The sequence below is a fragment of the Peromyscus eremicus genome, chromosome 19, assembly GCF_949786415.1.
Source record: "Peromyscus eremicus chromosome 19, PerEre_H2_v1, whole genome shotgun sequence".
NCBI classification, from domain to species: domain Eukaryota; kingdom Metazoa; phylum Chordata; class Mammalia; order Rodentia; family Cricetidae; genus Peromyscus; species Peromyscus eremicus.
Genome location: NC_081435.1, coordinates 31525163 through 32088142, shown reverse-complemented (window position 1 = coordinate 32088142; position 562980 = coordinate 31525163). Strand labels below are relative to the sequence as shown.

Sequence of the window (562980 nt, the reverse complement as noted above, 5' to 3'; positions counted from 1 at the left end):
GAAACTTGCCATCCTCCAGCCACTTCCCTAGTCTTTCTCTTAGATAAACATGAACTGTGTCCTTCCCAGGTATTTTAAAACTCGGAGGCGCCTTTATCTTACGTGATCGTTTTGCCTTGTGCATCTAAAAGGGAAACCGTGCTTAAAGCCTTTGGAGGAGTTTGCAGCCAAACTGGGGTGCACGGGAAAGTGGGGGAGTGGCAGGGGGCGCTTGCTTCTCTGCTGTTTTTTGTTTCTGCATCTTTATGTTGCTCGCTTCTTATGAAATACCTTTTTGGACAGGAATTGGACGCTACAAATAAACATTTGATGTGAAGTTTGGCACAGCTTGCCCATGGGAACTAAAAGCAACCAGGGAGAAAGTAAAAAGTTAAGGAATTTATTATGGTAGAGGTTTTATTTTTAAAGCAAAATGCAGGCTCCTGTCAATAATATTATTTTGTGTAGCCTCTATTAGTTAACAAAACTCTTGATTATCAAGGAATTGGACATGCACTACAAATTGACTTAGCCTATATTAATATCATCAATACCTCCCTAATCTCCCAAGACATAATGAGTTCTATTTTATCATTCAAGAAACGAATAAAACAAGAAAGTAGACTGAGACAAGATCAAAATCCCCGGTAACCTCTCTGGTTGACAGACATGGAGTGCTGTAGAATCAGACAGCCTTCAACCAAAAGCCCAAACTGCCATCTCTGGGGTGTTTGCTAAGTCACATAAGGGTCCCAAGCTTCCGTTTTTCAATGTCAGTAAAAACATCTATATCAGGGAGCATTGAACGAGATGCATAATAGTAAAGTTAACATGGAGAGCACAGAGAACACACTCAAACCAGCAACTCTTAAAAAGCTACCATTTCAGGTCTAGGGAAGCTGCTCAGTGCTTAACAGCACTTGTTTCTCTTGCAGAGGACCCAGCTTTAATTCCCAGCACCTACATGGTGGTTCACAACCTTCTGTTACTACAGTCTCTGGGGCCCTGATGCCCTCTTCTGACTTCAGTGGAAGCATGCACGTGAATACAGATAAATACATGCAGGGGGAAAAAAAACACATAAGATTAAAATTTAAAAATCTAATGAAAAAGTTAAAAGATTGCCATTTCCATAAACAAGCCACCAGGCTGTACCCCACCCTCCTGAGACCTGCTCTGTAAGCCATCCTTCTGCAGCTTCAGTCACTTTTGCTTAAAACAAAGCTGCAATTCAGCCAAGTGCACGTGCTCCTTATAAGCTTGGCATGCAAGAGGTTTTATTTTTAAAAGTTATAGTGCTCATGACACATGAGTTATTAAATGAAAATGTTAATACAAGGCACAGGATACCTTCATATGAGTTATTGGTCAGGGAGGCCCTAGAGGTCTCCAGAACAATACAGGTTATTGCCATGGCCATACCATAAATACTTGGTTAGAGTCGATCACTGAAGACATAGAGAATTCAATCTCAAACTGACAGGTGAGTGTTTCCTCCCTGTTGGCTAGCCTTTATCATGCTGGCAAGTGCTATTCAGGTTGCTGGGGGGGAGGGGGGCAGACACCAATTGTCTTACCCAGCACAGGACTCTGCATACTATAATATGGAATGTCCCACCCTGCAATAGTGGTACAAGTGTTATAGGGTAATGACTTCCTAGTTGGATTTGAGGTCTGCTCCACAGAAGGGAATGCCAAGTCTGGTACTGTAGTCCTTGTCGAAAGTCCATGGAGTGGGAAGTCATAAGCCCTAGGTTAGAACTTGCTATTGTTATTTTGCTCTGTAGTCATGTTGTGAAATTGCTTCCAAATATTAATGTTTATTCAAATAGACTTGGACTTCTCTCAGTCTTGGTCAGAGAAGCTGCTGCTGCAGCTTCCTCCTCCTCCTCCTCCTCCTCCTCCTCCTCCTCCTCCTCCTCCTCCTCTTCTTCTTCTTCTTCTTCTTCTTCTTCTTCTTCTTCTTCTTTTGCAGAGAATAGCAGTCAGTGTAGACATGCATAATTATCCAAGGTTCTGAGATCAGGAGACTGGAAGCCCTAAGGGAACATCTCTGTATTATCCCCCACTCACTGCCGAGACTCAGGGATCATCACAGCAGAGAAAGTGCAAAGAATGTAAGAGCCGGAGGACAGGAAGGAGAGCTGTGAAGTGCTTTCTTCTGTGCGTGACGTGGTTTGGACTCATGAACTCATAGTGACTGTGGTTCCCTGCACAAGGCCTGCACAGTACCAAGCCAGCCACCATACCAGCATTAGGAAGGTAGATGATCTCTGGAACACACCTCACACTGAGGATGTAGAGAGTTGTGGGAAGAAGGAGAATCATTCTTTCTGAGAATATGAATGGTGAGGTTCCCGTGTTCTGGCAGATGGCCCTGCACCCTTAAACATATGAGCAGCACTGACCAGACTTAGTTGGCTATCAGTTTGGAAAGGGGTGTGTGGGGGAAGCGATACAATCATATTTCATTGCATACATGCATGGAAGTTTCAAAAGTAACAATTTAAGTTATGGCTGTTTCCTGTCTATCAAGAACAGAACTGTTTCAACAAGATAATTGCACTTTATTCTCTTTTTTATTTAGTTGTTCATATTATCCACTGTTCCTACTTCTGGCCTGTTTGCCTGCTGCACACATCTCTGTGAGGAAAGGGCTGCCGGCCATAGCCTAGCTCTTTGGCCAGCTAGGCTAAATGCATATGTCAATCTCTGGAGCCCCCCAGTGGAGAGGAGAACGAAGTAGCCACAGAGGCAGTGAGGCACAGAGGTTCAAAGGAAATCATGGTTTACACCTCAAGTTTTATTGCCATGGACCTCAAACACGTACCTCTTGTCTTGAAACAGCCTGATGCCACTGCAGTTAAAATAAAACGGCATTCTTTTCCTGTCTTAGTTACTGTTCTATCGCTGTGAAGAGACGCCGTGACCAAGGCAGCTCTTATAAAAGAAAGTGTATCATTGGAGACTTGCTTACAGTTTCAGGTTAGTCCATTATGATCATGGTAGGGAGCATGGTGGGTGGCACACACGACAGGCATGGTGCTGAAGAAGTAGCTGAGAGCTGCGTCTCGATCTGCAGGCAGAGAGAGAGAGAGAAAGAGAGAGAGAGAGAGAGAGAGAGAGAGAGAGTCACTGGACTGGGCGTGGGCTTTTGAAACCTCCAAGCCCACATCTTCTAATCTTTCCCAAACGGGTTACCAACTGGGGGTGAAACATGTGGATATGTGAGTTTCTGGGGGCTAATCTCATTTGAACCACCACGTTACACTAGCTAGTAGTGATGTCATAAGCTGCATGTGCCGGCTACTCTGTTCAGCTAATACATCTGGAGTCACGGGTTCTGTACAGCCAAATTGCCTATCTGCAGGCTGTCCTGAGTCTTGTCTCTCCTACAGGACTTTGGCTAGTTCTTTATAGACATGCTTCTGGGTTTCTTTTCACTCAGCTGTCACATCAGCTTCTCAGCTCACACTTATTCTGACCAGAGATGCCATCCTTCAATCCCTTCTTTACAATTCTATCTTGGTCCCGCCTCCATGCTCCACCATAGTCCGGGATCTCTCCTGCCATGACTTACCAGGACTGCTGCTGTAACGATTTTGCTTCATGACTACTTTGTTTCATTTCCCTGATTGAATTTAATGTGGTGAGGACAAGAACGACCTTTGCCTTGCCTATTCCTGTGTGCGCAGCATTGAATCTGGCAGTTGGCCCACAGGAGGCGTTCTGTAAAATACATGTTTGTCCTGAAAGGAAAGACTATGGAGCCATACTGTGCCTCACAGCAGTAACCACACGAAGGAAGCATCCCTTTGTAGGACAATGCACGAAGGAAGCAAAGACTAAGAAGCATTGCCACTTACCCTGAGAGCTTTGTAGTTTAGGTAGAAGTAGCCTCCAAGCCTGGAGAGTGGAGACATAAGGGTGTATGTAATATTTGGGAAAAATAATAAAAGGTTTAGTATTTTGGAGTAACAGTGTAGTATGCGAAAAGGATGAGAGGAGCACCTTCAGGAAAGAAAGATGGTGTGAAAAACACTGAATTTTTAAACAAGGTATCGCTGGGAAGCCTCTAGATGTGTTAGCGGAAAAACAAACCCACCTGCAATTCAGTTTCAGTAAAGCCTCTCTCTCCTCTCTGTATAACACAAAGCTTTGGTTTTTTTCTTGTTTTGATATGCAAATTATACCCAGTTGTTTAGAGGGTGTGCTCTCATAACAACATTCCAGTTCTCCACGGCTATAATCAGGTTTTAGCACAGCCTTGTAGTTACTAAGTTCTCCGATATTCGTGGAACGCAACTCTGTGTTTGAGTTTCCCAGGGTTTGTTCGCTCCCATGGTCCAGCCACCTTGAGATACAGCCAGTGGTGGCCTCCCGTACCTATTTTTTTTTCAGGTGTTGCCCTGGAAGAGATTCTCCCATTTGTTTTCCAATGTCATTGACTGACTGAACTTTACAGTTTTCAAGTACCTTTTATGACTTCTATAACGCCTTCATTATCTGTTTAAGTACCCACGAGGCTATATTGATCATTTGTGCAGAGTTAGGAGGCCTCCTTTGCCAGGAGCTGTAGCTAGGAAGACAGACAAACCAACTTTCGCTCTTCAGGACATGCTCTGCTGAGCCCACAACACAGAGCAGGCTGTGACTGCTGCTCACCCTGGGAGTCAGCCACAACTTCACTGAGTAAGACTGAGGGAAACATGCTTAGGAAAAAAAGAGGGCATTTTATTCTGGTGCTTTAAATAAAAGGAAAACATAGTACCGAAATACTCCCTGACATCTGCCTGAAAAAGAGTAAAGGGAAGGGAAGTTAGTATAAATTAATGAAGGTCTGTGGATCATTTGTTACAGATGTATAAATGTAGTATTGAAAAGCTGCATATGGAGCGCAAATATTTAGACCAGGGATTCTCAACCTTCCTACTGCTGTGTGTGATCCTTTAATACAATTCTTCATGTTATGGTGACCCCCCCAGCCAGAAAATTATTCTCATTGCTACTTTTTAACTGTAATGTTGCTACTGTTATGAATTGTAATGTAAATATCTGATATGCCGGATGGTCTTAGGCAACCCCTGTGAAAGGGTCGTTGGACCCTAAGGGGTTGTAACCCACAGATTGAGAACCTCTGATTTAGACTCTGAGGGCTTTAGCTTCCTGAACTGAATGATATACATACGATGGAAGCAGCTTAACTGGGCAGTATCAAGATGATTAAGTAAGACAGCATAAGAAATCATTTAAAGACATGCTTTGTGCTATGCAGGCACCCAGGAAGTGTACTATCTATCATACAGCAAATGCCTCTTTTTGTCTGACCAGTGTGGAAGAGAATTCACCTCACTGCACCCTCAGCTGCAAGGTCTGCTTTGAAAGGTCCTTGCCAGGAGCCAGATAGACCACATTGAACGATACAGAATCTTGTTCTAAGAAACGAACTTGTCAGCTACTGAAAAACAGTTGTGATGCAGGGTGACCAGGCCTTCCTAGAATTTGTGGTGCTCTGTGAGTACATAACTGAAGTATCCAGTGTAGTCTGGGGATGTCAGCAAGGTTGTCACAAACTAGCCATGTGTGGTCCTAAAAGTAAGTACTAGCTAGTTGTCCAGAGGAAATAAAGAACAAGGGGTCCAGCCAGAGGGAACAATGTGAACACAACCCTAGGCTGGAGCAGACCTGTGCGTTCAGAGACTGCTGATGACAGAAGAATGAACCTCAAATGTGAGGGAGCAATGTAACGTGCACCTGAGGCCTGTGAACCTCATGCTGGTACCCATGCTGGTATCAACTGCTCTCGTAATAGAAAATGGGGGAAAAATGGCTTAGGGAAGCTTCCCCAACTCTGAGGTCTGGTTTTCGGCAAAGCCAGTGACATTCACATTATACTGCAGGCTTCTTTTCTACATAGCACACGTGTACACATGTGTGGTATAGTTTTCATCCTACAAATACCCTATAATAACAAAAAATACAGACTTGAATATAAGATTGTTGTGATGTATTTCAAAGGTAGGAGATTGAAATCATTAGCTCTCTTCTCTTGGAGACACTAACTTGTACTTACTTTCAGGTCCACATTGGATGCCGTTCTCCTGTGACACATTCTTAGTCACCTCTAGACTAGTCATTGATGTGTCCATCAAATGCCTTCCCAATAGCACACAACAACTTAGTTTCTGGGTGTTTTTTGTTGTTGTTGTTGTTTTGGTTTTTTATGTTTGTTTGTTTGTCATGGGACACTTTGAGATAAAGTTTCATGGAACCAGGCAAGCCTTGAATTCATGAGTTCCTACCCTTAATATCTTCAATGATGGAGAATGACCCAGAAGTATAAGATTAAATAAATCCTTTCCTCCCCAAACTTGCTTTTGGCCATGGAATTTATCACAGAAGCAGAGATCAAAGTAGGAGAATGTATTAGTGTGTAGTTTGTGTGTTTAGGTTAAATATTAGGTTACATTGGGTTAATGTATATGTTTTCCCCCTCTGGAAACTCATTTCTGTATTAATGAAATTCTAAGGCTATTTCTCCCCTAACAATAATTTTCACTTTCTAGACAAAAATCATTTCTTAGTCTGTCCTACCCAAAGTTATAATTAGAGAAATTTTTACCTAGAGTTGTTGTGAGGTTTTCGATCTTCAAAGGTTTATAAATTTAAGAGTTTATAGACAGGAAAATAGAATAATTCAGAGTACCAGGCAAGCCAGAAAATTGTGAAATATCTTAGTGCCAATGAATTAAGAGTATCCATCCAAGGAAACAGTGTTGTGGTCCTTAGAGAACTAGGTTTGATTTTTTTTAAACTAAATTTGTTTTTAAAAGTGTGTGTGTGTGAGTGTGTGTGTGAGTGTGTGTATGTGTACATGTTTGTGTGCATGTGTGTGAGTGTGTGTATGTGTGTGTACGTGTGTGTGTGCATGTGTGTGTACGTGTGTGTGCATGTGTGTGTGAGTGTGTGTATGTGTGTGCATGTGTGTGTACGTGTGTGTGTGTACGTGTGTGTGTGTGTGTGTGTGTGTGTGTGCACATGGACACACATGGAAGTGAGAGCAGAGCTTTGTGGGGTTAGATGTCTCCCCTCCTTGCCAGGCTTTGGAACAAGCTGAACTGTCTCACCAGCCCCGAAAGCATCCCTGTCATCTACCAGTTCATACATCCATGAGCGTGGAGGTAACTCACGTTTTAACAAGCCACAATACTGAGTTGAAGAAGACTGGAGGAAAGAGTTTGGGTTTTTTTTGTATCCCAAAGTAGGCCCCATCTTCTGAAGACTAGGTCTAGTCCTGAGGCATTAGCTCTCAACTAAAACTAGTTCTGCCAGTCCTGTTGCTGTGTTGCGTGTTTGTGAAACCACTTCAGACGTATTTCATCTTTATTTTAGGGTGGCAAGTGCTCTTCACGGTATGCCTTTTATAGAGAATGGCCGAGGATACAGTAGTGGCTATAATGGCTGAGGGACAGTAGTGGAGATGGAGCATTTTGCAAAGAGCGTCATTGAAGAACCTTAATAGAGTAGTACCTGGAAACTGAATTACTAAAGCAATTTCCATGTATTTGTCATACTTCAAAAGGTATCTTTTCAAGAAAGGGTCTTACACTGTTCAGATCATCATGACACAAGTTTCTCAATGACCATGTCAAGAAAACTTCAAGAGGGAGGCACTGCCCTTTGAGTTCCCGACAGTCTATACGACTCAGCGAAAGTTCTCTGTACCCATGGTTGTGTGTGTCTCCTCCCAATGGGTAACAAACTCTGATGAGGAAGGTTACATTAATAGAGTGCAGGAACAAATAGAGATTCAAGTTAATAATAATAATAATAATAATAATAATAATAATAATAATATCTCTTTAGTGTTTCTGTGTGCCAAGCTCTGCACACTTATTTAATGCAGCCAGCCCAATACTTGGCCAATACTGAGGGCTTAAAGAAAAAAATAGGAATATTTTTTAATGATTTATTTATTGTGTATACAGTGTTCTTTCTACCTGCATGTATGCCTGCACTGCAGGCCAGAAAATGGCACCAGAACAACATAAATGGTTGTGAGGTACCATGTAGGTGCAGGAATTGAACTCAGGACCTCTGGAAGAGCAGCCAATGCTTTTAACCCCTGAGCCATCTCTCCAGCCCCAAAGGCAGGAATCTTACCCAGGGATGTTCTTCATCAGGGGCCCAGCTTTTTGCCATGACAACATACACCCTTCTGTATCCTGTTCATAGAACTGTAATTAGAATGAAGCACCCCACCTGTCACCTGAAATACATCCCAGAGCTTTCTCTGCATTTGGAGATGTCATTGTGTACTGACCTATGATTTGACCTTTCATTTGAAAAGGAGAATGAAAATGTTGAATGAACATAAATGAGTTTCTTTCTATGGGCCTTCCAGTGCTGCCAGTCTACAAAGATGAAAGATGTCATGTGACCTGTGGTTAGAATGACCAACCATCTCAGTTCGCCCAAGTTTAACATATTGAAGGAGGATGCAGGTTATGGACCTGAGTTACAAAAGAAGATAGAAAGCTAATTGTTGTCATCCATTTGAAGTATCTCAGCTAGTGAGTGCTCACTCTTTAAAAGACTTCTGAAGCACATCATCTGAACTCTGACAGGTGTCCATCATCATCTGTGCCTTAGGAATAACGACATGGAGATTCAGAAGATACATAATTTCTAAATTCAAGTTATCACTTAAGTCTAAATAGGGATCGGAACTTTGGTAACTCAACCTGCCTGTTCCCCATTCCCCATGTGATTGGTGACTTCTCCGGTTCAAACCAGCTGAAATTTACAGTTTATCTGAATATGAATGGATGCTGCACTGGTCCTAAAGATCCAAAGAACAACACAGATGTCAGACAAGATCATCTTATCAACATACAAGCACTAAAGTAAGGGAGGTAATTTACTGTAGCATTATTTCAGCTTTCAGAGTAAGGGAAAATTTGTTTTCAGTTGTTGGAGTAAATAAACATGAATTTAATTTTTTCACATTATTTATTTATTTATTTATTTATTTATTTATTTATTTATTTATTTATTTATTTATTTATTTATTATGTATGCTCCCTGGAGCCCAAACGGTAGAATGGAGAGCTTACTCCATGCCACAAGCTGTCCTCTGACCACACACACACACACACACACACACACACACACACACACACGTGCAAAACTTGAAATACTGTCAGAGATTAAAGATACCTGATTCCTGTTTCACCCTGTCTTGTGTGCTGGTCACATTCGATACTTCCTTTATCTGTGGCATAAAGGGAGCTTTGTAACTGTGTCTTGCCAGAGGAGATTTGAGGACAAAAGATGCACTGTGCTCCAGTGAAATTCCTTAGTTAATTGCAATACTCATGTAAACATGATAATAAGCATTATTATTGGGGGTTTATGACAGATACATTCATTTATACCAATTAGTTTCAATTTAGCCACAGACACCATTTCCTTCTTAAAGCCTGTAACTATCTAGTAAGTGTACCCCTCCAAATTATTGGTGGTATCCAAACACAACTTCACTGCCTGTACCGTATATTAACTTAATAACATGGCACAAAAGCTTTGTGTTATAAATAGCTCCCTTTCATTCCGAAGGAATGAAGAGCAAAGCCATCGTGTTTTCTGGAGTGAACACAGGGCTGCCAATGTTCAGTAATTTCTTTGCCTTTGCCTGGCTCCCCCAACACTACCTAATTGTGTGCCCTCAGACTTCTCTATAAAAGATTTGCCAACAACTGAAGAATGATATTTTCCTGTCGTTATGGAAAATAATGGACCTTTTACAACCTGAAAATTTAATAATTACTAGTTGTAGTTTTCTTTGAAAAGTTACTGCTATAATCCAAGGCAGAAGTCTTTCTTAAATGTTGGTTTAAAATTTACTAAAATAGTATGTTATTATAAGAAAGTGTCTTAATGATTGTGTCACTGACATCGAATATACATGTAAGAAACTGAAACTGTAAATATAAATATTTGTATTCTATGATTTGGTTTTGGTTTTGAAACTCTTTCCTCCCATAATACATGATATATTTTCTAACTTTTGCCACAAAGTTTCAACAAACTTTTTACTTGCCACTTTTAAAATTATGAAAGTTAAACAACAAATATTGACCTCACTTAAATACATGTACATAATTTGCAAGGACTATGTTAGCAATATGTGTGTAGTAATCAATACTGTTTTCTGAGATTGGTATAGTTATTTTAAAAAAAAACAGATTATAACCATTATGAAAATTCATTGAAATTATAGTAAACTCCACCCTCTCTCAGTTATAATATCTATCCTATTCTTCAGGTACATCTGTCTTTTTATAAACCACACTCATTTCTCTTGACGTGGTGAACTTGCTTCTTCATGGTCAAATAACTATTAATGAGTCTAGCCTAGTTCTTATTAGAATCATCTGGATCCGACCACATACCAACAGCTAGTCATTGGTTTAGCTTTCTGGAAATAAAACTGTCTCCACAGGGACAAACTGGGGCAGCATGTCTGTGTTCTGAAAGTTGTAATCATCTCTCCTATCATGAAGTTTAACTTCTCCTGAAAATGCCATGTGACTTATTAGAGTGACTTGAATTCACTTGCTTCTTGAATTTAAACCTTTACCGTATAAATGTAAGATTATTTTATAGTCATATATTTTATATTAATACAATATGTTTTATATGAATATAACTAAATATATGAAATAATGTCAATGTGTGACAAATAAAATTTATACATAGGATAATAAGATATATGTGCAGTTTTATTCAAGAATCACATGTTAATACATTATTAAGCATCCTAGTGGTTCTCAAATCATGGCCTTTACATTATCCTGGACAGACTATACTACCAACTGGTTAAAAAAAAAAAACCGATTCCAGGGACAAAATAATTAGAGGGTATGCCATAGCCTTACAATGAATCCTTATGCAGTTTTACTTCACATAAATTTTAACTTTATTTTAATAGTTAGAACTCATCCAACAGTTAAGGTTTTAAGTAGAATAACAATCTGTATATAGGTGAGAGGGTCACTGTGGATTGAGGAGTTGTAAGGGCTTCCTTGGTGGCTCATCTGTTTTGTCCTTGCTTGTCAAGGTAACTTCTGTCTCTGCTTACTGCTAAGCACAGCCCCTGAGGCTGAATAATTGATGGACTCTCCCTAATTCTAAAAGCTGGGGATTCAAAAATCAAAGCACTAGTAAGTATCCTGGGGCCCACCCCCTCTCTCTGTTTTCAGGATGTTTATGGAAGGCTGTGTTCTGTCACAACAGAAGAGCAGACAAATGAAACACAAATCTGCCACCTAATTTATAAGGGCTTTATCCATCTGACCTAAACATCTGCTATGGTCTTCATTTTCCAAGATAGTTGCCACTAGGGACTATATTTCCAATACGTGTACTTTGAAGGGGATAACACCCCTGAGACACCACAGGTGGGGAGTCCTGGATGACTCAGCACCCTGGTGGATCCAGGAGCCCAGAGTCACTGATTCAACAGTTGGAGCCTTTTACAATTGGCTATTCCCAGTAGTTCAATCTAGTGGTGGGATCAGTTCTGGTTTGTTTACTGGCTCCTTCAGGTATACATAAGTGTCAGCACACACTAAGTGCCCAGAAACTATTGGGTGACTAAAAGAATACAAGTTTCTAATAATCAAGCCCCAATTGTATTGTCTTTCTAACTGTGATCTTTGAGCTTCCATTCACTTCTTTGTCTGCTGTGGGATGTCTTTCTGGACGCTGTGAATATGTGCTGCTCTGATTGGTTGATAAATAAACCTGCTTTGGCCTATGGCAAGGCAGCTTAGAGGCAGGTGGGAAATCCAAGGAGGGAGAGAAGGAAAGAGAAAGGTGGAGTCTGGAGAGATACTCGCCTGCTTCCCGAGGAGCAACATGCTTGCTAGCAGACCAGTAAAGTCACAGAACACATGGCAATATATAGATAAATAGAAATGGGTTAATTTAAGATATAAGAGCTAGCTAGCAAGAGGCCTTCTATAGGCCATACAGTTGATAATATGAAGCCCCTGAATGATTATTTTGTAAGTGGCTGAAAGACCGCACCTGGAACTGGAGTAACGTGGGACCATGGGGCTGGGCGGGACCAGAGAAACTTGTCACTACATTTGTCAGCTGGCTTCTCGTCTTGTTTTGCTTTGTATTCACAGTCTGTTGGCTTTCTGATTGTACGCATCCCCCACACCCCTTGTGTTCCCTCTTTGTGAATGTGTTATGGTACCATAGAGCCCTGGCGTTCGGTGTACTGGACACTGCATATTGGGCTGTTTTCAGACTTTAGCATGTGGAAACTAGGACTTTTAGTGTTGGAGTTGGTTTTTAGTGAAACAATGTTATGGGTTGTTTGTTGTATAGCTCTTTTGCATGTGTCCCCCAAAATGTATGTGTGAAAAGATTCCCAGAGCTACTTTATTGAGCAGTGAGGTCCCACCCCCATGAGTTAATGCCACTACAGCAAGGGCTTCCCTCAAGGGCTCTCTCACTCTCTAGTCCTCATGCATCCCACTATGTGAGGATGTAGTAAGGAAAGCCTTGCCAGCTGCTAGAGCATTGATCTTGAACTCCATAACCTTCAGAGCTTGGAGGAAACAACATTTTGTTTCATATTATCCTTCTAGGGTTTCCACAGCAGCTATAAAAACTAGACTGAGACACTTTATGGACACATTTCCTTGAGTCCAATGAAAGGAGGAAGTAGTATTATCTCTTAAATCAACTATTCTATAAAAAGGACTATATGAGAAAATCAGCACTGCTTCCAGCCACCAGGATGCTAATACTTGAACACAGTTTTGATGGATCACCACACATAGATTCTGACCATTGTCTTTCTGCTAGGTAGATCATACTGAGCCTATTTTGAGGGGATGTCTGGCCTGAGAACTCCATATTTTGACAGAGAGAAATTATTTCAGCTAGAGAAATTAATTCCCATTGGCACCACTTTAGGTAGGAGGCACAGCTAAGAGTTATTTCCAAGGACAAGCATTTCCTGAAATCAGACTGTATGGAGAGACAATTATTTCATCTGGTTCAGGCTTGCCTTGTCTGCCTCACCTCATAAAAGACCATCACCATTTAATGCACATGAAATTGCCCACATGTTATCTTCCCACATCAGCTGTCTCAGTGGTCAGACGTGAAAATTAGTTTAGCAAAATATGGCAAGGCCTATAGTGTGCATTGAAACAATATAAGTGGTGTGTCAAATCCAGTGTTCATGGAAAGTCATTTAGATAATGAGACCAACTAAGACAGAGACACATCGACCTGATTGTCATTTATCTTTCTAACGTACAATAAATAAATGTGATGCTTTATAGTATGGGGAACCAGTGGCTTTATTAAGAGGACTCCAGTGTAGTTCCCAAGCTTCCTACGGCACCCAAACTTGGGAAGCAATCTTAACACATGACCCTCAAACTACAAATAAAATTACATGAGATATATTGGAAAATGTCAACTGGAAACTACAGAAAAGAACATGTCTGAATTAGACGAGAAGAAAGAATATCTGGCCTAAGACTTGTATCACTTGCCGTACGTCTCCATATGCATTTGATTCGATCCAAACAACAGTCTTGCAAATGAGGCAGGGCAGATGGAAGAACACCCTGTGGTCAGAGAGTCCACGGAGGCCTCAACATAGTAAGTCTACTGCCATTGTCTTTGCTGTCCCACCACAACCACACGGTCAGACCTTGTTGCTGAAGACACCACACACTTCAGCTGCAGAACACAGAAAAGTCAGTCTAACACTGACGGGGAAGCCTGAGCCCCTACTGGCTAGCTTTTACAGGGCTGGACCCAGCTGCTCAGGCTGCACTGAAATTTACAGTTAATTACCCATTTCCTCTGGGAGTGACATTGTCCACCTGTGCAGGTGAATTCCATTTTGACTCTTTCAAGGTATATTATGAAATAAGCTTCCTAACTAGTAGTTTCTTCAGAGTGAAGAATGAATCTGAACCAAATTAGGGCTGTTTTTCTGCACCAGCTTTTTAGCCTGATGCCTGCCCCCCAAAAGCAGACCATGAAAGCTAACTGTCAGGCAGCCCATTTGGAAGTTCATCCATGGAAGAGGAATAGAGGACAAGGAGAGTAAGAAATCTGAACCAGAAAGAAGGGAAAATCAAGGGAAAGTGGAGGGCTATGGGGCTGGCTCAGCAGCTAAGAGCACTTGTTGGTCCTTCAGAGGTGGACTTAGTTGCCAGGACCCACACAGAGTCTCATAATCATTGGTAACTCAAGTCCCAGAGGATCCCATGCCCTCCTTTGATCTCTGAGGGCACCAAGTACATATATGGACAACACATACTTGCAGGCAAAACATTCATGCACATTCAATAAAGTAAATTTGTTTTTAAAAAGAAGAAAGTGGAGTACGGGGCTGGTCATTTCTGTGGCTAGCTGACCATGTGCTGATCAAACAGAATCCTGGCTACTGTCCTGTAGCCAAGCTTCTGCAAAGGACTGAGCATAAAGCTGCAGCTTTCAGAATTTTCTTGAAGCACCAAACACCTTAGGTATCTCTTCCAGACCCCAGTTCCCACCAGGGAGTTCCCTCCATCTTAGGAATAGTCTGGGGGTTCATACAGCTCCAAGAAAGCAGGTGGGATGGGAGCCAAGATGCTCAGAGGTTGACTACAGAAGAGGGATGACTGCTTCTGAGCAGCATTGACTGTGGTGAGGGGAGCCTTAGGGGTCACTTTACACATTCTTACCATGTCAAGGTATCAGTGTGCTCTGTTGTTGGGACAACCTAGGGTCTTTGCCACGGTCAGCACCGTCCCTGGAGTCTGAATGACAGCGTTGTACTCTTGGCCACCCATGTGGCACTAGCAGGCACAGGAACTTCAAGCCCTCCTTTAGAGTCACATGGAGGCACAGCTGTCGGGCTGCTATGTGATGGTCTATGATGCTGGTAGCCCAAGAGGAATGGTTCCTTTTATTATTTGTTATGGAATGAACACATATATCCTAGCCCCAAATCCAGAGGGTGAAACCAAATCCTGACCCCCAAGTCAGATGGCATGGAGAGGAAATTTGGTCCTGTGATGGGATTTGTGTTCTTACAAAAAAAAAGGGAATGAATTAGTCTTCTTTCTCTGCTCTCATTGGCCTACTGTGGGAAGTTACCAATGAAAGCCAACTGTCTGCACCTCTAAGACCATCTTTTTTTTTTTTTTTTTTTTGGTTTTTTTTTTTTTTTTTTTGGTTTTTCAAGACAGGGTTTCTCTGTGTAGCTTTGCGCCTCTCCTGGAACTCACTTGGTAGCCCAGGCTGGCCTCGAACTCACAGAGATCCGCCTGGCTCTGCCTCCCGAGTGCTGTCTAAGACCATCTTCCCATGCATTTGCCTACCATGACTTCCTGGCCTCAGACTCGTGTCCTCCAGAACCATGAGTATCCACTTTTATAAGCCATCAAGTCTGAGGTGCTTTCTGTTGGGGCCATGGGAGAGGAACAGCAATCCATTTTGGAACTCATGGAAAGCGGCCATTCAGTTAGCGTAATCACAGTGGGTGAGTGAGCCTTGGAGAGGCAGAGCCCCAAGGACTGCATGTCCTGAGGACTTCGTGCTGTCACTGAGCATAGCTCTTCTTATTGCCCTCTCCGTCACCACGTCCCTCATAAATCTATGAGTTATATGAAAACTCTAAGGGGGGTTCCAGCCCCTCAGTGGGTGGGCAGTGTCACTGGTACTTACAATAATAGTAATTGGCTTTTTCCAAGCATGGCTGCTGGAGCAGATTGATGAATGAACCACACTCTTACAAAGAATTTAGAGATGTAGATTGTTAGTAAAGTTAGGTTAAGATGTTTTTGTTAATGGCTTGGATGTAGAAAATTTGGGGGAACAATTTAAAGTTTAGAAAGGTCCACTTTTAATAGTTGAGCAAGGGACTCGTTGAGGTCAAGGAACAAGAACAAAGGCAGCCCAGTTATGACTAACTGCTGTGCTTTTCTTCCTAAAGATGGGTTGGTGACCAACGGTGATGATTTCTTTCTTGGACCCATTTTATTTTTGCCCTCAGCCTTTTCGTATAATTTAATAAGAAATTGGTGATAAGTGAGCATTTATTCTGAGGACTTAAAGTAGAAATCACTGATTTTTTTATAAATAAAAGTTTAGATTTGTGATTCTTTTAATATTTTTTGTAATATTACCTTTAGAGATAAATAATAAAGTGACAATCAATCCTTTCTTTGTAACCACAAACAGCCACCTGCCAGTACAAAAGGAACTGGCTGAAATATACTTGGCTCGCTTGCTTAAAACTTCATTAATCAATTATAAAAGAATCATTGCTTTGGAGTAAAGATGTTATGGTGGGAAATTTAATACAAAGAAAAATGTTTAACTACTTTAGGGTTCTAAGAAAAACAACATGTAATTTGTGATCATAATGTGGTTTTTCCTGTGTAAACATTTTAATTTGGTTTTTGGAAAATATGTCACTTGTGGTTGTGAGGTAATCTTTTCTTGCATAGAAATTTTTGCCTTAGAAGTTATAAAATGGATAAGAGAAAAAAATAAGAGATATAGAAGGAAAACATCAGGAAAAATGTAGAAAGGAAACATCAGACGAGATCGGGAGCGTTCAGGGTGGTATGGCCGTATCAGCCGGGCAGTGGTGGTGCACACCTTTAATCCCAGCACTTGGGAGGCAGAGGTAGGTGGATCTCTGTGAGTTCGAGGCCAGCCTGGGCTACAGAGTGAGTTCCAAGAAAGGCGCAAAGCTACACTTAGAAACCCTGTCTCGAAAAAAAAAAACAAAAAACAAAAAACAAAAAAACAAAAAAACAAAAAAAAAAAAAGGAAACATCAGGGAAGATGTAGAAGGGAAACAACAATATAGAAGAACAGAACAGGAAAAGAACAGAGTAGGAGCAAACAGATAAAAACTTAAAGGAAGAATTAAGCTTTGCTCCTCAGAAAACGTTCTCATGTGTGCCTGTGTGTCTGTCCAGTAGTTCGCCAACTCTATGCCTCCTCTTCAGTACCTGACCTGCTGAGGGCTGGTACTTCAGCAACTTTGTTACAGCAGATTAAGCCAAAGCATTAGCTAGCACAGTAACTACAAGAGGAGGCAAACCTTGACCCAGCACTGTTGAGGAATGTTATTTTAATTATGTAAAGATGTGTTGCATTTGTTTATGCTGCAGAATATCACTTTAACTGTGTAAAAGTTGAAAATTTTTTTATGCTGCGTTTGTTTAATGATGTAAAGATATGTTGCATTTGTTTCAGCTTGTCTGCCTAAGGCACCTGATTGGTCAAATAAAGAGCTGAATGACCAATAGCTAGGCAGAAAAAAGATAGGTGGGGCTGGCAGGCAGAGAGAATAAATAGGAGGAGAAATCTAAGCTCAAGAGAGAAGAAAGAAGGAGAAGAGAACATGGGAGAAAGAGAGGGACAGGCCTGGGGCAAGAAGCCAGGCAGTTAGCACACAGACAGATGTGAGAAGCAGTGAAAGTAAGACCTACAGAAAAAGGAAGGAAGGTTAAAAGCCCTGGGGCAAAATGTAGATAAAGAGAAACAGGTTAATTTAAGTTAAAAGAGCCAGCCAGAAATGAGCCTAAGCTAAGCAGAGCAGTCAAAACTGGTAATACATCTCCTTGTAATTATTTGGGACCTAGCTGGTGGCTGAAAAGAAAAATCCTGGTACATAGTGCCTCAGTTTATAAAACGAGTAGCTGATATGGAATTAATTCCCACTCAGTTACCACAGCAAAATAATGACTACAAAAAGCAACTGACAGATGATCTTTGCATCATCCTCTGCATTCATAACCATGTAAGTTTGCATTCTTCATGTGTCAAAGATAAAAATGTGAGCCTATGAGTATGAATCTCCAGAGATAACTCAGAATCTAGAATTTTTTTTTCTCCCTTGAAGCTTTTTGCACCTAAAGATGTAATAAGATATCATGGAAAGAGTGGATTTCATCCTTGGTTTGCTGCTTTCAGTGGGTGGCAGGGTCAGCAAGACACGTTACCATTCTGACAACATGTGCTTCTACATCTGGACCAACATCTTTGTCATGGGCTTTATGGTGTAGTGTCCCCAACTAGTATATGTACCACTCTTGTAACTTATTCATGAAAAGGTTTCAGGCATATCCAGGCATACATTTCTAAACTTGAGATGCATTTCTGTGATATCTGGAACTCTCAGTTTGATTCCTAGTAACAGAAAAGGTTTATTCCCATTCCTACCCTTGATACTCAGGGCAAAGGAGTCATGTCTGCATTGACCCAAACACCACAATGTGTTGTCTCTGGCTGCCAGATATCTTCTCTAATGATCCTCTGCTGACACATTGAGAGGAAACAATTATAAGAACATTCCAGAATGTCCCAGGACAAAGAATAGCTTGTGTCATGTTGGCACGGGGGTGCTGCTGCAGCAGGCTGGGAGTGGCCAAGTAGACCTGCAGCAGTAGCCAGCTACAAAATGCCCAACCTCTCAGTGGAAACAAACAAGGGAACATCTAGAGGAGCTTGTGTTCCATTTGTCCATGATGTCCATGCCATGGTACTCCAAATAGGGATAATAGAGATGAAGAACAGGGCATCTGCATGGGAGTCCTGAGAGGTACAGTCACAAATGTGTCACTATGCATGGGGCCTACCCATCCCTTTGCAGTAGACAGTGACCTCCCCACCAACCCCCAGTATTAACCAGCCCTATTTCTGGGCTTCTCTGAGTGATCATGTAAGTTCTGCAAGTAACAATGGCATTGCTCCCTGAAAGCAATTAATATACAAAGCCTCATAAAATTAAAAAATTTACCCTCATTATCTCAACATTTGTCAACAAAGCCTAGTGGGCTATTGCAATCTTTTCATATAACCACTTGTTACAAATATTTCAATGGTAAAAGTTCCGTTTTAACATTGTTGCCACACACTCAGGTGAAAAGGAAATGTCTACCCTGATTTGAAACTCTCCTTCAGTCACAAAAATCTCAGCCAACAATTGTGTGACTTTCTACATGGCCAGGTGTCAAGGACAGGATGAATAGATGCTAAGCAAAAACTGTGCCAGTGGCCTTACGGACGAGCTGAGCTGCTGAACATTTAAAGAACGTCACTGCAGAACCAGAACAGAAGGAGTTTTGAGCAGCTTTCCTAGGTCAAGCAATTTCCATGAAAATCCACCAAGGGACATAAAAGCAGCAGAGTGTTATGCATGAACACTAGACCCCCTTTATTGAAGTGAAAGGGTTCATTCATGAGGTGCCTTCTTTAAGAGAGGCAATAAAGCCATTTTCAAACCAATTGAAATGCACATCTCTGGATCTAGTCCTTGGCACTGGGCTCAGGAAGGGACTATATGGTGTTTTCAGCTCGTAACCACTATGTCTGATGCATCTGGCTGGAAAGTGGCTGTGACTAGAGTCAGAACCTCATGCAGCTTCAGATAACACCTCCCAACTGCATAACTGTTTTAAAGGAAAATGAAGAAAAAATTATGCTCAAGATTTTCCCAAATGCACCAAACAGTGATAGAAAATGGATTGTGTCAAACAAGGTAAAAATGTTTTATGGCTTATGGAAGGACTAGAGCAGTGTGAACTCATAACAGAAAAAGAAATTGGGGCTAGAGCAGTAGCTCAGCAGTTAAGAGCACTGGAAGCTCTTACAGAGGACCTGGTTCAGTGCTAAGTGTTGACACTAAGTATTTACTCACAACCACCTTTAACTCCATTTCCAGGAGATCTGAAGCCCTCTTCTGGCCTCTACAGGCACTATATGAATGTAGTGCAAATACAAATAAACAGATATGTGCACATACAAAGAATGAAGAATAACTTTAAGTAAGAAAGAAATTATTTCAATATATAAAAATCAAGGTGATGCCTCTAAGAACCTGTTGTTAATGAGGCAGATGACTCTGGAGAGAATATTTTAAAAGTTGTCCATGAAATACTCTTCAACATGCACAGTAATTTAGATTTTTTACATATGAGAGAAAACATTGATAATTTCTCTTTCTGATTTTGGTTCAGTCCACTTAATATAATGCTCTCCAGTTCCATCCGCTTTCCTGCAAATGTCAAGATTTCATTTTTCCTTGTAACTGAGTTCACTCATCTGTTGGTGGATATCTAGGCTGGTTCTACTGCTTAGCTATTGTGAGTAGTGTGTCAGTAAACATGGCAGCTATCTTTTCATGTGTTGAGTTAGATTGCTTTGAGTATGTATCCAGGAATGGTACAGCTAGGTCAGATGGTACTTCTGGCTTTGTTTTGTTTTCTTTGTTTGTTTGTTGTAGGAACCTGCATACTTATTTCTATAATGGCTTCATCAGTTGACATTCTTACCAGCTATGAGAGAAGAAGAAGAAGAAGAGGAAGGAAGAGAAGAAGGAGGAGGAGGAGGAAGAGGAGGAGGAAGAGAAGGAGGAGGAGAGGAGGAGGAGGAGGAGGAGAGGAGAGGGGAGGGGAGGGGGAGGAGGAGGAGAAAAAAAGAATAGAAAGAAGAAGAGGAAGAAGAAGAAAAAGGAAATTCAAGGGAAGTGTGGGAAGAAAGGGTAATGGAACATATGTGACTTGAAAGCACAAGGGAAGGGGAGCATCGAGAGGAGTTAGGGGAGACAGGGAGAGCAGTATGGGGGTGTATGAACATAAACAAAATATAGGTGAGAAAATGTCATAATGGAATTAATTTCTTCATTGAAAAACTTAATTTTAAAAATCTTTTAAAAGATGCTATCCAGCATTATGCCTCCTTATCCCTGAAAAATCTACTCCCTGGTCTCTCAATCTGATGGTTCTTCTCAACTACAAAGAAAGTAAAATGCAACAAGCAATACCTTTTAATTAAAACTCTCTACTTCCCATTCTCTTTATGTCTTAGTTTATCTGTATGTCCAATAATAGGAGGAGGTGGGGACACTTTCTTACAGGGTGTTGTGGGAGCCCATTTTCAGGTTCCTAGTGGCTTTGCCCAGCTGGTCTGTATAGAGAGGATGATTGGACCACGGGCCTGAGTGCAGGTGTCTGAGATGGTCTGCACTTGGCTTTGCTGGGGGGGGGGGAGGTCTTTTGCTCCACCCCTTGGTGTTTTTATGAATACCCTAGGGCAGAGACAATTAAGGGCCAGTTGGAATGGGTTCCAGGCCCTCTTGAGGCTATCTTGTATTTTCTATCTGTTTATCTCCACACTCTAAATCCTTCTATCTAATATTTCCTGCTGCTCTCACTCAAGAAAATTCTGGGGAACTCTGGAGTTAGTGGGAAGCCACCCTACAGGGTAGGTGATAGGCTCCTTGGAGAAAATGCATAAGAATATTCTATCAGTGACATCTTTTGCCAAGTATAGCTTATTAGTTGCTGTCCTCCCAGGCCAGTTCAGGGACAGAACACTCCATCAGCATTTGCCCTTGTGTGTACCTGTGTGGTGCTGGCACATACTTCTTATTCAAAATATTAAGAGTAACACTTCTTATTTTAAAAAAAAAAAACATTCCACCAGCTTTTGCTCTTGAATGCATTTGGTGCTGGCTTGTAAACTTCTTATACAAAATAATAAGGAAGTGGGAAGGTTTAAGAATTGAGTAAATGGGCTTTCTATCAATATAATGCCTTCAAAAGGCCTGGTCCCCCAAATTCTTTACATGAATACATGAAAAAATACAACTGCCTTTTTAGCTTAACATTTTTCTCCTTTTTCATTTGTGATGGGAGAAAGTTTACAGGGACAACATATTGCATTAACTTTCCCCCCCTGGTGTAAATGTGTTTGTTTTCCTACATATGGTTCTTGAGGTAGGAACAAGTTTGAGATCCTGGGAAAGAAGTTTGTAAGTGCTCAGTGATGTCCTAAGAGTTCACTTAGCAGGGTCCTTCTGGGTGTCTGTAAAGTAGATAATGACAATGGAGCATTAAAATCATGGACAATGACTTGTAAAACAGAGACCCTGGTGGTACTGAAAAGGTCATATGTTTAATAAGACATGTGATTCTGTGCATTTCACCTCTAAAATGCATGTAGAACTCACCCATCCCTAACTCTGCTCTCTCCATTTTCTCTTACATAACCTGTCAACCCATTATCACCTCACATGAACCATGACTGTTCCCTAGCTGGCCTCTTTCTTTTACAGTCTAAATGTTTGTGTTCTCCCCCAATTCATGTTGCAACTTAATCTGATTATAGTTGTGGTGAGAGGGAGTTCTGAGAGAGCGGATTATCCCATGCAGGCCCTGCTCCCATCAGTAGGAGGGAAATTTAGACCCCCCCCCCTTTTTTTACACTCCATACTTACCTCCATGTGAGCTACTGTGGAAGAAGCAGTGTTCAAGGCACCACATAGAAAGAAAAGATCCCCCTGCCCTCTACTTACCAGACTTGGTCTTAGACATCCAACCCACAGATTTTGTGATAAATGATTATCTATGATTTATCAATTCCCAAGTCTAAAGCATTTTGTTACAGCATCAGGAAATGACTAAGACATTCTCTTTATGCCTTCAATATATTTCCCACATAACAACCAGTTAGTAAAAGTATAATAATACCAAATAACTCTTCTGCTGTTTAGAGTCTTTTGGTGATTGCCTATTTTGCTTGGAAAGGATCCTAAACTCACTGCAGTGGTTTATGTGGTTTGATGTGGTCTGGCTCACTAAGATTGTCCCCTAACTGCTGTCCTTAATGCACTTGTAGCCTCCCTGGTCTTCTTGCTGGTCCTTGACTCTTTCCAAATCTTTCTCTAGTCATTGCTTTTACATAAGACATCCCCTACCTAGAATTTCCTCCCTTGGATACTCACAGATACAATGGCCTTTCTCTCCCCCGCCCCCAGCTTTCAACTTCCCCAATAACAAGGAACTTCCACAGCCATCTCCATCTGTAAATGGTCCCCATTCACTATAAAATAGCTCTATTTCCATCATAACTCAAAATTTTAACTCATTCCAACTGGAAATTACATTCCTAATACTTCTAAAGAAAGATAATTTCTCAAGAGCTGGCAAGGTCAAGATAGATCTAAATCTCTGTCAGCTCTGAAATTCATGTATGTTTCAGTGGAACAGCACTGGCTGTATGTGGACAGATTTATTTCAGTGAAGATGGAATCTCACAGCTCAGAGCCTAACATTATCCCATAATTATTTAAAACACAATCAAATATCAGATATTCATAGTATTTGAGAAGCATATACTTTCTTATAAGCATATCTTTTTCTTCCTCAGAAAGCATTCCTAGTGACTTGCCAAACCACAAGTCAATAGAATGCCCCGTCCCTAGTGAAATAAAGCAATCTCTCTAGTTGATTTCCTTTGTTCTGGTCTACAAAGATACGCAGAGAAAAGATGGGTGTGACAATAATGCATTTGGCTGGAAATAAGAAGTGAATTCTGGGAAAGCAATCTAATTGCCTGGTTGGAAGCTATCCCAGATTTGCGAAGCTTATTCTTTAAAATGAAGGACCATGTTCTAAGAAATTGAAAGGCTGCCTGTAAGCCGAGTCGATTTCCCCTCCCATCTCAAGAATGACAGGCTCTGTTATACAGGAGATAAATCACCCCCGTCTTGTAAGTTCTCAGTGCAGAACCACAGCAGACAAGACCTGTTAACAATGGACAGACGGATCCACTCACTCACTGCACACGGACTGTCTTCATGTGCTCTATCCTCTGCTCTTAGCACTAGTCAGTCCTGTGTTGCTAAGTACTGGATGCTTCTTGTATCTTTTCTTTTTTCCCAGAAGCCCTATTTCTCCCACTTAATAGATGATGAAACTAAGCCTTGAGAAGGGGTTGGTTTGACCAAAGTAACACAGTTGATAGGAACTGAAGCTGAGACTCGGTCCTAAGTATGGTGCACCTTTAGAACCCCAACCAGAAGGGTTCCCATTCCATTCACTGACTCTGAGGAACACTATCGCGTAATGCCACAGTCTCACAGTTGAGACAAACATTCTCTTCAGACCGAAAAAAGAAACCCTACACTAGTCTTACTTAACCTTATTTTTATTATAGTGTTGCTTACTACAAGTATAAACATAAATTTAGGTATGTTTTTATTTTTACAACCCGTGTGAAACTATAAAACCAAAATATGTTTGTAAATTAAACAAAGAAAACCGACAAAATTCAAATGACCACAATTTAGCGGAGGAAAGGGGTTTCATTTTACAGAAATTAAACCGTCACTCACGGCAGAGATATGATGGTGATTCCCATTGCAGCTGGCTTTTGTACTGTGGGCCATGATAACTTTATCTACCAGGAGTCTTCTATTGAAAACAGCAAGGTCTTGTGCGTGAGCATGCATTTGGCCTCCATACAGCTGGGCCATGGCTTCCCTTGAGCCTGTGACAATTTAAAAAGCGCCACCATGTGCCAGTGTGAGGGAAAAAAACGACTTGAGCTCATGCACTGAATCTAGAAAAGGATGAGACAACTTAAATGATTTAGAAAACTTCCAGAAAAAGAAAATGCTCCATGCGCACTCTAAGGGTCTGTAGAAACGGGCTTGAGTGACGGACACCATCTAGGACTGATCTATGTGAGTTCAAATGATAATGCACCAATTTAGTAACAATGTACACTGGGAATCAATTTAATTCTCTGTTTCTGCACCTGTAAAGTGTAAATTAAAAGAATTCCTGGAGTTATAAAGATTAATTCAATCTGTATAACGACTCAGCCCAGGAGGTAAAGAATAAGACAAACATTTCATAGATGTTTTCTGCTTTTGTTCGTGTTAGTGTTTTAACTGTTCGTGGTACCAAGAGGAAAGCTGGCCTGCAATTATCATCCTTGAAGAGATGTTTTGGATCTTTATCTATAAAGGAATCCTTTAATCTAAATGCATGTCATAATACTGCCCCCCCTTCAGAATGATTGGGGACTAAAGTGGTTCAGAATTTAGATGCATATTTGCATACACATGAGATGCATTGGGGAAGAGAATCAAGTACAAGTGAAATTCACTTACGTTTAAACCCATAACCTTATAGTGGTTTTGTGCCTTTTTTTAATTAAGAAATTTTTTATTTGTTTTACATACCAATCACAGATCCCCCTCTTCCCTACTCCTGCCCCTCCAGCCTTCCTCCCCCAACCCATCCCCCCATTCCCTCCTACAAGTTAAGGCCTCCCATGGGGAGTCAGCAGTGGTTTCTTTAAAAAAATTATCTTATAGAGAATTAGCTTTCAGCCTGGCATTTTTCAAGCAGAATTTGCTCTGTGGTTTCTTCCTGCTTCCCTCCACCTTGGGCCCCCTCTCACCCCAATAGCTTCCCTTCCATTTTCACAAGCAGAGACTGATGAGCCAGCCAGTTAAGGAGAAGAAATCACCACTGAGGTAAGCAATTGACCGGTGGCTAGGATTTAACATGGTAGCAGGTAGACTGACTAGGAGACAAGAATGTTGCCACAATCCCATACCTTAGACCCCGCAGCAGGGATGGCTGTTTTCCCCATGCTTCAAAAGAAGGATTCCGTCTCCACCAACAAAGTCTACAACAACTTTACTTTCCTGCTTTCATTTTTTAATCTAAAGATCATTAAGTGCAATAAAGGACACAGGTGGGAAATCAAGGCAGAGAGAGTATTTAGGGTGTTTTAAAGAGTGGTTAGTGACTTTAAAGAAAACACACAAAGGACAGAAGTAAAGATACAGAGATTTCCTATCGAAGTTAGAGAAGTATATGGTGGTCTTGTGTTCCCCAAAATATTGTGTATCCTAATAAATTTATCTGGGTCAGAGAACAGAAAAGCCACTAGAGACTTAGGCTAGAAAATGGTGGCACTCACGCCTTTAATCCTAACATTCCAGAGGCAGAAATCCATCTGGGATCTCTGTGAGTTCAAGGCCACATTGGAAACAGCCAAGCATGGTGACACACGCCTTTAATCCCAGAAAGCAGCCTGTAATCCTAGGGAGTGGTGGTAGAAAGCAGAAAGGTATATAAGGCATGAGGACCAGAAACTTTCGAAGCATTTGGCTGGTTAAGCTTTCAGGCTTCTAGCAGCACAGTGCAGCTGAGAGCTATTCACATATGAGGACACAGAAGCTTCCAGTCTGAGGAAACAAGACCAGCTGAGAAGTTGGCCAGGTGAGGTTAGCTGTGGCTTGCTCTAGCTCTCTGACCTTCCAATATTTCACCCCAATAACTGGCCCCGGGTTTGATTTTATTAATAAGACTCTCTAAGATTCATGCTACAGAAGTATAGGAAATACACATAATAATACCACTCTGTACTGGCTAGTTTTATGCCAGTTTAACACAAGCTAGAGTCATCAGAGGAGGGAATCTCGATTAAGAAATGCCTCCATAAGATCAGAATGTAGGCAAGCCTGTCAGGCATTTTCTTAATTAGTGATTGATGGGCCCAGCCCATTGTGAGTGGTACCTTCCCTGGGCTGATGGTCCTAGATTCTATAAGAAAGCAGAATGAGCAAGCCATGTTGAGCAAGCCAGTAAGCAGCACTCCTCCATAGCTTCTGCATTAGCTCCTGCCTCCAGGATCCTGCCCTGTTTGAGTTCCTGTCCTGACTTCCTTCGATGATGAACATTGATATAGAAGTGTAAGCCAAATAAACCCTTTCCTTTCCCGGTTACTTTGGTCGTGGTGTTTCATCACAGCAATAGAAACCCTAAATAAGACACACTGTAAGGGATGTATTAGCTACTTTTCTGTTGCTGTGATAAAACACCATGACCAAAGGCAATTTAAAGGAGAAAGGGTTTATTTGGGCTTGCTGTTCCAGAAAAATAAGAATCCATCAGGGAGGGGAGGAGACATGTCAGCAGGAACAAGAAGCTGAAAGCTCACATCTACAAACTCAAGCAGGACACATAGAGAGTGAAAGGGAGGTGGAGTGAGGCTATAAACACTGGAGGCCCATCCCCAGTGACTCCTAAACCTCTTCAAAAAGCATCACCAACTGGAGACTAACAGGTTTTCTGTATCATGTTAATAGGTTTCTCCTCCAATGCTGTAAGCCAGATCAAGCCAAATTGAAAAAGTAAAAGAACGAGTTTATTTAACAAAGCAACTCCCAGGTGAGTTCTTCAGCCCCAGAGATCGAGGGAGAAGTCGAGGGAGGAGAAATCATGCGCCCGAACTGAAGCAGGGAGCTTATATAGCCTGTAGGTGAGGGGTGATGATGTGTCAGCCACAACTGGGTTTGTGCCCAAGTATGGTCAAAAGCTGAGCACTTTAGGTGGGGACTTAGGCTACTGGCAACTTCAGGGGAGGAGCTGCTACAGCCACCAAGAATGCAGAACTGGATTGTTGGGAGCCTTTTCTTTGTTGGAGACTCTCTGAGTGGGCGGAATTTGGGGAGAGAGAAATGGGGCTTTCTGAATCAAGCAGGAGTGAGCTGAAGGTTCCAGCCAAGCACTGACCACGGTTTAAAATGTCTGAGCCTATGGAGGACATTCTTATTCAAACCACAAGGGACTTTCTTGATAATTTCTCCAGTTACTCATGCATTTTATGTTTCTTTTTTTTTTCTTTTTTTCAGAGCTACTAAGATAGCACCCGTAAAAGCAGTAACATGGGAGAGAGGGCTCAGCGATTAAAGTGTGCTTGCAGATCTTCCAGAGGACCCGGGTTGATTCCCACCACTCAGTTTAGGCAGCTCACAATCACCTGTAACTCCAGTTCTAAGGGACCCCACAACTTCTTCCGGCTTTCCTGGGCACCCACACATGTCATGTTCACACACACACACACACACACACACACACACACACACACACATAAATAAAAATTAATCTTTTTTAAAAGCAGTACGAATAGCTTTTTATATTGATCTCTTACTCAGAAGCACTTTACTAGGGACTTTCCTCTAGATTTTCTTCTTTGATTTTTTTTTCCACAACAATTCTGTAAGGGCATTCTGTTATTACGTCTACTTTACAAATAGAAAAAGATGATACAGAAAGATTGGGTCAATTCTCTAGCACTCCAGAGCTGCGAACTAACCGGCAGTTTAGCTAAAAGAACACCTCATATACATCTCCACGTTACCATCGTCCTGGCGAAGGTAGCATAGGATTTAAATCTGTACTGCTTCTAAGGGATTACTTGAATCTGAACAAAGCCTTTTGCCTCCTTAATTTTCAACTTCTGGGGCTGAGCGGCGACACTTGTACTCCTTCCCACGAGGGGGCAGTGTACACCAGAGTTTGCTTCTGAAAGCCCGGTTTGCCTTCTGTGTCTGCAGCCAGCCTGACATCTTACGGCTGTTCAGGTCTTCACCTTCATTTGAATAATCGTTCTATTTTGAGTTTTTCATTTAAAAACGTTTAGAACTACCCAGGTGTTCAGGACAGTATTCTCCAACTAGCAGTGTGGTGCTGTAGACAAAAGGCCGAATCATGGTGTGGTCCTGCATTAGAGATTGACTGACCTTTGGAAATCCCTCAGCGCACTGAGCCAGATTCATTTATATGATGAGATGATGAGGTTGGATGAGTTTTAAGGATCACCACAATGCTCACATTCTACAGCATCTCCCGTAGAAAGCGGCATGCGTCTTCACTCTGCACAAAAGCCTGTAAGAAATGTCAGCTCTATGGCTGTTCATAGATCAGATTATGCATATCTATTAAAACGAATGTGGTCTAGGGCTGAACACACGGATCTTGAAATTAGATGGCTTTGGTTTTTCAGTCAGGTTATTTGAACTTTCAGAGACTCAATTCCAAAAGCCACAGAACCGCTATGGAAGTGTTACAAGGGAGATACAGGGTCGGGGTCGGGAGCATGGGTTCTCAGAGTGGGTGTGGAGAGCTTAAGCATTGGGGAAGCAGACTGGATACATTGACCTAGCAAAAATTGGCAGGAGGGAAGCATTAACTTAGGTGGTGAATGTAAGCCATTTCGTACAACAGAGAACACAGATGATAAACTATAATTTAGGTGCTACACTCTACCTATCAGCGAGGCCCTTCTAGGTGGAGTGACGCAGTCATTAACTCCACCTGAGATATTCCTAAACCCACCTGAGGTGTTTGTAAGTGGTTAACCGGAGTGACAACTGTTCCTGTCTCCAGAACTGCTTCGATTTTTTTTTTTTTTTTAACATACCAGAACTACAGTTCCCCAACCCCAACCCCTACCCCCAACCCCCACTAAGAGGAGGGAGCATGGAGTGAGATCCTACAGGAAACATTTTGGTTATTTCTGTGTTCTCACAAGCTGGGCAGGATAGCTGGCTCCAGAAGCGCCTCGCACCCACACAGAGCTGTATGCTCCGAAGAGGGCAAGTGTCTGCACCAAGGACGTGAGTGCAAAACAAACCCCTCAGCATAAATCCGTTAGATCACATCCGTTTCCCAAGCCCACACAGGCTTGGAAAAGAAAGTGGGACGTTAGGTGTGAAAAAGAAAAAGCAGTGTCAGGAGAGACGTGTTTGGACGGCTGTTTCACACTCTCTGCAATCAAAAAGACAGAGCGGGCCGGGCCTCATGTCTAAATATCAAAGCGCACCACAGGCACCATGCCGTCTGCGTGCCTGTACTTACGCCTGGTTTTGCTGTTTTCCGTCTGTTTTGAGTTGGGACCTGCACAGAGGACTGCGGTGGTGTTCTGTTTGTAAAGTCATTTGCTCTGCTAGATAGGATACAGCCTTGGGTAGGAATTCAGCTTTTCTCAGGTTTTCCAATTTTTGCTTCTTAAAGATAACTCATGTGGATCATCACTGTTTGTTACAACCACCATCTTCAAAAATACCTGTCAATTAATTCCACAGCCTTGTTAAGAGCTAATTATGCTCATTAGGGAAAATGGAGCACAAACACACATAAACTAAAAAAAAATAACATCAAATTCTTGACTATCATTAAGATTATAGCATGTATGTTTTTATGAAATGGACAGTTTTAATGGGTGATACATATGTGTGTGTGTTTATATATGTTTTACTGTTTACTTACACTTATTTATTCCACGTATGTTTCTGTGACAATGTAAGATTTTCATCATTAAATTTTATTAATTATTATGAATCCATATTTTAGACATATACACCGAGAAGAGAATAACCAAAGAGAGGTGTAAGTCATGACCATTCAGTTGATTCCCCTTGGTTTTCTTTTCTCTATAAAAATGATGACAAATTGGTGTCCATCAATTTTATCAGCTCTATATGGTCTTATTACACATTTGTGCACTGAAGTATTTTTAGTACTATTTCACAGTTATTTAATTTTATATGAATAATATCATTTGACAGTTTTCTATAACTTCCTTTTGTCCATCACACTGATTCTTTGTCATGATGATGCCTGCAGCTTTGGTTATGTTCATTGCTGTATAGCATTCCTTTTCAGAAACATGTCCAACTGTCAGGTGCTGGGCATGCTTCTAACAGGTCTGAGTGTTTGCAAAAAGCTCTCTGTTACCAGAAGGGGAATGGGAAGGTAGGGTGGCATGAATATCCTCTAATTATATGTTGTCAAGGAGTTGTGTTAACTGCTACCCATAATCATTTAAATATCCTACTTCTTCACCACACCCACCACAACCACAAATGTTTTCATCTATCATCTAAGACTGAAATGGTCTTGCCGTGTGATTTTAGTGACCACTTTCACAATTGCTAGTGACAGAAACATCACATTTGTGGTTTATTTGAACTTTTATTTACCAATGCTTTATTCATTTCAAATTGATTGTTACCATGTAAGCATGTACAAAGACATGCCAGTGTATGAGATGCACATGTGTGACATACATGCTGATCTTTTGTTATTAAAATCCTTCGATCTCTGATATATATTGGATATCTTATATATTTTTGACAGACAGCTTTTTCAGGTTAGTGTAGTTACATTTTTAGCCTTTTGTATTTACATTTTTTTGTTGTTGTCATTAGTTGTTTTTAGTTGTTGTCATTAGTAAACACTGCAGTTACTTGTGTATTTTTTTTTTTTTTACCTTTTGATGTCATGCTCTTTATATTCAAATCTTTATTGCACCAAGAACTGAAATTTGCCCTCCCTCTGTAGATGGCTCTAGTTATCATCGCCCACAGCTTACCCAGCTCCAGGTACAGGCCCTGTCCCCTGTGACCTGTGGTGCCTTCTGTGAATGAACTCAAGATTTTGATTCTGTTCAGAGCTGCAGCTAAGCTTCCTATTTCCTTCGGCTGTTCAGGTTATTTAGATCTGCTTGTACCTTAATTTCTATAGCTTTTAATGAAATCTGATCATTGCTGATAAGAGTCTCCATACTTGGTTTTCTTTAAAAATTCCAGATTTATAACTAAACCTTCGAATTATACATACATACATTTTAAGACTGGAGTTTTCAAATTAAATAAAAACCACTTTTGTATTTAGGGTACAATTAAATTTGTGAATTCACTTTCGGAGAATTATGTTTACTTATTAAGTTCCCAATTTCTGTAATTTGTTTAAAACTTATTAAGACAGTTAACTGTAGCAGGAATCTTAGAAGGTCTTATTAATAAAATCAAACCTGAGGTCAGGTATTGGGGTGAATGCTGGAAGATCAGAGAAGTAGAACAAGCCACAGCTACCTCACCTCACCAGTTCCTCAGCTAATCCTGTTTCTTCAGACTGGAAGCCTCTGAGTCCTCATCCAGAATGAATCTCAGCTGAACTGCTGCTCAAAAGCCTGAAAGCTTAACCAGCCAAATGCTTCTAGTTCCTGGTCTTCATGCCTTATATACCTTTCTGCTGTCTGCCATCACTCCCTGGGATTAAAGGCTCACTTCTTGGGATTAAACGCGTGTGTCACCATGCCTGGCTGTTTCCAATGTGGTCTTGAACTCAGAGATCCAGAGGGATTTCTGCCTCTGGAATGCTAGGATTAAAGGCGTGTGCTACCACTGTCTAACCTCTATGTTTAATATTGTGGCTGTTCTGTCTCTGACCCCAGATAAGTTTATTAGTGTGCACAATATTTCAGGGAACACAATACCACCACAGTTAACTGTTTAATAAGATTCATAGTTTTCCTTAGGAATATATGTCTAGAAAATATGTGTTTTGTGAAATATATTTTCATTCTTTTTTAACACAAATTATTGTGCATGAATGGGGCTGAGTATGCTATTTCCATTTATGCAGAGAGCTCACTCTTGCTACTCTCCTCCAATAACCTTTCCAATGTCTCAAAAATCACTATTCCACTTTCAGGCCATTGTTTCAGTTCCTAAGTATGAGAGGAAAATATGCAGTTTTTGTTGTTCTGAATCTGGCTTATTTCATCTAATATGCCCTCCGGTTCCACCCATTTGGCTGCAAATGAGGAAACTTCATTCTCACGGCTGATAACTCTCCACCGTGCACATGTGCCCCACTCTCCTCAGCTGTCTGTCACCTGTTGATATTAAATTCATTTACCAATAACAATAGGTTTTGTATGTCCTTTAGTTCCTAAGCATAGCCTTGCTGGGTATAGTATTTCTAGTTGCCATTTTTCTTGTGAACTTGAAATGCATGATCCAGCTGCTTCTTGGTCTGTAAGGTTTGTTGTGGGATATTTGTACACTGTGTGAAGATATATTGCTGTGGTTGGTTTAATAAAGAGCTGAATAGCCAATAGCTGTATCAGGAGGTACAGGCGGGAATTCCAGGCAGAGAGAAAAAGTAGGAGGAGATAATTGAGGTACACAGAAGATGCCAGGATAAATGGAGAGGAAACAAGAGGTATAAGATGAAAGAGAGGTAATGCCACATGATAGAATGTAGATTAATATAAATGAGTTAATTTAAGTTATAAGAGCTAGTGGGACAAGCCTAAGCTATAGACCAGGCTTTCATAATTAATAAGCAGTCTCAATGTCATTATTTGGGAGCCGATTGACAGGATAGAAAAAAGACTCACTACAAATATTTCTGCTGACAAATCTGCTGTTCATCTAATGGAGATATACTTCAATGTGACTTGACACTGTTCTCTTGTAGATTTTAGAGTTGTTTTCCATTTTAAAAAGGTTTAGTATAATATACCACTATGAATGTCTTTTTTTGGTAATGTCTATGGGATCCTGTGATATCTACATCTTTCCTAAGATTAGGACGTTTTCTACTCTTATTTCATTGGCTGGATTTTCTATGTCATTTATTTTTTTGTTATCCACTTGCATTGATATTTGGACATTTAATAGTATCCTGATGGTCTTGAATGCTCTCTTCTTTCCATTTTATTCTTTTTACTTTCTGGTTGTTTTGTTTTTGTCTGACTTTAAAAGGCCTGTCTTCTGGCTGAAATATTCTTTCTTCTAATTGATCTATTTGATTGTGGAGGCTGTAATCTGTAATTTTACTGACTTATGGAGCTCCACCTTTCCAAGAATTTTGGTTGGTTGGTTTTCAATTTTTCTAGCTCTTTGCTGAATTTCTTATTCATATCCTGTATTGGCTTTATAACTGCATTAAACTCTTTGTGCTATGTTGGATCTTACTGAGACAGTCTCACTGTGTATCCCAGGTTGGCTCCAAACTTGCAACTTTCTGCCTCTGCCTTTCAGTTGATGAGAATACAAAATGCGGGTACCACCACCCAGTTTGTAGTCATACATTTACATTCATCATTAGGCATTTCATCTAATTAGTTTCTTGATATCTGTTTCTGGAGAGTTATGCTCTTTTGTAGGTCACCTATCATCTTGTCTTTTTTTGTTGTTTTTTTAATTCTTATTCTCCTGTGTTGAAGTTTGGGCATTTGGTGGATCAGATATTCTAGTCATGTTGACAGAGTGGTCTTCTTAGTAAATGGCTTTATTCTGAAGATATGTATTGGGGTGTCTATTGCTCTGCAATGTTGGCTTTTATTCCCTCTGGGCATAATGTGATTTCCCTATAGCTCTTTGGCCATGGTTATGATCTTAAGACAGAGCACATATCTGGGTAACTTTGGAGAGACTCAGTGTTTCTTTGGGCCTTGTTAGAGAGTAGACACTAGATGTTTTGGAAGGTGACAAGCACATGAGTAGGGAGACAGAATGAACTGCTCAGATGGGATGGAAACAGGAACCCTGGTCTTCCTTTCTGTGGTAGTAAATACCCAGAAGCAGGAGTTCCAACCCACTCCTAAAGAAGTCGCTCTTTGCCATGCACAAAGGTGGGATACACAGTGAGACTGTCTCAGTAAGATCCAACATAGCATAAAGAGTTTAATGCAGTTATAAAGCCAATACAGGATATGAATAAGAAATTCAGCAAAAAGCTAGATTAAAGGTGGCGCACGCCTTTAATCACAGCACTCAGGAGGCAGAGGCAGGCGGATCTCTGTGAGTTTGAGGCCAGCCTGGTCTCCAAAGCGAGTTCCAGGAAAGGCACAAAGCTACTCAGAGAAACCCTGTCTTGAAAAACAAAACAAAACAAAAAAAAAAAAAAAAAAAAAAAAAAAAAAAAAGAAGTCGCTCTTGGCTCTCTCTACTGTGGGAACCTGAGGGCAAGATGATGACTGTAGCTAGAGACCCTCACCATGCCTTTGACTATCACATATTCTCAGAGTGGGTTGAAGCCATAGTGTTGTTCAAGGCTTTGTTGTGATGCCCTTTGGGTAAGACAGCAGGCAGAGCTGTGCCTTTCTCTTTGCCATATTAGTAACAGCTCTCTATGAATGTTGCAAGATGGACAGGGGAGCACAAGAAACTGATGATGGTGTCTGCCTTCAGTCCGGCATTGTTGCTGGTCCACTCATGGGTGGTGATGCATTTAGTCTCAGGGAACAAGTGTTCTGATTTTCTTGTGCTTCAAAGTCTTACTCGTATTGTTATCTGTGTAGCAACACCTGTTCTCTGTGGTGCAAGTGTTCTACAAACTGAAACGTTCCACCCTGGAGGAAGATTTTCTAAGACTCGGGGAGTAAATGACTCACATCTCAGGAAGTTCCTGAAACTTATAAGATTCACAAGCCTTTTCCCCAAGACTGTATAGGCAGTGAGAACTTTTGCAGAGAGGAGACTCTAGTGCAGTGGTTCTCAATCTGTGGATCATGACCCCTTTGGTAAACCTCTAGCTACAAAAGCATTTACATTACGATTCATAACAATAGCAAAATGACAGTTATAAAGTAGCAATGAAAATAATTTTCTGGTTGAGGGTCACCACAACATGAAGGACCATATTAAAAGGTCACAGCATTAGGAAGGTTGAGAACCACTGCTCTAATGAATTGTGCTGCTTACCCATGATGGGTCAGCTTTTCAGTGATAATGGTGCCTTTGTGTCATCTATGCAGCTGTAGGTGACCTCTCACCCATACGCCTGCACACAACCCAAATAAATTCCTCATTGGTTCACCAAGGTGGACTTTGGTGGAATTTCTTCTTTCAGCTGTCATCAGTGCCCTATGAGGGTAAGAATACATTTGCTCAGATTTCCTCAGGAAATTTGCAAAACAGCATGGCAGCCTGCAGCCTTAGGTTACAGTTGTTCAAATGGGCCATTTTGTTTGAAAGGCATCTACACCATAAATCGGTACAGTGGAATTTCCATGGGACTGCTGAGATGAGAACATGCATGGGTTTCTGAACTATAGAAAAGCCCAAATTCAGAGAGTAGCCAAGTTCTGAAGACAGTTTCTCATTACAGTTAGCTGTTAGCTGGGAGACAGATTCTTTTCCAAAGCAAGGTGATGTCACACTAATTATCTAAGAACCTGTCAACCTCTGAAGATTGGGGTTTCCTTCTAGGAGTTGGGATTGCCCGAAACTGTACATATACAGTTTTCTAGGACTCTCTCACTTTTATGCTGTAAAGCAGTGGTTCTCAACCTTCCTGATGCTGTCACCATTTAAAACACTTCCTCACGTTGTGGTGACCCCCAACCATAAAATTATTGTGTTGCTACTTCATAATTGTTACTTTGTCACTGTTATGAAAAGTAATACAAATATCTGATATTTGGGATAGCTGATATGCAACTCCCAAAGGGTCTCAACCCACAGATTGAGAACCACTGCTGTAGAGGATAGCTCTCCCCACCAACTGTGAGGTCAAATGGCAGATTCCATGGTATTCTGTATCTCTTTCTATACTGCTCTCCTGGCTCTCCAAATCTTACAAGATTCCAGTCACTCTCCCATTGATTTCCAGCATCCTCCCATTCAGCAGTTTTTGATCCTCTCCTGTTACTTTCAGTTCTTTCTCTTCTGATCATCTTCTACAGATGGCTAAGTGTGCAAAATTAGACCCTAGAAGATATCCAAAAGTTTCAATATTGTACCTTGTACTGGCTGGTGCCCCCAAGCTCATAAGTCCTGGGCACAGAATGTCAAGACTACTTCTAGGTTCTATCATTATGTGATTAAAATTACATTTGCTACTCTAGATGAATAGAAAAACTACTTTTAAAATCTATTTACTTTATAGTGTGTAACATTGCAGAGTACTCTTATTAACAAAACATGGTTATGTTCTATCTTTGGTTTTCATGTCTCACATGTAAGAGTTTGTTTCTTTCCAGGAACAATAAGAAATATGAAAGTGGATTTATAGGATATTCTTAAGCAGGGTAACAAAATTTCCTTGCTATTTCTTCTATGCTGATTGCTTTATTATGAATGAATATTGAGACAAATTTTATTTAATGATTGATTTTGCACAAATTAGTAAGAAAATTATTTTTCACATTTTAATCATAATTTTATGAAATATTTTGATTATTTTTATAATATTATGCAATTAACATATTTTAAACAAAACTCATAAGTGACCACATTAAAACTATAATTTCATTTATTGCTGTATTTAGCATGTTACTTTATCCTTGGGCTGTTTACATGTCTATTCATAAGTTCAGCTAGTTGTGAATCTTTTCATATTCTCACTGTCCTCATCTCAAGGTCATTTATCACATTCTCTGAGCATCTTACACTTGTTACTCCATTGTCTCCTGGTATCACTCACTGATGTTGTAGCCTGATAATTATTTAATTTCTCTTCTCTATACTACCTTCATCTGCTTGCTCAAAATCAACATATTTGCTGCCACTGCTTCTTTAAAATGAATAACTATGGCAAAAATAGATATTGTTCAAAAGCACAGAAAAAATATACTTGCTAAAACCATCCATTTTTGATATTAAAAACTCCTTAATAAAAACACCTGTAACAGAACTTTCTCATTCTCATCATTTAAGAACATTAAAAATGTAGAAAATCTATAGACAGCATCACAGTTGATGCTGAAAATATTAATTTGGTCTCATAAGATAAGGAACAAGAAAGAATGATTGATCTTACAATGTCTATTTAACATTGCTCCAGATGTCCTGGGTACCCAGGGAAAAGTAAGACTAGAAAGACAGAAATAAACTAATTCTACTGCAGTTGACATGATCATGTATGTAAGAACTTCTAAAACATCTACTGAAAAGGGCACTAGAGTAAATAAGCCAGCTCAAAAAGTTGCAGACTATAAATCAATTTACAAAAGCATTATGATACAATATATGAATATTGCAAATAATGAATATAATTGAAATGATTAAATTACAATATCAAATAAAATATATTAAGTCTATCCAAAGAAGCACAAAAGTTGTACACTGGTCACTACAAAACACTGATATTAAAGAGCTCAATAAATACAAAATATTCTATGTTTATAGATCAAAAACAATATTATTAAGATGCTGATCCTGCCAAAATTGATCTAGAAATTCAATGAAACCCATAATAAAATCTCAGCTGCCCCTTTAAAATAGAAATTGACAAATTAGCTCTAAAATTCAAATGGTGATTGAAGGAATTCAGAGTAGCTGAAACAATCCTGAAAAAGAAAAGTGAGCTTACCCTTTCCATTTTCACAACCTGCTGCATAGCTACACCAGCAAAGGCTGCATGTCCTGGATTAGTAGAGATATAGGGGAACAAAATTGATCTGAGAACTCAGAAATAATCTCTTACATTTATAGTAAATTAATCTTTTCAGCAAGAGTGCCAAGACAGTTCAGTGGAGAAAAAAATATTTTTTAGTGGTTCTGGGACAACTGGGTAGACACATGCAGAACTGAAATATGACTACTACAGGGCATGACATACAAACATTAACATTAATGAGTTCACAGGAATAAATATTAACAGTTAGAGTAGAAAAGTCTCTAAAGAAAGTAGCAGATGAAGAGAGACCCACAGCCAAATATTAGGTAGAGCTTAGGAAACCCCATGGAAGAAGGAAAGGAAGGATTGTAGGAGCTGGATGATTCTAGGACACCACAAAACACAGCCCACAGAATCAGTCCATAGAGGCTCACAGAGACTGAAGTGACAATCAGGGAGCCTATATGGGTCTGAGGTAGGTCCTCTGCATATATGTTATGTTTGTGTACCTTGATGTTCTTGCAGGACTCCTAATAGTGGGAGTGGGGGTTGTCTCTGACTCTTTTTCCTGCTCTTGGGACCCTTTTCCTCCTACTGGGTTGCCTTGTCCAGCCTTGATGTGAGGATTTGTGCCTAGTCTTATTGTAATTTGTTATGCTTTGTTTGGTGGATATCCCTGGGAGGCCTGCTTTTTTCTGAAAGGAAACAGAGGAGGAGTAGGATATAAAGGAGAGGGAGGTGTGGAAGAGGGACTGTGAGGAATGGAGGGAGGGGAAACTGCAGTTGGGATACAATACATAAGAGAAGAATAAATTTGTAAGAGGAGAGAAAGAAAACAGAAAAGCCTTCAGAACATTTAATTGGACAGTGGTTTCCTGACTAAAACACTTTCAATTATCCACCATAGAGGGATGATTGCTCTGGAAAGTGAAGTGTATCTCAATAAAACAGTTATATGAGTCTGGGTGATGCCATTTTTTTCTCAGATGTGTAGCCTGTCCAATCAGTTGCTGTTTCAGCTGAAAGTTAATTGAATTAGAAGGTTTTGAAATTGTTTTGAAAGAAAGTCTGAGGCTATATCGCAAATAAAAGATTGAATCAGACAAGGATGGGATCCTTACATAGTATAGTACCTTAGGTTATATTTTAAATTAGGTTGAAAGGGACAAAAACACTGAAATTCATGTAAGACTGGAGACCCATTAACAACTGTAAGATGTGCTTGTAGTTTAGGGACAGTGGTAGATGTCCTGCTTCTCTCTTGCTTCCTCAGGGATGTAGTCATGTCTGCTTTTCATGTAAGTGCCAGGCAACTGAACTCAGTCTCTTGGGTGGCACAGGCCATCTCCCTAAACACCCCTTCCCCTCAGGCATGCATATTATAGACCATGGCTGGTAGTGTTGGTTTTGGTTTACACTGTACTGAGTACCATTAGGAAGAAAGTGTGCCCTTCCTGAGTTCCCCAGGGATATTAGCATTTTTTTCTGAACCAGTCAGGTGGAACTGCCTGGTCTTCCATGAAATCAAATTGGGACTGCTGATTAGTCCCAGCTAAGCAGTGCAGTGACAGGTCACAACAAGGTCACATGTCGACGGGTGGACTGAAGGACAGGTAAGGTTCCCAAGAAAGACCAAACATGTGACTTATCAGTAGACAAAGAAGAAGGAAGGTGAGCAGGCCTAGGTAACCACTGTTGCTAAAGGACTGTTGGCTTCTACCATCACTGTGTTATCCCAGGAGTCCTTCTGAGCTGGGCAGGAATACTAGGGATTCTTTTTAGCACATGAAGATCCCTTGTAAGAAATTTTCTTGCAAGCTAACCAGAGTTTTCTGGAGCCATACTTGTGGGTTTACAGAACCATGTTGGGTACACTCTCTCGAGCAGTCATCCACTTGCTGTCACCTACTTTACACACGGAGTGCAGGAAACACTTGCTACCCTTCCACCCACCTCTGCTTTCTTGTCTCCTTCCCTTTTCCCTGAGACCAGGGCTGGAATTTATTAATTCTAGCTCTCATCAATCTCTGTAAGGAGCTTGCTGCCTCTCCCTGTCTAGAAACCCAGACAAGGTCGGGCCCTAGACTCTCCACAGGCCTATGACAGCATCTACTACTTCCTGTTGACATTTTCTTTTTTTCCCATTAGTCAGTCACCAGGTTTCCTCTTCAAATGGATTATAACTTGGTTTTTTATTGTATCTGCAGGTTCCCTCACAATCTGTGTTACACAGTAGGCCTTCAGATACTCAGCAAGTCTGTACTAAGTAAATAAGACTTGGTTTGCATTGTATCTACAGGGTCTCTCACAATCTACACAGTAGGCCTTCAGATACTCAGCAAGTGTATACTGAATAAATAAGACTTTTAAAAGATAATATGATGGCTCAAGAAAAAAATATATGATAAAATCTAGGAACAAAAATATAAAAGAGTCAGAAAATAACTGTAGTGATCAAAGAGACTCATGGATAGGGCCTTTGAGAGGACCTGTGGATCAGTGAATCAAGTACTGGATAAAGGAGAAAGAAAGAACAACTAGGTGTCAGTGTTTTTAAGCTATAGAAAGAGAGAGAAATCTCAATGGTTTAACAGCAAAGTGGGTTATTCATTTAGAATTTGTCAGGTGGAAAGCTATCACCAGAAGCTATTACAGTTTCTCAGTAAAAGGCTCAATTATCTTGTAAATAATGACGCTCTTTGTTTGAATAGCATTTTCACATTTGAAAAACTCTGAGTGTACAACCTAATTCTGCCATTCAGCAGAACTATACTGAGGTCTTACAAAAGACAGCTAGTATGTGGAGTTAAACCGGGTCCTAACCTTCATGGTACTTATAGTCCAGTGATAAGGAAAGAGGCAAAGGGTTTTATGGTGCATCTTCAAAAATCACTGAGAAGGATATTCACTTATGGTGTGGTTGTCCAAAGGTGATGACAAACTCTCCTGTGAGGAGAGAAGAGGAGGAGTTTCAAAGTGAGGTGTGTCTTATGATGTCAATGGAGCTTGGTAAGTTGACAAAAAACAAAACAAAAAATGACAATCTAGATGGAGGAGTGCATCTGTAAAGACATGACATGCTGAGAAGGTTTCTGTGAACCAGAGGAAGATGATTGTAGATAAATTGTTTGGCACTCCTCTAGTCTAACAGCAGAGTCTGTATCTCCTCCCCTTGGATCTAAGAGTCCCGCGATCAACAAGAGGCAGCAAAGTAATGCTGTACAGTAGGATGTAGAGTAGGTCAGATGAATGGTGCAAATTTATCCCTTTTCTTCTGGAATGTCAGAGCTGAAGTCCCTAGCCACTCTGGAAGCCCCTTTACTCTGAGAGTCCCACTCTGAGGAAAGCAGTGGTAGATGTTCGTTTGCCATCCCAGCTCAGCTTCCATTGTCAGTCTTGTAAGAGAGCCATCTTGGGCATTTGGCCTCATTAAACTTTCAGATGTCTACAGTCTGGCTCTACTGACATCTCCCTGTAACCCCTGGAGACCCAACTAAGACATGCCTGAATGAACCCTTCTGAGTTTAGAGCCACCATTAAATCTTGAACAAAATTTAAATGGTTGTTTTGACGTATTAAATTTTGGAACCTGAAGTAGGAAAGAAGTTCCTATGACTAATAAAATATGTCTTGTTTTAGACTCTAGCACTATTTTCCTCTTATGTTGACGATTAAAGCATGCTTATCTATATGTGGACCTTATTTTTGAGTTCAGATAGGGCTGGCTGCACACATCCTCGGGCTCCTGGATGTGCCTGCTTAGCTACCCTGTTCCTTCAGATTGGTAAAAGCTGAGCATATGACTCACAGCAGACTAGTGGATGAAGCAACTCCCTGGGGTGGGTATTAGGAAGCGTGAAATACAGATAGGTGCTAGGTGAGACTAAAACAGCTAAGGGAAGATCTGTGATTGAATAAGAATAGCACAATCAATAGTAAAGTCACTTCTCCAGGGTCTAGCTAGCTGAGTCTGGCTGTTCCTCCCCTCCATGCACCCTCACCAACTTCATTGGCTCAATGAGGCCAAATGCCCAAGATGGTTCCCTTGCAAAAATCACAATAGTAGCTGCCAATAGGAGCTGACCTGGGATCTCAGCTGAATGTTCACCAGTAGTTTCCTCAGCGTGAGAATAGTCTAGGTTTCACAAAAGTGCTCTAGCCAAGTCCGGATCCCTCTGCCTGCACCACTACCAACCTCTAGACTTCTGCTAGGACCCATCCTGCCTGCTTCAACCTAGGAGTCCCTCCCATGCCACTTCCAACCTCTCCACCCAGCTAGATACTGCACCCAAACATGTAACTATAGCCAATTAATATTTTATAAAGAAAATAAACCAACTTCATCAATTGTGCTGGGAAAACTGGATGTCTGAATGTAAAAGAATGAAATTAGACTCATATCTATCACCCTGCACAAAAGCTAAATCTAAATGGATCAAAGACTTAAATGTTAAACCTGAAACACTGAGACCTCTAGAAGAAAATGAAAGTGGGGTCTTACATGACATAGGTGTGGGAAAGGACTGCCTGAATAGGACTCCATTTGCCCAAGAATTTCGTCCAAAAATTGACAAGTGAGACCTCATAGAACTAAAAACCTCTAAACAGCTAAAGAAATAATAAAAATTGACTTGTTCAAAAAAATGGGTTTGGGATCTGAACAGCAAATTCCCAAAAGAAGAAATAAATATGGTTAAGAAATATCAGAAAAAGTTTGTTGTCACTAGAAGTTAGGAAATTGCAAATCAAAACAACTTTGAGATTTTGTCTTAGCCCGTTAAAATAATAAAGATCAGTAAAACAACTGACAACAAATATCGGAGGGAATACAGAGAAAAGAAAACCCTCATTCGCTATTGATGGGATTGCAACCTCTTGCACCTACTCTGGAAATCAGTGTGGAGTACCGTCCAAAAGCTAAAAACAAGTCTGCCATACGGCCAGCTATACCTCTCTTGGCGTCTGGCCAGTATGGTGGTTTCCTAAGCCACTAACTGTTCCTACTTGAGTAAGTTGGTTTGACAGGTGCTTCCGTTACTTGAATCTGAAAGAAACCTGGCTACTCCAGCTAGGTAAAGTCAGCCATGATGGCCTCCTATCCAGGTCTGGTAATTTGGTACTTTGCAAGTGACTGAGAATCAGATACTGCTTTTCATTAGGAGCTGGATGATAAGATGTACACATCAACAAGACAACCCTGCAGCAAGGAGAAGATGACTGATTTTGGTGGCAGATATGGAACAGAGTCTGACAAGAAATATGAAACCTCAGTCTGATAAGGAAATCCTGAAGTCTCCCTTGATGTGGCTGAAGTAAGAGAGAGGGAATTTGAGAGACACGTAATATATGAATGAACGGAATTGAGACAAGTTGAATATTGGGATAAAGAGACAAGCAAGGATGTCCAAATGTTGGGCGTATGTATTACTGAATTGTGTAGTATTAAAGAAAGAATATCAGTTCTGCTTTATATCTGAGGACACTGAGATTCAGAGAAGCTAAATGACTGGCCCATGTCTATAAACCCAGCAGGAGCTGAGCTAGCATGGTTTCCAGGCTCCTAGTCTTGTGCTTTTCTCCTACACTGTGCACCATGTACAGGATGCTGTGCATATCATGCTCCCAGGAAATCAGCAGATCAGGTGGCCTGAGAAGAGAGACACCGTTACTGATTTAGCTATAGTCTGTTGTCAGGTATGTTGCTGTGGAACAAAACCTCTGCAGCTGGGCACTTGCATTCCTTGCTGGATTTATTTGGTTTGTGAACAGGGCAACCTACTCAGGGTCCAGCTGTTCTGCAGTGCATCTTCAGAAGCTTGCCACCGACACGGAAGCCTGATGGGGAGGAAATCTACTTCCCTAGAGGGACTGTTGATTCGTACTGAAGAACAGAGGAGTGCAGCTTTTCAATCCATCCTTCATGGCTTGGGGGTTTTCCCACAGTGGAAGGGAGAGATGCAGGAGGAGAGGCCCCTCGAGGAAGGCAGGAAAAGCTCGTTTGAAGGCAGGCCAGGCTTTGAACCTAGAGAAGGGAAGCACAGGGAAGCAACAGGAAGCCGAGGTACTGATGCCCTTCTGTCTCTTGTTCAGTTTGAATGTCTTAGTCTATCTCGTTCTTCACAACTTTTAGAACACATTACCATATCTTGAGTACATTGAAGAAGTGTGTAGGGCCCTGGTCTCCTCCCATATTGAGTAAAGCCGTTGCCTGCTTGCTGACCTTGACCAGATGTCCTCCCTATTCTAATTCCCTGCCGGTATCCACCCTCCTGAATGCTTTAGGGAAGTTCCTTGTTTGTGTATCCTGCATATTGGGCGTTAACAGCTTAGATGCAAGAATGTAGAACATTCAGTAGCAAACTTCTGCCCTCCGGGGATCCACCATTGTGCTGTAAGCCTGTATTTAAGGTTTCCTCCCTCTTTCAATAAACGGCATTTGGCATTTGGCATTCAGCTGAGGCAAATGACCCGCTGTCTCTTGTCCCTTATTTTTTAATCCACAGCCCCTCGCTCGGACATGGTGAACGGGTGACAGTAACGCGGGCGTTACCGTTACAGAAGTGCGCGTTTTTTCTAACGACTTACATTGTGAGGACTTTTAACATCTTCAAGCTGCAGTCCCTTCATCTGTGAAATGAGGCCAGTAAAACTTTCCATCATAGGGCTGCTGAGCTTCAAATGAGATAGTGGCATGAATATTCTTGCCCCGGTGGCAGGTGGAATACACATGCTTGACCCTCAGTGACAACAAAACCTCCTATCCACCTCAATATGCTTTGAACCTAAACCACGATTGGAAATGGGAAACCTGCCAAAATTATCTATCAGTGTGTGTTCAGTAAATGTTACATAAGCAGGCCTGCCAGCAGGAGAAGAAAAAGTGAGGCCCTGAGGAGTTGAGTGGTTTGTGACAGATTGTCCCCCAGGGGTACAGATGAAGTAGACGTACAAGGTTCCCAACGAGAGTAGCAGCCTCTCATCTCCTTTGATCAGTTACTGTTTGTCAGATGAGAAAGGTGACACCTGGGCTTGGCTTTCTAAGAAAGAAGCATGAACAAGGGTGAAGAGAGAGACCCTGCATGTGGCTTGAAGACATTACCCCTATAAGACAGTGCCTGTGGGCACTCTTAAATCTGGGATGTGGTGAGTCTCTGCTCAGCTTGCTCTTCTGTTTAGTACCTGTGTGACTCCATGAGCATTGCTTCAAACTTCCAGGTCTGCTTCTTCAACCGTAAAACCAAATGTATTATCCGCTAGTATACAGTTAAGTGTGCATTATAAAGCACCCATTCAGTCCAATTGCTTAGGAAATACCCAGTTAACCTGGGTGTTTGCATTGGTGGTGATTTGCTCTAAAGCAAACTGTAGGTAAACTTTTCTACCAAGGAACCAGACCACACATGAATTTCTCAACCAGCACGAGGGAGGGTACTGCCATAGACCATTTGAAATGAGGAATAGTTTGACAAGTCTGGAAATTAATGCAGCTCTCCCGAATGGGAAGGTAAGTGCGGGTCTGCAGATCGCAGTCTTGCAGCACCACCTTGTTACTGTGTCCATCACGAACCAGAGCTCAGGCTTAACACAAGAGTCAGAAATAAAGCAACAGATGGCCGACTTGAAGATGAGCTACACCTCAGAAGTCTCTGGTGTAGATTTACTTAGGAAACCAATCCACAGCCAGCAAGCAAACACACATTCTCATGCTGGAAGCAGTAGCATACTGATTTGATTTGTCTGGAATGTCTTGGGCTGAGAAGCAGACACTGCAGGTAAGGGGGAGGGCGCCGATTGGAGGTCCAACATCTAATGGCCCACTTGTTATTTAAATAAGATATGTGTTGCATCTTATTCTCAAATTGCCTGTACATATGTGTTGAATGTAGAGGCTGAAGGTTGGTGCCAGGAATCATCCTCCATTTTCTTCTATCTTATCCTTGAGGCAAGGTTTTTCAATCAAACACAGAGCTCATTGATATGGCCAGTCTCATTATCCAGCTTGCTCTATGGAGCCTCTGTCTGGACATGCTGGAGGGATTCCACACCTGCCTGGTTCTGCAGAATCTGAGCTCATCATCAGATCTACATAGCAAGATTTTTAACCACAGAGAAATCTCTACAGCCCAAATCCTCAATCAGTTAATAATAAAAATCCTATCCCTTCTTCAGTGTCCTGACAAAGATAGCCCTTCATCATAGCTCATCATACTCTGCATGATAAGAATTATTTCTGTGTGACTTGACTCAACATATAGATTTTGATAATAAATCAAGCTATTGTCAATACTTCCAAAAGAGAAATTCAGAATACCATCCCTCATATATAGAGCACATCAAATAAGCATTCAACAACCACCTTGTGCATACCAGAAACGGATCAGTGCAATACTCACCTGGGGTAAGAAGAAAGAAACTGAGTTGATTGCTTAAGACATGCCAGGGGTAGTGATTGGGATGGCAGTGGCTCCCATTAGCTAATATGTTTGAATACTTGATATCCAGTTGTTGGAATTGTCTGTGAAAGAATAGGAGGTATGGCCTTTTGGAGGAGGTGTGTTGTTGAGGGCAGGGTTTGGGATTTCAAAGGACTCCTACCATTTTGAGTTCACTCACTGTGCTTCATATGTGTGGATAAGAACATGAGCTCTAGGCTGCTTCTCCAGTGTCACACCTGCTTGTGTCCGTGCTCCTCATCATGATGGTGAAGGATTTCTATACGTCTGTAACTATAATGCTGTGGGATGGTCTGTATGTCAAATGTGCTGCTGATTGGTCAATAAATAAAACACTGATTGGCCATTGGCTAGGCAGGAAGTATAGGCGGGACAAGGAGGAGAATAAAGCTGGGAAGTGGAAGGCTGAGTCAGAGACACTGCCAGCTGCCACGATGACAAACAGCATGTGAAGATGCCAGTAAGCCACGAGCCACATGGCAAGGTATAGATTTATAGAAATGGATTAATTTAAGCTGTAAGAACAGTTAGCAAGAAGCCTGCCATGGCCATACAGTTTGTAACCAATATAAGTCTCTGTGTTTACTTGGTTGGGTCTGAGCGTCTGTGGGACTGGCAGGTGAGAGAGATTTGTCCTGACTGTGGGCCAGGCAAGAAAACTCTAACTACACTATAAGCCTCAAATAAAACCTTCCTTCTACAAAAAACAAGTCATTTAGGTAGCTGGTGCCTCAATTATTCACTTGCAAAGAGACATCAATAGTAATGTGTCTCACCTGTTGTAAGGATTAAAGGAGATTAATTTGCGAAGTGTTTCAACTGGCATTGTTGTTGAATATGTGCTCGGTAACTCTCGGACCACTTTATAAAGTTACCTTCTCAGACACAGAATTCGAGTGTCAGTGTACCTGTTGACAGTATTGTTTTCTGCTTCTCTGCCAGAAATATCCAGTGAGGAGATATGAGTTGTGGAGACATTTTATCTTTAAGGCGAGGAGGAGAGGAAAAGCTGCCGACAGGGTACACTCTCCCTGGAATAAAACTCCACTTGTTCATGCAGCAATGTATCTCTACTGCTGGTCCTCAGAATACTTAATACTTATCATCTGGGGTATAAGATGGCTTGGTGGCTAAAGATGCTTCCTGCCAAGCCCAATGACCTGAGTTCAATTCCCAGAACCAATACATTGGGGTGGATGAGAGGAACTACTCCCCTAAGTTGTCCTCTGACCTCCACAAGTGCATGCATGTGAAAACACACACACACACACACACACACACACACACACACACACACACACACACTACATAAATAAATAAACGTAATGTTTTATTTATAAATTTAACATCTGCTCTACTAGGACAAAATACAACATTTACTTCAAAGGAAATAAGAGATCATTAATTCTGAACCAAATATGGGTGACCATGGCCTGAGAACACAGAGTAATGGTGTTCTGAGCAACATGAGCCAATGTAAACAGGATTATATGAATTTTAAAGTTACAGAACAAACCATTTCCCAGATGTATTGCTGCGAACATCCAGTAAGTGGGTTGTAGCAAAGCAGAGAAAACTCTGTTGTAGCTCTTCCATGTTATCTGATGACCTTCTTAGCTTGGGGCTGATGGAAGTTGGTAGTCTGTGAAGTTTATACATTTCAAAAGTTGCATTTGATCATTAAAAAGACGTTACATCAGACACAGAGGTGGAAGACAAATAGCTACTAAGGAGACCAAAGATGGTTCAAACTAATTTTGACCCTGGACCTGTAACATTCTCCAAAGTCACAAACTTCCTACTGATTCTCTGCCTTGTGGGCTCTTAAACATAGGTGTGGCTTGTTATCTGGGAGCTGCAGTTCCAGCATCCCACACAAGATCCAATGTCACATTCTGTCCTCCTGACTCCTTGGGCTCCTCTGGGCTGTAACAATGTCCTCTCAGAGTGTGTCTACCTGCCACAGTCTCAAGAGTTTTAAGGAACAATGCTTGGGCCTTTTGTACAATATCCCTCTTACTAAGACATGTGTGAGCTCTTATGAATGGTTAGTCTGGATATTGCAATCTGTGAGGAAAGACACAGGTGAGGTGCCATACTCATCACTGCACTTGGAGGATACTGCTTACCTCTTTGTGTGCTGACTGGAAACCCAGCCGAACTGGTGTTTGTCAGGTCTCTAGATGGTAATGTTATTAACTCCTCCTGGGCTGCAGTGTTTGGAAGGGAATCACTAGATGGGAATAACAACAGTACTTGTGAATGTGGATTTCTTATATGCCAAAAGCTTTCATCCTCTTTTCATCCAGATCATCTTTCATTGAAGTATTTTCTCTTGTTGCTTCTTAACTAGCATCCCATTGTACCACCACTAATGTCATGAGGGTGGTGGCCACCTACCCTGCAGCCCACTGACTGTGCAGTACCCAAGATCTCCTTAATAGTCCCTAAAAGGTCTCTGGCAAAAGGCCATCCATCCATCGGGCAATGATTTTTCCATGATGCTTCGTGTTTTCCTGCCTCTTTCTGTCTTTTGGTAGCTCCTTGATGGCTTTGACGATCAGGGCAGAGCAGAGCGCCCTTCTAGGGCTGTCTGTTATGAACAGTCAGTTTCACTGTCATCCTCAGACCTTTCCAAGGTCTAGTTGCCTTGGCAATGTCATCGATAACGTTTTAGGAGATAGACCAGGGAACCAATTTTTGGGGCCCAGGTGGATGTGGTGCTTGCCTTGCCTCTGGTGTACCTCCAGTACACAATCTCGATCTTGTTTTCATCAGACTTGGGTGGCATGGTAGAGGTGGCTGGTGTCAGGTGAACCTGGGTTCTGGACAACCAAAGAAAGTTGCACCATAACTTCTTCCAGCCCAAAGCCGTTAGCCATCTTATGTATTAATTCACTTAACCCTCACAGCAGCCATGCAGCAAAGCTATCCTCATCACCAGCTAGTGACCACAAAGGGTTTGGTCTCTAATGCCACTTTTTCTTACTGCATACCTGCCTCAGTCCTAAGGTTCTGACTTCTCTCTACTGATCTGTAAAGTCGGCTGCTAATATCTTCTAACTGATGAGTTAGAGTCTCGCAAGTTCTCAGAGGTTGACATTGGTGTTACTGGGTTCCTGTGCGAGCGTCCAATCACTGGTGCTTCTGATGAGGTCACTCTCAGAGTGACCGTTGCTTCTTTTACCTTCCAGGATCATGGGCAGAGTTCAGAATTCAGCACAGCCCCGTCCCCATCCAGGTGACGCTCAAAGACCTGTGCTTCTCAGACACAGAGACTGTCTTCTTTGTTGTCTGTTGCCTTTCTTATATTTGTGTTGTTTTGCTGTGAGGAAACTCTCAAAGGTATACTCTAAAAAAAAAAAAAAAAAAAGACTAGCTGCCTTTTTCTTAAGAATGCTTTCTCTTGTTTAGTTCTGAAATCCCTTGAGAAAAAAAAAGAGAGAGAGAGGGTTTTCTGCATTGAAAGGGTCACAGGGACCACTCCTTAGAGACCAATCTCCGTGTGCTATGAATGACACTCTGATGACCCATGCGCTCAGTATGTCTCCCGTCTGGTTGTGTGGGAATTGAGAATCCACAGCAGCGGAGGGCACGGCACTTGCTCACTGAGGAACAATGGCTGAGCTTGTCCCGGTTATCTGTGACAGCACATAATTCAGAACATACAGATGAAAACATGCCCTGTGTGTTTTTCTTATAATGTAAGAATTGGTGGTGGCAGTTCCCCCACACACACTGAATAAGGGAAAGCAGCATGGGCCTTTCTTTTAGTGACTAGATTTCTATTCTCAGTGCAGCCACTGGCTCACTTGGTGACTTAGCAAAGTCACCTCTGGTCCTGCTCCTGTCAGGTATGATGCACATCCTTTCTGGGGTGGGGGGGGCACTGTAAAGGAAACCCCATTTCTCAGGCATCATGGTTCTGAGTATAGGTCACACAGAGACACAAAACTCAATCACTGCTATATGTCACACTTCCTGCCATAGCACAGAGAAAGGGACAATAGGAATCATGCCAGTGGAGATGATAAGATGCCTTGTATGTGGTGTGAAAGGGGTGGGCTTACCCACGAACTGTGGCTTCTCAATATTTAATTCATTTATTGCTAGAATCAACCTTGCAGATTGGTGGTCCCGAATTATTACACTGGAGTAAGATTTAGCATCTCTTTCCCAGAAAACTAATAACATCCATAAACAGCAAGGCTCCCTGTGTGCTATGGGTTGTCAAGGAAAGGCCATGGAGCATGCTTAGACCTGATGGGAAGTCAGAGCTTCCCAGCCAAAACTGTCCTTAATTGCTAAAGCTACAAAAGTGGATGGGGCGGGGTGCTCCAGTTTCTAGGGAAATGAATGCTTAATGATAAGCAAAGCACTTGAAAGAGTGCTTCAGATGTAATAAACACTATGCTGAAGCAAGGCTCACTTCTATTTCAGATATCCATTGAAGCCACATGAAATGGGTTATGTGTGTTTTGTTTTCCCCAGGGGCTTCCTTCACTTCCAAATGCTGCAATTACTACTGGAACAGAGTGGAGGATGACTTAGATCCCTTCTGCTGCTTATTCCGTGGTCTCAGATGTGGTCAGGGCAAAAATTTAGTGTGTGGGTACACGGATGCAGGCTGATGCTCTGGGATAGCAGTTATGCTGTACACAGAGCTTCCTGCCTGACAATAGCCATGTTTCCCATGGTGCGTTAAGGATTGCTGCAGAAGCCGTCTGATCTCTGAAGTGTTCCCGGACCTAGCAAGTGACACTCTGCCTTTGCCGACCCTGTGAGAAGGATGCCCCTGAAGTGAAGGGCACAGCAATAAGAGTGAGTCTAAGTTCAGTCCCTAGCCTTGCTGCTTCCTAACATTGAGTCTGACACATGGCTGCTGCTCTCTGACATTCTGCTGGACAAAAGACCAACCGGAATGGACAGTATGTAGGTTGTGATCAAGCATAATTTACACAGACTAGCACAGAGATTTTTGGATTTTGTTTGCTTTGGTGAAGAAGTATGAGACACGAGGAGATAATTTGAATTGCTTATGAAGCAAAATGGACATTTTAAGAGACTAGGCAATGGAAAAAGAAAAAAAAGAAAGACCAGCCAAAGGGCAGCCAAGAAGAGAAAATGTTGAGAGGTCCAGATGTTTCCTGGTAGCCTTTCTTTAAATCTTTCTGTATGAACAGGTGAAGAGTTCACATCTATTCTTTATAAAGCCTTCACCAAGCAGCTCTGTAATTGCTGATACTTTGGGAAGTGTGTGTGTGTGTGTGTGTGTGTGTGTGTGTGTGTGTGTGTGTGTGTGTGTGTGAAAGAGAGAGAGAGAGAGAGAGAGAGAGAGAGAGAAAGAGAGAGAGAGAGAGAGAAATTACAGGACCGGGCTCCCAACAGGAAATCTGTTCCCCATGTGTATAACACATTCAAAATCCCTGGGACAAAGCAGACATTCAGGGCATTCCATAAATGTCTGCTACTTGGAAGAACCAAGAACTCATCATTGATCCCGGGTCTTTCATGTTTCCACATAAATTTGAAGATTATTTTTTCAATTTCTGTGAAGAAGTGCACTGCAATTTTGATGAGGTTGCATTGAATCTGTACATTGCCTTTGGGAAGATGGCCATTTTCACAATATTAATCCTGCCAATCTGTGAGCATGGGGGGGGGGGTCTTTCAATCTTCTAGTTATTTCTTCAGTTTCTTTCCTCAGTGTCTTAACATTTTCTTTTCTTTTTCTTTTGTTTTGATTAATAATTCACTTATGTTCTTTTTTATTTATTTTATTAAATTTTCTATTCATTTTACATACCAACCACCGATACCCCCTCCCTCCTCCTGCCCCTGAGGGATTCTATGAGCAAGGGACATTGAGATCATGATGGGAAAATGTACAGAGACGGCCAGCCAAACTAGTGGAAATGCATGAACTGTGGACCAATAGCTGAGAAGCCCCCATGGTACTAGACTAGGCCCTCTGGATAAGTGAGACAGTTGTTTAGCTTGGACTGTTTTGGGGGGGCCCAGGCAGTGGGATCAGGATCCATCCCTGGTGCACAAGCCAGCTTTTTGGAGCCCAGTTGCATATGGTGGGACACCTTGCACAGCCTTGGTGCAGGGAGGAGGGACTTGGACCTGCCTCAACTGGATGTACCAGGCTTTGCTGACTCCCCTTGGGAAACCTTAACAATTTTATTATACAAATATTTCACTTCCTTGGTTAGATGTACCTCAAGATTATTTGAGACTATTGTGAATGGGATTGGTTTCCTGATTTCTTTCTCTATATGTTTGTCATTAACAGGGCTTGGCATGGGGGACTATGCTCCTAGTAGATATCACAGGATAGCGAATAGAAAAGCCGAGTGCCAGGATCAGGTAACCTCTTTTAGAGCTGTCAGTGAGGTCCCCAGAGTCCCTCCAAACATTAGAGCTGTTACTGTTGCTCTTGGTTACCCTCCAGAACTTGACAGTTTGGCTCTGCTGCTGACGACACCACATACTTGAGTCATAGAACATGGAGAGATCTAGCTGGTGCTGACCCAGAAGCTTCATCCTTCTGAGTAGTGTTCACAGTGCTGGAAGGTGCTGTGAGCAGTACCAGGGGAAGAAGGAACCTCAGCTGAGGAATTCCTCCATCAGATTGGCCTGTAGACATGTCTGTGGCATGTTTTCTTGCTTGCTAATTAATGTAGGAGGGCCTAGCACACTGTCACTAGGTAGGTAGACTTGGGCTGTATTGGAGAAGTAGCTGAACATGGGCCTAGAAGTAAGCCAGTAGGTAGTGTTTCTCCGTGGTTTCTGCTTCAAGTTTCTGCCTTGGCTTCCCTTAATGATGGGCCATAACCTGTAAGCCAGCTCAAACCTTTCCTCTCCCAAGTTGTTTTTGGCCAGTGTTTTAATCACAATAACAAAAAAGAAACTAGAAGAGCACCTATGTCAGTTATTACAGCCAGAATCCTATCCATGAAACACAAAATCTATATAACCCAGATCTTCTATCTGTGCCTCTCTTCCCCAAGTTCATCTGCCAATCCAGGCTGGCCTCTGTCCTATTCTGTTTTGTCCTGTTCTGGTGAAGAAGAGCTACTCACATCATGGCAGCCAGAAGGCAGAGAGTAAAAGAGTGCCTGGGCTCTAACCAACTCCCCCTTTATTTCTTCCAGGTCCCTAGCCTAAGGGATAGTGCCATCCACATTTTCTCCTAATTTCTGAAAACATCTTCAGAGATGGACTCAGAAGTATGCTTTACTAATTTCCCAAGCTCTTCTCAGGCAATGGCTCTGATCCTCCCTAGCTACACATTACCCTGAGATTGTCTTCATACTCTGCACATTTCCTGGATGTTTGGGTTTTGTTTCTATTACCACCTGCATGCAATAGAGTGAAACTGTGAACAGGGAGTCTCAAGATGACAAATCCCTGGACTGGGCCATGCGCATGTCTGATTTTGTCCCAGAGCAGAATTCTAAAACTACTCAGGAGTACACTGTGATAGTCTACGCTGTTTTTAAAAAAACAAAAACAAAGTGTTAGCGGTGACCCACTAATGGACTACAAACCACAGACTCAAACAATTTCTGGAAGACATTAAGCATTCACACAATAGAGGTTACAGCTTGCAAGAACACTTATCCCCTACTAATTCTAGGAAGAGAAGCCCTTCGTGAGTGAAAAGAAGTGTGGCTAATGGATGACAGAGCTTGGGGACAGCAGGTGTCACATCTCGCGAGCATAGAGAGAACTTTCAGAGGAACACCTAGGTATGTTGGGAAAGTGACTTGGACACACATTGTGGAGTTCCAGAAATAATGACTGGGCTCTCTTTCTAATTTCCACACTGGTAACAGCTGACTCCAGCACAAATGACTCAAATGCACAGACTTTTGGTGCGTTTTACAAAGGCTAATTCCTCTCATATCCATTACTAGGGCCAGGATTAGGACAGAAAGCTAAAATCCCATCACTTTTGTTCTAAACAATAAAAAAAAACTAACCAAAGCTATTCTTTGCTAACATTTTTTTTGTTGGTTTTAGGTTTGTTTTATGGTGCGTGTGTGTGTGTGTGTGTGTGTGTGTGTGTGTGTGTGTGTGTATGCAGAAGCTATATGAAGACTGCTCACACTTCTCCTTAGGACAGGGTCTCTCCTTGAACGTGGAGATAACTGTTCTGTCTAGACTGGCCAGCAAGCCTCAGCAGTCTCTCTTTCTCTGCTCCCCAAGCACTTGGATTACAAACAGGAAAGTGGCCGTGTCCAGATTTTTACATGAATGCCTCTCTCCAGACTGATTTTTTTTTTCTTGAAACACTTTTACTGTGGAAACCAAACTGGCTGCCAACTCATGATCCACTTCCTTAGCCTCCTGGGTGCTATATACCATCACAGGTGTGCCCTTGTCCACCGTGGATAGGGTATTAGTTACTTTTTTTTTGTTGTGACAAAATACCACGGCCAAAAGCAACTCATGAAAGAAGTTTATGTTGCCTTATGGTTTCAAAAGGAGAGTCCATAATGGTGGGGAGGGCACAGCGGCCGACAACTAGGTCTAAAAGCTGGAAGATCTCATCTCCACCCATATGCAGGGAGCAGAGACAGCAAACTGGAAATGGGTGGATCCATAAACTCCCAAAGCCATCCCCCAGTGATGTAGTTCCTCTAGCAAGGCTGAACATCCTGAAGGTTCCATAACCTGCCCAAAGAGCACCACCAACCAAGTGACAAAGTTTTAAAATACCCCAACCTATGATTCTGTCAAATCACCACAGATGGGAACTCTGATTATGCTTGTTGCTTAGCCTGTGGTGGACTAGTACCTCCTGTTCCCTCAGCCTCTTGGACTCAAGAGGGCCCCAGCCAGATGTCTTTGTCAATCTAACCTCCATATATCTCTACATAAGCTCCCAGAATGTGTCTATATCTACCTGTGAGCAAGGTCTTGATTCACAGAGACCAGGACACAACCCTTGTTCCCATCCCTTGGTAACATTGGGGTCTTTTCACTCGGTGTACTCCTGTAAATACATTACTAATATTTATTTGTCCCAATTAAAAAAATAAAAACCACTTTTGAAGAATTAGGACTCTTAGGGGTGGTAAAAGGGGTCTAGGGAGGGTGGTCATGGGGTGTGATTTGAGTATGAATAAGATAAAAGTACATTATAGAAATGTGTGAAATGTAATTATAAGACCTTCAGGGATGGACTCAGAAGTATGCTTTACTAATTTTTCAAGCTCTTTTCAGGCAGTGGCTCTGATCCTACCTAGCTACATATTACCCTGAGATTGTATGTACATATGTACATACATACAAAACTAATTATGCCCTCACAAGAAAAAGGAGAAAATAATACCACATTAATTATTCATTTTGTTTGTAGGATTCATTCTGCTTTGAGAAATATTTAAATATTAAAGAATACACCTTAAAATGGAAGTAGTATGTTAATTAGCATCTATTACATAGGTGCCAGGGAGCACAGCTCTTTATGGAGTAATCCTATACAGTATAAGGCAAGTTGATTATGGATGCGTTAACTGAAAATAGCCATTTGAACCATATAAAATTGTACTTTTGCAAATTAAAAATGATTAAACAGTAACAACTTCATAAGGTCCCACCTCATATGAGTACACTTGACCTCTGTGTTCTAAGCATAGTTTACTTTTGATGATGACAAAAGGAGAGATAAACAACCACCAGTATTAATTAGACAGTTACGGATCAACACTGGCATCCCTGCACTGATCTTGGCTTACTCTCCTGATAATTTCTTCGTGAAGGAAAACTAAAGCTACTGCTGTGGTATGTCAAGTGTGTTGCTGATTGGTCAATAAATAAATCACTGATTGACTAGTGGCCAGGCAGGAAGTATAGGCGGGACAAGGAGGAGAATAAAGCTGGGAAGTAGAAGGCTGAGTCAGAGAGACACTGCCAGCCGCCACGATGACAAACAGCATGTGAAGACTCCAGTAAGTCACGAGCCATGTGGCAAGGTATAGATTTATAGAAATGGATTAATTTAAGCTGTAAGAACAGTTAGCAAGAAGCCTGCCACGGCCATACAGTTTGTAACCAATATAAGTCTCTGTGTTTACTTGGTCGGGTCTGAGCAGCTGTGGGACTGGCAGGTGAGAGAGATTTGTCCTGACTGTGGGCCAGGCAGGAAAACTCTAGCTACAAGCTACCACCATGTCTACTTTCAAAGCAAGAAGGAAGAAAAGGGGGAGAGAAGAGTCACAATAATTTGGAGGGCAGAATTCTCCATCAGATTTTGACTTTCATCTCACTACCCAGAAATACAGCTTCATCCTCCATGACTAACCCTGGATGCCAGAGAAACTGGGAAACTATGTCACTTTTCTGCCACACATGGATGAGGTTTGAAATGTGGGGCTGGAGAGGTGACTCAGGAGGGAAAGTGCTGGTAACATAAGCATGAAGACTTGAGTTCAGGTCTCCAGCTCTCACTTGAAAGCTGGGAGCAGTGGCATGCATCTATAGCCCCAGTCAACGGACTCAGAGACAGGAGACTCCCTAGGGCTCTTTGTCTCACCAGCCTAGCTGAATAAATGAAACTCAGGTGCAGCGAGAGCTCCTGTCTCACAAATGTGGTGGAGAGTGATCCAGGAAGACATTCAAATTGGCCTCTGCCCTCCACATGTGTATACACGGACATGCATGCATAACTGCATGAACGTGTACACAGACCATAGCCACAGACATGCACACACATATGCAAAATTTAAAAAGAAGTTCCAAATGAAAATTCTATTAGGTAAGTTTGACTATTGTTATAAATATTACTTGTATGATTTCTAATTTCTGGATGAGGGAAGGTGCTGTGGGATGGTCTGTATGTCAAGTGTGTTGCTGATTGGTCAGTAAATAAATCACTGATTGGCCATTGGCTAGGCAGGAAGTATAGGCGGGACAAGGAGAAGAATTCTGGGAAGTGGAAGGCTGAGGGAGAGACACTGCCAGCCGCCACCATGACAAGCCGCATGTGAAGATTCCGGTAAGCCACAAGCCATGTGGCAAGGTATAGATTTATAGAAATGGATTAATTTAAGATATAAGAACAGTTAGCAAGAAGCCTGCCACGGCCATACAGTTTGTAAGCAATATAAGTCTCTGTGTTTATTTGGTTGGGTCTGAGTGGCTGTGGGACTGGCGGGTGTCAGAGATTTGTCCTGACTGTGGGCCAGGCAGAAAAACTCTAGCTACAAATGGCGTCCAACGTGGTGGCAAGAGTTTCCACCTAAAAACTGAGGAAAAAGATTCTAAAATGGAGCTAAAAACAGCTTCCTAATTGTCTCTCTCAAATGAGCGGCAGCTGCCGGTTTGAGCTACTATGGCGGGTTCCTGGCGTGCATGCTCGACCTGCAGTATGGCGGGAATGAGGCCTCTGCAAGTGGCACATTAAGCTGTGTGGTGGATTTAGCCTTTGCTAGTACAAAAAAAAAAAAAAAAGGTTTCTGGGCTACACGCTGCTTTGATAGAAGCATAGACCCACTATTTCTGAGAGTTGATGGCTCCCAGAGCTGGCGGAAAACTTACTACCGCCATGTTGGGAAGCTGAAGTGGGCGGAGCCAACAGCCACAGCACCAGCGCCGTTTCAGGCTTAGAAGGCTGCAGTTTAAAGCAATAGGCTCAAGCTAATATAAAAAAATAAGCCACGTAAAGATGGCTACCACACAGAGAATCTGGATTATGTTCTCTTTGATATTCATAACTGAAGAAAAATATTTGATTACAAAAGCTGTTGAGTTATGCCAAAATGTATATTTTAAAGGTACCTTGACTTCAAAATTTAGATGTAAACATATGTTGCTTTGGAAAGGAGGCTCTGCTTTTATTTCCACAGAAAGCCAGAGGCTATGGATTTGTTCCAGATTAAGATACATCAGGTTTGACCAGCCAAGGCCACCTGAAAGGTCTCTGATGACACCATGGCCCAGATGATCCAACATCCAGAACCGTTTCAAGGCAACTGGCTCAGACGATACACCCTCATGGACTACTCCATAATCCTAAAATACTCTTTGTGTCCTCGTAAGATACAGCGCCCCCCTCCAGCAGGAAGTAGTAAGAGAAACTATGCCCAAATTCCCAAATATACCAAGCTGACTTTGGAGATATGTAAAGGTTAAAACCTTCCTTTTTAAGAAAAGAAAAGGGGAAGTGCTGTGGGATGGTCTGTATGTCAAGTGTGTTGCTGATTGGTCAATAAATAAATCACTGATTGGCCATTGGCTAGGCAGGAAGTATAGGCGGGACAAGGAGGAGAATAAAGCTGGGAAGTGGAAGGCTGAGTCAGAGACACTGCCAGCTGCCATGATGACAAACAGCATGTGAAGATGCCGGTAAGCCACGAGCCACGTGGCAAGGTATAGATTTATAGAAATGGATTAATTTAAGCTGTAAGAACAGTTAGCAAGAAGCCTGCCACGGCCATACAGTTTGTAACCAATATAAGTCTCTGTGTTTACTTGGTTGGGTCTGAGCGTCTGTGGGACTGGCAGGTGAGAGAGATTTGTCCTGACTGTGGGCCAGGCAGAAAAACTCTAGCTACAGGAAGGGAGGCCTGAGCATATGTTATTTGTCTGCTGTTCACTCACACACAGTCAGGGTGGGCTGGCATGGAACCAGGTGGGTGCTGCCTCTTGAGGCTGAGCTGTTAATGTCTGTGGTGCATTAGATCATTCCACCCACGATTACTATTCAGGCAAGTTTTTAAAATGATAAAACTCTAATGTGAGTTGATTCTTTAGTCATTTCCATCTTAATGGCACATTGTGAAGAAAGTGAATGAGCCTGAAAAACCCTGAAATTTGTCAGAGGCTATTGAAAGAAGTGGATATTAAGAGAAACCAACTCATAATTATATTTTCAGAGAGGGAAGATGAGAGGTTAGGAAGAAGAAAAAAGAAAATAGAAGGAGAATGGAAAAGGGAGAATGTGAGGCTGACAGTTGGAAGGACACTTTCTAACTGAGCAGAGCCAATTCTTCTCCAGAATAACTCCAGGTTTCTATTACAAAGAAAAGCAGGGCCAGCAGCATTCTTCTGCTGAATTCAGGCTCTTGTTTAGTACAGGAATTGGCACCACTAGGCAACAGCTAAATGATGAGGGTCATATCACTGTAGATGTAAGTTTTTTTGGTCCTGCCTGGCCCTGCGGTCCCACAGCCACTTATAAAATAATCATTTAGAGGCTTAATATTAGTTGCCAATTATATGGCCTATTGGCTCAGGCTTCTTGTTAGCTCTTATAATTTAATTCAACCCATAACTATTAATCTATGTATCACCATGTGTTCCATAGCTTTATCTGCGTCTTATTACATGTTGCTCCTTGGACGGTGGTTTGGCATCTCTCCTTATTTTCCTTTTATTATCTCTCTTGTATTTTCCCACCTAGCTTCATCCTGCCCTGCCATAGGCCAATATAGCTTTATTTATTAACTAATGGGAGTAACATATATTCACAGCATACAGATATCTGATAGCATTTCCCCTTTGATATCTAATCAAAAGGAAGGTTTTAACTTTAACATAGTAAAATTACATATAATAGAATAGTTATCAAGCATGAATTATAGTTATAATATCTAGTCTATTTGTATTTGGCAAATTTAAAGAAAGCATTCTATCATCTATCCTATATTTGTGAGTCTAAAGTTTTATATTTAATTTATCTTTTATCATAATCAATGAAAATTATAATTATCTAGTCTTTAACTCTATCAAAAAACCTCAGAGAGATAATACTATCTAAGTAAACAGGAAGTGCATTGGAAGCAACTTTCAAAATTCTAGAAATTATAGAGACATCTGGGTGCCTGGACAGTCATCCTAAGTTTCTCAGCACCATTGGAGCATCTATTTTGAGCCTGCAGATCTATAGTCTCTGGCAGATATTTTGTGAATCAGGAAATTTGAAGGTTTGTTTCACCTATTGGCAAAGTTCATCATTCACTTTCCTCTGTGTCCTGTATAATGCCTGGCCGTGACTTCTGTGAAGAAGGAACCTGAAGAGGACCATCTTGCCCTGTTTGGGCAAAGTTTAGTGGTCATTTTCCTATGGGTTCTGTATGTCCAGTTTATATAACATATTGTCAAGTGATCCAGGCCAGAGCAGTTTCTTGCCCAAATGGCCAGTTTTGTCAAAAAGAAGATAAACTCCATATGGAGTGTCTTTGATGCCCATATTCTTCTTTTAAGTAAATCGATATTGCCAGGAGCAGACATGTCTCATTGTCCAGAAAAGTCTAAGTTTTTAAAATATTTTAAAATGTCATATTTTTTAAATCTTTGAAGCATTTGAAGATTACCTACCTAAAGTTTGATTATCATAGATGACTAATAATTAATCTGTATTTTTCAATTACACATTATTATTTCAAATGAGTTGCATAAATGTAATACCCCAAACAGAAGTAGAAATATATACAGTATAAAAAAATCAATTTTAAATTTGCATCAATAAAGCAAAATCTGTAGCAATGTAAAACATTTTAAACAAGTTGTTGCTCTTTAAAAGTAGATTCAATAATCTACCTTTTCATCCTATCATATCTATAATATTCTCTTTTCTTCTTGTGTTATAATAAACTTCCTTTAAGTAAAAATAAACATTTATAAGCAACATTTTGGGAATTTTGTGTGTAGTTTCTCATATTACTTCCTACTGATTGGGGACAATCTTATGGTGACCCTGAGAAAATTAAGAATTATAGTTAGCCAGGCGGTGGTGGCGCACGCCTTTAATCCCAGCACTCGGGAGGCAGAGCCAGGTGGAACTCTGTGAGTTCAAGGCCAGCCTGGACTACCAAGTGAGTCCCAGGAAAGGCGCAAAGCTACACAGAGAAACCCTGTCTCGAAAAACCAAAAAAAAAAAAAAAAAAAAAAAAGAATTATAGTTAAATCTTGGCTGTAGCAGTCTGTAAGGCTATATCAACCTTTCAGGGGGTCTTGAAGGATCAAACCCTATTAGCCTGGAAGCAATTTGTAGGTTCTCATCTTCTGTGGAAACAAAAGCAAAACCTCTTTTCCAAAGCAATGTATCCTTAGACACAAATTTTGAAGTCAAGTTACCTTTAAAATATACGTATTGGTTTAACTCATCAACCTTTACAACCAAATGTCTCTCTCTAGCTAAAAATCCCAAAGACAATGTAATCCAGACTCTCTGTGTAATTTTTATTTTTACATGGCTTAATTTTTATATTATTTTTATTATCTCCTTAAAGTTTTTTATATAACTACATATATTCCTTTTCCTCTCTCTCCCAAGCCTATGTACATTTTTACATACATTGTAAACTGTTTATAATTTTATTTCATCTGAATCTGTCTTATTGTGAACCTATAATCCTTCTCTGATCAGGAGAGATTTTAAACTGTTAAGCTATGTAGCTAGGACCAATGTGGCAGCCTTGACTGCTGATTCCACCCATCTCAGCTTCCTAACATGGTGGAGGAAGGCCTACCACCAAGTCCAGGAAGCAGTGGGTCTATGCCTCCAACAAACAGCATGTAGCCCAGAAACGTTTTTTTTGTTGTTTTTTGGCCTATATTAGCAAAAGCTAAACATCACACAGTGTGCTGTATAGCTTGGAGACACCTATGTGTACCTCAGCAGGAATCCACCATGCTGCTTAGCTCATGGCAGCTGGCAGCCAGCTCCATCTTGCAGGCAGCTTTGGGAGACAAGTCTCTGCACTGTTTCTGGCATGAAACTGTAAGACAAAGAAGTCCAGTCCATTTTTGTGCATTCAGAATTTTTAAGCTTTCTTAAGTCTATATGGATCGATGCCCCATGTTGGGCGCTAAATATAGCTGTAAGTTTCTCTGGTCCCACCCGGCCCCATGGACCCACAACTGCTTATAAAATAATCATTCAGAGGCTCAATATTAATTGCAAATTATATAGCCTATTGGCTCAGGCTTCTTGCTAGCTAGCTCTTACAACTTATCTCAACCCATAACTATTAATCTATGCATCACCACATGTTCCATGGCTTTACCTGCATCCTATTACATGTTGCTCCTTGGACAGCAGTTTGCTGTCTCTCCTTACTTTCCTTTCTCCTTTTACTATCTCTCTTGGATTTTCTTGCCTGGCTCCATGCTGCCCTGCCGTAGGCCAATGCAGCATTATTTATTATGCAACGGGAATAACACATATTCACAGCATACAGAAAGACATCCCACAGCACATCACCTTCATGTTGAGACATAGGCACAGCCATGACTATAAAAGTACTGGGAGCAGTACTCACTGTGACCATGAGGATCATTCTCTTAGGCATTCTTTCAGCATCCACACATTATCTGAAAGATGGAAGACAGTGAATGGTCAAAAGATACAGCAGGGCTGTCTCAGCCCTGTCACTGTGACCTAAGGGAGATAACCTGGTCTAGGCTCTAACTTCTTCCTCTACAAAATAATGCAATTAGAATAGATGATGCTGAAGATGATTCATTTTCTCATACTTGATGTCAGTTGGGGTTGGGTGTTTCCAGGCAACAGAAACCAATAGAAACCTCAAGGAACAGAGGAGAAAGTGGAAGAAAAGGCAGGCTTTTTAAAGGTCAAAATTGGTAAATGCCCTGGGAACCTGGAAGCTGTAACCATATCCTTAGTATTCAGCAGGATAGCTTGCAAGATTTGGGCTATTGAATAGATAATAAACATCAGGTTAGCCTAGGATAAGACTTCCAAACTGCCCTCCTCCATAGTGTATGATTACAGTGGAGTCATTCTCTGAAATAAAACTGTCAAGTAACCAATAAAAACGAAAGGAGCAGGTCGAGAGTAGGTAAAAGCAGTAGACAATTGTCTGCCTGGTCTGACTGTGGCTTGAGCTGGCTGGTCGTATTTGAATTAATAAAAACAAAAACTTTCCATTTGTTAAGGCCTTGTGTGTCAAAAATCATGTAGAATGAACTAAGCTCATTTTCTGTTCAGCTTTGCCATTTACTACTATTTGCACTTTTCAGAGGTGCAAAGGCACAATGTCGTTAATGTGAAGATTTCTGTGAAGAAGCATAGAGGACATTAGGAAGCATTGATTGACAATGCTTAAACATTTCACCTCATCCCATGCTCTCCATCCTATCCCTTGACCTTTAACTGTTCAAATGCTTTTCTTTGGTGCTGTACAATTAGAAAGGTGGATAAGATTTTCTGAGAAAATTGATAACATTATTTCCTTAAAGGAATGCGGCTACCGACACCAACTCATTTCTGGCTTCTTTGTTTCTGAGCTGTTTTGAAAGCAAGTCCGTTTGCACAGCAATGGCACTGATCCAGTTCTCACACCATGTAATTCAATAAAGGGGACAGTCAGAACAGCTCTCTGAGGAAGGGGATAACCAGAAATTTGATGATTTTAGTCCTGTAATAAAGATCTATTAGCACTGAAATCTAGTCAATTGACATTCAAATGCAATAAGTTAGCACAGCATTTTAATAATCCCCACAAAGTCCTCAGGTGCTTTGTCCACGAGGATAATTAACATCCTTCACATCTGTGCACTTGGCAATGTGCTTGCAAGGCCTCCTGATTTGAATTTGGGAAAACACATTTCCATGTGTTCTTTGCCAACACAGAGCTATAAAACACAGCAGTAGGATTCCAAGCCTTAAGCTAATCTTAGCATCAGTTTGCATGGATCCTCCCAGTCCCTATATAGATTATAACGTAATGTTCTGTGTTATTTTCGTGTGTTTCAAGAAATAAATCATTGTTTGCTCCCAAGAATCTCATGTCTCCAACACTTTCCACTCTCCTGTACAATATTGAAGAAACGTAACTGAATGCCATCATTGACATGGCCTCAAACTCAATGACACACACCTAGTCTTGGTCTTTGCTCAAACTTTCCCCATTTTTTGACAAAGATATTTTCTCTTTTTCCTAAAGGGCATATTAAAACACAGACCTGAGCCTCAGCTAGAGAAATGCTGATTCAGTAGGTCCAGGGTGGGGCATTTTTTAATAAACTGCAACATGAGCCTAAGGCTGACAGTTTCAGGCCATCGGCTGGGTATTCCTCCTGCATACTTCACAGTGCAGTTGAAGGGTTTTTGTGGAAGCCAACCTCGGTGTGGTGGTTTGAATAAGAATGGTCCATATAGGCCCATGAATTTGGATGTTCAGTCATCAGGGAGTGGCACTATTTGAGAAGGATTAAGGGGTGTGGCTTTGCTGGAGGAGATGTGTCACTAAAAGTGGGCTTGTAGTTCTCAAAAGTCCATGCTAGGCCCATGTTGCTTTCTATGCCTGTGGACCAAGATTTAGCTTTCAGCTACTGTTCTACCATCATCAGTGCTGCCCTGATCTCACCGTCCCCCCACCGTGATGATAATGGACCAACCCTTTGAAACTACAAGCAAGTTCACAATTAAATTCTTTCTGTTATAAGAATTGCCTTGAGGGGATGGAGAGATGGCTCAGATGGCTGCTCTTACAAAGGTCCTGAGTTCAGTTTCCAGAAACCACATGGTGGCTCACAACCATTTGTAATAATAAGATCTGATGCCCTCTTCTGGTGGGTAGGCATACACGCAAGCAGAATTCTGTATATGCAATAAATAAATAAATAAATAAATAAATAAATAAATAAATAAATCTTTTTAAAAAATTGCCTTGGTCATTGAGTTTCTTCACAACAATAGAATAGTAGCTAAGATACCTGGCTGTGTTTTTTTAAGTTGAGGATTTTTTAAATATAAAATGTAACCTTCTAATGTGTAAATACATGCAAATGGCAGCATATCACTTCCTGTGCTATCATAATTTAAAATGAGTTCCAGAGCATAATACATGGAAACTGTAGAAAGGAAAGACACAGAATAACAGAAATAGTTACAGAAAGCCACTCTAAAGAAGGTGTGATATGGAGCATCCACTCTGAAGGTTGCATGGGGACAGGTAATGAAGCCTACCCCCTACCCAAGTTTAGGAATCTAATCTGAAGTCTCTACTGAAATCCTACAAACCAAAAGGGGATAGGAAATCAACCCAGTGCTCAGATCAGAGCAGCCCTGAAAGAGGGGTAAAAGAGTTCCTCACATTTCCCTAAGACATCACAACTCCAGGTTAGTTCTTATGTGGGTATGGGGTCAAATTCACACAGCCTGTATCACACAAAATACCTCAAAAGTCAAGGATGAGGTTACAAGTCCTTACTGTTCCCAATAGTCTGCATAGAAGCCACAGCAGAAGAAAGAATGTCACTTCTCTCTGAAAGTATGGAATCCAAACTAAGCCCTCACCAAACTCTTACAGATGTATTTGCAAGGAACATGAACTTGTAGTCAGGCAATATAAGCATGAGGAAGTAAGGCATCAAGAGAAAGAACAAGATGAAACAGCCAGCACCAAAATAATATTTAGAAAGCTGTTTTATTTGGAATTATCACTCAGGCAAACTACAAATATAATTTCTTTTAAATGTTTAAAGGCAAAGTAGGTGATATGGCTTCCTATTTCCCAAGTTCCTGCATGTAATAATTACTCAAACAGAGTTAATTGACTGAATGAAGAAAACTCAGATAACTGCTCCATCAAAAATGGTTGTCAAAATGAAGAGGTTAGGGAAAGTTCCAGAAGTGGGATTTAAATTATACTCTCCTAGAAATAATCTATTTGAATCAAGACTCCTGGAAGTTCCTATGCTAGTGACCCTATATTCTTTTTTCTGAGCCGTATAGAGCATGGCTTCTTCCTAAACAGTTATCCTCTCTCACAACTGTTTGAGGAAAGTCCTGACTGATCTTCTTAGCTCCTGGCAAGCATCCCTGAATCCCCAGGATTTCTCATAGAAGAGCAAGAATGAATGGCTACTCAGTTATACAAGAAATCCTAAACTTCACAGTTGCTAAAAAAGAATGCATGTTTCCTGGAATTGAATTTAAAAATAAATTAGAATTTTTAAACTTATGATCTATAAGTAGGCAAAGTAGCTATTACTTTTTTATTTATTTTGTGTGTGGGTGGCAATTATGGTAACCTAAATAATTTGCATATCTCAGAGGAAAAGGAGATACAGAAATTTCACTACATTCTCAAAGAAACTTGGAGCCACAATCTCAAAATGACTATTAGAAGGCTTGTTTCTGATCCCCCAACTTTTACAAAAGAAAATGGCAAAACTGGAAACCAGAGAGATAAAATGATTTGCTTAACAGCACTGCCCATATTCAGAATGCTGTCAATGGCCCAGGAGGAATGTGTACCCACTCCAAACTCTGCCTTCAGTTAAGGTGGCCAAAGTAGATTATGAATACTACCTCATGCGTGCGTACGTGTGTGTGTGTGTGTGTGTGTGTGTGTGTGTGTGTGTGTGTGTATTTGTGCTTTGTGCATGGAGTGCAGGTCTGTTGTGGTCAGAGGACAATCCTGAATGTCAGTTCTTGCCTTTCACCTTGTCTTGAGGCAGGGTCTCTTGTCTAGTGCTGCATGCCTTGTCCCTATCTCCTGGCAGCAGCCCACAAGGATTTATAGATGCCTGCTCTGTTGTGTCCAAAGTGATAGGGATTCAAACTAAGGTCATCAGCCTTGACCAGCAAGCATTGAGCTGTTGCCACAGCCCCTGCTGTGATATCTTAAGAGATGAGACTATCTCTGAAGTTTCCTAAACATCCTCAGTGAGTGTAATCTTGAATCCCATTATACTTAGAACACTGAGCAGGTACCCAAATCCATAATCCTGACAAGACCTCAAGCCTTCATTCCCATAACCAACATACATTGGATCATGATTTGCACAGAAAAATCATTATAAGAGCCTGGCTTTGAGAATTTTTTCAGCACAACTCAGAAAATTATAAAATATACATTAAAGCTGTTGTGTATATAGTTTGTCTTTTCCAAAGAGGTATAATTTGTTGGCAAGCAGGAAGGACAAGCAATATTTAGCTGTAACACAAATCTTAAAAGGTCTTATTAATAAAAAACCCAGAGCCAGATATTGGGGTGAAAGTTGAAAGATCAGAGGAATAGAACAAAGCCAGCCATATGTTCTTACCGCTGGGAAATCCTCAGCCCAAGAGAGCTACTTCCTGTATACTCATGCTTTATATACCTTTCTGTGCCCTGCCATTTTACTTCCTCTCTCTGCCCAGCTACATCACTTCCTCTTTCCACCCAGCTCTATCACTTCTTGTCTGTCTGTACAGACCTCCAGACCTCTATGGTTAACTAGTGCTGGGATCAAAGGCGTGTGCCAACATACCTGGCTTTATTCCCAGTGTGGCCTTGAACTCACAGAGATCCAGATGTATCTCTGCCTCCTGAATGCTAGGATTAAAGGCATGTGTTACCACTGCCTGACCTCTATGTTTAATATAGTGGCTGCCTTTGTCCTCTGATTCCCAGGCAAGCTTTATTTGTTAGAGCACAAATAAAACATCACCACAGTAACAAAAGGAGTTTCCCATAGGGTAACTTGCAAGGGTGGTTTGGCAGGAAGATCCTAGCTGGGTCTGCTTCCTGCTGACAATGGGGCCTGAAATGGAATGACTTTGAAAGCACGGCGGCGTGGATGGTTTCATGTCAGTAGCAACTTCAGACAAGGTTTGTGTTTCATGAATTATCTGATGAGAAATTGCTTCACCAATAGTGTTCATACTCCATAAAAAAAAAAAAATGTGTGCTTCACACATCATTTGCCTGTTGACCACTTAGAATTGCAATTAGAGAAATTAAATAACATGAGTAACAAAGACTGAACGACTGAAGAAACTAACCCACTACTGTGCACCACACCTAAGACCATTGAGTTAGAGTAATCTTTATATCCAATTGCTACCATTTGTGCGATACTGGCTCACTAGGCATCCCTTTCTGATCTGGAAGAGGAAATGTTTAATGGATCATTGTTGTTACAAACTTAATATTTACAGGTGATCGATTGTATTTTTAAATAAATACCAAACAAGCGCGTTGTCATGTGACTCGTAATAGGCACTGGGCTTTGAATGAAGAAATGAATGAAGTTGTTTTGGCAGGTGGCAGGTGCTGAAGAACACTCGCTGAGTCTGAATTTGATTGCAGCCCAAATGTTCTCTTTCCTCCTCGCCTTCTCTTTGCTCTCTAATCGTCCCTCAAAAGAACCGACGACAAAAGAGACCTCTGAAGACTGGAGGGCAGCCCTTTTCTTAGCCTGCTTCAGATGGTGAGAAAAGTTTTGACAAAATAAAAGAGCACATCTGCTGGAAACAGAGAAGCGGGGGAAACATCTCCCTAGTGACTGCAAATTCAGAGTGAATGATGCTGGCAGATTTCCATCCTACCCACCAGCACACCGCTCCCACTTCCCTACGCGTTCTCTGGTGAGCTACGGACAGAGGGTTCTTTCAAACCGTGGCTTACCACAGAACTTCTATTTACGGGGCCTGACAGAAAGAGAGACTTAAATGGTACCTTGACCATTTGCAGGCTTCCTCAGTGGCTCTGTAAACCTGGACGATTGCACTAATATCCACGTGCCTCATTCATCTTTAAATGGAGAATAAAAATAGCACCTGCCTTATGGCATCATTGTGATTGAATATGTTTCCACTTGGAATGGGCTCGGAAAAGTGCACGGAACAGAATGAGCTGATAGTACTAGCAGCAGTGAATAGCAGCTCCCACTAATTTTCATTCTACTCAAGACAAAGGCTCTTTCAACAGCGATCGGGGATCGATAGGATCCACATAGGCTTGCTACGTAAAGAATGAGTGGACTTTGGAGTTACTGATTTATTGAATTAATTTCGGGAAAGTAGATTCTGTATTTGAGATTTAGTCCGGGCTAAGTCACCACTTCCTTTCCTCAGAGGACTCCTGTGAGGGCTGAGGAAGAGTGGCTGATGGGTGCTCTTGAAACTGTGAAGGGCTGGGCAGGAGTAATGACAGTCTTTCAAATAACTGGCCTTCTTCCAAATAGCCCCACCTTCTCTAGCAGAGATGCTATGCCAGGCATTCTGAAGACAATCATCTCCAGTGTCCCTTGGAACACTGTGATTCAGAGAGGGATTCATTCATCTATGGGTCCCCGGAGTATCTTTGTCCATGTGGATCAACACACTATTAACCTGGCTTAGAAATACAGTACCATTTCTTCAAGGGTCAATGTGCCCGATCTTGAATCATAGCTTCTTGGACACACAAATATAATAAAGTTTCTTTAGCCAAGAAGTGTCTTCTTTTTTTTTTTTTTTTGGTTTTTCGAGACAGGGTTCCTCTGTGTAGCTTTGCACCTTTCCTGGAACTCACTTGGTAGCCCAGGCTGGCCTCGAACTCACAGAGATCCACCTGGCTCTGCCTCCCGAGTGCTGGGATTAAAGGCGTGCGCCACCACCGCCCGGCAAGAAGTGTCTTCTTAACTCTCCTAGCTTAACAATAACTGGTTAACTCAGTTCTAGTTCTGTTCAAAGCCTACCATGATACCTCTTACCTGCTCTTTTGAACCCCTTCATCTCAAAAATGGAGAAACTGAGGCAAATGGCCTAGAATGAAGACTTTAGTATATCTCACCTTGCTTGCTTTTGCAATGAGCTGGCTGCACACAGGTTCTCCCAGTCAAGATCGAGTTAATTCTTTTCCTCCCTCTGAAGTTACCTGTCACCTCCCAGCTTCAGAAGAATATGGTATACAGAGACTGCAAAGTGCCACAAGCCTCTCGGAAAAGAATGGGGTCATTATTTTATGTGGGGCTCATTTCCTTCTGTGTTTTCTAACAGCATTCTTTTTTAATATGGCTCACTAATAATAGAAACGGTACTAGAGACATAGCAAATAGGATTCCCTTGCTCAGCATCAGGAATGACCCTACAGCCTCTTGGGTCTTTTCCTTTGCTGTCTTCAGCTACATCCTTTTCTCTGGCTTATTGTCACATTGGAAAATTGCTACCCGTTCAGTGTTTGTGAGGTTGCCTGTGCAGGGTCCCATGACAGGGGCTAGGGGAGGGTAGACATATTCTGGCCATTGAAGGGAAACACTGCAGATTTCCCAGTAAAGGTAAAAATTGGGCCCTATTCAACCCTCCTTAAGAGCCTCAGAGGCCATTAGCATATCAGAGAACCAGTAGGAAGCAGCATTTTACTCCTTCGATTTTAATACTTAATGTTTTAACTGTTTATTTGCTGGACACCTTTTACATTTAGATATCCCAGTTAAAGCCATTTCTGTTTTAAGGGAAATTCCAATGGAAGGAGCTACCGCTACTCCCTGCTTTCTATGATCCCACGGATGGTGCTTAGCGCTTGGCTAGCTAGTTCTTTCAATCTTCATAAATACTGGAGTGATAAACATTGTAATTTTCATTTTACAGATATAAGAATGGAGGCCCAGAGAAGTCAAATCCCTATCCAGCTTGGAACTGGAACAGATTGACCCACCTCTGTGCCCTGCATTCTTGACCAGGGCAGCTACTCACTGGACCTCTCACTGAGGAATATTCAGCAAAAGGGTGAAACAGAATGACAATGAAAGCAAAACCCCTCTCTTCTGCAGGCACACTGTGTGAGCAACTTGCCCATCACATCCTTGGCTTGTTTATTCTGATGTTCAGTTTTCATAATGGAATGAACACCTACTACAGTGAAACTTTATTAACCCAGTATTATTCACTGGAAACCCAGACTATATTAGTGAAATGCAGTCTAAATATGAGACCAATAAAAACAATGTCTCAAGCTTGTCTGCCCCTTCCAGCTCCTGGATGCTCACGACCCATATATGCTACTTTCCTACATCTTTAGAGAATGCAGAGTATAACAAGTATTACTCAAAGCAGCCTCATTCTGAGTCACTACTTTCGAAGTTGAAAACAAGCATTTTGTAGGCAGGTGAAAGGAAATTCAAGGTGACTCATCCACATTGCAGTATGCACCTTGAGCAAGTCACTAAGCTTCTCTGAATTTCAGTTCCCTTATCTATAAAATGGACATAATGATAGCCTTTAGGAATCATTTTAGGGATCCCTAAGTAATGGAAAGACATTCTAGAATTCTTAGTATTAAACTTGCAGAATAGACATTTGATAAATTGTAACTCTTGCTGCTCACCTGGTACCATATTTTATACTTCAGCACCAAACACTGAACCTCGAGTGTTCTTACTCCTCTCCCATATTTAATATAACTGCACATCCATAATAATGTTAATTATAAGAGGAAAGTCATTAGGTCTTCTTTTAGAATTAAAACAATTGGTAAAATGTTAAGCATTTGCTAAGACATATACCTGAACTAAATATATGATTTTAGGAGCCAAATTAGATTTCAAAATATAAGGTATTATGTATAATCACCATACCACTGACATTTCCTAAGACCCCATTCTATAGGCAACTTTTTACTACGAGTCACAAATATAGTAATCCCATAGTAAATTTACCAATTAGTCATTGTTTTCACTTGAGGTAATACTGAAGCTCAGAAAGATTACAATAACTGGTCTAAGTTTGATTAGCACATAAAGAGGAAAACCAAACCTGTTATTTGTGAAAACGTCTATGCTACTAGTTGCCCCATATGGATCTTGTCATCTTTGGTGGAGGGTTACCTCCTCATTACTTATTATAAGGGGAGGCAGCCTTGTACACTAAGCTAAGGAGGAAGAGAGTTATGTTTTCCTCCTTATGTTGCTAATTGGAGTAAGTTGTATGGCAGATAAAAAGGGAAGAAGACTCTAGGCTGGTTTCATCTTTTATAATATTTAGGGCATAGAGCAGGATGTTTTGATACATTTGTAGTAACTGAAATGGTTCCAGCAATCAAGCAAGTTTACAGCCATTATTGCTCACGGTTACCTTCTTGTGTCTTTGTGGGGAGAATGCCTTAGCACAAAAATCTGGCTACAGAATGGCATTATCTACAACAGCCCTCTTGTTGGAGACTAACTCTCTAGACACATCCTAGGGATCTGCATGCAGCTTTATATTCTTTGAACCTCTACCATTCTCTCCTCATTCCAACTATCATTTTAATCTGTTTTTGCTTATCTAACGATTTTTACACAGTGAGAGCATGTATTACTTTTTATCATGCATTCTGTTTAGTCGTACCCTCTACTCTCTCTTGTCTTCCTCCTCTTCCTCTCAACTCTTGCTTTTCATAAAAATCCCTACCCCACATTCATATCTTTTTGTTTGGTGGCCCATTGAGTTTAACCAGGAGGTCTATCTGTGTGTCCAGGGGTTTGGAACTATCAACTGAAGACATTCTCCCCAAGAATCCATCTATAAATGATAGTTAAGCTGGGAGACATAATACCTTATAAGTCCCTTCTCAATCTCTGATTTACTGTTGGCAGGCCCTGCCTTTTGCAGGCCCAGTGAAGGCAGCCACATCTACCATAAAATCAGAATTATAATGACTGTATTTTGCCCTGAAGATAGTATTTCTCAATTCTCCTTCCAATGTTCTGGTTCTTACATTCTTTCTATCCCCTTTCACAATGTTCTATGACCCTTAGAGGGCGCGGTATAAATGTCTTATTTAAGGCCGAGTCCCCATCCATTACTTTTTCTTAGTACCTTGGACAGCCACATATTTGTACCTTTGCAAAGAGCCTTCTCTGAGGCTGAAAGAAGCATTTGTCTATAGATATGAGCATAGATATTTTGAAGACAGTTTGATAATACAACAGTTTAGCTAAACAATAATAGTCGATTCCCTCCTAGGGCCTTTGACCTACCTAGACATTTACCAGGTTTACAGTACTGGCATGGATTCCCTTCTATGAAACAGGACTCAAATCAAGTAAGTGTTTGTTTACTTCCATAACAGTGTGCCACTATTACACAGGTGGGCACATCTTACCTGGGAAGTTTTTCTTATGGTTTGTAGGGTTAACCACTGGGTAAGACCCTTAATGCTGTTTTTCCCAAGCTGTGCACCTTCCATCACTATGAAGACTAGGCAGCCGTGATGAAATTTCCAGTTCAGGTCTAGCTGAATTTCTTACCTTGCTGAGATGTGTGGCATCTCTATCAATAGGGTTTTGTCATCTGGTTCTGATGAGCAACCAAGAAGAATGACATGATCCTGCATTGTTTGTGGGACCTCTGAGGCCTCCCTGATCAAGAACTCCTATGGAATTAACCTACTCTTGGCACTGAGATCTTTGTTTAGTAACTCACAGATGTGAGCAAATTATCTAGCCATATGCAACATTTCACCCAAACTTTGTTATTAATTATATTTTTTAATTGGTTTACAACACAGGAGGTTTGCTTGTGGGCTTTTTTTCAAATATATCCTTGATTTTGATCAATCTTCCTCTGTGTCCCCTCATCTCTTCCACCCACTCATCTGTCCCTCCCCCCAGTTTAAATATTCTGCACCAAATATTCTTCTCTAATTTTATTCCTTCTTGTGTCATGAGCATGGCATCTTCCAAGTTCATCTGTGTTCAGCAAATGATGGAACTTGCTACTTCCCTCATTTCTGTAACAAAATACATTATAAATACAACTTGAAGAAGAGTTTGTGTTAGCTTATGGTTTGATGATATAATCCATTTTGGTGAGGAGGATATAACAACAGAAATATGAAGCAGCTGGCCATGTTGCATCTGCACCCAGGCAGCAGAAAGAGAGATGAATGCTGCTGCTCAGCTCACGTTGCTCTTTATATTCAGTCTGGTACTCCATGGAATGGGCCCGCCCACATTGGTGGTGGACCTTTCTACCTCAGCTAACCCAATCTTGAAATTTCTTCACAGACACACACATAGACTTTCTGTGATTCTGGGTCCTGCCAAGTTGACAATCAATATTAATCATCACAAGGGTTAAACTCCACTAGATTCTATCCCCATCACTTCTTTATCTTTTGGTTTGGGTTATTATTTTGCCATTAATATTGGTGTGCATCTTCAAGAATTATGTTATAAAATGCTTGGATTACTGGAATGATTAGTATTTTAGATGTTATTATCATCATCAGTATTGTTTGTTATTATAATTACGATACAGTTATGCAAATAAAACCACTGAATTATACATGTCCTTACTCCCTCTTCTATATGGCTATTTCATAAGAAAAAAGAAAAATGACAATCATTAAGATTAAGCAAATAACATTGTTTAGGTAGTTTTAAATTGTCTGAAGTACATCTTATTATTCCTCCTTTTTAGTGGCTAATCCTTCTTGGCTGAAGCTCTTTCATATTCATGCTTAGATGCTCTCAGACTAAATTTGTTTCCACTGTGCATAGAATGAAATGACATGTGAAAATTCTCTCGTCTCTATTTTTCCTTATTAGTTATATAATGTGACCTTTTGAAAGAGTGAAGGCCTAGTTTTCTTTTAATACTTTCTTTTGTACATCTCAAAATTAAACAAACAGGATGAGAATTTGTGCTCCAACTACAAAAGCTTTAATGGCTCAGGATATGGAAGAAATATTGGGAATGCATCATTGGGTCCTCAGCTGATTTGAAGTTTCCCAAGGAAAAGCTGGTACTGTCCCTCCTCTATCTAGAGGCTGGTACAGTTTCCCACGTTTAAAGGAGGCTTGACATTGGGCTGAGCTTGGGGAATCCTGCTGAAGAAAGGGAGGAAGGATTGTATGAGCCAGGGGGGGTCAAGGACATCACAAGGGAACCCACAGAAACAACTAACCTGGGCTCAAAGGAACTCACAGAGTCTGCATGGACAACCAGGGAGCCTGCATGGGACGGACCTAGGCCCTCTGTACATGTGTGACGGTTATATAGCTTGGTCTACTTGTGGAACTCCCAGCAGTGAGAGCAGAGGCTGTCCCTTTGGCTGGCTTTTGGCACCCTATTCCTCATACTGGGTCACCTTCCCAGCCATAAGACATGGAGAGGTGCTTAGTCTTACTGCAACTTGATGTGCCATCTTTTGTTGATATCCATGGGAGGCCATCCCCCTTCTAAATATAAACAGATGAGGAGTGGATTGTGGGGGGAGGGTTAGAGGAGGTTGGAGAAAGGAGTAGGAGGAGAGGAGGGAGGGGAAACCATGGTCGACAAGTAAAATAAATGAATGAATTTAATTACTTTTAAAACAAGGAGGCTTGAAAATGTATAAATAGGAGCTGAAGAGATGGCTCATGGGTTAAGAGCACTGACTGCTCTTCTAAAAGAATGGGGTTTGATTCCCAGCACCCACACCCACATAGCAGCTAAAAGTCATCCATAATGCCAGTCTCAGAGGCTCCAACATCCTGCTCTGGCCTTCTAGGGTACTGAACACAGACGGTGCACAGTCATACATGTAGGCAAAAGATCCATATAGGTAAAATAAAAATAAATACATCTCAAAAATTTTAATAAAAGAAACATTTATAAATATAGTGGGTTTTTTTTTTCACTGAAGAATAGAATGAATAAAAGAATTTTATCACAATACCTGCTAATGAGGTAATGAGGTCTTGATGTGTGGTTAGGCAGAACTAAAAAATATTCTATGCTCATTAGTTTCTGGACATATTAGGTGTAAAATGGTTTCTAATTGTTACTGTTAGACACACACACACACACACACACACACACACACACACACACACACACACACATAGTTTGAGTCCCTAATCACATACCAGGCAGCATATTACTAGTGTTTGGCATTATTTCATTTAGTTTTCTCCCTAGATCTGCAAGTTTATCATTATTTTACCCACTGTGCAATGAGAAAGCCAGGGCTTAAAGAAGAGAGGGGAGGGGTCTGTGTGTACAGAGCTGGCAGGTGTTAGAACTGGTGCTCTCCTTGACATGGTTTTCAGGAACACCACGGTCCTTCTGCTGGATCTACTCCACATGAGAACTACACCCAAGATAGAAACATCTGTAGGAATGCAGAGAAGCTAAAAATATCCAGCCATTTCTGCAACTTGATCCGCCTGAAGGCTGGCTTCAGGAGTCTCAACTCAGTGAATGCCAAAAGACATCATTAAAACTCCATCAGTTTCTTGGAACAATTGTACAGCCATAGTTGTTTGTTGGACATGATTGTTGGACAGATCTGAATGGAAAGGCGTTTAATTGATAAACTTAGGCTAACTTATTGGCGATCAAGGAAAGAAAATGTTCCCTGGTGGACTGAAGATGTGTGTGATGCACATAGATCTAATTCTTGTACCCTTCCCTCTGTCTTACTCTCTGGGGTCAAATATCATGTTTGCACAGCTACACCAAGAAACTCAGGGGAGGCTTTGCCCCGGAGGAGAGGGAATAGGGGGTGGGCTGGGGGGAAGGGGAGAGGGGTGGGAGGGGGGAGAACAAGGGAATCCGTGGCTGATATGTAGAACCGAATTGTATTGTAAAATAAAAATAAAAAATAAATAAAAAATAGAAATGAAATCATTCAGTATTTGTAAGAAATTAAAATTTTTAAGACTCAAAAAAAAAAAAAAAAAAGAAAGAAACTGAACTGGAGGGAATGGTCCATGAATATGCTGTGTGTGTGGCCCATGGTGACGTCTTCACTCTAATTTGCAACTTTGGAACTTATGACCACTCTTTTTTTCTGCTGTGTTTCCTTTGCTTAACAATAATTAAGCTTGCTGCTCTCAAGATGCATGGCTCCTACTGCCCTGAGGGAAGGAGGCTCTCTGTGTGTGAACACTCAACAACTGACAAGAAAAGCCGTTGGATTATTATCCATCCCCAGGATACCTGACTGCCTCAGACCTGTCTGCTCTCTCCACAGCTTCCCATCAAGGAGCCTGTCACTGCCCAGAGCACAGAGACAATAATTCTGGCCTCCTTAAGAAGGCGACTGAGCAGTGAATAAGACTTTCTTTCTAAGCTGTGTCACCAGACAGTGACGGCACACACACAGACCAGCACAATAAAGTGTCGCACACTGTTTAGTCTGCGCCTAGCAGAATTTGACCTGTGGAGAGAATCACAAAATTAACTCATTTTATCTGTGCTGTGATAATCTCCATTTTATATCTGGGGAAATGAAGCAGAGAAGTTAGTCCCTTGCCCATAACCACATACTAAGACTTCATGCCTTGGCTATTTTTCTGCCCATCAACAGTCTGAGCTATAGGGCAGGTACACAAAGAAACACACACTAGACCATCTTTGACAGCAGATAATCTGAACTTTAAAGTAGATAAATACCAAAGAAAGCAAATCTAGGAGGGTGGTTTTGAATCACACCTTCAAGTACCTACTCATTAGCAAAGATTTATCGATGTCTCTATGGCGTTGCAGAACATTATTCCCTGCCCCTGGAAAAAAATTATATGCCATGAAAATTATCTAGTGGTCACATTTAAAACCTGAGATTGAATAGGCTTAATTGATTTTAGTACCATTTTGACATGTATTCAATATGAAAAAATATTGACATATTTTACAATCCTTATATTAAGCTTTCAAAATCCAATGTGTATTTAACAGTGCATTTCAATATTGACTTGTTCCATTTCAGGTGATCAATAAACACACATGGGTGACGGAGCCAGTTAGATAGCACAGCTCTGGGCTGTATTTCAGGAGTTAAAACAAATGGTGGTTTCAATTTATCAGGACTAGCAAGGGCAGAAGAGCACAGAACAAATAAAACTTGCAGAAATGTGTCAAACACAATGATAGAGAAGCACACCGGCTACGTTAAGATGACACAAGACAGGCCCATAATCCAGCCTGTCACGGGGAGAGTAGGGAAAGTTTCTACAGGCATATCTGAACTGATTCCTGAATGATGAGTAGGAGTTGATCCTGTACAACAGGGGGGTTGTTCCAAGAAGAGGGCCTTGTTGCCCCAGATGCCTGAGAGGTCATGGTCTGCAAAGTATGGGTGAAACACTGAGGGGGAAACTGTGAAATAATGAGAATGAGTGTGACTTGGCATCAAAGCTCTGTCACTATGTACTTTAGTGTCCTCATCCATAAAAAGGAAATAGTAGCACCCCTGCACACGCTCCCTTATGGATGGCTTGAGCTAATGCTCTCAATGCTTCCAGACTGTAATGGGTGGGTAAGAAAAACAATGAAGAAGAAAAAACTTCCTACGAGATTTCAAAGGTAACCAGAGGTAGATGATGAGATGCCTTGTGTTTCATACTGAAATGCTGACACTTTTACCCCTAAATCAATTATTTAAACAGGGAAGGAATACTTTTGGTTGACTTAATGAGCAAAGAAATATCACCTTCCTGACAGCATTCTAAGTACAGGGATGTAATGTCGATCAAGAGAGAGACAGTTCCTCCTTCAAGAACTTGGGTTCCAGAGGAAAGGTGTGGTCTAACCTAAACATCCAAGTCAAGAAATATGATAACTGTATTTTAGCCTAGCAGCTTGCATGGAAACTGTGTGGAAGCAAGGCTTCATCTATTAGATTTCAATTAATTGAGTAGCTTGAGTTAAAAGCTCAAATTTGGTCATGTGGTGGTGGTGCAAGCCTTTAGTCCCAGCCCTCGGGAGGCAGAGGCAGACAGATCTCTGAGTTCAAGGCCAGCCTGGCCTACTATAAAGTGAGTTCCAGGACAGCCAGGGTTATGCAGAGAAACCCTGCTTCAAAAGCAAAACAAAAGCTCGAATTTACCTCAGAAGTCTTCCTTTTTGTTTGGGATCTACAATGATTTAGGAAGACCAAGGTTAGGTGCTGGCGATTGTGATAAAGCAATTATGGTGACAACCCATGTGGAGAGCTTTTTGGTCCCTTAAATAGTACTTAATAAGTTTCTGAATCTATAATTCTGACAAACTCAGTGTGGGATCTGATTCTACCATATAATTCCAACAGCGATAAATAGTATTTGTTGCTGTCAGTTTTGTCTATTTTTGCTGACCCATTTACTGCGAGATTTTTAAACACAAATTTTCAAAATCAAAAAATGAGAATGATGCTATACCAAACAGTCATAATTTTTCTTGCTTTTGTTATATTACAAGCCTGTAGAATTGTGTCTGTCATTTGTTCCTGACCATCAGACCAGAGTCCACCTTTGGACAGATCCAGAAACTCTGGAAATACATTTGAATTGTTCTGCTTTCAGTCCTAATCAGCCTCAGTCTAGAGCACTGGTTCTCAACCTTTCTAATGCTGTGACCCTCTAATACAGTTCCTCACGTTGTAGTGATTCCCAACCATAAAGTTATTTGGTTGCTACTTCATAACCATAGTTTGTAGCTGTTATTAATAATATAAATATCTGACATACAGGATATCTGATATGTGACCTCCAGTGGGGTCAAGACCTGCAGGTTGAGAACCATTGGTCTAGAGTGACATGGATGGATACCCATTCCCTCAGGTTGTCCACCCACCCCCTCAGGTTATCCACCCATCCCCTCAGGTTGTTCACTACAAATCTCTAGCCAGTCTTATTCACAGCACCCCTCAGTTTCAGAAATTAGTGGAATCATGTCTCTGAAGTTATGAAAAGGAGTGAGATACTGTTATCTACCAATTTAAAATAGACCAAGGTATCATTTGTGTATGACCTGATAGGAGAACATTTGTTAGCATGCATGGCCTTGAAGTCTAGATATGTGTTGAATTATTTCCCCTAGCAAATGTATCCACTGAGATCCAAGTCCTCCTTTCTTCGGGGTATTCCCCATGTTACTGTCTCAGCTTCAGTTCAATTGCTGTGAAAATACACTGACTAAAGCATCTTATGAAGAAAGGGTCTATTTTAGGTCACAGTTCCAAGCTATGAGCCATTAGAGCAGGATATTCACAGGGGCAGGAGCTTGAGGGAGCTGGTGATATCACATCCATAATCAGGAGCAGAAGACAGTGAATCTATGCACAGTTCTAGATGTCCTACCTAGGACATGGTGTCACTAAGAGTGGTGGTTCCTCTCACCTCAATTAACATAATCAAGATAGTAGTACCTGCCTGCCCTAAGACATGCTCATAGGCCAATCTAATTTAGAAAATCTCTCACTGAGATTCCTTTCTCAGGTAATTCTGGATTGTGTCAAGACAGCAAATAAAACTAACCCCTGGGGGTGTAAATAAAGAAGATGAAAATACACTGGAGCAAGTGGCTCCAGTGTCCTTATTTGTTGTAGAATATTATTTTAAGTTGTGTTACTTTTCTTTGTTGCATTTGTTTAACTCTGTGATGTTGTGTCACTGTGCCTGTCTAAAACACCTGACTGGTCTGATAAAGAACTGAATGGCCAATAGCAAGGCAGGAGAGAGAGATAGGCGGAGCTGGTAGGCAGAGAGAATATAGAGAAGGAGAAATCTGGGTGGAAAGAGAAGTAGCCAGAGAAGAAGGAGGACACCAGGGGCCAACCACCCAACTACACAGCAAGACATAGAGTTAGAGTAAGGTTTACAGAAGTAAGAGAATGGGAAAAGCCCAGAGGCAAAAGGTAGATGGGCTAATGTAAGTTAAGAAAAGCTGGCAGGCAACAAACCAAGCTAGTGCTGAGGAGTCATAAGTAAAAAATGCTTCCATGTATTTATTGGGGAGCTGGTGGTGGGCCCCCCTAAAGAGCGAAAAATACAACAACACTTATTAAAAGGAGAAATTTGGACACAAAACAAGCATGTATAGAGAAAGATGGTGTCAAAAGACACAAGAAGATAGTCATCAATAAGGGTCTAGAACACTTCCTTTCCTTGCTGCCTTTAAACAGTGTGGGCATCTATGTTCCAGACTTCTAATCTCCAGGAATGTGAGACAGGAGTTTTTGTTGATTGATGCCACTCAGTTGTGGTGCTTTGTTATGGAAGCTATAACAACAACAACAAAAACAAAAATACGACAAGCTCTGTGATCCTGACTTTTGAAACTCTGTATATAATCCAATCAAAAAATGGTGCAAGATATTGATGTATAGATGTTGACTACAAAGATTAAACAACAGAGAGAGCTTAGAGAGCTCTCTAAAAACCAGAGAGTGTATGAATTACTTACCTGTTGCTGTTAGAAAATGCCATAAGCACACAACTTACAGAAGAAAGAGTTTATTTTAGCTTATGGTTGTGGAGTGTTGGGTCCCAGCTGGCTGGAGAAGATGGCAGCAGGCACACAGAACTGAGAGCTCACGTCTTGAACCACAAGGGCAAAGCAGAGAAAGGGAAATGGAGACAGGGAAACAGTCAGTTCTCAAATCCTGTCTCAAGCTTTATACTTCCTCCAACAAAGCTACACCCGTTAAACCTCCTCCAAACAGCACCATCAGCTGGGAAACAACAGCCCCATGAACTGGGGACCAGGTATTCAAATACCCAGAGACAGAGCATATGCGTGACACCTTCATTTAAATCACTACAGAGACCAATCATTTTTAATACTAATAACGTGGGATTAAGAAGAAAATAAATTAATGTGAAATGGAAATGCAAATCCATCAGTGTCCTTATCTTTCAAAGTCATGCCTCAGTAGATAAATCTCTAAAGTTAATACTATGAAGAAAAATTGAGATGGCTATGGCTAATCATTTTGAGAATAATTGGGGACAATTGTGAATGTTTACTGTCCTGGTTGTTCAAATTATTCTGAATGTGTTTGTCAGTACAGGAAGATGCAACACAAAAATAGTGCTGTAAGTGTTGGAAAACTGGCCTGATATAGGACAAAATAGTTGTCCCCAAACAGTAAGTATCCAAATAAACAAATGTGCAGAAACCAATACTTCTCATGTTAAATGTAAATGAAAAAGCATAACTTTAAGAGTTCCATTAAAATTTTAGGAATAATAAAAATACATGAGACAACTTTTACAATTGTAAGTCATATAAAGACCATAAAGATATAAAGAAGGAATATGCATAATAATATGACATAGAAGGCAAATACTGTAACTAATGTTAGTCTTTCTAAAGAAATGAATATGTTAAATGAGGTTGGAATCAAAAGTAGATCTTAATATATGAAAAACACAAGATATAAAAATAAAGCAGAATTTTAAAAGATATGAGTAAATTCATAATAAGTAGGGGGAACAAAACAAAATGGAATATCTAAACCCAAACACACAAACATTACCCTAAACATTAATAGATGACTATTTAATTGAAAGCAGAACTTAACAAAAGAAAAAAAAAACCCATCTATACGATATGACAACAGCCACAGTAAAGATTCAGATTGTTTGAAGTTTGCATTAAAAGGAGCCAAATATTCTAAAATTACACCAGAAATACACGAGTTTAGGATCCAGGTCTTGATAGAAGGGAAAAAAAAGATTGATAGTGGCCATTGAAAAGGTCAGCCTGTCAAGAAGACATAGCCATCGTGGAAACATGGGGCAACTGATGGAATTAAAAACAGAGTAAGGAATGACTGAAAGATTCAAAGGAAGGAATTATTATTACCCTGGAGTTGCAATCTTAGACAACAAACTGGGCCGAAAAATCAGTAAAGGCCAAAACCATGTGAATAACCTTTTCAAGTATACCAGGCTAATTTCATACAGAACTCCACCCCACAACTGCAGCGTGCAATGATTTCACAAGTGCATTCACCAGCACAGGCCACATTCTGGACAGAAAACTAACATTTTAATAAATATTAAAAGATTGTCATCAAAAAGAGAAGGCTGTCTGACCACAGTGAACATAACATTATAAACAATTAAGTTCTAAGGAAATTCCAAGGAAAGAATATAAGTGAATGATTGGCCAAACCTTAAAACATGGCATTTGACCACACTGACACAGATGAAAACAATCCAGATACTAGGAAAATTAAATTTGTTATCAAATACACTCCTACCAAGTGAATTCTAGTAACTAATGGTTTTACTAGACAATTTTAGGAAATATTTAAAGATACAGAACAATGATTACATAAAATGCTTCAGAGAATAACTATTTACAATTCACTCTGTGAGGCCAGAGAATGCTTTATAAAGAGCACTAGGCTGGCACATATATAGGTGCACGTAGTGCATAAATAAGTATTTCCAAAAGAACACAAAGACATGGAGAATCAAAGGCAAGGAATTCCCAAGAGTGAAAACAAAAACGTTTCATAAACTGCTTCAGCCAAGAAGTATATTAAGTGATAATACACTGTACCTACTAAGATTTCTCTCAGATATGTAGTGTTGGTTTAATATTCTAAAATCATTTTATGAAATTTGTTATCATGTGTCATATCAGTACTAGAATAAAAGAGGAAATTAGTTTTTTCATAAAAGTAAAAACAAATTATGAGACTGGATATCTGCCCATAATAAAATTCTAGGCAAACTAAGAATGTAGGAAACTTACTCACTTTTATAAAGGGAATTTATGAAAAATCAATAGCTAACTTTATCTTCTAATATTAGACAATCTCTCTAAAATGGAAAAAAATGGAAAGATATTGTGATAAGAGAAGAAAAAGAGAGGTGTAAAAATTGGACAATAATACCAGAAGTTAGTATTATCTGTAAGTTAGAAATGATAGCTTATATATTTTATGTCCTAAAGAACATAAAATCAGCCAGAATAAATACGCAAATTCAGCAAGTTGTGAGGCACAAGCCTGATATACCCAAACCACCTGTATGTTTATAAAGTAGCAGAAAAACATTAAGTTAAATTTTAGAAGCAATCCCATTTATATTGAATTAAAACATTTAGGAATAAATTGAAAAAATAACATGGAACACCTCTGCATTATACAGCACAGATGACTTCTAAAGCCAGACATGGAGGTTCTGCCTATAACATTACTCCAGAGAAGCCATGGCAGGAAAATTGTGAGTTCTATACCAGCCTGAACTACAAAGTCTTAACAATAACAACACAAAAGGATTCAGAGGTCATTAAAATATCTATAATCTGTAAAAAAATATACACATTATTAAAATGTTCATTTTAGCCAAACAGATTTGTAGATAAATATAATCCTATTCATAATGACGTAACAAGTATTTTTGAAAACATTTATGTAGAAATGCAAAGATCCTGCATAGCCAAGCTGACCTTGCAAAAGAAAGATAACACACCAGCAGTCTTTCTTACACACATGTACAGTAACCAAGGTAACATAGGAGATAGACAGACCCAGAAACAGATCTCCATGGATTCTACTGAGAGTTTTAAAGAAACAAGTGGAAAAAGAATACACATGGCAATAAATCAAGTGGGAATAACTGAATAGCCTATGAAAATAAAATGGTCCCAGCTGGATCAGGAACAAAGTGGGAGAACAAGGAAAGAGGTACCATGATAAATGAAGACCCCATGGGAATAGGAAGAAGCAGAGTGCTAGAGAGGTCCCCAGAAATCCACAAAGATACCTCTACAATAGACTACTGGCAATGGTCGAGAGAAAGCCCGAGCTGACCTACTCTGGTGATTAGATGGCTGAATACCCTAATTGTCATGGTAGACCCTCATCCAGTGACTGATGGAAGCAGATGCAGAGATCCATGGCCGGGTCCCAGGTGGAGCCCCAGGAGTCCAATCAGTGAGAGAGAGGAGGGATTATATGAGCAAGAGATATTGAGATCATGAATGGAAAAAACACAGGGACAACTACCCAAACTAGCAGAAACACATGAACTGTGAAGCAATAGCTGAGGCGCCCCCATGGAACTGGACCGGGCCCTCTGGATAAGTGAGACAGTTGATTAGCTTGAACTGTTTAGGAGGCCCCCAGGCAGTAGGATCGGGACCTGTCCTTAGTGCATAAGCTGGCTTTTTTGGAACCTAGGGCCTATGCTGAGACACTTTGCTCAGCCTTAGTGCCGGGAGGACGGGACTGGACCTGCCTCAACTGAATCTACCAGGCTGGGCTGAATCCCCAGGGGAAATCTTGCCTTGGATGAGGTGGGATTGGGGGTTGGTTTGGGGGGAAGACTGGGAGGTGGGAGGAGGGAGGACAGGGGAATCCATGGCTGATATGTAAAATTAAATTATAAAATAAAAATATTTTTTAAAAAAAGAAAAGAAAACGAGGCTTAACTTTTGCATAAACTACCAAAACCTTTCCAGTAGAACATAAAAGTGTGTCTTCTACCAGTTGTGTTAGTCCTTGATGTTGTAACAGTACTCTGTCATCTGCCAAGTTACACTTGGGAGACATGCAGTCAAACAAAAATCACAAAATCCACGTTTGAAGGAAATTTACAGTTTTATGCTGGTCTGTATTCATGGCTGTCTATGGCCACATACAGCTCATAGGCTATAGACTGGACTAAGATAAAGACAGTAAGATACATTCTAGTAAAGTCAGTCCATGAGTTCAACATGAAAAATGTTTATTTGTCAAAAAGCACCCATTGGAAAATGAATAGAAAATCCACACACTTATAGGAGAAAATATTGTCAAAACATAATGAGTGAAAAACTAGCACCTAGGCTCAATGAATAACCCCCCCCCATGCAAAATTGATTAAAGGATCTGAATAAACTCATCACAAAAGAAGACATATTCATGGCTAATAGGCATAAGGGAAAGTGTTCAACGTTATTAGTCACGAGTGAAATGAGTATTACAGCAACATGAAATGACTGTGTGCCCTCCAGAATGGCTAAAATTAAGATGCCTGACTTGAAATGTTAATGCAGCTGTGGAGCAACTGACCTGTCATATACTGTTGGCAATAATGTAAATGGGAGTACTATTTTGGAATTGTTCATGCTACTGCTTAAAACCAAACACATACCACCAAATAAGAAAAATAGATGATCACAAAAGACTTGTAGTAGAAGCCTGAGTCATTTTGTACTTGTAATAGCTCAGACTGGAAGAGCTGTGGAGTCAATCAACAATAAAATAAACCTACTTTGGTATACTCCCACAACCAAATACTAGCTAGCAAGTAAAAGAAATAATAGATAGGCAGATGACAGTAGATAGATAGATAGATAGATAGATAGATAGATAGATAGATAGATAGATGATAGATAGATGATAGATAGATAGATAGATAGATAGATAGATAGATAGATAGATAGATAGATAGACAGATAGACAGATTAAATGAAAAGCTATTTCACCAAACAGACACAGTATACCAAAAAAATGAAGTTTACATAAAGAAGCCCATATGATATGGTTGGATTATGTGAATTCTTGATCAGAATTAAAATGATAAACTACTTCAACATTAAAAACCTTGGTCTGAAGGATGGCAAATTTTAGAAGGTAAACTTAAAATGCTACAAATTAGTAAGATACAACCCCATATACATTTATAAACAAAGTAGAGAAAGATAACAAGTTGCCTCTAATATTGGGATGTGGATATGACTACTGACTGTGAAGGGCCTGAAGAAATATTCTGAAGGCAGTGTTCCATGTCTTTAAAGGAGTTTAACAGGACAAGATATATGATATATCCCAGGCTAGCATGGGACTTACTATGTATCCTACGGACTTGAATTCCTAATGTTTATGCTTTTACATCTTAAATGCTGGGATTACAGGCATGTGCCACCATGCCCAGCTCATCAAACTTTATGGACACATAATGTTTGGCATGTAGACATTATTATATGCAAAGTTCATATAAAAACTGTAAACAAATATTTAAGCATAGTGAACGGTACTTATGAGGTGGCTAGGAAGAAGTGTTCTAGTGTTTGCAGTTTATTTTAAAGTGTGTCAAAAGAGAAATGATTTGATGAGTGCATTAAAGGATGTATCTCAAGGGATATGTTAATAAATATAGCAAAATTCTAATGGTGGGTGAAGTGGTTAATTTCATGTGTTAATATGACTGTGCTAATGGACACTAGACAACAAGTAAAATGTGATTTCTGGGTATACCTCTGTTTCCAAGTAAAATGAATGCAGTCTGCCCCTGGTTCAACTTACATCTTTCTGACAATATGATGGTACGAAATGATAAAAATTTGGTAGAAACTCTATTTTGAATTTTAGTCTTTTCTTGAGCTAGCAATATATGGTATGGGACTCTTGGCCAATGCTGGGGGTCATCAGAGAAGCACAGCTTCCAGTTGGCCCAGCAATTATGAGGGTCAAGAATTGATATCTATGATGGACCATGCTGCTGGATTCTGGCTGTGCTGCCAAGTAGTAGGTTATGTGTGTTCAAACATTCCATGTTACCATGGAGTTTTCAAGATGGGACCCCATTGTGGATGAGGATCAGTTTTGCCTTCAAGTTGTTAGAGTGAGAAAGAAGATTGTCTTCACTATTTGGGTGGGAATCGTGCCGATGGCTTGTCCGTTGCTGTAACATCCATGTTCTTATCACTGTGATTAGTGCCCTGATTCAGATTTGAACTGAAATCACAGCCTTGATTTCCTGGTCTTCTACTTCCAGATAGAAGAATATGGTTCTTCTTAACTTCCACAATTGTCTGAAGCAATTCCTCACAGCAAATCTCAGATCTGCATGCATGTTCTACTGAGTGTGTTTCTTTGGAAGCTGAGTGTCCTGGCTCATTTCCTGTCAACTTGACCCAAGCTAGAGTCATTTTGGAAGAAAGAGCCTCAATTGAGAAAATGCCTCCATAAGAAGATTGGCTTGTAGGCAAGTGTGCAGTGCATTTTCTTAATTAGTGATTGAAGAGGAAGGTCCTGACCTGCTGTGGGTGATGCAACTCCTGGGAAGGTGGTCCTGGATGCTTTGAGAGAGCAGGCAGAACAAGTTATGAAGAGAAAGCCAGAAAGCTGTACTCTTCATGACTTCTGCATTGCTCCAGCCTCCAGGTTCCTGCCCTACTTGAGTTCCTGCCTTATTTCCTTCAGTGATGGGCTTTAACTGAAAGCATACGATAAAATAAATGCTTTCTTCTTCAAGCTGCTTTGGTCATGGTGTTTTATCAAAGCAATAGAAACTCTAAGACATTGAGTAACTCAGGATGCTGACAGTGAAAATCTTTCATCCTTACTCTATTTGAAAATTGTATACTGTGAAACAAAGCTTGCAATTTTCACCAGTGGGTTTCATACATTGCCAGTACTACCTGTTCCTGTTTCTGATAGGCTACATGACCTTGAGTCATTCTTCATCTGAGCCCCTAGCTGCATAATATACAATTCATGAATTGTGACACAGCTGAGCAAGGAGTGGGACACCCAAGGATCTGCAGGAAGCACACAATGTATCTGTTTCATTCCTTCAAGCTATTCAGTAAATTTTAACATAAATTAGAAAATCAGAGGTTGTGATAGTAATTAACATAGCACCTTTAGATTTCTTCACCTCCTTTGTTTGCTCTCCTTCCTATGAAAAACAACAACATATACTCTACATTGCAGGTTCTTTATGGGAACTACGTGTAGCTTTTTAAAAAACCCTGTGAAAAGAGCTGCAATCAGAATTATATAAATTCACATAAACAAGGATGGTAGAAACCAAGAGCCCTTAACTCCATATTGGAGACAGTGATGCATATGTAGTGTACACACTAGAAAAATCTGTCCTATGCCTTGCTTCTTTCAGAGGAGAAGAATCCAAATCCCTAGCATAGGATTATGCAAATCGTACCCATCAGAAAATAGTGTTCAACTCAAACCTTCTTCGCTTTTGATAGCCAGTGTCCTGCTGTGTGTGAAGGAGTTAAAAAAGGAGTGCTGTTTCTCTCCTTGCTCTTTCAGAGGGAAGAACCATCACTCTGATGAACAGTAATCTCTACCAACCCTTAGTTCCAGAGCCAGGCTGTTTACTCTCTGTAGCCACAGACAGCTCTGATAAGGACCAATGCCATCCATGCACCAGAAGACATTGAAACTCACAGGATGGCAGAAGGCACCATTTGCATCAAAAACAGCACACAGCCCATTAAGTACATCCATTATTCAAGAGTCATACCCAGTGAGACTTTTTCTTATAAAAGATCTTTTGGGAGATGTGCTTACTTCCAAACTGCTGATCAATTCTTCATACTTTACATAGAGTATAGCAACAATACGTCAATGCCTCTATTTGTCCACAGGTAGAAAATTCCAAAGCTGTCTGAGGTTTTAAGTCTCATTCAAGAGAAGTCAGGCTGACTAAAGAAAAACATCATGTTCCTGTATAAAAGCTAAACAAATCTGTTTGCTAAACAATGTCCTTAAAGTGTTGACTGTATTAACTTTACAGGTGCTTATTTGAACATCCATCTACTTCAGTTCTATCTTAGCTTTCGAAAAGGTTTATTACTCTTAAACCAAATACTAGACTAAATTATAAGAGTAGCATTTTCCCATCACTGCTGTTTTAAAGGCTGCAAAAGACAATTATGCATACTGCATTCAGAAAAAAAGTCATTGTTGCATCTAGAAGTAGGGGCCAGCCTAAATGACCAAATGTGCTCTCTGAATAAAAGCTGAATGATGGCTGGATTCCTTGAGTCATGGCCGTGTGGAGCCAGAGAATCTGAGATGATGATTCGGTGAGATTACTCACACAAGTAAATGCTTTTGCAAAATACTCTTTCAAAATATATTGATTGGCTTTATAATAAGAAACTTCACTGGAATTTTGGTCTTAATCATTTAGTTTACTAACTTTTCCCATCCATTTAGATGTTCAATTTGCAAATGATTACCAAATGTTCAGTGTGCTTAAGTATTTGTATCAAGAAAGGAGGGGCTGGAGAGAGGAATCAGTGGTTAAGTGTTGTGGAATAATTTTAACTATATGAAGATGTGTTACATTTGTTTATGCTGCATTTGTTTAATGCTATAAAGATGTGTTACATTTGTTTATGTTGTGGAATATTACTTCAACTATGTAAAGATGTGTTACATTTGTTTATGCTGCGTTTGTTTAATGATGTAAAGATGTGTTACATTTGTTTATTTTGTGTTTGTTTAGCAATGTAAAGATGTGTTGCTTTGCCTGCCTAAAGCACCTGATTGCTCTAATAACAAGCTGAATGGCCACTAGTTAGGCACTACAGGGACAGGCAGGGCTGGCAGGAACAGAGAATAAGTAGGAGGAGGAATCTAGGCTTGAGAGAAGAGAGAAGGGACAAGAGAACAAGGGAGAAAGAGAGGGAGACACCCAGGGCCTGACAGACACACAGGAAGCAGTGAAAGTAGGACATACAGATGAAGAGAAACAGGTTAAATTAGGTTATAAGAGATAGTGGCTTAGAAGTTATAAGGCCGAGCACTCATAATTGATAATAAATCTCTGTGTCTTGGTTTGGGAGCTGACTGGTGTGGTCCAAGAAAGCCTGCTACAGTTAAGAGCATATACAGCAATTCCAGAGGACCCAAGTTTGATTCACAGTGACCACATCAGGAGTCCCCCACAACCTCCTGCAACTCCAGCTCCAGGGGCATCCAACTCTTTCGGTTTCTGCAGGCCCTTGCACTCACACATACATACCTACACACACACACACACACACACACACACACACACACACACACACACTATGAGCTCACACCTAATTTAAAACAATAAAAACAATCTAAAAATGAAAATAAATGAGGATTTAAAGAGACATCACTCCTACCTATAAGAAGTTTTATTCTTGAGAGATGCCACATCACTAACTATATTATAAAGTTTATAAATTACATATGATACTTTATAATTTTCTAAGTGTTATTAGGAAGCTAAAGAAGGAATTATTAGACCCATGCCTAGACCTAGGACTATGACTTCCCCCAAGCTCCATAGCTGGTTAGAAGCTAAAACAAGAAGTAGAACCCAGACCTTTCTTTGCCCATACAGGCCTTTTCCTATGAGAGCACACAGCCTATATTTAGTAATTACATCTTGCTTAGTTAACTTGAAATATCCACTCCATGCTTTAAAAAGAACCCAAATCACTTTTGCTTCAAGAGAAAAGAGCTGACTTTCCTAATTGCTAACTTAACCAAGTACCAGCGTGTGGATGCCTTGTGCATAGATCACTACCAATTAAAGTTTGTAGAAGCAGCTGATACAGCCAATTTCACAGGAAGAAATGTGAAATAGTTGCAGCTACACTCATCTCTGTGCCTGGTGAACTATCCTGTTTGTCTTGAAGGACAAGGCCCATGGGGCATGTCACACAGTAAATCTCAGACATGTTTTCAGTCTCATTGCTGCTCTTAGGACGTCTCTGGATGAATGCTCTCTTGATCTAGCCTCTAGGACAGAAACGGAAAACGCTAAGCCCTACAGTCCAGATGAAACCCATATCTGTTCATAGTTTTACTATCCATTCTTTTACAAATTGCCTGGAGCTATTCTCATGCAACAAACAATGGGTGTTTGAGCAGTGGAGGTGAGAAAAATGGGCCCACAATGCCTGAAATTATTACTGTATGATTTATTGCAATGAAAGTTGATCAACCTTGTTGTAGAAACAGGAAGTTTCCTCATGCTTTTTTCCTGCAAAATGGATATAAAATATTGGACAATTTGTGGAAAGAAATTTGACCATCTGAATTTTAAAGTGTAAGAAAATAGAAGCAAAAGACACCTCTATTTTCAATATAGTGATGTCATTCATACAATATGGCCATAGCTGTCCAGTGATGGGTTGATACAATTACTATTGCTGCGCTCTCACTATATATTGGGCATATTACTAAATAAATACAAGTATGTGGTAGTTAGAATGAGATTGGCTCCCATAGGTTCACATCTTTGAATACTTGGTCTCCAGTTAGTGGAACTGTTTGGGAAGGACTTGGAGGTCTGTGTGATCAGACTTCATTATGTGGGTGTGGAGGATCTGAACTCAGACCCTCATGTTTATGTGGCAGGCACTTTACCCACTGAGCCATATGTCTGTAACCTAGTGTTGTGGGGTAGAGATAGACAGATTTCTGGAGCTCTTTGGCCAGTCAGTGTAGCCAATCAGATTCACTAAGAGGCCCTGTTTCAAAAAATAAGATATAGGGACTGGAGAGATTGCTCAGTGGTTAAGAGCATTCATTGACTGTGCTTCCAGAGGACCCCAGTTTGATTCCCAGCACCCCATGGCAGCTGACAATGGTATGTATACTAGTTAGGGTTACCATTTAGCTTACAACAAGTTGACATTCAGTACAGTTCCAGAGAATCAGATGCCCTCTATCTACTGGTCTTCAAGGGCATCGGGCATAAATGTGGTACACAGACATGCATGCAAGCAAAACAACTGTACATTTAAAATAGAAATAATTTTTAATTTTTTAAAGAGTTAACAAGTAGAGTGATTGGGGAAGATACCCAATATTGACACCTGGCCTCTACACATGCACACTCTCTCTCTTATTCTCTTACTTGGCCTCTACTCTCCCTCCACCTCTCCCTCTTCCCCTCTCCCCCCCCCTCTCTCTCTCTCTCTAACACACACACACACACACACACACACACACACACACACACACACGACAGGGTCTGTCATTTTCTTCAGGGTTGTTCTTAGAAAGTGGCACAATTTAATTCTTCTTATAGTCTCTAAGCACACTGAGCTTAGGAAAATGAAGAGATGATAGCTAAGGATTTGGCAATCATCCTTAGCTTGTCATGGACTTTTTTTAGAACAAACCTTAAAGAGTTAAATTATTGCTTCTGAGTGATTTACTGTGAAAAGTTATCTGTTAAAGGCTGATCATTCCCAGAATGAAAAAAAAAAAAAAAAAAAAGCATTTCCCAATATATCCAACAACAAGACCTTAGTTTTGCCTTACAAATGTTGGTCTTTCACTTTATGAGGTCGTTTCTAAGAAGCTATTCTGAAATGAGATGAGTTTCATGCACACGGGTCTTTGCACTGTGATTTGTAAAAAGCTAGCATTGCACATAGCTCAATGTTAAGTATCCAATGTTAGAGAGTTGGTTAAATAAATAGTGTTTGTATAATAAGTCATTATGCAGACATCAAAATTATGTTTCTAGACCTTCCCATCTAAAGTTATGCTTACATAGTAAAAAATGTTCATGCTGTACTTGAATTCATTTTGTTGTTATTACAACTTTTAATGTTTTCATTTTTATATTTGTTTTGCATGGAATTGTGTTACATCGGGACATTTTCAGAGAATTTTATGTCATACACTAAGTGTTTTAGGTTCATTGTAAGTTCATAAGCAACTGTAAGAATAGAGTTGCTGTAGTTATTTACCATTTACCTAGTCCTGCCCAGCACCACTCTGTACAGCTACAATATACTGTCAGGAGGAAATGACATTAATGGAATCAATCCACTAACCCTACTCAACACACTCATTTAATGTGTGTGTGGCTTTGTCGTTAATTTTTCCATAGACACATTCATGTCTTTTAACCTCCACCACAGTCAAGAGGTAGACCAATTCCATCATGAGATCCTCTTGCCTTCTGTTTTAGGCAGTAGCACCTCCCTGGCAGTGTCATGACCACCAGTGATGTGTTCTCCATTGCCACAGGTTCCTGTATGCTTTATGAATGTGTACAATATGTAAGGTAGTTTGAACTTTTTAACTCAGCATACTTAAGTATTGAGGCTCATCTTAGCAGCCCCATGTTTCCATTCAGCTGCTGATGGGTGTCTGTATTCACTTGACCTTTCTATTGTTGAAATGCATTGGGTGTTTACAGCTCCCAAACACCCAAGCTGCAATCAACATCCAGACCAAGGTTCTCACATAAATATAAATTTTTATCTATCAAAGATAAATGCCCAAGAGAGAATTTCTGATGGTTAATATTGATGGTCGGCTTGACAGGACATATTATAGAAGCATTTAGGAAGCAAGTGTTTGGGCACACCTGTGAAGATCACATAGGTCAGGTTAGCCTCTGGGAAGGCCTGGGAGGGACTGCATAGATAAGTTAATTGAGGTGAGAAGAACTCTGCTAACTGTAGGCAACAGCACCTCTGAGCTTAGGTCCTTGAACTCATAAACAGGAGAAAGTGAGCTGAGTACTTGCATTCATCACTCTGTTTCCTGACTGTGACCAGTATTTGGCCAAGTGCCTCAAGTTCCTGCCACCATGATTTCCCCACCATGATGGACTGCACTCTCACACCGTGAGTCCCAATGAGCACTTCCTTCCTTAAGTTGCTTTCATTTGGTATTTTGTCCCAGAAACTTGTAAAGTGAATAGTGACTCGAGTGATTATAATCCGAAGAGGAGGGGAAGAAATGTTAGGATTGTAATAAAACTATGCAAAAATATATGGCAAAGCAAATGAATTAAGACATTAACAGTGGTTACAATTCATTGGTACAATTAGGATTAATCTTAAAAATCTTTTAATATTTTCTCTAATTTCCAAAATTTCTCTTAAAAATCTACACAATAAGCAAGCAACAAATGCTAGTAAGAAAGGAAAGAAATGTTTGGGTACTCAGTCACTAGTGTTTACTAATGAGCTTTAGGAATTTTGATCTTTAATTTTGAAGAAAAACATATTCAATTACCACCTTTTACTCTAAACTAGAAAAGTAAAGTTTATTTGTTTTGAAAAGTAAAATCATCTTTGTATAAATTAGGTATTAAGCCCCATTATTCTGTCGATCATACCTGTTTCCAGTTCTTTTCAGAATCTGATACTTCAAAAAAAGGCATATTTATTTCCCTTTGGATCTTGAAGATAGCTTTCTGTTGGTACAATATCTATTACACATTTTCTGTCCCGGTAGAGATCCCATGGTGCCCATTATTCTTCTCCCAGCGTCTTCACATCAGGCCAGAAGTAAGCTGCAGCTCGCTGTAAGGTAATTTACTGTTGTTTGGTCTAGCCTTCTGCCCTTAACATTGATTAACACTTTTGGATCTTTCCAAAAGCTACTCTGGCAGATCATATTTTAGTATGGTGACAGCCAGTGTCTAACGGAGTTCAAGAAACTAAAGAACAAATTATCAGCCCCTAACATCCATATGGGCTTTTCCTGTGACATTTCCACTTCTCAGTTACTTTTTGTTATTGGTTTACCACATAAACAAGTCAGCCTGCTGTTTTATTAATTTTTTTTTTAAATTTTAGACCCAATTTCCAAGCCATCTATTGGCAAATAACAATTTCATAGTTGCCTTAAAACAAAATTACATATAATTTTAATGTTTTTGTTGTATGTTTCTGTAGTTGAGTATTTAATACACATTAATATTCTCTCTTGTCTGTCTCTGTTTTTCTCTCACACTCTGTGTGTGTGTGTGTGTGTGTGTGTTATGTGAGTGTGAGCATGTAAGGGTTATAGCAAATGTGTGGAGGTCAGAGGTCAAAAAACAACTTTGTGAAGTTGGCTCTCTCCTGCCCCCTTCATGTCGGATCTGGGGACTGAACTCCGGTTGTCGGGCTCATACAGCAAACATTCACCCACTGAACCATGTCTCTGCCACTCAACAGTGGCATTTTATTACCAGAGATGTCGAATCTGGAAACCTATCTTTACTGACCCTTCAACAGTACAGCCTTTCTTAGCTTTCAATTTTACAAGTAGCCAGAATGAGTTCAAGATCGCCTAAGAAAATCAGAGTGAAGAAAAATGGTGAATTTTGATTTTTATAATTATGAAGTTGGCCTCATGAGAATTCAGTCTTTGAAGGAATTTACTAATGACATTGCTTCGTTAATCTTCCTCCAGGTCTCTAAGCCTACTTTTGCTTTGTTGAATGAAGGTGAGGGAGGCATTGCAGGGCCCAGGAGAGCTAAGTGGCTTTGGCTGGAACATTTGGACAATCTACGATTGTGAAACTACAGGTCTGCACCCCACACCCATGTTGAGAAACCTCCCTCGAGGGTGGATGAGAAAATATTGAGTCCCATATCAACAAGACCTGCTTGGAAGGCACAACTCAGCACAGCCACTGTCTTCACTTTCATCCTGGAATGTAGCCCTGGGCACAGAGGTCATTGTCGTTATTAAGCTTTCACTGAGCCCAGAGTGTTGTAGAGCAGGGAAAGCGAAGGAAGGCTTAGCTCTGTTCTCCAGCCCCTCAGTCCACCCAATCCAAACTTTCCCACGGTGGGTAGTGTTTCCCTCACCACCTGCAGGGTTCAATACAGGGGCCAAGAGGTAAGAGTTTGACATCACCGAGGCATGAATTATCTCTTCCCTGAGGCTTTTACTAGAGAACATTTATAGTAAGGAAAGAAACTTAAAAGCATGTGTGGGAAGCATTTAGTTGGCACAGGCTAATCAAGCTAATGAATGACCTCGTATTCCAGAAGTCTCAATTTCTGAAGAAAGCCCTGACTGATGCAGTGTGAAAATGCTAGCAGCAGCCAGACAATGGTTGGTCCCCGCTAATCAGTTATGTTATTCCTCCTTCATTTTAGCAAGCTTTCATTGAGCACCCCAAAGCATGTGTCATACGTGAGTCAGACTCCCTGGCTGAAATGATGAGCAAACATGGAGTCGGAAGACAGGGCTGTCTTTCTTTCTTTCTCTTTTCTTGATCCTGGTTTATTGTTTCCTTCCTGATTCCAGATTAGATATTCATCTGAAAGTGAACTCTTTCCTTTTTTTAGACCCATATTTGGTTTTTAGCCTACACTAAACCTTCAGATAAAACACATGAGCCAGTCCTAAGTCACTCCACACATCACATTTAAGCAGTGATTAATTCCACAGCAGTCAGGAGCCTCCTTTAGAACTTATGAAGGAGGAAGGTAGTCATGGGGATCTTAAAAACTGATATTTTTCCATCAATAATAATAAAGGAGACAAAGGCTGGTGCTGTGGCAGCTGCCTTGTGAGCAATAGGGCTGGGAAAGGAGTAAGTGTTAAGGATGGGACCATGGAAATAGTGGGCAAATCTCATTCTATTGATATATCAAGAACTGTGTCTCAAACCATTTCTGAGGGAGAATTAGTCTTGGCCTGTTTACTAAATTCTGTGAGCTGATAATTCTTGTTTAGTTTTTTTTCTTCCTCTTTTTCCCCCAAATAAAAGCTTCCACAACTTAAGCAAAAGAAAAAAATTGAATAATTTACTTAAGAGAAAAGAGGCCATATTGCAAGTACTATAGCAGAGATATGAGCTTTGGGGATGGGGAGTTATTTCTGCCTGAGGTTTTGGGGGAGAAGACAGGGTAACACTAGGATTTTATGGACCTGCTACCCCTGAATAATTCAAACTTTAAAACGATCTCAGATAAAAAGAGACTAGGATTTAGTGTAAGGGTGATACATAGAAACCTGTCCATCCCACTGCTTGCTATGTGTATTGTTGCTTTTATTGTATTTATAGCTATGACGGTTACAAAGGACAAACAAGATCTCCACACAAGTGCTTCCCCAGCCAAAGCCCATTTTCTTTTTTTTTTTAAAATGCAAATACAGGTTATTTTAATATGAAACATCACTTTCTTTTATACAGATGTCTACATTTTAACAGACTTTTAAAAAGTGAGGAACAAAAATGCTATGTTCACACAAAAATGTTTGTGCTCAGTTTGTAAAATACAAGAACTTTGGAGACAACGGAGCCCAGATTTTTCTGGCCAACAGGGTGAAGCTGAAGAACCCAAATCCCTCCCCCTCTAGGTGACATTGCTCATTTACAAGCCTCTGTGAGCAAAGGCCTCCTGGTCCCAACTCCTCCACACTGGGCAAACTGTCAAGAGATTTCTGTCAGCAGGGGATGTTTCCACGTAAGGCAAGGTCAGTGTAGAATGACAGTTACAGTAGTAAACTAAGCCACTACCTTCCTTTGGGGCGATGGGATGAAGAAGGCTATATGTCAAGAGAGTCAGCACAACTAGTTTTTTCAAAGTTCAGTTTTTTTTTAACCTAAAAATAAAAGAAGTTTGCTTCACCGTTTTTGTTTATAGTTCTGTGCTGTACACATGCCCACCTGTCTAAGAAAAGCTGTTTTGGCCATGTTACAGTGCAAGTAAGTCATTGTGTGACCACAAGTCCAGCCGTGGCGGGTCTTGTTTACAGCTTCTTGAACACAAAACGTGGAAAGAAAATGGGAGCTGATCCATTCCTTCCTAAGGCTCAAATGAAGACTAATAAATTTGAACTCTGCCTTCATCTCCTTCAAAATGAGATGCACCTTTTTTTTTAACAAAGCCCATTTTCATGTCCCCAAATATCATTCACTGGGCTCAGGAGACAAATGGGGCTAATGATATGGTCATAGCTTCAGGGCGGCACATAACTGAGCCTGCTCAATAAAAGCTGCCTGTCCTAGGCTATTTGTAGAGTGGATGGAGAAAGGCATGATGTTTCCTCTGGACTTGTTTGGTGAGGTTGTCACCTTCCTAACACAAGGGTCACATCTACCTGGAAAGAACAGAGAGGGAGGAAGATGAGAGATAGAAAGAGGCAGGAGATGGGTGGCCTCTTGGGAAGCCTTCAATCCAGCTGTCCCTAACTGAACCTAGATTTGGGGTAATATGAACAGTTTGCAATACAAACAGGCCTTAGAGTCTTGATTAAGTTAATATCATTTGATGCATGGTTATGTGTTAAATGCCCCCTATCTTTATACTACATAAGCCTGCCTTCAGGTTGCTTATTAATTTGGCAGATAATTCCTAAAATCGTGAGCAAAGTAGAGAATGTGGTGGTGGCTGTCTCAGAGAAGAGAGACATCAGTGTGGACCTGAGGTGAATCTTGAGCTGGGATATGAATTTATATATAACCCATACTTCATCCTTTTCATGAAATATGTCAACAGGGCATATTGAGAACTTTTGCTCACTGACACATATCTGCTCAAATAAACCAGTGCTCCAATCTCCAGTGACTCATTTCACAGAAAAAACAATTTCCTTCCCCATTATAAATGGAAGGAATAAATGAGGACCAGAAAAATGAGAATGAAAAAGAACATTTTAAGAATATATTAAGATGCATGGTAGTAGACATGGATGGTGGGCAGTTGTAGTATGCATGGCTGGGGTCAGTGGTGGTAGGTATAGCTGGGGGGTGGGCAGTGGTGGTAGGCGTATCTGGGGACAGTGGTAATAGGCGTGGCTGGGGGACAGTGGTAGTAGGCATGGCTGGGGGGCAGTGGTAATATGCATAGCTTGGGGTTGGTGGTGGTAGGCATTGCTGGGGGGCAGTGTTGGTATGAATAGCTGGAGGTTAGTGGTAATAGACATGACTGGGGGCAGTGGAGGGAGGCATACATATGGTGATGGCGGAAGCAATGATGGTGGGTGGAAGGAGACGTGCTGGTGGTCATAGTAACAGGAACAGTGGTGACATAATGTGCTTTTGGCAGTGCTAAAGTGTTAACAGTGATGACTCTTATAGATCATTTACTTCTCACTGTGCAGTGGGTTTCTGAGTGGCAGAAAAGCTATTTTCTTACTTGCTTGTAGTAGAATATTATTTCAAGGTGTGTTACTTTTGTTTAGATTGCATTTGTTTAACTCTGTGAAGCTGTGTTGCTGTGCCTGTCTAAAACACCTGATGGTCTAATAAAAAGCTGAACAGCCAATAGCAAGGCAGGAGAAAGGATAAGTGGGGCTGGCAGGCAGAGAGTATAAATAGAAGGAGAACTCTAGGAAGAGAAAATTGAAAAGGAGGAGTTAGAAAAGGAGGAGGATGTCAGGGACCAGCCACCCAGCTACACAGCAAGCCATGGAGTAAGAGTACAATTACAGAAGTAAGAGAATGGGAAAAGCCCAGAGGCAAAAGGTAGAAGGGATAAGTTAAGTTAAGAAAAGCTGGCTAGAAACTAAGCCAACCTAACTCCAGGCATTGATAAGTAATAATAAGCTTCCACATGTGATTTATTTGGGGGCTGGGTGGCAGCCCCCGACCCCCAAAAAAGAAAAAACCAACCAACAACATAGACTCCTCATAACAACCCTAGGAAGTGGCCACAGTCACTGTCTTTATTCTCTATGTTAGAGCCACAACAGAGATATGGGATGTTAGGGTTAAGATCACAAGGTCCTGATTTAAAACCAGCCTGCCTAATATTAGAACTGGTGTATTTAATCACTATAATAGTCTGCCTCTATTACCATTTCCACAGCTAATCTCTGGTGCATATGTAGATATCTACAAAATGCATAAGATGTCTTGCACCTCAACCAAAATTCACCTGCTGTGGCTTCTAACCACTGCATCTGAGGCAATTCTGAAACAGTTTGCAGACCCTGGCCCTTGATGGATGGCCCTATGACTGAGGGTGTGCTAGTGAAAAAGGAACATGCTGGGGTTTTTAGAGAACAGATTTGATTTGTCAACCCTAATTCCTTCAACTTAACTGATATATTGAACACTTCATGAGAACTACCATGCTACAGTTTGTGTATAGACACCAGAGAAATGGATTTTCTTTTAAAAAAAAATGCTTTCTGGGATGAAGTCTGTGTGTTATACTTGGTAAATACACACTAAACTGGAAAATGGTATTTTGAAAACATCATTTATGCAAGGATGTTTATAATTGGATTGTATCTGTTGAACATTACTTTAGACCTTCTGCTGATTTAGTTTTTTTCCCAATTTATCAGGAATCCTTAGGTTATGAGTCTAGTTCCAGAATGTGACAGAATCAGACAGTTCATTACATGAATTTGTAATTACAGATGTGTCCTAGTGGCTTCTCTGTCAAAATCTGTTTAAATACTAAATATAGGTGATGGCACTTGATTCTGATACTGTTTCACTGTGCAGTCTATCTAGACTGGTGGCGGGTGCATTTACCAAAAGCTCTTCCACCTGCTGCATCTTTATACCCACTCCTCAAGATGGGAAAAACTTACTCAGTGACAAACTATATCTAAGACATAGTTTCAGTATTATACTGGGACATTTCCAGAGACCCAGTGAAAGGCAGAGGCAGAAAAATACATGGTTCTTTGTGAAGCATCTTGCCTCACTGAGCCTCAATTTCCACTTCTATAGAAAGGGAAAAATTACAGCCCACATCCCACTAGATACTCTGAAGAGTGAATAAAATAGTACCTGGCATACACACTATAGTGCTTTGTTGATACATCATCATCCTTACTCTGCGACATGGTGAATGTAAACTGTTCAGGTCATGGCTTCCAAGCTACTGCCTGAGTTCCTGCTGAGACACCTGAAGGCCAGTGCCAGAAGATGGTTCCATCACTGTGGCTAGCCACAAAATCTTGGGAGGGTAGAGAAGAGAGAGGTGCTGGAGGAATGAAATCCCCAGTTACAGGGTGGGGGATGCTGACATTTGAGTGAGCAGTGATCAGGTCGGGACATGGGTAAACAACTACCAAGAAAATTAATCTCCTATTCCACAAGGTGTGAACTATGTGTCCTTGTCAGTGTTTCCTGGGGTGTCTCCCAGAGGCATCATACATACTTTTTAAGAAAGTAAACCAAATACAAATTGTTGTGGATAAAGAGTCCATTTTGGTACATTGCTTAGCAAACAAATACTCAGCCAGTCTCTTTAACCTTTTAAAAATTGTTGCTAATGGAATGGAACAAAGGGACCAGGGACATGGCTCAGCCTATAAAGCTGAGCGTGACATGTATGCATGAGGCCCTGAGTCTAGATGCTCAGCACCTATGTAAAAGCCAGGAGTAACTGTAACTCCATTGTTTGGGGAGTAGAGAAAGTGGCTCTGTAGAGCTTGCTAGCTAACAAGTCTAGTTGAATAGATGAGCTCTGGGGTCGGTGAGAGACCCTGTCTCAAAGAATGAGGTGAAGAATGATACAGGAAATCATCTGTGCCAATCTCGGCTTTGACCCCACACCTGCACCCAAATACACATATATACATGCATATATAAACACACATGCACACACACACATTAAATGGAACAGAAGAGAAAAAAAGTATTAAGTATCTTAGGAAATTGCTAAGGACTCAGTTACGTCACTCTAAAGTTGATACGTTGAAATTCTAAGACTGAGGTTAGTACGGGTAAATATGAGTCCTTTGGAGAGAAATAGCTAAGTCATGAGTGCAGGGATGGACTCTGAGCCCTCAGGAAAAGAGACAAGGGAGAGCTAACCTTCCACTCTCAGCCTTTCATCAAATAGGAACACAGAAGACAGGCCTCACCACAAACTGGCTCTGCTGGCATTTTGATCTTGAACTCTGGCTTCTACCACTGTCAGAGAATAAATGACTGTTTTTCAGCTACCCTGTCTATAGTGTTTTGTTATGGCAGTCAGCTAAGACACGGGGCTGTGTGTGATGACCCACATCAGGGACATTCCCTAGATGGTATACAGAGAGGCTGGAATACTAAGTTGGTGCTAAGAATAAGTGCAGCAGACACCAGCCTGGACCTGAATGATGATATCTGAAATTCAGTCCAGTTGAGTGAGAACCATCCAGGATGGCTGCAAAGATCCAGGATTTGGATGAAATTCTCCATTTCCTTCTGATATATGGCCAGGAATGAGAGTCATAACCATGTAACAAAGAAAGGGAGAGAAGAGGTGGTGTCCTAGTTAGCTTTAGCTGTCACTTTGACACAGCCTAGGGTCACCTAAGAAGGGAGTTTTTCAATAAAGAGATGTCAAAGATTAGATTGACTTGTAGCCATGTCTGTGTGGCATTGTCTTGTTTATTAATCTGAGTAGGAGGGCTCAACCCACGGTGGGCAGCGCCATTCCCTGGGCATGTGATCCTAGACTCTAAACGAAATCTAGCTGTTCTGGTTTGGTTTTCTATTAAAGCATCTTGGAGGCGGAAACTGCACATTTGGCTTCCAGATTACAGTATATCACCTCGCCAAAAGAAGTCAAAACAAAAGCAGGAACCAAAGCAAAGACCAAAAAGGAATGAGAAATGATGCTTACTGGCTTGCTCCCCCTGGCTTGCTCAGCTACCTTTGTATATAGCCCAGGCCCATGCACCTAAGGATGGCACTCTCCACAGTGGACTGGTCCCTCCTACAGCAATTAGCAATCATGACAGTGCCCCACAGGCATGCTATGCTCATAGGTCAATTTGATGGAGACAATTCTTAAATTATGGTTTCCTCTTCCCAAGTGTGTCTATGCCTGTGTCGGGTTGGCAAAATCTAGCCAGCACACTAAGTGTGAACCAGTGAGTGAGGCAGCGAGCACCGTTCCTCCATGGACTGTGTGTGAACTCAGGCCCTGACTTCCTTCAGTGGTCGACTATGATCTGGAAGTGTAAGCCTAACAGACCTTTTGATCCCCTCAATTGCTTTTAATCAGAGTTCTTCATCATAACAACAGAAAGAGAACTAGAAGAGATGGATATGGACAGTTTTGTATTCTGTGTTACAAACACATTTATACTCCTCCACAATGTAGGAAAGAATCTGCATGGGCATGGTACTAATAGCTTATTATGTATACATTGTTAATAATTTATTTTAATGGAGCCCCACTCTTCCCCTGTCTAGAAGCCACTGAGGGGAACATAGTTGATACCAGCACACACTAAGTACACTGAGTATTCTAAGAAGTGCCCGAGACTAGACATCCAGAGAATGCAGGAGATGATAACAAGAATAGCACAGATCTCACAAGTCTGAGAAATGTGGCCGACAATCCAGAGACCTACAACTTGTTAATGTGTTAATAATAAGTAATAGTTGAATGGTCAACCCCAAATGGGACATCCATAGTACCCGCACCTCAAGACACCAGGGAACATCACGGAAGAGGGGACAGGAGAAGAACGATGTGAAATGCTGTCCTCTGAACATGACATGGACGTTGGACTCACTGTGGCATGGTTACATGCACAAAACCTATCCAAGATGAAGCCAATAAAACCAGTCAACATTTGAGGAGGCCACTCTATTTGGACTTGGTGACAAAAGATAACTAAAGGCAAGGCATGGAACAGTGAGGGGGCTGTGTTGGATAAGAGCTTCCTAGCAAAGGAGAAAAGGGTAGTTGGGTTACGCTAAGTGTGACCAAAGTACATTGTGTACAAGTGTGAAATGGACAAAGAACAAACTTTAATATATTAAAGAAAAAGTGGAGGATGTGCTGAGCACACAAACAAGGGCAAGACTAAGGTCTGGAATGATCTTCTGTCTGTGTTTTCACTTCCCCACTTCCAACCCCTATAAAGCCCACAGGCTGCAAATTATATGTAAGTCAGTTTTAAAAAATATTTTAGTCTACTGCCTTCTTAGGTCACCAGCTCTCACAGTGCAACTTAAAGACACAGTTTCTGTTCCTGCCCTTTGACCTCTTTGGGGACAGACATCATGAGCTCTAGAGTTCCAGTTACAAAAAGTGGTCTGGCATTGTAGTGAAGCCAGCACAGATCTTATGACCTGCCAACACTGAGTCTTAGTCCATCTACCTGCCTGCTCTGAAAAAATAATGTCTTCACCTTGTCGAAACAGCAACGCTAACATTTCTTGGGATCTGTCACCTTCTAAGCCCCAGGTATCCATTTTGTATTGTATTGTATTATTTGATGCTCATAACACTAGTTCTATTTTTAAAGGCAGGAAAATTAAGGGAAGATAGAAAAGGAGTGAGAGAGAGAGAGAAAGTTTATTCTGTATCCTACAGAGAATCCTCCAGTTGCTCACGACAGTGTTTAGAGCACAGGCTTGGTAGATCCAGCTGTAGCTGTGGGAGAGCTAACTGTGGTGACCTGCGCTGAGCACAGTCCTGGGAGCACAGTCCTTGGAGCACAGTCCTTGGAGCACAGTACTTAGTCACAAAATTGTAGTAGCCACAATTCACTGCTGGGATAGTATCCATTGTCTTCACAATTTTTCTTTGGGATGAACCTGGGATAAGAGTCAGGATTCTGTGACAGACCTCTAGGGGCTAGTCATGTGGGTCTCCATCAAGATAAGGCTTTTAGCAAACTTATCCCCAAGTGCTGGCTTCACTACAATGCCAGACCACTTTTTGTAACTGGAACTCTAGAGCTCATGATGTCTGTCCCCAACAAGGTCAAATAGCAGGAACAGGAACTGTGTCTTTAAGTTGCACTGTGAGAGCTGGTGACCTAAGAGGCAGTAGACTAAAATATTTTTTAAAACTGACTTACATCTAATTTGCAGCCTGTGGGCTTTATAGGGGTTGGAAGTGGGGAAGTAAAAACACTAACTCCTTCAAAGAAAACAGAGTAGTCAATTAAGCCTCCTACTTTTGAAATGAGAATGCTCTGGTTCAAATATCTATACATTCCCAGTTGGGTGATCTGGTCAGATCTCTTAACCCCTCTATGCCTCACAGCATAGGCTAAATAAGAATGTCTTCTCTGATAGTGGTTATAGGAACTAAACCAAATAGGTTCCTGACTTGAAGTATTGAGTATATGGTAGACATTATTAACATAATTTACCATCTTTGAGGAAGTCTTTGGCCTCTTGCATGGCCCTGTTACACTGATGATAAAATTTAGGCCTACAGCCATCGAGGTTTGCTTTGATGTCTGCTCAAGATCAGCAGGGGGTCTGACAAGCACTTGACACATCTCCTGTTCTGCAGCATGATCTTCTGCCCATAGGCAAAGAGCATCCACAGAAGGCCGGAACAGGTGCTCCGTTACCCTGCCGAGACAGCTGGTTATGCCTGGAAGGTCCAATTAGGGCCTGTTGCTCCTACAGCACACTTAGTCTCACTGTTCAGCTAGGATTGAGCCAGAGCATCCTCATATTTTGAGTACTGGGCAGTCTTCATAGTGTGTGATGGTCTCCTCTATGCGGGAACTTCTCAGTCAACAGGGATATGGTCCAGAGAATGTGAAATCGTAGCAGTCCATCAGTCCAACAGGCCAACTGAGAGCTCACACCCTGCAGAACACGGAGGTCTCTGCTCTTGTCATCTAGGGTGCTAGGCTTTTCTGTCTTGAATGTTTATAGCTTGAAACATAAGACTGGTTATTAATAATTTATTAATAAAACCCTCCATTTGTTGGGAATTTACCGTGTGCCAGGCAGCATGCTGTCATGTATATACATTGCTATTTCATTTCATCATCATTCAGTGGGTAAGTACTCTTATTATCTGCAGCCGAGAGACCAACAAACTGGAAGTCGAGGGCTAAATAATTGATACTCCGTCCAGCAGCAAAAATTCGGCAGAGGCAAGAATTGAATCTGGGCTGCTGGACTTCGGAGTGCTGAAACATTACTCATAACCGTCTCCAATTTCTTTTCAAATACTTAATGGTGGAAGGGTGTGTTATTCTCAAGTGTCTTCCCAACCCGAGACCAGTATTTCCCCAGTGCTACAACACTGCTGTGTTTACTGTGAAAGCCAATGAATTGACAGAAGCCATGCAAACAAATTTGCTTTCAGACAAACCTTGCCCAAATACATCATCAGTTCCTTCAGGAAAGGGCTCCGTGAAACTGTAATATCTACAACAACAGGGACAGCTGAGCAATTACCTGGAAAACGCAATGGATGCTGGTGGCTGTGGGAATCATTTAAGCCAATCAACCCTTTCCTCCCAATGGCAGGGCTCTATGAGGCGCTCTCTTTTGTTGTCTTTCTTGTTTTGTTTCCCGTTGGCAGAGCTTTCCAAGTAATTGTTCCATCTGTCCACTTCAGTTTGCCTGAGTGGTTGCAGCCAGAGGACATTTAGAAGTCAAACATCTGACACGCAGAGAAAACAAATGCGTGGGAGGCAGCAGGGAAAAGAAATTGTATCCATTCTACCTTCTGTAGCTGGGCCAGAGGGCTGGGAGTTAATGACAGGCACCAGTTGTCCCAGGGAGGAAGGGACAATTTGGGAACAGGAATGGGGTAGAAGACTGGGCTGACTTCTTTGTTGGAAGTTCAGAGTTGACTGTCAAGAATCACCTGTGCTCGACAATGGAATTAAGTACTGAGATAATCACCAAATCAGAGATGATAAATACGGAAGCAGGAAGTGAGCAATGAATGGAAGCCTGGGATGACTTTATGCAACATACTTTGCTCCCCTCTTGGTTAGACACTTCATGTAGATTTTGACACCCCCCCCCCAATATCTCTGTTTAATTGTCAAGGATACTGAAGACCAGAGATGTCAAGTTACTGGCTCAGGACCACACAGCTAATAAATAGCAGAGCCATATCTTAATCTAAATTCCTTGCTTTTAGACACTGTTTCAGACTGCTCTAAACCAAGGGTGCTGACCAAGAGGGAAGCAGGGTTGTGGAGAGGAAAAAGATAAACCTAAATTTTAAAAAAACATACTTACTATTTACTTCATTCCATGATTTGTATGCATTAACAATTAAGATGATTAAAGGTCAAACTAGATCAGAACTTCAATTTATAAAATCACAGAGGGGCAAAGGAAATCTCATAAAGCCATGGAGTTATACAGTAGGTTAGTGGGGGTTGAAAACAAGCCTCTTAGCTCAATTAAAGCCTGTGCTGTGGAGAACTGATGGCCTGAGATAGGATGGAACTGTGTCATCCAGGCTGAACATAAACTTGTATGCTTTTTGAACCTCTCATCTCAGCCGCCACAGAGCTGGGGATGCAGGTATGTGTTGCCACTGTTCATGATACTTCTAGATGGAGCAAATTTTTTCAAGGCCTTAACATTGTGTTCCACAGAACTTAATGCTTCTAAAGATGTCTAGTAACAAAGACAAGTTCATAAAACTACTATATCAAATAAGATTAAACAGATCTAAGACTTCTTAAACACATTTTTAAAAATCTAAGTCTCCTCTTAGCACCTATCCATTCTGCAAACACCCATTGTGAATACTCTAGAGAGGAATGTGAACAGAATACTACCTGCCCCTTTCAGCGTGGAACAACGTTCAGTGGATGTGTCTACTGTAGTTGATGCCTTTACTCTGTGTCTTCTGTGATATGTGGGATGGGGGCTCTCTTCAAACATCAGCACTCACATGTCATGTTGGGTGACCTTCGAAATGCATAAATGGTGAGGTCTACCCTCATCTCTTGCTGCTTCATCAGGACCACACTGAGAACTTCCCTGAGATGCTCTATGTGAACTGCTCATTCTTAGGTACAGCAAATCACACAGGGAGTGCTCTATCAAAAATGTTAATATAAAATAAGGGATTCATTGATGAACCCATTTGTTTTTTATATTTTTTAGACAGGGTCTCACTCTATAGCCTAGGCTGACCTCAACCTTTCTAAGAAAGCTATGTTAGCATCTATGATAGCAACCCTCCTGTACTGACCTCTGAACAGTCCTCATGGCATATTATAGACAACAACCCCTACCATATCCAGTCCAAATTCTGGACAAGGTTTAAAATGTTGATGACATTGCTTTTATTCATGGCTTCATGCCTGTTAGGCAAGCTCTACCACAGAGCTATATCCCATGTCTGGTCAATCATCTATTTTACTGAAGGGCTCATGAAGAGCAAAAGTCCATACAGAGAATGAAACAAAAATTTGGTTAAATCTGAAGGAAGAGATTTGGTCTGTGTTCTGGGACTGGGCAGTAGGTGCTTTCTGATGCAAAATATAGACCACACAACTACTCTGACTGATGATATAGTGGGGATAAGAATAAGTCTTAAAAAAGACCACAGGGAATCCAATAAATTTTAAATAGATATGTATGGAAAACCCAAAGTTAGACAGCCATGGTGGATTACAAGCCATGAAATTCATTTTACTGTTAAAAATACCTTTTCTTTATAGTTTCCTACCTTAAAAGGATACAATCATATTTAAGTATTTAAAAATCTTGGACTGGAGTCAAGGTCTGGCCTGAGCCACAAAGAAAGAAAAGGCACTGGCTCCAGTTTCCCCTGCATCCTGGCATGGAACTACTTGCATCTATCTGGACAGGATATAATAGATGTCAGCCCAGGTCCAAAATAGTGATTGGGAGGGTTCAGTTCCTTCACATTTATCCATTTGTACACTACACATGTTTATCTGTTTGATTGACAGCTTGCTCCAAGTTAGGCACTCTTTCATGTTGCTTACTCACAGGAAAAGAATGTAGTCATTGCTCAAAAACACAACTCCAATGCATTGGATGGATGTCACTCCAAGTCAAACATCTTATTAAACAACAAAGGTTTTACACAAAAACCTTGTATAGGGAAAGGGCTACAAGTAGGGAGGGTGATATTATGCAATGCTTTTTTCATAACTGATGTACCCTAAAACACAGCATACACAAAACACCTCCTAACCTGCCCCCTCCTGTCTCAATAAATGGGAAGTCCATTTTTCTAATGACCTAGGCAAAAACATGTTGGCCATCACCCTTTGATGTCACCTTTCTTGTACCCTAGTTTCTGACTCTGCTAATTGTATCTCTTGAGTAGACTTCTTATTGCTGTGACAATACTTGGCAAAAACAAGTTAAGGAAGGAAGGGTTCTGTTTAGCTCACACTTTAAGAGGACAGTCCATCATGATGGGGAAGTAATCATGGCAAGAGCTTGAGATAGCTTGTTGCACTGAATTACCATCACAAGCAGAGAGATGAATGTTGGTGGTCAGCTGGCTTTCTTGCTTTCATTCAGTCCAGAACTTCAGCCTGTGGCATGCTGCTGCTTTCAGCTGTGGGTTTTCTCACCTGAACTAACATAATCTCCCCACAGATATTCCCAAAGATTTGTCTCCTAGGTCATTCTAGATCCTGTTGTATTGACAGTCAATATTGACCATGACAATTCTATCTCTTTCAACTTGATACCCAAACATCACTTTTACACCAAAACCTTCTACCCCTTGTCCACGTAGGTGAATGGCCCTCTTGTAATGGAAAACTTATTCAGTCTAACTTCAGCTGGAGATGTAGTCTGACTCCCTCGGATCACAGGTGCACTGACCTCGTGTGCATCCAGTCCCCTGTTTAAAGCCAGAAACCCCTTTCTTTGCCATATTAGTTTAGACTCTCCTTTCAAATGAACTTGGCTTTTCATAAGTTAGAGCCTTTATGGGCAGAGTTTTGCCCTCAGGATGCCTTCCCTATTGACCCAGAGAACAGCAAAATGTTTCTCTTCCATGGTGCCAATCTCTTTAACATTTGCAGCTGACTTCTCAGTGTCTTCCTTGTCTGCACCTTTAAATTGCCTCCTTTCTTCCCCGACCAGCATGCTCTTCATGTCGTTTTGCTTCCCTTGATCTCCCTGGGTGTGGACCTGGATAAAATCAGTGAACAGTAACCATGACAGCAGTCTAAATGCTATCCTGTCTGGAGATGACTTCTGCCTAACAAATTAGTCCATAATTTTTGGCCTCAGCCTCACTCAGATTCATAGGAACACTGGCAGTATGTCTCCAAACTATTACCAAGACACCACAGAAACGTCTTCTAGCCAGTTTTTCCTTTGTGACCTCATGATCTGGGCTACATCTCTCCATTTCCCTTGGCATTCTGATTTTTAAAGTGCCCACTGGAATAGACCATTAGGATCTGTTTACAGAATTCCAGGGCTTTTCTAGCCCAAGGCTCCAATGTCTTCCTCATTCCTCCTACAAACCAGTTACAAAATCCTAAGAGTCATACAGTCAGATTTAGCGCAGCAACAGCCCCACTCCTGGTACCAATTTTCCATATTGTTTCTCTAACTGGGTTCCCCTTCTGATTTATGTTTATGTTTATGCAGTGGTTGCAGCAGCCATTTTACATACCAGCACTGTATCAGGGTACCTTTCCCCTGTGGCCTTACCAGTATTTGGTGTCATTTGTTTTCTTAATGATAGCCATTCTACCTGGTTGCTTTTCTACAAATTTTCTTTCTTTAATATTCCCCCAAAAGACATTTTATTATCATTTAGGGGACAAAGTAAAAGTCCTTACAATGTCCTAAGCATTTAGATCCAGTATGAGCTGCTCGGTCCATAGTCCATCTGTCTTCCACGGCTACTGCACCCCTCTTGGCCATCACTCAGCAGCCACCACAGCCTTCTTGCTGCTTCTAGGACACAAGCACGTGCCTGCTTGAATGACTGCATGCTCGGCACCCTGCTGTACCACAGTTACTTCTCCTATCTGGATCACTCATTTCCTTCAGGTCTCTCATCTATGGCCATTCCACCCTGAATGTGTCCGATCTTGTCTTTTAGGTCTTTATTCAAATACCTCCTTTCGCTCTTTCCCCCTTGAATCTAGCTTCTCCTTTCCTCACAGAATGTGGAGCTATATAACCACTGACACGTTTATTTATTTCATTACCTCCGTCCCTCCTACCCCTTACAGTGAAGGCTTCATGAGAAGAGCAGCCTTGTATCTTACTTTCCTGTGACCTCACCCCCATCAATCTTTGCTGAATAATGTATTAGATGAATACACGATGTGAGAGGACACAACTCCACACCAGGCCGGCAGCTAAGAGAAAGAACACATCTACAATGACAATCAGCCCCTTTCATCCCTCTGGCCACAATAATCTGCCTTTCCTTCTACTTGCTATTCCCACATTTCTTGGACAGAGCCAGAGGAGTCAGAAGGTGGCTTAGGCCCTGTACCCTTTTTCTTGGCACCCCCTTTCCTGTTCCATCTGAATCTGTATCAGCAGGGTTCGTTCCACAGATGAGCCAGATATTTCTTATCTTTTGAGAGCTCCCCCATACCTGGTTTTTCCAGAAGATGCTCTTTTTAGCCCCTAAGACTCTAGCCAGAGAAGAGGTTTTCTGCTATGTGAGAACTGTGATCTAAGAGATACATGAGAGGGCAGAACTCCAAGCCATCAAGAAAATGAGCCACGGCCTTTCCCTGCACACTGTCCCTGTCTACTGCCGCCACCTTTTGTACTTGGCATGTGTCTTAGTTACTTTTCTGTGGCTATAATAAAATAACCTGACAAAATCAACTTAAGGGAGAGATGGTTTATTTTGCCTCACAGTTCTAGGGTACAGGGGATGTGGCAGGGAAGTCACAGCCAAAAGAACTTGAGGCAACTGGTCCCATTGCATCCACAATCAGGAATAGTAATGGATGCTTGTGCTCAGTCGCTTGCTTTCTTCTTTTTAAACAGGCCAGGATGCTAGCCTAGGGAATGGTGTCATCCACAGTGAGTAGGTCTTCCCACATCAATTAGCTTAATCAAGATAATCTCCTACAGGCTTGCCCAAAGGCCTGTCTCCCAGCGTTCTTAGATCTCATTAAGTTGGCAACTAAGATTAATCAAACTCTACATGTCTGTAGTGTTTAGGGGGGAAAAAAGTCTACATTTACTAATTCACTATTAATAAACAATTCATTTAAAGATTTCTTAGATTCCCTGTAATCAGTATAAGTCCTTTCCTGCATAGAGGCCTCATAGGAACTCCACAAGGCTGTTTGCAAAAGAGGTGCCCGCTAGAGATATGAGAACCGCAGGGGCCTTGATTCAAGAATGAATGACCTTTGTTCTGATTCCAGCTTTGCCACATTCACTCTCTGACCTTGGTGAGCCTCTCAGAACCTCCTGTGCTTTCTTTCTGTTTAAATCTGAGCTCTGGGGCTGTTGAGAGCACTGTATTACTTGTGGTTATCTGGAGACTTATTCCTTAACAGAGAGATAAAAGCACACGTCTTAGGGGATTGGCAGTTTTGTTCATTTCTCTGTGTGTGACCCTGCTCTTTTTTCCCTACTGTGGCTACACACGCCAAGGGGGACCAGTATCTTTTCTTTACAAGGAACCAGTGTGGACTCCACCTACCACTCTTCCTTTTGCTTGGGATCCTGCAATACACATGGAATGACCATTTCTTACAGGACCTCCTATGCTTGCGAACTGGGGCATGACTTTCTGCTTCTGCTTTCTGTCAGACACTGTTTTAGCATCTAAATTTGGAGCTTCTAATTGTATGTCCTTCATGTCCACAGCAAGGAAAGGATGTTGAGGATGGGAGTGAAGGACAGGAATGGCCGACAAGGCTGTGCCTGCTTAGCTGGCTGGATTCCCTTCCCTTCTCTGTGGCATGCTTTTATTCCCCTATTTGCAAATATGCTTGGTCTTTCCCATCTTGCCAACTTTTTGATCATTTTCTTCTTTCAGCAAGAAAAAAAAAAAAAAACAAGAAACATCTCCCCAAACTTCATTTTCCATATAGCTTAATTAAATTGATGGCAGCTGTCACAAAATAAAATAAAGGCCCCAGAAATAAGAAGGCTGCAAATCCCAGGATTAGAGCACCCCCGAAGTTATAAAAATTCTTCAAGGCATTTATTTGCAAATTGGACTCCATTTGCATATTTCACAAGCATAATACAAATGTATTATTTATCAGTTGGTCTAACCATGTCTGTAAAAAAGAATGATGGCGAATTCTACCTTCATATCAGATCCTCACTGTAAATCTATCCCTTTCACTTGCAGGAAAATGGACCTTTTCTACCCTGCTCTTCTTGACCTATTCAAGATACTCTAGTATCCATGCTCAGTCACGTTTCTTGGGTCTATGTCATTGAAAATAAAGGCCTCAAATATGCAAAGCCATAAAATAAAATGTCAATTCTAATGTCAAAGTGGCCTGATCCTACTGGCCAGATCTCATCTGTCCACTTCGGTGACACTAACCAGAAGATACTCTTGCCTTTAGGCAGAAGTGTGACCTCACCCTCAGATAGCCACTGTTGTCAATGACTCAGGCTTTCAGAGCTGCATGCCAGGATGACTTGTCTGGCCTTTATGTACAAGCATGAGAAGAAATCCGATTTGAATTGTACTTGGTTCTGTGGTTGATATATTTCTTTCAGAATTTACCCCAATATCTGCCTCCGAGTTTGTTTTTATTAATAAGACCTTTTAAGATTCGTGTTACGTGGTTCCTGTCGGTTTGGGACTCCATGGGCTAGAGAATACCACACCTCCAGATCCTAAACATTTCATCATCAATAATTAGCATCACATAACTATTCAGGCCACTGTTGATTTCTGTCACTTGTGTTTTATGACTCACCATCCATTTAAAACCCACAATTCATTAAGTATGGCAGCTATTTAAAAAAAAAAATACAACTGCCCTCTTCAGTAAAATGTAATAAGACAGAAGATGCTTAAAATGGAGGCATATTTGCTACAGCCTCTATTCAGAATTCTTTGTATCAGGCTTCTTTTGTATCCTTCAGGATGTTAGAGGACACTTGTGTCCTTGGAGAGCCACATGGTGTCTTCTATATTATAGGGAGTGTGATAAAGAGTTGGCCTGTATCCTGGCTCCCTTCTGCTTTCTTCTTAAATGAAGTACCTAAGCATTGCTTTTTGTCCTATGGGGAGGTCTTCCATCATGGGAGTAAAGATCTATTCCTATTCCTTTTATAACTCAAATAGTCCCTTACTGGTCCAATAGGCTCAATGGGGGTATTATGTTCTAAAGGTGAAAGGATACATAAAACACAGGTCTTGTCCTCAAAGAATTCAGAATCTACAAATAAGGGTGTAAATATGTTATAAGGTCGTGCTGTTTGCCTGTGATTCTGACCTTATGGCTAAAGGTTGGAAATTATGAGCCAAAGGAGCTTTTAATACAATTTGTTTCCTAAGAAAAGGACTGTTTTTGCTGTGTGAGAATTAAAATTGATTAAATTACAGAGAAAGCATTTTATTTCTCCATTTGTATACAGGGACTTTGATTTAGCTGTGCCTAACTAAACAGTGTCTTTAAGCAGTGTTTTTCTTGAGATTTGTGTGTATCTGCTCTGAGTAACAAAAGACAGGCAGTTGTTGTTTTGGTTCAGTGACTTAAAGACATCAGAGCCATGATCTCAGTGTTTTTTTTTTTTTCCCCCTCTATGGACTGCCAGAAGTCTGCAGTAGCTCCTATCATTACATCCTGTTTCTGGAATGAGAACAGGAGCAATGGTACAGTAGAATCTGTACTGCGAGAACAAAAATGTTTGCAGCTGCTCCTAGCAGGGGTAGGTTGATGCACAGACCCACATGGGCAAGGGAGTCTGAGATTACAAGGCTCTTTTATTTAAGTAGAGGGTCTGTGTGAGGGTCAGTGCAACTGGTAGTTAGTCCTGAACAAAAGGAGAAATCACTTAGTAAGACACAAAGGAAAGTACAGATTCTGTGGAGATAACCAGGTGTGCCTGGCATCATTTTACTCTTTGTACAAAGTAAAGAGAATTGCAGAGCAGAAAGAGAATTATCAACCATCGAGGTTGCTGGGTATGTTTCTAGCACTGGATTTTGATATAGAAACAACAGTATTATAAACTAAACCCTAATGAATGGTTTTGATAGTGCTTGTGATTCCAAAGTCATTACTGTGAGTGATTAGTCTCAGAACTGCTGTTAGAAGATGCAACATGGTAGTGATTCGTGGCTTAGAACAATTGCTTTTACTGGCTAATACTGCATTAAGCTGAAAGCCTGGTCTGTGAAATGGGACAAAGCACACATTTGGGAAGCAAGTTACAGAGATGATGGAATGTTTCAGAGGACACCAGACATCTCAGTTACTTTTCTGTTTCTGTGATAAATGCCATGACCAAAAGTAACTCAAGGAAGAGCGTTTGTTTTGGCTCACAATTTCAGAATAGGAGTCCATGATGATGTGAGAAAAGGCACAGTAACAAACAGCAAGCATGAACTCAGGAAGCTGAGGGCTCAACCATATCTTCAATCACAAGCACAAAGCAGAGAGAGCTAATTAGGAATGACACAAGTATTTTACCTCTCAGAGCCCACCTCCCATTGTGGACTTCCTCCAACAAGGCCACACCTCCAAACCTCCCCAAAGAATGCCATCAACTAAGGCCCTCCTGTTCTCATACATGAGTGTATAGGAGGCATTCTTATTCAAACTTTCTCACCAGGGAAAGCAGGAACATTTTAAGATTTAGAGCTTTTATTGGATGGAAGTAAAAGCAGGAAAATTATTGTGGAAAACATCTGGTAAACACACAAAGGATATGGAAAATAGGAGGATCCCAGCATATTTTTTTTAACCACACAGTTGATAGTGGACAAGATATTTCCAAGAGTTGAAAAACGGAGTACAAAGAGCAGATAAATGCCATCCAGAGTTTTCAACTCAATCCAGGATTATTGAGGAAGAGAGCCTATGACTTATGGGAGTGCTAAACAATGTTAGTTTAGTTTATTATGCTTCTGCTTCTCGTCAAGGTCAGATGTGGGGACTGAATTTATTCCACTTCCTGAATCAAATGAAGATGGAGATAAGATGCATGAAGCAAAGGCTTTCAAGATACCGGACATCAGACAGTGAAGAAGAGTGATGTCTATAAATAGTGTCCTAGTTAGGATTTCTGTTACTGTGAAAAGACACCATGACCACAGCAACTCTTATAAAGGAAAATATTTAATTGAGGTTGGCTTACAGTTCAGAGGTTTGGTTTGTTGTCATCATTGAAGGAAGCATGGTAGCATACAGGCAGACATGATGCTGGAGAAGGAGCTGAGAGTTATATATCTGGATTGGTAGGCAGAAGGAAGAGAGAGTGACACTGGGCCTGGCTTGAGCATCTGAGACCTCAAATCATATCCCTAGTGACACACTTCCTCCAAAGCCACATCTATTCAAACAAAGCCACACCTCCTAATAGTGACACTCCCTATGGGCCCTTGGGGACCATTTTCACTCCAACCACCACAGATGGGGAAAGAGGGTGTTGGTTTCATAAGTACCCAGCTCACAACAAAGGGCCAAAAGAGAGGGGGTTAATTTAAATCCCAAGAGATTCCCCTACTGGAGGAGATGAGGCTGGGGGTGATAGCACCTTCTCTGAGAGACCTAGTCAGTTGGTTTGAAGAACATGGCACTGGAAAGAAGAGACTCTCACATGGTGCTTTGACATGCAGAGGATTCCTATCATCGATTCCATAGGATACTGATTGTCTTAGAGATAAGATAAAACTACAGAATCTACACAGAGACTGAATGACCAGCATTTGCTCCAAGCCAGGAACAGTACATGCTCTCATCCACCGAATTTGAAACATTCTGACTACTTAGAGTACTGAGTAAAGTACTTCAAAGTCCAAGTCTTTAGGTATGAGAACCATTCTGTCTGGACTGAATAGAGCACTGGTTTCACTGAATAAATTTTAATAGGAAGACATGAAGAGATCACACTGTTTCCAAGGACCCTACCAAAAAAGGAAAACTAGAAAATATTTCCAAGACAGCAAAGTGTAAGGAAGTCAGAGTGGATCCACAGTGCCTGCCAGCTCTTAAAATGTACTCATGATTGAAAAGGGGAGAATTTAAACTATAAAGGGAAGAAAATGTAATTGTTTAAAGCTGACCTAAAAGCTAATGACCAAAGTCATTATAGTAGTCACCAACATTGTGCTGCATAGGCCCAGAAAATAAGTAGAAATTTAAAACAAATTAAAATTTTTTTAAATTTAGCTCAACTGTAGAGATAAAAAACACAAATGCTGAAATGAAAAAAAATACACAGAATATGAGTAGTGGAGCATTAGACACTGTTGAAAAAGAAAAATCAACTTAAAGACAGTAATATAGGGTGTCCAAAATAATGGGTAACAGAAACTAAAACTGAAAGGTGGAGCAGAGCATTGCTAAACCTTTGCAGAACTAACTTGAAGGAATAGAGACAGAAAAATACTGAAAAATTCTTGGTGAATTTTTTCCAAATTTGGTGGAAAATTGAGCCAACAGTTCATGCTAATACACATCATAGCCATCACAAAACCAGGACTAAAGAGAAAAGCTAAATTTAAAGATGTCCAGAATCAAAAAGATGCATGCATACAGAACACATGCAAAGGTGACAGCAGATTTATTGTCAAAAGTAATAGGCTAATAGAAATACCGTCCCATGTCAGTGCAAGATTTCACACCCAGTGAGTCATGTAAAGGCTGAAATAATGCATAGCACAAAGACATGCATTTTAAGAATAGTAAAGGAACTTCTTAAAAAGAAAGAAAATGATAGCAGACAGAAAAAATGTGTTTATGGTAAGAAACTTAGGGCATCAATGATGGTGACAATATGAGCAGATATAAAATCCTCATTGGTATTATTCAAATCTCCTTAAAACATTATTGACTATTCACACAAAACAGTATCAGTGTATATAGAAGAAGCATGTGACATGTGTGCAAACCTTATTACAAGCTGACAGACAAAAATGGAATCCTACTATTATGACCTTTTGGTAACATACATGAAGAAGCGTAGGATCACAAGAGGCAGATTGTAATACATTAAATACACGTTCTACAAACCCCACAGCGGCCATCAAAACAACAGAGCTGAGAATAATAACTCAGTGCTCAGAAAGGAAGGTGAAATAAAGACACAAAACATGTTCAGTGTCGAAGAAGGCACTAATAGATTGGAGGAACAAAAATAAATGTGACAAATACAAAAATTACAGATTTAAACCTAACCACATCAGAAAACTCAGTAACTGTGAATAGCATATACACTGCACTTCAGACAGAGATTTGTAGATTTGATATTCTTTAAAAATCCAACTATATGACTCCCACAAGAAACATACATTAAATGTAAATATATGATTAGGACGAAAGTTCAAAGATGTAAAAGTGTGTGGCAGACTAATGCTAACTAAAAGATGCCTAGTAATGATGAGGCAACCAATTCACTAAGAGGAAATGACAATCCCAAATGCTACTATGTAGTAGCCATAGAACTTGAAAAATAGAAAGAAAAAAAAAACTAGCCGAAATAAATGAAAGAGGAATAGGCAAGCTCACAGTCACATTCAGAGACGTCAACACTCCTCTCAGTAATTGATAGAACAGAAAACTAATAGGAATACAGAATGCTAAAGCAACACAGGCCACTTGCCCTAACTGATATTTATAAAACATGTAACAATAAAAGAGTATGTTCTTTTAAAGTGCACCTGGAACACTTAACAAGATAGGCCATATTTTGGACCAGAAGATAACTCTCAATAAAATTGAAAACATTTAAATCAAGCCAAGGATCTGGAGCTACAGCTCCGTGATAGAATACTTACTTAGCCTTGGATTCCATGCCAAGCTCTGAAAAAATCCAAATAAAGCATTTTCACTGACAATAATGAAACTAAATTAGAAATCAATATGAATGCTATCTCTGGGAAATCTCCCAAAGATTTCAAAACTAAATAATGCATCAGCCAATAGGCCAATAGCAGATGAAAAAAGTTAAAGGGACAATTAAAAATTAATTTGAATTAATTAAAATGAAAATTCAATATATCAGAATTTTCAATATACTACTAAAATAGTACATAACAAATTCTTATAACATTGATTTAGACCGTTTTCCACTACTATAGCCACCTGAGGAATGTATAAAAACAACCCACTTAGCTCACAGTTTTGAAGGCTCCCATTTTAAACTGCATGGTACCAGCTCTCGGGAGACCCCTGCACTATTGTTACATAATGGAAGGTGATGTTGTGGTGGCAACACAGGTGAATTGAAGAGGTCACACAGTGAGACAAGTGATCAGGGATGTGATGGCTATGCTCCAGTTCAATGATCCCTTTGAAGGAAGCTAACTGGGATTCCAAAAGAGCTACTCTCTGCATTCCAAGGACAGTGAACCAATTATTATCTTGCATTAGGCCCCCCTTTAAAGATCTTGCCATCTCACATTGCTACACTGGTCAACAGAACTCTAAAGCATGAAGCCTTGGATGATGAACAGTATCCAAACCATGGCAAATGCCTATGTTAGGAAAGCTGTGACTAAGTCATGACTTCAACGTCCACCTGTAGAAAGCAGACACATTTAGTCTTGCTCCTCTGGAAAAGAGAACACAGTACCACTATCAGAGTTATGCATACAGCTCTACAGTTCCTTTCAGTATAAAAAGCATAAGAAAACATTATGAATAGCAACATATCAATAAATGCAGCAACTTAGAAGAAATGTTTTTAAAGTTGCTTGAAATTATTCAAATTCTTAAAACCACTCAAGAAAAAAGTAGATAACCCAATTAACACAATGCCCAGTAAAGAAACTGTATATGTAATTTTAAAAACCACACAAAGGATTATACCTAGTGAAGTCCTGAGTGATGAATGTGTATTGTTGACCTGAACATGGCCATGTCAAGGACCAATGTGTCAGCCCCCACAAGAGTGTTAAAGTCTTCCCCAGGTGGGGCTCAGAGGGCTGGCAAAGTCTTTCTTGGGTCTGAGTGAGAATGTTAACAATGTGAACAGGCAGTTTCTTCACAGATTTTTACCACCTCAAGACTGCTACCCCACAGCGCCTGCTTCTACATAGATTAGCTAAACCTGCCTCCCTGCTCAGCTGTGTACAATAAACATGCAGAACTTCTGCAGTACAGCAGCTGCTCCATCCGAGACCTCAGCCCCGCTTTCCTGTTTCTCTGTGAGTTTGTCCTTTCTTTATCTCCTTGGCACAGGATACAGTCATTGCTAACTGATCCTCTCAGGTTAGTACTTCTTGATATCTATTTCTTTCATGAGTACGGTGGCAGTTTGAATAGTGCCACCATCCATGGGCCCAGAGGGAGTGGCAGTAGTAGGAGGTATGACCTTGTTGGAGGAAGTGTGTCACTGGGGATGGGCTTTATGGTTTCAGATCCTCAAGCCAGGCCCAGTGTCTCTCTCTTCCTGCTGATCTGTATATAGAACTCTCAGCTACCTCTCCAACACTATGTCTGCCTATGTGTGGCCATGCTCCATACCTTGACAATAGTGGACTACACTTCTGAACTGTAAGCCAGACCCAACTAAATGTTTTCCTTTATTAAAGTTGCTGTGGTCATGGTGTTTCTTCATGGCAATAAAACCCTAACTAAGACAAGTATAAATGCAGAAATTTCACCCAAAGCCTTAGCAAATACAACCTAATAATGTGTCAAAAGAATAATATGCTATAATGAAGAATGAATTTTTAACATATAGAAATAAATGTAGCCAGGTGGTGGTGGCACATGCCTTTAATCCCAGCACTTGGGAGGCAGAGGCAGGCAGATCTCTATGAGTTCAAGGCCAGCCTGGGCTACAGATTGAGTTCCAGGAAAGGCACCAAAGCTACACAAAGAAACCCTGTCTGGAAAAAAAAGAAAAAGAAAACAAAAAGAAAGAAAAAAATGTAATTACTGTATAAAGTTAAATATTTACATAATCTAGCAAGCATTTTTAGTTCTAAAAACTTTAAAGTACCCATATACACTATACAATCTCAAAAATCAAAAATTAAGAAAGGAGAGAGAACAGACTAGGAAGGAAATAGAACATCTTTAATCTGATGAATGGATAAATGCATCAATGGAAAATCAACAATTAATATCATACTTAATGGTAAAGAGCTCAATGGTTTCTACCCGCAATCCTTAGAAAACAACCCTCTGTGAAAAACTACAAAACACAACGTATTAGGACCTTCCCAGCTCCGGGGTGGATATGAAGCATTCTGGCCACTAGGGAGGCACATGCCTTTAATCCCAGACTCTAGAGGCTGAAACAGGAAGAATGTGTAGTTTGAGGCCAGCCTGGGCTACAGAGATCTTGTCTCAAAAACAAAGCAAACCAAAGAACAACAGAAAGCCCCTGGACATCCATCCCTCTAGAAAGGACAAGGAGAAGCAGGCTTGTGGTAGCACATCTATGTGCTTAACATTGCTTTCTGTGTGGCCTGGCCATTCCACTGTTGGGAGTTGTGACACAATTAAGGATCCCACAAATTAGCATTTTTATTTATAATGGCAAAACTTGAATGCATGTGAACAGATGAGCAAACTATGGTATAGCCATGTAATGAAATGCTCCCATTAATCCGAAGAAATACACTATTGGCACATGAAAAAACTTCTACTAGTCTAGAAAGCAAAGCTGATAGAGTAAAGACCACAATACTGTATTCATAGAACATGAGGAAAATGCATATGTATATGTGGAACACTAAGCATGTGAGCTGTGCCCAGGACTGGTGACAAGGAGAAGAATGGGCAGGGCAGGGCCAGAAGAGACTGCAAAGGGCATGGGAGTCATCTGGAGCTCAGGTTGATCTTTATGTTGATTGGAGTGACCATTTAAGGAGACAGTCTACACATCTCAAAATTTATCAAACTAAACTCTCTAGATGTCTCCAATTTATTTTATATGAACTATGCCTTCAAAGAGTTTAAAAAGAGAAATTGTGAAGTCCCGCATCAGCCGTTTATTAAATTCTTTCTCTAAGTATTAGGAAATGATTGCAAGGACAACTATTATATCATGGAAAAGATGAACAAAACATCACGTTTTGAGTGTGTGAGTGTGTGGGTGTGAGAGTATATGTGAGTGTGCCAGAGTGTGTGTGTGGTATACGTACTACCTGTTAGTGTGGATGTATCCTTGTGTGTGTGCACTCACACATGTAGAGACCAGAGATCAACACTGGATATTTTCTTCAATTAGCCCCTACCTGCTATTTGAGACAGATTTTCTGAACCTACAGCCCATCAACTCAGCTAGGATGGTTGGCCAATGAGCTTCAGGGACCTGTGTGTTTCTGCTCCTCTTCACATTGGCATAGCTGAGATTATAGGAATGTGGCCACCATACCCACCTTCACATTGGCATCTTCAGGATTACAGTAATGTGGCCACCATACCCACCTTTTTATGTGGGTTCTTGGGTTTCAAAATCTGCATGGTAGACACTTTACCAACTGAGTCATCTCCCTAGCCTTTAGGTTCCTTATTAATCACACTATACAAAAAAGCATGTTGGGATGTTTTAAACAAAATACACAACTGCTTTCTCATTTTCTCAGCATCTAATACATACCATCCTCATATCCATCTATTAGAGAATGCTAGGCACCTCTGCTTCCCTTAATTTGTGAATGAGTGAGGCTTCCAGTAAGATGCATTACACCATTTTAATTTCTTTACAAATACAAATGCAGACTTCCTTTTTTCAATCAAATAAATACTTAGGATATCAGATGAAGACAGTAATAAGAAGGGAGACACTTGACCAGCTCAAGATTTCTTCGGCTTCTCCCAGTCCCTGCATGTCACATCACCATGGTTCCCTAATTGATTCTACCTTCTTAATAGTCAGTGGAAGGCAGCTGCTTCCTTCCACTTCCTTTCCCTTTCTTCTACCAGATGGACGGTGGTGATGGCCAGTGTAGCCAATTAACAATTTGTTTGATTGCCAGTGGAATCTTCCAGTAAATTAGACCCAAGAATCAATCTGAAGGTGATTTCTAGGTCACCTTTCTAAGTGGCAGATTCAATTCTACACAAAGAAAAGTTTGATTTCAGACCAAGGCGCTTCACCTTTAAGTTTGCCCCTGCTCTTTATGGGCTCCCTGGCAAGTGTGATGCAGAAACAGCCTGTCTTCTCTAAGCACAGGGGCAGTTGCTAAATATACAGTTTTGAGGTAGAAAATTCAATGTAAAACCCCATCTTTTACAATGTCTGATGTTCCTGTAGGTATAGCCATCTCAGAAGCTCCAGCATCACCTAGAGATGCTGTATCCTATGTAGAAAGTTGGGACTGGTAAAAGTTGAGCAAGATACACAGTCACACAGAGTATCTAGGGTATCATGGCATTGTCATAACAACACACTCACAGGACTGCCCCAAGGCAGACTCTCTTAATAGAGTTGAATATGCCTCAAAAGCCTATAACATTGCATTTCAAAGCTAGTCAGTCTTGACCCTCTTCCTACCTCACTCTTTTCTCTCCCCTGCCTCTCTGCAGAGTGAAACATTGCTAGCACAGGCCCATGAAAGGAATTTTTACTCTGGCATTCCAGTCAACAAGGAGTTTTTCTGGCCGCATGTCCCATCCTATGTTCATTGTATTCACAAAGTCGAGTTGGCCTGAAAGAGGCAGCAAAAAGACCAGACGCTGTGAAGTCCTATGCAGGACATTAGAGCCCTGGTTTGGCTCCAACGCTGCCACTAACTAAGGCTGTGGCTATGCTCTGCCCCATCCACTAGGCTTCAGTGTCCTCTACTCCAAAGTGAAGTGACTTGTAGTGGGTAGCCATTTCAGCTTTGATCTGGAAGTTCCAACCCCCATTGAGGCTTCAGTAACTGTCACGCCTACAAGGCGGGGCCAAGAGAGGACCCTAAAGACCCGAGATCCAGATGTGCTGGCTCTCTTGGTTCCTGGACCCTGGACGCTGGAGGTAGACCAAGCAGAGTTCTCCAGAGAACACCACTGGACTGTGCCACACCTTTCCCAGACCTGTAACCTATCCCTTCACTTGTAAGTTACCCCGCAAAATAAACCTTCCTTTTAACTACGTGGAGTGGCCTTAATAATTTCACCAATAGTGACTGGACCAAATGCATGCCAAGAGCTGACCAGATTCAGAAGCCAGCCATTACGAAATCCTAGAAATAAAGGTGGGTGTCATCACTGAGCTGACCTTCCTGGCCATGTGGTGAGACTTGGATCTGGTTTGAACCAAAGCGGAGGGAAAAGGAATGAGCATCTTCCAGGATGTCTAGCCACTAAATCATCGCCAGGCCTTGTGGTAGAAAATGTCACTCATTGACACCGTTGCCATAGCAACTGGAGTATCATTTGGCACTGGGGTTGGAGGAAGCTGTCAGGGGCTGTAATTTAAGAAAAAGTTTTTTTTCTTTCTCACTGTGTTGTCTTAATTCTCTCAGACAGCTACATTAACAGCCTAATACATCATCCACAAAGAACATACACTAAATATAGATAGCTGTCTCACCAGACCCTCACCCAGGTAGCATGATCACAAAAAGATAAGCTCTGATAGTTCTGCTTCGGGAGTAACGTTTCTATGCTATCCACTCTTTCCTGATTGGGCCTGATTTCTGATCTATAAAACAGTATGGCGGAGGGAGATATGATGTCAAGTATCTTTCAGCATAAATACTCACTCTAGCTAGAGATTTCCAAACTGACTGCTCAAAACCCATATCCAGCCCATGGATGTGCTGCACTTGCCCTGTGCTGTGAGAGCCATGTTACATGAGTGTTCTAAGTAAAACTTCGGAGTTATGAGCTAGACAGCTCAGTCAGTAACGTGCTTGCTGCACAAGCATCAGGAACTAAGTTGTACCCTAGAAATCATGTAAAAAAGGTAGGTGTGGTTGTGCACACTGAGCAGAAGTATCCTCCGGACTCACTGGCTGGCCAGTCTAACCTACTTGGTAAGTTCTCAGCCAGTGAGAGATTCCGCCCCAAAACACAAGATGGGTAGTTTTCCTGAGGAACAACACCTGAGGCTGACCTATCATTTACACACACACACACACACACACACACACACACACACACACACACACACTTGAAGTTACTGGAATATCTGGATTATTCACAATATAAAACAGATTTCTGGCTTCCGATCAAAATAAGCCAATCTACAAGGACTGAGCTGAAATCCTCTATGGCAACCCTCAGCTGGTACTGAGTACCTGTTTTCTCTGGAAACAGAGTGAATCTTTCAGCTCCCACTGTGCCCAGTACTCCTGAGCTCAGGTCAAAGTCAACTCATTTTATATCTAATTCCTGAACAGCATTTCTAAAACCCATCCTAACACATCTCTGCATTTATGCTTCCATTTTTGATCCTTTAATTTAAAAAAAAATAAAGATTTACTGATTTTTTATTTTATGGTTTTTTGCCTCCATCTCTCTGTACAACATGTGTACAGTGCCCACAGAGGCCAGAAGAGGGCATTAGATTCCCTGGAACTGGAGTTAAGTAAAGGTTATGAGCCACTGTGTGGGTGCTGGGAACTAACTCCAGGTCCTCACCAAGAGCATCAAGTGCACTTAACCTCTGCACCATCTCTCCAGACCCTGCTGTTACCATATCTAGGTTGAAGAGGGCATGGCATAAGCTTTCCCTGTATCACTGCCCTCAGCTATCAATGACTTGATGTGGAAACAGCAACTAAGTCCTCTCACAGCCTGCTCTGGACAAGGAAACTGAGATGCCTTGGCTGACACTCACGGTAATTGATGCTGATAGTCCTCACGCTCCCATGCATCCTAGCTAAACCAAACATAAACACCAGACTCTGTTACTAGTGGGTTACTCATAGCTTCATAATTACTCCCTTCGATTTGGTTTTTCCACACATAAAATAAGTTGAGTTCACACCAAGATGTGGTTCCTTCTTCACAGGTCTGCATGGGGACAGAAGTGCTTTGTGGCTGTGCACAGCATGTTGCCTTCTAAGGCGCTAGACATTTTCCCACAGGTGTTCTTATTCCTTACGACAGAACATTTGAAATCTCTGCTCCTAATGTGAGGGATTGAGTTGCTGCCTGTGCTAATCATGTTCAATATCCACAACTCAGAAATATGGCTACTATTATGGTCGTCACCTCAAAGATGAGGAAGCAATGCCTCATGTTTAGGAATTTGTCTTGAGTCAGAATTGAGCTGCCAACCATCTGATTGCAAAGGATCCACTCTTAATGATGGCCCTACAATATTCCCCTCAAATACTCAACGGCAGTGAGAAACATCTCTGGAGGGCAAGCCTGTGCCCTTAGAGAGCTGAGGGAACAAAGCTTTCTATTTAGAAACCCAATACACATCTGGTGCTCACAAGACAACTTTTTAATTGGCTGCTTTTCTAGGGGGCTATTTTGTATTTTGTTTTGTTTGTGTTTTTGTTTGTGTTTTGACAGCTCATGGATCCTTCTCCTCCATTGAACTGAATCACTCTTAAATTTGTATATTCACCCACACTTTGACTTCTCCCAAATTTCCAGACATAGTGTAATTGAAGGAAATATTCATGATGCTGAAAAGGAACCTAGTACCACTACTCTCCAGAATGTGTGTGTGTGTGTGTGTGTGTGTGTGTGTGTGTGTGTGTGTATAGGCACACATGCATATACATGAGGTGTGTGCACGTGTATACCTGGAAGCCAAAAGACAACCCCAGGTTCTTCTTTCCCAAACTCCATTCACCTGGTTCCTTGAGACGGGGACTCTCACTAGCCTGTCACTCATCAAGTAGGCTAGCCTGGCTGGCCAGCAAGCCCCAGGGATCCTCCTGTCTCCACTTCCCAGCCCTACATTACGAGAGTGCACACCACTCTTAGCTTTCTCACGCGGCTTCTGGGGATCGAACTCACTTCTCATATTTGCATTGCAACTGCTTTACAAACGGAGCCACCTCTCCAGCAGTTTTCTGAAGAAGACTCCTTGACCGGAATTTGCTCATTAGTAAGCATATTAGAACATGCATGACTACATATCTTAGCGCTAGACAAGAATATCTGGAGAAGCCAAGAATCATGAGAAGCCACAAAATTTAGCCCTACCAAATGTCCAATTGGACTTTGAAACAGAAATCTGTGTGCAAAAAAAAATCTTGTATCAACTGTTATCCACATCTACAACTGCTGCATTTCTTTTTGCTCTTTCCCTACTCACTGGTATGACTTTGGGAATGGTCACGAGGCATGTGTGTGTGTGTGTGTGTGAGAGAGAGAGAGAGAGAGAAAGAGAGAGAGAGAGAGAGAGAGAGAGAGAGAGAGAGAGAGAGAGAGAGAGATGTCTGAACCTACTGGACACTCAGTCATGCAAGCTGTGTAATCCATTTGGAGAACAGAAAATGCCACCCTTCTTCTCCCCTCACCCTCTAGAGAGCTGTGGCTTTTGCTTCTCCCACCAGCAACCGAAGAAAGACAATAGAAAGCCGAAGTGCTCTCACGAAAAGGGTCAGTCTCACAGGTGCAGAGGCGCAGCAACTCTAGGATGCTGCTAGGGCCTGAGAAGGTGTGGACCTCAATATCACTCCGGTTCAGACCAGCCCTGACATGGTAAGAGGTATGAGACAGGACAGTGCATCAGGGCAGGATGTGGCAAGAGACTAACCATTCTCCCAGGACACATTCCCACTAGGTTTCTCCCCTGAAGATGATACCTGGTACGCATGCCTCCTCTTGGAAATGCGTGGGTTACACTGCACATTTCTGCTCTTCCTGACCTGTAAGAACAAGACATTGTCCTATGCTACCATGTCTCTCTGTGTCGCTTTCAGGAATTGAGGCACTCACCCAGATGCTCCATGGTGCTTCAGCCAAGGGAAAGGCACCATTGAGATAGGAACTACAGAAGGTAGGAGAGGCTCCCCAGGCCCTTGGCAACCCTTTTGGGGGAGGGAGCATGCCGCTTTCAGGTTTAAAAACGTTTGGTTTTTGTTTTTCCATTGTGAGTCCTTACCCATTCCAGAAGAGCCTTCTGAGATGGGGTGAATTAATCACTGCTTTCTGCTCTGTTTTCAGGGGAAATTTACTCTGATCTCACCAATGAAGCAGCCCTAGAATGAACAAAGATAGTTGAGCTGACAGGGCTTGTTTCAGGATAGTCCCTCAGCTCTGGAGAATTCAGAGTCCATGAACTGCATGCTATCTCTTCCTCCCAGTGCACAGCAGAGGATCACTGGCTACCCAGGAAGCACCAGAGAGGGAATAGGAGGGTGGAGAATCTAAGTCCAGTCACTAGACTCATTGGATCAAGAAGTCGGCATATAACAGCTTTTCTGACTTTTATGAAGTTTTCTCATTTTAGGGTGCTGCACCTACGTTTATGCATTCTTTTTTCCCACTCCTAGAAAATGTGTTTTTAAGTCTCTTCATTTTCTCACCTTATAAGTTCGGGGTCTGACTCTGTTACTCTCCCCAAGGATGTCTACATCCTAAAACACCTGAGTGACAGGCAATTGGGAGGGACTGGAATTACATCTGGGAGTTTTAAATCCAAGTTTACCTTCTTTGGCCAGATGGGGTAAGGTTGCCTCTATAAGACTACACTGCCTTGATGGCAGATGTGGATTCCAGATGCGGCATAACACTGGTTTAACTTGCTTAAATGAATGAAGAATGAACCATTGACAGGGCTGAACTTCATAATGAACCTGATAGGCATGAATGCATGTGAGCTTTGGGTCACTCTGCAGAATTTTAAATCTGACTAAAAAATAATTTGAGTAAAAACTAATCTGGATGACTTGAAGGAGGTAATTTATTCATGGTTTTGCTGCAACTTATTTTTTTATTCGTTATGCTAATGTGTAGTTGAAAACCAAATGATCTATTGTTGAAGAGCAGGAGAACTGCAGACTGAAACATATTGATAAATAAATTTTTATGAATTACAATTTTCGATTGCTTTTTCTTTTTCTGAGATGTGTCTTCAGTAGGAGGTTTGCAAAAAAACTTCCTAAGGTTCACGAGAAGACAAAGCAAGCATTGTAATAATGTGTCTTATGCCCGTATAATATAAACTATTTTATACCATATGCTAATTACATAAAATAATAGTTATGGATCCCCTGTGATATACTAGATGGTAGTTTTTTTTAATTTTGTAATTTTATTTATGTACAGAAAACTTAGCAGCATACATTTAACCCAGTTTATTGGCGAGTTCTTTGGCCTTTGCCTTTTCCAGCTTGGCAATGAGAACCACAGATTTAGGACCCAGGTCATTGACATCATCTGTTGTAATTGGTCCTAATAGCTTCCACCAGCTTAGCCAGACCACCCCTGTCTTCCGAGTTAACCTGTGTGAAGTCAACAGTGGTGCATGTCTTCTTGTGGACCAGCTGCCTCAGCCTGGCCTTCCCCTTTGATGATGCAGTAGAGGACCCTGTGGTACAGAGCAGGCAGGAAGTCCACCAGCTCAGTGGGGTCTACATCATGGGCTGTCACCACCAGTTGAGCTTTGTTTACTCCACCAAGGTGGTGACGGTATGGACCCTGCTCAAAGGACAGGTGGTCTCTAAGTGGGAATGTCCCTATTACCAACACCCTTATTTTCATCAAGGGCCAGCAGCCTTTGCTTTTTCTCTGGCTTTGACTCTGGCCTGTAGCTATGGGCAAGCTTAAGCATCTGAGTAGCTGTTTGCTGGTCTGGGGCCTGGATAAACTGGTGATCCTTTGCTGCTACAGCCTGATGGAGTGGGGCCATTTGACGAAGCACGTGAGATCTCTTGGAGCTGGATGTCCTACCCAACGCCAAAGTTCTTAGGCCTTTTCTCAGAGGATTCACCATTTTTTTTTGGCCTCTTGTTTCTTCATGAGAGTTGGGGCAGGGGCCACCTTCTTCCCCGTGGCCTTCTTTCCTTTGGTCATCTTGCTCAACTGGAAGAGAGAGCAATGGTAGATACTTAAAAAAAGTAGAAGGAAAAAAATATGATATAGGCCCTACATGTGAGTCTTAAGAAAAATGAAACTCAAGATAATCAGTTATTTTAAACCTTGGGCATGACTCCAAATTGCTGTCATTCTTAAGCAACAGAGATGAGAGATGGCTTGACCCCCAAGTATTGGGGGTTAAAAGACTGAGGAAGCCGGGCGTTGGTGGCGCACGCCTTTAATCCCAGCACTCAGGTGGCAGAGGCAGGTGGATCTCTGTGAGTTTGAGGCCAGCCTGGACTACAGAGTGAGTTCCAGGAAAGGCACAAAGCTACACAGAGAAACCCTGTCTCGAAAAACCAAAAAAAAAAAAAAAAAAAAAAAAAGACTGAGGGACACAGGTGCTGATGAACTCACCTAGACAATTCTGAAGAACTGACCTTTGAGGACCAGGGTGGGATGACTTATTCTAGACTATCTGTTGTTCTCAGACTCTAGACTGCAATTCTATCATTGGCTTTTCCCAGTGTCTAACACTCTGAATAACCAGCTATGTCTCTTTTTAATGGAGGATTTACCACACAGCAACCATCATACTAAATGCTTACAATATAATAATAATAATAATACTCTATAAGCATCATTTGTAAAGTATTATTAAAAATATCCTTGTGGTTAAGCTTTGACTCTAATTTAATCCTCACCAAAACTTTGAGAAGTAGATGTTTCTGTTTGTACCTTTCCTATAAGGATACAGAATTTAGTTAAACAGACAAAAATATTAACTAATTTACTAACGGTTCCCCAGCAAACTGCTGAGCTAAGACTCAAATCCCATCTTAAGGACTCCAAAGCTCCCTCTCTTTAACCAGTCTACACTGGAGTCCTTTGGAGTGAGGTCCATGAATCTACTTCACTCATGTCTTTAGATGAGTGACCATGGAGGAACACTGCTTACTGGCTTGCTCCTCATAGCTTGCTTATCACGCATGCTTTCTTATATACTTCTAGGATCACCTGCCCAGGGGTGGCACCACCACAGTTCTTAATCACTAATTAAGAAAATGCTTCCATCAGCTTGCCTACAGGCAAGTCTTACAGAAGCATTGTTTGCATTAAAATTTCATCTTCCTAGATATGTCTAGGTTTGTGTCTAGTTGGCAAAAAATAGCCAGGACATGTGGCCTGTTGTCAACTTGACACATACACCACTACAAACAACTTTTCCATATTTGTCCCCCAAATGTAATATTAATATTAATATCACAATTGAAAACATTCCAATTTTTAAAAAATTATTTTATTGAAAATATTTTTCATACTATATATTTTATATATTTTGGTCATGATTTCCCCTCTCCCAACTTCTCCCAGATCCTCCCCATACAACTCCATACCCTCTTTCTCTTTAGAAAACAAACAGGCAAACAAAAAAGCAAGCAAATAAAAAAATAGCAAAAACAAAGAACAAGAAACATACAGAAACACACAGAGAAACAAATCCAAAAATCCGTAAACAAAATCAGAAACCATGATACATGAGCAAAAAACCACTAAGACAAAAAAAATTCCTAAACAAAGCAATATGAAACAAAAATACCATTGAGTTCATCTCCTATTGGCTGTCTACTGCTTGGCATGGGGTCTACCCTTAAGTATGGTTAATATATCCAGTGAGACATTCCAACTTTTAAAAGTCTCACAGTCTTTAAAAATTCAAACATTTAAAAGTCCAAAGTCTCTTTAAAATATTCAAAATCTGTCTAAAATCCAATGTCTTTAAAAGTTTAAAGTCTCTACTTTGGGGTCCTGTAAAATCAAAAATACTTTACTTTCTTCAAAAGGGAAAACTGGGTAGTTGTATATCCTAATAAACTTTGCCTGAAGATCAGAGAATAGAACAAGCCACTAGATTAAACATAGATGCCAGGCAGTGGTGGCACGCACCTTTAATTCTAGCACTCGGGAGGCAGAGATCTGGATCTCTGTGAGTTCAAAGTCACCCTGGACTACATGAGATTGACTCAGTCTAGGAGAGAAACAGAGCCAGGCAGTGGTGGCACACACCTTTAATCCCAATACTTGGGAGTCACATGTCTTTAATCCCAACACCAGGAATGTTGAGACAGGAAATTATATGGGATTGCAGAGAAAGGTATATAAGGCATGAGGAGAGAGGCAGTAAAGCCTTTTCAGCTGAGGAAGGTCATTCGGCTAGAGGCCTATCTGCTGAGGCTCTTTCAGGCCGAGGAGTTGGTGAGGTAAGAGGTGGTGGCTGTTGCTTGCTCTGCTTCTCTGATCTTCAGGCAAAGTTTATTAGGGTACACAGTATATCGCTACAGGTAATAGTCACAATCATGTCAAACCAAACTTCACCAGGGTAAAATGTTCAGTGCTCACTGTCTGGGACCCACTCATGATCCCCTGAGCTCCAAAAGCCTTGTAGTTCCATTTTTGCCTGCTTTGCCATTGAAAGGACACACAGTTTATCTCCTAAGCTTGGGATGATTCTGCTCCACAGCTGGTACTATCCTTGGTGACCATCCATAGTACTGGCATCTCCAAAATCCTGGGGTCTACACTGTCACTGGGCTACACCTTCACCAATAGCCTCTCCTGAACTCTCCTCAGGGACTGACCCTACCACATGGTGCCAAGCCTCAACTTTTTGTTATGGCTACTTCAATACTGGGGCTTCTACTGCAACGGAGGTTGCACCTTCACTAATGACCTTTCCTGGCCTTTCACAGTGCCAAAATCCAGCTACAATCCCTGATCCCTTCGTGCCTTCAAAACCAGACCACTCAGGAGAATCTTACACATCACCAAGTTTGGCCACCAGCATGAGGTACAACTTTAGCCCTCTCTAGACCACAGCTTCTGTGTGTTGATCCCAATGACTTACTTCCTAGATTTGCCTCTGATTGTGGTCTCTTCTTAACTCCAGCTAATTCTTCAGCCCTCGCTTAACAGAACCACGAAGTCTTAACACAAAATATCTGATGGACCCGAGAGTCTTTAAAGGACTCTCAAACTTCCCTCTGAAATGTCAAAAGCTAGGCCTCCATTATCTGCATTTTTCTCAACACTCTTATCTTCCAAGCTCCCACGCAACAGCCTGCTGAGATCTGAATACTCAATGGCTTTTCTATGCCAAAGTTCAAATGCTACCGTAATCCTCCCAAAATGACAGGGTCAGGTCTGTCACAGCAATACCCCATGACCCAGTACCAATTTGTCTTAGATTTATGTTGTTGTGATAAAACACCATGACCAAAAGCACACTTCTGTAGCTCATGGGGACCACAGCAAGTGCACATTCTGTGATGTGCACTGTGGAAAAATCTAGTGATACTTTCCATTGCCTGATGTTAGAATGCTAAGTGTGACTCATCCAGTTTTGTTTGAGGAAGACAAACACTCAGTTTTTCGAGGCCTCTATGATCCTTGAAGTTGATATGCCTAGCATGCACATTTCATGTGGCGTATGATTTAATTCCATAAAGTTTTACAATATCATTGTTAGGATTAATTTGCAGACTGCATACCTGGCCTGCTCTGGACATCAAACAATGTCTTAAAATTCAATATCTGGTTCTTTGTATAGGAAAACTCAGACACATTAGGTAGAGTTCATGGATCTCCCTCCTCCAGCTACAATATGCAATTGATTTCCTTTTGTTCGTTCATTGTTCTTCCGTGACTGTCCACACAGGCCATTTCATCTCATTCATGGGCAATCATTGTGTTTATTCTGTTTCGCTAAATGGGAATAACTTTTTTCCTTTCTCTTCCTCTGAAAAGATCTCTCATGTGGAAGGAAGGATGAGGTGTTTTATTGATTCAGATTTCTAATGAGAGGGGGAAATATACATCAGTTTGGCTGTTGATGTGAGCAGCATCCCACCCACCTTAATGTAAAAGCTGACAGCTGCAAGGGAGAAGGGTCTTCTGCTGATAACGTGAGCAGGAATGTCTTCACTCTGTGCTGCCGTTTGTGACTCCAGGACAGTAGAAACACATTTCATCTCTCAGTGATTGCATCTCCTTTTGCCTGACTCCAGAAAAGAAAATACTGATTGGGATGTTTCTGCGCGTATGAACACTTGAGGCCTCACCCCACTTGCACAAAAGGAAGTCAGTGATTGACAATAACCTTTCCAGATGTTTAGCAGCATCAGTGTCTCGGGATAATTGTAGCTTCACCCCGCACATCCAAGCCTGAAAGATGTAAAATGGAGCCTTTCTTTCCTCTGCTTCCTTCTGTTGGTCTCGGGGTGAAATGGAGGCTCTGATAGGACCTCCCATCTCAGAAAGAAGAAATCTTGTCCTTTGGATGGAAGATTTCACAATCAACTCTTCCAAGGGCTTAGTAATCAGGTTAGTATGAAGTCAGACTATCCTAGCTTTGAATTTGGTTCACTATCCAAGTAGCAACTTTTTGACAGGACCCCAGCTGATCTTTAAACCTGGTGGTGTATACAGATCACCTGGGAAGGCCATCAAATGCATATTCCTAGGTCTTAACACTAAAGATTCTGATCCGTGAAGTCTGGAATCAGGCCAATGAATTTGTGTATTCCATAGCCCTCCCAAGTAGTTCTAACATAGGTTGATCCAAGAGACCACACTGAGAAATTCTCTTCCTTCCTTCCTAACATCAGAGAGCAAAGCAACTGTAAGATCTGAATGTATTTTGAGCACTTTCAAAGGAAACCAGAATGCCAAAAATTAGAGGTCACTGTGCGGCCTAGTTCTCTGCCCCAGGTGCTGACAGGAGTGAAAAACTCCCTCCTGTGTGTCAAAGCAAAGCCTGGGGTTTTCTCCCAGCACCCAGGAGTCTACAAAGGGACTTCCTATGTGATTTTGCTTTGTTGGGGCTTCACTCAGCTGGAAGCAAAATTGGTCTGATTACGAACAACTTGCCATGAGATGAAAGCCCTTTTCTTAGCTGTGAGGGGGGATGTCATGATGTGAGAGGGCTCACAGCAGGTGCCTGGTGAGAAGTGGACTCTGTAAAGGAAGGGAGCAGGGTTTTTTGTGCCGCACTGAGCCCATGCATTATGTTCACTTATAAAAATTACATTAGTTAATTACATTTCTGCAAGCAAAAAAGAAAGAAAGACAGGTGGATAAAAGAAAGGGAGAGAGAAGGAAGGAGGGAGGGAGAGAGGGAAGGAAGGAGAGAGGAAAGGGAAGAGAAGGGAAGGGAGGGAAGGGGAGGAAAAGGGGAAAGAAAAGGCTCTGTTGTTCTTTTCACCCCTTCCCCACAATGCTAACTAGGTGGAACATATTAATTGTAATTCCAGTATAATTCTGGAAGACCTGGTGTATGGTAGGCACAGAGAAAGAAAATGAAACCATCATCATACACAAAACCCTACTGGCCCTCACTCCTGTAAGCAGTTTGCACTCTCTTGGGGATACCATAAGTTATGTTCAATTATGATCTAAATGAACGTGAAATATGCTGGGGAAAAAAAAACCCAGTGAGTTGTCTAACACTTTATAGCTGGGTGAGAGAGTAGGGGAAACTCCCCAGAACAGCCAGCACATAATCTGCTTCCTAAAAGAGAACAAGAATTAGCCAGGGCTTTTAGGTACATGCTTTAGCCGCATCTTTGAACTAATGACTGCCTTCCTAGACTCTCTGCAGAGGATGGGAAAGATCTCTTGAGATAGTACCAGAGTAAAATTAATGAAAATTCTATTCATAGGGTATATTCTGCAAAGACTATTTTAATATACTATTTCAGTCCATCTTTGTGCCCCCATTTCTGAGTGGGGATAATTGAGGCTCATAGTTTACCTGCTTACCCCAGCCCTATACTCAACTGACATCAGAACTGATAGAGCATTCCTGAAGAGGATCCTGGCACCAAACAGCAACAGTGTGGATGCTTATTGAATAAGTAGAGTTGTTCCCGTCTGTCTATGGCTTCACTTTCCATGGTTTCGGTTATCTATGGTCAACCATGGTCCAAAAATATTAAACAGAAAATTGCCAGAAGTAGTCGATAGATTTTCATTTGCACGCTCATCTAAATAGAAAGATGAAATCTCATGCTATCCCACCTAGAAATTGTTCAGCATATCCATACTGTGTACGGGGGGGGGGGGGTCATTTCAGTCACCAGGTCCTCTGTGGTGGTATCTCGGTGTTTCTGTTCAGGTATCCCTTACATTATTTGGTAATGGCTCCAAAGCACCAGTGTGGAAAGCAAGAGGGCATCAAGGCATAGCGGGAACATTGTCCATTTTTCAAAATCTCATAGAAAACGAAAGCAAATTTTGAATTCTACACTAGCAAATTGTCTACAGCCCACATTCTACTGCACAACACAGAGTGCTGTTTGGGAGTGGGAGGGCTCTATTCTAGAGACACTCAATGTGAGTTTAGGACCAGCTTGCTGTTGGGAACAAGCTGGCAGCTCGGCAGAACGCTGTGAATGATGCTTCAAGCTGCAACAGAAAACTCCTACCAAAATACCTGGAAAGAAAAAGGATTATTATCACTTTGTCTAGTCTGTTAAACACCCACTGAGCATCTACCTTATACTTGGAACTCTAGGGGATAATAAGTTGAGTTTACATATTTTATATTACATATAAAAATGTAAAGTCCCTGGGTGGCAGTGGCACACGCCTTTAATCCCAGCACTCGAGAGGCACAGCCAGGTGGATCTCTGTGAGTTTGAGGCCAGCCTGGTCTATAGAGCAAGATCCAGGACAGGCACCAAAACTACACAGAGAAACCCTGTCTTGAAAAAAAAAAAAAGTAAGGTAACTGTAATGGAGGAAACAAAGAGGATGTAAGGGCATAGAGTTCTCTTTTAAATAGGATGGCTGAGAATTTACATGAAGACAGCAAGAGGCTGAGTCTTGTGGATATTTGAGGAGAATTCCAGATAAAAGAGGAAAGCTCCCAGGCAAGAGCTCAGCTCTGTTAGGATCAGTCAGTGGGGAGGCTTATGTGCCTGAAGTTGAGCAAGCAAAGGAGGAATTTATGAGAGACAAGGGTAGGGGCAGAAGGCTCCTATGAACTATTGTAAAGTCCAAATTTCTGTCCAAATGGGATGCATAGTCATGGACTCTTAGCTGCTCTTTCTAGCATCAAGTCAACAGTAGATTGTAAGGGAGGAGCCAATTATGAGATTCTTTCAGTGGTCAGTTTTATAGTAATTCCTGAAACACTGAATGGGCAGAACTGATATATCCCCTGTGTGACCCTGAGTCTCTCTGTCCCCCTGCCCTGCTGATGTCAGCTCTATCTCAAGACAGACGTAGCAACTCCAGATATCACACTCAGACCAAATCACACCCAGTGGGAGAACATCCTGCTTTTACTTTTCCCAACAAAGAATCTTTTCCACAAATGCCTATAGCAAGTTTATTTGGGTACCCCTTGGTCATATTCTGAGTCAATCTGCATTCTTTTCAACCAGCCACTGCCAGGGAATGAGATTAGTCTAAGTGGTTTACACTTAGGACCTTGCATTTGTGTCTGGGTCAGACTGCTCACCACAAAGTCTGAGCTGTATGAGGAAGAATGGGGTGCAATTGGAGTTGGCTCAACAATGGTGTCAGATGCAGGCAAGGGTGGGTGTGGCTTCATCCATAGCATTGCATTGCTTCCACCAGGTCTCAAAGGGAGGAGTTATTACTTAATTCTTTGTAGAGCATGTAGCACAGGCCACTCCGAATGCCAGATTTCTAGACTGGCTTGTGTTGCAGCTACAGCCTGGGATGCATGAGCTGAGAGTATTTGCCGTGTGTGTGTGTGTGTGTGTGTGTGTGTGTGTGTGTGTGTGTGTGTGTACACCCCAGATTGATATCAGGTATCTTTCCCAGTTGTTTTCTACTTTTTTTTCTTGAGCAGGATCTCTCACTGAACTGAGAACTTGCTCATTTGGCTAGGAACAAACAAACCCTGGGTTCTGCCTTTCTCCTCATTCCAAGCAGTGGAGTTCCAGATACGTACTGCCATGCCTGGCTTTTACATGAGTTCAGGGAATCAAACTCAGCTCCTCATGCTTGCTGGGCAAACACATTCCCTGATGAGCTCTCTCTCCAGCCATAATTGTCTTATTTAATGATGCAGATTAAGCACACTTGGCATTATCCTATTTATTGCCTATATTATTTGCTGATAGTATTCATAGGCCTGTAATAAATCATTAATCACATAGTCTGTCTGGGGTAGTTCCTGATTTCATATTCAAGATTTTAAGGGCATGCTACACCTTTTCCTTTTTCTCAGTTTTTTTGCCTCTCATTTTTAATCTAGTTAGTAGTGCTTTTGTTTTAAAAGGGTATAGATAATTTTATAATATTTTAGCATCACTAAAGATAAGGTTGAATTTCATTCATCTGCTTAGTCAATAAACATGGATTGGGCAGATGTTGAAAACACAGCAACACTTGAATTCGTCCATGTCTCTGGGGCAGTGGAACTCACCTTCTGATGCCACAGGTTACCTATGGGAAAGGAAAGCTCACGGATGATTTTCAGATGATGACACAAGCTACAAAGACTGTGTAACTTGACCACAGGGGAGGGGCTAGAACTCCTCTGTTCAATGGTCATTCTTTGAAAGCTTTTATTTATTTATTTTTTTTTACTATACACACACGTTATCTCTGTAATTTAGCTAGGTGTTTGCATGCATGTGCTGTGTGTGTGTGTGTGTGTGTGTGTGTGTGTTGATGCAGACATGTGAATGTCCATGTACACATGAACCAGCCCATGTGGAATCCAGAGCAGAATGTTGGATGTCTTCCTTTATTATTCTCACTGCTCTTTTCCTTGTTGCTTAGGAATCAATCAGGGAACCAGAAGCTCACTGATTGACTACATTGGCTGGCCAGCGAGGTCTCAGGATCCACCTATCTCTCTCACCCATAATGCTGGGGATACAAGCATGTGTAGCCATGACCCGCTTTGTATGTGAGTGATGGTCATTCAAACTCAGGTCCTCAGGCTGGCAGAACAAGTATTAATATCTACTGTGCCACCTCTTCAGGCCCTTGTTAGCTGTTTTTAAGGAATCATTACAGTATATTATCAGGAATGACTGTCAGAATTTGAAGCAAATTTTCTCAATATTATGGCATAAGGCATTTTTTTTCAGTGCATGCTTCTTGCTCATCTACACCATTAATCAACTGTACAGGTAATTTCAGTGTTGGCAGGTCTATACAAATGAAATTTAAGTGGTAATGATTTCAGGGTATTAATAGTAACCACATGTTTTCCAAATAAAACTAACAGCAATTTTTAACAGCTTATCATTTACATATGCTTCAGATTTTACCTTCTTGCTATTTTGAGTGCAAGATTCTTGTACAGAGTACCCCCTCATCTAATATACTATAGAAAGTGTCTTTAAATGAGTAACTTACAGAGACCAGGGCATGGCTCAGCAGGTAAAAGTGCTTTGCTACACAAACATGAGTTTCTGAGAGCCCCAGCACACAGAAAAAGCCAGGTGTGGCTGCACATGCCTGCCACGCCACTGGTGGTGGGGAAAGAGGCAAAAGGTCACTGGGGCTTGCTAGCCAGTCAGCTTAGCAGAGAAATGGTGATCTCTAGCTTAAGTGAGAGACCTCATCTCATGGGAATAAGGCAGAGAACATTAGAGGAAGACATCCATCATCTTCCTCTGACTTCTGCACAAGCACCGGCACCCACACAATTCTCTCTCTCTCTCTCTCTCTCTCTCTCTCTCTCTCTCTCTCTCTCTCTTTCATACACACATACACACACACACACTTAAAAATTAGTAACTTCCAGCTCACCAAAGTGAGCTATTTTTAAAAAATTAACTTCTGTTTCATAGTAATAAATTAATTCCTGAAACTAAAACATATACACAAAGTTGCAAACTTTAGTTTTAAAGATCAACTTTGATGTCCCCTTTTAGATATATGTATTCCTTTTCACATGAATTTATACTGTGTCTTCCTGATAGAAACCTGAAGGGACTGGGGAAATTTCACCATACTTGGGAATGTGAATTACTATGGACGGATTGCCTGAATTTGGATCCTGATGAGCCTCCTTCCCATCACTTTGTGTAGGCTCCACATAACCTCATTATGATACACCTGCACCTTATTCCTCTGTGAAGGAGGCACATAGTGATAGCTCCTTCAGATTCTTGTGAGGCTGAAATGAAATTTGATGAAACATTCTATTAAACACTAAATCATATGTTTTTTCCTCACACATAAGGATGGATTGTTACTTCTTCGTATTTGATACATTTGTCAAATGGGCTAAATGAGTCATAAATAGTGTAGTCAGAAGTTTTCCTGTGTCCCACCCAGTCCCTCAGCTACTCAGACCCAAGTAAGCACACAGAGGCTTATATTACTTACAAACTGTATGGCCATGGCTTATGGCTCAATCTTCTTGCTAGCTAGCTCTTGTAACTAAACTCAACTCATTTCTATTAATCTATATGTTGCCACATGTTCTGTGGCTTTACCTGTGTGCTATTATATGTTGCTCCCTGGATGGCGAGATAGCATCTCCCCCATTCCACTTTTCTCTTCCTGTCTCTCCCCTTGGATTTCCCACCTGCCTCTAAGATGCCTTGCTATAGTCCAAAACAGTTTTATTTATTAGCCAATGGGAGCAACACATATTCACAGCATACAGAAAGACATCCCACAGAAAAAAAGCCTTCAAGCCCAGGTGGTCACTAAAGATACTGTCATTTGGGTACAAGCAATGACAAACCTCATTGTCAACACCTGTGTAGGATTCCAGGTTCACTGCCTTAGTGCTGTGGAAGTTGAAGAGAAACTATAGATGGCTGTCTGCATCAGCATGCAAGGACAGTTACTGGGCACTTCTTATGCCTAATCAACACATCATTGGCCACATGATGTTGGTAAACCAGTGAGTAATATGATGTGAACACTTAGGTTCATAGTTGACAGGTTGAAGAGGACTGGAAGATCAGTTCATACTATCCTCATTGTGTGGATGAAGGATCTGAGTACCATAAGGAATAGACACAGCCAACCCTGGAGTTCATGCTTCCATAGTTCCACATAATGTTCCCACTGCTCAGGTCCCCTTGGGGTATGATAGAGTTAGATGAGATCTTTGCTGTCCTTTCTGGTTAAAAAGTAATAGACTGAGTTGGGCGGTGATGATGCACACCTTTAATCCCAGCACTTGGGAGGCAGAGGCAGGGAGATCTCTGCGAGTTCGAGGCCAGCCTGGGCTACAGAGCAAGTTCCAGGAAAGGCACCAAAGCTACACAGAGAAACCCTGTCTTGAACAACAAAAAAACAGACTGCTGTTCAGCCTTTAAATTGAAGCAGTCTAGTTGTGTGTAACAACAGCAAGCCACCATGCTGCACAAAGCAAGCCAGGCTCAGAAAAACAATCTCAGTATCGTGTGACTGCTTGTGGGATCTCAGAAAGTCAAACTCATAAAAACAAAGAGTAAAACAGTGGCAGTTTTTTTTTCAAGGTTTAAAGATGAGGGCTGTTGAGAAAATGGGTTATTGGATACAAATTTTCATCTAGATAGCAGAAATGAGTTTAGGAGAATTTTAAACTTTAAAAAATTACTTTATGTGTATGAATGTTTTGCCTGCATGTATGTCTGTGTACCATGTGCACATCTGGTACCCATGGAAGACAGAAGAAGGCTTCATATCCCTGAGAGCTGGAGTTACACATGGTTATGAGCCATTGAACCTGGTCCTCTGGAAAAACAGCCATTGTGCTTAATTGCTAATCATCTCTCCAGAGCCCAAGAAAGGCATCGGGACAGAAGCCATGTCTATCTATCTTGTCTGCTTCACACAGTTCCTGGAATTTTTGACAAGGCAACAATCTTAATTGACTAAGACTAGTTCACAGCACTTAGTAGGTGCAGCATCATAGGTGCTGGGTTCTAGCTGAGTCAGGCCTCCTACAGGACTATACCTTTCAGCTCAGGTGGAAGTGAAAAAGCCTAGACTTTACACAGACATTCTCAGCGAGCTCCATAACCAAATTCCATAAGCCTTGAGTATGGCAGTTGGTCTGTCCATGCCTCCACCTCTCTATCAGTACTATATAGACAAGGAGTGAAGATACTTCAAGGGCCCTTATGAGAATTGAATTAGTAATGCATATGAAGTATTTAATGTTCCAGCATGGAGTACACACTCAGTGTTTCTTTTCTCACATTCCCAGCCTAGTAAAGAAGATTTTCTAATACCAAGATTTTGGGTTGAAAAAATTGAGACTAAACTATCTCAAATAACTGAATACTTCCTAGTTGAAACCTAGAAGTGAAATCCATAGCGCCTACATGTAGTAGTTTATAAAGCAGGTTCTGGAGTCAGCCTGTTGGGTTTGAGACAGGCTTTGGCATTCTTAGTATGTGTCATTGTTGTGTGAAAGAACTTTTCCCTGGAAAGATGCAACACATACATCTACTCAGCCCAGATAAGAATCCCACAACAGGCCAATGTACCAGTAACACCAAAGCCCAACTTGGTGAACCATGAGCTTTATTGGGGTTACTTACAGGAATATCGGTGAGGGGTGTAAGCATTACAGCTTGGATGGAAAGGGATCCTGGCAGTCGGGAGGCAGAGTACCACAAAGTAACCTAAAGAGTATCAGCCTACAGCCCTGCTCCAGGGAAAGGTTTCCCCAATGTAACAGCTCTGCTTCAGCAGGAGAGGGTTTCCCCAGTGGAATTGTTACAGTTCTGCTCAGATCCCCTGGAGTGTAACAACTCTGCTCTGTTGGTGGAAGCTTTCCCCAGCAAAAGTGTTACAGTTCTGCTCAGCTCTTTTCCTATGAAAGATGTTACTTCTCTGCTCTGCTCCATTCTGGAAAAAGAAGGTCTCATCTAAACCTCATTCAAAAGATTTATCGGGAGGGAGGATCCAGGAGCGTGGCTGCCTCTGCCATGGTGGGAAAGGGGCAACAGCAAGCTGAACAGGCACAGAACTTCCACAGGGATTCTTAGGAACGGAGTTTTTCTAGGGTAGAGATTTTCAGGGTGGCAATTGGTCGAATTTCAATCCCTGAGATTGGACAAATTCAGAGATTGGCTGGATTTCATGCTCAGGGATTAGCTGGTTTCATGCTCAGAGGTTGGTTGGTTTTCCTGCACAGGGATTGGTTGGTTTTTGTACTGGGTTGGTTAGGGGCAGAGTGTGTTTTTTTAGCTCTAGTTTCAGGGCCAAAGTGTGTTTCTTTGGCTTCAGTTTCAGGCTCAGGGTGTTTCTTTGGCTGGTCCTTTTACTCTACAAGGGGTTACTTACAGAAGTAGAAATGACTTAAAGACACCTACAACACCAAAGCCCACCCAAGCATGGGCGACAGGTCACAAAGGCTAAGAAACCTGGAGCACACTGCACAGCCTGCATGCAGATCCACAACTTGGAGAGTGTCTTTTCCAAGTGACTCAATTGGTCTAAACCTCTTCCAGGCAACTTGGCTGGTTTGTGCTTCTTCAAAGCATTTGGCCTGGTTTAGATCTTCTTTGTGGCTGGGCTCCTTAATTTCTCTGAGAGGGACTTCTAGCTTTTATTATTCACTATGGAAGGGAGGGACCTAGTGAATCTGATCAGTTTCAGGAACTTCCTGAAGCTATTTTGAGTTGTTTGCCTTTCTGCTTAAGGAGTTTCCCTGCAGTATGGAATGTTTCAATATCCATGGAAACTCTTATACAACAGTCATGAAAAAGTTTTTTTAGAGTCCTGATGTCCCAAGAATAATAGATGATATATCACAGAGGGCTATCCAGCTTTACATGAGATCCTGCATCTGAACACTGTGCCTGAGGACTGGCATTCAACAAGACCTTCCTACACACTCTCGTCTTTGCTACTGATTAATGGCTGTAGTCAACTCCAGATACTTCCTCCAAAAGCCTACCCAAGCTGACAGTCATCCTCAGCTCTGTTCTCTTAGCATCTCAGACTCAGACGCTCACCCACTCGATTACATACTGTGCCTCCTGCCTCATAAACATGGCAGTCTTTTGAACCCCTAAACCACCCTCCCGCCTCATTGTCATCATCCTGTTTTGGATTCAATCTCGAATTGCCCCAATTTTCTTTATCTTAACCACTTCCCATCTACTGTACAAAGTAGGAAAGCCTTTCTAGTATCAACACACTGGCTGGCCCATGGTAGTTCTTAACGAGTATTTATTGAAAATACAGATGCATGCTTACATTGGTATCATCTCTCTAACCAGCAAGAAAGAAAAATAAAACAAAAGACTCTTAAAGAAATTTATCTGGTGACAAGCTTCATTTCTTATTGCCAAGTTCAACTCCTTATCAGTATATTTGGTTAATAGAATGCTTTCAATTTTAAATGATTAAGAAGAGAGCTCTTGAGGTACCCATGTATCAACAGTTGCCTGAAAGGCCATTAGAATAAAAAAGGTAACATCCATTTGTTTTGTTTTTTTATTTCAAAGCATTTAAATATTGTTTCATATAATTTATACACCACATGTGTAGAAAAGCAGGGTGAAAAGCTAAAGTCTGGTATGTTCCAATCAGATTTTGTGTTGTCTTATGTGCAGCTAATGTGGTCCCATCCTCAACCTAGGTCTTAGAGGCCACGTTTCTGTAAAGCCGACTTCCTCCCCCATGTAGGACAACAGAATGTGATTCCCCCTCTCCTCCCTAGATCACATTTACCAATGTCAGAAAACATGTGTGAGTGTCATGACTTGGTGAGGGCAGGAACACTGGTGGCACCTGAAGTGTGGAGGAGAGCAACACTGAAAAGTGTCCTGCAGTCCACAGAAGAGTCCCACCCCTGTGCACTATCCCCTCCCCTAAACCATCAGTGAGGCTGGCTTAGAGGACTCTGATGTCAAGCAAAACTTATAGACTGAGACAACAAGGTGGACCTTCATGAACGCTGATGTAGTGTGGATGCAGACAGACTGGTACATGAAGTTTGAGTTATAAAATACAAAACCCTGAAGCTAAACAGAACTTGCCTGGAGTTTGGTGTGGGCAGGGTGATACTCCCAGGGGAGGAAGGTGCTCTCTGAAAGAGGAAATCATTCCTTAAAGAACAGTGGAGTGCTTTCTCCTCCGTGGCTTACTGAAGGATTTACTGTTACAGCTTTTCAAAATAAGAGGGAAAAATGGGTTAAAAGTGTCTTGTAGAAAAGATATTAAGTCCAATTCCTGAGATGCTTTTTCTACACCTCTTAAGGGTGCCTGGAGGGGTCAGAAAATGAAGATTTTATACCTGGATTCATGGGCTGAGTTGTCTTAAAATCCTCTCTAATGTTCTTCTCTGTCCACAAGGAAATATGGGCTGAGTCCTTGGAAATGCTCAAAGGCCAAAGTAGCTATCCTAGTGAAAGAAATCCTTGAAGAATGCTGTTATTATCTCAGCATGGCAATTTCTTTTTATATTACTCATTATTTAATTAAGACCCAGAGATAGCACGAAGGAGGCAAACAGTACCATTCCTCTTGAGGAACTGAGCAGACCTTCTGACCTTGGAATGCCTTTTTCTTAGGAATACCTTCTTGGAAGGCTTTGAGATGATGTACATATTGAATACCCAATCCGTTGTTGTCCATGGAGGTTGAAGTCCACTATTTCCAAATGAGAAATAATTAATGCATAGTCCAAACACAGCAGTTGGAATCTGCTTTATTTATTTAAGATGTGTTCTATTATACATTAACTTAGAATAAATTGGGGCAAGGAAATGAGTGAACTAGAGCACTTTAGCCAAACTAATGTTTCTCCTATTACCTCCTTCCAGAATATTCTTCTCAATTGGTTTCCATACTTTGAAGTTCATCTCAAAGCTCATTCCAAATACTGCCAATTCCAGGAACTCATGGAATCTTCCCTAATCTCCTAATTAGGCATGGGGATTTCTTAATCTGTGTTTTATCTGTTACTCTGGTGTGTTTTGTAATATGTTCCTATTTTCAGTACTTCCTTTATTTTCTCTCCATCCCCTATTCCTAGCCTTTCCTTTTCCTGATTGCTTCCACGTTTCTTGCTCATTTTATGTTCTGTACATTATGCATTCATCTAACCCTTGTCCCTGACATCATCCAGTGCGTGTTGAACCCCTGGAGTCATGAAGCAGTAGATGTGTAGTTTGGGTTAAATTTCTCCTTCATGATAGTAGTGGTCCTTAACAAATTCTTCCTTTGAAATGGATGCAAATGTAAATTTTACCAGCTCTGATCAAATGCCCACAGGTTCCAAATAAATGTATGCAGAAGTTCACTCTAATTCCTGGTGCTCTGATGTAGGCTAAATGGAGCTGATTTCAGATCAACTAACCCAGCAAGTATCACCATGTCCCATGAGCCCTGGGTAGGTGTGAATGAGACATCTGCACTGGATTCTTAGCTCTTCCCCTGGCTCTCAGTTGTCTAACCACTGTGTAAGTTCCCTTGTGAATAAACAGATACAGTCGTTTACTTTATCCTGAGGTTTTTTAAAAGAATAAGTGAGATATTCTTGGCAGTGTGCTTAGCTGAATAACTAGGACCTAGTAAGAACTAGGAGGAACTTAGAATTGAAAGGTTGTTCTTATCACAACAAATTATCATCTATTAAAACCAAATCATATCTCCATGCTTTGGAGCTTCTAAACATTGTATTTTCTCTTCCTCAGTTCCATTGAGCTAATCCCTATAGGTTCTGCAAGATGGTTGGCTATGTATGTTGATAGGAAACCCGCTTGGTTTCTGTGCTTTTCCCCCTGGGGACCTTTTCAATGAGAGCCAAAAATCTTCAGTCAAAACCATATTTTGTTTTTCCTTTGCTCTGTGGTATAATTGCTCTCTGAACTGAGCCTGCTCTTAATGCTCAAGTCCCCTTAATCATATCTTCAGCTGGCCACCTCTCTGTTGTCTTTGTCACATGTGAAAGGGAGCCAACAGGATAATTGGTCTAGACTGCCAATCAAACATATGAATTACATCACTAGTGATGACCCGGGTAGGTCTAAGAGTTATAGTCGGAGGCAGGGGGCATGAGCGTAGCGTCTGTGGCCTTGCCGAGCTTGCATTAAAGTGATGAAATAGGGCTGGGGATGTATTGCCTACCATGTGTGATGCCCTGAGCTTCTACTCCACACCACAAAAATAAATAAATAAATATTGAGAATAAAAGGTGATGAAGAAGAACAAGTTGTTTTAGAAACAATTCAATACTTTTCAGAGAGAACGATGGCTGTGAAGCTAAACGGAGTAGGCTAAGTCATTTACAGCATTAGTCCAAATGTCCCTAATTTGGCGGAGAAGGCATTCCTGACCATCCAGGTAAAGCGGCCACTCTCTTCTACACCCTCTGCTTTACTTCCTCATTCTAGTGGGTAGCATCTGACATCATCATGTTGATAGAATGCTTATTTTTCCACTGTCTCACTCTTTGTGAATGCTAGCTCAATGCACCGAGCCTCTGGTGACTAGGAGATAGCTGTTGCAAAGCTCGTGTGAATGTGTGAATCTGTTTTGCTTTGCTTTGCTTTGCTTTGAAGCAGGGTCTCCTGTAGGTTGTCCTGGGATTCCCACATAGCTGAGGTTGACCTTGAACTTTTGATCCTGCTTTCTCCACCTCCCAGTTCTAGGACGACAGTCAAGCACCATCATGCCTGGTTTATGCAGTGCTGGGGACCAAACCTAAGGCTTTGTACATGTCAGGCAAGCACTCGACCAACTGAGCTATATCCCTAGCCTGAATGTATGAATTACCGTTTATTGTATGACCAAATACACAGATGAGCTAAATCCGTTTTCCAGATCATAATGTACTGTGCTATGGGTTTCACAACTAGCTAGAGAATAGGAGAACTAAGAACAAAATTGTCCAATTCTGCTTACTCAGTACAGCTCAACTCTATCTGAGATGTACTTACCTAGCTCTGGAGTGTTCTAGGCAGTGAACCCTGAACTTGGGTTTCAGCAGGCAGAAGTCAAGTTTCTACTTTCCTACAAATTAGTCTGGCTGGCATCAGATAGCAAAGAGCAATTACCAATGCAATTGAATAACACTCCACATCAGGCAGAATCCTAAGCACTTTACTGAATTGTTTTACTTTTATTGTTACAGCTTTTATGTTTGGCATGAATATTGTGTCCGAATGAAAGAACAGGTGACTTACATGTCTCCTGCTCTATAGATTTCCTGAAGTAAATACATGCTCAACAAACACATTCAATAATGATCAAGTGTTTTGGAAGGGGTGGGTAGTAATTGACAGACGGTAGCAAGATACAGACCTTTCACCACATTAAGAAACCTGTCCCTACAGGTGTGACATTTTATTTAAGGTGTGATGGAGGAATAGTAACTTGCTTTGACTTGAAAGTGGGAGTGTGAGCAGACATATCTGGATTGGTCATAAATATGCTACCTTTTCACCCACAGAGTTTTGTTTCCTTTTTAGTAAAATGAAAAATGATAACGATGAGGCTTCCCCTACAGGGGGTTGTAAAAGCATGCTGAAGGAGGATTCTAGCATAAGTTTCCCATCAAGCTCTGGCTTCAGTGAGAACAGGCTGTGGGGATGGCTCCTGTGGGATCAAGCAGTCTGGCGGCCTTGGGTCCACGGGCCCCAAAGCAGGGGCTCCAGCTGGGACTTGGCAGGGCAGAGTGATTGCTTCCAATCTCCCAAGAGGTCCATCTACAGAAGCTTGGAGCAGCCCAGTCTATAACATAGTATTCAAGAAACTCACTTGCTTTTCTCTCCCTAGTTTGATGTCAGAATCTTCCTGGCATAAAACACGTGGGGGATTTCTCTCTGGACTCTACTCTGTGGGACTCCAGAACCTTCTCCAGTGGAAACTAAAATGTATCACTTTAACTTCCCTTCCTCCTAAGCCTGTAACTTTCCTATTGGAGACTTCCTTCTACTCCATCTTCTAACCCCCATCACCCACACCACCCACACCACCCACACCACCACATCACCCACACCACCACACTACCCACACCACCACATCACCCACACCACCCACACCACCCACACCACCACATCACCACATCACCCACACCACCACACTACCCACACCACCACATCACCCACAACACATCACCCACAACACCCACAACACCCATACCACCCACACCACCCACACCACCCACATTACCCACACCACCCATACCACCTACATCACCCACAACACCCACACCACCACATCACCCACAACACCCACAACACCATGCCACCCACAACACCCACATCACCCATACCACCCACATCACTCACAACACCCACATCACCCACAACACCCCTGCCATTGCCATGTCTTCTTGGACTTAAAACCCTTAGAGTGACCCTAATGTTCTCCCTATGCTAACATCACGGATATCAGAAGGAATTCCATTTTTGATTTAGTGACTGCTAGCTCTTCCTTTGTTGTGCCTCCCAGTGACAGTGGCCATTTGTAAATAGTACCTAAGTCAGGAGTATGGATGTCTAACATTAGCCATCAGGGTCTTAGAATCCTGAGGACTCTCATTTCCTCTTCCTGCAATCATGGTCTCTGTGAGGCTGTGTTTGTCTGCTTTCATGGGCCATGCAATCCTTTATGGCAGGGATGGATGGTATCTTATACCCCATCAATTCTTCTTAAGACCTGATCAGCCATCTCAGTGACTTTAAACTACTGGATGAAATTGGCAAGGACCATGATATAGGACAAGGCTATTGAGGGAAACTTTCATCTTTCTTAACCCATAAAAGCAAAGCATAAAATTAAACTCCTTGCTGAACAGGTTCTTGAAGCTTCGAAGCATTGTGTTATCCCCAGAGGGTCAGAGTCAGCTGGCCCAGCCCTGCAAGAACCTAAGACTTCAAAGTACACAAGATGATTCCAGTGCAGAAACATGTCCCCCTTTGCATAAACTACCGTGTCTTCCCAGTCTGCTTTCTCCGCTGTCAAACGGGGTTGTTGAGAGGAACAAAGCCGGCCAAAGGCAGGAAAGCTCACAGAAGCAGTCCAGATGAAGCACGGCACATTGTCTGCATTAGAGTCAGTCCCTGAAGGAAGTTTCCAGTTCTTTCTGCCTCTTCCTGTTCATCATTTGAGCAGGTGGGGCTTATGGGCCTAGCACTAAATCAGATAGTTTACATTTACACTGGAGACTTTATTCTCAACTGAGGTCAAAGGGTGCCAAGAAGTTAACAATGGCCTTCCTGGGACCTGGGCACAGGCCTATGGGGTCTTTCCCTTCTGATGGAGGAAGCAGTCTGTGTAGTTTTGAATCTACTTAGCTTGCTCCACACAGATATGGACAACAGTCGGGCTTTCTCTCTCAGGAAACGCTTGCTCACTGCCATTAATTCAGAAGGCACTTCCTGTGTGCAAGCCCACTTTAACTGACACTAACGCAGAATGGGGGTTTGGGGATCCATGACTTCCACAATGGCTTTGGTTGAATGATCTATGTCAACTTCCTCATAGGCTCAAATTCACTTCATTCATGTAACAAAGGACCATGGAAAAGGAGGGAGAAAATACCTTTCAAAAGGTTTCACCTATACATTGCAGGTTATCCGTTCATGTTTATTGAACTAAACTTTGATGAGTGCCAGGTAATGCTTACACAGATGAATTAGACATTGATGTCTCCCTGGAGGAGTTTCCAGGATGATTATATAGGTATGGCAAGTAACTACAGCACTGTTCTCTGACTGAGGGTGGCTGTTACTACTGAAAACACAAAGAATCAGGCTATGAAGCACTTACTTCAGGGAGGGAGCAGAGGAATCCCTGTGTGAGTGAAGTCTTGAGTGTTTGTACGATGTTGGCATGTACACCACCATGTCAAGGGTCCCAGAGCCTCAGATTCATAGAGAAGATGGCAAAGCCTCCTCCCCAAGGGCGAGGCACAGGGGGAAACGGCAAGGCCTTCCCTTCTGATTGATGTGTGGACGTTGACAGAGTATAGAAAATATCCACCCACAGCTAAGACATTTATCCCCTAAAGACTGCTCCTACCAACACTGGCTATGCCTGTATTTTTGATCCAGCTGTACACCATAAACCCTGCCTTCTTGTTTATCTGTACATTATAACCCAGCCTCTCTGGTCACTTCTGGATAATAAACATGCTGAGCTTCTAAGGTACTTAGGTTTTTTTCCAGCCAAGAACTGAAACTACCCAGTCCCAGCTTTCTGTCTGTCTATATGTCTGCTTGTGTTTTTCTTATCTTTATTCCCTTGTTGTCCCAGTCAGGTGCAAGTCCTCGGATGCTGTGCATAGACTTGGCAACTCATAATTCACGAATTTCTTCCCATGTACCATTCTACTCACCCTCACAGTACTGTATGAGATGCTATTATTGTCCTCATCAGGATGTCATGAGGCTTCAAGTTGCTCAAGGTCTCACTGTGAGTTCACATCAAAGGGTCAAAGATAGGGTCTAGCTTCAAAGGCTGTCAAACTTCAGTGCCGCACCCACCACTCAGAGGCTCCCTGAGGAGCACATGCTCATACCTGATGAGGCCGACACAGCAGTGACATGGGAATTTATCAAGTGCCTGCAATGCGCTATGTGTTTCATACCCAGCTGTCTCACTTCTTCTGAGAATACGCATGGTATGCCTTGTTTTCTTCCCTTCTTACAGCTGAACAGAAGCCTTGTGTTGAATGGCTACACTGCCTTGCTGCAGACCAGAAGTTAAACATGAAGTGTCTCCTAAAAAGAACCTACCCTGACCTACTCCAAGCTCCTGTATTCTGAGTTTGAAATCACCCCCAAGGGCAAACTAGATCACTGAGGCCATTGGTTCTCAACCTCCTTAATGCTGTGACCCTTTAATACAGTGCCTCATGTCTTGGTGACCTCCCCCCAACCACAAAATTATTTTTTGTTGCTACTTCATAACTGTAATTTTGCTACTATTATAAATCATAATGTAGACATCTGATGTGCAGGATATCTGATATGTGATCCCTGTGAAAGTCATGACCCACAGGTTAAGAACCACTGACTTAGGCCCTTTTTTTTTTCCCCAACTGCCCCTTACTAGGAATGGCCACTATACTGGCCATGGGTTGAAGGAGGTTTTGTGGTGATCTCAGTACTAGATGGCCTGGCTCTTTCTGCCAGCAATTTGTGTAAAGTTTCTCATCATGATAGACTAGATGTAGGAGGTAGGGGGTATGGGCTTGTGGGAGTGTCTCTTTACATTCTCATGCTCTGCCTTGCTTTACAATTCCTCTGTGATATTCTCTCCTAGACATACCAGCACACTTCTTCAATGCTCAGTTAAATACTTCTGTACAGTGGAGAGCTCATAACGTCTTAAAAATGGTTCTGAGGTTTTTCAAGGCATGGTCTTATTTTAAATCTTATTTTCTAAAGCCCCACTCAGGGAAATATCTGCTTTCTTTCACTGACTATTTAAATCATTCCCTGTGTCTCTGAAAGCAGCACAAAGGACATTCGCTCTTTCTCTTCATCATATACAATAGTGCCTTTGACAGAACTTATAAATTCCAAGCTGCAGCCCTGGGCTTGCTTGCTTTCCAGTGACAGGCTTCTGCAGTCTCTCTATTTCATGCAACCAAACTAAAGCAACCCCAAATTAGTGTCCAGTGATCAGTCATGTCTTTCAATATTCTCTCTCTCTCTCTCTCTCTCTCTCTCTCTCTCTCTCTCTCTCTCTCTCTCTCTCTCTGAATTTTAGTAAAATTGTAGAATTCCTGCACTAACTTACTTTCTGTATTTTTCTATGCCATCAGGGTCATGAGCTATTGAGGGTCAGTTCCCTTGAGCTGGCCTCTTTCCTGGTATTATGGCTTTATATTTGTACAGAAGGCCGCTCAGGACCAAATTCATGCTTCAGTGATATGGCTGGGGTGGGGGGTGGGGGTGCAGGAGGATGCCGTAGTGAAGCACAGAATTTGTCTGTCCTAGCTCTCCATTTCGGACTGCTCAACCCAGCTTTCCAGCTTCACCTAAATGATAAATAGCCCTATTGTTTGAGCTTTAGAATTTGAAGGAAAAAAAATAGAACTAAATCTAGATTAAGCTCAGGACAGAGACCCATTTCATTGCACTGTACTTTAATATTCCTGAGATCCGTGGCACTACGGGTAGCTCCTTTGAACAGCCATCCCCTCCAGGGCAGAACACTATGCTGTCTTTGTTTAATCTGATCTTTCAGTTAAATAGGAGATGGTCACTTATCCTCACCACTCCCGTGTCCGGCTGCATTGCTATTACTGAGAGACGGACACGCTGGGAAAGGTAGGAGCTTCAGGCAGAACATTTCAGCGTGTGTTTACAGGCAGGACTGACTTACTCAGCAATCCTGCACGGAGGAGCTTCAGCCAATGAAGAGGCTCTATCCCAGCTTGCTTGGGGGCTTCTGAGTTTGAGCTGCCTGCAGAAATGTAAGGCATTGCTTCCTGGCGCTGATGGCAAAATGGGACCCATCTCCAGTTATTCCTTGGGCTCCCCAGCTCTGCAGATCTGGGAGAGAACCTACATAAACATATTGGTGATGTAGCCAGCTTTCAAGGCCGAGAGAATCCTTATGGATTCGGGAGACTGGTTTTTCATTTAGAATTTTCTTTTTCCTTTGGAAGATGAAATGCTTCTCTCGTTACCTGCCTTACATCTTCAGACCTCCAAACACCATCCTCTCTTCCAGCTGCCACACGGAAGGTACAGACCAGAGAGGGAGAGTGTCTGGGTGGGTGGGACAAAGTGGGCTGGTGTCTGACTTCCCACAGGTTCTGCTGATGCTGCTTTCTGCAGCTAACTGTCGTTCGTTCCTGGGAAAGCTTGTATCTGACATATAGATCTGCTTCGAAAATCAGCCTGCCTCCTCCAAGGCAAGGGAAGTATTTTCTGAGGAGCAGGATAATGTAGCGAAGGTGATCTCAAAGCGGGCGGCCGATCTGAAAATCCATTCAGGAATATTTTGTCAATTTCCCTCCTCTCATTTACCCGTGCAAACAAGTCGTTTGAACTAGTGCTGAGGAAAAACAGGCAGTGGATGCTGCCACACACATTTATCCTAGCTCTGTCGTGTCACTGTCTGCTTAATAACTTGGTGCATGCCCAAGAAAGCAATTAGCAAAATAGAATTAGCTTAGTCTGTGGCTGTTAGGCTGGAGTTCGGTCTGTACTTAGGTTGCTGAGTTGTGGTACTTGCTAGAAATGTGTTTTGTAAGGTTTCTAAGTTAATTCTCTGTAAGGAGCATGGGCTGGGCCTTGCACAGAATCTCCCCAGTCCCAGCTTCTGTCTGAGACTGCCTCAGCTTCTAGCCTGACATGGCATGCATGTATCCATGGGTGTGTACTTTCCCTGTGCACGTGTGTGCCGCCGTGTAAACATCTGGCAGTACCTCTCCCACTGAGCACTGCAGATCTCAGCATTTCTCCAGCAAGGAGCTGGCTGTGTTTCTTCCGTGTGCGATTTGTCTGTTTCTCTAGATCTGATGTTCCCAGGAAAGTGCAATTTCGAGTAGAGCAACTAGGCTGGATAATCTTCAGCTTTAGGAGTTCTCCAAAAAGTGAGACAGTATTAAAGAGGACACCGATAGTGAGTCCACCTCAGACCAGACACCGTCTTCCTGGAGTGAGTGGCTGGGCAGCCTGTTCTGAACCACCCTTATTTCTCATCCTTGCAGGAGGAGTCTGGGACTGAGGGCTGTGTATAGCATGTGAGAGAAGCAGACTTCGGGGATGAAATGGATTTTCAATCACTTCCTGTGGGAAAAGGGAGTAGGTGTTTGGGATGACTTTAGAATTGAGACTGAGGTGGCATTTTCCTAGCCATTGGTATCCTACATATGTTATTTTTACATTTGCATTCGTCCCTTTAAATGTGTTGATAGCTAAAAAGCAAATGACCCATTGGCAATTTTTTTCTCCCTGGGGGAGGGAACCTAATAAATCTCTGCATGTATTCCTAAAATATTGGGAAGAAGATAGAAGAAGGTAGCATGGATCAGAATCTCCAGAACTTTCCACATACCGAAGACCTAAAGCCATTTGGAAGGGGCCTTGATGGCTTTCTGTTCCAATTGGCTCCCTGATTGCCTCCCTTCTCTCCTCCCAGCTTGGACTCTGAAAACCAAACACTTGATCCCAATTGGTGTTTTATACCTTGATCAAACTAAATACTCTGGTCATACAGACAAAACTGCTACCATAACAAGAACGTTTTTAAATATTTTTAAATCAATTTAATTAATTCTATCAAAATGGAAATATCACTTTGTCTCAAAACAAATAACTTCTGCTTCACCCCCATCAACAGACTTAGGAATAGAAATCAAGAGTTTTGAATTTGAATTCATTGTGAATCTAATAAAGACAATTAGGAAGGAGAATAGCATCCTCCAAAATAACATCATGGAAGAGGCCTTGGGACATAGTGGAAAAGACATGAGTCAGATACCAAGCCAGCTGGCCCACTAAATTTAATTGCTGTGCACCCAATCTCTTCTGTAATTCGGAAGTGAGAAGCCCTTATCCCATGGAGGTTGAGAATGACAGACAGCAGTCTTCCTGAAGCTCTGTAAATGACAGTCACTGTGTGGCTTTGGTTACAGTGTCCCATGTTTCCTGGGAGGTTCACATTTTCTTTATTCTACCATCTCCAAGCCCAAGCAGCTTCCTCAAACATATCTAGTTACCTTAACTCACAGTACCAAACTAGTAGTACTTAACTAGTAGTTATCCAAACTAGTTACTTTATTTAAAGTTCATCTAAGGAGAAAAGCATGAATCTGAGTTTGTTTTGCTTTTCACTAGGTGTGTGTTTCTTTTTAGCAACCCTCTTACTCTACTCTTGAGCCTGTTTATTTACAGCTACAAATGCCACCTTTTATTTAGCTGGATAAGTGAAGAATGAATAATTTTTTACTATTATAAAGTATATACCAAATGGCCCCAACAATTTCCCTAAGAATAATTCTAAACCAACTTTAGGATGTGAAGCGGTGCTGGGCCTCTTGGAAGAAGAGTACTATACACTGAAGACTTGAGTTGTCTCACTGCTGTTTTCCCACAACAGGAAGATGCTGGCTTGAGATCCAACCTCTGTTGCATGCCAGCACGGTGATATTAGGTGTTAGCGCCTCTGGACCTTGGCTTCCAGGGAACAGCTTCAAAGAAATGCGGTTAGAATAACACAGAGGGGGCTTTGATGATGATGGCAAACTGGCCTCCATGTACATTGAATTTCCTATATTCAATGTGTTGTCCAAATACAAAATGATACTTTATATAGAAAGTAAATCCAGATTATGAGCTTCATAAATTAGTTCTTTTCCCCCCCCTCTTCCTCTGTTATTTAACCTATCAGATGAAGGCTTGTTTCTTCATACAATAGTCAGAATGATTTGTTTAAAATATGGTGTCCTGGGGCTGATGAGATGGCTCAGCAGTTAGGAGCTCTAGTTGCTCTTGCAAAGGACCTAAGTTCAATTCCCAGCACCTACATGACAGCTAACAGACATCTGTAGCTCTGGTTCCAGGATATCTGACCCCTCTTGTGGCCTCCATAGGCACCAGGCATGCAAGTGATACATACACATACATGCAGGCAAAACACCCACACACATAAGAAATAAATAGGTGGGGAGGGGGAGGTTCCTATGGAGATCACCCTGTAGATAAAAGAAAAGTTGTTCTGTAAGCATAAAGGCCTGAGTTCAGGTCCTTAGCACCCATATAAAAAGTTGGACATGGCTGTGTACACCTGTAATCCCAGTGTTGAGGAATGAAGAGTTCACTGATTAGCCAGCCTACTCCAAATGGCGAGCTTCTGGTTCAGTGAGGGATCATCTCAAGGCAGTAGAGTGGAGAGTAATAGAAGAAAGTGCTGCCCCCAGTGCTGCTCTGGCTTCCACATACATGTGCATTCACATGCATGCATCCCATTAGATAGATAGATAGATAGATAGATAGATAGATAGATAGATAGATAGATGATAGATGATAGATAGATAGATAGATAGATAGATAGATAGATAGATAGATAGATAGAGATAATAGATAGAGAGATAGATAAATGGTCTACTTTCCATCCTGTGCTCTCAAACATATCTGTATTTAAAATCCTATTTGCTGCCTGTTCAACCTCTCTCCCTGCTTGGCTTTAAGTGTTTCCATCTTGCCTGGCCTCTGGCCACACAGTCCATCATTGGTCCCTTGACATTCTCCCTCCAACCACAGGCTTTCAGGAATCTGCTCTGCCATAAGGCACTGTTACGCCAGCCTTTCATCTCCAGTTCCAGCCTGGAAGCCATGCCTGACCCTCTGCTCATCATAGCTATTTAAGACTGTGTTTCTTCACTTCAGAGAACACACCTGGTTTGCCATGGTGAATAAATTGTGATGACATCTTCGTTACCCTGCTCCTCTGACTGACAGTGGTGTGGAAGCAAGCCCACATGTGACTGTGCTCCCTCCTGCACCTCCAGCACTGGGACAATACAAGGGCATGATAGACACTGGAGTAGAAGGATAACACACATGAGGCTATCATGTAGATGAAATGCCAAATCATATGCATACCATCACAAAAAGCACCCCAACATAAACACACAAACATAACACAGCCCCCATATAAACACAAGGTGTCTTAGTCACTGCAGGTTGGGGATCTTCAAGTAGACATACTTTAATAGACAGGTTTCCCTGCAATGCTGTTTTTTTTTTTTTTAATTCATGTTTGCTAGTTTGTTTTTGTTTGGTTGAGCATGCATATGGAATCAGCTCTCTCCTTCTTCCATGTTGGTTCTGGGCATCAAACAGGTTGTCAGTCTTACAGATGCACACCCTGTCAATTGAGCCATTGAGTTGGTCTTGTGGTTCTTTACCTTGAGATAAAAGGATGCAGTCAGAAACAAGGACAGTCACATGATGCTACTACAGGACAATGGTTTGAGAAGTCATAGTACTATCTTTGCATCTATGTGACTGATCACTTAAGGGATCCCTTAACTTTCTTTCCCTTGATAAGAGAGGGGTCATCCAGGATAGAACTATGGCTTCAAAACTGGGGAGACAACTAAATTACAGCTAAAAGAAACTATTCAAGGCAGCATACAGGGCAAACAGGAAGAAAAAGCCACAGGAATGGGTGGGCAGTGAAGCAAAAGGAGACTTGCTGGTATTTTTTGGAGCCTAATTTGGGAGCAGACATTGGAAGACCTTCTTTGGTTACTAACCAATCAGGGTGAGGTTCCTTGCCTTGCAAGTACCTCCTCTTCAGCACAAATTGTTCTTGTCCAGTTCCTGTGCACACCCTTACTCACCCTGAAAAACTGATCTAAGAGAAATCTTTCTTGGAAGACTTCTTCAAGGCTTCAGAGATGGTGGCCTGTGAGTCACACAAGCCATAGTCACAAAGGAGAGAATCTCCAAGGAAGACACGCAACCACCAGGAAGCCTATGGATTCCAACTGGGTGCCAGAGACTACATCTGGAGTCTCTGGCCTGCTCCTCACAATAGTCATTCATACTGAGTATCATTATCTTCATGTTTTAAGTGAGGAATTGTCTCAGCCAAAATTTAGTAAACTAACAGAGCCAAAACCCAAGTCTAACCCTCTGATCCTAACTTTAGAACCGCGCTCTAGCCTTTACAACACCCTGCAGACTTCCTTCTGACTCTGTGTGAGGATAACCTCCCAGGTGTTGTGAAAGATCTACTTATCTTCATACATATCTGTGTACTGGATTGTAGGAGCTGGATTTTTGCCCCATTCACCTCCATTAGACATTCAAGATACCCTTTTAAAATTGAGGACTGAATGGGAAAGTGGATGGACAAACTCACCCATATTCTATCAATAGGGATTCTTCACTAGAAGGGTCATCTTGAAGCATCTTTCAATGACATCCTCAACAAATTTTCTGGAAGTCACTTTCCATGCACACACAAATGCACCTTTTTCTAACTCTTTATTGTGTCATAAAGAATATTAATGTAAAGATTAAGTAAAAGACATGGTGCTGTAATTCCACTGTGTGTATATGGATGTGCATGTGCATGTGCATGTTTGTACGTGTCTATTTCTCACAATAATCTTGAGGTGAATAGTGCTGTTGTCAGATCTCAAGAAGCTGGGTAATATGTCTGTAACCTCCCTCTGGTTGAGAGCAAAACTTAGGATTAGAACTCATGCAGTCTGATGCCAGAGTACATACAAGACTTGTCATTGCATTATTGTTTTGCTTTTTTGTATTTACAGAATTCTTATTTTTCATGTCTCTTAAATTCTTTTCTCAATCCTTTCTGCATATTTAGAAGCATCCCACGCTTCAGAGCCCACATCACATGCACTTCCACCCACAGCTTTCTCTCACTAGTTATTTTCTAATCAATCTCTCTCATCTTCACAAATACACACCTGCATTTAAAACCCTTTCCAAAGCATGCTGTGTGTATCTGAAACACAGATATAACAATAGCTACACCAAGGTAATTTTGTTGAGATCAAATGGGACAAGATCACATTGTCATTCGATACCACTTTATGTCTCAAGTGTATTTTTAAAATATGGTAGGCAGTGAACAAGTGGGCCTACTGAGCATCCACTGTAGGAAGATCTCATTCCCTCTCTTCACTGCAACCACTTCATACCTGCACTTCTGCCCACTCTCATCAGCACCAGGAGTTTCCCTTCCACGGAGACATTCAGTGCAGTCCAGACATACATAGTAAGTCACCTGGCCTGACTCATCTCATGAACCCATATCTTCCTTCAGCTGTGGCCCAATCTCCCGCTCTCCCTTTAAGAAATGCCCAGGAAGAGTCTTTTACACTGGCTTTTACACCTCCTTTTCTCTGGTTTCTTCTTTGTAGCACTCTACCAAGATGGGTTTTGTCGGTCGTACCCATCTTTACACCAATGAATTCAGTCATCTTTGCTATGGCTCCTCTGAGTGAAGACTGCAGCGTGGTGGGATCGCTGCTTCCTTCCTACCAAGTGCATTGTCTTGTCCTCTCTGTTTCATCCTTCTGTCGTCTTCCCCCTTACTGTCCAGTCTTTCTTAGACTCCCAAGATGCTTTCCAGCTGCTTGCCCAACAGTTCTACCTGGAAGCATAGTAGGAATCTCAAAACAGATTTCATTAATTTCTGCCCTGAGAAAATCTGTTTGTCCAGCATTCTCTTCCATCTTAAGAAGTAAGGAAAAAAAAAGGAAAAAAAAAAAAAAGAAGTAAGGGAGAAGTCCATTCTAGTTATTCCAGAAAAAAAAATCTTTAGAATCATCCACAATTTCTACTTTCTCTCATATTCATCTTCCAATTCTGTGATAAACCTCCCTGGGCTTAACCTCCTAAAAATACCTACAGTCCAATCATACTTTATCACATCCATCTCACAAAATGTTTCTTCAACAGAGAATCCTTTCCCAGCCTTCCATCCGAAGCCAACCAATCTCAATCCCTCCCTCCCCCCTGCACACAGACCTCCCTCCTTTATTTTGCCCTGATTTGTTTTATTTCCTAGCACTTATCTTGCCTCACTTGTTAGACACCCATTAAATTATGCATTGCTTGCTTTCCTCCACTTACACCCACGGTGGCAAAGGCTTCCAACCAAGCACAGTGCTCAGCTCACAGTAAGTGTGTAGCCAGCACTTGTGAGCTGCATGACTGAACCGATGAATGAGCGTTTACTTGAAGTTTTAGTATGATGTGGGAAAATATGTGCTCTGAAACCAGACAATCCTGAGATCTGGTCACTGCGTTGATAATAATCTCCAAACTTTCAGTCATTAAACTAGTGCCTTCATTCTCTATCAGGAGCAACATGCGGTTAGGAAAATGAAAAAAAAAAAATAGTGCTGTAAAGTACCTTCCATAATGTCTTTATATATTCAGTGGATGGAGCATCTTGTGATTTCTCTTATCACTGTTGTGCTTGCCACTGTGACAGTCATATATAGTTATTAGTAGTTGCTTTTTTATTGATTTTTTTGGGGGTGGGCTTGCCTACAAAATTAACTTGTTATGTGGCTGTGTTAAGCATACTGTTAATACATCACAAAATTATCTCTTTTGTACTTTTCACTAGATAAAGATACAAGGCAAGGGATGGTTAGTTAGGTAAAGCACCCAAAATCCATCAGGCTAAAATGTAGCCTGTCAGGATTTGTGCCCAGACTGTCTGATAATAGAGGCCAAGTTCTTATCTACTCCACAACATTTCAGGCATTGTCCTCAGCATGTGGGAAATTGAAAGATGAGATTCTTCCTAGTTTATAGTGCCAACACACACAACTTTGTCCATTGCTTTTAACCCCCAACTGTGCATAGGAATCACCCATGGGAAATCCATGTGACTGCATCACAGCTCTTCAAGATTGGATTCCGTGGACATGGGAACTCTAGATGTATATTATAGGATTTCCCAGTTAAATATTATGTGAGTCAAAGGTGGGAACTAAATAGTCAAGGCAGGGGAAGGAGTATGTACAGGCTCAATGGGAGAATCCTGGGAGTGGGGGCAGGGAATTGCTCAGTCAGTTCTTCTGAAATGATAAACTAAAATCCTGCAACTGAAAGATTCTGTTTGTGGTAAAGGCATTCAAAGATATCTGGCATAAATGTGGCTGTCCTGGGAAGAATCAAGGTCATTGTCACCCTCCTGAAAAGTCAGTTACCTTCTGTTCAGTATTTGTCTACTTCAAGGTACCTGTGAATTTGCTTCAAGACTCATTATTCAGGTATTGACTAAAATGTCTACCTAATATAAAGAAAGCCAATTCCTTGGACTTTAATTTTGTCACATATAAAAGAAGGGATACAATTTATGTATGTAACAAATAGCTGCTTTATTGAGTAAATGTGGTAATTCATTTCAAGTATATGGTGTGGTACCCAATGGTGATTAACTCAAGAAAAAATTAGCTAGTAATATTAATATTCTTCATGTCTGGAGAGATCCCAGGAATCAACCCTTGGAGTGTGCACTTGGATACAGTGTGGTGGTGGGAAGAAGCCTGGAGCTAGCTGTCCTAGATTCAGATCATTTCCTGACACTGCCATCCCCCCAAAAGCTGACTAATTCTGTGTTGGAGAGTTCACTTGGAGTAGAGTAAAACCTCATTGCTATATGAGATTTGTATGGAATGTCCCTCCAAAGGTTCATGTGAAAGCTTTAATCCCCTGTCATGGTGCACTATTAAAAAAAAATAAAGGAACCTTGAAGAAGTAAGACCTAGTGGCAGGTTTGAGATCATTGGAGGAATGCCCTGAAGGAGAAAGTGGGACCCTTTCCTCTTCCTGTCTTTAATCCAAGGCTACAAAGTGAGCTGGTTTGCCAGGAGCTGCTTAGAGGATGGGCTGTGCTACCACAGGCCCTAAAGCAAAGGAGCTAATGGATCTATGATGTCGGTCCTGAGACAGTCGTAACTGTCAGCCCACATAACCTTACTCTTGCATAAGCTGATTGTATCAGGCACATCTGCTGCAGTACTTGCAGGTCCTACAGCCGGGCTATGGTTGGGTGACGTGATATCGCCTGTGTAAAGTACAACCCCTGCCTGTGTCTTCCCACACCTGGAAGTTGTGACTATTTTCAAGAGTTCATAAGAAGACCTGAAAGGAACTGACAAGTTGATAGCATGGAGAGCAGGAAGTACAGCCAACTGTGTGGCCATGAGTCTCCACGTTGTCTCATAGAGGTTAATGCTTACAGCAATCTTGCACAGTATTACCTATACTGTAGAGGCAAATACACCAAGTGGGGACTGTGCGGATGACTTATTTATTGGAAATACTAAGAATCTGGTGAGTTCTGGTCTTGACTTAAACTTATCTGTCCTCTATATGTGTGTTTATCCAACTTTAGAATGGAAGAAACAGTGTTCCCTTTTCGTGTTTATTGTAAAGGCCAGGAAGCCTGCTCAAAATGTGCCAGGTGGAGAACCTAAGTGCCTCCCTTCTTCTGAGAGATTTTCTGTCCAGGTCTCTCCAGGGACATTGCCAAGCTTGTCTGATTGCACAGCCAGAGTTCCCCCCAATCCACTATACCCTCATCCAAGGGAATTTGCTTTCATTTCTGATTCTCTCAAACTCTTACTAATTTGCAGGCATTTGTCTGTACCCAACACTAGTCAGTGCTGTTTTGATTTGTGTTTCTGGACCCATATTTTCTTCCTGCTACTTGTGCCCTTAGGCCTTTTCTTCACTGGGACCCAATTTTAGAAATGTAATAGGAAAATCACAGACAGTGAAATCATTGTCGTCGTTAGGGAGCCTGGCCCATTAGTTTTCTGAGTCATCGTTTCTTCATAGGCAGAGTTGACTGAGAAAAAAAGATGGGCTGAGAAGGCCAAGGTCTTTATCTTCGCAAGGGTCTAAAAAGGCATCGAGCAAGAAAAGCAAATGGGAGGCAAATCTATATATAGCCTCAAAGATGTGCTTTAGGGAAGCCTGCTGTAGATCCTGCTGGTGATTCATGGGATGCCCCTGTTGTGGAAATGGTAGTAGCCAATGGGGCCAGTGAACATTCTTGTAAGTGGAATCACTCATATACTCTTTCATCCATTCAAAAACTACACATACGTGAGTAAAGAATATCTCCATCATGTATCAGAGGTGACGGTTCATCGATACTGAGAATAGATGTAGTTCCTGCCATTGTGGGAAGCAAATAAATTAACTGTACCCTGTGACAACACTTCAATACGGAGTGTTGGCATTAGGGCAATGTCTGATGAGATTTTTGTTTGTTATGCAGAGGGAGATCAGGATGAGCAGTACATTGAGTACATCTCAGTACACTGAGATCTGAAGGATGAACAGAGCCTAGAAACGTAGAATGAGAGGGACTTCTGCATGTCAAGGAGAGCCTGTTGGAGGTCAAGTCAACCAAGAGCTAAGGTAAATCATGAGTAAAGGAAGAGCTTGGATGTGGCTTAGTGATGGAGATCTTGCTTAGCATGCCTAAGATGGGGTCACATCCTTGAAACAGAGGAAAAGGTTACAAAAATAAAAATATGGAAGGAAAGTCAGTTGGCTGCACACAGAGACCAAGAGAGGATGGTTAAGGCTTTAAAGGCACATAACTTCGTGTGTCTGTGAACATGAGTTATAGAGTTTAGTCTCAAACCAAAGAGGATCTGGAAATTATATCAGGAGATAAATTTCAGAAAACAATTGCTAGATTGTGTAAAATACTTGAAAATTTTTATAACTGCTCTGAAGAGATTAGGGGGTAAAGAATGTACAACACACTTCTTGGAGTGGGACACACAAAAACATATATACATGGTCTCTAAAAAGGTCCTTCCTGTTTCCTTAGAATAAGTAGACATGTAGGTATCTCAATGTGTACTCCAAATCCCCAAATTTTATTTGTGACAGTCTGAATAATGTCATAACCTGTCCCTTGTCCTGACATCCAGAGAGATTTCTATTCTGAATGAGTGATAGCAGATGCACACTGTGCTCTGTTTGACAGTAAATATTCCAGGCATGGGATGGAGGTATCTCTTCCAGACTCTGCACTTGAAGCATGATATTTACAAGGCAAGAAAGGCTGTCTTAGGACAGAATCTCTAAGAATGCTTTCAGATCTTGTTTATTCAGCAAGCCGGAGCTGCTGCATCAAAGCCCCTAGAAAGCATGGCACATATGCTCGGCTGTGTATTCATATGTAAGCAGCGAGGTGGGCTGTCAGGGGAGAAAGGACCAAAAGCCAATCTTGTAAGCAACAGCTAGGAAATGTCTTAGTTATCACTCTCTTTTCACGGTCCTATGAAATAGATGACAGAATGGGTAGGAAGCTCGGGGGGTTCAAATTCCTTTAAGTAGCCACCTTCAGTCATGGTCATTGTGCTGGCTAGACTTATATCAATTGACACAGGCTAGAGCTGTCTGAAAGAAGGGAACCTCAACTGAGAAAATACCTCCGTAAGATCCAGCTGTAAGACGTTTTCTTAATTAGTGATTGATTGGGGAGGGCCCAGCCCATCGTGGGTGGTACCATCCCTGGGCTGCTGGCTTTCGTTCTATGAGCGAGCCATGAGGAGCAAGCCAGTAAGCAGCACCCCTCCATGGCCTCTGCATCAGCTCCTGCCTCCAGGTTCCTGCCCTGTTCAAGTTCCTGTCCTGACTTCCTTCAGTGACAGACTACAATGTGGTAGTGTAAGCCAAGTAAAGCCCTTCCTCCTCAACTTGCTTCTAGTCATGGTGTTTCATTGCAGCAATAGAAATCCTAATGAGGACAGTCATGTTCAGGAGAACATAGATCTTATTCTAACAATTCAATTTATGAGCTCATTGTACCAGTTACTTTTCTCATTGCTGTGACCAAATTGTTGACAAGAAGCTACTCAAGAAAGGAGGGGATTGCTTTGGCTCACACCTTAAGAAGGGATACAATCGGGGCTGGAGAGATGGCTCAGAGGTTAAGAGCACTAGCTGCTCTTCCAGAGGTCCAGAGTTCAATTCCTAGCACCCACATGGTGGCTCACAACCATCTATAATGAGATCTTGTGCCCTCTTCTGGTGTGCAGACATAATGCAGGCAAAATACTGTATACATAACAAATAAATAAATCTTTAAAGAGAAGAAGAAGAAGAAGAAGAAGAAGAAGAAGAAGAAGAAGAAGAAGAAGAAGAAGAAGAAGAAGAAGAAGAAGAAGAAGAAGAAGAAGGGATACAATCCACCACAACAGAGGAGGCACAGCAGCAGCAGCATGGGGTGGCCTGTCACATAGTGTCCACAGTCAGGAAGTACAGACAGGACAGGGAGTAGGGCCAGGTTGTAAAACCCCAAGGTCTGCCCCAGGGCCTCAGTTCCTACATGGAGTTTCCACCCCCTAAAGGTTCCTCCACCTTTCATAACAGCATCCCTGGCTGGAGACGTAGTGTTCAAACCTTGGTGAATTTCTAGGGAGGTTTCCTATTCGAGACACGGCACTTATTTAGTTCTAATAATGATCCTCTGGAGAGGGAAGTTTTTCCCCTGTTATAAACTGTGGACACTGAAGACCAGAGACATGACCTGTCCAAAGCCACATAGCAAGCAGCAGGAGTGGGGCTCGAACCCAGGGCAGTTGGTTTCAGGGCTTCATTCTCCCACCTCCAATACAGAGGAGGCTTTGCTACCACAGTCTCACATCTGGAACACCACTGTTTCCCCGAGCCCACAGCCTACCTGTAAGCCTCGATTCCTTTACCTATAGGATGGAGGTCATAAGCTCTACCTCTGGATCATTGAGAATACATGATGTTTGTAAAGCACATCCAGGGCTCTCAGGAAAGGCTGATTAGATGGATATGTGTGAGAATAACCAAGTGAGGCCAAACTGGCCCTACCTTTAGGCATTGTTAGTAAAGATTGGCCTTTGAATGGCTTAGGTAACAGACATTAATTTCTCACATTTACAGAGACTTGAGGCAGATGGAGAGGCCTCTCCTCTTTACCTGCAGGTGGCTACCCTGTCCCTGAGGTCTTTCCTCTGTATGCACACTCCTGTATCTCTTCCACTTACAAGGATGCCATTCCTACCAGATCAGGGCCCATCTCTTGATGACCACATTTAACCTTAGTTACTTCTGAAAGTTTCAATCTCCCAACACAGCCAATCACACTAGGGATTAGAGACTCTACTTCTGAATCTAGACAGGAACAAACTTCAGACTGTAAACTTTGTCCTTACCAGTTGTCCTACTCTTCATCCCAATTCTTAAGCAATATACTTACCCTAGGTTGCTCACAAGACCTCAGCTAGGAACTGGAAACCATAGTAAAATCAATATTAAGTTACTGGGCATAGTAGTGAATGCATGTAATTCCAATACTCCAGAGGGAGAGGCTTGTGAGTTACAGTCCAGCCTGGGCTATACAGACCCTGTTTCAATAATACTGTAATGTCTGTCCCAGCTACATTCCTGTCAATGGCTTGCCATTCATCCAGAATGGCCTGTGAGGCCCTGTGTGATACGGTTATGTCCTCCACTTCTGTCTTTACACAAACACCATCCCACACATAGATGCTCTCAGTGTGTCTGAGAGTGTCCCCCCTTTTACTTGCCCTTTGTCTCATTTCAAAGATTATTTTTCTACTTGTTTGCTTCCTGTCACAAGAGCACATACTCCACGAGAGCAAGCGCCTCTCACCTTTGCATCTGGCACACAGGCTGGGAGGCGGGGCTTCTGTGTGGACTGGGTAAAGCAATGATTGCAGTTACTAGCTGCAGTGGGTGAGCACAATTATGACTTTCTGGCCCCTTCTAGGATAACACTTTTCAAATGTTGCTTAGCATATGTAAGAATTACCAACAATGCTTGGTTTAAACACTTACCTCCAGGGCGGGAGAGATGGCTCAGCTCTTATGAGCACTGACAATTTTTCTAGAGGACCCAGATTCAATTCCCAGTACCCACATGGTGGCTCACAGGATCTGTAACTCTAGTTCCAGGGGATCTAACACCCTCTTTTGCCCTCTACCAGCACTGCACACATGTGGTTCCCAGACATACATGCAGGCAAAACAACCACACACATACAATAAAAATAAATAAACCTTTAAAAGTCAACAGAAAGCTCTCTTCCCTCAGTCTCTTAAAATTCTGAATTAGTAGATCCTGAGTGGAGTTTAAGAACCTCTGTTTTTAAAATGATCCCAGTGCCTTTCAGGGAAGCAATCCAAACCACAATACTTTGCCTCACTTGGCAAAGGAAAAGGTGATACCGTTGATGCTTTCAGGGACCTCCTCTCTCTGTGTCTAGTACAGGCTGGGGAGACTTCAGAGTTAGGATGAGGGATGATAATAGTGGAGAAAGGAGGCTGAGGTGTGACCTTCACAGACAGGCATGCTGTCACCCAAGTCCCAGGAAGAGAGCATTGCTGAGAATCTACTAAGAGAAGTATCTTTGAGTTGAATCCAGAAGCCAAAGCGCAGAGTTAATTTCCTCCTTGGCCTGTGCACAGAGTAGTTTTCAGTGTCACTGCTGTGTCCTGGGGACTCCATTTACACCAGGAAATTGTCATCACAGAGCCTGAACTAACAGGGAGTGCCGAGTCCTGTGTAGCCCCCACCCACCATTTCACAAAGCGATCAGCACAGTTCATCCTGTAAACGGCCGCTGCGGCTGCTGTTCAGACCCAGCTTGGGCACCCCCTGCCCTGTGGTTTGTTCTTCACAATCCTGTCACCACCACCCAGTGATGCTCAGATACCAGTAGAAACTCTACAGGACAAGGAAAGTTCCCAAGGATGCGCTGTAAAGGTACTTAGCTTTGCACTGCTGGTATGCATCTTGATAAGCCCTGGGGAGAGAACCGGTTTCAGCTTCCAGCTCCTTTCAAACAGCTGAGCAAAGTTTATGCAACGGCCCGATTACTTTCCAAATTTGTACAGGAAGAGCATCTTTCTTTGAAATCGGCCCTATTCACATACACAGAATAAGCCGAGAACTTATTAAATCTTCCAGCAGTCTCTTCTTCTCCAGCTTCCTTCCTCATATTGGGCACTTCACAATTCGGTACCGGATTGCGTATCTCATACTTCAGCCTTAAGCACACTAGTTCTTCAGCCAGCCTGAAGAGAGTTCAGCCTGGGGATCTGGTACAGACAGATGTTATCAGAACTGGTGCCCTGCAGTTTTCCAGTTCCAATCTCCGGCGTGACACGGTGCCAGCCTGCATTTTTCCCTGTCTAATGGACCCGGGCTGAGCTTGCTGAACCTGCTCAGAACAGCCTCTTCTAGATCCGCTTTATTTTGTGGTCATTCCTGCTCTTCTATTTGAAAATTGTGCTTCGGGCTCCTAGTCAGCTAAAGCCAAGCTGAAATGACACATGGGAACAATCCTATGGGTGAACATGGGGGCCAAGGCCTTAGTTACAATTCTCTGTTGATTCTCACATAGGCCTGGGCTTCACACAAAATGGTTTATTTAATACAACACTGTCTGGTTATCGCACTGGCCCCAGTGAATTTTGTGAATTTTGGAGGCTCTGGGGACAGGCAACCTTCAGTTAAAGAACCGCTTGCCTCGTGTGACCTCAGTTTACAGCGCAGAGGAAGAAATTTGACTTCTGCTCTAAATGAGCTCTAGCTTCCTAAAGTTGGGCTTCCAGGACTCGGAACTTAACAAGGAAAACACATGAAAGAAGGAATGTAAAAGGATCTGCACTAGTGCTTGGGACTTAGCAGGGCTCTTACGCTTTCTCCCATCCTGTTCTCCCACCTATTCTTGTCACAGGCAGAATTGACTGCCAGCCTGTGTCTTGGTTCATTTCTTAAGTATTTCCTCAGAGTGCCTCTGAACACTGAGTATGTGGCAACCGCAGGTGAGTTTTTCCTGCTGGATATTCTGTTAAGGGGAGACAGGTGAACTATTACGTACAAGTTAAAAGTGAGAGCCGAAAGTAAACAAGTCGTGGGGATGGAGAGATGGCTCTGTAGGTAAAGCTCTTAATACTCAAGCTTGAGGACCTGAGTTCAATCCCCAGAACCCACTAAAAAAGGTGGGCATGGTAGTGCATTGGAGTCCCAGCACTGGGAAAGTAGAGACAGGAGCATCTTTAGAGCTCACTGCCCAGCTAGCCTACCTGAATCCCAAAGTCCCAGGTTCCAGTGAGACATCTCCAAAACTAGGGTGAATGGCTCCTGAGGATTGACACACAAGGATGACTCTGGGCCTCCATGTACATGTATACCTACACATGTATGTACATCTTCACATACGCATGAACACACACCCAAAAAAGGAAAGAAAAAGAAGATAAAATAATAAAAAAAGATTCAGACAAAATTAAAATGGCGAACTTGTGTGGACCTAAGTATAGATACATCCTGCAAATAGCCATCATCATTGTCTCAGTTTTCTATTGCTGTGATAAAACACCATGACCAAGGCAACTGATAGAAGAAAGTATTTCATTTGGCTTCTGTTTCCAGAGGATTAGAGTCCATGACGGCAGAGCAAAAGCCTGACAGAAGGAAAGGCTGAGAACTCATATCTCAAACAGAACCACAAGCAGGAGGCATAAAGAGTGTACTGGGGATGGAAGGAGACTTTTCAAACCTCGGGCCCACCCCAGTCACACACCTCTTCCAACAGGCTACGGTTCTTCCCAAACAGCTGCCATCTGGAGACCCAAGTATTCAGATATATGAGCCTGTGAGTGCCATTCTCATTAAAGCACCACAATAATGGTCCCTTTGATGACCCTCTTAGCACAATGGCTCACTATAGGTACCTATTAACAAGGGCTTCTCGGGCCTCAGCTGTAACTCTCTCTTGTCCTGTCTAATGCTACCATTCACCACAGCCCGGTGGACATATGCTCTAGAGATAGGAAGGTCTCTGGGATCTGTAGGCTCCAACCCTAAAGATGATGTTAACTAATTCAATATTTCCTTTTATTTTTTCATTTTATTATACTGAGTTCCATCTTCCATTTTCCTGCAAATACATTCTTTGAGCAAGCCCTACACACCCTACCACTCCTTCCTTTCTAGCCCTTCCCATTAGTTGTTCTCTGAAAGTTTTTGCTTCTACTTTCATGTCATATATACAAACCTAATTTTATGTGTCTCTATAAAAAACCTAGGAACCATAAATGAGATAAAGGACGCAACATTTGTCTTTCTGAGACTGATTTAATTTGCTTAGTATGGTTATCTTCAAAGGCATCTATTCTCCTTCTAATGACATAACTTGGTTCTTATTTATGGTTTAAAAAATAATAGTGTGTGCTTAAACAACATGTTTTTTATCCATCCCTTTGTTTATGGGCACCTGGATTGTTCCATGACTTAGCCTTTGTAAACAGTGCTGCAATAAACATTCATATCCAAGTATCTCTATGATGTGTTCACTTAGAGTTCTTTTGGGAAAATTTCCAGAAGTGGCCTCATGGGAGACCTATAGGAGTTTTTGAAGAACTCCCATATTGATATCCATAGTGGTCAAACTAGTTTATAACCCTACTAACAACATGTAAGGTTTTATTTTGCCCATATTTGTTTTATTTCTTCCATGTATAGAATCCATCCTGATTATTTGCCTTTCCTTCCCTCCCCAGTCTCCCTACTGCCATGTCAACCTGCCTTCCTCCTTAGAAATCTCTTTTCCACATTCATGAATTTTCGTTTTGTGACTCCTCTATGTTTTTAGCCAGGGCTATATCTGTGACAATGGGTTTGGAATGATTGATTGGAGCCTGATGATGGGCTCACCAGTGAAAGTCCATCTGAAGACAGTGACTTCCCCTCTCTCAGAATCTTTCAAAAGCCAATAGATCATCACTAAGTGTAAGGGTGCCATGACTCACTTCCCCACCTGCTGGCAAGGCAATCCCCATTCAGGCCCAGTGCCAATGACTGCATCTGCCATGAGTTCACGATCCCAGTGGGTGTGCTATACCTAGAAGAGCTCTTTGCAGGACTTACCCTTGCCTTCAGGCTCTCACATTCTTTCTATACCCTCTTCTGCGGTGTTCCCTGAGCCTTAGAGGTGGTATAAATATCTTCTTGGGGCCTAAGTCTCAATTTCACTTAGTCTTATAATCTTTGGCAGCCCTGTATTGCATTCACTATAGTTCACTTTGAAGAGACATTTCTCTGCTTAAGGCTAAGAGTAGCATATGTCCATGGGTATAAACAGACATTTATGAGCAGTTTGAAACTCCTTCCATACAGGTAAGCAGCAATAGTGTATTTCCTCAAGGTCTATTACCTCCCCAAGCATGAGTATTTGATGGGTTTTACAGTATCAGACATGGATTCCCTCCTGCAGAATAGCCCTCAACTCCAATCAGAAAGTGGTGGGTTACCCCCATAGTAGTCATCCACTATGTGCCCACATTTCTTTTCTTATGGTCAAATGTTTTTGAAGCTTCTGTGATGTGCCAGCAGAGATGAGGTTTGAGAAATTTCAATGAATAAGCAGCCATTGCCGCTGAACTCACAGTGCTTCCACACAGGAAACAAACACAGGGAGCGTCAGTGACCAGAAACGTTTAAGTCAGGATTAGGGCAGAGAAGACCACAGAAATAGAATGAGGAGAGGAGAGGGACTAAGGGATGGTGAGCAATGGGGAGAGAATAGATGTGGGAGCCTTCTCTGAAGAGTTTCATCTGAGCTGAGATTTGACCGGGGATAAAGAACCAACCACATGAAAAACTTAGAGAAGGTCATTCTATGCTGAAGGACCTGCAAACACAAAGTCCCAGAAACTGGAATAATTTGATGTGTTCAAGAGATAAAAGATTTGCGTGGAATACCATATCCTTGTGTTGTAGAGTTTGTACAGTTTCTTTTTCTTTTCTTTTCTTTTCTTTTTTTTTCTTTTCTTTTTTTTTTTTTTTTTTTTTGGCTTGGTTTTGTTTGGTTTGGGTTTTTGTTTGTTTGGTTTTTGGTTTTTGGTTTTTTTTAGACTGGACTTAGCCTGTGTAGCCCTGGCTGTCCTGGTACTCACTCTGTAGACCAGGCTGGCCTTGAACTCAGAGATCTGCCTGCCTCTGCCTCCCAAGTGCTGGATTAAAGGAGTGCACCACCACCTGGCTTGTAGGGTTTACTTTTTAAAATAGAAAATCTCTTTAAAAATGAAGTCCTTATATTTCATTTCACATTTGAAAGGAGCAGTGTATCTTAGTGGTTTAAAACTTGGATTTTGATTCTAGAAGCCCCTGAGTTAACTCCATGAAGAAGTAGTTTTGCCTTAGCTATTTACATTCACTTCTGGGGTTTCCATCTCTAGCTGAGTGAGTTGAAGCTACTGTCTGCATCTTCTGTGCCTCATATGACATAAAGATATAAAAAATATTTCAAATGAATAGGGATTCATACAATAAACTGATATAATGAACAAAAGTACCCAACTCGGGCTACCTTCTCTAATCTCTTGGCTATTTCCTCTAGAATTTCACTTTTCTGATTCTTTTGACTCTAACATTGCTAAAACAAGCAAGCAAACAGCTGAACATGATTTCCCCAGTGCTTTAGGATTTCAGTATCTTTGAAATCCTTGAAAAGTCTGATTTAATAGAAGCAAGCCTTCTGCAGCCCTCATTAAATTGCTTCTAGGATCTAGACAGTGCTTTCCCCAGGAAAGATTGATTGTTGAGTCCACACTATCTAGTGCTCATCTTTCATGCTATTTTTCTACTTTTCTTGTTTTTCTGTAATGTGTGTCACCACCAGCCGTGTTACGCTGTCATTTGCTTTCTTGTTTAACCTAAACAATATAAACCCAACAAGAACAACAGCTTGCCTTATTCCACGAGCTCTTCCCAGTTCCTTCTCTGGTTTTAAACCCTTACTAATCTAATGATGTCTCTACACCCCCTTAAAAATACACATGGCGTGGGTGGGTCTGCTAATAGGTCTGTGCTGGCTGGTTCTTTTGTCCACTTGATACAAGCTAGAGTCATCTGCAGAGGGGAAAGTTCCATTGAGAAAACTCTTCCAGAAGACTGGCCTGTAGGCAAGCCTGTGGGGCATCTTCTTGGGGGAGAATTGTTATGGGGGGCCTTCCCATTGTAGGTGTGCCACCTCTTTGCAGGTGGTCCTGGACGGTATCAGAAAACAAACTGAGAAAGCCAGGAGAAGCAAGCCAGGAAGCAGTGTTCCTCCATGATGTCTGCGTCAGTTCCTGCCTCCAGGTTCCTGCCTCTATGTCCCCGGATGATGGACTACAACTGTAAGATACAGTAACCTCTTTCCTCCCCACATTGCTTTTGGTCATGGTGACTTCTCACAGCAATAGAAACATAGCTAAGGCAAGGTCAAAGAACCTCAGGTCTAAAAATATCCCACAACACAATCTGAGTTGCCAGCATCTCAGGGACCCAGGAGAGCAATGATTCTAGGCAGAATCTGATCCAATAAAACCAAAACATTTATTATTCACTCATTCACTCACAAATATTTATTAGGTCTTGATTCTGCTCCAGACAGCAGACTAGATGCTGGTGCACAATGGTAAATGAAACAGGTGCCTCCCCTAGGAAGGTAAAGTCTTCAATAATCACTCATGATTCTGATAAAAAGTATCTCACCATCAGCCTCAGAAATACCATTCCCTCATATGAATCCAAAGACTAGAAACTAAAGAATAAAATAAAACTTGGCAGTATGCCTATGAGTGGGCAGGCAGAAAATGCTGTTCCCAGCATGACTCACTGACTCTCTCTCACACCACTCTGAAGGTGCTGGTTGCTCTAAGTACCATTCCATAATGAGCAGATGGCATCCACATACACTTTCCCACAGTCCACTATGGCTCCTCTCTTATTCAGCACATGCTTGTGGCAAGGTGTACACACACAGATACACAAACAGACACAGACACACAGACACACACACACAAATACAAACACAAACATACACACATACACCACTGTACAACTCTCAGCACCAAAAACCATCTCAATAAATTGAAAATAAAATCCCAAGTGCCACAGAATCACAAGGTAAGTGGGAATAAGAATTTTCCCGTCCTCAGCCTCTTTGCAGTACACAGCATCAAACCTTTAATTGGCAATTTTCAAGCTGTTATTTTTCTGTTTGTTTGGTTGGTAGGCTGTTTGGTTTGGTTTAGTTTTTGTTTTGTTTGGCAGTTGAGAGAGAAACCTTTTATGTTGCTAAAAGACTGCAAATTCTTGATTCTTCTGCCTCAGTTTCCCCAGGCGCTAGGACTACAGGCGCTCAGCATCATTTCCAGTCTGAAACTTCTCTAACAAACAGAGACAAAAGGAACTGCTGCACTGGAAATTTCAGAGTGTTAGGAGGCAGAACTTGCATAAACATTTATGAATGTGTACATACATCTGTATACACGTACATATACACATTTATATCTCTATGCACACTCACAGTTCCCAGGAGAAATTCCTGTAAGCCAACATGGATGAACCCCCAAGTTAGACTGCCTAGGTTTATTTGCATCTCCCACAGGCTATTTGTGCAATGTTACTTAGTGTGTAGAATTGATATAGAATCAAATAAGCTAATGCATAGTGTTGTTCACAAAGTTACTGAACACATCAGTTGGTCAATTGATTTTAAAAAAATGTAAAATGCTAACACTCCATTCTATCCATTCATTTGCAAAGTAAACTGTCACTATAATGATTTTAAATTTTTTTTTATTTTTTTTTTTGGTTTTTCGAGACAGGACTTCCATGTGTAGTTTTGGTGCCTGTCCTGGATCTCTCTCCGTAGACCAGGCTGGCCTCGAACTCACAGAGATCTACCTGGCTCTGCCTCCCAAGTGCTGGGATTAAAGGCGTGTGCCACCACCACCTGGCTTAAAAACTATTCTTAATGCTATGATTGCCCTTAATGAGTTTTAAACAAAGAGTTTATCTTCCCAATGCCTAAAACTACACTTTACAGCCTAAAATATTAATGTAGGAAATTGAAACAAATCAAGAAAATCCATTGGATACTAGGAACCATTATTAAAATATCATGTAAAATGGCTCAGCAGGTTTGTATCTTTGATACTAAATGACCAAGTGAGAATTTCAGGTTTATTCAGTTATCTAGACACCTACACTGTCTTTCCTCTTTAGTTTCATTAAAATAGTTAATGTTACTCGAAACAGTCTTTTAGTCTACATGGTCTTTTCTTTTCCTAGTTTTTTTCTCCTATTTCAAACTGTAAATGTCCTAGAAGTATATACTTTCAACTTTATGTGTAATTTTGTTTCCTAAATAATTTAATAAATTTGTCAAGCTATAACCCAGGGTTGATTGGTCAGTAAGGCCAGCCTTTCTGATTTTCCTGATTGCAAAGCTTTGGGAATTTACGACCGTTCAAATGGAAGAGGGCAAAATGACCTGATTTTGCTCATTGGCTCACATTTCCTTTCAAGAATTATGTTGTCTGAATTATTTCAGGGTTTGCTACCAATATTTTATCAGATTATCTTGGTAAGAAGTTGGCACTCACTGCTCTCCTCACTCCCCATCTCTGGTACCTTAAGACATTGCTATAAGGTTTGTTCAAATTTACTTGAGATAGGCAAATAGAATGTCAGTTAGCTTTGTGATCTTGGGAATGAGATAGAAACATTCTATACCTTAAGTACCTTGTATATACAGTATAGACAATAGCATGACCTCACTGAGAGAGTTAACCTAATAAATAAATTAATCAAGTACATTGTTCAGCTCCAACAGGATATCAAAATATGTTAAATTATTGTTGCCATAACAATTCAAAATGGTTCTATAAGAAAATGGGATGTAGACAAAGAGAAAACATGGATTTTGAACTTTACTTACTCTATTTCCTTGCAAATAAAGAATAAGTTATGACTCAGTCCAAAAAGATGATAGACTAGATTATCTTTTTCAATTTGCATCTATTTCTAGTAGACAGTGATTAACACACAGACCCACAACTGGCCAAGGCACAGGAAACAAGAGACTGCAGAATGCTCAGCCCTAAATAGAACATGTATACCCATCTCCCTCCTCCCAAAGTTCGTGGATCATTTCAGAATAGCAGAAGAGTGGGTGGGAAAGAGGGTACTAGCAGAGGGGTATACAGACATTAGGAAACAGTGTCTCTGGATACAGCAAGGCACATATAAACACAGAGCAGTTGTGACAGCATACACAAGAGTTGTATAAGCCCAAACCGACAAAATCCTGCATGAAGAAGGGAACTGGGTACAAATACCACCCTTGGCCATGAAGCTATTGGCAGCTGTTAGCTGAAGGAGAGAGTCAGGAGTGTAGTCTCTGTTAGGTCAACTAAACTTCAGTAGAAGATCACACACCCAAGAATATATGGGCAGCATATATTCTTGGCCTTGATTGTTTTTCTTTAAGGACACAAAGTTAATGAAATGAGGAAGGAAAAAGTTGGGGGAGGATTGGGAGTTGTGAATAATGATCAAAACACATTGCACAAAATTCTCAAAGACCTAATAAAAAAAAGTTTTAAACATGGGGACAGCTTGAGAGATAGCTCTGTGGCTATGTTATTGCATGTTGTGCGTCTATGTGTTGTTCTTGTAGAGGACCGGTGTTCAGCTCCCAGCACCTATATGGTGGCTCACAACCATCAATTATGCCCCTTTCAGGTGACCTTATTCCTTCTTCTGACCTCTTTTGTACACTAGGAAGACACACAGTACACATGCATACAAACATGTAGGCACACACTCAGACACACAAAATAAATCTGAAAAGTTACACGAATGGCATTTAAGAAAACAGTAAGCTTACTGTGTTACTATAAAAGGTAGCAGAGCAGTATAGTAGGGCCTAGTGAGAAGAAGAATGAAGTCAGAGTCAAAGAAGAAGACCACTGCCAAACCCTGCACCGACATACAGGCCAGGGTAGGTGCCTGGTTTTTATCCTGAGCACAATGCAAAACCTTTGTTGATCGTGGGCAGCTCAAGGACATAAAGTGTTTTTATTTTACAAGATATAGTTTCTAAGTGGGACATTAATTATAGGGGAATAAGTGTAAGGAGCACGGACTGGATATTTCATTGGCAAGAGAGGATGCAAGTTGGGATTAGGGTCGCAGCTGACGGAGAGAAGACAGTGAGTTTGGGAAGAACTGCAGGTAAATCCGATAGGACTACTGATGAACTGGAAAAGTTTAAGTGCAGTGTCCATGACTGAGCTGTGAATGACAGCCCCAAGGTTGGTGGGTTGATGAAGGCTTCTAGATGGCAATGAATGGGAATGAAACTTGGCCTCATAATTGACACACAACTCAGCTTCTCTATTTCAATCAGAAGTCAAATAAGAAAATGATCTAAAATCTAGCCCTGTTCTTTTTCTCTGCTCTAGGGTGAATACCTTCTGAAATTCATTCCCTAAGTCATTCAGTATCTGACACTGTGGTCTGGACCAAGTAATGGATGTTGATCATGAAGTAACAAACAGGATAACCCTCTCTCTAGTCCAATGGTACTTATATTCTAATGAAGAGACATATCCTCTGGATGAATTGTGATTTATAAATTAAGAATAGTGAGAGAGTAACAACAATGAAAAGAGATGAACTAAAATCAGAGATAGAAAAAATTGTCAAATACCTAAAACTACTTAGATAAACTACAAAGAGAGTGATACATCAATCACCATTGAACTGCTGCATTGGAATAGGCGATCCCGACCTTTGTTGCAGGGTATTGGAGTTCTGTTTGGATATATTAGGTTTCAGTTACGTATCCATCAGGCCAATAGACATTGGAGACTGGTGTACTGGAAAGAGGAAGGAAATGGAAATCTAAGTGGTACATCAAGCCATGACCCTGGATGATCATTGAGAGAAAAAAGGTAGAAACTAAAAAGAGAAGGGAGCCCGTGACCAAGTCCTGAGGATACCCTAATCATTACCATTTGGACTACTGGAAAACCACCAAAGGAGATTACAGTAGCCAGGGTGAAAGTGAAAACAGAGGACTGAGGACTGTGGTGTTGTTAAGTGAATGAGCTGAGTCCCTCTCCATACTTCTTCATCTCATTCCACCCTCCTTGGTGGAATTCCTAGGTTTCAGGATCCTAGACAGGTCCCCATTGCAGTACCACACTCGGCACTTCCTATGCCTTTTCTATTTGTGTATACTGTGCTTTGTCTCTTCTTTTTCAACTTGACACAAACTGGAGTCAACTGAAAAGAAGAAACCTTAATTGAGGAATTGTCTCTCTCAAACTGGCCTGTGGTCAAGTCTCTATGGTATTTTCTTGACTGGTGATTGATGTGCATCTTACTGTGCAGGTGGTCCTGAGTGCTGTAAGAAAGCAGGCTGAGCAAGCCATCGAGAGCAAGTCAGAAAGCAGTACCTCTCCATGACCTCTCTATCAGTTCTTGCCTCAAAATTCCTGCTTTGAGATTTTTCCCCCTGACTTCCCTCAGTGATGTAGTGTGATAGCGATGGGTAAGCCAAATAAACTTTTTCCTCCCCAAATTGACTTTGATCCATGTTTTATCAAAGCAACTAAGACATATCCTCTGGATGAACTGTGATTTATAAATTAAGAATAGTAAGAGAGTAACAACAAACTACTAACAAAAGGGACCATTATAATAGACAATAATAAAAGTGATTTGAAATTATCAATTGTTAAATTTAGAATTTCTCATTTAGTAATTTGGGGACATGATTATTGGATAACAAATGACAGAAAACAAAACTATGGGTGAGAGACTACCATTAAATCTTAGGGTAGAACTTAGATCCTCTTTCCCACTGGCATAGGATGTACCCTCTTAATCAGAATCCATCCAGGCCAAGTTATCAAGACAAAGAACTGCTTTGCTGGTGGGGGGAGGGGAGGGCCCTGCTCCTGCACTGTAGGGGACACTGAAATCAGCTGTGATTGTCTCACTTTGAAGCCAGCAGACAGCTATAGATCAGCAATGGACTGTGAGGCTTACAAAGAAGTGTCTGATATGCAAATAATATCTAATTACTCCAAGCAGCAACATAATGGCTCTTTTCTTGGGGAACACAAACAACAAAAGAAGCCTTCTAGGGACAGTAGAGTTCTGTAGGATCTTCTGGAGCCAGGAGGCACAGGTGCACTACGAACAACACCAAGTAGGAAAAATGGGCAGGGAATGAAGGAAGCACAGAGACATTATACAGCCGTGTCACAGCCTTCAGTGAGAACCCCGGGAAAAGACAAATACGCAAAAATTAAATTCAGAATTCCATAGATTACTGGCCAGCCAGGTCAATAAATATTCGGTTTAAAGCAATAAGTAAAAACTATAGGAAATAAAAAGGAGTCTAAAAGATACATGAGCCCAAGTTTAAAGGGCTAACATGTTTTGAATTGAAGTCTAGGAAGTATAAGTGAGAGAAGTAATGAGCAAGTATCAATATTTAAAGAGACACTGGCTGAGATTGTTTAAAATTTATGAAAGTCATTAAGCTACAAATTCAAGAAATGCTATTAACCCCAATCAAGATAAAATGCTGAGAGAGTTTAGAATGTTTCCCATGATACAGTGCTTTGCCTAAGATGGGTGAAGCCTTGGCTTCAGTCTCCAGTAATACACACACACACACACACACACACACACACACACACACACACACACACAAGCACGAGGAGGAGGAGAACTATTAAATTTTTTTTCAGATCCTACTATTCTTAATTGGGAATGAACTTGAATGTTTTGAACCAAGTTAGGAAACCCTGTAGACAATGGAGTGGCAGTTTTATTGATTTACTTGAATTGTGTGTTTGTATATTTGTACATATGTGTGTAAATGTGGGTGTGCACGCCAGAGGACAACTTGCACCTTCCACCTTGTTGAGGTAAAGTCTCTCTAGTTTCTGCTGCTAAACTAAGTGCTGGTTAGGTGGCCTACATACAACTAAGGGGGGGGGTTCTATCTCCACCTCCCACATTGCCATAGGAGTGCTGGGGTTACAGCAGTGCAGAACAGGAGCTTAAAGCCAGAGGGGAGAGAGAGAGAGTGAGGAAGCTGTAGAATTCTAATTCTACAATAAAATTTTCAATAAAGGCAAAACATTTCAAATAAATACAACTTGTTGCAAGCAGAAAACGTTTTTAAATTATACAAATTTATGTGAAGTACTACATGGGGGTAGAAGTCATGCAATAGGACGTTTAAAAATAAAGGATATAAGTAACACAAATGTAGGAATGAGAGTTAATAAGATTAGGTTCTTAAATTTTTCGGGAGAATGTATAGAAAAGGGCACAGTATAGAAACTGCTGACATGACATTATTAGGGGGAAGGTTTTTATTGTGGATAAGAGAGAAAAAATATCCAGAGGCATTCAAAAGAGTCCAGAGCAGACAAAAGAAAGCAGACTAGAAAAGGCCAGAGCTATCTGTGTGAGAGGGAGAGAGCATGAAAGAATCTAACAGTGGAGAACAATGGAAATAGAGAAATGGCAAAAGACAGAATAGAGTATAGTGAGAGCAAAAGACTAAGAATGATGGAGAGGACAGTGACACACACACACACACAGAGAGAGAGAGAGAGAGAGAGAGAGAGAGAGAGAGAGAGAGAGAGAGAGAGAGAGAGAGAGAGAGAGAGAGAGAGAGGTGGGCAAGTCATCTGGATTATAAGGAGGATGAGTGGGGGGAGGGGGAAGAGCTAGAATGCTCGCATGGAGTTTTAAATGGATAACAGGTCCTTGTGATACTGAAGGAGCCTGGAGGCCTGCATGGGATTTAATGTGCTAATAGTTGTCACAGGTATATATGTAAATTGGAGAGCCATATGTTCCTTCTGCCAGAGGCAAAGGAAGTGATTCCTTTTGGGGGATGGAAAACCCATTTCACAAGTTCCTAGGGAATGCTGGCTTTTATCTAACCTCCAGAAATGCTTCTATAGTCTGGCTTGAGCTCATTTCTGGGTGTATGGACTGCCTGTAAGACCTAACAGGAGGTATTCTGACATTAATGTAAATTAATATTTAATTAATAGATGTATGCTATGCTTTGCAGTGCAACCATTGTTTTAACATGGTACAATAAGCTCAATTTTTCAAAATTAGGAATGCATTATTGCCCCCAAACATCTCCTATCGTTATTTATTTGGATCTATTTACTACTGTTCTATTGTGACTTATCACACCTGTCCTACATTTTATTTCCTTGTATATGTCTCTTGACAAAATGTCTGCCCATGTGTTTTTTTTTAATTTATATCATTTGCCTCCTAATAACCCTGCATTGAAAGTCCTTCATATATTTTACAGAAGTATTCTTAGTCGGATATATGATTTGCAAATACTTTCTGGTTGGTCTCTTTGTATTTTTACGCCATCTTTTAGAAATAGAAGATTTTAATTTTGATGGAGCCCAGTGGCTTCATGATGGATCATATTGTATTGCCCTACCTATAAATTCTTTGCCTAACTCAAAATTACAAATATTTTTTTTCCTCTGGTTTTTCAGTGTCAGGGTATGTTAGCTATACATGTTGGCTGTTTCCTCTTCTTTCATTTTCTGAGAAAGCTTGCCTAAGATTGGTACTTAAGTATTCGATAGAATTTACCATGGTCACCCCTTGGACCCACATTTTGAGATGGTTTTTTATTGAAATTCAGTTTCTTGGGGCTGAAGAAGTGGTTCAGTAGTTGAGCACTTGCTGCTCCTGTAGAGGATTCAAGCTTGATTCCCAGACCCTCATTAGGTAGCTTACCTGCAACTCCATTTCCAGGGGTCCAATACCCTCTTCTTTATTCCCAGATGTACCTTCACACACACACACACACACACACACACACACACACACACACACACACATTTTATTTGTTATTTATTTATTTATTTGTTTGTTTGTTTATTTTTGTGTATGGGTGTTTTGTCTGCATGGATGTCTGTGTACCACATAAGGCCAGTAGAAGGCATCAGATTCCTTGGAACTGGAGTTACATACCAACTATGGTGAGTGGTCATATGGGTGCTAATAATTGAACCAGGGTCCTTTGGAATATTATCCAATTCTCTTAGCCACTGAACCATTCTCTCCATACCCAAGAAACTGTTCTTTAAAAAAATATTTGGTGAGGCTAGAGAGATGGTTCAGTGGTTAAGAGAACTGGTTGCTCTTCCAGAGGACCCAGGTTTAGTCCCCAGCACCTGAAGAGTAGCTCACATTCACCCATAACTCCAGTTTCACTGTCATATATGTGGGTAAAACATTCATACACATAAAATAAAAATAAATCTTTTTTTAAAATGGTGTGTGTGTGTGTGTTGTATTCATGTGAGTGTATTTTGACACATTCTCATGAGAACATGCTAAGGCCAGAACAGGATGTCAGATGTCATCCTGTATAACTCTCTATCTTGAACATTGCTGTGGGATGTTCTGTATGCTGTGAATATGTATTGCTCTGAATGGTTGATAGTTAAAAAGCTGATTGGCCAGTAGCCAGGCAGGAAGTATAGGTGGGATAAGCAGACAAGGAGAATTCTGGGAAGAAGAAAGCTGAGTCAGGAGATGCTAGCCCACCGTCCAGGGAGCAGCATGTAATGGCACACAGGTAAAGCCACGGAAGATGTGGTGACATACAGATTAACAGAAATGGGATGAGTTGAAATGTAAAAGCTAGTCAGTAGTTAGCCTGAGGTAATGGCTGAGCAGTTTTAGTTAATATAAGCCTCTGTGTGTTTACTTGGGTCTGAGCAGCTGAGGACTGGTCGGGACACAGGAAAGCTTTCAGCTGTAGAATAGTCTCCCACGCAGTCAGTGAGCTCCTGGGATCTGCCTGTTTCTGTCCCAACAGTACTTACAGGCACAGGTAGCCATGCATAACTTTTTATGTGGATTCTGAGATTCAACAGATGTGCAGAGCAAGCACTCTAACCCACTGAGTGCTATCCACAGCCCTGTTTTCCTTTTGATGTCTGTAAGCTCTGTAATGAAAGCTCTTCTTTCATTCCTAATACTGTTACTTTGGCTCTTTTCACTCTCTCTTCTCATTAACCCAACTCCAAACAGATCACATGCATTCCTCTATGTAAAGGGCCTGTCCAGTTTTATTCCTCCATTTCCCTCAGTGTGGTCTATTTAGTCCTCATTCTGTAGATCTAAAGGTTGGAATATGGGTCATTTATTTAAATTCATTCACGATTTCTGATACAAGACTTTAAAGCTATGAATTTCCCTCTAAGAATGTCTTTATCTGCAATTTCTTGATTTGGGCATGATTTGTCAATGTTATTCAACTAAAAGTATTGTTTGATTTCTCTTCTGGCGTCTTTAAGCCGTGAATTATTTAAAAGCATACTAGTTAATTTCTAATGGTGAGGAGCCTTCCAGCCCTATATTTGTCATTAATATCTAATTTAAATTTTTTTGGAGCCAGAATTCAAGCTCTACAGGATATTCATCTTTTAGAATTCATGAAACCTTGTATTGTAACCCAATATATGACCTCTGTTGGTAAATAACCCATGTGCAATTAAAAGGGATGTATTTTTTAGATACCCATGTGTTTCTCGGGGTCAATTAGGTGAAAATATTGAGTGATGGTGCTGTTTACTTATTCTGCATTATTGTTGACTTTCTGAGTTGCTGAGAGAAGAATGTTAAAACTTCTAACTATAATTATGAATTTGTTATTTCTCGTTTTCTTTCTGGGTCATTTGTTATTTATATATTTAAAGGCTATGTTGTGGGGCCTATACACATTTAATATATCTATGTCTTTTTCTCATTTTATTGGTTCTTGGAAAACTCATTGCAATATGTTTTGATCACATTCACCTCCTCTCACAACTCCTCTTGGATCAACCCCTATTCCTTACTGACCCAAATGTGTTTTCTTTTTTGTTTCTCTCTTAAGCCCATAGGATACAACTTTTGCTGTTCATATACTCTTGGATATGTGGCCTGCCCCTAGGGTTGACCTACAAAGGGCCACCCTCTTAAACAAAACTGATTCTCACGGCACTTTCTAGTTTCCAATAGTTTTTTAGCCTGGGGTGGGACTTGCTGTCCACCTCCCCACTCCACACTGGAATTTTGTCTAATTTGGTTTGCACGGGTTTTGTGCACACAAGCACGACTGCTCTGAGCTCATATGTACAGCTGCCCAGCTGTGTCTGGAAACATTGTTTTGTTGCAGCCATCCACCACCTCTGGCTCTTATAATCTTTCTGCTTTCTCTTCCAAAATGTCCCCTGAGCTTAGGGGAGAAGGAATGTGATACAGATCTTCCAATCAGGGCTGAGCACTCCACAGTCTTTTATTCTCTGCATCTTGACCAGTTGCGGGTGTCTGTACTAATTACCATCCATTACACAGAGAAGCTTCTCTGATGAGGATTGAGAGATGCACCAATCTATGTGTATAACAGTGAGCCATTGAAAGTCTGTTTAATACTGAGTCTCTTTAGCAGAGTAATAGTTCTCAGCTAGGGCCTAGGGCCTGTCTATGCATTTATCTTTCTGATGTAGTGACCTCATTATCAACGTTCAACCAGTGTTTTCCCAACAAACAGAACCAATGGTGCATACAAAGATTTATTAGGAGATTTGCTCACACAAATATGAAAATTGAGAAATGCCATAATATGCTGTCCACTGTTTGCAGAACCAGGAACGCTGGTGAAAAATTAGGTGTGAAGACAAAGCCAGGGCAGCCAGTGGTGGGAGTCTCAATCTGAGGCCAGTCACCTGAGAACTAGGGGACCACTGGGGAGTCTTACATTTTGAAGGCCTGAGGTTCTGACATTAGAAAGCAGGAGAAGATGGATAAACCATATCCTGAAAACTCAGTGAATTTGTCCTTAGTCCACCATTCTGCTCTGTCTGGGTCCAGAATGGATTGGCATGTGCTAAGGACAGAGCCTCAAACACCTGATTCAAATGCCAACCTCTTCCAAATTCCTCTCACAGACACACCCAGACAGAATGCCCACCAGCTACCTGAACATGCTTTGGCCAAGTCAGGCCAACACATGAAGTTAGTCGGTAGGAACTGTCCCCTCTGATATAGAAGAAATGTCCTGTAGTCTTTGTGTGGAGCCCAGATGGCCCTCTTATCTACTGTTCTCATGAGGCATCTTTTTCTATTCTTCTGCTTTTGACCTATCCTTTTATACTTAAAGTATTTTCAGACAGTACTTAGTTTGGCCCCACATTTTATCCAGTCTGTCAATCTCTGCTTTTTAATTGGTGTGCTCATTCCATTTTTAAATTTACCATATTGCTATTTTTTCTGTTTATCCATCTGTTCTTTGCTCCTTATTTCCACGTTTCCTCACTCTGCTTGTATTAATTGACTATTTTTTTTTAGCATATTCTCTCCTCTATTGACTCATCAGCTATATCACTTAGTTTTTTGCTTAGTGGTTTCTCTAGAGTTTGTGTTATGTGTCTGTAACATATTACAGTATTATACCACTTGTGTAGAATGTAACAGCCATAAACTTTTCCATGCTTGACTTTTTGCCATATTTTTACATATGATATTCATTTAAGTTTAGTACATTATTGTAATATGACATATTAATTATTTTTCATTTTAGTTTAATAAATATTTTTAATACATAAATGAAGAAGTGGACAGTTCTTCCATATTTACTCATGTGCTCTCCATTTTCTGTCTTGTGTATTCTCTCATGTAGATTTGAATTCACATCTAAAACATGTGTGACAATGAATTAACTTTCCTTTTATTCTACTTTGGAAAAATCTTTGAAGAATGTAAGGATATTTTTCTTGATCCTAGTGTTGTAGATTTTGAGTGGTTTTTTTTTTATTATTTCAATAAGTTACAGTTGTTTTATGATCTTTTGCTTGGCCTTTTCCTGAATATTTAAAACCTTTTTGTTCTTATAACTACTTTAAATAATCTTACTATGGTGTGTATGGTAAAGGTTTTCTTGTATTTATTCTGTGTGTGTTATTGAATTTCTTAATTATATAATTTTACATTATTTTATTAAATTTAGAAAAATGGCTATGATTAGCTATTACTTGCATAATTTTTCTGTCCATCCTCTATTTCCCTTCCAGCAATTTCCTTAAGTTCAATGTCTAGATAATTTTCTACAGATCACATATGTTTGTCAATTTTTTTAAAATATGTGTTGATCAGTTTTTCATCATGTGACAAACACATTGGACACACGATTTGCACGTGGGAGGGCTTAGCTTGGCTGAGGTTTCAGAGGTATCAGTCTAAAGCTGGCTCTACCTGTGGATTCTGCCAGAGGTAAAGCAGAGTAACATTACAGTAGGAATGGGTGGGGAGCAGAGGCAGCCACTCATCTCATGACAACAATCACATGGATTTAATGGGTTTGACATCACGGCAGAAGGACATGTGGTAGGCAAAAGCTGACCACGTCACTGCAGCCAAGAAGCAAAGGGAGTCTAAAAGGAAGATCTTAGGACAAAACAAAACACTCTATAGGCATATCTCTAGTGACCTTCTTCCTCCAAACAGGCCTTACCACCTTATAGCCTGTTGAACTAAGAAAGCATCATTTGTGTTCTTACAATCCTGTCACCTCTCAATAGAACCACCAGCTGGATATCACACTCTCAACACATGAGCCTTTACATGGAAACTTCATATCCATACTGTAGGATTATGACCTGCTAATTTTGTGAGCCATAAGGAAGTCTCACAATGACTGTAAGAATTGATTGCAATATATCAGATGTCATATCACAGTCCCCTAGAAACCAATTATGCACAGCTTTTCTCAAACAGATTCCTAACCTCTCAACGTTCAAAGAAATCTGCTTGGTTAGTTTGGAATCTTTTCCTTTTTTCATTATCTGCGCAATCATGGGGATTTAATGGGTTTGACTAATATTGACTAGGATCATTGGTGCTGAACTCATTCAAATTAATGTACTAATAATAGCACCAGATTCTAATTATCTATTTTCTGAGATCTTTGTAATATTGGGTACACTTTTTCCATTGATCCTAACAAAACCCCATAAGCAGAAAGACGCAGCTAAGTAAACTTCAGACAATCTTGAATTCCTTTGCCTTCCATTTGTTCATAACTTCCTTCTATTGATAAAGTCTCTTGTAACTTGCTTGTCTGCCTTCTTTATGAAAACCCAAAAGCTTTCATGATAGTATGCAACTGTCACTATTCTGTCATTCGTTTATTCATTAAATAAAATCTATGTAAATAAATTATGATTTTTTTAGTAGTTGGATAGTTTCTAGGAATTGTGTAGACATGATTCTTTTCCCAATTAAAAAAAATCAAAAGTCTTACAGGAAGGAGATCATTTAGCAGAGCCTTATATGAATATATAAGTTAAATATATATTGTTTGTATTTTATACAATCAAAAATGTACGTGCATTTAAGAAAGGGTAGAAGGCATTGTGAGGATATATCATAGTTTGTTGCCTGCCTAGGTTCTCCAGGATCAAATGTGAATACAGAGTTGGACATGTTTCAGTATTTATAAGGGGAAATTCCTTTCGCAGAAAATAGGAAAGAAAAAACTGAGATAACTGTGAGAAGCAATGAAAATCTGATACATTTTTAAGGAAAGGTGAATAAGGGAAGACTGGGTAGAAAAGGCATTATTTTTAACTACACTTAAATTTTTCTGAGACTTTTTTTATTTATATCATTTCCACCCCTCCCTTTCCCCTTCCAACTCACCCCATGCCCTTCTCATTCTCTCAACTAATGACCTCTTCTTCTTTAATAACTATATATATATGTATATATATACATATATATATATAGTTCTTTTATAACAATAGTATACACACACACACACACACACACACATATTACTGAGTCCATTCAGGGTTGCCTATATGTACATGTGTTTAGGAGTGACCATGGGATTGAATAACCCATTAAATAATCTATTCGGGGTTATTATTATAACTCCACTATTATAACTCTATAAAAGTCTTCCTCAGGTTGATGATGAGCCCTGGGGCAACAATAGCCCTTTAGAGAACTCCTTCACAGCTAAGGAATGGCCAGTTCCATTATCAACACTGAGATATGTCACTTCTCCAGTGCCGTTCCCTTGGAGGCAAATCTGAGCCATGTGCTCTCAGAGCTGAAGCACAGGACAATCAGAACCGCCCTGGCAAGTTGCAAGTAACTCCCCCAAGACCATTCAAAATAAAGTCTAAATAACTGCATGGCGTGCTGCAGTGGGCAAGGCGAGTTAGTCAAAGCACATGATGAAAATAACTTGGATAAGTTGTCAAAGTAAGAACATTTTGGTTCAAGACCCTTGATATAAAGCAATCTGTACTTTTGACATAGCTTCTTTACAAAGTAGTGGGTAAATTAGAGAGCAGAGTAAAACTCTTGGGCCAGCATTAAAACTCACATTGGCAGGGCTTAGAATTCTATCCTTTCAGGGGTTTGGAAAACCAAAATCTTGTGATCTCCCATTTCCATGTTGGTTGTAAATGTTCAGCAGAAAGTCCACTCTAAAAGTGCTTACTATGTACCTAATAAGTTCCAAGCATGACCTTAAGGACCTTCTCTGTCTTCAGTTGATGGAACAAGACTAAGTGATAATTGACCGAATCTTTCCCATTTTATCCTACTTTTCTTGACCTCAACAGATCACAGTTATAACTTCAGCTACTGTTGTGAGTAGCTTTGATTGTTGAAGAGCAGTTATTCAAATATTTATGGTCAATCTGTTCCACGGAAATATTGAAAGCAGCAGTGCACAGTTTAAGAAATACATAAAAATCAATGGGACAAATTTATGTATCAGGAGATCTACATTTCTAACTAAGTGCCAGATTTTCCATTTATAATTTTTGCAAATGAAACACTTTGGGTAGCCATAAATACTGACCTCTCTGAACCTTTCTCTGTGAATTATGATCTCACAGTAATAAACAGAGAGCAGTATTTGATTTGTAGGCTGAACTATACAAAGCAAGAACTCAATGCTAATGCCTTTGATCATTCTAATTCATTTTAACTGGCCTACAGGGACATGATAAACAGTCTTTTCTAACAGCGTCACCTTCTGTTCTGAGTATGCCTAGGGTCTGGCTTGACTCATTTTCTCTGCAGCGGCCACTCTTAGCATTGTATCTGGCATCAAGAGGACACCACTAAATATTTTTCTATAAATCTGGTGGTCCAAAGCCAGCATGGAACACTGTCTAATTCAACCGTCCTTCAAGGAGACCACCCTCAGACTCAGTTCCAGTCCTCTTGGGGTTCCAGATAATGTAAGGTTGACTAGGCTGTTTTTTTCACTATCATTTAATATTTACTATGATCTCTAGAATCTGGATATATGAGGTTTCTCATAAAGAAGGGTCCTTAGAGATAATCCAGGAATAATAAATGTAATTTATTTCATTTTCTTAGCACAAAAGAAAAAAAATTAAATGATACCTTCCAAAAGGAAGTAAGCCTAGGAGTACTGGTTATGGATTCAATCAAATCACACCCAGCTGACAGATCAGTTTAAGGAATTCCAAGGCAAGAAAACACTGCAGCCTAAGAGAATCTCCAAGACGTTGATGAGAGCTGTCCCATATCATTAGATTAATTTGTGCTTCTGAACTTCTATACGTCAATGTTCTATCTTTTGAAGTCACACCGAATAAACATTCCTATTCTGTATAATGCTAATAGTATTTTATACATTTGAACACATATTTTCCTCGACTCCTTTTCTTTTTATTCACCACCAGGCTTTACCACTGTTGACATCCTCTTTTATAATGCTTAAAGCTTTCTGATTGGGTGTGTGTGTGTGTGTGTGTGTGTGTGTGTGTGTGTGTGTGTGTGTGTGTGTGTAACAGGGGAGGAAAGGAGAGAGGGACTAGGGAGAGGGATGGAGGGAGGGAGAGAGGGAGGGGAGGAGATTGTTCTAGAAGATAATTCACCTGGACCTGGGAAACTTCTTACATGCAATACCACTCAGGCCTGGTCTTACCTTCTAAACTGTCTTGGACTATCAATTCTTTCTTGGATACACTGGTTCTGCCTTTCCAGTTCGCAGATCCTCCCCCTAGATAGGCTAAATAAGCAACAGACCTGCTGGAGCCTTCTCTCACCCTGTCATCTGTTAGCATGACATCATCTTTTCCGAACAGCAGGCATTAAGCTATCTTGTTTTTCCTTCTTGCACTAAACCCAATTTCAAATGCCTTTTGCCAAATCTCAGAAGTACTTTTTAGTCCATGTCTTTCTTTACATTGCTGCTAGGTTTGATACTGTTGGTCAGTGTCTCTCTCCTGAAATTCTCTACTCCCTTGGTGTCAACAAATGCATTTTCCTCTTCCTGGCCCTTCCTCAGCGGGGTTCCTCCTCCCTGCTGCAATTGCTGTGTTCATCAGAACGCCAGCCCTGACGTAAACTTTATCCTTGAGTGAGTTAGACAGTCCTACTGTTTTAACCACCCTGTGTTCTAAGAATACTAAATGTTACCTCCAGCTCAACTCTCTCCCTAAGGTCAATATTATCAGTATACTGATCCCCCAGTATGGCTAAAATTGGTCTCATTGCCTCTGTACCACATGCCCAGGCTGTACCCTGCTCCTTCTCACCAACAATGTCCCTGTCTCAGTGACTACGATCATTTGTTCACTCATTCATTGGAATAGAAATCCAAGTCTTTCCTTTCTCCGATCCATTCAAACACAAGTCACCAAATCCTGCTGTTTTACTCTTCATAGTTCCTGACTGCAGCCACTCTTTTCTGGTTTAAGCAACCCATTTTCCCTGCCTAAAGTTGTTCTTTAACAGTTTCTCTCTCTCTCTCTCTCTCTCTCTCTCTCTCTCTCTCTCTCTCTCTCTCTCTCTCTCTCTCTCTCTCTCTCTCCTGGCAGCTATCACTTATTAATAGCTCCCAAGCCATGGGAGGTACTTTATGCACCCCATCCCCCTCCATGCTGAGACGTTATCTGGTTTGAGCTTGCACAGGTCTGTGTATGCTGCCACAACTGTTGTGAGTTCATTTGGACAAATGCCCTGTTGTATCTGTAAAACAGTTATTTTTGTTGTAGTCAATCACATCCTGTGGCTCTTACTGTATTTCTGTCCCCTGAAACCCATTCCACAATGATCCCTGAGTCTTTGGAGAGGGAGGGGAGGGGAGGGGAGAGAGAGGGAAAGGGAGAGAATGAGAGAGAGAGAGAGAGAGAGAGAGAGAGAGAGAGAGAGAGAGAGAGAGAGAGAGAGAGAGTTATGGACATCCCACTTAAGGCTGAGCATTCTACAGTCTCTTATTCTGATCAATGTGGAGTAGTATGAAAAAGGGAGGAGAAAGAGGAAGAAACAACTCAGGCTTATAGACATTATGTGATTCAGCCTCATAATCATACAGTTAGTAGGCTATTTGCTATCATCCCACTTTACGTTGAAAAACAAAAGTCAAGGCTGAGTTAAAGACCTTACCCCCATGCTAAGTGTCCTTTGTACTATAATGTGGTATGGAAGATAAGTAAACTGATAGTAAGATTCATAGAAGAACAAACTGGTTGGCTTACCATTAGAGTTGAGAGATACACTAATCTACGGGTTTAAGCATAAGTTGTTAAAAGTCAGTTTAATACTGTGTCTCTTTAGTAGAGCAAGAGGAGAAGGATCTTCCGTATAGCCTATGATCCTTTTAGTCACAGGATTTTGACCCTGATATGAGTTTCCAGACGTGGGTTCCACCTGGTTTCGCATGTCTTAAACCCAGTTATAAAGTGATTGGTTACTTCCATGATATTTATGGCACTCTTCCACCAGTGGCCGTGTGTTGTCAGGTTGGTCATTATTGCACGCCACAGGATTCCCAGCTGAATAGGATTTGTGATTACTTTTCTCCTATGAAAAGCATGCACAGCATAGTCCAGCACTATGAAAGCTAGTCAGTAGGGATAAATCTTCCAGGTCACTACCAGCTTAATTTCTCCTATTCTATGATTCAGACATGTCATATCTTCAGCCATAGCATCTTACTGTCAAGTTCTGGAGAGTAACCAAGAGCAATGGTCATGACCTGTAATATTTGATGGTCCATGGTTACTCGCTAGCCAATGACTCCAATAGAGGTACCTGTGGGAGCCCATTTTCAGGTTGCTAATGGCTTTACCCAGCAGGTCTGCATAGAGAGGATGATTGGACCACAGGCCTGAGTGCAGGTGTCTGAGATGATTTGCACTTGGCTATGCTGGGGAGAGGTCTTTTGCTCCACCCCTTGGTGTTTCTATAAATACCCTAGGGCAGAGACAGTCAGGGCTCATTGGAATGGGTTCCAGGCCCTCTCAAGGCTATCTTATATTCTCTATCTGTTTATCTCCACAATCTAAATCCTTCTATCTAATATTTCCTGCTGTTCTCACTCAAGAAAACTCTTGGGAACTGTCAGGTTGGTGGGTAAATGCCCCGCAGGTACCCCATTCATGACATTGGGCTTTATGGAGCCTATAACATAATTATTGCTCCATTATAGGGTAATATGACACTGGCATATAGGTAATTTCAAGGAAGAAACTATATTAGTGATTATATTAGTAGCTAACATTTATTAGGGCTTAGAATGTAGCTCAGTGATAAAAACGCTTGTTTAGTATGCATAAAGCCTTCGATTCAATACCCAGTACCACCAAAGAGGGAGGAGGAGCATGGGAAAGGGAAGATAAAGGAAGAAATAACTCAGGCTTACATCCATTATGTGACTCAGCCTCAAAATCATACAGTTAGTTGGGCTTTTACTATTGTCCCATTTTATGTTGAAAAAAATCAGGGCTAAGAGAGTTAAAGAACTTATCCCCATACTAACTGTCCCGTAGTACTACAATGTAAAGAACTTACCCCCATGCTAACTGTCCTGTAGTACTACAATGTAAAGAACTTACCCCCATGCTAACTGTCCCGTAGTACTACAATGTAAAGAACTTACCCCCATGCTAACTGTCCTGTAGTACTACAATGTAAAGAACTTACCCCCATCCTAACTGTCCTGTAGTACTACAATGTAAAGAACTTATTCCCATGCTAACTGTCCTGTAGTACTGCAATGTAAAGAACTTACCCCCATGCTAACTGTCCTGTAGTACTACAGTGTAAAGAACTTACCCCCATGCTAACTGTCCCATAGTACTACAATGTAAAGAACTTATCCCCATGCTAACTGTCCCATAGTACTACAATGTGAAGAACTTACCCCCATGCTAACTGTCCTGTAGTACTACAACGTAAAGAACTTACCCCCATACTAACTGTCCCGTAATATTACAATGTAAAGAACTTACCCCCATGCTAACTGTCCCGTAGTACTACAATGTGCTATGAGAGAGAAGTAAGCCAACTGTAAGATTCAGACAATAGCAAACCAGATGGCTTTCCTCTGGAGGAGTCAGAGAAGACCTCACCAAGGGGACAGCATTTGACCTATGCATGGACAACTGAGTTGGTTTAGGCCCATCAGAGAGGAAAGAACAGAGCCATCTACGTGGAAGGAACCCATGGGAAGATGTATGGCATATACAGTACAAAGTAAAGGAGATCAACCATTTGGAAAATAAGAGAGATGGCTGGAATGTTAGGAGGAAGTCCATGCCATCATAATGCAATGACATGAACTTCCTTCTGGATCTACACACAGTCGATGAAGATTGTAGAGCAGAGCAGTAACGTAGGGTAACATAGGGTGGAACCCACTACAGCCTATAGGATTAATTACAAGAGAAGAGTCTGGAAGTTTAGTTATATGGACCATAAAAATTTATCAAGCACCTCGTATGTCCCAGATGCAGTATTATATACAATGAGCAGGACAGATCACAAAAATCCTTCCCCTCAGTATAGGCAATATAGACCAGGCAGTGGTGGCACACACCTTTAATTCCAGCACTTGGGAGGCAGAGGCAGGTGGATCCCTATGAGTTAGAGGCCAGCCTAGTCTACAGAGTGAGTTCCAGGATAGCCAAGGCTGCATAGAGAGACCCTATCTTGAAAAACCAAAATAAAACCAAACAAACAAACAGAAAAAAGCAATATAGATGTTTACTGTATAAATATACATATGGACAGTTAGACAGATAGATTAAACAGACTTATATGTTTGCATGCAGTTACTGATGTTTTTGCTCTGTATGTAGTAAGTTAGAAGAAACAAAAGTTAAGCTATAGAGAAATGGAAAATTCTTAGATAAACGGAAAGGCTTTTAGAACTTTAAATCAGGTTGTAGGGAACAATCTTATTGAGAAGATATCACATGAGTAAATATGAAATAGGTGAGACAATTATCAGGTTGGGTAAAGAGTATTATGGGAACAATGTCATGGGTGTGGTTGTTGTATTTAAATGCAATTAAAAAAGGCCAAATGAATGGACAGTACTGAGAAAGCACAGTGACAGGAAAGGTATCCAGAGGGGTCAGAGGAAGGAAGTGAAGTAAAAAGTTTGCCTCTTACAGTAACTTAAATGAACAGCCACCACATTCCATGCAGAGGAATGGCCTTTATATTTCTGAAGGGTGACTGGCCTTTGTGTGGAGACTCTCTGACTGGGATGAGAGCCAGCAGGAGTGAAGGGAGGAGACGCTGTCATTACAGATGGTGCTGTCTTGACATGGGGTCAGCTGTAACTAGTTGGTGTGGTCCGTTGTGCTGGTCAAATTGTGCTGGCAGGGTGTGTGTAAGAGAAAGAGGGATGGATCTAAGTGACACCAGACTGTGTGGACTCAGTAATGACTGCTGTTAGTTTTCCTGTGCTGCTGGGTTGGTGTTTGTATATGCATGCATTTATATACTGTGTTTATAGCCCTTTTATATCAGGCAACAAAAACTGGAATTTCTTTCTGACAGATAAATGGGTATCCCTGTGAAGTATGTGTTTGTGGATATATACATATCACGCTGCTTTTGATTAAGACTTCAGCTTTCCAGAGGGCTTTCTCATCACATTTTATACTCACAACATTCCTGTCATGGGATGGCTAAACTGAATATTAACATAATGTATTAAATTATTTCTAAATCCAATATTTAAACCACATGTGTGTGGGTGCATCAGAAAGGGAATTACTGTAATAATAATTTCTTATTTGGAATGGTTTTTTAAATTGAATATTATATCCATATATGTGCCAAATGTCTGGATATAACATATAAGGATCATCAATGCACTATTAAAATTAATTGGAAACATGTGAAACAATATATTTAGACTTTCTTTCAAATATTCTAAAATATTTAGCTTGTATCTAAAACATTGTATGCTTCAAATTTTTTTTGAAGTTTTTGCCATTCTTCTGTATGTTAAATTTTATATAGCTAAGATTCTCTACTACTGAAAACTGACATATCTAAGCTGTCTTTATTACTGACTTTAATTTCCCCCCTCTCCCTCATTTAAAAATGCATACAACATGTCAATTCTAAGCCAATTTTTGGAAATTAAAAATATGCAAGATATAGTATTTGTCTTAGAGGAAAAATGAATTGCATAAGGGTTCATTCCCAGTCATTCTATACAATGATTCCAATATCCTTCCAAACTCAAAAATTGCCTAGAAGGACATCTTCATGGCCCTTAGTCATAACGACAGTTTCTCTGGTGGGTGGAAATACACTCAGGGTCTCTGTAAGAGTTTTCAAATCATATGTAGCAATGGGATTCATAGAACACATTCTTATAATGTGATTTGTTGATGATTTGATGAGAACTGGGTATCAGAGTGATCCAGTTCATTGACCAGAATCAGGGTTCTGTTATTTGGGCTGATGATTGGCAAATGACCAAGTTATTTTGACAATCCATCAAACAGAAACTAGCTAGAATTGAGTTCCTTCCATGGAGGATAAACAATTTACCAAGGATTTTGTGCAGGAACAGAGCTCAGACCTCTTCTTCCTGCTAGATTCTGAGAGGCTCTCTGGCAGAGATCAATAGTAACAACCCAGTACCAGCCCAGGGGTTGGCACCTGTGTGTGGGTGTCATTCTTAAGTTGCATCTGAAAGAATGAGTAAGATTTTGATGACTCTACAGAGCAGGCCATTCCATGTGGATAAGCAGCTTGAACTATGCAGAAAGCAGCAGCCTCCAGGGTATATTGACCAACAGTGAGAGGTCCTATTTGCTAAGGATGAACACTGACCTCTGAGAGGAAACAATTATGGTCTACAAATATGGTCTCTCTAGGGTGGATATTTCTGAATAGACACTAAGGGACTTGAGTTAGAGCCCCAAAAAAGAAAAAAATGTGTAAATTTAGCAGTGTTGATATATTATGAAATTTGACAACTTTTTACTACATTTATAAAAATTCTGACTTCCCGTGCAGGATCTAGTGAGTGTCACTCTCCCCTGAGACAGCTTTTTGTGTCCCACAACGTGAATGAAGGCAGTTCTTGTCCTCTCTGAGAGGAACTAGCCATTCATTTTCTGAATATTTAATAAATAATGAACATCGATCTGAAAAGCTGTTTTTGCAGTTTCTACAGACTTCTGTTTATAAAGCTACATTTCATTATATTACCCTCATAGACTGCCTCTTTGGAATTAAGCAAACCTACAAGGGACAAATTGGAAAATCCGGAGAAACAAGAAATTGTATAGCTTGTTAAGTAGTATGTAGACTTGAAAGGATTTAAAGTTCCTCTCAGGTCTCAAACAAACCAGGGTGAATCTCACCAGAAGGGACCCCTCAGTAGATGATGAAAGCAAGACATGCCAGTGGTGCTGACTACCAAAGCCCTTCAGCTCACATGTGTGCCTCATGGGTGTTACTTCAACCGACAACTAAGTGATCAATAGCAGAAACTTGATTTGAAGGATGTGCTGTTTCATTTTTTCCTAGAGTCACCTGGGAAAGGGGAATTTCAAACCAGGAACAGCCTTTATCACATTGGCCTGTGGGAGCATCTGTGGGTGGGGCATTGTCTTGATTAATGATTGACATGAGAGGGAACCAGCCCACGGTGAATGCTGCTAACCCTTCACAGGTGGTGAATGCTGCTAACCCTTCACAGGTGGTCCTAAGTTATATAAGAAAGGGGGCTGAGCAAGACCTGAGAAGCAAGCAGTAAACACCAGTTCTCTGTGGCCTCGGTTTCTGCTCCTGCCTCGAGTTCTTGCTTCCCTTGATCATGGACTACAGCCTGTAAGCAACACAAAACTTCTCCTCCCCAGGTTGTTTTTGGTCCTGAGTTTTATCACAGAAGTAGAAAGTCAACCAGAGCAGCAGAAAAGGAGTCATAGAGCCTGGGCAGGGTTTAACACCTTTCCCAAGGCTACAAATCTTTCAAATGGCGGAGCACCTTTGCAGTCCTGAGCAGGGAAGCTTGGACCCAAAGCGCATTTGCTTTGCCACAAACCCTACTAACTCCGATGGAAGATGAGGACCAAAGGGGCCTTTAGAAACTATTTCGTTGAGAAGTTCTTTGTGTGTGGTCCCTAAATAGAAAGGATTAAAGACAAGGCACCAATTTTACCTGTAAAATTTACAGAGCCCTCAAAAGCCTAGTGATCAAGGTGAGGCGTGCTGTAACAGCAGTTAGAACCAAAATCAATGCCAAACTTTATGAGGGGTAAAATATCAAATTTTAAATAAAAACAGGATCCCGGTCTTCCATCAAGGAAGTACTTCTCCTGTTGCCGTCTATCAATGGTGTCTCCTTCCCAGCCTGGATCAGCAGCATGTTGGGGAATATTGGTGGACAGCAAACTTTCAGGACCTGCCCCAGACCTCTTCAGCCAGCCCAGCAATTGGCATATGAATCAGGCTTTCAGGTAAGGCTGGTGTAGATTCAGCTTGGAAAATCATTATCTGTTTTTCATGTGTTCGAGTACGTGTGTGTGTTACAGTGTGTACAGGCATGTGAATACTTGTACATATTTGAACATGTTCATATGGGGGACAAAGGACAACCTTGGACATTGTTTCTTAGGGACCTTCCACCTAGGTTTTTTGTTTTTGGTTGGTTTTTGTTTCTTTGTTTTACTTTTTTCTCTTGTGTGTGTTGGGGAGTGGTTATCTCTTCATGGAGCTTCATAAATAGTCTAGACAGGCTGGCTAGTGGGCTCCAGGGATCTGCTTGTCTCCACCAGTAGGATCACAGTGCACGCTGCTCAACGTGGCTTGTTTTACGTGAGTACTGGGGGTTGAACTCAAGTCCTTGTGGTTGAAAGGCAAGTACTTTACTGACTGTCTCTCCAGCCCCACCATTATCAATCTTCATACCTTAAGGTTTTAAGGTATTACAATGTATTTAAGGTATTATAAGGAAGGGGCTTGGAACCAATCTGCAAACTTGGGGGTCCTCTCCCTTCTACTGTGCTGGCCCTCCTCTATTGACAGACATGGATAGCAATTTCCTAGTCTTTACTAAGCCACATCTGCCTAGATTTCCTGGAAATCAGTTGCTTTCTAGAGAATGAGTCAGTCTGCTTCTGAAGGTAAACATGTTCTTATTCCATGATGACCTATAATCAAATAGAAAAGGGTCCATGTAAGGTCCCCTGAGATGACTACTCCAGCAATGGTTTTCAACCTTGTAGTGTATTAGGATCACCCGAGGAAATTTGTTGTTTGAGGAAGTACCAATGCCTAAATCTCACTCCAACCACACAAGCTACAAACTATGGGGAAGGGCTTGGGCATTGGCATTGGTATTATTTTCCCTCCATGGTGACTGATACGTGTAGCCAGGCCTCCAAGTCACTGTGTAAGAAGATCCTGCCTTGGTGTAATGCAATTGTCACTGTCCAAAGAATGAGGAGGACCTGAACACCATCCTTCCTAAGTCTTTAAAAACAGGCAGCTTTTTCTGAAGGGTGGCTTCCTGTCTGGTGAATGAAGGGATAACAGTTTGTCTTCATTCTTTACCAGAAAGCCCCTACCTAGCTAATACTCTGAGATGTTCAGAATGTCACCTCTCTAGATCTCAGATACCATATTGGCCTGTGACCCAGAGTCTTGCAGCTTCAGTTGCTGTTTTTTACAGTCTGCTGGTTAACAGAGAGGGCTCAGCCCCAGTGACCTTCAAGCTTGCTAATACCTGTCTAGCTACCTAACAGCAAGGTGAGTGAATTGGTGCCTAGAAGCTGTGCCAGCCACATGAACCAGTATGTGACTGTGATAGATTGCAAAGAGAGCTCTCGGAACTGGATGCTGGCTTTTTAGTGAAAGCTCTGAAGATTTCCAGACACGCCGCCTTTTTTTTTTTTTTTTTTTAAGCCCTGACTTCTGGGCCTCAGTCTGTTTTAACAGTTACCCGTGGTGCTTCATAAATGAGGCTTCCTGGAACTCTCAGGGTCAGTGAATGATGGGGGTGGGGGTGGGGTTGCCAAAAGAAAAAGCAAAATGAAATCTATTTTTAAAAATCTTCTTTTATTATTCTTCTTGGAGAAAAAAGTTTAACATCTGAAGAAAGACGGTTGCCAAACCATGGTGCTGGGAGATGCAGAGGGCTCTTCTGGATGCACATTTCTCCAACGCTGGGTGTTTTCCAAAGGGGCCTTGACTCACAGTGCTGTGAGAACTGAACAGCTGGTACTGTTAGGTTGCTGCTTTCTAGGTCTGCGAATGCTCATGTAAATACAGGTGGGTTTGTCAGGAAAAGCCTTGTAGAAAGGAAGCCCACGTATTCCGTCTCATCTGCCCAAGCAGAATGTGCCTGCAGATGGACTGAGTCACCCACTTCCTATGCTGGCAACTTATTAGTCACCCCTGATTTTCAGGCTCAGCTGAGGGTATTTGCTCTGAGTGCATTTCCAGGCAGCTGTCGACTCTCCCAGCTGCAAAGGTGATTGGCTTTGCTTGTCTCTCCCCAAAAGGGCCTCTGCAAGTGAGGTTCACCTCCTTCTACTCCATTGCAGGTCTTTAGGGAAAATAATCACAACAAAACAAGTTTTCTTTTTGTGTTAATTACAATGCCAGTTCCAGGAATATGAGAGAATGCCCCTGGGGCCTTTGTATATGGTAAGGAAAGTAGAGCTGGTTTCTTTTCTTGTCTTACTTTTTTTTTTTTTGGAGTAATAAGTCTTGTGTTGAGCGTCTGGGTCTCAGTAGAAAGAGAGATGGACAGAAGATAGGGTGCAGTGATCTGACTCCTTCCCATTTCCCCAGTGGACAACTCAATTATCCGTTTGACATTTGTGGTTTCTACTTCCGTTTCATTGAAATCAAAGTTTACATAGCTTTTAAGGGAGGTGAGGGTAGGACTGGGGATCCATGCCTTTACATCCTGCAAATAAAAATCCAACGTTTGCATTTCCTGAAATGCTTATTTTAGCTAAGGCTCCTGGGTAATTTCTTTCTCTTTTTGTTCAGAGAGAGATTGTTAGATTTCATGAAAGTATCCACTTTACTTACAAAAAATAGATTCCATCCATTCTATAAATTATGCCACTATATATATCACTGAATCTGCCTCTGGCTCAATATAATGGATATATTCACATGTTGCTTATGACTGATGATGTATTCTTCTCTTTCCTTACTCCAACTTTAAATTCATCGCCTTGCAAATGTTAGCATGCTCCTGAATCATCTGAAGGCCGCCTTAGGCTGTGTACTTCTGGGCCTCAGCCTGTTTCTGCTTGAGCGGGTCCTGGGCAGGGCTGGAGAAATTGCATATCCAGTGAGGTCCAGGGCCTGCATAACAAGCAGCCCCATGGGCTTATCAAGAATGTGTCAGGCCTAGGTGAAAGGTTACATCCGTGGGCGTGGTAACTAACATGCAGAGTCTCATTCTCCAATGCCTGTGTGAATGGATAACCACACTGAGGAGACGCTAGCTAACCAAAAACAGGTTCAAGTCCATGTCGCCTGGCAAGGTTAACGACTCACATCACGGAGGGTTGGAAGAAGGAAGGTTTATTCAGTGACCAACAAACGGAAGAGCCTCACAGACCAGCCTCCAACTCCAGCGATGCTGACAGTGAGAGGTGGACTAATGCAGGGGAGAATAGTTCGTGTCCAGGTCCTCGGGAGCCACCTTTCTTAGTTCTTTCTGTAGTCTAGTACTATTCTGGTCATGAAGGCTGCTGGGCGTGTCTTTAGTCTAAAGGTTAAGGCTGCAAAGGAAGCAGATACAATGTAAGGACAGAAATGTCACTCTCTCAGATACCTGCGCCACCAAGCAAAGAGCCAGTCTTTGAACCAAAAGTGGCCGTCAGGTTCCTGAAGAATAGCCAGCAGAGGTGCTATCTACAGCAAATGTAGCTCAAGACGAGTGATAGAGTGCCTGACCCAGTGTGTGTGTGCATTTGTGTGTGTAGGTGTGTGTGTTTGTGTAGGGGTTTGTGTGTGTGTGTGTGTGTGTGTGTGTGTGTGTGTGTGTGTGTGTGTAGGGGTTTGTGTAGGTGCCCCTCTATGCCTGTGTTCTTGGAGGTTAGAGATCCGCCTCAAGTATCACTCTTCAGGAGATATTCACAGGATCTTCCACTAGGACCTGCGGCTCACTCATTAGGCCAGGCTGGCTGGCCAGCGAGACCAGGGATTCTCCTGTCCCCACCTACCCAGCTCACTCATTAGGCCAGGCTGGCTGGCCAGCGAAACCAGGGATTCTCCTGTCCCCACCTACCCAGCTCTAGGATGACACACCACACCTCCATGCCCAGCTTTGAACATAGGAACTAGGTATCAAACTGCATTTCTCCTCCTTATGCTATAAACATGTTAATCGCTGAGCCATCTCTCCAGTCCCTCCACATCAGTGGTTTTCAAGAGCAACTAAGTGAAATTAGAGGGTTTGGGATTTGAACCAAGCACTGTCACCAGGAGGCAGAGTAGAATGGCTTCAGGAAGGAATCTGAGAGTCAGAAAGGGCTCCCTTAAGTTCAAGTGACCCCTTCCTTTTCAGGCCTAAGCCCCCGGCTGCTCCTAGAAATCCCGCCATTGCTCCTGGGTTTCCTTGTGAGGCACCAGTGTCCACAGTAAGGATGCAGATGACCTGCAAATTTGAGTCTGGTACTGGAAGAAGTCAATTTGGGAAGAACTAGAGGGTTAGTGGTAGATGCAGTCCTGTGATTCAATCTCAGAATCTTGAAAGCCACAAACAGAAGTTCAAAGAGATTAAGAGATCTTTTCCCCGATCTGCCAAAAGTCAGCAAAAGTCACAAACTTGGGACTGTCAAAATGGGGCAAGCCTAGAGGGGAAAGAAAACTGAGCCCAGGGATGATGCCCTTAACCTGAAGCGTGCTGCCTGAAGGCTAGCCCCGTGAGAGGATGAAGATAATGATGCAGAGGAGACAGGCTCCAGTCTCTCTCGGGTAACATTGGCTCCAAACAGGAAGTTCCAGGGTTTCCTTCACCTAGTTCCTCAGTATGCCCATTCAGTCCCAGAGCCAGAGAATGGACTTCTCTATTACCTCTGCCCGCAGCCAAGGCAAGCGCTCATGGACACTGGTGCTCCAGCCCCGTCCTGAATCAGCCTTGTGGGAAGACGCTGGCGTTCTCTCTGGTCAGGCATACTCATGTTCAGGAAGCCTAGTGGCCATGGTATAATTGCAGCTTCTCACCCCATACTCTAGTTTCTCCTCTCTTAGCTTTTCAATTTTGTTTCTTTATACTTGCTATTGTTTTTTTTTTTCCCCTGTGTTTTGAAGCAGGATTCCCCTGTGAATATCAGGCTGGCCTTGATTTCATTATGTAGCCCAGGCTAGCCTCAAACTTAGTCTTCAGCCTCCCTGGTGCTGAGGTTGTAGCTGTCTGTATCCCTCCATACCCAAATGGTATACTTCTTCCAAGCTAACTATATCCCACCTTCATCACATGGGGTAGGTGAGCCTACCATGCACTTTCCCACTCTTTTCACGCTTAAGTGGAGTTCCACAATGACCTCCCAAAGTCAAAATTCTCCCTTCACACGTAAGGCCAAGCTCAAATGTGTTTCCCTGAAGATGTCTTTTAATCTACCAGTTGGAATTGATTTCTCCCTCTCTTTGGTAACCCAGGAGCTTTTGAGTCACAGGCCCAGCTTAATTAATATCCACATGAAGACATGCTTATGAGCATGTTCCTATATACATCCTTTTGTAACTGATCTTGAAAACAATTGAATTTAAAAGAGGTCATTTATCTTTATTCTGGGATTCCCCTGACTCCTGCACAGTTGCCAAAATTGTCAGTCTTTGTTCTCTTACCATAATTAAAGAATTGAGACTCCAACTCTGGTTCAGCACAAACTAAATCATGGCGTGTATCTCACAATTTGGCTGATTTTTAAGAGCTTTACAGCAGTTCCAACACAGCCCGTGCTAACACGTTCTTGCTAACACCTCTGGAAGCTCGCTGGGAAATCTCTTGCTCCACTGTAAGACTGCCTGCATGAACTGTTTACTATTCTTGACTTATCACCTGGTCTGGCCTTAGTTCTGTCCTGTAGATATCTTCAGAGTCCTGGTAACCAGACGGGTAGCTGCACTGTATTTTCCTCTGAGTCCTCATAAAATGATTCCCAGCATATAGTAACTACTACATCAGAAATAATGGGGCTGGGCCTGTGTTAAGACAGGTAGGTGGGTAGCAAAGACAACTTTTGTTCTTTTATAGTGTTTTGGGAGTGCCTGTGTCATTTCTAATTCAAATCTGCACACTCTGCCTTAGAGAATTAGCTCTCAAAAGGGAAAGCCTGTCACTGGTTATGTTCTCCATTATAATTTGTATTTCTTTATAGCCCCAGTTGCAATATAAAATGTAGCTTTTACTATAGACAGATCAGTTATTCCTTCACTCAACAAATAGTAATTGACTACCACTCCATGCCAGACAGTACCAAATACTGGGGCTAGAACAATGAAAAAGGCAGGTGCCATCCTGTTTAATCTTAATATGAATGCCGATTACCATGGGAACCAAGAATCGGGAAGTGAAATCCATTGTGAAAATTCAGAAAATTCTTTGTAAAGAAGTGGTATGTATAATCTAAGAAATGAAGAAAGTGCATGAAATGGCCAGATAAAGACAGACAATGGAGTATGAGCTGGAATATGAAAGCCTGGCCACTACCTCAAGGAAGTTTCCCTGCCATATCTCTATTGTAGGATGTTGCTCATAGTTGTTCTCAAGCATTCTATACTTCATGATCACAGCCTTTATTACCCCACATTATGATTGCCTATTTATTTATTGGTGTTTTCCACAAAATAACAGAAGCTAGAAGACCAAGAACTGTGTCAGTTTTTACAAGCACACTATCCTGTGTGCATGGCACAATGCTGGGCATGAAATGCACCCACTGACATACCCTGCCTATGCCCTTAGCAGTCACCATTCCTCTACATGACTTCCTGGCTATCGAACACCAGAGCTTGGAGTGTAGAAGGAGAAGGCTCTTCAGGCAAAGTTTGCAAACATGGGAACTAACAGTCCTGGGGGCAGCCTCAACCTAGGACTGTTAGGATTGGTGAAGAAGAATTGGCATCTGTCTTCCTCCTCAGGTGGGTGACTTTCATGTTCTACAAGCTTCTTGAGATCTTGCGGCGGACATTAATACGCTGCTTAAATATTGCTCACAGGTTTCCTTCTCTTCCCTTCTCATTTCCTCATTACCACCCAGTGTTCTCTGTGATGACTCCCCAATAAGCTTTCAGTCGAGTCTTGACTCAGAACTGTACACAAGGATAGTCTTTCCTAAATGCATGCTAAATGATGGCTTCCTTAATGACATGGCTTCTTATTTGCTTGGCTAAGCAAGTTGTGATGTTTCTGAGTGTTCACCTTCTCCCTACTCCTCTGAAAAACCAGCTTGTTAGTTAGCTCTATGACATATGAGCCGCACGAACTGATGGAAATGGACCATTACCTTGCTTGTCACGTGACCATCTGGCCCAGTTGGGACAATCAGAATAAGAATCAGATAGCCAAAGAAATGCTTTTGACTGTCTGCCTTGACCTCAAGACCTCAGGGCCTGCTCAGCAATTCCTGAAGTGGATACACACCCAGAGGGAAAGCAAGGTGTTTTTAATGAGAGGCAGTTTGCTGTAGGTCACACACAGCTCCTAGGCCTGTTCCTGCCTCCTGATTTAAATGACAGTCCTGGTCCTTAGAGTGAGGCTACCAACCTTTCAGTATCCTAACACCAGGAAACAGCACCTCCTTCATATGTCACTCACATCTGAAAAAAGAAATGAGGGACGTTTCTAGTAAATAGGACAATGACAAGGATGGCAGTTAAAACGATGATGGCAAGTGTTACTGAGCTCCTGACAATGAAGTAAGAGCACAGACCAGTTGCCCGGGGGTCAGAGCTATTAGCAAGCCATAGGAAAGCAGGGCAGTGGTGGTGTATACTTGTAATCCCAGCACTTGGTATGCAGAGCTGGGTAAGTCTCTGTGTGTTCAGGGATACAGCCATTATTGGACACACATGCCTTTAATCTCAATACCAAGCAAGGAAAACCTGGAGGCCTATACAGACAGGCCGTGACGAGGCGGTCATGTGGTTGGGTTTACAACCAATGAGAAGGCAGAACAGGAACACTATATAAAGACATTAACACAGGGGTAGTGAGTTCGGAGAGGTAGGACCACGGCAGGAGGAAGGGTAAGGTTTTAGCTCTTAGCTCTGACCTCTTGGCTTTCTTCTTTGCATTGGTTCTGTGTCTCTTATTTAATAAGAAGGTTGGTTGCATCTACACAGACCACCTATGCAGAGCCTCTAAGGATTCCTATGTCTTTGTTCTTATCCTTGTTGATTTTTGCAAATAAGAAAGCTGATGCTGAAAGAAACTTCACAGTATCAATTCAGAGTCAAACTGATGTTCTGAAAGTCATTCTCTGGGGACTACAGAGGTGGCTCAGCAGTTAAGAGCACTTACAGCTCCTGCAAAGGACCCAGGCTTGGTTCCCAGCATGTGTCAATTTACAGCTGGTCTTAACTCCAGTTCCAGGAGATTTGGTGTCCTTTTCTGACCTCTGCAGGCACCAGGCATGAACACAGTACACATACATACATGTCTTATACATAAAATAAAAACAAGTCTTTTAAGTCTTGTTTTAATTAAAAAAATTAAAACCATACTCTGCATAGTCCCTGTTAGATACTCCTTAAAAGAATGAATTTAAGCGTTGACCAAGATGGAGAGGCCACACCTTCTCTTGGTCTTACTTCAAAGCAAAGGCATCACCATAATATCCCAACTAGCAAAGGCCAAGTAGAGAGTATCCCCTTCCACCTCAAGAGTCTGTAATGAAATGTCTCTGGGATGAGGTCTGGATACTCATAAGTAGGAACTTAGAACTTTATCTAAGCTCTATTACAATGGGGGTTGTCTGTTCTAAAGTATCAGTGAAATCCTGAGTACAGCCTGGGTTTCTATGCCAATCTGATGGTGATGGGGTATCCTTTCTCTTCCCTAAGAGGAGTAAGTTAGAGAAGGAAGGCCTAGTGAAGAGCGGGAACTCTCACCTCCATCCAACAGAAACAAGGCTTCCCTTCGCAAGGTGTCCTAGCACTCAGAAAGTGGAAGCAGGAAGTTTGTTAGTTCAAATCCAGCCTGGGCTACCTATTGACTCCTTGAATAAAAGAAGTAAGGTCTGTAGATGTAACTCAGTGGTAGTGCATTTTTCTGGCATGTATGAGACTCTGTTCAACCTCTAGCATGGTAACATAAGTTATCAAAATATTCCTCCCATTTGGAGAGGACAGGAAAGGTCAGTAGAAAACTACAGATAAACACAGAAAGACACACACACACACACACACCCTACTCAGTAATAGTGAAAAGTCCCACAGTTATCAGTAGAGACCAAGTGAGGAGCTTGGACATTAACCTCACAAAGCAGTGCAAGATGGTGTTGCCGTCTCAGTTCCCTTTTAACTCCAGTTCCAGGAATCGGACACCTCTTTGTGGCATCTGAGGTCCTATAAACTCATCTAGATGCACACAAATACACATAAGTAGAAATAAGTCTTTTTAAACGGAATGAGGAAAACAGGGATGGTATCACTGAACTGATAGAGCAATAGAATTATTAGGAAACCACAATTAAAACCACAGTGACCCATCTTCTCACCTCTGCTAGGATGACTATCATTAACAAGACAAAAATATTGACAAAAATGTGGAGAAAAGGGAATAATTGTACACTGTTGGTGTGAATGTAGTGAACATAATGATTATGGAAAACAATGAATATTCCTCAAAAAACTGAAAATATGATAGTTACTAACTGACTCAACAAACCTATTTTTGAGTACTTATCTAAAAGTCTTGGTCAATAATACTGTATTTCCATGTTCATTGAAGCATAATACACAAGAGTTGTAGATTTAGTTGAACTGTCTTTGGATGAATAAACAAGTGAAACATATCTAATATGCTTTGTACATGAAGTTAAATATTAGTCACCCACTTTAAACAAAGAACAGTCTTTGGAGTTGGAGAGATTACTCAATGTTTGAGAGCATTGGCAGCTTGTCCAGATGACTTGGGTTCAAGTCCAGCACCCACATGGTGACTCACAGCCTTCTATAATCCCAGCCACAGGAGATCTGATGCTTTTTTTCTGGTTTCCATGGGCATTGTACATGTGTGGTACATGAACATAAATGCAGGCAAAACAGCCACACACAAAATAAAAATAAATAATTTTTAAAATTTTTATAAAAAATAAAAATTAGGGGTAAATACACTAAATGAATTAAGGCAGACACAAAAAGACATATTTTCTTAATTGTGAAATCAAAAATAGTCAAAGTGTAGTAGAGTAGAATAAAAATTATTAGAGGCTGGGAAGTGAGAAATGTAAGATGATAGCCAAAAGGTACTGAGGCAGACAGACTGAATAAGGCATTTTATTTAAAGTCTATTACACTGCATATGGTTAATATATTATACATTTCAAAATTGCTAAGTGATTATACTTCAAGTACCCTCAACATGAGTACATGATAAATATTTGAGGTGATGATATGGCAATTAGCTTAATTTAATTTAGTAATTTATTCATAAGTCATAACATGCAATACATAATTATAAATGTTCAGTGAAATAAAGAATTTTAAGGAATAATGAAGAAATTGAGATACTCTCTGATGAAGAAAAACTAAGAGTATCTGCCAACAAACTAATCCTAAATGAAAGTCTCTAAAAGTTCAAAAGAAATGATAAAGATTAGCCTGTGTAGGCCAGTGGTTCTCAACCTATGGGTCATGACCCTTTGGGAGGTCAAACCACCCTTCCACAGGGTCACATATCAGATATCCTGCATATCAGATATTTACATTATGATTTATAACAGTAGCAAAATTACAGTTATGAAGTAGCAACAAAAATAATTTTATGGTTGGGGAGGGGGGTCACCACAACATGAGGAACTGTACGAAAGGATCACAGCCTTAGGAAAGTTGAGAACCACTGATGTAGGCTAAAGACTGGGAAAATACAGTAGTTTTTCCATTTCTTGAGTTTTGTGTTATATTTCATGGTTGAAGCAAAATTGCAATACCATCAAATATAGTTCTCAATGTATGTAGTAAAAATATTGCAGACAGCTACAGTTGCAAATGGAGAAATATAAAGAGGCATCTATACTTCACTAGAACTAATAAAGCAATCACAGCAGTAGATTGTGATGTCTAGAAAAGCATCTTAGCACTTATGCAAAGACACATACTCAAAAACGCTAGATATCAACTGGTTTGGCTTAGTTGGTAGAAGGCTTGCTGAGCATGCATGAAGCCCTGGGTTCTGATTCTGGTACCCCACAGAACTGGGCATAGTGGTGCACATATAGAATCCCAATATTTGGAAAGCCAGAGGCAAGAGGGCCAGAAGTTCAAGGTCATCTTGAAAACAAATTTGAGGACATCTTGGACTGCATGAGACCCTGAAAAGGAGAAAAGGAGAGGAAGGCAGATATGAAAATGTATATCTAGGGCCTGAGAGATGAATCAGTAGATGTAAGACCATTGGCTGCTCTTCCAAAGGATCAGATTTGATTTCCAGCACCCCAATGGTGGCTCACAAACATCTGTGTCTCTAATTTCAAGAGACCTGATGCCCTCTTCTGGTTTTCACAGGCACCAAGCATTCGTGGATACATAAGCAAGCAAAACACTCATACACTAAAATTTTTTTTTAAAAAAAAATATGAACTCTAAAAAATGTTCAAGTACCTTACAAACAATAAAAACAAAACAAATACCAACTATAAAATGACAAACATAAGCCCTAATGCGTCAAAAGCTAACAAACATGAGTAATCTAAGTCCATCAATTAACATGAAGGGGGCAGGGTTAATTTTCTAATAACCGAATTATGTGGTTTATAAGAAAGTCATTTCAAATATAGGAATATGAGCAAAATGAAAATAAAGAGATTAAAAATTCATGCACAAACATGTCAGCAAGAAAGTAGCATGTTCATCTCAGGGCAAAGAAAACTGCAGGAAGAAACAGGGGCCAACCTACCAACCTTAAACAGATGCAATCACACAACAGAACGGCAAACTCTATTGGGCAAAACCAATATGATTACCAGAAGAAACAAACGTCTCCATAACCATAGCTGAAGACTATAAAGGTGCTGCTTTAGTGTTTGATAAGGCAACTCGCCAGAAAACAGTAAGAATATGGAAGACTACAGTAGCAATCCACAGGATATTAAAACTGTCTTAATATTTTCTCTGTATACATTTTTAAAGCCCTGTATCCCACAGAGCAGAATGATTTTTTTCAAGGGGCTTTGGGACTAAGACAATCTCCAGAACTATAAATCAAATCTCAACCAAGGTTCATATAATTAAATCATGCGGAGTGCATTCTCTGACCACACTGAATCAAACTAGAAGTCAATAGAAGAAAGATAACAGAAACACTTCCCAATGCTTGGAAATTAAAAAACACCTTAAGTAACCCATAGGTCCCATGGGGAAGTCTCCAGGGAAATAAGTGTATCAAACTGAACAGAAATGAAAATAAAATGCATCAAAATTTATGGAGTATGACTGATGCTAGGAGGAAAATTTATAGCACTAACTTCGAAGAGAGAAAGTCTCAAATCAATATTCTAAGTTTCTGCCTCAAGACCTGGAATAACAAAATAAGCTCAGAGTGAACAGCAGCAAGAATATTGATGGAAACAAGGACCAGCCAGGAGCAAAGCCCATGATGTAGCTAGCTTCAGGAACACGTGGTTTCCCAGGCTGCTGCTAAATAAGTCAAAGTGAAAAGTAAGTTCTCAGCACTCAGGCCAACTCTGGCAGAGGCCGTGGCTTTGGCTTCCTGGGCTGAATGCTGGCCAGCTGGTGGGTCAGTGTTCTCTTATTGTCAGTTTGCATGGTTAGTCACATCAGGTTGTATATTCAGTTTTTCAATTCTATGTGTATAACATCCTTGCAATGACCCAGCTAGCAGACTGATGAGCAGGCTTGTGGCTGCTGAGTTAAGGAGAGAGGCATGACGATACAAGGGAAGCGTGATGGATCCCCATGGATAGAAATGTTCTGTACCTTTATTGTATCTGTCAATATTTTGGTTGTGATATTATAGAGTAGTTATGCAACACATTGCCATGAGATAAATGGGCAAAGGGCACTATGTATTAAATATGCTGTATTACTTTCTATGCCTATTCGTGCATCTAATTTTTCTCGATTTTTAAGTTTAAAAATCCCAAAGAGGATCATTGCCTTCTATATAATACCAACTGAATTCTCAACATCAGTGAGGGTTGGTAAATAAATGTGAAATAATTGATTTTGCTGGGGGGAAATATAACAACATACAAAAGGACAGTATAGAGACCCATCTTCATAGGGACTAAGACGTCATTATTCAAGGGTGCCACTACCAGTGAGGCTCAGTATCTTAACCTGACTAGGGGTTGTGAGAGAATGAGGAAAAGGACTTACTGCATTAAAGAAACAGCACATACACAGACACATTAAAGTTGGGGTCAGATAGGCTGTGTGGGCTCTGTTGGAGCCGTACCTGTTCATGCCACCACCATGAACCTCAGTGTATTTACCATACACAGCACAAGGAAATGGGCTAGCTACTCGCTGTAGGTGAGCAGTTTCAGGCTGTAAACATCTAGAAGGAGGAAGCTGGAATTGCTAGGTTTTGTACACACTGATCGGTCATCCACAAACACTTGCACTTAGACCAAAGGAAGAAGGCTTCGCCATTTCTGAGCCTGATTCATGTGGGGAAAGGCTTTGCCAATTTTCTAAGGACCTGAGGTCTTGGTCCTTGTCATGATTGAACTATGAATTTGAATATGAAGAAAAATGAGCTTGAAAGAGGAGGATAGTTGAATCAGTTACCATTGCTGAGTACCAATGGCCAGGCTCTCAGTCCACTCAAGAGTGACTCCAAGCTTCTTGTGTTGTGTTGGTTTGTTTTCCTTCAGAAACTAGAAAGGTGAAGGATGTTATCAGATACATGACACACTACTGGAGAAGCATATAAAAAGAGATAACAAAATTACAAAATTCGAATTTTGGTTCGTCTACTTTTCTTGATCTGTACGTTTTGATGGGGGTGAGGAAGTGAGGTGAGGACCTTTGTAGGATAATGGGAATATCGTTAAAATGACAACACCTGTTGACATTCCAATTCCAATGGGAAGTTCCACCCTAGGAAAAGAGCTAAGGTGGTCAGTACCGGCTGAGAGAGGGAGAACAGCTTTCCTCCAGGGCAGGTGCTCACATAGGTTGTCCAATTCCAAGTGGGTATCCCTGGACACATGGACATTTAAGCAAAGCTAAATGGACTCAATATATTACATATGAGTGTGTATGTGTGAATATGTGTGAGAGAGAGTGTTGGACAATAATGAAGAAGAGATCATGAATTTGGGAGGAGCACAGATGAAATTGGATGTGGGGAGAGTGATACAGATGCAGTCAGTGCTCATGCATGAAGCTCTAAAAAGAAAAAAGGTATTGAAATTGTCAGGAAGAAAACAATTTGCAAAGACACATCAAGAAGACTTCAAAACAAAAAAGAATAAGGAACAGGAACTTTGGCTGCTTAATTAGAATATAAATATAACCTACATAAATGTATCCATATGGCACTGGAACCAAAATAGATAAATAGCTCAATGGAACATGCAGAAATATCTTGATATACATAGGGATTTTCTGTATGAACCAAAGAATGCTCAAAATCACAGGAAGGGGAATCTTTTTTCAGCACATTGTTAGCATATCTGGCCATCAGCTAAGAAAATTAGGAGCTGTGCCCTTACCCTATGTAATATATAAAAATTCAAAATAGATTATGACCTCAATATAAAACCTGAATTATAAAACTCTTAACCTCAACAACAAAGCTTTGGCAATAATTTTTTGGATGTGATATTAAAACAAAGAAAATAAAAATACGGACAAATTGGACTAATTTGAAATGTATAAATTTCTATGCAGCAAATGGGACAGTTCACAGAGTGAACTTTCCACAGAATGAAAAAGAGATTTGTGAAGAGTGAATTGGCATTCAGAATACATAAAGGATTTCTAGAGTTTAACAAGAGAAACAGACCAATTAAAAGTTATAAGGATTTGTGCGTTAGTCCTGGTTCTCCAGAGGAACAGAACTGATAGGGTGGGTATACACTGAATGGAGATTTATTAAACTGGTTTACACCATATGGTCTGGGCAGTCAATGATTGTCTTCATACTGAAAAGACTGAAAAAACAGTATCTGCTCAGTCCCTGAGGCTGGATGTCTCAGTAGTTCCAAAGTAGAGATGAAAGTCTAGAGGATTCCTGGGGAGCCACTGGCTCAGTCTACATTGGAAGGCTCTGATGGTAGCAGAGGCTGACAGTACAATGGTAGCAGCAACAGCAACAGGGTAGATGAACTTGCCAACAAAGATGTGAGGCAAACGCAGGCCAAAGCGAAAGCTGTCCCTCAGACCTTTACATCTAGGTTGCTGCAGAAAGGTGCCCCCACATCTAGGTGTTCTTCACATCCAGGGGTACTCCTCATATCCAGGTGCTCCCCACATCCAGGTGCTCCCCATATCCAGGTGCCCCTACTTTTGTATCACAGGTGTACTCACAACTTAAACTAGGAGTCCCTCTGTCACAGTTGATCACTCATGGATGATTCTAGGTCCTGTCCATTTGACAATATTAACTGTCTCCAGTAGATACTTCTCTAGAGAGCATGTACAGTCAGTAAGCAAATGAAAAAAAGTTCAATATTACTAATCATTAGGAAAATGCAAATCAAAATAATACTTCAGCTCAAACCTACCAAGATGACATTTAGAAAAAACAGAAAATAAGATTGGTGAGCACTAGAGAAATTGGGATATCTGTGTACTGGTATTTATGTCCTTCTGGGGTCTCTCCCTTGGCTGGGAGATAGACTTGAAAACATTGTGCTAAGTGAGATTAACCATCACAAAAAGCGCAAATGGTGCTTTATTTGTACATAGAGACATCAAGAGTTGAAGCTCATGGAACGACAAAGTGGCATGGTTGTGGCCAGCAGGGTAGGAAGGGAGTTATCTGGTGACTTATGCAGACCTTTAATTTTGTAAAGAAGGCCTGGAGTTTGATTGTACAGTATGACTTTAAACTGATGACCTGTGCCCTTAAGATGATTAATATGGAAACTTGGTATTATGTGTTTCTATTATTTATTTGAGTTGCTGGTGGTGGAGCCCAGGGCTCTGTGCATGCTAGGTGGTGCTTGTCACTGAGCAGCATCCTACCCACAGGCTCACTAGGTAGCCCAGGCTGGCTTTCTGCCTCCATCCACCCAAGCACTAAGAGTTCTGGGATCACAAGTGTACACCCCAGCTTAAATGTTTCAAGTTTCCTTAATACTCAAAGATTTATTCATGAATGAATGATTGAATGAATGTAAACTTTTTAAATTTATATGGTATTTGAAGATTCTTAAATACTGTGTATACATTATTTCCATCCTCCCTTTCCTCCATCAAACTCCTCCAAATTCCTTACAAGGAGTGGGACTTATTCTCTATGCCTATAGTGGAAAAAAAAATTAATCAATGTGACATTTTCTCATGTTGTACAGAGCTAAGTCTGCTTAGAATGACAGCGATTTCAGTGGTTGAGACCACGTGGATAATGTATTCCAAAAGCCTCCTTGGCCACTTTCTAGTTGTGGAGACTTCAGCTAGCCTGACCCTTCCCTGCCTCCTCTGGACTTCCATTTTCTAATGTGTGAAATGGAAAGATCAGCAGATCCTACCTCATGGTTAGTTTTGAATATTGTTTATTAAAAGGCTTTCAGCTATATATAGTATATATATATAAAGCATTGCCTTCGTGTGTGTTAGTGGTGGCTTGTACATAAGAAGCACTATGCTAGTGGGTGTCACTGGTTGTGTGAAAGGAAGTCTATGCTAGTGTGTTAGTAGCAGGTATGAGGAAGTGCCGTATTCCTGTGTGTTAGTAATAGTACAAATTCAACCCATTACAGAGCAGAGGCTGGATTTGTCTCCTTTGATTTACCTGCCTTTTAAAAACATTTTATTTTTATGTCTATGTGTGTGACTGTGTGTGGGGATGTGCACCTGAGGGGGCGTGCCCACACAGGCCAGAAGCAAGTGTTGAGTCCCTAGGAACTGAAGTTACAAACAGTTGCAAAATGCCCAATATGGGTGCTGGGAGTTAAATTCTGGGCCACTACAAGAGCAGCAAATACTCTCTTAACTGCTGAGCCATCTCTCCAGTCCCTCTCCATCACTTATTTGCTTTCAAGCTCAGTCAGTACACTCTGCCCAAATTCCGAATAGATTTGCAAGAGTTGAGTGTGTTCTCACTTGATTTTCCTGGCTCTTTATTACCTGGAGGAAAAAAATCAATGCTGCAAACCTTCAATTAAAGTCATCATTTGCTCCTGTGCTTCCAGATCAGTGTTTCAGATTTTAGAGAAGGGTGGACTGTGGCCAGCCTTGGAGGGAGCAAGGACCCCTTACCACTGAGCCTCTGCCATGCTGCCCACTCATATGAGCGCTGACAACGCATACCATTGTTTTCTGATGCGGTCACTTCTCTACACAGAGCTGACCCATTTCTCATTTAGGTTTGCTATGGAACATTACCAAAGACTTCTAAAAATATGTCACTTCTCCCCCGAACCCTGCTGGTGGTGTTCCCAATGCCTCCTTGACTAGCCCTTTCTCTCTAAACTGAGGTTGATTAACATGGGAGCAATGAAATCTTCAAAACTCCAGGCCCACAGGTATGACTGTGATTTAAAGTCATGCTCATCACCCCATGTGACCCCAATGACCTCGGCCCTTACTTACCTCCTACTTAGCTATGGACTAAAGCCATGGTGTTCTTCGGCTGTTGTAGGAATAAAGGTCAAGGTGAGGGTTTCCCACTGCGATAAGGGTACCTCAAAAAGGAAAATTGTGCCCAGAAATACTGAGGTTAATCTATGTGGACAGGAATGTAAAACAGGAAGGGCTTGTCTGTTTGCTGCATCAGCTCCTACAGAAGGAATATGAGAGTTTACAGGGTGCAGTCCTGTGGAGGTGAGGAGCCCTGTGGGCCTCTAAGGAAATGCCTGAGTTAACTAACCTAAAAAAAGAAAAGGCTTGCTTTGGCTCACATTTGGAGGTTCCAGTTTGTAACCCCTTAACCCCATTTTTGGCCTGTGACAAGACAGCACATCATGGCAGCAGTGTGTGGCAGAGGAAAAGAGGAGACCACAGTAACATAAGGACCTTCTGGGCCCCGTCTCCTAAAGGATTCACCACCTTCCCATGGCATCGTCCTGAAGAGCAAGCTTCGACAAGTGAATGTATTAGGGTCATTTAGGATCCAAAATATAGGAAAGGCATGAACTCCAGCAGTTAAACCCTTCTGGAAATAGGGACCGATAGCTCTGACTGTAGATTTAAAGTCATGTTCATCACCTGCGTGACTCTGACGACCTCTGCCCTTTCTCTGGCCTGCAAAATCTACAGGCTTTCCAATGAAATAGTGGAAAATTGCTGTTACAACAACTGAGTAACAATATGGAAAAGAAAAAAAAAGAACTCTTACTCATGATAAATCAAAATAAACTCCATGTATATCAAAGATAGATCCTCAAAACAAAAAACAGAACATTCTAGAAGTTAATATGGAACAAGTTCTATATTTTGAACTATGATGGGAACCCATGCCTCATAGAAATAAAGCAAGATGGTTTGGTTTCATAAAAACTTCTAAATCCATATGGCAAAATGAAAACTCAACAGCTTGTGTGTGTGTGTGTGTGTGTGTGTGTGTGTGTGTGTGTGTAGGCATGTGCATGCCATGGTCCGCACATGGAAGTCAGATGACAACTCTTAGGAGTCAGTTCTCTCCCGCTACTTTGCTGGATCTGAGAAGACAAGGACTGCACCCTGGGAGTCATCTCGTCGACTGTGTGCCCTTTCACTCTTCCTCTTTAGAACACTATTTCTGTTGTTCCAACTCTCCTACTTACCAGTCGCATGGGCAGCTTCTAATCCGAGTCTTACCCCATAAGTACTTGGTGGCTTTTATCAGTAACCTGAGTATCATTCTTGACTGTTTCCTACAACACTCTCTTCTCTCTACAGTGTTCGTGCACAAGTGCGCGCACAGATACACACACATACCCACACACACACACACACACACATGAATGCATGCATGGACATGCTCTCTCATGCTCATGCTTGCTCACACACATGCTCAATGACTTCGCCCAGTAAATACAACCACTGGATTTCCTCTGTTCTCATCCATTCCCTTTGCAGCAACCTCCAACTCTCCCCTGGATAACCACAGAGTCCCAAGCCTTGTCCCTTTCTGTCCTGCAGGACAAGGTTGACTTAGTGCAGAGCTGACAGTCCTGTCCCCTCCCTAACCCTGCTCTAAATCACTGCCTTGCTGTGAACACTTTCCTCCAGTCATACGGACATACTATTTCCTTTTTTTAAGATTTGTTTTTATTTACGTGTGGCTATGTGTATATGTGTGTGTGCTAGAAGAGAGTGGCTGTGTGTGTGTGTGTGTGTGTGTGTGTGTGTGTGTGTGTGTGTGTGTACATGCATGTGCTGGGAGAGTGGCTCCATGCATATGTGTGTACTAAAAGAGAACACATCCATTTTGTGGAGCCAGAGCTACAGGAGGTTGTGAGAGAGCTACCCATTGCTGGTACTGGGAACTGAACATAGGTCCTCTGTAAGAGCAGCAAGCGCTATTAGGTGCTGAGCCACTTCTCTAGCCCTGAGACACCATTTCTAAGAGGTTCTGCTGCTTACTTTCCTCCCTAGATGTTTGCAATGGTGGTGGTCTCCATGGAAGCCACATGCCGAGCATCACAGAATTAGTGTCTTGTTTTCAGATACAAAATAACATTTTGTATCTGAAAGCTGCTCCAGATACCCAAACTGAACCTACCTCTAAATGCTCCTCAGTGTCTTGATATCCCTTCTTATAAAATGCCTCATGCTGGGACAGTTCTTTCTCAGCTCATGCCTAAGCTGCTCAGATATGGATGCTATCCAGTCAGTGGCATGCTGGAGCTGACCAGTCTTACTTGCTGGAGTTAGCCATTCAGTGTCCAGAATTGCTGTAAGTCAGCCATTAATCACAGCATTGTCTGAAATCCAAGTACACAAACCTACAGTTAAACATATTTAAATTAAAAATAAGAGCTCAAAACATATCCCTTCCTAATTGCTACACTTACATGTAGTTAGGCCCTGGGGAGGGTAGACATTTGTATTCTGCATCTCTTCAAATGCCATGCCCAGTGACTTTAAAGTTGGCCCGTGTCTGTATCTGAAAATTGGCAAACACTGCAAACCAGTGTTTGATTTACTGTTTTGTTTGTCTAGATTTCAAATACTAATGTAGAGACATTAATAATGCAGATTAAATTGAGAAGTGTGCCATGGTGTCTGAGTCCCTCCAGAAACAGGGGAAGCTAGCCTTTCAGCACCGACAACACCGTCTGATTCAGCAAGGGAGTTACTGGTGTCATTGACAAATGTCATTGGCCGGTGTCTCTGTTCTTGCCTTTTGGTCTGACACATTAAACTAAGGGAGGTGTCGTTCAACATTCACTTCAGCACAACCCTGAGAGCCCGTGGTTCACCAATCACCAGTGCAGCCTTTCTCTAGCTCACTTTGATGTCCCCAGCCTCTGGTGCTGAGCAGAGACAGAGGTGAATGATTGCTACTAGATATTTATTCAAAATGTCTGACTACACGGGTGCATGCATGCATAGAAGCTTGTATAAGCAAATAGACCCAGAAGTCTTCCCGAATACTGCTTCCTGGTGCATCAAAAGAAGAGTTCAAGGAAGAGGGGAGTTGTTTGAACTGTTATCTCTTGGAATGACTTTGCCAATGTCTTTGGGTGATGACTGGTCCCTTTGCCCAGGTCTGGTGATCTGGGTCATGCATTGTAATATTCACACAGAGTCAACTTTGCCCAAAAGGCAAGTGGGTGGCCCCTAAATAACTTAATTAACATGTAACTGGTAGGGTTGTCCTAGATTCCTGGGGCCACGGTTGTATCCCTCAGTGGTGTATGCGCCTTACGTAAGCTGAGTGGGCTGCCTTTGGGAAAGATCCAGGGAATCAAAGGGAAATTTTTCCTCCTCTCTGTCACTAGCTCACTCGCCTCGCCGCAGTGAAGATATTTTGGGATCTTGGCTGAGTTGGTCTCTTTTTGGCCTGTGTATCCCTAGGGAATTGCTATGCCTACAGATGGAAACTAATTGAAGAGTGGCCGTAGGCTGAGTCTGCAAACACAGAGGGGGAAGGAAGCTAGCTGCAGGTTGCCCCTTGCCCCATGACTGCCAACTACAGCACAGTTTCTGAGCTGCATAATTCTGGGGAGTGCTGTACTGGGAGATTTGTTTTCCTGTGGCAGCAGAGGGAATGCATCAGGACTAGCTTCCAGAAGGGCTGCTGGAGTTCGAGGTTGCATCCTGGAGGATGTGAAAGCCAGGATGTGAGATCTGAGTTACCATTGGGGAAGTTACTTAGCCTCTCAGAACCTGGGCTTCACTGTTGGTGAAATGAAAATGATAGCAATAGGGTATGTTGTGGAGGGCCATGAGATCCATTGATTTCCTAACCTAGTACATCACAGTATCTACATGAATCATATAGTGTTTACATTTGAGGCAAAGATGCAGGAGACAGCTATAGGTCAATAGAGACATGACTACAAGAAATCCAGCTCAGACTTATCTTGAGAGCAAGTTTCTCTCAGAGGCTTTGACAAAACTCAGGTCTGGATTCATAGGACAGACATGTAAAAACTCTTGGTCATCCTTGTGTCCAAGGCTGTATGCTGTAAGGAAAGGAGTGGAACCCTTAGAACTAAGTGAGACCTGGGTTTTAAGCCTGAGCTGAGTGTCCTTGGGAAATTGCTTTCAAATCTGTAAAATGGGTATTTTGTGCATTTTTATAAGAGACAGGATTGAATGGGTCCTGGCAGTATAGTACTGTAGTACTGACAAAGAGGAAATATGATTGTTGGCTTGGGAAGACCACTTCTAGGGTCTAGACATTTCTAATCCCAAATGGCAGTGATGTTACCCTCCCCAAGCAAGGTGATTATAAAGATTAAAGGAGACAATCTATGTCTGAAAGGACTCTGCACCTAGAAAATTTGGAAGAATAGCTGTGTTTGCTGCTATTGCCATTATTAATGTTTTCCATTGGCTAGATATATTTAGGATCACCTACTAGGTGCCAGGCAGATGTGTCTTGGGCATGAGACATCCCTAAAGGGATACGCTTCGCATTCTGAAAGAAAGCTTCATTCCATTCTAGTTAGGGATGGCACAGAAGAAGTGTACACACACACACACACACACACACACACACACACACACACACACACACACACACACACAAAGAACATAAGTAAATATTTCAAATAACAATAAACTTTGTTTGTAAAGGGTATAGAGGGCTAGGTGGAGCTGATCTTTGCCTCACATCACATGACCAGCACCAACCTAAAGGAAAGAACGGTTGCATCTCTGCATCCATTTGACAAATTCCTCACAAGCAGAGATCCCCACATCTCTTCCTGGAAGTGACTCCAGATTAAGAATCTGAGCCCAGACACAGAAACCAGAATGTAATGGCCTCTTCTTTAAATGACCCGATGGGACCAAGCTTTCCTTGCCCGCATGTGGCAAATTTGTCCACAAGGTGGCAGTGTTCCCCAATGAACAATGAGGTCCCAAAGGGATGTCTGGCCACTACTGAGGGACTACCTCATGAATATTTGCTACAAGCACAAATCGCAGATATTCTTTCTGTGGCTAGTTGATTGTGTGAGATTCCACCTCCAGGGTTTGGCATGGTAATGCATCCCCTTTGTTGCTTGCATTTAGTGTCTGAAGTGATTGTTTTGATTGTTTTTAACACCTTCTACACAGCCACTGTACCGAGAGTACACAAACTTCAGTACTGTATCAGCCAAGTGGTGAGTCACACATACTGCCCTAAATATCTCATAGATAAAGAGTCTAGGGGTCAGGGAGTAACAGTGTGCCCATGGATGAACAGCTGGTTAAATCCAGTATCAGCTTCAACCCAGGTTTATGTGATGTCATAGCCTAGCAATGTACCATCACACTGTCCTATTCTGTATTGTAGGACAACATATTATTATCAAGATCAAATGTTGTTAAACCAGAAAAATAATCACCTCTAATATTACATACAGCATTATATTCCAATTCATACATTATTAGTCTGAATATCCCCCAAAGTAGTATTTACACAGCACCCACCCAGCCAGAGGAATGCAGCCAGCAACATCTGAAAACCCCAGGTGTGGAGGAGATGCCAGAGCAGTTTTCTGTAATAGTTTTGGAGTGATGTCTTAGAGGAATGATGGACACATCCATCATCCTCTTCTTCTGAATAAGAACAAGAGACCCAAGGAGGTGGCTGCCTGACTCCCACCAGCACCCCGACACTCTCCCCTCTGTAGACGTCCTGTTAGGCTGCAACCTGGCTGAACAAAGCCCATGGTTCCAGAAGACATACCAGTCTACTCATTCCTCAGCATGCTTTCCATGACATACACCGGATGGGGGCAACGTAATATGATACAATTTATCATGAGGTTGTAGTTCGTGGCCCTATAAATTCCAGGCTTATGGATGAAAGAATGGGAAAGAGACTAGAGATAAGATGTCACATCCCTTTTGGTTTATAGATGAGGACAATGACCCAGGAGAGTAATTCATTCACTGTCAATCACAGGGTAAGGCCTACGGTTCCCAAAAGGATTGTCCCCTTTGGACATGGAGATAGGAATTGAAGCCAGATGCTTATCCAGAGCAAATCCTAAAGGATGCTCAAGATAGGACACACACACACCCATGCCAAGACCCAAGTCTGAAAAGAAACATGCCCGACATCTGAGCTCCACCAAACCCACATCTGAGAGCCTCCAAGCCAGAGTCCAGCCATTTAACAGGACTCCTCAGAATCTTTAATGTGCTGATATTTACCACAGAATCTCCCAAGAGGGAACTCGAGTAGTCAAGAGTTTGCCGAAATGATTTGACTGCAAACTGATTCTTTGACTCTTGCTGTTTACCAGATCTATCAATAGCTAGCACGCTCATTTGCTGGAGAGCACTCATTTGTGCTCTTTTGTCACAGGTTTTCAAAGCACTTGGTTGGGAATCCTCAGTTTAAGCAGTTAATGGGATATAAGGGTGACTGACAGGGGATATAGTTACCAATGATTTCAGTAAGCTGACAAGGCCAGAACCATCTTGGGGCCATAGCAGCCGGCTGACTTCAGGGTTGTGGTTAGAGGTCACAGTGCTGGGAGAAGGTCGGGTCTCAGTAGAACTTCAGCCTGAGAAAGGTAAATTATTCATTGTGAGAACTGCCCTTGTAAGAACCTTCTTAAGGAAGTCGGAAAAGTCAAACGATTTGAATTGTTCTATTCAAAGGACACCTGGGTATACGGTATTTCGAGAGTCAACACAAGTAATAAGGTTTCAATACAGTGAGTTAGGGATTGAATGTCCTTCAACAAAGCCAGAATTGGGGGAGTCAGCGATTGGATTTGAATTCTCATTGTGATGTTTGTTAGAATGACTTTGCACAAGATACCCGCATTGACTGCTTGTGTCCTTAAAATATGGCTTATAACGTTCTGTAAACAGTGGGATAATTCCCCCTGTGGGAGAAGCAAGAGAAACAAATGAAAGGGGTCACATTGGCTTTAGAATAATTGGGGATAAACTACTTGAGGAGAAAAGAGGACCCCAAGGAAAAGCTCGAGTAACGTAATGTTCAATAGCCGTCCTGCCTGAGAAAGGATTAGAAACCCCCAGTGTGGGTAGAAAACTAGCCAGGCAGTGGAGAGACAGGAACTAGTGGGCGGTGATCCAGAGGACAGCCAGGAAGATCACTCAGCCCGGTAGAGCCCCCGCTGCCTACCATACCAAGAAAAGTGACTAGAGAGGAGACAGTGTGGCTGGCATTGTCACATGGGATCTCTAGGTCGGGTCAGGTCAGTGCTCACACAGCTTTAGTGAACACAGCAAATCACAGGTAATGATTGGCCTCGCTGATTTTGATTTTATTGGATTGGACATCATGCTGTCAGCTGGGTTGTTATAGGAATTCATAGGAAATCTCCTTAAATAGGTGACTAAGCGCAGGAGAGGAACTCTAGTTTCCTTTGTTATAAGCCATCCTTGACAATTTGTCCCAATCACATACATTCACATTTAATAATGTTCCCTCATGAAGTTGAACCATCATCTCCAAGGTGAGTCAGCCCTACAAGGTAGGGCCTTGTATCCATCCACTACTCAGCTCTGCCAAGAAGCCCTCCATGCAGTAGCTGGGCCCAGCAGTCCTTGGTCCACACACTTGTGAAACAAAGGGAACAGATAACGTGATCTGAGACTAGCTGCATAATAATGACCCTGAAGGCAGAGAGCCCTGAGAGACACTCCCAACCATGTCACCGTCTAGCTTTGTGACCTCTGGCAAGGGTCCAAGGACACTAGAGGGGGGTCTGAATCAATGCCTTCCTTGCAATTCTGACATGGTCTCTGATTGGTTAGGTCTACCTCCCAGGTTTTCAGCTTTAAGGGTTTCGTATTCTCAATCATGCTTATCTGTGTTGTTCGTTGACGACAGCCTCTTTCTATGTAGGTCAGGTTGGCCTTACGTTTGTTCACACGCACGCACGCACGCACGCACGCACGCTCACTAGATTCTCTCTCATCTCCTGAAACATACGGAAACTATGGAAGCAAAGTCTAGGGAACACTGGCAGGAGCGGAAACCTGGGCTGATCCAAAAAGAAATGAGTGTGATGTTCTCCACATGGCGGTGCTTCTAGGGTTCAGAACACACTGAATGTGCACAACACCCTCCCCACTGCTGAGATCCATGAGATCATCCTAGTGTGGGAGCGGGGGTAGGGGTGGGGGGGGAGCCACGGATGTGGATGCATTCCTTTCTGGAAGCTTATGGCTAGCCATGTAAAACAAATGAATCACAGACTAGCTGAGCAAGCTCTTGCCAAGCTTAACTTTCTCTCTAAACACCCTAGGTGGTGTCTTCATGATTCATTCTTGTCTCTAGGGATACAACCAAGCAAAGGCAAGAGATTACCTAAGCTAAAGTGGGTCACAGACCGCATTTACTAACTGGGCCACCATTACAAAAAAAAAAATAATAATAAAGATAAAAATTCCTTTTGGTTTGTAATCCATTTCCTTGAAAATAACACCTCCCTGGAAGAGCAGTTTCCCAGTTATGGAAACTGGTGTTTAAATATCCAGTGCTGACATTACACAGATTTTAAGATGGGCATTATCAATAACAGCTGTACCAAATTATCATTTTAGACTGTAAGGGTTTTTTTCTCCAGCAATTTAAAACTCCCATAAAGAACATTCCTGATCAAATGTGAACAAAGGACATGAAAACACATTACATAAGAGTGAGTGCCTAATGATCACTTGAGGAGGCCCTCTGCTTTACTAGTAGTCCAAGAAATAAAAAGTAAAAATTACAATGTGATGCTAATTTTCACCTAATGATAGACAAAAGATTGGAACCAAAAATAATGTGTCAAGATGTGAAAGACAGCAAAATAGACATTTTGATGGTGTGGGAGTATGTTGGAGAGCAATCCAGCAGACAATATGGAGCCCTAGTATTAAACATGCATGCCATTTGGCTCTGCAGCTCAGGTTCTGAATTTTATTCCATGCAAAAACCATAGAAATAGAGGAAGTTTTAGTGAGGTGGGTGTTTATCACTGTCACCTGCCTCTGTGAGCTTTGTTTTTTTTTTTTTTTTCAATTGGAAATAACTCACTGTCTATGAAGAATGAATTAGAAAACATGTTATATCTACATAATGGAATATGTCATATACTTCAAAAGTCACAACGTAAATCTAAGTTCATGTTGTATTAAAAGGAAAATCACACAACTAAGATATTTCTCAGTAGAAAACACAAATACAGTGTACACCTGAGAATAAGATCCAAGCTAAGAGTTTTACCAAAAATTTCAGGCTGGTTGGCTCTGGTAAATGTAATAAAAGATACCTTACACTTAAAAGGTTAATTTTTCTGATTATTGGAATTTTTACAACAGCCATGCACCGCTTTTATAGGCAGAGAATAAAATGAAAGCATTTGAGAGAGGGATGATGGACATGCCACATGGCAAGAAAAGGCTTGACGTTCCTGGATGCCAGAAGCAGACCCCTTCGTTTGATTAAATTTAAAAGCTGCTACTTGCTCTCTGGAAGCATGTGATGGCCTGTCCGCCAGGATTTAGGGTTAATGTCCTGCTTGAAAGATGGAAGCTTGAGCTCTGAAGCCTAATTTGCTTGAGTTTAATCTATCCTGCCTGGTACACTTCTGTTGACATCTGGTCTCGTCATTCTAGCCCACCTCCTGATGTTTCTAGACCCCAGCTGGGTTTTGTGAAGACAGCATGTGAGCCCAAAAGGTTTAGTGGGTATGTAAGGAGACAATGTATGATAGATAACACAGTTGCTCTTTCTAGAAAAGAAAGGCTTTGGGATGATCCCAGCTACTCCTCTCCATGAGGACAAAGGAACCTCCCAGGGAAAGCCCCAGGGGTGTGTGTGTGTGTGTGTGTGTGTGTGTGTGTGTGTGTGTGTGTGTGTGTGTGTGTGTGTGAGAGAGAGAGAGAGAGAGAGAGAGAGACAGACAGACAGACAGACAGACAGACAGACATCTAAACTGATATGGGACTGAGATGACCAGGACTCAGGGTACTCGAGCATCTGTCCTTATGGAGAGCTGGGAAAGAAGGGTTTATATTCTTACAGGCAACTGAAATTGTTCCCAGCACATCTCTGCTGTGATCTGTCAATGGTCACTCCATGATTTCACAGTCAAGTTCGAGCTGTTTGTGTTGAGAACTATCATACGGCTCCTTGGTCTCGTGAATGTGTTTCCATTGTTGCTTCCCATGAGTTTCCTTGGTATGGCAGGGATTGACTTTCTTTTGTCTTCTCCCAACCCATTCCCAAACCTGGAAGCTTCACACTGTGAAGCATCATGCCTCATGGTGCTCTAATCCTCTGGTCCCTTCCTCTCATCCCTTTCTTCACTTGCCTGCTTACTCTGGCTGGTTCTTAATTTCAGTACAGTTCAGGCACCACCTTCAAGGACCTGGGAGCTTTTTCACAATCTCTTCCCCATCCCCAGCTGACCTAGCCCCCTCCTATTCCCCAGAATATAGCACATCCTTTCACTCATGTGTGTGTTAGTAAGTACTCACATCCTTACTCTCAGGCACTGGCTTCCATTCTGGGTAGAGGGAAAGTGTAGTAGGTCAGAGAGCTGACCCCAGCAAAGCTCCTGGTCTATCTAACTACGGGGACAATACTGTAATCGTTGGTTTTCTTCTGCACCTCTGACACTAACTGTGAGCTTTGTGAAGACAGGAATGGAGTCCTGGTCTTTTTAGACTTCCTAGTCCCCGAGACAATGGGCACCTGTTGAATACATACCAGTTACTGAACTTTTCATTTTTTTTTTTTTGAGACAGGGTTTCTCTATGTAGCCTCTCCCCGCTACACCCCTGCTGTCCTGCAGCTCACTCTGTAGACCAGGTTGACCTCGAACTCACAGAGATCTGCCTGCCTCTGCCTCCTGAGTGCTGGGATTAAAGGTGTGCACTACACACTTTTTTTAAATTTTTTTTTTGTTGTTTAAATGAAGAAATAATGCAACAAAGACATACTGGCTTATCAGAGTTATCTATAAGATTCTAATTAGTTTCCAAGGAGAATATTTATTTATGAGAGACCCCAGACTCTCCTCTGAACTGAATTTCAATCTGGGTAAGTCAGTATATTCCTCTTTATGTTAATGCCTCGAAAATGTTGGATCTAGTTGAATTAAGACTACTATATAAGAACAAAATCAGAAATTTGGGTGCAACTTTAAACACTTTAGTAAGTATTTTAAATTCCTTGGATCCCACATCTAATCACTTACTAACCAGATAACTTTGAGTATTTGATTTGATTTCTCTGTGACATGGTTTTCTCAAGTATGAGATGCAGATAATAAAGGAACCCATGTTTGTAGGTTTAAATTAGTGGCTATACAGAAAAAGCTTAGGTCACAACTGTTGGGGATGGTAGGTATAGTGATGATGTCGTTGTTTGAGGCAAAGGAGAGTAGGGAAGGATTGTGTACTGATGTATCCTATGCCTTTAGGGTCCATAGTCCTGGATATGTGTCCTTACCCTTGCAATTGTTTATTAACTTGTGTAGCTCAGGATAAGTTGCCTAGGTCCTTTGCCTTGGGTTATCTCTAAATGGCACTCAAAATAACGACACTGAGAGGAGAAGAGGGGTCAGCAGGTAAGAGAGCACTGGCTGCCCTTCCAGAGGACTCAGGTTTGAGTCCCAGCACCCACATGGCAGCTTACAACATCTGTAACTCCAGTTCCGGTTTTAAGGGATCCAATGCCCTCTTCTGGCCTCAGTAGGCACTAGACATGTTCTGGTGCACAGACATATATCTGCAGACAAAACATGTAGCTTGAGTTTTCCTGCCTGGCCCACAGTCAGGACAAATCTCTCTCACCTGCCAGTCCCACAGCCGCTCAAACCCAACCAAGTAAACACAGAGACTTATATTGGTTGCAAACTGTATGGCAGTGGCAGGCTTCTTGCTAACTGTTCTTACAGCTTAAATTAATCCATTTCTATAAATTTATACCTTGCCACATGGCTCGTGGCTTACCGGCATCTTCACATGCTGTTTCTCATCGTGGCGGCTGGCAGTGTCTCTCTGACTCAGCCTTCCACTTCCCAGCTTTATTCTCCTCCTTGTCCCGCCTACACTTCCTGCCTAGCCAATGGCCAATCAGTGTTTTATTTATTGACTAATTAGCAACACATTTGCCATACAGAACATCCCACAGCAAAAACGCCCATGCATGTAAAAGAAGTAGTAATTTAAAAATAATAACATTGCAGAATTCTTATGAAGCCTAGACAAAAGTCACAGTAAATATTTGGGATAATGAATGGGTACATGGAGAATGATAAATAAGCATTACTTTAATAGTTGTGACAAGAATAAAGGAAACGAATGGTTGTAGGATACTGTACGGGTGAGATTCCTCATCTTTCTGAGAGGACATGTAACATCTGGGAAGTGGTTATACAAGCAGATCATCTCGGTGATATTTCTTTCAAACATAGAGTCGAAACATCTGGCTGGAGTTGGAGTCTTTGGAAAGAATATGGAGACTCCATCCAACAGGGTGGGGGGCTGGAAAGGCACAGCTAAGGGCCAGAGAGAGTGGAACCTGGTGCAGGGAGTGGGGTCCTCTCGGGAAATCAAGACCTCTGCTCTTCAGAGGAGGCAGCTGGAGTTTGGAGGGGTGGGACCTCCGGGAGACAGCTGCTTCACGATCCAGCCAAGTCTACTATTTGACTAACAGCTTCTTACAAATACCAGGAGGAAAAAAGCAGGAGGTGTGGTGTTTGATGGGCCTCAGCCAGCTCAGCATCCCCTGCTTCCCCAGGTACCTGGTGCTTTCCCTCAACTCTAAGTTTACTCTCTGTTTTGAACTGATGCATCTTTGGCAGTTAGCGCTAGCAGTTGCATTCTGTCCTTCCTCCTGGACACTGGATATCAGTGAAACCAAGAACGAGATGCAAGGTCTTCACATTTCCCCCACTGTAGCTTATCACCAGTCTACAGGCCTTTATACACTTTTTAAACACTTATTCAAAGTCTACAAGCCTTTATACATTTTTTTAAATGCCTCTTTAAGGTACTTTCTTGCTGCAAGTCAGAAATCTACTCAGAGAAAACCAGCTCAACTCTGTGACCACATAATTGGAAATGAAAAGCTAGTCATGTACAACCCGCAGAAACACTCCTATTGGGTGCCTCCACCTTCAACTGGACCTGACGGTGACCTTTGTCTCTAACGACTCAATATAAGCACTAAGTTTGAAGAAGCCACCCTGATGCCTTATTCTGGACTAAGTAGAGTCTCACTATGACCTACCTCCCTTTGCTGTTTGTACTGTGGGGATTGTACACTTCCATTTATTGCCTGTTCATGCAGGATGATAATTTGCTTACATAGCTGTCTCCCAGTTGAAACTGTGAGCATCTAAAGGAAGATGGCCTGAGATGCTTTATAAAGATGCAGACTCCCAGGCCTGATTTCTTTTTGTTTGTTTTGTTTAATTGTATATTAATTGAACAGAATAAGGGAATTCATTATGACTTTTCGTATGTGCAGATAAGGGACTTCAATCATGTTCACTCCCTCTATTACCCTCTGCTGTCCCCCCCCCCTCTTTTCCCCTACCCGTTCTTAGTACTCCCCTTTTCTTTTCCTGACCTTTTACCTTTTCCTCTAAATTCTAAATGACAGAAAACAGGTGAGGCTTGTCTGTGAGTCAGCTGATCCCACCTTCTGATCTCCTGCATCAGAACTGCCAGTCATGGAATACAAACTGCTGCATTTCTAAGGCAAAACTGGTCATTTTTGTCTAGTCAGTTTTGAAGTCCTGTTCGAGAGGCTGGGGCATCTACTCACTGCAGGTGAGCAGACACTGCACATAGTTCCACTTGGAGAAGCATTGCTTGTAGATAGATGCCTTATACATGAAACACTTCTTGTGAGTTCCAAAGTACATTACAAATGCTAGGATAAAACCGGCATGGCAGCATATTCTTATCATGCTGGTTTATCCAAGCATTTGGGAGGCAGAGGCAGGAGGATCACTATGAGTTCAAGTCCAAGTAAGACATTGCTATAAACTAAATGTCTATATTCCTCCCATTCGTAAGTTGTACTATTAGTCCCCAGTGTGGTGATGGTATTAGGAAAGTGCTGAGGTGGTAAGAGTATGCCCCCACAGAGAACTCCCTTGCCCTTTCTGCTGTGTAGGAATATAAGGGCAAAATGAGAAAATGGACTTTGGTGAGCCTGGAAATAGTCTTCTCCAAACACCACATCCATTGACACCTTGCTCCTAAACTTCACAGCACTGGGAACTGTGAGGAAACTGTTTGTTGTGATCTACTCAGTGTGCGATATTTTGTTGTAAGGGACCGAGGCAGATAGTCACATGAATATCTATAATCTTCTAAAGAGGTGCACGCTCAAGTCTATTGAACTGGTGTGTGTGTGTGTGTGTGTGTGTGCACTGTATATTCATCCCGAGGGAGTTATACAAAGAGAAAGTGAGCACCCTGAGTGTAAAGTGGTTCTAAGATAAAAACATGATGACAATTTATCCTCCCTTGTTGCAAAAGTTGACTCAGTTGGACATGTTTTTCTCTCCCAGATCAAAAAGACGGATCTTTGGTCAAACAAAAGTTGATAAAAATCTTGAGCAAATTCATTGGGGAGTGACCAGGGTGATTCATTTTCTATGATGACAGTTCACATAGCTGGGGATCAGATAACAAAACACAGAGTACGGGAATGAAGAGCAGCAGGGTTTCCCACTCCACTCCGGGGATTAGTGTGGTAAGATTAAACTGTGTAAGGACTTTCTAATAACTAATGAAAATGTGATAGCTAAATGGAAATTTAATGCCAGAGAATTCTCTTTTTTTTCCAGTTAATGTTTCTTTAAATCCCTGGCATCATACCTCTTTTGTCACTTTTCTAACTTCTAACAGGGTTCTTGACATCTCTTTTCAGCTCAGATTTCCAAGACTCCTTAAAAGGGTGGTGATAGTCAGTGATGACCTCTCAGTGATCAGCTGCAGGCTTGTGGCCCTCAAACTCCCACTTGTAGAAATGAGCCAAGCTACCTGAAGCAAGTTCATATTCTTGCATTGGATTTCGAGAGTCAGAATTCTTTTTCTATAGAACTACTCAATGAGGGGTGAGGGTATCCTCAGAGGAAAGGCACTTACACTTACCCAGCATATGTGAAGCTTTGAATTCTAGCCTTAGCACCCAGCACCCCACATATATACTAAGCATTCACTGAGTGGCTTCATGTCTATATGCCCAGCACCACTAGGGCAGAGAGATGCTTGCAGTTTATCTGGGGAAAGGATTCATGCTTTGTATTAAAAACTAATTTAAATATTGTGTGCCTGCTTGCTATGCTCATTCACTGGCGGCTCAGATGTCCTCTGATGCCAGCAGCAGCAGCAGCAGCAGCAGCAGCACCTGGAGCTTGTTAGAAATCCAAGCCCTCAGGCCCCAAACCAGATCTGCTGAATCAATATCTCCCCCTTAACAAGATCTCTAGGTAGTTTCATAGACATGACACAATTATAGCAGGTTCTTGGATGGGGCCGAACCAGATGCATAGGAATCTCTGGGAACAATTATTCCTAGATTCCAGTTTTAGTATATTTTAGCACACCTGATACTGTGTGACTTCTTGCTGAAAAATACTTAGGCTTAAATTATAGTTTCACTGCTCACTAGATATCTGGTGATAAAATGACTCAACCCAAATGAGTCTGTGACATCAACTATAAAGGAAGGAAATGGTAAGATGTTTGGCGTGGCCATTGAGAGAATTAAGTGTTTAGTGTACAGCTTGACATACAGTAAGCTCTCAGAGAAGCACTTATTTTGTCTTTTCTTTTTTTGTTGTTGGTCGGTGAAATTTAAGGACCCTCATGCTCCAGGAAGGCACTTGGCTTGGGTTGTTGATCAGAGAATGGAATTTTTGGTAGTACTCATGCTTAGCATGGACAAAGCCCTGGGTTTAATGTCTAAGTTGTCAAAATCCAGAAAAAAAAAGGGGGCGTGGGGGGAAGAGGAAGTGAAGAGGATAAAGAGAAGAAAGAAAATTCATAACTCAGATGCCAGCTAGTGGAGCACTGTGTATCCCAATTTAGAAATGCAACCCAATTTATTCAACTTAGAAACTTGAGGCATTGATTGTGTGACATGTGCTTAGGCATCTTTGTGGAAAGAAGAATCGGGACCTTTCCACTGACCAATGTTGGCTACAGGCCTTTTTAGTGTGTATCATTGATTTATTGTGCATACTTTTCCAATAGAATGGTTTTCTCTAGATTCAGAAATCTGCTGTAGTGAGTCAGACCAGCAGCAGACCACCAAATAATGACTATACCCCCATTTTTTGGTGCAAGTTTGTCTTTGGGAAGATCTTTGGAACTTCTCAGTTCAGTCACTGATCATTGCCAGTTGTTGCACACAATCCATATTTTATAACAAGTCACAAGCCAATAAAAATTGTTTGTTGTGTAGAATAAGAGAGGACAGAAGGACAGTTCAAAATGATTTTATTTTGTTATTATTTGGTCAGCTTATGAGGCACCCACTTATAAGATTCTCACCTTTCCAATTTGTCCCAAATGCTGCAAAATCATGATCCACAGTGAGCTCATTGGCAAGTTCTCTTGTGGATTCAAGAGGACCCACCTTAATAATTACTCTCATTTGGTTATTGCAATTTCTGGTGGCCAGCTGCTCTTGTCTATCCTCAGAGCTCTTGTCTCCTTTGCAAACTCTTGAACAAATTGCATTATACATTCCATATCAGGCCCTGGCCCAGATACGTTGCTGATGCTGCAAGTCGGCTCCCTAACATCATTTCCATAATATAAAATAAATATCCAATAATAAGTCATCCCCCAAAAAGTGAGAACTGTGAATTAAAATGATGTAAAATATAACCACATTTATTTAAGAATATATACCAATATTGAGCAACACATTTCAATAGTTCAAAAACTGCAACTACTTTTGTAGAAACTTACATTAAGTCTGGATCCCAGCCTATGAAGGGTATCACTGCCAGTCAGAGTTGGTCTCCCTACCTTGGATAAAGGTGGAAATATCCAGGTAGACACACTCAGAGATTTACCTCTAGTCGGTTCTAAATCTACTCCAGTTGACAGTCAAGATTAAGCATCACAAGTCTATTGCTTATAAATTAACACCTGGACAATAGCTTTTTAAGATTCCATGCTTGGTCACACAGGCTTACGGCTGGGTCAGTGGAAAAATGTATCGAATCCTACTTCAAAAGTCCCATGGTCTGTAACAGCCTCGACACTGTTCAGGAGTATAAAATCACTTGTGAGACTCCAGAAACTCTCTTAACTGTGAACTAAATTACATACTTTATCACAGAACACAGAATAAACATTCTTATCAAAAGAGAACAAGAGAACAAACCAATACATTGGATTAGTTATTATGTATCATTATATATGTACACACACCACACACACATAAACTCCATGAAAAACTGAGCTAGAGACCATTCATGGTGTGTGTGTGTGTGTGTGTGTGTGTAAGTGTGTAACATGGACTCTAGCCAAGTTTCCCTTGGAGTTTGTATTTTCTTCTGAAACTTCATTAGCCAGGTTTCCACTGCCTGTATTTCTTCAGTATTCTCCTAAATCCCAACCTGAATTGCCCATCACGTTCTGTTTATAGCATTCCAGGGCTTCTTTCGGCTGCATCCCTAAACTCTTCCATGTTTCTCCCGCAAACCAGTTCCAAGGGCCATAAACTAACGACAGCTCCACCACGCAGTACCAAGTTTTTGTTTCTTTCTTTTACTTTTCTAATCGCTGTGATTGAATGCCTGACAACAGCAGTTTAAGGGAAGAGGGTTTATTTTGGCTCACTGTTTGATGGTCCAATCCATCACGGCGGGAAGGTGCTGTACGAAGAGTGCAAGGTAGCCGGTCACACCGCATTCGGTCATGAAGCAGAGAGAGATGAATTCTGGTGCTCCACTAATTTTTCCTTTTTTCATTCTGTCTGGGACCTTAGTCAATGGGATAGTGCTCCCCACACTGCAGATAGGTCTTCCGGTCTCAGTTAAACTTCACTGGAAACGGTCTTCGACACCTTCAGGAAGTTGTCTCCCGGGTGGTTCTAAATCCTGTCAAATTGACAATGAAGATCCATCGCAGGACCATCACAAGGACCAACCAATACAGTTGACACCACTTAAAATCTTCTGTAGCTCAGTCACTCTAACACGCTTCTTTTCCCGATGAGGAGTAACACGTTGAAATTCCCACGGTGATTTTCAAATGTATGCATTCTTCCCATAGAAGTTTGGCTTTGGATACACCCTTGGTATTTGGTAGTCATGCAAACCTGATTTTAACATGAATTAGGAATACCAACTGTAACATAGGATTGCTATAACATCAATGCACATCGTATTCTCTAAAGGGCTAATGGTTATGCTTAATATAGGCCATGTACTCTATAAACTGTGCACCCCAAGCCATTTTCATTTCTTCACTTGATGGGGCTCATTTCCTGCTGGTAATTCATCAGGCTCACATTTCTATTACTTTATGTCTCTTTGTTATTTAAGTAATGCATATTTGATTGACTTCGTGAACACTTTTAATTTGTTTCTGCCTTTTCCCACCTAAATTATGCCAAGTCCCTCTCAGTTCAAAGTAAAATGCTTGTTTCATGCTATTAAGTGGCAACTCAATATGTTCCATGCTTGGAGGTATGCATATCTATTGTTCCCTGGATGATAAAACCATATCCCAAATGCCTTGCTAACAGTTTTGCTGATGAATTAAAGTTTTACACTTCAGACTTATTACAAATTACAAGTATGGCTGTGTCTATGTAAGTCTCTATTTTTTTCTCAACTTTTATTGATTCTCTGTGGATTTCCCATCATGCACTCTGATCCCACTTTTCTCCCCGTCGCCTGCCTTCCACCCTCTTCTCGTGAAACCTCCCCCCAAAAAAAACATATCAAAATTTAAAAGAAAAGCCAAAACCAAAACAAACAAAAAAGAAGAATCTCAATGTGGAAGCTGTAGTGTGGCCCATTGTGTCACACAGTTTACCCTTTAGTCCATTCATCTTTACTTGTAAGTGTTCATTGCTATGAGTCATGGGTCTGGCTTGAGGACTCTGGCTTCTGCTATGCCATCAATAATGGGCTCTCTCTGGGGCTCCTCTTGGATATCCTGTTGTTGTCTGGTGTCATGGAGATCCTGCAGCTTTGGATCTGTAGGTTCATCCCCTTCACATGCTCCAACAGTTCATAGATGAGGTGGATATTGGGGTGGGCTAACTCATAGCCCTGGTTCTGGGCCTGGTTAGTAGCTGGGTTGGTCAGCCTGCCAGCTTTCCCTCATCCTCACTACTCAGGTGAGCTCTCCAGCACTGCCTGGGCTAGCTCACTCAATGCAGTCTGCAGCAGGAGCAGAACCAGTTCTGTTCTCAGATCCTCAGATCCAGCTCACCCACACTCACACCACCAGGGCCCACTCTACTGTTTTGCCCAGATCAAAACTAGCTAAAATCTAGCTACACCTTCTCTCCCATTGCCCTGGGGGGCGGGATATGGGGAGAGGGGGGTTGTCTGTATTTTTAATGAAAGAGCTATAGCAAAAAAAACAGGGTAGGTGAGGGGTAAGCATCCTATCAGAAGTCATAAGATAGATTTATTTGTAACTAATAGTTTTATTCAGTTGCAGACTCATGAATGTTTCTTACCTTTTCATTCATTTCTTTCATTACTTTTCAGTTGGCCCAAGGATCTGCTTTGACTATTGGGAGAACATGTAGCTTAGCACTGGTCATTTGGCTTTTGGGTTGTGAAGCCAGGGGTACTAAATATTGTTTTGATCTTTAAATACATTTCATTTATTAATTTCAAATATGTTCTTTATTTGGAAGCTACGTGTCCAAATCTGCCATGATTAAAGTTCCCCAGTCCTTTAAGTAAAGGAATGGTCCTCCATTTATTGTCTACTGGTTCTGCTAATTTACCCACATTGGGTCTACAGTAGGCACCCATCCAGGTCACCTGTTTTCCAAGACTTACAAGTATCACATATTGAACATCCAAGCTTAGTCTCATAATCTCATTCTACCATAGTTTCCCCTGATACTAGCCACAATTTAGCAGCAGCTCAAATCCTGTGATCCCAGACTACAAGCACCAGAAACCAGCTCTAGATTTTAGAAAAGAGGAAATGGTTGGCAGAACACAGGTAGCTTAACAAACCTAAAATCTAGCTGATAACGGGCAAATGAGTGTCTGAGTCTCCAGTTAAGGACATCAAGGACTACGCTAGGACTGAGCCTACCCCATTCCTCTTCCTTCCTCCTTTTTCTTCTCCTCTCTCCCTCTCTCTTCTCTCCTTTCCCCCCTTGCATAGCTCAGTTCAAGGTACAAATTCCTTTTTCAAAGGTGTAATTCCACTTATTTATATGCACAGGGGGTGCAGATGTCAGAGAACAACTTGCAGGAGTAGGTTCTCTGCTTCACCATGGGGTTCTTAAGGCTCTAACTCAGGCTGCCAGGCTCAGCAGCAAGTAACTTTACCTTCTGAGCATCTTGCTAGCCCAAGGTCCAAAGTCTTGACTGATATGCCCTATCTTCCCTTGAGTCACATGCACACACCTTGACTGGCCATCCCTCTGGGATTGCAGAACATAGTCGGAATGGTTTGCCTCATGGGAATGTGCCTGCGAGTCAAAAAGAGGCAGTGGGTATAAGGAAAATAATCTCCACAGGCACCTTTTGATTTGTAACAAATGAGTATTTTAAAAATTTGACCAACCTAAAACAGGATTTAAAAAAAAAAAAAGCAAAACAGAAACAAAGAAAATGGGTTATTCAGTGGCTTCTGTAGAAAGCCACTAAAGTATGTAGGATTCTCAGCTTCTCAGGTAGGCAAAAATTTGTTTATAAAAACTCAAAAATCATAAAAGTGCTAAAGAGAATGCATTTCAGTGAATCTCAAACGCCAGGGTTGGACCACGTATGTTAAGCCACCATGGGGGTTTTAGAGTCTAGAGTCCCAGTTTTAAAAAATATCCCTTGATTTAATTTGAAGAACCGTGGAGCTAGTGAGTAGGAGCCTGAGATTGTGTCCATTCTGCTATGCCTCTGGAGCATGAAGAAGCTTGCGTTAGGGTGCTCAGTATGATCTCGATGTGGTTTCTTGCAAGCACAGAACTGCAGAGCCAGGGTGTCATGCTAGTACCGGGCACAGCAATGTCACCCATGTTGCCTAAATATTTTGGCATGAGAATAAAATATGTGTGATGTGATACACTTGTTAATTACCGGGTGGATGGCATACCTGTGTTGCTATGTTCTGCTCTGTGCTAAAAGCATTACCTTGTTGATTGTGAGCCTTTGAAACACATCATCACTCAGGTCACACCTTCTGGTTGTTTTTTAAGCAAGAGACGCTGCCTCTCTTGGATTCTGTAAGGCACAGGGCCCACCCCCACAGAGAGGTGCATGACATCTGATGCTAGGCCCAGTGCTTGGGGTCATTTTAGGACACCATGAATTGCATAACCAGCAATTCTTTAGCTCCATGTTTACCATCACCTAGGAGCTTTGAAAAGAAATGGGGTTTGGGGTTGTGGACATGGTTCAGTGGAAGAGCACTTACCTGGCATGCATGAGGCTTTGTGCTGATCCCAAGCATTGCAAAAACAAAGTGCCCATGTTTGCCTCAGACCATCAAACCTATACTTGGGAGAAGGATCCCAACTTTTCCTACCACCCCACTGCTTTCCAGATAACTCACTATGCAGCTGAGTTGGAACTGATGTTAAAAAACAAAATCAAGAAATGATGTCACATGCTCTAGAATTGGTGAGTAAAACTGCAAAGATTTGTGTTCCATCTGTCACAATAGTGCCAGAAGATCTATTTGTGAAGCTCAGTTGTGCTGCTCCTGACAAAGGGCAGCAGACCCCTAGTTATCCCTAGGACTCTAGCACATCATCACCTGCACCAGGCAGCCTTCCTTAACCCATCCAGGCAGACTATCACCTCGTGTTCTGTGTCAGAAACCACCCATAGTAGGCAGTGTTCTCTACAGGAGCAGAATCAGTAGAATGACCATTTAAGAAATTTTAAACTTCTTCCTTTCAAGTATTTAAACTTCTTACTCCTTTATGGTTTGTGTACGTTGGATAGAAAAGCATCTGTGTATACGTAAGGTAGATTCTTAAAGGGGGGGGGGGTAATTAGATTATCTATACAATAGGAGCTTTGAAGTCTAGCAGTGGCCACCCATGTTCTGGAGAGGCAAAGAATCCAGTCTGTGAACCCAGTGGTGCCAACAATTCAAACTGGTGCCGGAGGCCTGGAAGATTCCCTGGTAGTCTCTGGAAAAGTACATGGAAAAGCTAAAGGAGGTGGGATCTGGTGTCCCTAAAGGATGGCAATGGTAACTTCAGCAGTGGTAGCATCGATACAGACACTCACCCAGGAAGCAATGAAGACAGGGGCCACTGCACCTCTCCAACTCTTTCTGTCTGGACCACTTGTTGCAATGTGCCATCCTCTCTGAGGTTGGGCCTTCCTCCTTCAGTTATTCCTCTCTGGAAAGAGAGCCAGAGGCACATCTCCTGGATGATTCAACATGCTGGAGAACTAACTCATGGAGATCTTTTAGAGGACTATCAGTGGTCTCAGACCTGGTATTTCTGAACTTCTGGTGTTGGAGCCTGGAGTCTGTGTCTCTAATTCCTCAACTGAGGATGCAAGGCAGCTTCAAGAGCAACCCTCCATGCCCCACAGCTAGCATGGACTGCACATCCACTCAATTTCAATTATTGACTTGCCCAACTCACCTACCAAACCATGAACCTCTTGAAGGTGTGGCTATTATTTCAGTCAATTCCAATTCCCAGGGCCAAATACAATGACATTCCAATAGATGTTTTTGTACCAAAAGCAGGACTGTGACCCAAGCCTCCATGAAACAGCCACAGCCCCAGTTCCCTTGATGCCATATGATTTATCACCATGACATATAAATTTGAGAAAATAAAATCATAAGGATTGCATTATTGTTTTTTCTTTCTCTCCTTATTATGTAAGACTTGCAGAGGATAAGCTGCTTTCTCATAGTTATACTTTTTTTGATACCTATTTTATGACAGGTATTAGAGTTAGAAATATAATGGTAAGAGCTAATATGGATGGAAACACTATGCTATTCTAAGTAAGAATTCATATAGATTAACTCATTTCATCCCCCATGATATCTGGAAATTGGGTATTAATGGTATACCTCATTTTGCAGATTAAAACCAAAGACACAGCAAGGAGTAGATGATATATTTAAATCTTACACCCTTGGAAATAGCGGAGAAAATATTTAAACACAGACCATGTAGGTACAAAGACAGTACCCTAAAAATGTACCCTATCTCTGCACATAGCGAAATTCATGGACCCCCATCATGAAGTGCTCATAGGTTCTGGGAGATGTGTACAGTCTCAGAAAGCACTCTCATGATGCATTAGGTTCTATAGACTAAAGGAAAAGTCATCGCAGTACGAGCAGGAATCTTTTCAGTTTTGCCTTGTAGAGAGTACAGGGAAAGCATTAGTGACTACCTCTGAAAGCAGGTATTGCTAAACATGAAGGTTAAATGATATTTGGCCATGAGAAAGAGAAGGATAAGGACATTCCTAGCAAAGTGGTGACATCATATCAGTATCCAGAACACAAGTTATATGGGTCAGTCATATTCATTTAGTGGTTCCAATAAGGGAGAGAGATTTAGATGCTAAAAGATATTGGGAAAGATGCAGGGAGCCATTAGATCTCTTGCAGACAGCCCTATCCAAACAAACTAGAGCAGCAAGAAGGGTGTATTGCCTCATTAGAGTCAGAGCCGGCTGGCCTTGGGCAGAAGGGGATAAGGCTTTGGACCACAACTTAGTTTGGCACTCTATGCCTTTCATCTGCTCCCACACCTTGGCTTCTGTCTGGTTGGCTCTTCTCTCTGGCTACAGCCCCGAGCCTGTCATCTCACACTCGGAGCTCTGAGATCAGCAACCCAGAGTTCGTTTTCCCCAATTTCTGAAGCAGAAATGGACTTCAGTGAGACTGATTGGTCAGATGTGGGTCACCTTTCAGTCCTTGACTGTGGTCAGAGTTTGGAAAGCACTGAATGGCTCAACCTAAATAACATGCTCCGCCTTTGGAAACCATGAAGCAGTCACAAAGCCTGCAAAGAATAGAGTATCCCAAATTTGTTGCCACAAGAAGAGGGTGTAAACAAGGGACAGAAATTTAAGGAATGTACAACAGAATAGGAGTTCAGCTTCTGAAAGGCCCAGATGTTGTCTGTAAACAAGGCTTCAGCATCATGTGGAGTATTTACCCTCAGATGATGAGCTTTTATACAAAGCCTTGTATGGAGTTCTGCTTAGTCGTATTGAAGTCCAAGCTGTAGAACAACCTGCCAGCTCTCCTTCAGGTCTAACTTTCTAGATAAATGTTTCCCGAGCTATCCCAACAGATCTTCCACCTGCCCCTTCGATCCCCATCCCACCAGCAGCTACTTTAGAGGGAAGTGCCAGGGTCTGGAATTGTTTAGATGGAAACAGTCCTCTCTGATGGCTGTGGCCTCCTCTGGCATGAACTGAGCGTTTGCAGTAGTGATGCCATGTCTGATTTGTGTTATTTCCGCAGGACCTCTGGTTAGCATCTTAATTTGCAATGCAAATCAGACCTAGAAATGGCTTCATAGACTCCATACAGCTCTCCATCTAGCCACATGCAGCGACAAATCCTAATCTCTTTATCTAATGTGCTCTAATGTGATTTCAGATAATAAAAGTGCACAGCACTTGCATTAGAGAACTATGGTAGTCAGATGCACCAAGACTGGGGTCTGAAAAGTAACAGTACCAATTATACTGGCTCTTAAATGGGAAACGTCTACCAGAATGTAAGTTGAGTACTTACATCCCAGAACTAGAAAGGAAAAAACTAATTGCCATAGATTCGAGCGTCACTCACTGTCACACTCCAAGTAAAATTCTTCATGGACACTTTTGAGAGAAAGAAAAAGGCTTTTATCTCTGCCTCTAGTAGAGCAAGCAGAAAGCTGAAATGTGCACAGAGGGATTTCTGCTACACGAGCTACTAGTTAATTGTATGTTCTTTTATAGAAGGTTGTTGCTTAAGTGGCTACAGTTTAGGAAATGGAACACAGGGATAAAAAAGGTTCTCGATGAATCACTTTATAGAGTCCATGTGACTAATAGGGTTGGCTCCAAAACTAAATGGTTGGGGGCTGGAAAATGGCTCCACGGTTAAAAGCATGTATGCTCTTGCGGAGCACCTGGGTTCATTTTCAAGCACCCATAAGGCTCCCAACCGCATAATTCCAGTTCCTTTGGATCTGATATCCTCTTCTGGCCTCCTGTGGCACGTGCTCACAGGTATTGCACATGAACTGAGGCAGGCACACACATACATACACTTAATAAAAAATAAACCCTTGCAGACCAGATGTGAGAAATTTCCCTCACTCAGTCTTCTCGTCACCCCTCATTCATGGCACAGTGCTAATATTTGCCTTAAGTTAAGCATTACCAGAGGAGGCCCACTTGCTATCCCAGAGATCTAACACAGATAGTTGTCACCACCGTTCCTAGTCTTCAGCAAATCAGTCTCGTGTATACACAGTGGAAAGCCATGCTATCTATGATAACAGAGCTGAGAGTACCTGTCCCCGCTGTCCTCTGTGCCTTTAGAAAACAGGTCTCTCTGTCCATCCATTTCCCATTGTCTCTGCAGGTGGTGCAGGCTGGAAGCAGAGCCCCTGCGCAGCAGCTGCAGCTCCTTGTAACTAAGAGCTTCTGGGTTGCAAAACAGAGCAAGGTAGTGAACAGCATTGCAATTGGACAGCACCCAAAGAGCTATTGTAATGCAGACGGCAGTTCCTGGCCCTGATCTCCAGAGTTAGTTGCTTTCCAAAACAGAAATCTGTTTGGCAGAAAAGAAATGTTTGTTTTAAAATGAAATCCATTTGATTAATAATTATCCACCCAGTTTTAGGTGGCTTTCCTCCTCGATTCTGTAAATAATGTTGCCTGTCCCCATGATTGAATAGAAGGGAATTTACTCTTTGAGAAATGAATCCACAAAACATATCCAAGTCCTGCCTTCCTTGTTTGGTAATAGTTGCACCTGGTGTTGTCTCTTTCTCTATCTGCATTGACCTAATGGTACGTTGTTCAGGAAGCGTTGACTTGGGTGCTCTTCAGGAGTGGGAGGGAGTTCACCTAGATACTACAGTGCTGTGTGTTGGTTGGACTGATTTAAAAGGAGATTCCACAAATATGGCCCACCTGCCTTGGAGGCCAGATTATTTGGGGGCAATTGTGTTTTTTACAAATCCTACACTGACCACTGGAACAGTTTATGTCCAAAAGTCAAAGCCTCAAGTTACATGGGCACATTTGGTGAAACCACAAATACTCACCCTGCACCAGTTTGCAGTACCCCTTAAATGAAGGCAAGGCTGGGTCTCTTCTGAGAACCCAGCCCTGACCCCTTTTCTCACCATATCACCCAGATGCCTTTCTTCTGATATTTTCTCACCTTTGGTTGAAAGAAAGGAAGGAGGGAAGGAAAGAGGGAGAGAGGGAAGGAGAGAAGGGAGGGAGGGAGGAAGAAAGAAAAGAAAAGATGTCTTAAATCTAGATAATTACCAAGAGTCAGAGAGGGCAAGGAAGCTGGGTTGAAAATGAACTTTTCTGGTAGAAGCGGTGTTTCCAGGTTCTAGCAATTCAAAATAAGTAGATCTTCAGTTCCATTTACACAGCTCTTACTGATGTGGGTCATTCTGTTCTTCCTTTGGGTCACCGGCCACAATTCTGTCTTCTCAAGAGATGCATCAAGTTTCAAACAAACCATATAAAAGTCCAACTGAATAAAATCTGGTGCAGGTCAACCTTGATAATAATGTGAAAAGGCTAAGAATGGCATGGTCATTTAATCTTGTAATTTCTCCAAACCTTTCAAATCATTTTGAGCTTCTCTGGGTTACATAATTTAATAATGTGAATAAAACAAGATTGTGAAACCAGTCTTTTTCCCCTCTCTCTCCCCTTCTCTGATCTATAGCTCGACAACCACTTTTCAATCTCTTCCCTTCAATTAATGAAATAGTTTCCCACCCCACTACCATCCTGCCTGGAGACACAATTGCCATGGTTACCTGGATACCTGTTCTCAAAGAATATATGTAGTAGCAATTCAGCTATTTAAACGTCTCAGTGTGTTGCACTTAGGAGCAGTAATGAGACCATTATGAAACTCCTTGTAGTGAAAATACCATTGATGTTGCAGTCTGAGATTAAAACTTTAATTTGTATTCATTTGCTTATTTAAAGAGATAAGGATGAGGATGCTGCTATCTGAAGCTAAACAGCAAGTCACTGTCACTCACCAGAGACAAGGCATTGGGACTGCCTCTCTTTGAACACATGTTGGTGTAGAATCACTCACTGACCCAGGAGACACTGTGCATTTGGGGAGCTAGGATTTCTTAGTCTTTGGTCTCTGGGAGGTCAGAGGGAAGGTGTCTAGGGATACTGTCTTCATTTTATCTGAAGACATTGTGTGATTTGGAACCTCTCATGAGTCCTTACGGATTTTCTCTGGGGAAAGGATACTCGAGTCTGTGTGTATGCTATTTACTCTTTTTTGTTTTTCTTAAATCGAACTTGTAGTTACTGCCTCTCCGAAAGGGTCTTGACTCAGAGTCCACTGTAAAAAGCTCTGAGATGGGTTGCCAGTGAGCAGGATGACTGACTCTGGGAAGAGGCAGGTTTGTCAGCCCTGTGCTGGAAACAGAGGAGAGTGGAGTCGAGATCAACCCTACAGTGTCATTGATTTTCTCGAAATCCATAGTCTGTGTTCAGAAGGAGAGAAAAGAAGCAGCTTTAGCAAGAATGTGCAGAAATTCAATTAACTCTGCACACAGAACCTGGAAGGCTTGCTCTCCTGAAGACTGTTCAAGTGTGGCTTGTTCTTGGAATTAAAAGAAGGCTATTAAAGAAACCTGAACCATTGGAAACGTGAACAGGAAACACACTGAATTTCCCCATTCAGAGTCCTGCTTCACCCAAGTGTTTAGAATGAAGTAATAAAAAAAGGGTTCTATCAGGATCTCTGGATTATAATTCCATACCCCACCCAAAGTCTTCTAGAGTCAAGATTAAAGATAAACACACCACGCACAAGACCCCCAAGTCTAATCCTCAGCACCAAGAAAATAGAGTAAAAGCTTATAAAAATAAAATTATAAAGCTGTTAAACAAAATTATGGATTTACGTGCATTACCTACAAATGGTGAAGAATAAAGATTTAGAATTCTGGGAGAACATACTTACAGACATTCATAAATTTTGAGTTTTAAAGTTGTATTTTTTGATCTACAAGGAAAACTAGAATGTTCACATGTTATTGGTGAGAGTACAAAATATCCTTTGTGGAAAACAATTTGATAAGATATATAAAAATGGACATTTTTTTGTATTGTCTATAAATATTTATCTGAAGCAGGTAGTTGCCCCACTATAATAGAAGAGAGGAAGGGAGAGAGAGTTCATAGTGATGGCATAATTTATTATCATCTGGAAGAAATGACACGCATCTCCAAATATCTGTATTCTAGAATTTGATTTCTTAAGGAAAACAAAAAAAAATTGTCTTGAATTATTTGCAAAGAAATTCTGTTAGCATGACCTTTTTGGCAGGAGAAATCTGGATGGTTTTACTTTCTTCTTTATAATTTTTACAATAAACATTCGTGATTGATAAACCAGGGATAGCAATACAACCGTTCTTGGTTACACCGTGTCCCCAAGGAACATATGTTCAAGTCCTAACCCTCAATGCCTCAGAATATGACCTTAAGGGTGGAGTCTCTACAGATGTTATCAAATCAAATGAGGTCATACTGGATGAGGACAGCCACTAATCCAATATGGCTGGTGTGCTTATAAGAGAGAAAACGTGGGAAGAGCTGAGACTGGAATGGTGTATGTACAAGCCAGGGAATGCCAGCAGACCCAGAAGCTAGAAGAGACAAACAAATCCTCTGTCTTGTGGCAGCTGGCCTTCCATCACTGTTACAGACTGCCTGAGAGCACAGAAAGAGGAAAATTATCTGGGCTCACTTTCAGGGTACTCAGTCCGTGGTTGGCTGGCTCCATCACTTTGAGACCCAAGGCAAGACAGAGGCATCACAGAGAAATCACGTGACTGAGGAAAAGTGCTCAAATATTGACATCCACAGAGCAGAGCAAGAGGAAGGACCTAGGGACAAGACGAACTTACTCTTCACGGCATACCCCCAATGACATACTTCCTCCAATGAGGTCTTGTTATCGCCTTTAATGTGGATCTGTAGCTTCCTGAATTGTGAGTTTCTCAAAGCTCCAAATTTTGGGTACTCTACTGTGCTATCCTGAGAAAACCAACATAAAAATGTGTTTTAATTTTTAAGGAACTTTTTATTTACAGTTCACATACAGTAAGATTCACCATTCTCCCATGCTATATATGGAGTCACAAGCCTCACTATAAATTGTTCTGCATGCAAGGTACATTTCTGGAATTGAATTGTGGGACAAGGAGAAAGAAGGAAGTGGGTCCTGCTTCTTAGTTGCTCTGCAGAGGACATATACACGGAGAGTGATCTGAACACACATGCAGGCAACATACGCACCATTTCCCAAAGCCTCCCAAGACTTCCCTCTGTGAACCATCACGAATACCATGACACATCCAGAGATCTGTCTCACCGAGGGACTGCTTTCAAGAATCCCAGGCCTGCTTGTCATCATTTTCGTTTTTCCTCTCAACCATATTAAATACGATTGTAACAATGAGTCGAAGAGAAAATGAGGTCCCAAGTGTTCTGGCATCTTTTCAGTATCGAAGGTCAACCACATAGCAGTGAGCCAGAATGCATTGTGAACAGACATATGGCATTTGTTTGGGGAGGGGTGTGTGTGGCTGGAGGAGTGTCCTGTATTCCAGCTGCCTTCTGAAGTCAGCCTGGATTTCTGTACAATCTGGTTGCAGCCCATGTAACTTCACATTCATTTTCTTTCTAAGTGGTCTATGAGAACCATAAGAACCAAGAAAGCAGGGCTTTAAAAAAACCAAAGTCTTCTGACGGTGTTAGGTCCTCAGCAAGACAAAATCAAGGACAGCGTTGTACAGGAGTGAATGCATAATGCCATTTCTGGACAGATTTTTAACATTAGGGGAAAGCGGCTAGTAAGCAAGGTACGCTCTATGGGAAGCCTGCAGTTTACAGAAAATAGGTATCGAGCTGAGGTCATTCATGTTACTTAGAGTACTTGAATGTTACCTTAATAAAACTACACCTCATTTGCTGCCCTTATGACAGAGAATTCCATGTTGCACTGCCAACTCTGCATCCATCTAGAGCTTGTGTATGTACCCATGATGACTTGGGAGGTAAGCAAAGGACCAAGGATTACCCAAGAATGCGGGCACTTTCAATTGACAGAAACACAGCTCAGCAAGTTCACACCAAAACAAGGGACTTTGTTGGGAGTCACGGTGGAGGAGGGGCCTGCAGTCCCTAAGAGCTCCCTGAACTTTACTGTGATGTTCCACGTTAGCTGTGCTCTTTTTGGGTGGTGGCCCATTTCCCCTTCTGCAGATGGGCTCCCCCGAGGCCAGCCAGGACAGGCAGATTTAGTTCTCGACTTGTATTCTCATCACAACATGTAAAGGGAGAGAAATCCTCCTTCCTTGGTGTTTATTTCAAATACTTCTGAGAATTGTCTGATTGTTGGATTTGGATTCGGTGCCCATACCTGAGTCAATTACCCCGGCCAAGTAGATGGGATGTTTTAATCAGCCAATTCTAGATCTGTCGACAGGAGTGCGGGGCACTGGAACTAGCAGTTGTATAAGCCAGCATAGGAGAGACAGATCAATGTGGAGTGCCATTATACAGAGACTAGGGAAAGTGATGCAAGACTAGGGTGCACTTGAACCTTAAAGACTAGGGTGCACTTGAACCTTAGATGCTAAACCATCTCCTTGGCATACGTTTCCATGCCAACCAAAATCTGTATTTTACTTTTTTATTTTGTTTTATTTCATTTTTTGTGTATGTATGGGTGGGTGTGTGGGTGTGAGTGTCATGTGTGTGGAGTGGGGAGGTACCTACATAGACCAAAATAAAGCCTCATAACCCCTGGAGCTAGAGGTTACAGGTGGTTGTGACCATCCAACGTGGGTGTCGGGAACTGAACTCAGGTCTTCAAGAAGAGCATCAAGTGCTCTTAACCACTGAGAAATCTCTGCAGCCCCTTACGTTTTACTTTTTCAGGTTACAGCTATGATATGTGATGGAGAGAGAACAAGGTGAATGATTGATAGGTGGATAACAGAGGATGGCATGCTAGGATATAGCTTTATGGAAGCGTATAGGTGGCTTAAACCTTGCAGGGCTGATGAAAAGCAAAGGGAAACCTGACTCTCAAGTCAATCAAATGTGATCACCACCTAAAACTTTGATGTGAACTGAACTCTAAATTAAGGAAATATTAGACAGGTAGTGTTGGACAACATAAGGAATGCTTGTTTTCCTTAAAGGAAGCTACAAGTAAAGAAATCTAAGGCTGTACTGAAAAACCATCAAAAGTATCACTCCCTGTGCTAGGATTAAACTATGCATAGTTACAGCCATTACTAATCAGAAGGATTGGCCATTCAACACTCACTGTCTCCTATGTAAACTAGGAAGACAATTACTTTATAAATAAATACAGTCAAAATGGAACATTTATCCTTAAAATGAGTTCTTGGATCTAGTGATATATTTTAGGTAATGACATAACTTACAAAGAATTATAAACACCCCTAAAAAAAAAACCCAGAATTTGTCAAATATGGTACTTAGAGACAGAGTTATGGTTTTAGTCACGGTAAAGGCTTAGGCCTAAACTTGCTCTCACCTGTAGGACCTGGGTTTTGCTTGCTTGACTTTGGGGTCCTCTCCTTCCCAGGGCCTGAGACTACATCCTAATTTTCTAGTTTCCCTGACCTCCCAGCATAGTTGTAGCCTGAGGTATTATTCGCTCGCTCATTTCAAGAATCGGCTTTTGAGGAAACGTTCCAGGTGATGAGGCTGCACTCCCAGTAGACGATCAATTTTTCCCACACTCTTTTAACAAGGGCCTCGCAGTTGAGACCAGCTGAAGGCCGGCCTGGCTCATCTGAGAAACAGAAACGCCTCGGGAGGTACTTCCAAAGATGAAGTTTCTATGTCCAGGTGAATTGTCCATTATCTGTAGGCAAGTTGTCTATTTAAAAGCCTGCAGTTAGCCGGGCGGTGGTGGCGCACACCTTTAATCCCAGCAATTGGGAGGCAGAGCCAGGTGGATCTCTGTGAGTTCGAGGCCAGCCTGGACTACCAAGTGAGTCCCAGGAAAGGCGCAAAGCTACACAGAGAAACCCTGTCTCAAAAAAAAATAAAATTAAATAAATAAATAAATAAATAAATAAATAAATAAATAAAAGCCTGCAGCTAACTGGTGTTTGATTTTTCTCTTTAAAACCTGAGAAAGCAAAGGAAAAGTTTGGCTAAAATCCCTTCATCCAAATATTTACTAACATTTATATATATATATATATATATATATATATATATATATATATATATATATATATTTCATTTTTTCCTCTCTAAACATACTTTCATTCTCAACAACAATTCCATCTGATAGCCAATGCCTCACTGATTTTTAAAACATCACACGGAAAGTATTTTCCATTTAAACAAGCATTTCTGCACTGTTGCCTCACACTGCTGTGTGACTCTAAGGTGGAGCATGTCATGAAGATGATGTTGGTGACTCTGGGGTTTTTGCTGTTACTGCGTCAAGGGCTCCGCCATGGCACTCTCATAAACTCCCATGCCTCTTTCCTTGGGCTCAGCGCCAGGAGACAAAATTGCTGACTCGGCATTTGCAGCATCTTTGAGGTTTATGTTGTGAGGGAAAACTGGCAGTGGAAAGGTGGGAAGGCTCATTTTCTCTCCCCAGGGTCTCACTGTTCTTTAGAAGTTCTGACTACCAGGGGTGGGAGAGTCTCTCACTACCATGTATGCTCTCTGTAAAGACACATCTTTTTCATATTTACTGTATCCGAAGTGAGATTGTATCATGCAGAGGATGGTGGCTTGAAAGAGTTGTTACAGATGAGCTTGGATTTTTTTTTCCCCTTGAAAACACACGAAGTAATAGATGTCTATGATCTGAGGCATCTGAGACGCGGTGAATTATGACGGCCCAACCGAAGCAATCTGAAGTGTTGGCCCAGCTTTCCCTGCCGCCCACTGAGCTTCTGGAACCTGTTGCCCCTGCTAACCACTTGCAGCAAACTCAGAGTGTACAAATTTAATTCACCTCTTAGTCATGTCTCCCTGCATATGGCTCAGGGAATACAGAGATGAGCACGACAGTGCTGAGAAAAACTTAATTAGGAAGGTCATTGCATTAAAACCGTGTAATGAATTCTACTTCAAACCCTTTGTGGAATAAGGCAGAATGTAAGTAAACCAAAATGATACCCATAAAGAAGACAAACAGACATGACTTTTAAATCGTCTGTCCCGTGTGTTCCCTTGACTGTCACAGATAACTGGGCTGAGCTACCCCAAGAACCTGACCCTCGGTGACTATGTGGTTGCTCCTTCCTTTAACCTATAGGATGCCCTCTTCCTTGTGTTCTTCCCTTGGCCAACTCCTGTTTGGTCTCCGAAATGCTCCTTGAGAATCCGGTCCGACTCCAAGCCCATTCCCTATGTCTCCACAGCACTTCTACAATGCTTAGGTGAGCACTGAATACAAACACTGTAGTACCTATTGGTGTACTCTAAGCAAGGGGAGGTAGGTGGCATCATGCTACATTCATAGAGCCTTGGGTAATACTGTTCTACCCAGTCCCGGCTCTGAGCACCTGTCAGTGTTTGGAGAAGTTTCCATTAACTCAGTCTCAGTTACGTGAGTATCAATTTTCTCATCTGCAAATGGAAGTTAATATGGCCCAGTTCAAACAGTTGTCTGGAGAATGAATACTGATGAAGTACAAGAAGCATCTGGCATGGGTGCTGTCCAGTAGGCTAGCTTGTTGATTTCTCCCAGTGGATAAATGACCTCTGAGGAGCCATACGCCGTATCCTTGCCATGATGGTCCTCAGCTACCCAGGATGAGTATATTTTCAGTACAAGTGTGTTACAGTTTTCACACAGAGACACTAAGTCCACAGTCTGCAGGATAAAAAGAAATGAGAAAATAGTCTTCTCTTGGGGGCTCAGAAAGAGCCTTTTTGCTTTGTGAGTGCCCTCCCACTAACCGTGGAGACAGCTTTTGTTTGTTTGAGACTAGTGATGTGAAAAGCAATCAGAATGACTGTGAGAATCTCAGTAGACATGTTTTTAAAAAGCAACTATATATAATAAGAAATCTATGGTTGGTTCTTTGCTTTTATTTTACTGCTTGCAAGATTTCTTAAGGATGATAGGGGAAAAAATGCCTCACACATCAGCTACCTTTGCATGCTCATCAACTGATTTCATCTGCTTCTCTTCTCTACTTCCAGGGGCTTGGGATGGGTTTTAGGGAACCTTACTAAGCAACATGAAAGGCATTGGTTGGAACAATGGATACCCAACTGGATAAAATAGCGTTTAGTCAAGGAACTTCGGTTCTTATACTAGAAGGTATGTACTGTCTCATAGCTAAGGACAGGGCCAAGCTTTCATAATGTATAAGCAGCTGAGCCATAGGAAGGACCCTACTCTAAAAGGTCAAAGCAGCTGAGCCATAGGAAGGACCCTACTCTAAAAGGTCAATGCATTTCACCTTGCTTGAGCCTAAACCAATGGCAGTAGAGCTTCCTTTGAGATGTGATTCCTGAAATTCTATTGTCTAGGAGCATAAGAAGAGCAACAGCCACAGCTCCCACTTGTCACACATCTCCCATTTACCAGATGCAGACACCCCCCATCATTTACTCTTCTCGGCAGTCCTATAGAGTGCTGTACCCCCCATTACACAATTGAGAGAGTAAACTGCTTCCCTAAATCCCAGGCAAGGTCAGAGTATGAAAATTAAATGTAGCTCCACCTAAATTGAAGCCTGTGGAGATGTCAGAAGGTAGGTCTCAAATGAGCAAGGTTTAGTAATTTGGTCCCTCCTTGGAATGATCTTTCCTTCCCTTTCCTCCCCACCCTTAATTTTAAATTGTATTATTTTAGAAAATAGCATGAAAATTCTATCCATGTATATAATGTACTTCAAACAAATCCACCTCTATCTTGTCCCCATTTCCCCTCTGGTGAATACTCCCACCTTCCATGTAGCCTTTCTTCTACTTTTAAGCCTATTGTTTCCTTTATTTTTATGTTGCAAGGTGCAGGACTGTCACAGTGCACCTCTGGAGGTCAGAGGTCAGAGTTGGTTCTTTCTTTCCACTGTGTGGGTTCCAGGGATTGAACCCAGTCATTAGGCTTTTCCTTTCTCCAGAGTCATATCACTCATCCCAACATTTCTCTGATTAAACCAAATTCTGCATATGACAGAATATATATAGTATTCATTTTTTTGAGTCTGGTTTATTTCATTCAATATGAGGATCTCCAGTTTTACCCATTATCCTGACAATGATAAGATTTTGTTCTTCTTAGTGGTTGAATAATATGACATTATATATGTAATACATTGTTTTATCCATTCATGGGCACTTGGGCCTATTTTATAGCATAGTGATTATGAACAGAGCTACATTGAAAATGGGCAAGCAGAAATCTCTATTGCATCCTGACTTTAATTCTTTTAAATATATATCCAAGAGAGGCACAAGTCAGTCATACGGTGGATTTTCTGTTTTTGAGGAAGGTCCATACTGATTTTCATAGGCCCTAAACTAATTTGCATTTCTACAGCAGTGCATCGGCCTCTTTCCCTGTAGTCTCCCCAGCATTTGATGTCATTTGCTTTCTTGATGATAATGGTCATTCTGACTTGGGAGATACGGGATATCAGAGTCGTTTTGATTTGATTCCCTTCATGGATAAAGATGTTCAGCGTGTTTTCATGTGTTTATCACCAATTCATTCCTCTTTTGAGAATGGCTGTTAAATGAGTTCCATTTGTTGACTGGCTTGATTCCTTTGTTTATTCATTTTTTTTAGTTCATCATACATTCTAGTTTATTAATCCCTTGTCAGATGAATGGCTGGGAAGGTTTTCTCTCCCTCCTTAGGCAGTCTCTTCACCGTGGCTGTTACCTGCTTTACTATGCTGAAGCTTTTCGATCTCAGCCACCTCATTCATTAATTCTTGCAATTCTCTCTTACCTATTGGAATCCATTTCGCAAAGCCCTTGCTACTGGTGCCTGTGACTTGAAGTGTTCGCCCTCCCCCCCGCCTCTTTCTAGCAGTTCCCAGGATTCAGGTCTTGTATTAAGGTCTTTGATCCATTTTGAATTGATTTTTGTACAGGGTGAGAGATGTATACTTTGATTCCTCTGCATGGGAATATCCAATTTTCCCTGCAGCATGTGCTGAAGAGGCTGCCTTTCTCCAGCTTGTGTTTTTGGCCCCTTTGTTGAAAATCAGGTGTCAATAGCAATGTGGGTTTATTTCTAGGTCCTACTTCACTCTATGAGACTGAAGGGTTGCCTACTGCCTTAAGAAGCTATCTTCTTCTATGCTATGTCAATTTTATGTCCAGTTGTGGATCACTACCATGACACTATTACTACCTAGCAATATTTGGGGGGAGATTTGGGTGGCTGTTCTTTGAAATGGGGTCCTTTATCTGACTTGGAACTCAGTAGCTGAGGATGACCTTGAACTTTTATGGGGGGGGGGTGATGCATGTACCATGACACATATGTGAAGGTCAGGGGACAACTTAAGGAGTTGATTCTCTTCTTTTATTATGAGGGTTCTGGGGACTAAACTCAAGTTATCAGCCTTGGTAGCAAGTGCCTTTACCTCTTTACCTGATGAAGCATCTTGCCAGCTTGACTGAATTTGGATCCTGCTGTCCCCACCTCCTTTTGCTGAGACTTCAGGCATGTACCACCACACCTGGTTTATGCAGTGCTGGGGATCAAACTCAGGACTTTGTGCACACTAGGTAAGCAGTCTACCCACTGTGCTACATTCCCCAACCCCTCTAATGATATTTTCTACTCTTCTTCCAAACTGTACATGAAACACAAATCAAGCTTCATTGAGTTTCCCCAGCATCCCATCACATCCCTTTCCATTTCCTCTCCTTCTCTCTTCGGTCCTCTTTTACCTGGGATACTGATACGTTTTTTGTTGTTATTGTCAAGTTGACAAAAGTAAGAGTCTTCTGGGAAGAGGGAGTTGCAAGTAGAAAGTGCCTCCCTCAGATTGGCCAGTAGGCAAGTTTATAGATAATTTTCTTCATTAATAATTGATGTGGGAGGCTGGTCAATGCTGCCATCAGCAGATGGTCCTAGGATGTATAAAAATGTAGGCCCAGCAAGCCCTGGGGAGCAAGCCCATAAGCAGCATTCCTCTGTGATCTCTCCTTTAGCTCCTGCATCCACATCCTTGCCATGCTTGAGTTTCTGCTTTGGCTTCCCTCAATAACAGACTATGATTGGGATGTGTAAGCTAAATGAGCCTTTTCCTCCCCAAGCTGCTTTTGGTCATTGGTGTTTATCACAACAATAGAAAGCAAATTAGGACACCTAGCTAACACTTTGGATCATGGCTATTATATTGCTTCCTCGGAGACTTTATAACAGTTCACCACCTCCCCAGATGTTAAGCTAGCTAGCTGCTGCTAACTGCTCTGAGCACCTTGCTCTTCTCCATGTGAGCTGGATCGTGTGACACAGTTAGGTATTGTATGGTTGCCACACCCTTCGTTAGGTGATGGCAGTCCATTCGTGCTGATGTTATAAATTCCATCCTGGGTGTTTATATGAAACAGAAACTTACTTCCCACGGTTCCGGAGGCTGGGAACTCCTGAGATCAAGGAGCTGCTTGATTTGGTGGTACATAAGGGTCAGCTTTGTGGCTTATAGACTTGCCTTCACATGATGAAAGGGGCCAAGATCTTTCTAGATCTTCTTTGTAAGGTAATGTTAATTCCATTCCTGAAGGCATCCCATGACTGGGGTCCTCTCAAAGGTCTCACTTCCTCAAACCATCACCTTGTGTGTCAGGATTTCAACCCAGTAAGTTTGGAGGGACATGAGGGTGCTTTAAGTGCTTTGAGGACTAGGTCTAAATCTAGAAAACTCCTTGGTGTGCCTGGAAACTAGGAAAAGTTAATCACATAATAATTAAAGAATCAAGTCAGCTCATACATGAATCGATGACCGGTGGTAGATTAGAAATGCCTTGCAATGGAGTGGTGAGTCCAGCCATCCTCCCACACCGGTGCTGAGGCCTACCTTCTTCATACTTTGGCATCTAGCCCTCCTTATGCACACATGTCCCCAAGGGGAGACCTGGAGGAATGTGTTTTATGCTATGGGAACAATAGCTCTGTCTCACCACAGCGAAACCTTCCACTCAAAAAATGTTTGTTCTCTGATTTCTCTTTCAGCTTTGGTGAAACAGGATACAACTTTCAAATATTTAATTTTAAGATTGGAGCTATAGCTCGACCTTAAACAAATTTCACATACATTTTTTGAGGCCAAAGACCCCAGCACACACAGAGAAGGGGGTTTATTTGCACTTACAAAAAAGAGTCTCTTATAACTCCAGGGCACCTCTGAGCATCTATTTGTCACTATAAGCCACAGGCTCTAGTATGAGTTTCGTCTTGCCTCTGTTTGGAAGCTTGTTAATCTGCTTGAAGTGGATGGAAATCTCACAACAAAGCAAAGTGGTCATTAATAGTATTGCAAGTGCAGTTTGTGATAGTTTTTTTGTTTTGTTTTTTTTCTTAAGAATGGAGCACCAAGGCCAAACTAATTATCTGTTGGAAAAGAGGGAGGAAATCCCAAGTAGTCATTTTAAATATCTTTTTGTCCCCAAAGAAATAATTAAGGTGCAGTGTTGACCTGCTTTCTAACCAGAGGACTGGGATCCCTGGATACAGACTTTGTGCTGTTCTTCTTAACCAGAGAGCAACTTGGGCATTTTTCCAGGCTGCTCCTCAAGGATCTAATATGTTAATTGAAAAAAAAAACCTTAGAAAAATAACTTTACAAGCAAACAGTTCATCCAATTGGAAACACATGGGATTATCTTCCAATCCTTTTTACTTCGAATCTCAGCTACTGAAGCAAAGAGGGGAAAAAAAAAAGAAGTACAGAATTTCTCAAAGCCAAGGAAGAATTAGTTACAATTCCAAGGTAGAATACGACCAGCTGTAATTAAAGCAACATACACTCTAATTCTCATGTGGACATTTTGGTGCACATAATGTAGCTGTAGGAAGAGACAAAGTTTCCAGCTGCCCCTCTGATTCCTAAGGTCCCCTTAATGCATCAGTAGCTGTAGTTACAGGCCCTGACAGACAGAGCTTTACCTGCCCCTCCTTGAGGGGCTGACCCTCCCTATGAGACATCTCTTGGCACATATGAGGTGACTTGTTTCCCTGTCCCCACTGTGCTGTGACCTTGTTGATCACAATCAGAAATGTGTGCATAAAGCAGCACTCAGTGGAGAGAGGATTTGGCCCGTGGACTGCTGGCCTCGTCACACTCTTCATGGCATCTATTGTCCAAAGGTTTGATATCTTTGATGTTTCAACTTATTCCTTAAAACAAGGATGGAAGGCTGGAGGAGTGATAGACTGGTAACTCTAGAGCACAGATGAGTGTGAAATGGAAATCACTGGGGATGGATTTGAACAAGTACAAAGAGGAAACAGGGGAGGGAAGAGTGATACGCTGTGAATAGTTACTCAAGAGATGGATTGAGTCTTTCCAAACAAATTAGCACAAACATACTAAGGGAGATTCAGAGTATGACATTCCCTTGAAGCCTAGGGAAGAATGGCAGGGAGTATTCCAGATGATGCTCATGACCAGATCTGGGTGAGTTGAGAGGCTAGAGAGAGTTTTTAGTTCAGACCCTCCATGCACATGTGTACCTGTGCATACACACTCATCTGTGCACTCATAACTCACTTCTAAATAGCAGTCCACACCAACGACTTAAGGCAATACCTTCTTCATTATCAGTGACTAAGATGACTATGGTAACTCTATTGTCTGGTGGAGAAGACCAGGTTAAGGCATGGCTAAAACTCATAGACATATATCCAAGCTCACTTTGGACAATTGCAATTATTACAGCCATTCACCCAGGCTTTTATCACACCTACCGATGAAAAGGTGAAACTGGCCTGAATTCCTTCCCCCAAACTTCTTGCCCTTCCCTGAGGATAATGAAATGCTAAAAAAGGATAAGAATCTGAGAGAGAAGGAAATTTTAAAGCACATCCTTCTTAGCACAAACAAACAAAAAAACCTCTTTAAACCTTTGATTTCTAAGTGCCCTTGGTCCAGCCGAAGTCAGATGAGAAAGTGTTGCCCATTTAGAGAGATGAGAGCCTGTGAGATGGCTCAGCAAGTGCAGGTGCCTACCCTACCTCCAAGCTTGATGCCCTGAGTTCAAGTTCAACCTCCCAGATCCCATGGTAGAAGGAGAGGACCCACTCCTGTGAGTTGTCCTCTGACTGCCACAAGCCCATGATAGTACACACACACACACACACACACACACACACACACATACACACAACACACACACACATACACCTACGCACAACACATACACACACACACACACACACACACACACACAAGAGCTCAGTACTTTTAAAAAGAGAGATTATTAAGAAAGAGTACTATTTCTGAGGAGGTCTGTCACACATTCTCAAGAAAATGTTTCCTCAAAGCTGCAGGGAGATTAGCCAGCTTCTTCCCTCCATTTCCCATTGTGTAGCAGAAGATTAACAAGCAGGTTAAGTCTGCACTAGAAAACGTTAAGATAGGAAACAAAAGCATGCCCACATAAAGCATTTCTATCCCGGGTTTGCTTGTCAGGGCATTATTGCAGAAGGCTCTGGTTTGGGTTACAGAGATATCACTATCCCCTTTGATCTCTAGTCATTGAGAAGAGCACTAAAAAAATGATCCTTGGCACAATAGGGAACAGAATTTCTAGGCTATTCTGGCAAGGCCAAATGAGCACCAATCAGAATTTGCCATTGGTAAGTCTCTGGCCACAGGGAAGGCTTTTTTTTTTTTTTTTTTTTTTTTTTCTGAAAAGGGACTTAATTATGGTATGGGTGAGAAATAGCTTTTTATGAGTTAAAAGGGAATAACATTTGATAAGCATTTTCTTGATGTCTAGTTACACCCAAGAGATTGCTCTGTGCCCTTCATAAGAAGAACAGTAGGGAGACAATACAGAAAAGACAATCTTTAGGCTGACAAGCCAGCAAAGAGAAATAAGCTCAGGCTTCACAAGAATGAGAGCTTTGCGACAGAGGCCAGGAACACTAACAATGAGAGCCAGATATGGCGCCGACATCTGCATTTTTGATGCTTATGTCCTTATCTTCTGAGTTGATAACTCACATTCACTTTGTGTGTGCGCCTTTGTGAGCAGTGCAGAGCAAAGATCCTTCTCTTGACCTAAGAAATCTGTGCAAGCAGGCTGGCTAATTCTCCCCAAGTCCTGAGCCTGGGCTAATTAGCTCTCTTTATTCCATAGCTTCTCTCCTTCCCCTGCCCACTAGAAAGAGAATATGAGTTGTGTGCTCCTCCCACAAATGAAGGCCCAGAGGTGCTGGTCTATGTATAGCTAGAAAGATACCGTTTGTGGCCTATAGTCTCCTTATCCAGTCACCCAGCCTATCCCTCCACCCTGAACAAGCTAAGAGTACTTTCTCTGCTGCCCTTCTATTCCTTCTGTTCCTCCATGGCCACTCACTTGGCTGGCTCCTCACAATTCAGCTCTCAGTTGTGGTGATATGTTGTGTACCCTAATAAAATTTGCCTGAAGATCGAAGGACAAAACAAGCCACTAGATTAAACATAGATGCCAGGCAATGGTGGCACAAACCTTTAATCCTAGCACTCGGGAGGCAGAGATCCATCAGGATCTCTGTGAGTACAAAGCCACCCTGGACTACATGAGATTGACTCCATCTAGGAGGGAAACAGAGCCAGGTAGTGGTGGCACACACCTTTAATCCCATCACTTGAGACCTCACACTTTAATCCCAGTATTTGGGAAGCACACATGCCATTAATCCCAGCACTAGGAAGTGATGGCTGGGCAGAGAAAGGTATATAGTGTGTGAGGAGACAGGAACTAGAGCCTTTTCAGACTGAGGAGTCCTAAAGGTAAGAGGTGGCTGTGGCTTGTTCCTTTGTCTCTCTGATCTTTCAACATTTACCCCAATATCTGGCTCCAGGGTTTTTTTTATTTATTAAAAGATCATTTAGATTTCAAGCTACACTCAATATTTGCAAGAATCCTTTGCTCTGTAAAGCCTTCTGGGATATCCAGCCTGAAGCAGCTCTCACTCTTTTCTTCTAGCACATAATCCTGATTTATGTTCTTCATAATAGTGTGACTAATCAGAAACCATTCATCTATTGGTTTATATGTTTTTCATCTGCCTCCTGCCTATAGAACACAAATTTCATGAGGCAAAGAGCCACCTTCTAGTCTATATCCCCAGCATCTAATACTTGGAATACAAACAGTTTAATTTAACAAAAATGATGGGAGTGCTTACCATATTTGACCCTGACTATTTATCTTGGTTAGTCCTAGTTCAGTTCTGCAATATATATGTGATTACCATCTAAAAAATAAAGGATCTGAAGTTCAGAGATAAGAACTAACTCCTGAAAAGGGTAAAGCCAAATATGAACCCATGTAAGTCTATTTCCAGAGACTACATTTTGCAGCTGCTACTCATTTTCCTTGTGTTGCAATATATTTTTTTTAAATTTTTAGCTTATGTTGAAAACAATTTTTAATCAGGCTTACTATTTGCCTGCAAGACTTCTCAAAGTTTAAAAACTGCATGAATCAAAATACTGCATGGATCACCAAGATTAAGGTGCAATATCCATCAATTCCCAATAAAATTCCTTTCTTCCTATTCTTTCTTTCTTATTCCTCTTCTTATCTCTCCTTTTTAAATATGAATTCTTCTCTTGACATTTCCTCAAAGTATGTTTCCCTTAAAGTTTCTTTGGTAACTGTTGTCTGATTTAAAAATACAAATATGGAAAGGACTAATAAGTGGGTATGGTTTTAAAAGCATGAAAGTAGATTTAGAAATGGCCACAGGAATGAAGACAGACATCTAGGAGTAAAATCAATCAAAGTTGTTATGCCTGATGCCCAAGTAAAGCAAGTCAAAATTGACCCAAAGTCCTGACTGATGTGTGGAAGCATAAGAGGTAATATAAAAAAATTTAGCTTCTACTTCTGAAGACATGAAGGCATGGAAAAGAAGTCCTATCTACTCAACTACGTGATGGCTTTCTGGAGATCTGATTGACGAGGACCCTCAGGCCAAGCCCAGACTTAATGGAAAAGAAGGTCAACATTGATGACTGGAGTCTACACAGTTAGAGAGTAATGAGAGACAGAAGCAGGCTCTCAGGAATCCTCTGCTATTCCATGCCTAGAACAAAGGCTTGGCAGTAAGAATGCACAGCAAGATGTTTAGGGTGCTCATTCAATGTTTTAGCTTGTTGCCAGCCAGTTACTCAGTTCCTTGTAGCGGTAGTATATGATTTGTTGCTCAAGCTCTCTATCTCACAAGCATCAGAGAAATTTTATTGCTCCCAAGCCATTAGTGTATATTGGACTCAAACATGTGGAAGGACATCGACGACAGAGGAAGAAAGATAATGGGCAAAGTCAAAACCCAATGCAGAGCACAGGATTTGTAGCTATTAGCCTGTCAGGAGATAGAATAAATTCTCTCCCCATCATGAAGCTACAAAACTGGAAAATATTGGCATAAATATTGGCATCCATAACCATTTCCTGCTTCAAAAATCAACCAATACATACAATATTCTGAGAACTGTTTCTGCCTTTTAAACTACTGGTATTGCTAAGGTGTAAGGGTACATATCTTTAATTCCAACCTCTTGAGAGTCTGGGGCAAGAAGATAGCAAATTCTAGGTCAGCTGGGGCTACCTAGTGAGCCCCAATCTGTCTTAGTTTCTTTTCTATGGCTGTAATAAGACACCATGGCCAAGGCAACTTATAAAGAAGGTGTTTAATTTGGGCTTAAGGTTTCAGAGGGCAAGAGTCCGCAATAATGGAGCAAAGGTGTGGTGGTAGGAGCAGCTGAGAGCTCACATCTTGAACCATGAACAGGAGGCAGAGAGCACACACTGGGAATGGCATGAGTCTTTTGAAACCTCAAAGGCTGTTCCCAGTGCTGGAGCTGAAGTTTTTCTGTGTCCTGCCCCGTCTGCAGTTGCTCAGATCCATGTAAACACACAGAGGTTTATATTAATTATAAACTGTATGGCCTAATGGCTCAGGCTTTTTATTGACTAGCTTTTACACTTACATTAGCCCATAATTCTTATCTATGTTTAGCCATGTGGTTTGGTGCCCTTTTTCAGTTCTGCCTTCACATCTTGCTGCCTCTGTGTCTGGCTGGTGACTAGCAGCATCTCCTCTGCTCTCTTTCTTTCTCCCTCTTTCTCTCTCTTTAGAATGTCCCACCTAACCTTATTCTGCCTCACCATTGGCCAAACAGCTTTATTTATCAACCAATCAGAGCAACACATATTCACAGCATACAGAAAGACATCCCCATCACAATGCCACACTTCCTCAAACCAGTCCATAACCTCTTAATCCTTCCCAAAGAATTCCACCAACTAGAGACCAAATATTTAAATATATGAGCCTGTGGGAGCCATTCTCATTCAAATCACCACACTATCTTAAACAACAAATAAATAAACACATTGAGGTTCATGTTAGAATAGTACATATTTGAGATGTTCTGGCCTCTCACCCACCTCACTCTAGCTTTGTAGTTCTGACAAAGTGAGCCAAGCCATGGTGACGAACAGCTTTTCTGTAGAGAGGGACTCATGCATTTCAAGAAGTTGATAATGTATACACTCAGCTCAGAAATTATGGTTTTGGAAGAGGGTGGGTTGAGAGAGTCATTGGCTGCCCTAGCCTGAGGTCACATTTGCATCTGGGAACTGTTCTGTTGCCTGAAGCTCTGCACATGGAGACACTGGAGAGAAAACAAACCTCCCCGGGCTTCTGGTTAATATCATGTGTATGTGAGGCTTAAAAGAATCCAGCAGAAACAAAAACTGAACAAGGCTTGAAAACAGCCTAAATTGGAATATGTGTCTCTGCCACAGAGAGAGCCCACTGGAAGGATGGAAATGCCAGTGGTTCAGGGTTTGGGGGAAACAGCTAATACACAGTCACTGATAGGACCAGATTTAGGCTTGAGAAGCTACAAGCAAAACATGAACAATAGTGGCCATTAAGGGAAAAAATATCAGAACTCAGAACTCAGAGCAACATGATAAGAAAGGTCCCATTTAAAAAATAATACCGCTGCATGCCAAGCAAGTGTGGCCCACACTCAAGACAAGAAAAGAGCAGTAGCAATGGTCTGATGTTACAAGATGTTAGCAGGCAAAGGCTTCAAATAAAGTATTTTTTTAATTAAAGAATTAAAGGAAAGTGAGATAACAATAGATCAAGAAATGAGGTCTGTATCAATGACAGAAATGACTGAGAAGTGGCAAATGGAACTTCACGTAGCAAGGAAAACAATGGATATGAGAAAAGTCACTAGAGAGCTCTCATTCTTTCTCTGGATGACCACTACTGTTTATGTTTAAAGTAATAGCGGGCTTGAGAGACAAAAGGAGTCTGTGAGCTATAAATCAAGAGAAGTAAGATAACTAACCCCAGAGAGCCGAGACAGATGACCAATCATGAAATGAGTCTCACAGGAGAGAAAAAAAACAAACAGAACAGTACATTGAAACACACATGTGCTTGTGTACATCTGTCATCCTAACACTTGGGAGGCAGAAGCAGGAGGATTGCTCTGAGTTGGGGGTCAGCCTGGTCTATATAGTATGTTCTGATCAGGGCAGGGCTATAAAATGAGACCCAGTCTACAAAAGAGAAGATGGAATATAAGGATAGGGGAAGGAAGGGAAAACAGTTGGTGTAAAACTTCCTGTATTTGTTTTTTATTTATAAGCACTTTATGTATCCAAGAATCTTAAAGAAACAGAAGTATTTTAACTGCAAATAGGTATACCCCTTAACCATCCTGGCCAAACTGTTGTGGGCCAAATCCCAAAAGAAATTCCTTGAAAGCAGCAGGAGAAAAGTGATTCTTTGCAGAGAGGTGAACATCACATTGGTACAACCAAGCTGTTGTCATTAGAAGTCCCTGGTGGCAGAAGAGTGACATGCCCACAGTGCAGGAAGAAATACTGTCAAATAAGAATTCTGTGTCAAACAAAACTGTTCTTCAAAGATGTAAGCAAAACAAAAACGTGCACAGATCAACAGACACTGAGTGTATGAGTTTCCAGCAGATGTGTCTGATGAGAAGGAATGAAGGGAAGAAGTTCTGCACATGTGACACCAGAAGGGGACATGGACCCACAGGAAGAAAGGAAGGCTTCACTTGATAAATATGAGACTTGGTGTAAAAGTATCCCATAAATATATTTGTATCATTCCCCCCAGTTTCTTTAAAAGATATAGGCTTCCCTGAGAACCATTTTCACACTCTGTTGTTAAGTCTATAATGTCTATAATAGTAATGGCACAAAGGCAAAAGGAGGGAATGGATTAGGTTGTAGCAAAGATTCTGTTTTTCAAAATTGAATCTTAATCAATTAGGAGAAGGTAGTGATACCTTAGTAATGGTGCAAGCCTGGAGCAAATGCCAAGAAAAGAACACAAAAATATAGCCAATGGAACTGAGGAGATGGTGCACTACATAAAGCAGTTGACATACAAACATGGGTCAGGGATTTGGATCCCTAGAAGACACACAAATTTGCATGTGTAATCCCAGCATGCCTATGACAAGATCAGATATGGAAACAAGAACACTCGTGGAAGTTTGTCCATCAGCTAACACTGTATATACACATGAAGATTGCTGTGGAATAATCCTCTTCTACACTGTAAAGATTTGTCACTCAAAGAAGATGGTTGTCCTGGTGATTTTTTTTCTGTCAATTTGATACAAGCTATAATTATCTCAATTGAGAAAAATTCATCATTAGTTGCCTGTAAGCAATTCTGTAGGGGATTTTCTTGATTAATGATTGATGTGAGAGGGCCCAGCCCACTGTGGGTGGTGCCACTACAAGACAGGTAGTAGTCCTGGGGTATATGAGAAAGCAGGCAGAAAAGCCAGTAAGCAGCAACACTCCATGGCTTCTACTTTGGTTCCTGTTTTGCTTGACTCTGACTTCTCTCAGTGACTGACTGTCACCAGGAAGTGTAAGATGAAATGAACCCTTTATGCCCCAAATTGCTTTTGGTCATGATCTTTATTATAACAATAGACACCTAAGACAACAGTGAGTAATAGACCTCTACTTCAACCAAGGTGGAAGGCCAAGACCAACATCCAACATTATCCTCTGACCTCCACAGCACGCACATACACACACACACATACACACACACATACACACACATGCGTATGTGCTATACATACATATGCAGTGCACGTATATTATATACACATAAAGAGACATACAGTAAATGAACAGAAAACTAAAAAGGCACACTAAGAGTATTTACTCAACAAAAACATTGTAATCAAGGAGGAAACAAGTGGTCAGAAAGGCTAAGAAATCACTGGACCATCAAAGAGGAATCTTTGGCAGAATTTCTGTTCTTCCCCCATGTGGTTTCAGTGAAGATGGCAATGGAGATCTATAATATTCAAAATAAAGACTGTCTATATACTGTTAGCCCAGGGCAAAATGAAAATATAGGGCCCCTCATTCAAAATGAATTTCAAATTTCAAGATGGGGGCAGTAGGTCATTAAGCCAAGCACGGGGCCCACTAGTCACAAGATACTCTGGGTTAACCCAACTTCTTTACCCATGAAGCTGGCCCTAAAAGCAAGTGGGAACGAATGCTTCCTCATTGTGTCACCCTCAGGATAACGCCCCCCCCCACCTTGGGAGATTGAATGGCATCTGCTTTTGATTGTCCTGATTTTTGCTATCCTTGTAACTGATGCCCAGCATTAGGCACAGGCCATCCTTTATAAATACAAGTTTAAAAGATCCAGCCCAGCTGTCCCATCATCACGAGGCAGTCATGTTTACACACTCTATTGCAGATTGGTGTGGGGTAAAGCATTCTGTTTCCCCACCACTGAGATTGTCTAGGATCACTGTTCTTGTGAGCAAATGCAGTATGGCCAAGTCAGAGGGCCCTCTTTCCTTCCTTCCCCCTCTCTTCCTCCCTCCCTTTTGATTATACTTTGCTATTATATTATTATTTAAAATTTGTATTATTTTAAATTGCTATTATTTAAAAAAATTTAAATATATTTTGATCATATTCTTCCCTTCCCCCAAGCCCTTCTGGAATCCCTCTCTACCCGTCCAACTTTAAGTTCTTTCCCAAAAAACATAAAAACCCAATACAATAACAATACCCCCTCCCAATAAAACAAAATAATACCAGGCCCAAAAAGAAAGGAAAAACAAACAAAACCCACCAAACTGTAACCAAATAAAAGCCCACAAAAAAACTGTGGAGTCCATCCCATGTTGGTCAACTACTCTTGAACATAAGGCCTGCCTTGGAGTGGTTGATATATTGAGTGTCACTCCATTGAAGAAAAACTGATTTTCCTTTTCCTAGCATGTATAAATGACAGTTCAGTTGTTAACTTTTACCCTAGCAGCAAGATTTTCTTTCTTTCATTCATTCATTTTTTAAAACATATAACAAATTAAAATATAATAGGATAAAATAAAAACTATCACACTGAAGTAGGACAAGACAAATCAAGAGAAGAAAAAGAGCCCAAGAGAAGGCACAAGAATCAGAGACCCACTCATTCACACACTTCAGAATCCCATAAAAACACTAAACCTAAACCGGAAGCCATAATACATATGCAGAGGACCTGGTGCCGACCCATGCAGGCCCTGTGCATGTTGTTTCAATCGCTGTGAGTTCATATGAGCTTCGGTCATGTTGATTTAGAGGACCTTGTTTTCTTGGTGTCCTCCATCCCCTCTGGCTCTTACGTTCTTTTCACTTCCTCTTCTGTGGAGTTCCCTGAGCTCTGGAGGATTTGATGGAGACACCCCATTTAGGGCTGAGAGAGCACTCTTTTCTAAGTAACTGGTAATTATCCATCCATTTGGAAACATTTAATATAAATGACATCTTGGAAGGGGCCACATGGGTTTTGCTGGGGTGGGCTGGCCTGCTTGTGAGTATGGCTATGACTTCTAGTCCCATGGCAGTGATCTCATCGTGTCTTCACAATCAAGCTTTGTGACAACCACAGAAAGAAAGCCCTGAGGAGGCTTCACTGGCATCAACATACATGATGGCACTGTGTGATAATACTTAAAACATGCAAGCCAGTTCTACTTGGGCTTTCCTGGCTGGGCACTAGGATGAGCCAGTAAGGAATCCTCTCTGGTCCTTCAGACTGCTGTGAGATTTGTATTTCTGGGAGGTTTGGGAGAATGGATATGACAGTGGCCAGGAAACAGTCAAAGCTGTCACTTGTGTTTATTAATAGTCTTTCCATTACAGCGTCAGAGAAAATCTGAATCTCAAAACCATCTTGATCAAAAGAGAGAATCGCAACTCTCTTTTATGGAAAAACCCAGGAACAGTCCAAGCTTTGGAACAAGGCTTGGTTAGGTGGTTTCACTGATCATCCAAACCAATTCCTTTCCAAGTTTGTTCTTAGCTTTTTACAGTAACTTTCTTATTCTGAAAGTTGGATTTCTTCATGATTCCAAAATGATTCAATAACCTTATGGATCTTTCCTTTTCCACATGATTGTTCAGTAAGGAGGGAAAATGTCTTTGCTGCTGAATTTCTAAGTCAAGAAGCATTTTTTTTCCTCTGATGCTGCAGCAAACATCTCCTGGTCTCTCGTGGTCATAACTGAGTCATACACTTGAACTTGGCAAGTGTTGATTGGCACAAGCCAACTACGGTTTCATTCTACAGCTAAGAGTAAAGTGCGATGCCTCTAAGTACATGGGATGCATGGCAGGGGTGTTATTATCAGGATGGAAGAAAAGCCCGTGTACTAAGAGGATTAAACCAGCAAAAGCCCCTTACCCCATCAAACAGGAAACATTGACAATTGTGAAGTCAGTAGCCATTGGGCCCTGGGCTCCTGCCCTGTCAGACGGGAGAGTCCAGGATGCTGAAGAGAGCTGGGAGGAAGTGCCAGGAACACTGGGCTGCCTCCTACCACCTAGTTTGCAGCCCAACATGTGAGTAACCCCAGAACAACAACAGGAAAAAAGAAAAGGACCAATTGTGAATATCATCTTGACAGATGCTGAGCTAGAAGGGAGAGCCCTGGAGAGATGTTTATGTTAACAACAACAGCAGCAAAAAGGTAAGAGGGGCTTCCCTAGACACCTGGAAAAACCAGCAGGAACAGTGCAAACGATAGCATTTGACTTCGTGTGAACCTGGTAAAAATGAACATGCAGGCAGAAACCACAGATGAGGGTGTGGCTCACATCAATGTCCGCTACACCCTTAGCCCTGACCTAGGCACCGCGTGGGGCAGGTACAAGTCATACAGGCAAGCGTGTAAGCACAGTGTTTCAGAGCACAGACTGGGAAGCCTCCACAGCTAGGAACAAGTCCAAGCTCTGTCACTCACCCTCACTGAAGTGCTATACGCAACATGAGGACGTGGTGCTGTGGATTGTGAAAAGGAAGTGACACATTTTCAAGAATTAACAGCTGAGAAAATTAAAGCATGCATCCAAGCGGTGGGAACACTTAACGTTCCCTAGAAATGGTACTTAGTCACGGTTTGTTGTCGCTGTTAGTTGTTGTTGCTTCCGCTAAGAGGTTCAGAAGAGGTGGTCTCTGTTCTTAAGGTGCCTGTCACAAGCTGTGGGGCATGCGGGTAATGAGTGTCACAAGAGAGGCAGAGATGACGACATATTCACAGGAAGATGAAATTCCTTCTCTCTGTGTATTAAGGAGCTGAGAAACATCACTGAATGCTGTGGATAGGATAGTGCTTAACTGGAAGTGACATCTTTGGGGACTTTTTTTTTTTCTTGTATCTTTTTATGAAAGCAAATCTTAAGCCTCAGTACAAGGTTATAAGAGACAGACACCTGAGCCATGTCACCTGCATGATCATGTTCTCTAGAGAGAGTGAGGGGCCGCATGCATGTCTCCTCTGCTGTCGTCCCTCACACAGGAGATGGTATCGCTGCTGCCTGCTCCCGTGGTAAAAGGAGCGGCTGTTTGATTCATGGTTTAGTTGGGGCTATTAGCTTGTACTCCCAAAGGCATTGGATAATCTGTTTAACTGAACACAGTCATTTGTCTTGTTTGCTGACTACTTAGCAGATGGAATTGTGATCTAGGTAATTATAATATGGACATTAATAAGACATATCATTTATTAATTAGCACTTTATGGGTATGTTTTTAAAATAGAAAATTCTAGATGGTTTGCAAATATTAGTCACTGGTGTGAGCTTTTCAAATAAGCATTGGGGGTTATTCATTTGCTTCTCTCGATTTTTTACAACTCAGGAACAAAGGCCATATCTAACACACTGTACCTTGTAACCTAAAAAAAAAAAAAAAGACTGATCTTTTCAGATACTGTTTAATTTAAAGAAATAGTCATATACATTTTTTATTTCATTTAAATTTTTTTCCAAAATTAAATTGTGCCTGAAGAATAGCTTTCTAATATAATAAAAGGATATTTGGGCATTTAAAAAAAGATGGATGAATATAACTAATATTTTTACTGACTCTCATACACAAACACACATGTACACACACACATATATATACATACAATATACATATACATGCATACATACACACATGCACACACATATACACATACATACATATACATTACACATACACACATATGCATATACATGCATACATACACGCAGGCGCACATAAACACAAACACATATATGTATTCATATGCATACATAAAGTGCTCAAGGTTGAGAGCAGTCTGGTCTGGGCCTCCCTGCCTATGGCCAGCCTCCTCTTCTCTTATATATATGCACCAGCAAGCCTCTGTGAAATCTATCGTCTGACAGAGACTGACAGACACTAGTCATGTAGCCAATAGCAGCACCTGGCCGGAGTAACTCATTTGGAAAGTGATTCCGAACAAAGCCATCAGGTTATACATTGTTGCTACTTCCCTGAAGAACCCATTTAGTGGATCTCAGGAGAGTGCATTTTCCTCCAAAGATCTAGATCCTACACTGTTTTCTCCTGTCTGCACATACCTTGGTTGATGCTTCAAGCTCATTTCCTGGGCCCTCACTATATATGTCCTGTGCTCTACTCAGCTGCTTAAATGCTTTATGATGTATAACAAAGACAGCGCACACCAGAAGTTTGTAAGCTATGTTACTAGTTATAGGAGCAAACACCAGGCTACTTTTTTTCTCCACAAAATTTAAGCCAAGAAATAGATACAAAAGAAGGTTTCGGGATGCAGAAAAGGGCCGAGGGCACCTGGATTCTCTCATGAAGCGGTGACATCAGGCTGCTGTTTCAGATAGAAAGAAACCCAAATAACCCCCAATAATCACAAATTATGTACTTTACTAGCACTTTCTCGGTTCTCACTGAAGTATCTTCGGCCATTACTCATGCTTAGAAGCCCATTATATAGATGAACAAATTCATGACGAGGACATTATGGAAAGTGACACAGTTATTAAGGGACAGGCTGTGTCAGCAGCTGCCATTGTATGAACTAACTCAATTTTTTAAATGAATGTGTAATTCAGTGGCCAATTTTTCCCTCTTGACAGCTACAGAATTGAACTACTGAGCTTTTCACCTGTAGCTCGAGCACTGAGCTTCTCCTTTGACCATACAGCCAGAATCTAGAGCTGTTCTTGCAGCAGTCTGTGGGGACATTTTATGTCCAGGTGAGTCTTTCTACGGCCCACTGTTCAAAGGGTGTGTGAACACAGTGGGCTGCTGCCCACAGACTCAGGCATCAGTCTGGGAGAATGTGCAGATGCTGTGGCATGTCCCAGCTGGGTCTGTCTTTGTTGCCTGGGCAACCTCTCTAGGAATGTAAGAAACTCACTGTGGTGTGGTTTTTTTTTTTTTTCTTTTCCTATGTAGATCTGTAGGGAGGGCCAAATGATAATGCTGTAGGTTGCTTGACTCCACCACCACCTAGAGTGGAGAGACAGAAGCCATGTTTCAGGGTACAGGAAAGGGCAAGAGCTCCTGGATTCTTTCATGGAGCAGTGACATCAGACAAGAGAAAGGTCAGCTTCCAGAATCCTGGCAGCCTTTTCTGCTCATTTGTTCTCCAAGATAAACAGTCTGTACTGTTTTTTTTTTCTGCAATAGCTGTAAGAAATTTTATAAAGGCAAGTGCTGCAATTCGATTGTCAACTATGGGTTTGGAAATCCATCTTGAGCTCAAAGCTTAGCTTCTCAATTTGCTAATTGTGCACCCTTAGGCAACTTATTTAACCCCTTTTAACCTCTTTCCCCATCTTAAAAAAAATGAGAACACTCCTGTAGATTTTGCATATAATTGATTTCCATTCATTTATTCAGGGTCGATTTATGTGTCAGGCATTCAACTAGATGCTAGAGAAACAGCTGTGAATTAGGAATGATGCCAGTCTCCACAGAGGCCAAATCTATTACAAAGAGTGTATATTTGTTACTTTTATTGTTGCTGCCATCAAACACCTGACCGGAGGCAATTTAAGGGAGAAGGAGTTTATTTTGGCTCAGTGTTTGAGAGTATAGTCCATCCTGGTAGGAAAGCATGGTGGTAAGAGCAGTCTCAACTGTGGCAGCTGGAAGAGGAGGCTGCTTGCTCATATCTGGAAGGATCGGGAAGCAGAAAGAGCCAAGAATCAGGGTGGATTAAAAACTTCAAGGCCTACCACCCAGCAACTCATTTCCTCTAGCTAGACCCCATATCTTAAAGGTTCTGAAACCGCACAAAGCTGGGAATCAAAGGTTTAAGTATGTCAGCCTATAGGAGACATTTTACACTCCAGCCATATCAAAATGTGTTTAAATAGTCACTTTGAGTAATGAGCTAGGAGAAATGCAAATGACAGGGAACCATACCTAGTTGAGGGAATTCAAGGCAAACTTTCTAAAGAAAATATATCAGGGTCTGGGAGTATGAGTCAGCCAGGTGAGAAGCAGAAGAAATCCTTTACAAGTGATCATATTCAAAGAGCAAAAAATAAGAGCAACAATAAAACACAGGAGGAAAAAAAAGAATCTGAATACAGATAAGACAAAGCCATTCTAGAAACATCCAAAGCCACATGAGATTCGGAGAGGGCAAAGGTAAGCAGAGACTCCAAACAGTCTCACACACTTGGTTAAAACATTTACACTGTTCCGTAACAGGTAGGCAATGTCCTTAGAGGATGAAAGTGGGAATGCTATGTAGAGCTGGGAGAAGCTTAGCACAGTGCAAGGACCTAGTAACTCTGTGTTGGGCAGGTGATATCATTAACCTCAGCTTATAGTCATTACTCCTTGTGTTACCAACGCAAGATAAAAGACCAAAATTCTTCCTCTGCCATGGAAAGAAGCTTATGGCAGCTGCTTCTGGAAAGACTGGTAAAGCCATCCTTGACAAGTGGCAGACAGAGAGCAGAGCCCAAGCAAGCTTCTTTTCAAGCATATTCCTCCCCCTCACTTTTCTGCTCATCCCCCTTACAGCCTCCTCAGTGAATTCACACACTCATTAAGTGATGTGAAGTCATAATTCTTTCTGGTAGTTCTGTCATTCCTAGAATTGATTGGCTGGAGCCTGAATATACAAAAATTGTAGGTGGACCAGATTATACGTTTGCAAGGAAAGCCAGGAGTGGGGAGGGGTGAGCAGACAGGAGTGGTGGAGAGGAGAGTCTAACACCCCAGGCTTAAGTCGGCATCCCTGAAAAGCAGAGGTAGACAGCAAGATGCATGATACATTCACCAGGGTCAAATAGCTCCACGCTTTGTTGTCAGATGCTTTGCATTCTTAGGTAGCAGTGATAACTACAGGACTCGGTGAAACAGGAGGGAAGCCAGACTGGTCATTTTCAGATCTTTACACTCTTCACTTTCCTTCACCGAGGTCTTGCTGTGTTTAGATTGTGACATAAGATTGCATTAAGAACTTAAAATGTCTGATTTAGGCAGTACAGTAGAATTAGAATATTAGTTGGAACTCGGATGGTCAATGATGAATGTGTAGCCTATTTTGTTTATGTAAAAATGTGAAGTGACCTTGGTGGTGAGATTCTGACACCAGTCGTGCCACACATGTGTGTCCTTCAGCATAACTCCAACATCTCTTTTAAGTGCCGATCCTTATCTATCAAATCAAGTCCCCACTTACAGTTCCAACAATCGCTAAAAACTAAGAGCAGGGTGCATACTAGTTTGGGCTCTGGAGTTCTTATACCGTGCTGTACATAGGAGGACCCTGGCTTGAAGCAGATAAATGGTGAGGAAAACTACAGGAACTGGATGAGAAAAGCACAAACCCAGATGATGACAGTCGAGGAGAACATGCAGCAAGGGTCAGAGACTGATACCAGGAAAGGCTGCCACAGCTGCTCAAATGAGAGAAGTCAGTATAGAGTAGTACAGATGTACAACATGAATCTGTAGCCAGAGAAAGAATACCTGCCCTGCCACACAGGAGCTGCGCGCATTCAGTCACTGATTCCATGGATTTTGAATGCCCATATTCTGCCGGATCGTGGGTGTGACTCTGGGAGGTTGATAGTCACAAAGCAGACAAAGAAGCAGCCAGGGAAATCTCATTCCCTTTGTCACTCTGCCATGTACACATAACTTGCATCATTGAAATCACTTGATTAAATATATGATGAGATCCATTCTACCCTCAGAAGAAGAGAACATTCTCTCAAGTAGTCAAAAAAAAAATTCTGGTTAGAATCTCACCTTTTCCATTTGCTTATTCTAGGTATTAAGTAACTCAAAAACTCAAACACCTTTTTGAATATTAACTTGGTCTTTTGGCTAATTTGGGGATTGTGAACTAATATTTAGGTACAAACTAGGAGTCGTTTGCTATGTAGACCACTTCCAAGTGAGTGAAAGTAATGATTTCCTCTACTAGTGACCGACACAGCATTGACTTCACACTTTCAGGAAAAGGGGGACACAAGTGACTTCCAAGGTGAAAGTTGGGGGTTCTCACAAATCCACTTTTTAATAAAAGCAGGGCTTTACCATTCCTAGAATGATGAGGCACAAGCAAAGGAGTAAGGCAGAGAGTTTTCTTGAGTTTCACTGCTGCTTGAATGCAGATGAGTGGTAGAGCATGGGCTTAGGGCAAGCAGGGCCCAAGGGTCCAAACGCAGCAGGAGACAGACGTTTCCATCACAAGCATTGACTAGGAAGGGGGCGGGGAGCAGTGTTGGAGTAGAGATTTCCTTCGTGTTAATGATTTTTATGAATCAGTAAGGAGAAGGGAAGTGGCCGAGCTTGGACAGAAGGAGCAGAACTAACAGTCGTTTATGTGTAAGGTGGTAAATCAAAATTTAGCACAGTATATGGGTCAGATAGAATGGTGACCTGAGAAGCATCAGAGGCCACTGAGTCTGACCTATTAGCAAATGGAATGACCGAGCATATTCCCTCTCTAGGTTTGCTCCCCACAGTGACAGCTAAACTCAGGTAAAGGAACATCTTTCTTCTTGAATATATTATTTTTTTACATGCAGTGTATTTTGATTATAATCACCCTTTACTCCTCCCACCATAATTCCTCCCAGGTCCACCCCACCTCTCTGTGCCCTCCGAACTCCATCTCCACTTCTTTTTTATGATCCACCAAGTTTAATTTGTATTGTCCATGTGCCCATGGGTGTAGGGGCAACCACTAGAGTGTGGTCCAACTACCAGGAGTTACGCACTGAGAGAAAACTGATTCTCCCTCTCTCAGAAGTCATCCAGTGTCACTTGCTCACCAGTTAGGAATCCCCCACCCCACCCCCTGCACACACTGGAATGTTGAAGACTTGATTCTCTGCAGGTCTTGCCCAGGCAGCCCCAGCTGCTGAGAGTTCATGAGTAGTACACTGGCCCTGTCATGTCCAGAAGAAACTGCTTGATTCTGGTCCTCCCCAAACTCTGGCTCTTAAAACCTTCCCAACTGCTATCTCCCACAGTGACCCATGAGCCCTGCCAGCAGGGTGGTGGGAGGGGGACGTGAAATAGATGTCCAATTTGTATTTTGCTATTTTTTGTTGTTGGTGGTGTTGTTTGATCAAGACAGGGTTTCTCTGTGTAGCTTTGGTGCCTGTCCTGGATCTCGCTCTGTAGACCAGGCTGGCCTGGTCACAGAGACCCTTCTGGCTCTTCCTCCTGAGTGCTGAGATCAAAGGCATGCACCACTGCCACCCGGCTACATGTCCCATTTGTAGCTGAGGACTCAACACCTATTCTCAGTACAAGTTTTGAGTTTCTATGATAATAGTCACCCATTGTAAGAGGAGACTTCTTTAATGAGGTCCAGGAGCTGCTCTAATCAGTGGGTATAGAGATAAGATTTAGAAGGCAGTCTGATGCTATATTCACATAGCAAAATAATAATTTTACCCCTGGGGCCTGTGAGCTCCCCAACCATGTACTCTTGGTCAGAATTACAATACTAGGCATGTGTTTCCTCTCAAGGAAACCCTATAACATTTCTCACTATTACACCAATGAGCCTATTTTACCACACTGATTATTATTGTAATCCACAGGATGAACATCTTTGGTGGATATTGACTGCTAAGGTTGCTGATTTTACACATTATTGTTCTGAAGAAATTATAATTATAAAAGAAATCTATGTTTCAAATATCTGGGTAGATTTGTGTGTGGAGGAGGAAGGAGGGGGAGAGAGATTTCTCTAGGTTGATCAGGTAGGAGGAGATGTGGTATATGAATGAGAAAGACTAAGTCTAAAAAGACTGTGGGAAGGATGCTTTTAGTTAAATGCCAGGGTGGTTTTTGTGCTGAATACAATGAGAAGACATTGAAGGATTTTTATATAGAAACCCAGCACACTCCAAAGTTTCCTTAAACGAGTTTTCTCTGGCGGCTTAACCAAGCACATTAGATTTCAAGGGACCAAAATGAAGGAGGGGGATGGGACAGTGAGGCGAGTGTTGTAGCCTCCCAAATGACAATGGTGATGGCATGGCCCAGACCAAAGGCTTAAAGAGAAATAAGAACATTTGATGCCATGCAGGAAATAGAGCCATTGGATTTTCTTTTAAAAAAAAAAATCTGAGGAGTGAACAAGAAGGGAACAATGACATCCTGGCCTTGTATAAAACTAGATGCTCTAACTGGACTGTCTTTACGATAACTGTGTTTGTAGAAGCCACTGTTGACTCTAGTGCTGAGAGCAGGAAGCTAGTGGGAGATGGTTTTGAGCTGCAGAAGGACTGGAAGAGCTCAGGCCCCAAACTTCAGCAGATATATCAGCCCCTGCCAAGTCTCCTTGAAGCTCCTATAAGGCTACTAAATCTATTTCTGGAGCCAAGCACAGCAGTTTGTTGTTGAAGAAATCTCTTCCTTTCTGGGGCACCAGAATGTGAGCATTATTCTCCACCAGGGTGTGTCTGGATGTGTCTTCTTTAAATCGTAGTCAAACTGATCAACAACAACTTCTTTTAGTCATTTGAATGACCAATTGGATCCTAGATTTGAAATCCTTTTTATTTTTATCTAACTGTACTAGGAAATCAAATTTAGAGATGGTTACAGACATATACTAAATTAGAACATGGCCAGAGATTTAAAAAATAGTTTCTAAGAAAACACAAAGATCATTAACTTTTTGTGTGTGTGTGAAGAAGAGGAACCAGGATGTAGCCTTGGGGGAAGTGTTTTTGTAAACCACTACTCACCCTCCAACCACTGTTTCCCAAAGGGCTCTGTTGATGATCGATCATCTCTAACACCTTCTTGTACAAGTATGGCCGGTGCTCTGTATTTCATCTTGTTCATATTGGGAGGTCCTCTCTGCAGAGAGAGAAAATACATCTGTAAGAGTATTGTAACACTCAAAATGTCAATATTGTTTTTAAGTGATTGCATCATTTTCTGACATAATGATTTGTGCAAGGAATGTCATGAATCATAATTAATTTACATATGCATTAAGATCAACTTTGAAGGAAACCCTCCTTTCCAAACATTAGAATTAAATATTTATACTTGCTGCTATTTCGTATGTGCAGAGTTCATATTGCCTCTCAAACCCACCTGCTCTCCACCATGCCATTGTCCCTGCTCTTTATAACCACAGAGATTTGGACTTAGGGTTTCTCTGAACTTAAAAAAAAAATAAAACCTTACCAAGGGCTTTGTGAGGAAAAAAAAAGAAAGCACTGAGCCAGTGTCACCTCTGTGACACAGGAAAAGTGAAGATGAGGAACTCCAGACCATCGAATTTCTCGTGAGAGTCTCCCTTTGATTCACAAAAGGATTTATGAGCTCAGCTTGGAGGCCTTGAACTTGAGCTCCCAACTCAAGTACATTTATTGTATTTATTTGAAAGGAAGGCCAAGTCCCTCCGATTCACCCTGTTCAATTCAGTTTTACCTTTCCAAAATGGATGTGAAGCTATAAATCAAGAACTGTGCCCTGTGGGGGGGGTCCCTCAGGGAAAGGTCAAAGGGAGATTAAGAGACATGTGACTCATTTTAATATGACAGATTTGACAAAAAAAAAATTGCAAGGAGGGAAGTCAAAAAGTAGAGAGGGTTCATATGAACATGGAGTTTCAGTGTCCCCTGGTGACAGAGTCCCCTCCATTTCTCTCCATTTCTACCAAGTGAGGAATTCGCTTAGATGCTTCTGACTTGGCTATTGAGCTCATCTGAAAGTTTGGGTTATGTTGTCAGTCACACTAATGAGTGAGAGGAAGCCCCAAGGATCCCTCCCTGCTCCCTCAAACAGAGAGCAGTTACCTAAGATCAGTCCTTTCTCTCTGCACTCTCCTACCATCTCAAATAGACAATGATAGTACTGATAATAAGAATGGATATTGGTTTAGCATCATCTTTATTTGAAGCACTTGGCTTGCAGTATGCCTCTGAAGTCACAGCAAAAGGTCTTTGAGCCAAAATTAAACTTATTTACACCTTTAGAATATTTCTCCTTCCAGGCAGACAAGGTCTCCACAGGATGAATGGCCTAAAATGAAGCCGTTCAGAGGTATCCACTGAGGGGTTGGACACATGACATAAGTTTCATAACGTTTCTTGGATAGAGACAGGATCTAGGCATATCAGTGTACAGTTCAAAAGAGAGCATGCATGAGGCTTGTCTTTCGTCTTACAATTATATTTGCATATCAGGTTAGAATTTGGCAGAGTAGAGGGACTTAATGTTTGCTAGGAATAAATGCAGGGGCCAATGAACAAGTGAGCAGTTGAAAGAAAAATAAATTGTGGAGTGTGTCAACTCAGAGTACATGCAGAATGCCTCAACATCTTTCCTCCTCAATATTCATTCTCTCCCCTCTACTTTTCATGGCAGTAACTCCTACTTACTACTGATTCAAGGCTAGGGGGATGGCTCCGTGGGTAAAGCCCTTTCTGCACAAGCATAAGGACCACCTGAGTGTAATCCCCAGCACACAGCAAAACAAAAAACCTGGCAAGGAGGGCTAGGGGTCTGGAAACAGGAGGATACCTGGGGTTAACCAGCCAGTCTAGCCAAAATGTGTGAGCTCAGGTTCAGCAAGAGAGCCCATCTCAAAAGCAATGTGATGAGAGATTGAGGAAAACAACCAACACACACACACACACACACACACACACACACACACACACACAGATCCTTCATTCAGGAAGTGGCCACTGTCTCCTCAAATGATAAATAGGTCCCTTCCTAAGGTATCGCATAACTTCCCAGGAAACTTATTATTCACTTTCATAGTGTCTCTTGCGTGTGATTCATCCCCCACGCTACTGAAGGAACCCTGCCTGTGGGGAATGTGGCATTAGTTATTGTCTATACCCAATCAAGCATAATATGCAACATGTTCTATGGCAACCAGTATTGGTGAGCCAGTAAATACCCAGAGGATGTAGCTCTGCATGAAAGGAAATAGAATTTAAGTGGGCAGTGGAGTGGGAAGAGGCATTTAGAGTTTACTGTGAGGGAAAACAAGCAGAACACACTGTCGGTAGAGAAGGAAATGGCTGTCCATGTGATGTTGCACATGACCTGTACCTGGCAAAGGCATCTTTATCACAAATATGGCAGTGAAAATATAACCTTTATCAACCAAATTATTTGATGTACACCTACTGATTACATAGGGATGGTAATCCAACTGCCAATTTGAACCAAACCCCTGCCCTTTGGGAATTTATTGAATGGGAGAGATAACAATCAATTGGACAAATGATTGCCTAAGTACCAACTATAACTAAAATAGACCTTATGTAGGCATTAAGGACATGTGTTTGAAATAAACAAGGACAGACCAGAGTTAACTATGTGAAAAGGGATAGAAAGCCTTCTAGACTGCGCACAGCCTGAATAAAGGTTCTGTGGTAGACTGAGTAGTGTAGACCATTGATGCTTTCAAGAAACCAACAGAGCAGTATGATCAGAGTGTAGAAAATGTTTAGAATGAGCACTGGGAGGTGTTGGCTGAAAGGTTCACAAGAGACAAGCCATGCTGTGCTTGGAGAACAGCTGATGACGTCATGCTTTATTCTTGAAAAGAAAACATAAGAAACTCCTGCAAGTCAGTTACCCCAGCACCCCCAAGGCTCAGGGAACAATGTGAAAGAGCTGAGGTGGGGGGGTGGATGTAAGTGCCAGAAGATAGGAGGAAGGACTATGAAAGGTCATTTTCTCAACTTGATATATCTATTGCAATCATTAACTCACATCAGCTATAGCTACCTGCACTGGGCTGACACAAGATCTCTACAGGGCCCTACCCTTTACCTCTGAACTATTGGCTGCCCATCGATCCTGGGAAAGAGAGTGCCACTGCCACTGTCTTTAGCTGTATACCTTCTGTGAGCCCACCAGACATCAGTGAATAGCTCCAAACCCATGGTCACACAGATGGCCTTGGTTAATCTTGGTGTATCACAAAATGAAAACAAAAACCCGAACATGAGAACTTGTTGAGGATGAAGGGAGGCTAGGGGTGAGAGGGAGGTCAGAGATGTGAGTGTCTATGCAAAGCGTACGTGTATAAAGTTGTAAAATAAATAAATAAAGCCACCAAAAATTTAAATTGAGAAGGAAACAAGCTATTACTAACCCTCTTTTGCAAACAAGGCAACTAACTAGTGCTCAGAGATGGGGCCAGAAGTAGAACTGCAGCATGCTCCAAGCCAACTATAGAAATTTAAGGAAGGAGATACTCATTCTGGGGTTATTCGAGTACTGACTACACTGACTATGCTCGCACAACGACTTAAGGGTAAGAATCTCCCCCTACCCTTGTAAATTTTGCATCTAAAACTCGTCACACCCTTTTATCTGACCTGGGTGAAGAAACCTGCCCTGGGTACCACAGTGCGTAAATGGTTAAGCTAACTTCAGAACCCATGAAAGCAAAGCTCTCCCAAATGCCTGTCTCTAAAACTTTCTGAGGTTGCCAGTGAACACCCTGATGCCCTCCTCATTACTGAGCTCACACGAACATGAAATTATTTGCAGTGAAAGATTAAACTTTATATTAGACTTCAGATTGTAAATAGCGAGACTCGGCTGAAATGAATTTGGAAAATGAAAACTGATAAATTGTAAGATCCGCCGCATGGAATAGAATATCTTAACAGGCTTCAGGCGATGAGAAAGAATGAGTCAAATATTTAAAAAGTAAACAGGTTTTTCCCATTTATTTTAAGCTAACAATATGAAATTAAATCGGCTAGCAGCAATTAGATAAATGGATGTCAATCAGATACGAAACTGCTAAAGAAATTAGCCATGGGGTAGCCTTTTAATCTGCTAGGGCTTTGTGGGGGGGGGGGGTAGTAGAAATGTGACCTGTTATCAGCCCAGGTATGATTGAATTATTAATAATATTGTACAAGGCCACCTAGAAACCAGAGCTTGGGGACTCTAAATCTATTCTAATTGAAACGGAGAATCAGCAGACTGGAAAAGACCCTGGCTTTTCTCAAGATGTGTCACAGTAGGTGACACGTGAGGCTTGCAACACAGTGGCAGCTGCAAGCTGCCCTCTCAGCAAATTTAATCTGCAAATGGGTCCCTGCTTAAGACGGCTAATGCTGTCCATTATTCTGGAGGTTTCTTTCTGTGTTTTGGAAAGCATGGGTAAGAATGTTTCATGCCATGTTATTATGCAGATCGTCCAGCTAACAGGAAGATTATGGATGCAGATAAATCAGATTTTGAAATGAAGGGCTTTCCTGACCCCTTAAGAGGATGGTAATAGTGCATAACAGTGGGGAAATGCTTCCTGATCAGGGCAGAGAAAAGGGTCACACTGTCAGTCCTTGAAGTGTCCCAAGTTTGGAATAAAAATTCAGGAACACTCTTTGAGCAAATGAATCAAATTCAAGATCCAGTCGCCTTCCAAGTCCCCTGCTCTTTTCCCTGGTTTTAATGTGGGGGAATTTTTCAGGCTCATGGGACCCCAAATCAAGTCACTTACTTCCCTGTGTAAACTTCCATTCTAGGAATAGTGAGTGGTCAGAAACAGGGAAGGTCACTCACTCACCCTGCTTCTTCCTGTAGTCTCTTGCTTCCCTCTCTTATCCCCAAAGAAAAACTCTTTCCCTCCTTGGCCATCTGCCTTCTCACTGGGACCTGCCTCTAGGCACTACTGAGGCAGCTCATACAATGAACGGAGGAGGTCGGGAACACAGGCTTTATACTGAGCCCCCAGCCCTTCCCCGGTCTGTGCCCATAAGCAGACTCCTCTAGACTTTGTCCTCATCTATACCCCCTTAGCTACAACTTGGGAACGATGCATGACAGAAAACTTACAAAGGCTTTTGATGTCTCAACTATTGTTTGGTTAAGCAGTTAGGTCCAAGCCACTTTGTATGTATTCACATACAAACAATTGCATAGTCTTTTACCAAAATAGATGTATTGGGGAAAAAAAAAACTAATAATTTACCTGACTGTGTAATCACAATTGTTTGGGGGATGGAAGGGCATGTTGAGCACTGCAGTTTCCTGAACTTGGAATCAGGATAGACCTTAAAACCTGATTCCTTCCTTCACAGTGATGCTTCCACATGCTCCAGGCTCAATATAAGAGTACGGTGATATATGATAGTTCTGCCTTGCATTTCCCTGGCAGCATGTTTTCAGAAACCTGCTTATCATTTGTATGTCATTTTGTTCAAGTGTTTTGGATTATCTTTTAACTATGGAGTCACAAAAGTTTTAAAGTAGGTTTGATAAATGTATAAGTTAAAATTCTTAAATATATTTTCTCCTAGACTTATACATGACCCCTTTTGTATCTGATTTCCTTTGTATCTTATTTCCTTGCTAATATTACTGTCTCCTGCTGCTACAACCTGGATTTAACATGACCTCTAGTACAGTGTGCTCATTTTGAGGTCTACTACCTTAAGATCCACAAGTGTATTCCCAGTTGTTGCCATCCCTTGAAGTCCTTTATTCTCAGGAATCTATCGGTCCTATTAGCCATGTATCCCATCTCGTGCTAAGGGCAGCCCCTCTCTTTGAACTGTTGTTATGACGATCATTTGGGTGCCATATCGGTTAGACACTAGGCTTCACCAGAGAGCTTGCGGTCCCTCCAGGCTATGTACTACGTCTTAAAGCACTGCTTCCCACTGGTCACTGTGCAATTCTCCACAGCCTAGCTGTGATTTCTTCCACTCCTCTGCCTAGTGTAAGACTAAGCTTGAACAGCTTTATCATCAGCCTTATCAGTGAGTATGCAGTCTTGAGACTCTAAATTCAGAGCTGGAGAGAGGGCTTAGTGGTCAAGAGCACTGGCTGCTCTTCCAGAGGCCCTGAGTTTAATTCCTAGCAACCACATGGTGGCTCACAACCATCTATAGTGGGATCTAATGCCCTCTTCTGGCATAAACGTGTACATGCAGATAGAGTACTCATACATAAATAAATAAATCTTAAAATAAATTTTAAAAAGACTTCAAATTCCTACTTTCTGTCACTTGGTCCAACTTTGATCTCCTTTCATAATTTTTCTAAACAAAAAAATTAAGAAAGTGGCACTACTTCATATTGTTTTTGGAAATGTATCTAATGTCTGGTTTAATAGAAGGCAGCCAGGTTCTGATGCTCTGTACTCAGTTTGCTCTGATATTCCACACTGTGCAGTTATGGGAAAGTACTGTACACTCAAGAGAAGGTGTGAGTCAAAAGGCAAACACCACCTCAGTGTTAGGAAGGCAGTTTTGATTTGTGGAGCCCCTGTGGGGTTTTTAGGAATCCCCAGAAATGCCCTGACCACAGTTGAGAACTATTGCAATAAAGAGATTGTAAATATATTGATTCGAGTATAGCAAATTGGGAGGTTGCTTCTAGAGCACTGGGTGGCTTTCAGCTTGGTTTGAGGACATTTTCTGTTGTTGTGGGGACAATTAGCCTGTCAATAAAATGAGTAGGATGGATTGGAAAGAGGACAGAGGAAAATAACCTTCAAAAGAACACTTAAAGAGGCAATGTGCCATCCCATGTCAAAAGACAATCTTCAGGATTTGTGTGACAATTAAATGTGTTCAGTTATGTAAACTGCACAGAGCAAAGCCTGCTGCCTGGAGAGCTCTGTTTATACTAGAAGTATTGTAGTAAATATTGCCAGTGATAGCAGTGATCTAGCATCATCATTGTTGATTCTAAATGAGCAGAAATAAAAGCCTGAACTAGGCAGAAGTGGAGAGAGGTTTTACACCGAGTGAGCTTGCTGCTTGGATGTGGGGGTGAGGAAATTAAAAACTGTAGAGAGTAATATTTTGTTATTTGACCACAATAGGGACTCACAGAGTATTTTCATGGCATTGATTCTCAATAAATACTACCGGGAGGGAAAAGCCAGAACTTTGGAAAGTCAGGAAGGTAGAATGAGAGTCTGGTGATGTTGAGGGTCTGTGGAATTTGCACATGGTGAGTTCGGGCAGATAAAAAAAGCATGTATGTCTGAAGTGAATTCTCCAGAGACTCTCCATCACACTTCGAATTTTGTTCCAGTTTCTCTCATCAGCCAGTAGGCTACTGTGTTGGTCCTCTGGGCACCTTTCCAGTTTCAGCTGGAACCCTTCCCCTCACTTCAGTCCGGTGTGTCCAGTCCTGAACCCTGCCATCTTCCTCCCATTTAGGGGTATTGAACTAGGGCTCTCTTTTCTTGCCATTCTCCATGTCACACCAGCCCCTTGTGTAGATGCTCTGCGTCATGAAGCATTATCTTCTGGGAAAGCTTGCTCATGAATATTATATCAAGGTAAACTTCCTTTTCCTTGAATTCTTCTCTTCTACCTGACTCTGTTCATAGTCCTCACAGACCAGGACTTCTTGAGGACAGGGAATGCACATGGTTGACATGACACCTAGATCATCAAGCATGTTAAGTATGGGTAGCCCTCCTTACTTAGGAGTTCCGTGCTCATGAATTCAATTACAGATGTAAAATGTTCAGAAAGTATTGAGTCTAGACTGAACATGTACAGAATTTTTTTCTTGTCATCACTCCCTAAATAGTATAATACAACAGCCATCTGTGTGGTACTTCCACAGCATTAGTTATAAATAGCCTAGAGATAATTTAAAGTGCGTGGGAGGATGTGTGTGTGTGTGTGTGTGTGTGTGTGTGTGTGTGTGTGTGTGTTACATACAAATGTGTCATTGAACATAAGGGACTTGAACATCTGTAGATTTTGATATCTGTGATCTGTGGTGTGTCCTGCAGCCAGCTTCTGAGGGATGACTGTATTTGTGTCTTGAGTATCTAAATGGAATTCAGGAATTAGCAAATGAAAAAGAGCATCAAGAATGTAGTGGGGTCTACACTTTGGTGTGAGTTCATTTGAATAGGTATTTTCAGTCGGCACCAACATGCCAACAATATACAATGAGAACTTCAAATTTGGGTTTTGTTTTCAGAGGACTTTGTCTCGGTCTGTGAAATCTCTTCAACTGTGTTTACTCCTGTTGTCAGCTGAAACATTAACTTCTGAGAGTTGCCAAGGTAGCAACAATGACGCGGTGATACATGGTCCTGCTGTGTCCCTTGGCCGTGGAGTCCCTGTGATGGATGGGTCTCCCTGCATCCTTCTTGCACCTCCTTCACTCTGCAAAGCTACTCTGCCTTTGTTTGTTTCCAAGGCCAGGGACACAGTCTGGATGAAGAGTAGAAGATGGGCCTGTGTACACTTTCTGACTCTGATGCTTATTTCTCACCCTTATTCTTAGGGTTGACTTAGAAACAGATCTTGTGAAGTGGGGAACAACACTTCCCTTAAACAGACTTTTAGGGTTTACAGTGAATCACTGAGCAAAGGGAGAGAACACTGGAGAAACCTTGGGTTCTCAGTCATTTAGTGAGAGAATTGTTAGGCAGGTTACTCAGAAAGTGATTTTCTCCTGGGCATTTCAAGTTGTCGCTTCATTGTTTTTAAGGGACCAGTGTGGCTAACAAGAAAGTTCCAGTGACAATCTCATGATTATTGGCATAAAACCAATGTCTGTTTTCTTCCAGGAATCTCTTTGGATTTTTAAAAAGTAATGAGTGTGGGAGAAATGCTCAATGATTATGTAGTTGAGAATCTTTAAAAATAGTAAAGAGAATGGCCCTTTAATCTTGATGACTTTCCTTCTCAGTCGAGGGCTGTGTGTGTGTGTGTGTGTATGTGTGTGTGTGTGTGTGTGTATTTGTATACATTGCTCCAACAGAGGAGCCTACATTGGAATGACAAGGAATCGAGGGTCACTGAATGGGAAGGAGAATGTGAGTGGACCTTGCTTCACTCTCAACTTCCAGACACAAACTGTATTTATTCTGGGAAGCATTTTGCAGACATGAGGACTCATTCTGTTGTATTCCACTTGTCAATGCCCTAGAGTTGTGTATGGGTGACAAGCTATTGTTCTGAGGTGTGTGTGTGTGTGTGTGTGTGTGTGTGTGTGTGTGTATTTAGATTTAAATATACATAAAGAGAAGAACATCTCTTTATAGATAGCACTTTATAATCCCCCTTTTCATCCCTTACTCCCTCCCACACACAAATAGACACACAGATAGATAGATAGACATATAGATAGATACACTGACAGATAGATAAATAGACAGATGATAGATAATGAATATATCTTTAATAACTTCTTGCCTTTTAATTTCATCGATTAGTTGTCATTTTATACATCCAGACATTTTTTTTCCTTTTCTCCTACTTTCAAATTTGAAATCTTCATGACCATTGTGTGTGTCTGCACATGGACATGCCACAGCACACAGGTGGAGGTCGGAAGACAGCTTTGTGGAGTTTGGCTCTCTCTACCTTTAGATCAAACTCATGTCAGCTGACTCACACAGCACACATCTTTACCATATTTTTTCAAATATATACTTTTCCTGTAGTAGTATTATTTATCAATTGTGTATATGTGTGTGTGCATGTGTGTTTATATGCATGTGTGTTTGTGTGAATGTGTACATGTGTGTTTGTGTGCATGTGTTTGAGTGCACACACATAACATGGTGCATGTATGGAGTTAGAGGACAACTTTTGGGAGGTCCATACTCTCCTCATACTGTGGGATGTGAGAATCAAACTCTGATCTTCATGTTTACACAGCAAGAGCCTTTACCCACTGAGCCATATCACCAGTATTCATGAAGTTATTTTTATAGCATCCTGTTCTTGATTTATAGGATTATTGGCTTCTAAAATATTTTTGCATGAACTAATTAAGGGTTTGTTTATACTCCTGATAATATTTGTTTCTTCCAGTGTCGATAAGTCTATTTTTTCTTAGTTTTTCTTCACATTATGGGCTTACTCAATTGACAATATGCTCTCACATCTCCAGGTCATGTGAGAGAATGAATTTTCAGAATGGTTGAATGAACACCAATAGGACTTTTCTACAGGACAGTTCCATTAAAGAATGAGGCTTGGAAACGTATTTTGGAAATTCTAAATGCTCAAATGCACTCTGGAGAATCCAGCCCCACACTCATTACCTTGACCCTCTCTAGACTACTTTAATTTTTTATTTAAAGGAAGAACCTTCTGTTATATCATTCCAGGGTAGAATGTAGAGAACTGAACACTAAGAAGGCAGACAATTAACTCATCTCTCTATGGGTATCACTTTAGCACCCCCCTTTCTACCCTCCCACCTCGTTCAGCCCTCACCTCGCATCGTTTTAGTCATTACTACGTACTAAAGCATCTCCAGGTTTGGGCAGAGTAAGTAAATACCCTCATTGGCTTATCTCTTCCCCTATCATCATCCATCCACTGTTCTTCTCTCATTGGCTTATGAGATCCATGGTGCACTGATGATCCTTCTCACATTAACTTCATTGTGAGTTAGATCTGCTTTATACCTTCACTATTATTTTAAAGAGAGCTTGAAGGTAAAGAGATAATATACATGCAGTTCACATTTTGACAGTAATTTTTTTTCGGGGGGAAGGGTTATCCAAAATCAAGGAGCATCAATAACTACTTAAAGGGTTAAGCCAGACTTTCTTAGAGCATCTGCATCTTTATCATAGAAATCTTATTTCAAACTGGAAAAGCCCTGGGTGTGGTGGTGCATGCCTTTAATCCCAGCACTCAGGAGACAGAAGCAGGCGGATCTCTTGTGAGTTCACACCCAGCCTGGTCTACTGAGTGAGTTTCAGGACAGCCAGGGCTACATATTTCTTTTTACTGTATTGTAAGAAGAAAAATTCAAAGTAAAAATCAATCTTCTGGATCTGGAGAAATGGCTCAGCAGTAAAGAACACTGGCTGCTCTTTCAAACGACCTGATTCAATTTCCAGTACCCATGTGGTGACTCATAACTGTAAGTCCTGTTCCAGGGAATCCAACCCCTTCTTCTGGCCTCGGCAGCAGGCATGAGGCATCCACATTGTGCATGAACATACAAGCAGGCAAAACACTCATATCCATGAAATAAATTTTTTTTTAAAGATTTTAAAGCCATCCTCCTCAATAGTTTGAGCCTCTGCTTGCTTTTCCCCATTATTTCATAGAGCCCCCTGCTTTCAGGTATTAACTCTCTCCATTGCCTTTAAAGCTTGGAATGTTCCATTGATTATACATCTTTTAATTAATAAATTTGTATTGTCCAAAGAAATTGTCTGCATTTTCCTTTTAATTAATGTTCACATGTGTAAATCACTGTATGTGTATAATGTGTATAATCCCTATATATGGCATTATTTTGCATAAGGACATTTTCATACAGCTATATAATATACAATGAACATATTCCCACCCATAGTCCCCTAATCCCCTTTCCCAATACCTTGCTTTGGTTAGCCATGGCTTTTTGTGTTTCCATGAGGAAATATAAGGGATTCATTGCAGGAGTAAGACCAGTAATCCTGGGCTGAAATCTCAGATCTGCTGTACTCTTCATGTAAGAGAGCAATTCAGAGATTCTTTGATTGCCTCCGTGATAACCAGAAATATCTCCTTGGGTGTTAGCTGTGAGTGATAGCAGTAATGTGCCTATGAAGACGTGAGCACAATGCCTTGGCATGCTCGGTGAACTCCCTTCACATGGCAGCCAACGTGATTATGAGGGGGGAAAAAAGACTTTATGATGCCATGGTCTGCCCTCTCCTCAAATACATATATATATATATATATATATATATATATATATATATATATATATATATACTAATGTGGTGCTTTGTAGACAGATCAAATGCTGTGTGACTCCACAGGCTTTAGAATAGCTCTTTGAATATTCCAGTCCCTTTGCCTTTGTGAAGCCATCAGTATGAAACACGGTTCCAGGCCAACACAAGTATTGTTTAGCCCCAATTGTCAGTCATAACTCCTTGCGACTGTTTGTTTTCCACTTTTCCATTTTAATAATTACCTACTGAAGCAGCTCTGACTAAGCTGTGACATGACAAACCAATGTGTCCCAATTAGGGCACATGATGGGATGGATGCCTTAGCGCTCGCTCCTGTGCTCTCCTGTGGTGGACAAGGACTCTGTAGTGACTTGTTTGCCTAATGAGGTGGAGTCCAGGAGCCTGGCAGATGGGATTCTCTTGACAACATTTATTTCAAAGAAGCTAAAAACGTATTTCAAGGAGGCATGAAAATTTGCATATGTCGCTAAGTTTGTAGGAATGGATTTATTTCCTTCAAGCATATTAGTTAAAGGCTGTTTACAAACAAGGAAAAGGGAAGTTCTAGGCTTTATTTTAATAAACAGCTTTCACCTTGTGAGCCCTACTATGTACATGGTATAAAAACAAGCCTGAATTGCTGATGAGACATTGCTTTTAGTTCTTGCCTCCATTGAACAAGCTTGATGGTTTGCCAGGAATCGTACAAAGGCACTGGGACCTGGTAGTAAAAAAAAGGCAAGCATGATTCTCTCCTGACCCTACCATGTATTGTCATTCAGTGAGCACTTGCTGACCATGACGGGAGCAGAGAAAGGGACACAGGATATTGATAGAAGCCTTATAGAGAGGCTGGCTTGGTCTCTGTCGGTGAGAATCCTGTGGAAGTCTGAAGACTCTGACGTACAGGACAGATTTCATTATGGACAAAAGAGGAAAGGAAAATGCAAAGGCCCTCAGTTGGAGTGAACTCACAGTACTCCGGAGACTGAAGGGAAGATGTATTTTGACACAGGAGATAAAGGCAAGGCAGACAGGACTGAGCATGAAATCCCTTCTCTCGTGATCCACATGTTGCCCTTTGCAGCGTCTCTTTCTTTCATCCATTTATTCATTCTTTGATTCAGTTACCAGACAAATGCAAAATGATTCATTCAAACCAACAAGTCCCTGTTGGTTCTGTAGCTAGTACCTTGTAAGGCACAGAGCCAACCATGAGTAAGACACAGAGCTGACCCAAAGACTCACAAAAGGGATGTATAAGCTCACAGCAGAAGAACACCATCCTCCATCAGTGTTTAGAAGCTCAGAACTGTCCATAAGAAGAGAATGTCAAGAGAAATAAAATACACACAAATGCCCAACGATCCTGGGAAACTCCCATGGGCTCCTCAAGGCTCCCAGTGTAGACTGTGGAACCTTAACTCAGGGAAATGAGGATAGAAAAGCACTCAGCAGCTCTTACAGATCTGTGGAGCTGTCTTAAGGTTCCTTGGATTTGTCTTTTGCAAAGAATTATGGGAAGCGTTTAGGGGTTGTTGGAAGGTAACAGGAGCACTCAGATTTGCACTTTAGGGGATGATGCATGGAGAACGGAAAATGTGCTAAGGTCCCACAAGAGGAAGCATGCTGAGAAGTGGCAGCGGCCTGAGCTGAGTTACTGGCTACATGGCAGTTGTAGACCTTTTCAAATGGCAGCTGCTGTGTGGGTTTTTGCAACTGTGGATGTGGAGAAAGGGCAATGTTAGGAATGTTCACTGAGCTTCTGGACTGGACAACTAAGGCAAAATAGACAGCACCCAAAAGACAGCAAGAGAAATGAGTACCTGATTTGTTTATTTCTTTCCAAGTAAGCATTAGCTACTTTAACCCTTTGGAGGGTTGTCTACACTACAATATACTACTGAGCACCTGTGACCCCAAAACTGATGAACAAATATCATAATTATTTTTTCTATACCAAATTCCAAAGAAGTAATCAACTGTTGGAAATAGGATAGGAAGCAGTTAGTGACAATGTGATGTTTTTACAAGATGATTGATGAAGGCCTTAAGGGACAAATGACACATTGCTAGGGAATAAATGAAGGGATGAGAGATAGGAAGATGTTGTTGACAGTGAGCACGGTAGTGCAAGGCTCTCAAAGTTCTTCAAGAAACTGGAAATTGTCCACTGGTTCCAGAGCATAAGACTTGGGGAGGAGGAGGCATAAAAAGTCAGAGGTTCTGGGAAGGAGATTGATTACAGAGGCTCACAAGACACATCCAGGAGCCTTACAACTTCCAGGCCTGCAACTGGCAGTATTTCTCTGTAGAAAGTAAATAGAATCAAGTTATTACAGGGAATTCCAATTTAGAAAAAGCTGAACAACTTCCTCATGACAGGAGTTCTGTCTTTTGACATGCATTGGAAACCTCCAGCAGAAGGTTACATCACAGTATCCTGGTGGTGGTTATTTGTTTTGTTTTCTGTCAGGCTGACATAGGCTTGTGTCGTCTGAGAAGAGGGAACCTCAGCTGAGAAAATGTCTCCTCCAGATTGTTCTGTGGATAAGTCTGTAGAGCATCGTCTTGACTGATTGACTGATGCGGAAGGGCCCAGGCCACCTTGGCTACTGCCACCTCTGGGAAGATTGTCTTGTGGTGTATAAGAAATCAAACTGAGCAAGCCCTGGAAAGCATACCAGTAAGCAGGGAGCTTCTGCTGCCTGTGCTTCTGTTCCCATGTCCAGGTTCCTGCCTTGGGTTTCTGTCCTGACTTTCCTCCATGATGGAGTGTGACCTGGAAGTGTAGGATGGAATAAACCCTTTCCTCTCCAAGTTATTTCTGATCACAGTGTTTTTTCACAGCAAGAGAAACCTTAACTAAGATCATGTGGGTGATTGTTTTGTGTTGTATGGTTTGGGGGTCAAATTCTGTACCTCTTTCCCTATACAAAGACACTAATAATTGTGGGTCTTTGGGTTTAGGAAACTGTTACAGGCAATGTTTCAAATTAGAGTGACAGAAAACCAGATCTGTAATTTGGAAAGATAATGCTAATTTAGTGAAGAGAGTGAATTGAGATTCATAAAGATAGACTCCAGAACCAGAAGAAGTTAAATAAAAGAACAAGAAAGCAGATTCACATAAGCCAAAGCTAATTAGGAGACTGTCATGGGAATAGACATGTCTATGTGCACATGTTGGTGTTGGACAGGGCTGTTGGGGCGCTCTCTCTCCAGAGAGGGTGCATGTATGTTAGTGAGCATTCAGTAAGTCCTATTTGCAGCCTGCAAAAGCAAAGGAAACTTTATTGAGAGTAATTTTTTTTCAAGCTTTGTGTCAATGTGGGACATGCGTGTTTCAAGCTCCTCCTGTATTTGTGAAGCCTGGTGATCCTCCTGCCAGTTTCGTGAGAGTTTTCCAATCGGCTGCTCACTGGCTCAGTACAGAGAAAAGAAGAGCATTGCCTGGTATTCAGTGCAGGTAGAAAGCAGGCCTGACCTTTGCCCATTGAATTTTGAGTCTGGGCTCTTCAGTCTATCATGTTTTCTCTAAGCTGGAGCTGAGCCGGGATTTGAAGAATAAGATTTATGTAGGTTTTCTTAGAGCAGTAGAAACGTTTAAATTAGAAGGAAAAGTACACAAGAGCACACAAAGACAGGGAGAGGAGCAGTTTAGCCAGCAGTCTGGACAGTGTCATTGTGCCGAAGACGGTAATCTCTCTCTGAGTTCTCCGGTCCTTCAAGGCACGGCCAGCTCCACGCTCTACAGCACATGCAGTAACACAAGTCTTTCACACACACAGACATGTCTCATGCTTGGCGTCACACTCTGCTATCGCTGTCTTATTCCCTGATGCTCTGTGAACAAAGAACCTTGGGATTTTATTTTGTAGTGGCTCCTGCATATTTGTTAGGCAGCCATCTCAGAGCCTGGGACTGGAATTTTGTACATTCATTTTACCTGCTGATGCTATCCTCACTTGGGTAAATGCCTCTAAATCTTTACTCTGTGGAGAGTCCATCACCTGAACATACACTTGAAACAATAGTTCTCCAATCAAGGTGGGAGCTCCTTGCCAGTGTCTTAAAAGGCTAGTGCTAAGTACCTAGCAAGCAAGTGATGCATGTCTAGTGGTGGGTGAAGATATGCCTCCACTACAAGTCCACTCGCTTGATCAACTTCATACTGCTTTGTCCTGAAGCTATGGCTTTGAGCAAACTTGGGAAAAATAAAAACAAGAATAATTCAAGGAGGAGAACTGGACAAGTGAACGAACCCAGCATCCATGTCGGCAGTGACAGGGTACAGAGCAATCACAGTTCCCAACATACGATACGGTGCCAAGTGCTCAGTGTTGCTGGATGTATTACAAGCCATGTGTTATTTTAGACTGTGCGTGCACTCTGTGATGTGACTACTGCTAACAATGTTGCAAACGACATTAAAAGACAACATGATGAGGACCTAACTCACAATTATGCTGCTAGGAAACATCAGAGCCAAGACCTGAACTCAGAACCGTTCTGGCTCTCAAAAGCCATGCCTTTAAGTTTGCCTGTGATATCTCACCTGTCTTTGGAAAGACTCAGATGTAGCCATGTGGCATTACCAGTGTTGTCTGCCTGATATCCCCCTTTGCCCTTCCCATCGGGGTGCACACGGGGCCAGCAGGCAGCATGCTTCCAAACCTGCATTCACGCTCACAACTTCCTCTGGCCTTGCAGGTATTTCTGTTGTTCTTCTCTACCGTGTACAGCAGACCTAATGAGTCAGCATTTGGAAGTAGTAAGCACTCAGGCTTTGTCACCCCGGGTCCCACCACCACACACACCCAGGGAAGGAGTCCAAATCTTCCATTCGATTCTCAAAAAGGTCTCTGATCCCCAAATGTTCAAGTCGTTGCTCAAAGCCTAAGCGACTTTTTTAGATGTAAATTCATACTCTTTCGTCTTTATCTTCTGTTCAGTCCTTGTGGCTCCCTCAGATGCCAAATGGAAATTGCAGGGTCTCTATTTGAGGGATGTTTAATATGATTATTTTCCTTCTGCATTTATTCCATAAATATTTATTGAGTTTAAAAATATACACAACCTTGCTTACAAGTTCAAGGTCCACATAACTCGTGAATTCCGCCCGTCTGTGACTTGCCACACCAATGTCCTAATGGCTGGGACAGCAACCTGGCTTGTGTAACACCTTGAACTCTTCACCATGTTTCTGACATGCTGGGTAGAATTTGTGATGTGTTCCATCCTGTGGCCTCTAAAGTTGCCTATGATCTGCAGTTTTCTGCTTAAGGTGGAGAAAATAACAGACTGTGGAGGTGTGGGAGGTGGCATTTGGGGCCAGTTCCCAGTAAACAGAAAGACTTTCTGTTGAGACCTCTCTGTCTGTGGATCAGGAAGATTGATAATCCTCTTCTACAGTTCCCTCATGGTCCAGAACAGGGCAGAAGGGCAGGCAAGACAAACCACTTACTTTGTAGTTTTGTTTAAAACTGGATCTACTGACTTGTGGAGGAGGAAGGTTGATTTTTTTTACATTTAATTAAAATATAATTGCATTAATTTTCCCTTTCCTTCCTCCAACTCTTCCCCTGCCTCCCTCCCTCCCTCCCTCCACCTGCTCAAATTCATGGCCTCTATTTTTTAAATGTTGGGATACGCGCGCGGGGGCGCACGCGCGCGCACACACACACACACACACACACACACACACACACACTTGTAAATATATAGATACTACCTGCTCAGTTCATATAATGTTACTGCTGTGTTTATGATTTCAGGGATAATAAAAATGTGGTACATATACACTTTACACTTTGGAATACATGTCAGCTATAAAATAAAATAATATTTGTAGGTAAGTGAATAGAACCCACTAACTTTTGAAAAAAATGGTAATGTCTCCTTCTGACCAATCTCAGTGTTCTGAGCTACCCAATGGAACGTCAATAGCTTTTATTAACCACCTTAAGGAAAAAGATGTGTATTCCCAAATGGAAGTTGTTGAGCACCCTAGGAGTAGAGCATGGAAGCCAGGCTAACGGGTTATACTTGCAGCCAGATACCAAATTACAAGGCAATCTGGCTAAGTCTCTACCTTTCTCTATGGTTCAGTTTCATTATCAAAAAAAAAAAAAAAAAAAAAAAAAAAAAAAAAAAAAAAAAAAAAAAGATGATGGGTCAGACCTAATTATCTGTAAGTCCACCTTTCAACTTGAACTTTGTCAAAAGAGTATTTCCCACTACTGAGAATTAGGCGAGCCGTAACATTTGAAAGCACTGTCCTCAAGATTACCCTAATTCCTGGCACCAACCACAAATAGGAGGTCCCAAATTAACCCCAATTTCAATGCTTTGTCAGGAGAATTAGCAAACCTCTCTGAATGCTGTCATACACATGGTTACAGCTCATTATAGGGGAAAGTACACATTAAGATCAACCAAGGAAGAATTGTATTGAGCAAGATCTGGAAGTGTCTCAGGCAAAGCTTCCCTTGTTTTCAGTGTATGTATCACCCTCCTGTTACCGCTATGACAACCTGCATAGGGTATGACCCGCCACCAGAGCTTTCCTAAACCTGGTGTTCAGGCTTGCCATGGAGCACCATTGCACAGGCCCCATAGTCACAACTAAGTTATTAATGATTTTGTCACAGAACTGGACTCAGTAATCAAGTGAACAGAAAATCATGTGACCCAAAGCTCCTAGCCCAAAGTAGTCACTTTGCTGTAGCCAGCTCTACCCTAAGGTGTCCTGTGGCTGTCCCCCAACCTAAAACACATGTTGTTCACATGTATAACAGCTTACCTCCAAGAAACTTAAAGAAAAGGTCAGCTTGCTGTTGGGGCTAGGCCAAAGGCTTTCACTATGCATTTTACAGTTACTGTTTATCACTTTCTGTCTTAGGGTTTCTATTGTTGTGAAGACACACCATGACCACATGGCAACTCTTATAAAGGAAAACATTTAATTGGGGCTGGCTTGCAGTTTCAGAGGTTTAGTCCATTATTATCATGGCAGGAATCATTGCAGCATGCAGGCAGATGTGGTGCTGGAGAAGGAGCTGAGAGTCCTACAATCTTGATCCACAGGTAGCAGAAAAAGAAATGGGTGCCACCGAGCCTGGGCTTAAGCATCTGAAACTTCAAAGCCTTCCCTCACAGTAACACACTTCCTCTAACAAGGCCAAACCTACTCCAACAAGAATACACCTCCTAATAGTACCACTCCCTATGAGCCAAGCATTCAAACACATGAGTCTATCAGGGCCATTCCTATTCAAACCACCAGAGTATTTGGATGTATTAGAAGGCTGGAATGTAGCTCAATTGTCATTGGAGTTTATTTGCCTAGCATAAACATTGCCCAGGGTTAGATCCCCAGGACTACATAAACCAGGCATCATAAGACATGACTGTTATCCCAGCACTGAGAAGGTGGGGCTGGAGGATCAGAAAGCCATGGTACCTTCAACTATATATTGAGTTTTAGGCTAGCCTGAGCTACATGAGACCTATACTCAAAAAGTAAAGCAAAAGACACCTTAGAGCAGTGGTTCTCAACCTTCCTAATACTACAACCCTTAAATACAGTTCTTCTCATTGTGTTGACTCCCAACCACATTATTATCTCATTGCTACTTTATAACTGTAATTTTGCCACTGTTATGAATGTAAATATCTAATGTACAGAATATCTGATATGTGACTTTCAAAGGGATAGATACTCACAGGTTGAGAACCACTGCTTAGAGTAACTAACAGTATCGTCATTGTTGTGGGTGCTAAGTATAGGGAGCAAAGAATTCCTGACTCTCTAGAAATCATACTTTCCTTGTGTAGTAACTGAATACAAACATGTATACTTAATGATCATACCACAGGGATAGAGTTGGTGGAGAATGGGGTATGGCTTTATTTATACAGAGGAAAATGCCCCAGAAAGGTTGATTCCACAAAGAAGTAAACTGCTGAGTTATGCTTGTGTCTGATGATGGACTTGAGACAGAGAGGAAATCAGATCCAAAGGTTCTGCCATAAGAGGGTTATCCCTGTGATCCTCAAAGAACAATTAGGATGCCCCTGTGTCAGTGTGGGAGTTGGAAGTATTTGGTGGTCCTACATAGAGGAAGGAAAAAATAGAACCATAGCCAGAGCCAAATCCTTTCAACATCTCAAGAAGCTGTGGGTGTGAGCACATAGGAACCCATGAAAGGCTTTGAGCAGAAAAGTGACATGGAGTGATTTCCATTCTAAAGGACTGATTTTCCTGCAGTGTATAAACTATGGCAAAGGGCACGAACCTTAGCTTTTAGTAGGCTCAGCAGTGAAGAGCTTGTATCTCAGAAGCCTTATCAGGTGGCTCACACATAATGTCCTGTAACTCCAGCTCAAGGGGTTCTGATGCCTTCTTCTAACTTCTGTGAGCACTGCACTTACGTGCACAAACCTACACACACACACACACACACACACACACACACATACGAGAGAGAGAGAGAGAGAGAGAGAGAGAGAGAGAGAGAGAGAGAGAGAGAGGAGAGAGGAGGGGGGGAATCTTAATAAACATCATTATGGTGGAGTAAGCTGCTTCAGGAGACCTGGAGAGTGGCTCGTGTTGAAATACACTTGGGAACTAGAGCAGCATGGGCAGCATGGCATAGCAGCTGGGATGGTGAGAATTGGTCAATTACAAATACATGTTGAAGTTAGAGCTGGCAGATTTGATGGGAAGCATGCAGGGAAGAGAGGAATTCAGTGACAGGAAGTGAAGCTGGTATGGCAGGCAGCCCTAAGGATGGAGATGTCTCATAGGCACCCAGGGAAATGTCTGCCCAGCAAGCTGCTAAGATTCTTTAGGGAAGAGGTCTATGCTCAAAGTTCAGATCTGGAGCTATGTAGTCTTGTGGGTGCTAACTGAGTGAGGGAAGGACTGGGGATAGTGAAGTCCAGTATAGCCAGAAGTTTTCTTTGGTTCTGCCTACCCCCCTCCTCCCCCACAGTCCAGACAAATCTCTCTCACCTATGGTCCTGCAGCTGCTTGGACCCAAGTAAACATGCAGAGGCTTAGATTATTTACAAACTGTATGGTCTATTGCAGGCCTCTTGCTAGCTAGCTCTTATGTCTTAAATTAACCCATTTCTATTTATCTATGCATTGCCATGTGGCTCCTTGGCTTCATGGTACTTTTACATCTTGCTTCTCCCAGAGGTGGCTCCCAGCTTCTCCCCAGACTCTGCCTTTCTCTTTCCTGTCTCTCTCCTTGGATTTCTTGCCTACCTCTAAACTGCCTTGCCATAGGCCAAAGCAGCTTATTTGTTAACCAATGAGAGCAACACACATTCACAGCGTACAGAAAGACATCCCCCAGCGGTCCAGGACTCTGACCTCTACATATCAAAGGGGTGAGGAAGAACCAGCAAATGAGCCTCAGAGCTAATACTCAGGCCACCCAGAAGAATAGTGGGCAGGAATGAGCAGGGAACCTACCCTGGAAAGGAGGGTGTGCTGCTTCATACTTAAACCCCTCCCACACATGTCTCAAAGGCAATGAAGCACCAAATTCTAGGTGTCATAAGAGATTCTTCCATTGGTCATGTGGCTACAAATTCTGCTCTCCAATCTAATCTACAAAAGCACTGATTGTTCTCATGTATCAGAAGGTATGCCTACACTGTAACAGATTCTAGATAAACAACCGTAAAAAAATCTTTTTTGGGCCAACATCTGCCTGTTTGGCTCTGTTTCCCAGCTGAAACTGAAGCCACAAGTGTTCAACCAACCAGTTGGCCTATTAGAGGGGTAACTGCCAGAGAATGAATATGGGTTATGGTATGCCATGTAGGTGCTTTTGCAATTCTTGTCTTTTGTTACTCTGTCCATTCAGTTTGGCAGTTCTAGAAAGAAAGAAAATTGCATCTAAATTGTCCATTCTGTATAATCTTGATGTAGATGTTTATGACTGTATATATTTTCACATTTTGTTTGTATGACTTGAAATAGTTTTGAGGGTCATCAAATTCTAATTCCAGTCCTTAGTAGAATAACTGTTTCTGAAAGAATATGTTCAAAATGATGTTTTTGTGAATGGAATGACGGGAGTGTGTTCAAATGCTGTTTTTTTGTGAATGGAATAACATTTTGGGAATGGTTCCTCTGCACCCCTGCTGTTCAGTCTGGGGAACCCCAGCATATCTGGTTACTTAACCCTAGAACTACAGCCAATTTTGAGACATTTCTAAGTATAAACCAGTTTTCAAAGATTGATACAAAAGAAAGGTAACTTTGTAGTTAGTCAATCATTTTATATTGATTTCACATTGAAATTATGTGTTTTGGAATGTTGTATTAAAATTATTTTTATTTTCATAAAACTAAACATCTAAAACAATTATTAAAATGAATGCCTTCTGCTTTTCTTAACTTTTCAATGTGGCAGCTGTTAAATTAATGACAAATGTTTGTATCGCTTTTCTGAGGCTCAGTGCATTGTGTACACACTGATCAACGTGCACATTTTCATATCAGTTTCTTCTGACTTCCCTGAATAAAGAATGATCTGATTTATTATAAAATACTTCATATAATTGATCTAGTTTTTATTTTCTCTTACAAAAAAAAAAGATACATTCTAAGGGGTGCTGTGGATATCGCTCTATATAAATAAAGCACTAATTGGCCAGTGACCAGGCAGGAAGTATAGGCAGGACAAGGAGAGAGGAGAATTGAGGAAGGAGGAAGAAAAGGGAGACCAGCTGGAGCCACCGCCAAGACAAGGAAGATGTAAAGTACCGGTAAGCCACAAACCACGTGGCAAAGTAAAGATTAATAGAAATGGGCTGAATATAAGAGTGAGAGCTAGACAATGATAGGCCTGAGCTAATGGCCAAGCAGTTTAAATAATGTAAGAGTCTGTGTGTTTATTTTATAAGTGGGCTCCGGGACTGGCGTGACTTGGCGGTGGGAGCTGGAGAAAAATTCTCCAACTACAAAGGGGTTTTTGTTTTGTTTTGCTGTTGTTTGTTTTTGACAAAAATACCAGGGCAAGAAGCTTGTACAGACTCCACATAGCTATGTCGTGTTCGCTTTCTTATCTAAAACTGGGTGCATGCAGCTTGCTTTGCTCTCTGCCATTTTCTTGGCAGAACATCCACAACCACCATTGCCATCAGATGTTGTCCTAAAGTTGGAAGGACACGATACACTCACTAGGAGTGGCATCAGAGATGATGGCAATGGCTTGTCATTCATCTTTTAGGGACAGCTCTATTGAGATGTAACTTACGCATCATAAAACCTAGTGCTTGAAAGCACCATATTCATCCATTTTCAGGATCTTCAGAGTCGTGTAACCGTCTATGGACCCTCTCTAATTTAAGAACATTTCTACTACCCTAAAAGGAACTCCTGAACCCAGTAGCAAATCCTGCATCCCACCCACAGCCCCTGACAATTAACATTTCAAAAGTAATAGATCTGTTTGTCTGGCTTCTTTCAACAGCCACAATTTTGTTAAAGTTTCATCTTTGACATAGCATGTATCAGTACTTTGCTGCTTTTTATTGCTAAGTACTATTTCTCTCTCTCTCTCTCTCTCTCTCTCTCTCTCTCTCTCTCTCTCTGTGTGTGTGTGTCTGTCTGTCTGTCTGTCCATCCACTCGACGGACATTTGTGTTGTGTCATCTTTGGGGTTATTTTGAATAATACAGTTGTGGACATTCATGTGCAAGCTTTTTTTGTGCTTTCCATTCTTCTGAGTATGTATAGGTGGTGTGGCAATTGCTGTGACATGTGAAATGGTAACACTTTGAGTAACTGTGACATTGTATGGCTACACTCTGCAGTCCCACAGTCATAAGGATTTTATCACATCCTCACTAAAACCCAACAGTTGTGATTTTCAGTTGACAGAACATTCACCCCAATGAGGTACAAATCAGAATCTAGAGGCAGTGTCTTTAGAAAAGACACTGAGGGGATCCCATTGTGACCTTCCCCTACTCACCTCCAAGCATAATGGTTAAGTACATGGGTTTCAAAGACCGCCCATGGCTGAGCCGGACTCCCATTTCTTTGACGGGTCCCTCATTTAACTCTGCTATCTTCAGTAAAATGGAGATGATTATGGAGCTTACTTTAGGAGCTGTAGATAGAATTCAATGAGATGGGAAAATAAATCCCTTAGCACAGAGCCTAGTGCCCTGGTGCTCATTAAGTATTAACCACCGTTATTATATCAATGACTCAGTAGTTGTTCAATATATGAAGACACCATCATTTGCCCAACCAATTCTGTTAGTGGATGATTAAGTTGTTCCCTACTCCTCAAACAAGACTCTGAGAAATAAGTTCATGTCTAAGTTTTTTTTTTTTTAACCAAACCTTGTTTTCTAAGAATAACTGCTATAATGTAATATTTTGGGTACATGTTTTAGATATACAAGTTGTTATCCAATATATATCCTTCCTTATAAATTATACTAAAGCTTTGCTTTGAGTGTGGTAATCAGGTGCTAGACAGTGCCCCCGGAGAGTTGCTTAACTGGTTTTGGAGATCCTCACTTGTACTTAACAAATACGATGCAAATTAAAACTACCCTGTGCAAGCCAGCCAGTTTTAACCCCAGAACCACTGATTGAGAACAGTTTAAGATGATGTTTTCTTTCTAGCCCTCAAATATGGGCTTGAGATTTTGTGCCTTCGCTCTGATTCCATCAGTACCACAGACAAGAAGAGGAGCTGATGCTGAATGTTTGTGTAGACATTTTTGTTTCACACCTAGGCTTATCAAGACAAGGGTAAAGTAACTATGGAGCCTGGACTGTAGAAAAGAAAGATTCCTGGAGAGTGAGCATGACCAGCATCCCTTACATTGTCAGATATAAGAGCCTTCCAGATGCAATCACTCAGGGTCTACCATGACAATTTCATAACCAACTTGAAAGGAATCAAAGGACTCATCAGATTTCTTCCAATAAATATGAGACATCTTTGTGTTAAAAGTAACCATTTAAGGGTTGTTTAGTTTTATCACAGAAGTTCCTTGATAATGGGCTGCTCTGGAACTCACTCAGTTTGGGAGTATAGTGTTGAGAAATTAGAGGGAACTTGGAATAGATAACCAGTAGGTGCAAAGATACCTCAGCAAGGGATGGATGCAAAGGGGTGGGTACAAAGGGATGCAACAAAGATATCTTAGCAAGTGGTGAGTTTCTATTGACCTGACAGTAAATATTTAAAGACTGGCTCTTACATTTAAAATAATAACTTTAAATTTTTGTTTTGTTTTGTTTTTTGTTTTTTGTTTTCTTGTTTGTTTGTTTTGTTTTTGTTTTTTTGAGACAGGGTTTCTCTGTGTAGCTTTGGAGCCTTTTTTGGAACTCACTCTGTAGCCCAGGCTGGCCTCAAACTCATAGATATCTGCCTGCCTCTGCCTCCCGAGTGCTGGGATTAAAGGCGTGCGCCGCCACCAGCAGCAATAACAACTTTAATAACACATTTAAAAATAACAACTTGATTTATAAAGTTTTTTAAGAAACTTATTATTTCTTTGATACAACTATCTCATCACAGCCTATTTCAGATTTTTATATTGCCATCATAATATCACTCAAAGTGCAACTGAACAGAGATGTGCATCCTACACATGTTGGCCCACAGTCGTCCATAATCTAAAGTCTATACATCACTGGGAGGGCAAAAGGCTTTTGTAACAAATCTTTCTCTGTCCCACCAGCCAGCTCCCAAATAATAACATGGAAACTTCTTATTAATTTCAAAAGCTCAGCCTATAGCTTAGGCTTGTTCCTAACTAGTTCTTATAACGTAAAATAACTCATTTATGTTAATCTATGCTCTGTCATGTGGCATTACCTCTCTTCCATCTTGCACCTCCGTTTCCTCTCCATATCTCCTGATGTCTCCCACTCTTTAATTCCGTCTTCTCTTTTTTCCTCTCCCTGGAAGTCCTGCCTGTATCTTCTGCCTAGCTGTTGACCATTCAGCTCCTTATTAAGCCAGTCACAGCAATATATCTTTACACAGTGTACAAATATCCCACAACAGGCTTTATTTTTTTTCCTAAGTTAAATGCCATGTTAATGAATCAGTCGTGTGGGGTTACATGCTACAGCATGCACAAGAAGGAATTACAAAATTGCTTGAAATTCAAGTGGTCAGTCTCTGGGCAGCCAGCACATAAACCACCTCAGAAAGTGGGGTGAACGTCGGGTAACTAGAGTTCCTGGAAAGGAAGTCTATGGGATTTCTCCGTTGAGGAAGGGTGGCTAAATCTGTAGCCATGGTGAGCACCAAGAAGGAAGAGTCCTCTTTCCACACATTAGTATCATCATGGTAGCTTATAGGCTTCTTTTGCAAGGTGCTAAAATATCATCTATATTGTTTCTAGTTGTTCATTAGGACAGCCAGAGGTTATAAAACTCAGGTTTCTAGGTCACATGTGTTCACATGGAAGACTGACTCGTAGTATGACGCTGTAGCTCTCTGCAGACAGAGGTCTGCACAAAGTTCTGCTAAGAGAAAGCCATCATTCATTTGGAGAGATCTAGCTCTAGGCCAGGCCTGGAGCAAGCACTTTCCTTACATTGTCTCTGAAGCCACCCAACAATCCTGTGAAGTGACTGCTAGGGCTCTGACCTGCTTTGTAAACAGGGGCTCCGAGATGTTAAATTACTTGCCAAAGCTCAAGGAATTCATAAATGCCTGAGCTGGCTTGTGAAGTAGGACTGCCTGTCACCTGAAGACTACATTAGGACTCTAGACTGGAACGGATCAAGGGTTTTAATAAAATAAAATAAAAATAATAAAATGTGCTAATTGCCTAGGTTGAGCTCAAAAGTATGTGTAGCTAGAGTTTTCCTGCCTGGCCCACAGTCAGGACAAATCTCTCTCACCCACCAGTCCCACAGCTGCTCAGACCCAACCAAGTAAACACAGAGACTTATATTGCTTACAAAGTGTATGGCCATGCCAGGCTTCTTACTAACTGTTCTTGTATCTTAAATTAATCCATTTCTATAAATCTATACCTTGCCACATGGCTCATGGCTTACTGGCATCTCCACATGCTGCTTGTCATGGAGGCGGCTGGCAGTGTCTCCCCTCAGCCTTCCACTTACCAGAATTCTCCTCTCTCCTTGTCCTGCCTATACTTCCTGCCTAGCCACTGGCCAATCAGTGTTTTATTTATACAGAACAATATCCATAGCATGTTTGTGTCAGAAGCACTAGCCTACCTAGGCAAGCAGGAAGAGTTGTATTTGGAGAGTGGGCCAAGGACAAGGGTGAGAAAAAATGAGTGTACCCACATGCTGCCATGCTGAATGGGGTAACATAAGAGTGCAGTATATTTGTAATTGGCTCTTTCTGTGTAGACACAAGGCTGAATTATGTCAGCTATTCAGAGTACTCTCTGCAACCCCCTTTGGAGCTTGTGGCCCTCTACTTAAACTATAAACTAGACACTAAGGTCCATGATGACAGAGACCAGCTAACCATCTCACAAACTGAGGTTTGGAATCTCCATCCTGTGTCAGTGTCTGGCACACACATTTGTTGGAAATCAGTGGTGGGTAATGATGGCGAAACAAAATGAAACCTCTAAGGAATAGCAGTGTTTTCTTTTCAGGTATTATTTTATTAAACTTCACAGTGGTTTTATGAAATTGGTGCCATTTTTCTCCCTAATGTATAGGTGAGATTTTTGTAACCTGCTTGAGGACACAGTAATATAATAGGTAGATGAAAATAATCTTTATCTGATGTTGCAGCTTGATACTTGATGTTATGCTATGGCCTGTCTATTTAAACTTTTTATTACATTTCGTGTGTGTGTGTGTGTGTGTGTGTGTGTGTGTAAATGTGAAGGTCAAAGGGCAACTTGCAGGAGTCAGTTTTCTCCTTCTATTATGTGGGTCCTGGAGATCAAATTCAGGTTATCAGGCTTGGCTGTGGGCACCTTTATCTGCAGAACTATCTTTCCAGACCCTTTTGAAAGGCATAGCCCATGCTGACCTTGAACTTATGATCCTTCTGATTCTAGCTACCACAACTGGCTCGATTATAGTATGTGTACAATTTCAAAGCTCACACTCTTCTGTGAAGAAACAAACATTGTTTCTTACTGTCTGTATTCCCAATATTTAGACCAATACTAGCACATATCAAATGTTTAGTAATTTTTAGCATATATACATATAGAATTCAGTGGGAACAATTATCCCCATAGCAGTAGGAGTTGTAAGCTAGAAACCTGCAGGCTCACAATAGATCATTTTTGCATGATTTTTATCATGGATAGAGGAATGAAAGACTTAATACCACTAACTAGATTCAATAATTTACTTATCTAATCAATATGTATTATAATTCAATAAATATAAGCAAGCATCTGCTAAGTGGCAGGCACCTGATGTTGGAGACATGGTAAAATATTTGATGATGATGATGATGATGATAAGAAGCAAATACTGGAAAATAAAATGTCATGAAAAGGACAAAATGATTGTGGAAACAAAAGATAGTAGAGGTCTATGGTGTAATCTCAGTGACTAGAAATAGTCTTTTAGAACTATGAAGTCTACTTAATGGGTGGAAATGGAAATCCTTCTCATTTGCCTTCTTAAGACTTGTGTCTTTTGTATTGTTGAGTGAATACAGGCAGAATATTACAGTACATACCAAAGGGAAAATTTAGTAGACTCAGAGGCTGGAGAAAGGTTGTATTTCTCATGGGGTACTATGGAAAATTTCTCACACCCAGTCTGGCCAATAAGCCTGAGCCCCACTTGATCCACCATGTATCTCTATTCCTACCTGGCACTGTTCTAAAGAGACAAGGGGGTGGGGATTTCCCCGTAGATGCTAAACTCTGCTGTCACAGTCTAAGATGATTTCAAAGGAAGGCAAGATATCTCCGGACCTCGATGCACTAAGAGATGAACCTATCTTTTTCCTTCTGTTCCTTCCTTGCCTTATGCCAATCTCCAAGAGAAGCAGAAAGGTGTGACTATGGGACCCTGCAGCCTTGGTGAGGCTCCCAGCTCAACATGGAAGATGCCACTAAGACAACCCATACCGAAGCAGATAGAACCAACTTGTTACCAATTCTCATCTGCTACTTAAATTCCACTGTGGCTCTTGAACAAATAGTCAGTCAAGGGTACAGGATTTAACAACCACCTGAAAATAAAATAGAATCTACTGGAAGCTCACCTTTCACTTCCTAATCATAGGGAAACATTCCTGCTCCCCCTACCCTCAGAGATGCAGTTCCTTTCTGGATGTAGAAATAATACCATTTTCCACCCACCAGAAACATCTACTTTTTTTTTTTTTTTCTTAAAAACCTAGTGGCAATTCCCAACCTCAGTTAAGGACTTGTTTTTCCATTTTTTTGAACTTCAAATACTTTCTAAATTGTGTTAGCCCAAGCATTCATTGTATGTATATAATTAACTCACGGGTCCCTCGGGGCCCATCTGGCTAAACTCGTGGAGCTTAACTGAGCAAGACATTTGCTGATGTCTCTCCCATAGAAGTGCACACTGTTTCATGAGGAAAGCAGGGGGAAGTTCTTTTCCAAATTGCTCTTCTAGTATGTTTGGATGGCTCCGTTAAATTATTTTGTTTGTTTCATAACAGTAACGATCTCATTTTCTTTTATATGTGGAATTTGCCATTTGGGGGAAATGCAGGCTTGGGAGTGGATCCTGCCTTTGCTCTGAGTTGAAGTGAGAAGATGGGACTCTTTCTGTGCCCTTGGGTCCTTTAAGTTCTGTCCGGGCAGCAGTGGCTTTCCTTGGCCCGAGTCACCGCTCTGCGTGCACGGACCTATTATGCTGAGGGCACGCGGAAGGCATTCTGAAGAAGCACACCTGAACAGAGAAGCTCCCATGTCTGTCCAAAAGAAAACACAAAAGGCTATGGAGAGTGTACTTCTTCAGACTGAATAGATTGACCCATAACTCAGCCCTGTGTTGTGTAGACTGTCTCTCTGCCTGTGAAGACACAGATGCATTTCTGAACACCAGCGTCTCACAGTTAGACGTTAGAGCACTTGGAAAGGAATTGGGCATGAGGGCAGTCTCAAAGTTCTGGCCCCTGCTCTGCTCTCTAGTCCTAGCATAGAGGGCTAACCTTTGAATAAGCTCCCTTTCCAGCTTTCTCCAGGTTTGAAGCTCCAGGCCTCGCCCTTGAACTTCAGTAAGGGGCAGTCTACATCATATCCGGTTAGCAAAAGGGACCTAGATGTGGACTTCTACCCAAAGGAAGTTACTTCTAAATGCTGTCCTGAATGAAGTGCAGGCAGGTGTCCGGAGCAAAGCAGTCAGCTGAGGGACTCCTGAACACAAGCCCTGTGCTGCCCTTGGCTGCATGGCACCAGAGGGGAGAGATTAGAATAGCGCGTCCACGCCTTTTTTTTCCGGTGAACCTGCAAGCTAGACACTCGCGCTGTCCAGGTGTCCTTGGCTGCTGCTTGCACTCCTCTGCAACAGAGAGCAGCCGCAGCCTCTGCCTGGACTCCCACTGCTGCTGGGGAAGAGTCCTGGGGCTGCTGACGCGGTTGGGAGGAGCCTCGCCTTTAATGCACCAGCCGCCTCCAGCCTCCTGCAGCAGGAGCAGCAGCACCACCAGCAGCAGCTGCTGAGTGCGCGCCTGTGGGTGTGAGGGTGAGTGCGCTGGCGCTGGCCACGGCGCCCAGCCTAGCTCCCCGCCAGCTCTCCTAGCCCCCGCCTGCGGGAGCCGCCCTCCCGTGGGACCAGCACCCTCATCTCCGCAAGGCAAGCCTGAATCCTGCCCCTGCCATCTCGCCACTGCAGTGTGGGTCCGGAAAGGCACCATTTTGTCGCGGCTGCCCGCTCTCCCAAGGGGAGGAGGGCTCTCCTTTTTTTGCATTTTGGAGCCGCTGTCTACCAAAGGAACCTGTTGGGCATCTCCCCAGCCCCGCTTGGGAGCGCCTCCTGGGCGGTTGGGCAGGACCAGACCCCTCGTGGGGAACCCAGTGCTTCCTGGTACCCGGAGGCAGAGGAGGCAGGCACAGCATCCTCGCTGGGAATTGGAGCTGAAGTGAGCGCACCGTGCGGGAGGAGCCACCGCAGCCTCGCAGCCTCGGAGAACGGAGTGGAGGAGGTGACAGCTCCATTGCCGGGTTTTTATTTTCTTCTCTCTCCGCCTCCCCGTCTCCTCCTCAGGCTCGGACCATGGTGCAGTCCCACTGGCTCCCCTGCCCCCCTCTCCTGTGAGACTGGCTGCGGGGTGGGATCATGGATACTTGTCTGCCGGCTTCTGGTTCCCACGCAAGTAAGCCTGCTGTCAATGGAGGAGGACATTGATACCCGCAAAATCAACAACAGTTTCCTGCGCGATCACAGCTATGCGACCGAAGGTAATGCCAGCTGGACCGCATTCCGCCGCTGGGGTCGGGTGCAAGTTGCGGATAGCTGTGCTTCACCAGCTGCCAGGCGCCTAGTGGCGGAGACTCTCCGGGGCTCTGGGGCTGGGGCGGGGGCTCAGACTAGGCTCACACCCGAACTGCCTTGGGGTACGTACGGCACAGCCATCCAGGCTCTGTGACTCGAGCCCCAGTTCAGCAGCAGGTGGACCAGGCGCCCCTGGGAGTTAAAATGGCCTTTAGGGATTAAGCTTTTCAGGGCGCGGCTCCCAGGCAGACAGATGATCCCAAGGAAGCAGATGACCCCTTCTTGCCCCAAGACGCTTACAAGAGTCTTGGACTGAAAGGAGCAGGGAGGGGCCCAGTGAGACCTTGGTCTATCCCTCTCTGGGTATGGCAATGCTAAGGCTCTTTGGTGGCTGCAGTGAGGGCAAGGCGTCATTTCTTGCCCATTCATCTCTCTGACTCTCTGGTTTACCTGCTCAGACAATCAAAACCCCCCTAAAGGCCCTTTTGCGAAAGTGGGGGAGCCCTCTTCCCCTTGAAAGTACGTTAGCCAGAAATTTTTAAAAGGTATCTGGGGAATCATGTTCCGTGGCGAGCGTACGAGGCTGACACGTGGGGCGAGCAACGGGATCCGTGGGGCCTTTAAAAAAAATCACCATTATGAATTCTGCAGCAGTACTTTCTGCTGAATCAACAGCCAGCAGAAAGCAGGAGGGTTCAGCAAGCTGAGCTTTGGCAAGAGGTGAAATTGTTTCTCTCTCTCTCTCTCTCTCTCTCTCTCTCTCTCTCTCTCTCTCTCTCTCCAGCATAAGCTCTGGGAAGGCCTTCAGGGAAAGTCAGCAGGTGGATTGTATCCTGCCTTTTGTGCATGAGGCGTTTTAATTTCCTTTGAATGACACAAGTTTAGCATTTGAGCTTCATTTTCTACCTGTGGGTCTTGGTTCGGCAAGTAATACAAAGTGTTGCATTGTCCTATGGTAATATTTCCACGTGAGAAAATGTGCGTGAAGGTGCTTAGGGAAAATGTTGCAAGGCATATTAGCCTGTGATTCTTCTAGAATGCTTTAAAAAAAAATCTCTGTAATTTTACTCACATCAGAAGAATGCCAGAAAATACAATGGTTCAATTAAGAGTGCTAGCTCCGAGGGAAATAAAAAGACACATAAATATGGGGGAAGGGGTGATGGTGGTACCCTCTGCAAACGTCTCTGGAAGTTGTAGATAGAAGAATTCCAAGTGCTATTGAAACACTTTCTCCATTCATCACCATGTCTGGGGACCATCAAGCCCAACACGTCTATGGGACCAGATGCACTGCAAGCCCTGAGATATTAGAGATTACTTTTTAAGATGGACCACCTATCCCTGCCCCATAATAAATACCATTCTTGCTGATTTTTTAAAAGAATATTTCCACAGCAGCAGTGTGATTTAAAGTCTTTGTGCTTTGTGACTGAGTGTGACCAGGTAGCACATGCCATCCACCAGAGAAGTCAGCCTTGAGCCTGATAGCTGTGTGGTGGGTAGAGAGCTTTCTGTGTGTGCCTACAAAGAAAGAAGATTGCCTTCGTGTTTTCTTTTATTACATTGCACAGGCAAAGGGAAACCTATCAAAATGAGAAGGTGGACGCACTGGAGCCAAGTGTACAGGAATGCCATTTGTGGAAAGAAGAAGTTTAAAATGACATCCTTTATTGTTTCCAGGGTCCTGGATACTACCTTTGTACCTATGTAACTGCATTTTTATAAATTCTGATTCTGGATGGAATGTTTGAGTTTATATAGTAACAATGAGGGGCGAGTTTACAGCAAAGAGCTTTTAATCTTTTCCAGTTTGTACAAACCAATCTCTTGTAGACCCCTGTACCTGGTCTTAGTGAAGAGTTGGGAAGAGGGGGAAATGGAAGAGAAGCTTGGCAGAGCAAGAAGCTCTCTGTAGTCTCAGTCTATTTTTTTTCTCAGCCATCCATTCAGTTGAGCTGTATAGCAGGGAAGGAGCCTCCCCGCCCCTTCTAATGCACACCTGAGGAAGTGCCAGCCTGCTCCGAGAGAGCAGCAGATCCAAGTCTTCTCCCCAAAATTCTCCTCCTCAAAACTTCTTTTCCTTCTTGACAATTTAAACCCCCTTACTGATGAACTGTCCTCTTCATCCTTTAGTAGATACTACTTTTCTGTTTTCTTCATTATCTCTTTACATTCACGCTTCTACCTGCTCAAATACAGCAGAGTACTTTCCGCTAAACTCTCCTTCATGTTTTCTCTGGATTCCCCCCCCCCTTTGCTCAGATCACCCCACACTGCAGTGTTCTATTTAAAGCTGAAAGGGGTTTGCTGTGTAGTTACTGTGAAGGACTCCAAGCTCAATTTGCATTATAAGTCGTAGCTGCAGGAAGGTTCATCTAGCTAAGAGCAATGTGTATGCCATGAACTAAGTCTCTCTCTCTCTCTCTCCTTGATGGGCCATCAAAGTTGCTGCCCTCTCCCACCTTTTTCTAGCTTTCTGTCTTTCCTTGCTTTTTCAAGTCAGCATCAGCATCATCAGGCATTTTCTACTCCAAGCACTCTTCTGAGCTTTTCTATGTGCATTTCCACATATCCAGAGTGGGATGTCAATGGAAGCCCCTGAGATGTTATTAGTTACAAGGCCATCCATTTAGGAACATGTAGTCTTCAAGCTAGAGACTGTGCCTGAAGCCCACATGTTTTCACTAGGAAATTCTGCATGCAGCCTCCTATGACCAGAAAGACGACAATGGTTTCATAAGTGTATGAGCTGAGCTTCTTTCTATCTGGAGCAGAATTTTCTCAGAAGTAATTTTTAAATGTGTACATGGGTGGCATGTAAAGAAAGACAGAGTTGGGGTGACCATAAGCATAAAGTCAACATGGTGGTTCCATCAGATGTGGGGCTGAAGGTTCCCAAAGGGTTCGTGTCTTGACTCTCTAAGATCTAAATGTGACTTTCTGCATTTTTAGATGTCTTCTTTAGTAATTGAAACACTTGTCTTCATTATGGCAGTCTGTGGATTTTCTAAATTAATTTTGTACTTCCAAATGGGGTCACAGAATAGTGTCATAAATGACATGGGTTAAAATAGCTTTACGGTCCTCAGTCTTCTTAGCTTTAAAATGGGAATCATGTTAGAACCTATGCCACAGAAAAAAATGATCTGATACAGAAAAAGCATTTATGATATTGCCTACCACAAATCAGCCCCAATCCACTCTAACTATTGGTATTCATATCAAACATTCTCTTTTGCTTTAAACTGTATGTTGATTGAGGGTACTTTCAAGTGGAAGAGTTATCAGGAATATGGCAGAAGCCACCCGTCTGGTCCTCTAGCCAGGGAACTTGTCATTTAGCAATTTTCTTAATTGCTGGTTAATTGCTGGTTATAGTTTGGCATCAATTAGCTCCATTTTCTCCCAGAAGCAATAAGAAAAAACATCTTGTTTACACATTATTCAAGAAAGAATGGGTTAATTGCTTCTTGTAGTTCCTTCTAGTTGTTGGTGGGTTCTACCTTTAGTCTTTCTAGAAATATCACCTAGCTTTCTGCAGAGGTTAAAAAAAATGCATGTTCAAGTACAGACATGGCCTCTGTTTTCATAGGATGTCCAGTCTAACAGGCGAGATAAAATATTGGATGGTTAATTTAGCAAGTCAATATGTACAGCACACGTGTGATGGAACAGGGGTCTAATCTAGACTGGGATCCAAGGGTAGATTATCATCTGGCAGTTTAAGCTAAGGACTGAAGGATGAGAGCTGCATTAGCAAAGGCTCAAGGAGCCTTAGGGAGAAGGGGCAGTGGGAACAGGAACCCAGGCATTCAAAATCATCTGACACATTTAAGGAGCGGAGAGATAGTTATAGCTGTGACTGTAGGGGAAAGTATTTAAAAATGAGGGTGGAGTCTGTAGTTAATCGGGAATACACCAAAACCAAGACTGACTAATAGAAGAACAGAGGAGTGGGTAAATAGATAGCAATGTGATAAGATGCCCATAAAGCATTAATGGTGAAAACCAAGTGGGTCCATGAATCATCACTGTAAAGCAGTTTTGTTCATTCTACTGCCTCTTTGGAAATTTTCTTAATAAAATACTGGGTGAGGGGAGACCAAAGAGATATTCAGAGGTCAGATCCCATTGAACCTCATTGCTCAAAAGCAATTTGGACTTCATCCAAAGATGGATGGACAAGCTAGTAAAGGATTTCTATAAAGGAGAAATATCAGTGTTGTCATTTTTCCCCCAAAAGCTCAGTCTGGCTTCTGTGTAGGGTGGGGTTAGAAAAGTGAGTAAGAGCTGGGTAGGAAGGAAAGCTGGGAGATAAGGAGGAGGCACATATCTACACAGGATGGTGGCTGCAGTAGACATGGAAAGTCAGATGGATCAGAGATACATTATTGGAAAAGACTGCACCAGGCTCACTCCATAAGACAGTTTGGGTGTGAGTGCAGTAGCTGGTGCTGAAGACACTCCCAGAGGTTTGTCTTGAGAATCCGTACACAGAGTCCTTGGCAGAGAAACAGGAAATGGACTTTGTAAATTAGTAACTTTTAAGAGGACAATGACAGGTATAGTTTTACAACCAGACTTTAAAGCAGTTGTTCTCGATCTTCCTAATGCTGCAACCCTTTAATACAGTTCCTCATGCTATGGTGACCCCCTCTCCACTATAGTTATTTTGTTGCTACTTCATAATTTTAATTTTGCTACTGTTATGAATTATAATGTAATATCTGAAATGAGATCCCAAGGGGGTCAAGACTCACAGTTTGAGAACCACTGTTCTAAAGTAAGCTGATATCTGCTCCTGATGCTTCAGAAAGTCCTAGACATAATACTTAGATTAGATAGCATGAGCATATTACAATTATTCAAAACCATGTGAATAAGATGAGCTACCTAAGAGAAGATTATTTCAGGGAAGAATTTGAGGTAATGAATGAGAAGTTACAAAGAAACTGATCTTCATTTGGAACCAAGAAATTAGAGCAGAAAGCACTTCACATTGGAATGGGGATTTTGATATCATAATTACCCAAATACCAAAAGTTTCCACATAACAATACATGGTCATGTGTAAGCAGGGTGGTAAAATAAAAAGGATCTAGTCTCAGATGTGTTGAGTTTGGACGTCTTAAAAGTTGAGATCTGAGTGAAATTCTGCAGCATCGAGAAGCACAGCTCCCTCCTACATCCCATGTAAGCTGAAGAAAGGCTGCTTTGATGGATAAATCTGGGCAGGTGTGTAAAGATGGCTTTTAAGAAGAAGATGCAGGGAGGCATTGGACAAATAAAAGGAGATGGTGTCCCACTGTAGAGAGGCGCCTCTAGTTCCTTCAATTGCCTTGGTATTTGTATGCAAATGGGAGATCAGAATGGTACTTCCAATGCATATGGATGAGTGTTTAAGCTCTCAGAAAAACCTGAAATGGAAGGTGGGAAGAAGCTGCCTTATGCCTTATGCTATTGTAAATGACCTTTCTGGGGACAGGAAATGTTCTGCAACTCAACATAATAACCAGAGTGCATTGAAATTACCAGCAAGTACTCATTATTAGCAACCGGGTCCCCAGGGACAAGCACAAGCCCTTTATGAGTGCTGGTCAGAAACATAGCCGTGAACTTGGGGTGAATATTATTACACCAGTCCTGTCAAAATATTGATAATACTCAATGAAAAGAGCACAGCTATAGACTGACATTCCTAGACTCTGACATTTGCATTTAAGAAGAAACCAAGGGTCCAATTTAGACACCAAACTGTGGGAAGGTGTCATGAGTCCTGACTGTAACCCAGGCATTTTCCTGAGTGTTTCTCGTGTTTACTTGCCTAATATCCTTGTGAAAGGTGGGAGAGTGGTTCAATTAATCAAGCATTAGCCTCATTTCAAAATAATAAATTCCATGATACAGAGAACCAAACAAAATCATACAGCAAACACATTTGCATTGTGAGCACACTGATTTAAACAACATGACCAGATTGGAGCCTATGACAACCTGGACTCTGGGCACCTGATTTTTGCCCAACTACCCTGCTTCTTGTCATTATTTTGGGAGAGGAAATTCAAATTGAATTCTACCTATGGCAGATACCCCTCCATGATCAGTCAGTTCTTCCGGATTCACTAGATCAATCCTTTCCCAACAGAGCATAGCATATTTCTGGGCCCACTCTATCCTCTTGCTGAGAGGGAGCTAAATTCCCTCACCCACTGCCAGAGCCCCTAGCTGATGTACTCCTATAGATTAGTTCTATTCTCTAGCATGAAAAGAATGAAATATTTATGGAACTGAGGAGTCAAGATGTGAGAAACTAGCTGGAGTTTCATAAACAGCATTTCAGTGCTCACAACCCCCACCCTAAGATATGAACAGTGAAGTGAGTTTCTGGACTGAGCTGAGGCAGTCCCATCTGCAAAGGCCAGTGACTGCTCCTATCAGTGCCTGGCCCACAGTGAGAGAGTGGCAGAGATGCTGTTGGGTACATCTTTTTGAAGGTACCTGAGGCCAAAGCTGCTCTCCACCCACTTCCCCAACCTCCATGACAGGAAGATGGGTTCCGTCTGGTTTATCATCCTCCTCCTTCCAATTCCCTTCTTCTGCCTTTCCAACCGGGCTCTAAAATCTCTCTCAAGGCCCTGACTCAGCTCTCCATTTGAAAACACATTAGTTCTACAAGGTCACTAGGAGTTTTGTCATAAATAACCCAGGAACTCTCAATTTCTTGGGCTCCAAGTTCACCAAGGACAAAATGAGGAGAGATGATATGTTAGGCATGTGTAAAATCCATAGAAAACTAAGTTGCCTTCATAGGTTTCTTTGGGGAATGAGTCCTGGGCAACAGAAAGGGGCATTCATACTGTCAGGACAAACCTTAATTACTTATGACGATTGCAAAGAATGAAGGAGGTTGTATGGGTACTGTGCAAAAGACGTGTAAAATTTAGAGGTGGGCAGGTTTTGACGCAAGGAAGCTGAGATCTGTTAGGTGGTACATGCTTCATGGTGCTGGTCACTTAAATGAATATACCTTGCTTGTTTATTTGTACTTTTGTTTTTGTCTGGCAATTTTTATAGTCTTAAAGGTCTTTTCCATGTCCAAACTCCTCTTTGCCTATGCTTTCTAATGGCTACACAAACCTCCATGCTATGACTGTACCCATAGTTGAGTTCCTTTGTGAATGGATGGACAGCCAATTCTGCATTTGTATTAGAGAAGCTGCCACAGTGATAACCTATTATATATATATATGTATGTATATATGAGCAGACAGTCTCTCTTCTGAGTTTATAATCTTCAAAGATGAGATAGATGTTAACTCCTACTTCTTAGTAGAAGGGTAAAAAGACATCTTTACCCCCTCACCCATTTATTCTCCATGTAACCTTTGATTAGGCAGTTAATCACAAGGACCTGAAAAGAAGATCACCAGGCACACCACTATCATGTATGCAGTATTATATCTAAAATGCGTGTGGGCCTGAGTATCCATAAACAAGAATGATTGCTGGTAGTTGGAGTAGGCTTTCTGTATGCCATGGACAACCAGGCCTTTTAGAGTATCTTTCCGTTTTAGTCCTCACAGTTCCATGGTTGATATTCATGTTGTCTCCCTTTAAATGAAAAGTTTGAGCAGAATTGAGGTTATTACACCACAATAGTACAACCCAGATCACACCCGAATCTGCCTGATTCAAAACCCCCGACTCAACACTACAATACCTCTACTCAGTGTATGAACCATGACTACTGAAAACTGAAGTCATGATGTTGTCACCGTTTTCTAAAATACTCTTCCAATTCAACACCAGGACAAAGGGTCCTGTTTTTATCAAGAATTTGAAAATGAACGAGAGGGAAACAGCAATAACAAACGGAAAGGCAATTCACTGGTATGGGACGCACCTCAGAAGCCCTGGGTAGATTTCCCAAGCCTGCCACAGTAATTAGTCACTTTTGGTCTCTGAGCTTCCATTTACTAATCTGCTAATGATCAGGCTGAGGGTGGGGGGAGGGAAGGGACAAATCTGTAGCTTTACCGGCTGTAAATGTCTGCATTGATCTTTGTCTGTATTCATGATCATCTGGGTCTCTGGTATGTTCAGACCCTGTGCTCAAGGGGCGGGACAGGGGACACAGGCATAAGCTCTAAATGGCTCCAGAATTCCAGGTCTGGCTGTACTGAGGAACCAGATCATTCTCCTGGCAAGAAGGTTCTGATGCAGCCAAGAGGTAGAGCCAGAAAGGGAAATGTCTCTTTGCCAAAAGCTGCTGCAGATGGAGGAGCCAGTCTGTCTGGGCAGCCCATGACTTTGAGAGGAGCCATTTGGCAAAGTTGTTGGCAGGAACTGCCTTGCAGCATGGGTGCTGGAGACAGCCCTAGGCTGGAGTGATTCCGGGATGCAGCGAAGGTGGCTGGTGGGACAAATAACCATCTGGTGAGCAGGGTGCTGCTCACCTTGCCTCACTGACAGGGAAGAGCAAGTGCCAGTCAGGGAAGCTGAACTCTCCATGACAGGATCTGACAGGCACAACAGACTCTCCCCTCGGCACCAAAGACTCCACGGAAGGTTATAAATCCCTTAGTGTGCCCTTTTGGAAATCAGGAAGGCCACACTATCTCCTCCACTGTCACAGTGTGGAGAGCGAATCTACCAATTTAAAACAAAACTGTGTGTTCCATGGATAGTGCAGGGTGTGCTGTGAGTGGGGAGTGGCTGGGCAGTTTCAGCATCATTGTTCCAAAGCATCTTCCCATCGATTTGGGCAGACAACACTCTGCCCTTCTCCAAATGTAGTTAACCACACACACACACACCATGCTGCGTGTGGCTTCTGTGTTTGCCCCATATCATTGTCAAAAGGTAACCTGGATGGCTCTTTGTGTATCTTTGCCAAGTCTTTTCTAATTCCAAAAATATGGCAGGGGATAGAGCAACATGTATTGTTTTGATGTCAGATATACAAAAGAATTCTTCTCACCCCCCATATGACAAAGAGTTGAGAAAATTCAAAAAGCTATATTATCGATAGTGGCGTTCTCTTTTAGGAAGAGTATTCACTAATTTCAGGGAAAAGTGAAATGTGTACGTGTTGTATGAATCTCATATCTGGGGCTATACTTTTCTTGCATACACCAGACCCATTAGGGTAAAGACCACAGCTAATTTTATGTGCTTGAGCAAGATACAGTGATAAATATATATGTGCATAGTTACCTTATAAGCTATCTTTACTATCGACGTTTATGATTGCCTACTGCATTTAACGTCACAGCTCTTTGTCATGTTTTAAAAACATTCTACATATCTTTCATCTGAAACAAGTATTTTCTTTCTTTGTACACCATTCTTTTTTCATTTACCCTGATATATACCGAAATAGTCATCAAGAGATTTGGCAACAAACACTACTGGTTCTCAAGAAACATGCAACTCAAGAGAAAAAGCAGAAGTGTGCCTATGCCAGAGAGTCACCTCCTAGAGGAGCTTTATTTACAAATCAGGATACTGGCCCATTTTTTTAAAATACTTTTGAAGTTAAGTTTTGTGTTAGTGTACAAACTAATAGGTTTTATTATGCCTTTTTAACATGTATTTACCACTGTATTTTGCTCATGTTTGCTCCCATGCCTTCTCTCACTTTTGTTCCCCAAATAGTTTCTCCTCTATTTTCCTATAGTATAGATCTATAATGTAATATAATGTAATTTCCTGTCATGTAAATATATAGATAGTTTAGTCTAGATTCCACATAATAGAAAGCCTGCAATTTTTATATATAAATCAAAAGCATGTTTTTTAAGGACAAATTTAAATATGCTACAATGGTGTTTTATTGTAAAAACCTCTTACACTTTATATATAGATAGAGAGATATATAGATAGATATAGATATGAATATGTAGATATAGATATACTTTAGATGTCATAATTTCCTATAAATAACATAATGGGATTGACATTTGGTATGCTCTTCATTTTGTACAAGTATGTGGATGTACTATAGCTGCAGTCAGTGAGCTTTTCATGACAAGGACAAGAATATATATGCGTTCTCTATTCCATTGTAGCTTGTGAGAAAGCAGTAGTGTTAGGAGAGAACCAAGTACATACACACCAATGGGTGTTCAGTATGTAGAGAAAAGCCTAAAAGAAAAGCAAGTCGCTCCAGACATCAATATTTCCTTCCAGATGTTTCCCCCACCTGTGTGTGTGTGTGTCTGTGTGTCTGTGTATGTGTGTGTACACACACACAGACATGCACACAAAGGAGACAGACACACAGAGAGATGGACAATAGGGGAAATGCTAGATTGACATGGGAAGGTACCATATCTGACATTAGTCTTTTGGACTCGGGTTGCAGGGGTGGGGGGGTTATTCTAAAACATCTTATAGTAGAACCATAATTTTACTACTCCCTCCATGTTGTAAGTTCAAATTATACCCATTTTTGTTATAATCTTATGATAAATAGTACACTGTCTTTAAATCATGTCTTCACTTGTTTTTTACAACACATTTCTAAAGATAAGTGCCAGGCAACATGACATGAGCATCTGTGTGTCTAGGTGACATTTCTAGCTTGCCTTCTGAGAGAGCTGTACCAGTGAATTCTTTATAACCTCTGTGGTGTACCCCCCCCACCTCTGTTCTGGCCACAGTTTGCCTCAACTTCTCATTGCCACAGATTTTAGGGTTTTTAAGTTCATCTCAGGGAAGTAAGAAAAATGTTATAAACTAATTTTTAATACAAACCCTTTGGCCTAGTCTCTCCTGGAGCTCTGGCTCTTTTGCCCTTTCTGAGCAGAGAGGCAGGCTCAGTTCTAAACCATTAAGTGCGTTGGTGAGCAGCTTGTTCCCTGGGATGCAGTTGCCCACTTATGTTAAATAAAATTACTTTCATGGTTCCCGGGCATCATTTGTAGATGAGTATATGGAACCTGGTGACCCAGAAATGTTAATTTTCTTCAAACTAGTAAGTAGGTAACTTCAAAGAATTATTGACCCAGTGTGACAACCAGTGTGCTTGTTTAATGAGCTAACCTCTCTTGGGGCACAAATTTGACATTTCTGAAAGCTGTGCTTTTATTTTTCTGGTTAATACAATGAACATATAGTTGAATGTAATTTGAACTCAGACAAAGCTTGAGAAAGGGAAATTCTGCTTATTGTTGTCTTAAGACTTCCAAACGTCACTAGTTTTCCCCCAAAATTGACACTGTAATTTGATGGAAATGAAAAATAACGTGAATCAAATTCATTTGATAGATGTGAATAAATTATGACTGCTATGCTTCAAGTGGTTGTGAGTCCATTTTCAAAGCATACTAGCTGGCTGCATTTGTGCTGTCTTTACATTTTACAGTTGCCAGTCAGTTGAAGGTCTAGTTCACTTGATTTGGATATTTGGGGCATTGCCCTGGAGTCTTGAAGTCAGGATACCAGGTCCTTTGAGGCCTTTTTAAAATTAAAACATTTAACGAAGCGTTAAAAAGGATACAGGGTATGTGATCTACATGTTCAATTCATAAAATTTAAAGATGGGTTGATGGATGGGTGGATGGATGCATGGATGGATGGATGGATGGATGGTTGGCTGAGTGGATAAATACATATAGGGGTAGGAAGGAAAACCAGGACTGTCTTAGAGGATCATGAATGTTAAGGCATCTTCTAGAAACAATGAGTTTCAGTGGAGATTTGGCCAAATAGTATTAAAATCACCCTTTTATAATATTGAATCTACCAATATCACCAGCCTCTTCTTTCTTGAAGTCAGGAATTAAGGCTGCACAGATATGTGGGGCTATGCTTCTGGGAATTCCTCAATGGTTTTAGCTTAAAAGTAAAACTATGACTTCCCTAGGGCCATGGGATGGCATCTAACATCCCTGACAGTGGCTGATTTTTAATCCCATCTCCTGCCCTCCAAGCAGAGCCAGAGATGAAAACAATACTGAGGTCTTAGCAGGACCTGAACCCTGTGCTGTTGGGGAAAAACACAAAGGCGATCTGATTGTCACGTTGTGTTTCTGTTGCCAACATGCTTAGTCAGTCCCGGAGCTTCCTCAGCACAATATGAAATGGAAATTTTCTGATCGGATTTTTTTCCCCCATTAGCCTTAGAAAGTTGGGTTTGAGCCCGCTGTGCGAACCAGGTCCTTTTCTTTTTCCAGTAACTTGACAAGCAGGTTGCCTTTGAGTCCCTCACAGGGATCATTTGGATCTAGACATTGGCACATGCTGAAAGGCAAAACATTTTTTTTTCTCTTCTTTGCCCTTTAAGAAGGTTAGTCTGGTCACAGTGTTCCCCTATGCTTATGAATGTTAATGTTCCCTGTCAGTCCACTCATCTTCTCAGCGTGAACTCGTCTTCAGACTACCGAAGATGGCTTGTGCTGGGTCCCACTCCTCTGGACCACTTGCTCTCTCTGCCTCTGTACTTCCCTTCCGAGGCATCCACATGCTCTGTACCCAACGGACAGTTTCTCATCAAAGTGTTTACTTCCCTGAATGCCCTAAGATCTCTAATAATCACAATTTTATGAAGCATAGATATTCTTCCCACTTCACAAATGTAGAAACTGGGGTCCAATTTCAGGCCGACAGGAAAAGACAGATGCTGCGTATTTCGTGGCCAACAGAGCAGACCTTTTTTTTTTTTTGAAAGGCAATGATTTCACCTTTGCCTAGGTCGTCCTTGGCATGCAGGTGTTTAGTAAATGCTTTTGGAACTCAGTCTTTCATTTGAAAGTACATGGATGATCCCTCTGCAGTTGGATCAGCAGCTGGTTGCACGATGTTGCTAAAATTCCTTCCTAGGGGGAGACACAAGTCATACGGACCCCCTTCTCCTGAGGTCCCAGTGGCAAACAGAGGTATAATTCTGTCAAAGTTCACTCTGGGGAACCAATGAGTTTATTGGGCTTCTTTACAGAGTGTAGATGAGAGATTACTCATAGTGTCCCGCCCCCCAGCAGGCCACCCCTGAAAGCCTTTATCCAGCAGGAATGGAGGCTTCTGCCTAGCGGCTTAGGTGAAGTCCCCTTCCCCTAGTCTTCCTTCCTCTACCTATATACAGTTGCCCCTCCCCCAGCCACATGCAGCTAAGTCAGAACTACATGCAAGTGATCGGGAGAGGCTGGATACTTAGGTGAGGGTCCCATGACCTTCCCTACCCCTTCTATAAGGGGGCACAAACAATCAAGCCCGGCTAGGGTAATCCTTTTGAAAAGGGGTGAAGCTGGATCCCACAAGATGATGGTTTCTTGGCTCAAAGGAGAGTTACATGTGTAATTTGCATGGGGATTCACATTTGTAGATTCCTGTAAGGATGTTGAAGTCGGGTCCTCTTACCCCAGTTAAAGCTTAAAGATGCAGAGGAGCTCTCAAATGATGCACTATGTGACTTTTTTGTAAGGACTTAGACTCTCTTCTGGCTTGTTTCCATTTTATACTTTCCTTTCTGTTTATTCTGTCATTCTATTCTTGAACCATTCAGCAAGTATTTATTGACCATGAAACCTCATGCGTGTTTATGAGTCAGTATGCGATGACATTCATAAGGAAAAATATAACAAGTTATGATAAGCAAAATGTCCTTTGTATAAGCAACCCCCCATATTTTAAGGAAAATTAAAGGTCTCTATATCCATGTGTACAATGAGGGTTTCTCTTATATAAACTTGTATGTATGTTTATATTATCATATAAGAAAGTTGGCTATCAAAATATTAATGGTAATTATCTCAGGCTGCTAAAATGTTAACTAATTCCTACTCCATATTCCTATAATGTGTGACAGTTGTGAACAACTTTCCACATTGTTTACATAATAAAAACAATAAGCTGTCATTGTACAGAAAAACAATTCATAGAGTACATGCTATGTCTGGAAGATGAGCCTCTGGATCTCATAGTAGCAGATGCTCACCAGAGTTCGTTCTTTTACTTTGATGACACAAAAATTCCCCAAATGAAAATCAGTTGGAGCTCTGGAGTGGTAGCAACTTGCAGCACGAATCCTTCTCTAGGCCTCTTACCTGAAGGGCTGGGTAAAAGAATTGACAGTGAGCTTGGCCTTAGCTTCAGTCCTCTCTTAGTCCTTGTCTCTTGATTGAAACAGGAGATGTAAGATGGTATCTCTGACATTGGCTAGTCTTCCTATAGTGGGGGTGGGCAAGGGTCTAGATGAACCAGTGAAAATCAATTGCAGTGATAGAAGACCCATCTGAGAAAAAATGTCCTGAGCCAGTGGGCCAGAGCCAACTCCTCTGCACATGAAAGATCTCACAGGCTTTATTTATTGACACAGAAGGTAGTTTTAATTACTCTGAAGGAATTTCTGGCATGCTTTGTCAGAGCTGGTCTTCAAATGTTTAATCAGTGGATTAGTGACAACCGGACCTACTGGAGAGGTCTACACAAGGGGCAGCTGCAGAGCAATACTGCAATATGGCTGTTTGCAGCAGAGTAACATGGACAGGAAAACGCCGTCCACACACGAGATGACGTGGCTTTGTGTTGTAAGTCTGAGAACCCTGGTGCTCTTCATTGGTTTCATGACCCAGGCAACCTCCAGGCACTCTGTTGTTGACTTATTGAAGAGTGACTTTGGTAAGGTGATCTAGAGCTGAATTTTGCGCAATTGATCAAACAGATTTCTATCTCTACAACTAGTAACTTCAAAGAATATGCGCTTCCAATTTTAGCTCCAAGGAAACTGTATGCTTAGAATAGCATGATCCTTGCTTTAGTTTTACTCGCTCTTGGTGACCTACAAAATATTTTAAGAAAAGAACCAGAATAGGAAAAGCAGGCTGATGATATCATACCACAAAGCCATTTTAATCCATAGATAACTTGAAGTTTAGACCATAGTCTAAGATATATATGAAGTTATTAGGGAAATTGCTTCCTTAATTTCTCTCTTTGCTCTTGCAGTTCTTGGATAAGTTACTGGAATAAGGTGGTGAAAAAAATCAGTCAATAGTATTACATATCATCTCTGCTCCATTTATCAAGATGAACTCCGAAAGAAATTTCTCTTTTCTCTTTGCAGAGAGATGCCCTCTCTAGGTCCTTTCCCTTCGTCCTAATTGGTATAAAATAGAAACTATGCTTTCTTTTTTATTATAAATACGTGTATGTATGTATGTATGTATGTATTTTACATCATGGCTGCAGTTTTCCCTCCCCCCTCACTTCCCAGTCTCTCCCCCACAACCCCTCTCTGTTCTCACCCCCCAATCTCCTCCTCCATTTCTGTTTAGTAAAGGACAGGTTTCCCATGAGTATCAATAAAATGTAGCATATCAAGTTGCAGTAAGACTAAGCACCTCCCCGTGTATTAAGGCTGGGCAAGGCAAGGCTTCATCCTGCAACTGATGGGAACAGATGCAGACCCACAGCCCAACATTAGGTGGAGTTTGGGGAATCCTGCAGAAGATGGGGAGGAAGGATTGTAGGAGCCAGAGGGGTCAAGGTCACCACAAGAAAACATACAGAATTAACTAACTTGGGTCTATAGGGGGTCACAGACACTGAACTGACAACCAGGGAGCCAGAACCATGGGACTGACCTAGGCACTCTGTATATATGTTACAACTCGTGTAGCTTGGCCGTTTTGTGGGACTCCTAACAGTTGGAACAGGGACTGTCTCTGACTCTTTTATTGGCTCTTGGGACCCTATTCCCCATACTGGGTCACCTTGCCCAGCCTTAATACATGGAGAAATTATGCTTTCTAATGTAGACTAACAAGAGACAATAACATGATACTTCGAAGTCTGCATAGGAACATAGGAACACAGAGGCATCTTCAGCAAAATATGCTGATGCCCCCTTTTGAGTTCCTGAGAGTATCTGTGCCATGAATGTTGACATGGTAGTTTGGTATTGCTTTCTCAGAAAGATACTTCTGGTCATTTCATACTGCCAAGAACTGATCTGTTTCCATCAAGTCTGCAGGGAACTAGGATCTTTGAGAAAGAACCTCTTTTAACCATGAAAACAGCTTAGCACACTGTTCTATGGATATTTTGGTGCTGATGACATTTTCATCCTCCGGCCTTTCAGATTAGTCTTTTTGTAAACCAACTTGCCTAAACTGGTGATCAAATTTTGGTCATTGAAGAAATTAGACACAATAGGGGTGCTATCTAATATGTGTATAGGAGTTTTGGATTCCTTCAAACTGTTTGCAAAGCTCTTACAACAGTGAACAGCAAATGAATGTGGCTTTGTTTTTACTTTTTTTTTTTTTAACAAGGAAGCAGAACCATTGGTGCCAATCAGAGTATCTATGATCATGGGCCTACTTTGTGCCAGACAACTTAAGGCTATGGATTCTGAGTCTCGGAATATACCTTTTCTCATGTTAAAGTCCTAGATAATAATTGGATCCTCACTTAGAGGCAATCTCAGGCTGGAGAAAAATACTCCTTTGTGCTGAATCTCTGTGCAAGATGGTGACCATCAGTGTCCTTTACAGCAGGTTCCTTGGGGAAAGCAACTTGGTGCGCATTCACCTTAGCTCTTCTTGACTTCCTTTGCCTTGTCCTACTGGACTGTGCCTTCATCATCTCTCGTCAAACCTGCAATCATGTTCCCCCTCTAACCATTTTTCTCCCCACTTCTTTTAGCTTCTAGTGACCACCATTCTCTCTCTCATTCTATGAAGTCAGATTTTTTTTTAAAAAAAAACCTCTACCTATAAGTGAGAATTTGGAGTGTTTGGCTTTCTGTGCATCACCTAAATTCTTTGTTGGACCTGGGTAGGAGTTGTGCCTTGTTTCTGAAATCATTGTCTGCTTGACAAATCAAAAGGTCTCAAAGACTATGTCCCTAGCCAGCGATACAAGCCTAAAGAATTAAACGTTCCTTGGTGAGTTCTAAAAGCGTAGGGAAGCCCATGGACGTGGTTCTCCTTCATGGCTGTGTATCATACCCAAATACCTAACTCATAGTATCTGTCTGAAGGATTAAATCAGACAACAGTAATATCTTAACTAGTTTTGTGCCTGCCATGGACTGAACAGTAAATGAGCAATTGTTCTATTGTTTGCAGTATTTCTACAAGACTTTAGTGGTCACAAATATAATTCATTCTGGACCATAAAACTTTTGTCCTCATAATCCCTAGAGTTTGGTACTAAACTAAAAATATATTTCAGGTGGTAAGAACGTAGATGACTAGGTTGCTATTTTTATGTCCTAAGGCAAATTATTGAACTTTTCTAAGCCCATCTATCTATCTTTGTTATAAAACGAAGATAACACAGCCCTTAATTTCGTAAGGTTACTATGAGCACCATGCATGTGACAAGGTATATAATAAGCTGATGGTGGTCCCAGGGACACAGTTATAGCATTTTCTTGAGTTATGTTAGGATTTATTTTCACTGATATTAATATTGTCTATACGTCCTAAAGTATACAATATTACTGTTGTAAGACAGAACAGAGTGTAAATAAGTTACTTCCCCGTCTTTAACCCTTAAGCCAGTATCAGTTCAGGCTGGTGGTGATTTGATCCTCATTAAGTAATCAATATACTCTCTTGGGTTGGAATTCTGTAAGAATCTAAGCTATTAGTTGGAACTTGCTATATCAAGAGCAATCTCACCTAAGAGACTGGGTGGGGGCTGGGGTAAATAAATGCAGCTGTATGTTACCAAAATCTGAAGCATCACCACCCCCCTCCTGAAGCCTGGATCTGAACCCCATATTTGTCACAGGAGCCAAGAGAAACCCCCGAGAGAGAGACTAGTGGCACAATAATGAAGCATGAATTACCCAGATGAAAGCATCTATGGAAGCAAAGGTATTACCATTTATGCCTGCTACTCTTGACCAAATAGCAACATGGAAGCACCGAGTCAGTAATTTTAACTGCGTAATGGTTATTCCATGAGACTGAATATATTAAAAAATAATAATAATTGTATGTGAGACAGTTTGACTCATGATTTTAATAATTGCATACTATTTTGATCAAATGTACACGAGGATGATAAATTATTTTAACATTGCTAAGAGAGATTTGCCAGGTAGACAAGAGAGACAAGAGCATAGTGTACTTTATTGATGACAGAGAGGTAGGTTGAATAGGCTAGTGAATAAGACAGATGAATTCATTGGTTGAACAGAGAACAAGGGTTTGGGGTCTAGAGACAAATGAAGACACAGAATAGGCCTCTGACTTTGCATACAATGAGGAATGGACAGTCCAAACACAGAGGTGATTTTTGAGTGTGAAAACAGAAATCACTGTGCAGGAACAAACAAGAACTGTGCACTGGTACTAAATCTTTGAAAGCCCTCGCATAACCTTGGGCAGTGTCCCTTGTTTTGATCAGATGGTGTTTTTCACTCGTTTCTTCAAACCATTTATGGCAAAAAGGTGCCTAGCTTTACAGGATGTAGCTTTACATCCTGGAAATAAAATTTAAGTGAAAACAGTGGTATTTTAAGAAAAAATATCACCAGAAAGTCTCCTTTGAGATAGAGTTTGTAACGGAGGTTGATAGGAACACTGAAGAGAGAAACCAAAGTATAAGCTGTTTGGGAGAAAAGCAAAGGAAAGAGAGAGCCCTCAAAGGAATATTTGTCATAGGAGGAATGTGACTTCAAAAGTGGCCCAAGGCCACATAAGGGTAGAAAATACTATGTAGCTGAGCCCGTGTATGCTTTTTTTATGTGTATTATATATGTAGATATATTCTTTCTGTCCAGGTATGGACAAAAATGCACCAGGCATCAGTGTCCCTGGGGAGCTATGGTACTTTAGAAAATTATTTTTCTTTTTGTTTTTGCTTTTAGCAGTGTTGAGGCTCAAACTCAGGTCCTTGCCTGTGTGAAACAGGTGTTTTTCCACTCAACTATACACATAGCTCTCCAAAGATACTTCATAAAGCACATTTTAAGCCCAGGATGGAGGAGCTGAAGAAATGAATAGCTAAGTCGTTAAGAGCTCTTGTTACTCTAGCAAGGGACCTAGGGCTGGTTCTTATGACCCATATTAGGTAGTTTTCAACCTCCTATAACTCCAGTTTCAGGGGAGCTGATGCCCTTTTCTTACCTCCAAGGGCACCTCCATGTGGTAAATGCAGACAAGTTGGCACACAGACAGACATGTAGATAACTTTTTTAAGTAAGATCGTAAGAGATGGTGTTTATTTTTAAATTTGTGTGTGTGCGTGTGTGCGTGTGTGTGTGTGCGTGTGTGTGTGTGTGTGTGTGTTGTGAGATTCAGTTTAGGTCTACCCTGGATATAGAAAGCTGACATTTTCCTCTCTCATCTGTTTTAATAATGGCTTTGTAATGCCGATTTATCTTGTTTCATTACAACCCACAATAACACTTTCAATGTTGCTTTAATGAGATAAAATAGGAAAAATTTTGAATGACTTTCCAATGTTTGTGCTTCTCTACCATGGGCAAGAGAGAGAGAGAGAGAGAGAGAGAGAGAGAGAGAGAGAGAGAGAGAGAGAGAGAGGAGAGAGAGGAGAGAGAGAGAGAGAAGAGAGATCATACTTGTATGTCCAAAAGCACAAAACCTGCAGTAGAAACAATTGGGAGTTGGCATTTTAAGAGCTTTTGAAAAAGATGGCAATGGATGCCTGCTTTGCCTTTTGCCCTTTTCAAAATACTAAGGAGTTGGAAACTATTGAAACATTTTACATAGCTTAACAAATGAATAAATGTGAAGTATAAAGTATGTGCAGTCTTTGAGAAGTGTCATTTTCACAAATCCACCTATCTTTAAAAAATAGAATTCATTAGACGTCGGTTAAGATTGTCTTGAATTTGCAATATGAAATTATTTAACACTTGTGACATGAAACCATATATGGTTGTCTCTGATTTCCCCAAACAAGAAACTATGGCAGGAGATCAGTGTAAAGAGGCTGGCAGTCCTCTTATTTAATGAGTGCCAACTTGAATCATGGAGTAGTTAATAATTATTAAGCACTTGGGTGCCATTTACTGCACAAATGACCTGCTGTGGATTTCTTACCTGCTGGCGTGTAGTAATCACCTTATGAAGTGACGCTGTTGTGGGGTGGGCTTCACATCTGGAGACATTGAAGCTTGGGGAGGTAAAAACAAAATCCCCATGAAATAGATTAGGATCTGAAAACTGACAAGTTTGATGTTAGGGGTTATATTTTCCACCACTGTATAATTCATAACCCAACTCCTCCATAAGGCATATTTAGAGATGAACAGAGGCTGGTCATGCTGGCATGTCATATTTAATCCCAGCACTCTGGAGGCAGAGGCAGGAGGATCTTTGTGAGTTTGAGGGAAGCATGGTCTATATAGTAAGTTTCAGGCCAGCCAAGCTGTAAGGTAAAACCCAGTCTCCCTGATTGGAAAGGTCTGGAAAGCAGCATAGAACTCTAACTCCTCCTTCCTCTCTGCATGTGGAGTTGAAACATGAGTGATCTGTTCAGAAGCTGGAACAGAATAAAAAGTAAACATGGTTGCATAGACATATGAAGCAACATTACTTGTTTTGTTAGAAATGCCTCTAATTTGGTGGGCTTAGAAGGTTAGTAGTTAAAAGTCATACTCCCTAGGGGACCTTTATTTTTTTTTTAAAAAAAAAAAAAAAAAGCAAAAGAACTTTCCAAGAGATGGAGCATGGATTTGGTCCCAAATGACAATTACTAAACTAAAAGGTGCTCATTCTGAGGTTATTAATCTGTTAATCATTCCATGCCTCTCTGTACAGCTCAGCACAAAGTGAAACCAGGGCTTGGCAATTATCCAATTCCTTTTTTAAGAACCTTGCCTCTTAGTGTGGATAATCCAAGGCCCTCACTGGACCTTTCTGAATCCTGGTTACCCAGCTGATGTGTGTGTGTGTGTGTGTGTGTGTGTGTGTGTGTGTGTGTGTGTGGACACGCTCTATTCTCTTCTTGTCACCGCTGTGTTTCTGGTAATTCCCAACCTGCTTCCTGCATTTATCTGGACTCTAATCAGTCACTGTGTTGAGAATTCAGGATAATCTGCAGTGGTACCCCAGAAGCAGGTCCGTTCCCCTCACCAATGCATTGCCAGGCACTGAGAATGACTCAGAACCTTTTGAGTGATCGCACTGTCTTTTTGCAGAAAGATTATGTCTCCACCACAAAGGGACTGGCTAATTTTATAGCAAGCAGAACAACAATGAACCAAAATAACAGAGCCTTGTGCATCACAGTCCAATCCCTGAGGCTAATTGTTAGTTTGTTTAAGTTTTGCTTGCAGGCAGATAAGGGGCTTCTCCCTTTGGAAGCTTGGCTGAGCTAGTGTGAAGACAAGACTATAATTCAGACATCCAAGTGAAATGCAAATAGTTTTGTGTATTCATGGTCACTAATGACCTGTAATCAAAATATAATTTGTTAGGTTAAAAACAAAGACACCATTAGTTTATTTGCTTGGGAGTGTAATTGGAACTATGTGTCAGTCTGTTGATTTCCCTCCTCTGTTGGAGAAAGTGAGCTGGATGGTGAGTCCTGGGACAGCCATGGATCCGTTTGTGACTCTCCCCTCCTGACCTTTCTTAAGCCTGTGGCTTTAGTGGTGGCAGTAATAGCAGAGATGGAAAGGATACTCTTTCTCAGTGCTTTTTCCTCTTGCTAAGTGAGCAACTGTTTCTATTCCAAATCCCCTGCAGTCGTACTTCAACTGGCTAATTTTCTTGATGCATGTCCACTCATACAGCAAATATTTTGCACATAATTATCAAGGGCCAGTGAAGCTTCCAGTACTGCACTACACCTCAGGGTTTGCCGTGGTCATCTGGAGATTCCTCATACATTCTTTGTGAGATTTAGAATCTCTCTGTTGCCTTTAAGATTTTGGGTATCCCTAATTACTCCTCCGCTGGCACCAAGTAAAGAATTTTTTTCCTTGGCATGATATAGATGCTCTGGTGAGATGTGCATCCTGGGGAACAGGGTATTTTGACCTTGGGGGTGTGCAAACAGAGCGGTAGAGAAGCTGGTGGGTCAGATTACTCCATAGAAAACCTATGGTTTCCTTTGCCTGGTTATTTGCTCTGAAAAGGGAAGACATTTAAACTCTACGAAAGCATGAAATGCCTTCTCCTCCATCAAGCAGGAAAAAAAGGCACTGTGGTGATCTACTTGGTACTGTGGAGAAATGAGGAAGGTTATCCATGGCAGACACTTGAACCAGCATAGGTCATAACAAAACAGTGAATTTCATCTTGGTCTTGTCTTTCTCTGCTCTTGAGGCAGCATCTCCATTCAGCATCACTAGAAACTATCTAGAGCCATTTCTTCCCCTTGTTAGTGTGCTGATTATGCCCTCCACCCAGAGGTAAGTGCCTGTCTCACTTGCTCAGCATGTACCCGGTGGCCTAATACAGCACCTAGCACTCAACACAGTGTTAAATGAGGTCCAGACTCCATGACTAGTGCTTTGAAACCAATTGTAGCATTTAGAAAGTTGTTAAATAAACCAAAATTCCTTAATAACAGTTACTTTAAGGGGTAAAACTTAGTCACTAAACAACACTATAATTAAAAAGGGATTCTTCTGATTAGGACTTTTCATGCCCTTTTAGATTCAGGTCCAAAAAATTCATTTCAGCACATTTTTTCTGTGTCTTTGGAAACCAAGAGCCCAGCAATGCTATTTCCTTCACTTATCCCTATGGCAACCAATCAGACCTCTGGTATATAATGGTATATTCTTTAGCATCTCAGGTTCTGTTGCTCAGAAAACCTTGACAAATTGTGTGGGTGGATGGTGTGGTCAGTTTCTTATTTACTCAATGGATATTCATGAGGCATTTACTGTGTGCCAGGCATGAAGTTAGTGCCACAAGTGTGGAATGGCAAGACCCTCTGGAAAAACACATTAATCAAAAAGGAACAAAGCTAAGTGCACAATGGCGAATGTGACCATCACTCCAAATAAGACTTTATGCTGCTATGGTAGTGTAAAATAAAAAAAGACAGACCTGAACAAAGAAGTCTTTAATGATAAGAGAATGAATGTTCGGTCCTTGGGGAATGGTGGGAGTGAGGTTGAAGGTTGGGAGGCTGGCCCAAGGGGATAACCAGACATACAAAGGCTGAATCATGTAGAAGACAAGATGCTCATTCTGAGCAATGGAAAGTGGCGTATGTGGCTTCAATGTCCCAGAACATAACTAGCTAGGTACCTCATCCCGAAGATCTTTGAAAGTGTGTATGACCCTTTCGCTTTTTTTCTGGTAGGACTGAAAGAAAACTGTTTTGAAAAAAAAATTTTAATTTGGGGAAGATTGGAGGCAATGGCCAAATTTGTTTCTCGAGGACAGAAAGAAAAGAAAAAAAGCATATTCTGTCTTCAGGATAGAGAATAGATTGGAAATGAGTGGATAAGCGATGCGTTCCCATGAACCTGACAAAGAGCAGACATCCTATGTGCCCAGGTGAAGCAGTCCCTGCATAAAGCACATGTCTTTGCAAGAGACTGGGGATGAGCTCCTGGCATAATGCAGACCTCTTTAAATTCCCTGTGTCATGCGTGCACACTTCTCTAGGCATAAATTAGCATCATTAATGCAGAGTGTCACATCAGAGCCCGGTCCCCTCTCCAGCCAAGGCATCACTGTAGCACCTTTCTCTTTGTACTTCACCCTCCACCTTTGAAGGCTGTTCTTGGCTCTTATTTTCCTCCCCACAAGTGTGAGATTTTTTTTTCTGCTGTGCTGTTAGAGTGAGCCCCCACTTACAGTCTAATCCTCCGTGGCTTTGTGCCTGTTTGTCAGGAACTTGGAGAATGTATTAAGACATGGTACAGGGTCAGAAGCTCTATTTTGACAATGATTGTGTCTATTATCTATTTTAATAAATGTAAATTGCTGTGGAGAAACAAATCATTTTACGGCACTTGAATCCTTTCCAGGGAAGCCTGGATCTTTTCTGTGTGGCTTAGAACTATTACTGTCATTTTTTCTTCACTGAGTTGAATAAAAACATTTAAATGAGACCTTTGTTAGCACACCTTCCTGTGCGGTTGCCCTAATAAATTGTTGTGATCTTTGTCTTTGAAATCTGTATTTTGTAATATTTGCAGACTTATCTCTAGCCTCTTCCAGATTATGAGGTAAACTCAGTATCAACTCAAAATATAAGCCCCAAACACTGGGAATCCTGCCATGAATGAAGCGTTGATCTTTTCTCTAGAAAATCCAGTCACCTGTCACTGTTAGGTCAAAGCTTAGAGATAAGAGAGAAGAAGAAGCCGGGCAGTGATGGTACATGCCTTTAATCCCAGCAGGCAGATCTCTGTGTGTTTGAGGCCAGCCTGGGCTACAGAGTGAGTTCCAAGAAAGGCTCCAAAGCTATACAGAGAAACTCTGTCTCAAAAAAAAAAATTTTTTTTAAAGAAGCCAAAGTGTTCTATGTGCTTATGAATTACAATTGGAGACCTGTGCATGTGTGTGTAGGCAACTCTGTGTAGAAATGTGTATTGCACACATAGGTATGTGCATATGTGCATGAATTTTCTTAACAGCTGAGAGAAGCATCCCAGCATCAGTGAGCACAATTAGCACCCACATCCCAGTTTCCAAAACCACTCTCCAATTCAAAGAACCAGGACTCTGAAAAGTTGTCTGATGTTGTTATTAGGAAATTGATCTATATGATACATTGGGGCCACCAATAAAGCCATGAAGGAAGGGAATTCAAATGCAACGCTCTTAAGTGGATGAGAACATGTCAAAGCCACACAGGAACCAATGGAAGAGCCCCAGTAGCTGAAGTAGAGCAATGTGAACAGTAAGATAAAATGGCTTGAGGTCATTTCCCAAAACACAAAGCTAATGTCTGTATTGATATAAGTGCATAATATGATTCTAATGCACGTTAATAAATGTGAGGAAAGAAAGACAAGCCCCTGCTGAGGAACTCCAAATAAATGATGTAGATGACACCCTGAAGAAGCACCACAAATGAACATAGCTCAACCCCTGAAGTGTAGGCTGCATCTGGTGGCTTCCTTCTAGAGAGTGCAGAGAGGAGCGGGAGGGAGTTTCTAGTGTAGAAACCTGGTAAACACTACTCCAGCCAGGTGCGCAGCGTCAACAGAGGCATTAGTCACGCTGACATGTTGACTGATATGAAATGATAAAAATGGCGCTTTAGCTTTGTGGTCTTCAGTCCTGAGAAAAACCAGGCAAATCCCACAAGGGGTATACTACAGTATGCATTGACTGGTATTTCTTAAGGCTGTCAAGAGCTTTAAGATCAAAGGCAAGGGAAGTCTGAGAAACTCTCTCAGGACAAGTATATGTGACATAGATGGTCCTAGAACAAAGCACATTAGGTAAAAACCAAAGAAATATAAATACCTGTGTAGCTTGGTAACAGTGTGTGAACATAAGTTCATTAGTTATAATCGGTGAGCCATAGTAACATAAGATGTTCTTAAGAGGAGAGAAGCGGCAAGGGGAATGTCAGGGCTCTGTGTATTAACTGTTGACTTCTCCTGTCAGTCAGAAACTTTTTACAAACAAAATGACAACAATGCAAACTAGAGACTAAGACGTTCTAAGTGAGTTAATAGGCAATTTGAGTACAACTGTGATGGTTGAAATATATACAGAGTTGTTGGGGGAGATAGGATGAGTCATCTAAGGAGTCCTTCAGATCCTGCCAAGCTAATTCCCAGTGCTACAGGATGACCTAAGAATTTACAAGTAGCTTTGAGACTTCTACACATTTTCCATCTGTAATATATGCCATGATAGAAGTCAAGATAACTCTGAATGCTGGAGGAACAGGGAGTAAATCCAGGTCATTTAATAGAAATACAGCAAGTCACACAGGTAATTTCAATTTTCTAACAACTACATAAGAAAATGCAATAGATAAAATAAATAGGATATTTTAATATGTTAAAATGTCATTTCAATATGAACTCAGCATTATGAGACATTTTGTATTTCTTTTCAACTGAAGTCTTTAAATCCCAGTGAATATGTTTTTATTTATGGCTCATCCTATTTAGATGAGATTCTTTTCAAGTATATGAAGAGTTCCATGGCTAGTGGCTACTTTATTGGTCAGTGCATGTGTGGAACTCCCAAATTTAAATTTTAAATTTTAAATTCTTGCTTACTGATGGAATCTTATAAAAAATAAATTTACCAATATTTGTGCTTTAGTTATACACATGGGAGATAGTATTTAGTATACATACATTCAAGTTATCTGGTTTTTTAACTTGAATAAGTATTTATTGAGTACCCTCCATTAATAGGACAAGCTAGCACACCAGTCCCAGCTACATTTTATACACTGGAGTTCTAATAATGAGAGGAACACACGTAATATCTGTTCCTCATGGAGCTTATGAGTATAAGGAAGAGTCATTGGGCATGGAAACAAAAACCCTTCTCCAAAATGAAATAATTGTAAATGATGAGGGAATGGTAGCAACTGAATGGGGGAAAACATGATAGGATGGCTCTAGATGATTTCAGTGTGAGCTGAGAGATGAAGTATGAAAATGGGTTAGTCACACCAACGATTCAAAGGAGCATATCAACTAGAGGAAGTAGCACGTCCGAGAGCCCCAGGCAGGGTTGGTGGCATGTGGGAAGGACAGAGCCCAGTAGAAAAGCGGCATGAGATAAGAGAGCAAATGTGGGGTTTTGTGGAACTTTATAAGCCACGACAAGGAGTTGCAAAGTCATCCGCATTCTCTGAAGTCTACTAAAAGGTTTTAAAAGAAGGAACTTATTAAATAAAGAAAGCCATAACCTCAGGTAGCCAGTATAACGTATAGGAGAAGTTAGAACAAAATATGTTCTGCATACCTACACGAGTATTTTAATAAGGGGAAGACAAAGAAAGGTGGTAACTTCCAGGAAGACCACACAATGACACATAGATACAGAGTGCTGAAAAGAAAAATGTGTAGATCCTGGATCCAGCTCTTTCTAATGGAACCAAGCAGTTCATCCTAAAGAATTGGCATGTTTTCAGTGTCTAGACTGCTCTAGTGACATCTCAAATCAGCTTCCAAAAGTGAAGTTTCACTAAGTGGAACCAACCATGCAGGTCTGCAGGCTCCATTTGGTTTCTAGATATGAGTGGCTGTTGCTAAAATGAATATGTGCAGAGGCACAGTGATGTCTCATCAAGGTCCCTTCATGATTGTGGGTGTGTCGTGTGTGAGCAAGGATCCCTTAGCCTAAGAGAGAGTGGCTTTTCTGACATTTGGAACATTTCAATATATTTCAGAAATCATTATCTCTCACTGTTTGTAGCTGTGAAGTAGAAGGAATGAGCACAGCTGCACCCAAATTCTAGAATAATAAAAATAGTAATAAGTGAATAAAATACGGGCTTTGAGAAATGGAGGTTTAGTTTGTGGGGAAATAGGCAATGAAATTATATCCTCTACTTTGTACTTTTTCTCTTGTAAAAGAGAACACCAATGACTTTAACCATATACCAAACAGCTACATAGAACCCCTCCTTTAGGAATATATAAAGTAGATTCTGAGTTTGTTGTTTATATAGTCCCCTGGGATTACTTGGAAGCTAATCTCCCATATACTCTCTCAGTGGGACAATTTTGTAATATCCCTCATTGAGACAATTTGATTAGAGCCTCCACAGATTGTATACTTCTCCTTGTGTGGTGCCCAGTAGACTATAGTATCATGAGGGCATTAATGAAAGTGATGGAATCAAGATCCATATTGATCCTTATTCATTGTGCCTAATATCAGGATAACTTGGAAACAGTGGAACATTAAACAAGATCTGTGCTTTAAAATTATCTCACTATAACTTAACAATTGAAAATAGTTAGCACTTGGCCCTTATCAACAAATAAACACTTCAATATATGAATGCCCTTCCCTTTTCTTTGAATCATAGTCACGCAGGCAGTGGCTGCTTTAAGTTTTGATTCATAGGGACAATAGAAGACATTGAATAGTCCTCCCTCCCTTTCAGACATCTCAGTCCCAATTCCACTCCCCTCCCCTGAACCCCAGTCTCCTGAGTGGTTACATCAGCTCTTATGACTCCTCACCTTAGAGCTACTACTTTGTAATTTAATGCTTACAATATAGCATATCAGCCACTATTGATTAATGGAAGTGTGTGCCTCCTTCCTGCCCCTGGGTTAGCCTCCCTGAGGACAGACATTGTATCTTAGCCTACTAGAGAGTAAGCTTATCAGATCAAGAACACATTTGTTTCTCTTGTTACACTTCCCACCACAATGTCTTACCCACTGCAGGTAATATGTTCACTACTTTGAATAAGCAATTTTAATATTTTGGCCACCTTATAATACTGATTTCTGGGATATGCATACCATATTTCATGGCTGAAAAGAAAAGCAGTTTGTTTTGTTTTGTAAAACAAGTAATTGATATCAAAATAGGACAGTCTGAATGGTCAGTATCTGGGACTGATGTTTGTAATCCTGCTAGTGTGACTGATGGACCTCCAAAAACACATTGATACTTTAGGAGAACAAATTTGTGGGGCTGTCTGCTGATCTTATTTTTAGTTACATACTAGATCTGTGCTTTTATTTCGCAAGTTGACTTGGAGGAGGAATGAATTTGTTTGCTCTGAAGATAAGAGAAGGACAGAAAGATTTGCTAAGCAACTATGATATTACAGATGCAAACTTTGTAATTTTGCAAAAGTTGTGGTCTCCTTTAATTACCATAAAAGCTGTGAAAATAGTGCTATATTTTCTTTCGGAGAGGAGGAGCGTTGTAACAGATTCTGAGAGGTAACTAATGCAGACTGTAAAGCTGTGTGAGAATAAAATGCTAGGCACGGAGAAGCCATTCAAGAACGTTACATCTATGCAAGCCAGGGTACTCAATCACCCAGCCATTGATCTAGTCTGAGTTACAGCCCAAAGCTGTTAGTGCTTAAGCCCATCTTATTTCTTCCACTGCCTCTCCTCAAAATAGAAACTCTTGTAGGGAAAAAAAAAAATCAGAATCCAGAATCAACATTATTAGCTTTTCAGTTTAGCTCTTCCAGTTTAAGCTAAATAAGACTCAAGTTTTCTACATCTGACCCCAGATGCTATTTTCCTCTGTCTTATTTGCCCTGAGATAATGCTAAAGATAAACCTGGCAACGCTTCAGAACGACTGTGTGAGAACATGCTCTTCCTGATGCCCTGGGGAGGCAAAAATAAATGTTTGGAAAGAAAGGGGAATAAAGTTGCAGGGATGGCGACACCATCTGCATTCTGTTCTCTGCCCCACCCCCAGGAGGTGAAGGTAGATTGGGGGTGGGCAGTAGTGGCTGTCCCAAACACAGCCAAGAGCTCAGCAAATTAGAACCTCATCACGTTCTTTTTGCAAAGTAGTCCTGTTCTCTGAGGTCACCCTTCAACAGAATCAGCAGAGTTAATATCTTAGTTTTATGTATAAGTGGGACAATAAAGGAAGATTTTTCTCTAGTTCTTACACTTAACCTCTATTCCATCTCAAATACATTTTTTAAATATTTACAAATCACATTTACATGCATTTTAGGACTCAATTTAAATCGATTCTTTCTTCTTCTTCTTCTTCTTCTTCTTCTTCTTCTTCTTCTTCTTCTTCTTCTCCTCCTCCTCCTCCTCCTCCTCCTCCTCCTCCTTCTCTTCCTTCTCCCCCTTCTCCCTCTCCCTCTCCCTCCCCCTCTCCCTCCCCCTCCTCCCCCTCCTCCTCCTCCTCCTCCTCCCTCTTTCTCCTTTTTGAGTACTGCCTAAGTAATGTTTGCTCCTCTGTCACCCCCACAAACCAAATAGACTATCTGTGACATCTCTGAATGAACAAGAGTATTCTGCAGGTCACAGTTAGAACCAGTTCCTAATTAAGAGGAAGCTGCAGGGAGGAAGATGTGGAGGTGTGTGTGTGTTTAGCCTCTCAGAGTATAGCATTGTAGCAGGCAATGGTCTTCCCACAGAAGGTGAGGATTTCACCTTGCAAGGATGTTAAAGAGGCAATAGTGAGGAAAACTGGGCTAAACTTTCTGTGTTCCTTCTTGCCAGTGACTTCTCACTCCCTCCCTCCAGATGTCCTTTATCTAAGGAAGCTAATTTGTTTTTACTTCTTAAAGGAAATCTTGTCAGAAAGAGAATTCGGGTCTAGGGGATAATGTAAATGGAACTGTTTAAGATTTATCAAACTAGCACATGTCAGACATTAACATGTTAGCGTATGCTGCCTTGACCCTCCAAGGTGGCTCTCTCTTGTGTGGTGTCCACTCTCATCCCTCTCTGCCTGTCACTCTAGGTTTGTCCTTCCCCGTCCTCTTGTTTCTAATCTGTGACCTTAGGAGAGAACTTCACTGTACTGTGCTTTGCCATCCTCTTCCATAAAATGAAGGCATTAGTGGCTCCTTGCAAATTCATCCTATTAGAAAGAATATATACTTGGTACATTCAGTTGAGGCAGGTCCAGGGGAGATCTTGCCTTGGAGGAAGTGGGAATGGGGGGTGGGATGGGGGAGTGGGAGGAGGGAGGACAGGGGAATCCGTGGCTGATATGTAAAACTAACAGAAAAATATCTTAATAAAAAGAAAGAAAGAGAGGGAGAGAGAGAGAGAGAGAGAGAGAGAGAGAGAGAGAGAGGAGAGAAGAAAGAGGAGAGAAGAAAGAAAGAAAGAAAGAAAGAAAGAAAGAAAGAAAGAAAGAAAGAAAGAAAGAAAGAAAGAAGAGAAAGAGAAAGAAAGAAAGAAAGAGAAAGAGAAAGAAGGAAAGGAAGGAAGGAAGGAAGGAAGGAAGGAAGGAAGGAAGGAAGGAAAGAAGGAAGAAAATATGCAAAACACCAAATAGGTCCTAGCTAATGGTAGGTTACTACTGTTCTTTCAATTTATTGATTCATTTATTAGATAAAGACTTCTTTAACACCACAGGACAGGTACATGTTAGGCTTACTGTTAGGGAGCTGAACCTAGAGCTTATGCGCTAAGGGCTCATAAATTACTGAGAATAGAGACAATAGTGCTACAGTATGAGACACGGTACTCTGGAGCCAACATCCCCTAAAGGTCAGGTCATATCTGCAGAGCACTCATAAGCCAATTTCCCTGATTCTCCTCCATCTTCTTCAATTCTAGCAGTTACCTAATATCCTTTGACCTTTCTCTGAGTGTGCTTTTAAATAAGGTAGACACATGTAGCTGTATCTACTTGAAATGTTATTTATTTTGATATGTGCTTTGGATGAAAAATACACACCAGACTCTGAAGATTTTGTCTAAAATGCATGTGAAATACATCCCTAATAACATTTTAATATTTATGATATGTAGAAATGAAATTTTTGAGACAAACAGCATGAGTCAATGGTACAGCACATGCCTGGTATATAATAGGACTTGGGCTCAATCTCTAGCACCACAGAAATAAAGAAAAAAAGTAAACAATTTTGGTCCCCTGGATTAGATAAATATTATTAAAGTTAAGTTCATCTGTTTCTTTTTTACTTTTTTTTCTTCTTTACTTCTGACTTTGACAGGTATAAGACTTTTATATCATGTTTTATTTCTACTGAATCATGTTGACCTATATCTATATACAGCCTTTATATCACCAAAGACACATATAATCCAATCACCTTTATACAAGTGGAGGCAAGTCAGCTGGAATTTGGAACAGTGGATTGTTCCTTCTGTCCTTGCATCCTAAACAAAAAAAGTGAAAAACAATTCTTGCTCCCCAACCCCTAAAGTGTAATCTTAACACAAATGCTCTTGGATTGCTGATACATGGTCATGCAAGAGCCCTTCTGCTGTTCTGAGCTGCAAACATTTCCCCTCAAAAACCTTAAATACTGTGCAGTTGGACTCAGACAAAGTCTGTATTGTGGTTCCTGGTGAGTTTGTAGTCCTAGGGGTGGAAGATATGTCTGTAATGCAAGAACTGAGACAACAGGGCTGTGAGATGGCTCAGTGGTTAAAGCCTTAGCATGAGAACTGGAGTTCCTATCTGCGGAGTCCATATGAACACCAGTGAGCAGGACAGTCTACCTGTAATTCCGAGGGGTTCTCAGAGCAAGCTGGCTAGCCATGTCAGTGAATTCTGGATCCAATGAGAGATCCTGCCTCGATGAGTAAGGTGAAAGAGAGATGATAAGTGATAAGATTATATTGATAAAAATATATCAAAAAATAAAACCATATATTTTCAACATAAACATATTGAATGTTTATGTGCCAAATATGGTACATATGTCTAAAATATGAATTATTACATTTGTACATAAGAAGCAATCAAATATAACTGGTGGTATTTCCATCACTTTCTTACCTAGCATGTATTGAACTCAGGCTCAGGAAGGCTTTATAATTTATGTAAGGTCACACAGTTTATAAAAATGGTATTTTTCTCCCAAACATAGCATATGAAGGCAATATACTAAACTGTAATGATGGAGATTTAAAAAAAAATACAACCACTTCTCTACTTGTATATAAGTATAGATGGGAAACAGATGCTTACAAGATCTGTGATATCATCTCAAGATAATTTTTGAAACCCTGTTTTGAAACACAGTTCAATGGTTTCCACCTTCTAGAAAAATAATAAGGGTGTGTGATTTAAAGTGCATTATGGGTATGTCACATGTGTGGCACCCCTGGAGGCCAGCAGAGGTTGTTGGATCCCCCGAAACTACAGTTACAGGTATTGTGAGCTGTCTGGTGTGAATGCTGGGAACTGAACTCAGGGTTAGAGATGGCGAAGTTCTCTTAGCCCCACGTGTAAGATTTTTCATACGAAAAATACAGTCAGTATGACTCAGGGCACCAATTAGAAGCCTGAGTCCTGAGAACAGAACCTGAATAATGAAGATGATAGGTGAGCAGAGACAAGCTAAAGATTTATGGCCACATGGAGTGAGAAATTGTTAGAAATCACTGAATTTACCAAGAAGGGCCTTGGGGAGGGCTAGCCAAGACTTGTGACTCCTGATTCAGATAGGACAATTCTAAATTCCAGTTCTGTGTAGTTGATGGTAGCCTTCATGGAGTCACCAATCCTGTCAAAATGTCAGTGTTCTCATTTGCTTAAAACATAAATAATAATAATAACAATGGCACTGAGTTATGTGAAACTACGTAGAGTGAAGTGGATTGTGTCTGCAAGGCATGTAAACCTTGACCTACTACACTGCATGTCCTCAATAAGTGCTAGCTGTTTCTGTTGTTGAAAAGTAAGTCATTTGTCATGGATATAAATAATCCCTTTTCAAATTCAAGATGTCATAAATTCACATTTTTCCAGGGAAATCACTGGATAGTTGGTTAAGGTAACTGGCAAAGTAGTAGGAGTGTTTTGGCAAGGACTCATTAGAAGCACATTAGCTAAGCTGAGGGTGTGCACAGAAGTGGCCATCATTTTCAGTCATAAAGAGGAGAATTGATTCATTTAATAAATCATCTCCAATTTCTCTGCAGCATTATGTGAAAACAGTTCAGTTCTGCACATTGAATATTATCTGGTTCTTTGGACATCTAGTATTGATTGTTAGGGGACACAGAGATCGATATTAATAAATGTTTGAAATTGTCAGCTGTGCAGCCGGGGGTCAAAGGAGAGGCTGGAACGGCGAGAGGGGAGACACCCAGCCTGCCTGATGAAGCACTCAGTGGTCTATCTCACTCCTTGCCATTCACCAGAGTTTAATTTGAAAATGCCTCAAAGAATAAAGAAATTATTACAATTCCATTCCCACAGTAGGTGAGGTATCAGGATTTCATAACCTTTAAATACCCCAAGCTAGACATTGCCTTTTCACAGTGAAGTAAGAGCTGGGCAGGAAATGCCATGTTTCCACTGCACTGAAAGGCAGCTTAGGAAGTGTGTTTACTTGGACCCTTGCATATATTCCTGCTGGGAAAAGAGAACAGGTTAATGAGATTATTAGCTATAAGTAAACCTTGCCTGAGCTGAAAAGTACCAAGGCTCAATCTCCCTGCTCCTTAGGGACATAGACACAAATCCCTATGTGGAATGTGCTCGCTCAGCCTCCCAAGCCACATGTATGTATGAGATACACTTTTTGATGCAGTTTGACCCTGGAAGCACTTTGAAGTGAGAAGCAGATTTGGACATTTTAGAAACAATAATGCTAGAAGCTCAGAAAAAAAAAATTGTGTTCTGATAAAAGCAAGAAAATGGATATGAAGTTTCTATACTACCTAGTATGCAGAGATCATACCACCAAGGTTAAAATTTATATACATTATTATTTAGTTGTTACATCCACTTTATTGAGTGACTGTGGTTATCATGATAACATCATAGTAAATAATTTTCATACTGGGGTTAAGTCACAATCACATAGTAACACAATAATTAGATAGCATTAGTTATCTAATTTATTCTCATAAGGTGGTTATGGAGGGCTCTATTTTGCAGAGAAGTCTAAAGCTCTGATCAAGGACTCACAGCAGTAGCTCAAAACCTAATTTCTGTAACATTCGAATTAGTTATCACATAGTGATGGTAATAAAAATACAAATACAGAGAGGAAGAAGAAACATCCGCTAAGTACACCTCCAGAACGAAGCATGCACTACACATGTTGTGTAAAGTATTTTCTGTAGCCAGGCAGTGGTGGCAGAGGCAGGTGGATCTCTGTGAGTTCAAGGCCAGCCTGGTCAACAAAGTGAGTTTTAGGACAGCTGGAGTTGCTACACAGAGAAATCCTATCTCAAAAACCAAACAAAAAATTTCTGTAACCCTCACAAAGTAATCCTACAAAGTAAGTATCCACACTACATAATCAGTTTATTCCCCAAATTATGGCAAAAATCAGATCCTTTCATAACTGAAGAAACTTGCTAAGGCTTATGTAAAAAGTAACATATAGAAAAGATTGAATTCAATGCGTTATGGCCCCATATCCTAAATCTGAACCATTTTTTCCCCTGCAGTAAAAGGTTTGTTATATTTTAGGAGTATGTTTTACTAGGGAAAAAGACTTCGATTTTTTATTTTGTTTTGTTTGTTTGTTTTGAGATCTCTTGACTTCATCTCCATGAAACTACCTGGTTTGCTTCTTTTGCAAGGCCAGTTTTATATGGTGCTGCTATCAAATAGATCACGAGTTCTTAATGTGCCATCCCTGAGAATGCTGGGAACTTCCCTAAGGTGTGAAGAGCAGAGGGTTCCCTTCTCAGTCCTGACTTGTGAGCTACTATTCCTCTTGCCTTTGGCTTTGTGTGGTTTCAAAGGAACAGTGTGGTTGAACTCATGGTGTGAACCAAACTAGAAGATATGCTGATCCATCCTCCATTTCTTAATGTTTTCCATTGCATGCAAGTTTCATCCTTCATAGTTATGTGTTCACAACATGTAAAACCCATATTTGGCAACTTTTAAATGTATCCCCCAAATATGTTAGCCATTCAGCTTAATGATGAATTAAATATCAAACTATGCTTTCCCTGACAGGGTATTATAAAGTTCTTTTGAAATAAACTAGTATTGGTGGTCTACAAGACATTGGTGCAAAAGAATGATTAATTAATAGAAAACAGCACATTAAGTATGATATCTGTGTCATTCTTGTCTCGCAGTGTATTATTATTATTATCCTCATTCTGATAAAAGTGAGCTGAGATCAAAATCACTTTTAAATCTCATTAAATAAACTTGGAGCAGGCAGGGAGGGGGCTTCTGTAAAGAAATGTTTATACTACCCAGTTTATTAGCTGTTCTTTTTTCATAGCATGTAGGGAAACCTTTATGGTTCCAAAGAATGGTCATTCTTTTGGTTTACTTTTTCCTGATAAATAGTAAAACTTTTATTTTTTATTATCTTTTTTTTTCCTCGATTGGGGTTGTTGGCCAATCGAGCTGTTCTTATCTTTGTAACCTGCATAAGGATTTACAGAATGACAGAAGCAGTAATGCATCACATGGGGTTAGAGTCAGACCTAAGAATTCCGGGGTAGGAGGTGCTCTTTAGAGAGTTTGGTTGCAATAAAACATGTTCGTCATGTTTTCAGTGTTGTCTGCTTTGTTTTGGGGTGAAAAAAAATAGATGATCCTTTTTGTTCATCCAGTCACTCTCTGGTATTATCTCTGTCTGGCTGTCTCAAAGTCCTGGGCCTCCCAGCTCTGAGGAAGTGTGCACCAGCAGCTATTAATAGCTGAACTCTACAACAGTCTGCTGCCACAGATGGAATCTAAGCTTTTGGAGAGTAAAACCATAAAAACTCGTCACAGAAAGCAGCTCAGTCCTCTGTCACCTAATGAAATTAAGCTGTCTGTAAATAAGGAATGTTCTGAGAAGCATAGCACTAGCTCTTGCTTGGGGCTGGTAGATCTCACCTGCCGAATTGGTCATTGATAGGCACGTTCCTCTAGGATGATGTGGGATGGTTCAGAATATTAATCCAAGAACTAACTGAAAAATTGAAAGAGAATGTGTTTCAGAGGTGAAAGTCGAGTTAATTTGAAGGTAAAACAACATTCCACCAAAGCAAAGCAAAAGGAAATCAAACCTTTGCTTCAGAGAATGTACACCATAGATCATAAAATCCAGCAAGATCTTATAGAGGACCAATTCAGGAGGGTCCTTCCTTCAGGGAGCATCTTTGATGGATTATGGCAATCACTTCAAGTAGGCCAGGGAGACTTCCAATTCTTTTTCCCCTGAGCAAGGCAGAGACTGCCCGTCTCAAGGAGTTGTCTTATTGTTTCTATTTAAGGGTGTAGGAAGACGATGGAAAAGGGATTAAAGTGTATTTCTGGGTTCTCTTTCTCAGTGATCTCCTTTCTTCCCCAGTATTTACCAAGAGAATTAAAGGCTTTATCAAATCAGATTAACTGTTGTGTCATCTGTTCTATCCTTGGTAATATCAGGGATTCAGTGAAGCTAGGGACAGGAGGCACAAGTATATGTGAAGAAGATCTTTTTAGCATGTGTGCAGTGTAGGTAAATTTTCCATTATTTTCCATCTTGATCCATGGGAACAGGACATCACTGATTTTTGTTGACTTATCTAACCCCAGAATCTACCATGGTAAATATTACTGTATATGTGACAGCTGTACTCTCTTGAAAAGGTTCATATAAATTTCTTCTCTGTGCTAAAGAGCAATGCCCCAGTTTTGTCTTTATATGAGACTTTAAGCATGGTTGATATAATATAGCATCTGTTCCCCCTTTCATTCCCACTGTTTACCTTCTAAGGTCTAAGCTGTGACCCATGCTACATTTTTTCTTTGTTATACCTTGTAAAAATTCTCAAACATAAATCTCCCTATGGTGCTTTTGAAAGTGACTCTCGTGTCCAATAAAATCAATTCATTTAGGAATATAGTTTATCCACTTGAAGAAGACATTTGACACTGTCTATCCATAGCTGCTAGGTGGGGGTTGTATGTGGACTTACAATGGTTAAAATTAATCCCTGTTAATTCAACTGCCTCCGTTTATTTTCACTCCTGATTATTCCAATTATATACAGGTTTAGCCCTGTGGTAGGCTTCACATTGAGGAAAATTATAGTGAGATCTGCAGTAAAACAATTATTATGTCCTCATAAACTGTGTTAATGGAGAAGCAGAAATCTTCCAGAAAGTTTCAATGAAGTATAGTAACCACTATGACTTCACCTAAATATATATTGAGCACCTGATTATGATCCTGTGTTCCATGAAGGATAAAGAAAAAAAATAAGTTATACATATAAACCAATTATGCTAAATAGTACAAAGCAAAAGCAGGAAAAAAATGATATTCCAGGCTGTAGGTGACTACTGTTTGATGTAAGTTATACAGAAAGCTGTGGCAGGAATGCAGAGAAGTGTTAATTGCTATGCGTTGGAGCTGTCTGTAAAGCCAGGACTATCACCTGGATTTTTTTTTTCATTTCCCCCTTTTTTCACTTCAAGCCCATCCTTTGTGTGTGTGTGTGTGTGTGTGTGTGTGTGTGTGTGTGTATTCCTAAATATATAAATACAGCCTGCTATGTTACTTGTATGTTTATGTTTTCAGGGCTGACCATTTGGTAGTGGATAACCAATTGGTGTGCTCATCCCTGGGGAAGACTGTTTCTCCTGCTCTCAGCATTCTTTATCAACTGGGTCTTTAAGAATGGAAAGGATTTCAGTAGCTAGAGAATTATACAACAAATGCAGTTTTAAATTATGTATTTGTTGGTTTTGCTGTGTTTTGACTTCTAGGTGACTTGGAAATGCTGAATCTGTAAACCGATTAATCAGTGTCCTTATAATTCCAGGAATTTGTCCCTCCTCTTCTGTGTCAATCATGGAACATGAAGGGTTACCACTGGTTTGATTGCTACTAAGGGACTTTTCATTTATCTTCTGGCTCCTGAAAATATTGCTTTCAAGATGGCCTCTCCTGACTTGGTCTCCAACACTGTATCTGCTTTAGAGAACTATGTGTACAGATAGCCCAGTAGTGGCGTGCATGCTTAGCTTGCATGAGGCCCTAGATTCAATACTCAGTATCCCCACACCTCATACATTCTTGTTCAGAATAAGTGGACAAAGAAATTCTGGCCCACTTCTAAATTAACCTGTGAAGAACCCATTCTGATAAAGGAGGCTAGAGACATGATGGTGTGCTGTCTGAGCTTTGAATTCAGAATAACATGACTACAAATGTTGTTTGCTGTGTTTAATGGGTATTTTTAATCCCTTTACCTCCATTCATCCTTAAAATGAAGGTATTCAGATTAGCTCTCGTGGCAGCTTATTATGTTAAGGTATTTTTTCCACTTAATGTCAAATACCAGAGAAATGGCAGTGGTAGTAGTCTTAGAGGTGGCTAAGAGTTGAGTTTGACCTTTATATTATTAAGTAGGTTAAAATTTTACAATTTACACACTTCTCTACCTTCTCCTATGTTAGTTACGTTTTCTTACATCTGTAACTCTTAAGACTCTCCTGGAAATGGGCCCTTCACTCCTATATACCTGTTCTGATTTGGGAGAGACAACTACAATAAAAATCCATTGTGAATTAAGAGCATTTAATGCATGTGTTTAAAAATGTTTAAACTGTATCAACAAATGCATGCACATTTATAACATGTTGATTTGCAAAATATTTTTAAATGTATTATTATATTTTTTTAAATTTTATTTTATTAGAAAATAAAGCACACACAAAAAAATGAAAAAGTACAAAGGATTAAGTTAACCAAGGTACTCAAATAGCAATTAGTAGGTCCTCAATTTAAACTCATTTATTAAGACTAGCCTGTATTTCAACAACCCTTCCACTTCCACCAGGGAAGATAGAATATCTATTTAACTTACAAAGAAAAAATACAAGGAAGTGCAAAGTGGCGTACTCACTTCCATGAGTTACTGCTATCTGAGGAAAACAGGAAGAGCACATTTATTGAGGCAGTCTGAGCAAACTAAGATTGCCACGAAGAAGGAGCATTCAGAGAGCCTGTGTATTTTCTTTATCCAAATAAGCACAGCTTGCCAGACATTGCGTTATGAAAGAACGCATTTCCAAACAGGTCTCCTGGTGAACCAAAGGGGAAGATACGAAGCTGCTGTCCTAGCACCACGGACAGCTCAGCCACCTTCTCCAGAGGGCTGATCCCCAAGCCGCTATGGACAACGTCCAGTCTACTTGATAACATCAGCTTTCTGAAGCCCAGGGGCACTGACCTGACCTTGTTATATCCACTCACTAGGGAACATAAATTTAGAATCATGGTGGACCTTCAGTAAATGCTTATTCAGGAAGTTTCATTAGTGTTGATAAGTATGACACATTTAAAATTATTGATTTTTGTATTTTTCTCAATTTAGAATGAAGAGAGAGAGGCTCAATTAATTACTGGGAAGTACCTTCTTGGGGCTTTCTTTCTATCTCCATTAAAACCCACTTCAATAATTACCAGGCTACCGTGGCTGCATTTCAGGAATTTTTTCTTTTGGATGGGCACCCCTGTGTTTCTGTTCAATCTTCAGTTATTGTGTGTGTTCTTGACCCTCTCCTGTGGTGATAAAGACCCAGAGAAAATCCATAGTATCTATTGCAGAGTCTCTAGGGAGTCAAGAAGCTAACTCATGAACTGTGGAGAGCAGAGCACAGCTGCTATACTGACAGCATCTGCCTTCATTGGCCTGCAAGCTTAAGGACATAAATGGTGACAACCTGAGCGATGACTTGGATATCTTCCTTTTCTTGTCATGATTTGGATTTTTAGTGGTAGGTTGGGAGGATGAGACAAACTGTGTTTCAAGCTTTTGTAAAAGAAATAGCTGCACATACAAAAGCTTTTGTGATTATCAGTGAACCGTACTGCTATCAGATTTGACATAATTGCATATATCTAATCCCAGCCCTGTTTTGTGTAACATTCTGAGGCATCCGAAAAAGGAAAATGTGTGTCTCTGCTGTTTGAAAGGAAAAGGAAAATGGAAAACAGCTTGGTGTTTGTACTCTTCAAGCATATTATTCAGGAGAGGTCTGGCATGGGGATGGGGACTCAGCTCTGATTTTAACATGGCACTTGCTGGTTTATAAGAAAGAATCAATACAGCATAAGTTAAGTGAAGCAATGGGGACCTGAGTTTTACAAGATCATTCTGCTAGATAACAGGTGGGCTATTTTATTCTGCTATGCTATCTTATTATTTAAAAAAAAAACTCAGAAAGTAGAAGCTGTTTCACACTTCTGCTTAGGAATGATGCATATTTATTATGGATAATTTAATCCAATTCTAAGATTTTGAATTCTAGTGTGAACTAGGCAATACAGTGTTAGACATCTGGAAGTTAATTCTAGAAACTAGACTACTTTTAACATCTCTCCTCTTGGTGTGCATTTTGCTAGTATGCATATGGTGTCCTGTCCAAGTTAGTTGGGTTGTTTCGTTTTGTTTGGGGCAACACAGAGCATCATCATGAGTGACCCTTCAGCTCTCAGATAAGATCTCCAGATTGAAACCAGAATGGGGCTGACCTCCAATCCAGAGAAGAAGCATGTGGGACATCTCCTTTCAAATGAGAGGAGTGTCTCCAAATAGTCTATTTTGCCAAAAGACTCAGCCTTCCTAAGATATAAATAAAGACAAGAGTCCTTTGTTCTCAACTCTTTAGGAGTGACATTTAGAATTGGCTCACATTTTTATGGGTTCTAATTTTGGGGACTGAATCACATTGCTTTTAATTTTAAGAATATTATGTGATTGCTAAGTCTAGAAGAATTTATCTTGGTGTTTTGGTAATGATAAAATATATTCATGCACCCACTTAGCAAATGGTTGTTGTATATCACTGTATGCCATGCACTGTTTTAGATGCTGGACATAGAACAGTGACCAAATACAGGTTACCAAATATGAATATAGGGAGATTAAGACCTCCCTATATTCCTGATATTCTATGGGAAGAAAGAATCTAAAAACAAATAAGAATTTTATATGGGGCTCAATGCTATGAAGAGACTAGATGAAGTGAAGGATAATACGGAGTGTGGATAATAAGGAGGCAACATCACATAGAGTAGACAGGAAAGGCTGAGAAAGTGTGACCTAAATAAGCTACTGAGCTGAGGAAAGCCTGGTAAAGGAGGATTTCTGGAAAGAGGAACAGCAAAGAGCTTGGAAAGTCTGAGAAATGGCAGGCCAGTGTGACATGAGAGTAACAAGTAAAAGCAAGGCCTGAAGAAAAGATAGGCAGGATCTGTACCACGGGGTCTTGACTACAGAGAAAAGGATGACTTCACCCTGAAAATGGAGATGTCGTTGGAATGCCTGGAAGCAGAGGAATGGGTGACCAGCTTCATTTGTCAGACGCTCTCACAAGTTTGCATTCTCATTCACAAGAACCTGCCCTGGACTGAGGAACATCTTCCTGGCATCTCACCCATTTGTTATTTTCCAAATTTCTTCTCCTGTAAAATGGTCACATCATATTTGGGACAAGCACACAGCATAGTACAAATGACTGGACATCATATTCTTTTTAGATGGACTCAATATTTATAGTGTGAAATAATGTTTTTCATGGTAATAACATTTGAAGAAGAGTTCTAGTCTTACCTGGGCAACCTATTCAACATGTTCTAAGCAAAGAAGCTCATGTTCTCGCCTATCAGTGAAATAGAAATAGTAGTAATTTTATGCAGACATAGTAAGTTTGGGGGCATTCTAGTGTGGCAGTTTGCTAAGATATTCTGTTTATTACATTGAAGAGCAGAGAACTAAATCCATTCATGCTTTTTCTAAATACCAAGGGGAGAATTAACTCATTTTAATAACGATTTTTGTTGTTGTTGTTGTTTTTGGTTTTTGTCTTTTGATTGTATCCCTTAACCAAGTATTAGGTACTCTGAATTTTTCTTATTCATTTCTAATTTTAATCTTATCAAGTAGGTATTGATTAGAGTGAGAACACTGGAGCATAAAGAATTTACTTTTCTGGGACTAGAAAGATGGCTTATCCCATTAAGAGCACTGGGTACTCTTCCGTAGGACCTGGATTTGACTCCCAGCATCTCACAATTATCTATAACTTCAGTCTCAGAGGATCCAATGCCCTCTTCTTTCCTTCATGGACATGGTACACATATGGTGCACATATAAGCATGCAGGCAAAACAATCATATACATAAAATGAAAAATTAACTTTAAAAAAAGAATTTACTTCCAATCTAGTAAGAGGTGGATGGGATTTCATCCAGGTTTGCTTGTCCCCAAATCCAGTGCCACTAAGTTCTGTCACATTTTGAGACACCATGGCCATGAAAGAAGGCAGGTCCAGCAAAACCTCTTATTAGCTCATTAGAGTATTGTGACTCCAGAGAAGGGGACAAGTACAGCTTGATTTAGTAGGAAAGGGGTATCAGATGATTGAGCTATAGGAACCATCAGGGAACTTTGAGGATGGCAATTATGTGCTACAAGAAAGGATATCAGAAGAGAACAATAGCCTAGAGATCTAAAAATGGAATCTGGGGCCCAGGGAGCTGATGTAAAGAGTGGAAGTAGAGAGTATGTCAAGATCAGTGGTGTAGCTAAGAGAGGTGTTGAGAAGGAATCCTGGGTCTAGCTTGGCCCTTGGGCGGATAGAGCACTGGGTGACTAGGTCAGGGAATGGGGGACAGAGGTAGAACAGAGCATAGGAAGTGAAGGTCAGTTTCCATGGTGACTCTGGACTGTCTGACATCCACGTGAGGATGGCAGCATTGTGAATGGATTCCTGTCTTGAGCTCAGAAGAGACATAACCAAAGATGAGGGAAGGTCAGGGAATGTCCACAATCAGTTTGGCCCAGCCTCTCTCCTACTGCAATAGCATTTTTGGTCACAATACTCCCTTATGCAGTATTTTAAAATTCCCCTACGCATGGGAGCTTTTCCAGAGGAGTATTTTCTGCCCAAGAAGACAGTAGCCAGTTCTCTGTTATCCTCAAATGAGCATCTGCACCACATATTTTTGTTCTTGGCCTGGTGGCCCGTTCTCTCAAGCAAGCTTTTCAGGATGGTTCCATTGTTTGCTCAGAGACAGCAAACTCATTCCAGAACAGATTATTATTATTCAAGAGAAACATGGATAGAAAGGTAAATCTTGCAGGGAAAGTTATAACCATCCCCAAACCAATGGAAACAGATTTTAAAACAACACATTTGATGTGTGTGTGTGTGTGTGTGTGTGTGTGTGTGTGTGTGTGTGTGTGTGTTGAAACCATCAGGAAATGTCAGGCATTGAGTTTCTGTATCCAGAAACACAAGTGGACATTTCAGCTTTACTCTTCTGTGAGCCCTTCCTCTCTCTCCTTCTCCCTCCCCCCACCCCACCCCCATATGCATGGCTTTAGATTTGTATATTTCTTGTAACTCTGCTCACCCTTCGGTTTGTAATCTTTTTTAAAAGAACCTATTGTGACAAGAGGAGACCTCTCTGTGCAGCCCACTGAGAAACGGTTAGTGAAGATAAACTGTCTCCGTCTCACAAAGCCAAAGAGGGAGAGCAGCAGGCAGGCTGGAGGCAAAAGCGATGAATCAGCTCAGATCTACAGATTTCCTGGCCCCAAAATAGTTCATTTTCAAAATATATTATTTAGAGCAAGGCCCAAGCAAGAGGAAGAATTGGAGCTGATTTCCAGCTGGAGATTCTGTGCTGGAGAAGAAAGCCTGTACTGATTTGTAGGCATCGCTGACCTTGGTAGGGGTATTTCATTTTGAGAGGAGAAGGCCATCTGTTGGTTGGTGAGGGGCGGGGACGGGGTGGGATCATCATCTTTGTGGCATCACATCTTCTTCTTTGCTCCTGACTAGAAACTTCTGAAAGCCTGGTCTCAATTAATCTTCAGATTCTCTGTATAGACAAAATTAAAACTCAGAGATTAAATGAGTGGATCAAGGTCACCCCAGGAATTAGTGGCAGAAAATGAACTATAATTCACATCTTCTGTGTTCAGGCCAGCACTCTTTCCATTGGCTACCTGGTAAGCAATGTCACATTCTTGCTGTGACTTGCTCCAGGAGCCTGGCTACATTTCTTCATCTCCCTGAGTCTCAGATTGCTTCTCTGTAAAATAGCAATAATAATGGGAACTACTTTACTGGGTCGTTAAGAAAATAAGTAACCTAAGATGAATGGGGATATTTCAACATGGAAAGGTGCTTTTTTTTTTTTAAGTGGGAGTTTTGTTCTGGTTTTTGTTGTTTTTTTTTTTTTTGTTGTTGTTGTTGGGTGTGTGTGTGTGTGTGTGTGTGTGTGTGTGAGAGAGAGAGAGAGAGAGAGAGAGAGAGAGAGAGAGAGAGAGAGAGAGAGAGAGAGAGAGTGTAGTTTTGGTTTTTTGTTTGTTTGTTTTGTTTTGTTTTGTTTTGAACAATGAAGTAATGTTCCAGATAGGTTTTTTTTGTTTTTAGTTTTTGGTTTTTTATGTTTGTTTGTTTGTTTGTTTTTTTGGTTTTTCAAGACAGGGTTTCTCTGTGTAGCTTTGCGCCTTTCCTGGAACTCCCTCTGTAGACCAGGCTGCCTTCAAACTCACAGAGATCCACCTGCCCCTGCCTCCCGAGTGCTGAGATTAAAGGCGTGCGCCACCACTGCCCAGCCGCAGATAGATTTTTTAAAAAGAACTTAGTAGTTTGTAAGTCTCGGTGACTTTACTATGTAAAGGTGGATGCTAATCAGCAAGTGAGGGAAGAGAGCACTGAGATTCAAATGTAGGAGAAAGGCCCATCATTTTCATGTGTGGTGTGTGTGTGTATGTGTGTGTGTGTGTGGTGTGTGTGTGTGTGGTGTGTACTCATGCAAAGGTCAGAGGAAGATGTTGGGTCTCATCCTTTATGCCGTTTACCCTATTCCTTTGAGACGGGGTCTTTCACTGAATCAGGAGCTCATTCTTTTTTTACTAGGCTAGCAGCAGCAAGCCACAGCAATCCTCCTGTCTCTACCACCAACCCCAACACTGGGGTTAAAGGGTGTGCACAGCCACATCTGGCTTTTTCACATGGGTGCTGGGGTCTGAACTCAAGTTTTCCTGCTTACGTACTGGTGTCATTCCCCACTGCGACCTCTCCACAGCCTACCTGAGATTCTGCTGTTCTTGAAGTCCTTGTGAGTGTTCTTGTAAATCATTTCATTCCTTCAGTCAGCAGCTATTGTTATACATCAGACAATGCAGTACTGAGAAATACAGCTGCAACCGCTCTGTTCCTTGTCCTCACGTTGGAAATCTAGTGGACAAACTAACTAGACCCATGATCAAGGATTGCAAAAGGACTTTATAGGCTACAAACATGATGCATTCTTTCTACATGGCTGTATTGGGGCAGCCTGTCTCAGTCCTGTGGAACTTAGGTAAGGCTGCCCTGGGGAAATGATGGTTAAGGCATGGCTTGGGAGAAGAGAAGCCTTGATAGGCTGAAGGCAGAGCATGAGTAAGCTCTAAAGTAGGAAAGGATCCCTCACTTTGGAGACAAAGGAGCGGCCTTAGCAGGTTGGAACGTGGTAGCAGATGAGACTAAGAGATAAGCAGTCTGAGGCTATGGCAGAGCAATCTAAGAGTAAAGAGCCTAAGAGATTTTGTGAGCTTATGCAGCATGTTACTGGCGATGGATGCCAAAGGGTAAGCACAACTCCTGTCACTCCCTTTGGGATTTCCCCTCTAGCCTTCCAGGATCTCAACTGGGCTCCCAGTAGAAAAACTACTAACTCTGTTGCCATAGTGATGCATTTGGATTGCTAATAAAAGAAGTTGGCTACATCCCTTCAAAGAAGTGAAATACAGGTATACCAGAGGGAGTCCACCAAGCAGGATGTAGATTCATTAAGCTGATTGCTAATACGCCTGTAGTATTTTCTTGGGGAACCCTGTTGATTTTTCCTTCCATTTTTTGATTAGTGATTTGCGAGTTCATTTACTCATTTAACCTATATTTATGAAATTATTATTCTTGCAGATATTATCTGGTAGGAAAAAAATGAGTTCCATAAATAGGCCAATAGGGCAGGAGGTTTTGAAGAAAGAAGTTTGTGAAGAAGTAGTTGGAGGTGGATAGGCTTCACAAAGAGTTTCGTAGACGAGGTACATCTGGTGTGAACCTTGAAGGTGCAGACACAGGTAGACAGATATAGGGAATGCCCACAAGAAGGGGCACAGGTGGAAATAGAGAATGAGGGAAGTGAGGGTAAAGACACAGGAAGTAGGAGATGAATGCATGGCAAAGCCTGGCTGAAGTTTAACCTGTACAAACAGTCATGAAAGGGTCATGATGAGAGTCAGTGTGTGAGAAATAAAAAACAAAAACAAACCAAAGCTAAAGACAGCCAATGGATTTCAACATGGAAGACATCATGGAGACTCTCCAACTGGAAAGTGACTGTGACTGAGTAATAAAGAAATAGCTTGTAGCGGAGGAGAATGTACCCAAAGCATCAAGCCTATGGCATCAGAATCCTGATGCCAGAATGCCTGGGCTCGGGTCTCACAAAGCACTGGTATCATCTAGAACATTTATTAAGAGTGTTTGAGCCCTGTATAAGAATCACCAGAGGACATTCTGAGAACCCCTATTTTACGAATTTTCCAGATGACTCTAACACATCCAGAACCGGGCAACTACACTGTGTTCCAGGCCTCACAGAACTGTCAGAAAGTTGCTGAAGGAGCAGAAACATTACAACATGTTCTGGCTCCCATGATTAGGAGCTGGCCACTTCAGATGGCACTTTATAGAAACAAATTTATTAATGCAAAAGATCCATCCTTGAGGGGTGGCTTCAAAACTAATTTTTATTTTTATAAAAGGGGTGGCAGAAGTGTTTGGTCAAGCAGATGAAACTGAGCTTAGCAGAGTGTGCGCTATACCCCTCAAGTAAGGAAATGAACTTGGGGACAGAGAGCTTTTCATCCTACGCTTTTCATACATTTTTAATGAGATACTTTGTGTCAAAAAAAAAAAAACCACAAAACTTTCCACATTATACTCCAGTATCTAACACAGAAAGGTCTCACAGAAAAAAATAATAATAGTAGATATGTTAAATAGCTTGACTTGACAATTTCACAGTATAAACTGCAAACATAGGCAGTTGTTTGTCATCTATAATCTAAAAATAATAAATTTGTCATCAATTTATTTTTCAAAGGGCAAAGATTTTGAAAGGATTTGCCATCCTTCTCCCTGAATGGTAAATACCTAGGCCTCACGTTCAGCTTGATTGTCAGAAGAAAGAAAGGAAAATAAGAAAAAAGAAATTGGCAGTGTTTATCTAAGGAAAGGGGAGGAGATTTCTTTAAATACCTTTAATGTCATTTAGATTGAGTTTGAGGATGACTCACAGCTGGAAGGATGGACCAGAAGAGCAAAATCTTGACAGTCTAGATGGATGGGCCAAATCCAATCACTTGAATTGCATGAGGATCAATGCCAATCCCTTCCCCGAGGTCTTACAAAACCACCTGCATCTGCACGGGGAGGGCGGACCTCCTAAGATCAGCACTCCTTACAAGGAGCCCCCAGGGTCTCAGTTAACTCCAGGAGTGAGTCAGAAGAACCAGGAGGCTGCAAGGAGGGGGATTTATTTCGACAACATAAATGACAATCTTCTGTCATCTACCCCAACCTCCTAAGAGCCTGTTACAAAGTATCTTCAGGCCCCACCAAATCGGAATGTGTTCAAATCTGAGGGAAGATAGAAGACATTGAACATGTAGATTGGATACAATTTCCCTGTAGTCTAGACTCTAATGTAGAGTTATTTATGATTCTTTGGTGTTAAAAGGCCTGCAGTCTTATAATTTTAATTAATTCCAGAAATACTACTTAACAAAGTAATGATGTATATTTTTTCTGGTTTGGAGAAATAATATTTGGTCAATGTAGTTTTTCATCTGACTCAAACTGATTTTAAAGTAGTTTTTTTTTTATTTTGCAATACAATTCAGTTCTACATATCAGCCACAGATTCCCTTGTTCTCCCCCCTCCCGCCCCTCTCACCTTCCCCCCAGCCTGCCCCCCCATTCCCATCTCCTCCAGTTGGAATGATGTTATATGCTTCATTTTATGTTAGACCTTCCAGTCTGTTCTATTACTCAATGTTTTGGTTTTTTTTTTTTTTTTTTTAAAGCATGGTACATAAACTGTATTAGGAGATAATGCCAAAAGTTACTAAACTTCCTGCTATACATTTGGATCTCTTCTGAAAGATCCTACCATTAATAACAGAGGTGGCCACAGTGGTAGAGGTTTTGTCACATTGATAGAAGAAACAGCCAGAAGAAGTCGAATCCGGAGAGGATCTAGCAGAGTTGGAGGAGAGGTAAATATCCTCAAATGTTTGCAGGGAAATCACAAAGAAAAGAATTTAGCTTATTTTACCAGTGTCAAAGGGCACAACCTAGTTGGATAGGAATTGCAAGGAAGCAGATTTGGCTCAAAGTAATGACTCTTTACATGACTACGAGTTTTGAAAGTCTTGTCTTTCCATCCTTGACAATGCTCTAAGCCTTAGGAGGAGCTATTGTCTGTAGGATTCAGTGGAGGGGATCAGCTCCCATCTTGGGGTGGACTCCAGGGTATCTACAGGACCAAGAAACTCCAGAGGTTTGCAAGCTCTAAGCCAATACAGAAAGGGTTTGTTCAGCCAATATTTTTTTCTAAAACAAGTCAGGGCGGGAAATGAATATAGGCAAAACATTCACTCCTCAATTAGCTAAAAACCACACCTGTATTTATCTGACATGCCTGGGCTCCTGAAGGTATTCACCATCCTTGGTATATATTCTATAGATTCTCTAGTTCTGTGAATATTAATTCATTCCAATGCTTAACGAGCAGGTACTGGATGCTCAGGTACTGTGCAATGTCTGAGAAATAGCTAGAAATTTGAGGATAACAACTCTGTCATCAAGAAGGTCACAGTGAGCCGGGCGGTGGTGGTGCAGCACGCCTTTAATCCCAGCACTCGGGAGGCAGAGCCAGGCGGATCTCTGTGAGTTCGAGGCCAGCCTGGGCTACCAAGTGAGTTCCAGGAAAGGCGCAAAGCGACACAGAGAAACCCTGTCTCGAAGAAAAAAAAAAAAAAGGTCACAGTGAGAATGGAAAAGACATAGGATGGATACGAACAGGAGGAGGAACATGGATGCTCTAGTCAATGCCAGGAGGTCTAACCAGGACCAGGGGCCTAATATTCCCAGAGTTGAGTGTTTAGACTTGCTAAGAGCTGGAGCTTCAACACTTGGCTAAATGTTGGAGGCACTAGGCTCCCATGGCAAGTAATGAGGTCAAGCCAGGCTGTACATCTGTCCAGCCGTTGTGGAGGAGATTCTCACTCCATCTGATAAATGATATACACAATTGCTATGTCCCCACAACCCTGGGATTCCAGGAAGAGAAGCAGCAAAGAAACACAGCAGCATTTGAAAAAGCTAGCAAATTGGAAACTTTGTCAAGAAAGTGAAAAAAAATAAGAAATGACGAATATGAGGTCTTAAAACCCTATTTCCCTTTCCATTAGTATTTTCTGGAGGAGGGAGGGGGTGTCTTAACCCCATTGGGTTGCTTACAATTGACCAAAGTATAGACTTCCACTCTGACACTGTGCTAAATACTGAGCCTATGATATACACTTAATTTCTGTGATTCTCTGGGAGCTCCTGTAGACACAAAAACACAGCTCTCACTGCAAGGGGACCAAGAGATAGTTTATTCTGAAGCCATATATGAGGGATCCAAGTTACCCCTAAATACCATGTTCCAGTCTGTGAACAGTTTCATGAAGTTTTACGGGGGTAATAGAACAAAAAGTGACCATGAATCAAGGCTCTTTTCAAACACATTAGTAGAAATATCAGGTAGGCAAGTTGTAGCAGAGTGGGGAGCCTCCGATGCTCCCCAATGATATCCTTAGCCTTTGGGTTCATGGAAACCCACCATCTGTTTGTATATTCCAGAAGAATCTTTCAGAGACTTGCAGGGATGTTTTGTCAAATACAGAGGTTGGCACTGGATGGCTAAAGATAAGCCAAAGTAATTTGGCTCCAGAACTTCAACATTCCAACTCTTCACCATCATGGACATTGTAATTAGTCAATCAGCCCAGAGAATCTTTGACACAGGTACAACTCTTCTCTTTTCTGGGAACTTCAGTTCATAGCCCATTTTGTAGATGAGGAAAATGAGGTGCAGAGAGGGGGTCTACTTTTAGCAACTACAACTGTGTCCTGTTCCTGTCCTTCCCTCCTTGACCTGCCCCCTCCTGCACCCACCCACTCTCACCCCCCACCCCCCACCCCCCACCCCCCTAATGTAATAATGTTGGGTCTGACATGAACTCTAGCCACATTCTACAGTGCTGTGGCCACGCCAGAAAGCCTCCTGTCTTGTTTTCTTCATTTCTATCCCCAGCTATTCTTGGGTCCTGCTCCTTGGGCTGCCTGTCAGCCCTCCCTTGCTCCCCACCAGCTTCTCTTCCTGCTGCTCAAGGAAGTCCAGGTCTTTTGATTATTCAGCTACTTGAGAGTCAAAAGCAACTAGACAGCAGGTTTTCTAATGATTAAAATAGCAGCAGAGCAGAGCGATGGAAAATGTGAAGGTTTTGTTCTCAGTGAGAAGACAGAGTTTTTTAAAGGACGTGCTTTATTGATTCCAAGAAGTTTTACAAACTGTCTCCCCATATGCCTGTCTGAGCTCACTGAGAACTTGAGATGGGTGCCATTGTTCAGATTATTTATCCCACCCACCATCCCCCAACACAAACTTTGTCTCTAAATATTGATTCTTCTTATTCAGAGAAAAGCACCTTGTTTGGGGATAGTATACTTACTACTTGCCTCATACATACTACACACACACACACACACACACACACACACACACACACACACATGCATTCAAAACTACATGCCTGTGTTAGTTAGGGTTTGCTATAGGAACAGAGCATATAGAATGAATCTATATAGAGATAGAAAGGAAATTTATTAGAGTGGCTTATAGGCTATGCTCCAGCTCGTCCGACAATGGGACAATGGCTGTCTACCAACAGAAGGTCCAGGAATCTAGTAGTTGTTCAGTCCATGAGGCTGGATGTCTCAGCTGGTCTTCTGTATACACTGGAATCCAGAAGATGTAGGCTCTATTGCCAATGAAGGTATGGACTTGCTAATAAGAGCAAGGGCAAGCAGGGGGAAAAAAAGAGAAATAAAGCTTCCTTCTTCCATGTCCTTTATATAGGTATGGCCCAGATTAAAGGCGGATTGCCCCACCTCAGAAGGTCTGGATTAAATGTGTACTTTACCACCTCAAAAGATCCAGATTAAAAGTGGGTCTTCCAACTCAAATGATTTAATTAGGAGCATAATCCCTCACAGGTATACCCAGCTGCTTGGGTTTTAGTTAATTCCAGACGTAGTAAAGTTGACAACTTGACACATAATCATATCTCCTATGTCATGCTTAATTTTTAAGTGAAAACAATAACCAGGTCATAACTATACCTAACATGATATAACTATTCCACATATAATTGCAAATGCATTATATATTTAACCAGTTCATTATTACACCTAACAGGATATAACTATCCCTTGTACATTGGTACCATCAGTGATGTATTGCTGTGACAGTTCTGACCATGCTACTTGTTGGCAGAATGTGTACTTTGAGACTTTGTACTAGAAAAATGGTTGAACACTTTAAGCAGGGCTTAATGGGCCATCCTAGTGGGAACATGGAAGACCATGGTGCTCAGAATGATGTAGATTACAACACACAGCCAGGATCAAGGCTCAAAAGGTTTCAGAGAAAAAGAATATTAGTAAGTGGCCTAGAGACAATTCTTGTGTTATTTTGACAAAGAATGTGGCTGCTTTATGTCCTTGTCCTAAAAATCTGCCTGAGCCTAAATTGAAGAGTTGGGATTCATGATGTTGGCAGAGATTTCAGGACAGCCTAGTATTGACTGTGTTGTGTAGTTATTAGTAATTACTTTTATGCAGATCTATAGTGAAAAGGGACAAGCCGGACAAAGAGAAATACAAAATGTACAGTGAGAAGAAAAGGAGTACCAGGAAGAGTCATGGAGCTAAGTCCAGTGCTCAAGGATACAGAAAGTTTAAAGAAAAGCCTGATGCTAAATGGAATAAAGGGAGGGGTGACCTCAGGGCAAGACCCCACCCAGCTAAGCTTCCAACTTGTGAAAGGAATTAAAGGAAGCTTAAACAAGGGAAGGAAGCTTAAACAAGGGAAGGAAACCATCAACAACAGAAAACTGATGCAAATGTAATTGAAAGAGGGGGCCATGTTCTAGCCCCATCAAGCAGCAGAACTTGGCGGATTTGGCTACATGGTTCTGACTTTAGAGTCAAGGATACAAGAATCCTTGTGGAATCTCCCCCCAGAGGTAAGAAGCCACTGAGGCCAGGCACATGTTAGGAGTGTCAGTGCATGGAGGCTCAGAAGGTTCATGAAGCTGTAAAGGTGAAGCCTGGATTGTGTTGGAGATCCCAAGATGTTAAAGATGTCAGTCATGGGATACCTACCAAGGAAAACTACAGACTGGGTATAGAACCAGCCTAAGAAAGGGAAATGTGTTGCAGTCAGTAAAGTTGGAAAGAGTTGGAGATCTGAAGAGTTTCTTGACATCTGACATGAAGATGCAGAATTTGGAGTTTGTCCAGCTGGTTTTCAGTCTTGCTTTGGTCCAGTATTTCCTCACTATGCTCCCTTTCCACCCTTTTGGAATGACAATGTATATTCTGTACCATTATATGTTGGAAATATGTGATCTTTTTTCTTTTGATTACAGTGAGTTACAGTTAAGAGATGACCATGGGTCTCAGAAGAGACTTTGGACTTTTTTTTACACTCTAGCAAGAGAGACCCAACCCCATCCACATGTATATGGTTTCATACATTTTCAGCCTTTTTAGATAAATTAATTTGGGTTTTATTCTCCTCCATCAAGTCAGAAGGCCAAGTTTTACTTTCTTCTGTTTTGAGTTAAAGGGATTTAAGGCACACGAAGGCAAGGAGAATAGCCAAACATCACAGAATTACTCAATAACCAAAATCCATGCTTACCCTGCATCTCCTGGACCTCAGGTCTGCAACATGACAGTGAAGCAACTCATCCAGGCTCTTGATTTGTTGGACTAAAGTGGACTAGTCTTGGTTGTAACTCCTCTGGGGCCTAAGAACTCATTTAGTAACTATTCACAGACCAGTGGCTGCACAGTACATCGGGGATTGTGTCATCTTTAGCAGGGCAGTAATGGGGATGCCTCTATGGCCTTGTGTGCTTTGAGCTTAGACTTTGTTGAAGAAACCAGTTGATCAGGCAGGAAGAAGCTTGATGGGCATTAAGATAGCAAATGGTGAGGTCATGGAAACCATGTGTATGCATCTAAGGAATGAGAAGGGGTGGTCTGGTGGAGGTGGAGTGTGGGCTAGAGCATTCCAAATGGAAAGGATGCTTTGAGCAGAGTACTGAATGAGGGAGAAACATCATGGACCAATTCAGTTGGAGGATCAATGGAGACTTGCAGCCAGTAAGTAAGACAATGCATTTGTGAGGCAGTTAAGTCAAACTTTGGCTTGACTTTTCACGAACTGTGAGTTTAAGTAAGTTATTTGATGATTCATGAATTCACAAATTTCCCTGTGTATAAAGGGAGATGTTAATAACAACGCTTGCCCTTTTTTCCACCAAAGATAATTACCTGGTTTACAAATAATGAACACAAAGCACCCAAACTAGTTCTGGTACGTTTACCAGGCCCATCAGATCTTAAGCCTAAAATGTGGCCACCAACCATCATTTCTGAGCCTTCCTTACTTCACCTCCCCACACTAGGTTGGCTAGAAGCCCTCCTATACCCCCAAGATATCTCACAATGTCTTCATTCATTTCTACTTGTAGTACTACAGTGTGAGCCTGAGCCACACCATCTTCTACACAGACTACAAAGGGATCCCTTCCTGGGTCCCTCTGCCATCTAGCATATAATCTATCATTCCCTCTTCCGCTAGAGTGATCTTTGAAAACCACAAAGCGTATGTAAGCTGGCTGCTTTAAATCCTTCAGTAACTTCTCAATTACTCATAGCAAACCTGTTCTTCCTAAGTCTGGCCTGTAGGATCCTGTGCCTCCATGTCATGGCTTCATCCTGCTTCCTGCAGTCCTTAATTTCTGGTCACACTGGCCACCTACCATAGGCCACCTCCTCAGCATGGAGATTCCCTGACCACTGTCTCTAGTCAAGCCCCCCATGATCATTTCTGCCATAGCACCCATGTCTTTCTTTCACAATCATTATTACAAGTGGTATTTATTTGAGTCCTGCCACATTGAAGACTGAGCTTTCTCACTAAATTGGTTGTTCTCTGATACCTAAAACTGCTCTGTTAGAATCATAATGAACTGTTAAACTAGTAAAGAAATGAAAGCTGACCCTCAAAAAAAAAAAAAAAAAGATAGCTATTGTGCCTGTTGTCATTCAACCGCTGATAGGCTGGTGAGTCTGTTTGCAAACAGTGTCCAAGGCTTTCCCCATTTTTTGCCTCAGTTTCCCAAGCAGAAAGTCATTCTCTGTCGGTGAGTTCTCTAGAGAGAGCTATTTTTCAAAGCCTTGATTTTGGACTCATATAATGAACAGTTTCTGGGCAAGTCTTTGGTGTGCATGTAGTGTGTGTGTGTGTGTGTGTGTGTGTGTGTGTGTTTCTTGGAGACTTCAATTTTAAGGGCATTCATCACTGAAGAAGTGGGTGTTTATACACTGTTGTTAGCAGCTGGCATTTCTGCCTCAAGGATTTTGCATTTATGAGTAATGATAAAAATGGTGTTAGAACCCTGCACATGGTCCGTCCAATGGAGATGAATGTGGACTGCAAGCTCCAACATGGAAGTAGGATTGACTTGAAGTGTTACTGAGTAATTTAAAGCCCCATACCAGCCGTCCCTGGAGATACCTTGGCCAGTCAGTTCTATTTTATTTCAGGGAAGAAATAAAACTCGGTTTGATTGGACTCTGTCCCCTGACAGTGAAGAACTATTGCTGTGAATTGTAAAGACCAAAGCTAGCAAAGCAGACATTGCATACCAGACTTCCCCTGGGTAGAAACAGTCTTTTAACTTGAGATCAGGGTCAAGTTGGAGGCATTCCGTACTGCTGGGTATTCAGAGTCACTCAGTCCTTTCTCCTTATCTGCCCTCTTACCTGTTAGTGTAGAGGGACTGTGGTGACTTTTCTAAGTGTGTGCCTTTGAGAGCAGAACTTTCCATACCAAGAAAACAGCAAAATAAGGAATAAGGCTAATGATGGCAAAGTTATCAGGAATGTTCTCCTCTGATAGAATTTGATCTATGAGAGGAATAGTCATGATCTGTGATAGCCATCATGTCAAGCCACTAAGCAGATGTGACCACTGAGCTTTTCAAGTATTGCTGGTGTAAGTAGTTTAAATTTTCATTGAACTTCAATTTAAATAGACACATGTGACTACTGACTACTCCATTGGACATCACAAATAGGAAATATTATATAATGGGGGAACAGTCTCAAGAATGTATGAAGGCACAAAGGTAGTATGGAAATCCCTAGGAGAAGGTACCCTGGGAGTTTTAAACAAGTGGCCAGAGAGGGCCTGTCCCCAGTGGTCAAGTACGTAAACCAGCAGAAGGCAGATCTTGTTTCAAGTCCCAGCTCTGTTATGTTCTGGTTTGGAACTAGCACAAGTTACTTCTCCAAGACTGATATGTCTTGTCTGTAAAATGAAACTAACAATGGATCCTACTCTCCTGGAAGTATTTCGTTCTATGCCTAGCACAGGTCAGGTCTTAGCAAACTTTGCACGTCAGCTTTTCATATGAAACATGCACTTCTTGTGGGTTAAAACTCACCTCTGGATAGCAGTGTTTGCAAACTGTGTGATCAGAGAGGAAAGAGAGGAGGAAGAGTGAAAAGAAACTTTCCTTTGTCCAAAGATGACTAGGCTCACTTGACTATGCAAAGCCATACCTGAACACAACAGAGCATGACAATAGCTCCTGAGTCATGAATCCATAGCAATCCAGGGCAGTATCCAAAAGTAGGTGTTCTATGAATTTGAAATGCTCTGAACTACTAGAGTATAATTAGAGAACAAAAACAGCTAGGAGAGGACTTGAAGAGCAGCAGCTCGTGAGCTTTAATGTTTGGGTGGATCACCTACAGTTCCTCTTACAACATGAATGCTGACTCGGGAGTCTGGGTGGAGAATGAGATGCTGCAGTTCTGCAGGCTCCCAGGTGTTTCAGAGGCTGCTGGTCCAGGATCCACACTTGGCTTAACAAAGCATGAGCATCTAGAACAGTGACTATAGGGGACATGGAGACAGTCGAGGGTACACAGACCTCTCCTGCACACTCACATTTGCACCTCCCAGATGGCCACATTTTTTTGGATAACATGACCCTCTGCAGACTGCCAGGTGCCCATCTGCCCCACTATTTTCTCCAGGTGTCAGCGGAGGATGAGGAACCTTAGAGACAACTCTATGGGCCACATGATTCCAGTGAGGAACTACCCATTACGCTGGAGCTAAAAATGCACTGAGTCTTGTTCCAAGTCTCTTTCCAGTCTGGCTCTGTCACTCTATTTTACATTTTGGGAAGGCTTCAGGTAGTATATGATGGTGGCTAGCAGCATCCATCACTGTTGGGACCTAGAGGCCAGTCTACAGTAGAGTACTATACAGCTAAAGACACAATGAAAGACTCAAGTAATCAGTGTCTCTGTTTTCTAGACTACACTATAGGAGTTTAGAGCCATCTTTAAGAGTTAAATTTGTTCTTTGACATTTTCATAAGTGTATATAATGCATCCTAATTACTCTTACTCCACCCTTTTTTATCTCCCCTCCTACCCTACCCACACTCCCCCTCCCTATAACTCTCCCACAACCATGTCTTTTTGTTTTGTTTTGTGACCCATGGAGTGTGCCCAGGGCCATCTGTGTGACCATGGGTTTGGAACTATCCATTGGAACTTGCTGGGCTGACCAGTGGGTAAACACCTGAAGACAATTAGTCCCCTTCTTCCTGAATCTATCAGTAGCCACTAATCCAGCAGGAAGGGGTAGGGCCACGTGGGTCCCTCCCTTACCGTGGTACAGTAGCCACAGCTGCTGTGAGTGGTGATCGCAATGATTATGTCATGTAGAAGATGGCATTTCTTCTATCTTTAGGCTCTTTCGTTCTTTCTGCCTCCCCCCCCCTTTCTGCAGTGTTCCCCGAGCCTTGGAGAAGATGGTATTAGTGTCTCGTTTGTGGAGAAGTCCTCTGCTGTCACTTATTGTCAGTACATTAACATCCCTGAGCCTTTATTCACATCTATTTACTGATTGAAGCCAAGAGTAGCATTTGTCTATGAGTATAAACAGATACTTAACTACGCAACAGTAATAAGTTCTCCGTATTACTTATAAGATCCTGTGACTTTGGTAGACATGTAGTTTTGACTGGGTTACAGTACCAAGCTTGGGTTCCCTCCTGTGGCTTCAAATCCAGTCAAACAGGGATTGGTTACATCATAGTGTTCATGCCACTGTTGCATGAGTGGGCACATCTTGTCTGACAAGGTTAGTATTTTATTTTTTAAAGTTCACAGTAGAATTCTTAGTGCCATTTCTCCCCCAAGCAGCCTGCATACCATTTTCTCCAGCAGGGAAGAACTTCTCAGCTCAGTTCCAACTTTATTTCTCTATATCTCACAGCCAAGAGATGTGGTTTCTTCAGCAAAAGGTTCTTATCTAGTTCTGGTTGTCAACAAGGAGGAATGATGAAAGCCTGTGTTGTTTGAGGAAGGTGTTTCTGGGGCCACCCTCAACAACAAGTGATAAGGGTCCAACACTTGGTACTGAAACTTTTTGTAACCTACAGCTTCTAGGAGAATTACAGAGTTACAGGTGATTATGAATCACCATGTGGGTTCTGGGAACTGAACCTGAATCCTCTGCAAGAGTAACACATGCTCCAGCCCCTCTATTTTTGAACTAATATTTTTTTTTTTGCATTTGGTTATAAGACAGTAGGTTTCCATATGGCTTTGCAGCTAAAGCAGCAATAGGTATTTAACACATCCATATTAGCCATTTCCTGGAAGCACACATTTTATTCCTATGAACCTCAAAATTAATAGCAGCTCCATGTGGAAAAGACAGAAATAAAACACCAAATGTCCATGGGAAAAATACATATTTCCTTGGTCATCCAGAACTGCATAGTTTATTAAAAACAACTGGGTGAGAGATACTGAAACTGAAGTCTCTTTGATGATATCTAAATATCCCCTCAATAAATGGAGAATGAAAATTTCCATTTCCAAAATCAGTTATTTTTGTTGTGGTGGTTAGAGAATAGCAAGCTAGACTGTGTGGGATTATTTTCCAGCTTTAAAACAAAATGACATTTAAATTAAACAACCCCAGCTGTTTTATTGGCTTTCTCCATTTCCAAGAGTAGAGGGTGAAGTTCCCAGAGTCAGCAAGCCAGGATTGCTGGTTACAGTAATGAGTGCATATATCGCTGAGGAAGGGTACAACTGACTTCATGCTCAAATGACCCGGAGCCCCTAAATGATTTTGAAGTCTTCAACTTTCCATGTAATAAGAGCCATGCATACTCCCAAGCCCAGTCTGACCCACATTCTATTGATCTAAGCATTTGGCTAATCACTCTCCACAATGAAAGCCTTCTCCTGGCAATAAAGTTAATCTCTTACCACCACATTAAAACCTGACCCTATACCACTTGAACAAGTAGAATTGCTATTGTTGGTGTTGCCAAGTTGGAACCCAGCAGACTTATTCCAAAGACAGACACAAGTCTTATAGCCTGTTACACCCTATTGCAGCAAAATGCTGGATGTGAAGACCACCCCAAAACTAGGCTGCTCTGCTCATCCCAGACTCCTTCCTTCCTTTAGAACTGACCATGGAGTTGAAGCCACTGAACATTCTGCTTTGCCTCCTGGAGCTTTGTTTGATAGGCCCTTGGCAAAGCTTTACAATTACTCTGACAGATTTTGTTCCAGGCTTAAGGGTTTAGTGGCCAATATATATCAGTCACATTAGAATGCCCGCAGTTTAAGCTTTCTAAGGGGTGTATAAGTTTCTGAGCAGCATCTGATTCTGTCTTCCTAAACAACCTCAGATGATACACTCATTCATTTGACGACTGTTGGGATCTTAAGTCACAGCCCTGGCTGGCTCTCAGTGTAACAGAGAAGACAGTCAATGGGCCAGGGTGGGCATTGAGGACACAGGGCATGAGAACAGTGAACTTGGTTTTGAGTGCTAGTAGTGAAGCCTGGAGCAAGCTGTCGCCAGTCTTTAGGTCTTGGTTTCTCTCTTTAAAAATAGCACATAATGAGGATTAAGTAAAATATCTTGAGTTGTCTATAGCAATGTCTGGCATACATTAAGTGCTCACTCAGTAAGTGGTGGCTATTTAACCCTTGGTGACGATGATGACGATCTCACTTTGCTCTAGTTTGTAGATGGGAAAGGTGAGGCTCAGGAAATGCAGTTTCTAAGTGGCAAGTTGAAATCCAAGATGCTTGTCTTGGGCCACCTTATCCCACCTCATCACCCCAGTCTGACTAGGTCAAAATGTCTTTGTATTTTCAGGAACTACACATAGCATAGGGTTAATAAGTTCAGAGAAACCGGGTTTACTAAATCTGACTCACTGAAGCTACATGACTTAGCTTGAATATAGTATTTCTCAAATAATCATTCCATTGTGGGTCCTTTTTTTCCCCTTCAAACACCCAGTAAGTGCTTCTTTTCACATAGAGAATTGTTATTAAATGCCCAATTAAAACTGGTGGGATTCTCACTTATAACAGTGCTCAGTTCTGAATTTAAATTTAATGATGTGCTGAAACATTAATGGCCTTTATCTTTAAAAGTGTCTCAATTGTACTAAAGTTAACAAATGTGGCTGATAATATCACATGCTGTCCTATTCTCCCACATAAGACTTACAGGAGTAAGTCTTAATAATGAATTTCATATAGTACTGAAAGTAATGTAAGAAAATTTGTGCATTACAAATTGCCTGGGGTTTGCACTCATAACATACACTTTAAAGGTGTCCTGATTCTGTATTCTCATAGAAGTGTCCGGGGAGCATTGAGAGGTACAGACAGGTTATGTGTGTCAGAGAGACCCACAAGCTGACTGTATTTCTACTGTCGCCCATCATCCTGCCTTTTATAATAGGAACATTCCTTAGAGCTCTGCTTTCAACTTCTGGCTTCATATTAATGTAATACAGGAGCAAAATGCATTTGAAACTGAATTCTGATAGCCAATCTGGAGTCCTTCCAATCACCCTCAACATCCTTTTGTCTCAACACATTTGCTGGCTCTTGTGTCTTGGGCCAAACATAAAGATCTGATCTCTCTTTTTTGTAAGTCCATCCTTTACAGAGAGACCTCATTAAATCCTTGGTTCCTGCCCACCATCATTTGGGGTGTCCAAAACAAAGGAAAACTGTTTGCCAACCTGCTGGTAAAACCCTCTTATAGAAAATCCCATGTCTCCTGTAGTTAAATAGCTTGGATCAATGTTCAAGTCCTGGGGCTTCAGGGTTTTCGGAACAAGTTTAAATGTGTCTGTTTGCATAGCCTGGGACATTGAAATTCCACATACAGGTTCAGTTTCAGGTAACATCTTCCTCATTGAATTTGGTACTTGATGTGAACTTTGGCAACAGATGGACTGAGATGGTGTTTTAGGAGTACTCAATAATTTTTCTGCACTCACAAACACACATAGTCATAATTTGCACACAAATGAAACTTCCAGAGCCAGGCAAGTGCCCTCGGGTTTTCATTTACCACCCCCTGTTGAGTTCTTGGGTAGAATTTAATTATCCAACGAATTTTGGAGTCTGTGCCAGATGTTGATATTGACCCAGACATTTCAAATGGGAGGCTCTATACAATCCATAAAAAGAAAGGAAAGGCAGACTGGGAGAAAAGGGGGTCTGAAGCTGCAAACACACCTGGCATATGTAAGTTCCTTTGAGTCAGATGTTGCCTCTGAGTTTCAAGAACTATCACACAATAAATAGGAAAGGTCTTTCAAGGAAGGTTCAGGGCATCTGCCTGCCCACCATTCACTCTGTTAAACACAAAGAACCTCCCCATTTGCCACCAATTGAGAACTCAGCTCTGCCTACTCACAGTGAAAACAGAATTACCCAAGCTGATTTGAATTGCAGATATGCACGGCTTCTCCCCACTCTCACTCCAGTATGGTGAAGTGGAACCACTGAGAGTACCAACTCACCTCCAAATTTGGGGTCATTTATGGAGAAGCCATCATAATTATTTGATGTTAATAAGATATATTGATGGAACCAGGAGAACAGCTGGCATTTTGGTATGGCTTCTGTACCAGGCACTGTTGTAAGCAACTGTCGATCCCTCTCATGCTTCCAACACCTTTATGAAGTGGAGCCTTGTGTTCCCTTTATAAAGTGCAAATAAAACTGTCTTTTACCAGTACTGCTCTACAACTAACAAAAGGCAAAGGTTGTCATCTTCGCAGCATAGCCTGAGCCCTTCTCTCTCCTTAGGATGAGCTAAATGTACCACTGGTAGCTTTCTCATCTTGGGGAATCTGCTCCACTTACCCTCTACGCAAAGGTTTATAGAGGTTACTGCTTTTGTCCAGTTCTGTTGCATTGTTGACTTCAAGGGATATCACTTAACAACTTGATACATGTGTTCATTGTGAAATAAGTCACAGTCATGCTAATTAATGGATCAAATTCCTCCCAGAGTTAACAGTTCCTTTGCCTAGGTGTGTGGGTGTGTGGTGATTGGCACTTACGTGCTCTCTGCCTGGCAGATTTCAAGGCTGGAGTTCAGTGGTGTTAATTACCATCATATTGCTGTTTGTTATCCTTTCAGAACATATCCATCCTGCATGACTGACATTTGGTACCCTTTGACTCACAGTTCCCCATTCCCTGACCCCACTAAAGCCCCATGGGCTCTTTTTATGAGTTTAACTATTTTCTGGATTATTTACTTATTTATTTGTGTTGGGGGGTTGCAATAGAATCTTACTTTATAGCCCAGGTTGACTTGGAACTCACTATGTAGTCCAAGCTGGCCTTGAACTCACAGCAATCCTCCTGAGTGTTGGGACTTCAGAAATGAGACATTACCCCCAGCTGAGTTTGTATCTCTTAGAATTTACATAGAAGTGAACTTACACATATCTTATTGGAAACATCAGAATTCCTTCTTTATGTGTGTGTGTATGTGGGGGGGGTGTTCATATGGGTGTGCATGTGTGTACCTCTGTGTGTGTGTGTGTTCTGTTTCTCCTTCATCTTATCATCTGTTGGTAAAAATGAGGATGCAGATATCTCTTAGAAATCAAATTTCGTTTCCTTGGAGAAGGGATCTGATTGTATAGGAGAGGAAAGGGTACAGAAACAAAATCAATCGTCATCCCTTAGGTGATATTGGACTCCATAGCACTCCACCCCAAAAAAGAAAGAAAAAATATCTGGGCCTATAACATGTGATACAAACTAAGAAACAGAAGCATCATAAGAAAGAAAATAGAGTATCCAGGATCCTAGGATGCCTCCCAGTTCTGATGTCTACCACTAGTCTGTAGGGATCTCACAGTGTGAGAGCAGAATGCCTGATGTGTAGTTATCTGACTAACAGCAGTCAGGCATATGACTTTACTATTATCAGAAATATTAATATGATTTGTCTTTCATTTAGCAAACACAGAACATCTTCTCATTTCCAGCTAATCAAAGTGTCTAAAGCTGGGACTGCAAAGCCATATTCTTTCATCATCAAATTGAGTTCCTTAATTGTTATAATTTTTCAAATCCAGCTTTTGATTATTTTAGTTTTCTTTCAGATTGACTCCATACTCACTAATGAACTATCATATCGAGCAATGGGGGAGCTATTCCCATAATCTGTTCTCCTCCAATCTGCCTTCCCATGCTAATGAGAAGTACCATGGAGACATCCGCCATTAGTACACATAGACTGGTATAAATCATGGACCATGGATCATTGAGCATCTTTGTTGTAAAACAAATGGCCTGTGGTCAGTTAATCATACAAAGAAACATCTCCAGGGCCTTCTGACTTTATTCATAACCCTAAATCTGTTTGCAGTTTTATAAACAGAACATCTGTTAAAATATGCAGAAATTACAGTTGGAGCCATTAGCACAGAGCTATAGAGATTCAGCAGTTGTATTTTTTTTTCCTTAAGCTTCTGATGGTAATTGCTAGGATTCATGCTTTGCTCCCACTCTTACTGAATCTTACTGAATCTCTTTTGTTCACCTCATTCTTTTGAGTTGCAGCACTTTTAACCCAAGTCTGAAAAGTGGACATGTGTTGTTCCAGGAGCTTGGCACCAAGCCACTATATAGCATGGTAGAGTGGCTGCATCCATCCATAGTTCCTTGCAAAACTGTATATTGTGGATGTGCAATATGCATAGCCACAAAGCAGCCAGAAGCTAAGAAGCCCTAATTGGTTTCATGTCTCTTTTACTGACCTCAGACTCTTACAGTACTGGCATTTAACCAAAAGTAAATAGACACCCCCTCCCAACACCACCACAGCCAACCTCCTTTCATGCTTGAGCGCTCTCTCTCTCTCTCTCTCTCTCTCTCTCTCTCTCTCTCTCTCTCTCTCTCTCTTCTGTTACAATGTTTACTTTATTCATATTTAAATTAGCCAGATACAATTATTAACAAAGACAAAGACCAGGAAGAAATATAGTCATAGTCAGAGAATAAGATTTGATATAAGAACCTAGACCGCTTCCATCATTTAATGAGCAGGCCATTGACCCACTTAACAGTTAAGGAGGAGGAAAAACTTTCTTTGGCCATAGCTTTATTCTGGCCTAGAATGAGGATTAACAGACAACCTCTATAAGAGCCAAAAAGTTCCTTTAAGGCTCCTGTGTCTATCACCTATCCCTGTGTATAAGGTGGTGTTGAGTCTCAAACCTTGTCAAATTTGACTAAGTTTGGGGAAGGTAAGTATGAACAGATCCTTTGAAATGAGACAAGGAAACAGAGAACACTACAATGAATGACTTGGGGGCAAACTCTGGAATCAGGCAGGTATGGACTTGAATCTATGATTTCCCTTTGGGCTTTGTGTGCCCTGGAGAAAGCCAACTTTTATTTTAAAGCTGAAGTCCCCCATCTAGAATTCTAGTGCTTTATAAAGTTATCGATAATGTTCAAAGATCCAGTTCTAGCAAAGCAAACAGCTATGTTCCCTGCACGGTGCTATGTTCTGAGTAAATGTTCATTGCTACTTAGTACAAGCACATGGTTATATTTTGTTAACCGTTGTTAAATTTTTATTATTGGTTTTCATTTTATTTTTAGACAAGGCCTCACTGTAACTCTGACTGGCCTGGAACTGGCCATGCAGAGCAAGCTAGCCTCAATTTCAGAGATCTGCCTGCCTCTGCTTCCTATAAACTGCACCATAAACTGGATTACCTGTTGATTTTAATTCCAAGAGAATATACCTTTTAAAAGTACTTTTATTACTTCAATTATAGCTTTTATTTGCCTGAGAACACAGCCCAAGTGCTTAGTGTGGTGACTACTCTGTGTCATGTGAAGAGTAATCTTCTGGTGCATTCATGGGCATAAATGCTATAGAGACTGAGTTACAGAGACCCAAACCAAGAGCTGTGGGTGCTCTGAATAAGCTTCCTGAGGAAGAGGCAGGGAAACAGTATGAAGGCCAGCTTTACAGATGGCCTTCTATACTGATGTGAGAAGGGAAGCAGGAAGAGGAATCTCACTGAAAGAAGAAAAATAAGCAAAACAAGTAACAGAATTTAAAACAAAACAAAGCAAAAAGTTAGGGTAATGTATGTGGTGGTTTGAAAGAAAATGGCCCCCAAAGGGAGTGGCACTATTAGGAGTGGGCGTGGCCTTGTTAGAGTAGGTGTGGTCTTGTTGGAGGACTATGTCACTGTGTCACTGTGTCACTGTGGAGGTGAGCTTTAAGGTCTCATATATGCTCAAGCCAGGCCCAGTGAAACAGACCACTTCCTGTTGCCTGTGAGTCAAGATGTAAGAACTCTCAGTTCCTTCTCCAGCACTGTCTGCCTGCATGCTGTCTTGCTTCCTGCCATGATGATAATGGACTAAACCCCTGAACTATAAGCCACTCGCCCCAATTAGATGTTTTCCTTTATAAGAGTTACTGTGGTCATGGTGTCTCTTCACAGCAATAGAAACCCCAACTAAGACAACACAGAAAAGGAAAGAGCCAGTTTGCCTGCTGGGAAAAGAAAAGGGAATTGTGTGGCGAAAAGCTTGAAGCACCAAGTCCTTAAAGAAGGTGGGAGTGCTACTAAAAATGCAAAGTTCCTAGAGAGACTAAAAAATAAGACAAAAGTCTGTCTAGGTTAGAGTAATCCTGGGATACTAAAAGAGGAATGTGGGTGTGTCCATCTCCCAGCCTGCACCTGAGACAGGTTGAACTTTCCTTTGGTAACTTACCTTTGGTATCTCTTTGAGGGCATCACAGTCTCTTATCAAGCTCTTCACTCCAGGAGCTAAACCTACATTTCAAGGCAGCAGCTTTCTGCCATGTCACAAGGGAAAATGCACTGTGTGTTGGAGTCCTGAGCCACTATTAAAGTGTCAGGCTCCCAAACAAACAGAGATAACACAGAGGAGGATAATGTTTCAAAATTAGGTTCTTGGGAGTGCCCCTTAGTGTAGCGCTCACAGGACAGCCACTGCCTGGTCAATAAACTCCATTTGATGGCAGTGACATGCTTAGCTGCTGGGAGCCTGAGGTGCACAGCAGAGAGATCCCTTTAAGCACAGAGTTCAAAATGTATCTTGTTATATTCAGCGTGGACACAGCTTCTTCTAGCTTTCCAGCACTTAAGAACATTAATCCCTCCAGAGACCTAAAAGACTGGTGTTATTGTCCTGTTGCTAAAAATAGAGGCTGAGGAAAACAAAGCAAGGGAATGCCTTTGAAAAATTAGGGCTGTGAATTCAGTATACACAGACCCACTTTGTAATACTCTGGTACACACAAAACTACTGCATAATCAAATACACACAAAACCACTGCATAATCAAATACGCTGTGTAAATACCCAGAGGTTGTTAGTGGGGTGGCTTATACAAATGAAAAAATTAGCAATAGTGGCATGCATGTGTTTTAAAAAGCAATTATTTGCTTTATATGATAGGAAAGATCCACAGATGGGGCACCCTCAACTCCTTGAATATCACATAAGCTGAAGCAGCATTGTAGTGTCTAGCAGAGACTCCTGTGTTTTGTCTGAGACAATGGACCAGGGCCTCCTATCATTGCATAGACCACAGGGAAATCACTCCAGTGCAGTGATAGCACAACAGGAATACTGGAGGCTGACAAAGGGCTGATGCTCAAATGCTTTGGGAAATATTTAACTGGCACGCCATCTCTTCCATGAAGGATGCAGATCCCTCCTGGACGAGCGAGCTTATGAGGCACAAGGTAGGCAACAGCGACCTGACAGAAAGCCTGTGTATCCTGGCCAGACTCAGAAGCTGTGAGGCAAAAATGCCTTTTGGCAGTTGTATCTAGGAATACAGGCTTTCTGAGGTCTCTACCTGGGACTTGTAGATGAGATTGCCCACACTGTACATTTGTGTGTTCATTCAGCAAAGCACATCTTGACTAATCATCAGCTATGGGCCAGTTCTCTGCTATGACATTTCCTGGAGATACAGTGTAATGTACCTCAATGGAAAACCTCTTACTTGACTCGGTTTCCTCTAGGCTGCCAGACATATAGTACATGGCATGTCAGACGTGATAAGATGATACACTCAAAGAAAGAGAATGTTTGCCCCTCAGCTACCAGAGCAGGCAGATGCCAGAGAAATGGTATTTCATTTTAAAATCCAAACTTGTCCCTTAATAAGAATCATGTTGTACCTAGTAAGGCCAGGTGGGTCACTTGGTTTGTCTACTCGATCCTTTATGATGATGACTGTCTTCAATGGTGAGCTAGCTGGGAAACAGATGGATACAGACTTAGAAGCAAGGGAAGAGATCACCTGAGCATGCTAACCTCGCCAATGCACACAGACCATCATGAAGGGTCCCTGTGTCTTTAACACTGTACCTCTGAAATCCTCCCTGGATTTCAATTCATTGCTAGGTGGTATGGACAGTGTTCTCATCATTAGTGCGTCATCCTGTGAGTCAGCAGCAAACCTCAGTGCCTGAATGGCTGCAATGGCAGAGATGCTTTATGAAGCAGTGTTAGGCAGCTGAGTGTAATAGTGAAGTGCAGAGTGGCAAAACATAGTGCCAGATTATGTGCACAACATGTCTCTACCCTGTTGAGGATACGTGTAGATGAAATGGTTGTGTGCTGTGACTCTTAGTTGTTTTATATGCACTATTTAATCTTTTTTATGTTGCAAGTTGACTATTTTTATTGATATACAATTGATAAGAATTGTGTAAGCCAGAGGTATGCAACTGGATGGTTTGAAATGCCATAATTCAAGGTAAAACGACAGGACCATCAAATTAAGAAATCCATTTCCTCTTATAATTAAAACTGGAAGATTTTTTGTTATGTATGTGTGTGAAGGAAGGAGAAATATTTAACTTCGGCTCTTCAGAAATTTTAAGTATAAAACACATCTTTGTTAACTATCGTCTCTATCAAGACCATTAAGTCTCCTGGATTTGTTCACTTTAAATGAGTGCCAATATCTCCCCATCTCTCTCATCCTACCCACCTGATTTCCTGGTAACCCACCCTTCTCTCCATTTTGCTGCCTTCAGCTTTAATAAATTTTGCAGATAAGTGAGATCATGTCACATTCATCTGTGTCTCTCACTTAGTGTAATAGAGATTCTAGATCCATCCACATCATTACACATAGTAGAATTTCCTTTGTTAAGGGTAAATATTACTCAGTGGTGTGAATCATGTTGTCTGGATCCATTCATCTGTTAATACCCATTGTTTCCCTATCTTGACTATCATCAGTCATGGGCATGGGCATGCCCATGACCCCTCAAGTGAGAGATGTTATGTCTTTTAGGTACATACCAGAAGGACATTCATGTCTAATCTTAAGTCCTCATGAGACGAATACTTTCACTAGCCTCGTTTTATAGATAGACACGAGTAACTTGCTCCCAACCATGGAAACCAGAGAGCAACACCTTAACTTCTTCAGGAGATAATATTTAAATGCTTAATGCAGTGTAATTAAAATAATATAGGTTGTTTACAGATAGATGCTTGATTGAATGAGAAATCATTCCTTTCTTATCCCTGTATTTTCACTTACACAGAAATTGGGAGACTGAGGCAGCAGGATCACTATGAGTCTGAGGCCTTCCTGTATTATACAGCATGATAGTGCTTCAAAAAAAGTCAATAAATAAATAGGTTAAAAAAATACAACTGACAATCAAGTAGGCATAAGTTAAAACACACATTATCTCAATTTTATTGTTTTCTCTGCTGAAACAGCCAAATGCTAGTAAAATCATCACTTGAGAATTTCAATATGATTGGGAGAATAAAAGTTAAGCTCACTGAGGTTGCTATTTAAGCATTTGATGAGTCAACAGACTCTAACTGCTATTTTAAAAATAATTCATAAAATCAACTGTGTGTATATGTGCACATGTATATATACATAACCTTACTAATACATTGTGTACTAAATTATCTATATTACTTTCTGTTCTCTTAATGGACTCATAAACATTGAACAAAATTTAAAATTTTTAAAAGAATCTTTTTAATTGTCGAGATATGTGCAGTATAGAAAGCTGGCCTGATATTATTTGTGTTTTACTTTGTATAGCTTAAAGCTTTGTAAAGCTTAGGTCTTGAGTCCTAAAAGTACAGTATGGTTCAAATAATAATTAATTATTGAACAATGGTAATGTGTATTATCTGTGACTTTGAACCTTATGCTCCATGCTTTTAAATATTTATTGTTACCTCTAAAAATATTGTACTACCTTATTTAAGTTGTAATGATACAATTTCAGGGTACAAATATTCCAGTGTGGTGCCTGGAATTATAAATTTCTCTACTGTAAAATTCTGGAAACAGCAATAAGTGAATGTGGTAATAACTATAATGTAAAAAGGGTCTAGTGAGTTCGAAACTACTGCTGTCTACATTTTCTTGATTTCAATGCCATTTGTGTTTTCTTTCCTTGAGTTTTGGTTTGAACTGCTTGAAACTTATTTATTTATTTTGGCAGTACTAAAGCTTAGTCCCTCACACACTAGCCAAGTTCTGTAGCACTGAGCCACAGGCCTGCCCTTCATGTGCTCTTTTTCATGAGTATATATCTGTTTTTTAAATGATGGTTTCTTTATGACATTTTCATAGCTTTGGATCAGACCCTCCACTCATATTCACCCTAGTCCCTCCCTCCGCCCCCTCCTTACTACTACTGTCCTCTCCCCTTAGTTTCCTTACAATGTTTTTTTTTTTAATCTAATTCCATATATTGGAGAAGGGATATTTGTCTCTCTGAGTTTCGTTCATTTTGCTTAACATTTGATCTATAGGACCATCCATTTTCCTAAAAGTGACATAATTTCACTATGTTCTATAACTAAATAAAATTGTGTGTATATGTGTTGTGTGTGTGTGTGTGTGTGTGTGTGTGTGTGACATTTTCTTTATCCATTCATTTGTTGATGTGTCTAGGTTGGTTTCATATCTTGGCTAGTGTGAATAATTTTCCTCTTGTCTTAGGATTTTGCTGTGATAAAGCATCATGACCAAAAGCAATTTGTGAAGGGAACTGTTTATTTCAGCTTATGCTTCTACAGCACAGCCCATTATCAAAGGAAGTCAGTACAGGAACTCAAACAGGGCAGGAACCTGGAGGCAGGAGCTAATGCAGAACCATGGAGGAGTGCTGCTTACAGCCTTGCTCCCCCTGGCTTGCTCAGCCTGCTTTCTTATAGCATCCAGGACCACAAGCTCAGGTATGGCACCACCCTCAGTGAGGTGGGTCTTCCCACATCAATCATCAATCAAGAAAACATCCTACAGACTTGCCTACAAAGCAATCCTATTCAGGTGTCTTCTCCATTAAAATCCCTTCTTCCCAGATGACCCTAGCCTATTTCAAGTTGACAGAAAAAGTAGCAAGCACACTTCAATTAACATGGATGGGCAAGTCTCTCTATTATAATCTGACTTAGATTCCTCAAGGTGTATATCCAGGTATGGGTAGTTGAGCCAAATTGTTCTACCTTTAATTTCTTGTGGAAACTTCATACTGATTCCCACTGTGGCTGCACCACTTCTATCTCATTGAACACATCCTGATAAAAACAATAAATTAGATGAGTCAATGGCTTTTGGAAAGAAATTCTTCAATTAAACTGAAACTATAATAGTAATGTATGATTAGTCATATTATTTAAACAGAGAATTTGAAAGGGCTAGTTTCAAAATCTTAAATAGAAACAAAAGTAATAGATGCACAAGCATTTGGAAATGGTATTTGGTAGAGGCAGAAGATTCTAACCAAATCAGGGGCAAATAGTAGCTATTTTCCCCATGTTTTTCTGGATTTATCCGACCGTCAGATTACGGGAGTGGTATGTGGGTTTCTGAGCATTTCTGTACTTGTCTATTTGAATAGAGCTAAAGAAGTAGGCATTCACAGCAACCCACTTTATTTACAGCTCTGCTTTGCAGTTTATGACAAAGAAGAGTCACTTGCATGCTTGCATTAAATGTTATGATGCTCTGCCATCCTCTTCCATAAAGACATCTGACTAAGCTTGTCTCCCCACTGAGACGTGCAGGGTGTAACTTTCCTACACAAGCTAGTTTTTCAGTCAGTGCTTAGTGTTTGAGGGGCAGTGTTCAAAACCATTTCATTTACCAATATGAATGCATATAAGAGTCCGAACAATTTTAGTTTAAGTAGGAAATTGATTGTGGTTGGCGAAAAAGACTGAAGATGTTTATCAAGCACATCAAACTAGTTGTCCTAGCTAAGTTACCGTCATTAGCCGTGTTTGAATATCTCCTTTCTGTCACAGTCTGAACTGTGAATGCTCAGTTGAATTAAAGTCTGAATTTATCAGTCCATTTAAGTGGAAAGTTATCAAACAGAAGCAAATCAAAGTATGGTCATTTTTCTCAAAAAGATGTTTAGAATTTCCCAAGATACAAATCAAGTGACATTCCAAAGTTCTACCTAGTATCTTCTACTTTGGATCCAAAAGAGTAGTCACCTAGGAACCTTAATCTTACAGCAAGGTCCTTAAGGGGATCTGATGAATGTGAGGACCAGGAAGCACACTGGACCCCTGTTTGTGGGTTTACCCTTTGTCTGGCATAGGGTCTGCAGGATATTTAACATTTATGGCATTGTTTTGATGAGGAATCAAATTGATTCAGAAAGCTGAAAGATTCTATAAAAATTCTGCTTACCTTTATTTTTATTTACATGAGAAGGTGGGGCCAGCATACGAGCTACCAATCAAACCTGACAGAAGTCTTGAGGAAATAGACTTTTGTCGTGTATTCATTCTAAGAGTTGAAATGTTTATCTGTCCAGTCTTTTAGACTACTTCAAGTGATGCTTATGATGTTGCTCTTGTGTGTGTGCATCATGGGGCTTTGAGGGGTACGAACGGGTGAGTGTGTGTATGTGTGTGTGTGTGTGTGTGTGTGTGTGTGTGTGTGTTGTGTATTGATCTTGCTATGGAATAAGTGTCCTGTTCATCTTACTTAGCACAAGCTTGAACCTGCACCACCATGGACCTTTGGACAGGCTGGCATCTTGTTTATAACCTTATACCATCTTACACCCGAGGCAAGCTGCAGGAGTCACACACATCAGGGCTCTCCTATATTACAGAACTTTTTTAGTTCTGAATATTTTTAACATTACAGCTGTCTAAAACACATCGTGCTGGGCATGGTAGTGTATGCCTGTAATCCCAACACCAGAGAAGCTGAGGCAGGAGGATGCTCAGTTTGATGCTCACCTAGGCTGCATAATCAGACCCTATTTCAAAACAAAATTAAAGAGAGAAAAAAGGTCAGCTAACTAACCAACCAACTAAACCAAAACCAGCCAGTTTTTATTTGTTTGTTTTCTGAAAACTTTTAAACCAAAATCACATGGAAGAATGGATTTTGCCACCTAGAAATCTTCACAACTTTCAGATCTGTAATTTTCAGACATGTGTTGTATTAAAGCAGCAGTCAATTCCTGCTTTGTTTTGTGTGTTATCATTCATCTTTAGTTTGACATGTTCCATGAATGACACACTGTGAGGATGTTTGTGGTCTTTTTAAGCATGCAAGTGCATTGCTGCGTAGTGATTGTTATTAAAACTTGGGGGCCCAGTGTGGTGGTCCATAGCTGTAAACTTAGCACTTGGGAAAGCTTCCTTTGGTCTGAGGATAACCTGGGATTTAGATTGCGTTTCGTATCAGCCTAGGCTACAGAGTGAGACCTGTTTTTAAACAAATGTCCTATACAACTTAGAAATTCAAAAGGGCTATAATAGCTCAGGTAAGGCTGGATCCAGTCTTTGGGTCTGTGGCCCTGGGTCAGCCTTCTCTCTGCTCTGCTCTCTGTGGATACCTGGCAGCCAGTCTAGGCTTTTAGCTTATGGCATGAAGCTGACCGCCGCAGTGTGGTACTTCCCGTCTTTGCCTTCAACCATCAGGAAATGTCTCCTAACAGCAGTGCCGTTTACATCCCGCTCCTTCCCACTCCATCCCTCATCCATCCCTTGCTTCCCAGTAAGATGGAGTCAATGCTGTTCACCAAGATAGAATTCTCTCCGACAGAGGAAGAGTCGCTCTTCCCAAACTTCCCTTGAGTGTGAGAACGAGGTAGGTGGGGGTGTGGAGACTGTTGGCAGAAAGGGGGAAGACAGGCAGCGTTCTGGGGTAATAGCAGTGAGTGCATGTTTATTGAGTTAAATGTGGTAGCATAAGGTTTGGGGATTCAAGCCAAAATAACAGATGGAAGAGCTGATGGATTCCTTCATCCAGCCAAGAAATGGAATACCGTCTGCAGAAGCACAGAGGTATGAACGTGTTTGACATGTTTGGAGAGCTTCAAGGAAGGGGCGTGGAAGGGCAAAAGGCATATGTGGGGCTGGTCTTCCTAGGACAGCAGAAGCCCAGACCCAACTTGTATTCCTCCAAGGTGGATTTTTTTTTAATGCCTGAAATAATCACTTCCAGTGGGCATAGGCCGTGCAGATTAGCTCAGGTCTGTAACACACACACACACACACACACACACACACACACACACACACACACACCCGACCAGATGGGACTAAGAGAAAGGAAAAATGACTTTCTTAAGAAAATAATGGAGAATTAAGACTGAGGAGACCCAGGAAGTAGAACAGGATTGGTGAGTCTCAGAGTGGACTGCTGGGCCAAGATAGACACACTTTTTAGCTTCCATGATATTTGGTGAGGTGGTGACTTTACATTTCCTTGGGTTCACGTAGAACACAGCTCTCACACCTAAGGGAAGAAGAAATAGTTTATTCTGTGCCAAATATGAGTGACAGTGGTCCAGGAACTGATTCAGGCTGCCCTGAATGATGTATTCTGTCATGGAAGTGCTTATGTGCACGTCTACAGTCACGGAACAGAACTCATAAATCAAAGCATTGGTAGGGACAGCAGCGAGGCAAGTTATGGCAGAGTCAGGGGACTGCGAGATGTGTCCAATGACCGTCTTAGCTTTCCAAAAGTTTGTCGTGGTCGTCCAAGGGGATGTTAGATCATATACGATAAATGGATATGAAAGGGACTAACGATAGTCCCAGATAACTTCAGGTCTAGATTTGCACCATTCCAACTCTCCAAACCATGTGGTTCTAGTCACTCTATATCAGCTTTGTAGAATCTTGAACACAGGTGCGACTTTCTCTTCCTTTTCTTTCTTTTTTTTTTTTTTTTTTTTTTTGTTATCTTCAGCTCTCATTGCCATTTCTTTTCAGAAAGATCTGACTGTCACACTCATCACTTTTGGGGTTCTCTATCTGTGCTTCCAAAGGACATGAGCCAATTACAGGTCCACCAGGCTGGTGGTTGTGCCTGGTCCATCCTTCCGTCACAAGTACCCTAACTGTGCCTTGTCCTGTATTTCATCTTCCTTGGCAGGGTTTTGGGTTTTGTTGTTGTTTTTACTGGAATAAACAGTAAGCTAAAGATGAACAACTTCAGACCATTGTGTGTGATACTCGTCCTCGATGCTTTTCTCTTGGATCTAATCAGAAAAACTGGAATTAATATTTGAAGGCTGGGGTCTGCTTTGAGTCCCTTTCATTCTGTTTCCACGAAATGTCACCCCACTCCTCCCTTCTTCCTCTCCTCGTTGTAAGGAAGAATGTGGACATTCTTAATACTTTATGAAATGAAATTGCGGGCATCAAGTAGGCATGAGAAAACCAGGGAGCCTGAGGCTCACCCTGATGCTCTGCCTTTGGGGGGAGTCCTCAGGCACTGTTATCCTGGGCTGTGAGCACAGGAGTGCTCCTGAGTGGAGGGAGACATCGGTGTCTTTCTGCTCATCCTGTGCTCTGTCATGTGCTCATCCCTCTCTGCAATGATCTCAGTTGCCTCATTGGCGTAATTAAGTACTCCCGATGCTCCTGCCCCAGTTTCTAGAATGTGGCTAGGGAGAGATGCCCTCACTGTGCCAGCCCCCACACCAGCATGTTTCCTCATTAAATCATGCATATGCTAATGAAGTGTGAAAATCAGCCAAATAACAACTCTTTCTAATCACTTGAGGTCCCAAGAGCAAAGGGGATCCCCCCCCCCCCGTCTCTTAATTTTGGGGAGGTGGTTATGATTTTCAAGCCAGTCAGAATCACAATTCTCCAGTGTTTTCCCCCTCCCATTTCTTTTTAGCTGAAATGAGGGTAATTGGCATTTTTGCTTCCACCTCAAGTGAGAAGAGTCTTGGAAAAACCAGTGACCCACTGTGCCCTTTTCATTCACATCTGGGGCTAGATAATCCCTAGTTTTACATTAATGTACAGAGCCTTCCCTATGGGCAATTAGCCAGACTACATTATTTCCTGCCCCCTGGAGGGCCAGTGTTTAAGAGCCTTCCCCCCAGAGATGGTGCGTGTCAAGGCCCTTGTGTTGTGATTACATTTTACCTTTGCGTCCCAGCCAACTTCCCGGCTTACCCATTACCCTTTCAGATGCTTCTCTGGTTGCCTCATCCAACCCCTGCTTCTCTGACCCAGGCCCCGCCCTCCTCACCATCACTTACCTACAGCTGGCCCACAGGTGGATCGTTTGCATATAGGTCTGCCCTCTCCCAGGAAGGCTAGCTTCTGCTTCTCCTTCAGATCTCAGCTCAGCAGCCACTCCTCAAAGAGGCTGATGCTGACAACCTAGTTAAGGTGGAACCCCATTCCTTTCTATTATCTTACGCTACTCTCCCTCTATCCCTGTCACTGATGGAACCTATTCGTTAAAGGCTCTCTCTCTCCTTGAGCATAAGGGAGCTAGATTGCCCTGCTTGCCACAGTATCACTAGGGCCCCACACATGCCTGGCACTGAGTAAGTAAGTGCTCAATAAATATCTACACAGCCAGTGATGTCCTGTGCACTTTTTCAAGTAGTTTCATATTATAGTTCAAGGTTGTATTTCTCTGGCCATTTCACCCTGAACTATCTACTCTAAGAAAGACCCTGCATTTACAATTGCTTTTCTGTGTTGAAAATGCCCCAGGGTTATATCTTGAATGCTGGCCATATCCCATGACAGCAACAGATTTGACAGTAGTATTTTACTGCAAGTTCTCTGGACACTGGTCAGAGCTTACCTCCCACACCCCATTGGAGTCTTCTCTCCTCATCCATTTGCTCCTGGAGTTCCAGCTGTTCTTTCCCTCATTTTCACACACTTCACCCCAAATCCTCCTCCTCCTTCCTCTGGCTGGACAAGACTCAGCAGGTACCCCCAGCTTCCACCCCGCACAGCTACACAGAAGCCCCCGACCTAACAACAGCTCCCTTCTGTTCCTCAAGCATACTCCGTAGGGACATGAGTTTATTCCAGCACATTTGAGTGAATAAATCACCACATGGATGTTATCTAGGTCCCAACTGATCTGAGCCTTCCTTTCACCACATCCATTTATTCATGTGTGTGCCGGATGCTTGGGACCAACCATGAGCAATACTGTTCTTCCCATCCTAAAGTCTTCAGAAGAAACAAAAGCAGTGGTCAAGTGCAGGGATTGGTGAGAGCCAGCCTCAAACAAGAGAGGCGTGTAGCTGTGTCTGACTGCAAAACCAAAGGCTGTGTCTGAACACACCCTCTACCATAATGCTGAGAGTGCTCTCCCAGATGACCCCAAACTGTACCGTGGGTTGTTCTTTACAACTTCAGCCTCCCTATTTAGAGAGTAATTACCGCTGGATTTTGTTGTTTGCTTGTTGTTTTGACCAGGGTGTGTGATAAGGAGAAAAAGAATGTGCTGGCTGGGTGTGGAATTCACCATCATCTCTAACACTTAGACAAAAAGCTTGAAGTGGGCTGTACTTAAGAGTCTCAGAGGAATTGCTTTCTTCCCCAGGACACAAGCTATAGCCAGACCAATAGAAGTCAGTGTGCACCTAAGCAGCAACATTAGAGATGCTAGCACAATAGCCTAGGGAAGGAAGGAGAGCTGGTTTTTATCACTAGCTGGGAACACATGGTACTTACTACCTTGTCTGGTTCATTTCAGGATGGCCTTGTAGAGCCCCGATGGGACAGAGCTCAGCATTTGGCTTCTTACCTCACTGTGTGTGTGATTGATTGATTGACTATTCTTTTTTTTTAATTTTATGAACTTTGTTATTTGTTGTAGAATATTTTAGGATTGTTACATTTGTTTAATGATGCAAAGATATGTTGCATTCTTTTATGTTGCATTTGTTTAACTCTGTGAAGCTCTGTTACTTTGCCTGTCTAAAACATCTAATTGGTCTAATAAAGAACTGAATGGGCAATAGCTAGGCAGGAGAAAGGATAGGTAGAACTTGCAGGCAGAGAGAATAAATAGGAGGGAAAATCTGGGTAGAGGGAGATCAAGGATCGAGAAAAGAAGGAACCAGTCACCCAGCAACACAGCCAGCCATGGAGTAAGAGGAAAGGAAAGATACATGGAAATAGAGAAAGGCAAAAGCCCAGAGGCAAAAGGTAGATGAGATAATTTAAGTTAAGAAAAGCTGGCAAGCTGGGCAGTGGTGGTGCATGCCTTTAATCCCAGCACTCAGGAGGCAGAGGCAGATGGATCTCTGTGAGTTCAAGGCCAGCCTGGACTACAGAGCAAGTTCCAGGAAAGTCCCCAAAGCTATACAGATAAACCCTATCTCAAACAAAAACAAACAAACATACAAACAAAAAAGCTGACAAGAAACAAGCCAAGCTAAGGCCGGGCATTTATAAGTAAGAAAAAATTTCCTGTGTGATTTATTTGGGAGCTGGGTGGCTGGCCTCCAAGAGTAAAAAGCCAAAGAGTAAAAAGTAAAAACAATCAACAGCAATTATATTTTTTTAATGCAAAAAAAAAATGACACACAAAAGTTAGCCAGGTTTGGATATGAGTCAGGAAAGAGGCTATAAAGATAATTGCTTTTATAGTTCTGGTTTTCTCATATTTTTTCATTGTGGTGGTAAATAAGTGCATAAAAATGTATTTGATAGTGAAAAGTGTGAAAGCCAGTGTGAAGCTCCACAGCTTCCATTTCAAATGACTGCTCTAACTGTACAGAAGTTTATTGGGATGTATAGATTTGGCCTCTGGTTAATTTTGATTGCTTAAAAAATGTATTTAGTGGAGGCTTATGCCATGGCATATGTGTGGAGGTCAGAGGACACTTACAGGAGTTGGTTCTCCTACTATGCGGATCCCAGGGATCCAACTCAGGACATCAGGCTTGGCAGCAAGCATGTTTACTTGATGAGCCAGCTCATAGGTTCTGATTGGTTGACTTAATAGTCCAAAGATGTGGTGTGTCATTGAAGCATGTCCCCTATCATTTCTCTCAAGATTTGACTTAAGAAAAAGAGGGGCTGGGAACATACACAAGGAGTCCAGTTCCACCCAGCTAACATAGAATTGAGTTGATAAGATTTTAAACTCAGTCAGGGCTGGAATTCATAGTGCTTTCCGTACTTTTCAAAAGTATTAGCATTTCAGGTGTAAACTGCAAGTAAAAAGCTTGAAGTGTTAACAAATGTCCGTGAGTCCCTCTTCTTCTGAAGATATGGCTGTGTGTCCTCAGTGATAGGCAGGTTCTTCATGGCTACAACTGGCTGGAATGGGGCCATGGGGATCTTCCCATATAGATCATTAGGGGAATTCCAAACTGCCTTATTCTAATCAGAGCCTATTCCACCTATGGAAACTACCTACCTAACACCTGAGTTTGAAACTCTGCACACAGGTTCAAGAAGGGAAACATGAGTTGCTATAAGTACTGGTTAGGTATATTTGTTTGATTTTTCAACAGACCTCCAATTAAAATGTTATGTCTGCTCAAATACCAAGTTTGCCCGGAGTAAAACCTTGACCTCCCCATGCTCCCATTTGTCCATCAGCAAAATGGAGAGTTACCATAGGAACAACTTTTTAGTGTTGCCACGGATGAGCAAGATAAACCCTGAGAAGCATTGTATAGATGGGTGGCATTGCAAAAAGCATTGAGCAAATTGTAAGCATGGGGAGAAAAGCTTCCTGAGGTTCAAAAGAAAACCTGAGGTCCTGTCTTTTATTTTTTTCAAACTTTGTCTCTTTCCCTGATTGGTCTCTAATAGAGAACCTGTTAGGTTGTGTCGCACTCAAATGTGTCTTCCTTCTTTTTCTCTCTTAGTTTGGAGGGCTGTGGGGAGAGGCTGAGAGAATCACATGCTCTCCAATGACCAAGAAGCATTGCCTTGGGTGAGAGGAGAAAGCAGTTAATAGGAAGCAGCAGTTATGAACTAGGAACGCACAGGACCCAGAGGGTACTGTAAGTGTCTTCTATTGCCTGTGAGTAGCTCAGTCTCAGAAGAGTTCCTGGCCTTGGATGGTGGTTCGCACAGGTGGACACAGAATCCCAAGCCAAGTGTTCCTGGAAATGGTAGTGTCTTCCTAATCAGAACATGGGACAATAGGAAGGTACCAACTTTAAAACAGTCTCCTGGCTGGTTTTGAGCTTGCAAACCTAGATGAACCACACTCTACATTTCAAGCAACATTGCTATCATATGTGCCCCCAGAAAAGCAAAGGAGTCTTGACTCTAGAGCTGTCTTCAGGCTCAGAAATGACCCTTGAGACAAGAGCATTATGGTAATTTCCACATGCTCTAGACAATTCATTTTCTGTGTGCTTCTGCATCTGTAATAATTGATCCTACACTTTGATGTCCAATCCCCTTTTGTTTCTAAATTTGTTTCTGCCATATGTGTGTGTCCAATCAAAAGCATCATAGCATTTTGTTTGTCTTATCCTGAGCCTACCAGGAAACTAACATTCTTAAAGTTAACAGAAAGAAACCTTCCCTTGTGAAGATATTTATCCAGCTAGAAAAGAATGAGCAGCATTATATGGGGGCTGGGAGGTGATGCTCAGAGTGGAGTCCAGGGCTTCTTGGATGCTAGGCAAGTGCTCTGCCACTGAGCCTGAGGGATGCTTTTGTGTACTGAGATAGAGACGAAAAATTGTGCTCATACAGGCTGTCATTTAAGTAGTATTTCCAATAGTAAAAATAGTAAGAGCAAACCATGATGAGCTTGGGTCCATGTATTTAGAGTATCAGTTCTAGATGATGTTAGTTCTCATTGGCCACTAACAAGAAGTGATCATTTTTACTCGAAATGTGAAAAGGGTGTTTCAGACTATGGCAAGGGAAATGCCCACTGCTCCCAAGGAGCCTTTCTATAAATCCATTTTTACACCAGTGCTATGATGTTGGCATTGTCCCTCCTTAATTAAATTAGGTCATGAAGAAGCTTCATTCGCAGCAATCTTTCAGTGTGATCTGAAACACCCTTGACTTAGTAATGGTTACATTTATTTTACAAATGCATATGATCCAGGTTTTTTAGATCGCTGAAGCTGCTCACTATTCAGACTTTCAATCCTGGGTATTGACGCAGATGACCTTTCTTTTTGTTTTTAGAATTGTTTACAGAGAAAACCTTTGTACATCATTCTGTTGTGTAGAGGAAACTGGAAGTTTGATGCAATGGCGGGTAGGCTGAAAAATCCCATTTTCTTATTTATAATTAAAGAAAGGGAACAAATTCTAAGTGGGGTATTCTCAGCACTTGAGGTTTTGAGATAGTAATCATTATAAATAAATTTGGGTGGTCTATATTTTCAGCTCATTAAGTACTAAAAATGCACAAACAAGCACACCCAGAAAAATTGCATGAACGTACTTATACCCTTGTCCTCCCAGATGATCTGCTCACATTCTGTTGTACTTTCATATCTGCTACTGTGATAAAATGCCCTGACAAAATGGGAAGAAAGGGTTACAAGTCTAGGTTACAGTCTATCATGGCAGGGACAGCATTAGGGACTTTAAATGTTGCTCACATTATATCCACAGTCAAGAACACAGAGAAAAAATGATGCATGTATGCTTAGTACTCAGCTTGCTTTCTCTACCCATATAATTCAAGACCACTGCCTAGGGAATGGTGCTTCCCACAGTGGGCTGGGTCTTCCCGCATGAATTAACTTAAAACAATCCCCTACTGACATGCCATGGGCCAACCCAATGTAGAGAGTTCCCCATTGAGACTCTCTTTCCAGGTAATTCTAGGTTTTATCCACTTGACAGTTTAAAGCTCACCCTCACACCTTGTCAGTTACTACTGTTTCCTGAAGAAGCATATTCTGGTTCCTCCTGTGCCCTGATCAGACAGTACTGAAATCCCTTGGATGGGAGTGATATGACTGGTTAAAGCCCTGGGTGCTGGAAGTCTTTGTTTCCTGTTCATGGAAATCACACCTCCGAAGGGGACTTTTGCAGACATGTTTGTAATTCCGTATCTGTTGATACTTACAAAGAGAAGCACTTATCTCCAAGAAGGCCCTTTTGGGTGCTTTGTGGAAGTGTCTTGTTGGCTGTCTTTTTAAACACCATTTACAGCTTCTGACATTCATTACTATTAAAAAAAATTTTTTTAAAACAAGGTGTTTAACTGATTAGGCAAATTGTATGCCCTTTGGAAAACTGGAGAAAATGCAAAACAGTTAAATAGAAAGCGTGAAATATTTATATTATTTAATCAGCTAAAGGGAAAGTGGTTAGTCTAAAATAAGAGATACTTAAAGTGTCCAACACAGGTTCTATGAATAGTTTTATAGAAATGTGCCTTGTTATCCTATACCTACAGAGTTTCAATTCAAAGCAGGGTTTATATTACACTATACCTTATGCATAACCTGTAATGTTTCCCATGTCACATCCTAAAGAATTCATTTCAGTCTATACTGTGCCCCTTGAGCTGTGACTCAAACCTGGAGAGATGAGATTCTGACCAAGTGTGCTTCAGGAACAAGATCATGGATGTGGTGGATGTGTCCCTGAATATTCCTCTGCCACATTACTTTTTCAGTAGCTTGTAGTAACCTGTCATTTAAATGCATTTTATTTTATGCAACAGTTATTCTTAGATTTTGGTTGTTTTGCTATTCACCGTGTCTGTGAGTGTGTGATGTGTATGAATATAGACACCATCGTGCCACAGTGCACACGTGGAGCTCAGAGGACCACTTGACTGTTAGTAGTTCCCTTCCATTCTCTCTCTCTTTTGTTGTTCTCTGAAGGGTGCACAATGGTAGATGACCTAAGGATTCTTCTGCATCTTCCTGCTATCTCTCCACAGGAGCATTAGAACTGTAGACATGTGCTACTTCACCCAGCTTTATACACACTGAGGATTCAGACTCGGGTCCCTGCACTTATACAGCAAGTGCTTAACCAGTAAATCATCTCTCCAGCCCTGATTTGATAGTATTAAAGGAACAACCCATACTTTACCTATGTATTTTGTAGGTATTTGGGGGGGGGGGAGTTCCTGAAAGAACAATTTGACTTAGGATATTTTATAGCAATTTTGAGGAATCTTTTCCACACTTGATAAATTAGCCCATGATCTTATTATAGACACATTTTGATTCACACAGACCCTCTGTCTCTCTTGGTTTTTGTTTTTCTATCACTCACCTACACGCACGCGCGCACACACACACACACACACACACACACACACACACACACACATACACACAAACAAACATCCTTTAACTAAATTTTAAGAATTTGGTAGTGAAGTGGCTGAGGGAGGTAGTCATCATACATGAAGAAGTATGCAAAATCCATGGGTCAACTCTAAAACATACAGGAAAAAAAAAACTCTTGAGGTCTTTGGTTTTGGAATTCTCCTTTTCCTCTGCTATGATATAGTGTCTGAAATAAGGTAAAGTCTAGAGAGGATGAGCATAATCTCCCAATTATTTGAAGAGTGATGAGTCAGTTGGATGAGCCAGATGAAGTATCAGCTCCTGTAAGCCATCTCTTTGCATTCTATAATGTGACAAATGGTGAGTGAGTCACAGGATAGCCACTTCGGGGGACACGTTTGGATCCCATGCTCCTTTGATTAGTCCAGGATACATGAAGAGGGTTCAGAATAGTATCCTTATTTAGGTTTGAAGCTATCCTATTAAGAACCTCAGCATCAGCAGGAACCTTCTAGTTCTCACACACAATGGATGGAGAAGAATCAAACTGACCCAAAATTCAACACATTCACAACATCTTCCTTCCCCATTTAGTTGAATCCCAAAGTAATCATCCTCATTTCTCCTTTTTGTCAAGTCAGGATGACTCCAAGTCTCCAAAGTACAGCAGTAGTTTGAGGAGGAAATGCACTTTCCATAGTAATGGGATCAAGCAATATGGATTTTTTTCTTTAAAATTTCTGTCTTGGCCCTCAGCTCAGATCACTTATGTTCAGATTTGGGGGGAAAAAAGGAAAAACCTTATGCAAGTATTTAGGTAAAACTAACTGCCAGAAAGAATGCTTACTAGTCTTGACTTTCAGAGCTTTTCAAATGCTGTGATGGTTGTGTTCATGTAAACTAAGTTTTCAGTGGTCCAAAGGCTAACCCTGAGCATGCTTATGGAGGATAGAAGATAATCTCAAGTGTCCACCTCTTTTGCCACAGGGTATCTCCCTGGCTTGGACTCACCAGTTAGGTTAGGCTCACTAGCCAGTGAATCCCAGAGACCCTCCTATCTCCCCCTCTCAGTGCTGGGATTATAAATGTTCCACCATGCCTGGCACTCTTGTGTGGGCTCTGGGGATGAAACTTGGGTCCTCATACTTTCAAGGCAAGAACTTTACCAACTGAACTATGTCCTTTGCCCTGGTAATCATTACATTTTTACTCTTCCCATTTTGAAGCACTGATCCCAAAAATAAGTAAGACTATTTGTTTCTCCTATGGATATAGCAAGTATATATAATAGATCCAAAATAATTGTTCTTGGATAATGAAGAAGCATGTATTTAACTCCAGTGGAGAACTATCTACCCAATATTTCATCATTCCTTACAATTTTGCACTGATAAAAAACAATCAGATTGAACCATTCCATTTAATATTACAGCAACCCAAAAAAGCTGCCCAATTCAGTGTACAGATTCTTTGGCGGTAATGGAGAAACAAATTTGTCATCTCCCAGTGAGATGTGCCTTGCCTTTATGCCCAGCTTTATGTCCATGCTGCAAGCTATTCATCTAGGAAATTGCACTCTCTAATCCAGGCATCGGACTGAACAGAAGGGAGGGAGGCACACACCTACTGTATGCAGAGCCTGTAATGCTTCCAGCATCAAGAAATCTTCATTCCTGTCTATCTAATTATGCAGCACAATCTGAACCATAAATTAAACTTGGAGATGAGACTATGACCAAGTGTGTATCTATAATGTTTATGAGCCATAAGGTCATTGCAAAAAACATCCAGGAACATAGTGGTAATAGACTGTTGGCCTCTATGGAAATTATTAATTAAATTTTATCTTCTCCCCGGCATGCTTCAGTGGCAACACTATGAGTTTTTAGACCTGGGGAAACTACACCTCAATAATAGACAGCCTTATCACCAGGCTGGCAGTCATTTAATACATTCTTTTGTCTGACACCAATCATGAACCGCAGCGTGGAATGTCAGGGTCTCTATAAATGCCAACCGCATGCCTTACTGTATGGCAGGCTCAGGGTTCAGATCTCACGATAGCAAATGTCAGAATCAACCACCAACCCAGCAATCCATTTCTTGGAATCCAGATGTGAGCGTGAGTCTGTTACTAGAGTCCAGAGCCTCAGTGTCTGCGCTAACCCCCAAATAGCTGGCATCATTCTCAGAACTGAAGAGCCTGGAATGTCAGCGTTGACAGCGTCTAGATGAAGTGCCGCTTCTGAATCTCTGGTTCAGGGTTCAGGCTTGACCGGGAAAAGCAGAGCTGAAATGTCATTTCCAACTATTTCCTCTGAGAGATTTTCCAGACGAATTGGCTGGGTTCACAAATCAAGTGGGGTTTTCATCAGTGTTGCTGATGTCAGACAGATGTGTTCGCTCTGCCCCCAGGCTGGACCCCTACACTCAATGTATTCTCATCAGCTGGTAGCTGTTCTGAAGACCCACAGAACAGTTTGGACTCTGGCTCTGTTTTCTCATAGAGGGTGGGCCCATTCCACTAGTGGGAATAACACGTCTTCATGTCAGGCATGGCAGCAGGTAGAGACTATAAGAGACACATATGTATCTGATTAGACTCTGAATTTTCAGAACCTTTACTTAAACATGCCTTCCATGGCCCAGCTATGTATTCCGATCTATCTGTCCCTGCCTGGTGAGCTTGAGTCAGTGTGTCGCCTCTGTTCACAACCCTCTTTATTACTGACAAAGCTCACAACATTGACAGCCTAGAAGGGAAAAATTTTAAGAGATTATGAGCAACTGCCAGAAAGGGGTGACACCACAGGTCATCACTGTGACCAAGAGCGAACCAAACACAGGAAGGAAGATAATCAGGAGCTGACCACACGGACAATGGCTGTGACAGGTTTTACTCAAATTGCTTTGGAACACACTACATACATGAGGCTGGCAGCATGTGTGGAAGTCGGTCACATCTCTATCATTTTGTCAACCGTGTTACGCTCATGTGCTGTCTTTGGAAACTCTGGAAGAGACAGTTATGGTCAGGAGAACATTTTCTGATTTGTAATTTCTTAGAAGACTCTGTCACATTTTCTGGATTTTTAGGAATTAAGATAATGTGTTTCATGGGCCACGGTAAGCTCTAGGGAAATTCCAAGTCAGATGTTGATAGCAAGCAATATTTTCAGCAGAGACATCACCAGAGCAGTAGTGCAAAATTATTGGAACACTGGAAACAGAAGGCTTACCCTCACCTGAGGAAGGAGGGAGGTTGTTTAATTTGGGGAAAACTTCCTGTGCTGTTGCCATGGAAACTCAGACTCCTAATGAACTGAAAGATGGATCCTGATCTTGTCCAAAATCTCAACATTTGTAAAAACGAAAGCAAGAACAAAAAAACTCTCCCAGGACTTTCCAGCTGTGTGATCATTCAAAATTTCATGAATATTTTAATGTGAGTTCATACCCACATTCCAGTGTGTGTGTGTGTGTGTGTGTGTGTGTGTGTGTGTGTGCGTGCATGCATGTGTGTTGCTTGTAGAAGTGGATAAGCCACAGCATGTATGTGAGGTAAGAGGACCACCCTTGGGCACTGGTCGTTGCCTTCTAACCTTGAGCCAAGGACTCTTGACACAGTAATCCAGGCTAGCTGTTCTAAGAACTGGAGAGTCTTCTGTCTCCTCCTCCCACTTCCTTTTAGGGGTGCTGAAATTATAGACACTCACACCACTGTGTCCAATTTTTCATATGAGTTCGGGGGATTGAAACTCTGGACATCAGAAGAGTAAAGTCCAGGCCAGCCAGGGCTACATAGTGGATGACAAGAGAACATATTCAAATAGTTTAAGCAGAAAATAGTTGCTAGGTTATAGAAGGACTACATTTTTTTTTTGAGAAAATGAAGACAGATTTTTGCCTGAACTTAGGAGTAATGCTCCTGACTACACTGTAAACCTCCTCCTCCTCCTAAAGAAGATGCTCTCAGCAATTAGAAAACACTACATAAGGAAGCTACCATCAGCTGCCTCTTCAGAGCCACAAAGCACTTGGAAAATGGCTGAATACTGGATCATTTCAAGGATTCATGGGGAACATATATGAACAACAATCTTCATACTGTATAGTTGGGAAATAAGTGCTGTATTCATCCTGAAGAGCAATTTGGAAATACTCAGGAAATTTGGGCTTATGTGTTTTCATGGTAAAACAAACAAGTGAACAAAATTACAGTCTGGCTGCTGGGCTTGAAAGGTAAGCGCTTTTATCCACAGGACCATCTTCCCACCCTCTACATTAACTTTTTAATGCATATATATTCATATATTTAGACAAAATATATTCTAGCTAAACAAAAATATATCTAAATTCCATTGCCAAAAAAAATGCCACTTTCTAAGATTTACAGTTGTGTGTAGAAAACTGAATGTAAAAACAAAGCACAATGGCACATTCCTGTGATCCCAGGTAGAGGCAAGGGGATTGGGCATTCAAGGCCAGCCTGGGCTACATGTTAACTTGAAGGCCACCTGAACTGCATGACTTTGTCTCTCAAACAAAAATCATACACAAACAAAAACTCTAGATGGCTTTTATACCTATAATAGTGCAGTGGTATTATAAAAGTCAATAATGATACTTTAGACTTTTTAATCATATAAATATATACATGTGTAAATATATATCACATATATATACATATATATCATAAAACTTGTCATTTTAATCACTTTTGTGGTATTAGGGCTCAAACTCGGGCATTTATGCTAGGCAAATGCTTGATTTCTAAACTACATACTCCATGATCCCCAGGTTGTTTTACCATCATTGAGCATCTCTTTACATTCTAGATTTACCCTACTACCAATTATATGATTCTCAAATATGTTATCCTATTCCATGGGATTGGATTTTACTCCTAACGGTGTTCTTTCTGCATGCTTTGGTTAAGTGCGGCTTTACATATTTCTCCTGTGTTGTACTTCTGCCTTCCCACTGTCAAGGTCATACACATTTCCCCCATAATTCCTTACAAAAATTTATTATAGATTCAAACCCTTTGTGAGTTAATTCCCTGTGTATTGTGAAAAGTGAGGGTCTAACTTCATTCTTTTGGATGTAGACATCTAGCCTTCTTGACATCTTTTGTTTGAAATGCCTTTCTCACTGAGTTGTCCTGGCGCTGTAACAGAAAACCACTGACAACGTGTGTATTTCTTTCTATGCTCTCAGTATCATCCACAGGTCAGTATAACTTCTGTTACAGTCATACAACACCATTGTGGTTGGCATAGCTTTGTAGTGAGTTTTCAATTCAAGACATACGCATCCTCCAACCTTTCCCTTTTTTTTCAAGGTAGAGTCTCACTTTTAAACACAGACTCATGAGACTGCTCCTGCCTCCGCTAGCATTATAGGAGTCCCCTACTGCACCAGACTTTGACTTTGTTCTTTTTCAAAATTGTTTTGCTCATGGTTTTTACTCCCTTCAAATTCCCTATGAATTTTAGGATCACTTTTCATATTTTCACACACAAAAAAATATCGCTACTGGGATCTTTATAAGGATTGTTAAATATATCACTTCAAGTAAATATAACACATTTGGGAAGTACTTATTTTTTAAATTTCTGGTGTTTTTTAATTGTGTGTGTGCCTATCTGTTTATCTGTGTGGGAGTATTGCATGGGGTTGCAGGTGCCTACAAAGGCTAAGAGACTGCATTGAATCTCTAAGAGCTGGAGTTGGAGGTAGTTCAGAACTATCCAGTGCGGGCGCTGGGAACCAAGCTTAGGTCCTGTGCTAGGGCAGTGCGCACTCTATGGCTAATCCACCTCTCCAGCCTTTGGTCTTACATTTCTGAAGACAATTTTGAAAGCAGACTCCCTATCTTTTAGTTTTTGGAGCACAGGTCTCACCCCTCCTTGGCTAAATTTATTTATAAGAATTTTATCTAATTTGCCCTACTATCAATGATTTCTCTTTCTTAATTTATAGACTGCTCATTGGTAGTTTACAGAACAAGGACTGAGGGGCTTGTGTGTGTGTGTGTGTGTGTGTGTGTGTGTGTGTGTGTGTGTGAGAGAGAGAGAGAGAGAGAGAGAGAGAGAGAGAGAGAGAGAGAGAGAGCGCTCTATCCTGAACTTGCTGACTTTGTCCATTAATTTTAGAAGGCTTATAAAGCATAGTCTTTAGAGATTTTAGGTGTAAGATCATATCATCTACAGACAGGCCTGGTTTTACTTCTTCTCTTCCATTTCAAATGATTATTATTTCTCTTGCCATTTCACTAGCCAGAATTTGTACTATTGCACTGAAATATAAGGGTGAAAGCAAGCATCTTTGTCTTGTTCTTCACCATAGCTGAAAGGCTGTGTCTTTCACTATGAAGTGTGATGCTAAATTCTCATACTCAGCCTTTATCATGTAGAGGTCCTTTCTGTTCCTATTTTATTTTATTTTTCTAAAATGGTGTTAGCTTTTTACCAAAGGCTTTTTCTGCTTCTTCTCGTCAAAGGAGATGACGATGTGTTTTTCCTGTGCATTCTATTAATGTGATAAATTATACTGATGGATTTTCACATATTCAACCTCCTTTGCAATACCAGAATAAATCCCCACTTGCCAGAATGTGGAGCTACTACAATATGGTGCAAACTTTGGTTTTGTTGTGGAATCTTTTATTTTGATTCACAGAGAACACGGGTGTGTAGTTTTCTTGCTGTGTCTTTATCTGGCTTTAGAAAAATCCTGGTTTCGTAAGGAAGTATGGCCATTTTCCTTAATCGTTTGAAAGAGTTTCAAAAGGGTTGATGGTAGTAATTAATGATTTAGGACTCCATCAATGAAGACGTGTGGCCCCGGGTTTTTCTTTGAAAAGTTTAATTTCTTTACTTATTTTATTGAGAATCTAGTTAGATTTCTTCCCTTCTGAGAAATTTTTCTGTTTCACCTACATCACTGGATCTGTTGGCATTCTGTTTCCATGGTGATCTTATAACTGTTGGGTTTTCAGGGTTTGTATGGTAACTTTTTGTTTTCTGAGAGGTTCTTACCATGTAGTTAAGGTTAGCCATGGACTTATGATCTTCCTCCCTCAACCTTCCAATAGCTGGGATTACAGGCATACACACCACACCTTATTCCCCATTTTCTTATTTCTGCAAAATCAGGAAAGGTATTAACAGACTCGTTGTGTATATTGTCCACTAATAGGAAGCTCTTTCTTGACTGTCACCACTATCAGGATCTAGGAACCTTCTTGACATTTGGTCATGGTTCTCAGATGTGATTAGGCTGTTCTTCTGCTGATGTTAAGAGCAAAACCTGTTGCTGATTGTGATATAATGACAGCAATGATAGTCGCCATGTGGTAGCGAGCGCTGTGTTTGAAGCAGCTTACTTAAATCAGCTCTCTGAACTCATAGCAGCCTCGTGGAGTGAGTGTGACCACCTCCTCAGCTTACAGGAGCTGAAATGTAAAGCAATTAAGCTACTCATCAAGTTGCAGAGTATGCAGGAAATCAATGAAATTTCATTTTGCTTAGAGTTAGTCCAGTGCTTTGTAAAGTCCACAGAACTCGCCAAGTCTGTGAACTTCTCTCATATTGTGCATATAAGTGCAAAGGTATTTCAGACATTACTATGTTTTGTAACCAAAGCAAAGGGAATACGGAAGGGTAGGGTTTCTGGAGGAAGAAAAAAGCCCATTTTATACAGGCTGTCAGTGTTGAGAAAAACAGATTGTCTGGATAATTGACATTTAGCAAATCAATTAAAATTGCCCCTAAGGTTAAAATGGTTCAGGAAAAGCTAGATTGGTGGGAAGACAATTTGAGCTAAAATTGTCAGTTGGTGAGATGGTTCGACCGGTAAAGGTACTTACTGAGCAAGCCTGCCAACCTGAGTTTATACCACCATGGAAGGAGAAAACCAACTCCTGAAGGTTGTCCTCTGACATATGCATCCACAGTCATATACACACGTCATACACAAGCATGCACACATACACACACATGTACACACACACAAACAATAACAATAAATTTTAAAAATTAAATAAAACAGCTGATCATTTACACAAAACATAGAAGAAAGTACCCTAGCCCTGGAGCCTCTGCAGGCAAGCTAATGGGTATGGTGAAAAAAACAGGGATTCAATTACCTGTGGGCTATGCACGTTGTACAGCCCATGTTCTAATATTGCGTATTTCTGTAGTGATGCTGTAATGAGTTGTTTTAGTGAATGTGCTAATACAAGAGAAGATGTATTGTTTCCTCTAACACACCAGGCAGCGGTAGCACTGAGCCCATTTCCGCTGCTTCATTTCAAACCAGATCATACATAATAAGCCACAGTCTGAAGGAACATAAAGCCTGCCTCTGCTTTGTTCAGACCTTTCAAAACAGCAAAATGAAATGCTAAAGGAGAAAAGACACCAGCTCTCCAGAATTATATCAGATATATTAATCATAGAAGGGCCAAGCAGAGTTCCTGGAACACAAATGGCGTATGATGGCCGTTTCCCAGAGTCCATCGTGTTTTTCGGAATTGAGTTCCATCGGCTAGATAATACTGTCTAATCCCTTACGCTGATTTAAAATTCCATCTGAAGGGAGTAATGTGCTTCTATTCTGCAGGTTTCCTATGGCTTCACTGGATTAACTTTATCTTTGCTGTTACAGGGGTCTTCTAGGTTACAACACTATCGTAAAATAAAACAAAACTCTTCTATTTGGAAAGGCTTTTCCCCATCAGAACTCATTTGTGATATTTGCTGAGTGACATTTGACATCTGAAAAACTGAAATCTTGCCTTTTGTAGGCAGAAGCGCCTAAGTAACAAAAGAGCCAGACAATACAAACCCCTTAAATGATCTGGGATTAGTCTAGCAGAATGCCCAAGTAGGAGTCTCATCCTTATTCTTTTGTGTATTCTAATTTTCTAAATATGAGCAAGGCTGGTTGTTCTTAAATTCTTGTTATCACGGAACACTTCAGTCAGAAGTGTCACAGGCGTGAGTGAAGAAATGAAGAACCCGGCTAGCTGAGGAAGTAGGGCACTTCTACTCTTACAGTAGCCTTTGAGGCTCCATGAGCAGACTTCCAGAGAGTAGTTTTGTCATTCCCTTAGTGGGAGACCAATAAAAAGACTTCAAGTGCACAAATACATGCCCATAAAGAGCTCAGGAAGCACAAAGATTATATCCAAAAAAATCACCGTCCAGAACTTTGATCTCACCTACCTTTCTAGAGGTCTTCATCAAGAACAAATCAATGGGCATTGATCTGAAAACTCCCTCTGTATTTCAAAATAAATATATGCATATTGTTAACATATGATTTAAGATTTTAAAATATACATTCTACAACATATAAATTCTGTAAAGACAACAGTTTTGTTGTTTGCTTTATTTGGGGTTTTGGCTTTCTATGTTTTGAGTGTTTGTCTCACTATGTAGCCTACACTGGCCTCAAACTCAGGATTGGTCTGGGCCCAGCAGGTGGTAAAATTACAGGCATGTGCCACCACACTTTGCTAGGCCAAGACTTTTATTTTTCCTGCATCATTCATTACTTAATCACCATTGCCTGTAACAATAATATTTTTACATTATTTTCCAACATTGGGTTTTGGAGCACTGTCCACAACAGTGTACATATAGCCTATTATCTTTTGTGTATGTATGTTAATATGTGTATTCGCATGTGCAGGTATGTGTGTGTGTGTGTGTGTGTGTGTGTGTGTGTGCGCGCGCGCGCACATGCAAGTGTATGCATGTATGGAGGCCAGAAGGCAACTCTTGGTGTCCTTCTCAGGAGCTACCCACCTTGCTTTTTGAGATAGGGTCTCTCATTGACCTTGAGCTCACCAGGTTGGCTGACCAGCCCGTGAGTGCTAGAAATCCTCCTATCTCTGCCCCCAGCACAGGGATCACAAGTGTGGGCATCATGCCTAGTTTTGTTTACATGGGTTCTGTGGTGCGGGGTGTCCATCTTGGGTCCTCATGCTGGGATATCAAGCACTTTGCCAACTGATCCATCTTCCCTATCCCTGACAAGATAACAATCCTTTCTTTAAAAGTTATATTTCTTTTTCTGGTATGGATATTCTAGAATTTATTTAACCATTTTCCTTTGGATGTAATTTAAGTTGTTTCCAACTTTCTGCTGTGACACATCTTATGAATGGCTCTATGTACATGTGTTGGATGCCTTCCATGAGGTGGGACTTCAGGCCCACAAGGCACACATTCTGATCTCTTAGAGGGTGTTAGATTCCTTTCTCTTTTCTTGGCAGTGAAAATGAGGAATATAGTCTGAAGGCTTATGGAGGGACAGGATATGGGGTACATCATCTCCCCCCACATTCTATTGGCTAACACTGTCATGAGGCCTCTCTTAAATACAAAGGGTACCAAGAAATATGGACTAGCTGTGCACTCAAGAACAATGAAAAGGGTAGTTTGGTGAACATCTGGCATGCCTGCTACAGCAAGAGAATCTGGGAATGTTTTTACCTAACCATGTCTTAACCCACAATTCCTTCCTATGGATGAAAGGACCATTTGGTAGACAACTCATTATCTTGCTGGGCTCAATTGATGTTTGAGTTGGTTAGCTCTAGTATAAATCATTTCCAGGGTAATCCTCTCTATTGAAACCACATGCACTCTTCTCAGAATTTATATTCAACTAAATTTGAGTTAAGTACGAGTATTCCTTAGGTCAATGGGCTCATGTGCAATTGACCTGAGAATGATTGGCAGCTCGAGACAGGGTTTAAAAAAATTAATAGCACCTGTTCACAAGGGATTTATTGTGTTTGGTGATCAGAAGTTGAGACCTTATCGCCTGTCTTCAGCTTGTCAAGCCACTTATCTTGGCCTTTGAAATTTCTGTATTGGTGCTGAGTGATAAACAGCCATCAAAGAGATATCTTCCTGCTCATTCTGTCTTCCTGGGCATTGATCAGAGCCAAACCATGACTCAGGCATGCTTCTGGAATTCCAGCATTGGGAGCTGGGGATCTAAAGATGGAAGGATATCTCTGAGTGTCTCCTCCCTTCCTCTTCCATGATCAGTCAGAGTGAAACCTTGTAATGGTTTCTACTTATTTGGTGCTTTTAATGCACCAAGAAAATAGCGTCTTTTCAAACTGTTGAGTCTGTGAGCCCAGCGCACCTAAGTCAAGTGTAATTTTGATTAGTCAAGATGCCACAGTCCAGCCAGAGCTTCACGTTTAGAGAAAGTAAACAGATGCATTGTTCTCTGGAGGCTACCTTTGATGATGGAGAGCTGCAGACGCCATCTACCAGATCTCCACTTTCAGTGAGCTAGTCCTTGTCATTTGAAGCACCACTCCTCAGCTGACTCCAGCTCTTCTGCTGGTGACTTCCTGACACCAGCTTTGGTCTTCTAACCCCAGCTCAGTTGGCCCTCCTCTGTAGGCCTGTCTTTTACTGATGTAATAGGCGTCCTCTCTTCAACTCTGACCTGTTGCCTTTCACAGTTTTCTCTAACTCAAATAGTGCACTAGAGAAAATTTGAATGCAAGAGTAACATGGAGAAAAATTACCAGTTGTCACGTGACTTAGAGACATCCGTTAATATTTTTGTATATATTTTCCAGGATATTTAGTGTGGTTCTGTTATATTGAATTTAAAACTTAGTTTTATACTTTATACTTTATACATGACAACTTCAGACAGGATTAATAATTCTTTCAATAATGATTTGCTAGGGTTTTCTTTTCTCTGTTTGAGATACTTTAAAATCATTGTCCCTAATCTAGGGAAACAGGGAATCTAGATTGTTTTTTAATTTTTTCTAACATAAATAACACTGATAAATGATTATTTTAGATATTTGTGTACATATTCCTGGATATTTTCTTAGAATTAATCTTTGCAACTAAATTAACTGAGTCAAAGACACATACATGCCCCTTCCAAAAACTTTTTGACATATTTTCTTAGGACTTATTATTAGATTACTTAACGGGATGGCAAAATTGTATTTTTTCAATTTTAAAGTCGTGCCTGTAAATTCTTAAGGGACAAAAACCTGTTCGTGTTTGTATTTATAGGGTCTAGAATCTGGCATGTTTGTATGTAAATATAGAATAAATGGATGGGGGGAGCGTTAATAACTTGTAGTCATTACAGACACTGGAAGGTTAACCCTAAGCTGATGTGGGGGCTTTATAAAGCACTATTTCCCTGCACGTATTCCACATCACTCATTCATTCAGTAAATAGTACCAGTCTGCCTCTGGTACCGCCATACATATTATAAACACCTGTCCTTGAGTGTTCCTGCATCTCCTGAGGGAGTAACACAACGTGGGTTAAATAAAAAAGAAATTGTTACAGTTTGTGATGCACATGCAAGAAACACATATTATAGGAGACCTTCAGCATGTGTCAGATTCACCTGCAGGCTTATGGATACACAGGTGACCGGGATGTCCCAAGAGATCTGATTCAGCAAGTCTGGGATGGAACTCTATAACCAGTCTTTCTTTTTAAATAATATAATAGTTTTATGAATTCCTTGAGAATTTCATACATGCATACAACACATTTGGTCATGTTTATTATCCCTCCACCCCCTAACTCTACCCAGATCCACCCCTACATCCTTACCCACTCCCAACTTCATATCTTCTTCTTTTGTTATTTTATAATCTACCAAGTCCAATTTGTGCTCCCTGTCTACTCAAGGATGTGTGACATCCACTGGAGCATGGTTGAACTACAGGGGCCACGCCCTGAAAGAAAGTCAACTCTCTCTCCCCTAGAAGCCATCAACTGTCCATAACTCCCCAACCAAGGGTAGGAGTTCATGAGCCCCTCCCCCTCCCTGAAATGTTGATTGCCTTGACCTTGTATAGGTCTTGTGCAGGCAGCCACAGCTGCTAGGAATCCATGAGTAGAGCAGTCCTGTCATGTCCAGAAGACAATGTACAGCTCCAGTCCTCCCTGAGTCTTGGCTTCTAAAAATCTTCCCCTCTCCTCCTGCGTTGGTTCCTGAACTTTTGGGAGAGAGGATATGATGCAGATGCCCCATTAGTGGCTAAGCACTCCACGGATACTTATTCTCTGCACTTAACTACCCACCATCTACCACCCAAAGAAATTTCTCTCATGAGGTCTAGTCTATAGGCATGGAGATGAATTTAGAGGGTAGTTTAATACTATGTCCATTGAGCAAAACACTAGTAAGCTCACCCTGGAGCCTGTGTACCCTGCATATATTTTTTCCTGTGGCAAAGATTTTAAATCGATTCAGAGAGATGTTAGTCACCCGCATAACATTCATGCCACTGTTACACCCATGGGCAGAGCTTGGCAAACGTGTGTTTCTAATATGTTCTTAGTTGTCGCTGATGCTTTTGATGTGGGGCTCACACTTTGCAATACACTGTGTTGGGGGAGGGGGAGGGCTGCAGCTATAGGTTGTGGTGGAAATTTGTCTGAAGAGAGGACAGTGAAATGACATCTGAAAGATAAGGGGGCATTAAAAAAAAACAACAACAACAACTTGGAGATATAAGCCATGGCCATGGGAAATGCCTAGCTGCTTAGCTTGGGACTCCACAGTGTGGGCAGCAGATAATGAAAACAAGCAGTAAACGTGGAGCCCAGAGGGGCAGACTTGGTGTTGGGGGACATGGAGTCATACAGGCCTTGGGGAATGTGGGGCTTTAGTTTAGTGCAGTGGAAATCCAAGAAGGGTGAGAGCAGAGGAGGGATGAGACACCATCTTTATTTGAATGATCATTCCATTTGTTCAGAGGCAGTGATGGGAAAAGCAGACAGAAGTTGTACGGAGAGCAGATTTAAAGGCTACTGCAGTGGACATGGATGACAGTAAGGTCAACTTGAGCCAGAAGATGGAAATGCTGAGAAAGGAGGGGATGAAACCAGTTAACCTCACTAGATGACTGGGAAACACTGGCTGCAGCAGAATCGGAACCAATGTTTTATCCATGGGACTTTTCAGAACCTTTGAACTGGTGCTGCTATAATAAGTCTTTAGGTAACTAATGTTTCAAATGTCTATGACTCTAGAAAAGGGGAAAACGTGAAGACAGTAAAATGGTAGGGGATTGTTGTTAAAAGGAATATATGGCGCAAAGCTACACAGAGAAACCCTGTCTCGAAAAACCAAAAAAAAAAAAAAAAAAAAAAAAAAAAAAGGAATATACGTTTTACACCTCAAACTAATAGCTATTAGTTTGGTTCATTTCATTTACTTACAGTGTCTGCGTGCACACACACATACAAACACACACACACACACACACACACAAACACACACACACACACACACACACACACACACACACACACACACACACACACGCTCCCTGGTTAGTGACTGCATGGTCCCACTCTTCCTCCACGTATTTGGGGTGGAAGATTGCAAGGAGTGTCATCACTAGAAAATGGTTGCTTCCTCTCAAATGCCAATTTAGAGAAAATTTCTCTTACATTACTTTCCAAGTCTAAGCCTGGAAATTTTGAAATGAAGTTTAAGAGGCGAAAGTAGGATTTTCTTCTTTTCTTGTGCTGTAGCAACTTCCCATGAGCAGACAGCACCAGCAAAGACATCCAAAGCATTTCAGCTGGACACACATTTCAGAGAGTAGAATTAATACTTGTTAGGAAATACTATTGGCTCTTTATTTCCCCACAAATGGATATTAATGACTTAGTAAAGTTTTATTACTAATATTCATGACTCTCTATGCACTTCAGTTCCTCCTATCTTAAACATATTTTTTAATCATAATCTGACAGCTGGATGGATGGTCTAAGATGATCAGTAGATGGAAATGCTTCCCCAAGGTGTCTCCACTGTACTTAAAAGTTAGCAACACGAGAAATAGAGATCTAGTGGAAGTCATCCCACTCATGGGGGTGACTTAATTAAAGTCTCACTGATGGCTACGTGGGTGCTTTGGTTCTATTATATCAAATTTAATCCAAGTGCTTCCTGTGGTGTAGAACATGAATTAACTGTCTTCTCTATGCATCTGATGAGGAAACAAAGGTCTAAAAATGGTGCACACAGTGCTGGAAGAATATACATTAAAGTTTATGAGCCAGTGCAACAGATGTAAAGGGAAGAGATTGGTGTTAATGTTTTCAAGTTAGACGGTGTTCAACTACTTACAATTTAGAGTATCACCTTAAATGTTGTAAATAATAAATAGATGCCAATAGGTTTGTATCATTTCTGTATGTAATTTGTGTGTTCCCCCCAAGTCTGGCTCAAATGTAAGATAAATTTAAAGACTCAGAATAGGCAGGGAAAAGAGTAGATTTTCCTCGTTCCTCTCACTCTATAAAACCACCTGTGGCCGGGCGGTGGTGGTGCACGCCTTTAATCCCAGCACTTGGGAGGCAGAGCCAGGCGGATCTCTGTGAGTTCGAGGCCAGCCTGGGCTACCAAGTGAGTTCCAGGAAAGGCGCAAAGCTACACAGAGAAACCCTGTCTCGAAAAACCAAAACCAAAAAAAAAAAAACACCTGTGAAACTTGTCAGAATGGTGAACACTGAAAATGACCCTCGCACCTGCACAGTGTGTGAACACACCCAATCTCTACCCCTGCTGTTCCAGAACCCACTCATGCTCAGGACTGTGAATACACTCAGCTTTATTTTTGACTTATACTTTTATAGTCTTTTTGTCTTAATAGTTTGTCTTAGTTATGCATGTGAAATACAGTGTTCTTTACAGCCATGTTTCTTGACAAGTATTTAAAATTGATCTTAACTTGTCTACAACACATAAAAAATCTTTCTCATTGATTTGGTGCTTAATAATGGAGATAAATTTATCATGAAATACCAGGTATGACATACTTTTTACAATATCTACTTTCTCTTCTAAAACCTCTATTTATGACTATTCATTTGCTTCCAAGATTTTAATACTGAAGAATCTTCTTACATTATAGAAATAATAATTCACCACAATGATATATGTGATTAATCAAAATATAGTGCAATATCTTAGTAATAGCTAGAAAAGTTACTAGGATACTTTATAGAGATGAGGCAACATATGAACATGTGTGTGCTGTTTTTTCAGAGGGTGGAGATTATCCACAAATATCAACATATTTTGGCTGGCATGGTTGATCCCCTTTATGATTAGAAGCACTTCAGTTTTCTTAACTTTACCAGACACCACAAAGGCCAGAGGCTGTGACCTTCCCTTTGGAATTGTTTATGAATGGATGGGAATGGGTAATGAAGAGTAATAAACTCAGGCTTGCAGGCAAAGCAGAAGTAGACAAGTGTATTATCAAGGGGTAGAAGCCAGGGGCAGGGAGGGAACAGGAGAGCTGAGAAATCAATGCCTGCTTGAAAGAGTGTGTCCATTAGGGAATGATTCAGTGACCAGAAGCCATCCTTGGCTTGTAGAATTACTGAGCTGGGTCTTCTGATAGGATATAGATTTAGATATTTGTTTAGGCTGTAGAAATGTCCCCCTAAGTACTTGCGTAGAATAATACCTTTCCCTATTGTACACTAACGCCAAAGTGAGATGTCTATGTACAGACCTGTCCCAACTTAAAGACATTGACTGGCTCCCACATTCTCAAGGTAGATCTCCTCAAAGGTGGCCCACAAGGCTTGCACCATCTGACAGCTGCCTACCACAGCAGTCTTCATCCGGAAGGCCCTTCCCACCAACTCCACTAATTCTGCAAACTAACTAGCTTCCTTCTTCTCCAGGCCAGTTAGTTGCTCTTCCTCCGCTTCCTGCACCATGCCCATTCTTCCTTTCTATGAATTCTTGCTGAAGATTTGTTTTGAAATTGATAGCTCTTGGCAAAAAGGGAATTTTCATTTACACATTGTTCACATCCCTGGCCCTCAATACTGTGTTCAAATATTCTTTGAACAGACCTTTGGGTGACATAAATTACACACCCATTTGACGACACAGTAAATTATATTCAGTGAATTTGGTTTGCCTTCCATCCTCACAAGCTGTCCTTCGAAGTCACCTTGAGCAGTAACCAAAAACCATTCGTGCTGTGCCTGTTACATCCACTAACACCAGAGCAACCCTACCATTCTTGGGTTAGATGATTATCACCATTAGACTTTCTGAATAAGGAACCAAGGCTCAGAGAGTTTGAGAAGCATACCCAAGGACCCCCAACTGGCATGTGAACATTTATCTGTGTTCTTGCTAAAACTGTAGCCTGTCCCTGCCCCTGTGTGTATTCCTATCTATGACAGCATATTTCTCGGCCTGTGCCTGGAGCCATTTCCACTTGCTCCCTCATGTCTGCTTAGTTGTCGCTGAGCAAAAGCACTTTGGATGTCAGTGACAGGGTGCAATTCCAGAGTTGAAGGTTGATGTTTTAAGTGTGCATTCAGTTCAGGTTGTATTGATTTCTCCCTTCTCCACTCTGTTACAGCCAAATGCTCTAGGCAGAAATCTAACAGAACAGGCTCACAGAGCTGCTCCTGGGGCCAGGAAGGTCACAGGTCACTCTACTGACATGTGGGGCACATTAGCCAAATGACAGGAGCTCAAGCAGAGAGTTCTAAGTGACTCTGGTCAGAAGTTGGTGGCCTTCTGTGCAGGCTGCTGACTGCTGACAACCTGCATCAGGGCAGACATGGACTTGGTCTGGTTTCTTTCAGGATAATGATTCTGGCTCTTTGTTTGTTTTTTAATCATCACAAAATGGATGGGGAAAATGAAGCCTCTGGAAAAACTGAGTAAACTGAGTGGTAATTTATAATGGAGCCAACCTTTTTCATAACTGCCTATATCTCATGTGAAAGATGATTCTATATCCTGTACCACTCTTGTGTCTTAGACATTACCAATAGTTATTTTTTCTATTGCTTTTATCCATTCAAGGAATTCCATGAGTAGTCAGAATAAGTTATATGACATCACATTGCCCTGTTATGCTCTAACATGGTCCTGCAGAGTCTAAGCTGATCAAGAAACTAAGATGACTTCAGGCTGGAAATGTGTGATACAACTTGGAAGATTTGAGCCCAAACTAAATTGAAAGGGTGAAGCTTATCTTCTCATCCACCACCCTTGCCTCTGCCACAGTTCTAGCTTAAACTCTGCCAGGCTCAGAGCAGTCTACATCTGATTGAGATCTTAGGTCAGTGAGCCTCAACCTTTTTCGTCCCTTGTGAAGTCAGGGGAAAACTAGCACCTACTATATATCAAACATTTGTTACATACAAGGTTGTATGCTCTCAAGCCAGGGACATGACGAGCTGTAATGTTTCCCATTTCATGGACGGGAAAATTGGGAGCCAAGGAGAGAGTTCACAGGGCCATGAGCCCAGCCATGCAGAAAGATGGAAGAATCTAGAGTCATTGTTGACTGCCCTCTAAATAAGTTTACCATTAATGGTGGCAGACGTCAACAGTCACCACCCAAATTTGTATATGATTGCAAATTTCTCCTTCCCAAGTACATCCATCCAGTCTATCCCTCACCCACAAAAGTAAAACCAATTATCCACAGTCCAAATAAATTCCAAACTGCCGTGCAAACTGAAGTCTCTCATCAAAAACCCAGCTACCCACACCACTCCCCCTTGCTTCTGCCTCTAAGGCCAAGTACAGTTGGTTTAAATTGTTCCGCTGGTGATTCATCACCACTGTCTTATCTCTTCTCTGCCGCCTTCCTCTTGGGTATCTTGCCTGCCTTTTCCAGGCAAGCTTTGAGTTGCTGGAGAACAGAGTTCATTCTACACCATCCATCAGCTGCCCAGCACCCTGAGGGCACCATACCGTTAGGAAGTGCTGCTTGCTCCAGTACTGCAGTACAGCTTACTGAACTCTGAGACACACTGCTTTCTGCACAGTGGCCGTACAGACAGTGAGGCTAGAGAAATCCTCAGCATACCAGTTCCTTCCTTCATCTACAAAATAGGGATTAAAACAATACCTCAGAGCATTTCCAGAGATATTAAGAGGGTACATATAAAGCACTTGGCATAGTTCCTGGCAGATAATAAGCACTCAATAAATAGTAATTATTGCTGTTATTACAGAGAGCTGAATTTACGGGGTGCTTTCTGTGGGGTGCATGCTGTGCTAAGTGCTTAGTATGCAATTATCCCATTTATTTTTCTACATAATATAAAGTTTGTCAGCTTCAAAAGGCATACCTTTCCTGTTGCCCAGCGTTACATAAGAAGAGTCATGTTCTGGGTCAGGTAATCACAAATCCGGCATCAGAAGATGCTATTGATTCATTGCAGTAGCTGATGGCTCACCAATATAATTGCTAATGGCAGCTGAGGCACTGGAATTAACAGTTCAGTTCCTTCTACCTTAGCCTTCCGAGCCCTAGGATTGCAGGTATGAGCCACCACACCAGCTTGGGGAAGGTGTGTTTTAAATAACTGTGATTCTACCTCACCCCATCAACCATGTCAATCTCCTCTGAGAGTTTACCTATTTCTTAGAGCATCAGAGCATCATCCTATGTTGACACTTCCTTAATGTATGTGGTCACATCCATGTTTATTGTGACACTGTTCGCAACACTCTTATGGGATCACTCTACATATCTACCATCAAATGGATAGAGAAATGAAATGTACTATATAGAAGCCAAATTCTAAGAGAAAAATATTGCAAAATGCTTTCTCTCATATGCAGAAGACTCTAGACTTAAAATGTGTTTGTGCATGTGTGTGTGTGTGTGTGTGTGTATGTGTGTATGCATGCACATAACATGAATATCTTTTTAAAAAGCAAATTTAGGATGAGTAAAGAAGTCATGAGGAAAGCAAATAGGAACAAAGTATATGAATATGTCATAACAAAACCCATCATTTTGCACAGTGAATATACACTAATTTTTAAAATGTATGCCTGAAAGCCACTGGTCCCAACGCTACATGTAGCAAGCATTAAATACCGCAAGAACTGGGAGGCAATCAAAGCAGAAACTATTTTGTTCAGTGTCATCTGGACCAGTACTAGTTATGAGATCTTCAGTATTCTAGTGTGTATGCCTTATACAAAATTAGATCAGGTGGAGAAAGCCTTGTCCTATAATTTTTTTAACCAGTTTAGCGCTAAACTATAAACTAAGGGATCTTTGGCCATACTCAGGGAAGTGTACTTTGAAGACTAAGGAAAGACCCATCTACTATAAATAAACAAATATTGAACATCCACCACATGCTGAGCTGTTAGACAGGTTCAGGAGAAGCTAAAATGGTTCATTTATGCCTGACCTCAGTGTATCCACAGAAACTGAAGTCTGTGAAGGAAAAGATGTAAGACTAAAGGTACCAAAAGTTTAGGAAGGGCTGAATGATATGTGCATGGGGTGTTTGGAGTGGAGGGAGAAAAGGTCTAATTCAGGTTAAAAGATGGAAGTGACGAGATCTTTGTAGAGGTGATCACCACAGCAGGACATTATGGGTTACTTAAGACTTCCCTAGCCCACAGAGGACTTTGGGTGAAGGCGGGAATGGCTCTGGAACAATCAGTGTCATGGTTGATTGGCCGACTCTGTCATTAATGTCTTCAGCATTGGCTAAGTCCCTTTTCCTTGAGTTCCATAAGTTAGCTTGCTCAGCGCCTACGAAGGCTTCAGGAATCTTCAGGTAGTTGGTGAACAGAAGGGAAGTGAACTTATTCTCACAGCTTTACCAGCATCCGATCCTACCTGGAAAATCCCATGAAAGGTCATTTCTGAGAAGCAGCGTTTGTCTCATGGCTCCGAGGCTCTGTGGCTTCCTGGAACAACAGTGTATGGAAGGAAAGGAGGATGACATCAACATGGAGATAATAATGAACTTAGATCATGAGGCTCCGTGCCATACTGCAGCTGCTGGGTATGAGACAAGCTCGAAGCTTCTAAACTTAACTCAGCCTCTGCCTGGAAGCGTCTAATTAAAAGTTTTCGAATAAAATCAATAACATTTGGCAGATAAAAGAGCAGATGGCTTAAGTAAGAGACTGAAAGGCTGGTTTAGGGAAGCATTAGGTTTTCATTCTGTTGGGGGGGGGGGGAAGAATCCCTGTGGGAGAGGGCAGGAATCAGAAATAGACACGCATAGGCAGGGAAGGGAGTCAGAATTTGACCCTGTTCTGTGCTAAATGTAGCTTGGAAATTTGAGTTTACAGCAAAGCCAGACCCTTACATTGCTGTCAAACAAAAGTCACACTCTCTGTCTCTACAAAGAGCACACTCCATCAGCCCCCTGGACTAGTTTTTGTTCATTCTTTCTTATTCTTGGCTAGCCCATAGGTATGAGTTCCTTCAAAGTACTCCCACTGTTTTTCTGGATGCTGGGGATTCAAGATGAACAAAAGTCAAAGATTTTTGTCTTTCATGAAGCCAACTTAATGGAGAATTCATTAACCAGATGACTGAATAATTGAATACCTCAATAAAAATATTAGAAGATTTTATAAATATTTTATGTTATCAGATGATGGTGATGATGATAGAGTATACTTTAATATGCATCTTTTAAAATATATTTTTAATTTATAATTGTTTGAGAACTTAACATGTGTATACAATGTATTTTGAGCATTTCTACTCTACATTGCCCCCTCCAACTTCTCACAGACCCCAACACCATGCTCCTGTCCCCCATCTCAACTTCATGTCTTCTTTCTTCCACAGAGTCCAATTAGTACATGGGTGTAGGACCATCCTCTGGAGCATGGGCAGCTTACTGGTCACATCCCTGAAGAACACTGACTCACCTTCCATAGTAGCCATCGGCTTTCAGTAGCTCCTCAGCTAGGAGTAGGGCTTCATGATCCCCTCCCTTACCCATTGGTATACATCTTAATCCTTGAGTCAAACCTCTGAGGTAGATGTTGATAACTTTTAACTAAGATAGAACAAACTCAGAAGATGAGAGCCCCTCCTACAAGGCTGATTCATGACCAAGCCGGATCTTGAATTCATCTCTTCCGATGATACTTCACGTTCTTTTGTTGTTGCAGGTTGAACGTTATGGGTAGTTGTTTACAGTTCCGTTCATCTGATCATTAAAAGCCAATAACCTAAGGGAAATGCTGGTGTGACTAATTTCAGAGAACTGCCTACATCACAGTTACTGGTACTTTTCAATAGATGTGGCTAGCCAGGAAGATAGAGTCCACAAACAGAAACACAACATGAGCAAAATCAACTAAGGAATAGTGTCATTGTACCAAGTGCCATCTCGGGTCAGGTCTTCAAGTCTGCCAATGGGAATCTCAGCTTCTTCCTTGGCAGTTTTCTTTAGGACATTGTCTTTTGACTCCAGCTTCAGTCAAGCAAGTCTTTAAAGAACATGAATGGGCTCTGCTCAGTGGGCATCAACGTCTTATGGAAAATAAAAGAAGCAGCCCTGTGGATTTCTGCAGCCTTCAAATGCCATGGTGATACCGGGGTGCAGTATTCCACATCTGTCCAGATTAAACCATGGAAAGCCTGGACTTCCTTATAGCTTGGTTTGACAGTCCCCAATTGTCAATGTAGTTTAGTGTACAGGGCGCCCCCTTCCTGTCCCACAGCTCATACCTGTGCAGATTTAGAGATCCATTCAGTTGGACCACTCTAGGAAAAACCCATGTGACTCCCACGCATGATAAATGGCAACTAGTAAAGCTGTGAGTGTCCTCCAGCATTCCACGAGCACCCAAGAGCGAAGCCCTCTCAAGGACACTTCAAGGGTGGTTCCTGCCTCCCCTCTATTTTTGCAGAAACGTCGTTTGCACTTCGTAGTTCACTGCTGGTATGCTTCTCTTCCATGTTTGCTTCCCCATCCCACAGTCCGCACCTCACATAGGCCCTGTCAGTATTGTTTTAGACTTGAGTATAACTGCATGCAGTAGATATTTTATTTGATAAAATTCATACTAAATGTCATAAATACATAGAATTTATATAAAACTGTGTTACCCCTCTGCTTCCCTCAACACAGAGGAAAAATTAGCAACCCTCATGGCCTTTCTTGCTCTCTCTCTTTCAGCTCAGACTCCCCCTCCAAATGTCCCTCACTCTTGAACTTAGGGAGCATTTTCCTCCCTTATGGTATCCACTCATGCTGTACCTCTACTAGGATCACACTTTTCTGCCTGTTTTGGATGACTGGACTTTTACATCCTAAAATTAAACTCTCTATCCCTGGTCCTTCATGCAGGCTCATCCCCCACTTCTTACCCTTTTGACACTTTGGTAGTTTGTTTCTTATTTGATTTCTTCTCCTTCCTCTACTATCATTGAGTGTTGTGAGTTGATGTATTTCCAGAGCCTGGCACTGTGTCCGGCAAAGAGCTGTTGACCACACTGAAGGAATGATGAGTGTGCCTTGTCCTTCTCCAAAGCTGCTCACAGTGTCCAGTGACCAAGCACAAACTGTGCCCTAGGCAGCCCACATGACAGGAATTCGCGCATCTAAATCTCATGAAAGCATGACACATCACTATTATATCAGACTCACTTTTCAGATGACAAACCAAGATAATAAATCATTTAACAGGTAAATAATCTGCTCACTATTAAGCAGCTAAAAAAAGGCAGAAATTTGGGCATAAGTCCCTATGGTTCAGCCTTCAGCCCTCCTGTCTTCCTGCAGCAAAGACTGGCATTTACATCTGAGTTCATTGAAAGAAACAGGACACACACTGAAGCACAGGGAGACGTCTAAACATCACATCCACTACAGCACACTGTCACACCTGATGGGGTATGTTCAATCACAGCCACTATCATACACTCTTTTCTAAGCCCAGAAAGCTGGCCAGTGGCAGCATTATTTAGTAGTGTGCCCATCTGATAGTGAGCCATCTTTGCGGGTGCTAAGGATCACTGTGTCCTCACCAGATAGGATAACTAGAGGCCTCTCTGCCATCAAATGGTGTGATGGATGCTGGCATTCTTAGGATGAGAAATGCCCTGTGTTATTCTAGAACTTCCTGGGGTGGCGGCCAATGTTACAGAAAGGCCGGTTCAGAATCTTTCAAAAGTGTTAAATCTACCCAGTAGTCAAAGAAGAGAAATGCTTTCCAGTTTGTTCCTTCTCTCCCAGAAGCTGAACAGGAATCTATTGTTCTCCTTGGTTTCCAGAACCCTGGGTCAGAGATATGCAAATGTGAGTGTGCAGGCTGCTTTAACAGATGCATGAAAGGGATTTTTGAAATGAATGTGTTGTGATTGGATTTCTGGTCAGTCACCCAGAAGGCATCACACAGCTAAGCTCTGGACCCAATTCCACTACAAATGCTTTGGCGCCTGCAGCCAGGGTAGCCACAGACAGGGATCAGCCCCCGTTTCCCACTGCCTTTAAATGGTGGAGACCCCAGGCACAAAATGGAAAAAAGAAGTTAGCATGAGCCTAAAAGAAATCTAATACAAAGTCAATTTTAAAATTCCTCTTCCACACCCTTAGCTGATAACACAACCTCTTTAGGTCTGAGCCACCTGATAAACCCAGATTCTGTTAATGTATAACTTGGCTTTTTCAATAAGCTTGTCACTTTCAAAAGAACTTAGGTGCCCTTTGGAAGTGAGAATGTTGCCAATTGGCGTTATTCAGATAAAGGTCTCTGTGACCTGCTTCAACATTAGATAAGAAACATGAATAAAAATAATCACTTATTGTATGTGGCTTGTGCTGAGGTGACTGTTAAGGTGACTGACAGGATTTGGCTTCCCCCTCTGGGTTGGAGAGCCCCATTGATAACCCTATTTATTATTAAACAAATTTGCTAGGCAACCCTTTTTCTTGGAGATGATCAAAGTTGAGTTCCCCAGTCCTTTCTCCTTTACCAGGAAATATGAAGAAGTACAATTTTATATTGTATTTCTTCCCTTTGAGTCTTATCTAATATTACATCAATAACGCCAATATAAAGGCCACACAACAAAATTAGAACTAATATTATCATCCCTCTCTCTACTCCTCAGCAGTAACCATTGTGGCCATCTCTGCACACCTTCCAAACCACTCTCTGCCTTGTCTTTGTGTAGATATAGATCTCTTTAACTCCATAAATTTGTGTTTATATAATGATGTATTGATTATTGATCACTATACAAAATTGAGTGTCTTGGAATAACAAACATCCCTTACCTCACACATTGTCTGAGAGTGTGGAATCCAAGGATGACTAAGCCTTGGTGAGGGTCAGTCTAGGGCCTCTCTGGAGCTTGTATTCAGGCTGTAAGAAAAGAATGTACTCTTGGACAAATTGGGCCAAGTAGGAGGATGAGCTTCTATGATGGCTCACTGCCATAGCACTTGAGTGGAATCCTCATTCCTGGATCCAGGTTGCCACAGGTGCCAATGTGCTCAAGGGCCCATTGAATGTTCTTAGCAGGCTGCCTCTAGAGCAAAAGATAGACATCACAAAGGGAAGCACAATGGGAGTTTTTGTGACTCAACCTTGGAAGGAGCACATTATTCCTTCTGCCATATTTGATTTCTTAGATGCGAATCAGCAATCTGATCCACATTCGCAGGGAGACTAAACAAGCTCTATTTCCTAGTGGAAGGAAATGGAAGAGTCTTGGGCTCACTTAAGCAACCATGTATGGCATACTACACACCTGACCCTGTGCTTTGCCTTTTTCACTTTCTAATCTCTTAGCTCTCCATGAAAGCACATGAAGGTCAGCCCAATTCTTTAGAACCACTGTAACCCATTTAATTATACCCATCTTGATCAATACACATTAAGATTGCTCTCAGATTGTTCACTGGTAGAGATCACACTGCAGGAAGAAGACTTGTTTAGGCCTTGTCAGTACATAGACTAGGATTTCTCTAGCAAAAAAAATGCATTCAAATGAAATTGCTAAGTTATGGAGTCTATTTACTATATAATGCTCTTTGCTAATTTTCCATTCACAACAATTGTTCTAATTTTCAATTATTTACTCACCCTTCACCTAGTAACTTAGGGGGACTTTATGGCAGATCCCTGTTATACAAAATAGCTTGAAGTCTTACAGGTGATTTGTCCCTTTTTAAGCATGAGGTTGTATGAGGCCTGGAAATTATTCTGTCTGGCACCTGGTCTACTAACAATTACAGTCTCTTTCCTACCACTCTGCTTGATTTAAGCAAAAATCCAAGGGCTCATTCCTTAGAAGTCAAGGAAGCTTAACTGCTGTTTACCAAGGACTTGGAGGTTCTCAGGTACAAGGTGCCCCAGGAGAGTCAGGTTGATTAGTGTTAATTCAAACTACTTCCTCTTTTATACTAGCAGCTGAGAAGTCACATGCACAGATAGAGCACATTGGTCTCTGTGGGAAAAAAAATGCTATTCTAGTTATAGCTACCTCCAGTGTTTGGCTCTATCTTTCTAGAAAGTACTACTAATGCACAAAATCACTGAATTCTCTGGGACCTCCCTAGTTATCAATTGCCTTTCATTTAAAACTAGGAATCTACTGACTTCCATGCATACAGGAGGCTACCAACTATCCTTGGCTAGCAAGAGTCTCGCTCCCTATAATGTCAGTAACTAATAGTAGCCACCAATCTGGAGATAGCTGCATTGCACAAAACGATCCAGCCTGGTTTATTTCTGTGTGTTTATTGTACCCACCTCTGATATATGAACGGTTGGTCAGATTCAAAATAGTTTATCATTGAAGCAACCAACCCTTACTATGTACTGTTTTGTAGCTAGAGATTTTCTGCCTGGCCCACAGTCAGGACAAATCTCTGTCACCCGCCAGTCCCACAGCCGCTCAGACCCAACCAAGTAAACACAAAGACTTATATTGCTTACAAACTGTATGGCCATGGCAGGCTTCTTGCTAACTGTTCTTATAGCTTAAATTAATCCATTTCCATAAATCTATACCTTGCCACATGGCTTGTGGCTTACCAGCATAAGATGCTGCTTGTCATGGCAGCGGCTGGCAGTGTCTCCCACTCAGCCTTCCACTTCCCAGAATTCTCTTCTTTCTCCTCTCTGTTAGTCCCACCTATACTTCCTGCCTGGCCACTGGCCAATCAGTGTTTTATTTATTGACCAATCAGAGCAATTTGACATAAAGACCATCCCCCAGCATTTCCCCTTTTCTTTTTTAAAAAGGAAGGTTTTAACTTTCACACATCTCCAAAGCCAGCTTGGTATATTTGGAAATTTGGGCATAGCTTCTCTTACTACTTCCTGCTGGAGGGGGACTCTGTATCTTATGGGTACACAAAAAAATTTAGGATTATGGAGTAGTCCATGAGGGTGTATCGTCTGAGCCAGTTGCCTTGAAACCATTCTGGATGTTGGACCATCTGGGCCATGGTGTCATCGGAGACCTTTCAGGGGGTCTTGGCTGGTCAAACCTGATGTATCTTAATCTGGAACAAATCCATACTGTTTGGCCTGTGTGAGTGACATGTTAAAATGATTAATTTTCTGAGCAATTTGAATTCTAGTAGTAGTTCTTGCCAGATATCTAGCACTGCTTGCATTCCAGGTTCTGTGCTAAGTACTTCACAGACCTTAGTTCTTACAGCAGCTCTACTGAGTAGGTGGTCCCAAGATACATGGAAAACTCTAGTTCCTTCATTGATGAGCTTCTTATCTTCAACTGGGTTTTTAACCCAATTGAGCCCCAGAGCAAGAGAATGCAGGATGAGTTCAGCTGAGCCCCAGAACTTGGGAATGCTGGATGAATCCAGCCTCGGCCAGAATTCAACATGTCTCTCCTTATAAATGGCTCCATAGAACACACCCTTCTCAGAGGTCACGGAAGCCCAAAGTGACTCTTCTCTGATCCCAGTTCTGAGAAGCTTCACCCCTGCTCCCCAGCACAGTGGCATCCCCAGATCAACTCTCTCATAGCTCTGTATTACCTAGTCTCAAGAATCTTCAGTCCAGGAATTGTCTATGTTTGTGAGATTATCAACTGGACAGATTTCCATCAGAGTGCTGTAAACTCTGCAGACAGCAGACGGTGCCTTCTCTGCTGGCTTCTGTTTCCCCAGAGCCTGGCATAGTAACTGCCACCGTGAATCAACATCATTTCATCCATTACCGAATTGCTCTGAAAAGGACTGTGTGTATGTAGGAAACTTGGAAACTTGCTTAGTTTGTCTCACACTTTGTAAATCTCAGTCAACATATATTCATTGAGCATATTCCCCAAAACACCAAATTCAGTTCTGCAGGGAGGGCAATAAGCTAGGTGGGCATTGTCCTTATCCTCTTGGGGCTTGTATGCCTATCCAGATCATGAGTGAATATAATGAGTAAACTGAATAAGATAGGTCGGGGTACTTTTAAGTCCTGGAAAGTAAACTCTGAGGGTGGATGGCAGGGTGGAGGTGATCTGGGACAAAGATAAACATTTAACTTGATCATTAGGATGAGTTAGGTTTAGGATTGCAAAGTTAAAGGGACAAACTTTCTCTTCTCACTAAATTAAGTAGTCAGTGAAGATGCAGCATGTAGACTCGTCCTGGACTCCTTCCTCTCACATTTCATGTCTTCAAAGATAACCCTGTGCCCTCTACCTTCAGACTATCTCAAATCCACCTGCCTCTCCCTACCTTCATGGCTACCACTGCCATTTCTCCCTGGGACTGTACTAAGGCTTCTGATTTCTCTTCTTTCACTTCCTCCACCTATGATCTCTGTAATCGCATCACTGGCCTGCTCAGAATCCCTCAATCACTTCTCCTTACAACATGGGTAAAATCTAAGGTTGAAAGGTTTGCAAGGTTACAGTCTCTGGCTCTTCCTCTCAAATGTCCATCAGTGTGCCCTAGCATCTTGCCTAGGCTACTCCACAAGAAACCGAGTAAGTTCCCACGTCAGGCTTTTACAACTGTGGTTCCCTCCTTGGAGAAATCTCTTCTGTGTGCATTTGTGGTTTGCTCATTACTCCATTCAAGTCTGCTCACATGCTAACTAGCGACCTTCCCAAGCTCCTGCTGACTGTGGGAATCACAACTGTCCCTCCTACTGTAACACTATCTAACTTTTCTTCATAGTTTATACAACACTAGGGGCATGCATGTGCGTGCATGCATACACTTTCTATAAAATGCAGTTTCCATTAGGTTGGGAGCTGAAGTCAGCTTTGTTGACTTTATTCCCAATACTTGGTCTTACAATCAGCCTTTCTTGAATGAATGTATCAGATGGAAAAATGACTAAATGACAAAATGCAAAGACCTTGTAACATAGAACAGAGGAAAGAGCCGGGCGGTGGTGGCGCACGCCTTTAATCCCAGCACTCAGGAGGCAGAGCCAGGCGGATCTCTGTGAGTTCGAGGCCAGCCTGGGCTACCAAGTGAGTTCCAGGAAAAGGTGCAAAGCTACACAGAGAAACCCTGTCTCGAAAAACCAAAAAAAAAAAAAAAAAAAAAAAGAACAGAGGAAAGAGGAGAAGTCTGAGAAGGCAGAAGGGGCTCCGACCATACAAGGACTTATGGGTAATTATAGAGAGTGCAGATTTCATTCTAAAAGCACAGGACTTCCTCCTCCTAGAAGGTTTCCTTTGTTGTCTCCACTGATGAGTGGCCCAGGCATGGAGAAATGTGGAAGCCCTCTCCCCATTCCACTCCACGGTGCTCTTGATCCTATCAAGGGTCACTTCAGATGCTTTGCCAAAATAACACATGTTAAGCCACAGCTGGATTAGCTCTCCTAAGAGAGCCCTGTGCTATAATTTGAGTCTCTGGAAAGTACCTGTTTGCCTTTCCTAGTATGTTTACAGACAACTCAGAGAGTCACTTCCTGAGGAGCCGGCCATCCCTGACCTCCCAGATCACAGAGTGTCCCCTGTCATAGGAGCTCTGATGTTCAGAGAGCATGGAGCATGGCCTGATGGTATCTGTGTGCTGCTGAGGGTGGACTGTGAGTGCCTTGAGGCTGGAGACCTTCCCTTGTTGACTCCTTTAAGTAAAAATAACAAAGAGAGGATTCTGACATGGATCCAGCCTACTAATGAGCATATTTGGCCTATTTTGTTTTATGTTAATTCAGAGTAGCTGCCAACATTTTAATGGATTTCTGACTTCTGATTAAAATTTATAAGTCATAGCAATTCTGGGCTCGTGTTCTTTTTGAAGATGATATTTGTTACTATATTTTAGGAGAGGGTTCCTAATTTATATTTTATTTAGCATACTAATTAATGTGTTTCATGATAACCTTGTTCTTAAGAACAAGAACTGGGTAGCAGCTGTCCTGTTCATAGAGGACATCCTTGCCTCTAGCCAGCAACCATCACCATTACTCATTTCTCTAGTTGAGGCTGTGTTCTTTGTCATCTAACAGCTGATGGAGTTCTTACTTTCTTATAGAAATGTGGTTCTATATCCAGTTTTCTATCAAATGTTCTTACACCTGATGTATAAGACCCCTTTGGGACAATGAATATGTGATCTAATCCTAAAATAAATGAAGGTTGTCATTTGTTGATTGAAAGCATAAGACTTGACCACACAAAGTAGAGTTGTCAACTCTTCCCACCTTTCATGCAGCTTTTATCAAAATCCTACCAATTATTTTATAGATTTTATATATATACATACATATATGTGTATATATATATATATATATATGAGAAAAATCAAAGGAACTAGAATAGTTAAATCATGGATTTTTAAGAGTAAAAAGAGGGTTGTATCTACTTGATTTTAATATTTATTACAGATCTACAGTTGTCAATATTGTATCCCTAACAAAAGGTTAAAGACATAGACCAGTGGAAAAGAATAGAGGATCCAGAAGTAGATACATACAAAAGATGTTCTATACATTTTTGCCAAGGTGCAGAACAGTTGAATAGTGAACATACAGTCTTTCAACAATGGCTTCTAGAGTAACTAGGTTTACAGAGTGGATCATAGTTATAAATAAAGTTATTTCTTAAGTAGGAAAAATAGAAAGTTATTCAGCTATAACCAAAGAGTGTCCTTACATTTGACATCAAATGCACTATCTGTAAATTGAGTCTCGACAAAATGAAGATCACTTACTCAGCAAAAGGTTAATTGGAGAATGAAACAGTTACAGAAAAATATTTCAAATTATAGACAAACACTCATTTCTAGGTATACAAAGAGCCCTCAAAACTCAGTATCAAAAATATAGTCAGCTTAGAAAATGGCAAAAGACATCAGACACCTCATCAGTAATAGCAGACAAACAAAATCAAGTTCATCCAAATATGGCGAACACAGGTAGCCATGGAAGAAATGCAAATTCAGACCACATGTATCACAGTAGCTGAGTAATAACTAGGAACACCACTACGCTAGAACCCAGAGAATCTTTTCTCACTCACCTACTGTTGGTGGGAATGTAGACTGTCCAGCCATCTTGGAAAACAATATGGCAAGTTCTTATAAAACAAATGATGTAGCCAAGAATTGCATTCCTGGACATTTATCTTAGAAAATAAAAATGTATGCTCATGCACCAAAAAAAAATGCATAACAACTTATAAATGATATTTATAGCAACACTTTACATAATTGTTAAATAACTCTGATATCCTTACATAGTGAATAACTAAGCAAGCTATGCTATCTCTAGGCTCTGGGATACAACCCAGCAACAAAAAAGAGTAAACTACTGGTACCCACAACAGCCTGGGTGAACCTCAAAAACTGAGGATGAATGGAAAAAAAGCCAATTCTCAAAGTTTGTGACCTGGGTCATGACCTCTTTTTACCTCTGGCAACTGCAAATCTGTTCTTCACTCCAGTAACACTCTTGAAATGACAAGATTATAGAAACAGAGAGGCTATGAGCAGTTGTCAGAGGTTACAGAGAGAGTGAGCCTGGAAGGAGGTGGGCGTTGCTATGAGAGGGTACCATGAGAGACCTTGACAGTCATGGGGAATGTTTTGTACCTTGGCTGAATCAACATCAGCATCCTGGTTGTGATGCAGTCCTAATGTTTCACAAGGTGTTGATACAGTTAGAAGAAACTGGGTGAAGGGGACCATTCACTGTCATTTCATACAACAGCATATTAATATCTACAACTGTCTCTATAGTGACAGCTAAATTGAAAACATCACAGTCCTTGTCCTGAAAAATTAGTCTCAGTGGACATCCCTCACTCTGCCACTTGCTGCTCAGCAGCATCAGCCTTTCTGAGGTTCCTAGAGCTGAGGGTCCTAGGCTATCTTGCCCAAAGCATGCTCACTACTGCAGTAATCACCTTCACATTTCTACTGGGCTGGAAGAAATGCCTAGCAGTTCTGTCTACTAAGGAGGTAGGTCTAAGCTAGTTAATAACCAGGTGTACTGTAGCAATGTGGTGACTTTAAAAAAAAAAAAGAAAAGAAATGGTGCACATAAATTTAATTAATGTTTTCACTTTATTCTGCATTATAATTACATATGGACCCCATTAGACTCCACCCAGCTTCTCAAATCTTGGGGTCCCTTTGGGTACCTCCTTATCTGTTTGACATTGATTTGGATCCAGTATGGTTTTAATTATGTTCAATTCTATAAATACATCCTTGCAATGATTGAAGGGAATATGTCACCAACCACATGCTAATGTTGGAGCAGCAAGTTCCCTCATGTTAGTTCTCACAGTATTTGGCAGATGTTGAATATATTTACTTTACTTTGGTTTCATTTTGTGATGCTGAGATAAAACCCAGAGCTCTGTGCACACCAAGTAGGACCATGTACACAATCTGCCACTGAGCTAATTCCATGCCTTCCTCAACTTTTAGAATACTTTACAGCAACCCCTATGAGTTTGCCATGTGTCTTGGTTAGTCTTTTGTCAACGTGGCATAAGGTAGAGTTATCTGAGAAGAGGAACCTCAGTTGATTTGCTCCATCAGATTTGCCGGTAGGCAGGTCAATAGGGCATTTGTCTGGCTTGGCATGATTGATGTGAGTGGGCCCAGCTCACTAGGGGCAGTGCCATCTATGGGCAGGTGGTCCTGGGTTCTATAAGACAGCAAGCTGAATAAACCATGGCCTCTGCTTCAGTCCCTGCCTTCAAGTTCCTGCTTGAGTAGTTCCTGTCCTGACTTTGCTTAACAGTGCAAGTGTGAGCCAAATGAACCCTATCTTTTCCCAAGTTGTTTTTGGCTGTAGTGTTTTATCACAGCAATGGAAACCTAACTGGGGCACTGCGAGATGCTTGATGCATAGGATGGGAACCACAGGTATCATGATTCAGTCTGGTTCTAGACAAAGCCAAAGAAAACCAGACCAAAACCCACTATGAGGATCTTCCCAGACGAAATGATCCACTGATACTGTCCACTCTATCCATCGCATGATATCACAGCCAACCCATCTACTTGAGGGAGACAAGAGAAGTTTTCTCTGACTCAGTGATGGCAGAGAAGGTGGTCGGAAACAGGGTGCTGGCCTTTCCATCATGGCTATTTTAGAGATATGGAGCCATTTTGGAAAAAGCCTCTTTGAAAACCTGGATTCTACAACAGGTGATTGGCAGGTGGTGAGCACCATGGAAGGGTCTGTGGTCTTGTTAGTAAATCCAGCCTATTCTGTTACTCTTGAATTATGCCTTGTCCACAGATAGCAGCCAGCCCAGTGTAGGAAAGGCTCGATGCTGAGAGCCTACATTTGAATCCAACCTGTGAACCGGCTGAGTTGCCCTTCCAGAGCCTCAGCTCACAGTGGGCTTTGGAGTGCCCCCAAGGGCCATCTTATCACATGGGATCAAATCTAGAGTATTATGCCAACACAGAGCCAGCATTTACTCGTGCTGCATTTTCCATCAGAAATGATCAATTCAGGCTGCTCTGCCTGTGGGTGAAAATAAATCCACACAACAAAATATACGTGGAGCGATTCTTCAGTTTCCTGGGGAAAATACAAATACACAAGATCATTTTGTCCCAAAAGTCTCCTCATTCTTCCCCTCCCAGGCTAGAGAATTAAGTCTCTGCCCATCTTCCGATTCATTTCCCCCTCCTCTGGAATACACCAGTGCAATTAACCGTCTTGGCCCTGTCTCTGGTTGTCACCAGCTCTCTGTTCTGTCCAGTGATTAGTACATGTGGTTCTCTTTACCCAGAGCCCCAAAGCTGTTTCTAAGTCAGTCAGGATTTCCTCACAGATGTGTAATGACACCATGATGGATGCTGTTCAGCTGAGGTGGATCTGATTGAGAGCTCTCTCCGAGAATGGGAAGAAGCAATATGAGGGACCAGAAAGCAGCTGCTCGTTCCTTCTGGAAGCGAGGAGGGTTATGCACAGTGGTGAAAGCTGTTCTCTGGGTCCCCAACCTAATTGTTTTGATTAACATGATGCATGGCCATCACAGGTGTAGCACATAATAACTCTGTAAGGTTTTCGTAGCCAGGCCAATTAAGCTCTGTCACTGAGCCAAGAACTAACCGCATGTGCTTCTCACTGCAAAAGCCAAAGTGGGTTTCTCTAAAGGGGACTTGCTTTTCTAGGACAATTCACCATTTTAAAACACAACCATGCTTCCTGTTACCTCATTCTCTCCCTGTATAGAAAGCAAGCAGTTTATACGGGGGAAATCAAAGTTCAAAGAGATGCAGTGACTTAGAAGTTTAGAGTGTCCTGATTTTGGCACAGGATGCTCATGACAACGTCCTTGAAGACTGTTCTTCTACCTACATGACAGTTGCATCATCATTCAACGACACCCCAAACTGCTAGTATATTGTTTTCTTATTAGATGTTCCAGCAGAACCCTGAGAATTAGGTCTCTATTATCTCATTTAGGGGAAAGTGTTCAAAAGCTTAGAATAGTGCTTGGAATCCTTGTTCTGAGGCGAAGAAGCTCTGGATGCTGAAGATAGCTTGGGGTGAAGGATCACAAGATGGAAGAGCTGGGGTCAGTACTCAGACCTGATGGCTTCAACCCCTTGTTCCTCATACCACTACATTGTTCTCATCCCAACCACATCACTCCAGAACCTCTTAGATTCAGAGGCACATGAAGCTCCACACTACTGCAAAGATGTTCTCTGTTGCCTAGGGACCCAAGTTGGAACAATTTAAGCATTTGGGTTGATGATTTTTTTCCCCTGTTGAATTGAGAATGGACAGTTTATATTCCAAACTGAATGTAAATTTGACCCTTGGTCTCCTAATCGCCAGATCTCTGTGCTGACTATACGACTTTTTTTTTAAGAAACTTCATTTGCCTCACAGGCTCCTTACCAGAGACCCAGAATATACCTAAAATTCCACAATAGCTGTGGAAGAAGAAAGGTAGAAGAAACATGTCTTAGCAGGGAAGGCTGGCTCAGTAGGTAGCATGGTTGAAGGGGAAAGAATTCAAAGCTATTCTCAGTCCGAACCACAAATAAGTCCTTGCAGTAAAATGTGTTGCTCAGTGTTGCCTAGCGATTGGAAATGGGAAGGCTCTCCTTTTGGCTCTCTGTAGGGTTTGGGGTTAAAGCTGAATCCCTAAGCACAAATGATTGCCTGGCTGGGGTCCCAGTGCTGAGGAGCACACAGGATGGTCCCCTGGTGACACACAGGAGGGTAGGGGTGGACATTCACATTGCTCTCACTGCTGGAAGGCCAGTTTTTTCCACCCATTGTTGGTTCTGAAAGCTCTCTTCAGCCTGTAAGTTCTCACTGGGGAAGGAAAGAATGGATCTTCTGTTCCCTGCAGTGCACTGAAGCCCAAGAGCCAGCTTCCTTTAATGTAAAAGCCAAAAGGGATGAATTCCTCAGGAGCAATCTGCAGCTACCGTCTCTGGCTGTAGACATATAAATCTATGTCTGCTCTTGTCACTCCATCCTGAAATCTGGGGTGGCTGATGTGGCCAAGTGAACACAAGAATCCTTTCAAAAAATAGAGGGAGGGAAAGAGAATTGTAGAAGGGTTTATTTTCTTCTCCATTTTATTTCAGATTTCAAGTTAGAGGAGCAGATTCTTATTTGTGTAAATATATAAGGATCCGTAAACCAGCCTGCATATTTTTATATAGGTATGGTTGTTGGTTTTTGTTGGGCTTTGCTACTTTATCAAGTGATTTCCAGGCATGGTGTTGAATAAACCTGCACTCAGCTTAACATAATGCAGTTGAATTGATTTTTGCCTGCTAAGCTGTGATTCTCTCTCAGTGGGGGAGAATCAATAAGGTCAGTCGGGCCCATATTTGCACGCCGTTGGTCTTGGTTTTAATCTCGGTAATCCTACCTATAACCACTTGCTGAGGCAGACTGATTGGCAGCAATATTTGCTTAATGATTTTGTGACCATCATATCTGAGGCACATTGTAACGTATGGCCTGTGGGGCTCTCACTCTTTTCGGCTTTCCCGGTCAGTGTTCTCTGCTTCTCTGCACTGCAAAGGGCCTATTGGGAGGACGCTGGAAGAGATCAACTCGCCAGGACGAGGATTTGAAATACGTTTCAAGCAGAATCCAAAAACTGAAGTGATCATTTTAAAAATTAAGCACGATGGAGCTTCAGCGCTCCAGAAGTTGGGATTGCATTAGATTTGTGGGAGGAAAGTGGGTGAACGGTGAGAACACACAGGAATGCCGTCTTAATTAATAATACTAATTAATTTAATTATTATCAACTGCCACTTACTGTATATACAAGGGGTCCATCACTTTCTCCTTCTGCACAGAACACTTGCGTGGCTCACACTTGGAGAGAGCCCAGGATGCAATGCTTTCCTTTGGCCTCCCTTGCTCATTTCACACACTTTTAAGCCATGTATGGAGAGAGAGTGCGAATCCCAGCACCCCAGTCCTTTCAGGTCAGTGAAGGCCGTGTTGGTAAAGAAAAGACCAAGAACCCTTCCAACTACCCACCAAGCTATCGATTCCCACTGATAACTAGTTCACACCAATCTTCAAGCCAAAAGGCTTTGAAGAGGTTGAAATGAGATGAGCAAACTTCTCAGTATTGAACCGGTCCCTGTTACATTAATCTACCGTGGATGCTATAGAAAGGTACCACAGGTCAGGCACCTTAACCAGCTGAGATGTATTATCTCACATTTCTGAAAAAGCCCATAATCACGATGTTGGGAGGAGGCCCCAGGGTCTGCTGGTTTACCAGCAGTCTTTGATGGTCCATGGGTAGGGATAGACCACTCCTCCTCTGCCTTGATGTTCACATGGTGTTTTCTCTTTATCCCAAGTTTTCCTTTTCATGAGGACACTAATCCCATTGGCTTAGAACCCATCTTAATGACGTCATCTAAAACGAGTACTTCTGTGGTGACCCTTTTTCTAAATCAGCCCCGTTCTGGAGAATTAGGGATTATAACTTCTCCAGATCCACTTTGGAAGGGCACACTCAACTCACAGAGTTACTATCATTTACTATTCTGTTATCATTGTTTTCTTCCTTATAAATCCTTTCTCTACCCTGCACAGGAATTTGCAGAAAGAAATGGAGGAATGAAATTCCCGTTGCACAATGCAATTTTCTTCAAGTACACTCCATGACATTTACTGTTCATGCCCACAATGCCAGGTATCAACTATCCAGGGAAGGGGAATCAAGAAGACTGGCTATTCCAATCTAGTGAGGCAAGGGAGCTAGTCACTTGTTATACTTGAAGCCGTTAACAGTCTTGGCAGTCTCTCCAACCTTTAGATTTTGTATCCTCTCACATAGAGAGCAGGCAGGCAGCAGCCTGCCCAACCTCACCAGATGGCATCGGGTCCCCAAAGCCATTGGCATCATGCACATTTTAAATTTATTAAAAAGCCCATGAAAAAAGAAATCCCCTTTGGAGCAATAAAGTCTCAGCTCCAGCAGTTTCCTTTGGTATCATAGCAAAGTCCCCTGGGTGGTTGTTGAGACGGTTAGCCAGTAATTCTTCAGGACGGCCTTCTTCTGACAACACGCACAACAATTTCCTTTGTAAGAACGTGAGTGCTCAGTTCCTCCAGAGCCCATTACATAGACAGATTGGCCCCAGAGATAATTACAAGAAGATAGTCTAATGGGCTCGATTAAGGAAATCCTATTACCTCAATGAAGAATCACCAGCAAGGTATATACCCAAGCAAGTGTGTTCTCGTTCTCTCTCTCTCTCTCTCTCTCTCTCTCTCTCTCTCTCTCTCTCTCCCTCCCTCTCCCTCTCCCTCTCCCTCTCCCTCTCCCTCTCCTCCTCTCCCCTCCTCTCTCACACACATACACACATTCATAGAGCATGTACTCTCTCACTCACTAATTCACACATGCACAGAGCAATTGCAATTTCTTACCTAGAACCATATGTCCTACTATTTTATATTTGGAAATCAAGTTCATGTGGATCTGCCAAAGCACAGTTGACCCAAAATATATTTTTCACTCTGCTATTTTGAAGACTTATTTAGGATAGCATGCAAGAATGAGTAAAATATGACAGAGTAGAGTAAGTTTCAAGTCATATGACCTAAAATCATGGACTCTCACTATTGCATCACAGGCCAGGATGGCACCTCTATCAAACCCAAAAAAGGGTGATCTGACTCTTGTTAGGACAGGACCCTCAGAGCATGTGTATCACTCACCACCTGTCGAGAGGGCAGCACCAGGACACTGTTTCCCCCTAGATATTGACTCTAGTCTGAGGGATAAGAGTAGAAAAAAAATATTTGGTTGTCCAAAGAATACATGTGAAGGTGGGGTTTGTATGAATGTTCACCACCAGCAGCCAACAACTCACACCTGCTCCCTGCTCCTCGTGTCAGCACCTCCAACATCAGCCTCTAAGTACAACTGAACATGTATAAAAATGTTCTGGGAGGTTAAAAGTCTGCTTCATTCAGCTATGGTGCTCTGTTAAGCTCACTTCGCATTCTTAACATGTCAAGTACATACACGTGTGGAGAAAATGGGCGTCTACCAGGTTGGAGCCTTTCTCACGGAGTCTGCTTCACTGTCGCTAAGCAAGGATTTTCAAATTTTCTATGGTGGGAGGAGTGGAGAGATGGGAGGCTGCAGTGGGGATGTACTGTATGAGAAAATAAAGGAAAAGAAAAATTCTATTGCAAACTTAGGAATTTCTGGAATTTTTAATGGCATATTCTTAAATTTCATCCCTAAAGAGTTGGAACTGGAATAGGACCCAGGCATGCACATTTTTAATGTGTTCCTTTGATGAGACTATGTCTTATGAAACCATTCCCTCCTGTGATCTTCGTTTCTTTTAGAACACTCATTATTTTTAATTGAAAATTGTTTCATACATGACGACTGTATTTACATAATCATTTATCCATTGCGTCTTCAAAATGAAGTATTCCCCCATATGTGTCTATATTGGTTACTTCTTTATTGCTGTGATACCATATCATGATCAGAAGCCACTCAAGGAAGTAAGTTTGGCTTTCGCCTCCTGAGGGCTGGGCTAGACTTGAAACTGTTGGGGATGGAACAGCAACAGCAGGGTTGGTGGCCAGAACAGGGAGTTAGGAACTCACACCTCAAATGAACACATGAGGCAGAAAGAAAACCGGAAAGTGGGGCAAGGCTATTGACTGCCAAAGCCCACCCCAAGTGACATACTTTCCTTCAGTGAGGTTCCACAGCCTAAAAATTTCGTCATCTCCCTAGACAGCAAAGCTGCAGCCAAGTGTTCCAATGCCTGAGCCTGTGGGGACCATTCCTCATTTCATCCACGATAGTGTTTTGGTTGAAGTTTGGATGTGAAATGTCCCCCTGAGGCTCATTCATCTGAACTACTTGGTCCCCCATTGCTGATGGTTTTTAGGATATTGTGGAGCCATGGACAGTGGTCTAGCTGAGGGTAGCAGGTTACAGGAGAAAGGGAGGACACTTTCTAGCCTAGTCCCTCACAGATGGCTCTGCTTCCTGACTGCTGACACAGCATAATCATGGCCATATTCTCTCTCCACCGGAGTCACCAGCCACCATGTCTTTCCCCATCGTGACACAATGATGGACCATATCCCCTGAGCCATGAACCAGAACGAGTCCTTCCCCCTTATTTCTGTCACCTTGACATGAACAGTAAATGAAACCATCTCTATAAAACAAAACGTGCTCATTGGAAGAGGGAGGAGTCAGACATCCTACATCAAAACCTCAAGCTTCCAGCATGGACACAGAAATACCATTTATGCGAACAGCTATCATCCCTTCCCGGTCACTTGACTAAGATCAAGTGTGGTATCTGTTCTTACCAGTTTAAATCACTAGCCATTGTAAACTTTTCATCTATACATACATATGAAATCTCATTCACAAATACTGCTTTAATTTGGCAAACTCAAATCCATGAAAGATGAAGGAAAATGAATTCCACAAGAGCTTCAAGGTCTGTGTTTGTTTGTTTGTTTGTTTGTTTTCTTTTTCTTCAGACAGTGCCCTGTTATCTCCAGCTGGCCTGAACTCAATATGTAGCCAAGGATGACCTTGAACTTTTGATCCTCCTGCCTCCACCTGTGCTGAGATTATACACATGTACCACCACACTCAACTTATGCAGTATTTGGGATTGAACCCTGGACTTTGTGTATGCTAGGCAAGCACTCTACCAACTGAACTACATCTCCAGCCCCTACAGGTGTGTGTGTGTGTGTGTGTGTGTGTGTGTGTGTGTGTGTGTGTGTGTGTGTGTGTGTGTGTATGCCCCTGCATGTACATGTAGAGCCTTCAGGTTGACATTGGGTGCTCTCTTGACTACTCTCCACTTTGTTTATAGAGCTGTTGGTTCAGCTAGACCAGCCGACCTGGCCAGCGAGCCCCAGGGGATTCTCCTATCTCTGTCTCTCCCATGCTAAGCTTGCAGCTATGTACGGCCCACTTGACTTTTATGTGGGTGCTGGGGGTCTCACTGAAGTCCTCATCCTTGCACAGCACTGAGCCATCTCCCCAGCCCCAAGGGCTTTATTACCAAGAGCTAATGTCATCCCTTCCTTGAATTCCTTCCCTTGACTGTTAGGGACTGTTCTTCCTTTTGACTGGCCTATTCCCACGGTGTCTTTCAAAGCTCCTTGCTTACCTCTCATGCCCCTGCTCTGAAGAGTCTCACATCTGCTCAGAATGCTCTTCTTTAAAGACTGAGTAGCTGCCAATCATCTCCAAAGTTCCTTTCTCATAAATATCACTGGGTTCATTTTCTGTTGCAGCGGCGGCAAAGGCCTGGAAGGAACAATGTAAGGGAGGAAAGACTTACTTTAGCTCATAGCTTTGATGCTTTTAGGTTGTGGTCAGTTGGTTCCAGTCTTTCTGGACCTGATGTGGCAGAGCATCATTGCAGAAGGCATGGTGGCATAAGGCTACTGACTCCCTGATAGCCAGGATGTAGAAAGGAGGAAGGAAGGGGTCAGGGACAAGACATAATCTTCAAAGGTATACCCCCAAAGACTTCATTCTTCCAGCCAGGCCCAGGCCCCTGCAGTTTCTACTATAGTATAGCACAGCTATTGGGGACCGAACCTTCATCACAAGAGCTGCTAGGGAACATTTCACATCACAACCCTGTCGGTCAGCTTGCCACCATACAACTGTCTTTTGGTAAAGCCTATTCCCACAGTTCCTTTTGTTGTAAATTTTAGACCATATCCCTCTCTGGCTGTTCGTCTTCCTACTGTTGGTGTGAACTGGCATTTATCCAGCTGATTCACCTCAAAGAAGCCTTCCCCAGCTAGATTGTAGTTTGCTTTCCAAAATATATTTGCCAAAGGTTTTCCTCTATCCAGTGTTCCTAATCCTGGAGATCTTAGACCCCTTTGAGAATCTAAGTAAAATGAATACCCCCTACTCTTCAAACAGTGCAAATATTTATATATAATTTTAAAAATTAATTTCTGGAGGTCTAAGGAATCTAGGTGAATGTACCATCCTTCCCTCCCTCCTCTTCCCCCTCCCTCCTTCTCTCCATTCCTCTGGATAATAAATACACCCTCAAATAGACCTGGGTCCCCTCAAATATACTAAAGGTTTTCACAGACATAATTCATCAAGGTAAGTATTTAGCATCAGTTTTGCAGCAGACACTATATCAATGCGTTGCAGAAAATAAAGGCAGAAACCCTTGCATTGAGGGTCTCAGAATAGTAAGAGAGGTAGACAATAAACCAGTGGTCATGGAATGCGAGAAGTGCCAGAGCAAAGCACAAGACTCCAACAGTTCTGGCTTCTTTGATGCCTTTTCTTCCTACCATCCAAAAATATTTTCACCAAGAGCTCTAAGGTCTCTGTCCAGTGTCATCTGGATGTATTCTTCCTTTGTACAGCCCTAGTGCCTCGTGCTCATATCAAAATGAAATCGTGCTGGCCTCTAAATGTGCCACATTATGTGGGTCTCCTTGTGTGCTATCCTTCCTCTGTCCTTTGACTTTGGCCAAACTGGCTTTCACTTGACCTCTCACTTGAGCACTGATGACAGATGATGCTTTCCCCAGAGGTAGGCCCCTGATTTCTCTAGTTCCTGTTTAGACATGCCTCCTGTGTGTTACGTAGAACCCTGTCCATATCCTTACCACATTTTACTACAGTTGTTTTTTCATGTGCCTGAGCCCATTGCTGTGCCGTGCTGTCCTCAAGGACAGGGACTATCATATGCATAATTCAAATCATACCAGAAATGCCTACTGTTTGGCCAATAAATACTGTAATTAATTAAATTGCTAATTAATCATTTCATTAGAAAGCTCTCTGCGTAATTTGTTGAAGGCTTTCTAGTGTGAGCTAGAATCAAGAGCCCACCCACTTCTATTTTCCTAAGAAGTGTGGATCTAACTAGAGTTTTCCCTGTATCTGACCAGGCCACGCTTGGCCTATAAGGAGCCTGACTCTTGGTTACTTGGCAAACAGAGCCAGAGCCCGAACCACTTAACTGAAAGATGCTCAACTGTCTTGCACAGCAAGAGATAAAATACTTAGGGGGTATTCCTTTTTCAAGAACTAATTGTTGGGCCACCAGAGATGGCTCAGTGGGTGAGGGTACTTGGAGTACAAGCCCGGCAGCCTGAGTTCCATCCCTGGAACCTACATAATGCTAGAATATCTAGCAATGATACCTATATCATTGCCCGTAACCTCCACACATTCACTGTGGCATGTATACCTCCTACACACACACAAATTAACTTGTAAAAACTTAATATTTGGAATTCTCTCACTCCTGTGTTAAAACTAGAAGATAATTTCATGCTAAATGATATCATACAGTAATAAGAAGCCATTTAAAGTCACTTTCAACCCAGTCTTTTATGAATCTGTACATACACACACACACACACACACACACACAGGCAAGTCTCCCAAGTGACACTGAGGGTGAGGCCCCTGTGCTGAGGATTTTTGCTCCTCCAAGGCTGAACACCCTTCTTGGTAACAGTAAATACTAAGAAGCTCTGTGAAACTGCACACACAAACTCATAGACAGAGTAAATCCAGCATCCCAGTGAAGAGTCTCCCATCTATAATTCATCTGCTTAGACAAGAGGCTGATCAGCTTCATAAGCACTGGGGCGTCTCTGTGGCTTGCCTTAGGGGCAATAGCAACTCTAAGAGAATTAAAGTGACAAGGGAGAATTAAAGGGATCTGAGATGAGCACAAGCCTTTGTGTCAGGCACACCTGATTCAAATCCTGGTTCCTCTGTGACTTACTAAGGGACCTTCCACCAGTCCCAAGATGTTTGTTGAATTGTGCTCTCTGAAAGGTGCAGTAGGAAGTATGGAAGAGGTGAAAGTCCATCTTCCCCACAGTTTAGGCACCTGCATCCTTTGGGTCCTTCTTCTGTGATGTGAGGCCCTGGGGAGATGAAGTGTGATGTATGTGAAAGTGCCCAGTGCACATCTTGGCATGAAGTAGACACTCAGTAAATACCACCAGAAGGCACAGCTCATCAAAGCTAGACAGAACAAGTTGAATGAACACAAAAACCACAGTGAGCGCTCATGTCCAGTGATGTACATGTAAAATGCATGCTGGAAATTAAAACTTAGTAGAAGGAGATGGTAAAGCTCAATAATGTTATTACATAAATGTTATTATGTTATAAATTATTACGTTGTGGATGTTATAAATAATGTTATTCTAAATGGTATTTATAATAGTTTTGATTCAATAAAACATATTGGTAACCTGTTCCTTTTTAAATATTACTACTAGAACAATTAAAATTGTAATTGCTGTTAGACAGTGCCGAGCTAGAGAGCACACGGTAATAAGTTAATGGCTCTAAAGAGAACCTGTTGGGGGTGCAGAAGTGACCTAACACATGTCCCACTTGGTGATGGTTGAGTGGGGCTGAAAACACAGAGCTGCAAAATCCTGATTTTTGTCCCCCTCATGGTGGTGTTTATACTAAGTGTCAAATGACACCAGAGTGTGAGTGTTCAAGCCACTCTAGCTCGTACATAACCTGTGCATGGGTCTAGGATGTGTGGTAATATTGGGGTCTCCAGGAAACAGCAGCAGAGGTATATTTACGTTTTTCATGATGGCTACTGTGGCTTCCTTCTTTGGAAGCACTGGAGAAGAGGAGGCTCAGAACAGGGTTAGGGGAGGGTGGAGATGGTTGTCAGATGGAAGCATCGTCCATGGCTGTGTGATCTTGGCAAGTTGTTTCCTCTCACTGAGTTGTACCCGTGTCATGGACCCATTGGGAGGATTGACAACACAAATGCATGCTCACCAGGTGGCCCAATGTGAACGCTCAATCGTTAGTGACTGTCACCATCGGTCTATTTTACACAAAGAAGCCTCCTCAGCTCTAGAACAACGTGTGGTACATATTTGTTCAATCAATATTTGGTGAGTGAATGAAATCATTCATCATTCCATCAGGCAACGGCTGGTTATGAGCATTCCTAAGATTCTAGTCTTATCAGGCAGGGCTCTGCCTTTTGTCCTCTAGGCCAAGTCTCTGGGTGTGGGCAGGAGGCCAGTATAAATAGCCCCAAATGCTGAGAACAGACCATCTGATGACTGTGTTTTCTCTTGTTGTAGCATGTATCCTTCAATGTTTATTCCACCCTCAGGCCATTGAATAGACGACCTAGCAATGTCCCTAATTCTTTATTTCTTGCATTACACCCAACTAGGATGCACCCCTTCCTGCCATTTAAATTAGAAGTCTCACCCCTACTCCCATGCAGGGTCCTTTTGTAGCTAATCAAACCTCACTATATTCTATTAGCTCTTCATATTTCCTCTAAGCCCAGCAGAGGCATCTTGGATTATTATATAATAACCTGGGCTCACTACTGCTCAGGCTATAACATCCCTTTTCACTCTGCAAATCCCCTCGGATTTCTTTCAGCTTGCAAAGGGTAGGTAAAAGAACGGAAGGGGTTGCAGGAGGGTGTTTGGTGGGATAGGGCTGTTTGCAAAGAGTGATTATCCCACACTTATCAGCATTAAACTGGATTTGACAACTCCTAGCCTAGGATTTAAATGATCTAAATCCTTCTTCATTTGGCAGCCTGGTTTTGCCCGTTATTTATTGTGCTATCCAATTTATTTTCATCGGTGCACTTGGAGGCTTGGCCTTTGGTGTCTTCAAAGCCAAATGATTTATACAAATAATAAAAATATGGGGATTCTGGCAGTGGAAGCTGGAGCACATCCCCCCCCCCATTCCTTTTCCTCTTGTGTGGCTCAGTTCATCTCCTACACGTTAACCTCAGACCTTTGCATCTTTTCCTGGGGAAACACACTTTCAATCTTCCTCTGGCCCCAGTGAGGAAATGTCATTGGTGTGGAGTAGGTTGTATGGTGAGACCAGTGCCTTCATTCCAGACATGGATCTCAGCTCTTTGTATGGGAGGCACTATACAGACCACTTCCATGTTATAGAATCTAGGATATCACACCAGCCCTTTGAGTATATACTGATTTTTGTCCTGTCTGACCACTAAGGAAACTGAGATGCCACAGTCCCATCTCATGGGGAGAGACAGAGTAGAAGAGGGGAGCCCAGAGGGGTGCCTGAATATAACCAAGTAGGAGTAGGTATTGGAACCAAAGCTATAGCAGTTCAGATCTTAAGCTTTGCAATCATACAAACCTGGTATGAATCCCAGTTATGAAAACTATTAGCAGAAGTAGCAAGTAGCCATTCTGTGCCTGTTTCTTCAGCTATGAAGCAGAAATAGTAAAACATCAGTGATTATATAGACCTAGCAGAGAGAGCATTTAATACCATCTCTCCTTCTGCAGAAACTGAATGGAAATGCTGCTTCACCTATGTGATTCTCACACCAATGCTATGGTATATGTAAAGCATTTAAGACGGTGTCCAAGAGACTAGAGACTAGCACACGTGAGGCCTTTGCTTCTATCCCTAACACTGCAAGAAAAAAAAAATAAAAAGAGTGGTGCATGGGTGTGCTCAGTAAATGTTAGCAATTTTAACTGACCTTGCTGTGTCTCTCACTGCTGCTTGCTTCTGCCACAGTCTCCACTTTGACCTCTGTTGTTAGTGTCACTAATCAATCTAACCTTCAGTATGAAAGCTCAACTCTATATTGCAAATAGCTCAAAACACAAGGGTCTGGCAAGCAGAACTCACCCATGGTAGTAATTAGAACATGTCCTCCTAAATCAATTCATTCTCTCTCTCTCTCTCTCTCTCTCTCTCTCTCTCTCTCTCTCTCTCTCTCTCTCTCCCCCTCCCTCCCTCCCTCCCTCCCTCCCTCTCTCCCTCTCCCTCTCTGTATATGTACACTGCCTCAAATGCACCTTTTTTAAGTTGATGCCAGTCTACATGTTGCTGCTGAAAGCCAAATGTCTATGGATAGTTCTTAGCCACTTACTTAGAATGCATTCAGACTTCACTTACTTAAAATTAGAAACCTTGTTCATTTATTTAGAGTCAAGAATAACTCTACTAGGCCTATCTGTTCAGGAAACTAGAAAGAGGCACACACACCCCAGTTAACTTCAAATCTCACAAAGCTTTTTCTGTTAACATCAGCAAGCCCATAAGTGCCATTGGTTGTGCATGCTTGGTCCTGTTTTCACAATTCTGTAAATGCTCCCCCATGTTTTCACAGACGTGCATAGACTGCATTACTTGGTTGTTGGGTTGGACATGAGTCACTAAATGGTGAGGACAGAGCCTCTGCTGCTTGTATGTACAGAGCAAGTGATGCTAAGATCTCCCGGGAGTCCAGAAGTCCATATCTGACCCAAATTTTCACTCATATTCTGGATCTAGAGCCAAGAGTAATGTTGCGCACATAAATTTTGAACGACTGTGTGTCAATAATTTATGAGTAACAAATGGAATTGTTTTCAGTGCAACTTTTCTTGGCTGAAGCTGCAATAGCGTAAGATTGGGATCGGTCAGTTCAGCCGTGTTTTCTTAAGCAAGTTATCCACCATCATCAAGCCTGATGTTCCCAGCTATAAACTAGACTTGGACGGACACACAGCCTTGTAGTGTTTGCGGGTTGAACAGAGAATGCATTCAAGGATGTATAGCTAAACCCCTGACCCCAAGTATTCCAGCAGCTGTTAGCTATAAGTATTTCTTTTCTCATTTGTTTTCATATTCCTAAATTCTTGCCTTTGGTGAGTTTTAAGGATGCCATATTTGTTGGTGGTTAGAGCATAAACACCATGATTTGATTAATGCTATTCTAGTTCATGGTAATGTTTATAAAATTTACCTCTGTTGTTTTGTATTCTATTTTCCATTTGAGGAAGGCTGCCCTTTGTTCTTGCTTTCAAGGCCAAAGCCACTGTGGAAATTCCAGATCCAGCCTCTTCTCTATTTCTGTTCCTCCTTCTCTCCCATCTGCTGTCACTTGGTTTTCTCTTGTTTTGAAGAGAAAGGATCATTTCTGAGCTTTCAGAGCCGAGGGCTGCGGCATCCCACAGAAAATTATTATTTAGCAATGCCTCGCTAATGCCCTGCAATAAGGACCTTGCAGACACTTTTATGAGTGTGTGTATGCCAGAAATCCTCTTACTGTGTAAGTGGTCAAAGGGGAATTATTGAAATTCTTGATCCACATAGTCACCCTATGCTGAGTGTTTTACCTCTGACCTCTTGCCATGACTGATAAGCAGAATTAATGAGTGATGGTTTCAGCTGCCTCTTTTTCTCTGGGGTAACAAATGAGTCAGCATCAGAGACTTTGCCAGGAGGTCTGAGTCATAAATATCCCTGCAAGCCATCAAGTATCTCCTGAAAGGGTTGTTTTCAAACAGCAAATGGGGAAAGAGTCCTTGGCCCTCACCTTCATCATCAAGTCACTATGAGATATTTATAGTTCTACCTTGGGGATAAAGAGGGGAAGCCAAAGCCAACTAACTATACAGATAGAGAAATTAGTTTGACCCCCATTGAGAAATGATAAACCTCTCATAAAGAAAAACCTAAAACATCTCAATGGATGCACACACTCTGCCCCCAGATTCTCATCCCTGTTTTATTTGCTTTGTTTGTTTTATTTTGTAAGGATTTACCTCACGCCAGGCATTGTGCTCGCTCCTTTATCCTTTGGCCTTCATGCCTCTCTATGAAAAGATGGGAATATGTCTATATTGTTTTACAGATGGAATTGAGTCTCCCAAAGGCCATCATCCAATAGGTGACACACTATACTTTGACGCCAGGATCCATGTGACTTCAAACCTGAGTTCTTTGTCATTCAGTTGAACTCTCTGGAGGCTGAGGAAAAGTAGAGGAGAGACTCTAGAGATGACATCTGTCCTTCTCTGCCATCTAAGGTGCTAATCATTTCATAATAAACGCAGCACACTGTCGTTATGGGCTCTGGCAAAACTCATTTTACATTTCTGCCCAGAACTATAAGCAGAACAGTTGGTACCTTCAGATCCCCCATACACCAATAAATACACATACATCGTTGCCCTTTGTTCCTGAAGCTGCCGGGTTCTCACGTTCCTACTGCTTTTGCAGACATTTTAGGGGCCAGTAACTAGTCATTGTTCTATATTCCTGAGTTGCTACTGTAATAATAAATAAAAAAGAAAGCACACTTCGCCAAAAGGTACTCAATTCACCTTTCTTTTTTAATATTATTACAGCTACCACTCTCCGTTTTTTTGTTTTCATCCATTCTAGCTTCTTTGGAATACTCTCTGCTATCAGGGGTATCTTCATGATAGATATAGTATTTTCTTTATGGGAATATTAAAAACAACAATGAGTTCTGGGCTATCTAACAATGAGGAGAGCAGAAATGAATCAGTGAGTGTGTGGTGCATGGCCCTGGCAGAGAGGCAGAGTCACTCACTCCAAGTTCCTCCCTCCAAGCTCTCACCTGGAGTACCCTCCCCCACTAATAGCCACAAAGATCTCAATTTCTCATGAAAATGCAGAGTATCTGGCTACATGTTCAGAGCTGTTCCAGCTGCCATGACACCTCACTCTTTAATGGCAGATGTATAGTCTTCCCAAATATTGGGGCCTTATGTTCTTTATACATCCAAGGTAAACTCTGACCTGGGATGGATAAGCAACATAAACATAATGTTTTTTTCTGCTTGATAAGTAATAATTCCTTTTATTGCTAAGTATAGGGAGAGGATTTCATTTTCAATTATTCCATCTATAGGAGTCACACAATGTCATGAGTAACACTGAGCTAAGACTTTTATCCCTTTCCTAATGCTGGCTCTCATGGGCAACACTCACTAAACCAAATCTCTCCTCCATGCCCTGCTCTTCTTTAGTTGAGAAATCACTTCATCTAAACATAGTTAACTATTTTATGATATTTAAAGTTACGTATGCTTAATGCTGGAAGCTGAGAAATAGGATTGTGTCAAAGAAGCAAAATTAAAATGTGCAGTTTCAGTCAGGCATAAAAAGGTAAAGGGTACATGGTGTTACACACAGGTGGATTCTAAAACAGTCAGACTCACAGAAACAGCAAGTTACCTGGTGGTTTCCAGGGGCTGAGGTTGTGGCTGGTGTTTAAAAGCTATGGCAATTGAGTTAGACAGGAGGAAGAATTCTTAGTGATCAGTTGCATAGCCAGTGATTAGACAATGATAATGTATGGCTAGCTCAAAATTACCAAACAAATAACTTTTAAATGGTTTCACAACAACAACAACAACAAAAATGGTATGAGGTAACAGATGATGTTAATTAGCTTGACTTAATCTTTCCATAATGTAAACATACATGGAAGCACCACATTGTACCCTACAATTATAAACAGCTATTATTTATCATTTAAAAATGAGAACTCAAATAGGAAAAATTATATCCCACAGTCTTGCCCTTTAAATTTTAATGTGCTTCCTTCATGGTCTTAAGAAATCATATCTATGTTTAACACAGTTGAGGGGATCCAAAGTAGAAAATGAAAAATATCCAGGAGCCAGCATACCGAGACCTTTTTCTTGCCACTGACTGCAGTCGAGGTGAACAGCACAGTGCTGCTGAATTTCAGCAAGCAAGTTTAGGAAATCCAAAAGAATACCTTCCAGGATCTTCTCAAGATATTGGAGAATGCCATTTTGTAAGAGAAGGCCACACTCAACCATCCACCTATGGAAATGTGAACCCAAGGAGTCCTGCTGTGGCTGTGCACATCCTGGTTACAGAAATGCATAAACCCACCATTCACACAACCACTCAAGTGCTTTTCCTTTTGAAATCTAGAATCTTCTGAGGCTCTCTAGGCATCCTGATGATTGCCCAGCAGCATTTGTGAACATAGTGAAGTTTGGTCATTCACCCATCAAAGGAGACTATGGGAGATGCTTTGTGCAAGTATTTGCTTATCTCAGACCCCAAGAGCCTGAGGTTCATGACGGTGTAGTTAAGATATTGACTCAAAGACCAGGCTGTGTGGATTTAATTTTAGCTTTTCTACTAACTGAGCTTAGGATGTTAGGAACTGCCTAGAATCTTCTTGAATCTGAATTTCTTTACATCACATGAAAAAGTAATAACATTAATCCCTGAATTTGTTAGGCAGATGAAAGAAGTCCATGCATGTATGGTATGGAGAATGAATGAAAGCATTGTTAACATCTGAGGGAATGAGTTTGTACTCAACCCTGCCCTGCTTCCTGGTGATCCCAAAAGAACCCGTCCTAGATGTAAACTTTCATAGATCAGTGATTCTACTCAATTCTTCTCCCCAGACTTCTAAAGTAATCATATTTAATGTAGATATTATATACTCACTTTTTGTCTCCAAATCAACGATTCTCAATCTTCCTAATGTTGTGACCCTTTAATATAGTTCCTCATGCTGTAGTGACCCCCCAACCATAAAATTATTATCATTGCTACTTCATAACTATAATTTTGCTACTGTCATGAATTATAATGTAACTATTTTGTAAATAGAGGTTTGTCAAAGGGGTTGTGACTCACGAGTTGAGAACCACTGCTCCAAATGGCTAAGGTTCCTCTTTTCTACCTGATTTTGATGCCTGGTGACTAGATTCCACACTGTATGAGTGGATATGTGGTAGTGGAGAAAGTACTCTCCCCATGATGCCTGTTCCTCACCCCTCCTCCCATATACAGAATATTCCTTTTAACCCTTTGTTGCTTGCAGGACAGAAGGGAAGCAGGAGTTGGGATGGGAAAGAATTGAGGACCTTGAATGTTTCCAGGGGACTTAAAGGAGACTTCTGTGCCTGAGTTACCACTATTGTGCCCCACCCCCCATGTGCTATGCCAGACAGAAGGGTAAGCAGTGAACAGAACAGACATAGGCACTGCCTATTAGAGTCCGGTGGGGGAAGTGAACCAGTAGATGTGACGTATTAGGGCAATACACCCTGGGGGTGGGAGAGGAATTCAGGTTGCCATGGAGACTTAGGAAGGTTTCCTATTTTAACAAATAAAGAAGACCAGTAGATTAAGAGAAAGCAAAAGTCACCATATTAAAATATCAAGTAGCTGTGATATTGTTGCTTCAAAGACTTCTGTGTTCAGTATGATCTAGACATATTGGGTTGATGGAGAGCAGTATTAGTACATCAAAAATCAAAGTATTTTCTGTAGCCTATGTTGTGGTCAACTTCTACCACCTTCAACAGCTGGAGGAATTCAGGTCATTTGGTCCTGAGACAGGTTTTCTAACATTGTAAAAGACTGTATGTGTATCCTGGCTTCCAGGCACTTGCGTGCATTTGCCTATGGCTCGTTGTTTTTTGTTTTGTTTTGTTGTTGTTTTTTCTGAACTATTTTATTTCTCCTTTGTAATAGGATAGTGGCAGAAAGACAGTTTCTTCATGCTGTGTTTTTCCTTTCCATTTTCCTGATAAAAATGTATCATTGCAGAGGAAATCAAATCTAATCCTCAATATATTTAGCATGAAAGCAATAAGGAGCATTAATTCACCCCAGAATGAGTGAAATGCAGTTGGGTACTCAAAGGAAGAGTCACCATGGAAACTGTTTTCTTGAGATTCTGAACTCTCCAGGCTCCAGGTATGGCTAAGTGAAGAAAGGAGGGTGAGTTGAAGAGAAGCAATATCTTGCCCTTTCTGTTGTCACTACAAATGCAGCAGAGGGATTGCCATGAATTATTGATTGTGTGCATAGAGGGGGATATGAATTAGAATTATTAAACTGTTGTCTTGTAAATGAGTGTGTCAGAACACAATGGAAACGCGTTCCTCGGTGTTCCTCTCTCCTTCCCGTCAAAATCCTGTTGAGCGATCAAAGAGCTATCCTGAGGTCAAAAGTTTGAAGGGAAGCGCCAGGAATTAGAGTAATGAAAGAATCACAGGAGTGACAGCTAAAGCAGAAAGCTGTCGGGACTCCCAGATACACTTGCCTTTGTGTACCATTTCACGATGATTACGGCTCCGGGATCTTTGCAGAGATATTAAATACGTAAAGGTCAGAGGCCAGCTCTTGCCTTGGGGACGGTGTTAATAGGATGTGCTGGAATTTCTCTAAGGAATGTCTAATAGAGGAGACTCATTCTGTTTGTGTGCATGTGTGTGCCGCTCACAGTGCACCCACTCTTCCCGTCCTCTTCTTCTTACCTTCTGATCTGTAGGTGTTTCTCTCTCACACCACCCATTTGTGTGTAATAGCTCTGATGATAAGGTCTAGTGTGTGTTCAGTGTTTCCTGGGAGTCGGTGGCTCTTCTCATGGTAGTTGAAAACCCGGGCGTTTGTTAGGGCGTGATTGTGTTTTCTTTATCCAAGTGCACAAGCAGGCAAATGTCAACTCAAAATATTTATGCTCCTGTTGACTGTTCACAATAGCCCATGAGAAAGTCCCCATTGTGTGAATGGGGACATTGAATTTGGGTGATGAAGATTCATTGTGCTGAGTCATAAAGTCAGGGTGCCAAAATCTGGGTTTGAGACCTCATTTGAATCCTAAGTCACTTGTCCTTTTGGGGCACCACCATGTTTTTATTTTATAAGACAGAAAATCTGCCTTTTTTTTTAACCTGTATTCAAGCTCACAGCTGTTCAGGGGCTAGGAGTAAAGGTCATCCTTCAGTACCTACAGAGATATACACTAAGTACCTACCAATGTGCCCGGTCCCATACTAAATACAAGAATAGAAAATACAGTAAAGTTCCTGCCTTCCAGGAGCTTATCATCTTCAAGAAAAAATGGCATGAATGAACCAGATAAGGGTCAAGGACTCAGAGAAAGGAAATAATGAGACTGGTGTGTTTGTTGAGATTTGGAGAGATTTGTCTTCATCCTTCAAGAGTAGAAGAGTTTCTGGAAGGCAAGGGTAAGAGAAGGAGACATGTAGGGTAAGATTTGCAGCATGATTTTAAGCACAGACATGAAAAGAAGTGAGAAGAGTTTAAAAAGAACAGGTCAGAAGAGGGAGATTGACAAGCAGGTGGACAAGTATGCCAGTTAGTGATAGACTTCCAATGCCAAAGCAGGGCTCTTCAGATTTTATCAACCAGAGTGGGCTATCAGAGAGTCAGTTTGTTCGTGCTAAGATACGAATTACTTAGGGTATTTTTCAATGTCCATCTCAATGTTTTTTACAGATGTACACCCTGTCTCTATTACCCAGATTAAGTTTTGGGGTGCTTTCAGGACTTCATAAGATCTCAGGGTCCCTTCTGACTTAACCCCTTTTCCCCTAGGGCTCATCACCATTTTGATTTCTGTGCAAGGGTTCAGAAGGTAGTGATGAAAATAAAAAAAAAACAAAGACAGCTTAAGAGGATGTAGTGTGAAGCATGAAGGTGAGAGATTTATAACAGGGAGACCAGCCAAGAGCGTGCTGAGAGATTCACAATTTGCTCAGACCCCTACACTGTAGATGCAATGATTGCTAACATACTGTATCAATGAGGAAACCAACAAACAGTTGCTTTACAGTGTAGCATAGGAAGAAGTAAAGGTGCTTAAAATATACTTCCAGGGAACACCTGACCAGAATAGGGAAATCAAGGAAGACTTCCTGGAAGATACATATGGGCTAGACAGACCAGGGGAGGGTTGGAGATTGGCTTGGCAGGGAGGGAGCAGGTAGAAAGGTCAAGAGAAGATAGAGGACCCACCCACCATGTTGAGGTAGTGGTTAGAGAGAAGTAGAAGGGAATAAGAGCCCTTTGAACAAAAGAAATGTCCAGACTCGGTGAATTCTAAGAAGTAGGTCAAAACAGATTTATTCAAGAGCGGCATGCAAGCTGACTGTCACAAAAGTCTGTACTTGTTGTCCATAAATTCTCAGAGGTTCCGGGTTACAAGCTTTTTATTATAGCCCGTGTTGTGGGCAACCACCTGGTTGTCAGCCATCTCCCTTTGAACTTGAGCCAGAAAAACCAGTCGGGCAATGAGCTTCCCAACATCTTTCACCTACCGCTCAAGATGGAGCTGTTTTTCTTATGTTTTTCTCTGCACATTCTTCAGCTTCTCCACCACCACCACCCACCCCCTCTCTGTGTGTGTGTCTTTGGAATGGGGTGGGCAGTGCAGGTTATCCCCTCTTGAAAGTCGTCTTTCTTGTCCTGGTACAGCTTTGAGCAAGCTGTTTGGTTCCCAGCACTCCCTTCTGTCTCGTCTATCAGCAGGCAGCATGGAGAGACAGTGCTTTGTAACCCTGAGCTCAGCCTCAGCCCTGCTGCCAGCGGCTAGTGACCTCCACTCCTTGATCCAGACGGTCAGCATCTGCGGCATCATTAAGAATAGCACTACTCGCTGGATTAGGAGTGAGTGCGAGTTAGAGTGCTGTGCATTGATGGCCCTGGAATAGGGCCTAATGCGGTCTTCAGTGAGCCATATCCAGACAGGGACAGCCCCAAGGCAAGGAGCAAAGACTCTCAAGTTAGAAGGCAGGTGTTGCTGAAAGCTAGCTGGATAACTGGGCAAGTACATAAACTCCAGGTGCCTTGGCTCCTCTCTGTAAACTGGAGGCGACAAAATGACATCCGTCCTATGGGGAGGGGTGAACAAATTAGTGCTTGTGCTTCATATGGTGTGTGTGTGTGTGTGTCTGTGTGTGTGTGTCTGTCTGTGTCTGTGTCTGCGCACACACACACGCATCTTTATCCTTTATTAGTACTATCGATATTAGTTATTATTTCACATCCTGCTCAGTCATATCTGTATGACTGAAAGAGCAGAGCCTGCCATCCTGCAGGGCTGTTGCCAAGAGCAGCTGATGAAGAGGTGCACGTGGCCCAGTGCCAGGCACACAGTCGGCCCCCCGATAAATGTTTGCTGAATGAATGAGAGCAAAGTGCTTCTCTCTAAATGTTTTCTGTAAATGTTTCATCCTAATGATCAGTGGGAGCTTCCATTTAGGAGGAAGTGCCAAAGAAGTTCACAGGGTGGCAGTCTGGGCTTGGACCTGGTGGATTCTGATTATGTTGAACAAAATAGATTCAGATGAGTCTATTTGTGCCATTGAAGCTGTGCCAATGAGCAGCAAAGTGTGCTTTCAAACTGGAGGAGTGCCAGGATCTAGATTTTCAGATCAAAGTGAATCCTACCTGTATCTAGCATCCTCCTCTCTCTCTCTCTCTCTCTCTCTCTCTCTCTCTCTCTCTCTCTCTCTCTCTCTCTCTCTCTCCACCTTGATATTTGGCTTTGTTTGTTTGTTTATTTGTTTGTTTGTTTGCAAAAAAACCTCTGCAAAGACTTCTGGAAGTCTCAAGAATCTGGCCCCAGATGTTTGAAAGACTTTTGCAGATAAGGTAATCAATCCATTTGGTGGCCAGATGCTGTCTGAAAATGTTCCTGCTACAGCACAGTGAGCTTCTAAATTCATTAGAAACATAAATTAATTAAATCTAATCAACAGTGGGCGATACAGAAGATTAAACAATGAAAAACAAATACATTTCCAACTGGGCCACATTACAGGGAGAGAAAAACAGCTCTACTTTGGAGATAAGGGAGAAGCAAGTTAACCCTTCATATAGTGTTCTGAGCAACACTTCCTGAATCCCAGGGTCAGGATAAAGTTGCTATTCTTCTCAAGTCAAGACTCTACTAGAGTTCCTTGGATTTTTGTGTTTCTCTGAGTACTGTCCTTGAGTGGTTTGGGGCTTCGTTCTGCATAAATGCAATGACGGTCTCTACCATATTCTGTTGTGAAGGGCTTCTAGAGAAAGACCCTGGAGTAGGCTGTGGCCCATGCCTAAGTAGCAGTACTCATCATATCCTGTCAGATAGATGCAAATAAAACACGCTGCTTTTCCCCATGGTAAAGAAGTTACCCAAGTTCAGAGATCTTGCCTATCAACACTGTCATGACCTCTGGCTCATAGTAGGTGATCAGTGAATGTCTTTAGATGTATGAATTGTGGATTGAACCCCTTTGTACAGAATTTCTGAACTTTACACACCTATATTAGTCCTTAGTGCAAGGGATCAAGGATGAGTTATTTCCTAGAGCGCATGCATCTTTTCTTCCAAGGACCCTCACCTTAGGGGCTGCTAATCTCTATGGTGTATTTTCAAGGGCTCAGCTCCTAATCATTATTGCATAACATGCTTCTCCTTTGCCTTCTACCCTCAGTCTAGATGGAATTGAAGACGATTTTAGGTGAGCTAGACTGACTTTCTGGAGACAACATCTGCTCAGCCTTTGGCTGTGGTTTACTATTCCATTGTTCAACACTTCCACCAGCTGGTCCAGATGAGTGGCCCAAGGCTGTGGGGACCAAGGTGGGTAGAGAGGCCAGTTTGCAAAGGATGCTGGGGAAGTCAGGCCCCTCAGATGTTGAATCAGAGTCAGATGTTCACAGAGATCAAGTAGTGTGAAAGATGAGTGCTGATAGGTCAGGAAAGCCCAGATGGGTAAATAAGCATTGACAATATGATCATGTGCTGGGACTGCACTAGAGAATGGTAGGAAGCCCTGTAATTCAGGATCCAGGCTGCTTTTATATAGGGAGCTGCTGCCTAGCTCTGGACTGAAAGAGCAGTGTGGGAATGATAGCTCAAGGCTGCCTGTTATTGTTTGTTGTTGTTGTTGTTAAAGAAAACAGCAATCTAGCCAGCTGTGATGATGTATGTCTATAAGCCCAATACTTGGTAGGGAAGTTGAACGTCAACTTGGACTACAGAGCAAGTATCCAAGCAACCAGGGCTGGAGAGAGAAGGGGAGAAAGAAGAAAGAGGGAGAGAGATGATAATATCTGGAGTTTTACAAATGAAACTTTGACATTTTAAAGCATTCACAACCTTTTCAAAAATTTGGAGACTGTGTAAGCTGTCACTGCAATGTTATTGAGTAAAACAATAAAATAACTCTGCTGATGAGATTTGGCCTACCCACTGCAACTGGGTTTGGTTTGGTAGTCCTACTACGTGGATTGTGAAGCCCGATGCTGCCTTTTCTGAGTCCCAGGAGAGTGATGCACTAGGGAAAATAGTAAAAGCATGACCACAGATACTGAGAATCTGTAACATGTCCCTCTTCTTACCTCACTCACCCATCAGATTCCACTAAAGGAGTACCACTAATATCCTTATTTTACATATTAAAAAATGAGGTTCAGAGACATCAAGCAACTTTTCTAAAGACATATCGCTTGTAAATGATAGAGGTTAACTGTGTCTCTCTGACATCCAAAGCCATTCTGTTAACTATTCACTGTGAGCTCAGTGGTTCTCAACCTTCCTAATGCAGTGAACCTTTAATACAGTTCCTCAGGATGTAGTGACTCTCCAACCATAGAATTATTTCATTGCTACTTTGTAACTGTAATTTTGTTACTATTATGAATCATAATGTAAGTATCTAATATGCAGGATATCTGATATGTGATCCCCCTGTGGGGTTGCAGCCCACAGGTTGAGAACTGCTGCTCTAGGTAATGGTCCTCTGATATGAGTGTTAATGTGTGTCTGGCTCTACTCCAAGTGCTTTATATGCATTTACACACACACACACACACACACACACACACACACACACACTAATAATATTCCCACCATTTTATAGAATATCTCACAGGTAAAAGCTGAAGGTGTCATTTAAATTGGGTATGGTTGACACCTCTGGGTAGTTGCCCTTTCTGCCATTATTGACTCACTGACAGCTGTCACTCAGCCAGCCTTCATTCTGCTAACTCCAGACACACAGAGCGAAGACCAGCAGGCCTTCAAAGCTGGCTCCTCCACTCATAAACTGTCTAATCCAGAAATCCCCTCTCAGGCATCCAGCAAGCCAATCAGATGTGTTTGATTGAAATAGTGTATTGGGTCAGACTTTGGAGCATAGAAAGATCTTCCCACGCAGCCTTGGGTGTTCTGTCTTTCTTCCTGAAGAGCCAAAGAGTGTGGACTGTTTCAGACAAGAGCTAGAACTGAAGTATCACAAGAATGTACATTTCATAATGTGTATATGTCGTTAGCTGAGTGTGCCTCACTGAAGAAAATGAAGCACGTGTAGATTTACAGTGTTTTACATTTTAATAATTCCTCTGGTCTGATACACCCATTATATGTTTGTGCATGTGTGCATGCATGTGTGTACAGTATTAGAGGACATGAACCCAAATCACTGGTCACAAGTATCACCGAGATTAATGAGTCTCCCAAGAATCCATCCAGTGAACACTGACTTCATCTCTGCTGCTCGTGAAACACTGTGCCAGTCACAAGCCAGCTATGACATTTTCTCTGGTTGACTGTACAGTCTGTAGGGGACACAGGAACAACACCAAAACGAATGTAAACCCCCCCATGGATCTCAGTGAGTATTTCACGGGGAAAACATGGGGACCCTGAGAAGAGCAATGTAGAGAGGCTGTGAAAGGCGCTGTCGGAAAAGGCTGCTTTCACAGGAGGTGTCACTTAAGCAGAAACTTTCAAAATTGAAGAGATGGTAGCCAAGAGAGAGTGGGGAGGCATTTAGGCAGGAGAGCAGTAGGTCTGGACACCCCAAAGTGGAGTGAGGCAAGGTATTTTTATGAGGTCCTACAAATAAGTGCAGGACCGGACTAGAGGGAGAAGAGGAGTCAGGAAGCCATGTAATTCCACAAAGTTTCCTCACCATCTAATGACCAAAGCATTATGTCAGCCCAGGACTTCCTCCAAATGGTGTCTAGTACATTTAACATTGGTTTCCATTCTGTTGAAGAAGCAAGAGGCATACTTGAGATCCTAGCCAGCCTTGAATAACCCTTAACAGTTAATGCTTTGGTTCCTTCTGATGCCAGATAAGACACTGGATTTTATTTCTTCCCAAAAACTCTCAGACCGTAATCAACAACACATCACAGTTGCACCCAAGAAATTACTCTAGACCATGTTGGGAAGGAAGGGATTTTGCTGTCACATTTCTTAGCAACCAGATATTCTGAGTCCTTTGCCTTCCCATACTCTCCAAAGGCAAAGATTTAGGCTGGAGGAATTCACAGATGAAAAATTCCCTAAAAGCAGGTAACTTGGGGGAAAAAACGGAAACTTGATCTGATTTCCATTCCTCTCCCATCTGCTGTGCCTGGGATACTGCTTCTGAAGAAGGGCTGCTTAGTTTCTCAAGAACTGGCTTTATTTTAGAAGTAACCCAAGCAGCCATGAACCATTGGAAATAACAAACTCCAGACAAGTTAGCTGGTGTGTGCGCTATACAGACCAACACTTGTCCCCGTGAGCATCCTACATTGCCAGCCGTGGACTAGCTGTGTCTTGTTTGTTATGAACAATGTAAGAGCCTAAGTACTAAGACAGAGGCTAGGGAGATGTCAAAGGAACAGATACGATTCTGTCTTCAGGGAACTCATAACCAAGTCAGGGAGATAACATACACCTTTCATATACTCAACATACACCCTTCATATATTCAACATACGTCCTTCATATACTCAACATACACCCTTCATATACTCAATGTATACCCTTGATACACTCAAGCCATCTGTAGGTGTTTGTACCATAACTCAAATTAAATGAGTCCTACTCAATAAGAGTATGCTCACTCGGTTAGTGAAGTTTTAAATGGAAACTGATCTTGCTTTATTTCTAAAAAAATGCTAATTCTGAAATCTTGGGGAAATGAAATAGAGTGGGAGTTGGTCAGTCAAGAGCATGGCTGTCTAGAGAGAGTAAAGGATTAAACATGGCTGAAATATCAGGTGTGTGACAAAGATAACGTTAGACTGAGCCCAGTAGACATACCCTAGCACCCTAAGAAGTAAAACCTACAGCTCTGGGTGATGGGCTACAAAGGGAATTTTCTAATAATAATACATACACACACACACACACACACACACACACACACACACACACACACACACACATATATACACACACATTGTGAATAAGAAAGTAGATTTTTGGAGGCCCTGTGAATAAAAGCACCTGCCACTAAGTCTGACAACCAGCGTTTGATCCCTGTGCCCACATAGTGAAAGGAGAGAACTGACTCCAGCAAGTTGTCCTCGGGCCTCCATCTTGTGCCACACATCTGTGCCCACACACATACACACAAGCACACAAGCGCATGTATGCATGCACAAACACAGAATATAAATATGTAATTTAGGGGGAACTACAATGGGGTTCAAATCTCAACTCCCCTATGTAGCACGAATTGTTAGAAGGTCTTGTTAATAAAAACAAACCTGGAGCCAGGTATTGGGGTGAACGCTGAAAGATCAGAGAAGCACAACAAGCCACAGCCACCTCACCTTGCCAATTCCTCAGCTGATCCTGTTTCCTCAGACTGGAAGCCTCTATGTCCTCATATCCAAATGGATCTCAGCTGAATTGCTGCTAAAAGCTTAACCAGGCTCTAGTTCCTGGTTTTCACACCTTATATACCTTTCTGCTTTCTGCCATCACTTCCTGGGATTAAAGGCTTGAGTCATCATGCCTGGCTTTGAACTCACAGAGATCTGGATGGATCTCTGCCTTCGGAAAGCTAGGATTAAAGGTGTATGTGCCACCATTTTCTGGCCTCTATGTCTATCTAGTGACTGTTCTGATCTCTGACCCCAAATAAGTTTATTAGGGTACACAATATTTTGGGGAACACAATATCACCACACTCCTAACCATTAATCTTCCAAACTGGGGCAAGTTACTTGAATACCACCCCCCACCTTCCACTCATAAGGTGAAAGAATTGGAGTGCTAATTAAATGACATAATGTAAAACCCAAATCACAGTCTCTGGCCAGAGGAGAACACATTCATTGGGTGAGGATGGAAACAGACCTGGGAGAAGAGGTACACACAGGGGGTCTAGTCCTGTGCCTGGGATATAGTAAAGCAATTCAGTAAGTGACATTTTCAGAGAGCAACTCTGCCTTTCAAATCTGCAGTAGTAGCATCTCCCTAAGAATGAAAACACTTAACACTGAGTCAGTAGCTCATTCATTTCAGTTGAGTCTTCTTCATGACAATCCCAATCCTTTCCCTGTACTCATTGCACAGCAAGGAATGTGCAGCCGAAGTTTCCACTAAAGACTGACTTCCCGGAAGACACATGCACAAATTACTTGGACTGTTCCTGGCACCGTCATCCTGGTCTGGCCATTGGTAAATGTCTCTACATCAAGGATGAGCATGCAAGGGATTCTTTCCACCTCTGACAGACTTGTTTCCGTGAGATAGGAACAGTGGTGAAAGCCGCTCAGCAAAGACCATGAGCAGGTCAGACTGACCCTGTGGATGCGCTCTGGTGGTAATTGCACGTCACTTCAAAGTGGTACAGGTGAGCATCCATCTGTTTGGTAGGCAGACTGGCAGCTAAGAGAACAAAGCCCTTTCTGTGCCTGGCTTCAAAAGAAAAAGAAGGTGGGGAGAGGAGGGAAGGGAGGGAGAAACAAAAGAAAAACAACGGGGTTTGGTTTCCTCAGAGCTGTCACAAGGAGCTCTGAAACGCCAAAGTATGGGAGAAACTTAGTACTCTGGCCACCTTCTACTTCAGCCCTAAGTGCAGGAAAATATGTATGTTGTAAAATGTACAATTTCAATAATTTTCAGGTGTGGAGTTTGGGGACATTAAGTACAATGCTAAATGTCTTGAGAGCCGTGTTAAATCCTGTGTGTAGATAGGGTTTCAACAACTCTTTTGTTACTGTCTTTTGGCACTGGGCAGGAAAGGAGCCTGTACGGATGTCCCTTTAAGTGTTAGTGGTGACAAGTCCTGGTTACAGGTTTGTCCCCCGTTAAGTTCTGTGTTCATTTAGCAGTTCCACCCTGTTTCCTCTTCACCATTCTTTTCTCAACTGTTGCAACTTTCTCATTGGCATGTAAGCAATGCTATTACTTCTGCAATATTATGAAAGTCCACCCCAATCACTCCACTTCCTTTACCATCCTCCCCTCATTCCTCTCTACCCTTCTCCTTTCTCTGCAGCCCTAGGGATTAAACCCAAGACCTCACAATGCTAGACAAGCACTCAGCTATTCATGACTATGTATGTACACATGCCTACATGTGCACAAACACACACACACACACACACACACACTTATTTCTTTGTCATTCTGTATAGCACAACTCTTTGAAATATTTACTTACAATTGTCATCTCAAATTTCTCTCCTTCTGTTCTCTTTTAAGTACACTCCCACAGGTCCACAGAAATTGTACTTGTCAAAATTAAATGTGACCTCTACAGTATTACTGCGAAGGTGTGTTCTAGCCTTTCTCCTTGCCTATCAGCATTATTGGACAATATGATCCACTCCACATTTCACTTGTCATCCGGGACGCCAAGCTTTCCACCAACTTTTTTTCAAATGTTTATTTTTATCTTAAGTGTATGAGTGTTTGCCTGAGTGTATGTATGTGCACTACATAGGCCAGAAGAGGGCATCAGAACCCCTGGAACTGGACTTAAAGATGGTTGTAAGCCACTATACAGGTGCCAGGAGCTAAACTCAGGTTCTCTGCAAGGGCAGCCATGCCCTTAACTGCTGAGACATCTTTCCAGCCCCCTTTCTCATCTTTTTTAGAGATGAACGCCCCAAGGTTCTATTCTTTCCTCTTAATAAGCACCCTCCTTGAGATCTCATACCATCTTGTGCCTTTAAATACCATCTGAATGCTAATAATCTCCAAAGCCCTGAACTCCAGACCCTATTTCCAGCAGCCCACTCACCAGCTCTATTTAGAAACTCTCACATTTCCTATGCATGAAACTGAACATCTGCTCGTCCCTGCAAAAAAGCCTGCTTCACTCATAAAATTCAGATCTCCAGTATGACAACTCCAAGGGCGAAGACCTTGAAATCACTCATTATCACCTCATCACCAAATTCCAATGGTTGCCCTCAGCATGCATGCAGAATCTGACTTCTTTCTGTCTCTATAGCAGCTGCCTTGACCAGAGTGCCTCCATCTTTCTCCTGATGCATTACCTCATGCATTCCCTATGGCAAGCCCTTCATACACGGCCTCACATCCCCAAACTGATTATCATAAAAACCTACTATTACTCTATTGACAATTCCCCAGCAACCTTCCATTTGGCTTTATAGTAAAATGTATGTTACAAAATTTAGAGTTTTATTAATTTTTATTAAAATAAGATTACATCATTTCTCCATTTCTTTTCCTTTCCTCCAACCCTTCCATGTCCCATCCCTTGAACTCTCCCCATTCCCTTTCACTTCCTCCAAATTGATGGCCTCTTCTTCAATGTAATTGTTACATATACACATTATACATTGTAATTGTTGCATACACACATTATACATCCATGCACAAACATAAAAATATAACTTGCTGTGTCCATCTGGTGTTGCCGGTGTGTGTATAACAGGGCTGGCCACTTGATATTAGATAACCATTCGGGGCCTCATCCTTGGGAAATACTAACTCTCCCACCCTCGGTGGTCATTAGTTGCCTGTAGTTCTTTGTGTACAGGTGGGACCCCACTAAAATTTACTGTTTCAACCATTTTTAAATGTGCAGTTTGGTGATATCTGAGTATATTGGGTTGTTGTGCCCATTTCACTCAGTCTAAGCCAAAGTGCTTGTTGTGGTGTGCAAGAACTTGGCATGATCTGACCCCTCAATGTCCTGCCTTCATTTTCTCCTTCTTTGCCCTGCTCTGGTTGCCCATGACATATGAATGCTCTTTCTGAGGATCTCTCCCTGGCTTCTTGGTCTGGAAACCCCTTGCCTACTTCAGGCTGCCCCTTGAAGCCAGTCACTGACACCATATTTGAGTTACCCTCCAGACTGGCACCGTTCATCTCCCTGCTCAGTTCTGTTTGATCCTCACAGAACACAATATAAAATGTTACTTGTTCTGTCTATTAGCTGCTCTCTTTTCCCCACAAGTAGAACATGAGCTCCACATGAACTGGTTTGGTTGTTTTTTGTTTTGTTTTGTTTTGTTTTGTTTTGTTTTAGTTTTAGTTTTATTAACTGACTTATCTCATTACCTGAAACACAGTTGGTGTATTTAAAAATCTGTTAGATGGATGGATGGACTAGTGAATGAATCTATTAACATTGATTCTTTCTTGATTTTTCTGTTTAATGTTTTTCACCATTATATAAACCATATGAGTTGCATTTGACTTCCTGGAAAGTGAAATTTAATGTGTTTCCAAAGTTTCCAGTTGTTAATGGAGATAGAAAAGCAAGAGGTGCAGCAGTGTCTTTCCTTGTGAATATTTATTAAAGGTTGGGTCCCACTGGTGATGAAATTGGCCCTATTCATTCTATCTTCCTGTTTACCCTGTGTATCCAGTCTTGCTTTTAAGGTTGGAAAAGGTTATCTGAAGTAGAATAATATTTTATCATAGTCTTCAAAACTCTTCAACTTCTGGTCAGAAACAGAGACAATAAAATGCAAGTGATTTGTCAAAATCTTGTTGGCATACTTGGTACTAATATTTACTATTGAAAAACCACCTTACCATAATAGCATATGTATTAGCAGCCACAGCACCTTTATGTTGCCCTAGAAACCATGTTTCAGGGAGGAAACCCCAACTCATTTCTTACTGTTTTCATTCATTTCCTTTTTTTCTTTTATTTTTTATTAAGAAAATTTCTGTTCATTTTACATACCAACCACAGATCCCCTCCACTCCCTCCTCCCACCCACCCACCCCCAGTCTTCCTCCCATCCCAGCTCCCATTCCCACCTCCTCCAAGGCAAGGCCTCCTGCGAGGAGTCATTCATTTCTTTAGAATTTAAGAAGGAATGTACTGGACCTAATGGTCAATTGCCTTTTCTGTGTACATTAGAAATCTCTTAAATGCAGGGATGGAGCAGACATGTGTCACTTAAAGCTGCAACAGAGACTTCTCATTGCTTTTTAAGTGAAAACTGGGATTCATAGCCTATGGTCCAAAATCCTCCTTTGCTAGTGTCTTTGAATAACCTCTCCCCCTACAGTTTGTGTGTGTGTGTGTGTGTGTGTGTGTGTGTGTGTGTGTGTGTGTATGAGAGAGAGAGAGAGAGAGAGAGAGAGAGAGAGAGAGAGAGAGAGAGAGAGAGAGGGAGAGAGAGAGAGAGAGAGAGGGAGAGAGAGAGAGAATATGTGGGAGCCAGAGGTCAACATTAGTTGTCTTTCTCAGTCCCTCTTTGCCTTACATTTTGAGGCAGGATCTCTCACTGAACCTGGAGCTCACCTATTGGCTAGAAGAGCTGGACAGCAAGCTCTGGAGATCCATCTGCTTCTGCTTCCAACCCCCGCCCTAGCATTGAGGTTGCAGGAGATTCTACATTTGTGCTAGGGATCCATACTAAGGCCCTCACATTTGTGTGGCAAGCACTTCACCAATAAGCCATCTCCACAGCCTCTCTTCAACGATTTTTTCCCCACGTCTCAATCTACGATGACTTCTCAGTGCTCTAAACTGAATCACAGCCATGGGCTCAGAATTCACTGCCTGTCTTATCATCATCTGCCTGTCTTCTCTCAAAGGCCACTCTGCCTTGGTCCCTTTTCTTCCCTGTGTGTTTTTCCTGCTTGTGGCTCAAGGGACCCTGATCTATCTATCTGGTTCTATAGTTGTCATTCATTGTTCTAAATAAGACCTCCCTTGGCCCCACAGACCTGAAAATTTCCTTGAGCATCCACCCAGTGTTTCTTTGTTACTATGCTTAGAACTTTTTTGTTCTCTATGGGATGGTCTACTTTGGCATTGGCTCACCCGCGGCAATCCACCAAAGAACAAGAAAGACACGGAGGGGCATCTGTCCTGTGCACTGCGGGTTTCTTGTGGGGTTTATAATTTAGTGCATGAGAGAGGCATTCCGATGATCCTAATACCACAGTAATAAGTGCTAATGACACGAGATGATAACTTATGAAGGGGAAGTAAGAGGAGCAATGAGGCTGCAAATTAAACAGAACTGGCCTGGCCTTGGGAGAAGTCACACGACGCTTCCCTGGAAAAGTGATATTTGAGCCAACTCTCAGATAGGGGAGTTTTAGCTTCCATGAAATGGACATCTTGTCTTACTGACTTCAGAGCATCTGGCACAGCACAATTTCTGACTAGAGATGTGCCAAGCAAATGCCATAATAAGTGTGTTTGGGTGGCACAGTGCCTGGCTAGGAGCTACCTATCATCCTTTGTCCTTTTGGACTTGAAGCCCCAGCAACAAAGAGGATCAGCTACAGATGCCCTGCATTGTTCGGATAACAGAGCTGAAAGACTGGCAGGGTTTGCATCACCTGAGTAGTTAATTATTCCTCTGTGTTTTGGAAGGGTGGGTGACAGATGGAAGACACCTTGACAGCAGATTCCACTGTTCCCCACACAGGCTCTCAGGCAAGTCCGGACAGCTACCACTTTCCCAGTGCGTTTTTCTGCACTTAGAGACTTCTTGTCACTGTGAAGACACCTCTACCCCATGGGGAAGTATCATCCCATCTGTAGAGCAGCTCCCTCTTCGGTCAGCCCACGCGTACCTGTGTTGTCTCGCTACAGTTCATGCTGGAGATCTGGCCATCCTGGGGAAGCTGTGTGCCTTTTAATGGGAACAGCATGGTGCTCATGACTCACCTGCCTCCTACCATCTGGATTTTCACAGCTCAGCAAGCATGGAGAGCCTCCCTGCCCATGAGCAGAGAGAGTAAAACTCCTGAGGAGGGCGTGGCTGGGTCCCTTTGAAGGCATAATTTTATAATGGACACCATGTGTAAATTGGAGTGGGCATTCTCTCACAGCACCTTGCTTTCATATTTGCATGGCTTTAAAAGATTACACCATCTCCACAGCAGGGAAAAGAGGAAACAAATCACGCAGTATTGCTAATTAACCAAGTGGAACGGAAAACCGGTTGTGTAGGAGAGTGAAATGAATGAGTGCACGTGACAGCCAGAGGAAGGAGGTTTGGGGGCAAGGAGCCATGTTTTTCCAATTCAATCTGCATTAATAATCTGGCCCTGTGCAAAGAACTGAGGAAGACACGGACAGAACAGCATACTTAGTGACATGCTTTTAGGGCTAAGGTGTCGTAAAGCCCGAGGTTTAATCTTCAGCTCCACAAAAAGAAACAAACAAGAATACTTCTAAATGCAAATAGCAGGAAAGTCATTCTAACAGTGACTTAAGCCATAGATAGTGTCAAGTGTTTCACAAGTTCAAACATAGCTGTCCTGAGGAAGGTTTTAGCTACTCACTTGTCATTAATAATACTGTCCATGCAATATGTCCATGTGTCTCCAGCTGTCACGTGCAGGCTCTTAGCATCTTAAAGTCCTCCCCTGCTACCCCATATCCCATGATATATGCCACCCACATATCATGAACACATATAATCACAGACAGACATAACACATATATCACAAGAACACACAGGTAAGACACATGAGTAAAACCTTCCCCCCAGGGAGCTGGAGAGATGGCTTAGCAGTTAAGGGTGTGGACTTCTCTGGAAGACCAAAGTTTAGCTCCCAGCACACATGTTGGACAACTCCCAGCCACTTAGAACTCTAGCTCCAAGGGAATCTGATGCCTCTGGCTTCTACAGGCACCTGAACTCACATGCCCATACCCACATACAGACACACACACACACATACACATGATTAAAAACAATAAAAGTGAATTTAGAAAAGCAAACTTCCCTGGGAATCTTCAGTCATACCCTGTGAATACTTCTCTTTATCTCAATGGTCAGGTCTTGGTCACCTGACTATAAACAAGAATAAGCAATATCCAGACTTTTCAGCCTCTATAGTTGGACCATAGAAGGTAGGCAAGGAAGAAGCACTGAGCAGAAGCAATCTAGCAAGAATCTCTACATTTCACACTGTCTGCCATTACTGAGCCTGGAAGGCAAGAGCAGACTGTCAGTTCATGCTGCCAATGGCACTACTGTACACATTATTGACTAAGGACACGATTGTGATATGATGCTTAGGAATGAAACTACTGGACACTGCTGCTTGTGGTTTCCTGTGAGAGAAAGACTAGCATTAGGTTGAAGTTAAAACCAGTGTGGACACTGTTCATGATACTTCCATTAAAGAAAAGGGATTCCGTTTCCCCAGACACCGTTCATGTAACAGAAATCAAGCCTGGGTTAGACAGGAATTGTAAAGCAGAGACTGCAAGAATGTAGCTTGTAGCTTGCCCCTTGTTGGACCATAATGCACTCTTTCAGTTACCAAAGCTTACTCAAGAAAACCTGACCTGAAAACATGAGTGCTGATTTAAGATTGAGAACCAAGACTAGGAAAGGAGACCACAGTCTCACAGAGACAGGAGTAATTGATTCCCATGGAAAGTCCTAGAACTTCCCATTTGTTCAATGACCCACAAGGCCATGGCCAATCTAACTAGAGATCTCTATGAGGGGATAGCAAGGGTGCACATGTCCATTCTCCTGATGCCCCCATGGCCAATGTGTAGTTGGAGAGCTTTTTTTCTCCAGGTCCCACCAAGTCTGGCAGTCCCACAACCCACGTATAAAATAATCACTCAGATGTTTATATTGCTTACAAACTGTATGGCCGTAGCAGGCTTCTTGCTATCTGTTCTTATATCTTAAATTAACCCATTTCTATTAATCTATAAGTTGCCACGTGGCTCGTGGCTTATGGTACCCTATATCTTGTTTGTCCTGCCGGTGGCTCCAGGCAGTCTCTCCCTCCACCTTCCTGTTCTCTCAATTCTCCTCTCTGTTAGTCCCGCCTATACTTCCTGTCTGGCTACTGGCCAATCAGTGTTTATTTATACAGAGCGATATCCACACCACCAATTTGAGTCAAGACACCTCACCTATAGTGATACTCCTCCTTTTTTTTCTATAGAAACCTAGCAGCTGCCACCATTTCACCACTGTGGTATGCTGCGAGGTGCTTTTTCCATCCTTCCCAACATCCGTGTCCGAAGCAAAGATACAAAAACAGTCTAGAGCAGACTTGATCACCAGGAGGAAAGCCCAGGCTTGTGTGGGCAGGGCTGGATGGGTGATACAGTAGGGCAGATGGCTCCCTATCCCTGGAATGTGTTTTGGATATAAGATAAGGCTTGACTATATTACCCATTCATTTCCATCCCCGTGATTGATGTTCAGAGGCAGTAGCAGTGACCCGGTCAGTACAATGACTCCACCAGTGTTCTCTGGGACTCTCTGAGTCTAAGCTGTATTGTCCTTTGATCAAAATGCCACTCCAGTCCATATGTCATCCAATCACACATGCACCTCTTTCGACCAGGTGGTCTGTCCTGATTCCAGCCAGGTTTGACACTGTGGGAGACCAGGTCATACTCCCAGGGCTCCTTCTGTTTCCCTCAGCCTCCCATCTTGTGAATACAACTGCCAAGTCAATATCCATTGTTCAGGTAAATGGAGACTTGATGTAGTAAATTACTAGTGTGAAACTTTTGTGAGATGCCCAGATTGATTTTTAAAAGAAAAAAAAGTCAGTCTTCAAGAGGCCAATTCAGCTAGAAACAGGGTTAGCAGGCCACCGTGTTGTGGAAATTAAATCAGCACGAATAGATGGGGAGCACGACCAATCTCATACCACACTGGGTTTGCTTTAGAAACCTTTTAACCACATTTGACCCCAGTCACTGTTTGGGGCTTTGTTTCTCAGTCACTGTGCACCTTATCACCACCCATATAGAAATCACATATAGAGTCTTGAAAAATAAAAAAAAAAAAAGAGAGAGAGAGAAAATACTTCAGGTTTTAGGTTTTTACTCAGCAGTACAATTAGATTGAAATGAAATTTAATGCAATATTGAGTCCTTATAAACTTATCTATGGTAAGAGTCATATGGCCTGGGAAGGACTGATTTCTGTCAATCATGATTTGAGATGAGGTTGCTGTTGCTAACTAAATTTGCTAGCTTACAGTTGGGCCTAGTTCCCATTCTTTCTGGGCTCACAGAAGCTCCCCTGTCTTGAGTAGCATAGGTCTACTCTGTTAACAGCATGTTTCAAACACAAGAGAATGGGCATCTGTAGTCCTGGTATTTTGAAATCGGAATGTGAAGGTGATTCATGAGTTTTCCATCAATTATTAAGCACTCCTAGATGGAGATAAGTAGAGATGGATGGGACAGTGAAGTCTTCCAGCTATATGGTGATAAATGAGTCAGGAAACAGGAAGGTTCAAAACAGATATCAACTGAACCACAGCAACCTTCTATACCTACCAGCTTGGCTGATCAGATTCAAACTTTAAAGTCTTTGTAAGAGGACAGAGGAATTGCATGCTCCTGCCGTTCAAGTCACCCTTTCTCTTGCAAGGTTCTCAAGGAAGATAGAGCCCTGAACAATGGGGACAATTGCAAAACAAATGAGACGTGTTTTATGGTCTAGGGCAATACCTTTTATTCCATAATGAAGGGTTCTAGTGGTGCTGGCTGGGGTCATTTGATTTGAACTTGACTCCTGCCCTATTTTCAGCTATTTAGATTTTAAAGAAAGACATTTCATTGTCTGGGTAGAACCATGTACTTCCAAGTAGCTTTTGCTTTGCTGAGAGTGGCCCTTTCTTGACAGATGAGCCAGAGCTCACGTTCGAAGAGCTACTTAACCGTGTTGATACCTAGCTTCACTCAAAGGAAAGAGCTCAACTTGAGCTCTCAGAGGAAAGGGTCTGCAGCCCACCATCCAGAGTTCTGTGTGTTAACATTGCTGCCCAAGGCAAGGGGCATGAACTGCCCAGAAGCAGGACCTTAACTCAGCCCCCATGAGCCAGGCATAGCGACACACACCAGTAATCCCAGCACTCCAGAAGCTGAGGCAGAAAGATCACAAGTTTGAGGCCAGTCTAACCCGCATGGCGAGTTCAAGGCAAGCCTGAACTACATATTGAAGCCTGTCTCAGACAAAACGAAACAGAACAAAATAAAACAAAAAACAAAGAAGATGAAGTTGGTACTGTTTGTCCCAGGCCAGGTCTCCTCACCACCTTGTCATTGTTCACATGTACTCTGTCTCCCTGTCTTCTCTCTCTCTCTCTCTCTCTCTCTCTCTCTCTCTCTCTCAGTGTTTGAACAGTTTGAGAGTCATGATTCATTACTTAGTACTTGACAGACGCTCGAAAGTGAAGAGAGACAGCTGAGCCCACCTTATGTTCGAGGCAGGTCAGGAAGCTATTTCTGTCCTCACGGAAAGGCCAGAAGCTGTAGGGACGTCAGCAGCACACACTAACAACTCAGTATGTCTCCGAGCGGGCATTATTCTAAGGCAGCTGCAGACAGTTAACAGCTAGCTGACTTCTGTCCTCCAAGCAAAGAGTAAGTTGTCAAGATACAAGAGCTACAAGGAAGACAAGGGGCTGGATTCCTCGTGCGAAGTGGCAAGTTCTCCAGCCATGCTGGGCTCTGCAATACCTTAGTTCATGGGTGTCTGTTATATGAATTGGCCTTCCAAGCTTATATCAAGGGCTTGGCAACCACACAGCTTATTCCATGCTTCATTTCCTGAGAAAATGGAATTGATTTCCAGTTTAGATCAATAAGGAAGGAGGTTGACTTATCTAAGTGAAGGTGGTTATGAGACAGAAATCATAGACACTTGACCCCCAAACCATATGCAACCCATAGAGCAGATTTGTGTATGGAGGGGATATGCCTGTGTGAGCATGGTGTTTGTGTAAGCGTGTGATACACACCCCCATACATCAGAGGTTGTCATTCGATGACTTCCTCTATCTCTCTCTACCTTTTAAAATATATATTAAAATTATTATTTGACAATTCCATACATGTGTATAATGTATTTCCATCATACACACCCTCTCATTACTCTTGCTTACTCCCTCCCACTCCTACTGAACCCCTCTCCTTCCTTATTTCTTGAGACATTGTCTCTCACTGAACCTGGTGCTCACCAATTGGCTAGACTAGCTGACCAGTGAGGTCCCAGAATCTTCCTGTCTCTGCCGACTAGCACTGGGATTGGAGATGGGCACTGCCACCCTCTGCTTTTGTTTGGCTGCTGGGAACCCAAGTTCAGGTCCTCACACTTGCACAATAAGCGTTTTACCCACCGAGCCTTCCCCTCAGCCTACAGACAAGATTTCCTTTATTAGCCCTGAGCTTGGTGGCACAGATCTGCAATCCCAGATCTCAGAAAGAGGAAGCATGAAGATGTCCAGTTGGAGACTAGCCTGGATATATATCTGATTTCAAGTCAAACCTGGACTACCCAGAGAGGCCTTGTCTCATAACAGAAAAAAAAAAATTGTTTCTATTGTCATATGTTGAAAAGAAAATATATCGTCAGTATACAGAATAGGAGATGTTTATATTAAGACATAGATGTCTGGGTGCTAATTCCTCCAAGGCTGAGGACCTCAGACAGCGTGTACCATGTTACACTTGTTCCTTAAAAGAGACTACTTTGTTCCTTGCCCAGGAGAGTTTGAACTGACTCCTAATAGAGCCAAAATAAAGCTTACACCTTACTCTCTCTACTTCTGCACAAAGAGTGAGAATTAAGAATACTTTCAGATAAGGAAAAGACACTGTATGTCAGGTGGAGAATTTTATGCTGCTTATCTGACTAAAGCTGGCATACCAAGAGCATCCTAAAATAGTAGCACACAAGCAAGATGTGAGACTTGAGCTCGTTGGAACCATTGCCATGACTTTCCACCTTACCCTGCCTTTGCCGTCATAGGTTCGAGCTTCAGCCATCCTCCGTCAGAGGCCATAATCACAACTCTTTGCCTCTTTTATTCTTCCTCTCCTTTCTCTTGGATGCTCTCTCCTCCTCATCTCTAAGCTCGTTTGCTCTCTCCGGTTGTTGAAGCCGTGTGGTGGAATGATTGTGGGAGAATTAACCCCGGTCATTTTTTTTTTTCTAAAACTAGCCCTAATAAATCCAGTCATGGGTAATTCACTTGGCCTTGGGCCTCAGGGATGAGCAGCATTCAAGCTGACATTCCTTTTGCAGTTACCTGTGCTGAGTCCCTGGTGCCTGCACCTCTCTGTGACCTTGTGACACTGCTTCCCAGGACCTTGTCTTGGAGAAGGGTGTGCTCTGCAGAGGAAGCTTATGCAAGAGAGCCCTGGTGAAGTCGGAACACTGGCGGGGTAGCCCAGGGATCCCTGTGCTCTCTCCTCTGATCAGTGTCAGCACCAACATCCTCAGCCTGCTTCCCTGGATGCTCGGCCCTAACCCCCACCACCACACTGACACCTGTTTGGGGAGACCTTCTTAAGTGAAATAGGGGCCTGTGGATAGTGAAAATTCGCCAAGAAAACTGCCATTCCCATGAGGGGAAAAAAAATTCATTTTCTCTTCCATAAAATAAAGGGTGTGAGCACGCCTTGCCCCTCTGTTCGCCTCAGCTGTTCCAGGAGCAGTGGGGGCACCTAGGAAATTCACTTTCCCAACTGCTGCTTCAAGTGGTACTTAAAATGCAGAACATAAAACCCTGTAAATTCCACCGCACAGCCAGAGCCCTAAGCCCTTAAATGCACAGAAAAGTGTGTCTATTATCTACCCTTTCAGAGTAAGTGTGCAGTTACTTAAATTGCTTTTGTCTTCTTCTTCTTTTCAGCTGACATTATCTCTACGGTAGAATTCAACCACACGGGAGAGTTACTAGCGACAGGGGACAAGGGGGGTCGGGTTGTAATATTCCAGCGAGAACAGGAGGTAAGTGTCAGCCAATTGGAAATTCTCATTTTCTCCCCTTTTTAAGAGGAGGCCCCCCACTGTGCCTTAATCCTCACGTGTCTGCCGCCCTTAACCTTGCCTGCCGCTTTGCTCACCAACGTAAAACTGCCAAAAAAAAGTCATTAGCATCCACAGTTCTTAAGTTCAGACTCTCAAAAGCACCTCAGAGAGGCTTCTCCCCGGGCAGGGCCTAATCCTCCTGCATCGTGAGCGTTGGGAAACAGCAGCTGTTCTCTTCTGACCTGCTCAATTCCACAGGTGCTTGTGGAGGAGCGAACTCCAGCTGTTGTCTTGGGATCTCTCCTCCGGGTGTTGAAATTCAGTCTCCCTTCATTTCAGGTACTGCCAGAATACATAGGAGAGGGAAATAGCTTTATTTGACAACAGTTGTAGAGAGGGCATGTTGGGTCAATAGAGAAGAAAATGATGCTCAGCCTACCAAAGGGGTGAAATCCTCCAAAAGGGCTTCTCGGCCCAGCAGAGATGGCACGTTAGTGTGGGTCCCTGGAGCTGGGTATGTTATATATCATGCCGTGTCCATGGCTGGTTTCCTCCGAGGCTTGGGTTCCACTAGAAATCCTCTCTTCGCCACATAAGTTGAGGATGCCCCCCTCCCTCCCCCAGGCCTGTTTCTGTTTTCTCAGAATGGAATTATGGCCCAGTTTGCTTTCCTTGCCCTCTCCTGGCACACGCCCGGCCTTCCAGTGGGTTAGTCTGTGTTCTAGCGACTCTCTCCCATCTGCCACTGTCTTCCTCTGAGAGTCACTGGGCACTGGGGAGGTGTGAGGGAGGCCCGGTGTTAAGAGGAAGGCTCCACAAGAGACTTCCCTAGCAATTTAAAGCCTGCTTTGTGCCTCCAAGACATTTGCATTACACCTCCCCCTCAAAAGAGGAAAGCCTCATTTAGGGGTGATATATTTGGTAATTGCACATTATTTGCAATTAATTTCTATAAGGACTTCATAATCCCTCGGGGTTCTGTGTAAATTCAAGTGCTCGGCATTAAATCAGGCACCCAGCCTATTACACTGGCCCCAGAAACATGAAAACGTAGTTGGCAAGTAAGAACTAAATCGCTCTTCGTGACCTGGAATTTTTCCTGCTTTTTCCAGAGCTGCCTAGTGCTAATTGGTCTGGCACATGCTACACACACTTGACAGCCTGATTTGGATGGTAGCAAATCAACCCTCTTAGAAATTTTTTGTTAAGGTAGACCAGTCCTCTGTGAGTAACCAGAAGAGTGTCGAGGATGTCAGCATCTAAAGTCCTTTGAAAACTGATTTTCAAATCTCCAATTTAAAAAAAAAAAAAAAAAAATCCAATTAGGTTCACAGCTATGATTAAGGGGAACTGGAAGAGCTATTTAGCATAAATTACCCAAGGCTGCATGTTGCCAGTAATATTCCACCCCACATTTTCTGCTAGCTATTTATAGGTTTCACCTATTTTCCTTTACTGGGAGATTTGGGAAGCCTGACTCATTCGGAGAATGATGGGGGGCACGCCTTCCAAAGCAGTATGGGTGGGTTCACTGGAACATAAATGCCTGTGAGGGGGACGGTGAAGGGGTTCAGAGTTAAGCTTCAACGGAGTTCATCAGGCATACATGGCTTGCCTGACAAAAGCCATGTGACATCATTTGGGGCCAGTGACTCTTAACTAGTATTGTCACCCCCAGAAAGACTGCTCCAAAGGACCTCCTTCTTCAGCGTCTTGCACACCTCTAGGCTCGGCAGAAGTACCCTCTTCTGGGCAAGCTGAGATATGCCTTTGGGTGTCCTGTGTCCATCCAAAATCATATATTTTAAATTGAGTCTTTTCTTTTTAAAAAAAAAAAATCAAACTTTGATTTAAAATATGTTTAATGAAACCCAAATTTTAATTTTTGAACAGATTTTTCAAAGCTAAGTCTCAAGACTTTGGGTGACATGGTTCCAAAGTACCTGCAATACAATCTTCCCTCCTGTAGCTTTTTCTTTGTTTCTTCAATAGGCTTTTCCTCCTCTTCACCTTTTTTCCATAACTGCAGGCCCTTGGCTTTGTGTTCCAGTGTCTCATCATTTATTTAGTTCCTGCTGTTTGCACTTTGCATAATTAGTGCGAGGGGAAAGACATAGGTAAAGCCCATCATTCTCCTCAGGAGGCAGATGGCATTCATGTGCAGATGGCCCTCTCATCACTATACTGGATAAAAATGGAGGCGGGAGGGACTGGTGCCCAAGTCTGCTCCATGAGTGCTGTGTGACCTTAGAAGAGTCATTTATACCTCTGAGCCTCCAGGGTTCATCTCCCAGCTCTACCTACATCTCAGAGATTCCAGAAGCATTGAAAGTTGCATTTACTACAGCTTTGCACCTTTCATGGGGATTGATATGAGTATGTGCAAGCATCACCATGGAACAGGCCACTCAGCATTTCCTGAAATGCACAAAGATTCGAATATTAGATCTTCTATTTGTATTGATTGCAAAGTCTTGGCCTATTTTTTTTTTTTTTTTTTTTTTGACAAGGTTTCTCTGTAACAGCCCTGGTTATCCTGGAACTCTTTGTAGACCAGGCTGGCATTAGACTCACAGAGATCCACCTGCCTTTCTCTCCTAAGTGCTGGGATTAAAGGTGTGCACCACCATGCCTGGCAGCTTCTGTTTCTATGTAAATGTTGTGATATATGCTTTGTGTTAATATAATTTAAATATATAATTTATAAGTGTGTGTGTGTGTGTGTGTGTGTGTGTGTGTGTGTGTGTGTGTGTGTTTCTGTTATTTGCCAACAGAGTGCATGCTTTGGGGACCAGTAAATTAAAGCTGAATCTACGGTTGCCGTGATCTTGGCCTCCCCACTCAGTGATGCAGCCTGCCAGTCTACCCCTGATGGCTTTGCTCAAAGGGAAAAAAAAGAGTTGGCGCTTGCTTTAAATGGTTTAATTTTCTGTGTGTGTTTTACCGTTCTACAGAGTAAAAACCAGGTTCATCGTAGGGGTGAATACAATGTTTACAGCACATTCCAGAGCCATGAACCCGAGTTCGATTACCTGAAGAGTTTAGAGATAGAAGAAAAAATCAATAAGATAAGATGGCTCCCTCAGCAGAATGCAGCTTACTTTCTTCTGTCTACCAACGGTATGTGGAGATGGTTTTCTTTTTCCTGTTTGACATTTTCAGAGACAGTCAACTAGACCTGTGAGTCTCTCTTAGCCTCAATGTTCCTCTGGCCCTTGTGGGCTTGTGAGAAACTTAGAAACCCTGTTTGCAAGATGCCTCAAAAAATCCATGGTGCACACAGAGTTGAACTCAGTAAATAGTAGCTGTTCTTTTTATAAATAACAAATTTATGACCCAATTCTTGTGGAACCCGTTATCTGCAGTTTCCTAATGTAGATTGCTTGCAGGTGTTTGGGGAGTGTGACTTCCTGTCTTAAGATTCATCACATGTTATTCTGGGAATGCATTTCAGGAAACTCGAAATGCTGTCGGCATTTTGAAAAATAGTTATTAATCCCTGAATATATTTTAGGGTCTGCAAAACAGATGTCTGTGTATCCGAGAAAATCAAGTTTTGAGCTGGGAGCACAAGACCAGAGGCACTAGGGATGCTCCCCAAAACTGATCAAGAAACAGTCCTATCTGCCTTCAAATTCTCCATGTCCTATAGGTTTAGGGAATGTTGGTATCAACAGAAAAGAAGGGACATTAGCAGTTGAATAAAGCCTGGTCACATATTCACTCCATGAGTGAGGTTGCCTACATTCCAGGATTTTAAATGAACCCCTTTCTGGGGGGAAAAAAAGCCAGCTTGGAATTCAGTCACTACTGAAGAATGCTAATGGGAAAAGATAATAAGACAATTCAGACAGAAAAATTAAAGACCATTGCCCAAGCAAAGAAGTTGAAGAATGATTCATTTCATCATGTGTGTGAGCCTATGATGAATATATGCTTGAATAAAACTTGATTCTCATATCAAGTGCAGAAAAATGCAGGCAATGTCTATAATACAACCAAGCATATACTCTTTTTAAAGAAGAGACAGACACACAGCAGAAGGCTTTCCATTACTAAGCCTTGACTGTGCATGGTGGGTCACCTGTAAATTTGTTCCTTTTGCCATTTTAATTTTGAAAGTATATACAGTGAGTCATATGTCAATCTTATAGAAAAGAGAGAGAGAGAAAGGGTAATACAGATGATCTCCCAATCTCTCAAATATAAAGCCAGTGTGTAGATCTAAACTGTGACAATTCTAGATTAGCTGTTTGGGAGTTACTCAAGCATGCCTCAATATGATCAGATCTCTACATCTCTGTTTTTTTTTTTTTTTTCTTAAGATTCCAATTAATTTCATTCCTTCTGGTAACTGTATTTATTGTTCTGTTTACTCTTTGCAACCTTGATCTCTTGGAGGCCAAATCACCTCATCTTATTTCCATTTATCCTCTTGTGATTTTTTTCTGTTCAAGTCTCTCAGAGGCTTTGCTGTCACACACTACTATGAAAGAGACTTATGGTGATTTTGATGTAGTTACTTCAGTAGCGGAGAAGTGTCTGACTGTCCTCTGTAGCTAGATCACATTATATTATGAAATTTAGCCTATTGATTATTGCAGTAAAATCCAAAGGCTTATTAACTACTTTGTAGGGGTGGGGGATGGGAAAGAAAGTGAAATTCAATGAAGATTAATTATATAGCATAATGTTCTGTTAATTGAGTTTTTAAATAGTTTTTTGATTAACAAGGATATTATCTTCCCATTTGGGATGCTATTTCACATGCCAATTGCATCTCAAAATGACTCTTCTAAGAAAAATCCCCATGTTCTTATGCGGTTTTCTTTTCTATACTAATATTAAGGTTGAAAATCTCCCCCTGAGCCAAATAGGTTAACATTCAAAAATTAATGGAAGACAATGGGAATTACTACATAAAAGAGAAAATGAAGATGAATGATAAGGTTGTGCTTAAAGCTGCCACAAGTGATGATAAACTACTCGAGAACAAGGCAGAAGAAAGAAAAAGCCATTTCTCATATTAACAGCCGCATGTTCCTTAGAGTTGTTGTTTTTTTTTTTCCCCCCACCAAGCTCCAAGATTCTGAGTCAAATGAAAATGCTGTGATAATAAAGTCAAGTGTGACCCCAGGCAACACAACCTTGGGGAACTGGATTGAATTCTCCATCAATTATCTTTTTGGAGGGAAAGGGTGCTTATCTCATTAGTTGAGTATAGTTACTAATTCTACTAGAATATGTTTTTAACTTCATAGCTTTCAAAGAAAAATAAAGCTAGCATTCTGCTGTGAAATAGTCCTTGAAGTTATTTGCCACACAAAGACACATTGTTCTGTTTGGGTTTACTTCTCCTGCCTGGCTGCTTATGGTGAGAAAGGCAGAGTGCTATGGTGTTTATTGTGAAAACTTTAAAAGACACAAAGCAAAGATAATGCATGTTTAGGAACAGAGAGAACTACTGTTAGTGTCTTTTAAAGAAAAAGAAAAAGATGTGAATAATGTTCTTAGTGACAAATTTTAAGCCAGGTTTTTAAATTTAATAATATAGCACCAAGGATATTTTCCTAACCGATATTTTATTAAAAATACCATATGATTTTTTAATGGCTGCATATTACTTTCTTGTATGATTTGATTCTTCTGTGTTTTAATGACTGCATATTATTTCCTTGTGTGATTTGATTCTTCTGTGGCCTAATAAGTCTCCCACTATTAGGCTTTTAGTTGTTAACAAATTCTTACTACAAATTATGTATACTGTAGTGTATTATATTATATGTAATAGATTATGTAAATACAGTATATGGATAGCTGTTGATATAAATATACAATCAGATATCACCTATACAGCATAGTGTTTGTTAGAAAGTGCTTGGTAAGCAAGGAAATAGGAAGACTACAAGAAATGGACACAGTAATCATAGTCTAAGTTTTTCTTTTCTAACCTTTCTGCTCATTCTCACTTTCCAATTACAACGGCATGTATCTCTTACATAATAAAAGGAGGAAAGTGATTAAATACACAACTTAGTGTACATAATGTCATTGTAGTCCCTTGCCCCACAATACTGCATACAGAAAGCGCAGGAGTATACACCAGAGATGGTCGTGGTGGAGCACACCTTCAATTCCAGTACTAGGCAGGCAGATGAAGGTGGTCTCTATTGCAGGACAGCCAGAGCTACGTGGGAAGATCCCATCCAAAAATCAAAAAGAATATATGCAAAATGTTGATCATGGGTTATCCCTAACTGGAGATCATATAGGCAACTTTTATCCTTGTGCTTTACCTGTAATTTCTATTTTTTCTATATGGCAATTTGTCATTTATAATATAAAATGCCTTGCAAATAACTAGATTTGGACACATTTCGAAGCCAAGAAACAGAAAGTATTTGGAAGTGAAATCCACTGGCTTAGCTTGCTCTCAGCCACAGCTGATAAGGAGCAAATCAAATGACTATATAAATATGGCCCATGTTTAACTTTCTCACTCTAAAAAAGCAACTTCACGTGAACAGGATCTCAAGAGAACTTGGAACAAGAGGGATGTGAGCACAGAGCTAGCAATTTCTAAATTAAGCCCACAGCTGGGAAAAGCTCTCCTCCCAGCACAAGTCGAAGTCAGCGCATAGATGAGAATACATGGATCCCGCAAGGAGCAGCCTCGCCAAACATGAGACTATAGACTTGGAAGCCCAAATAATACCCAGGTGTGTGGAGATGGGTTCTTACTAAAATATCCCCATGGCTGCTGAAAGCCCACAACATAGTACTTTGGAGACCTCTAAGGACAAGACATGAAGTCGTGAACTACTGTGAGGTCATTTGCTACCAAGAGCAGTCCTCCCAAATGGGAAGAAGTTAGGAAGTGATAGTGTGGAGCCTGGTAAATAGTGAAGAGATGAGATGGGACAGGAAACCAAGGAGTCCCATTAAAAGCAGTTAGAGGGACATCTGTGCTCCCCAGGAAAGAAAAAGTTTCATCCTTGTGGGATGAAGATCAAGACAAGAGTGTAATCCGTTATTGCTTACAGAGTTGTGGTTCAGCATGCCAGGTCTAACGACAGCTGCTATTCTGACACCATTTGGAGAAGCCCAACCCCAGTTAGACATGCTGATCCATTTCATCCCAAGACCCTCATAAGAAATTTACCATTTCTACCCGTTTATGAATAAAACGGGATACAGAGTGACAACTTCGTAATATTGACATTTGTGGATGTATGTATACTGAAACTGAGATTTAAGTGGGCATTCTGCCCTTCCTTGTTTCCTCAAGATCATTCTCCAGGACTACTTTGTATGTGCCTTCTCACAAGGACCAAAGGACCGTAGTCCTTGGCCATGTGCCTATTGAATGAAAGAGACAGAGGGAGAGGGGGAGGGGGAGAGGGGGGAGGGGGAGAGAGGGGGAGGGGGAGAGGGGGAGAGGGGGAGAGGGGGAGAGGGGGAGAGGGGGAGAGGGGGAGAGGGGGAGAGGGGGAGAGAGGGAGAAAGAGAAAGGAGGGTATTAATCTTCCTAAGTATGGTGGAAGAGAAGATTTGTTGTAGATATGACAGAGAAAACAGCCAGAGGCAGAGGCAGAGACGTCTGGGCGAATCCAGAGTGAACATGCACACTAAGCCAGGCCATGTGAGGAAAGAGGGAGAGGGAGAGCTAGAGAGGAGTCACTGACCAAGAGATGACAGCCTGGGCCAAGAGATTGGCACAGCCAAAATGGCTGAGTTATATAGGGGCCAGAGGGCCTGGGGAGAAGGGCCGCCCAGCCCCAGGGCTGGAGAGTTCAGGATAGAAGTAGGGTATTCTAGCCAGGACAACCCTGTAACAGGTAAGGACTAAAGGATGCTGGAGAATCTGGCAGCCAGAGTCTGCTCTCATATGTTAATAGGCATCTCAGCTGTTTGTCCCGGATTTGAGACCTAACAGCTGTCTATAGCAGTAGTGAGAGTGAGTCCCTACAATATCACATACCAAATCCTCTCTGATAGAGACAAATACAGAGAAATCAAATGTGCCCCTGCTTTTCAGAAGGAAAGGTAAAGACAAGCACAGACTGCAAATGTGTGATCTAATAAGGAAGGTGTCCGAGGCAATATGGCACACAGACAAGACTGGCTTAGCCAAAATATTGTTTTCTAAAAATATAGAATTGAAATCCTGGGTGCAGCATGCCTCACCAGTTTCCCAGAGTCCCAGATCCCCTCCATCAGTACCTTGAACTGTCAGCACCTGGAGGCATTGGAGATCTCAATGCTATGGAAAAGGACCAGTGTCATCAAGGGATGCAAGGTAATAGGACAGTCTAAACTATAGTTTACAGTTTGGAACTGCCAGGAAGCAGCAAGAAGAGAAAGAGAGAGGGTGGATGGGAGAGGAGAGGGAGGAAGAGGAGAGGAGAGAGAAGAGAAAAGAGTAGAGGAGACAGAAGAGTGGACTGACTGGTGTTCAGGGCTTCATGTATGCTGGGCAACTGGGTTATGCCCCCAGCCTGATAAGAGCATTTTGCTTCATCTCTACATCATTTGATTTCCTTGAATATTACGAAAGTACACTCTTATAGAGAGGAGATCCATTCACATTCAAACTAATATTTATTTGAGATGGACATTGATATTATTGAGCCTCAACTACATCCCAGGTACCACTAATAAAGGCCGGAAGCACAGTGACAAACAAGACAAGTGAAACTTCAGAGATTGTCCAATGACAGATAAGAAATACCTGACCAACTTAGCCAACTGATACGGAAGTGTACTATGCAGACGAAAAGGAGGAGAGAGAAGAGGAAGTGGTCAAGGAAAAAAGAGAAGAAAGAGTGGAGAATTGTGATACAACCAGTTTTATGTAGGGTCTATATAAGCTTCTCTGAGGTTGGGGCATTAAAAAAAAAATGAGTGAGTCATGTGAAAAGGTCATGGGGACTGGGGAGGTAATTCATTGGCAGAGAACTTTGCTAGCATCTACAGGTCCTGGGTTTAACCATAGGTGCCAGGTAGATCAGATTAGATAGATGGTAGATGGATGGATGGATGGATGGGTGGATGGGTGGATGGGTGGATGGGTGGATGGGTGGGTGGGTGGGTGGATGGATGGGTGGATGGATGGGTGGATGGGTGGGTGGATGGGTGGGTGGATGGATAGATAAATAGGTAGATTGATGGATGGGTGGGTGGATGGATGGATGGATGGATGGATGGATGGATGGATGGACGGATGGATGGATGGACAGACGGCTGGATGAACAGACAGACAGACATCAAGCAAAGGGCTTTCCTGGCAGAAAGCACAGTAGGTTCAAAGGCCCTGAGGCAGAAGTGTGCTTAGTGTCCTAGGCATAGAAAGAAGCCATGTGACAGTTGCACAGGGAGTTTGGGAGCAGGGTGGTCAGCAATATGAGAGGGTTGAGGAAGTCAAGAGTGCAAGCTTATGAAGGGCTGTTGGGGGCATGCTGAGGACAGTATCTAAGAAGGGTGGATGCTAAAAGTAGAGATGGTTACTGCCCAGAGTGATCATGAACATTAGATTAATTGTCCATGTACTAACAGTTACGTGATGAACTCTATATATGTGACTATTCTTATTCAACTCCAGTCAGTAGTTCTACTGAATGAGTCAAATTAAAGTACAAGGTATATGTTTAACAGTGCATCGTCAGAGAAAGCCATTTATCCCAACACAATCTGTGGTTTTATCTTACCTTGTGAGCTTTTCCTTCAAATAGCGTGAGATTTATGCAGGACAGCACTTTCGAGAGCTGGCTTCTACAGCCCTTCTTGCCATCATTACCTTGACCACTACCACCCCCACTGCCCATCCCCAGAGAAAGTTTCCTTGCCCTGTCATCCTGACTTCTGATTGCCCTCCACAGATAAAACTGTGAAGCTGTGGAAAGTCAGTGAGCGTGATAAGAGGCCAGAAGGCTACAACCTGAAAGATGAGGAGGGCCGCCTCCGGGATCCTGCCACCATCACAACCCTGCGGGTGAGTGGCATGGCTGTTCCAGCCATACCTTTTGACAGTCTGGGCCACCAGGGGCAGGGGAATGCCCCCCCTAAAGTTGAGCACATGCTGGCCACGGCCGCAGATGATGACTGTGATATGTGGTTGGAGGCACTGGGCAGGGCCTCAGCCTACCCATGTCTGGCGGCAGATGGAGGAATGGGAAAAGTGCCAGGCCCTAATGACTACAAACCCATGCTTCTCCTTTGTCCCTAAGGACTTGCCACATGGCCACCGCCATACGTTGCTGTACTCTTAGCCTGTCTATGCATATTATCCAGCATGTCTTGAACACCTTCTGTAGCTGGAATAAGAGGCGCAAGGCTGCTAGGGTGGAAAGTTTGCCCTGGAGAACCCAAGCGTCCGTATCTAACGGACCTGGGTTTGAACTCTGGCACCTGCCAGAACCTTACGTGGCTGTGGTTCTCACATGTTGTCCTCGAGCTGCTTTAACTGACAGAGACCTTGTAAAGGACGAATCGTTTACAGTTTCGGAGATTTTGTCCAAGGCCAGCTGGCTTCGTTGCTCTCGGGCCATGCTGAGGAAGTAGTAATGGCAGTAACGGCATATGTACAGGGGACTCACTTCCTGGTGGTCAGAAAGCAAAGAGACAGACTGACAGGATGGAGCCAGAGACAAGATACTCTCTCCAGCCAGGCCCCGTCTTCCAATAATTCCACCCAATTCTGAACCCCAAAACAAATTGATTGTGGTTGATGAGAGCCTGTTTGATCCAGTTACCTTCAGGTGATTAGATCATCCACATGATGACCAGGACTTCCATACCTGAGCCTTTTAGGAGAAACTGCATTGGAAACACAACATGCACTTACTCCTTTCGAACTTTGGTCAGACAAGCTCCTTTTCCATTCTCCCTCTGCAACACTGGCTGGAAGTCCTATTGTCTGTGAACGGCAAGGGGTGCAAGGTCCTTCCACTGTAGCTGTTAACACTCAGCATGTGTGTAGGCTTTGTTCTTAGTCTGTGTGGCTTCCTTAGGGCCCTCCAGATGTGCATAGCCTGGTAATGAGGAGACCATGACAGCACTCACACTCAAATGGCCCCTCACTCTACCCAGAATAAGACAAGTGTACGGACAGAGATAGAGAGTCGTTTGTCCAAAGGAGAAAGAAATGGCACTCGGTTCTGGAAGCCAGGAAAGACCTCAGGGGGAGGTGCTAATACAATGGATTTCTAAAAACGGGCCATTAAGAGAGACTCCATAGAACAGTGGTTCTCAGCCTTCCTAGCACTGTGACCCTTTAATACAGTTCCTCATGCTGTGATGACCCCCAACCATAAAATTATTTTCGTTGCTACTTCATAACTGTAATTCTGCTACTGTTATGAATTGTAATGTAAATATCTATGTTTTCCAATGGTCTTAGGAGGTCCCTGTGAAAGTGTCATTCGACCTCAAGAGGGTATGAGACCCACAGGTTGAGAACCACTGCTCTAGATGTAGGTAAAAGTGGGTTAAGACTGGATGGTTTATTTTGAATCTGCTCAGTGTAAACAGTAAGGTAAGAACATGTTGGGACCAGCTCTAGCCCCACAGGACTTTTAGAACTGTAAACTATGTGCTTCCAAACATCAGTTGCTGGTCAGAGGGCCAAACCCGAAAGAGGGGCAGCTGTGAAACACATGTGGGTGAGGAGAAAGGGCCCCACTGTGGGTACACAAGCAGAAGTGAGCATGACTGATCACTGCGTGCCTTTCCCAGCTCACAGCCTCATTCATCCATTCATCTATTTATTCATCAACTGCTGGCCACTATAGTGCCAGGCTATTGGGACTTTCTGTACTGATGGGCACCATGTCTTTAGTTGTGTTCCTTCTGAGCCCACACATGTTGGCTGCTCTGTTTTTATGCCAGTTCTCCATCCCTTTATTAGGCCAGGTTGTGGAGGTTCCAATCTGCCCTGCTGTTGTAAAAGTGCAGAGCTTTGGAAGAGTGCAGAGAATCATAAGGACAAAAAGGAAGGTCCAGGTGGGCTGAAGTGGGCTAGAAGGTTGACCCTACTCCTCTCCAGCTGGTGATGGTGGGCATTTGACTTGAAACCTCATGTCTCCAGTGAATTATCTATAGAACACAGGGGACAGTGGTCACTGTTCACTGAAGTTCTTATGAAGATTCGCCGAGACACCATGTGTGTGAGACCAAGAACTTCCCCTATGTAGTATCTGGCACGCAGAGAACACTCCAAGTTAGCTGCCTATTTAGTGTCGCCATCATCATCATCGACGTCTCCAGCCTTCATCACCATCGTCATCCTCACCCCCATCACCAGCATCAGCATCATTTTTCTTACTCTCATTGATACTAGGCCTATATGTGTGTGGGAGAGAGAAAGAATAGTCATGTTTTTCTTTGTATACTGTTTTATTCATTCCACAAGTTATTTATGTATTAAGTAGTAAGCACCTTACTGGAAATAGGACAGGAATTAAGACTGTCTTTTGTCCCTTGGGACATGGCAGTCCTGTGTGGAAAACAACTGGACTAGGTGCCCCTGAGTTCTGCCATGGACTCTGCCTGTAGTGACACATTGTTCTGAAAATATCTCTTGCATTCAAAGAGACTAAACTCTTGCAGACCTTGAAGCAAAGTTAATATACCTTGAGATCATTTAAGATGATGTACCTAACCTGCTGTCCTACTATGTCCTTAACCAGTTTAAGTTTAACCTGCCTTTAAGAGAGCAATGTAAACAACCTTACTGTGCCTTGGACTGCCCACATAACCATCTTTTTCAGAACCTAAACTAAAGCAGAGCTAATCTTAAGTTATATACTTTTCCATGCCCTGAGCCCAGAGTAATAATGTCTTTGTGTATGTGTGCGCTGTGGTACTCATTTGCTGAAAGCAGCCATTGGGTTGGAAGCGACCTTAAAAGCAAATATGCACCATAAATGTTGAAAGCAAAATGGATACAGGCTGATACCGTCTGTTTGCAGTATTGTTTGCTGTTCTGGGTCAGTGGGGATTAGTAACATTTTCCCTTGTAAAACTCTGATAAATATTTCTGTAAAGTTTCCCTCTTCTCTTTCCCATGCCACATTTCTGCGTTGTTCAATAAAGACAAAGAAAACTCCCTTGTTTAGGACAGACAGACACCAGGCACATGTATACACATGCATACAACAGACAGACCAGTGACCACAAGCTACAGACAGATGGAAGGTACAGGGAGAGAAGTAAAAATTTAACATTTGGGCTCAGGCTTGATCAGATTATTCCAAGAGGAAGTACTTTGTTTTCATTTCTTAATGTGACATCAGTGCATTTTGGTGCCTTTGAAATTATCTTTAATGTGTTAACTGATACATCTGCCTTTGTTTGCTACGTGCGTGAAATTTTTCAGAGGCCATCTGTAGTGCCCACTATGGTTTCCCATTGCCGATGGCATCCTATGGGATTCCGTATCTCTCTGCCTAACCCCTTGGAGGCTCCATCCCAGTGACAGAGGAGAGAAGCCTATTTTACATTCCCACTAGAGATCAACTGTGGCAGACAATGATGCTAATGAAGTGAGCCCCAGATCACCCTGACAGAGACCCTGAGGTGTGGCTGCCAGTTAGAAAATAACAATTCGAACTCCAGGAGTTAGTAACCAGCTGTGTGGCACTAGACAGTGCCCTCTAGTTTTTCTCCCTTACTTTTATGCTGCCAAGCAGAGGGTTGGGAACATTTGCATTCTGAGAGCCAATTTGCATTTTTGACTCTGGACGCTGTTAAAACACCAGGGTCTGTGGTCACTGGATTCTAACATCCACCAACTCCCTTTGAATTGTGATTCTTTTTGAGCTTCTGTTACTTTTTGATCCTGATGGAGACAGGAGGAGATGAAAACAGCAAAACAAACAAAAGGAACCCCGCCACCAGCAACCCTGGAAACCACAGATTCAGAACAGTGACCCCAAACAGAGAGCCCTCCGATGTGACCTCCATCAGACTCTTCTTGACCAACACACTCTGCTCTGGAATCCTGCATCGCCAGCAATTGTGTTCCCCACCCACCCACCCCCACGATGATTACTGCTTGCTCATTTTCACAGTATCCGATTCCACGTGGGGCTCGAGAGCAGGAACATTTAATAATACCCGACAGCTAATTAATCCTCACTGCGTAACGAACCCATCCTGTTTCAATTCTGAGAGGCTCAGCTTTTTTAAAGCAAGAGTGTGAGTCTGGCTTTTTTTTTTTTTTTTTTTAAATGGAAAATGCTCTTTCGAATCTAATCACTTGTTACCCAAGGAGGCCAGGAGGAGAATATCTCCCTGCTCGGTATCCTTATATCCCCAAGATAATCATGATGATAATTGAGTAACACTCACTGGATGCTTTCTTACCTAATGCCTCAGTTCATCTCCAGAAAACACAATGAGGAGGGCAGGTATTTGGCAAGGAAGTTGTTGGCATCTAGTATTTACTGAGGCTTTGATGTGCTGTAAGCAGGCTGCATTCCTTGTTTGTATTGGCTGCCCCAGGAGCTGAGTCCACTGCTCAGGACACAAAGCCCCAAGAGGGGACTTCCATGCTCAGCCTGCAGTTCTATAAAAGAGACATTGCTATACTTTGCTACTGGCTCCAGAAGAGAGAGCAGCTTGCTCCTGTCTTTAGTGGGTTGGTTGTCATTTCATAGCTAAGACCTAAACCAAAAGCCAGGGCTCTCAGCCTTATACACATACGTTGGGGTATTTGAAATGCTTTTCTCCCGTATGTATGTGTGTGTGGCATGAGTACAGGTGTAGATGCATGTGCACATGTGTGGATGCACGTGGAGGCCCAAGGCTCGATACCGGCTGTCTTCCTTGGTTGCTGTCCACCTTCTTAACCAAGGCAGCGTCTCTCACTTGAACCCTAGGCTCTCACATAACTACCACCCAGATAGCTAACCAGCTTGCTCTGGAGATTGCCCGGTTTTGCCTTCTAGGAGCTGGAATTACAGGCAGGCCCCCATGCCCAACTGGTGTTTGTGTGGGAGACGAAGATCCTGATTCTAAACCTCACCGTTGTTAGCAAATACTTTATACACAGAGCCATCTTTCCAGCCACTGAAATGCCACTTTTCGTGATTGGTGTCTTTATCATACCTGGCCAGAGGTGCTCACAACATCCCCCACACACTCATACACATACAGACACACTTGATCACTCACATTTTCACCCACTCATTGAGTTTCCCAAGACAGCATGGAAAAACAGACACTTTGAGTCCTTATGCAGCTGTGCTTAGGAAGCTCCTCCATGCTCTTCTCTCCTAGGCTCCCAGTACCCAGGGGCAATGGGCCCTTAGAGCCCTTTCTAGGCAACAGGATTGGTATTCGAGTGAATTAATCAGCCACGGATGGGAGCTGGGTAGTAAGAAATCACCCTTGGCACTCTCTCCCGGCAGGATGAGCCCAGAGATATTGTGTGCCTCATTATGGCTGGTTGACATTGCCCTGGGAACCTAGGCCAGGGTGACATTTGCTTTTAAACCTGTTATAAATAGACTCGCAAAGGTGTGAGCACTCAAGCTGTGACGTGTCGTAACCTGTCTTCTGAAAGATGAGGGAGATATAATAAGTTAAGTTTTCTAATGGATTTTCTCCAGACTCCCCTAACAGTCTAATGGAAATAGTATTTAAAGAACTATGACAAAAAGCTTTGCTTGTTGGTTGCTTCCTGGATGTTAGGTACTGGCTTCTATGTATGTCCTTTTACCATTGCGCTGATGCCATAACTCTGCCAGGAAGGTTGTGTTATTCTCCAGGTCATCTGAAGCCATAGACTTCCTGTCAGTTGTCGCCCGGGTGCCACTTTATCAAATCACTTTTCCTGGAATACTTGGTGAGAAATAGCGCACACTCCTTCCCAATCACTCTCCGTGTCCTTTGCCTGATCTTTTTTTCTTAGCTCTGAGCATAACTTAATAAACCATTTGTTCATTGCCTGCCTCGCCTCATGCCTCAGAAAACCACTTTCTCTATGGAAAGAGGATGGGGATGGGGGATGGGGTGAAGCTTCAGCAATACGGGCATGCGCTAGACAGTAGGTCACCATTTGTCAAGAGAATGGATGATGCCAGAGCAGAGACTAAGTGTCAGGGGAGGCATGGTGTTTGTCCACAGCCTCATGGCTCTACAGTGGCAGTGTTGTGATTCGAATCTTAGTCCAACCCAAATCTAATGGTGATTTTCATTCCTTTTCTACTCATTAAGAAAATGATACTTTGTGGCCATACTGCCAGGGAATTTCATTACTGATTGCCATCTCTTGGAAGTCCTTGTCAAAGCTTTCTTCATTCAAGAGTTTGTATTTAGAGGCCTGAGCACTCTGACAGGGCTACTGTGATTAGACGGTGTCATGTGTCCACTCTCCTGCTTCCTGTCCATGGCCACAGTCTGTCCACCCCTAAGCTCAGTTACATTTTTTTGACTCTGCAGAACTAACTTTTATCCTTTTAATGACACATGATGTTTGCAAATCTTGTTGATGGCCATTTAGACACCTCCGGGCCACGGCCTCACAGGCGCTAGCTCCTGATGGGAACTTTTTTGAGGGTGATTGCTCATAGGTTGTGGGGTTAGGAAAGTTAGTCCCTCCCAAAAGAACAATCTTTCAGTGGAACTACCAATTTAACTACCTGACCTGTTTTTTAAGAGAGTTGGTTAGACACTCTACCAGTCTGAGTTGTAGACTAATAACTGCATTTTCCCAGCCCTTCATTGACATGGCTAGCAGTTTTGTGTGTATTTTACAACTCTTTCCTTCTCGTAGTCCTATGACTTAGGCATTCTGCCCATTTTAGAGATTTGTAAACAGAGGTGCAGGGAGGTGAGTGCTGGCTTGAGAAGTCAAAGATAGTAAGAAACAGGTCCAAGAGTAGAGTGCAGATTTGTGTGTACCTAGAATCCTGTCTTCCACATTCTGAGAGCCGTTTTGGCCTGATCCTTGGTTTATACAACGACGACAACTTTCTAAATGCTGGGTACACAGTAGGTACCGCACAAACCAGGTACTGCAAAGGAAGCCTTAGAAAGACAAATGAACCACCCTGTCCTCACAGCGCAGAGAGGAGACAAGCGGCATGTGACATCAGTTTAGGCCGTGGCTCTCACAATGCAGTGTGCCTCCTGATTACCCCGTATACGTTTTTAGAAACATTCACTTTGGCACAAGGAATTCTGGTCTTGATAACTCTGCTAGGACTCCCTAGGCGACCCATGAAGAATTCCGGGGCATGCTTACGGAAGTACTGGCTGAGGCTCAGTGATACTTCTCGGGAGTAACACGAAAGGTTGCCACGGCAATTCGGAGGATGCACAGAATGGAGGAGGTGCAGGATGAGGATGGGGTTTCCAAGATGAGTCTTCAGGGCTACACCAGCTTTGATGCTATGGGACTTGCAGCTGGGAGGCAGGAGGACGTGTGCTGTTGTTTGCTTCCTTCCGGTGGTGCGGCCGTGATGACCTACCCATAAGAAGAAGCAGTTGAGGCATCCTGAGTCAGGTATCTTCATTCCAGAGAAATTTTTAATTGAGTCAAGATGGGCTTTTAATGCCCCTAGTTTTAATTTGGGCTTTATGCTTTAATAACCAAGGCCTCTTCAGATACAGATCTAGCCTTCCTCTAACCATTTTTTAATTTTTTAAACTTCATTCTCTGATTTATGGCTTCACTGGAGGCTTGACATACAATCCTTTCACGGCTTCATCGTCCCTCATATTTGTGCAAATAACAATGGAGTTTTAGCTACTGCCGTGAAAATCAATCAAGTCTGTTTCATATTCACAGGCTTGCAACAGCCCCCGATGGCCCCCCTGGATTAGATTAACTTGGTGAATGTGTCACTCTGCTGAGGGTAATTTCTCATCCCCAGCTTCGTCTTCCCCCTTCCTCTCTGGGTGTATATTGAGAGCTCTCATTGATTGACTGCCCCAAAAGTGAATACTGGCATGTGATGTGTGTAACTCAGCAGGACGCACATACTCTGTGTTTATGAAAATAAATAATAATTTCTGTTATCATTATTGATTGTTGTTGTTATCTGATTATATCTGTCTGTGTCATGGAGTTTCAGTTATGGGATCAGAAAACACCCTATAGGAACCTCAGGCAGCTAGGCTACAGACAAGCCTCCATGTCTGGATTCATTTAGTCTTTTAGGAGTGAGAATTGTGAGTGTTTCTATTCTTGTTGTTGACTGATTCCTTTGGCTAATATCCAGGGACAAAATACTAGTTGTTTTCAGTGGTAGCCAAATGAGCTGATTCAGTCGGAATTATAAAAGCAGCTAATTTTAGCAAGCATCCACTGCATTCCAGAAGCACTTGGCATAATTTCATCTTCCAGATAAACCTGAAATGTAGGGACCAATGTGGTCCTCATTTTTAAGGGCATGGCACCTCAAGCTGTAAAGGTTAAGGAACTTACCTAAGGTCAGAGGTTAATAAGTGGTAGTGCTTGGACTCAAATCCCTGTCTTTCTAATTCCAAAGTTCATGTTGCTATCCTGCCTCTTATTAAGACTGAATGTCTGATACATGCATTGAAATTGAGGTTCAAGCCCAAATCCACGTGAATAAGCCAGGGCGAGAGAGCAATTTGCCATACAGGCAGTGGAAGCTGCTGGTGTTGACAAAGGCGGGTTCGTTGTTTTGCAGGAAAGTGGGTAGGAAGGGTACCTAGAGCTAAGTCACGGCATAAAACATCTAGTCATCAGAGTCAGAAAGTGCCTAACCTCCTCCCTCCCAACCCCCACGCAAACTCCCTACACACACACACACACACACACACACACACACACACACACACACACACCACACTTAACCAACTACTCAGAAACTACAGGGAAAGGTCAAGGCATTTACCCATGTCTTTCCTCTATAAACCAGAGACTGATGTTGGCAACTGCTGGCATGATGGCCTCTAAGATCAGCTCCACACTAGAGAGTCTCTGACTTGATTCTCAGTTCTTTCCTGTCACCCTTCAAGATCTGTATAGACCAATATGAAAGCGGCATTGCATCCAAATACAGTTGCCTTTACATCGCATTAGATGGATTTGTTGTGGCTCTCACTATGGTTGACCCTAGTTGTTTCTTATCCCGTTACTCAAGTTCCTTCCCCTCTCACTTTGGTAGCATCACGGAGTGCCAGCCCCCTCCTGCCTAGTGCTTTATTCCAACAGAAACTACTGGAAACATTTATTAAGCATGTACCACATGCCAGGCCTTCTGCGAAACAGATTATAAGCACATTTTATTGTACCCTGACATTAAATCATGGAGTGGATAATTCTGTGATTCCCATGTTGCAAATGGGGACACTTGATTATGAACCCTGAAGCAACCTGCCCACATCTACAGCTACCAAGTAGTAGGGTTGTATCTGTAACCTGTTCAGGCTGACCCCAAAGTTGGTGTTCTTAATACTATCTTGTATAAGAGTCACCAGGAAAGGGATCAATCCTTGATCAAGTGGCAGCCATAATCTACAACATGGGAATGATTGTATATTCTTGCACAAGTTGGGATGATAAAATAGGAAATTGGTGGAGAGTCTAGCCTGGTAAAACTTTCCTTAGCCCTCTTGGAATCAGACAGAGCACACTCCCCGACAATGTCACATTATCTTTCATCCCGGAGATACCTCTGGCATGCTGCATTTATCATTCTGTAATTAGATCCAACAGGAATAACAGTATAAAAGGAATTCCATACCTGGATTAGGATCAAGTTATCATTGCGTCTTGTTCCCCAGCCCTTTGGAATATGCCCATGGGTTAGCCCTCAATGGGCATAAGATGCTGAAATGTCTACTGGTATCAGGAAAACAAAAGAATCGCATTTGACCAAAACCAAGTCCAAATGCTCTGATAGTGATGGGTGTCATTTATCTTGAGACATTGTGGTTAGGGGGCTAGGCATGATTCCAGGTTATGGAGCACTCTCCTCCTTTACCTTTAATCAGTCAGTGACCTGAATTCAGGGATGGGCTGCAGGAAGGCTGACAAGCAAAGGTAGTCTGTTGGTCTTTTTCAGGTTTTGCAAGTATGGATGGTATTGCCCTTTCTACCTTCATTCACACTGACCCAGTCAGCTTTCCCTCACCAGAGAAGGGTATGCCTCCCATCTTTTCATCTAAGGAGTATCTGGCTATCCTTTTAGAAGTAAGTGGGAACTCAGGCATAATTGGATGATGGAAGCAGGAGATTTTCTCAATCCTTGAAGGGAGTGTGCAGCCATGCATATGCTCATGGTTTAACACACCTGAGAATGTATGTTAGCCTGACTAACAGAGTCTAGGCCTGACTTGGATTTGTTTTCCAAATTGGCTTTCTTGGCAGATCAAATGTGTGTGTCAGATTCCCTTTCATTACCAAGTTATGCTAAGAAATTAATTTAAAATCACAAGAGGGTTTCTAGGTCCTCTGCTCATTAGACATAAGATCTTTGTAGAAAATAATTAACACAAATGGATTTAGAATTAAGCCCAACAGAGGACATGATCACTTTGATCTTAGGACATTGCCAACCAAGCTCTGGCTGGTGCACTGATGTAAGCATTTTAAATACCAGTCCTCACCAGACAGTCAAGATCTTGAAATACATCCCTAGGGGTAGTAGATGTGAAGACACTGTCTTCTCTTTGATGCATAAAACAAGAAACTGGTGTAAGAAAAACTTTTATAAAAGGTAGTCTTATAGTTAAAAGAAGCATTTTCAACAGAAAAGAAAATATAGACTTCTTTGGTTTCCTTAGAATGGTGGAGCTCCAAGGAAAGAACATTCCACCTGGGAGGTGCTTACTGAGGCCGGGTCATCCTTGCACAAATTGTTGCTGTGATCTGATGCCTTCTTTGCTATAGAAGTGTTAAAAGCCACCAGAGCACATACACATGCTCACAAATGTGTCTTGCTGGAGCAACATGGGAAGCTATAGTTTAAGCGTATGTAAACAAATCCATTTTCTCAGAGTTTCTGTAAAGCTTTAAGACACTGATATGTGCTATCTAGAAAAGATTTGGAGTGAAGCATTTTCTCTCAAACTTATTTGTCCACAAGGAACTTTCTTCTCAATTGAGAGGATAATTACTGTTTAAAATATTCTACTAAAAATATGGTCCTTGGCCTATGCAGGTCCACAGTTAGAGAATCATCCGTGACTCTAGGCCACCCGTCTGTTCTGACATTTCTCTCTTCCACAGGAAGATTTCATTCAGTTCATGGAGCCGGTTGTCGATTGGGGCTTGAACCCTTCTATCTTACTGTGAACTACTAAACAGTAGGTCACTGATCAATTTTGGAGGAGGGCAGGGAACACAGCAGTGACCCTCCCTTTGGAAAATGCTCACTGAAAGTGCTGAGTCAAAGAGTTGGGAGAACAGGACTTCTCCCTGGTAGCATCTTCACTCAGGTCTTACTGTCCCCCAGGTACAAAGTCACCTGATGGTGAAAGATGCTTAGTGGAACTTCCTTCTTGCCAGTTCAAGCTCGTTCATGTCAACTGAGAACTCCTTCCTGCCTGACACTCTGCCAGGCACTATAGCCACATTTACTCTTCACTCTCACCTTTTCTCAGGATTTCTTGAGACAGAAATTCCACACTAGGTCATGAAAAACCTTCCATTTTATATAACTTCTATCTAATCTGCTCTGTATATAAAGGTTTCAGGCTTCATGACACAATTATGGCAAACATATGTGATCCTCAAGCTCATGAGGTTTAGATCTCATGAGTTTGGAACGTATCTTTTAAAATAGTGGAAATACCAATTTCGTGTCCTTGCTTGTCACTGTAACCAGTCTTGTAAACTTAGAAAACCCATCCCATCATGGTGCCATTCCCAGGTAGACAAATACTGAAGAGAATGAAGCAGAAGGACCAAGAGTTCAAGGCCAGCCTAGAACACACTTTGGCTGGCGATGTAGCTCAATTGGTAGAAAGCTCATCTGGCATGTGAACAGCCCAAGGTTTGGGCCCCAGTACCACATTAAACCAGGCATGGGCACAGGCCTGTGGCTCCAGAACTCAGTAGGAGAATCAGGAAGTTCAAAGTCATTCTTACTTCATATCAAGTTCAATGCCAGCCTAGACTACATGAGACCCTGTAAAGAGAAGAAAACAAAAGAAAGGGGAAGGGAGAGGGGAGGGGAGGGGAGAGGAAAGGAACTGAGTTCCTTCTCATACTTTCTTCTCTGCCCTGTGACTCCACTGTCTCTCATTTTCAGGAATTTAGAGTTCTGCAACATCTGATTAAGTAAAGAGAATGTCTAATGCCCAAATACCTGAACACAAGGTTAAGAGTTCATCCAGTTATCTCAGGAGACTAGGCTCAGAAGTGAAAGTAATGAAACATTCCCAGGCTTGGTTACCATCACCACTTCCCACGGGAAGGTCCTTAGTACAGACAAGCCCGCAAATGACTGCGACACCAACCCACATCAGTTAAGAACACAGGCCATCAAGGTTTCTTGCTTATTCACGTTTCATTCATTCCAAAAGCACTTACTGAATCCCTACCATGAGCTCGGCTCTCTGTAACCCAGAGTTGCAGCAACAACCCCAGAAGGCATCGACCCTGCCCTCTAACTTGCAGTCTCTTGCTGAAAGAGAAATAAACCACTTTCTGCACGAAACCATCAGTCTAACAGGAGATACAGAGAAGTGCATGGCGTGTAAGAGAAAGAAGGATAGAGAAGTTGACCCATCCAGGGAGAGCACAGAATAATCGTCTGAACAATAACCCTTGAGCTGTAGCAGTCGACAGGTTAGGAGAGTAGGAAGAGCAATCCAAACAGGAGACAGGCAGAAGGCCAAGGTCGCATGTGGGAGTCAGCATAGCACCGTGTGGACAGGAGGAGGGTGAGAGAGACTCCAGGCATGTGCAGGGCGAGTGTGGTGCCAGAGAGACCACACTGTGCACCGTGGGCTTTGTTAAGGACCTTGCTCTGGCCTGGCTTGTATTCTCTGCTCTGGGTGGGTTGCTTTTTTCTTTTTTGGAACAGTTCTTCTTTGTGTGGATGGCTAAGCATTCTGTACCCAAAGACATGAGACATACCAAGCTAGAGAAGCCGCCTGAGTAGGTAGCTCCTGGTGGTGACAGGAAGTTTAAATTCAGGAAGCAGGTGACATTTGTCAGTTAGGCCATGTTTCCCTCCAGCCCCTGACTGCCCCATGTCAGGGCACAGCCTCCACCTAGCTTCTCCAATACCAAGGTGTCCTCTCCAGAGGTGAACCCTTCTATGAATGATCGAATTGTTTGGAAGGTCATAGAACCTGACAGCTCCCTATTACACAAAGGGAAAGATAAGCTTCTGATTAGTCCTGGGAATGGAGGACGTCAAGATGGAGTACACCTGTCAGAGCTGCTTAAGACATATAAATCATTACCTCCATCTTCCATGCACGCCTGAGGCTGGAGAAAGAAAGGAATGACTGGGGTTAGTTAGGAGTGTAACACCCTAGGAAGACCTTCCACTTGGCTTCAAACAAGGGTTAGCTCTGCTATCTGTGCAAAAAAAAAAAAAAAAAAATCAAAACCCCACACCCAGAGGAATGACAGGGATGAATACACACTTGTTCCTGGAAGAGACAATTTGTTTACCAGGCATTTGCCAACATCTTTTATTGCTAATGTAACAATAGAGCCCTTAGGAGCTTTCTCGGCCTCCAAGGGGTAGTGTGCTGGGTACGGCACCTGCTGTATGTTTGATCCTGAATTTTCACTTAGAGTAATCAACCTAACAATCATGACTGTTATTCTTGCCATTTTTCTTCCATTCACAAGCATAAATCTCTGAGATGGACCAACCATCATTTTCCTTTCCCACAGTCTAGGACATCAGGATATTTCCAGGCACACATTAGCAGCATAAAACTAGAAAGCAAAAATCTTAAAGGCATGCACCACTACTACCTGGTTACATTTTTAAAACTTAAATTTAGTCCTGGAGTGATGGCTCAGTGGTTAAAAGCACTTGCTATTCTTGCAGAGGACCTGGGTTTGGTTCCCAAAACCCACATGATAACTCACAACCCTCTCTACCTCTAGTTCCAGAGGATCTGGCCCCTGAATGCATGTATATGGTGCACATAAATTCAAGCAAGCATGAACACACATGCATATAAATAAAGAAAGAGAAAGAGAGAGAGAATTGAAAAAGAAAACTCAAATGGATTAGACAGTATAGACAATGCACTGTACACTCTAAGTTGTGTCAAGCACCACATAGCTTGCAGAATGTGACAGCCTAGAAGATTCCAGCTAGGGAAGGACTAGCACTCAGTAGCCTCTGGTTGGTTCTCAAACTCTGAGAAACAAGTTTTGCACTGTTTCTGGGATGTTTGGGACAGAACAGACAGAACTGGGGGGAGGAACTTCCTCCTCCGAAGCAGAGGGAAATCTCCAGTTCTGACAAGCTTTCCACCACCTCTTCCTCAATATTCCTTGAGCCTTGGGTGCAGAAGTTGTATTGCAGAGGTGTCAACCGGAGCTGAGCATCCCATAGTTAGGTGTTCTCTGTAAGTGTGGAGAAGGTGCTAATAGAAAATAAACCCACCCGAGTCTCTGCAGTAAGTCGAGGTGAGTGGGTCCCCCGACTCCACAATGCCCAGTTTTGAGAAAACCTTTAAGTTCTCTCTGAGCCAGGAGAGGTCTGCTGAGGAGTGACTCCTTCAGGCAAGAAGTTGCAGCCGCCCGCATCTCCATGAGGGACCCTGGGGTGGTGGCAGAAACAGGAACCTAGGAAGCTGTTAAGAGCCCCTTGGGACTCTGGCTGCAAATCTCCCTTTAAATTCTCTGCCCCAGCTTCCATCTGTCAGTCATCCAAATGCAGAACTCTCTGCCTGAACCAGCTTCCCCTTAGGTCATAGATCCACTGTCAAATGTTGTACTGCATGTCTTTATTTTATGGGCACAGTAAAAATACAAATAAAGAACTCAAACTTGAAAACTGCTTCTGAGTAGGAGATTTTCTTTCCTTAAATAAAGACAAGGCAGAAAGCTCTCTCGGCTTCTAGTTTGTCTTGACCACTAAGAAAAAGATAAGCGTGTTGCCCTCCTGGCAGAAGTTTATTAACTCCTTCTCCGTTCTCAGACTCAGGCTGGGGAGATGGCTTAGTCCATAAAGCGCCCACTTTGCAAGTGCAAGGGCCTGAGTTAGGACCACCAGCTTCCATGTGAAAGCCAGGTGTGGTAGCGAGGGTCTGCTGTCCTCTGGAGCCACTGTACCCTTAGCACAGGTGTCATGGTAGAGATAGGCTAATCCCTAGCTCCCTGGTGGGCCAGTTTAGCCAATTGGTGAATGCCAGGTTCAGTGAGAGGCCCTGTCTGAAACATTTAAATGAGGAGTGATTGAGAAAGACACTGGTCAATCTCTGGTCTAACATGCACATCTGCACATGTTTACACACACACACACACACACACACACACACACACACACACACAGAGTGTGAGTGGGGAGGTGAAGAGAAGTGATTAAAACTTTTGAAAACTCAAATACAACATTGGACACTTGAAGTGTCTTCTAGAATTTCCCCTCTCTTAATTGGACAGCTTTTCTTCTAGGAATGCTCCCATCCGCATTAGTACTAAGGTAGATTAGCATAGAGAATTAGATTTCTCTGTGTTTATGTTTGATAAGGCTGTACCTTCATGTAATTTCTACTGATTATCAAATGGAAAGATGCCCCAGGACAGACAGACGAGCCAGCATTAGTTCCCTTATTGGCATTAGTTCCTTCTGAGGAAGAAAAAAATTATGAGCAATGGAAGCAGCATATATGTTAAGAGATTAAAATTCCAAGCACACTGTAAACTTAGCTCACCCAAATCTGCAACCTTAGAAAATGAAAATGTCTCACTATATTTGGTGTCGTAACTCAAGATCTAGGTTTAACTTACTTTCTGTAATTTAAGACAAAAAAAAGAATCCTACGTGCCTATAAATAGACCTAGAATAGAATGCCATTTTAAACTAGCAGTTCTGGTAGAGGAAAAAAATAAGCAGCTGGGGAGCGTGTGAAGTCAGGCTCCGGAGAGAACATCGAAATTTGCTGTGTTCTCTGCGAGCATGCGCACAGGGAAGGGTGTTCGCCTGCCACCTTTAGAGTTTACACGCAACACCTTGTTGAGGTTTCCCTTCTCTCCAGCTGCCCTTACTGGGTTGTTTCGGCTAGCAGTCTCTGCTCTTCTGATAACAAAGCTTTACACTGGACAAAGCTTGGGGCCCTTCCACAGCATCTCCCATCTCTAACAGCATCCCTGAGAAGCTTTGCCTTTGTTTCCCACCCTGGACGGCAGAAACCCCTTGCACGCTTGTAGGGCAAGTCTAAGATGTCTCGACTCTACTTCAGACTCAGCTTGAGTCTTCGCTTCGGCAGTCTGTCTGTCAGAGCCCAAGCTGGCTGCATGCTTTGAGCTTTCGTCAACATCAAAGTCATTGCTTTGTTTTCAGAGGCCTAGAGGAATCCTACTTGCTCATTTTCTCCTCCTGAGGAATCTCCCCCTGCTTCTTTGGATGGCTCCCATCCTGCACACTGACGCTAATAATTTTCCACCCATGTGCCTTGCTTTTGTACATATACTTAAGGTGTTGATCAATAAATCACCCTCTGCCTCCAACAGTCTGGCTTCCCCCTTTGCTACTTATATTCTCTTTCCAGGTGGAAAAAGAGCTCATTATTTTTCTTCTTAACCTCCAGCTATATATGTCTTTTTCCTTTCCCTTTGCCTATCATTTAACTAGTTCTCAAGCCCTCCATCCCCATTTGTTCCTTGCGGTGTGCCCCCTTTTCTAGAAGCCAAGGAGACTCTTGGCAGAATCTCATCCCCTTGTCTTACTGCGCAGGGACACATGTGGACTTTCAGGTCACAGGAGGTGGTAGCACAGTAGAAAGAAAGGCAAGGCAGGGCTTCAGCGGCCATGTCTATAGAGGGTGCCATGTGAGCTCGCCATAAAAGATGAGGTCTCCCGGCAAGCAGAGCGGCACCTCGACCTTCTCTGGGTAGTAAAGCCAAGCTCACTGAGAGCACCTGTCTGACCAGGTGTGTGGGAGAACATGCTTCATGAGGTCATGCTGTGGGATGGTCTGTATGTCAAGTGTGTTGCTGATTGGTCAATAAATAAATCACTGATTGGCCAGTGGCCAGGCAGGAAGTATAGGCGGGACAAAGAGGAGAATAAAGCTGGGAAGTGGAAGACTGAGTCAGAGAGACACTGCCAGCCGCCACGATGACAAACAGCATGTGAAGATGCCGGTAAGCCACGAGCCATGTGGCAAGGTATAGATTTATAGAAATGGATTAATTTAAGATATAAGAACAGTTAGCAAGAAGCCTGCCACGGCCATACAGTTTGTAAGCAATATAAGTCTCTGTGTTTACTTGGTTGGGTCTGAGCGGCTGTGGGACTGGTGGGTGAGAGACATTTGTCCTGACTGTGGGCCAGGCAGGAAAACTTTAGCTACAAGGTCACACTTGGCAAGCCCACAGGACTAGATGCCATTAGGGAGACAGGAAGTAAGCGACCAGGACACAGCCCACACTTCACTGGGTCTGAAGCCCTCAGCCACACAGGGAAGAGAGAGGAACCCTCTGTGCCCCGCCAGGCATCCCTTCTGTGGAGGTGAAACTTGTCAGACCAGCTCTTCAGTTCCCATTTAGGAAAACACGCCTGAGTTAGCAATGAACAGTCTAACAGAGATCCAATATTGCACCTGATGAAAAATCGCCTTCTTTCTTTTTTTTTCTGAGACAAGGTCGTAACTTCTGTCCTGGAACTCACTGTGTAGCCTCCCAAGTGCTAGAATCATAGGGCTAGGCCACCACACCTAGGAAAGTAGATTTCCTATCAATAATTGAAGCCACCTATATGAGTCATCATTCTGGGTAGTGTGGCGGTCACTTTCTGCTGTCACCAAGTTTCTTAAAGTCTGGGATGTGTAAGACACAGCCTTAGGCAGCATCACTAAAAAACCCAGCAACTAAGTCTTCCCGTTCCCTTTTTATCATTCTGGTTACACCGAGCCCCAAGACTGGTTTTTGCAGTGATAGTTCTAACCTCTCTCAGAACACTTACAAATTTTTTTTTTTAATTCATAGCTAACTTTAAACTCTAGGTCCTTCCCAGGTGACTGTATCGACTAGAATTTAAACAAATTTTTTCAATGTATTTTTTATAATTTTTGGCAATTCACAAGGAACTTTTTTTTTGATGTATTGCAGTGATGTGAAATTCCCAATCAAAATACATGTAGTTAACTAAAAAGTAGATCCATTTAAAGTAAATATGAAATCACAACGCATGTAAAACAGATCAATTTTAAGTATCTAAAGGGGACTAACAAGTATCTGAGAGTTAATGAGCACTATTGTAGCTGTTTTTTGGTTATTGGGGCACTTTTAAAAATCAGTATGCATCACCCCATACCAACTGAGCGAGAGTCTCAAACTGTGCTTTCTGTTTCTTCTTAAATAATCCTGATGGCAAACTGTACTAGAAGAATGAGAAAAATCTTTCATTTATTTTCAAAGTTTTCTGTCTGGACAAGCACTTGTTTGAATGGCGACTAGGTGCGTAATGTGTTTCATTTTCAAGTGGATTGCAATAGTGATTTTTATCTTTAGAAAAGTTTTCTAGCAATCATTCAACAAAAATGTGCTGAGAAGCTACTACGGGTAATTCCCTGAGGGCTGAAGAGGCCATGTGAATAAGAGGCCCTGCCACTGCAGAACTTAGATACAAGTTCATCTATGCTGAGTTCTCTCTCTCTCTCTCTCTCTCTCTCTCTCTCTCTCTCTCCCAGTTTATAATTATGTGTGTGTCAAATCCCACCTGAATGAATATAAATAAAACTGTCATAAGTTTTTTGATTTGTGTGTGTGTGTGTGTGTGTGTGTGTGTGTGTGTGTGTGTGTGTGATATTGATGACATTGAGATTACTGTCGGGAAGTCGTAAACCAGTCTTCTCTTTCCCTCTTGTATTTACCTCATTTTTAAATACCCAGATTGCCTTAAGTCTTCTCTGTGCTCTAAGTAACTCCCATACCCACCTATGGTGTTAACTAAATGGCATCATCTCTTACGATGGGACCTAACCCCACTGAGCTTCCTAAGATGTGTGTGCAGTTTACATGAGGTCATGTGTACAGAGCTTACGGGAAGCAGGGAGGGGTGGTAAAGTGGCAGGTTTGAAGTGACTAAGTTCCAAAGTCATCCAGAAAGCAAAGGTCAGAATCCATTTAAAAAAAAAAAAAAAGGAAAAAAGAAAGAAAAGAAAACCTCTTATAAAGAGTCCATACTCCCCCAGACAGAGTGCTTACAGCTTTTGCAAACTCTGAATAACATAATGTGTAGATGTACAGACGGTGTGTGGTATAAAGCAGCAAAGGAGGAGGACATTACAAGAAGTACACATCAGTGAACCTCAGTGAACCTCAGGTGGGTGTGGGAGTTACTTAGAGCACAGAGAAGGCTGAAGGCAATCTGGATATTTAAAAATGAGGTAAATACAAGAGGGAAAGAGAAGACTGGTTTACGACTTCCCGACAGTAATCTCAATGTCATCAGTATCACCAAAAAAAAAAAAAAAAATCTAAAAACTTATGACAGTTTTATTTATATTCATTCAGATGGGATTTGATACACACATAATTATAAACGGGGGGCGGGGGAGAGAGAGAGAGAGAGAGAGAAAAATACAACTCAGTACGGTTTGCTTGCTTCGTGCTCACACTCGGGGAGGCCTCTGCCCACTGGGGACACGGTGACAGTGGTTATCAGTGCATGGACTTGTTTCTCTCTTTCTTGTGTGTGAACCTGATTGGTTGAAACCACATGTTAAAAGCGTGTGAATAGGACTCAGTGAGTAACTATTATTCCTGGGTCATGTACGTCCTCAACAGAATGTAAACTGGGTAGAAGTGTGCAGACATTTTGTGGTCAAATGCAGGGACTTTTTGTCAAAAAAAAAAAAAAAAAAAAAAAAAGCTTTGACTTTGGGAGAAATCATCCATGCCCTTCCCTTCAGCAAGAGAGAAAAACAGTGGGAGTTTCAAGTCCTAGAGTCAAGCTAGGCGATGGCCTCCAACCCACCACCCTACTCACCATTTCACCAAATCAGAGGGCACAGAAGAGTCGGAGATGAGTCAGAATATGGATGGTGACCTGGAAACCTTGAAGGGACAGACACAGGACACCACCCTACAGGACAAAGCCTATTGTTGCTGAGTGTAAGAAAACAGCAGGGCTGCTCGTGAGGAGGGTGTAGAGACACGGCCAGCGTAAAGGGCAGAAGATTCCAGGCTCTTCGCGGACAATGAGAATGTGCACTGTTCCAAAAGATGTAACTCTCTAAGCTGCTTCCATCCAGGATGGACCTCTTTTTTTGTACAGTTTACCCACCTAACATGATTTATAATATAATTTCCAAAGAATGTTACAGGGCTGAGGGTGTAACTCAGTGGTAAAGCACTTGCCTAGGCTGTTCAAGACCCTGAGTTCAAGCCCCAGAAAAACCACATCAACAGATAGGTAGGTAGGTAGGTAGGTAGGTAGGTAGGTAGGTAGATAGACAGACAGACAGACAGAGTCTTTTACACAAAAAGGGCTCAATGAACTTCTAAGACTGGAAGAAAATTTATGAGAGATAAATGGGCTCATTGCTTGAAGGACATTAAAAGTAGTTATAAATAACATTCCAAACAAACACAATTTCTGCCTAGGGAACAGTGACGGATGGGTTTTGCCGTCCTCGAGCAAAGGAGCTCTAGAGAGAAGTGACCCTGGGAAGGGCGCTGTGTTAAAGAAGGAACTGGAGATGTGTTTTCTTAGGACTCTCCCGGCTGCTCAATTACTGTCAGTGGGATGGAGAGCCTGCGCAGAATGAAGAATGCCCTATTAACTGTAACCGTGGGATTCACGAGGCTGGGAAAGAGCTGGGAAGAGAGAAGTGGGGATCACAGACAACAGTGTGTAGTAAGTCCAAGGGCACCGACGGCTTATGGGAGTGTCTGACCCTTCCAGTCTTCTGCTCTGCACCCCTCCTGTTGTCCCCTCCCCATGCTGACAGTGCTGACAGTTTGGGAAACAGCTCTTAGCTCACAAGAATAGGCATGCTGGGCTTACTAGAGAGCTTGGCTTTCCCCAGGAAGAGGCGAGTGCGCCATGTAGGAAGCATTTATTGTTTTGTTTGTTTGTTTATTTTTGTATATGTGTACGTGTGCGTGCACGTGTGTAAGTACACACGTGGAGCAACTTTGAGGAGCCCCTTCCCTCCGTCCATTCCACCATGTAGATCTTAGAGATCAAACTAAGATCCGCAACCGTGGTGCCAAGGACGTTTTCCTGCTGAGCCATCTCTGAAATGCAGTCTTACTTTGTTGATCAGGCTCCTGAGTAACCACTGATTGCTCAGTCTCCCAGTGACTAGGGCTATTGGCCAGACCGAAGAGATGAAGGATTCTGTCCTGGTGATGTATTAGATATAATGATTTTTCTTCTTTTTTAATATAATGTGTAAGTTTGATGGATAAGGTAACCAAATACACTGAAACACTTAAATGTTTCCTAGTTTAATAAGCTCACCTAGGGAATAGTAATTACATGGAAAGCATCTTTGTATTATTGTTTATGTCTGAGAAATAAGCAAAGTTAAGTGGAACCCAAAAAAGCATGTAGAAAAGTCAGTTTGCATTGTTACTGTTTTAAAATGCTTTTATAAATATTTCAATTAATTCTTTGAAAAGTTTATACATGTTTTATCATATTTACCCCCAAGTCCTCCCCTTGACTCCCAGATCCACCCCTACTTCCCTAGCCCTCAACTTTGGGTTCTGTTTTTTTTCCCCACTTCCTCTTCTTTTATATTACAAAAGGAAAAATATGTTTTTAGCAACAAGTCAGACTAGAGCATGTAGCGGTTCTTCCTGAGGTAAGAATGTTCCTGCTGGGGTGTGAGTGTTTCTGTAGCTTCCCTGTTCTTCTGCCTCCACATGTTGTTATAAATGCAGTGGAGGAATACGATTCTCCTAGTGTCTACACCACTTAGCTACACGGATATCCCTTTGAGTCAATTCATCTTCTTTGAAATGGCAATCATTCTAGAGTCTAGGTAGACTGTAATTTATTCAGCCCCTCCTCCAGAGGAGTCTAGATTTTGGTAGAATATAATCATAACTAACAATGGAAACTAATATTCTCTGACATGTCTTGTCAGGTGCTGAGTGGCGGTTTCCACTCAAGAAGGACTTTCTAAGTTAGAAGTTAGTCTTTTTCCTTTAGTATCTACTTGTGACTTTTTTGTTACAGCTCTTACTCCCCTGGCCAGTGGCAGTGGGTGTAGCCCAGTGGTTCTCAAGCTGTGGGTGGCAACACATTTGGAGGGTGAACCACCCTTTCACAGGGGTAACCTAAGACCATCAGAAAACACAGGTATTTACATTATGATTCATAACAGCAGCAAAATTACAGTTATGAAGTGGCAACAAAGATAATTTTGTGGCTGGAGTCATCACAACATGAGGGACTGTATTAAAGGGTCGCAGCATTTGCAAGGTTGAGAACCATTGCTTTAACCTCTGTGTGAGAAGGTGTGACATCAGTCATTTTAGCCTTTACTTTTCAATCTCCAGGCAGCATAGGTCGCATTAAGGGTCACTCCAGGCCCGGTGTCTGAATGCTTGAAGTTAAGAAAAGGAAGCAACTATTTTGTGTCTCAGCTACCCTCATCACAAAACTGTGGTGAACTCAGAACAGGGACTGCCATACAATAGATTTGTTATGAATAAAGATTTAAGAAGGAACCTGACTAATCTTTTACAAGATTGACATTTTTAGAGACTCTTAGCTTGCTGGCTGCTGGTGAGGTTGGCATATCTATAAACGTCTGGAGCTCTCTTCCTCTGAATTTTCTGTCTATATCTTTGATTTGTATTTTTATTGAGGTATTTGTTTTATTGCCAATTCTTAGGAACTCATTATATATAACAGATAAAAGCTTTTTCCTGTTTTTATTTGTTCTTTGATACTTTCATACGTGTATACGTATATGAGGTACGTTGAGCCTGCTAAGCCACTATTTGCCCTCAACTCTTCCCAGGCCCTTCCTCCACTCCATGTCCTTAATCATTTTTATATTCCATAAATGAACTCCTCGTGCATTCATAAAATTAATCAGGAAAAGTTTCTTTCAACAGAAAAAAAAATCTCTATTAAGTGATAAGTGTATGAAAATTCTTCCCTTTAGCCCCAAATTCATTAGTTCCCAGCTGTGGGTCTACATTGGTTACCTGGTTTGGGGGTTTGGTTTTCAAAATATCAGTCCTTGAGTTCCATTTCCCAGGCATGGTGACTTAACTTTTTGGTGGCAAGGCTCAGACATCAGTTTTAAACAAGAGAGCTTACAGATTTGAGTATGCAATCAGAACCAGGAATCAGATCATTCAACCTTGAAAGGTCATTGAAAGTTAACTCGGTCCTGTGGGACAGGCACCAGTGATCACTGGCACCACCTGCAGGTGGGAGGCAGAACTGACACACCTCAGCTCTAAAGGGCTCTACAAGCTCAGACATATGAACGGTCCTGTTTTCAGGGTATTGGCAAGGTATCTTGGTGCACATGCATGCTTTCTTTGTGTAAATGACTTCCCAGGGAGCTTCACTGGCAATATTTGTCAAGTTAGTGTTGAATTTGTGTTTATATCGTTGATTCTGTATATTCTAAAGTCATAAATAACAGACTATAATATACTGCTACAGGTCTATTATCTTTAGCCCCCAAATATTCATTGAATATTTATCCTAGTAACAAACGTCATTGAATGTTATCAGTGCTCTCACCAATAGCCTATGGGAGGTAAAGGCAGTTTCTGTGACTAATCCTCACCAAACTCATCCAAAACGAAGCCACTGCCTCTCCCTCCCCAGCCCTTCCCCAGCTATGTGTGAATTGGAATTGCCTTGCTCTGTGACATTTCAGGATGTTTCCTCCTTCATGTGAAATTACACAATGTGTAACACTGAGGGAAATAACAGAGAAGGCTGTGATCAGGGAAACACGCCTTGAAAGGCAGTGATGCTGGCAGAAAATGGAAGTGTCTGGGGGACAACAGCACAGAACTGGCAGCGACTCGGGCTTCTGCACCAAGTGATAATTAGATGCGAGTTTCTCTTCTGAGGGAAAGGTGTTTCTTCTCTCTTCTCTGTACACAGGCCAGAAGTCAGACACTGAGAATGTGAAATTGTTATTCTGTCGTGAAAATCATCTGTGGTACATTGAGTTTTATTCATATAGATGTATATATACATATACATATATCACCAGGCAGTTGGTGGGGGGGTGTGATCCATACTCTGCCAATAGGAGTTAAATCTCTAAGCAATAAAGATAAAGGAAGATGGATGGATGCATAGATAGATGATAGATAGATAGATAGATAGATAGATAGATAGATGATAGATAGATAGATAGATAGATAGATAGATAGATAGATAGATGATAGATAGATAGATAGATGATAGATAGATAGATAGATAGATAGATAGATAGATAGATAGATAGATGATAGATAGATAGATGATAGATAGATATGGGTAGATGATAGGTGATGTGTATAGATACATAGGTATATATAAGTAAGTGTTAGGTATGTGCATATATGTGTGTGTGTGTGTGTGTGTGTGTGTGTGTGTGTGTGTGTGTGTGTGTTATATATGCTTATGTATGGAAACTGATGCCAGGACTTTGCACATACAGAGCATGTGGGCCCCCACTGATTTCTGTCCCAGCCCTGAGCTGAACCTTCCGCAGCCTGTTGTAAGCTGATACGGGTTTTCCTCTGTCTGCTCAGCTTACACTGTATCCCAGAGGGGCTTCCTTAAGAGTTCAGCTTCTCCGGTTCAGAATCATTGGCATTTTAGTCTGGGTAATTCTTTATAATGGTCTTGTGTATACTGTGCAGCATTTAGCAACATCCCCAGCTTCTGCTCACTAATGCCAGGAATATCCACTCAGCTACTCCAGAGCCATCTCCAGACCTCATCCAATGGTCAAATTGTCCCTGTAAAGAGCAGCTGACTTAGGAATTGGGGTGCTCTGGAGAGAGTGAGTTTTCACTTCTTTCCAAACAGCTTACCTGATCCCCCTAATCTAAATTGGGAACCTTTTCTTTTTCTCCTTCTCTCATGAAAAGTCAGTGTGGAATGAGTGACAGTCTGTAACAATACACTTGCCTGAGACATGAATGTCTTTTTTTTCCTATTGCACTTTCAGTTCCACAGTATAATCTGTTTTGTTCACTCTGTACACATATTGCCTGGTGCAGTGATTGGCACTTAATAAGTATTTGTCAAATGAAAGGGTATAATTCTGTTATTTAATATCCTGAAGCACAAAGCCTGACTTGGTCCAAAGGGGTTTTGTTCTGGGGGCTTATTTCAATCTCTATGACAAAGCCTGTAAAGGAAGAAATTAGGGCCATATTGAGGCTGTTGAAGGGTGTGAGCAGGGGGTCTAAAAATTATATTATTTGGATAGGATTCCCTGAGGGTTTTGGCGGGGTGTTGTTGATTGGCAGTTTCATTCTGGAAACAACAGCTCTGATATGTCATCATAAGCTGAGCCAACCTGTCCCTCCTGCTTCCCCACCCCACCCACCAGTCCACAGAGGAAACAAGGTTTGTGACCAGAGCGAGGCTTGATGCTCTGTCAGTTCTCTGAGGACCAAGAGAGACGTGTCACCCAAAATCAACCTCATCAGAGACAGCGTACGAGGCCCTGTGATGCTCCTTTTCGTGTTTAAAAATGGAATTAAGATGCATAATTTTTTAAATGAAAAATGACTGACTGGCATTCTTCCCACCAAAAATGGGGAGTAATTGAATTTGTTAGTGGCTTATTTTATTTGACAGTCTTTGTACATACTCGATCTGGTTTGTTACACTGAATTACCCTCTAATAGTGGGTGCATCACGCCAGACTCTAACACCCCCCCCCAGGTGGGTTGGATAATTGGACAAGCGTCCATATTGTTCAAGGTTTCGTTACAATGAGAACAGAGGCTCCTCGGCAGTGTGAGTGGGCTGCTCCTCCCAGTCTCCCGAGCTTCCTCACCCTGACCGTGGCATCTTCTCCAGTTTCACTGTTCTCTGATGCTTTGCGTGTGCCTCAGCCTTGGTGCATTTGCACCTGTGGCTCCCCCTGCCTCGTGTCCTTCTAGCATCTGCTCGCATGGCACCCTTCAGAGAAGCCTTCCTGGAAAGGCCATGTCATAAGAGAGAGAAACAGAGACAGAGAGAGACTCCACAGAAGCAAGGTTGACTGTGTATGACCTGAGACATGCATGGCACAGAGAAGAAATCTAATTGTGTTTGTTGGGAGAATAATTAAGTTACTGGTCCAACTCTCAGGAGCATAGACACTCCCCAATAATCTGACTTTTAGTCCATCCTCTGTCAGCATCCTCTCCTTCCTAAGAGCTCTCCACCTCCCTAAGAGATGCAAGGCCCCTTGGGTGATACCTCCTGGGCAGTTCCCACTGAACTCCAGTGTAGCTCAGCACCCCTTTCTTTAGTATCTATGCAGCCTGGCACAGAACCAGGAGATGAGAGAGTCAGGCTGACTCCTGAGCCAAGGAGTACAGGTATATTTGCTCTGCCTGGGGCTAGCTGTGTGACTTTAGATTAATTACTCAACCATTCTGTGCCTCACCTTTCTTGTCTGTCCCTTAGGGAATCATGAAGATAATTCACTGGTGACTGGATTAAGTGTTTAAAACATTTCAGGCAGTAGAAAAAGGGGTGCCACTTAATGTGGGTCTGTTCATAAAAGGTCTGAGAGGATGCCACTGGAAAGCAGAACTGAATAGAGTGATTCTCTGTAAGCCTGTGACAGGTCAGACTCGGGCTGCCGTTTGTAGACTCAGGCTGCCGTTTGTCCCGGGAAAATCAATCAGTGGATATAATAACAGGATGCCAGGTGCCCAGGAAAAATGAGATTGTATCATACCCTCTCAGTATCGCATACACAAGTGTGTGAGAATACTCACATGCACAACCAACCTCAGGAAGACACTGAACCTGAGCAGGGGAGTTGGAGGGATGCATGCTGCCTTAGAAAGGACATTGCTGTATCCCAGCTTGGGTCACTCTAGGTGCTGTCTCAGCTGCTGCCAGGAAGCCTCGGATAAAAGCATCAGCTGAGTTAAGTGGTGCCAGGCCTGGCTCGGCGTTTGCTCATGATTCCAGCGTTCAGAGGCTAAGGTAGGCGAGTCACAGGTTCAAGGCCAGCCTGGACTACATATCAAGATCTTGTTCTCCCAAAATCAAAAGCTAAGCCTGCTCTCTCTCTAACACTGGGCTGCATCCTCCCCTATAGGGTGGCAAATGGAGCCCCTTCCAAGGCTGGCTCCGGAGAAGCTGAATGAGATCACGGCTAGGGTGGAGTTGACACCTGGGGTTCTAGACACCATGGCTGGCTCATAGCACAGGAAGGCTGCCAGCACAGCACTCTCCACAGAAAGCCCCAACATTGCCTGTCACTCTTGAAATCATGCCCTGCTCTTCTCTCTGCATGGCCCCAGAAGGAACAATCAGACAATGAGAGAATCACAGTCTCTACATGGCTGCCTAGTCCACCCATCTGGTCCTTCCTGAGCTGCCGAGGACCCTCCTTATGCGGACATCAAGGGCAGAGGACAAGCCTTTACCTGAATACAAAAGTGATACAGGGACTCCCTCCACACATACCTGTGCACATATGCATATACCCATGCATGCACACACAGATACACACACACACACACACACACACACACACACACACACACACATGCATACACACGCGCACACATCCCTTATCTGTGCAAAGCATCAGAGGGCTCCATCCCCAGACACCTGCTCTGAGCCCTTCCCCATTATACAGCCCATCATGGATTGTGTCAGCCTGCATTAGCAACCAGGCTCATCACATTAGGCAGCAGCCCTGGGCTGGCAGCTACCACTTTGAAATGCCTCTTTATCCTGTTGTCACGCTCCCTTCAGCATCAAACACAGCCACAGGAGCAATATGAAGACCCAGTGCAGACGTGAAGGACCAGGTTAGAGGTCAGAGATTTCAAGGAAGCCTGACAGATCCCAGTGACCTGGGCCCTGGTGCCTGCTTGGCACTCAGGCATCTCTGGGGAGCACTGAAAGGCTCCAAGTGTGAGCATCGTTATGACCAACTGTAAAAGTGTGGCATGTGTTTCCGAAAACACACAAAATAGATGCCCTGTCCATTTACTATGAAAATCGATGACGCCTATGGAGGCTTCATATCCACAGCATGATGTGACATCAGTAATGTCTCTCTTCTACAAACCCTCCTGGCTACTTATCCAGGTCACTTATAAAGCAATGGTCAGTTCCCACCCTGTACAATGGTTCCTGCCTGATGTAGATGAGGAAAGAGGTCTCACTTTGCGGTCAGGTGGGTCCTGAGATCAAATCCTGTCTGTGCCTTCTCATATCCCGGCCGCCCTGGGACAGTAACTTGGCCCCTGTCTCCTGTTTGTAACCCTGCTCTGCGCCATGCCTGTTTTACGGTGGTTGAAAGAATTATCTGGGATTCTATGTGAAGAGGGCCTGGCCGGGCACTGATGCTTCAGTACTGTTTCGGGACCAAGTTCGTGGAGGAAGCTCAGTTTCATCCACTGTGAAACCTCACACAAGCCCTTAGCTGGTGTTCACTCCTGCAGACTTACCTGTCTAAGTCAGACCTCAGCTGCCCAACTCATCTCTACTATACCTCCAGAAAGGTCTGATCAAAACTTGACCTGGATCATGTCTGGCTCATTACAAACACATCCATTCTTCCCACCTTCTGGAGGTAGACAGAGCCCCTTCTTACAGCTCACCCCCAATCTACCCTATCACATTTGCTCTCACAATGGGCTCTATCACCACCCCCACTTCAACCCCATTTCTCTGGCTAGAGCCTGCTTTCTGCCAGCCTGGTGACCTTTACTCATTTTTCATGTCCCCACACACTCACCCATCCTCAGGAAGCCTCTCAAGACCCCGATATATACTATGCCTCCTCCCTGGGGCACTGGCTCCATTGTTGTGTGCGATCATTCACTCCCCACCCCCAGCTACGGCAGTCATATGATGGTGAGGTCGGGGTCCTGTGCTTACCGGGTGAACCCTTGGGACTTTGTACAATGCTCAGTTGGTGTTGCTGAAAGAGTGAGTGGTCTGGATAGTGATTGCCTCAATAAATCCCCACGACCATCTTCCAAAGGAAGAGGACAGAGCAGGTTTAGCCAATGACCAGAGCATGTGGCACATCCCAGGCCATCAGTCAATGGTTACTTACTGGCCTCCTGCTCCCCGACATGTGTTGCAAAACCATCATCCCCATCACCCATGCCTGGCATATGAGACCCAAGAGATCAACCCCTTCTCTTCTGGCACCCAGCATCTTATCTGTCTAGATATTCCTCTGTTTTCTCAGAGCTGTTCATATGTGCGCCCACGCGCGCGTGTGCGCACACACACACACAAACACACACACACCTGTGAACAACTCTAAGGTGGAGCTGGGAGAACTCTGCCTTCTAGAAGGTGCTGTCAGGTGACTGCCCTTCAGGGAGCCAACCTGCTTTGGGCCACCCCTTCTTGCCACCTGGGGTAATGTTGATTCAGAAAATAGTCTTAATCTACCACCTACTGTCACATCAGCCAGGGCTCCTCCAAGAGGAGGAGGCTGGGAGTGGGGGTGGGGGGGAAGATCTGTGTGGCTCTTTGTCTCCCTGTTTCTATTGAAGAGCTGTCCCTGTGCTTTGCTTATTTAGGTTGTTTAGCAGAGTGTGTGTCTTTGTTCACATTTTCTAGAGAGAACTCTTTCTCAGTGGCCTAACTCCTCAGCTCGCCTTGAAGAAAACACTTACTGACTTTTTGTCTACTCAGTCATTCAGTAAACACTTCCTGGACACCTTCTATATTTCAGAAGAGTGACTATGTAATTTACCATCCAAATGAGGGCCAGTTTGAATGTGACACTACGTAATTGGCACTCAAGGACAATAGGTGTAAACAAAGATGTGCCCAGGGCGACCAGGATGCAACAAGCCTTCATGTACCAATGGTTCATTTGGGGTCACTGGAGTCTTGAGGGATGGAATGCATTCCTAAAGGAGCCCATAAAGGTTAAGGGTAAAACTAGGAGGGAACCCAGGCCACTAGGGCATGACGTGAGGACACAGAAAGATGGATTGAGGTTGAAACTAAATGACACATTCCTAAGGTTTTCCCACAGTCTCCTTCCTGAGTAAATTTCTCGTTTAACAAATAAAATAAAATAAAATAAAATAAAATAAAATAAAATAAAATAAAATAAAATATTAGCAACACTAAATGAACCCAGTAGGTCAGTGCATGTGTGTAAATGTGTGCATATATATTTGTGTGTGTGGTTTTGTGTATAAAGCAATAATAACCAAAGAAGAGGTCATGAATGTGAGAGGAAGTGAAGAGAGAAGGGCGGTGGAAATGATGTAAACACAGCCCGCGTGTATAAAATTTTCAAAACATGAAAAAGTTTAAATTGAAAACTGTGAAGCAAACAGGCTGGGAGTGAGAGTTTGGAAGACTGTGTTCCCACAATGGAACCCAAGTCCCCTGAAGGGGACTGGAGAAATGTTTCAAGCTGATAAAGATTGAATGTCACCATCACCCTCTCCCCCCACCCCCCACCACCCCTCACCCCCAACACCCCCCACCCCCCGCTGCCGCCCCAGTGCCAGGTGTTAACAGCTGAAAGGCCCAGAACGTGGTGAGCATGGCAGCTGGTTTCTGTAACTCTCGGCCTCAGGGTGGGACTTACCCTGTGGCGGTAAGGGCACAGCACGACCCATTTCCTGCCAATGAACACTTCCGTCCTGAGCACTGTGCCTCTCTCATCCTAGGTGCCCGTCCTGAGACCCATGGACCTGATGGTGGAGGCCACCCCACGAAGAGTGTTTGCCAATGCGCACACGTACCACATCAACTCCATATCTGTCAACAGCGACTACGAGACCTACATGTCCGCTGACGACCTGAGGATTAATCTGTGGAACTTTGAGATAACCAATCAGAGTTTTAGTATCCTTTCCCAGCGAGCCAATATAGCCCACTGGTCTGACTCAAGGGTATCCAGGTAGGAGGGACTTGGGGAGAAAGGCAAAAGGGAAGGAACTGTCAAAAAGAAAATGCATGGCGTAAAGGAAGGAAAACCTTACATTGTGGACGGGGCAGTAGGGTGAGCTCTGAAATGTAACCTAAAACCATTTATTCATGCGGTGAATAGTGACGCTAATGCAGCTTGACATAATGATCCTAATGCGGCTGAGGATGTCGGTACTTTTCTACAAGACACCAGGTTCGATCCCCAGCATCTCAAACAAAAACTTGAAGCACTCTTATCTTCCACTTAACTAGAATGGGGAAAAGACAAAAAGATTCCTGAGTGTCTATAAGGCCAGTTCTTGACCTCATTCTACTCATCTTGCATTTAGTGATAAAGGCTGATCTTTGCAGCTGTTCTTGACCTGTGGGTCATGACCCCCAAAGACCATGAGAAAAACATGGATATTTACATTATCATTCATTACAGTAGCAAAACTACAGTTATGAAGTAGCAATGAAAATAATTTTATGGCTGGGGTTCACCACAACATGAGGAACTGTATTAAAGGGTCACAGCATTAGGAAGATTGAGACCATTGATCTAGAGTATGGCCACCCAGTCTATCCTAAACCCTGACTCTTAGCTCTAGTTCGAAACTCAGCTCATGGTCTCAGCCCTCAGAGAGTTGGGTACTGGCTCCTAGTCAACCTTAATTCTGCCCTCCCAGGCCCATTCATCCATGAGCCATCTGTACTTCCTTTAAAATGAACCTCAGACAGCTGAGATGCCTCCATCCCCATTCCTACCAACACTCACTGACATTGGCTACTGTAGCTAGAGTTTTCCTGCCTGGCCCACAGTCAGGACAAATCTCTCTCACCTGCCAGTCCCACAGCCGCTCAGACCCAACCAAATAAACATAGAGACTTATATTGCTTACAAACTGTATGGCCGTGCCAGGCTTCTTGCTAACTGTTCTTATATCTTAAATTAATCCATTTCTATAAATCTATACCTTGCCACGTGGCTCGTGGCTTACCGGCATCTTCACATGCTGCTTGTCATGGCGGTGGCTGGCAGTGTCCCATTCTCCACCCCCACCCCACCCCACCTCCACCCCCCACTCCTGCCTTCCTGTTCTCCCAGTTCTCCTCTCTGTTAGTCCCACCTATACTTCCTGTCTGGCTACTGGCCAATCAGTGTTTTATTTATTGACCAATCAGTAACACATTTGACATACAGACCATCCCACAGCAGGCTACCATTGTCTCCGTCCCCTGTGGCTGCCTGATTCTTATCCTTCATCACACATACCCTGCCTGTCAGTTACCATGTGATCTACATGACATCCTGGCTGTGCACCTAACACTCTAGTAACTTTCTAGTGAGCTGAAAAGTCTAGGTTGTTTCCCAGGGTCTAGAAGGTTCCATACCATCTGGGCCCTGACTCCCTCTGACACCTGCCATGTCTCTCTTGCCTCGTCCACTCTGCTTCAGCCATCCTACCATGTTTCTATTCCCAGCTAAGCTTTGTTCTTCCTCTTTTTGCACCTGCAGTCCCCTCTGTCAGGAAATGTGTCCCCAGGGTTCTGGATTCCAGCCTCAGTCATTGAGTCCACCCTCACTAGAGACTCTCCCCCTAGTTTCCAAATGGCTGCCTGCAGCTGTATTCTTCTTGCTGTCTTCGCCATGCTTACTGGGATTTGAAATGTTTTAGTGTGCGCGTTTTTAGTTTGCCCCCATGAGAATGTAAATTTTATGAGAGCAGGAGCCCTGAATGGCCCATTGCTGTACTCCAGTGGATTCAGCATTCTGTACCTGAAAGCTGCCACGCACAGCAAGTGTGACATAATTGTCGGTGGTCAGAGTGCAGCCACAGGAGACTCCCCACGATGGAACATAACTTGGAAATTTAACTTGAAAGGTGCTAAAGCGAAGCTGAGGAAATGGGTTAGTCAGTAAAGGGCTTGCTCAGTAATCATGAGAACCTGAGTTTCATCCCCAGAACTCAGGAAACATAATCCAGATGTGATGCCACCCACTCGGAATACCTGCACTAGGGAGGTAGAGGTAGACTCACTCTGCAGCCATCCTAGCCTATTGGTAAGTTAGGGGCTAGTGGGAGATCTTGTCTTTTTGAGGGGTGGGGTTATCTGAAGAGCAACAGCCACACACGGGCATGCAACTCACATACGTACATGGAAAGGATATTTGTGCAATGGGTACACAGCTCATTAGTCCCTACCACAGAGACATCCAATAGTCCCTGCAGGTTCTTAGGGAAGGTGTCTTTAACCAGGTCCTGGCACTGAGATACATCTGGAGACACTGAGAACTGGCTTTTGGGACTGTGACTGGACATCTACCATTGATCCCAGAACAGACGTGACACACTATATGAGCCTGGGAATAGCTGCCTCTGACTGCAGATTTTTCCTGGCAAAGCAGCTGCTCATAGGACGAATGTAGATGGCGCTCGCCTTTCCCTCCTCACATCTATTCCAAGAGTCAGAAATCTGCCTGGGCTCAGCCAGCTGTCACTCCGAACGTATGCTTCCCCAGCCTAGGTGGCAAGTTTTCTGAATTTTGCCTCCAGGCCTTCAAGAGGGAAAGGAACTTTCTCAGGCATTTGGGGAGACAGATGCCTTGGGGAGAATGCAAAGGGAACATATTAATAGTGCCGTTTAGGTTATCTTCTGCAGATGTGTGACAGCCTGCCAGATGCTGGCATACAAATGAGACCTTAGCGCTCACCCTTAACGCTGCCATATGTAAAATAATCACTGTCATCATGTGGGTGATGATAACTGATGTCTATATAGTGCCTTTCAGCCAGACTGCCCCGGGCAGGAAGGTGTGCAAACAAGAGCCTTTTGCCTCTCAGCACTGAAGTGTAGCTACCTCTGGAGGAGGCAGCGGCCCTTTCCCACAACATCCTCATAAAAGTATCAAGAACAGCCCTTGTCTTAAATACCTCTTGTTTAGCATCTTCTTCTGTTATACCTTTCACCTACCAAAGAGACAGGAGCATGACTTGGGACGCCTGCAAAGCCTGGTGTGGGAACCACTGGGGTGGCAGACAAGATGCTTCGAAGAAATACATGAACTGTTTTCATAATTGTGTGTTAGTGATACTCAGAGGTAGAAAACACGCATCCTGTGAGTTCACAGATGCTAAAAACTCCTCTTAAATTACAAAGTATACATCAAGACTTAACTCAGTAAGTAGAAAGGAAGTCTGGTTGGGGAAATGCAGGCACAACACTGATGTCATAGCTGACAGCACAGGATTTAGAGTCTGGCAAGAATAGAGTTCTCTCACCCAGGCCCACCACTTTTTCTGACTGTGAACATTCTCACAACATGCCTTTTATTTACCTACACACCCATTCTCCACCTCATCCTCCATAGGGAAGAACTCTACCAAAGAATTGTGAGGTTGTGAGACTTTCTCTGTCTCTGTCTCTCTGTCTCTCTGTCTCTTTCTCTGACACACACACACACACACACACACACACACACACACGCACGCACGCGTGCTCACACGCTTAGAGAAATGCCTTACTTAGCAAATGATCAATGTTGTTTTTCCGTTGGCTTAGTGGCTACACCTGAATCTACTGATATTTGAACCACTGTCTGTAGGCCCTGCTACCCCACAGTTAGCACTCTGCTGAGCAGGCTGTAGCCTGGCAGGATTTCTGGTCCTGCAGGCACTGGCTCTGCCACTGCCACCAAATGTAGTTTTTAACTAAGTCTCTACCATTCTATTTACCAATAAAGACTTGGAAGTCAGAAAACCTGGATGTCATTGCTAGGTTAGTAATTTCCTATAACAAGTTTTAATAAGCAAAGCTTGCTCTTAACAATAGCTTCTTTGGGAACAGGGAGATGCTCAGTGGGTAAGAACTTTTGCTGCAGAAACATGAGTACCCAACTTTGAATCCTCAGCTTAAAAACTGGGCATGACTAGAACCCCTACTCTGGGGGGTAGGGGTGGCAGACACAGGCAGATCCCAGGGGCTTGCTGGCCAACTAGCCTAGCCAAATCAGGAAGCTTTGGGTTCAGTGAGAGAACTTGTCTCAAGGGAACACAGCAGCAAATGATAAATCAGGATACCCAATATCCTTTTCTGGATCCATGTTTATGCGTGGGCTTGTCTACCCTGGATACAGAAATGCATGCACAGACACACACATACATGCATCCTGAACACACATGTTCCCAACATACACACATATGTTATCGTTTCTTTTTGAAAACCATGTTATACCCAGAATCCTTTGAACTCTTTGTTGGTCAGGGGAGCTAAGAATTCATCGGCCAATTCTTAGTCCAACATGAGTTTTATCTTGTAAAAGTGCAGACACTGGGACCAGGTCTTGTGCCTGGTACTGCACTAAACCTGACGATAGAAAAGAGAAAAAGAAACAAAATTGAATTTTCAGAATGACATGATACAAATAAGAACACCACTGAGTATTTCATTGTGAACTAAGACAAGCTCTGTAAGAGAAGAGAATTTAATTCTTCAAATGCATTTTTTAAAAACTGGTTTGGGTCTGGAGTATAAAGGGAGTTTGCTGAGGAACTGATTGTTGAATTGAGATATTCAAAGGAAGACTATAAGTTCACTTTGGCAAGGAAGTGTGGAGATTATTTGCCTAGTGCACACAAAGGTCCCTGTGGCAGGAGGAATTCTAAGCAGGCCGCCAACCCTGGAGCAAGACTGGAAAGCTTAGGTGAGGTTACTCCTTGTATAAGTTGACTCTAGGATGCCTCTAAAAGAAAAAAAAAACTGGATATTTTCACCTTGCTCCCAGCATCCTTGGAAGGTGGCTTCATTTGTCACCTTGCCCCATCAAGGATGCACAGTCTCAACTCTAATTTCTAGCATCTAGTACATCACTTGGTCACACCATGGACAGCTGCCCCCTCCCACCCCCCCTTTGCACTAATGGGTCAAGGCCAGGCAAGCCTGGGGGAAGACATGGAAGCCTGATACACACTTCTCCTTGCTTCTTACGATGTCTTTCATCCCACTATTGGGAGCAAAGGCACAAATTAATTTTAGGCTGGCATTTCATATAAAATAAGATCACACCTTCCCCTCTTTCTGGTGCTGTGATCAAGCTTCATGCATGCTAGATAATTGCTTTACCACTGAACTGTATCCCTGGCCCTGAAGAGCATCTCTTTGATGACAAACCCAGTGTATAGCCTGCATGTGCTGAGACAGCACCCACCCCCATACTGAAAGCAACTCTAGGTTTCCCCAAGCCAGTTGCCTTACTTGTGTAGATGCTACACCCCAATTTCTTTTTTTGTTTTGTTTTATTTTATTTCTTTTTTATTATTTTATTTTTTTATTTATTTTTTCCTATTATCAGCTTGATACAGTACAAATTCTTATCCTAATAGTGAAATGTTTCACTGAGGCTTACCCAGTGATTGAATAAAACCAAAACTTATTATAAGCCACAGTCATCCTAGGGTCCCCCCTGCTAGGTAGCGTCCCTGGTTCTGTGGGTTGCAGTCTGATTGTTCTTTGCTTTATATCTAGTATCCACTTATGAGTGAGTACATACAAATCCTTCTGGGTTTGGGTTACCTCACTCAGGATGATATTTTCTAGTTCCATCCACTTGTCTGCAAATTTCATGCTGTCATTGTTTTTCTCTGCTGAGTAGTACTCCATTGTGTATGTGTACCACATTTTCTTAATCCTTTCTTCAGTTGACGGGCATCTAGGTTGTTTCCAGGTTCTGACTATTACAAATAGTGCTGCTATGAATATAGTTGAGCATGTATCTTTGTGGTATGATTGAGCATTCCTTGGGTATATGCCCAAGACTGGTATGGCTGGGTCTTGAGGTAGATCGATTCCCAATTTTCTGAGAAACCGCCATATTGATTTCCACAGTGGTTGTACAAATTTGCACCCACACCAACAGTGGAGGAGTGTTCCCTTTGCTCCGCATCCTCTCCAACATTGACTGTCATTAGTGTTTTTGATCATGGCCATTCTGACAGGTGTAAGGTGGTAAATCAGAGTTGTTTTGATTTGCATTTCTCTGATGCAAGGATGTTGAACATTTCTTTAAATGTCTTTCAGCCATTTGAGATTCTTCTTTTGAGAATTCTGTTTAGCTCTTTTGCCCATTTTTTAATTGAATTGTTCAGTATTTTGATGTCTTGTTTCTTGAGTTCTTTATATACTTTGGAAATCAGTCCTCTGTCAGATGTGGGGTTGGTGAAGGTCTTTTCCCATTCTGTAGGCTGTCTTTTTGTCTTATTGACCGTGTCTTTTGCTCTACAAAAGCTTCTAAGTTTCAAGAGGTCCCATTTATTAATTGTTGTTCTCAGTGTCTGTGCTGCTGGTATTATATTTAGGAAGTGATCTCCTGTGCCAATGTGTTCAAGAGTACTTCCTACTTTTTCTTCTATCAAGTTCAGTGTAATTGGACTTATGTTGAGGTCTTTGATCCACTTAGACTTGAGTTTTGTGCATGGTGACAGATATGGAACTATTTGTAATCTTTTACATATTGAACATCCAGTTATACCAGCACCATTTGTTGAAGACACTTTCTTTTTTCCATTGTATAGTTTTGGCTTCTTTGTCAAAAATCAGGTGTTCATATGTGCGTGGATTAATGTCAGGGTCTTCAATTCAATTCCATTGGTCTGTATGTCGGTTTTTTATACCAGTACCAAGCTGTTTTTATTACTATAGCTCTATAGTAGAGCTTAAGGTCAGGGATGGTGATGCCTCCAGAGGTTGCTTTATTGTATAGGATTCTTTTATCTATCCTGGGTCTTTTGTTTTTCCATATGAAGTTGAGTATTGTTCTTTCCAAGTCTGTGAATTGTGTTGGGATTTTGATGGGGATTGCACTGAATCTGTAGATTTAAGCCCCAATTTCTAAGGCTAACCAATGATACCTCAAACTCTCCCCTCGGGAGATGAGCCTTTTGGGCCTCCTATAGTTGGGACAGACAACAGGAGTTGGACCATGTGCATCTCTCTTGGACTTCTTCAGTTCCCACAGAGCAGGGTAGCAGCCTAGATATTGGGCTGTGGCTTTACTTTTTGTCATTTTGAGATGGGACCCCACTTCGTAGACCAGCTTAACCTCAAACTGGTGATCTTTCTGCATCGGCCTCCTGAAATTCTGGGGTTACAGGTGTGCACTCCCCACCTGACTCAGGACTGAAGACTGAGGTGTCAGATGCATTAGACCTAAACCCAGTACTGGCTCCCAAATGTGTGTAACCTTGATTGGTCATTCGACATCTCTCTATCTCTCAATTCCATCATCAATTTATAGAAATAATAAGATACCTGTCTCAGGAGGTCATTGCGAGGGTTACATGAGCGACCCTGTGAAGTGCCATGCAGAGCATCTAGTGTAGGGTGAAGGTTCCGTGCATGGCAGCTGTTATTCCAGAGAGCACATTCACAACCCACTTTTCTTCCTGCCATGCTGCCTTGTACTTTTTTCTCCTAAGACAATCAAAGGTTATAGAATTCACATTCTACCAGCTTGGTGACTTCATTCATTGACCTACAGTGCCTACCATGAGTTTTCTACTCTTGGAAATGTAAAGTTTAGAAGAGACTCCACCCCCCAAGTCACAAGAATGAGTTAAGTAAATGCCATAAACACTGCTGAGCACTTACTATGCACACTGAGATGACATGGGGAGTACAGCTCCATCCCTGTGCCACAGCCCTGGAATCTGGTGGGTGAGTGGGATGGAGTTCAGTTAGAGAAGTGGAACTGGGGTGAAGAATCTAGAAGATGAGAACTGAGAATGAATGATTAAAGCACTAGTGATGGACACATGCCAGTGAATTGGCCTCGTAGGTGGATAGCTGGCCAGGCATGTGCCATGTTCAAGACATGGAGTCAGGGATGGAAAATCACAAGCATATGGAATCCCGCAGGCATGAATGGAAGGTTGTCCAGGGGCAGCAGTCAGGAGGGAAGACTGAGGAGCCATCGAGAGAAATTGTAGACCTGCCAGCTCTTAAGGAATGTCTGAGCTTCCTCTTAGCAGGTCTCCCATAGCCTGGGCTAGCCTCAAACTTGTTCTGTAGCTAAGGATGACCTTGAGTTTCTGATCCTCCTACCTTTCCCTCCCTGTGCCACCACTCCCAGTTCATGCAGGGCTGGGATCAAACCCAGGACCTTGTGTGAAGGAGGCAGGCCCTCTCCAAAATGACCCTATCCTCAAACCAGCCCTGAGCTCACTATTAAATGTCCCCCAGCTAGGCCAGGCATGGTGGTGCACACCTTTAATCCCAGCACTTAGGAGGCAGAGGCAGGGGGATCTCTGGGTTTGAGACCAGCCTTATCTACAAAGTAAGTTCTGGGATAGCCAAGACTAAGTAGAAAAACCCTGCCTCAAAAATGAATAAATAGAAGTAAATAGATGCCTTCCAGACAGACCCACCCTACATGGTCTCCTTTTTTATTAACATATTCAACTGATTAGGGGTCTTTAGTTTTATCTATAAAATCCCTTCATGGCTACACTGAGGTTGGGTAAGTGGGTGAATGACTCACTTTCTCCCTTTTGTCCTCCAACTTTCTGAAGAGACTATCCCTTATAATTGAGACTAGTCTGAAACAGAAGACAGGGAATCCCAAGGTCAATTTAACGAAGCTAGCATTTCCCAAAGCCATCAGAGTAAGTGTGCCATAGAAAGAGACAAACACACAGCCTTTGGGGGAAGACAACTCTTCCCCTGTGTACATGAGTTTCTATGTTCAAGAGCATTTGAGATTCTATAACTGGTCATATTTGTGTAGTTGATTGTTTTGCTCTTTTGGCTTTTTTGGGAGTGGGCCACCCATCTCCCAAATAAATCACACATGGAGGCTTATTCTTAATTATAAATGCCTGGCCTTAACTTGGCTTGTTTCTTGCCACCTTTTTTTTTAACTTAAATTATCCCATCTACCTTTTGCCTCTAGGCTTTTTCCTTTTCTTACTTCTGTATATCTTACTTTCACTCTTATTCCATAGCTGGCTCTGTAGCTGGGTAGTTGGGTGGCTGGCCCCTGGGGTCTTCTCTTTGTTCTCTTGTTCCTTCTTCTTTCTTCTTCCAAATTTCTCCTTCTATATATTCTTTCTGCCTGCCAGCCCTGCCTATCCTTTCTCCTGCCTTGCTATTGGCTACTCAGCTCTTTATTAGACCATCAGATATTTTAGACAGACAAAGTAACACAGCTTCACAGAGTTAAACAAATGCAACATAAACAAAAGTAACGCACCTTAAAATAATAGTCTACAACATATTTGAGATTTAAAGTTTTAGCAGCTTATCTCCAAATGAGTTTATATAGTATAATCTATATTCAACCATGCCAATGTAACCAAACACATAATATGTGACATGTGTCCTCCAAGGATGCACAAACAGGAAGGGTCCCTGTAGCCGGACAGTTTCATGATGGAAACAATATTTGAACAGACTCTTGGATTATAAATTTTTATAACACAATTTTAGGCTTTTTACATATACCTATACACAGAAAGAGTCTGTGGTTGTGGGGTTTTCAAGAGTTCCCCAGTCATAAAGGGTGTTGCAAGAAAAGTCTTGTAAAGCATCCTATAGACTTAATATGGCATCATGCATATCTGTCAGTCCCTGAGCATGAGCCTGAGCCTAGCACATGGCAAATACTCTGCGGATATTTGCACACTGACTTTTTAAGCTCCCAAAAGATGAATATTCCCTAAAGTCTACCTCAGAAATCACCAATGCCTTACTGGTGACCTTTTAGCTGATAAAATTGGGAACTTTGTGATCACTGCTTAATAGTCAAGGATCGAATTTGAATCTCAAAAAAATAAAGATCTCATGGTAATGTGTGTCCCCTAAAAGGGGGTCCAACTGTAATAGTCTCAGAGGTCAAAGCCAACATACAACTATTTCCCCACTTCAGAACCAGAAGACTTTCTAGAGCATGTAGGCAGCCTCTGCTGCTTTTGAAACCCAGAACCCTCAGCCAGTAAATGTAGCATGGCCTATGTGTGTAACAACTCTGCAAGGATCTTCAACTCTCTTGTCCCTGCCTGACTTAGCCAGGTCTTGGGGAAAATAAGTGTCAGTATCAGAAAAATCAGTGCAGTGAGTCAGAGGCACTTGTGAACAGCCACTTTGACCCCAAGACACTGCATGGAAATGGTTTTCTTGGATACATGTACTTCCTTTAGAAAATGGGATTCTGTCTAAGATGAAGAGGATTTAAATACTTTTTCTCCATTATCTCTTCTAATAATTAAAATCCTTAGGGATTGTTAATAGGAATCTATTCATGTGAAGGCAAATAAATTGAACCCCAGAGAGATAAACTGACTTTCTTAAGTTCTCTCAGCTAAATAGAAGAAATGAAAATGGTCTCCCAGCTACATTTGTTACCATCACCGTACTTATCAGTGTTTTCTTGAACTCTACTCCCTGAGCTCAGGGGCCTGTCTCAGCTCTCAGGGATGATTCTGCATGACTCTAAGCAAAGAAGCTCCGATTGTTAAGGCCTGGTTGTTTCCTTGGTTTAATAGGACATATTCATTGTAGAGATCTTGGAAAATGAAATAAAATAACCAATAACCTCATCACTGATGTTGCCTCTCAGTTGTGAGAATGCCAGCTAATTCAGCCATATTGGTTGAGAAAAAAAGCGGGGAGCAGGGGAAAAAACTAAGAAACTTGAAGTCTTGATTTGTCAGGAGCCTTTCTTCCGTTCAGTCTGGGATACCCCACCTCTCGCTCCCCCCCATACACACACACACTCATGCACACACACATTCACACTCATATACACACTCACATGCACGTGCACACGCAAGCACATACGTACACACTCACACGTGTACATACACACACAGACATAGAGACACAGAGAGAGAGAGAAAGGGAGTGAGCGAGAAAGAGATCCTCCTCTCTTTCTACTTTCCAGTGACCACTGCCTAATGTAACTGATGTACCTTGTCTGTCAACCACAGTCCCCCGATACAGACTCTGTAGGTTGGGATTGTTTCTGCTTTGGTCACTGGCATATCCGCTGGACCCGTAAGATCACTAGCAGATTGTCCATTCTCCAGGAATGTCATGGAATAAGTAGATGAGCGGACTCCACTTACTCACAGGTGATTCTCTGACTCTGGGATCTGTTCTCTCTGCAAGACATCCTGTGTTTCCCATCTATTTCTCTTGCTCTTAATCATCATGTTTTCTTGATCAGACTGTAGTATATATTTTGTACCTAATTTTCCTCACCTGAAATAATATATGGTAAGCATAAAATCTATCTTAAATATCATTATACTCTAAAATCTTACTATTTCATTGAATGAAAATATGGGAATAATGCAGATATTTAAAAAAAAACACTCATGGATACATCCTCATAGAATCATCACAAGTAGCTTCATGTCCCACCTGCTTTGAAGCTCATCACTTCCAGGTATAAGCTTAAACCACATTATGTTCCTAGAGATACATTTCTGCATGCAGTGGATTTTTTTTTATGTACTTGGACATTTCTCTGCAAAAATAATCTAATGACAGGTTTTTTATAAGTTCACTTTATCATGTGTTTCTGTATATTTATTTAGGTTACTGTCAGTCTTTCATATGTAACCATTGACTGGAGGCAGGGGAATGACAGGTATAGAAAGCTCAGGTCTTCCAAAGGTGGATGGTGTAAATGACTGAAAGCCTTCCCTCTCCCTTCACCACCCAGCCCTGATTCTATCAGCCTACCCCCCCCCCCAATCCTACTGCTGGTGTAATTTATGGCTTGGGCTGCTTATTTGTTCGAAGCCAATCCCTGAAGAGGTGACCTCCTGATGTCTTCAATTATTACTTTCAATGATGCCTTAGGCAACTGCCTGGCACAGCAGTGCCCTCACCTTCCCGCCGTCTGCCTTGCAAGCATGGAGCTCAGCTGCCAGGCTGGCTATGCCCCGTCTTATCCTCAGAGCTGTCTCCAGAGTTGCCCCCCACCCCAGTGCCAGATTAACCCCTTTTGTGAGTCGAGGTAATTTGCCTGGGTTTAGCATTAATAAGGAATGGCCCAAGCAGTTGGGGTCAAAAGGAACAGACCTGTCAGGCCTCAGGGTTAATTTAATGGCAATCTGTTGGCTGTCTGGGTTGTATATTAGGCACGAGCCCAGTGATATCTTTTGCTGTTTAGTTCTTTGGAACAACAGGGAAATAATTTAGACAGAGTGCTCCAAAGGATCAGACGGAGAAAACTGACTGTCAAAATACATCCTCCCATTTTCCAGAAATACAGGGCACCTTCCATTGCTTAGCGCCTTTCCCCCTCCTTCCCAGTATGAAGGGGGAAGCATGTATGCTGAAGCCACACATCTCCCTTTGGAACCCGAGAGAGAGATGGCCTGGGTTTCTGGGCATCCGTGTGGCTCTCCTCCGATCTTCCTCAGAAGACATCAAATTTTGCCAACTAGACTCTCTCCCACATTTTTAGAATTCAGCCAAGTCTTCCCTTAGAAAACAGGACAAGAAAGCCCTTGTCAGGTTTTTGTCCCAGCTTCTAGTTCAAGCAAATCAATTATATCATAGGACATAAAAATTCTGGTTCTGGAAAATATCATCCTGGAAATGTAGTTGGTGGAGCTTTCAGGGGCATAATTCAAAGGAGATAGAGCCCCATCTGGGGAGCCAGTCATTGTTCCTCTAGAGCCAGCTAAACCCACGCAGGGAAACTGGTCTGGTGGGGCCATTCCTCATAAAATGCAGTGTGGCTGCATGTAAAGAATCCTTACACAAGCCTGAGTGTAAATCCCAGCTCTACCCATACAGTCCTATGGCCCTAAGACATTTATCTCAGAGGTCAGAAAAATGTCTCAGCAAGTCTCTTGCCACCAAGACTGATGGCCTGAGTTCGATCCCCCAGATCCACGCAATGGAAGGAGAAAAGTCAACTCCACCAATGTCCTTTGTGCACCTTGGCACATGTGTGCGCATATACACACAAATAAATAATGCAAAGCCACAGTCACGCAGGTGACCTCTGGTAAGCTCATTAGGTCTCAAAGAAAATAAAAAAGCATATGAATATAGAAAAGGAACATAAAGGATGAAGGGCGGGCAGTGGTGGTGCACACTTTTAATCCCAGTACTTTAGAGGCAGAGGCAGGCAGATCTCTGAGTTCGAGGCCAGCCTGTTCAAAAAAAAAAAAAAAATGAGAGGTTGATAGGAACAGGAGGGAGACAGAGGAGGGCGGGGTCAAAAGGAACCTGAATGTAATGAATACATGGATGAAAATGGCAAAGAACAAAAGCTTTTCCTGATTAGAAAGAAAAATTTATCTCATCTGTTTTGTCAGCTGTAAAACAGGATTATTAATGGTACTGACTTCATCTGCCTGGAATGAAGGACAAATGAGACTATAAGACACTTAGCCCAGGCATGCTCAACATCAAATGAGACTATAAGACACTTAGCCCAGGCATGCTCAACATCAAATGAGACTATAAGACACTTAGCCCAGGCATGCTCAACATCTGGTAGACACCAGCTACTAGCGATTATGCTAAAAAAAGAATCATGGCTTCTTCCCTTGGCCAAACCTGAATCCAACCCAAGCACTGTATCAGGAGGGAGACTCAGACCTTGAAGAAGAATCAAGTGGCTTCTGTTGTTCGAATCCTAAATGGTCTTTTAATAATAAAAAAATAAAAAATAAAAAAAAAATTAAAAAAAAAACCCAAAGCCAGATATCGGGGTGAAAGCTGAAAGATCAGAGAAGCAGAGGAGCCAGCCACTAGTTCTTACCTCCACGAAATCCTCAGCCTACAGAGAGTGAGTTCCTGTTTCCTCATGCCCTACATATCTTTTTCTGCCCAGACATCACTTCCTGGGATTAAAGGCATGTGCGCTTCCCAGTACTGGGATTAAAGGTATGTGCCACCACTGCCTGGCTCTGTTTCCAGTGTGGCCTTGAACTCACAGAGATCCAGATGGATTTCTGCCTCCCAAGTGATAGGATTAAGGGTGTGTGCCACCACTGCCTGGCCTCTGTGTCTAGTCTAGTGGCTGGCTCTGTCCTCTGATCCTCAGGCAAGTTTATTAGGGTACACAATATATCACCACTGACTTCAGATGAAGGGTGGGTGGGAGGTGGGACAGATCTAGAAACAGCGGGTAGAGGCAGATCCACCAGGCACTGCTCCAGGAAGACATCCTCGATGGTGGGAGGATACTCCCGGAGGCACAGACGTGCTAAGGCACTTTGTTTTCTCATCTTCTGACTTTGGGACTTTATTTTTAGGTAGGAAAAAAAAAATAACTGTGGCTGTAGCACCTCCCTCGCCCACACAGCAAAGATCTCTTCCAGGGCAGTTTGTTTGCTGAGCTATACTGGTAGAGGCTGAGAAAGCTGACACCAGATTTTCTCTCCTTTGGAAAAAAAGAAAAACATGCTTGCTGGCACCATACAGTAGGGAGGCACTTTTTGATGGAATCTGAGAGCAACTGAACAAGAACCTCTGCTTACCCTATCCAATGGCATGCACACCAAGCCCAAGGCGCAGGTCAGCAGCCAGAAAGCACATCAGAGCTACAGCCTGCAGCCCCTCTCAAGCTGTTTGGGTGTGTGCTCCAGGTGTATATACCAAATGCAGAGGCTGAGTTGAGAGGTAGTGTTTTATTAATCCAGGAATACACTTGCCCTGCTGAACCAAGTCATCTTTGCGTCTGGTTTTGGTAGATGAAAATGTGCCAAAAGGCAATGTTAGCACAGGCCCGTGCTAATTTTAGAAAGAATGCAACAGGATGCCTAAGAGATAAATAGCAAGAGGCACAGCCTGGTGCAAAGCCATTGAAACAAATCCCATGCAGCAACAGCTCTAGCAGGAACCTAGGTGGTGTTTGCTGGTATGTGTCTAGATTAGTTAGTACATGGCTACCTAATTGGTGCTACTAGGGCTAAAAATATGAGCATATTGCGTGTTCATGCCTGTGTCCATGCCAAAGAGGGAGCTGTGTTGCTTGCTTAGGCAAAAGCATCTCTAGAATGGTCTGTGTCAAGCTACTGTTCAAAACGTTCATGCAACACGTTTTTTTCCAAAAGCGTGGCACAAAGATTCCTGGCCCACACATTTTCATTTTAATCACTATGTGTTTATTTTCACGTGGATGATGAAACCCATCATTTCATGAATGTTGGCTTAATGCTTAGACGAGATGAAAAAGTGAGGCAATCTAAAGAAAAAACTGGTGGTAGGGCAAAAGTGGAGTAGTGGAGTCAGGGAAATGCAGGTCCTCTTGCTCAGCTTTGCTGCACCCCAATATCCACATAACAAAACACAGCTCATCCCCAGACATAACCTCAGCTCCAGCCAGGAGCCTCCCAGACTCTTGGTAGGGATATGATAGGGCATATGCAAGCCAATTCCTTCACTTCTGCTATGTATCCTTTGGAAAGAATTTGTTTTTTATCTCCACTGAATTGCCTTTGTAAATAAAAATCTAAATGTTTCATTCTGATATACAAGGATATAGCTTCAAAATATATATGCATATAGATGTATATATATATATTACATATGTATAATATATATATTATATATATATATATATATATATATATATATATATATATATATATATATAACAAAGGAATATACTGGGGAGGTGGGAACTTGGAGGCTAAAACTGAGTATATCCCCCATGATCCCAAATCCCTCACTACACATAGATGGAATCTTTCTGACACTTAAGCTCCCACCCAACACCCCAGCGCTAGCAAATCACAGCTTGTGGACTAAAAGGCCTGTTCATCTCAAAGGAGAAAAACTGGGCAATTGTGAAATCTCTCAGGCTTTGCACCTGGAGAGAAGTCCCAGTATTGTCAATCACTACCTGTGGCTGGTGATTGATGCAGATTGATTGATTGATTGATTGATTGATTGATAGATAGATAGATAGATAGATAGGTAGGTAGGTAGGTAGATAGATAGATAGATAGATAGATAGATAGATAGATAGATAGATAGATAGATAGACAGAGATAGACAGAGATAGAGATAGAGAGATAGTGTCTGTGTGTGTGTATGTGTAGGTGAGTAGTGAACGTGTTCCTCAGCATGCCTGTGGAAGTCAGAATACAGCTTGTGGAAGTTAACTGTCTCCTACTCTGTGGGTCCCAGAGATCAAACTCAGATCAGTCAGGCTTAGCAGCAAGCACCTTCGCCTGCTGAGTATCTCCCCAGCCCGTTAGCCTTGTCTCTTGCGGAAACTTCTGGAATGCTCACAGAGCCCCCACTTCCAGCCCTGAAAGTGGGTGTAAAGCATGTTATTCATAGTGTTGTTAGAAGGATAAAGTGAGACAGAGTTCAGGATATGTGCACTGAGAGGCTCCTTAACAAACCCTCATGAGTGGCAGCTGCTGCTGCTGTTATATGGATAGTTTGTGGGAGATGATTTGCAGCCTGTTGTAGGTTTCATTAATTACCCCAGAGATCCCAGTAAGAGTTCAAATTCAATAGTTTGGCTAGAGTGGGCCTAGCTGGATCCTGAGCTATTGCTGTAGAGTGGGAAACACTCTCAGGTGATCTCATGGCCAAGTATGAGTTTGTCTTCTACATGTCACAGAAGATAAAACAGAGATGGGGGCCGGGCGGAGGTGGTGCATGCCTTTAATCCCAGCACTCGGAAGGCAGATGCAGGTGGATCTCTGTGAGTTTGAGGCCCACCTGGGCTACAGAGTGAGTTCCAGGAAAGGTGCAAAGCTACACAGAGAAATCCTGTCTTGAAAAACCAAAAAAAAAAAAAAAAATAGAGATGAGGAGTCAGGAAACTTAAGTTCATTGGGACAGGGTTTCACAGTGTGGCCCAGGCTAGACTGGAACTCACAGCAATCCTCTTGCCTCAGCTTCCTGAGTTCAGTAATGAGTCATGAGCCACCACACCCAGCTTAGACCTAAATTCTCCCTCTGACTACTGGGCAGCCCCCATCCCTTAAAGTCCCTGAGCCTCAGCTGCCAGAATTTACCGCTGCCTGCTCCTCGGCTAACAGCCTCCCCTTGAGATGCCCCCGTGCGTGGTAAATGTTCCCGTAGCACTCACAGCAAGGGCTGCTAAGGCCCCAACCTCGGGCCCCTTCCCCTCGGTCCTCCTTGACTCGTCTGTGCCAGATATCGTGGACATCAAGCCAGCCAACATGGAGGAGCTCACAGAGGTGATCACCGCGGCCGAGTTCCACCCCCACCACTGCAACACCTTTGTATACAGCAGCAGCAAGGGGACAATCCGGCTGTGCGACATGCGGGCATCCGCCCTGTGTGACAGGCACACCAAGTGTGAGTATCAGCACAAGGGCCCGGGGTGGAAGGAGGGGAAGGGTGAGTGCTGGGATTAAGGGCGTGCGCCACTGCCACCCGGCATCAGAAAATTATTTTTATTGCTACTTCATAGCTGTAATTTTGCTACTGTTGTGAATCATAATATAAATATCTGATATGCAAACCCCCCCAAAGGGGTCATGACCCACAGGTTGAGAACCTCTGGGTAGGCAAAGCAGGGAAGGAAGGAGATAGGCGTAAATGCAGGGGTAGGGGAAGGGGGGGAGGAGGACACGCCCAATGACTGATATAAATGGCATGCGGGATGGGGGCTATGGGAAGTCATACTAGGTATGAAGCATTTGTGTTCAGTTTGGGACCTGCTGTGTGTGTGTGAGGTAACATGAGCTACCTTAAGAGACAGGTTCTTTCTGGTAAGTGAATATGGAACCAGGTAGGTGGACCACCGGCTGAAGATATTTCTGAGGGGCCCTAAGAAGCTGTAATGCCCTCCCAGCCAATGTGACAGATACTAGCCTGGACTTTAGAGTCAGGCAGGCCCACATGAGTCCTGAATGCAGAGGAATGAACTGTGAACTGATTGGGAAAATTGCTGAGCCCAGAACTCAAGCTGGAGAATGGACAAGGCTCTCAGAGGCTTTTAAGTAAGAATGGTTTAGAATGAACGGTACTTGGGGAGTAGAGCTAAACCCTGGCACTTGGTGCCTATGTGACCTCAGGCAATGCTCCTGAGCCCCACAGTCCTCCCAGGGCATATGGGCAGAAGAGATTAACAGTGTTACATGAATAAGGCAGTGCTGGTGTCTTCTGAGCATGAGGCGGGTGCAATAGATGGCAACCAGAATGGTTTCCATCTTCCTCCAGAAGCCCCAAAGCCTGCGGCTGTAAGGTAGTCAGAACCTCTACCCTTTTGCCAGATACAGGAGGTCCCATCATTCACTATTGGTATTCACCAAGCATGTACCATATGCCAGATATATCCAACTCTGGAGACACAAGGATGAGCAAAAGCAGATGTTCTTCTCTCTGTCTCTTGGAGCTCACTGTATTAGCAAGGTCTTGCAGAGAAGGGGAAATGGTGGGTGGCATGTATAAAGAGATTTATTATTAGGAACTGGCTCACATATGAAGATTGAGTCCTGAGATCTGCTGCAGTCAGCAAGCTAAAGTTCTGGGATTGGGGACGGTCTTCCATTCCACATGCCACCAGGCTGAAGACCCAAGAGCCTCAATTCAACTCCAATGGGTAATCATCACAACCCCAAAATCAGTCGGGTGGAGAGAGTCTCTGACACTCACAAGAGGACCAACACTTTCTGCCAATCAGCCCTTCACCTGATTGGATGAGGCTCATCCACATTAAGAGGTCAATATTTATTCAGTCTATTAATTTAAATGTTAAACTTATCCCAAAACACCCTTGCAGAAACACCAGAATGTCAGACCAAGAAGCTGAGCACCTGTGACCAGTCAAGTTGACAGAGAAAATTAAGCACGCTGAAGATTAAAGACACCTGCCTCCATTAGAGAATCACAAACAAATAGAGCATGGCCGGTGTGCTGAGTGGCATGAAAGAGTAGTGTGTTAGACTGTCAGTTAGCATCATGGGGGCCTTACAAAGCATTGATTACTGATCTGAAATGCAAAGGCCAAGGAGTGAAAAGAGTACAAGGAAGGGTCATCTGTGCCCACAGAAGCAGGAAGACCATCAGGACACACACCCAGGGTTTGCTGCTCTCTCCAACCCTGGTGCCACACACCCCTACAAAATCAAAGTCCCGAGGACAGTCCTTAGGGAGACCCAGGAGCTAGTGAGTGAGTGCATTGCAAGCCTTCATCAAACCTGCCCATTACCCCCTCCAGCCTAGCCCAGCTCTTCACTGCCTGTTAATCTAATTAAGAAGGAATAGATTCATTTTCCTGACTGGGCCAAAAAGCTGACCTTCTTCAGGGCACACCTCTTTTTGTTCCAAAGCCACCCAGCCCCAGCTCCTGCCAACTGGGGAGGCCTGTGTTCTGACCTCCTGCCTGACATCTCATATTGATTTTCTCCATTCTCCTCCAATGCCAGCCTGCAGTGGGCTGAGGCTCAGCTGAGGTGTGTGAGAGGCACAAGACAGTTCATCAGAGTTCAAAATGAAAAGCAACATTGGCTTTCTGAGACAAGCACGGAGGAGGAGGGTATTTAATAACCGTCGGCGTTTAATCAAAACGCCGAGGAAAACCGTGTTATCAGAGCCGAATATATTAATTTCCATATGTCCCTCACTCTGCATGCTCAGCAGGGGTTGGAAGGGATGATTTGCCCTCTCCCTCTCTATTTTCTGATTTTTTTTTTCCATTGCTTCTGGCGGCAGTGAGGTGTTTGCATTGGTAGTCTGAGGCGCCTGAGACAAAGGGTGCTGATACAGTGAGGCTCTGCTGGGCTGACCCTGCTTCTTTCTTTCCACACATGTCCTGGGAAGTGGGTGAAGGAACTGGCCAGGTTTATGAAAGCCAGCCTAAAAACTGTAAGAGTTAAAACCTGAGCTCCTGTCCTGCACCCACAAGGATCATCTTCTGACCCCGTCACCACCCTCCAGGCTTCAGGGAACCTGACCACACTGGCCCTTTTCCTGTACCACCAACATTTTTAGCCCCTTCCTGCCCCAGGGTTTTTGCATAAGTTCTTCCTCTTGTCTGGAACACCCTTCCACCCTAACCCTCAATTATCATATGACTGCTGTGGAGCCAGATTGAGCACTTGTGGGAGAGAGACAGGTGGATGGTACATAGACCTATGAGAGAAGGTGTATTCACTTACCAAAGACGCTTTAGTCAAGTGCCCCTAACTGACTAACAGCAAAATGTTACTGTCTCACAATTCCATTTTTCAATTTTTCAATTTTATTTAGTGGGGGCATGTGTGTGAATGCGGGCATGCATGTACCACATCTTTATTCATTCTGTTAATTTAAACACTAAGCTCACATGAAGGTCAGTGGACGGCTTTCAGGGGGCGGTTCTCTCCCTCCTTCTACCTGTGTGGCAGGGTCTCTCCTCTTGCTTCTGCCACACTGTGCACTGGTCTAGATGTCCTGCAGGCTCCTGAGCAGTTCTTCCGTCTTGGCCTCCCATGTTTCCATAGAAATGCTGGGATTACACATATGCGCTGCTGTATCCAGCATTTTTATGTGGACTCTGGAATCAAGCACAGGTTTTCAGGCATTCTTACCAGCTGAGCTATCTTACTGGGCCCTGACTCAGTTCTCAGAAAGGTGTCAGCAGGCAGGAGAGCCATCTTCTCCCTGTGTGTACACATCATCTTTTCTGTGTGTGTGTGTGTGTGTGTGTGTGTGTGTGTGTGTGTGTGTGTGTTCAAAATCCCCCTTTATAAGAGTCATCTTGGGTTAGGGCTTATCTAGTGATGTCATGTCCTCTTTTAAGACCCGATCTCTAAAAACAGTCACATTCTTAGGCATGGGGACAAGATAGGACCTCTGCATGTTAGTTGTGGGTGGCAAAATTTGGCCCCTAAAGGAGGGAGAGATGAGAAATTCTGCAAGTGGGCAGGCCCAGGAGCTTCCTGTCCTGGTCTTGTCCCTTCCTGCGGGCCATTGCTTTACCCCCAGGCAGTAAGGACAGAAAAAGATCCCGGACATCAGGCTCACACAGTCTTCAGACACAGCGCAGGAAGTGTGGCCCTTTTGAAAAGCAGTGCAGAGATGGAGGACCAAAGGAACAGACCACAAGAACTGTAAGGTAGAAAAGCACAGACCACAAGAACTGTAAGGTAGAAAGGAACAGACCACAAGAACTGTAAGGCAGAAAGGAACAGACCACAAGAACTGTAAGGCAGAAAGGCTTCCTGGTCCTAACTTCTGGGAGAATGCTGTCTGGGAACTTTCCGTGGTCCTGAAGCAGTTTTCCTTCCAAAGAGGATTTTGTTTCAGAGGTTCTGAGCTAAGAAGTCTGTTTCCTGCTCAAAAGTCACCCTTCAGTGACAATAAGTAGAATTTGAGTTTATTAATAAGTCAAACCATGTTAGCAACATAAAATAAAAAGGGCAGAAATGTTGATAGTAAATTATAAAGAACTTTGTTTTAAAATAAGTCTTTGTTATCCGTTTGTCTGAAATGAACGTAAATTTGCATACTAGTTAAAAAGAAGAAAGAGTCGGAGAAACTCACAGTTGGGACTGGGATATGCTGAAGGAGTGGAGAGAACTGACTTTCTAGGGTTCTGTGGACTTGAAGACAAGAACAAGTGAGTTGCCTGTGATGAACTTAGTGAGCTGCAAAGCCACAACGCAGCAAAGTGAGAACGACTGTGCCCAGAGACCATCAGAGACTAGCTGCAAGGAAGGATGCTGGATGGCCTGGAACGTGGGGCTGTCTTCTAGATTGACCCTAGGTTGGAGCTGTACGTGAATAGTTTAGAGAGAGTCCATGAATAGAAGGGAGAGAGTGCCCTAACTCCACTATGGGATCTGCAGGAAAAAAACAACACTCCCTACACTCCTAAGTGCCCATCAGAGGCACAGGAGGTGTGCCAGGTGGTGTGGAGTCCTGCCTGGTGTCCCCTCCACACGTGGTCCAGGACAGCTTTGCTCTTTTTCCTTCCGGACAGCAGTGAGTGGACTCAGAGACTGGGTCAGGAGTACAAGGAAGACCAGGTGACCACTCTCAGCCTGTGACACAATGGCCAAACTGAGCAATCTTGAGCAGGTTACCTCTCTCTGGCTGTTTTCTCACCTGTAAAAAAAAAAAAAATGGCTAGTGGTTGTACTTGCCTTGTAGGTAGTTGGAGGATTAAATGCAGTACCACCCATGAAGCCTCAGAACAGGGTCTGACACATAGCATGGTGCAAGATGGAGATCCTCTCTCTCTCTCTCTCTCTCTCTCTCTCTCTCTCTCTCTCTCTCTCTCTCCCCCCTCTCTCCCTCTCCCTCTCCTTCTTCCTCCCCCTTTCCTTCACCCTTCTCCTCCCCTCCCCCACTCTTCCCTACCATGTGTGTCTTATTTTAAGAGTAAAACCGGCCGGGCGGTGGTGGCGCACGCCTTTAATCCCAGCACTCGGGAGGCAGAGCCAGGCGGATCTCTGTGAGTTCGAGGTCAGCCTGGGCTACCAAGTGAGTCCCAGGAAAGGAGCAAAGCTACACAGAGAAACCCTGTCTCAAAAAACCAAAAAAAAAAAAAAAAAAAAAAAAAAAAAGAGTAAAACCAAGAGGATAGGCAGCGACAGTGAAGACATAGTAATGTCATCAACCATTGTGAGGTTTTACAATGTCCAGGAAGCAAGCCAAATATGCAAATGCGGACCCATTTCATCCTCATGCCAACCCCGGGAAGTACCTTCTGATAACTGCTTAATCAGAAGCGAGAGAAAGTGATGTAATTGTAGAGAGTAGAAAACAAGCATGGCGATGGGTGGATCCAGGCCTGTGTGGTTTGCTGGCTTTTTATCATGCTAGCCTTTTTATCCCCATCGCTCTTGATAAGAGCCATGCTGTGTGCTCACTTTGTTCAGGGGCTGTAACAGCCCTGTTACTGTGTTTTCTTTCCACCCTGACCACCTGGGGGAAAGCATCAGCTTCCTACTACAGGGGATCCATGGAACAAGAGCTGAACTGGCCATTCCAGGGTATATGTTCTAAATTCATTCCATGTCTCTCTATAAACAGATATTCCCTGTCCTGACTACCTGGTCCCAAATAACCAACTCAGAGGCTGAATATGAATTATAAATGCTCAACCAATAGCTCAGGCTTATTACTAGCTAACTGTTACATTTAAATTAAGCCATATTTCTATTTATGCTTTGCCACGTGTCCCATGGCTTGTACCTCATTTTTTACATGTCCTGCTTATTTGGTGGCTGTCTGGCCTCTCTTCTGACTCCACCCTTTTTCTTCCCATTATCCTTAGTTTGGTCACCACTGCCTATACTTCCTGTCTGGCTACTGGCCAATCAGCATTTTATTAAACCAATTCAAGTGACAAATCTTTACAGTGTACAAGAGAATTATTCCACAGCATCTCTCCTCTAATTCACCAGAACACCAGGAACCAATTATTCAACTAAGATGTATTAAACATCTTCTGACTTTTGCCATCCAGAGGTGGCATTCCATGGGGCAAAAGAACAAGTACATTCAAAATATAGATAAGCAGTGTATTTTCAGATAGTGATGCAAGCAATAGGAAATAATGCAGGGTCAGAGAGTAGCTGGGGTAGAGCTGTTTCCATAAGGTGGTGTAAGGGAAAGCCTCTGAACTAGAGCTGAATTATTGGAAGGATCCAGTAGCAGTGAAAAATCCTAGCTCAGGAACACCTGTGTTTGAAGAACAGACCAAGGACCAGAGGATAGGGATGATTATGCAGAAAGCAGTGTAAAAAGAGAGGCAAAAACGTGGGTTATGAGCCATATTTCATGCAGCCTGGGAAAAGCCCATGGGTTTCATTCCAAGTGGATAAGGAGCCATTAGCAGGAAGTGAATACAGTCTAGTGCTGCATAAGGTCATTTTGGTCAATGACAGTGTCCCCTAAGATTATATCACCTACTGACACCTTATCCATTATTTTTTTTGTTCACACAACAAAAGCACCTAACAGTGCATTTCTCAGAATAAATCCTAGCATGAAGAAAGACTTGGCTGGGGCTGTGGAGATGGCTCACTCTGGGTAAAGTGCTTGTGACCCAGGCATGAGAACTGGACTTCAGACCCCTAGCACCCATGTACATGTTTAGTGAGCATGGTACCCTGCCTGTAATCCCAGCCTTCAGAAGGCAGAGACAGAGAACCCCAGAGCACGCTGGCCAGCTAGACTGGCTGAATCCATGAATTCTAGGTTCACTGAGAGATTCTGCCTCAGTATATAAAGTGGAGAGTGTTTGAGGAAGGCACCCATCATCAACCTCTGGCTCCATACATATGCATGTGCCACCATACTGATGAATACCACACACACATACTCAGAAAGAGTACAGCTATATTGGAGTATGTTTATGACCTTAAAAGACTTCTCAAAAATGGGGCAGCCAGACTGGGAGCAAGGAAGCCAATTGGGAGACCCCTTTCATTGTCACAGGAGAAATGATAGCCACTACAAATGAGTGAACATAGGTGGAGTCCACTCGGAATGTCAGGCTGTGGGGACTTGCTGAGTGATTTGAAATGTGGAGGCAGATGTAAGGAGGAAATGTGAAGTCATGTGTTGGTCTGGCTGATGGTATAATGAAAAGATACTGAAGTGAGGAGGCCAGAGAGGGAACTGGTTTGCTGTAGAAAGACTAAGCCTGCCTCTCTAGCTGTCTGCAGATAGAGTTGTCTATGAGTCATCCAATTAGAAAAGTCTCTTGGTCATTAGATACATTGATCTGGAAGCTCAGGAAGACATTACAAGTATAAAGTTGAGGAGTCATAACCATATCATGGTGTTTCAAGCTATGGAACAGAATGGTTCTATTAAAGAGACACGGTGTGGGTAGAAAAGAGTGGAGGCCCAGGACCAAGGCCAAAGGGATGTCAACACTTAACCATGGGGTATGGAGAAGAAGGTAGGAGATAAGTTGCCAGGGGTAAGAGGAAATCAAGGTGTGTAAGCAACACATTGAGAATGGCATAGAAAGCTGCTAGGACCAATGTTATGAAATGCTTCTGTGATGCCAACAAAGATGAGACTGGGTAAATGATCATAAGATTTAGTCCTGTGGCAGCCTTTCACTATTAAAGGAAGAGTGTCCTGACTGACATGTTGTAGTGTGCATCTGTTGAGTGAAATCAATCATGATACCACATCACCCACAAATATGGGCTCGGTCCTTCAGCTGAACCTCAACTTCACTGTGGTTCTGGCAGGCTTGTCTACATCCTGCCTGCCTCTGGCGTTCTTACCCCATTGGGATGGATTGGCTTGTACTCAGGACTTACAGGAGAGCCAACTAGTCATTAAAGGTTCTGAGGAAGGAGCCAGAGCACCTCTCCATGGCAGTAGTGGGGGCAGCCTCACAGCACTGGTCCCCTTCAATGGCTCCACCAGCAGGCCTGAGGTCTGCGGTCCCTTTTTACCAAGTAGGCCCTTCCACAAGGGCAAGACTACAGCCCAAATCAAGGCCATAGGAATTCCTCCCTTCAGATGCCACCAAGGCAGACTTTCTATTCAGCCTTCAATCCTGAAGTGTATGTAAACATGTCTGGACCATGATTAAGGACCATCCTCCTTGTGTTGAGGAAGTAAAGGTGACAGTAGTTCAGGCCTTAAATATTCAGTGAATAACATCATTAAGAAAACATCCAAGTTTGATGCCTAACTCAAAAATATAAAACAGAAAATTTATTTCCCTCCAAAGGTAGAAGGCATGCAGAAGCATGAGTTATTTTGTTTTGAATTTTCCTATGTCTTATTTAATTTTTACAAAGATTGTTGGCCTTAGTGCCCAGTTAGCAAATAAGATGTAGAGATGAGTAAACTTACCCCAGATTCCAAGGCGAGAATCAGATTCGAACCCATGTCTGTCTACTTCCCAGAGAATTCACTGCTGTTCTGCATATATGGCAGGGGAAAATGCACGATTGTTTTTTTAGTATCCAGAAAGATAATTTCATGGGTCTGGAATTTATACTCCCCACATCAGCCCAGTGCCCTAGCCTAAACATTTCTGGCTGCACTGTTAAATCAGCTTCTGCACAGGATATGAAATCCATTCTCATCCCTCGTCTACAAACTTAATTGCCAAGCCCAGGTTCTGAAAGCCACTAGATCCCCAAATAAACCTGTGTCTACTTCCCCAAGCCCCTAATGGAATGTGTCCAAAGGCATCAACTATAACTGCAGCTGTGATTCATCCTAAAGCCTCCAAAGGGGGTTCAGTATTGATCTGGGGCATAATTAACACTGTTTACTGTAGGCGAGCTTGGTTAGGTTAGAGAAACAAAGCCCTTTATTAAAATGCTTTTTCCTGATGACAGGATTACAAACACACAGAGACGCACACTGCACCTGGAGAAAAGCCAAATAGCCTTGATACATGAAACAGAATACACATACACACACACACACACACACACACACACACACACACACACACACACACAGAGTCTACAGTATTCAAGCTTAGCAGCAATTAACCACAGAGCAGACAAGCCTCACATTCGAGTAAAAATAGAATCCCATCCCCCTTCTTCCATCTTCATTTCCATTTTTGATTAATTTACCAGTTCGGTCAATTAGTCATCCTGGAGACTGCAGTTGAGTGGATTTTCCTAAGGACTAGAAAGCTTATTAATTTTGAAAGTGAGTATCATTCATTAACAGTTGACACCATCCCAGGTCCTGCCCTCTTCTCTGCTCAAGGTCTTGGGTGAGAAAGCAGCAGAGGATGAAATTAGCACCTGCGCATGGCTACAGCCTACCCCACCTACTCCACACCAGGACATGCAAGATGGGAAGGCTCACCTGTGGGGTCATAGGTGGCTTTGGCCCTGGAACACCTCTGGGTCAACTTACCTGTCATTGTTGTCTGTGATAAGCCATTAGCAACAAAGTAGTCATAGGCACAAGCAAGCGTTCACAGTGGAGTTCAAGGAAACCAGAGTCAGGGACTCTGGAATAAAGCTGGCAGTCATTTTCTCTGGGGAGGGCCCCTGGCCTCTCAAGTGTATTAGCTGATGCTGGCAGGATGCTAAGGTAGCCCATTCCTTCCATCCAGAGGCATATCGGGAAACCTGATGCTTCCTAGAGCTGCTGTAACAAAGCCTCACTGGTTTTAAACCTCACATGGCTGTCATCCTGCCGTTCTGGAGTCCAGACATGTAACATGGGTGTTACATGGGCTAAAATTAGGCTGCCTTCCCGTGGGGAGTTCTGGAAAGAAGTGACTTCCTTGGGTTTTTCAGCTTCCAGAGGCTGCCCCCTTCCCAGGCTTGGAGAATCCAGAAGTAGGGAAATGAGAACCTAACACACCACCCTCCTGCCTCCTTCACTGCCCCCTCCCCTTCTTTTAAGGACTCTTGTGTTTGTGTTCCACCCAGATGAAGTGGAACAATCTCATTTTAAGATCAACTAATCAGCAACCATAATCTTCTCCAGTCTTATTTCCTTTTTGTCACGGAAGGAGTCCACAGACTGCAGGAGTTAGGGTGTAGGTATCCTTGCAGCCAATTTTCTCCCCATCATACCCCTCAAGTTTCATCAAAGACACATTGGACCAAAAAGACTTGGGCTCCCAAGTCAGTTTTAGTGCCCTTTCTGAACACTAAGTGCCATGTTCTCACTGATCTGTTTTGTTTCTTCTAAGTCAGACCTCCCCTATGGCTAGACTGTTTACGACTCCCTAAGCACATATCATAGTGCTGAACAAATCCTCTAAGGAGGCAAATGTCTGTAATCATGCAATATGATAGTTTGCATCTGGTGCTTCTCTTTGAAGAGCTGGGAAGACTCACATAAAGAAGTAGTTGACTGTGTTCGTTCATTTCTAACTTTAAGAATGCATTTCCAGCAGCTGGGGTTTAGATTAGTGATAGTACATGCTCTTAGCAAGTGAGGGGCCCAGTTTGCAATATCCTGGTGGGGGTGGAGGGAAGAGGGATGGAGGAGACAGAAAGATGGAGAAAAAGGCCTACTTTATCATGTTTAACTTATATTAAGTTTAAAAATAGATTCCTAGGCACTGAAAATAGAAAAAAAATGAATAATAAACAGGCCATAATTTCAAAAGCTGCAATACATTTTCACAAGTTGGGAAAATTCTAGGTAACTTTTGAGTCCTGGGAGGAGTCTATGAAGTGGTGATCATCTGTTACTCATGTATTCAGTAAATGTTTATTGTTGCCAAGCACTAAAAAGATAGATCCTTCCACCCCTGCAGCATCTACTCACAGAGAAGGAACCAAACGCCAGTCACCTGGACAAACAGATTTGGTGAAGAGAGTCCCTGGAGCAGAGACTGCAGCAAAGCAGAGGCTCTGGGTGGGACTATGACGAGAAGGACTGGCCATTGTGTTATGAAAAGGAGCAGCTCGAGGGGAGCTGGTAGTCTAGAACATGTGAGGAGCTACATCTGAACTCCCGTTTGCCCAACTGGTACCCTTCATGCCATAAGCTGTGCAGAAGACATGGGAGTTGGGCAACATGGTAGCCCTGTAGGCCATGGTAAGGAATTTCAGTGTTACTGTGTTAGGGAAAGGGACATCTAGGAAGGTTTTAGGGAACTGAGTAGATGGGTGTCTGGGACCATTTAAGAATGAAGCATCAGGAAAAAAAGAGTGAATACAAGGAAAAGAGTGAGGATGTTCTTGAGATGTCCAATTGGATGGTTCGGAGCAGTACCTGGAGTATAAACCAGTGAGTCTGTTTGTAAACTGGCTGTGGAGGGTGAGGCCAAGAGCCAAGGCTAAGGAGGCTAAGGAGACGGCTCAGTCAGTAAGGGTTTGCAATTGTAAAAGCATGATGACCTGATCTCCATCTCCAGAACCCATGCAGAAGAGCCAGACATGGTGGGGCATGCCTGTAATCCTAGTGGGTCACAACCAGCCAGCCTAGCCTATGTGGCAAGCCACAGCCAATGAGGGATTCTGACTCAAAAAACGAGATGGATGGTTCCTGAGGAACACTGCTCAAGGTTGACCTCTGGCATATATGCAAGCATGTGCGTGCGCGCGTGCACGCACACACACGCACACACATGCAGAGAAACAAGGATACGACCCAGGGTTTCAGTTCAAGCACAGATCTAAATGAAGGGACTCACTGGGAGGTTTGCAAAGATTAGAGCAGGGAGAGAAAACTGAAGGAGGAGTTCATAAATTCTGTGAGCGCTAAGGTTTGTGGGGGAAAAACTCATAAAATGTTTGCATTGACACATTTTTTGCTGGGAAACCTTGGAAGCCCCTCGCTTTCATCTTCGTCAGTCTTAATGAAAACTCCTAAAGGCCATAGTCTTTGTTTAACCCAGAAAGTTCTGCCTTGACCTCTCAAGTGCTAGGGTTACAGGCATGGGTATGCCTGGATGGGTGTCTTTGACTTGTTTTGGTTTGGCTTGGTTTAGTTTTTTGTTTGTTTGTTTGATTGTTCTTGGTAGCTGAGGAATTCAAGATCCAGGGAAGGCTATGTAGAGCACTACAGTGATCTGGTTTATTTCTTACTTTAAATGATGAATACCATCAACCTTGGCACTTGTGTGTATTGAAAGGTGGAGAAGAGAAGTGGGGATCTCTTATGTGTGTAATTGACCTGTGTTAAATATATCGGCTAATTCGAGCCCCTGTGTGGTTCACATAATTCTATTTTGACAGCTCAGCAGGTGGCATCAATAACTGACTCGTGAGTGCTGCCATCCACTCAAACAGCTATCAGCCCATCTTGCAAGGCCCTTCTCTGTTGAATTATGAAGACTTGCTTCCGATCATCCCCAAGCACAGACCAGAGGCAGCAGAGGGCAGGCAATGCTCACCTCCACAAAGCTCATAAGGATACTCTCTCTTCAACTTCAGTATAAACATTTCAATGGAAATTAACTTCTGTATGGGCATCCTTAACCCTGGGGTCAGCCAGTATATCCTGAAATTGTAATAGCTTTTGAAAATCCCTGCACTGAGACAAAGTTGTCCATTGAAAAGTTACATGTGAGGGGGAAAAAATTGGATCATTATGCTTATGGGGGAAAGCATGGGAATCAAAGCAAATATTAACACGATATTGTGCTGAGCATGGCAAGATAAAAAGGCTAATGCTAATGCAGGACAAGAAATTATGAAGTATTTCTAACGTAAAGTTCGTTTTAAGCTGAACATGAAATTTAGATTCCCAGTGTCAAGGACAGCAGATGCTAACTACAGACTACGAGCCGAACAGCTCCACGTGTGGCCCTACAGTAGAGTTCTTGGCTCACCCTAAGATCAATCCCCAGCACCACACACACACACAAAAGTTTATTCTGAATATAGTGTGAAACAATTGAACTGAAAAAATGATTTTGTGTGCCTTTATCCCCAAACTATCCCCTGTGTTCCCAAACACTGTCAGTCTCTATTAAGAATCTCCTGTGTTCCTGTCATTGTTGGATACAGAATTGTGAACTGGTACCAGTTAGTCAAATACGTTCTGTTGCCCTCGGGGAGTTACTCATGGTAGAGGACCAGAGACAGAACCTAGCCTAGCATGGACACTAAACCATACTGTTGGACATATGAAGGAATGATGTGAGGTCAAATGTCATGTCTCTCATAACATAATAATGATTTTTTTATTTGAGAATTTCATAGAGCATATTTTATTGTATTCCCATCCACCCCCACCCTGACCCCACACTCACTCAATTTTACATTATTTCTCTTGCTTTAAAAAAAAGAAGAAAGAACGGACAATGGAGATGGAGAGAGAGAAAAAGAAATGAAAAGAAAGGATGGAAGGAAGAAAGAAAGAGGCTTTTTAAAAAGCCACTAAAAAACAGGAAGTCCAGTTTGCGTTGGCTAAGTGCTCCTGAAGATGCAGCCTGCCCTGGAGTGTGGTTGATACACCCAGTACCACTCCACTGGAGAAAACTGATTTTCCTTTCTCCAGGCAGCTATCACTTGTAAAGAGCGTGTTGGCTAGGGGCGGGATGTTATACTGCTTTCCTTCTTCTGTAATGAGACTTTGTCTGGCTTGAGCTTCTGCAGGTCTTGTGTGCGCTGTCACAGTCTCTGTGGGTTCATAACCGCATCTGCGTTGTTGAGTCTGCAAAATGCCATTTCCTTAAAAATCACCACCTCTGGCCCTTACAGTCTCTCCTCCCCTTCTTCTGCGTAGATCCCTGAGTCTTAAAGTGGGGGATGGGGTTGATGAAGACATCCCATTCAGGGCTGAGTGCTCCGAAGTCTCTCACTTTCTGCACAGTGTCCAGTAGGTCTCTGTGTTAACTCCCATCTAGTGCAAAAAAAGAAAAAAAAAAGTTTCTCTGGTGAGGGTTAGTGATTCATTCATCTGTAAGTATAAAAATACATTATTAGAAGCTGTCTTATTGTTACATTCGTTTAATAATGCTGATTCTTGAGCAAAAAAAAAAAAATGTGATGAAGGCATTGCCTACAAGATTTTCTAGTTCCTGGGAAAAACCAAACAAGCTCAAACTCAGAAATGTCTCAATTTTAAACTTTTCTCCCACAAGCTTTCTTGAAATTTTTAAGAGCCTATGTAATAGACTCTAATGTTTTTACATTTTAATTTATGTGTATGTACATGCATGCACATGTGCTTATATATGCATTAGTGCCACATTAATGTATGGAGGTCAGAGGACAACTTTTGGGAGTGGGTTTTCCCCTCCCACCTTTTATGTTCCAGGGGTAGAATTCAGGCTCTGTGACGAACATCTGTACCGCCTGAATGATCCCATAGCTCTATAATTGAGTCTTAAAATTATATATATATTATATATCATATATATATACATATATATACACATATATACGTATACATATATATACATATATATGTATACATATATATACATATATATATATATATATATATATATATATATATATATATCACTTAAGGATGGTACTGTTACTGGCCTGGGGTCCTCCTGCTCCTGTTGGAGGTTGTATTGAAGGTAGAAGCTCTTCTGTGCTGGTCTTGGAAGCTTTTGTATCCCTGGAAATTTGACATCAGTGACAGTAGACAGGCAGGAGCAGCAATGGGAGACACCCTTTGGTGTTACAATTCTCACACAGGCCATGGGTCCTAAGACCTTTAGTCCTGTGGTAACACCTGTCAGAGCTCGTGTGCGGGCCTTGAAAGATTCCTTCATCCTTGACCGCAGCTGGTGTTACTCTTCTTGGGCCAAGGGTGTCTAACCCCTTGACCCTTAATAACCCCGCCGCTGCTTCTACCACTGAAATCTCTGTTGTTGCAGCCCCGGTGGCCGCTGTCAGCACTGCCTGCCTCTGCCATTGCTACCCAGCCGCTCTCCTGGCTTCTGCCAAGACCTCTCAGTGGTTCCTACAGCTCTGCCCCTGGTACTGTCAGGGCCGTGTGGTCCACGCTACAGCTCTGATGCGCTCCATGGCTCTACCTATCCTTTAGCTGTTAGGTAGCCACTTAGTCGATGTTGTAGCTTGGCCTACTGGCCACGTGCTGTTACAGGAATGCACTGACACACTGACCTAAGGCCCAGGGGTGGTTGGCCTGTTGGCTGTGGGCAGTGGGGACTGTCTGTGAGAAAACAGTAAGGCTGTGACCAGCCCATATAGGGTCCTTGCAAGGCTTGTTCCCTGCTGAGATGGACCGCCCCACTCAGCATGAACTGCTCACCTTGGTCTGCAAAGAGATTGCTGTCAGCAGGCTGTGGCTCTTTTTTTTTCCCCTCCGTGTGTCTGCCTCTCCTAGCAATGATTATGTATAAATCCTGGGAAACAGGGACAGCTTGAGAATGCAGCCTTAGCCTCCACGGTGCCATGACAACCAGCTTCCCAGCGATCACCCCTAATAACGGGCCACTCACTCGCCATCTCCTCCACCTGGGCAGAGGCTCCCTGGGGGGCTGGGGCTGCTCTTGGAACAGCTGCAAGAAGCTTCCTGTTGGGAACAAATTATCGGAGACAGAGGAGGAGGGAGCACAGGGAGCTCTTTCTGAGGGGAAAAGGGGTGGAGCCGAGAGGCCTGAGTCTCTAACCTGTGATGTGTGGCAGGATTCCAAGGACTTGAGGACACTGCCATCGTGATCCTGGAGCCCCTGGCACCCCTGGCCTTAGGAAAGAACAGTACTGTAGAGAGAAAGATAGGGCCCTCATAGGCCTCTGCCCCTCACTAGCCTTGCAGGGAGAGGGTTATAATGGGATAAAAGACCAATACGAGCCCTCATAAAGCCAGGCCTGCCTGTTAGCAGATTTCTTCATTAGGCTCCTGTCGAGACCCCCACTGCCAACTCATCATCTTGTCTGGACTGGAGCTGCTTCCTATCACTGCTGCCTGCTGGAGAGAATGTAGTCAAAGATCCCCCTCAATCAATATCTTTCCAGAATGGCAGGTCTCAAAAAGGGACCCGACCTGCTTAGCTAATAAATGACTGTTCTTCACAAAAGGACGACAAACAGGCCCACAGTTAATGAACTTCTCTGTGGATGCTAGCCCAAACGCTGGCATGAGATTGACAGGCCAGGGCCAAGCCAAGCACACGGTCTCGTTTCTGTTCCCTTTAGTTCACAGATTCCGGCTGAGGCTCCTGCAAGGGAGGTTCCACCCTCTGAGCTAATGAGCCCTTACAATGTGTGCACTCAGGGACCATGGGGTCCTGTGGGGCCCAGTCTCCCCATCCTGTTTCCTCAGCTATGAAGTAGAGATGATTCTGCCTCTGTGCTGTGCCGGGCAGCTGACGGGTGCTGTTGCTATCACCAATGCTTACTTTCTGTGAAGCCTGTTCCCTGAATTGGAACTTCCTAAACTCCTTGTGGATCTAAAAGAAATACAGACTTTTGAAAATAATAGGAAGAGGGGCTGGAAGGTGACTGAGTCATGCAGTGATGCTCAGACATGAGGACCCGACTCTGTTCTCCAGCACCTACACAAAAAGCCGGTCACAATAACACATGCCTAAAGCCCCAACACTGGGGATCCTTGGAGCTTATGGGGCAACCAGTGAGCCAGTGTCCAAATAAGCAAGCTCTAAGTTACCTGACGTTGACCTCTGTCCTACACCCACATGAACACACCTGTGCAACACACACACACACACACACACACACACACACACTACAAGCTTGAAGTTGAGCCAAGTTTACCCTTGGCAATACAGGCACTTGGGTGGTTCAGGAAGGCCAGAAAAGTGTAGACATCTCAGCTGATACACACTGACTATGGGGGAGCCACACTCCTCCTGCCTGTCGGCAATCAACTGAGCCGAGCAGAAATTGCCATTTGTATGGGCTGTGTAGACACTCAGGTCAAGCGACCCATTGTCTCTGCTACCTGTCTGTGTATATTCACCTTGTTCACACTCTGCCTGGCCCTGAAGCAGATGACGAGTAGACCAGACAGGCCTCAGTGGAGTACTAGAACCCAAGAGAATGTTACGGGAATGCCGACACACTGACCCAAGGCCCAGGGTGGGCTGGCCTGTTGGCTGGGGACAGTGGGGACTGTCTGTGGGTATCTGAGCAGGGAGAAGCCTTGCTTTGGGATCAGTCATCTAGGACACGGCTGGGTGCTGTGTAGTTTCGTGCTCTCCCACTGAACCGTCTCCGTGGTGGGTCAGCTGTCTGAAGTGCCTAGCTTCTGATTTTGCTGATCCTGTCAGAAGGCGAGCTTAGCAGCAGCAAAGGAGAAGGTAGCTAATCTGAGGTGGTTCGGCAGCTCCCAGCCCTGCCAAGACAGCTGCTTAGAGAGTGGGCTCTTTGGTATCCAGAGAGAGAGGAGGGGGAGTCGACGTGACCCAGGGAGAAGGAGCGACTGTGAGAAGTTGAGGAGAGAGCTCATGAGCTCCTGTCACTACCACCACCCCCATCTCTGCTGATGATATGAGAAAGGGGCGTTAGTTTCCTATTGCTGCTATCCCAAATTATTACGGGTTTAATGGACTTAGGGACTGGAAATCAGAGTTCTGGAAGTCAATTCTGACTTGAGCCCCATTAGGCCAAAGTCAAGGTGACAGTAGAGCTATGAGGACGATCGTCATTACATCAGACCCACCATAAAGTGGAACATCACTTTGTGGTCTGTTTTAGTTTTTGAGATAAGTTCTCTCAACTTAATAATCCTTCCATCCACAGCCTTCCAAGTACAAGGAGTTCACCTCCTTATAGTTTTCAGGCTTGGAGTGTGTGTGTGTGTGTGTGTGTGTGTGTGTGTGTGTGTTTTCATTCCTTTAGACTTGGTCTCACTTTGTAGCCCAGGCTAGCCTAGAACTCCTGCCTCAGTCACCCAAGTTCTGGGATTCCAAATGTGGGTCCCTACAACCCAGATCCCCCTCTCAACTTAACACTCTGTCAATTTACAGTCTTCATTGACCTTGTCTGCAACATAGTGCAAGTTCAAGGAAGGGATGTGGATATGGACATCTTAGAGGGTAGAGTGCCAGTATTCTGTCTGCCACAGGAAAAAAAAATGGCCCACATTTTCCAATGAGGGCTGACACAGACCCCGGTCACAATGAATAAGGAGGTCCATTCTTTGTTGGAAGAACACAGGAACCTTGCTCTTCCTGTTCACTCATATAACCCGTTCTAATCTGTGTACCTTCTGCCCTCTGTGGGCAGTGTGGGTCCCTAGTACTGTTGACTTAGGGCCATGTGCCATGCCTGGTGGGAGTGTCTCATGGTATGAAACTGAAAGTTTGGTGTCCCTGAGCTGAGTCCTAATGTTCATTTCTTCCCTTAATATGTATTTTGCTTTTGTGCTATTGGGGCAGAGGTGAATTATGGCAACAGGAGCCTCCAAAGCCTGAAGTGGTTTACAACTTTAAATGCTTCTTGATTGCTTTCAGCTCCCCTTGTCTCTTCTTTCTCTCTGTAAAGCTTTTGCATATTTTGGAGTCTTCTAACTGAAACAATCAGGTGTTATTCATGCTGCTTTGGTTTTTTGGTTTTAGGGGGAGGGTTTTTTTTTTTGTTTTGTTTTGTTTTTGAGACAAGGTTTCTCTGTGTAGCTTTGGAGCCTGTCCTGGAACTCGCTCTGCACACAAGGTTGGCCTTGAACTCACAGAGATCCGCCTGCCTCTGCCTCCCGAGTGCAGGGATTAAAGGGGCATGCCACCACCACCACCAAGCATGCTTTGGGTTTTGTTTTTTTTTTTAGTATTTATTTTTATTGGGGGAATGGGATCTGTGTGCTCTGGATGCATGTGGAGGTCAGGGGACCACTTATAGGAATGAGTTCTCTCCTTCCACCCTGTGGGTTCCAAGGATTGAACTTAGGTCCTCAGGTTTGGTGGCAAGTGCCATCACCCGCTGAGCCAACTTACCCGCCCTTTCTTGATTTCTGAAAGAGTGTTGATCCGAAGCCCTCGCTGCCTTGGTGTACAACACCGTGGCTGGCAAAAATGAGGGGTGTGTGTGTGTGTGTGTGTGTGTGTGTGTGTGTGTGTGTGTGTGTAGGTGTTGGGTGTCACTCGATCACCTTGCCATCCTCTCTTTCTTTTCCTTCTTCCTTCCTTCCTTTCTTTCTTTCATTGTCTTGGACAGGCTTTCTCACTAAACCTGAGCTCACCATTTTGGCTAAGCTGGCTTGCCAGCAAGTCCCCAGGATCTGCCAGACTGCCTTCCCACATCACCAGGGCTGGTGTTTCGGATGTGCACTGCCACACCCAGCTTTTTACACGGATGCTGAGGGTCCAGGTTTAAGGATCCTCACTCCTGTGCAGCAAGTATTTTGGCCACTGAGCCCCCCCCAGCCCCCCAAAATGAGTTTGGGGCTCATATTTAGTGTTTAGCTTTGAGTGCTTATTTTGAGACATTTGTAAAGAAAATACATGTGAGGAATTTTTTTAAGAGTCATATGTAAAACTTAGGAGCAGATATGATAGCTTCTGTATTCACTTATGTAATAAACTTTTTCATCAGACACCAGCTCCCAAATAAGGACATGGAGACCTCTTATTAATTATGAAAGCTCAGCCTTAGCTTAGGCTTGTTTCTAACAAGCTCTTATAACTTAACCCATTTCTATTAATCTATGTGCTGCCATGTGGCTCATGGCTTTTACCTCTCCTCCTGCATGCCCTGCTTCCCCTCTGTATCCTCTGGCATCTCTTCAGTGCCTTGATTCAGCTCTTCTACTTTTCTCTCTGCCCAGAAATCCCACCTAACCTCTTCCTGCCTAGCTATTGGCCATTCAGCTCTTTATTGAACCAATCAGAAGGCACCTTGGCAAAGACACAGCTTCACAGGGTACAAAAAGATTATCCCACAACACACTTATTCTCCACCAGGCTGTGAGAGGCATCATGTGGCTGCAGAGTTCACTGAGGAATGGTTATGTGTGGAATCAATGAAGGGTGTATAAAAAGCCTATCACGCCGGGCGGTGGTGGCGCACACCTTTAATCCCAGCACTCGGGAGGCAGAGGCAGGCGGATCTCTGTGAGTTCGAGGCCAGCCTGGGCTACCAAGTGAGTCCCAGGAAAGGCGCAAAGCTACACAGAGAAACCCTGTCTCGAAAAACCAAAAAAAAAAAAAAAAAGCCTATCACAAGGATTAAGCCACTGAGCTTCACTGTTTCCCATTTCTGAATCCTCCAATGCTAAATATGATCTCAATTCCCAATCTCTAGCCCATGTCTGGAAAGAGGGCACTAAGTATATTAAGTACAGTAAGTATATCTACTAACTAAATCTTAAACTATTTCTCTCACTGTTCTGAGCTGGGCAAAGGCTGATGTTAGCAACCCTCGGGAGTTCCTCCCCTCTGTGGGAAAACTGTGGGCCAGTCCTCTCACTGAGCAAAATTAGTGGACCTGTCTTCTGTATAGTAAAACTTGCCGGCTGCATCTCCATTGGTGAGCCTCTTCTCTTCAGGGGCAAAACTGTTGCCTGCAAATCTCCAAAGCCAAATTGCCATCTGCCTCACTTCGTATGGAAATTGCCGATTGTGTCCCCATTATGGAGAAATAGTCAACCTTGTCTCCAAATGGAAGAGCCTGCCAACTGTGCTTCTCCGTGGAAGAGATGTCAGCAGAAGTGAGCAATGTAAAATCCAAGCATGAGTCTGGGTCTAGTCCTTCCTCATCACAAGCAAACCTTCGTGTCCCTCTCATCTGTCAAGGTCATCAGAGCCAAGGTGATGGTGCCATTGAAATGAGACATTTAGGGGTTGGGGATTTAGCTCAGTGGTAGAGCGCTTGCCTAGCAAGCGCAAGGCCCTGGGTTCGGTCCCCAGCTCTGGAAAAATAAAAAATAAAAAGAAATGAGACATTTAAACCAAAGAAGTAATAGTCCAGAGATGGCCTGTTGCAGAGATGACACTGAATGGACTGAATAATTATATGAATAATTATATTTATATAATTATATGTATTTATATATGTAACAATAAGAAAAAAAAAGAGAGGAAAAATCATAGGCTGGAAGCAGACCAAGTTCAGATTTTGGCCACGAGGACACCTGTATTAACTGATTGATTCATGGGAAAGAGGCTAAAAGACTTACGAATGTTGAATGAATTCATACGATGCAGTACATAGGAGCTCAAGAGGTAGTTTTTAAGAGTGAGCTAATTCATCCCAACCTGAACTCAACTCAGTGTCCCATGATGGGAGTGGGAAGGGGAGCAGAGGAGAGTCCAAGGCATTTGGGTGGAAATACGTTAAGTACATCCAGGACATGAGCATGTGGGTCAGCCTGAGTATGGGAACAAAGCAAGTGAAAGCACACGGTGTGGAGTGGACAGGTGGGAGGAGTGTCCTGGGTGGCTTGCTCAACCTTGCTGGTCTGTTCCTTATTCTATAATGAGAATAGTGGTAGTTGCCAGCTCAGACATTTGAGCATTAGATGAGATAATAGATGCATAGGCACATAGATAGATACATAAGGACATAGATCTTAAGGAGTAAGAAATGGTAGCTTATGTTATATTGGCATCTATAAAACACATACATGTGCCCTGATGGTGAATCTGCCATATCTCCATTGAGTAGGTCTAGGCTACCATGATTTCCATCAGGACCATTTCCTCATAGACATCAAAACTTGTCTTGTCTCCCATGGTCCTTTCTTGTTTGCTTTCATGTCTTTTTCCTGAAATCTTGTTGGAAGCCCTGAAATTCAGCAGACTTCTGGTGCCAAGCCAAGGGGATCTCTGGGGAAAATTGAGGGCACAGATACTGTTTACCACATTTTCAGCAAAATCTGAACTACTCTGACACTGAAGCAGAAGTGGTTTCCCAGTTCTTTTATTTCCACCATACACAGCTTATAACATGGTAAAACTCAATTCACCATCGTAGCTAAATTTGAGTGACTGCACAACATTTATCTCCTCAAATCCTATGAACTGCTGAGTCCATTTACCATTGCTTATACGTATTATTATTTCAGGGCTGGCCACTTGATATTGGCTAGCCAATTAGGGGGCTCCGTCTTGATGAATGAAATATGACTGGCTATCACAGAGCAGAATCTGATAATGATAAAAAAAAAAAATACTGACCAGCATTTATTGAGGCTCTACTATGTGCAAGGTCATGTGCTAAGCAATGTGAAGCCCTATCTGGCAAGTGGGAAAACAAGCTACAACAATCAATACAGTGCCCACAGTCAGTCACTGGTGAGGACAGGTGTGGACTGTGTGCAGCATATAGCATGTTCTGCCTCCTTCCTCAACTCTCCCTATCCTCTCTCCGATGAGACGTTTGACTTGGAGTTTCCAAATCCCAGTGCTAACAACATTACTGGGAGCTAAGACAAATGGGAAATGTCTCATGTAGTTCTCAACTAGGAGGGTGCCAGCCAGAAGCCAGGAGCTATATTGAGTAGGACCCTAACTCAAGCAGGTGATAGAGAATGAATAGATAACAGGTTTTACAGGTGGTTATTCTAATATCGCCATGCCTATGACTCTCTCTACAAAGAGTATGATAAATAGATTAGTTGTTTGTTCCTGAAGGGGGAGAAGGCAGCAGCATTAGCAGTAACAACAGTAGGGGAGGTGGCAGCACCCAGGGCCTTCGGGGATGCCTCCCTGAGGCAGTGAGCCTCTCTTGCTCCTGTTCCAATGAATTTCCTAATTCTCATTACTAAGGGGTTTTTTGTTCTTTTAAATTGTTGTGTGAGTGTTAATGTTTGAATTTGGTTCCGGTTTAATGCAGCAAGGTTTAAAAAGGAACTCTTGGGCTCTCTCGGCAATGAATGGCCTTCTGCCATGCAAGTGAAAGAACACTCAGGAAATAAGCTGCCTTGGAGGCCCGCTAACCCAGCAACCTCAGGCCAGGGCTTGGCTCTAACTCAGACCTTCATGTAACATTTACTAGACTGAACCATAAGCAACTGCCATTTTTATAACTGAATCTCATTGGCAAATGCATACGTTAGACATAACACAGGCGAAGAACCCAAAAGTCAAAGACTAGTAAATCTGGCCTTAGACCTAGTCAAGCAACGAACAGTTATTGAACATTTGTCAGCATGGCTATAGGTACAAGGAAAACTGCAACCAAAATCCCGCTCTCGAAAGTCTCGCCTCCTAGTTAAAGAGATGAAACAAACTCATTATTAAATAATAGTGTTCAAGCAATAGAAAATATGATAAGGGCCACGTGTGATGGCACACGCCTTTAATCTCCTGCACCAAGGAGGCAGAGGCAGGCGGATCTCTGTGAGTTCCAGGCCAGCCTGGTCTCCAAAGTGAGTTCCAGGATAAGGGCATCAGAAAAAAGAAAAGATCCCTAGAGGTGAAATGTGTAGTGATGGTTCATGAAGAACATGAATCAATGAATAAGACGACATCGGGCATTGTGTAAAAAGGGGAAATTTGAAGATATAGCCCATGTACCTAATGGAAGTCAGAGAGAAGAATTGGATGCCATTTACGAAGGTTTCAGTGACATATTGAGGAGTAATGCCAATGAGAAGTTTCGGAAATCAGCCACGCCCAGCAAGAAAGATCCTGAGAATCTAAAACCTCGAGTAAGTGGACAATGTTCATGAAGGACATTGCAGCCACCATTTACATGTAAGGACACCTGGGGCACCTAAGTCACCCAAAGCACAGCCTGACCTAAGACAGTCGGGACCTTTCCTACACCGCAATCCAAGAAAAATGAAAACACATGTCCTTGTACAAAAAGCTGTACATGAATATTCACAGTGCCATTATTTGTGTCTGTGGGAACAGCTCAAATGCTCATCAATTTACCAGTGGGTCAACAGAACACTGCAATCCCATGCAATAATTTAGCCATGCAAAGAACATGCCACAGCATGGTGAACTTTGCAAATAGTATAGTATGTTAAGTCTGGCACAAATGACCTATGTTCTGTTGTTGCATTTATGTGAAATTGCTAGCATAAAGAACCCAGAAAGTGGATTGATATTTGCCTAGAGTTATAGGAATGGGAAATAAAGGGTTTTGTTCTGGTGGTTTTTGTTTTAAGAAGGAGTTGGTAGAAACATCTGAATTTAGATTGTGGTTTGATTGCATAAATACATCATGATACATAAAACCACTGACTTTTGCATTGTATTTTAGAGTAATATAGATGATGAGTTTTAGAAAAAAACTGAAAAATGTTTAAGCACGTAAAAATGACTCCAAGATCTCGGGATGTAGCTAAGCGGTGCTTGCCTAGCATACCTAAGACTTTGGGTTTGCTCACTAACACCATAAAAAAGGAAATGGAGAAGAGACAGGTGTAGACAAATTCTAAACAGTCTTAGGAAATAGCCAAAGAGATCAGAGCAATAGCCATGACTAGCTTTAGCTTACCACCAGCAGTAGCTTCCCCAGAGAGAGACCTCTTCCTGTCTAACCTGCGCTTTTATTGCTTTCCTGTTCTGCCTTCTGGCTCTTAGCCCAGCTACATGACTTCCTCGTCACTGCCTGTCTATACAGACCTCCAGGTCTCTATGGTTGGTAATGGGATTAAAGGTTCATGTCACCATGCGTGGCTGTGTCCTTGACCACACAGAGACTCTGCCTGCCATGTAATTGGATTATAAGGGTGTGTGCTACCACCGCCTGACTTCTGCTTATGACTGGCTATGACCTCTGATCTCCAGGCAACTTTATTTATTAACATACAAGTAAAATCACATTCAGTCCAAATAAAATATCACCATAGACAGGGAAGAAAGGAGGGGAGATAAAAGGAAAAGAAGAAAGAGAATCCTGAGATGTCTCCAAGTATGGACATGCACATGACATCCAAAGAGGAGGACAAATGTGACCCAGATCTTTGGTTTTCTTACAGGCAGTGTCCCAGCAAGCAGAGTGTTAGGTCCCATGCCAATTCCTTGAAAACACAGTAATCCATCAGGTTTGGGTTTTGTTTTTGTTTGTGTTTTTGTTTTCTTTCTGTTTCCAGGGAGCTAACACTGTTGCCAACTTCTTTATATACCACAGACACCCGCCCTACATAGAAACTCTGAGTTCACTGTCAGCTCTCCGGCTGGCCCAACTTTAGAGTCTGTTCACAAGCCTGTGCTGTATTCATCATGCTTTGCTTTTGTTTTTCTTTTGTTCAACAGTTTTTGAAGAGCCGGAAGATCCAAGCAACAGATCGTTTTTCTCTGAAATTATCTCTTCAATTTCGGATGTGAAGTTCAGCCACAGTGGGAGGTATATCATGACCAGAGACTATCTGACCGTGAAAGTCTGGGACCTCAACATGGAAAATCGCCCCATCGAGACTTACCAGGTACAGAACACTCCCTTTGTGGGCTTCTACCTCAGCCTCCACCTGGTTGTGGTGCCGAGATAGAAGGCCGTTCATAGTGATGTGTTACATAAAATACTACAGGCTGCAAGTGCCATAGGATTTAAGATAAGGATGCATGGGGACTAGTAACAGTTACAGCCTGAAAATGCTACATGGGATGGGTACCATAGCTGGAGTGAGCAAGACAAGCACAGCCTTGCTCTCATGAAGCTCTCTAGCGAGGAAGCTGACTGATAAACAAAGGAGCTCACTGCCTTTGTGCAAGGGATGGTGCTGAGACCCGGGGAGCCCAAGGCAGGGAAACCTTGCAGGGTAAGGAAGGTGAAGACCGCCATGAGTTAGTTAGCAAAGTCGTGCACTTAGAAAAATACCATGGCCAAAGACCTGGGGTAAAGAGAACTGCGATTGTGGAACAGGCAGGCAGAAAGTTGAGCCTGAAGACAAAAGCAAAGCGGGGCCTGGTCTTATAAATTCTAGTACTGAGAGCTCTACTTGTCTCTGGCTGGGTGCCGTGGAGATCTGTAGAAAGGGTTTTCTACCAGGAAATGGCATTGAAAACAATGGGTTTCACTTTACAGTGTGACAGGCAGGCTGCAGGGAAGGAGATGGTGCTGATGTGGGCTGAGTGACAAGGAGGGTGGACGGATGGGGAGGATAGAGAGGCAGTGGCATCTGCTTCTAGACCGTGGAAGGGTGAAAAGTCAAGGAATCATGTAAGAAGTTCTTGCCTTAAGCACTGGGTAGAGGGTGGCAGAATCACTGTTGGAGGGATCAAAGGCATGGCTCTGGGGTATTTTTATTGAAAGAGCTTGAACAGACCTGGAGGTAGAAAGGATTTTAAAAAGCCAGGCAAGGGACAAGGAGAAGATGGATCAAGGGACAGAAATAACTGCTCTTATTTCTATGTATCTTTAATTAGATAAAAAGAAATGAGGCAGGGAAAGGGGAATCTAGGCAGACAGATTTGATTGATATTGTTTTACTTGAGATACAGTTCATCTATCACAGTATTCACTCATTTCAGAATACATAACTCCCTGGGTTTTAGTATATTCAGAGTTACAGAGCCATGCCCAACTCCAGAACATTTTGTCACTATGATTTTAAAACATCATTCTAGTTGGACTGGGGAGGAAAAACTTTAGCAGAGACAAGTGAAGAGACAGAAAGAATGAATGGATTTTTAACATTTTTACACTCTGTCTTAAGGGTTTCTATTGCCGTGATGAAACACCATGACCAAAAGACAAGTTGGAGCTTAGAAAAAAGTTCATTTGGCTTATTCTTCCATATTGCTGTTCATTATTGAAGGAAGTCAGGACAGGAACTCAAACAGGACAGGAACCTGGAGGCAGGAACTGATGCAGAGGCCATGGGGGTGGGGGGCTGCTTAATGGTTTGCTCCCCATGGCCTGATTTCTTATAGAACCGTGGACCCACAATGGTCTGGGTCCTCCAGCAATGATCACTAATTGAGAAGATGCCTTACTGCTGGGTCTCACAGAGGCATTTCCTCTCTCTCTGATGACTCTAGCTTGTGTCAAGTTGACACAAAACCAGCCAGTACATAGTCTTTGGCAAATGGGTGATAGCATTTCTGATGTAGTTTCTAAGGTAAAATCATTTAGAATCTGATGTATGTTTTAAGAGGGGAAATGCTGGGAGATAGCCCATGGTTTACCATCTTTAAGCACTAGTGAGGTGGAGTTGACTTTTGATTTAGATGAGGAGATTGAGAGTTCTGTTTTAAACATGTTAAGCTAATGAAACACAGATGAGAGGTAAACAGCCCAGGGCAAGTACAGGAAAGGTTCTCAAAACCAGTAGAATTAGAAGAAGCCCCCTGGGCACATTTAAAGAAGGAACTGGGGCCTGCCCTTGGGGCCAGCTGTTTTCATGGTTGAACACAGGGAGATGATTTGGCAAAGGAGACTGAGGGGGAGGGGCCAGAGAGGTATAAGGAAAACTCAGAGGTGTGTTCAAGAGGCCAAGTGGACGAAATCTTAAGGTGGAAACAGCCACCAACCACACTGTTGCTAAACAAAAGAAAAAAAGTTGGGGGTGCGGTGGGGCGGGGCTTAGCATTGAATGCTGGCTTAGACAAGCAGAGGTTACCAGTACCCTAACAGAAGAGTGTGTGGAACAGGGCCATCTGATCAGAAGACTTCAAGAGACTGTGCAGAGAGGGTGTGAGCATAGAAGCTAGCTACTCTCAACAGATTTTATCTCGAATGAAAACAGAGTGGTTGGGTGGGTGGAATGTGGGCTACAGGCAGAAGGAAGTTACAGTGTTTGGGTGCTGATGGGAATAAACAGTGGAGAGACAAGTGAGGGAGCTGAGTCCTTGTGAGATACAAGAAGGGATGGAGCCGGGCAGTGGTGGCACACGCCTTTCATCCCAGCACTTGGGAGGCAGAGGCAGGCGGATCTCTGAGTTCGAGGCCAGCCTGGGCTACCAAGTGAGTTCCAGGAAAGGCGCAAAGCTACATAGAGAAACCCTGTCTCAAAAAACAAGAAGGGATGGAGTTCAGTGAAGAACTGGCCTAAGGGAGGTGGGTAGTTCATCTGTCAAAGGAAGGAATGCAGTATATGCAACTCAAGATGCAGGGACTGATCAATGCCATGCTGGGAAATCCGCATTTTCTTACTTCTGTTTTCTCAGTAAAATGAGCAAGGTCATCTGCTGAATAAGAAGATGTTTAAAATGATCGTTTAACAGAGGGAGTACCATAAGGTCACTCACGGATCAGCATGAGGTCTATACTGTTCATTGAAAACCTTAGGACCTTGGAAGGAACTGGGAGTATAACTTGGTTGGTAGAGAACTTGCCTAGCATGCAAAAAAAAAAAAAAAGCCCTTGGTTCATTCCCCAGTTATGTATCAACTGGACAAGGTGGTGCACACCTGTCATCCCAGCACTCAGGAAGTGGAGGCAGGAGGATCAAAGACATCTTTAGCCTAGGATGCATGAGAACTTGTCTCCAAAAATTATTTTTAATCAAATAAAGCAAGATAAATAAAACAAGACAAATATATATGATTGTGTCTTCCAGTCACATTCACCTGTGTGGCCCAAGTGACAAGCAGAAGGATGTAAACCAGTGGTGTAGTTTTGTTAAGGGAGTATAAATGAAAGAGAGAGCTTTGTTGAACATACACACTGAGTGAAGCTGTCATGACAAATGCCAAACTTGAGGAAGCCAAGGAAGAACGAAGCACTTGGGTTAATGGTCTTGAAAAACTGATGGAATCAGGATACTATGAACTAAAAAGAAAGGGTGTAGCAATAAAAGTAGACTTGGCACATTAGATACTGTTGTAGTCATGTGACAGTGGGGGTAGGCAGGAAAATCATTGACTATGATGGACCCAGTAGTAAATAAACAGGGTATTTCAGTCACTGAAAAAGATGGCTGAAAGAATGGAAGAGAAAGGGAGATACTCAAGTTGCTTCAAGGAATGACTCAGTGCTTTTGATGATGTAAGGCCAGTGCATAGCAAGAAGTTGAATTTGAATGTGTGATATCAAAGGAACTGAGAATAATAAGACAGGAACAGTAGTCATGAACAACAGGGTACCCCATTTTAGCACATGGACTTGAGAGCAAAACCCCACAGCATCCTCTGAAAGGAGTAACAGTTGTCTTCTGAGACAAGAGCAGGAAGGTAAGGGTAGCACACAGAGTACCTTCCTGTACTGAAGTCACTAGGACACAGGAATAAAGGCTCTAGGTAGGCACCAGCTGGACTTCTCCATGTTCAGTGTTGTGGAAGTGTTGTCTTCAGCAATGGGGCCTTGTCATCAGTTTCTAGATACCAACCTATAGCCTTGGCAATAGCCTGGTTTATTTGGGGTTTCTCGTGGGACCCCTTTGGTCAACAACCCAATTAGATGTGGCCCATCCCTGGTATTGGAAGCTTCATTTGGTGATAAGAGATGTCCAGTTGGGGATCTGTCTCTATTATTTGGTGATTTCATTTAGATCATCTTTGTATATGTTTTAGGAAGCTTCTACTGTATTAGGTTTCCATACTGCCATTCAAATGGCTCTTAATTTTAGTTCTCTCTCCCCATGCTCCCTCCCTTGTTATGGTCTTCCCTCCCCTTCCCTACTTGAGATCCTCTCATTCCAGTCACACACCCATCTATCTCTATTCTATTTCCTTTCCTAGGAAGATCTATCTGTACCCCCTAGTCCCTTACTCTATACCTAACCTCTGGTTCTACAGACTGTAGCTTGCTTATCATTGACTTAATAGCTAATATCCACATATAAGTGAATATATACTATATTTGTCTTTCTGAATCTGGGTTACCCCACTCAGGACTTTTTTTTTTCTAGTTCTATCCATTTATCAACAAATTTCATGATTTCACTTTTTTCACAGCTGAGTAATACTCCATTGTGTAAATGTGCTACATTTTCTTTATTCATTCTTCTGTTGAGGGATATCTCGGTTGTTCCCAACATCTGACCATTATGAATAGAGCAGCAATGAATATGGTTGAAAAGGTGTCTCTGTGGTAGGATGAAGCATTCCTTGGGTATATGCTCAAGAGTAGTATAACTAGATCTTGAGGTAGATCAATTCTGATCTTCCTGAAGAACCTTCACACTGAATTCCATAGTGGTTGTACAAGTTCTCAGTCCCACCAGGAATGAAAGAGTGTTCCCCTTACTGCACTTGCTCAACAGCTTAAGCTGTTTTATTGATCTTAGCCATTCTGACAGGTGTAAGATGAAATCTCAAAGTGGTTGGGACTTGCATACCCCTGATGACGAAAGGTGTTGAACATATCTCTGTTTCTCAGCCATTTGTGGAGAGGAATTTCTTCTATGGTCCAGTCTATTTGGTGTTTTGTATGCTTCTCATACCTTGATAGGCATCTCCTACTTTAGTTTGGGGACATTTTCTTCTATGGTTTTATTGAAAATATTTCCTGTGCCATTGACCTTGGTTTCTTCTCCTTCCTTTATTCCTGTTATTCAAAGATTTGGTTTTTCATAATGACCCAGATTCCCTAGATGTTTTGTGCCTGGGGTTTTCTAGCTTTAACATATATTCTTTGACTGAGATATCCATTTCTTTTATCTTATCTTCAATGCCTCAGTTTCTCTCCATTACTTGAAGGCTTGCCTCTGAGGTTGCTGGTTTTGAGTTCCTAAATTTTTCATTTTCAGATTTCCCTCAGTTTGGGTTTCCTTTGATTTTATTTCCACTTTAAGGTCTTGAACTGTTTTTAATTCACTTCCTTCCACTGTTTGTGTTTTCATAGATTTCTTTAAGGGATTTATTCATTTCCTCTTTAAGGACCTCTGTCATATTCAATTGTATCTTTTGCTTCAGCTGTTGCATTTCTCAGGGACTCCTGTAGTAGGGTTGCAAGGTTCTCATGGAGACATTGCCCTGGGTGTCACTGTGTTTTCACACTGGTGTCCAGGCATCTGAGTTTGGGATGACTGTAATTCTAGGTGCAGACATCTGATCCTGTCTTTGTTGGGTGTTTTGTTCTGTTACATTCTCTGGTTCTTAGGATGGTGTGGTGGCTGTGTGTTGCCTGGTATGGAATGCTTCTGGGATCCTGCCAGGTGTGGCCTCTGGGGGTTCCGGGTACAACGCATTTCTAGGTACTGGGAGCTGGCACTTAGGAATGGGAATGGGTTAGAAGCAGGGCTAAGAGAGCCCACAGGAAGGAGAAAGCAGGGTGTTTCACCAGTATCTGCTTAATCCCCTGGGAATGGGGGCAGAATGTAAGGCCAGACCACAGCAGGTGTTCTGCTACAGAACTGGGGCTAAGACTGGGGGATTGGATTTGGAGGCAAGGAGAAAGAAGTGAAGATCTGCAGCTAGCCTACCTGCTTCCCTGGGAGATGTGGCCTGTGGCTTTCCAGGGAATGCCTGCTGGAGTTACAGGCTGGGACAAAAGGGTGAGTTGGGATGCTGTGGGAGGAGGTCTTCTCGATCCTCTGGAGATGGAGCTGAGAGGAAGTGGGGGCTGCAGAGCTGGGGATGAGATTGGGGGGGGTAAGAGTTGGAGGAGAGGCGGGTCAGATGGAGATCTGTAGTTAGCCTACCTGCTTTTAAGCCCAATTAATTTTAATGTTCCTGTATCTATACAGGTGTGTCTGTCTTTGGGGGAGATTTTCCTCTATAAGCTTTAAGATCTGGTCTATGCCATCGACCTGGGATTCTTCTCCCTCATCTATGCCTATAGTCCAAACATTTGATCTTTTCATGGTGTCCCACAGTTCCTGTGTGATAGTCCTTTCCTGTGTGATTTTTAATTTGGCATGTTCTTTGCTTGTGTGATCCAATTCCTCTACCTAACCTTTGAGACCTGATACTTTGTCATCTCCTTAAAAGGCTTTCCCCTGAGTTTCCTAACTGAGATACTGAATCTTCTTCAACTCCATCTCCGTTTCAGCTTGAGTTTTCAGTGTTTCTTTTCCTTTAAGGGATTCAGTTTTCAAATCCAGGACTCTGTCTCCTCAGAAGGGCTTCAGCAGCAGCCCCTCCTGCCCAGCCATCCGCTACTCAGAAGAAAGCTCAGGAACACTCTTTGACTCCGGTTTTCTGCTCCACTCCTCAGGGTTGCTCTGTATCCTAGCAATGCTGCCCCAGACCCCATCTAGAGTCTAGCTACTGTTCTTGCCTTGGTCTGAGCCATCATCGGTGAAGCAAAAGCCAGTCACTTGCCCTTGGTCTTCTGCTCGTACACTTCATTGCAACACAGCAGACTTGGTGGTCCTTTCTGTGATGTCCTTCTTCATCTTGCTCAGAATCTGCTAACTCACTATATGGCTGTCATGTCATGCTCCTCCCCAGACTTGTACCTGTGCTCCTTTGTAGATGTTCTTCCCTATGCTTGGAAAGCCTTTCTTCCGGATGTCATTCGGACTCATTCACTCTCTGCCGACGTCTGAGGCCGTGTTACCTTATCACATGTAACCTTGAGTCCTCATCCTACAAAGTATAATGTCCCTCATTTCTCAGTGCCCTTCCCTACACTTTCATGTTCTGTGATTTTAGCGCTGCCTAAAACTTCTCATGTATTTTATTCCATTCTGTGGTCTCTTCCCCAGTGTTCTGCCTCAAACCCAGAGCAGACTTTTGATGAACAGCCAAGTATCAAAATGAATACTAGTCTCTAACACCTGATGGCCTTAATTCAACTCCCGGAGCTCATTTATAAGTGGAAAGAGAAAACCAACTCCACAAAGCTGTCCTCTGCCCCCAACATGTGAACACACCTGCATCCACACATCATGCAGACCCACACAATAATAATAAAACAACACAATTCTACCACTTACTGGCTCCTGCTTTATGCCACTCTCTATACAAGCAACCTTCTTCAATCCACACTGGCATAAAGAAACTTACTGACCCCGCCTTCCTCCTAAAGCCAGGGCTCTGAGCCTGCATTCGGTCCAGAGCCACCTGATGCAATGCAAGGGCACACAGAGGGGATGAACAGCTCATGTCACCAAGTCAGTATTCATAGGAACCCTCACCTTGTATGGTGGTGACGTGTTCTTGATGTTTCCTCCCAGGTTCATGACTACCTCCGCAGCAAGTTGTGCTCCCTCTATGAAAATGACTGCATTTTTGATAAATTTGAGTGTGTGTGGAACGGGTCGGACAGGTAAGAAACATTCGGGCTGAGAGCCCTTCCCTTGAGGAAACTTTGGACAATTTACCTGAAATGGGATACATCCAAAGGGAGATCGATGTTGGGCCCCAAGACCTGGCCAGGATGCATTATGTGGGTCACTGACTGGAGTCTGTGATCACGCCTGTAAAGAGAAGGATGCTGTGAGGCCCCAAGTTCATTTCTGGGCTGGCACAGGTGACAGTTCAATGTCAAGAAGAAAATGCTGTCCTTAACATACAAGGCACCCAAAAGCTAGAGCCAAATGCCTACTCAAGACTACTAGTAATACACCAGCAAGTCCTCTGAGTATTGTCAAGTGGCTTTCTAGACCTATCCCCTGGAAGCTGCTAGAGCAGCCTTGACTGGAGGTCCCGGTGCTTCATTAGCAGAATTCTAGCCAACCTCATTTATCACATTCCCTCAGAGTGATTTATTAGTGTTTTAAGGCCCTTGATTTCTACAATACTTCACATTACTTCCCAATAGTTCATTTTTAGTTTGACAAATACAGATGATTCTTTGACAGTCTGTAAACTAGATGCAGGCTGCTAGGGCTCAGTTAGCTCCTGGATGAAGGTGGCATAGTGTTCAATAGCATGAGGCTGTTCATTCATAGTGTTCACAGCGGGCCATTCTGAGATTCCAGCTTTGAGTCTCTGACTAGCTTGGCCCCTCTTCCCAAACCACCACTGAATCCTCTACTGTAGAATTCAGCTGAACCAGATGTAGTAAACATGCAGCAAAGGACCCGGGTTACACGATCCAGTTTATACAGCAGAAGAGAGCAAAGCAACTAAGCCATATGAACCAGAGTCCCCAGGGAAAGAAGCAAGCCTCTTAGTTTACCACTTAAGTCATTGATAGTTGATAATAATTACACAACTGTTATTATTCCAGTTTGCCCTTCATTACCATAGATCATAACCAATGACTACTAGTTAACTATACACAAGACATTTCTACACACATCTTCTAATCCCAGCCACAGCCGACTAGGGTTACCTCTATCATCTCCATTTCACAGCTGAGGAAGTTAGGAGTCAAAGTATTCAGGACTTAGTATGATGGCCCAACCTCAAACATTAGTAATCTTGAGCATATATGAGACCTCAAAGCCCACCTCCACAGTGACACACTTCCTCCAACAAGACCACCCCAATTCCAACAAGGTCACACCTCCTAATAGTGCCACTTCCTTTGGGGGCCATTTTCTTTCAAAACCCCCCACACCTCCTAACACTAATGAAAAGTTGGTAACCCTAGGGTCATAACAACTGGACCAAATTAGTGGTCCAAGAACAAAAATTACCTGTGGAGTAAAAATGAGTAATAATGATGATTATTGCAAACCTTTGTTCTAAGCCCAGCCAAAGAGCTTGGCCCTTTCAATGACTCAAAAAATAAGTCAATGCTCTCAGTTTAAATGTATGGTCCCTGTGAGCTTGCCGTGATAAGCATCGTTTGCTCCTGAAAGATGTTATGGGGATAGCTTACCACCCTTCTCTGTAATACTCAGCTTCCCCTTTCCCCTGCAGTGTCATCATGACGGGCTCCTACAACAACTTCTTCAGGATGTTCGACCGGAACACCAAGCGTGATGTGACCCTTGAGGCCTCGAGGGAAAACAGCAAACCCCGGGCTATCCTCAAACCCCGAAAAGTGTGCGTCGGGGGCAAGCGAAGAAAAGACGAGATCAGTGTCGACAGTCTGGACTTTAGCAAAAAGATCTTGCATACAGCTTGGCATCCTTCAGAAAATATTATAGCAGTGGCGGCTACAAATAACTTATATATATTCCAGGACAAGGTTAACTAGGAGGACAAGCTATCACTTAGTCTCACATACTGAATACTAGTCAAACAAGTTTTTAAATGTTTCTTTGGGTCTTCATTTGATGCATTGAGTTTCATTTCCCTATGCATAAAACGATTGGAATAGAATTAAAAAGGAGTTCAATGTTCCCAGCTCCCCAATTCTAAGGAACTTTTGTCAAACTTGGTAGGCTCGGGCCACTTCTGTTTAGAATCGAGAGCTGCCAACTGGCTGGCACTAATTCTTCCATAGTTGACTTGAATTTCTGATGCGTTCATTCATTGCTCGGTTTCCTCTGGTGGGTTCTGTGTTTTGTTTCTAGGTGTCTGCTGCGATAAAATGAGGTTGTCTGTAGTATTTAAGGAGAAAAGAGATAAGGTGTTTTTTTTTAATTAAGCAATTCCATTTGTTTGAAAAAAATCAACAAAAAATAAACACTGTTTACTCTTAGAGAGTTTCTCTTTGTGAAAAAATCAGGCCTAGCCAGTATATCTCCTCTGCCTTCCCCTCCATTTCCTTTTAAACAGTTCTACTGAAGCCAGAGACTTATTTCACAAGGCTGAGAAAAGGGTGCCGAATGGGAAGGGAAGGGACACCATGACACTGTTCTCTCTTTTGGTAAGTGCCATAGAAACAGCCTGGGAATGTAATGGCCAAAGCACCACAAAGCTTTAGGGAACTTAAAGAGAATCCTTTCTCCACGGGGGTTCCCAGAGTTTGCTTGGCAAGGCCAGCAGAGACCAGATCCCTACCATTCCTTGTTACTCTTGCTTTTATTTTTGTTTCCTTTTAAATGGCTCCATCTAATCCCTGCCTCCATGGTTCTTGGCTCTTTCCCTTCAGCCTCTGCCAGAGGATTTGCCCATTGACTTCTAAAGGCTGCGCCCTGGTTGCTTAGTACCAGGAGGTCTCAATAAAGCAGTGAGCATCCCCCTCCTCCAAGAAAGGCTGCCTGTTCTTCTGGGTTTATTCCTCCCGAGCAACCCCCCCTCTTTTCCAGAAATAGCCATCCATCAGTCCTCACTGTGTCTAAAACAAAGGCCATAATGATGCTGATTTGTAAGCCTAGGCACACATCTCTGAGCCCACTTCAAACTCACCACACTGGGAAAATAGACTTGAGAGTTCCCTCCTTACTAACAACAACGTACAGGAGGTGAAGGAGTGGGGAGACAGGACCTGGGCCTTGTGTTCAAGTCACATATCCATACAGCAACACTCAGCTGCCTCAAGAAATAAGTCATGAAATATCAATTCGGACCTACCAGTATTCCTTTCCATCATTAATCACAGCAACTGGTCCATCCTTCTCTTGAGATGACTCACTACTTCAAGAAAGCCATTTCCAAAAGGAAGTTCAAAAGGAAAGTATTTAGACACTTAGAGAGGAAGCAGAGAAGGTGCTTGAGTGTGTCCCAAAGTGGGACCTCGGCTTCTGACTGTTACTCTGTTTTAATGCATCTCCCCCAATTTCCATCGGGTAGACAGGAAATAACTTGAGATGGGAGATTCTCACTAAAAAAATTTTCCTTCAGTTTCTGGATTTATTAAAACTCCCAATTTTTGCCGGGCGGTGGTGGCACACGCTTTTAATCCTAGCACTTGGGAGGCAGAGCCAAGCAAATCTCTGCAAATTCAAGGCCAGCCTGGGCTACCAAGTAAGTTCCAGGAAAAGCACAAAGCTACACAGAGAAACCCTGTCTCAAAAAAAAAAAAAAAAACAAAAAAAACAAAAAAAAACAAAACAAAAAAACCTCCCAATTTTTTAGTTTGCTTTGGGGGAGGAAAAAAATAGAAGCATCATGTTGTCTCAATTTCTAAGCTGTTGTCTGTATGCTAACAGCTTTGTGGCAAAGAAATTACTATCCGCTTAAATCATAACAATTTTGTAAGATCCATCCCAATTTCAGGAGTATGAAACACAAGCCTTTGCATCCCCACACAGCAGTCACATTAGGATGAAGATGTGACTTTCCTAGTGTTTCTCAAGTTCTCTGCAATACCAGCTGCACCTTGGGCGTCTTTCATGTCCATGGAGAAAATCCCTGGAGGGAATACGGCTCCATGAGACTTGATGAGAAATTCCTCCAGCTCCTAAAGAGCGTTCATGGATGGGGAGCACCAGGTCACAGATGCTTGCCATCTTCTTGGCTTTTCCTCAGCTCCTGGGGACTCCCCACCACTGACTATGCCAGGTGGGGCATGTACAAAGCATATTTGTATCAAATTGAGCATCAGCCTTCCTTCATACTCTTGTCCATTTGATGTGTATCTAAATCACCTTTCTTCAGAAGCAAGATACCCTCCTCCAAAAAACAAGTATCCCTCAAATGTTGGTCTGATGTGCTGGTGTTTCTTTCTAACAGAACTTGCACAACTGTTTATATCTGAAACATGGATCCACACACCACCTGATCATTTCACGAGCCACCAAAAGTGTGCTTCCTAAACTCCAAATGACTAGCACAGTGGTTCTCAACTGGTGGGTTGTGACCCACTGGCGGGTGCAGGTCAAACAATGACTTAACAGTAACAAAGTTACAGTTATGAAGTAACAATGAAAATAATTTTATGGTTGGGGGGTGACCACAACATGAGGAACTGTATTAAAGGATCACAGCATTAGGAAGGTTGAGAACCACAGAACTAGCATGACATTCCCTTTGGAGGCACTGGAGTATCTCCATGGTCTGCACATAATACAGTCATCATTACTTCCCAGAACATACACATGAACAATTCTGGTCATCATCAAGGAGCTCACAGGCTCACTGAAATCTGTGGATTTCAACTACAAGCCCCCTCACTGTCTAACAAACCCAGCACAGAGCACAATCTGTGGTCTAAAGGTGGGTTAGGGATGTGCCAGATGAGTTAGAGCACACAGCCGCCAGACTCTTGATTGCACATGAAAGGGAGCCTCAGACAAACGGCCATAAAGATAAAACCAGGAAAGGATGTCACTAGGGCAAGGCCTCAGGCAGCACTAACCACCATCTGTCACCACTTGCCAGCTCTGTACCAGACACGGAGCAGTGAATCCCTTTTCGTCTCCTTGAGCTCCAGGTATGCTTGACTTAGCAAACCCAGATGACATTCAAAGCTACCTGAAAACCAGCCTGCTATGGTTTTAGCAGCGTGTTTGGCTCTGAGGACCCTGTGCTCTATGCCGTAAGTGCCATCGAGATTTCGACTTGAGGGCATCAGTTTGGTTAAGTAAAACGGAAGGCATGCCTTCCTGTGCCATTATTAAATCTTTTAAAGGTAACCTTCAGTTCCTGATGTCTAAAAGCAAAGCAACTCAAAAAGATGGACCTTGACAGGCAGCCATGATTCCTTAATCCAAAGGAGGAAGATAAGTCGTGAGAATTAAGAGTGACACAAGCCAGCAACAAGGGGCAGAGTGCCAGGTAGACAGGGAGTGGAGAAACAAAGAAACTTGTTTGTTTCTTAACTGCTTCCAGTCTGGCTCCTGCCTGTCCTCCTATGTTTTAAGCACAACAGAGCAGCCACAGCAGACACACTCCCTGAGGACTACAAGAGCTCCCCATGCTTTGTTGCCTCCTCCCTCAACACACAGTGCCATGGAATCCCACTTTGCAAATGGAGAATGACAGATTGTCCGGATAGCCAAGGATATCACCAGTGAGAGATGGATCTTGGACTCCAACTCAATGAATCTGACTGAAGCGGAGCGGTTAAAATCCTGGGTCACCTACAGACAAAGCTAACACTACCCAGCACTTCCCCTGGGCTCGGCTTGGTTCTACAAATTACACACGCATTGCTGTGCAGTGTTGGCTCAAGGGTCTTTAATCCCAGCACTCAGGAGGCAGAGGCAGACGATCTCTGTGAGTTCCAGGCTAGCTTGGTTTACAAAACTAGTTCCAGGACAGCGAGGGCTGTTACACAGAGAAACCCTGTCTCGAGAGAAAACACACACACACACACACACACACACACACACACACACACACACATTAACTTGTTTACCCAGAAAACTCAAGGCATGTATCTGACAGGTATGTTCTAAGAGAATCTCAGCATCAGTCTGGCTTGCCTCTGGATTCACATGATAGTGTGCTGTGTGCAGGACAGCATACTTCTACAAGCTAGATGGCAGGTGTAGGTACACCTATTGCTTCTTGGCCATACATCTGCATGACATGTAACCATACCATAGGCAACTGAAAAACACATTATTTCTGTGGCTAAATGTGTCTGAGCAGATTTGTTTATACCAGTATCACTACAACCATGAGCAATGTGTTACACTGGGACCTAAGAATGGCCACAGTGTCAGAACAATAGCACACGGCAAGAGGAACTTGTCAACTCCCATAATCATATGGGTGCACGGGAGTCGCCCTTGACCTATACACTGCTGTGTAGCATGTGACTGAACTGTTACAGTAAAGGAGACAAATGACAACATTTACACAATTCACAAACAACGAAGCCAGGATGCTTGGTCCAAGTCCTCATTCCCCATCCCGTACTATATATAGAGAGAGAAAGTACTGATTGGAAAGCCAGTTCTAACCAACAGTAGAAGTAGCCTGGTGGCTTGGGAGTGGGAATCAGGGACCAGATCTCAGGCAAAAGGATGGAGGTACTGTGACAGGTAAGACGCTGTCTCCGCCAGAGGTAACAAGTGTATAAAAGTTCCACCCACATCATCGGCACATTTATAAGACCAGGCGGTATGGAGGAAGCGCAGGAACTACAAAAGGAATGGATGATTAAAGTGATAAGAAAAAGGTGACTCAGAATCTTTGACTCGTAAGCAGAAGTTTTAAGGCACATCACCCAGCATACAAACATGGTACAGCACTTCAATAGATGGAACCCCACAGAGACGCTGAAACAAGAGTGGGCGTGGTGTGGTGTGGCATGGGAGCAAGATGAGAAGCCAACACTCACTTTGTACTATGAGAAACACATTTTCAGTCCCCCAGTGCTAACCCACCCCTGCTGGCTTTCCCTCATCCAGTAACAATGTTATTATTGCTGCTTCGGTTTGACTCTAGGGCCTCACACACAGCATCCAAGCACTCCACCACTAAGCTACTACACCCCTAGTCCCAGTTACAAGTATTTCTTAGGCTCCACATCCAAGTATTTAAATATAATAGATGAAAAAAAGAAAAAAAAAAGCAGCATTTACTGAGCAGTCACCGTGTGAGTATGAAAATCACCGCAATCTCTGTTGGGTAGAAATGCATTTCTGTGATAGACTCAAAGACTTGCGTGACAGCCCAGAGTCTTATCCAGGTCTCTCCTCCTCCAGATCCTGCATCATCTCTTCCTCCACAATGATGGGTGATACATAGAGACTTTGGCTCAGAAACAGGCCCCTCTGTGAGCAGAGACCGGTGGATGGCCAGGAATAAGTGCAAAGTCTAGACACTCACTCAGGTCTCCAGCCTCCAGCTCTGACCTCAACGTTGATTATCCCCACCCCACCCCAATTCAGAGCCGCCACATTGGATAAACTGCTGGGGCAGACGCAGCCTGGCCTAAGAGTATGATGACAATGACTGTTGTGAGGCCAGAACATTCACTTGCTGGCCCCTCACCCTGTCACCAGCCCCTGACCGTCACCCTTGGTGTTCTTGGGTAGGCAGAGTCTACTGAAGTTCCCCCACCACCACCACCTCAGGCATCCCTAGTTGTTGTTTTCAGTCTAGGTGGGTGTATAGGCCATTTCTCCAAAAACGAACCTTGGGAGGAAACCCAGAAGCCTCAGGGACCAGCCATTGGTGTGGTGTTCTTGCCCTAGTTGGGTCATGATTTGCCTTTCCAGCCAGAATGGTGCGGGAGTCAACTTGTGGGTGTCATGAACCTGAGAGACTGGAGTTGAAAGATGACCCCTTCAATGGCAAAAGGGAAAGTGACATGTTGGAACCCTCAGCAGTCACTCATTTGCTAAATATTTAGTCACGGATCAGTCAGTGCCTGACAAGCCTGTGCCAGGCTGATCTGCAAGGCAGTAGTGACGGCCTGTCTTCACAAAGCCTGTAACACCCAGAAAGGGACAACCTCACAGGCAAGAGTGACCGCTCAAGGTCTTGGCTAAGTACCTGCAGGGGCGGGTGCACCAGCCTCTCTGCCTGCCTGCCTGCCTGCCTGCCTGCCTGCCTCCGGAGAAGAAACCAGATCTCTCTTCTGAAAAGCTGAACGACCCTGATAAATGACATCATTTCACCTCGGTGCCCTTACTAACAATAAACCGGCACCCTGTAAATTCAGTGTGAGAACTGAAAGGTCTGATTCACTCCAGGATCTCAGAAGGGTGCCGGGCCCACAGAGGCACCGCGTGAACATGTATTGGTGTGTCTCTGTTAGAACTACAAAACGGAGCCGGGCGGTGGTGGCGCATGCCTTTAATCCCAGCACTCGGGAGGCAG

The 562980-nt window shown here is 42.2% G+C and overlaps 1 protein-coding gene and 2 pseudogenes across 25 annotated transcripts; 2 read left to right on the top strand and 1 right to left on the bottom strand.

Moving 5' to 3' along the window:
• Positions 1–48616: 48616 nt before the first annotated feature.
• On the bottom strand, positions 48617–49109 carry LOC131896156 (large ribosomal subunit protein uL11-like; annotated as a pseudogene).
• Positions 49110–265106: 215997 nt separating this feature from the next.
• On the top strand, positions 265107–556731 carry Ppp2r2b (protein phosphatase 2 regulatory subunit Bbeta). Of its 25 annotated transcripts, none has more exons than XM_059245825.1 (13): positions 265107–265212; positions 266111–266173; positions 323829–323914; positions 386829–386901; positions 463145–463242; positions 463522–463602; positions 466218–466383; positions 473142–473254; positions 504215–504392; positions 521601–521765; positions 546910–547079; positions 554658–554749; positions 556294–556731. In XM_059245825.1, the coding sequence occupies exons 3-13, from the start codon at positions 323891–323893 to the stop codon at positions 556571–556573; spliced, it is 1440 nt and encodes a 479-aa protein (XP_059101808.1). In that variant the 5' UTR covers positions 265107–265212; positions 266111–266173; positions 323829–323890; the 3' UTR covers positions 556574–556731. The 25 variants fall into 25 exon arrangements, with proteins under 25 accessions (XP_059101808.1, XP_059101802.1, XP_059101804.1 ...); XM_059245819.1 differs by lacking the exons at positions 323829–323914; positions 386829–386901 and adding exons at positions 268608–268727; positions 305856–306049; XM_059245826.1 differs by having other exon boundaries at positions 265136–265244.
• Positions 428951–429057, top strand: LOC131896232 (U2 spliceosomal RNA; annotated as a pseudogene).
• Positions 556732–562980: the final 6249 nt, after the last annotated feature.

Bases quoted from the DNA above. Each gene is read 5' to 3' on its own strand.
- Ppp2r2b (XM_059245819.1), top strand. The intron at 473,255-504,214 runs GTGAGTGGCATG...CTCTCATCCTAG, and splicing joins CCACCATCACAACCCTGCGG to GTGCCCGTCCTGAGACCCAT. The intron at 521,766-546,909 runs GTGAGTATCAGC...TTTGTTCAACAG, and splicing joins GTGTGACAGGCACACCAAGT to TTTTTGAAGAGCCGGAAGAT.